This window comes from Mus musculus, chromosome 7, assembly GCF_000001635.26.
Source record: "Mus musculus strain C57BL/6J chromosome 7, GRCm38.p6 C57BL/6J".
In the NCBI taxonomy this organism is placed as follows: Eukaryota; Metazoa; Chordata; class Mammalia; order Rodentia; family Muridae; genus Mus; species Mus musculus.
In genome coordinates, this window is record NC_000073.6 from 139,222,527 (window position 1) to 139,784,759 (window position 562,233).

Genomic DNA, 562,233 nt, shown 5'->3' on the forward strand with positions numbered 1-562,233 from the left:
AATGCTGCCGCTCATTGTCTGCTTCTCAGTCAAGGGCCCTGTTCCATGGGATGGCGCCTCCCAGGCTCAGGACAGGTCCCCTCCCCTCAGTTAAACCTCTCTGGAGACACCTTATAGGCACACCAGTGGTGTCTCCTGGGTGATTCCACACCAGCCCAGTTAATTACAAAGATTAGCAGAGCTTGCTCCTTGGCTTATACAAAACTAGAGATTCTCCAGCTAGTTTCCTGTGGTGAGTGGTGCTCTGCTATTAAAAAGGCAGAGAGACTCGGGCCAGATTAAAAGCACAGAAGCCAACTGTATGCAACCCAATCGCAGTCACTAAAATGCAGGAGGCATGAGCAGCTGGAAGGGAAGGGACGCAGCAAGCACGAGGACAGGAGTGACTTCATGTCATTGTGTCACTGAAGCACTGTGCATTTAAAAAAGATGGACAGCTATCTTTGGGAGAAGATCTTCCCTTGGTCCTCTTGACATTATCAGTTGGCCATGAAGCTTGCCTAGAAGTGGGAATGTGGGGGAAGGTGGCCAAATGGATGAACATGGGAGGAAGGAAAGACCGCGATGTGGTCTGTCATTCACATGAGCAAATACAGATGCAACGGTTGGTTTTCACCTGGCCTTGAGACGGGGGTGGGGAGTGGATCCCAGAGACGTTCTTAGACATTGTTGATCCAACCAGGTTTGGTGACTCGTGCTTGTAATCCCAGCACTTGGGACCTGAGACAGGAGGTTTGCTGTGAGTCTGAGAAGAGCCTTGGTTACACAGTGAATTCTAGGCCAGTCTGGGCAATAGTAGAGTGAGCCCCTGTATCCACAGAAACAGAAGAATAAACAACTGTCAATTCTCATTACCCATTTCCCCATCTTTTTCTCATCCTCTTCTTCATCCTCTTCCTTCTTCTGAGCCAGTCTTTTGTAGCCCAAGCTGGCTCAGGAACTCCCCATATCGCTGAAGATAACGTTGAACTCAGGAGTTCCCTGACTCCACCTGCCTTCCTCTCCCTCCTGAGTCCCTCTCCAAGAAGTGGGCAGAGGACTGAAATTTCCCCTCCACTCCAGGGCAGGTCACTACACTGACAGCACTGAACCTGAGACACTGCCCTCTGGAATTTCCTCCTCGCCTGATTGTGCAGAAAGGCTTGGTAGCCATCCTCACCTTCCTACGCATCTGCTCAGTGGAGAAGGCCTTCCCTGGAGATGAGTTGCTTCCAGGTTTGTAGAGAATTTTCTGTCACTAGATGAGACCTAGGAGTGTGTGTGGCTTCCCCAGCTTCTGTAGGGCTCGCATGGCAAAGACTAGCCCATACACTGGCCCAAACACCATGCCTTGCCCTGGCTCAGATCCACTCTGAGCAGTACACGCCTGTTTGGGTAGGCGAGGTAAGAGTCCATGGGATAAGGCAAGTGGAGCAGTCTTTACCTCCAAGCCAAGCAAGCAGCTGCTCTGAGAGGGCCTTGTGCTCCTCCAGACAGCATTTTAAAAAGCTCCATGAAACATACCCTGTCCCTGCCTAGATACTAAGAGCTGGCTTAATAAGCAGGTTGTACCCTTGTGGGAGATACATGCACTGCCCCATGCTGTCAACATATTGAGCAGTCAGAGAGAAGGAAGGGGAAGGGAATGGTGCACCAGTCTTTGCCTTGGTCATCCACCATGAGTGTCTTGAAGTGTTTTGAAGCAATCACGTTCATAAAGGGCCTTAGCTGGTGTCAGGCCCTAGCTCTGAGTCAGGGATCCCAGGGCCTGTGGGTGGATTCAGAGGTGACCCAGAAACATTAGAGGGAGTGGCAGCAGGGAAGGTGAGAAGCTGTGCCTTAGCAAGGCCCTGGGACTCTTGTGTGCAGTCCAGGCCTCAAGGGTTCCTGTGCCTACACAGGACCTTAGCTGAGGGCTCCTCCTTGGGTGGCACCTAATTCCAGTGCCTTAGACTGCCTATGTGAAGGCACATAATTTAGGGGAAAGCTGAACTCTGAGAGGTTGTAATGGCAGCCTAAGTTCCTAAAGGACAGCTTGACAAGGACAGGATAAGAGAGGAAAGGCAGAATAGAAGGCACCGCATGCCTGGCAGGAGCAGGGGGCAGGGGGCAGGGGGCAGGGGGCAGGAGCAACCAGAATCCAGAGAGACAGGGGTGAGAGTCTGGAAGCAGCAGCTACTGTACTAGGGGCTCTGGAGCAGGTCTGAGGCAACACCTGGGGCAAATGGTGCAGAATCCTTGAGGGCATGCATGTCAGACCCCAGTGAAAAAGCATTCTGTTCATTCAGAAGTGAAAATACACGAAAGAGAAAAAGGAAAAGCTCTCCTCGAGGCCGGAGGAGACTAACGGCACAGGAAGTTGAATACACCACACTTACAGGAAGACACTGGGTCTGGCGCCAGGAAATGGTGCAAGAAGTGTCACCGGGACAGCTGTGGGGGTTCAGGTCCGCATGACTTGACAGATGACAGAAGTCAGTGTGACACTCTGGCTCTGGGGTAAGGTTTGGGACTGGAAGTCACTCCTGTTCTGACATGTTTTATGTAAGTGCAAGGAGAGGATCAATAGTCAAAGAGTGGCCAAGGTGTTTGCCACCTAAGACCAGAAGATGCTAGACGGTAGAGCTCACTCTGCTTAGCTCCTGTCCAGTCCTGCGCATCCTGGCTCATGGTGCCTGAGGGCAAGTCTGCAGCCTGTGTCCCCTCTGGGCTGGTGCTACACTACCTTGGCAGTCTTTGGACTTGTTTTTCCTCAGAGCTAAAAGTCAGCAAAGCATCGCCAAAGAACAACAAGCACATGGGCTAGCTTTTAATTGAAATAAAGATTTAAGATATCTTGGGGGAGGGGAGCAGAAATGCCCATAATGGCGGCGAGGATGCCTCCTGCACATGGACCAAAAGATGCAGTAGGTGGAGGAGGTGCAAGAAGCTCAGGGCCTTTGACAGAGTGTGTCCATCCCCCACGAAGTAGCTGCTGTGGGTCTGTGGCAGCCTGTGGGATCCAGCAAGTCCAGACCTGAGTGGACTCTCACTTCCCAGACATCTGAGCAAAGAAACAAAGGCCTTGGACCTGGCCACTAGCTGATCCTTAGAGTGGCATTGATTTACTGGCCACTGCTGTAGGTAGAGTCTCGTGTTGGAGTGACAAAACACCCTATTTTGGTAACTTATAGAAGAAAGGCTCATGCTGGCTCAGGATTTGAGGAGAGATAGTCCCTCTGGGGAAGTCATGGCAGCAGGCACTTGAAACAGCTGGTTACAATGTGTCTGCAGCTGGGAGGCAGAAAGAGATGAACTCTGGTGCTCAGCTATCTGGGCCCCCAGCTCATAACATGGTGCCACCCACATTGAGGGTGGGTCTTCCCTCCTCAGTTAAGCCTATCTGAAAACACCCTCACAGACCCAGAGATGTATCTCTGAGGTAATTCTAAATCCAGACAAGTTGATAGTGAAGATTGACTCCACAAACACTGAAATGTCTTTTTATTCCACCAGAAGTCTCAGCACCTAAGATGGGCAGCAATGACCTTCAGTATCCCGTGCTCCCTCTGCCCCGTAAAGGCTCACCTAGTGAGAACAGCCTTAATGACCCAGACCAGGAGAAGGAGAAGGCTGACTTCTTCCCACCTATGGAAAGGCTAGACCTGAGTGAGCTCCGCAAATCCAACGCCGCCTCCGAGATATGGCCCAGTAAGGAGGAGATCAGACGCTTCTGGAAGCTGAGGCAGGAGATTGTGGAGAATGAGCAGGTGGAGATTCAAGAGAAGAAGCTCTTGGCTGTTGAGCTGCCGCCAAATCTCAAGGCAGCGCTAAACGTCAAGGAGAAAAAGCACAGGAAGCCATGGCCCGCAGTCAGGTAAGGCTCTGCTGAGGCAGACTGCCTGACCCACGGAGCTGTAAAGTTATTTCATGACTCTCTGAAGCACAGCATCCTAATGTGCTTGTCTGTTCTAAATCCATTGTTTAGGGTATATCGGACCAAGCCATAGTATAGGAGCAGAGCAGACAGACCAGTGTCACTGAACACACTTGGCAGAATAGGACACGCAGCTCATGGGCGGTGTGTGACGCCCATTCATGCAGCTGATGTGTATGGGAACTGTGTGGTGCTGTGTGTAGAGAGGATGAGAACGTGTTCAGACCAGCTCACACATCCTCCAGAGATATGTCATTGTATCTCGGGGAACATTAATGGGCTCCTGAGGGTGACAGACTCTTAGAACTGACAGTAACCAGTGGCTTAAGACTCGATCTGGACATATCTACAGAAGCTGTGGAGTCTGAGCATGACTGCTCTTTAACTATGCTTCGTGGAGAGCAGCTAGCTCTTTAACTATGCTGTGATTCTGGACATTGTAAATGTTATTGTGAAGGAGTTTATATGCACATGTATGGGTATATTTGCCTCTGTGTGCACATCTGGAGGCTAGAGATGGCTTCATATGTCTTATTCTGCACCTTGATCTTTGAGTCAGCCTCTCTCACTGCACATTGCTATTTCTGTTAGTCTGTCTGGTCAACAAGCCCCTAGGATCTGTCTGTCTTTGCCCCCTCCCCACAGTGCTGGGGTGGCAGGTGCATGCCCCTGCTGTTGCTTTCTACACGCGTGCCTGGGGGACAGACTCAGGTCTTCACACCTGTGCAGCAGACATTTCACCCACGGAACCGCCTCTGCACTTCCTGGGTTTGAACATTCATCTAAATCTTTAGGCACACACACACACACAGCACAGCCCAAAAGTTCTGGCACCCTGCACCATGGCCTGTGGTCTTGGTGGCCTGGGGCTACTGAAATGTTCTCAATTTGAGTCACAGGCAATGGGAGCAGTAGCATCCTCCTCCGGTGCTTAGGGACCTCTCTCCTCCCCCTTATGCTCACTGTGATGAGTGGTAATGACAATTTATCTTGACAATCATGGTCCACTCTCTAAAAGTGCTTAAGTGTGTCTCTGTGTCCGACATAGACACCAGAGCTGAGCCCCGGGAGACTGCCGTGGCTTGAGAGGTTGGAACATTCGGTGTGTGAGCACGCTCCCTCTGGCTCCCCTGCTGGCACTGGGCCACCTCCTGGGAATGGGTTAAGGATGCCCTTTCCTATGGACCTCAGCTCCGTAACTGATGGGCATCTGGAGGACAGAGTCCTCAACTGACATGGGTCAGTACTGAGGCTTTCTCTGGACTGCTGTAGCTGGGACCAGTGACTATTTCAATATGCAGTGGACCCACCAGGCCTGCTTTAAGCTCTTCTGCTATTTATTAGGGCAGGGGCTGGGGTCTTGGTTTTGGTTTTTTGAGACAAGGTGTTACACTGTAACCTTCTTTTACATCTGCATGTGTTCATCTCTGTCTCTCCAGCAAGTATGCTTACCGTCATATAGTTACATTTTCAGCTATTAACATTTTGTGATTTTTAGGAAGAGGTCCACCTCCTTCAAAGGCATCTTGCCCAACCTCCCTTCAGGGTACCAAAACACAGTTCATGCAAACAGGATGGAAGACACTCACAAGGCGGCTCTTCAGGAGCTCCAAGAGAAGGAGACAGTGCTGGAGCAACGGAGGAGGTGCGCCTGGGCTGGGATAGCATCAGGATTGGGAGACCTCCCCATGATCAACCATGTTGGTGTGGTTTTGTCTCCAGCCTCATCAGGGGACTGATGGCTTCAGTTCCTACCCAGGCTGGGTCAGCATCCCTCGTGTGGAAGCCTTTGCTTGCACATCTCTCGTGGCCTACAGTTCTTTGAGAGGCCCAGGCTCTTGCCCAGTCATTCAGAGACTCCTTGTGGGATTTGCACAGCATGATAGTTAGTGGGTATCCTTTGAGCAGTTGACTGTCCCCTGCCTCTCCCCAAGGCCTGCCTGCATTTTCCAAGTGCCTTGAGCTCTTTGCCCATAACACACACACACACACACACACACACACACACACACACACACAGAGGCCACATACCTTTCTCCTCCTCTGCCCATCCCTAGGGCCTGCCATCATATCTAAGGAATGCTCTTAGAAGTGACCAGCCACCTGTGAGCTTCTCCTGTCGGTGGCACACTGACACCACTGACACACTTCCTTCCCTTGGGTTTCTGTGCCTAGCTTGTCAGCCCCACCGTTCTCAACAGCTATTCTCCTCTGCCCTGTAGCTCTACTGGCAACCCAGCTGTGTCCTGTTATGGGCACCCTCCAGCCAGCCGGTATGGACCACATCCACAGAACCACAGGGCCCCAAACCTCATGGTTGGGTTTGGCCAGTGGGGGATCCCAGTGGATTTGTACGCACAGGTTAAAGTGAGGATGGACTCTCTATGTCCTTAGCTTCTGTGAGCTTCCTAGCCATATCCCACATGCTGCCTTTGACTTCCTCTTCTTTCCCTTTTAGTTATAGTTTTTCTTACTGTCCCTCCCCTGTCCTGTCAGGATCAGGGATCCTGGCCACATCAGGCACATGTCCCTGAAACCTCCCACTCCTCCCCCCTGAAGCCTGGCTATAAATAAACCTCTTGAGGCCACAATCAGGAAGTCTGCCTCTGTTTGTCTGGGATCTAACCGGGGACACACTGCCCACAAGTAGCATTCATGGTAGCCTATGGCTGGCAGCATAGCAGACACCCTGAAGTCAGTTTCCTCTTCCACAGTGGGTTGTCCACCTTTGCTGAGAGCATGCGGTGTATACAAAGAACCGGTGACTTCTCTCCATTGTCCTACTACCTCTGTTTTATGCCCCCTTGCTGAGCAGCTCACCGGGGGGCGGGGGCAGGCACCCTCACTTTCCCAATTAGGAGCTTCCTGAGGGGTGTACCTTGTGATGGAGAAATAGCTAATGAAATGGGAGTCCCTTGTCCAGGGGCTAAGCGGAAGATTTGGTGTCCGTCTAAGCTCTGGGGGCTAGAGACTTGGACCATCTAGGCCAGTGGCGGCAGGACACCTGGGAGGAGGCATAGAGGAGAACCCAGCTCTATACTCATGTTGGAACCCACGGGACCCTGGAAGTTCTAAGGCTCCACACAGGAGGTGGAGCTCAGGATGGAAAAGAGAGATGGGGAGACCCAGGCCAAGGCAGGGAATGCATGAGCTGGTACCCACGTGTCTCTCTCTGAAGAGGGCAAGAAGAGGCTGATCTGGAACAGGATCTGGAGTGCCAGCCATGGAGCCAGTGGCTGGAGAGGATTCTCAGAGGAAGGTGTACTTGGGGCAGGCAGCAGAGGTGGCTTCAATGTAACAAGGCTTCATTCCATCCATACCACTCTGGACACAGTGAACATTCTGTATCCCTAGAAGCTCACTTGGCCCCCAGGGAGTCCAGTGAGATGGAAGATGTGTGTCATCAAGTATCCGAGAAGCTGCTGTGACCCCCAGCAGGGTCTGCAGCCTGTGACCCAGTGCCATGGCCTAGCTCATTCTCCCCTTGGCAATGGGACTTGGGGAGCTCAGCCGCCATAGCAAGGTATCAGCCTGTAGCATGAAGGGCAGCCTACATCCAGGGGCTTTCAGTTGGGATCTGCCTACCCCAGTCTCTGCTCAAAGTGTTTTGGAAGAAGCCCAGCTGAAGGAGGGGGAGGGGAGGGAAAGGCTACCAGTTTCTCACTATGAACAGACGGAGAGATAGAAGAAGGCTTAGTGAAGCTGAAATGACAGACCTTGCCAGCTCTACTTGAAGTATCTTGTAGCTTGTGACTTTAACGTGACCGTGCTTCTTCTCCAGAGACAAGAGAGCTCTGCAGGAGTGGCGAGAGCAGACCCAGCACATGAGGACCAGGAGGGAACTCAGTAAACTCCAACCTCCACATAGTAACATGGTACGTGGCAGACGAGGTGGCTCCGGTCCCACGTGTGAGCAGGGCGCGGCTCACACACACAACGTCCAGGCTATTCCTCTAAGGCAGTGGTGCCTCATACAGCCCCATCCTGTGAGCACTGCAGCTGCCCTGGCCTTTGAAGCTGCCCTCTGCTCGCTGACTACTGGTTCCATCTGAAGGACTCGGTGGGGGGGAGAGCAAACCACTAAGCTGAGATGTGTCTGTGGGTGTCGTCCTCTAAAGTCTGCACCCACGTGCCAGCCACTTTGGGACCTAAAGAACAGTGGCCTTGCAAATTATCCCCCGACCCCAGGGTCCCTGTGAGGCTGTGTCTCACAGGGTGTCTGTGCAGCACCCCTTGCAGATCCTGGTCCCGAGGGGCACAGGGGGCAATCGGCACCAGGGAACTGGCTGCTCCTCCAGAATGTACCCAGCATCCTCTGCGCCTGGGTCTAGACAGGCAACAGTGCAGGCCTTCTAACCCCTGCATTTGGGAGCAGAGGCAGGTGGATCTTTGTGAGTTCAAGGTCAGGTTGGTCTACAGAGTGAATTCCGGGACAACCAAGGCTACAACAGAGAACCCCTGTGTCAAAAAAAACAAAAAAAAACAAAAAAAAAACAAAAACAAAAACAAAACAAAACCGGCTTCCCATGTCTAGCAAGCCATTGGTTAAGTCAGTAGCTGAGGGAGGTCCCAAGGCTTCGTGTAGTCTGCTCTAACCACTCTGCTGGCCTGCTGATGAGGTCAGTGTGCACACTTCAAAAACAAAACTAATTTTAGAATCTATAGTAAAGTTCCAGAATCAATGCAGAGTTCCATACATCCCTCCTCTCTTCCTTTGATGTTGATATTTTCCCAGGTCTCAGAGCAGCACTCAGAATAGACATGCCTTAGTGCTGCAATACGGAGACCCAAAGGAAGACCGCCCATTACTGCCTTCTCCACAGTGGGATCCTCTTGTCAGCTAGTATTCATGCTGTCTGGTGTGCTCCGGCTGGGCCCTTGTGTCTCATTGTGTCTTCCCTGACCTGATACCTTGGGCTAGTGGTTCGTATCCGTTGTAGCTCCATCTGATTTCACTCCCTAGGGTTTAGTGAGAGATTTGTATTAGGAACATGGATACCACAAAGCAACCATTGAATCTTTCTCTGAGCAGCTTGTCACTGGTACATAGGTACCCAGCTATGGGAGTTTGAATGAGAATGACTGTCAGGGGCTCATATAATTTAATACATGGTCCACAGTCGGTAAAAGCCTTTGGGAAAGACTAGGAAATGTTGCCTGTCTTGTTGGAGGAGGTATTGCCTGGTGCTGGGCTTTGAGGTTTCAAAAGCTTTACCATTCCCAGTGAGCGCTCGCTCTCTCTCTCTCTCTCTCTCTCTCTCTCTCTCTCTCTCTCTCACTCTCTCTGTTTCATGGTCATCTTAGTGTGTAATCTGCCAGCTACTGTCCCAGTGCCATGCCTGTCTGCCTGCTGCCAAGCTCCTTACCATGGTGGCCATGGTCTAACCCGCTGAAACCATAAGGAAGCAAGTTTAGTATTGGGTAGTAAACACTTCTTTTTATAAGTTGCCTTGGTCATGGTATCTCTCCCCAGCAAAAGAAAACTAAGACACCAGCCTTGATCCCTTTCGGGATAGCATGTTTATCCATTGCAGTCATGCTGGGATGGCTGGGAGTCATGCTCTCCTGCGTGGCTGACTGGGGCCTCCAGACTCCAGTTCTTAACTGATCTCCCCCAGAACCCGTCAGCAGCAAACCTGTAGTGAGGCCTTGCTGACCATCTGCCATGCCCCTTTGTCACTGACTTCTAGTGCACGTTGCCTGAAGCAGAGACCTTTGTCACTGATGCCTGGTGTGGCTAGTCTACAATAGGGCTTGGGCAGCGGATGGCTGAGTAGGACAGGCTGCTCATCCAACTCAAACAATGGTTTGTTATCTTAAGGAACAAGGAAAAGAAACAAACAAACCTTGGAAGTGTTTGCTACTGTAGAACGTCACAGGAGAGTGACAGAAAGCACGGGGCAGGGATTTCAAATTCTGATGCAGGTAGGGTCCCTTGGTGGTGTGGGTCCCCTGCTCATGGCCAGTAGAGACAAAGGTCTGCCATCTCCTGGGATGAAAGGTCAAGAGATTTGGACTTCTCCAACTCAAACAGGACCTGTCACCTCGTGTCATGTACACTTCTTACCCAGGAAGCCTTTCTCAAGAGTTGTTCCTTAAAGCCATCCTGGATCCTGCAACGGGATCTTTATAAATGATGTCGTGAGGACCACAGGGGCTTTCAGGGAAAGCATGCTGTAAGCTAGCCTTGGTCCCTCTGCACATCCTGAAGGCTGCTCTGTTCTGGTCCACCATGGTACTGCCTTCTGCACTGGGTGGGATGTCAGAGAGGAATGTGTGTTCCTTATTCCTTTAACACTGCATTGTACTATGCCAAGTGTTCACTTTAGTGTCCATCATTCTTTCTATATTCCCCAGATTTTTCATGGGTGATAAAAAAAATGAAAAATATTTTTATCAGCCAGGCAGTGGTGGTACACTGATTTAATCCCAGCACTGGGGAGGCCAGCTTGGTCTACAGAGTTGAGTTTCAGGACACCCAGGGATTTATTTCTTTCTTAGAAAGAAAGAAAGGAAGAAAGAAAGAAAGAAAGAAAGAAAGAGAGAGAGAGAGAAAGAAAGACAGACAGACAGACAGACAGACAGACAGACAGAGAGGGGGGCTGGAAAGATTACTTAGGTGTTACAACAAACACTTGCTGCTCTTGCAACCTGGCTTCAGTTCCAAGTACTCAGAAGGTAGCTTACAACCATCTCTACTTCCAAGGGATCCACTGACATCTTCCTGCCCCCTTGGGATCCAGGCACACACACACACACATGCAGGCAAAGAACTCAGTACACATAAAACAAAACCAAAAATCTCTTCTTTTTAAAAAAAAAAATTCTTTAAAGAAACCAAAGATTAAGGGAGAAATAGGGAGAGGATGTGACAGGCAGTTCCCAAGAGAAACCTCAAATGGCTGGAGGAGTGAGCCCATGGTGTGTGGGCTACTTCACCGGTCCAGCTGAGAGCCCTGCACTGTGAGCAGTCTGTGAGTACAGCCCCCAGCAGCCTCCTGGAAGATCATCCCAATAACAGGACAAGCAGATGGAGGACATCTCTCAGGTGATGAGGGCTTTCCTAACACCCTCAAAGCCCTGGGGAGAACCCCAGCACCACAGAAACTGGGGGTTGTCTTGTGATGTAACCCCAACACTTGGAAGGCAGAGACAGGAGAATCAGCTAAGGATGGAGTTTGAGGCCACATGAGGCCTTTTCTCAAAACAAACAAACAAACAAACAAGGTAGTATCTTTGGCGACTCCGTCAGGTTCATTCTTCAGAGATGAAAGCAGTCTAATAGGCACAGTGAGCAAAGACACTTGGTGGCGAATTTTGTCATCTCCAGAAACAAACACACAGTGGGCACTCAACAGTAGAAGGTGTGTCCCTGTGCCAGCCTAGGGGGAGTTCACAGCCGGTACGGGCTCCTGCAGTTGGGCAGGAGGTCACTAGAGGGTGCTAGGGTGCTGAGCACGGCTGGAGGCTGCTGGGCGGAGCTGATGCTCCAGCCTTGAGCACTGAGTGCCAAGCCTGAGTACTCACCATGTGTGAGAAAATGCCTTTCTTTGCAGCTTGGCTCCAGGCTGAGCCCACTTGCCTTTCTCATGCTTCTTGTGACCCGTGAGTGTGTAGGTCGTAGCCTGTGCAGGCACAGCCTGGTAAAAGACTTCTGAGGCTGGACACTGGTAAGACTCCAGGTCTACCACCCTATTCAGAAAAAGCTTATATTTCTCTTCTCCATGTTGTTCTGAAGCCTGGCCTGTAACCTTTGAGCCCGCCCCCACCCCCGTCCCCGTCCCCCCCTCCCCCGCCCCCCGGGCCTCCATGGTGTTTGTGTGTTTGAAGCTTTCTTGTAAAGCTGGTGAGAACCTTCCCCAGTCACCGACTCCCGGGCCTAAAAGGTTGCCCAATTTTCAAGCACTTACATTTTTGTTGTTGTTCATAGAGAATAAGGTGTTTGGATGAGTTTTTCTTGCCTATATTTTTCTGTAATAGTAAATGTGTGTAGATGAGCCCCACCCCCAACACGTGCCTTTAATTTTTAAAGCAAGTAATGTCTGACTTTAATGGGGGGGGGGGGGGAATATCACCTGGACTTGCCATCACGCATTTCTTTCTGCGGGAATTTCTTTGGAAGACTTTTGATCTCCTGTGGTGAAGCAGCTGCCACAGTCTGCAAGCATGCGGAATTCTGTTTTGCCCCAGCCCTCTGCATTTCCGGGGTGGGGGATGGCTGTAAAAGAAGGGTGTGGTGGCTCCTGTCCCCTCTCTGTATCTTCCTGGGATCCAGGCCTTTCAGAGTGTCAGGCATGCTGGGTTTGAACTACGAGTGCTGGCAGATAAGATTCCAGCCCTGGAAATCTGCTGCTCGGAAGGGAAGATGCAGGGATCTGATAGGAGGCAGGGTCTGGCTGAGTTCAAAGTCCACCTTTGAAGGGAGATAGTGCATAGCAGGGGCCCTGGCAGGAAGCTCACTCCCTTTCCCTCTTCCACTCAGTCTCACTCTACCAAGTCAGCCGTGGAATCTCACACCCTGCCTCCCCATGCACGTACCCTGCACATTGCAGGCAGACGCACACATACTTAAGGTCCGGAATCCGAGGGTGAGTTAGTTCCCCACCTCATCCCCTGGAGGCAGCAGGGCGAGCAGCACTGGTCACGTGGCCCTCGTCGCCCTTACTAGCATGTCCTATCCAGGCACATCTGCTTGCCTGGAGCTGCCGAAACAGCTTCGGGTGCCATCTAATGGCTCTGCAGGAAAACTGACCATTACAGCAGAAGACCTGGGAGGAAGATAGAAATGTCTCTAGTCTTTAACCACTAAGATGTTAGAAGTTATTTCTCTGCCGATGAAATGAGCCAATTCAAGCCAGACTGGATGATATTAACTGCAGGTTTATTGGGAAGCTGCCCTCTGGCCCCAAGGACCAAGGCCAGGGAAATCACCGTGGGGAAAGAGGGGAAAGGAGAGAGAAAGAGAGAAAGGACACATGCTCAGAGAGATAGAGGAGAGAGAGAGAGAGAGAGAGAGAGAGAGAGAGAGAAAGAAATCCCAGAGTTGGGGGCAGGGTATGCCAGGTAGGGACTGAGGGATGCAGGGAAAACCTGGAGGCCATGTCTGCTTTGATGTGTAAAATATGCACCTTAGTCTCTTGTCCCAGGGTCCAAAACCAAACAAGAAGTTCCCTTGCCTCCAATGTTGAGTAAACAGAACTGCTCAGGTCCTGAAGGAGCCAGGATTAGGGCTGAGCCTTGCTTGGCTCTTGAGACTGAGCAGAGCAAAGAAGGTACGGGCACTGGGTAGGCATAAGTGAGAAGCTGGAAACAGTCAGATCTCTTGGGTCATAGTCAGAGGAGAATTTGGAGACTAGCCTGGATTGGATCTGTCTGTGACTTGGGAGTAGAGAGGCCCTGGAGAAAGGCCACAGCAGTCAGGAGACAAGGTGACCCAGGCTGTAGGGCAGAAAGCAGGGTTGCTGCCAGTCCAGTGTCTCCACGGACTACAGTGGGTAAGCAAGGCCAAATAGGGTACGGGTGGCCATAAAGCTTGAGTGCCATCAGGCTGTCTAGAAATAAGAGGTGTGCCTAGGGGGCGCTGTAAGGAGTGGGCTGTTTTCATGACTCCAAGTAACCCCTTAATATTACAGAGAGCACATAAGTCTCCTCTCTGGGCTGGGCCCGTCTCCCCACGCCCTGTTCCCACAGCTCAGTGAAATCAGAGACGAGGGCCACTGTGGCAACATGGCAAAAGGGCTGTGGAATGTCCTGGAAACCCACTGAGAGCGCTGTTGAAAGATCTAGCACTACTTGGCCTTGAGGGCCGGGATGTGTGTGTGCGTGTATGTGTGTGTGTGTGTGTGTGTGTGTGTGTGTGTGTGTGTGTGTGTATGTGCATGCACGCACACGTGCATGTGCCTGTGCCAAACAGCACATCTAGACATGCCCTAGTATCCCTCAGAATGCAGCTGCTCTATCAGGGGGACAACTGAGACACCTGTAGGTTCATCACCTGTCCCACCCATGATATGTAGATCCGTGGCCAGCAACACTATCCTGCATGCAGGCTGGCCAAGTTTAAGGCCTGTACTTGGTATACTCCGTTTGTATCAGCACTTATGTATTAGCTTGAAGCTTTGTGATTTTAAAACGAATTCACACCTGTATGAATGACTTGGGTTAGCTGTGTGTCTTCTGTCACGTGACAGACTTTCAGGGTATTCTGGGTCAGCTCTAGCAACCTTGAGCATAACAGCGTCCCTTGATCAACACTGCTTGTACTCCAACCTGTGCTGTTGGGACCTTTGAGTGATGTGGGGATGTTGGTAAAGAATGTCCCCTCCTCTGTGTAGACCCTGGGTGGCCTAGCAGGGTGGAGGGAAAGCTCACGAGCCTGGCAAGTGGGCCTGAAGGAAGAGCAGCCTTCTCGCCCATTGTTGGGAATACCCTGCTGTGGTTTCTTTTAGATGGCATCGAAGATTCCCTTTGCCACAGATCTGACAGACTATGAGAAAATGCCAGTAAGTCCATTTGGGAAAGTGAAGCCCAGCGGAGAGGGGACAGCACAAAGGCCTATAGAAATAAGGTTGGTGACAGTTGTGTATTCTGGGCTCCCCAGCTCAGTGCCTCTGAGTGTCCAGCCTTATGTGAGCAGTCAGCACAGTGAGCAATCTGGAAAGACAAAGTCCCTGCCCTTGGAGTTCTATCACCCTACCAGATGATCAGGAAGTCTTAGAAGACTCCCCTGCAGGGGTACTCCTGTAGCCCCACCCCCAGTCCTGCCCCAGCTATTCCAGTGCCTGAGCGCTTGTCTCACCCCCATCCCTGACCTTTCAGCCCTCAGGACTACCCCTAACCTTCCCATAGTGGTATATTGGGTATGGCTTCTGCCAAAAGAAAGACAGGAAAACCCATGAGAAGGCCAGTTCATGGTACCTTAGGATTTGACGTCCTAGTATTAGAGCCTCTGTTCAGGTGGACAGTAGGCTACTAACAGGGATAGTGGCATGTCAATTGGCCAGTTGGCAGACCCATCTGTGGCTCAGGACAGCTTTGGGGAAGCTAGGTACTAATAAAAGACCAACTGGGGAGGGGAGAGGTCTGAGCCAAGCCACTGGGACCCTCTAGAAGCATTGCAGCATCCAGCGCAGGTGGCAGAGAGCTAAGTGTGCAGGATGGGATGAGAAGGGGTTCCCTGCATTTAGCCCGAGAGGTTCCTGGCCTCTTTCTGCCATTCTGAATCATTGCATCTACAGTCAAGAAATAGCAACCTTAGAGTCACAGTTAAAAGAGATAGAGATGTGTTTAAAAATCTCAGGTCAATGAAACATCCTGCTCTGTCTAAAGGGTCAGCAAATCTGGTAGATTTGTTTCACCCAAGAAATGCGGTCCCCACATGCACAGAACCAGCTCCCCACATGCACAGAACCAGCTCCCCACATGCACAGAACCAGCTCCCCACAGCCACAGAACCAGCTCCCCACATGCACAGAACCAGCTCCTAGCTACCCACAGCCACAGAACCAGCTCCTAGCTACCCACAGCCACAGAACCAGCTCCCCATATGCACAGAACCAGCTCCCCACAGCCACAGAACCAGCTCCCCACAGCCACAGAACCAGCTCCTAGCTCCCCACAGCCACAGAACCAGCTCCTAGCTCCCCACAGCCACAGAACCAGCTCCCCACATGCACAGAACCAGCTCCCCACAGCCACAGAACCAGCTCCTAGCTCCCCACAGCCACACGTGGACTTGAGGGGTTATGTTTATGTGTATGGGTTTTTTGCCTGCATTGTGTCTGTGTACCATGTGTGAATAGTGCCTGAGGAGACCAGAAGAGGGTGTCATATCTTTTGTAACTGAGTTACTGGTGGTTCTTAGCCACCACGAGGGTGCTGGGAACTGATCCTAGTTCCTATGTAAGATCCCCAGTGCTCTTAACCTCTGAGCTTGCTCTCCAGCCCCAACTGGAGGGTGTTTAAGCATAGTGGCTGTGTGGATAAAGACGTTGCCTCAAGCCCAGCATCTCTAGGGGGAGGCAAGGAGCCATGCCATAGCCACCTGGTGCCTCAGGGGGGGTAGCGGACTTCAGGGAAAAGTGCTTTCTCCCTGGTTGCAATGGGCACGTCTAGCCTAAGGCCAGCATCCAAACAGCAAGTGTCTGTGTTCCAGTGCCTCACCATTAGCAGAGCTGGAGGACAAGATAAAGCGGCACACACAGCAGATCCGCACTCGAAGTTTCCTGGGTACAAACCCAATGCAAGACATTAAGACAGCCAACCAGGACCTGGAAACCGTGAGTACCTGTTGCCTGTTTGGGAATGTGTCACTAATGGAAGGGAATCCTCTATACCACTGCAGAGTAGATATCCTCTAACCATGTGGTTCATCTGTGCGGTGTCTGTAGTGAGTGCAGGGGGCAGCTCCAGAAAAAATAGTCTGGCCACATTATGAGCCCTCAGCTGCACCAGACATAATGGGATGACCATGATAGCTTAGGGCCTTTGAGGACAGGGACGGGCAACAGGTCTAGAACTGGTCTGCTCCGTGAGTCTATGGAGTCATTGTTTAATGCCTCACACCCAGATGGTGGGCTGAAGCCCTGTGCTGGCTGAAAGGGAGCTGTTTGGAAAGGGCTCATTGCTGTTGCCTAGAAAGAGAACACTGTGTCAAATCCACAGGGATCCGTATGACCATGTCCCTGAGCTCCTACCCAGAGCAAAAGTGCCCCTAAACTCTCCCCCAGACTCTTGAAGTTAAACCTCATCCATCGTCAGCGTCCACCCTGTGCCTCAGTGTCCCTGCTTAATGAGAGAAGCAGAGAGCAGAAGCCCTTCCCGTGCCGACAGGAAGCTGTTGGAAGCAAGCAGAGGTTTTGTGATAGTGGTATCTGGGTGCCCACGACTCCACCATTGCCTAGTTCCGGGTCAGTGTGGCATTGGCTCAAGACTAGGCTTTTCTGACAGCCTATCTGCGACTCCATGTCTATTCTATCCAGATAGACAAAAGTAGACCCTGGCCTCAATCCCATCATGAGATCGGACCTTCCAAGTCAGTGCTTCACATTTGCAGCCAGATTAATCACACCTCTCCACAGCCAGAAAACAGACAAACAAACGGAGCTACTCTTCTAGACAGGCACAGTGGAGGCAAGACAGCTTTGAGGTGAAAACTGTGGATGCCCAGTCACACTTGCAGGGAGTCTGCAGCATTGGGCTCTGGCTTCCCCCAAGAAGCCACACCCCTGGTTTTCAGTCACTGTTATCTGACCTTTGGCATAATACTGAGCCTGTATTCTAGCACATACTGAAGCCAGCAAAGTTTTATAAGAAGAAAGTCCCTGGAGATATAGTATTAAGAGCCTACAGAGAGAGAGAGAAAGAGAGAGCAAGAGCGAGAGAGAGAGAGAGAGAGAACCAGCTAGTTGTAAGATTTATCCCATAGAACCCCAGAACACAAGAATGCAAACCTAGGCCGAATCCTAGCACGGATTTGGTTCCAAATCCCATTCCTAGCAGAGAGGCTATTGGCAAGGTGTATGAGGGAGGATGCCCTAGGGGTCTGCCCCCAAGTGATAGTGTAGCCCCTGGTCAATCCACCATGCCTCAGTGAGCCATACATCCACAACTATTTGGGAAGCACAAATTGGTCTTAATAAGATTGGGGGGGGGTACAAAGCTAGGTGGGTCAGGGGTGTGGATCTGGGGAGAATCGGAAGAGGGGGAAATATGATGAAAACATGATGGACAAAAATTTCAAAGAACTAATACAAAAGTTAAAAAACATATGCAAGCCTGGGGACAGTAGATAAGAGCTGAAAGTCTGTCCCTGGGAAGTCACCACTGTCTCCACTGTCCCACCCAGCAGAACCTGACCTTCCTTGGGAGTCAGGTGTGGTGACAATGACCATGCGATACCTGCCTGAGCTCTGGAAAGGACCTGTCACCCAGGTGAGCAGGTCCTGGGGTCCTAGGGACCTGGAAAGGGAGCCATGACTCTGTGGCTATCCAGCTGTCTCTGTCACAAAGCCTCTGCTTTCCCTGAGCCTGTCAAGGCAGGAAGAGCCTTCCTTACTCTCCTGACAAACAGACTACACAGCTGTTCCCTGGAACCAACCCGATACAGAGTGGCCAGTGGGTGCCCAGCGACACCTATGAGGTCTGGAGCTGATGGAATCTCCTTCTGATGGATGGGGAACCAGCCTGCACTCAGCCCGCAGGAGAGGCCTCAGCAAGCCTGCAGGGAAGCCAGAAGGAAAAAACAGATACCAACTTTAAGAAACACACAGTAGGGCTAGAGCACTGCTCCTCCTCTGGAGGACCCAAATTCAGTTCCCAGCACCCACATGACAGCTTACAATCATGTTTAACTCCAATTCCAGAGGACCCAGTGCCATCTTTGACCTCCCTTGGCACCAGGCACTCATGTGATACATATACATATATGCAGGCAAAAACTCATACACATAAGACAAATACATCTACAAAATGTGAAGAGGAAGATGATGATGATGACGATGACAATGACGATAGCATTAATTCCTGGGCTCTAGTAGAAACACAGCAAGTGCCTGGAGGTGAGATTAAATAAACGCCCTAGGAAGCACAATGTAAAGAAAAGGGGATGTGGACAACAGAGTTGAAACCAGATTTTAAGGCAACAACAACTAGAAGATTGGTTCAGGAGGTTCAGTATGTACTAGCATATTCCAGGAGATGCCAGAGTAAGTGAAGGGAACATTTAAAAATAAAAGATTAGCTTCCCTAGCATGTGTGAAGCCCTGCGGCTGCTCTGCAGCACACGAGACATACTGCCACATGCTTACAATGCCAGGGCTTAGGAGTAGAGGGAGGAGGATGAAGAGTCCACGGCCATGCTTGCCTGCATGGTGGGCCGCAAGCTACAGCGGGCCTGCATGACACCCTGTCTCAAAGGAGAACTAAGCACAGTTAGAGAAAGGGTAGTCCACCTGTTAGGAGCTTGAAGTCCTGACCAAGGACGGAACAATCCCACTGCCAGAGTGATCATGGAGGATCAGGCCAGAGCAGCAGAAATGATGCCATTGAGGACACGCAGGCCCACAAAAGTGTCACATTCTGCCCAGCCTCTCCAGAGGACACGGAATAAGTTCTGCCCCCAGAGGTTGTCTGAGAGGGATAAGCAGAGCAAAGAAAAGGAGAGAAGAGGAGAGGAGAAGAAAAGGGAAAGGAAAAAGGAAAGGAAAAAGGAAAAAAGGAAAAAGAAGGAAAGGAAAAAGGAAAGGGAAAGGAAAAGGAAAAGGAAAGGAAGCCAGAAGACCTTATTTGCCAGGGCACCAGAGGATCGGAGCACCTGGTTGAGAGGCAGGTTTGTCCAGGAGCAGAGGCTTAGGAGCGCTGTCCAGTTTGGAAACCCGGGAGTGACAGGCTCCTGGAGATGGATAATAAACAACCAACAGCAATGTGACTGGAGTGGTGTGGACCTGAGAGCTGAGAGTGGCCACACCCAGCTGGGCTGAGGCTTCTGTGGGGTGGGGGCATCTCTGGGACTGGGCCAAGATGGCGGGGCTGGGCTTGAGGAGACCAGCAGAAGGGGTGAGGGGTGACCTAAGGCTTCCACTTAAGGATCAGGCAGCTGGCCACAGCAGACAGACACTGGGCAGGCAGAGGTGAGAAGAGCCCACCTGTGACCACCAGGCCTCTTCTGTGGGTTTATCTTTTCCTACTTGGCAGGTGGGCTGGGAAACAGGGAACACAAAGAACACACCTGACTCCAGGCTGGGCAGTTTCCTTCCTTGGCCCTCTCTGGCTGGCTGGCTGGCTGAGTTCCTGGGCAGTTAGAAACTTTGGCTGGGAATATGTTTAGGGTGATGTCCCACCACAAGCCACAGCAGTGTGGTATGGGGGCACCAGGGGTACCAGCCTCAATGGGTTTTTCTTTTTCCCCCATTCATACTGCTGCCTGCACAGGAGTCTTGGGGGACATGCTGGGGGGGGGGCAGTGCGGCAAGTGTCTCACAAGATTGCTAACTCTGTGGAAAGGATGGTACAAGAACTACTAGATGTCCAGGTTGTGTGGCCCCTTCACACTACTGAGGAGACTACACTAAGATTCAGCCTGTGGGTGCTTGGGGAAAAGGTATCCTGCGTGCACCCTGCACACACCCTATATGCACCGAAGTAGGGGTTCATTTGTCATGTCTGATCTAACTTACACCTCTTTCTCTTCTCCCCAAAGACTAAGAAACTTCAGGAGGAGTTAAGGAAACTGAAAGTGGAGATGACCTTGAACAAAGACCATCCATTTCCATCTTTCACTGGAAACCTTTCACTTCACCCACCAGCATCACAGCCTCAAAATATATTTTTTAACACGAAATCCTAGGAAGGCAGCGCTGTCAGCAGGAGTGACAAGTACCTTCCACACGAGGAGCTGCTGTCCCCCATGTGTGTGGGGACTGGCCTGGATGACAACTCGCGGGTAACTCGCGGGTCTTCAGCTGCCACACAGGCTATGGCTTTTAATAGACCTGATTCCTTCCTGAGGCTATAGAAGGTTTAGCTGCATTAAAAGGAAGAATGCTGTAAGCAAGCCAAACTGTTCTCTTCTGTCGCTGTTTCTACCAATCCAGTTGACAAGAGGCCTCCAGCCAAGCCACAAGCGTGTCCTAATTTCCATTGATCCATGGGGAGGGGAGGCTGCTGGCCTGACTTCTGTAGCTCCATTTTTGTTCAGATGGGGCTTAGTGGGGCATGCTATCCTGTTCAAACCAGTGTCCTTTGGCTTGACCCTTTGTTTACACAGGGACAGTGACACCTAGCCCCAGGCGTGTCTCTGCCCGGTAGGATCCCTGGGAAACTGCCCACCCCCAACTTTTAAATCTACTCTTGATACTACCCCACCTTCCTAATCCTTCTGCCACTCATTTGGGGGCTCTGCATGTGACTATAAACTCAGGCTTTTTCTTCAGCATGTTGGGATAGACAGAGCACTATTCAGGCTTTGTTTCCTCTTGTGTAAGTTCTGGCTAAGACTTGAACTGATCTTGACAGAGCCCCTGGCTTCTAGATCCTTGGAGTATCTATGGAACTTGAACTTCACTCTTCTTGTAGATTCTGGGGATGGTCTAAGATGAACACTCCTCTCCTGGATGTGAGGTATCTGAGCTGGGGTAGCCTCTCACCCTGGAAGTTAAGGGTATCTAGGTAGGGTGGTCCCTACCTTCTAGTGGGTGTTGAATGTTTGAATAGATATAACCCCTCTCCTGGTAGATTTGGGTCAGAGTCCTGGCTTCTACTCTGCTGATGTGTTTGTCTGAGCACATAACGAGGGAACATGGAGTCCTTTTTTGAATTTATTAGTCTTATAAACAAAAGAATTTGAGAACATATTTATTTGAAGGGTTAGAGCGATGGCGCAGTGGATAAGAGCAGTGGCTGCTCTTCCAGAGGAGCCAGCCACACAGCAGCTCACAATCGTCTGTAATTCTAGTTCCAGGGGATCCAACACCCCCTTTCTGGTGTCTGTGGGCATAAGGTACTTACATGATACATACATGTAGGCAACACACAATAAATTTTTAAAAAACAAACTTGGAAGAAAGCTCAAGGACCATTTTATTAGAGTTTGAGAGAAAAATCAAGGCAGGAAAGCTGAAAATCAAAGCAGCTTCTGGGACATGGGAAAGAGGTAGGAAGAAAGCTGTTCCTTTAAGGTGTGTGTGTGTGTGTGTGTGTGTGTGTGTGTGATTTGAGGAATTCTTCCATTATGTAGAATGGAGTTCAGGGTGTCAGGCTTGGCAACACGTATCTTTACTGGCAAAACCATCCTCCTGGCCCATGAGACATTGTTTTAAAATTAGTGATAGTCAGCTGTGAGCAACTACATGGGGGTGGGATGGACCTTCAGAGAAGCACGAGAATGCCCTGGAGTTAGGACAAGCAAGCTTAGCAGCTTGGCTGACTTCAAATAAAAACATAGGAAGAGGGAGAAAGGGGTCAGGGAGATGGGTCAGCTATAAAGCATGCTTGCTGATAAACCTGGTGGTGACTTTAGCCCCCAGAGCCCACGTGGTAGAGAAGAACCACTTTACACCAGTTGCCCTGTGGCCATCACAGTGCCATGGCTGGTACCCACAGGCACACGCACGCACACACAAAAGGTGTTTACATTTTTTTAATTAGAGGACCTTGAACTAGAGTGGTGGTGTACTCGGGTGAAGGCAGGTGGATGTCTGTGAGTTCTAAGCCAACCCTGATCTAAAGAATCAGTTAAACCAGAAAGGAAGAGGCAGAGAAAAAACAAAAAAAACAACAAATGATGCTTTTTGAGTTAGAACTCAGAAAAACAAAACAGGCAGCAGAGATCTATAAGCAGCTGCAATGAGGGAGGCTCTCCAGGCCGGAATAGTGTGAATTCTCATCGCAGAGACAGTTATTCCTCCCATCTTCCGGCTAATTTTTTAAATCATAAAATAGCTATGCTTTTCCGAGCTCTGTTGCCTCTACCTTCCTCTTCATATGACATTTTAAATCCCAAGTAGTTCCCAAAAATGTTAAAATACTAATGAACCATGGTTAAGGCTCACGTGTGTGTATGACCTTCAAATATAGCTTCACTATATCTGGATAGAAACTTAAAAATTTGGGCAGAATCTCACAAAGATACCCATAAAAATTTTACATTAAATCCTCAACTTCCACATAACTCTTGGGACCTAGGGTTTCACCTTTTCTGTTAACCTATCCAGTGCACATCAGGAGCCATCTTGTCCTTAGGTGCTGAAGGAAAGGTTCCTTAGCAGCCTCTGAGACATAACTTCAGACGTCACCAAATCCACCTTATTGTAAGGACGCCTGGGTGTGAGTCTCTTAAGTGGACCACATACATGCTTGGGTCTGTCTCATTCTTTTCCTGAGTGTCTTTCCCTCCCCACACCTCACTACTTAAACGTTAAAATCACCCCAATTCAGATCCATAGTAAAATGGATCTCTGAAGTCAGACTGCTTGAAGTGGCAGCATGGGGCTGTGTTTCCAGACCCTGCTCTATGGCTGCTGACAGGCAGCCCTACTCCACCCCCTATCCCCACCCCCACCAAGGTCACACAGAAGACTGCAGTCTTAAGCAGAGTCCCAGAGTCCATCCCCTTAGCCAGTGCTTTTCTGGCAGGTTCTCTTCCTAGACTTGAGATATTGCTTAGTGGGAGAATGCCACAATTATCCTGACTTCTAGGTACAGGATCTCATCAGAGCAGCCCTTGCAGGATGGCCAGAAGGGGGCCAGTCCAGCTTCCCAAAGCTCTATGATCTCTCGGGGTCCAGGATGTTTAGCTACGAAGACTACAAGAGGCCTTGCCATGGATTACATTCAGGGAAGAGTGACTTAGCCACAGCCCCCTGCCCTGGGCTACTTCAGTGGGTACTCTACAGTGCTTAGTGAACCCAGCTCCAGGGCCTAAACAGCACTGGCCTTATTCTGTGTCTCCACCCAAACCAGGCCTTTTGATTCTGTCTCAGAAGTTGTTGAGTGGGCTGCCCAGGCATCAGGGCTTGGTAAGTTCAGAAAGAGAAGAGGCAGGCCCATGTGTGCTGGCCTTCTTGCCTGCATAAGTGAGTATATGCATGCCTGTATATGCCTCTCTCTCTCTCTCTCTCTCTCTCTCTCTCTCTCTCTCTCTCTCTGTGTGTGTGTGTGTGTGTGTGTGTGTGTGTGTGTGTGTTGTCTGGCCAGGCAACCCAGGGGCAGCAGGCCCATGGCTGTGGGTAGCGCCCTTCACAGTCATGGGCTGGGAGGCCTGAGAGTCTCCCCACTGAAGCTATGGAGTGAGTCAGTGAACCTCAGAAGCACGCTGCCCTGACAGGGCCTGCAAGGGAATAAGTCATCTGTAAACTGGAGGCAGGCACAGAGCTAGTGACAAGAGGGAACCAGACAGCTGTGGAAGGCGAATCCTGAAGCCTGGTCCAGGCTCCGAAGGGAAAGCAGCTTGCAGCTGGCCACCTTCCCTGTCCAGGTGGGTGGGGCTGGGACAAGGCCCTGAAATTCGGCTTGTGTTTAAATTGTAAATCCATCTCCTTTCTGGCTGTTAAACTATTCTACCAAACAGAGAACAGGCTTTTTAAAATGGCTTCCAAATACACTAAAAAACACAGCACAAACCTGGCAGGCAGGCATGATAAACAGCACAGGTGGCCTCCGGCTCCTCTCTACTCTCTTATCAACAGCCCAGGAGATTCCCGCCACAAGCTGAACCCTAGGTTCCTGGGCCTCTCGGACTTCCAGACCTCCTAGCCACTGTCCCTTACCACAGCCAAACTACCCTTCTTGCTGACATCTGGGAGTTAATAGAAGCAAGCTCCTTATCCACACAATAAGCTAGCAGTTTTCACGGTGTCCCTCTGTCCATGCCCCACATCGGAAGAGGTCTTCTATATTGCCTCTACAACCAGGAGTCCCTGAACAAGGGCACCTGCTTGCTCAAGTGCCTTTTTCGGACTACCCCACAGTTGCTCAGACTATAGATGTCCCCAGCTTGGAAGCTACTGAACTGGCTGGGGGGAGGGGGATGTCCTGCTGTAGGCTGTACTGAGCAGGCATCCCCAGTACTCAGGCACAGATGCTTAGTATCTGGGTTGAGCGAGTGGGCAGCCTCCCACCAGCCCTCCACCTGGAACTGAGCTGGGAATGGTTCCTGTAGCCAGCGTTTTTTTTTTTTTTTTTCCTCCAAAATCTGCAGCACCCAGCTCTGGAGAGAAGGAGTGAGGAAAACAGACGTTTGTGGGAGGGGGACTGCCCCTCAGCTGGACTCCGCCCAGACTTTCTCATCTGCTCTAGTGTAGCCTTAAGGCAAGGTAAAGTGGCGCCAGGGCGGCCTCGGCTGTCCTTGGCGGCGTCAGTGGTAGCAGCCCTGAAGCAAGTCCCAGCAGGGCAAGAACTCCACTCCCCAGCTGAAAAGGACATGGGCCTGGTAGATCCGTGGTCAGTACCTCTCTGCCCTTTTGGTGCCTCCAATGCAGGGTCATGGCGATGCAAGTCAGCCTTAGGGGCCCGATTCACAGACGCCATTGGTCATTGCAACGTGACAGACCCTTGGAGGCAGTCAGTTATGGATTCCGAATCCGGATTCAGAGTGCAAGTGCTTGCGGAAACCGGAGGAGGTCTAGGGTGGCGGTCAGCCGTCCGCCGGGCGCCGCCACCTCCCACTCATGGCCAGGCTGCCCTCGCGGGCCCGGTTGCACACGCCCGGGGAGCCTGGCTCTTGCTCATGGGAGGTGGCTCTTCATACTGTACACTAAGCGAGGAGTGCTGCAGCGAGTAGTCCCAGGAGACGCAAGAGCTCTGGATAGAATAATCCTGCCAACACTAGTGCTGGCCAGCCCCGCGCCCTGCGAGGTTCTCAAACAGACCGGAGCACTATAGTCTCCTAGGAGGCGCCGAGCACACCTGGGTAGCCCAGTGCCAGGTAGCCCTGTAGTGAGGGTGACACTAGGCCTCTTGTAAGGGCCCCATTGGTGTCCCTCGGCACCCGGAGTCTCCTCTGCCAGGCCTGATTCGCTTCAAATACACGTGTCCACAGACTTTTTCAAGTACCAAGTGGACACAGGAGTCGTGCGTAGAAGACGCTGCCGGGGTCCTCTAGCACAAACTGGTAGACAGGGGACCCCCAGACTACATGGGGGAAGGGCCCCAGGCTGCGCCGGGCTCAGGGAGTGGCCCCGGGACAGGATCAGGAAGGAGGTGGGGCCCGGGGTGGAACCCAGAGAAGCAGAGTGGGGGAAGGGCCTGGACCCGGGGAGTGTCCCCGCTACCCCTCGGTTCCTGGCAAGGCCTCCTAGGGGGCATTCCAAGCCTGCGTGGCGTCAAGATTAACGAACCCTTCTCCCCGCCCGGTGGGGCCCCCGCAATGCGTTGCAAGCCCAGCTTTGAGAGCCGGCTGTGGGCGCACGCTGCGGGCGGACCGCCCCACGCCCTCCGGCTCCTGGGAGCGCAGCCCGCGGCCGCGCGCCCCAGCCTAGCTCCGCGGTGGCGGCCGGCACACAGAGCTTTGTGACGTCAGGCGGCGTCACGCGGGGCTGACCCGGCGGCGGCGGCGGCGGCGGCGGTGGCGGGCGGGGGCGGCCTCCGGAGGCGGCGGGAGCATGGAGCCGCGGGCCGGCTGCCGGTTGCCGGTGCGGGTGGAACAGGTCGTCAACGGCGCGCTGGTGGTCACCGTGAGCTGTGGCGAGCGCAGCTTCGCCGGAATCCTGCTGGATTGCACGAAAAAGTGAGCGGGGCAGGGTCGCGGGCCCGGGACTCCTCGGAATCTCCCGGGACACTCCTCCACCGATTCAAGGTTCCAATGCAGGCTCCGAGAGGAGCAGCAAAGCCCGGCGTCCGCTTTCAGTTTCTGCTGGGCCGGGGTTTCGAGGCGCGCCAGCTGGCCGCCGGTCTGGGTGCGAAAGTGGCTCTCTCCCAAAGTCGCGGTGACTTTCGGGGCAGGAGAGCGTGCGGCCCCGCAGAGGGGCTGCGGTGCCGGCCGGGACGCACGGGAAGCCTTGCCTGAAACTCCGCACATCTGCCATAATTAACGCACTTTTCTTTGTTCAGACGCACTGTTGAATTCGACTGTTTGTAGAATCGTGATTCGTTTAAGGGGGTCAGTTAAGCTATGGCCTCACCTGTCACAAGAGGGGGGAAGCCCAAGGCTTATAGGAGTGGCTGGTGGAGACCAGCTGCGAGACTGCGGGGTGTAGAAACACTGCTGTGGGCGAGGCGCCTTGCGGGGGAGTGGAAGATACAAGTTCCAGGGCCAGTGCCTCTACTGGAGGGGCGCATTGGGCTTGGCTCCTGAGACCACCTGTATACCCTTTGCAGGGGCTTCTGCAGCGCAGAACAGCCACCTGAACCCAGAATCACATGGCACTGCGCTGTCACTGCCTGATAAATGATTAGGCATTAATCAGGCTGTGACTCTTCTGCTCCAGCCAGGCTTCATTCTGGAATTAGGAACAGAAAAGGGCTCTGCTTTCAAAGACCCAACTTTTTCCCTTCCTAAAGCCCGGATTTCCCTGGGTTCCCACCACAGAGCAGAGCCCTTCCTCCTTCGACAGTTACCCTGCTGACATTATGTCTTCATTAGATGTGCCAGAAGCCATTTATGCACAAGTCATGTGACTTAACATATGGCCTCCCGTGTGACTGGTGCCCCTCTCTTGTTGGTTAGTACAGGGAGTGCCTATAATGGGGTGACATTCAGGGGCTGCAGAATAGCCACCTGAAAGCTTCCAAGGCAAGCCATCCCCCACCCTGCTGATGGCTGCCCTCTCCTCCCTAGGCAGGTCTGGCTGCACCCCTGCTCAACCTGTGCAGCCTGCTCTGGCCTCTCCCTAGAGAGTCTGCAGCAGAGGACCCGCATTTCCCCAGTTCTCAGGCTCCAGTGCTCAAGATAAGATTGGCTGAGAGTAGTCCTATCTTGTGGCTGTGTCTACAGAGATAGGGGGGATCTCTACCCTGAGGTCAATGGCTAACCTGGCTTGCAGATGCATACACCCTTCATGAATAGAAGCTAGCTGCTGGCTGGCATCCTGAACATGGGAAGCAGCAGCTATAGGATGCATGTGTGTCCGTGCCTCACAGTCTACCAGAACCAGAACCCCTTGGAGACATGAGCTTAGTCGCTGATCACAGCTCTTCTCTGCAGTGGCTTTGCTTGCTTCTGTGCCCATGCAGAGACTCTGAAATGGCCCTTCCTTGCCCCTCCAGCCCTCCAAGGCTTGGCCTTGTGTTTCTCCTTCCCCATCCCTGATCTTTCCAGCAGCGCCCCCCCCCCCTTGTTTCTGTTTCCTGTGTTCTATCCATAGTATTATGAGTGGCAAAGCTAGTGTTTACAGCCCTGCTTCTCAGGCAGAGCTGAGCACAGCTTAGCAGCTGTCTGGGTGGTTTGGGCTGCAGTGTCTGCTCTCAGGCTCCAGGGTCCACATGCTGACCTGCCCTCCCAGGTACTAGTTTCTCCACAGCTTCAGTACCTATCCTTGCTCTTCCAAGGCCCAGTCCTTGGATTCGAGCCAAGGAAGAGTTCCCAAGTCCTATTTCCTCCCACCTCAGGGGAGCCTTTGGGGCTCAAAGCAGCAAGCAGGTCAGCATTCCTGAGGTGCTGCTGCTGCGCTTTATAGGCATCAGAGCTCCCATAGTTTGGGTACCGACCTGGTAGCCTGGCTGTCCTTTATGGTTCCTGATCACTGTTCATCCTCCTTGCTAGGTTGCAAGTGACGTGGATGGCCCCGTTCGCATAGACTGCTGGGTAGAAGGAAGGCTCTGAGGCTGGATCCAGCCCCACCAGTGCTCATCATGAAAGTTAGACTGAAAGATGTTTGTTCCTTTTCCCTTCCTCGTCTGCAGATGGCTGGGGAGCTCAGAGGGGGTCTTTGCTCACAAGCCACCTGGTGCAGTACCAAGTACCTCCTCCCACTCGGTGTCTTGAATCAGCTGCCTGGCTGTAGAGCAGCCCGAAGCAGGTTCTCTGTTGCTCTGGGTACCTATGCAGGCCTGTATTTTCACTGAGAAACCACACTGTACCAGAGGGTGGGCTAAGCCTCTGACAAGCCGCCTTTATGATCCCTGCTTACAAATTTGAGGATCCCTCCCAAAGCCGGCTGACCCAAGTCGTGCAGGAAGGGGTGGGGCTGACACTATGCTGCAGGTGGGCCTAGAGGTATGTATGTCTCTTGTTGAGCACCTCAGGTGAGGTAACCCTAGCCAAAGGTAGTCTACAAGACAGCAAAGGCCCGCTGACTCCGGGGTTCTAATCTGAGTTGTTGATTCTTAAATTGTACCACACAACAGCTGAGCCTGTCTGCTGGGATAGTCAGTATGACGTCCTCTTTGACCAAGACCACAGTCACTGCCTGTCACCAGGCTAAAGAGCACCAAGTTCTGTCCTGGAATTTGTTAGCTAGTGTGCTGCTAGGCATTCCTGAGATTATGTGGTAGGCACAGAGGTTACCATAGTGCTCAGATACCCTCTCTGCCCTCAAGGAACTGGAGGGTTCCAGGTGTCTTGTGCATCACAGCTGGTGCATCACCGGCTGGTATGCTGGTCTTGGGGACTGTACCACAGAGATGTTGTCAGAGTGGACAAGGAAGACATGGGGGGGGGGGTGTGAGGTGGGCCTGGTCTGAGCTTCTAGGAGAGCCCTAGGGCTTAAGGACGATGTTGATGCTAATAAATGCAGGATACAGGCTCCACCTATTCTTCTCTGGAAATCGGGGGTCTGCCCAAGGATGTGGGGCAATATGCTCTGGAGAATGGATTGCTCTGGTATCCAGGCTGAGACTTGGCCTGAAAAGCTGCTCACCTGACTCCCAAAGCAGAGGTGGCCCCTGGAGGCCTCTGTACACTTAGTAGTCCCAAGCAGCTCACTGTTTCCTGCAAGACCTTCCTGTTCCTGGTCCCATCCAGCTCTCTAGCCCTACTGCTCAATGGCTGTTTGCTGGGCTGCAGAAAGGCTTCAGGGACTTTCTAAAGTAAGCAAGCCCTGGTGTACAACCCAAGGTGGGGCCTTGGGTGTTTGGACTTGGGCCTTCCTGGGGCTGCAGGCTCCTGGCAACATAGCTATGTAGAGAAGTTTCCGCAGACTCCCGCCCAGCTTTGCACATCCGCATGCCTCTGATCCAGGAGCCTGTTGACTCAACCCTCGGGCAGTGGCAGGATAGCCTCTGCCACCACAGGCTGGGGGAGGAAGATCCCAGACAGACACAGGAGGGGTGGGAGGGTGCCACTTGGGCGCCAGCAGCCTCATGTATCCTGGGTCTGCCTGTGTCTCTGGGAAGCCAGATGGAGGCAGCTGCAAGCAGGGGCAGCCCAGAGCTCTGGCAAGCAGCCAGAACTGTATTCTTCCTGTCCATGGGCTGGCCTTAGCCAGGCTACTCTGGGTGAGTGGCTGAGACATACCCTGCAGGTGAGGCCCCAGGGACACAATTTGACCACTGGTGTCTTGCTGAGGACTTTGAGCCAGGCTGTATGTCCCCAGGACTGTGTCCTCATCAGAGCATCATGCAGAACAGGAGAGCCTTGGTGTCCCCAGGAGCCCTATGTCTCTGTTCGCTTTGAGTCTCTACTGCTTTTGCATTTGGATGTGGCCCCCTCTTTATAGCTTCCTGGGCTTCTCAACCCTGCTCGGTGTCCCCGTCTTTTCCTGAACTTAGAGGTTTAGTGCTCTGGAGATATTGGTTCCTGCCCTGGTGAATCATTTCTTAATCTCCAGGTCCTGTTCCTATATACCTACCCGCCATCCCAAAGCTGCCCCCATTCAGCGGGCCCTCTTAGTCAGTTGTGAACCCTAACAGGTTCCTATCGCTGCCAAGATCTGTAGCATTTCCTGTGAGCTTCTGTCCTTGAGACTGACCAACTTGTCACAGCCTGGCCTCGCTGCGGGTGCCAAGCTTTGGGATCCACATCCCCTATGGAACCCAGGCCAGGTCACGGTTCGTCCATTTGTTTTTCCCTGTGCTGTGGTTATATCCATACCTGGAGGCAGTGGATCCTAACATCACTGGACTGGGATAAGCCTGCAAGTCACTTCTCATTGTCTTATCTGTGAAGAGGGAGTGTCCCTGCTTGTCATTCCGTGGAACTGCTAAACGGTTGGGGGAACTCAAATCACAGCCCCGGCCTTTGCTGCCTACAGGCTAGAAGCACCAAAGCGGAGCCCCGATGCTCCATGGTCTCCCCAAATCTAGCAGTTGGCCTCAGCTCTCCTAGGGGAAGGTCATCACCCAGCCTGCCTTGACCTGGGGTGAGCAGCTGTTCTGTTTACCCACTAGGCAGGCCTCGGGTGTGGCCAAAGCAGGGGCAGGGCAGCAGCTCGGGAAGGAAGAGTGGCTGCACGCTGCCAGGGCCGTGCCATTTCTCAGGAGAATCCGGCCCCTGGACTCTGGGAAGGGACCTGGGTTTGCAGTCAGTGAGTGTCTATCTTCAGCCTGCACAGTCTGCCCTAGGCCTTTGGGGCTAAAAGCAAGCAGACCCTCTGGGGTCCCCTCTGCTCACAGCACCTGTGAGCACAAGGAGGCTGTGGGTATGAACAGAAGAGGAGGGGCTGGGGGAGACCCTCACTTCATGCTCTAGGTAACTGTGGAAGCTGCCAGGGAGGTGAGCTTTGCCTAGCAACTCTCCACCCCTGGTCCCTTGTCTGCCCTGCCTCCCAAACCAGCCACTTGCCATTCCTTCCTGCTCTCCTAGGGCCTTCTCTGGCCCTTAGTCCTGTCTGGGCAGAATTCAATGTTCCCCATAACCTGCATGCCTGTTACTATCACAGGAATGCTGCTTCTCCCTGGGGCGGCTTCCCCTTCCTGCCAACGCCCTCATTTGGGACCCTGTGCTGTTTCCTGAGGGTGGGGTCCAGAGATGACAGGCTGGCTGATAGATAATCCTCTTCTCGAGGCCATGGAAGTCAAGTCCAATGGTGAGACTTTGGGAGGTTCTAGCACCCCAAGGGCTCTGCTTTGGTGCCTCTGGCCTCAGGGCAGCTACAGCTGTGGCTCTGGCTACATCTAGCCACATGTGGCTCCCACCCTGCACACATGGATGCATCTTGGGCATCTGGGACCAGGGTGTTCCATAAGACATTCTTCAGGGCCAAGAGCTTGCCTGGGAGAAGATTCCAGCAAGCTGAGTCCCTATCTCTTAAAGAAAGGGAAGGGAAAGTGAGAGACATGAACAGGGGCCTGGGCTCTGCAGCTACTGGCTGTGGGGCAGGTGGACTCCCTTTCAGGCCACGCCCTGTCTCAGGATGAAGATGTTCTTCTCAGTCTTCTAAAAGCATCCCAGCCTCAAGCCCTCTTTCTTGTGGCTATCGACTCAGATTCTAATACTCTGACCAAGAAGGTGCCTTCAAGCCACGTGTCACACAGGACATGTGGGGCCTGGGTACCTTCTGAATGTCAACCCACCACTCTGGACCTAGATCCAGATGGCTGTAGAGCGAATGTCTTATGCCTGTATGGATGCGGCACCTGTCAATAATAAATCTGGTGACCTATGGCTCAGGCAGGAAATAAGAGGTGGAACCTCAGGAGACAGAAAGGATTCTGGGATGGTGTGAAGTGCCAGGGGGTGATTCGCCCCAGAAGATGTGTGGAGACGGATGCATGGTGCCTGAGCATAGGTAACCAGCACTGTGGCAGAGTGTAGGTTAGAGTACACAGGTTATAACAAGTTATGATCCAGTCAGAGAAGAGCCTAGGTATATGGACTAGATATTTGTAAATATATTTTGAGTCTCGGTCTTATTTCTGGGAGCATGGGACTGGAAGAACCAGGCTTAATTTCTGCAGATGGCCTCCCAGGTGACAGGTGCTGGGCAGAGCTAGAGTTCTCCCTTATTCTCACTCTGACTCTGTTCCCTTCTACCAGGTCTGGCCTCTTTGGCCTGTCTCCATCTACTCTACTGCCTCTGGCTGACAACTCCTCTGCCGTCAGCTGTCATGGCCAGGCTCCCGAGGAGGGAACTGGAGAAGTGATGCAGCTAGAGACAGGACCTCTGCATCCTCACCACAAAGACCCTGAGAAGGATCAGCCTCCCAAGACAGCTGTGTCTGAGCCGCCCCCACCTCTCATACCACCTGTGCCTGCCGGGAACCTGCCTCCCTTTCCACCATACTTTGAGGGTGCCCCCTTCCCTCACCCACTATGGCTGAGGAACACCTACCAGCAGTGGGTGCCGCAGCCCCCACCCAGGACCATCAAGCGGACCCGTCGGCGACTCTCCAGAAACCGGGATCCTGGAAGACTCATTCTTAGCACAATCCGCCTGCGGCCACGTCAGGTACTGTGTGAGAAGTGCAAGAGTACTGTGAGTCCTCAAGAGGCCAGTCCCAGCCCCCTGAACACCCCCAAACCCCGCCGGAGGCTAGGCAGTGGCCCTGACAGTGAACACCGAAAGCCAGAGGAACCAGAAGACAGCGCTGTCATAGCTACAGCTGCCCCGAGGAGGAGCAAGAGGGAGAAGCGGGAAGAGGACAGGGTTGCTGGAGAGCGTGTTCCGAGAAGCCCAGTCATCAAGATCTCCTACAGCACACCACAGGGTAAGGGTGAGGTGGTCAAGATTCCATCCAGAGTGCATGGCTCCGTGGAGCCCTTCTGCCCGCAACAGTCTCTACAGAATGGCAGCCAGGACTCAGAGGTATCAAGGGATGTGGAGCCCAGGGGTGGTGGAGACCGACCACCCAGCGGGTCTTCAGCCTCCATCCCCAAGCTAAAGCTGACTCGCCCAGTGCCTCCTATCTCTGACCTGCCACCTCCCAAAATCCGCCTGAAGCCCCACCGGCTGGGGGATGGAGAGCATGAACCCCTTTACCGGGCTGAGCTGGTGGAGGAGCTGAACGGATGCCCACGAGGCCCGCTGGTCAGCTCCCCTGCTCTCTTTGCCGATGGCTCTAGCCATGGGCTAGAGGACTTGTCTTCTGGAAGTTCTGGTGAGGACGATGACCTCAAGAGGTTTCCCCAAGGTAAACATGGCCGTGATGGCTTGGCTTTTCTTGTGGACTGCCCTGGGAGGAGAACAGATTGTACCAGTGAATCTGTGTGCAGCACGGACAGCCTGGATGAATTAAAATCATCTGGTTCAGAAGTGACATCTCCAGACACAGGAGACCTGTCATCTGGTGACAGTGCCTCTGTTCCTTCATCTTCTGCTGACACTCGCCAGACAGTCCCTCCCCTCACGGTCAGGCTGCACACGCAGAGCGTCTCACGGTGTGTGACTGAAGATGGAAGGACGGTGGCTGTAGGGGACATTGTGTGGGGTAAGATTCATGGTTTTCCTTGGTGGCCAGCGCGTGTCCTTGACATCAGCCTTGGCCAGAAGGAGGATGGAGAGCCCTCTTGGCAAGAAGCGAAAGTCTCATGGTTTGGGTCTCCAACTACATCATTCTTGTCTATTTCAAAACTGTCCCCTTTCTCTGAATTTTTCAAACTGAGATTTAACCGTAAGAAGAAGGGGATGTATCGGAAAGCTATAACTGAGGCTGCAAATGCCACACAACACGTGGCCCCAGAAATAAGGGAGCTCTTGACCCAGTTTGAAATGTAACTTTGGTTCCAAGAGCAGGTGAGTCTCGTGTTCACTAGGGGCCTGCTTTTCCCAAGGCAGCCAGCTTGAGCTTGTGTTCAACACCCAGACGCTAGGGAGCCAGACACTGGGCCTGTTGCTCAAAGGGGGCTGTCCTAAACACTTGCCCTCTCTGATGTCTCAGGAGCTCACACATCCCAAGAGAGATGCTCCAAAGGGTCTGATTATTGGATGTTTGCTTGTGTCTGAGTTTTGCAGCCAGTTGTCCGAGGAAGGCCCTTGAGGCTTCTGCTAGGGGTTTTGAGAAAGGGATGCAGTTTGCCTGAATCTGACTGGGCTAAGGATAGAAGGCAGGCTTTCATCTTCTGTCACTCTGAGGGAAGAGGGAACTTCTTCTACTCTCCTCCCAAACACTAGTGGCCTTGTACCTCCTGCTTATGTGGGCCAGGTGTCTGACTGTCAGGGAGGAGGGAGGTGAGGTGAGGAGAGCATCTGACCCTCCAGTGGAGCTGGCCTCAGCGCCTCAAGCTGGCTCTTCTACTCGGCTTGCCCCATCCCTCCTTAAGTGTGGTGGTTCCTGAATGCTTCTCAGTGTGGCCAGGTGCACGCAGTTCTGGGTGGTGGGTACAATGTATTGAGCTCTTATAAGAGAACTCTGTAGTTTAGTAGTCTATCCTCCGATGGTCTGTATAGGGTCTGGACATTGCACCATGTGTAGTGAGGGAGTATTGTTGTTCAGGCTTGTGGGGCATCGCTGGGTGTCATCTCATGGAGTTGGGGGAATCTCTGGTGGCCATGTGGTCACCATGTGGGGTGTCTGGAAACATTTATGAAGCATACAACCTGCCTGCCCTTCTCCCTGGATATACTCACATCTGATAGCCACGCCCAGCTATGACTGTCATGGTGATGGCTTTCCCAGAAGTCTAAGGCTTTCTTCTTGGCTCCAGGCAGCCTCTTTGTTTTTTCATAATCTTTGGCTTAATGCTGCTGATTTCATGGTACAGGGACTTGGAGGTCATGTCAGGTCATTGGTGTTTCCTCAGTGACCTGTCTGCCCAGGCCACTCGCTCACTCCACCATTTTGGCACTATGGGTCCTTGGGCCTTTCATTAGTCTTTCGGTCCTTAGCAGGGCCAGCTGGCATCTGTTCAGGAAGAAGAGTCTCGGATACCTCTCAAGCCTGTTCATTGCCATGTCGGTTACACTGGAGGTCCCAGGAGAGGCAGCAGTATTGGGAGGCAGGCTCTGGGGCTAGCTTTCAGGCTACTGTGGCCTCTACCCTCTCCACTGGTCCCTGGTTATGCATAACAGCTAAACCTATTCTCAACTGGGGGTCCTTTGTGTAGGATGAGGCAGGTAACAAAGAGACATGAGAGCTCTGGCAGTGGCGTCTGGCCTCCACATATCCTAAGGCACGGCATCCATCAGGCTAAAACAGATAAGGGTCAAGTGACTTGCCCTGAGTTCCCCGCTGTATCCTAGTCTTCATAGAACCTCAGCTGCAGCCACACCCAGTCCTGGAGCACTCTGCACCTGGCTCTGCCTTGCTGTGTCCTTCCTCACCGTCTTCTTTGCCTTGGCCCTCTCTGCTCAGCAGCTGATCACTGGCACTGGCTTGGCTGGAGGCAGTATGGATGAAGGCTGAGAGCCCGTCTCACGTGCCCCAAATATGTGGCATAAACTCAGCTTCTGGTGAGAGATGAAGTCTAGCCTGGTCCTTACAAACTGACTTTCGATTCCTATCTGCTGTATAGACTTTGATGGTGACTGGAGACATCTACCCAAAGGGACCCATGGACTCTGGAAGCCCAGCCAGGCCTTATCTGTACCTTGGAGAATGCAGCCTTGTAGGTTCTGGGCAGGCCCTGTTTATCCGGAAGCAGAGGGAAAAAAATCTCACCCAACTGGTTTGCCTGGCCCCTGGTCCTGGGCTGTGCCTGGACGGGCATGCACCCAGCAGCCCTCTCTGCCTTCTGGGAGTGTGAGGCACTGGGTCCCTATAGCAGCAAAGTGCTCAGTGGTGCTTGTCTGGCCGGTGTTTTGCTTTTGTATAAGGACTTTTATAAACATGGAGAGGAGGTTCCTGCCAGGCAAGTCAAGTGCTCCTCAGGGATGGATCTGGTGTTTTCAGCTAGAGCCTCCTGCTGTGTGAATGAGGGTCCCCTGTTGGACAAATGTGCTTTGCAATGTTCCTAGTGCTATTGGAGTTAATCCCTTCCAGCTTGCACAGGACGGATACCAGGGGACTTGGTCCTCTAAGCAGAAGCTGTTGAGATGCTGGTGGGGATCCAGTGAAGGGCACAATTGCTGGCTGGACATCTGGGGGTGGGAAGCTACTCAGGAATTGAGTTCAGGTAGGAGAGGCCTGATGGAAAAGGTCACTGGCAGGCCATACCTGATCCTGAAACTACCTGAAGACTGCTGCGACAGGAAAAGCAGTCCTCCAAGGTTTGGGGGAGGAGAGTGCCACTCTCCTGTGTGCCGGGAGCCATCTAAGAAAGCCAGGCGTATTGATTCCCTTCCAAAGGCGTGGAGTTCAATATCTCATCCCATGCTTTGATGGAAGGCTGAAGTGCCAGTTGATGGGGCTTGGTGTGGACACCCCACATACTGGACAGGGGGGGTGGGTGAGGGAGCTGGGTGTCCTGACCCTTTTTAAGATGTGGTGTCACTTGTGTATCAGATTCAATGACTCCTACAAGTAGGTCCTGATCCAGATATACAGGCTAAGCTGCCCGGACTCATAAGTGCACATACATGCACAGAGATCCCAGTTTCCTTGTCTGTCACAGGGTGACAGTGGCACCTGTCTTGTGGATGTGTGAGGGGTACAGCAACACAATGGGCTTAGGAATGAGCTTGTAGGCAGCTGCCTTTGCAGTGACCACCATACCTTCTCTAGCTAGGCTCCAGGGGTTGTTGACCCAGGGGCTCTGGTGTGAGTTTACTGGCTGGGGGCAAGAAGCTCCTGGAGACTCTTGTGTGGAAGCAGAGCCTATATCCCTGGCTGCACAGGGCAGGTTTCTTCTGTTCTGGCCCATGCTGCTGCCTGGAGCCCCTCTGCAAGAGCTGACCATCTAAGTTTCCTCTGTATGAAAAAACATTGGATGGGCCGAGCGGAGGGCCAGCAAGGACTGGAAAGGGTTGGTATGAGTGCTGGTTCTTTTCTAACCTCCGGTCCTACCTTCCTCCTCTGGCTACTGTGTCTACTACATGCCTTTCTCCAAATTCTCAACTGGATATGGGCTAGCGAGTTAGCTAGAATCCTGGAAACATCTCTGAGTCACAGGTCCCAAATTAGCATGTCATAATCACACAGGCATGCTCCAGGAAAGAAGGGACAGGGATTAGAAACAGATCATTTGGTGGGAACCCAGATCTTCTATACTGTTATCTAGGAAGGCTTCCTGGAGAAGGTGACATGAGCTGAAATCGAAACGGAGATTGTGGGAGGCAGTTCCTCCTGGAAACAGGAGTGCTTGCAATACAGGACTCAGAGCAGTGAACAGGTTCGGTCATTTGTGCCTAAACAAGCTGGGGGAGGCCGGGCACTGTGTGGTGCTGACTCCTTAGACAAGAGGGTGCTACCTCTTCCTGCCCCACAATACGAACTCCACAGTGGCCTTGGTGGGCTATATTAAAAATGAGAAAGTACCCGAGGCCTGGCTTACAGTGGCGCTAGGAGAAAGCTCAGAGCCCTGGTACCACAAGCTAAAGGTGAGGGGCGTTCAATATGACATTGGTGGGGCCAGTACTGTGGGAGACAGAGTGAAAGAAGACCTGTTGTAGCTGACGAGGCTTTATTCAGAGCCTCGGGGGGGGGGGGGATGCAGTGGAGGGGAGGGGTGACAAGAATGACATCATGGAAGCAGGAAGAGGGTCCAGGAGAAAATAGGTTGACTACCCTTGGGGACAGAAAGCCACATAGGATCAGAGAGGGGGCCTCAGAGCTGACAGCAATGGGTTGGGGCTTTGCCTACCATGCACCACAGCACTATATAAAGACAGGGGTACTGGGTTGACGGGTGCCAGGTTCTGCCTGGGGACTGGCCGAGAGATGTACAGCATATCTACTCTGGTTAATGGTGCCTCTTTTTTGTTTTCCTACGTGCCTGGGCAGAGGCGCAGGGTTGCCAGGTAGCCAGCACAATGCTTGGGTGCTGTGTAGACTGAAAGTTATGACACTTCCCTACAAAGAAGATGGGATACCATCCCAGGACCCAGCCCCTAGGCATCTACTGAGACATCACAGGCCTCAAACATAGAGCATGTAGGCCCCAACCTTGAGTGGCCAGAATGTTGGACTGAAAGCTTTAAAGCTTTGCCAGGGAGTAGAACACACCCATGCCTTGGGTGGTCCCTGTTGCTGAGCTGTCAGCCTCCCTAGAGTCAGTCTGTCCTGTGGCCATGGTAACAAACTGCCACAAAGTAGGGCCTACAAACATGTCCTTTAGAGTCAGAGGTCTGAAAGCTAAGCCCAGCTAGACTCCCTCAGGAAGCTGGAGAGGGTAACCAACTCTCTCAAGCTCCTTTCAGGTGCTCCTGGCTACAGCAACATCCCTCTAGGCTACCTCCATAATCTTGGAGCTTCCTCTTCCTCAGTGTGATATTGTGGGCTGCCTTTCTGACAAGGACCCATAAAGACTTTGGGGGCCCATCTTGTAGTTCAGAGTAGTCATCTCGGAAATATCTGTGGAAGTATGTAATAGACACTGACGTGATCACGTTCCAGAGGTCTAAGTCTACAGGGGTACTACTCACCTCTCAGTCATTCTCCTGAAAAATATTTTTTTTTATTTTCCTGATGTAATTTGGGCTCACTCCCTCTGTCTGCTAACCTAAATCTAGTCTGGAAGCTTCTAGTCTCCGTACAATCTAATCTAGGCCTAGAATGTTTTCAGCCTCTGAGACTTACTGCTAAATAAGCTCGCCCTTTCTAGTTCTTTCTGAGCTCTGGCTGGCTGCTCAATTCAGCTGTTCTGGCTCAAACTCCTCTCTAAGCTGACTGACTCAATCCGGCTTCTCTTAGCTTCTCACTGAATTGTCCTGCTTGGCTTCAAACTAACTCTAGCAATCTGTTCTAATCTCCTGGCTCCTTTTCATTCTCTGGCTCTTCTGTCTTCACCTGTGTCTAGCTTGTTCTCTTTAGCCTGTCTCTGTAAAACCCTCCAGGTAAAACTGCCTCTGAATTCCATGACCTGACTGAATAGAACTGACCAGAACTCAGAGATCTGCATTCCTCTGTCTCCAGAGTGTTGGGATTAGAGGAGTGTACCACCACTCCTGGACCGAAGGTGGTTTGTTTATTTGTTTGTTTGTGCCTAAAACTTGCTCTGTATCAGGCTAGCTTTTGAACTCAGAGATCTGCTTGCCTCTGTCTCTTGGGATTAAAGGCCTGTCTGTACTCTGGCTAGATCACGCTAGATTACACAGATCTAGAAGGTCTTTGGATGCGATCCTTTGCCAGAGCAGCCATGTTCTGAATTAAAATTCCTCTACCTTCCACTCAGCCAACATTCCTAGCATATTGTTCATTAGATTACCTGCACACACTGTCTGTGCCAGCCTCTCATGTAGCAGAGGGGAGACAGCTTCAAGGATAAGACTGGTCCAGGGTCCACAAAGGCAGCAGGAACCACTGCCTCTTTGCCCCCACAACGTCAGCCTCATTGTGCAGTAGCATCTGCAAAGGGCTATTGTAATGTGGAGGTCTGTCCTATGAGGGAAGAAACTGTTGTTCCAGAAAGATCCATCTATGAAGACAATGAGACAGCCAGTTTGAGGAACATGAGGGCCCCTGTCACCTTCCTGCTTCATGATATTCATTTCTCCTGGGAAAGCAGATATTGATTGGGAGCCAGTCTATTGCAGGGGCTAGTGCACTGTGCTGGCTGAGTGGCCACGAGAACATGCCTCTAGACCCCAAGTGCACTGTGCACCGCCCCCCAACACCGCAGAGTCTCCCCCATCCAGCCCCTTTGAACAGCATCCCTTAGTGGAACACACCAAACCAGCTCTCTTTCTTCTAGCCCTTCTGCTCCCCCATGAGCTGTCAGCTGACTTCTGCATTGCTTTCAGGGAATTCAGGTCCTCTGGGAAGGTTGTAATTATTTTGTTCCAGAAGGAAACTAAGGCCTATAATTCCAGGCCTTCCACAGGGGCTCAGACCTTCCCACCCACTGGCTCCCAGTGTCCTGTTCTTGCCACTGCCACTGGGTATCATGTTGGGAGCCTGCAGGCAGGCAGGCAGGCAGGCAGACGAGACAGTTTGGGGGAAGTAAGTGGGAATACCAGGTATTAAAGTGTCTGGGGGCAGCATGGACCCTGTACAAAGCCTTTGGATGCCTCTACCTGTCTGAACCTTTTGGAGCAAATACTGCCTGTTTTCTAGTGAGAGGTTATGGTCTCAAAACACCCTCATCTCTGGGGTCCCTGACCCCACCTTCTTTGGGTTTCATCTGATAGAGCCCCTCCTCGGACTATTCATCAAGAAGTCACTCTCTTTGCTCACTTTGCGGGTGATTTGAAACTGCCACATAAGCTGCTCCCTGTAGAGAATACTTGCGTTCTCCATCACTTGATGGTGGTCTCAAGGCTCACCTCGTCCCTGGTGAGCTGACCGTGTCATCCATTCCCAGCTGTGTGTATTCTCCTCCCCCGGTCTCAGTGTTTATTCAGTGCGTCCTGGATGAACAACTCCATCCCAAACAGTGTTTTAACTGTACAGTGCTCCTTAGCGTGCCCCATGCCTTCCTCTGCTGCTTGGATTGCCCACCCTCAGCCACTTGTCCCAATCAGCCCCAGACCTTCAGTGACCACAGCATCTGGTGGCATCCCTGCTTCATGCCACACCCACCATCTCACTCTGGCAATGTGTGTTTTCTGCCCGAGCCTGAGGCCCTCTCAGGTCCTGAGAGCCCAGGCCTGGGACCAGACAGCTCCATGCTCCAGCTTGCTCTTGTTCCTGAGCTGTCTATTGCTTCTGGTGCTAACATTGGGAATTACTTTTTCTTTTCCTTTTCTTTTCTCTTCTCTTCTTTATAGCAAAGCTTAATGGTATTATAATAACACAATTATTAATTATATATATATGCAAAACTGAATTGTTTTGAATAATGTATGTTATACAAATGATTTTTTAACATTTTAAAATTTTTATGCATATGAATATACTGTAGCTGTGCAAATGGTTGTGAGCCATCATGTGGTTGCTGGGAACTGAACTCCGGCCCCACTCTGGTCCTACTCGATTCTGCTCAAAGATTTATTTATTACTATATGTAAGTATACTGTAGCTGTCTTCAGACACACCAAAAGAGGACATCAGATCTCATTACCGATGGTTGTGAGGCACCATGTGGTTGCTGTGATTTGAACTCAAGACCTTTGGAAGAGCAGTCAGTGCTCTTAACCGCTGAGCCATCTCTCTATCCCATACATATGATTTTTTTTTTTACTTCATTACAGTATAATATAATAGTTTGGGGATATAAGACCACTAATACCCTCCACCAGGAGGGCTGGCCACCAAGGTTGTCCCAGTGAAAGATAACACAACAGTCTAGGGGCTCAACATTCCTGTGTTTCAAAGGCCTTGAGGACATTTCCTCTCTGAGTCAAGTTGTGATGCAAACGTGATAATACAGGTTTATTTCATTTGCATTCATTACTGGATTTTAAAAACTGAGCTGTGTTTTATAATGCTGTACGAATTTCTGCGGTTCCCCTGCTTGGCATCCCTTCTGGTCCCTCTGGACTTCTAGAGTCAGCATCCTAATCTAGGATGCTTATCTCACCGGTTTTAGCACAAGCAGGCTCATGCACACCAACCTCGGAAGGGGTTAAACAGCAACTACTTCCAGGTTGCTCCTGTCCCTTTGGAGGGGAGCCGAAGGGTGAGCCCTCCCTCTAGCTGTCTTAGTTCCTGAGAAGGCTGGGTCTTTGCAGAGAGGTGCCCCCAAGCTGCAAGGTGGGATGTGCTGGGTTAGATGAGCCTGATCCTTGGGGAATGTGGGTTTCTGGAGAGGCCTGGTGTTCTAGCCTGTCAGCAACCCAGAGCAGCTAAGCTTGCCCTGCAGTGCTGGTAAGGGGCCAACTCCCTGAGAGTGGGAGAGGAAGGGCTTCTTTGAAGGCCCCAGTCGTAGGACAAAGGGAGACTCAGGCCAGGAGCCCTTGAGCTCCTCTCAAAGCTTGTTCTTTTCCCCAGAGAAGGTCTCGACAGGATGGTTAAGGACGGTTAAGGGCGTTTCCAGAGGTCAGGCCATGGTGGCTAAAGAGACTTAGCTTTAATTGTTTCCCAGGGCTGAGTTGGTTTTTTTTTTTTTTTTTTTTTGGTGTGTTTTTTTTTCTCTTTCAAACCTTAAAGCACTCATTAGAATGGACAGGAGAAGTGGTTTTCAGTTGTGTTCTCCCTCCCTCCACTCCCCAACCCCACCCCACCCCACTCCTGCACAAGGGTGCACTCTCTCACACACACACACACATACACACACATGCACACACATATACACACACACACACACACTCTGCTGCAGGTACACCTGTTACATCCGCACAGAGCCTAGCCAGACCTTAGAGACACCCCAAGGCCATTCAGAGATCTGGAAGTCCCTCCATACAGTAGCTATCTCTCAGATGTATTCCAGCCTGGATGTAGATCATCAGCCTGTAGGGCTGGGGTGGGCTAGAATGCTGGGCACCTAGAAGATTGTGTGCTATAATCTATAGGTCAGCTGTACTTTGCTGCTAGGGTGATGGGTGAGGCTCTTTGCCCCAGAACCTGTTTGCATGTGGCTTTCTAACATGTGCATCTTGATGAATTGAGTTCCTCCTTTGGTTCTCAAGGGACTTCAGGGGTCCCTCTTGGTTCTGTAGATGGCTGACCTGCCGCAATTGCTCACTGTCTATGTGAAATCGTGCACAGTCATGCTGCACATACATGTGCACACGCAGAGGGTCCCCTTTATGCCGTCTGCATCGGGATCACACGTAGCTGCCACACCCATCCAGGTGCTGGGATTTTACGTGCTGAGGTGTCTCTCCAGCTCCTGATTTACAGAATCTCTCTCTCTCTCTCTCTCTCTCTCTCTCTCTCTCTCTCTCTCTCGGGTTAAGCGTTCCTTAGAGTTGTTTCCTAGACAGAGATTTTGTGTTCTCTGAACATTCCTCCCCGTCAACACATACAGACTTAGCTTGCTGGGAATGAGATTTGAGGTTTGCGGGAATAAATGGACCCTGGCGTGCAGATCACACAGGAATCTGCTTTCTGAAGCTGGCTGTGTCCTTACTTCCTGTCTGATTCACTTTTTATAGTCCTGCTACTTAACTATCTGCAGCTCCGAGGAGATGGTCTTTAGTGCTTCAGCCACGTTAGGCATCCATTTTATCTGAAGACTGCTGAGTTGACACATTTCTCCAAAACACCTCAGCTTAGTACAGTGCTTACAGGTATCTGTGCTCACTGAGCTAGGCACAGTGGCTAGGCTTGGAGCTGTAGAAAGGCTCTATAAGCCAGACGCCTGGGGCTGATACCACACCCCTAATCCATCTATCCAGACATATACATACTCATCACCATCACCATCACCATCGATTTTCAGGTCTGCTCTCCCTTACCCTGGGGGTAGAGGATGTGTCCTGGTGACTGAGGGACTAAGGATTTTCCTGTACAGTGAGCTCATTATTAGAACAGCAAACTTTCCTTGCAGACATCCTAGTGTTTGGCCCTCCTACTGGACTGGGCTGACCCTGTGCTCCAAAGCCTCCCACCATCTAAGATCCTCTACCGTCCTCTGGCATGGCTGAGCCACGGGCGGCAGAACTTGTGGGAACGAGGGAAGTATGGTTCACTGGCCTGGTGAGAGCTGGTGAGGGTGCAGAACAGCCTCTGGGGTCTCTGCAAAGCCATAGTGCCCAAAGGAGAAGGCTGAAGGGACACTGGTACAAACTCAGTAAGGCTCTGTCCTGATACTTGAACCCTCTAGGGTTCTGTTCCTTATAACTGACCCCTTGGTAACCTCTTATCCTTTCTTCTTCTCCCAAGGTCACCGACAATGAGGGTGCAGCTGCTGTCCTGGAACTTCTGACTTCTGTCCCAGGGACCCACGTGTCTCTGGCTGGCTGTGTGCAGAAACATGCTGGGCACAGTGGCTGGCCTGCCTCCAGAGGAGCAGGTGTGCATGAGGAGGGACCCAGCTTAGGGCACCTGGCTCCTCTCGGCTGAATGTATCTGTTCAGGCTTCAGCGTTCCTAGCCGAGAAGTGTCCTGGAGCTTGGTGACATGTTTGCTGCTTTGTGTGCTAGAGGCTGCAAAGCTTAGGCATCCGCAAACAGAAACAGGGCTTTCTGCCCAGCCTGTGAAACTCCTGGTGTGGGTGCTGGGCCTAGCTACAGGGCATCCTCCTGTGCCTGGCCTCCGTTATTCAGCACGAGCTGCCCTATAGGCTTTGAGGAAACCAAATTGCACGTACTGGGTTCTCCTCCAGCCCTTGGGTATAGGGTCTCTGTGCACTTGAGCCAGGAACCTAGTCGCATCTCTTCCACATTCCACTCAAAGCATGGGTCCCTGGCTCCCAGCCCCAGCCTGCAAGGCCGCCTTGGTCTGAGATGCTGCTATGTCACCAGGACTGGGAAGGGGAGAAGGAAGGCAGAAGTGAAAACAGACCCCAGGTTAGGAGATACCGTCTCTGCCCTGTGAGGCCACATTCCTTTCCCCTCTGTCACTTCCGAGACCAAAAAGAAAACAGAAAGAAAAGAAAACTGTCTCTGCTCCTTTGTCTAAGCATGGAAAGAAATAAACAGGAGTCCGTGTTGAGGCTCTTGCCTGAATAGTTCAAAGCTGCACCTGCCTGACCTGTAGAGAGGTGACAATCCTCTAATGGGGTGGAGAAGGGCCCTGGCCCTCCCTGTCAAGGTGGCACTGTGCCAGTGGTATTGCTCACTCAGGGTCACCTGACAGGATACAAGTCTGAAGCTAGGCCACTCTTTGCTCTAGGCAGTAGTTTCAGTCTCCTGCCTCAGGGCTTACTCTGGTTTTCCAGTCTACCCTAAACCCCTCACTCAGGCAGAGGCTCAGACCTGAACAGTTTGTTTCCTCCAATGGAGCCTCCTGTGTCTGTTTTCTCCCATGGCTCAATTAGAGCTAAGGGATGGATGCCCTGATGGTGGTAGTGGCTTTTCTTGTTCCTGATTTTGATGGAAAATACTCTTGGGTTTTGAGGGTGCCATAGCCCTCAGGAGGAACCTGTGGGCAATACGAGAGCCTTGGTGCCTCTGAGGCTTCTCCAGGCTCAGGAAGGAGGGGTTTGGTGTGGATCCATCACTGACTAGCCCAGCGGCTGCTCTAATGGTGTCCTGTGGACCTGGATCTGAGATTTGGAGGTGGTGGGATGTTCTCCCAACTTTTTATTTTTTTGAGACAGGGTTTCTCTGTGTAATAGCCCTGGCTGTCCTGGAACTCTTTTTGTAGACCAAGCTGGCCTTGGATTCGCAGAGATCCGGCTCCCTCGGCCTCCCCAGTGTTCTGGGATTAAACGTTTGCACTACCACACCCTGCTTCTCTCAACTTTTTGTAGCAGCAAAGCCTTCTTCACATTGAAGCTTTCCAGGAAGATGTGACATCAGACAGTGTCTGCACGTCCCTAAACACATACCATCTCTCCATTTTCAGGGTCTCTCCCAACCACCCTGGAGGCCCTTGTGTCAGGAGGGATGTGTCTTGGTGAATGGAAGCTCTGGGCACCCTTGTGCCTGCTGTCAGCTCATGGCTAGAGCAACAGATGCCCCTCCCCGCAGTACCCCAGTGTCTGGCCCTGAGAACCTTTGAAGATACACAGGTGGAAGTAGGAACCTTGGATGAGAGGGGGCTTTGGAGAAGTAAGAACATCCAGCCTTGCCTTTGTGCCCCCAACACCCCTGTTCTGGGGGCTGGGAGAGGAAGATGGAGGAGCCACTCAGAACCGTTTCCTGGGTGTGTCCTCCCCTACCTCTGTCCTTCAATCAGGCAAGACTGAGTTTTGGCCCTGGAGTCACAGAGTGGTTATCTTCTGCCAGGGCCTGAGTTGCTGCCCTGCCTTTCAGGGGCTCCCCAGGAAAGACTGAGCTAGGGGAGTTTATGCTTTTAATCGGCTTGAGCCAAGTGGACCCTGCCACCTGCGGCCTGGGACAGAGCTTTCCATCTTCAGGAGGCCTGCTCTGCTGGGCAGAAGGGTAGAGATGTATCTTATTCTGAAACAAACAGAACCTAGTAGACTGGACTTCTGGGCTTTGCCTGCGGGATGCATTATGTATCTTCAAGAGCATTGGGCCAGGGCCAGAGGGGATAGGCAGAGGCAGAAGGATCTTATAGTGAGGTCCTAGCCATCTAGGGCTACATACATAGTGAAATCTTGTCTCCAAATAAATAAATAGGCCAGCAAAGGCCACTGGCACTTGTCCCAGGCTTTATTGAAGACTGAAGGAGCAGGCCAGCATGATGTGTGAGCTCTGTACCCTGCTGACCCCCAGCAGCAGCTCAGAGTGGGCTGGCCCTGCCCTCTGCCCATAACTATTCACGCCACCCACATTGCTGAACCATGGGCCTACCTGAGGCCAGTAGAGCCTGAGGAAGGAAAGACCAGTTTCTTCACCAAAGAAGAAATGAGCTCCCTACGCATTCTGGCTCCAGGCCTCCTGTTTTAGCCCACACTGTTGAGAAGGCACCGTTCTGGGGCTCAGTGTCTCTCCCAGGAGAGCTTAGTCCCAGAAGCACCTTCCACTGGGCAGCTCTCGGCCACATACCACTTTTAGTAGTGCAGAGCTTCTGACAGGACTTTAGGCCAGTGACGGTGACATGGACTGGTGTCTGTGAAAACGTGAGTTCTACATCAGAGCCGTGTGAACGGAACTCTCAGAACCTTGGTTCTGGGTCTCAGATGTTGTCCGCCCACATGCACAGAAGGCTCTGTAAGCAAGCAAGCTGTCTACTGGGTCTCCGAGTGGTCAGCCTCGGGCATCTTATGCTAGAGAACTGAGGCTGCAGTGACAAATTGTTCTCCAGGGGTTGGCGGGGAGGGGAGTCTCCAAGAATACTTCACCCTGTGTAGTTGTCAAGGGACCTATGCCTGACCGTGAAAGGTGACGTCCTGGTGTCAGGGTTATTGCTATCATGCAACACCATGGCCAAAAGCAAGTTGGGGAGGAAAGGATTTATTTGGCTTACACCTCCACATCTCCACATCTCCACACGTAGTCCTGAAGGAAGTCAGGGCAGGAACTCAGAACAGGACAGGAACATGGAGGCAGGAGCTGATGTAGAGAGGAGGTGCTGCTTAATGGCTTGCTCCCTCTGGATTGCTCAGCCTTCTTATTTATTTTTATTATATTTTTAAATTATCTAAACTTTAAAGTATTTAACTTTAAATATATTTTGATCATATTCTTCCCCTCTCCCCATGTTCTTCCAGATCCTCTCCCCATCCTTACACACCCAACTTTCTAAAAAAAAGAAAAACTCAATACAACAAAACCAAGAAAACAGACCCCCCCCCAAATATGTAATCAAAAGCACAAAAAGCTGTGGATACAACCATTGTACGCTGGTCAACTACTGAACACGGGCCTGACCTGGATTGGTTGATATATACCCAGTGTCATTCCATCGGAGAAAACTGACCTTCCTTCTTCCAGCAGGTCTGAATGACAGTTCAGTTGTTAACCTTTACCCTAGTGGCTAGGATTTCATTCATTTGCTTTCTTAAAAAATAAAATATAAGATAAAAATGATCACATTGATGTTGGACAAGATAAACTAGCAAAAGGAAAAGAGCCCAAGAGGAGGCACAAGAATCAGAGACCTACTGCACTACTGCATTCTGGAATCCTGTAAAATTACAGTGGGAGCTATAACATGAGCACAGAGGTCCTGGCACAGGCCCTGTGCAGCTGCTTCACTCTCGGACTTCATATGAGCTTTGCTCCCGTTGATTTAGAGGGACTTGATGTCTCGGCCTTCTATCACTCCTGGCTCTGACCCCACTTGCCTCCTCTTCCGTGGGGTTGCCTGAGCTCTGAGGGGAGGGACTTCATCCATCCTGCTTTCTTATAGCATCCAGGACCATGAATGGGCACCACCACAATGGGACTCCCATGCCAATCACTAGGAAACTGTCCTACAGGCTTGCCCACAGCCCAATCTTAGGGAGGGATTTTCTTGAGACTCCCTCCTCCCCAATGACTCTAGCTGGTGACAGGTTGACAGCACAGGTGTGAAGCGCAACCTTTGTGGACATCTGTACATCTAACACTCCAGAGCACTGGGGAGCCCTGTCACTAAAACAAAAGGGACTCTTGCATACCTGACACTTCCCAGACTTCAAGACCATGAAAGTTCCTGTCATGTCTCTTGGTAGCACTCCCTAGAGAGGCCAAGGAGTTACTGGGTATTCAAACTGTTGGCTGGGTCAGTTTCTTCTGCTGTCTAGTCCCTCGATCACTCATGCAATATGATCCTGCTCAGTTGCTTGCTCTAAGTTGCTTGCCCATGTAGGGCCAGTGCCCTCTCTGGCTTGTTGATGGGCTCAGAGGCCCAAGGCACCAAAGCTTTGAGTCAGTCCCTGAAGTCTGTCTTACCTGTCATCCACTCCCAGCCTGGGGACAGCACCTGTCCTGAGTTATGATAGGGCATAGATGATGCTTTAGATGTAATGAGAAGTGAAGTTAGCTTTAAGTCCCTCGATCACTGCCTTTTAAAGAAATACATTAGCTGGGCAGTGGTGGTGCACACCTTTAATCTCAGCACCTGGGAAGCAGAAGGATGTGAATCTCCCAAGTTCAGGGCTAGCCTGGTCTACAGAGTGAGTTCTAGGACAGCCAGGGCTACACCAAGAAACTCTGTCTCAGAAAACAAAACAAAAACAAAAAAGCACATTAGCCATTCTTTCTTCTCAGTCTGATTTCATGGTATAGCACACTGGAGGCTGGGCTGGGAAATGGGGGTAAAAGACCCTACCTTACTCCTGGGCTGACACCAAAGGACAGGTTCCCAGAAGGTGATGCCTGACTCTTCTCAGCAACTCTCGGGGTTCCCTTCTCAGCAATCCTCCCTGTCCTGGTGAGTTACCTTGGAGGAACCCTCTCACAAGGGCTTATTCCCCACAAGGAGGCCTGGAGCACTTCAGACAGCAGGCCTCTGTCTACTCAGTGGTGGGGAGGCCACTCGTGGGGCTGCCCTGAGTGCCATGCTCTGCTCTGGCTTCAGATGAGAGACCTACTATAGCCTCTGTGTCCCCTTGCTAACACTTCCATATAATTAATACACAGAAGGGCTACCCAAGGTTAGCTCCCAGGATAGTCCCTGTCTGGGAGCAAGGAGCTCCCAAGGAGGTGACAAGAACAAACAGCTGGACCCCAGGCACTAGTAGAAGTATGGGGAATGTGTCCAGTGTGAATTTGGAGACATTCGACGGAGAAAGCTGGTGCTGAGCCCCTTCCCACTCCCATGGACTCCAGCAGGCAAGAGCTGGTTCACTTAGAACAAAACAGAGTACTACCAGAGAAGCTCCGACGCCTTCCCCTTCAAAGGCATGTGTGTATGTAGGAGGCTGCCGGAGTTGGGAGCTAGCCAGGTTGGGTGCTGGTGTGATTCCTTCTCGGCATAGTTATACTCTAAGAACAGGCTCTATTCCACTGATTAGCCATCCAGCATCCTTCATGTGAGCAGCGGTGACATGACAACCAGCTCTTTCTCCATTATCCTTTCTTCATCAGGGCTGACCATCAGTTGCCATGTGCTGAGGCCAGCTGTCACTGTTCTGATACTGAACAGCCTGGATGGGGAACAACATGAAGGATCTGTGGGCAGAGGCCTCAAGAAATAGAGTCCCAAGCATGCACAAGGAACTCTTTTCTGTCACTTGCCTCCCCAACCCCAATCCCTGCCTAAACTCCTCCTCCTCCTCCTCCTCCTCCCCACCCCCACCAAGCTTCTACTCCCCATGCATCTCTAGGATGCAGCCAGGAAATGCCCTTTACTGCTTGCTCAGACTGCCCTGGAGGCTGTGGGTTGCTGGGACTGTGGCCTAGCAATGTGGGACAGAATGAAGCTGGGCAGAGGCCTGGAGAGCAGAACTGTTGACCCCAGGACAGATCTGGTTTGGCCCTGCACTCCTGGGGCCACCTTAGCTACTTCTGTGTGCTCTTGCCTCTGGCCTCGAAGTGTGGGTCTCTCTCATGGCTAAGGAGGAGCTGGGAAGAGACAATGACAGAGTCATCCCTGTGGGCTGGACCCATGGTCACAACATGGGTCCCACATCAAGCCTGGAGCCCTGTACTACAAGGGCATAGTCCCCCAACTAGTTCCTGGTCTCTGTCCACTGAGCAGAAGGCCCCAAGGCTGGATACTTTCAGATGCAGCCTGGTGGTGCCACACCCTCGTGTGATCTCTGCAGGGCCTCTTTTACTCTGAGGTAACCACTGTTGGTGGTAAAGAATTAGTAAAAGAAGATAAAAGTATATGGGCTCCTCCCATATGTGCTTCTGCTCTTCTTCCCAGAGAGTCTTTCTGGCATTCACAGATGTTTGCTCTTCAGACTTGGCTTCCTGCCATCAAGAAGCTCTGCCTGGCTCTCCCTTCCATGTTCCCTGTGTCTCCCCATGTCCTGAGATTCCCCCTGCATGCCCTAGGCTCCTCATAGTTGCCTGGTGTTTAGTGGCAACTTGTCCCTCTGGACACTGAAGAAGGAGCAATGGCCTGGATAGATTAACCCCCATGGGAGCTTCCCCTACCCTGACCCTCTCTGCCTGAAGGAGTGAGCCAGGAAGAGGAGAGGTGCACACAGCAGGGACACACACACACACACACACACACACACACACACACACAGAGGTAGGGATGGGCTGTCTGGATGGCTAGGTTGAGCCTGCCCCTGACTGAGAGTGGTCATCACCTGTTCAGGAAGGCTAAGCTGTTTTGTGCCCCAGAAACCTAAAGAAGCTTCCAGAGCTGACCAATGCCCAGCCAGAAGGAGGGGCTGTGGCTGGAGGGGGAGCTGCCCACAGGTCTGATCCAGGACTGACTTCCTCCTCCCACAGCTCTCTGTGGATTCAAGTAAGAGTCTGTGGCTCCTCCTGCTTCTCCTAGGACTATGGCTACTGCTGTCACCAGCCCAGGCTCTCTTCCTGTCTGCCCCCCCTCCGGAGGCGCCAACCAGCCTCTCCCCAGGCTGGTTTATTTTTAGCTCCTGCCCTGCCTGACACTGCCTTGGGTTTTGCACTGGGATCTACAGAAGCTCTTCCTAGGGTGGGCAAGCCCTGGTCACCGTAGGGCACTGGGAGGATTTCCTTCCTTGTGATTCTAGAAGGTGGCAGAAAGAGTGGCCACCTGGCCTTCCTGGCCAACGGAGAGATGGAGCCTAGGAATGGGGCCCTGTGAAGCCCACAGAAGAACAGGATCATTGTCCACAGCTAGAGGGGACTGTGGTGTCTGGGGAGCTGGAAGGCGTAGGTGGGAATTAGAAGTTGGGACCATAGAGGTCTGAGGCTGGACACTAGGACAGAGAGGTAGCTGCCCATAGAAGTAGGGTCATGTGGTGACTTGACTATAAAGGAGACATGTTAGCAAGGCACTTGGTGGTACTGATGGGGCAGTCACAGGTGGTAGGAAAGAGGAGGGGCTAGGACAGAGGGGCCTGGGATGTCCAGGGTTTCTGGAGCATAGGACTGGCTCCCCATGTCCCCAGATGACCTTGCAGAGGGTCCTATCCTTGCACAGGAGTGAGTTTGTGAGATGCACACACGCAGGGCCTATGAGTCATACAGCTCCCCTAGAAGGTCCCTGGGAAGCCACAGAGAGCATGCCCACCTTCTTCAGTCTTGCATGGAATGGGAAGACCAGAATCCAGCACGTGACACAGGCAGTGAGGACATTAGCCTGAGCAGACCCTGTCGAGTCTGAATCTTTCCTGCTACCCACTCACCACAGAGGCCCACCCTGACTGTTCATCTGAGGGGCTTGTTGAGAGGCTGGTACAATGGGTGGGTTTTATTTGTGTGTTCACAGACAGACACATACAACACGATAGCCTACTTGAGGACATCATCATATCCTACGATGGAAAAGCCACATCTTTAAACTGTGCTATCCCCGGAGCCTCATGACCTCTGACTTCTGCCTGAGGAGCCATCCTATCCTGGGCATCCATGCCCTGTGTCCCTGGAGTCCCGCCGTATGTGGTTTGCCCCTTCTTTCACTGAGTGTGTTACCAAGGTTTGTGTTGGCAGTATGCATTCCTGCTCCATCCTTTCTAAGGCTGAATAAGGTTCTGCCACATGGATGAGTCACGTTTTGCACTATTCTTGTTGTCTTGGGTTGTTGTTTTTCTGAAGCAATGGGAGTTGAACCCAGGGCCATGCACAAGCTGGGAAAGCCCTTTATCTGTGACCCACCTCCACAACACCCCATTTTCTGACCCAGTAGCACCTAGATCTTGCACCGCTGTGAGTAAAGCTACCGAGAACATGAGTGCTCTGGTTTCTGTGTGGACACGGGTTTGTATGTGGCCTCTGGGTCCTATGGGTCACAGATTGGGATCATTTTCAGGTAGGAGCCATAATGGTGACTTACAGTGACAGGTGAGACACACACAGACAGACACACACACAGACACACACAGAGACATACACACACAGACACACACACATACACACACACACATACACACACATACACACATACAGACACACACACACAGACACACACACACACACACAGACACACACACACACACAGACACACACACACACCAGCTCTGTTAAAAGAAGGAAGGACTGAGCTGTACTTTAGCTCCAAGACCACACCTGGGCTTCCTCTCTCCTGACCAAACTTGGAGGCATCCATCCCATGCCACCAGATTAGCTGCTAAGGGTGGTCCCTAGGGATGGTAATGCTAGTGGGATGCCCAGCCAGGTCCTCCAGATGTCCCTGCTACAGACAGGTGTTCAGAGTGCCTTAGCCCAAGGGATGAGGCAGGAGCCCACTTCACCCTGTCCTGGGCTCACACTAGTGAGAGCCATTGGTGTGGCTCATGGGAAGGAACTCCTGATTCAGAGTCAGTGCCTCCTTTGCGCTAAGCCTCCTCCTGTGCCTGGAGCGTTGGGTCTGTCCACATACTCCCAGCCTTTGCAGTGAATCTGAAGCTGGCAGCGTCTGAGCACATGGCGGCTGCTGTGCTAAGCACAGTCCACACTGGCCCTGGTGTGTCTTCTCTTGCCTGTAATGTCATCACATGTGTTTTGAGTCCTGCAGAAGGTTGCACGGGGCCGTTCTCAGCCTGGCGACTGACTGGTCGTAAGTATTCTGTCTTCTATGCAGTTCCCTAGAGCGCCTGCTAACTGGCAGCATTCCTACAGACAACAAGCCTCTTCTTGGCTTGGCAGCACCCTCCTCACATATTGTACGTTTTCCTCTGAAATGTTTAATGTGCTGAAGTCTAGCTTCAATCAGATCAGTGCTAAAGCAGGCTAATCACTTAGCCTGATTGTTGAGCTGCGTTTGGTTCTGAGATTCTAAAATACGGGAGAAAACAAACCCTATCAGGCTACACATGCCCAGCCCTGCTGCACAGCTGAACTTTCACAGGATAATGTATTGCCCTCTCTGGGGCTTTGTGGTTGGATCAGTGTTTACTGGGAGTTGAAAAGCATTTTGCCCACCAGTGCAGGGTCTAGAATGTTGAACAGATGTTAATTATGTTATCAATGCCAAGACTGGAAATACCTTGCCTCTTCCCAGAGTTGAGCTTTTTGGTTTAATTACTGTGATTGCAGTGGCTGAAACTGGAGCACGTGTACACTCAGAATGGGAAACACTGATGCTAGGAAGTAATTTTAGATCCTCATGGCTGGGGATGGAGCACGCAGGTGTGTCAAAGAGCAGGGCTGCTGGCTGATGCTGGCACGTGCACATGGGGAAAGGTAGCGTGACGGCTCCTTCCACGCATGCCCACGGCTCCGCGCTATGCTTGGTTATCACTGGCAATGACTTCCCATCGGCAGAGGCCCTGTGGTTTCCAGCCCTACTCCTTGAATGGTGAGACAAAGGGCAACCCTGTTCTGGCAGGTGCAGGCCTGCAAGCCAATTGGTGGCAGAGTTGCTGGTCTGACCCACGGCCTCTTTCCCAGACTCCTGCATTGCTCCCAGGTAGTGTGGGTGGGTGGGTGCTTTGCCAGCCACTGGATCTTTTGATTTTGCAATTCATAGATTTAAAAAAGGGTAATAGACTTGACTTTTTAAAGAGTAGACTTTGATTACAGAAAGTTAACTCGTAGTTGGAGAGTCTCATGTATTTTCCATGGTTTCCCCTGCCCTTCACTTCTGGCAGTGGGATGACTTGTCCGGGTGTGTTGGTATGGGCACTGTGACTGAAAGACATCTCCACACCTTGTAAGAACAGACTTGGAGCTACATTCTATGGGTTTGGCCACAGTCACACTGCCAGGCCTCCCACTGCAGCATCATATAAAAGCCTTTGTCCGCAAATTTTGCAATCCACTGATTCAGATGAACAGACACACAAGGCCACAAAGGACTCCAGTTACAGTGACAAGTTTTCCAAAACATAGACAGCACAGGTTTGGGGAAACGCAATGCATGTGCTCTACCGGATACCAAAGTCCCACTGCAACAGAGCCATCCCTGTGGCTCAGGCTGGAGAGAGGGCAAGCAACATATAATTTACTCAAGACAGCTGTGAAGTGAGGTGAACACATCTTCTACGGGAAGCAAAGTCCCATGGCTGCTAATATTCTCAAGAGAAGGAAATGGTCGCTTGAGTCAGAAATCAGTGAACATAGAAAAGTTAGTTTTTCTTGTCCAAGTTCCTAGTTCTCATGAATGAAGTCTCTACTCCACAGACATATGGAAATATTGAGAATCAAGGAAAAGAATGCTAACAGGGATTTAAAAAAAAGAAATGTGTTTTAAAAATCAAACGTGTGGCTGGGTAGGGATGGCACACACCTTCAATCCCAGGACTCAGGAGACAGAGGCAGGTGGGTATTCCGAGTTCAAGGCCAGTGTGCTCTACAGAGGGAGTTCCAAGATAGCCAGGGTTACACAGAGAAACCCTGTCCCCAACCCCTGCCCCCATTTCAAAAAAGAAAAAAGAAAAGAAAAAGAAAGACAGAAAGAAAGAAGGAAAGCCCGCAAACACGCTGCTTTTAAAGCTGCATCTTCATTAGCAGCAGGCAGGCTTGTGACATCTGCACAGTGGCTGGGGACCTCACTCATCTGCCCTGAGAGAAAGCAGATTGCTCAGGAGAAGCTGATTAAGCTCTGTGGAAGGGGCGGGGGTGCGTGGGGTGTGATTAATACCTCCTAACACAGCAAGCGAGATGGTTACATCTCACTGTCTTCTTGTGAGTCAGAATCAGTGGCTAAGAGCTCAGGAGGGATTGACCCCAGAGACCCCAGGCATCCAGCAAGCAGCAAGGGTCACCGGTGGCCTCATGCTGAGGGCCTAAGAAGTCGGTTACAGGTGCACCACCATCATCAACATCATCACTATCTTCATCTTGACCACAATCATCAGAACCATCATTAACACCATCACCTTCATTATCTTCATCAGTATTCTCATCTTCAACACCTCCATTCTTCACCAGCACCACCACGTCCCCATCACCTCTATCATCCACACCATCATCACCTTCACCATCTTCATAGCACTTTCAACTTCACCACCACCACCATCATCATAACCATCACCTTTGCCACCATCATCTTCAACTCTACCACCATCATAACCATCACCAGGCCTCACCACCATCAGGACCATGACCTTCACACCTGCATCATTGTCATAGTCACTGTCGTTATTGTGGTCAAGCCAGGTAGATGAGGTGGGTAGGGCCTGGGGCTGGCTCCTGTTCATCAAGTCCCCCACCTAGGGAAGTGTGTATGCTGTGTGAATGGACATACAGACCCAGAGAGGGAAGACTGCTGCTTTAGAAAGGAAGTGAGACTTGAAAAGGAGTCTTGACAGGTGGTCCTGAGAGTCCTGCCTGCACTGGGCAGCCTTGTTCTTGGTGTTGTTTGAGAGTGTGAAGCTACCCAGGGCCTCCACTTTCTGCCTTCCCAGGGCTTCTGTTCTCTCCTACCCTGTCCATCCATCCTGCCTCTTCTTTTCATTTCTTTTTTAAAAGAGATTTGTTTATTTATTATATATGCAGTGTTCTGCATATATATATATATATATATATATATATATATATATATATATATGCCTGCAGGCCAGAAGAGGGCATCAGATCTCATTATGGATAGTTGTGAGTCACCATGTGGTTGCTGGGAATTGAACTCGGGACCTCTGGAAGAGCACTCAGTGCTCTCAACCTCTGAGCCATCTCTCCAGCTCCCCCATCCTGTCATGTCTACCCTTGTCGCTTAACCCCTTCCCTCCACGGAGCACATACACTCCCTGCTTCCTGCAGATCCTGGAACTTGGGGCCAGCCAGAGCCAGGAGTTGACAGCTAGTACAAGAAAGAAATAGAGTTGGGATTTTGCAGATAAAGGCCCCCCTTCCTGGTGACCATACTCCATCCACAACTCTTGGCTTAGGATGTCCTGGAGATAAGATATATCAAAGATTCCTCTAATGGGAAAGGCTGCGATTGCTGTACACCCACCGACTCCAGCCTTCCATGATTGTCATTCTGACCATTCCACTTGGCCCCAGTGTCCAGGCCTCCCAGGCTCCCTCCACCCCCATGCTCCACAGAGAGCCCCAATGGCAGGCCCTGACATGCTTTGGAAGCCATAGGAGATAGAGTGGGGCATCCTGTCTAGATTCCCAAATTTCTCTCTCATCTTCCTGGCCCTGCCTCTGCTCCATCAACATATGCACCCACACTCGAGGTTGCTCAGGGGGCAAAACTGAGAAAAGGGCTCTAGTCAGGACCCTTAAGAAGGCTATTGTTCCTCTCTGTGTGTACTGAGCCTCGTAGCTCTCCACTGTCATCCTGTTTCCTCTGAAAAAACCTGGCCTCTAGGGCTCATTTTCTACAGCTCCTCATTCTCATGGCATTTTTTTTTTATCTCCAGGAAAGCACATGTCTCATGAACAAAAGCACTCTGTGGGCATTGCAGACCTGAGAGGAGACAAGGAGTGTGAAAAGGGTACCCACACCACCTTTCTTCTCCTCCAGGTTCTAGCACAGGGGCCTACCTGGGTCCTTGAGTGAGCATCCCTTTCTTCATCTGGCACATCCTCTGGAGTCTAAGCTCCAGATAGGCACTGGGCTCATCCAGCACATGCCCCAGGCCTCCCGGGGCTCTCTGATGACATGGTGGTGACAGCGTTTCCTAGGGAACTGCAGCTAGCTGCCAGACCAACATGCCTGTGCCCCTTGGGGCTGTGGTGGGCGTAGGCTGGGATGCTCCAGAGGGAAGGTGTGTGTCTGTGTGTAATGAGATGAGGAGTGTGTGTCTACACAAGAATCCTCATGTGAGTGTGTGACACTGTGGGCGAAGCATTCCCTCGTTGACTTCTGTATCTGGGGTCTTCATAAGGTGCATGTGTTAGTGTCTTGGGTCTGTGTCCTGCAAGCCTCTGCATGTGAGCTTGTGTGCCCTGGGGCTTTGGTGTGCCTCTAAATCCATGTGGGTGTATGTATCTTTAAGTGTGTGCTTGTATATCTGTGTGTGTGAATATATTTGAGCATCTGTGTATGTATATGTAGTGCATTGGGCTTCTGTGGTACTCTTATGCTCTCTCTGCAGGCCTAAGGCTTCTTGCAGCAGCCTCCTGGGCCCAGAGCCAAGCTTTCTATCCAGCTAGCAATGCACCATTCCTGACCCTGAGCCTTCAGGTAAACTGCCTTTAGCAAACAGCACGGAGGGCAACAAGCAGGGTCACTAAAGCAAGCCCAAACCTGGCTGAGAGCTTGAAGGTGCTACCACTCTCCAAGGCTTGCTAGCTGGAAGCAAGAAACAATAATGTCTACAGAGTAGCCCCTTTCCCTGAGTGCCACCTCCCTCAGTGAGACAGGATACAGGAACAGTGAAGGTAAGAAGGAGGAGCCACTGCCAGGGAGGACTTCCTGGGGGAGGCTCCTCCTAGGAGGCCTGAGCAGGAGTCAGTGTGGGGCCTAGGAGGAGGGAAGGGGAGAGGGAGAGGAGGTTGCAGTTGATATTGCCTCAGGGAGACAGGTCTAGTCTTTCTCCTCCCCAGCCACATCCTCTGCATTAGAAAATGTGAATGCTGTGAAAAGGTAGGACAGTGCGGGTGAGCCCAGAGCCAGGCCTCAGCCTGCTCAGGGAATAGGTGAGAAAAAGACCAGGGATCCAAATTTGGGGGGGGGGGCACAGGGGATGGGGTGGAGGCAAGCACACAAGCAGGGGCTATGGTATAGACAGTGACAGAGCCACCAAGAGTTTCCTCAGGAGAGAAGGCTACAGAGGACCATAGAAGAGCAAAAGCTGACTGGGGCAAAGCCAACTGTCCATCACTGTTGAAAGACCCAGTACCCAGGTGTCTGGGAAGCATCTCTGTCTCAGGTTCACTTACGGAAGGCACAGGTGCCAAGATCTCTGCAGGCCAGGCCCCAGTAAAAAGAGCTGAGAAAGTACCGGGCACTCCAGGCACATGGGCAGACCACAGAAAGAGATGGGTGGGAGGGGCTCAGGGACCCCAGCCTTCACAGCTACCAATGGTCTTCTCCCACAGATCACCCTTGAGCCTGGCCTGGGGCTGCTGTGAGGGGCTTAGGGTATCTCCACAGACAGGATCACACGCAGTCCTTTGTCCAGTCAGCAGATGTGGGCCCAGTAGAGAAGGAAATGCCTTCCCTGCCCCCAGCTAGTGGAAGGCTGGGCCCTAGCCAGAAAGAGTGACTAGCAGGGAGAACAGCAGGCAGGACAGGATCAATCAGGCCCTCGGTCCAGCCACCTGCCAGCCCATTCTCCCCTCCCCCACCACCCTGTTCTTGCATCACCCTGAGGTATATCTGAATGTTTGATTCAATACATAGCATTTCCTCTTTGCTGATTGGCATATGTCTGCTTTAGGAGCAAACAGAAGAACTAAAAGCATGCATTGTTTGCATAGTTAAGCTGGGTGTGGTGGCACACATTAGTAACCCCAGCAGTCAAAAGGCAGAGGCAGAATTGTGGCTAGCCTGGACTACATAGAGAGTTCCACAAGAGCCTGGGCTCCAAAGGGAGAGACTGTCTCAAAAAGGGGGTGGAGGTGGGACTTAAATGCTTAACATTAAAAACAACCACCATTTTCTCCTTTAAGTGAATATTGGACTAGAGTTAAAACGGAAGTCAATTTCATATTCACAGGTATAAACTGCTCTTATCACTATGTGCTGCCATTCAGCTAGGGGTAGGGGCCCGTGCTACCCACATGGGTGTCTGGTGCCCTCTATAAGCCCCTGCACCTGTCTGCTGCTCCTACTGGCTCCAGGCAGAACTTAGAGGACAAGGCCAGGGGCCATCCTTCTGCTGAGCTTAGCCAGGACCCCGCCTGCTTCCAGGCTTCCACCAGCGAGCTCTGCCTCAGGGACTATCTCCCTGCGGACTTCCTGCACATGCCCACCATTGGCTCTACAGTACTTCTTTATGTTCCAAAGCCTGATCTCTGTGCATTGCATCTGGACATCCTGGATACCTGATTGACACAGGAGATGCGAAATAAGGTTGTATCTGGTAGGAAGAAAGAGCTTCTTCTCCTGAAATGGATGCCTGGTGGTGCCCTGGAAGGTAAGGGGTCAGGGGAGAAGGCTCTAGCAGTGTCTGGACCATGTCCCAGTGTGGCCACCTTGAGCAAACAGCAGGTAGGCCTGATGGTGTGCAGCCAGGGGTGGGTCGAATGACTTCCTCCTCCATTCCCGAGACCTGTTGCAGTCTGAGCAGGCTTTTGTGGCTGACCTCATTGTTTTGTGATACAATAAACATCAGACCTGAGAGCTGGTGAACAATAGATTCTTTTAGATTGTTTTTTTAAAGATTTACTTATTTTGTATATGTGAGTACACTGTCACCTGTCTTCAGACACACCAGAAGAGGGCATCAGTTCTCATTAAGATGGTTGGGAGTCACCACGTGGGATTTGAACTCAGGTCCTCTGGAAGAGCAGTTAGTGCTCTTAACCACTGAGCCGTCTCTCCAGCCCTAGATTTATTTTTGTTATTTTAATTATGCGTATGTGTGTTTTGGGGTATTAAGCACATGAATGTAAGTGCCTCATAAGTCAGAGGTGTCAGATCCCCCTGGAGCTGGGTCACAAGCACCTGTTGGGATGCTAGGAATTGAACTCAGGTCCTCAGGAAGAACAGTATGTGCTCTTGGCCACTGAACCATCTCTGCAGACCCTAGAACTTTGTTACTCTAACCTGGGAAGTTGACAGTTGAGCCTCAGCTGACCTGGTAGTGTAGGTATGAAGAAGGAGCCACTGCCAGGGAGGACTTCCTGGGGAAGGCTCCTCCTAGGAGGCCTGAGCAGGAGTCAGTATGGGGCCTAGGGAGAAGGGGAGGGGAGAGGAGTTTCAGTTGATACTGCCTCGGGGAGACAGGTCTCGTCTTTCTCATCTGAAGTCTGGTGAGGCTGCTATTCGTTCCAAAGGACCTGGTGTCTGGGTCCTCTCGCAGGAGGACAGTAGGAAGGGCATTCAGCTTCCCTCCGGGCCTTCTGTAGAGGCAGAGCCTGAAGACCCGATTACTTCTAAATAAACCTCCCAACACAGTCATCTTGGGGGTTAAGTTGTAACGTGAATTCAGAGGACATCAGTCTGCAGCAGAAACCAGGAGGGCTCAATTCCTGGGTTCTCCAGGCTTAGGATTTAGCCAAACAGTAGTCTAGGTCGCACCACAGAGCCCCTTAAGAGGGAAAACCCAGTAAGGCCCAACAGCAAAGCCAGCCAGACCTCAGGGATCCACTGAGAGAGGTTAGATGGCTGTTTCCACAAACTAGCTTTTCCCTCTCAGGACTTCCCGGGCTCTGGAGCATCTACTCAGCCAGCTGACATCCTGCAGTCGCTGAACATGGCCTGGGCGGGAGACTCCATGACACTCACATCAGAAGCAAGGATCCAGGAGCCCCTTTACTTAGCCTGGACTGTGACAAATAGCAAGGGCCCTCAGGGATTTGGATCCCAATGAACAGCCCACAGGAGCACAGGGTCTGTTGTAACCTTTAATGTTTCTCTACCTACCCCTCACCTCAAAGCACAGGCCATGTGTCCAGGTGCTCTAAGGACAGAGAAAATGGGTGGGAATGGTACCCTAATTCAACCCTAAAGGAACAGCCAGGGTCAGGGCAGCCTTTTGAGGGGGACCAAGGCCAGAAGACATCCTGCTTGTTCCTGAAACCCTTGCTTGCTCGACAGGCCAGAGTGTGCCGTTTCTCAGCCATAGCTTGGGGACAGAGCTGATGAGTGGTATCCAGAGAGCCCCAAGTATAGGGCCAGACACACAGCTGTCCCTCTCTGAGCCCCACAGAGATATTACAGTGTACCAGACAGCAGGACAGGGAACAGAAGTTTAGAATGGACCCATGACCTCAATTCACCTTATTCATACACCAGACTCCTCCTGTTGGGAGACATCGTGCCCTAATGGGTAATGGTCTCTGTGTGTAGTACTGCTACTCTATGTGTGCAGCTAGCTTGCTCATTTCATCAGTTCTGCCCGGAGCCACACAGGAAATGCCAGGCCTCTTCCTGGAGCCTGGGGCATCCTTCAGTGTATCAATTTACTCATTGCCGTGACAGAAATTACTGTCCTAAATTCCTCCAGCAGTTAGGAAGGGAGGAAGTGTTTCAGTTACAGTTTGAAGGACACAGCCCATCATGATGGGGATGTAATGGCAGCAGGAGCATGAGGCCACTGGTAACATTGTATCCACAAATGAGAAGCAGACTCATGCATGCCAGTGCTCAGCTCACTGTCCCCTTTTCCTGTAGGCTAGGACTCCAGCCCACGGAATGGTTTCACCTACAGTAAAGGTGGGGCTCCTTGCCTCAATTGACGTAACCTAAACCATTCCGTACAGTCATGCTCAGAGGCTGAGCTCATCTAGATAATCTCTCACAGGTGTTTCTAGAGGATGGCTCTCCCACAGGATTCTCGATCCCGTCAAGTTAACCATTACTGTCAGTGATTGCAGCCCTGAAGGACCCTGCCCCCAGAAGTGCAGGCCCAAGCTAATCCTCAGCAATGCCAGCCCCTCCTTCCTTCCTTCCCTTGTGTTGCTCTGTTCTCATTATAAAAAGTTGCTGTTCTTTGTAAACTACCAAGAAACAGAGGGATGGAGCTGAAGAGATGGCTCGGCACCTAACAGCACTTCTTGCTCTTCCAGAGGACCTGAGCTTAGTTCCCCCATGTCCAGTGGCTGTCTTAGTTACCGTTTCATTGCTGTGAAGACACCATGACCAAGGCAACTCTTATAAGGACAACATTTAACTGGGGCTGGTTACAGGCTCAGAGGTTCAGTCCATTATCATCAAGGCAGGAGTATGGCAGCATCCAGGCACATGTGTGGCTAAAGTAGTTGAGAGTTCTGCATCTTCATCCAAAGCCCAGGCCCACAGTGACATACCTACACCAACAAGGTCATACCTCCTTATAGTGCCACTCCCTGGGCCAAGCATATACAAACCATCACAGTGACGAACAGCCACCTAGCTCAGGGGATCTAATCTAACACACACACACACACACACACACACACACACACACACACGTATAACTAAAGATAAACCCTTTTTTTTTAAAAAAGGAAAGAAACATAAGGAAACATTCTAAAAGAAAAGTAAAATTACCCACATTCAACTCACTAGAGATTAAATCAGTTAACCACTTTGGCATATTTCTTTTGGGGCCATATAGGTATGTGTGTGTATGTGTGTGTGTGTGTGTGTGTGTGTGTGTGTGTGTGTGTGGTGTGAAGGCAGCTGAAACAATCTGAATACAACATCATTTTACTTCAAGCATTGAGGTTTGTTTACACAAACAGGACTGTTTAGGCCGACTCTTACTAAGGAGTCCCAGTTGTCCATTCGGTTATTATGTACTGAGTCACCACCGATGGCACACCCTGCTGGAATGTGTCCCTCAGGGAGGGTGTTCTAGGCACTTCCTGGCTCCAGGTGAAGTCATTGCTAAGGCTCCAGTGTAAAGTAGAACATGGACGGCTAGGAAACAAAGATGCTCTGGAAAGACCCCTGCAGGGAACGTTCTATCCAAATCGCAAAGGAAATGGCAGGCGTGGTGTTGCAATGAGAGCCATGGCATTTCCCTTCCTCCTCTAGAACATTAAGAGTGACATACGCTCAGTGGGAAAATCACAGTGAAATGTCAGTTAAGTAAAAGCAATTTCCCCGATCCTCCCACGCGGAGTGGTTGTCCTTTTAAGCCCCGCCGCTCCCCCTCCTTTTTTCTCTTTCAGGAGCAGGGAGCAGAGTGGAGACTTCAAGCTTCCTTACTTAGTGACCGCCAGGTGTTGGCACGCGACTTGAGTAGCACCCCCCCCACCCCCCAGGCTTTGATCCATTGCAAAAGAGGTGTGAAGAAGGTTAAGGAGCCAACTGTCATGCGCTGGTATCTCCCTCTCAATCTGCTCTATCCCCAAATGCCACACACGGGAGGCATCTTCCCACAGTAGCTGATTCTTACCCTGGGCCCTTTTGAGTGACCCCTGGCATTCCACTGCGTGGGTGCAGAGAGTTACATAATCTGACTTCCATGGTTGGAAATTTAGATGGCTTTCAGATTTGACTATTATAAGTAATCCTGTTTTTAAGTGGTCTCCTGGTGAACAGTCTACACCAGTCTGTGGCTCTTTTCTTGGACAACCTCTCATCCAGGGAGTTGCGGGTTACAGGGATGCAAGGGCCAGGCTTTGAAAGAATTTGCCTGTGCTTCTTATGCAAAACAGCCCTGCTTCTGCCCAGGGCAAGATGTACATAAGTGTGTATGTGTATGTGTACAAATGTTCACATATATGTGCATACCCGGCTATCAACTCTCCAGGAAATCAGCCCTGAGAAACAGCTCAGAGATTCACTAATGAAAGGTAATGGGAGGGCTGGAGAGATGGCTCAGTGGTTAAGAACACTAACTGCTCTTCCAAAGGTCCTGAGTTCAAATCTCAGCAACCACATGGTGGCTCACAACCACCGTAATGAGATCTGATCTCTTCTGGTGCGTCTGAAGACAGCTACAGTGTACTCACATATAATAATACATCTTTGGGCCAGAGCAAGCAGTGCCGGAGCGAGCAGAGGTCCTGAATTCAATTCCCAGCAACCGAATGAAGGCTCACAACCATCTGTATAGCTGCTGTGTACTCATATACATAAAATAAATAAATAATTCTTTTAAAAAAGAAAGAAACGTAGAAAGAAAGAGAGAGAGAGAGAGAGAGAGAGAGGAAAGAAAGAAAGAAAGAAAGAAAGAAAGAAAGAAAGAAAGGAAGGAAGGAAGGAAGGAAGGAAGGAAGGAAGAAAGAGAGGTAAAGGAAGATGAGCAGTGGTAGTGCACACCTTTAATCCTAGCACTTGGGAGGGAGATGCAAGTGGATCATTATGAGTTCAAAGCCAGCCTGGTCTATAGAACTAGATCCAGAACATTCAGGGCTACACAGAGAACCCCATCTGAGAGAGAGAGAGAGAGAGAGAGAGAGAGAGAGAGAGGGAGAGGGAGAGGGAGAGAGGACTAGAGGACTAGAGGACTAGAGGACTAGAGGGGAAGGGCTCAGACCACCATGAGGGTCTGACAGCAGGACAGCCGTTCGGAGGAAGGGCACATGTACAACTGCGTGGTCAAGTGGGACATGCCCAGTCCAGGTCAGAGCCTGCTCGAAACAGAGTGGCTTCAGCTCAATGTCACTGGATGCTGATGCTCTCAGGTTGGTCGCTGGCAGTATGGTGGCAGGTGAAAGACAAGTTCTGTCTGAAGGGAGGCTGTACCTCAATCTTTCTACACGGGACTTGGTTAAGTACCCTTACTGGACAAGACTTGGTAAGTACCCTTACTATACAAGACTTGGTTAAGTACCCTTACTGTATAAGACTTAGTTAAGTACCCTTACTGTATAAGACTTAGTTAAGTACCCTTACTATACAAGACTTGGTTAAGTACCCTTACTATACAAGACTTGGTTAAGTACTCTTACTGTACAAGTCTGTGACTACTCACGAGATAACCCTTGGTGTTTACTGAGCCATTTGACTGTCTCCTTCCAGCCTGCCTATTCAAAAACAAAACCAAAAGGACACTGATGCTAATATTTTCTTATTTATTTATAGGATGCCTTTGTATATTTATTCTACTTTGGAACAAAATTATTTATTTTAGGAAACTTAGAGGTTGAGGTGGTGTGTGGTGGTGAGACTAACTCAGGCCTGACAGCTTAGTAACTTTTGAGCCACTTTGACCCCAAGGGCCTCAGATTTCTTCATTGCTTATTTGAGAGCTAGCTTGACCAGGCATCAGGAGCCAAGAGCATGTTAATCCCATGGTTTAGCAGACACCTAGTCCTTCTTCACCTGCCACATGCTAGGTCTCGAGATCTCTCCAAGACCCCTGCTTCATATCCTAAGAGGGGCTGGACTTTGTCCCTGTGAATTTCTGTTGGGGACAGGCTAGGGGCAGGGACTGAGAGCTAGGCTGGGTGTACAATTGCCCATTGCTCTGTGTACAATAATCTTGGAGAAATACCCCCCTTTCCCACCCACCCTGAATGTCTGTAACTCCCCACCTGTGATGGCTATTCTTGGATGTCAACTTGACTCACTCTGGAATTAACTAAAGCTGGGCATACCTGTAAGGAATTTTTTTTCTTCGTTAAATCATTTGAAATGGGGAGACCCACTTCTAATCTGGATCTTTGAGGTAGGAAAATCCACCTTTAATCTACTAGCAGCCTACTAGCAGCCTACATAAAGGACATGGAAGAAGGAAGCTTGCTCTCTCTTTGCCAGCTTGCTCTCTAAAGCATGTCCACTCCTTTACTGGCATTAGAACCCACTTCATAGGGGATTCCAGAATATATTGAAGTCCAGCTGAGACTGAACGACTTCTGGATTCTTGAACCTATTCTTGTCAATAGACAGCCATTGTTGGACTAGCTGGACCCTAGCCTGTAAATTCTGTTCCTCTAAAAACAACCCCGACTAATACACCACCCCTAGCCCCACATAGCGAGCAGACATGGGACCGGTCCAGAGAAAACTCAGGGCTGCTCCTCCCAGTCCCTCCCATACAGAGCAAACTGCAGAGACTTCTGTACTGTACACACTGCTGTTAAAGTGAGTGAGTTCAAGGTCTAGAACAGGCTCTTCCCCCGCAACTGTGATCATCAAAACAGCACCACAGCCAAGACTGCCTCCCCTTCACCTCCAGGCTCCTCTATGTCTGTCCAGTTGTGGCCTTGATCGGGTGAAGCTGTCATCAACAGCACAGGGACGGCTCTGCTGAATTCTATAACATTCCTCTCCCTGGCAGGTGGCACAGTCAAACACCCACCGTAATCTGTGATTGCTGAAGAGCCCATCAGATGGTTCAGGGGTGGGAGTAGGAATGGGGACTTGCTCTGCCTGACCACCACTCTATTCTAGACAAGAGGTGCCAGAAGGACACTGTCTGGCTTGTGTGCTGAACATATGGAACACTTGATTCCCAGCTGATGGTGCTGTTTGGGAGGGTCTACAAACTTTAGTAGGTAGACCTAGCTGGGGGAAACAAGTTGTGGGGGGTGGGGAGCTGTGCCTTTGAAATTATAGCTGGCCTCCAGTCAGCTATAATTTTTCTTATTCTTTATTTCATGTCTACCTTGAGGTCAACAACCTGTTCCTGGCCACAAACCGCTACCACCACAACGGTCTGCCCAGGTGCATGGAGCTGAATGAACCCTGATAAACCACATTCCAGATTAAGGTTTTCCTTCATCAACCCGTTCCTTTAGATACTTGGATCACTGTTGTAGAGAGAAAATCTTGTGTGTTGTATGGATGCATCACCTGTCAATTAAAAAGCCTATGGCCTACGGCTTAAGTAGGAAATAGAGGCGGGACATCCGGGAGAAGAAAGAATTCTGGGAGACAGATGAAAGGGTGACAAGATGGACACATGATACCTGAGCACAGGTCCCAGCCACATGGCAGCCATGTAGGCTAAAATAATTGGGTTATTTTAGTTATGATCTGGTCAGAGTAGAGCCTAGTTATATGAACAAGGTATTTGTAAATATATTTTGAGCCTGAGTCTTTTTTCTGGGGCTGGGAGGAAGAATCAGGTTTAACTTCAGCCCACAGTGACACAGTCGTAATTAACACAGGCCTGGATGCTGTGCCTGCTCCTCTGGAGGATCCAGGCTCATTGTCTTCTCTGGGGCGTTCATTCCATGCTCTTTGGACCCTGCCAAGGTATAGGTCCTTGCTCTCCAGACTCCTCCCCATCCTCTGCCATCTCTACCCTGCATGTTCCTCACACTGGCTGCCAAGTGATGCTCAATGCCAACTGCATCTGTAGCAGGTACCTTTGTGAGGCCTGGAGACACCCTATCCCTGGAGGATAGTGGAAACAACAAGTGCAGGGTCTCAGGAATGTGAGATCAGGGTGTTACCCTGCCAGCCTGTGAAATGAGTGCTGAAAGGAAAGGACATTTTATGATCTAATATTAATTTTTCCTCAAAAACAAAAACAAGCCAAAACGTGCCAGCTAGTATTTGGTCACTGTGACAAAGTCCAGGAGACAATGAAGGAAGTAAAGGTTTACCCTGGCTCACAGTTTCAGGGGTTCCAGTTCAAGGTGGGTTAGCTCTGTGGCTTTGTCAGCTGAGAGCATCATGGCTGGTGTGTGTGTGGCAGAGATCCCTGCTTACTCTATAGGTGCCAAGAAGCCGAGAGCAAGAGGAAGGGACTAGGGTGCTAATAACCCCTTCAAAGGCACAGTCAGTCCTCTGCTCTATGTCTAGTTAGTCCCTTCTCCTAAGACTCCATGATCTCACTGGAGCACCAAACTGAGGACCAAGACTTCACCACACAGTCACAGAGGAGTCAGCTAAGGCTCAAGCTACAGTAGTGTGAGAACTCAAGTAGCACAGAAAGTTAAGGGGAGAGCTGTTGAGATCCCCCATGGCCCCCAAGCACAGCAGCGTCCTCCTCCAAGCAGTGCATGCTCGGCTGCAGAGCTGCTGGTGTAGCCCTGGCTGTCCTAGTACTTTCCCTATAGATCAGGCTGGCTTCAAACTCAGAGATATGCCTGAGTCTGTCTCTTTTTCCCAAGTGCTGGGATTAAAGGTGTGTGCCACCATTGCCTGGCTTGGGTACCGCACTTTAAATGAGATCGGATTTGTTTCCATCTCTCTCCCCTCCCTGGATTATGTTGTTCCTGCTTCTGACTCACACCTTGGTGGATGGATGTGACTTCTGATGTTCTCTGTAGCCCCAGTGAAACCGAATCAGGACAATGTCAAGCAGTGGAAGACCAGACAACTAAATCTCGGGGGTCACAAATAGCACAAGCAAAAGAATGACATCTAGCCGGGCAGTGGTGGCGCACGCCTTTAATCCCAGCACTTGGGAGGCAGAGGCAGACGGATCTCTGAGCTCGAGGCCAGCCTGGTCTACAAAGTGAGTTCCAGGACAGCCAGGGCTACACAGAGAAACCCTGTCTCGAAAAACAAAACACAAAACAAAACAAAACAAAACAAACAAACAAAAAAAAAGAATGACATCTAGAAACTGCAATCTGGAGATTGAAGACATTCATTGGAATAACTTAAAAGGCTACTCATCTGGGCAAACAGTGCTTGCCTACAGTCCCAGCACTAAAGAGGCTGAAGGGGGAGGGGTGTGAGTTCAAGGCTAGCCTGGGCTACATGTTAAAAGCAAAATCAAGGTGAGCCTGGGCTACATGTCAAAAGCAAAACCAAGGTTAGCCTGGGCTACATGTCAAAAGCAAAACCAAGGCTAGCCTGGGCTACACGTCAAAAGCAAAACCAAGGAACTCATCAAATGCCGTCAGAAGCTTGGGGAAGAAGGCAAATTCAAAATGAAACGTGAACCCCACTCTCCCTTGTCCTGGGCTTCTTTATAAAACCTATTTTCTTATTTAAAAAGGAGTCCACACCTCTTATAAATGCAATCACAAAGCACCAGTGGAAAACGTGTCCTGAGCCACCGTTAATGTCTGGCACATGCAGAAACTATCCTAGTTCACCCTGATCAAGATTTCTCAGGAAAGTTTGCAGGCACAACACATGCATACTCGTGTGTGTGTGTGTGTGTGTGTGTGTGTGTGTGTGTGTGTGTGTGTGTGTTCACAGATGCACACATGTACATTTTTAACTGTTACAACTGTTAGAACCAAATGGCTCTAGAGATGAGGTACTGAGGCTCTATCCAGACACGCCCTTTCTGCTGGCAAGAACAGTGGAGCTGGGGGAGGCAGCGGGGAGAAGGCAGAGAGCAGAAAGCAGGAGATCCTTTATAGGCAAGGGACATCGGAAAGGGACTGGATGGTATGCTGGAACAGAGCAGCCTGGGACAGGAAGGTCCTTGTCTCTTCTTGAGCTGTGGTTGGGTGTAAGATGAGATGTTTAAAGAGATAAGGAAGAACCAGAACTATTCTGGAATCCCAGGAGAGATTTGGGGGATGGTACAAGTCTGCACGGCTGCTCCCGTGATGCCCCTCCAACAGGGCTGGCATGCTCACTTGCAACCTATTTCTTCATGGTTAGTTTCTTCCTATGGCATTTCTCCACAAAGTCACAGGCACTGACATCAAGTCCACATGGATACTCAGGGGAGCCACCAAGGAGAGAGGACTGTATCTTAGTGAGAGCGATATATTGGCTCAGCTCTTCCAATGAGTTCTTAGCAAAGAGCAGGGCACTGTTAATAATACTGTAAAAGTTCTGACATTAATGACAGATTTTTATTGTAAGCACCTTGTCCTAGTCACTGTTCTATTACTGTGAAGAGACACCACGACCAAGGCAACTCTTATAAAAGAAAGCATTTAACTAACGGGTGGCTGTCGTATAGTTTCAGAGGGCTCACCATGTTAGGGAGCACGGTGGCAAGCATTGTGCTGGAACAGTATCTGAAAGCTACATCCTGATCTGCGAGCATGAGAGAGAGAGAGAGAGAGAGCGAGAGAGAGAGAGAGAGAGAGAGAGAGAGAGAGAGAGAGGACAAGAGTGAGCAAGCTGGCATGGACTTTTGAAATCTCAAAGCCCACCCTCAGTGACACAGCTCCTCCAACAAGGCCACACCCACTCCACACTTCCTAATCCTTCTCAAACAGTGTCACTCCCTGGTGACTAAACACACACTACTTTGGTTTTTTGTTTGTTTTGTTTTGTTTTGTTTTGTTTTGTTTTGTTTTGTTTTGTTTTGTTTTGTTTTGTTTGAGATAGTGTCTCACATAGCTCAGGCTGGCCCTGAACTCTCTGTGTGTCAGAGGATATCCTTGAACTCTCAATACAGCTACCTTTACTTCTCATTGATAGTTCTATAGGCATGAGCCACCATATTTTACACCCAATTACACCCAATTACACAAAATACAATTATTTTGTGTAGTGCTAGGGACCTAACCCAGAGCTTTGTGCATATTAGGTCATTGCTCTACTGAGTTACAGACACAGCACTCAAGCACCCCTTTTAATGTTTAATTTTTTTCTTTAAAGCTAAGATATAGGGACTTTAGTGGTGTTAAAACCATAACCAAAAGCCGTTAGCCTCTGTCCTAGGACCTGGCTGCCTTGAGCTGAAAACAAGTCAGACAAGCAGGCGCTCTTTGGCAGCCGTGGAGACAGCTCTCACTAGATGCCCTGAATGCTTCACAGATACCCAAGGAAGTTGTACTGCAACCACGGCTGCTTGTCGCCAAAGTACCACACCAGTTCAAGAAGGTAGTATTCTGGTCAAAACTGCCCCAAAGAGCTTGTTCTAGACGTTTGCTTATCACAAGCCTCAGTGAACTCTAGAAACCATTTTCCTTGTGGCCCAGCAGTAGGACTGCAAGTGGGGCAAACATAATATTTAATTTGCATAACATCACTGCACCCCTTTCTGACTAGGTAAGCAAGCTGTTCAGCTTACTGCCCCAGCCAGCACAAAGGCATCGTTCTCTGCTGCCCCCTGTATTGCAACATTAGATCCTTTGAAAGGTTCTCTAAAGTGGTCTTTTCTTGTCCACTTTCAATCATTGTCACTAGTAGAACAGGCTGAGCAGGTGACAAAGCAGAGACGGCAGGAATGGGGGAGGTGGCAGTTGCACGGCAATAGAAGAAGCAAGAAGGCTGAAGAGTGGCCCAGGGTAAAGAGTAGAAGTGGTGGAAATGACAAAGGCTTCAAAGCCTGGAAGGGACAAGCCATGGGTAAAGATGCCCCAGACCACAAGTCACTGTAAGAAAAGAGCGACTTAACACCAGAGACCAGGCCAGGAGCTGCAACACTAGCAAACGCTACCTCCAGATACTGCTCTCTGGTTATGGAAGCTGTCCTGGTTAGGGTTTTACTACTGTGAACAGACACCATGACCAAGGCAACTCTTAAAAAGGACAATTGACTGGTGCTGGCTTACAGGCTCAGAGGTTCAGTCCATTATCATCAAGATGGGAACATGGCAGTGTCCAGGCAGATGTGGGGCTGGAGGAGCGGAGGGTTCTACATCTTCACCCAAAGGCAGATGGCAGACAGGAGAAGACTCACTTCCAGGCAGCGAGGATGAGGGTCTTAAAGCCCAAGCCCACAATGACACACCTACGCCAACAAGGACACACCTCCTAATAGTGCCACTCCCTGGGCCAAGCATATTTGAACCATCACATTCCACTCCCCAGGCTAAACACATTCAAAGCCTAGAAGGACAACGGCTGCCAAGTGCAGGATAGCTAGTGCTTAAAGCCCAGAATGATGAGACTCTGGCTTGAGAACGTAGAGCCACAGAGCTCTGGCTTCTAAAGCTTAGAGCAAAGGTCCTCAGCTCTTAGCATTTGATCTGTATGCCTCTGGGTTTACCATTCTCATCTGAGAGTCTTGGGCACTCAGGGCCTAAGATTGCCAGCACCAGAATCAATAGATCACAGTTTACCTTCAGGCATGAGACCAGGATCTCAGCCAGCTACCTGGCAACACAAAAGGCTGCTTGTGTGCTCTGGTCCCAGATACTGCTGGGTCTGTGAGGGAACCCATGTTTCTTCACTGCCGATGAATTGCTTCTTGGATTTCATCCTCTGCTGCTAAATCTTTTTTTGCACAAAAAAAAAATTGGTGAGTATCAGCAGCCAGTTAGCCCTTTAATGGAGCTTTAATTTTTAAATGAATATTTATGAGCTGTTAGGAGCCCAGCCCGAGTCAGTGGTAGAACTCGGAAGCCTTGAAGTCCCTGAGCTGAGCTGAGTGGTTAGGCCTGGTTATCCCCCAAGAGGCAAGAGAGGCCTGGCCCTGTCACAGCTCCCAGGCTCAAGGTCCCCTAACTCCTCACACCCCATTTGTTCCTTGACTCCTGTCCCTCTCTTGGCTAATCCTTTATCCATATTGCTGTATAGAGACTCGTCCTACACCCCCTAGACCCCCTCCATTGCCAGCATTGCAGCAGGAGCAAAGAAGGCTGTTTGTTGTTCACGTCCTCTCTACCTCAAATACCCTTGGCTGAGGGAGAGTAGTCAAAGGGACCTGAAACGTCCCTCCCCCACTGGCTGTCAACTCCTGGACACAATGCTTTAGCTGAGTAAGCACAGCCACTCCAGGCTCTGTCCATATCCCAGAAACCTGGGTGATCTCATGAAGGCTGAGGGATAGAGGCTGGTCATGGCGTCTTAGAGTCGACTGGAGACATTACACCAGGGATTGACTTTAAGGCATAGGCTGCAGCCTTCTTAAGGCTGGACCTTTTGGGTACAATACAGTAGGGTGGGGTTAAGGCCTAGTGTGAGGGACTACAGCCTCAGTTGTGGGCTACAGTTGTGGGCTGCACTCTGCAAAAGAGGCATGGGATTCTAGAAACTTCTCTGGAGGGGCCCAAGGTGGGAGCCACTAATTGATGAGCTCGTAGTAAATCTGGGCTTTGACTATGGCATCCTAGCCTCCTTCCCCCTGCCCCCCACCACTTATGAGCATCAAGCCCTTCCCAACACAGCCCCCTGATATGTCCACGGCCCATGGGAAGAAGGACCCTCCTTCTCACTTAGGTAAGGCCCAATCACCCTTGCAACCAGCAGCAGTAGAAGACAGGCCAAGGGTAAGAAAGAGCTTGGTCTACCTCTGTAGATAAAGCAGGCTCAGGGGAAAGGTAGTCAGGGTCCACGCCTGACTGAGTGCAGAGGAGGCCTCATGCATGGAACATTCTAGAAGAGAAGGGTGGCTAGACAGAGGGATTGCAATGGGCTGTCAGCTAGCTCCCTGCTGACTCACTCAGGGAGAGACAGAGGAAGTGTGGGCAGGGGGAGGAGCTGGCAGAGGAGGGGGAGGGGGAGGAGGAGGAGGAGGAAGGGGAACAGTCAGGAGGGTAGGGGAAGAAATGTCAGAGAGAATAGACAAGGAGGGAAAGTGGAAGATCCAGTCTGAGCAAGGTCATCCAGGTTGCTCCCCAGGGACTCTGTATAGCTAATAGACAAGAGATGATGAGGTTCTCTGAGGAGAGGCACACCTGACCTCTGCCCTGAGTAGTGTCCCCTCAGAAGCACAGCCTGGCCTTGGGAGCTAGCTCACTGTGGGAATTTTCCAAGACCCACCTGAGCTTGGAAGTAGGGGCCAGTGACCTAGTGCTTCTCTAGTGGGTTGTTTTTGGGGTTGCCAGAATGACAGTCAGGCTGGGGGCCTAGTTGCAGGGGGTCCTCCTAGGGGTGTGGGTCTGCTTCCAGACCTGGAATCCAGGTCCTACTGCATCCTGAGTGGTGGTGGCCAGAGTGGCCCAACATGTAGTCCAGACCCCAAGCCTTAGGGATGACACGTGGGACCATCACAGAGCAATGAGGAACCTGGCTGCCCCCTTACCTGTCATCTATGTCACAGTGCAGATCAGGGTTAGCCCAGAGCTTCTGGGTGCCTTGGGCCTGGACTGGATGCAGCATTAGCAGGGAGGGGCCACTGGGTTCTACCCCTCTGATAGCTTTCCCTGTAGGAGATATGAGAGGCAGAGAGGGCTAAGTATGTGCAACCTTGGTGAGTGCCCATCCTGTACTCTTCCCACCCTCCCCCTGCCCTCCCCCACCCCCTTCCTTCTACCCTCCCCCTGCCCTCCCCCACCCCCTTCCTTCTCCCCTCCCCCTTTCTGAATCAACGTTTCCATCTCTTCCCCTAGAAGGCCCAGGCACGGGAGGGTTTGTAGGTTCCTGATTTTACACAAACCTCAGACAGAGATAGATGCCCATTTCCAGTTTCTCTCCAAGGCCAGCACCAGGCCCCACAGCAACCTTCTCCCCTGCCTCCTACACACCAGAGGCCAGAGGCTAGAAGCCCGGTGAAGCTGAGTGCTAGGCGGCCGGAAAAGCCGGTTTGGGCCTGTGCGAACAGGTGGCCTCAGTCTGGTTTTCAGGAATGTAGCCTGGGGAGGCTGTAGTAAGTAGGACCACCCTTGCTCCCGACACAGAGAAGTTGGGGAGGCTCACCTGGCGGCACCCTCCCACCCATTCCCAGGACCCCAGGTTGCCTTGGAAGGGCTGCCGCTATAGCCCCTCAGGTTTTAGAGGGGGACAGCCTGAGAAGCCTACTGGTCTGCTCAGGCAGAGGCTGGAAACAAATGGCCTGTCAAAAATCCTAATTAAAATACAATATGAGCAACATTGGCTCCCTCTCTAAGGGACAGGGTGGTGATGGTCGAGGGAGGAGGGCATTAGGGGAAGCCAGCCCTCAGACACTGGTCTAAAGAGCCCTCACATACAGCAAGGAAGGCCATAACAGTACTAATTAAACATTACCTTAGTAAGTGGGGTTTCTAAACCAAAGAAGGATGCCCCCACCACCACCCCCGCGCCTCACCTCGAGAGAAGCAGAATTAGATCCCCTTCCCACATGTGGCTCCCACATGAAGTATGAAGAGAAAAGAGAGGCCTGCCCTAGGCCTTGCCCGAGTTCTTCTGGTACTGAGGAGTTTCTCTTGGGCTTTTATTATAGACATTAATAAACTAAAATGTACATTATCCAAAAGTCTAAAAATATAAAAAGAAATGCCTTTTTAGTAGAGAAAGATTAAACAGAAGCCAGGAGATGGTAGGCTGGAGGCCCTGGAATGCTTGCTTTGTTTTCTGGGACTCAAGCCTCTATTCACTCCCTTAGAGCAAGGAACCCCAGAATGTTGGTGTAGGGAGCCCCATTGCTTTAGCTGGGCCCTTCCTAGCATGACTGTGAGGAGCCATCTTTATTCAGAGGGCCACCTGCTGAGGTCTCAAATACAGGAGACACCAGAATGCAGATCCTGTGGGCTTTGGGGCATAGTGGCATCAGGAAGGGGTGGGGGGCAGGTAAGGGCTGAACTGTAACCCCAGGAGAGCAGAAAGTGCGGATATGCAGCCTTAACACAGACCTGAGCCTGAGAAATGCCCCAGGCTACCAACTGCCTCCCATGTGACCTCAGGCTATATGCCTATAACATGGACTTTTTAAATTTTTTTAAATTCAACTGCACTCCGATGTATAAAATATTCACATTATCCTTCCGCTTAAGTGCATTATTTATGTTACCATCCATGAAATATTCACATCTGACTTTGACTTCCAGTCAGCACATGTGGGTGACAGGCTGCCCTTTTCACGGTCATAGGAGCATGCAGTGCTATAGAGCAGATGTGCTCAGGGAATCTGGGGAGGTGTGGTCCACCTGGAGCTGGGACACTTCCCTCCATACACTCCCAAACTGGGGGGGGGGGAGGGGCTACAAATCGAGTAGAGGCACAGTAGGTCCACTTAACAGAATCTGACCCACAGAGTTACAGTAGGTCCACTTAACAGAATCTGACCCACATCCACAGGAGTACCTGGCTCCTAGCAGGTGACACTCAGGAGTGTGCTGGGACACAATGAGCTGCAACCCATTGCAGAAATCCAGGAGCCCCATCGGTCAGCAGCAAAGGAGGGAATGGCCCTGCAGAGCACTGCTTCCTTGGGGCCTCCTGGCAATGGTGGCTACCAGCACTCAGTTTAGAGCCCACAAGGCTAATCCCCAGAGGCACACAGGCTGGCTTGCCTAACACAGGACCTTCTGCTGCCCAGTGACCTGACTCTGTCGTCTCTATGTGGTCAGCAGAACCTGAAGGGGTGGGCACCATCTGCTGGCTTCTTGCAGAAAGGCGACACTGAACCAGGCTCCCTTATAGCAACAACAACCCTTACACCGGCTGCCTGTGGTAGCTAGGCCCACATCCCCTCCATATTCCCTTGTACCTAGTGGGTTTTGTTTTTTTTTTGTTTTTTTTTTTTTTTTTTTTTTTTGCTCAGCTGGGATTTGGGGAGGTGCAGGAAACATCGAAGTTCTTAGACAGATGGAGGCCCCAATCCTCAGACCAGCCAGACTGCCAAAGAGAAGCAGAGTCCCTGGTCTTGACCTTCATGAAGCTCTGGGTAGCCTGGCTCCCAAATTGAGGGCCTCCGGGAAGCCATATAGCAGGAAGGAGGGGCTAGAGGTTTGGTGGTCCCAACTGACCCATCTGGTGATAGCAATTTAACATGTCCCCTTAACCCCAACAGGGCTGGTCTTCAGCACCCAAGGTTGATTGGCATTGGCTTTGGTCTGGCTGGTCTGAGGATTGAAGCCTCCGTCTGTCTAAGAACTTTGATGTTTCCTACACCTCCCCCAATCCCAGCTGAGCAAAACCACTAGGTACTAGGGCAGAATTCCCAGGGAAGATGTCCAGTGCTTTCGGTACTGCCTGTGGCCAGTCTGCTTGGGACTGAGATTTGGAGTGTGGCAGGGAGGACAGGGAGAGCTAGACTCTTAGGCTTTGCTGGGTCACTTTAAGAAACTAGATTTTGAGCAGGCAACAACAAACCCCCGCTCTGCTTCCCCCACCCCGCACCCCCCCTGTTTCGTGCCCCAGAATGATATTAACGCTATCTCTAGGTACGGTCTTAAAACAGCAGAGTCCTGAACAACTCTCAGCTGCTCCCCACCTCAAGAGCACTTCAGCCTTTAGAACTTCCCAGGGTGGGGTCACAGGCAGGAGGAGGCTGTGCCACCTTGGGTGGTCTTCCCTTAGCCTCCAGCAGGAAGGGACCCGACAGTGCAGTGGCGCCACCTGCCGACACTTCGCAGTATTGCATAGATCCAGAGAGGGGAATCCAGGCTCAGGGCTGACAGGTCCAAGAGAAAGGAATACAATCACCTCTTCTCAGATTAAGTATCTAAGAAAAGTGAGCACTTTTTTAAGACAAGAGAGAGGGGTGTCCTGGAAAATCCCCAAGGTAAGGTTCTGGGCAGCTAGGGTGAAGTTGGAGAGGCACTAGGTAGAGGGGCCATGGACAAACAGAAGAAGGGACAGCCTGTGACCAGTGTTGTGAGGCGAGAGCCAGGCAAAGGTCTAGGGGCTGCATGTGGATTTGATTTCATGATAAATGTACATATTTTGGAACTTTGGGGGCTGAGCTTAAGAACTTTTCTAAAGCAGAGACTGTCAACCTCAAAGATTAAGAGACGGCATAGCATCTCAGGGATACCGGCATGGGGTAGAGACACAATGCCAGTGGCCCGATGGATATGGAGTGTTAGATGCTTGGACCCTGGGTGGGTCAGTTCTCTAGCCCTGGTTTCCAGGGTGCTCCGCCAGGGTAGTTCAGAGAGGCTCCATTGTGCTGCAGGTGGGAGCTGGGGAGTGGTAGCAACATGGCTGCCAAGGTTTTCATGTCTCTCCTTAGCTGTGCAAACTGGCTAGAAGTAGCATAGCCCCAGTTCACACAGACCTGTGGGGGGTACCTCTTCCTGGATGCAGAGTCCCAGAGAACAGTCATGGGACCATCCTGCGGGACACGGAACTGGAGTGGCATAGCCATGAGGGCACAGACATGAGGGAGCACACTTCCGGGGAGCTAGGGCAAATGGGCTACACCTCTGGGGCTGCAGAGCTTGGCTCTGACGCCAGGGCATCCAAGGTCAATGCAGTCATCCTGGGGGAGTGGGGGAGGGTGTTTTCAAAGAAGCTGAGTTGTAACAAACATCTCACACTGAGTCCTTGGCACAGGGTGTGCAGGTCCTGGGAGAGGAACGAGGTGACATCTTCATTTCCATAGCAACCCGGATGCTTGGCAGGGTGACAGCGGGGCTCAGAGGTGGCAGGTGCACATGGGTGAGCCACGTGAAGAGCCCAGCCTGCTCAGGCAAGTTAGGGAGGCTGCTTTCTATACCAGGGCCCAGGTTCAGCCCACATTCAATCGGGTCCCAAGGGCTTCCTGACATTTGTCCCAGGATTCTGTGGCCCTGAGAGCCTATGCCAGAGCTAAGGCCACTGTTATTATGCCTGTCTGTAGCCTTGTTCCAACACTCTGGCCCTGGTCTGCTGAGCTACTCAGCTTCTTGGCACATGGGTGGACTGGTCAGTGCTTTTACAGGGCCCTGCCCCTTAAGTGATTTACCTGTGGCCATGGGTGGAGACTGATCACCCCTACCTTGCTTCTTTTGCTTTTAACCCAAGTACGTAGGTTGGACCTTTCTTTTGCCTGTGCCCAGTGTTAGTAACCCATAGTAGGAAGGTAGGGATATCCCTGTGATTGACTGAAGGGAAACAGACACATAGTCTGTCCAAGATAAACAGTAAGATTCCGCACATCCCACCCCACCCTCCTTTTTTCCTTTTTTTTTTTTTTTTTTTTTTTTTTGGGAGCCCTGGCTATCCTGTCAGTATGTAGATCAAGCTAGTCTCAAATTCACAGAGATCCACCTGCCTCTGCTTTTTAAGTGTTAGGACTAAAGGCCTGTGCTACCACCTTTGTTTTCTTTTTAAAAGAGTTGCCATGATCATAGACTTTCTTCACAGCAATAGAAACTCTAAAACAAGAACCTGCCCTGAATGTGGACAGCACCATTTCATGGGCAGGGCCCTGGAAGGCATGGGAAGGTGACAGGAAGCTGAGCTCCAGCACGCACTCATCCACGCATGCACGCATGCGCACACCTATTGCTGTCTTCTGACTACAGATGTAAGGCAGACAGTTCTCTCACTCTTTTGCTGCAGTGACATTCACAGAATTGATGGACTGTAACCTAGAGTTGTGAACCAAATAAACCCTTGCTCCCACAAGTTGCCTTCGTCAGGCTATCTTATCAGCACAACGGAATGGAAACTGATAGCCTCGAAGTGCAAAGGCCCCTCTCGTGACCAGGGAGCAGATCTGTAAGGTCAGCCCTCACCTTCCACTCCCTAGCACTGTCAGGCATGCTCCCTACATCCAGATAACAGAAGCATTTCCTGAGGACGTGGACCAGATAGCCTTAGGGGACCCAGTGTCTGGGCAACGATAGATTCCTCTTAGCCAAGGGGCTTAGCCAAGCACCAAGGCTGCTGTGTCTGGTCATTAGGGTAGGTCAAGACCATGGTTAGAAGACAGCATTGCTTAGGCTTCAGCAAGGAAGCAGGGCAGATGGGCACAGCACTGGAGAGGTAGCTTAGAGTTCTATAACTGGATCTGCAGGCAGCAGGAAGAGAGAGCTGGCTTGAACATTAGCAGCCTCAAAGCCCACCTGTAGTGACACATTGTATCCAACAAGGCCACACCTACTCCAACAAGGCTACCCCTCCAAATAACGTCATTCCCTATGGGCCTATGGGGGTTTCATTCAAACCACCACAGTCTTCCCATAGCAACCCAATTTCAAAAACAAACAAACAATCTCTCACAGGCACGCCCATAGGTTAATTTCTTACTAAGACTCTCTTCCTAGTTGATTCTACATTGTATCACACACAGGAAAGCTACATTGTATCAAGTTGACAATTAACCATAACCATCACACACAGGAAAGCTGGACGTGGTACCCAGCGGTACCCAGCAAGGCCTTCTCATATTGAAAGCCTCGCTGGTAAGCCTGCTCTTACAACAGGCATCCCCTGGTAGGTCCCAGCTCCGGTTTCTCCCCCAGGCTGTGGCCTAGCGCAGCTGCTTGCTGCTGGCTGATGGACAGGGCTGGGGAGGAGGAGTCAGTGTTCTGTAGTCCCTGCAGACAAGGTTTTAGTGGTGGCCTTTTAGCATGGCTAGCCCTTGTCACTTCCCCCTTTATCTGTTCTGGACCTCTCCAGAGGACAACCCCAGGAATAGCTGGCTGAACAAGAGGACAACCCCAGGAATGGCTGGCTATTTCATAGGGTCTGAACAAGGACATTGCCTCCTTCAGGAATGGCTGGCTGAACAAGGACACTGCCCCCCTCAGGGCAGAGGGACCACCCAAACCCAGAAAGAGCCCAATAAGGCCTGTCATGGGTGAGAGAAGTCTGCAAGAATGAGCTATACAGAGGGCATGAATTAGCTACCAATACAAAGTTTCTAGCTTCAGCTGCAGGGAATGATGGAAGCTCACATAAGGACTTGTCCAGGCAAAGACTCAGGAAGTAGAGACTCCTTGACACGATGTAGCATGAGTACCTATCCAGCATAGGACAGATGCCTGGGTCAGTCTGTGATTTAGCTAGGCCAGAGGACACCAGTGATTGGCAGCTCAGAACATCATTGCTGATGAGCAAATGGGGATTGTAGCTCCTATTGTGTCCATGCCCCTGACTGCCTTTGGGTTGTGGGCACAGGCTGGCGATAAGTGGGGTGAGATCAGAAACACATGGCTGACTTACCATAGATGCCAAGATACTTCTCAGGGGGGAATGCCAAGGAGCCCCTGAAGTGTTTACCCTTCCAGGTAACCCACCTTAGTTACAAGGGCCCAAAGCCAGCAGATGGGGTGGTGATGGTGGGGTACCAAGAGGAGTATCTTGAGATGGCAGGTCTAAATGGCATCACTAGACCATGACAGCCACTCCAGTGGGTCACAGAGAATGCCCACAGCTCACAGTCATAATTTAGCCCTGTGATACAGCCCTGCCATCTCGGGGTGTTGCCATTCTCAGCTCTGCCAGCAGAGGGCACCCCACACTTGTGTGAGCAGTTCCAGAATACGTGGTGCTCTAAGGAAACTGCCCAGAGCCAGCAGAACACCGTGCAACTCCATCCAAAAAGCCCTTCTGGCAGCAAACCTGAAGAAACTCATGACTGGTACTCTGAAGTTTACAGTCAAATGTATGCATGACCTGGGATAACCTCAGAAACTTCCTCCCAGACATTTCTCACCAGAGGGCAGGTGCTTTTATATTCACGAAACTGTGAATGAGCTAAGTGTTGGGTTCCGACACTCTATCAGGCAGTCCTGGAATTGACAGGCTGTGTGTGCTCTCTACACCAGCTTGGTTTGGCTTAAGAGTGGTGCAGCTGGAAAGCTATGTCCCATTGTCCTTGGCCCCCTTGCTGGTGCCCACGTGACCACAAACAGAACTGTCTGATCTTGGATATACATAGTGACTGATGACACAGGCTGGCAATGTGCAGCCTGCTTAGTGCTTCTCTGCTCATGTCTGTCTGCCTGTCTGTCTGTCTGTCTGTCTATCTATTCCTTTTGGGGGTTTTGTTGTTCTGTTTCTATTTTTTTGAGACAGGATCTCTTTACATAGTTATCTATGTCTGTCAAGGAATTCTATTTGTAGACCGGCTAGCTTTGAACTCATAGAGATCCACGTATCTCTACTTTCCAAGTCCCAGTATTAAAAGTATGAGCCACCACACCCAGTCCCTCCCTCTTTAAAGACAAGGTCTCACTATATTGTTCCAGCTGGCCTGATACTTTAGAGACCTGCCTGCTTCTACCTCCAGAGTGCTGGGACTAAAGATAGACTTGGACCCTAAATATGTTGCGCGCGCGTGCACACACACACACACACACACACACACACACACGTCAGAGAATAACTTGTGGAAGTCCATTTTCTTCCATCATGTGGGCCCCAGCGATTTACCTCAGGCTGCCAGGCTTAGTAGCAAGAACCTCTACCCTCTGAGACATCTCAACAGCCTATGCCCCTCCTCTTGCATAGTGTCTCTAATAGTGAAAGTGACCAGTGGCCGGGTGGTGGCGGCACACACCCTTAATCCCAGCATTCAGGAGGCAGGGGCAGAGGCAGGGACAGAGGTAGAGGCAGGCAGACCTCTTGAGTTCAAGGTCAGCTATAGATCGACTTCCAGGTCAGCCAAGGCTATACATAGAGAAACTATATCTCAAACAAAACAAAACAAAATGAAGTGAGAGTGAATGGCCTCAGGGTCCTTCCAGGTGGCCTGAGAGCTCACTTGGAGAAGTGAGAGCTATATACTTTGGGATAGTGGCTTGTGTCTGCTTGCAGAGGCCTCCTGAGAGACGCAAGGCTAACTTTTGATGCAGATGCCTCTTGCCTCTGGCTGGCTGGACTGCAGATCTGAATGGGCTCTACCCTCCCTGGGGCCAGTAAGGGGCTCCCTGAGCTGCACTTGACCACAGCTGCAGCTCTGTTAGGTCTCCCACTTTGAACCTGGGAGGCCCACCTAAGAGTGCTAAGAGAAATAATGGCTCCTAGAGTCCTGGCCCCCAGCACTTGAGAGATTCTGCCTGGCCCTAGACATATGGGGTTCCATGTATCTCTCCTCCCACAGATCGGAAGTTGTTTCACTGCAAGTAAAATGGCATCAGGGTCTGGGTCCATACCCCAGGCTAATTTAGCTCTCAGCATCTTCTCTTTATCTTCTTTATTCTTCCTGTCCCACTGGCTAATGTTTCTCCATTTCTGGTCCCCATTTCTGATTGGCTCTCTTGTCTCCCTCCTTCCTCCCTGGTGGCAGCCGTGCCCTCTCCCCTCTCCAGGCTCAGTCTCCAGCAATTGTTTTGCTGCTTGTAAGAGTGCTGAATGATACCAGGTGGATGAATGGATAAGTGGGTGGGTGGGTGGATGGGTGGGTGGAGATAGATAGATAGAGATAGAATGGGTGATGGAAGAATGGGTGCATGGGTGGATGTATATATGGAATGCATGTATGAGTGAATGGATATGAACAAATGGTTGGGTAGATAGATAGATGGATGGGTGGATGTATGAGATGACTAGGTAGAGGGGTAGATGGATGGATGGATGGATGGAGCATCTCATACCAGGCTGGCTTCTGGACTCTTGAGGCAATGCGTGTGGGCAGACTAGACCTTTTGGCCTGAGGATCTCAAAACCTCTGAATCTCCTTCCTTCTTTTGCTGCAGGAAGTCTTGCATGACCCTGCCCAGGTACAGCTGTCTCACACATCTCAGCCTGCTGCCCTGCACTTCACAGCCTGGTTCTTGAGTGTATACATCTCGTGCCTTCTTTAGGATAAGTGAAATCGGGTTACTTAGCTCTTTCTAGAGGGATGGGGAGGCAGCCTCCAAAACCAGGACGGATGGCGGTGCTTCTCCGGGGAGAGCTGAGAATTAGGTTCATTAGGTTGTTTCTAAATTAGTCAGAACATGATTGAGCTCCACGGGCCTCAGGAGTCACGTTCCAGTGTGGAGACCTGGTAGGAGACCCAAAGATTCTCAGGAGGCTGGGCCGTGGGGATGTGCTCCCCAAAAAAGGAAATACTAGCAGAAAGGCTGTGGAACAAAAACAGAGCCAATGGAGCAGGATTAGGCTTCAGCCAGAGAAGGACCAACAAAGGAGAAAAGAAGACTCAGGAGAAGGCAGGGGTGGACACCTGTGCATGTGGGGAAGCCAGGAGCACACAGGAAAGTGGACACCTGTGTAGTCAGGGGAATAGGGACCTGTGCAGGTGGAGCGATGGGCACCTGTGCAGATGTATGTAGGCAGGGAACCTGGGCACTTGTGTAGACAGGAAGGTACTTTAGAATGTTAGCCTCCCAGCAAAACAACCACTATATTCATTGTGTGTTTCCTTGCTTACAAGAGACTGTCACAACCCCACTAGTTGATTGCTGATATTTCTTTATGGAAAGAGGGTGTGGGGAGGGTGAGAGGACTCTTACCTGAGACTCCATTCTTCTTCCAACCTAATAGCAGGGAGGTGGAGATCATATAGGCTGGAGAAGGCTACCTGAAAGGGCCTTTATCTCTGTGGCTATGGGAAGCCATCACTTATGCTGGGGTCTAATTTGGGGGGGGGTTTCTTTTCTCTTCTTCCTTTCTTTCTTTCTTTCTTCCTTTCTTTCTTTCTTTCTTTCGGTTTTTTGAGACAGGGTTTCTCTGTATAGCCCTGGCTGTCCTGGAACTCACTCTGTAGACCAGGCTGGCCTCGAACTCAGAAATCCTCCTGCCTCTGCCTCCCGATTGCTGGGATTAAAAGCATGCGCCACCACTGTCTGGCAGGGTCTGATTTTCTAATGCAGCTTTTTAGGGTGATCCACACTCTGGCCGGTGATTCCTCATCCCTACTCTCAAGTAATCCTAAGAAACTGATTGGTTCCCCAGGGTGAACTTTGGTTTGTCATTGGTACCTTATAAGGAGAAGGCTGATGTTGTTACATCTCTCCAGGGAAGGGAATGTCAAAACAGAGGAGTAACTCTCCCTTGAATACCTCCTAGTGCCTGGGAGCAGCCTGGGTCTCCAGGATACAGCATCATTACACGACATAAGCAATTGATGGGGTCCCTCCCACCAATGGTGAACATTCAGAGTGGCCACTGGCACTTGAGGGGACACTGACTGGCAGGGACTTAAGGGCCTGGGAAATAGCCTGCTGCCCTCTTGAGGATAGTCATTGACACCCTTGGGTGAACACTAGAATTCATGGGCAAAGTCTGGACCATTACTTGACCTACTCCCAGGGTAAGCTGAGCAGGAAGTATCATGAGACAGCACTGTCCAGGGCTCCCGCTGGGGACCATGGCTCAGGAAGCTCCCTAATGGAAGGCTGCCATGTGTGACAACCTATGATTCTTCTCCCTCCTTTTGTGTTAGACCTACCGGGGGAAGGAAGCATGTTAGGCACTCATTATGCCACAGGGTGGGTGGGGGAAGCTGCCCCTTTCCCTCAGTCATCTGACTTCTCCCCTCCCTACTTTGTTTTCACTAGGAAAGGGGTCTGGGGAAAGACAGTGGGGCTGGGAGCATCTAGAGACCTGACTGGAGATGGGGGTACAAGCATCCCCTGGATGTACCAGAAAACTAGGCAGCCAGAACACTTCAGGAGGCTGTCCTAACTGTAAGAGAGTGTTATACCCTGGATGGCGTCCTGCTCCTAGGAAGATGTTGTGCCTTTGGGAGGATATCCTAGCCCTGGGAGACATCTCATCCCTGAGAGGGTATTCTGGCCCTGAGGAAGATATCCTCATCTTGGGAGGGTGTCCTGTCCCTGGAAGGGTGTGTCATCCTTAAAGAAGGAGCCCTGGCCCTGGGAGGGTTCTAAATACTGACAGTGCTAGTGTGCTGTTGTTGTTGTTGTTGTTACTTGCCTAGTTACTTCTGAGGCTTTCCCCTGGCAGGTGTAGTGGTAGGCAATGGGACAAGTAGTGGCCACTAGTCCCCTTCTTGGTAGTAGTCAGAAAGAACTGCAGGAGCTACCAACCCTGGACCTCTCGTGGCTGATAGCCTTAATCTAAGTGCTGTCAAAGACACATCAACCAGAGGCCGGGCGTGGTGGTGCACGCCTTTAATCCCAGCACTTGGGAGGCAGAGGCAGTCAGATTTCTGAGTTCGAGGCCAGCCTGGTCTACAGAGTGAGTTCCAGGACAGCCAGGGCTATGCAGAGAAACCCTGTCTCAAAAAAAACCAAACCAAACCAAACCAAACCAACCAACTAAACAAACAAAAAGACACGTCACCCAGGACCTTATCACCTCAACAAACCAGCCAGCACCAGATACCATGTAACACCAGGTAGGAACACCATGTAACGCCAGTTTGGTAGCCCTGTGCCCCAGTCTGTTCACAGCCTACCTCCATTGGAACAAGAGTATAGTGTCTCCTTCAGGGCAGTTCATATTGTCCCCATACCCCCAGAGCTTTGTGGGACAACTCCTTTCTTCAGTTGTGAGAGGCCCAGGAGCAGGCTTGACAGGGCAACGTGGACCCAACAGGTCTGGCATTGTCCATGTTTGGAAAAATGACACTCCTGATACCCCTGCATCCTCCTGGAGGCCCCCAGAGAGCCACGCTGGGGCTGCCCAGCCCTGCCTACATATTTGGAAGGGCCGTTGCAGCCCCAGCCAACTCCTCATGTTCTCTGGCTGAGCCGAAAGCCAGCATGTTCTTCCAAGCCTGGAAACTCCCAGAAAGAGGGAAGCTGGCCTCACTGTACGGAACAGAGCCATCTTGAGGTTGGCCCAGGAATGGCCCTTGTCCTCCAGCAAATGTCCAAAGAAACACCACACTGTCTACTCTGCCTGAAGGAACAACCAGTCACGGGCAAGCAGAACCAGGGAACACACACAAGTGGGTCTGGGACAGGCCTGGGGCAAACCAGTTAGAGGAACTTTTAATTTGTGAGTTAATCCAGACCATTAGGTCAATGCTGCTGAGGATGAAAAGGGAAACTGAGTCCCACAGTCTAACCAATTAGCTCCTCGGAAGTGATTAAGCTGGCCTTGGTCTCCTGGCTCCTCTCTTTCAGTCTCAGTGTCTCAGAAAGCCCACTGCCACATCAGGGGGCCTGGGGCTCAGAAGGTTACCCCCAACTCCACAGCAGGATGGATGGAATGTATGTCCCTACTTCAGTCCCTGGGCACAGGCCTCCTGGAGTTGATATAACTGCTGAGGTCACTGTCTTAGGAGAGCACTCACTGCTGGCCCTAGCGGTGGGAAAGGAAGCAGCCAGGCCTGTCCTGAGTCAGCCCATCTGGTTTTCTTCTCTGGCCAGGAGTCTAAAGGAGCCTGGGCCTGCCCCAGCCCAGAAGCTTCCAAGATGCTCTGCAGGCCAAGGCAGGCCCCTCCCACTCCCCAGGCAGGACCAAGAGTCAGCCACTTGCCGGCTGGGGCTCTGAGCCATATTGACCTCTCAGGACCTCCTTGCTCTGAGATATGAAAGAGACCATGAGGATCTTAAGCACAGAGAATCTCCACCCATGGCAGCCCAGGGAACCACTAGCCCAAGCTGCCTCCTTCCTGGCACCAGCCCCAGGTCCCTCTGTACAGGCCTGGCTTGGAAAAGTCATATGTAGAAACCTAGGAGCCTCAGTTCCCAGTCCCTTGCCAGATATAGCTTAGACCAGAGCAAAGCCTCCTCCCCTTTCATTCTTTCTTTCCTTCTTTCCTTCTTTCTTTCTTTCTTTCCTTCTTTCCTTCCTTCCTTCCTCCCTCCCTCTCTCCCTCCCTCCCTCCCTCCTTCTCTTCCTCCCTCCCTCCCTCCCTCCCTCCCTCCCTCCCTTCCTTCCTTCCTTCCTTCCTTCTTTCCTCTAGCCCTCTCCCTAACTCCCCTCCCCCATCTTCTGCCTCTCTCTATGGGTGTGTGAATGCTGTTTTTGAGGCAGGGTTTCACTATATAGCCCTGGATACCCTGAAACTCTCTGTATAGACTGGGCTAGCTTCAAACTCACAAAAATCTGCTTATCTCCCCCTGCCTGGAATTTAAGGCATGTGCTACCATGCCCACTCCTCTCCATGTGTTTTTGAGTCAGGTCTCTCTATGTAGTTTAGGCTGGTCTAGAACTTGGGATCTTCCCGACTCTGCCACCCAAGGGCTAGAATTATAGGCATAAGCTATGGTACTCTCAGTCCTAGAGCCTCTCTATCTGCTCCTACAGGCTACCCACTCTTATCAGACCAAAAGACTTGGGGGCTAATGAGGCTAAGTTGAGCAGAAACCAGGGGTTCCAGTGATCATGAGGCTGGGTATAGTGGTATAAGCCTTTTATCCTAGCACTCAGGATGCAGAGGCAGGTGGATCTCTGTGAGTTTGATGCCAGTCTAGTCTACAATAGGAGACTGCTTCAAAACAAACAAGCCAGCAAACAGAGATATAAAGGCCCTGCAGATACCCCCCCCCCCCGGCTTCTGTGAGAGCAGACACCAAGTGCAATGGCCTAATGGCAGCATCCTGCCCTGCCCTTTGCTTCAGGTGCTGTGCTCAGAACACCATGCAGTAAGCACCCCTCCCATTCCTACATCAGCCATCATTCCCCATCTGCGAGGCTCATTAACGGCCTCATGTCCAGAACACTCTTTGGGAGGCCCATTGCCAATGAAAGCCCTGTGCCTTTGAAGTCTCTGGACTCATGCCAGAGCTGTCCACCCCTAGGATCACAGCCCCTGTGTGGCCTCTAAGCTCCACTCAGTGTCAGCAAGAACAATCCAGCCTCTATCAGCTTGTTCCAGCCAAGAACAAGCAGCCCCACAGATCCGCCCCCCCTGGCCCTTAGCTCTCAGCATCCTTGTGTGTGTACTCAGGATAAGAGAAAGGCCTAGTGGGACTCTCTGTAGGTGACCCTGAAGATCATAAGCCCTAGTTACTGGATGCTGCTATCCACATGAGGCGAAGCAGGGGATCACGTGAGCTGTGCCAGTGATGTCAGAGGGGCCTGGCTAATTCAGGGTGTCCTTGCCTTCCACGGTGGCAGGAAGCTGCACCAGCTAGTGTTGCAAATAAAGCAGAGCTGTCCCCGCTGGAGCCTCCTGGTGTGCAGGTGTGAGGGTCCTTTCCTGTGACCCTGAAAAAGCCTGTATGGGATCAGGAGCGCTATCCCCCACTTCATCCTCACTTGGAGAAGTCAAGGCTCCTGGACCACGCAGGAAGAATGTGGGGGCTATATCCAGGCCGTGGTTAGGCCGACTGAGCAGGTATCTTTCGAGAGGTGGGGAGAAGTGACCTAAGATTTAGGGCCACAGCATCATGTCTACCAATCCAAGAAAGGGCAGGTCAGGTAGCATGGTCCTCAGGGGGACCACAGTGGGTAACTTAGGGTGCACTGTGGTGACAAACGCTAGATCCAAGCCACCCTCTCCTCCAGCAAACATCATTCCTGCTCGAGCATCAGACTGCCTAAAGCCTCAGTCAGGCCACCTACTCAGGTTATAGAGCCGGTGCTCATGTTGCACCCCAACTTAGGAGCTCCCCAGTTTTCTGCTCAGGGTGCCTTGGCTGGCCTCAAAGTCTCTCTTGACTCTACACAAGGATCTAACCTCTAAGGCCTCTCACTGGAGGACTGGAGGTACCTTCCTCCCAGACTTAAATAGAGATAAAAACAAAAACAGTGCTAAGGCATAAAATATGCGAATGAAGGTCAGAGTTCTGGTCTCCCCCCCTCCCTTGCCCCCGTGTCAATTTGAGGGCCTTTTCTGAAATAACAAAAACAGAGTATACACTAAAACAGTACCTGCTGTTATAAGGGACCCTCTAACTGATTCCTAGCTAGCTGAGGCCACTGTGCCCATCACCAGGGTGGGAACCTGGGCCCCCTCACCAGTTCCTCTTAGAAATGCCATCCAGGGCCTTGGTCTTGGCACTAGCTTTAGCACCATCAAGTCACACCTATCTGTTCTCCCTCCTTCCAGGTAAGGGGCTGTCCCTAGATGATAGAGGCTGTCCTAGAAAGACTCACCCTGCAGACCCAAGAGCAAGGGTGGAAGAGCCCTAGCCCAAGTGCACAGCTTGTGCTGGTCACCGACTCATGCCAACTGGTAGTCTATGTAGTGACAGGGTACTCAGTAGTCAGAAGGCTCTTTCCACAACAGGAAGGAATGAGTACACAGAGAAGAACACACTTGACTCCATAATAGAGTCATCACCTTTGGATAATACAGGCCATGCATCTTATCCCTACCCTGGCCAGTTCTGCACAGGCTCCACTGCATGACCTATGCAACTGGACACGTTCCCTCATTCTCTGCACACATCCAGACGGGCCTGACAGGGGCTTTGTGCGTTTACATCAGCCCCTCCAGTGTACTCGGGATCACAGAAGCCAGAGGACAATCCAGCTCCATGGGACGTTGGTGTGTTAGGCAGAAACACTCCTTTTCTATTTGTCTATCTTCAGGTACTTAAATCCACCCCCAGCCTGTCAGAGGCAAGTATCAGCCCCTGAGCTTGGAGCTTCTTTCAAGTGGAGACAAGGCAGGGCCGTCGACCCCAGGTGGCAGTCGCCTGATAGATCCAGCCCTCACCTTTTTGCCTCAGAACCAGGGCAAGCAGATAAGTGAGGTTTCTGACCCGCTGCTCCTCTGGTTTCGGCTTTGGAAGGGGTAGTCCTGGCAGAGCCTCAGCCCTGGGCAGGCTGCTTATTCCACATTGAGTGCCCCCCTAAAGCTGATCTCTGCCTAGCCTATGTCTGTCTGCTACCTTAGGGCTTAGCCAAACTTGCTGAAAGTGGGGAAAGACCCTGGGGGCCAGCCCCTCCCACAGCCCAGCCCTCCCCACAGGCCACCATGCCCCAGATACACTTCTGGAAATACACTCACAATTAAATGGGAAGGCCGAGCGCACTGCCCACAGAGGAGGGCAATGCAATTACACAACATCTCATTACCGTGCTCCCAGCGGCCCAGGAAGACACTTGCCCGCCAAGGCTGGACAGCAGCAGTGCAGTTTGCCTGTGGCTTCCATGCCAAGTAGTTTCCTGGCTAGGAGCAAGAGAAGGACAGGGCTCCACTGGCCTCTCCCCAGGAAAGTGATCTGCAGCAGCCTGTGTACCCACAAGTCTTTAAATGTGGGAATACCCTTCTGGGATGGCCATGAATTGATATATAGGGTATGAGGTCCCTGGGAACAAAGCCTTCTCCCGTTTCTTGGGCTCATGGCAAAAGAGCCTATTTTGCAGAGAGGTGCCTACCCAGGGTAGGTTCAGGCAGGAGAGACAACATGCCAAGAGAACTTGCAAAGCAGGGAGAATGGCTGCAGGAGGTGCCTGGGTGTCAGTGGGGTGCAGAGCCCAGGAGCAGGGCTTGAGCCACGTGATGAGTGCTACCCTGGGGTTCAGAGCTTGGCATGGGTGATAAAGACAGCTGGGTAGCTCAGCAAAGGTGCTACTAATGTCCTTTTGCTCTACCTGGCTAGGAATTGTGGGTAGGTAAGAAGACTTCTTTCCAGGAAGCCTGACCTATTGGATACCTAAGAGGTTGGGGGTGAACTGGCAGATCCAGAACATTAAAGCTCTAAGCCCTCAGAGCTCCAGGTTTCAGAAAGCCACGCTAGAGGCTTATTGCTCTGGGCTTTGACTGCCAGTGGCCCCAGCACTTTGGCAGCTATGGCCGTCCTTGGTTTCCAACAGTAGTGGGCAGCAGTCAACAGCAAGCAGTAGCAGGTAGTACCTTCAAACGTTAGAGCTTTTGCACAAATCTCAGGTGCTGAGATCCTTGGTCCTTCAGTGTGATGAGTGCTACAGCTTTCAGGCTGAGAGTGTTGGGATCCTCGGGCCTTGGCGGAAGCTACTATTGTACCTCTTCTTCTTTATTAGGGTCCTGTTACAGCTCTATGGCCTCGAGGGTCTGGGACGGAAATGAAGCTGTTTCCCTCATCTCTGTCTTGAAGAAGAGCAACTGTGATGACCTACATGAAACCTGAAGGAGAGAGTTAACCCTCCTGGAAGGGGAGGAGGTCAAGAGACTTACAAGCCTTACAATACTCACAGAGCGCATGAGAACCACGTGACCTCCACTACGCAGGCTCCTCTACCCTGGTGGCTACTAAATTAGATGAATTGGGGCACTTCTAGGGGCATAGCTGCCTGTTAACTGCCCATGGAATTTCTCAGTGGTACAGCTGCTTTTGAGTTGCCAGTGCTCAGGTAAATTACCCTAATAGTCATTACTTCACTGAGTGGGACTTGGATACAATCTTTTCCTTTGGTGTATTGGTGACCCAGAAAAAGTCATGCAAGAGAGGTCCTGGAGGTTACTGTGATCAGGGACCACAGTTTTGCCGTCTCACAGCCTTTGTTGACTCTGTCACTTTGGCCCTGGCTGCTCTCTAGAATTCTTCAGATGCCCTTCCGTTGCTATTGCCACCATTGCTACCCCTGGAGCAGTGGCGACTGCTGCTCTCACCTCTACTGACACCTTCCTTTCCTCATGTCACCAGCTTAGCCCATTCCATAGAGATCAAAAGTAGGCAAGAAACCAGAAGCTGAGAGAAACTTAGTTTCTTGGGGGGTGGGGGTGGGGGGGTGGGAGGGCTTAATATTGCAACACCAAAGTGCAGCACAAGAGGGTATCCTTAGGGCTGGAGAGGTGGCTCAGATGTTAAGTACACTGTCTGTTCTTCCAGAGGACCTGAGTTCGATTCCCAGCAGTTACATGGTGGCTCACAACCATCTGTAATGGGATCTGACGTCCTCTTCCGCCTTGCAGGCACACATGCAGGTGTTCTTCAGCTGACTCACAAAGTGAGCCAAACAGCTTGTTTTTTATAAACAGAAAAGAGGTGTGGAAAGGGGGGGGGTCTATTCCAATCACAGCAAGCACAAGCAAAGGATAACGTTTACACCAATCAGGACACAGTTCCTCATGCAAACAAGGAACTGCACTTATACCAACTACAGTAGTCCCTTATGCAAATGAAGGGCTGCATTCACACCAATCATACCATAGTCCCTTATTCAAATAAAAAAACCATGCCTACACCAATCACATCAGTCCCTTATGCAAATGAAGTACACAACTCCTCATGCAAAATGAGAAACTGCTCTTATCCCATCCACAGCAGTCCATTATGGCAATGAAGGACCGTGCTTGCATCAGTCTTAAAGCTTCTGCAGGGTGACCAAGGTAAGTAAGTGCTTGTCGTAGGGTTTCTATTGCTGTGATAAAACTCAATGACCAAAAGCAACTTCGGGGGTGGGGGAAGGGTTTGTTTTCCTTACTCTTCTACATCGCAGTCAATCATCAAAGGAAGCCAGGGCAGGAGGAACTCAAGAAAGGAACCTGGAGGCAAGAGGAGCAAAGACCATGGAGGAACTGTGCTAACTAGCTTGCATTTCATGACTTGCTACTTTCTTATGCCACCCCTGACCACCTGCCCAGAGGTGGTACTGCCCTAATAAGCCAGGCCCAGTTAATCAATTAATCAAGAAAATGCACTAAAGGCTTGCCTACAGGCAGAGGGTTTTTTTTTTTTTTTGACAGTATTTTCTCAATTAAGAGTCCCTCTTTCCAAATGAACCTAGCTTCTGTCGGGTTGACACAGAACTAGCCAACACAATTGACTTCTAGTCATCTTGACATGCAAACACATCACTATTAAACCATAATCTTTCCATTTTCATTTGTCCCCAAGATGCCATGTTAAGATTAATATCACAATGTAAAATGTTACGACTTTTAAAACCCTCAGTCTTTAAAAGTTTAGATACACACTGGCTGTGGTGGTACTGACCTTAAATTCTAGTACTCTGGAGGCTGAAGCAGGTTTGAGGCCAACCAGGTCAACAGAGTAGATTCCTGGACAGTCAAACCTACATAGCGAGACCCTGTTTCCAAAACAAAACAAGGAAAAGTAGATCTTCTGGACTGCAAACAGCCTGGCCAGCTCCACCTCTCTGGCATCTACAGCACACATAGCTTGATTCACAGGCTTACGCTGGCTCATCTTCACAGCTGTCTTTGGTGGTCATTACATGGTATTGGTATCTCCAAAATGCTGGGGTCTCCACTGCAAGTGGACTGCACTTTCACCAGTAGCCCTTCCTGGGCTCTCTTCAGGAACCCCAGCCCTGTTACATGATGCATGACTTTTTTAATCCTGGGGTTTCTATGGCAACTGATGCTGCACTTTTACCAGTGACCTCTCCTGGCCTCTCATTATGCCAAGCCTCAACTTCTCGACAAAGCCCCTTTATGCCTTCAAAATGACTACCTGAGAAACTCTTACACATCACCAAGGTCAGCTGCTATCACAAAGTACCGGCTTGAGCCCCTTCTGGTTCACAGCTTCTGTGTGCTAATCCTGAGGAAATATTTCCAGAATATCCTCATTGATGCCCTGTCTTCTTAATCACCTCTAACCTCTTAGCTCCAGCTAACCGGCACCAATTATCCCAGGAAGCCAGATTTCACCTCAGTGATTCTGGTCTCTTATTAATCGCAGCTCCAGCTGACCAGACCCCCAGATTATTCATTCAAATTTTCCCTCAAATGGCCCCAGCAGAGCCTTTATTTCCTTCTGAAACTTCAGGCACCAGACCTCTACCATCTGCATTGTTTTCAATATGCTTATCTTTCAAGCTCCCGCAGAACAGCCCACTGGTCTCAGTGAGAACTCAGTGGTTTTTACAGTCTAGTGTTCAAATGACACCACAATCCTACCAAAACACACAGTCAGATCTGTCACAACAATAGCCTACTCCTGGTACCAATTTCTGTCTTAGGTAACATTTCTACTGCTGTGAAGAGATGCTGCAACCATGGCAACTCTTAGAGGGGAAGACATTTAATTGGGGCTGGCTTACATTCGGAGGTTTAGTCCATTGTCATCTGCATGAGAAGCACAGTGGAACACAGGCCGACTTGGTGCTGGAGAGGTAGCTGAGAGTTTCATATCCAGATCGACAGGCAGCAGGAAGAGGGTGAACCACTGGGCCTGGCTTAAGCTTCTAAAACCTCAAAGCCCACCCCCAGTTACACATTTCCTGTAATAAGACCATATGTACTCCAACAAGGCCACAAGTCCTGGTCCTTTCAAATAATACCATTCCCTATCAGCCTACGGTGGCCATTTTCATTCAAACTACCACAAGATGTGTGTGTGGGGGGGTTATTTTCCTTCCTTTTCACAGTTCACCATCAGAGGAAGTCAGGACCAGAACTCAAGGCTGGAACCTGGAGGCAGGAACTGACATAAAGGCCATGAAAGAATGATACTTACTGGCACGCAGCCTGCTTTTTTTTTCTACCACCCAGGACTATTTTCCTCGGGGTGGCACTGCCCTCAGTGAGGTCCCACACACATCAGTGATTAATGAAGAAAACACAGGAAAGACTTGCCTACAGGCAAATTTTGCAGAGGTATTTTCTCAGTCAAGAGTTCCTCTTCCCAAATGAATCTAGCCCGTGTCACATTGGCATTACATTAGCCAACACAGTGCTCCATCATTGGTTTGGGTGGAAAAGGCTGAAGAGACATCTAGAGTTTTCTGAGGCTTGTGACGGCAAAATGCAGGAAATGGTTGTAGCTGGAGCCGTGCTTCCAGGAACTGGCATTGTGCTCTGGCAGCAAGCAGCTGCAGTTACTGGGTAGCTTCCTCCTAACATCTGTGGAGTATTCAAAACATCTGGTGCTGGCATGGGGGCAGTCTAGCTGGCCACTTGGCTGATAGTCCTTTGCTCAAGGGTACTGAGAAAGGACTAGTTAGACTCTAGCCCCTGACTTCTAAAGTTTATTTAGAGGAAAAAGAAACATCAACAAAAATGTTTATAGCAAGGCCTTAAATCACTGTAAACAGGAACAGTGATTTAACAGTGCTCCTTATTGCCTTAACAATGCTTAACTCTCCGGGCGGTGGTGGTGCACGCCTTTAATCCCAGCACTTGGGAGGCAGAGGCAGGCAGATCTCTGAGTTTGAGGCCAGCCTGGTCTACAGAGTGAGTTCTAGGACAGCCAGGGCTACACAGAGGAAACAACAACAACAAAGCAATGCTTAACTCTTGCCTCAGAACACCCATGGAGAAATGGATCTTTTGATCTGTCCTGAAAACACGGGTGTTCATGTTTTCTCCCATACACAAGCAGTCTAGTGTTCAACTAGATGCCTTCTGTGGTGGTTTGAATAAAAATGCCCCCCCTCCCCAGGGAGTGGCACTATTAGGAGGTGTGGCCTTGTTGGAGGAAGTGTGTCACTTAGAGGTTTCAGAAGCTCAAACCTGATCCAGTATGGCTCTCTCTTCCTGCTGCCCTCTGATCTGGATGTAGAACTCTCAACTACCATGTCTGCCTGCATGCTGCCATGCTTCCTGCCATAATGATAATGTGCTAAATCTCTGAGCTATCAGCCAGCCCCAGTTAAATGTTTCCCTTCACTAGAAGGTCATGGTGTGTCCTCACAGCCATAGAAACCCTAGTTAACACACCTTCCTTAAGTATCTTTGCTGTTCAAGCCTCCTCTTGGCTAAGTCATGCTTGCCTCATGCCGTGATGGCGATGGAAATTGTCAGATTCCCTGAAACCATCTGACACTTCTGCTGTAGGAAGGAAACAAACTGTAACAGGCAAGGTCAGCCACCAACGGGCACAGCTTTCCACTGCAGTGGTGCAGGCTTTTAGAGAGAGCCAGGCAGGTTTCTAGCCAAGCTGTTCCCTACCTGGGCATAGAGGAGAATACTCAAATGAAGTGTGGCTGTGCAAAGAGTTGGTAGTCAACCTGGAAAGGGGATAGATAACATTTGAAATGTAAATAAATAAATTATCCAATTGAAAAAAAAAAGAGAGAGAGAGCCAGGCATGGTGGTGCATGCCTTTAATCCCAACACTTGGGAGGCAGAGGCAGGTGGATTTCTGAGTTCAAGGCCAGCCTGGTTTACAGAGTGAGTTCCAGGACAGCCGGGGCTGCACAGAGAAACCCTGTCTCAAAAATAAATAAATAAATAAATAAATAAATAAAAGAGTTGGTAGTGGGCAACCTGAGGTGACTACTCAAGCAGAGCTAAAGCCCTGAGGCAGAAAGAGCTATCACTAATATCTGTGAGGGAGCCCATGGTGGTAGAGAGAGGACCCTTGCAAGGCCATAAGGCCACAAGGCTGAGAGGCCCAGTCCAGGATGAATCCAGAGAGCTGTAGAATGCCCAAGTCTCAGCAGGTCAGGGGCAGCCTGCCTGCAAACAGATATCCATGTTCTGACTTCCAGCCGGTCCCTGTGCTCTGCAGTGAGTTTGTCACCAAGGGAAACTGCCTGTCTGCTTAGGAAACTATGTTAATGAGCCTTTTGGAAAATCTGGGCACAGTTGATACAAGAGAGTCCTAGAGGCCTCAGCAAAGGGGCATCTGGCAGGGCCAGCAAACTTCTCAGGAGGGCTCCACTAGGGAGGGGAGGAACTGTGACCAGCTGTAACTGGTTTCACTTTAATGGCTCTGTGACCAGAGAGTGACATTTCATTTCTGTTGCTCCTCTTGCTCTTTCTCTGTTCCCCTGGGACATTTGTCTTTTTCTTGGTTTCAGAGCCTTACATCTGTTACAGATATTCCCTCCTCTTTGTCACTTGGCTGTTAATTTACAATGTCTCTCTGTGTGAAAAATGTCAACCATTTAAATGTATCCATATTTTTCTTTGATGATTATTCTTTAGGCGTATGCTTAGAAGTTTGTATCGGGCTGGATGGTGGGATAAACCCAGCACTTGGGAGCCTGAAGCAATAAGATTGTGAGTTCAAGGACAACCTGGGCTGCATAATAAGACTATGACTCAGAAAGCAAGCTTTGGGGATGCGGCTGGGTGCTTGCAGAGTTTGTGGATGTGAGTGTTTTCGCCTTGGAGCATCGTTTTCTCCTTTCTTGTCCTTTATTCCTCCTGTAATTGTTTTATATGAATACTTGGGAAAGACATAATGAACTATCCCATAATTATCTAAATAATTATCCCAGAGATAGCCCCTGCACATTCCTGTGCAGCAGAATTCTGGTGGGCACTTTACATCACAGATAATAAAGGGCTACCCCACAGTATGGGCTGGCCCATAGAAGGCAAGGGGACAGGATTAGTCCCCAGGTTAGGGGAGAACAAGGGATGACACTGGAGCCTAGCCTGAGTGATCCAGAGAAGCTTATGGAAGTGTAGGAGCCTTTCAGTATGGACCGTTCAGGGGGCTCCTATGTAGGCTGCAGTCTGTACTGAAAGGCCAGAATATCCCAAATGGCCTGGTGGAGACACAGGTGTCAAGAAAGAAAAGGTCTGCCCTCCCTCCTAACCAATTTCCCTTTTCCCTCCGTTTTTTTCATTACCAAACCTACTTTGCACGCAACCGACACAAGGGCCTGGCGATCACCCAGCACACTGCCAGACTATAATTTAAATTGATCTAAAACTTAGGAGTTGTAAAACCTTTAAAATCCTGAAGTAAAAAAAAATAAATTAAGCCAGAATTCTTTACCTCGCTGAGCTAAGCAAGCGACATGAAACATAGACCCAGAAGTACCAAGCAGGAGAGGCAGAGCCAAGGAGAGACAAGTTTATTGTTAAGGAGGGAGCCAGAGGACCAGTGAGTGACCAGGTCAGACAAAGAAGCACACAGAGGTTCCCTGCAAAACAAGGCACAGTGGACATGGTCGGCTACTGCTTCCAAAAATATGCAAGGTGTAAAAATAGTCACCTCTCAGGTTATCTGAGAGCAATGCAGGCAGCAGAGGTGAATGGACAGAAAGATCTATTCCAGACAAACTGCCCATCCCACTATGTTACCACTACCACCTAACATCTGCATACCCACAACTCACCCTCCTGAACTGGCTAAGCACCAGTTTGGCTTAGCAAGGATTCTCTTGAAGAAAGAGAAACCCCTAGAACTCCCCAGTCTTCCTCTAGCTGAGCAGCTCGGGAGCCTAAGGCTCCAGTGCAGCTCTAGCTTTCCTCAGGCTTCACTGCTCCGGAGGTTGGGAGCTAGCAAGCTATCCCAGGGCAGAAGGACATCTCCAACCACTCTGTCTGTCAGGAATGAAGCTTCTTGGATGGCCCAAAGCCCCACCTCTGCCAAGAGATTCACAGATAACAAAATAAGAGAGGGAAGCTAGGGCGCACGGTGGGAATCTCTGCAAGGCAGAGATGGGCAGCCCTTCCTCCCTCTCAGAAGACCTTGTGCTGACGCACATCGTCATCTGCTTCCACCAGGCTCTGCCCTTCTTAATTGCTCTAATATGATGAACCCATATCCCCCCTTTCCATAAGAACAAGGGACCCTCGCTGTGAGACACAATGCCACCCGGTTCTCACTGCTTCTCCATACACGATGTAAAACATGGGAGTGGTAGAGGCAATTATGAACGAAACATCATGACTGATTGTTAAGAGAAAAGAGTTGTAGAAGAGGGGCCAGCACACATCTAGATAGCAGACTTGTAACACAACTGACAGAAATATTTTATTAAAATTGAAGAACAGATGTTCAAGTTAAATGGAAAGACGGAAAATTTTAGTGGAGAATTGGAATCTTCAAAATTGCAAAGCTTCAGTTATGAACAAGTCAAGTGGGAGCTCTTGATGTGGCTCAGAGGATGAAGGTGCTCAGCAGACAAGCCTGGGGACTTAAGTTCTCTCTCTCTAGAACCACATAAAGGAGGATGGAGAAAACCACCTCACAAAAGTTGTTCTCTGACCTGAGCAAGCCTGGCATGGCACACATGAGCACATACTTACATGGGTGCACACAAATACACATCATCATCATCACCACCACCATCATCACCACCACCACCACCACCACCACCATCAACATCATCATCACCACCACCACCACCATCATCATCATCACCACCACCACCATCATCAACATCATTATCACCACCACCATCATCACCACCACTACCACCACCACCATCAACATCATCATCACCACCACCACCACCACCACCATCATCATCACCACCACCATCATCATCATCATCTCATCATCATCACCACCACCATCATCATCACCACCACCACCATCATCATCATCTCATCATCATCACCACCACCACCATCATCATCTCATCATCACCACCACCACCACCACCACCATCATCATCATCTCATCATCACCACCACCACCACCATCATCATCTCACCACCACCACCACCACCACCACCATCATCATCATCAATGCCTGGGATGTGGTGGCTCACATCTTTAATCCTAGCACTAGGAGGCAGAAGCAGATCAATCTCTCTGAGTTCAAGGCCAGCCTGGTCTTCATAGAGTGTTCTCAAAAAAATCAAACCAACAACAAAATCTACATATAGTAATTTGCCTTTGTTGACTTCTTTTTCTTTTGTCTGTTTGTTTTTAGAGACGGGGTCTCACTATGTGGCCTTAGTTGTCTTAGAATTCGCCATGTAAACCAGGCTGTCCTTGAACTCATAGAGATCTGCCTGCCTCTACCTTCTAAGTGCTGGGACTAAAGGCAGGAGCCACCAAGGTCTGCTGCTAATTGACTTGTCAAATATTTTTGACTTTTCTTATTGATAATCAGATGATCATATATCTCATTTAGCCTGTTAATATGATGAAGTTAGATTTTATAGCATTAGTTCATCATTGTCTTTAAGAGGTAAGCCCAGGCCAGGCGTGGTGGCACACGCCTTTAATCCCAGCACTCGGGAGGCAGAGACAGGCGGATTTCTGAGTTCGAGGCCAGCCTGGTCTACACAGTGAGTTCCAGGACAGCCAGGGCTGTACAGAGAAACCCTGTCTCGAAAAAACCAACCAACAAACAAACAAAAAAAGAGGTAAGCCCATTCCTTTGACTTTGATTGTTAATTTAAAATCGTGATTGAGTTGAATATGCTAAGAATTTGAATTTTTATATCTGAGTTCATAAATGAGGTTGTATTGTCATCTAAAATTAAATTTGTATCAGTTTTTAGTATTGAGTTTATATTGGACTCAAATACTTCTATGGGAAAATTTGCATCAATCGTTTTTGACACTTAGAACTGTTCGTTGTTTTGAAGTTTTAATTTTCAACCTGTAGAACTGCGTTGTACTGGTACAGTGACAACACTGTGTGGAATTATTTGGCACATTGTTTTTGTCATTCCACAGTTCCTGTTTGATAACATTTCAGGTCTCTCCTTGAGACAGTTTTAGAAAAATGATCTTTTCCTAGAAGATTGGCTCCTCCCCCTTGGGGGCTGGTTCTTACCATACAGTTCAGGTGGGACTCGAACTCCGAGTCCTCCTGGACTAGCCTGCTGAGTGCCAGGCTCACAGGCAAGCTCCACCCCTCACGGAACGCCCCGCCCCGCACGACATGCTCCCCCCCGCCCCCCCCCCCCCCCGCTCGGAACGCTCCGCCCCTCACGGAACGCTCCGCCCTGCACAGCATGCTCCGCCCCGCACGGCATGCTCTCCCCTTTGGGATGAGCGAATGTGATGGTGTAGTGCATTGTTCTACTTGTTTTTCAGAACTGCTTTTTAAATATTAAGTTATTTTTAGTTTAAGACATTTCCACGTTTTATTTATTTCAAGACTCACTATAAATATTTTAAATTTCAGTATGTGCCCGTCCTTTCTCTAATGTTTTCCCTCTGGTGTCATTTCTCAGCTGCCAACATTGGAGACCAGGAATAGACTTCTCAGTCCCACAGCTGTACAAATGTCCCGTCCTCTAGAGTATTTGAATCTCTGTAATCTTTCCTGTCAAACTCTTCATCCTTACCTGACTTGTAGACAGCCGCTCTGCTTTAAACAAACAAACAAATAAATAAATAGCTGAAAACATCATATTTATCCTTTTGTGCCCTGACTTCAGCTTTTCTTGATTTTTAATGAAATCACAAAGCAGCCATTTAAAAAATATTTCTCTACTAGAAAATATCTCTGTTTTTTTCACCATCATTTTTGTTGTTAGCTCCTCTGTCTTGCATGAAAGAGAATCTTTTCACCAGCTCCATGTGAGCTTCTTTTGAGCACATACATGTGTAATGTGTATGGGTTGAATATGCTTCTACAGATACACATATACATATGTGTGAACAAGTGCATGTGTAGGACGAATGTGAGAATACGTTGTGTACCTGTGTGTGCTGGCATATGCAAATGAGTCTCCACAAGCATGCATGTTGCCATATGAGACTGTGTTGTGTGTATCCTGGAGACAAAGAGGCCTGACCCACTCGGTAGGGGTAGAGGCCTGTGAGCCAACATTCCCGGGGTCATTTATAGCCTTTGCTTTCACACTTAACCTAAATATGGCTCAGCCTCTGGCCACCCCAACATCTGTCGACCTTCCTCATGTAGACGCTGCTGGCCTTTGTCCTTCTTAAAAACTGGGAAGGGGGGGGGTCTCCCTTCCAAGCGCAGCTGAGAGCCAGGCTCTGTGAGGAGCACCATGCTTGCTGACCTGTGGCATCAATCACAGACCAAGCACCTGAGTCCAAAGCATCTCATTTCCCCTGTTATACCCACCTCCACTAAGACTGTCTCTGGGAGCCCAAGCCCAGAATGGGTACCAGGAGGAGCACCTGAGTCTCCTCCTCAGCTAGGATACTGTTCCACCCTGGCTGCCTGCTGCTCCTGTGGTCTGGCCCTTTGAGGACGCTCTTTAGATTTCTGTGAGCTCCTGCTGGTGATCAATAAGCTATTTACCACTGCAGGCAGAGGAGCTGTGTGTCTGACAGCCTGTGGCATTTTGCTGGGTAAGAATTAATCAGCGGCAACCTTTGCGGCTGTCAGCCGCCACGCTCGTGATAAGTTTCCGAATCCACGGCTTAACCCAACATTAGTCAGAGTGGCTGCTTAGGGTCTTAGCTGGAAAGGCCTTGGACCGAGGCTGCGTTCACTCCCTCTGGTCACCCAAGGATGAGCTCCATCCCACCCTACATGCGCAGAACAGAGAGATGGGCACAGTGGCAGCACGAGGACTCGTCGGGCAGCTTGAGCTACCAGCAGCCTGGCGAGGAGCTGCCAGTGCTCAGAGACCCTCACTACCACGTGTTCGCTATCTTGTGGGGATGAGTAACTCCGTTCCTATCCGGCTGCACCCCTGTATGAGGCACTGAGGGTTGAGGGTGTGAGTACTCTAGAAAATGATGCAGGGTCCTTCTTGATGTCCCTCAGGTTGATGGCCAACCCTCACTACTGTTCCCGTTCTTGTCATTTTTCACTGCTAGATCCATTGAGCTGCATCCAGTATCTCCTCATGTCTTACCTCTAACGGTTGTTCCACCTCCAGATACCCCTAAAACCCTCCTCCTTGGGACATAGCCCCAAGGCTACACACAGCCTTTTGGAGAATCAGCGCTGATGCCAGGCTCCCCTAGGCTCCCCTTTGTGTCCTCTCTTATCTATGGCCTTCAATCTACCTAGAGCCTGTTCTTTCTCATCCTGGAGATGCAGCCCAGTGCCCTCCTTCAGTGGATCTGGCCCTGCATGGTTTACCTTCTCCCCTTAGTGGCTGAAGGATCCAGGAAGTGAAACAAAGGCCACACAGGAGTCCTGACCCCCTAGACCTGTAGATTCGTGAAGCTTCAGGGAGCTGCAAGGGGCTCACCTGGACCTCTACATTCTGAGGTCATCCTGCTCCTGTGGCTGACCTGTGCCCACAGAGATGGCTGGGAGTGAGTACGCCTGAGTCCTCTTCTATACAGTTCTCCGAAGTTTCTCATCGCTCCTGCTTGTGCTGCTTCAGTGGGACTGGCTGCCCACTAAAGTTTGTCTATTGGTGTGTGTGAATGCATGAGAGTAAGTGATGGGGGGCACAGAGAGAGAGACAGAAAAAGACAGACAGAGACAGAGGAAGGAGGGAGGGAGGGAAGAAGGGAGAGAGAAAGAGAGAGAGGGGGAGAGAGGGAGAAAGGGAGAGAAGAATAGAGAAAGGGAGAAAGGGAAAGAGAGAAGGAGGGAGAGAGGGAGAGGAGAAGGGAGAGAGGGAGAGGGGAGAGAGGGAGAGGGGAGAGAGGGAGAGAGGGAGAGGGAGAGGGAGGGGGAGAGGGAGGGGGAGAGGGAGAGGGAGGGGGAGAGGGAGGGGGAGAGGGAGAGAGAACGAACACAGGCATGTGGAAGCTAGAGGACCACTGACAACTTGGCTGTTCACTTTTCTCTGACTCAGTATCTCTCACTGGACTGTAGCTAACCAGCTAGGCTGGGTTGGTTGGCCACCAACCCTAGGGAGCTCTGTTTCCCGAGCACTGGGGTTACAAGTGCATGACACCAACACTGCCTTTTCTTACATGAGTATTCGCTACCTCTCTGTACCTGTGATAAACGTCATGACCCAGGCAATATGTAGAGGAGTTTGCTTTGGCTTATGGTTCCAGAGGGCTAAGAGTCCACAATGATAGGGCAGAGGCAGCCGACAGACATGACAGCTGGAGCGGGAGGCTGCAATCTCACTTTTGAGCCAGAAGCACAAAGCAGAGAGAGACAGAGACAGAGATACAGAGAGAGACAGAGACAGAGAGACAGAGAGACAGAGAGAGACAGAGACAGAGAGACAGAGAGAGACAGAGAGAGAACTCAGCAATGCTATTCCTCCTAAACCACCCCAAACAGCACCACAAACGGGGGACAGACCAGGCATTCAAAGAGACCATGGGGGCGTCTCATTCAAGGCACCCCACATGGGTTCTGGGGACTGAGCTCCAGCCTCCATGCTTGCAAAACAAGTACTTTATTGTCTTGGGCTTACCTCAGACCCTGAAGCCTGCCTTTTATAGATCAACTCCACACTGAAGTTCTGCAGGAACATACAGACCCCCCTTTCCTAAAAATCTCCCGTTATTATATCATGGTAAAGAGTCACACTTGGAAGGGTGCTGGCCAGACGTTCAACTACAACACAGACCAGATGTAAGTCCCTTTGATCAAGCCAAAGCTGCGGTCTTCCCACGTGTTGGCTTGTTTCGAATAAATCGTCGTCTCTTCCCATCAGTCTGCCCCTTGACTCAGTGGTTCCACCAGACAGCAGTAAACTATTTACTATCTAGTAAAAGATAGACTATTGAATAGTTACAGGGAGATGCCCCCCTGCCCTGTCCTGATGGAGAGTCCCCCGAGGCACTAGGAAAAAGACTTAGACAGCTTAGAAGTTAGGATCACCCACTTTACAGAGGTCTCCAGCCAAAGCCACCAAAGACATCTGGGATTTCTGTGGGCTGCAGGACAGGCCCTCCAGCTCCCCACACCCAGAGCACTGTGGAGTATATAGGCAAGAATGTGGGCTGTGGAGGCTGCCAAGGGACCAAGGCCACATTGAGGGCACACCCTTCACTAACTGAAAGGCATCCCAGGAGGAGGTCATGGAAAAGCAGCCTGCTCACTGCTGCCTACATCGCTGGAGCACACCACACACCAAGACCCTGGCTATATTTAGGCCTAATTTGTACAGTTCCAAGTGTACCTCCCTCTGCCAAAGTGGCAACTGGGGCTGGAGATGTCTTGCTTCTTGCTTCTTTAACAAGCAGCTGATGGAGCCTCCTTGGCAGCCCCCTCGGTTTTCTGAGACCAAAAGTAGAGATAAGGGCGTGAGGGGATCCCCAGACCACACCCATGGAGCTGGGAATACAAGTATTCTCCACACTGAAGCTGGGGGGCTGCGAAGGGTGGGACAAAAATGAGGGAACCAGAAAGCAGGTTATACCCGTCTCCCACAGCACCCCCAGGAGACCAGGGGGCCCAAAGGTAAAGCAGGAGAGGCCTCTGTCCTCCAGGCCAGAGAAGTGGGAGTGCCCACCAGTTGCCTACCCTGCAAGTGCAGCCTACCTTCCCTCATTGCATAGGAGATATTAAGGAAATTTACTAATATCCATTTGCAGGTTCTTATTCTGGTCTTTCCCTCCAGGGCATTGAGCTCTGATGACTCCACCATCCCAATGCCTCCCTTGTCCAGTTCCCTAGGTCTCTCACCTCAAACCTCTGCTGTGGCCATGCAGCTCTGGAGGAGCAGGGAATGACCTAGAAAGGGGTCCCCCAAAGCACCCTCTGCCCTCCAGACCCTCGGGCATCAAAGCTGCTCCCAGAACTTCATAGCTTAGCTAAAGCCTCTCAAGGAGAAGCCAGGGACAAGGCCAGGCCTGCAAACCTCGGGACAGGGACACAGCTGTCCTGCTCACCCGGTTACCTCGGCTCCAGCCCGGTTACCTCGGCTCCAGCAGTCCTCCACTGAACCACACTGTAGGGTTTAATAGAACTCTTCTCTTCATGTTCATGCATTAACCACTTGACCCAAGCTGCTGGTTCTATTCTGGGACATGGTGGGAACTTTAGGAGTTGGGGCCCCACTGAAGGAGTTAGGTCACTAATATTGTGTCCTTGAGGGCTATATATTGCCCAGCACATTCCCGCACGACTTCTCTCTGATTCCTGTTGGCTAAGAGGTAGAAAGAATCACCACCCACTCCCGGTGCAGTGATGAGCTGCCCAAGCCCAAAGGAGCGAATAACCATGGGCTAAGTAAGCCCTCCAGATCTGTGAGCCAACATAATCGCATGGCTTATGTCAGATATTTCGGTCATAGCATTGTCAAAGGCTAACACATGCGTTAAATCCCGGTAGAGCTGTAGAGGACCTAGATTCAAGCAGGCCTATGTCAGGGCAGGCCCAATTTCATGAGGAAATGTGAGCGTAGCAGTGGGATCCAAGACATCCCAAAGTTGACTAGGTAGAGTCCTTTCAGCTGGAAGTAGCTATCTGCCCCCCATGAACCCCCACTGGCTTGGAGTCCTTCAGGTTTGACCCTGAGTGTTCAGATAGGGCAACCCCAAGTGGGTTGCACTATGCTAGAGGAGCCGAAACCTTCATCTTCTTCTTCCTTTGTCACAAAATCTGCAGCAAGCCTCACTGAATGTCAGGCCAACATCCTGTAAAGCTGTATATCAATGTCCCCAACCTGCATGGCAGACACAGCCTAGGGGCATTAGGATAACACTTACTACATCTTGGGTCTAGAAGCCTGAAAGCTTAGGTCAAGGTATCCCAAGGCATTGATCCTTCTGAAGGTTCTAGTGAAGAGTTCCTGGGACTCTCAAAGAATGCAAAAGGCCAAGTCAGGGTGTCGTATCTGGTGAAGTCAATGGGACCCTTGTTAGGACACCAGCCCAAGGGTAGAATGAGACAGCTGGAAAGCCCCATCTGCATGGATCATAGCAGAGCTTTCAGTATGGCTACTAATGAAGAGGAGGATTCTGTCCCATCCAACACCCACACAAGGAAAAATAGAAACTTGACTGGCATGGCCTCTCTGAGCTAGATAAGCTCCCGTGGGAAAACGCTGAGTAGAAACCTGCTGTGCTGTGTGGAGTGGAGTCTCAACCAGTCTCACAGTGGCATCCTCCTTGGCCTCCTCATCCCACAGACTGGTGGCCCCTCACATCCAGATGAAAGAGAGTCACAGCCTTCAGCCATCTCTTTCCTGGCTGACATGGGTGGAGTTGCCATAGAAGGAGTTACCATTTGCCATGAGATACAGAACTCAGGTCACAGGTGGGCACAGGATGTGATTAAATGGGGCTTCCCCTAGCACTGTCCAATCCACAGTGATAACAAGAGGGTAAGGCAGTGAGCCTGGTACCAAACAGGACACACACACACACACACACACACACACACACACACACACGCAGCATGGTTGTTCCTGGGTAGTCCTTGAGTCCCTTAACTATTTGCCTACCCATCTCCAGACCTGTGTCCAAATGGTACACTGTCCCCCGCTGTCAGTACCCAGGGAAGGGCAGTCTGTTCAAAGAATCAAACCACTTCCATCACATTCTTTGCATTTCCAGACACACAACACATGCAAACAAAGAGGCCCTCTTATTTTATCTATGTCACAAATGACATTCCATGGGGATGATTCTGTAACTCCTTTCACAGAAAGAATATTTAATCTTGTCCGAATATGTTCTTGCAGTTCTACTGTATGCATTTGTAGTTCTGCAAACAAGTGGGAAATGGGTATGAGTCTCTGTCACTGGGCTGTTTCTCTATACATAATATCACTCCCCATGGTGTAGAGGACACCCTTGAGCCCGCTTCTCTAGTACTCATCCCCAGTTTTGTTTGCACAACAGGTTCAACCTGAGAAAACCAAACCCTAGAGCCAGCAGACAAAGAGCCTTTGAATCCCAGGTAAGGAAGACATTCAGATCCCTATGGGAGAAGAAACCTGTGCTCTGAAGGTGGAGGAGAGAGGAGCGCTCATCCCTACAAACGAGTGCCAGCTAGGAAGCATAGAAGGCTTGCAGCAGTGGAAGAATGATCACGTCATAGGAACACAGTCACAAGTGGTGGTGGTGGCGGCAGAACCACCCATGGCCCCTAAGCCACGCCGAAGAGAATGCAGCCCCTGACCTAAAGCTCCTCTTCAGGGAACACACACTTTACAATAGGAATAGGTGCGTGGCCATGCAGAAATCCCATGACTACATTGAATAAATGGTAGTTGCTGCCACAGCCCCAGTAGACAGCTGTGCTGTGCTACAAGCTCTGCCCTTTGTCCACAACCCCAGAATGCAGTCCTGGCATGGGACTACCTAAGAATAAGTCTATCGTCTTGGCACAAAAACCAGGTCATAGCCCAGTGACCAGAATGATTCCCATCAACCAGGGCATTGGGTTAGTACCCAGCAGGGGCCCCCAGGGGTACTACACGCAATGGTTCCCTGCTAAGCCCCTATGCCTAGGAGGGAGGCTGCTGCCCCCTTGGATGGGGTCCCAGACCCAAAGGCAACAAAGTGGAAATTTCTAGTTGTGTCAAGTGATGCAGACTCAGGTGATGTTTTGCTGAAGCAAGTCCTATGAAAGGACACATGATGTTTGGAGAGAGTTTAAATGGGACCCAACAGACAGTGACTGGGCGCTTACATAGCTAGCTGTGCAATGCTTCGTTGGTCTCATGTCTTTGCTGGTCTTCACTTTGTTGAGAGAGTCATGGCAGAGAACTTCTCCTGGCTTTCTGGCTGGTGCCAATTTGGTAGAGACCTGGCTGTTTCTGTTGAATCATGCCTCCACTGCTGTTTCCTGTTTGGTGGCATCTTTTGAACTGGACTACTGGTATCCTGACAACAGAGATTGGAATCACCCCCCAAAGAACTACTTCTATACAGGTCCACACACCCTTGTCCTATTTACCATTGTTCGTCTCTCCCCTACCTTTGGATGATGAGCCAGGACGTAGGGTTGAAGTGTTTGTGAAACCTTATTAAAGTAGGATTTTTAAAAATCTAACTCTATAGGGCAGATTGAGTCTATTGGAATGTCAGTGTCCCATAGCTGACCCACATATACAAGGAAAGTGCTATTGTCCCAAAGTCACAATTGGGAGAGCTAGATTATTACACACTAAAACAGACCTATGTGCTCCTCAGTTATTCCAAATAGCTACACATCCCTCACAATCAGGAGAGGCAAAATGACAAATGCAGATTGGAGAGCAGAGAAAATCCAGGGCTAAATGCAACCTGAAAACCACTGTGGTGGTTGGCATAAAAATGGTCCCCATAGGCTCATAAGGAGTGGCACTACTGGGAGATATGGTCTTGTTGGAAGAAGGGTGTCATTGTGGGGTGGGCTTTGAGGTTTCAGAAGCACAAGCCAGGCCCAGTGTTTCATTATCTCTTTCTGCTGCCTGTGGATTCAGAACTCTCAGCTACCTCTCTCAGCACCATGTCTACCTGCATGCCACTATGTTTCCCCACCATGACAGTAACAGGCTAAACCTCTGAGCCATAAGGCAGCCCCAATGAAAATGTTTTCCTTTATAGGAGTTGTCTTACTGTCTTTTCACAGCAATAAAACCCTAAGACAGCTTCTATGAAGGATGGTACTGGACAAATGAACATTTTAACATGGAACATACATTGAGCATCAGGAAGTACTAGTGACAAACTGTCAGAGGTATGTGGTGCTTTGTGGCTATTTCCTCAGACTAGACAGGATCACTGTCACTGTCCTAGTTACTTTTCTATTGCTGTGATAAGATACCATGATAAAGGCAACTTATAGAAAAGTTTATTGGGGTTCCAGAGAGTTAGAGTCCTTGACCCTCACTGTGGGGACCATGGAGGCAGGCAGGCATGGCACTGGAGCAGTGTTTAAGAGCTTACATCTTGATCCACAATAGGAGGCAAAGAGAGGGCACAGTGGAAATGCCCTGAGTCTTTTGAAACCTCAAAGCCCACCCCAGTGACTTATCTCTTTCAACAAGACCATACCTCCTAATCCTTCCCAAACAGTGTCACCAGTTGAAGTCCAGGTATTCAATCACATGAGTTTATGGGGTAGGGAGCAATTCTCATTCATCTTGAATCACAAAAGCTGTGGTCATCCGCACTATGCCCTGGCATGATTGAGCCCATTAAAAGTGCTTGTGGGAGGATCTGGTGGGTTTGAGAGACTTCTATTGGCATGCCAATCATGTTGAGGAGCTGCTAAGGCAATCAAAGTGGGGGGGGGGATGATGCTGTGCTAGTAAGCCATGGAAGACATTAAAGCAGTGGTTCTCAACCTTCTTAATGTTGCAACCCTTAAATACAGTTTCTCATATTGTAGTAACCGGAACCATGAAATTACTTTTGTTGCTACTTCATAACTGTCATTTTGCTACTGTTATGAATTGTGATTTAAATAGGGTATCTCATATGAGACCTTGTGAAAGGATCATTCCAATCCCTCCAAAGGGTTTGCGGCCCACAGGTTAAGAAGCACTGCTTTGAAGTCTGATGACAGGTTTCTGAAGAGGCAGAAGAAATGCTAGTGATTTCCAGTGTGCTTGCCACTGTGAAGGAAAAACTCCTGGGATAAAAACTACCTTGGATGCTCCTCTATCCAGGTGGCCAAGCTTGCCTACAGGTGAGGACCCTACAGGACAATGGGAGGTCCCACACTGAGTTGTGGCTTTCTGGGTCCTCTGCTGGGTGAGTTAGTTTTCTCGTGCTGTGATAAAACACCACGATGAAAGGCATCTTATAAAAGAGAGTGTTTATTTTGGCGTCTTGCTCTGGAGGGAGAATCCGTGATGGCAGGAATGGCATCGGCATGGTGCCATGAGTTCGGATCATATTTCCACAGCATCCAGAAAGCAGAGAGGCAGAACAGGAAGAGGGCTGAGACTATGAACCCTTAAAGCTTTCCCTGTCACATATTTCCTTCAGTGAGGCTACACTTCCTAACCTCTCCAAAAGCATCAACTGGGAAAAAGTATTCAAAGACATAAACACCTACAGGGTCATTTTTTTTTTTTTCATTCAGATTAGGACACCTGCCACAAACATACTTGGGCTTCCATGGATTTTTTTTTTTTTTTTTTTTTTGGTTTTTGGTTTTTGGTTTTTGGTTTTTCGAGACAGGGTCTCTCTGTGTAGCCCTGGCTGTCCTGGAACTCACTCTGTAGACGAGGCTGGCCTTGAACTCAGAAATCCACCTGCCTCTGCCTCCCAGGTGCTGAGATTAAAGGCATGCGCCACTACTGCTCGGCACTTCCATGGATCTTAAATCTGAGTATACTTTCTCATGGCAACCCCAGAAACTCCTGATGCAATGAGCAGCAATAGACAAGCAAGGAAGAATGCAGTAGAAGTGCTGGAAGTGTGCAGGTAAGAAAGACAAAGCTTGTCCCAGATGGGTGGGCAGTTACCCACTACACCCCCTGAGAGCATACTGGGTAAATGCCTTGCCAGAAATGACACCAAAATTTACAGTGATGTTGGATGTTTGCTGAGACTCACCCTGCAAACCATGGTTAGGGTTTCAATGGAGGGTGTCAGCTGTGAAGAAGTCATGTTCAGTTGGGTGAAATGGGAGCTTATAGAGCTGCCCTGTCTCTGTAGGATAGTAAATACCAAATGGTTTCATCAGTCTGAAGGATATGACAAAATTACAGAAACCTTCTATGAATTAGAAAAGATATCAATTATTTGCCCAGGCTAAAGAATCCACAAATGTATCATGGAAAATGGCTTGATTCTTGTACGCCACTCTTGAGTCCCTCTATCCACAACACTGTGTCCAATGTTGTTCTTTTGAGGAAACAACTGTTATATAGTGGTACCTGCCCCTGCTGTGTTGTGCCTTACCAATGCTTTCTTTAGTATTCCCTGAGGTGCTGAGTCCCAGGACCAATGCCCATTCACTGATGTAGGCAACTGTTAACCTCACAGTCCCACTATTGCTCATAGGATGGGTGGCTCAGGACCTTGCTTTGTCATCCTGTGCATCTTCCATTAAAAGCCATTACACAAATTACATAATGCTAATTTCTGAGTGTCTTACAGCTTCAGAAAATCCTGGAAGAAGGTCAAACACATCTGAAGGAATGAGGATGGAAGTCAGTCCAGACAAAGTGGAAGGGTTGAGTCCAGCTGTGGAGTTTGAGAGAGGTTTACGATCGGATAAGACATGTATGCTACCAGCGAAGGTTAGTAAACAGCCTGCATATGAATATAAAACAGCTGTAGGTGGTTGAGGGGGAATCAAAGTGTTGTTGCTTTTTCATACCCCACCTGCTCAAGTTGTCTGCCATTTGTATAATCTGTTCAAAAGGGGCTCTATGTGGGATCGAAACAGGAAATCTTAAGATGCTTTTGAGCAAACTAAGATCATTGTAGGACAGCCTAAAATGCCCCAATGCCTTCACCCTTCGTACTAGAAATTAGGAAACCTCAGAAGGCCATGGGGGCTATGGAAGAAACATCCTAAACAACCCATTCATTCCAATGGGGTTTTGGTCTCCATCATGGAAAGGGGAGAAGCTCATCACAGCACCGGAACACAGCAATTACAAGCTGACTGCCATATCCAGGGATCCACCCCATAATCAGCTTCCAAACGCTGACACCATTGTATACACTAGCAAGATTTTATTGAAAGGACCCAGATGTAGCTGTCTCTTGTGAGACTATGCCGGGGCCTAGCAAACACAGAAGTGGATGCTCACAGTCAGCTATTGGATGGATCACAGGGCTCCCAATGGAGGAGCTAGAGAAAGTACCCAAGGAGCTAAAGGGATCTGCAACCCTATAGGTGGAACAACATTATGAACTAACCAGTACCCCGGAGCTCTTGACTCTAGCTGCATATGTATCAAAAGATGGCCTAGTCGGCCATCACTGGAAAGAGAGGCCCATTGGACACGCAAACTGTATATGCCCCCAGTACAGGGGAACGCCAGGGCCAAAAAAATGGGAATGGGTGGGTAGGGAAGTGGGGGGGAGGGTATGGGGGACTTTTGGGATAGCATTGGAAATGTAATTGAGGAAAATATGTAATAAAAAATATAAAAAATAAATAAATAAAACAACTGCATCCACTATACCATTTGAGTGACAGTAAAAAGGAGCTTTATCAAGGTTGAGGTTAAAGTCCTCTGCTCAAGCTTTTGTCTAGGGTGACACAGAATCAACATCTGAAAAGGTGGCATATATATTATAGCAACATGGTTTTCTGTCTGCAACCCCTGTCACTAATGCCAAGCAGGCTGTTCTGGGATCAAGCTACTAAGCATACTTTGGTAATTGAACCAAATGACAAACTAGTCCAGACACAGGAAAGAACACCGTATATCTTTGTAGATGTCTGGTGAAATAACACAATATATAAAGGTATCACACGAGGATGAGTGACTTCCCTGTGGTGGTTTCCAGTAAGAGTGACCCTCATAGGCTCATATAGCTGAATGCTGAGTCATAGGGAGTGGCACTATTTGGGAAGGATTGGGAGGTGGGACCTAGTTGGAGTACATATGGCCTTGTTGGAGGAAGTGTATCACTGGGGATGGACTTTGAGGTTTCAAAAGTCCACATCAGGCTCAGGCTCAATCTCTCTCTCTCTCTCTCTCTCTCTCTCTCTCTCTCTCTCACACACACACACACAACACACACACACACATACACACACATTCCCTCTTTTCCTCTTTCTCTCTCTTTCCTGCCTGCAGATCATGGTGGAGCTCTCAGTCACTTCTCCAGTACCATGCTTGCTTGCCACCACACTCCTGCCATGATGATAGTAGACTAAGTCTCTGAGACTGTAAGTAGGCCCCCAGTTAAAGGCATTCTTTCCTAAGACTTGCCTTGGTCGTGGTGTCTCCTTATAGCAATAGAATGGTGACTAAGATGTTCAGCAATACAAGTGGATACAGACAGCTAAAAAGGAGGAGAAGGGAGGAACTCTCAGTGGACTTGGGTAAGAACAGCATGAGTGAAAACTGGTCTGTGATAATCTTTACTGACAACTGGGCTGAATGTAGGGGTCTGGACTTATGGATTTCCCAGCGGAAACATGAGAACTGGCAGGTTAGCTACTGTGGGGATAACAGATGTGGAAGGGGATACATAACAGAGTCCACCAGGGATCAGTTCCTGGTGGTTTTTATGTGACGTTCAATAACTCCTCCAGTCCTTTCAGATGAATGGTGAGTGAATACTAAAATTGAGCAAGTGTATAAATATACCTGTTCTGTTTGGGGTTGGCAAATAGACTGCATAGGAACACCTGTGCCTGTCAGTGAAGGATTCAAATATGCTCTCATTTGTGTGGACACTGCCACGGGCCTCTTGTGTGCATTTACATACAAGCAAACAACAGGTAAAAGCTACCATCAAGGCTCTCACCTCACTCAGTGTTACGCGTGGGCATGCCAGAGAATCAAGTCACAGGGATACTCATTTTATAAACACAAATGTGCAGAACTGGGTGGAAGACTACTAAATCAAATGTCATTTCCATCTACCTTGAAACCTTAAAAGGATTGTATTAGTTGGAAGAAAGGTTGGATTGCTAAAACAGCAATTCAGGAGTCTGAATGAAAGCATACCTACATTGATTTTTTTAAGGCCATCTTAAAAGTTATACGTTTACTAGATGAAATCCCCAGAGTTGGAGATGGACTTCCTTTCTATGAGTTCTTGGAATGGAGCTTCCTCAGGTTCACACAGTACAAGCTATGCTGGTGGTTGCATGTCAGAATGTAAGTCCCTGCTGCCCAAAATATCACGTAGTTTGGTTGTGGGACCTGTAGAAATCAGATTGACTTAGCTGAAATCTCTTTCCCTGCTGACTTGTATCAATAGTGCCAGAGGGTGCTATGTGCTGTGCTACTGGAGAGAGGTGTCATGAGTGATTTTTCTTACTTATAGATTCTACATATTATGTCATCCACATGCCAGTCAAGATGTGCAATAGTGGCGTGACCTTAGGTCTTAGACAGACACCACTCCAATCTCTCTCTCTCTCTCTCTCTCTCTCTCTCTCTCTCTCTCTCTCTCCCTAGCCTTCAGCTTTCCTTGGTGAACATCTCATGGTTCTGAGATCTCCAACATCCCGAGGGTCTCTACTGTAACTTAGATTTCGCCTTTGCAGCTTCAAGTAATCCCATTACTTGAAGCTGATCCTGCCACAGACTGTCTGCCTATGGCTGCCTTCTGAAACTATGGAGCAGGATTCGGTGACCACCCAGTCTTCAGTCATACACACATATGGATGATTCTGCCGTGTTCTGCTGCCAGCTTAAGGTATGAACCCCCTAAGACTATACTTTCGGGGCTGGAGAGATGGCTCAGTGGTTAAGAGCACCTACTGCTCTTCCGAAGGTCTTGAGTTCAAATCCCAGCAACCACATGGTGGCTCACAACCATTCGTAATGAGATCTGATGCCCTCTTCTGGTACATCTGAAGACAGCTACAGTGTACTTAGATATAATAATAATAAATACATCTTTAAAAAGAGATATGAACCCCCTTGGACCACAGATATATCACCTTCCCTCTGTTGGGTCTGAGGAAAAAATACCCAAGCAGTAGCTTTCAATAATAAAGAAACCCCTTTCACAAAATTGCTCCTCTGAGAAGTGGGAATTTTGCCCTTGAGATCTTTCCTACAGTCCCAGTGCCCAGGAGGTTTGTCTTTAGTGATTGTCGTATTTAAGGTTTTATTGCTGAGAACAGACACTGTGACCAAGGCAACTCTTACAAGGACATTTAACTGGGGCTGGCTTACAGATTCAGAGATTCGGTCCGTTATCATCAAGACAGGAGCATGGCAGCATCCAGGCAGGCATGGTGCAGGAGGAGCTGAGTTCTATATCTTCATCTGAAGGCTGCTAGCAGAATACTGACTTCCAGGCAGCTAGGATGAGGGTCTTAAAGCCCACACCCACAGTGACACACCTACTCCAACAGAGCCACACCTTCTAATAGTGCCACTCCCTGGATGGAGCCTATAGAAGCCAACACAGTGATGTTCTCTTTTGTAATTCTAACTGCTTTCTTAGCACCAGCCTGAGTGCTCTCCTGTCTTGAAATTTTCTCTGCCAACCAATTTAGTCAGTTGCCTTTAAATTCACCCTCACTCGGGTTCTCAGAATACAGGTAGAATGAAACCAGGTTCTTGGTCAAAATATCACATCAATGGCCCCAACCACGGTCCCCATTCCCCTCAAAACAAAAACTAAAACAAAAAGTTGTCCCTCCACAGTCTGTTCCTCTTAGCTTTCTTGTCTTCCGAACCCCCACCAAAATGGCTTGTGAAGCTCAACTCCACATATACTTGGGGGTTTTCTGCCCCGGACTGATCAACTCTTCCACATTCCAGCCACACAACACCTCCACAGGTCTAAGGGCCACCTGGTCAGCTTTCTCACAGCTGTTCCACTTCTTGATGCCAGCTTTTCATCTTAATTAGTTTTCCTGGTGCTGTGATAAAAACACCCCAACAAAAGCCACTGGAGGGAGGAAGGTTTAGAGTTCGTTGTTGTTTTTTGTCTCAGTTTGAGTGTCTAGTCCACCATAACGGGGAGGGCCTGGCTAGAGGAGCTCAAAGCAACTGATCATATTGCAATCACCGTCAGGAAACAGAAAAATGAAAAACATTTGTGCTCAGCCCACTTTCGCTTTTTATTTATTTATTGATTGTGACAGGGTCTCATTGAGTAGCTCTGAATGGCCTGGAGCTCTCTATGGAGAACAAGCTGACCTCAAACTCACAGCAATCCACCTGCCTCTGACACATGAGTGCTGGTACTAAAAGTATGTGCCACCAAGCCTGGAACTTCCTCCCTTTTTATACAATCAAAGATCCCAGATCAGGATGGTGGCCTTGAGTATAGACCTAGAAGATACACAAGGACTCACATATATCACCAGAAAGGATGGCTCTCTTCATCCTTGATTAATGGGCCACTCTTTCCTTCTGGATGATAAGAATTTCAGTAGACAGGCAGGGATAGAAGTGACTTGCCGTAGGCAAATGCACAGTGAGAGGCGTGTGTCCTCAGGTAGGGGCTTGGGTGGGGGAGCAGTGAACAGTTAACTACACTTAAAAGGTTTGGTCCGTCCTTGATGGAGAGGGAGTCCCATGCTGGCTGGACCCTTGAGTTGTTACTGACCTTCAGAGCTTTCTATTGCTTGTCAGTGCCCACAGCAGCCTGTATGACCTTCAGAGGCCCTTCCTGAGCACAGAGAGATAGACTTCTGCACCTCCTCCTAGTCCTGCCACAGAAAAAGGAAATTGAAAGCCAGACTCCAGGACACTATCTATATGCCTTGTTACTGCTGTCCCTCAGGTGCCCTCTTTCTGAGGGTTTCCATGGAGCCTTCCCTCCTCAGCCCTGTGTTCCAGGTGCCTCCTCCGGGATGATTTTTAATATCTTTGCCAAATTAAATGTGAGCCACCTAATTACAATGGGGACACCCTGCCCTTGGATGAACAAACTCGAGCTATAGAACAATTGCATCAGCAGAGCAGCCTCCCTGAACTTTGCAAAAGGAGCGAACCACGTCTGCCTTAGCTCATGAGGGATCTATTAACCCCACTGATCACCTCAGGGCTCTGACCCAAGTTCATTATAGAGGACAGACTGCCAAGGCCACCAAGAATACAGCTCACAGTCCTCTATGTCACTGTGAGACCTCAGTAAGGTGATAGAGGGAAGCAAGACTTGAGGCTTGAGGCTGGCATGTAGCTCACGGGTCCTTAAGACCATGTTCAGCATAAGGAGCTGAATACACTGTTTCTAGACCTCCTTCAAAGAGTGGACTACAGAGTCCAGAGGCCCAGAATGGCTAGAGGGGCTGGTTCCACACTCTAGAAAAATCTCTCATAGCTGGCAAAAACACCGGGGGGGGGGTCCCACAGACTTTAAAGGGCTCTTGTCTTTAAAGACTGTCAGCACTCTGGAGTCCAAAAAAGGAAGTGATTGACAGGCATCCCAGAGCATCAGAAAGTACTTTTGTTGGGGGTTCTTTCTGGAATCTTCCATGAGTGAGTATGGTACAGTCTGTGCTTCTGAGTGGAGACACGGAGCCCTCAGAATTGTTCCTGATGCATCTTTCTTCTAGCAGTTGAGGGTTATCAGAGATCCTTTGCCGAAGACTCTGTGTGACCCCCGTATTGTGAGGGTCCCAAGTATCCTCTGTTGTCCTTGCCCTGTGCAATATCTGGAGATCACAAGTTTTATGGAAAGTGGGGAGAAGAGGAATGAAGAACACTCAGAGGCTGTGGTTTCCTGGGGAGCAGAATTGGGTGAGAACTACAAGGGGGCTTGTTTGAGGTGATGCTGACCAGGGATCTCAGCAGCAACCCAAGAGACCATAATCCCTAAGTTTCCCAGGCTTCAAAGACTCTGTGAGGCTGAGGTGATGGAGGAGCCACTGCAGCTCCCTTAGAAGAGTCATTGGTACTGTGATTCTCCCTGTAAGCCACGCAGCATCTCCATTGGCTCCTTCCATCCTAAGCCTGTTTATCTGAAGGGACAGTTAACTATGGACAATGATTCCACACAGCCTTGGAGAGATTCAAATGCCACTGGGGCATTTTGGCAGCCACAAGTGGTGTGGTCCAGGCAGGCAGAACAAAAAGATATGTTTGAAGGAAGTTGAGTTGAGAGGGAGGTGTGTAAATATTGTTGTGTATGTGTTTCTGTGTGTGTGTGTGCACATTACATATGTATGTGGAGGCCAGAGGTCAACATCTGTTGTTTTCCTCAATTGCTCCTCCACCTTAATTCTTGAAACAGGGTTCTTTACTGAACCCAAGCTCACAAATTGGGTAGTAGAAGGCCATTGGGTGCCCGGGCTCCAGCTGCTTCTGCCTCTCCCAGTGCTGGGATACAGAAATGTGTTTCTGTACCCAACTTTTATGCAAATGCTGTGGATCAATTCAGGTCATTGTCCTTGTGCAGCAAGGTTTTTACTGACTGAGCCATCTTCCAAGCCCAAGATGTTTAAGCACTGTAAATGTCAACGATGCAAAGCACAGTGCTCTATTCTTTGTTGCCAAGACAACAACACTCCATCAAAAGCAGCCCAGGAGTGGAACTTACAGCAGGAACCGTGGAGGATGCTACTTGCTAGCTGACTTACAGGCTCATACTCAGCTAGCTTTCTTATACAGCCTAGGACCACCTGCCCAGGGAAGAATGCCATACTTACAGTGGGAGGGGCTCAGCATGGGAGGACCCCAGTCTAGTCCACCATGAACACAAGCTAGCCCAGCATGTAAGACTCAGCATATTCTGGCTCTAGGCTCCATGTGGCAGACTGAGAAAAGAAACTGGGTCAGTCAGCATGCCTCTTTTTGGACTCCAGGCTCTGAGAGCATCTTCATGATATAACCACAGGCTTTCATGTTAATGGCAGTAAGTCCCATCTGCCTCAAGACACCGCTTCAAAGAACTATTCCCTCTCCCTCTGCGAGATCAGTGAATATGTCCCCAGGGGCCTCTGAGTCTGTTTGGAAATCAGAGGGAAGAGAACTGAAAGAACTACAAGACCAAGAGCCCAGCAGGAAGGTGGGGAGAGAACTTGACCCCAGGATGAAGCATCTAATATCCCTTGCCACTCTCAGGAGCCCGGGAAGGTGTATGCTGCATGCTGCCTCTGCCTGCCACGGAACCCCATGGCCCCACCACCCACTACTCATGTCTCCCACCACATTCCTCCGTGGGCCACTTGCCCATGAAGCACGAGGACCATAATGCATCCCATACTCGCTCTGCACTGGGCCCAGGCAGCAGACATGAGTATACTTCTGCATAGCCACCTCAGGCAATCCTATCAGTCAGGAGGGAGGGAGGGGATGTCCGGGGAATCTTTCAGAATGCAGATGTTGGGCAGGAGTCCAGCAGCTTTCAAGTAGTTTTGGATCCTTAGATGATTCTGGGATCCCATGGATTCCAGGTTTTGAGGAAGATATGACAGGCATATAAGTTGGAGGAAACTCACCCATCTTACTAGAGCCAACCATGCAGCTTGCGTACATATGTATGATGTGGGGGTGAGGAGCTCACCCATCACAGTGCCCATCACGGTGTCTCCTCCCTCTTCATTCTTCTGTGTCCCAAGGCTCAGGAATTGGGACCATTTGCCCAGCCTCAAGCCTGGTGTGTGTGGTGGGTGGGTGGGGGGACCCACATATCACAGTGCATGTGAATGTCTCTGTCATCTTATTCTTCTGTGTTCTGAGGCTCAGGCATTGGGATCATTTGCCTAGCCTCAACCCTGGTGTGTGTGTGTGTGTGTCTGTGTCTGTGTGGGACCGTGTATGCAAGGGGTTGGCTCAGTGCGGTCATAGGATGGGGAATCAGACTCACAGAGAAGAGGGGGCTGAGTTGGAGATTGCTGTCCCACTAGTAGAGTGAGCTCTGGGGGCTTTCTCTCTGGCATGAACTGTGTTGCTCCACTGTCTGGTGACAAGAGCAGCTTGTCAAACACACTAAAAGGTGACCATGTTGAAAATGAAGCTAGCTTGCCTCCTAAAATTTTTTTCATGTCTGTTATCCCTAGCTAGGCCTACTCCTTCTCATACTGGCCAAGTGCAGTTAGCTCAGGGTCCTGCCTGAGCACCAGAAGAAATGGGTAAGGATAAGGTGCAACCTCAAAGCAGGGCTGTGTGGCCAGTGTACATCAAGGTATCCTATCTTAGACACATTTGCCTTCTAGGGCTGTGGATTTAAATCCTTGCAAGTCCATATTAGAGACCAAACCAGTGCAATGGGAGCTGCCAGTCAGGGTGTGTCCCTGCTCTCAGTCAGAGTATGTTCTGGGGGCAGGGCTGGCATGCTTGTGGCATCGTCCCCACCCACCTGGCTCGTGGCCCTGAGTGCTCCCCACGTGCTCATAGATCTGTCTTAAACTCCGTATCTCTGAGATGAGGGCCTCAGGACAGCTACTCACCTAGGCGCAACACCAACTTCTTAAGAGATTTCACTTGAGCCAGAAGTGATGCACCACAACTTTAATCTCAACATTTAGGAGACAAAGGCAGATAGGTTTCTGTGAGTTTGAGCTTTGAGGCTAGCCTGTTCATAGAGCAAGTTCCAGGCCGGCCAGAGCTATATAATGAGACCTGTCTCCAAAACAAAACAAAACAAAACACAAACAAACCAAAAAAAAAAAAAAAAAAACACACACACACACACACAAAACAACAACAACAAAAACACGGGGGAAAAAAAAAAAGGCGTGCACTTGACTTAGGCCTGGCTGCTTCTTCTCTGAAGCAAAACATTTCCCTTAAAGGAAATGACCTCTGGACCCAGCTGGAAGTGTTCATCTCATCTCTAAGACTCATTTGAAGGCGCTGGCTCCTTTCTGCAAAATGCTTCTCAGAATTTATATAAAGCAGGATTTAAAAATAGCTGCTAGGAGCCACAGTGAGCTATGACCTAATTATTGATCAAGAGAAGGAAGCAGGTGCCCACTGGGCATGCTCGCCTCCGCTCAGGCTCCCCTCATGGCTATCTCAGAGCCTACGCATCGCCTGGACCTCTCAAGTGAAAATGTTAACTTCTCTGCATGTCTCTGGAAAATACGTTTCTGACTCCAGGATTTTCTGTGCCTCGGTGCTCTTTCAGCCTGCACTATTTATCACCTGGCTCCCACATCGGGGACTAGGGGAGCCGTGGGTTCTGAGAATGTTCTTGTACTATCCACAAGTGTTTTCAGGAGTTTCAAGTTCCAGGACAATTGTTAAGGGCCAGTTCCTAGTTCCTTACTCCTGAAAAGCTACAGGACATCAGCACAGGTTCTAGCTATGGTCCTGGCTCTAAAAGCACCACAGGCCTCCACAGCCATCCTACTGTCCTCCAGTTTAAGACTCTGGGCTTAGATCTAAGAGGTGGTACTGTGCTCCACACTCCAACCTTGCTCTTACAAGGGTCACTCGCAAATAACGAAGGCCATTTTACAGCAGAGAGAAGCTGAGACCAGGACAGGTATGTCCCTGCCCTTAGGGGGCTAAGGAATAGGGGGAAAATTACACAAGCATGAAGATGGCCTCAAAGCATCAATGTCAGTCAGGAAAAGACAGTTCTCAATGGACATGTAGCGGGACATCATAATCTGAGGGGAAGGGGTCAGCTGGCATCTCTGAAGAAGTGGCATTTGAGGAGTGATATAGCCTTCTCCCACTCTCTCTGTCTTTAAGCAGATAGGCCATCTTCTACCTCTCTCCCTATTTTTAAACAGGCGAGGTGTGGCTCCTGGTCCACACGGCAGGAATCAGTTTGTTAAGTTCCTCCTCCAGGGTCAAAGGCTTTTACATTCAAGCTGCCTTGGAGAGGGGTGTCACTGGGGAGCAGGCTGTGAGGTTTTCAAAACTCCACACCATTCTCAGTTAGTTTTCTCCTGTGTCTCAAGATGGAAGCTCTCAACTTCTGCTCCAGCGCCATGCCTGCTCCCATGCTCCTCACCATGATGGTCTTCTTCCAGCAGCAGCTGGCTGTGGACACAACATGACCACTCTGCCCATCTGATAGAAAAACTCACAGTGAAGCTGAAAGCATCTCAAGGAGTAAACAGGCATTAATGACTACAAGTCCCTGCTGAGGCACCTGCTCACAACTCGTTCATTGTCTTCCAGGTCAGATCAGAAAGAAAGGGCCACCTGGGCAGCACTAGGGGCCTCTGATAAGCTGATTAGATCTGTCATGGACTGTATAGGCAGGGGCGGCATTAGCTTCATGGCTTGCCTGGATTGCTCAGGAATCACATGTGTACAGACAGCTGTCACCTTCCTGGAACTTCCAGGATCACTCTCAGGTGCTAGCACACCGGAGGGCAGGGGACGGCAGGCGTCAGTGGCCCCAGCTACCCTGTGTTCCTGGTTAATTTGGGTTACTTCATTCTGGGGTCCTTGCTGCTGGTGGGGTCCTGTGTAGGCTGTTGGGACTTTAAAACATTGCAAAATGAATCTCCAGTGCGTCCTGGGGTGGTGGGAGGTAAGGTGGGAACTAGGCTGCCAATAGCTTATCTTTCTGCCATGGTTCTGTATGACCAGAACAACAACAGGGGGACTCAAAGCTTCCATCAGCAATTCCATGGGTCCCCAGGGGTCCTGGCAGCATATTAGTGTAGGACAGGCTCACTGGCAGGGTCACTTCTAGAAGCCAAGATCAAGGGGACAATGGTATAGAAGGCTGGCCGGCTGCTGCTACCCATGTCTAAAGCGGAGCATCATCTCTGCCTCCCCGAGAAGAGAGAGTTATAAACAACTTGGCATTCTGTGCTGGAGAAAGGTGCTTCCACGCTCATTTCCATCCTCATGGACTCCTGGATGTCGACACTAGTGTGCTGGCCTCTCTTGGAGACTGCTTTTCCCAGACACCTTCGGCAGAGTCTATGCTCGGCTGCCATGCCATGTAATCTTTGAGGCTAGACAACACCATTCTGCATGGAGACCCCTTCAGCCCCTACTGTGTCACCCTTGTCTACTTCTGAGGAGCCTTGGGACATGGCATAGCAGAGGTCAGATGGTTCACATCACCAGACATTTGCTGTCTCACCTACTGCTCGGCTCCAGGGTCCTGCAGTCGTCCTTAGGTGCACCCTGGGCTTTATTTCTTCCACGGTAAGGTGGTCCTCGGGGTGACTGGCCACTGCTTTCACTCCGCAGAGGCCTGCCTGCATAGAAACAACAGGACCCCGAAGGAAGCAGGAGATGATAATCCCTGAAGGAGGGTGAGTGAGCCGACTCCTGCTGATCAGAGGGTCCTGGCTTTCTCTCCCAGTCACTCAGGAAGGACCCCATGCAGGATCTTTACTCAAACTTGGAAGGAATGCATCTCAGGAGCCTCCTCTAGTACCCAGGTGGGCCTTGCTGGGGACAGACATCTGTGTAGCAGTGGGGGTGTCTGTTGAGACCCAACGGTGGGCTGTCCAGAACAATATGTCCTTTCCTTTAGAAGTATGTCTTGGCCAGAACCCGGTCTGTGCTACCTTTCAGACAGACTGAGAACAGCAAGCTCACCCGTTCGCTCAGCTATAACCTCAGGGGCCAGGACTCCAGGCTTCAGATGCAATTCTACTGCTAAAACCAGAGCTCTCCTTACACTGCATGGGCTCCTTGATATGATTCTATGGTTATCATAAAATCAACCCTACCCAGAGACCACTCCAAGGCCCTGAAAATTAAATTAGCTATTTTGTGAGCACGCTCAGCCTTCCCACACTGACAAGTCAGCTTTCAAATGCACCAGTTGCTTCCTGGAGCAAGGGGGTATGCCAAATTGCCACCTGCGACATGCTGAAGAACACAGGACCCGGATAGGCTGTTGGTGAGGCCACTGACTCTCTCCTTGATGGGTGTAGTGCTAGGCTCAACAGGGCAGACAGCCTCACACAGACGAGCCATACAGTGGAACGGCAGAAGTAGCCTCCCTGGTCAGGGTCTTCTATGATAGAGGAATGTGTGGTTACGGAGAGGATCCCAGGGATTGGAAACAGGAAAGTGATGGGCAGACAATTCACAACTTTTGCTTCTTCCTTCTCCCATAATCTCCCACTTCGGACAAGAGCACTGTCACGCTGAAAAAACGATCACCGTGGAGCAAGTGTGGTCATGATAGACATGGGATTAAGAGTAAGGGTGGCCTGTCCTCTCTGGTCCTGCCCTCACTCACTATGTTTTAAATGTGTTGGGGAGACGTTACACTTTTCTCTCTGGAAGTGTTTGTTTGAAGCTGAAATATTCTGTTCTTTGCAAACTTGGTATAGCACCTCTATGTGAGACAGGTAACGCCTCCTAAAGGTTCTCAGCTGGATGGGACCCCGTTACAAAAGGCAGATGGACCAGGGGTAAGCAAGTGCACGAGAGCTTTGTTGACTTGTGTGTCTCGTGTGCACACAGACACACTCAGAAGCAAGCAGCTTGCAGAGGGCCGTGTATTACAGCCTAGTTAGCTTCCTCAGGAAAGAGCTGTGAGCCTAGGACCGGTGAGAAACACACTCAGGGTCTCTGGAATTGGTACTGTGAGGCAAGACAGCTGCCTAGCAACAAATGAAGATGGATAGTCTCTCAGCTGGACTGAAGCTAGTTGGGCTGGACTCCTCCCGGTCTCCCCGAGGGCGCCAAGCTATATTTTGCTAACTTTCACCTCCCAGGGACAGGGATGGTGGTGGGTCCCCTTTGATCTGTAAACCTGTGTCCTGCTTTTTGGTGAGCCGAGGGAAGCAAAGGCCTCCCACCTGATGCTTCTTGACCTTCTTGACCTTTGCACTTGGTGTGTACAGTCCAGCTGTTGGCGGAACAGCTGTCCGATGGGTTGTCTTATGAGGAGATAATGGCGTAGAGCTTTCAGGTCGTCTCTCTCCTTTTGAATCAATATTTAGGTCATAATTTTCTGAGGATTGATTTGCTTTGCGCAATGGAACATCTCATTCCTTTTGAAGGAGACTTCAAATTGATTGGTTCATGCTATTTTTTTTTTTTTTTTACCCTTTAAGTTTTCTGTGCACAGCTGGGCCATGGTGGTGCACATACCTTTAATCCCAATATTCAGGGAGTAGAGGCAGGTAGATCTCTAAGTCCAAGGCCAGCCTGGTCTACAGAGGGAGTTCCAGGACAGCCAGAGCTACAAAGATAAACCTTGTCTCAAAACAAAACAAAACAAAACAAAACAAAAACAAACTAAAAACCAAAAACCCACCCAAAACAATCAACAAAAAGCAAAACAAACAAAACCAACCAACCTATCAAACCCTTCCGTGCACATCAGCTAATTTCCCCTTTGCATCCTAAGAGCCCTCTTTGTGACAACACTTTCCAGCCGAAGATCCTGGGTCCTTGGGGTGGAGCCTTATTTGATGGTTAATGTTTGCTCATGCCTTTGGCTTCTTCTCTCCCGTGGTCATCGCCCTTAGCCTCTTCTTTTTCTCACTGAGGGTGGATATTTAGCTCATTAATTTTCATTCTGTTCTCTTCAGGCTACAGTTTCCAGGTGCCACTACTTTAGTCCGTGAAATTATAACAGAGCACCCCAGGCTGGGGTAATTTATAAAGGAAAAAGTATTCCTGTCTTGAGCTTGGAAAGTTCAGAGGAATGCTGCTGGCATTTGGCAAGGGCACCCAGGTGTGTCCTGACATGGCAAAGTGGCAAGAAACACAGAGTTGGACCAAGTCTCCTATCAGGACCCCACTCCAGGGAAAACAAACCTGACCCCTCATTAATTACTCTTGAAAGTAGGACCCTCATTTTTAATCACTAGGGCATTATTATTATTGTTGTTGATGCTGCTGTTGTTGTTATTGCTTTTAAAGATTGATTTGCTTGTTTGTTTGTTTATTTCGTTTTTTTGAGACAGGGTTTCTCTGTGTAGCCCTGGCTGTCCTGGAACTCACTCTGTAGACCAGGCTGGCCTTGAACTCAGAAATCCGCCTGCCTCTGCCTCCCGCGTGCTGGGATTAAAGGCGTGCGCCACCACGCCCAGCTTATTTATTTATTTTTGTGTGTATGAGTTGTTTTGCCTATGTGTATGGGCACCGCATGCATGATGTTAGGTCTCAAGCCAGGAACAGTGGGCTAGCATTGCCTACTTAACATATCAAAGCAGACCTGGCTACCAGGTTCTCCCAGCTCTCTTCAGCTCCTACCTGTTACAGGGTATGACCTGCCACCCTGTTCCCTACCCTAACCCCCCAGCCCAGGGCTTGGGCTGTCCTTCCCTACATAATCCAGCCATTTCCATTATCCAAGTCTTTTTCATCTTGAGACCTAACACATGCCTGTTGTCCAAGGACATTAGAAGAGAATGTCAGTTCCCCTGGAACTGGAGTTACAGATGGTTGTGGGTCCATTATATGTCATAAAAACCAAAGCCAGGTCCTCTGCAAGAGCAGCAAATGCTCTTAAGAACTGAGCCATCACTCTGATTCCCTTGATCATTATTCAAGGTCTCATCTCTCAACATTTAAGATGGCAATGATACTTGAATTTCAGCTTAGTTGCCTTTTCCTTGTGTTTGCATGCTTGCTTATTGGTTGAGACAAGGTCTCACTATGTGTCTAGGGATGGTTTTAAATTCATGATAATCTTTCTGCTTCACCCTTCTGAGTGCTGAGATTGCAAGTGTAAGCAAAAACGCCCAATTTGCAATATATTCTCTAAGTGTTTCTAATGTTTATTTTGCACTATTCCTTAATTTGTGTGTCATTTAGAACTGTCTGTTTTATTTTCCAAATAAATGGTGATTTATAAAGCTTGTTTTCATTAGAATTATCTGCAAAATCTTGTGTTTACTTCAGACTAATTATATTGTGGCTGAAAAGATAGTTGGTATGGAACTGAGTCACTGAAATTTACTGATCATGTTGAAACAGTTAGTCATTTAAAAATTCCATTTATGTATTTACTGTGTGTGTTTGTGTGTATACACATGTTTGCCAACAATACACATGTGGTCAGAGGACAACTTGCGAGAATTGATTCTCTCCTTCTACCATGTAGACTCCAGGGGTCAAATTCAGGTTGTCAAACTTGGTGCCCTTACCAGCTGGGCTATCTCATTGGTCCCTATTTTTTTGTGTTTGAGAACAGGAAGGTGCTGCATAGAGCCACAGACACCAAAACTTAGGAGAAACATGCATTCTTGTTTGTTGTAACCACAAATTCCTACCTAAAAGCCTTCTCCACTTATAACCACTTGGATACTTGGATATCAACTCAGTGCCCCTTACAAGCCCAGAAAGGATGTGACTGACTTTGGGGGTATCTGGGTACATCTACAAGTCCTACCCAAGTTCTCAGCCTCTCCCTTGTCTCAAGTGGGGCACATCCTTCGGTGCATGGGGGTCTCTTTGTTCTTTTTGGAGGCTCTTGACCTCACACTTGGACTTGATAGGAGCAGTTACTTAAGAGTCAATGCCCCCGAAGCTTTTGTTGTAAGTGACCCTTTCCAGGAGCCTCCCAGATGCAGCAGGTGGGCAGGCTAATGATGGGTGGGTACATATACCCATCCTTATTTGCTTGTGGGGTGAGGTGGTATAGGCTGCAGGACTGCTTCATGTTTAGCTACAGAGTGACTTCCCTCTGAGCACAAGAAGGGCATCCACCCATTCTTTCTAGCCTTTGGTCTCCACTTGGACTAGCAGAGAGGGCTGGGTTCTGATTTTCTGGAATGGTTGCTTTGGTCTATGGCTTTGTCTTCAGCCATGGCCATGAGAAGGATCAGAGGAGGAAGGAACAGGCCATACTAAGTTCTAGACTCAGACAGCCCAGACTCCTAGAAAGGGGAAAATATTCTCACCCTCAACCTCTGGAAGACCGATAGGGCCCCAGCAGGCCCAACCTAGAGCTATGTTGGAGATTTTTATGAAGCTGGAGACCTGTCCAGGACTGCTCTAAGAGGCTTGAGGACATTAAAGACTATTCTCTGCAAGATGGGCTAGTGGTAGGAGTATGACAAAGAGCCCTGCCCCTGAGTAGGGCAGAGCAGCAGATCTATTAGTGTGTACCCCCCAAGTCTCCACCTAAAGTGCATTATCTCAGTCCAGAGGAAACAGGCCAGCAACTCCTATTCCATAGGCCAAAGTTCTGGTTTCACCACACAGTGAGTCACCCACTTCCCTCTGTATGTCCATGAGCAAATGCACCCACACACATCTGTCTGCACATTGGTGACACTTCAGAATGAACCTCGAGAGAGCCAAGCACCTCCCACGTGGTATGCCACTTTTCCTTGGAAATCTATTTTTATTCATTCCAGATAAAAGAGCAACAGAAACCTTAGACCAATAATGCCTTCACAGTCCACTTGGTGAATCAGTGGGTTAAATCGGGGTATATTTGCAGGGTAAAGGGTTATTTACAGAAACAGGAACAACTTGCTTACAGGTACATCATCAAAGAGTCTCCCTTTCCCAGAAAGTGTTAACTGCTCATACGTCCTTAGAGATGGCCTGGTGAGTCTTTTCCTCCCATCACAAGAGAAATTTTACGGAAGTCACTCTTGTGAGTGTCTTACGTGAGTGGTCACAATTGTTCTGATTCAAAATGTCAATGATCATATTCAACCTGGAGAAAAGAGATACGCAGCTCTCTACCCCTTCTACCCGCTCTTAAATTCTTCTGATCTCCTCATTCACAATGTTTCCTGAGCCTTGGAGGGATGGGACAAATGTATGACTATTTTATCCTATTTAGAGGTGAGCACTAGGCTGCCATGACCTGGCAATAATGATTTATTCTCGGTAGTTTCAATGACTAGCAATCTCCTTAGTAACCATTGCTCACTGCAAGAAAGAAACTTCTTTGACCAAGGCTAACAGCAACAACAATCTCAAATGTGTAGAAGACGAGCTGACAGGTACTTCATATCATTTAAAACAACAGTACTAGCTTCCTCATTAAGCCATATGACATCCCCAGCTATAGGTTTTGGTCCTCGTTCACAATACCAAACATGAGCTTCCCTCTGTAGAATCAGCTTTACATAAAATTGGAAAGCATTTGGTTACACTCATAGTAGTCATGCTACAGTTGCACCAGCAGACACATCTTATCTAGTATCTGGAGAGCATTACTGAGGGTTGAGGGAGAGGTGGGGGATGGGGTGTCCATAGCCAAGAAGGACCACTGATAACAACTTTCCCCCAGAAGCCTGCATGGCACCCTCCAGCACTGTGAACAGCAGCAAGTAGCAAGGGGGCTTCAAGATCATCTACAGCACAATCTCTACATGTTCTACAAAGCTCACGATATCCTCGGTAATATGGATTTACCATCCAGCTATGACGTGTAACCACATAAGTGGCAATAACCTGCATTATATGAAGAGTTTCAGGGACCTCCGTGGTCACTAAGTCATAAGAGATAGGCCACACCAGGGCTGAGATTTTTCACTCCTTGTGACTTCTGAGAGGGTATTTTCCCACTAATACCGGCTACCTTCACTAAAACTCTGGAATAGCTATTATTTCAGATACTCATTCTTCCTTTCAATGGGCTTGGTTGTACCAAGCCCAGTTCTGCACATCAGTGTTTGTGAAGTGTGAGCTCCTGCTACCGTCCAAGAGCACCCATACTCAACACTGACCTGGGTGAGGCCCTTGATGGTAGTCTTACATGATGCTTGCTTGCATGGGAATGCTTACAAGAGGGCTGTGCCAGTGTCCACTCAGATGAGGACTTACTCACATCCATCATTGACAGGCAGAATGGTCATTCAGTCTACCTGGCAATCACAGCAGGACAGGTAAGATTTATGTACTTGCCCCATCAATCACAGTGCCCGTCTGTCATGGCAAGCCTCACATGTTTGGATAGCGTTCAAAAACTATCACCATATTTCATGGAGCTGAGACAACCATGGCTATTTCTAGCCTATCTTAGCTCCTCTATGGCTGACCCAGAACTTGCCAGTTCTTCTTTCTTACTGGGCTATCCATAAAATCAAGTCTCTAATGAGAGTTCAATTATCAGTACAGACCATCATGGGGTCAAATCTTAGAGTTGCTGCCACCATACTCTTCTAAGTTTCCCCACTGGCTACTCTCCTTGATCCAGCTGTATAGCATCAGTGTTCATTTTCATTTCTACAGTCACCCATTTCTGTCTGGCTCTGTTACTTGTGTCACCAGGCAATGCACAGGAGAGCCCTAGTATTTGCGTTGCTTTAGCCTGTAGGAGAATTTTATTGATTACCTCATCAGGTGTCAACAAATCTTACTCAACCATGAAGCCTCCTCAGATTTCACAGCTGTGCCTGGCTCTTGCCCCTTGTACGTATTCACTCCAGTCTTCATTCCTTCAAGTGTGTTTGTGTATTTTCCAGATGGCTTTCTGGATCTGTAAGGCACTCAGAAATTAGCATTATACCATCTATTCAATGAGTAGGATTTTGTTGTTGTTGTTTTAAGCAGAAGGTGAGCTGGATAGCAAAACAAAGTCTTGGGCTATCATCATATGACAAATATTGGGTCTGTAAAAGGAACCTTGCCTATGTCAAGGGAATGGGAATTGGTCCCAGAACTCAGCAGCTAAGGGAATATTAAAGAAAGCATTGGTAAGACACCACAGGGAAAGGTCTCACTAAATATCATTTGTTACATTAAAAAAATGAAAAACAAGGAAGGTGACACCACTTGATTTAGCTCTCAAGAATCCAGCCATTCTCTATGATGAACTTGTGGCTTTGTTATGAGCCCCACCCATCTGTAGAAAGGGCTTGAGCCTGGGAAGAGAATCACCACCTTTTCTAATTCCTAGAAAGTTTATGTAATTTAGTCATGTCTGTCAGGCTGACAAAACTGTTTGGTATTTACCATCCTACAGGGACAGGGTGACTCTATGAGCTCCCATTTCACCCAACTGAACATGACTTCTTCACAGTTCACACCCTCAGATGAACCCCTTACCACAGTTTGCAGAGTGAGTCTCAGCAATCAACCACAGGGGAGAAATATACCTACTATTCTCTTGGGAGTTGCACATCTCTGTGGCACATGAAAAAACAAACAAACATAAAACCAAAAAACAAAACCAAAAACCCCCAACATAAGCTGATGCTAAGGATGAGTAATTATCTTCCCCACACTATTCATTCGTGGTACTGTTGTGTCCCCGTTTTTGGTCCCAAATGTTGAGTGACTATTCCTAGGTGATATATTTCTATTCTACCCAGAAAGAAAGAGAAATCATGAAGAGGGGAGATGATTCCACTCAAATCCAGTTTGTGAACTAAGAAACTTATTGGACTTACTCAAGGGCATTGTGACAAATGAACAATCTCTTTCTCTCAAAAACTCTTAACTGCCTAAGTATCCTGGAGGATGCAAGGGTACTTATGGGCCTAGTGAGCCCTCCCAGTCTTCACGAGGGAATGCCAATGTACTCAATCTTGTGAAGGTCTCATGCAAGTGACCACAGCTCCTTTCTGTTCAAAATGGTGATGACCATTTCCACGAAGAAGGAAAGAGCCACAATAGGCTGGCAGGAAGCTGAGTCAAGGTGGACCCAGTGATACTGGGATCCAGGACTGGGGCCCAAGTCCAAGCTGGGCTTTCACTACCTTGTCCTTTCAGCTAGTCAATGGAGCTTCAGTTTCCTGCCTGTAGAATGGAAACACAGTGAGGTACCAACATTCAAGACTTCATGAAAGTGCATTGTGAACTCTTGGGTGCCATCAGGAGGTCAGTAGCAGCCTCGTAGGGAATTCCTTGAAGTTTCAGTGTTCTAATATCCAATCTGTTCCCCTGTCCCTCCATGGTGAGACCCAGATGTCAACATTACTTCAGGGCTATCTGAGGGATGAACAGTCAAGACAAAACAACTCTGGCAAACCTATCCAGGCCTGCCGGAATACTCTGGGGCCCAGCTCCAGCTCTGGGCAGAGGCAGCCTTGTAAGTTTGACAGCTGAGCTGGCCTCCGTAGGAGACAGATGGATTTCTCAGGGTGTTGTGAAATCATTTGACAGTGCCCATGCCTTAGGCCTCATTATCATTGGGCTGTCTGCTGCCAGCTTCCAGTCTAAAGACTAGGAACTAGTTATAGTAGGTATAGGAACTCATGCCCACAGCAAAGTCATCTCTACCCACATCCAGCCCAGATGTGGTCAAAGAGAAGGTTGGTCCAGTGATCAGTCCTGGTGAAGGTTTTGGTCTGCATCAGCCTAGTTCTGGGTCTGCTTCAGTCTATGCAGTAAGCTAGGGAGAACATCTTCCTAACATAGGAAGATTAGCAATATCTCAAGTCAGCAGGAATGCACAGCCAGGCCTTGTGGCTGCCCCTGAGGGGGAAGTGGACATCTGAACAGAGTGTCACAATCTAGATGAAGTGAGGGGAGATGTCATCCTCATAGACATGCCTTCCATAAGACAAACACATTCTCAAAAGTAGGAAACGCTTGCTTGCTCCTCTGAGACATGCGATGAAGCACCCACAGACAGCATAAAACTTATACAAAGCAGACCTTATACCTCCTAGAATGCTCCTGGTGAAAGGTAGGTACGCTTACACAACAAAGGAAAATTCAGTGGCTATTTCATATAGGGGCTGGAAGATCAGGCCAAACAGCTGTGGCCCCTCCAAGAATGAACATAATCTAGGCCTTGGGGTGAGTGAGTCCCTGGGTGGACACACACAGCTGCCCCTGTGTCTGCAAGGCAAGCAGAATCTTTTACCCGAAAGTGGCTCCATCCACATAAAGCCAATTCCTCTTGATTCCACTGAGAATCTCAGAGCTCTACCTCTTTCACCTCTAAGGGCAACCAAGCCAAGCCTGCACAATAGAGGCGAGAATCTCTCATCCCTTTTCGGGAGCTTTTGCCCCCAAACCAGCCATTCCCAGCTCTGGAAGACCCATCTTCTAAAGAGGCCAAAGTAAACAAATGAGCCCAAGTATGAAGATCATGCCATTGAGTGAGCTGATTCAGAGGCAACAAAACAGGGTGACTCCATGGAGTGCAGGGGCTGTGGGCCAATCAGAGAAGCTAAGGGGCACTGAATGGCAAGAAGGGGATTACACAATCACAGGTATGGTAGAGGTGAAGGTCCTGAGGCCGGGTGTCATTTCAAGAGGAGAGAAGGAGCCACCTGGCCTGGGTGGTTGGTAGGATCTGAAATACAGATTTATTTTACACCAGACTTCAGCCTCCAGAGCTACCAATGACAAGCATCAGCCCTACTGTGTGCATAGGTCTGGCAGTTGGAGCTTGCTGCCTTCTGATGGTGGAGCTTTCCATGGCAGGTCAGGAATGAAGAACGTTGTATTGGGAAGGGGTCCCAGATGGCTTTTTGTTGTTCTGTTTTTATCTTTAATTATTTTTATTTTATGTATGTGAGTGTTTTGCACACATATATGCCTGCATTGTCAGTGGTTTTAAAAAATATTTATTTATTTTATGTACATGAGTACACTGTAGCTGTCTTCAGACACACCCATGGCATCAGATCCCATTACAGATGGTTGTAAGCTACCATGTGGTTGCTGGGAATTGAACCCAGGACCTCTGGAAGAGCAGTCAGTGCTCTTAACCACTGAGCCATCTCTCCAACCTTGTCACTAGTCAGGGTTCTTTAGGGTAACAGAACTTATAGAATGAATCTCTATATGTATAGAAAGGGGATTTATTAGATTGGCTTACAGGTTGTGGTTCAGCTAATCCAACAATGGCTGGCTGTGAACACAAAGTCCCGGAATGCAGTGGTTACTCAGTTACACAGCTGACCTTCAGTAGATGCTAGAAGCCCGAGTGTGCGCCGTGATGCTAGTGAGGGAAAAGACTGGCTAGCAAAGTGATGGCAAGGAGGTAAAAAGCAAAAGCTTCCTTCTTCCATGTCCTTGTATAGGCATCTAACAAAAGGTATGGCCCAGATTAGAGCTGGGTTTTCCCAGATCAGTCTATCTGTATTAAAGATGGATCTTCCCAACTCTGAAGATCCCATATGTCTTCCTAGCTCAAGTGATCTGATTTAAAAGCATGTCTTTTCCCAACTTAGAAGATCTGGATTAAAGGTGTCCTACCTCAAAGATCCAGATTAGAAGTATATCTGCCTATTTCATATTAAGCAAACATCCCTCACAGGTGTGCCCTTCATTTTTAAAGGTTTTCATTAATTCCAGATGTAGTCAAGTTCATAACCAAGAATAATCATCACAATGTCTATGCACAAGTGCATACCTTGTGCCCAAGAAGGCATCAAATTCCCTGGAACTGGAGTTATGGATTGTTTTGAGACACCACCTGGGTGCTGGAAGTTGAACCTGGGTCCTCAGCAAGAACGATGAGTGCTGTTAATGACAGACTGATTTCTTGATGCCCCTGGGAATGGAGGTGGCTAGCAATGAGAACTTCTGGCCCAGGACAGGGAGCTTGGATGTGCTAAGTGTCCAATGCTAGAGACTCCTTGACAGGCAGGCAGGGCATGGAAATTGTCTCTGCTGTTCTTAGGATGAATGAGACCAAGGCTGGGGTTTCCCACGAAGGGCCTATCTATTCCCAGGGAAGCCTCTTTCTTAGCAGAGCACAACCACACCCTGCTCTCTGCTCCTATCAAACCAGGTGCCCTAACACCTGTTCCTGGACCTTGCACCGAGCCATTAAGACACACCCTCTTGTGTGGGCCTGTAGCAGTTCTGTTTCACTGTCCCTACCCCCTATCCTTGTTTCCTGCCCAGCTCTTCTTTCTCCCAGAGCTCCACCTTAGGTCCCTCCCTATCCTTGAACAGTGCCCATCCTCTGACTTCAACAGTCCAGTGCCAGCTCTTTTGTTCTTTCTGCCTCCTACTCCAGGGTCCCCATTCCTAGTGCCAGGTCAGAACCAGAACACCACTGTCCTACCTGCTGGTCTCCAGCTTAGCCTGGAACAGTGATCTGCAGCTGCAGTGGTGACACTAGTCACTGAGCAGACTAGAGGCATCTTCACTTCCATACCTGAAGTTAGGCCAGCCCTGTGATGTTCAGCTTCCCCAGTGCAACAGTGGCTCGATGTCTGTGGGTCCTGAGAAAACTTCAGGCCTAGCCAAAATAACCAGAAAGCTGCCATCTTATAGGACCTGTGCCAGCTAGTTTTATATCAACTTGACCCAAGCCAGAGTCATTGGAAGGGAGGGAACCCAGCTGAGAGGATACCTCTAGAAGATTAGACTGTAGGGCATTTCTTAATTAGTGACTGGTGGGGGAGGGCCCATACCATTACAGGTGGTGCCATCCCTGGGCTGAAGTCTTGGGTTTGTTAGAAAGAAGACTGAACAAGCCATGGGGAGCAAACCAACAAGCAGCACCCCCTATGGCCTCTGCATCAGCTCCTGCCTCCGGGTACCAGTGCTGTTTGACTTTCTGTCCTGACTTCCTTCAGTGGCAGACCATGAAGTGGAAGTGGAAGCTAAATAAACCCTTTCCTCCACAACTTGCTTTAGTCATGATGTTTAATCACAGCACTAATAACACTGAGTAGGAAAGACTTCTTCATGGCCCTTCTCCCTGTGACCACTCTGTCCATGGTGGCAGAGAAGAAGAAGCAGGGTAGGAGGAAGATGGTGGCTCCATTGTCCTGTTTCCTTAATGTTCTGTAAGAGAAACTGCTCGTGAATTTGAGAAATTCTCCAGAGTGATTAGGGGCCTCAAGCCTAGAGAGGCCCAAAGCTCCTGCCTATAGCTGACCAGCTGCCCTCAGGAGTCCGTGCAGGTCTTTGGGGAAGCAGGGAGTGTCAGCTAGGCTTGGTCTTCAAAGGAAAGAACTGCTGGTGCCCATCATGCCCAGGCCAGGCCCAGTGCCACCAGCCAGCTCCACATCCCAAGTCCTCAGAATGGCTCCATTTCAGTCCTTTCCACTTTCACACTCAGCCAGCCTCACCTCTAAAAACTACTGAGGACAGTCCCAGCAAGCCTTTACAGTTCACAGCAGAGATACTGCCAACAAATTAAGAAAAACAAGACATAACTAAACTAAACACCGCTCCCCCAAACCTAAAACAAACAAACATAGACCACAGCACTTCATAGACACAGAAAACGTTTGGCTAAGTATAGGTAAGTTGGACTCAGGCTTGTAGAAGAATGACACTGCCTCACAAACAGAATTTATCTTGAGTCCTTGTATAAAAATCAGTGTCGGGGCTGGAGAAATGGTTTATTCAGTAAAGAGCTTGCAGTGCAAGGATGCGACTAAGTTTAATTTCCTAGAATCCTTGTAGAAAAGATGTGTGTGGTGACATCCACTTGTAGCCCTTGTAGTGCAGGAGTGTTGATCGGGCAGGGAGGGGGGGGGCGATCCCTGGGGATTTCTAGCCAGCCAGAGTAGCCAAACCAGTGATCCCCAGACCAACGAGAGACTCTACCTTTTAAAAAAATCAGATGGGGCTGGAGAAATGGCTCAGTGGTTAAAAGCACTGACTGCTCTTCTAGAGGTCCTGAGTTCAATTCCCACAACCACATGGTGGCTTACAATCATCTGCAATGGGATCTAATGCCCTCTTCTGGTGTGTCTGAAGACAGCTACAGTGCACTCATATACATAAAATACATAAATAAATCTTTAAAAAAGATTAAAACATAAGATGGATGGCACTTAAGGTTTGGCTCTCATATGCATGTGCACACACACATATACACACACACACCCCAATATGATCTACCATATCAACAGAATAGAGGTACCTGTGGTCATCTTGATAAAATGCAACATTCATGCATGAAACTTCAATAAAAGAAACCTCTTGGGGGCTGGTGAGATGGCTCAGTGGGTAAGAGCACCTGACTGCTCTTCTGAAGGTCCAGAGTTCAAATCCCAGCAACCACATGGTGGCTCACAACCATCTGTAACAAGATCTGACTCCCTCTTCTGGTGTGTCTGAAGACAGCTACAGTGTACTTACATATAATAATAAAATAAATCTTTAAAAAAAAAAAAAAAAAAAGAAACCTCTTTCATGGGATAGAGGGCCTGGGCATAGCTGCAGAGCTCACATCCTTCTCAGTCACATCCAGTTTGAATGCTTCCTGTCACTTTGAGGACAAGACAGGAAAAGCCACTCACTCGTCACACTCCAGCTTAGCTACAGTACAGGAGTCCTAATGACTCTGAGATAAGAGAGGACCAAACAGACTTACTTGTGAAGGACACAGTCATCTGGAAAACCAGTCTGCAGAAAACTCCAAGGTGGGCTGGGGAGAGGCTCAGTGATAGTGCATACCTAGTGTGCTCAAGGGAGTAGTTACTGTCTTAGCATTGCAAATCCCAAGGATCAAACTGATGATTATTCAAAAACTTCAAGCATTTGTACAGCGTATCCTATTCATCCATCATTATGTCCCTCCAACTTCCCCTAGTACCTCCCATCCTGCTTCTGTCCCAACTTCATGTCCCAGTCAAAATCTAAAAGGAATAGGGGAGGGTTCCCCTGTCCGAGGTCCCACCCCTGCCATAAGAACTGTGGACAGAGGGAGGTTGCTGAGGAAGGGTGAGTCACTCTACTTGGAAGATGAGACTGCTAATAAGTCTCTGATACGTCAGTGGATAGCCCCACACCCATGAACATACGGGCAGCACTAACTGGACTGGGGTTATCAGTAACAAACAAGAAAAAAACCCAGTGTATTTATAAGGCCTCAAGATACATGAAAGCCAGTCACATCTCTGTGCACTCATCCCTCCCTGTCTTCAAGTTTTGCATCAGTAGAGTCATCCATTTGCAGATAGAATATGGTTTAAAATCTGTCTCTGTATTAAACATGTACAGACTTTATAATAAGTATTACACACAGGACTGCTGAAACGCCTCAGGGAATGAAAGTACTGGCTGTGTAAGCCTGATGCCCTGAGTTTCACCCCTGGAACTCACAGTAGACGGAGAGAACTGACTCTCCTGGCCTCTACACACATGCTGTAGTATACATGCCGGCTCTTACACACGCTCGTGCGCACACACACACACACACACACACACATATATGCGCGCGCACACACACCATGAAATAAAACTTTTCTTTCCAAGAGAAGGTCTCACTATAGCCTTTGCTAAGAAGGAACTCACCGTGTAGATCAGGTTGGCCTTGAAGTCACAGAGAACCGCCTACTTCTGCCTCTCAATACTGGGATTAAAACTGTGCCCCACCATAGCTACCCTACTGAAATTCTTTAAAAAGAATACTGTGTGTAAATGAGAATTTCATCAAATCCATCCTTAGTATTTACTGGGCTGAGCATTTTCCTCGCTGATGTTCAGCTTGTAAACTGCTTGGAATTCAACTATCTCTGCACCCTGAGCTTCTAACACCCTGGGCCCAGGCTTTCCCCTTTTGAATTCAATTGACTAATAGTCTATCTTTGCATGCAAATACACTGCAATTTCCTTTTCTGAATCAGTTTTGATCTCCTGGCCAAGGCTATTTTACTCATAAAATGCATTGGGCAATATCTAATCTTCTCCTTATCAGAAAAGTTTATGCGTCTCAATAACTTCTGTAACTCTTTGAAAGGTTTACCCTGAAGGCCCCGATTCAGAAGAAATCACCAAACTTCTATGATTGATCGCTTAGCTTTCCTTATGATTCTTGAAACCTTTTCTCTTTTAATTAAGTGTGTGTGTAAAACCCAAACTCTGGTTCTCTGGAAGAGCAGAAAGTGCTCTTAACTACTGAGCCATCTCTCTAGCCCCCAACTGCTGCTTTTGAGAGTTTCTTTTCAGTTCCTGGTAGTTGGAGATATCTGTGTGAGTCATGGGAACAGCCCTGAGAAGAGAGTTCAGCTGCTGCTGGCCTCACTGTTCCTGATGTGAGCACACTGTCCCAGGCTGTCACCAGGAGGAAGGGGGTTGCATGTGTCTATAGCCCTGGTACCAGTCAAATACTTAAGGCTGGCTGGTATAGTGCTAGTCACTTCTAGCATATTTCATTGCAGGAAAAAAGGGTCTCAGCAAAACCATAGTTCCTTGGGGGATATTACAGTGGTCCCAGGAGGCCTAGAATCTGGACATTTTAAAATAAAATTATACTATATATTTAGAAAATACATTTTATTTATTTTCTTTATGGCATGTAGCATTTTGTAAAACAACTTGGCTCACCTTCTTACTTGAAAATGTTATCTCAGGGCCGGTGAGATGGCTCAGTGGTTAGGATCACCAACTGCTCTTCCAAAGGTCCTGAGTTCAAATCCCAGCAACCACATGGTGCTGACTTCCTTTTCTGGAGTGTCTAAAGACAGCTACAGTGTACTTACATATAATAAATAAATAAATCTTAAAAAAAAAAAGGAAAATGTTATTTCCTTCGTCTATCAAAAGCTGGCAGAGCTGATTTATCTATCTCCCGCAGTGAGTTGCTGATTTCTGTCTCGATATGTGGTATTGCTAAGCTTATCTCTCATGGTTTATTCCTCATGTTTCTCCCCATCTCACCTTGCCTGCTTCCCTTTCCGTGTCCTCTGCACAGAATTCAATGCAGGTTTTTAGATCATCTTCAGGGACACCTGCCTGTGAAGAATTGTTCTCTCAAGAAGGGTGATTTATGTGCTCTGTGATGGTGAGGGCTATGGGACACGTGACCTTGTATGGTGTGTGCCTGTATATATACCTCTACATAGTATATATGTGTATGGACCTGCGTGTATACACGTGTGTGCTATGTGTACATGTGCATACCTATGTGTAGTGTGCATATACGTGGCATGTGTATGTGTTTGTATATCTGTGAAGAGTGGAGAATTACTCCTAGCCCCAATTGTGCAGGTTCAAGTAGGACATGTCAGATGGCTTCCTCCTCTGGGGTCCATTTGGAACCAGGGCTGTATGGCTGCCTTGGGGAAGCCCCACCCATGCCTGGGCACCCGGCTATATCCAGCACAGCTCCTCTGTTCTGTGAGTGTCTTTGTTGTAGCCCCCATCCATGTGAGACCATGTCGGTCTGTGTGTACGTCTTCTGGTAGTTGCACTCTTCTGGACTGCAGTGGCCTCCTGGAAGCCTCTAGGCCCAGTGGCACAAGGAGTTGCTTCCCACCTGCTACATCTGATGAAATATGGATGTTGGAGGGTTCATCGCAGCTGCCCCCAAAGCAGCTGCCAGCCACCAGCCTGCCAGGAGCAGGGGGACCTCTAGTCACATATGCCACAAATGTCTGTCAATCTCCTTGTTGGTCCAAATTTCTGCTAGATTTTTAACAAAAGATGGCAAACCCCAATTTTAACAGGTGTAGTCAGAGCCATATACTATTCTGTCTTGGGGGCATCTGAGTGGGAAGTTTCAAGGGAAAGCCAGCAGCAGGGATAGCTAGCCAGGTGTTTCAAATGGAAATCATTTGCTAAGTGACAATGAGATTAATGGAAAAAAAAAAAAAAAAAGCATACCGCCTCCAGTCTCTAAAATGGCTTTTTATAAATCTTCCTATTTTCCCTGCTTTATTAAAGCCAGGCTTAGAAGATATCGAACAAGTGCAGGATTAACAGGGTGGAACTGACTTGACGAATGAATTTTCTCCCCTCAGTATGAAAGCACTCTAACGCTGAAGCACAGGAACAAAGGGCCAATACTGAATGACGGACGCCACTGTGGACATTAGCAAGCTGGGTTTTGGTAACCTCCTCTTCCAAGGGCATAAGCTCCATGAAGACTTAGTCCCAGACATTTCATAGGAAAGGCAGAAAGGCAGAAAACAGCAACGGATGCCCGTCCTCCTGCAGAGCTGGAGAGGCCAACCAGTCTCCGCTTTAGCCTAGGTCAGTCTCCCGCACTCAAAGGCTACTTGGGGCTGCCAGGGAGGCGCAGAGCCAGGGCTTCTAAGAACTTGTAAGGACTGGGACTTGGAAGGCTTCAGCAGGCCTGCCGGTCTCCACTCCAGCTCCTGGACAGTTCCACCTTTGCCCATGGCAAAGCCTTCCCATTCTGTAGGAGGGTGGTCAGTGCCCACCCCTGTTGGGCTGGTGTTCCTACTCAATGCTGAGTCTGGCCCTGAGGGAATGAGTGTAAATACAAACACTGTTTTTGTGTACACACAAGCATACACCTGTAGTATATACCACACGCACAAACGTCTACACATGTACACAGCACTCATCCTGCCCCCAGCTTTCTTTTATTTTGCTACCTACCCTCCCCCATCCTGGAGACCCCTTGCAGGACTGCACAGATGGGATTTCTATACTGCTCAGGTTCAGGGATCCTGGCTGGGGTAGGAACCCGCGCGCTGCTACCCATTCACCCTGTGACCCACTTCAGAAGCTGTTTTTCTGGGCAGCTGTAATTAACTGAGCTTTTGGGGTGAGGCCAGCTCAGTGACAGGCTGCCTGGCACCTTTGGGTGCTCAGCAATAGGGCTAGACGCCGAAACCAGTAGTAGGCCAGGGTGGGCAGGCTGTGGTGGGGAGGATGGGTACTCCTGTTCAAGTGGAGAGGGTCTTAGAGTGCCCAGAGAAGCCTGGTGGGGATATGCCCACCCCCTTGAGCCTCAGGCAAGATGGCTCCCTGGGAGGTGAAGGTCAGGCCACATTCCTTGCAGAAGCTGGAATTCTGACATCAGATTTTCCATGCTCGCCTGTGGGGGAGGAGCCGGCTTTGAGCCAGAAGTGCAGGAGTGGTGGGTGGGGGAGGGGCAGAGCAGCTGAGGCTGTCTCGGAGCTCTGTAGGCCCAAGGTCCAAGGAAGGGAAGGCTCTATGGCCTGCCCACCACCTCCAGGGTCCGCGCTGCCCGGCTCTCTTCCCTGGAGCATCCTTGGCAACAGCAACTTTCTCATCCCAGCCGGACCTTGCTGAGTCACAAGGGGGCTGGGTTAGAGAACGCTAAAAATAGCTAGCGGCTAGCTGGGCCAGCACTGGAAGTTATAATTAGGAGTGGATAGAGCCATCCTCCTGGGCTGGTCTCACTGTTCAGAGCTGCTGGAGAATGGGGGGTGGGGGGTGGGAGGGGGTTCATTGAGGGGCTGTGGGGCTCCAGTATACCACCTTGTTGCTCAGGTTGGGGGTTCCTCAGCCTGACCTCTATCCTGATGCATCCTGGTAACTGTGGTGGGGCTGTTCCTGTTGACTCTGACTGCTCTTTGGTCAAGGAGACTCTTCAGGCCTTTGACTCTGACCCCAGCAATTCACCAACATCTGTGGGGTCTTTTTCTGGACACAAGGAACCTCTTGCTTCTACAATTCTTGTGTTGGGCAGGAGGAAGCAAGGCAAAACAGAATACGGTATCCTTGTTCAAAAGTGACTTAAGAATTTGAAGGCAAGCCTGGAACCTGAGGGCAGTGCCAGGAAGCCAGCCTACATCCTTCTCCTGACAGCATCTGGCCCGCAGGGGAATGCAGGGCATCTGGTACAGTCGGGGAACACCTGAATCTATAACCCGTTTCCACAGGGAAAGCAGCCACGGACAGCAGCCCCTCGTCCCACCCAACCCCGTCATCACACACATCAACTTCAGACAAAGGACACCCCGACCTCCACCCCAGACTCAGCCCCGGAAGCCACACTGGACAGGGCTTGAACCCTCAGCCAATCCTTCCGTCAGTTTCTGAGGTCGTGGGCACTGTGCTGTCCTCAGACTGACCTACCCCAGACCAATTGCCTATCCTAAAACAGTGGCACTTTTGTAGCCAGAGGCTAGAGAACCAAACAAGCCCAGGCTCTGCTGAGCCTTCACAGCCCCCAGCTCCAGCAGGGACTAGGATCCTATGAGACAGACTCCTGCAGGCAAGCCTGGCCCCCAACACAAGCACAGGGTAAGGGTGAGCAGTTCAGCTGGAAACAGCTTTCTGGCTATAAAAAGATACTTTTCTCTGTAAACAATACATTAAAAAAAAAGTAGGAAATGTCCTCTACCAGAGTCCCGCCCCCCTGCCCCCCAAAAAAAACCCATGGGGAAGCCCTGTCTGCATGTATGCAGGAGTATGGCAGGGATGGTCTGTGTCACCAAGCCGTCAGGAACACTTTGTGCGCTCTGTTTGAATGTACTCTGCCAGGGTTAGTGGCCATATCTGATAGTTGGCCTTGACTCATAGCTGTCGGGAGACATGCTATGTCAGGAGACATGGGTCTGGATTTTTTGTCTCTGTTTTCTTTTTCTCATGGTTGGGACTTCAACCCAGGTCCTTGCCCATGGTACACAAACAGTTTCCACTGAACACCATCCACAGGCTGGCTCCATCTCTGCTCACTTCCTAAGTAGTCTCAGATAACCCTCCCAGGAAGATAAGGGTGTGTTAAGACTTTCGCTTGTTTGCTTGTTTGTTTCTGAGACAGGGTTTCTCTATGCTGTCCTGGCTGTCCTGGAACTTACTCTGTAGATCAGCATCTTGTTAAGACTTTGAAACTCCTGGGGTCCTTTTCCAGCTTCTTCCTGGTAGAAGACAGTGACGGGCAGGGGAACTACTGACTCTGGTGCCTGCCTCCTACCCCTTCCACTCATTCAAGCCTCTCCTGTAAAACTGCCCAGGAGTTTTGTTTTTGTTTTGCTTTTTTTCCCCCCAGGTAGTGGGATGCACCTGGAGATAAGTGCATCCCATTGACACAGGACAAGTGGCCGCTGTGCTGCCGGGAGGGTAGGTCTTTCTCACTTTGGATAACCATCTCCCCTCTGGCCTGTGCACTCCTGTGGTTCAGACATACATAGCCTCCAGACCTATTCACTGGAGGCAATCTTGATGAAGGGCATTATCATGGAGTATCTTCCCTCCATTTAGGGCAGAGGTCAGGCAGGGTGTCTGGCCCTCCTCTGCTTCTGCAGTCTTCAAATACTCTCCAGGATCTGGGAAGTAGTCCTTCCCTGGGGGCTAGTTTCAGATCTTCTCTGCTGCTAAAAATCTGTTGTCACAAGACAGTGTAAAGAAACGCTGAAGCACAGAACTTGGACCATGAGGACATTCTGGATAGAGATGGCTGCAGATTGAAGAACTCCATGACCATGAAATCTTCATGTGATAACTTCCATGGTAGAATATATATTCAGGCTACCTGAATTCGTGTTCCTTCCTGGGCCATAGTCACTCAAACTCTTATTCTTTTTGGCACAAGTGCTGTAGTTTGTATCAAACACTGCCCCCGCTTGGCCTCAGCACTCTGGTTCCTCAGGAAGCCCCAAGGGAAACAGGAACTCCTCCCAGACGGAGATATGTCCCCAGAATTCCACTGGGTGGGTAGGCAAGCTGAGGGATGACAGGGCCATAGAAAATGCTAACAGGGACATCTCCTGAGAAGGATTGCCAGGAACTCTGCCAACGATAAACACTATCCAGAGCAACTCCTGCTCAAGGGGTGAGCACCCCTGGGAAGCACAGTCCTATACCCATGGCCACTAAGACAATACTGGGAATCTGGTAGCTAAGGTTGGGAGTCTCCGGGTATCTCTGTGTGTAAGGGAACATCTCTTCTGCATACACCCCCGCCCCCAAATGCCCACAGCATGGTCCTGTCCTCCACCTGAGCCAGACATAAGATCACATGGTTTCTTTGCTGGTACCCATTAGAACATTCTAGATGCCGCTGAACTCTGCCACCTCTGAAGAAAAGAAAAGAAAAGAAAAAAACAAAAAAACAAAAACAACCAGATCTACACTTGTCAACTTATTTATGAACAGTCACTGTGGACAAAAGCTATCTATCTGCCTTTGGGATGCTGGGGTGCCCAGTGTCTTCATGTCATCTGTAAACTCAATATTCACATCATGCAGTTGTAGAGAAGGGGACTGACTGTGGAGCTTTCCCGTTAAGTGGAGTCACCTGGAAGAAAGGAGCACCTGCCAGGTGGTAGCCTAGGGGGGAACATCTGTGGACCTGATGGCAGGGTGAGCTTGGAAGCTCACCTTTTGCCAGAATCTGAGCTGCCTGGAAACCCTTCAACCCTGAGAACAAGTCCATCCGTCCCTTCAGTCACCCAGCTGCCACCATGGAGTTATCACTGAAAGACTGACTGGGAAACTGAGGCAGTTGTGGGACACAATGCTGTTGAGCAGTGACTGCTAAGTATCTCTCACCAGGACAAGATGGGCTTTCCTGGGGCAGATGACACCTGTAAGGAGACCTGACACATTCAGGCCCCCAGGGGAACTCTGGCTGGCCGAGAGAGCCTTGGAGAGGCACGTCAGCAAAAATGGACAGACCGGAAACACTGTAGGGCTGAGGAGCCTGGGAAACACCTTGTGTAAATTGCATATCGCCATCTTTGAAGTGAGTGGATACATATAGGGGAAATAGAACTGCTGTGGACCCCAACCCAGGGTTTGTCACCCCACCCCCTATACCCCTACCTCCAGAAGGAGGCCTTACAGAAAGTCCCATCAGACAGTTAGTGGACTCATGGGTTCCTGGAAACCAGGAAGTGGGACACCTCAGAAGCAACCACCTCTCTGACCATGAGCAAAGCTAGTTCTATGACATGATGGAACAGGATCCCCACCAAGTTTTATTGTGGCTACTGTTAATCTGTGCCTAGCCTATGTGTCCAATGGCTTTGGGGCCAGATTGTGCGAACCATGCAGATAAAGAGGTAGGGGCACAGAGAATGATAGAGGTTGATTCCCAGGCTGAGAAGACCATTTCTGAGACAACTCAAGTGGACACTATGCCTTGGTGGCTAACGACCCTCTCAGCCTGGGGGTGGGGTGGGGTGCAAGCTCAAGAACAGGCACAGCTTGGGGCAGTTGCAGGCCTGAGTAGTAGGCTGGGTAGGTGCCATGTATGGCTGGGTCCTGTAGACTCTTCCCGGCCAGAGCCCAAGAAAGCTTGCAGCACCCTCTCCCAGCTCTGGTGCCTAGATCTCTGGGAACAGGCAGTCAGGCAACAGCTCCACCCAGGCCTGGGATTCAGCCAGTGTTAACTGAAAGGAGCATGCTTGTATTCCACCACCTCTTGAACAAGGGTTCGGAATTAATGACAGTCCCTATCCTCAGGATGGCACTCTGCAGCCCAGTCTCCAGTGTAGCATCCAGTGTGGGGGAGAGGAAGGGGTCTGGTGGCTTAAGCAGGGGGCTACAGGGTGGGAGACAGTCAGCCCCGAAGAGGGCTATTTCATAATCTTAAATTCTGCCTCTTCAATCTAGTCAGTGGTTCCCAAGTAGGCCCCAGATGGGAGGCAAAGAAATGCTAAGAAAGGCACCCACGAGTCTCCTGGGATTCTGATAACCAGACTCTGTCCTGGGCTAGAGATAGAGAACCGGCAGGAAGGAGCCACACAGGAGCAGCTGGGCCGGCTCTGAGCCCCAGCATGCAGCAGGGCCAGGGTGAGCCCCTGCCAGACACACCCACCATGGCCTTTGCTGCCTCCCTGCAACATGAATTACGGAAACTTGGCACTGATGTTGGCCAGGATCCTTGTTCCAAAGCTGGGCCTTGCCCGGTGCCAGGTGGAGCTGGTTGAGGCCTGGAGACCCAGCTCCGGCCAAGCGCTGATCCAGCTGCGGGGCCCGCTGGCAAAGCTCTTTGTCCCATCACTCCAGGAAATGGAAATGTGCCTGCAGCTTTTCATTTTACAGCTGCTTTTACTTTATAAGTCTCTGCTTAAAATAGCTCTGAGTGGGGCCTCTGGTTTACCTTTCCTGAGGTTAAAAGCAGTCGGCTCTGTGGCTCTGCACTGTCAGGAGCCTGAGGGAGAGGCGGGAGGAGGAAAGGTTGGCCGGAAAGTGTTTCTTCTTTTTATATAACTCTGGGCTGCGATGCTTATGTTCTGAAAATGAAGTAAATACTGTATTCGTTCTTGAAACTTACTTTATTCTATGCAGACCAGAAGTGTCACCCATGAGTTAAATGTGGCAAAAAAAGACACCCTGACATCTCCTCAGCACCCACAAAATGCCATAGGGGCTGGATCCAGAAACTGGATGGAGGCCTTCCACTCAAACCTCTGTCTTATTTTAATCTCAAGGGATGGCATGATTATGGTACATTACCTTATAGATGGGGAAACTGAGGCTGGGAGATTCAGTGGTCTATCCAAAGTCAGGCTACTACTATCAAAGGAGAGTATCAAGGAACAATGCCTGAAGGCCCTGCCCAAGCCAGCCTGGCCAGAACAGTCCATTGTGGAGATGGTGGAAGCCCTTGCTGACTCAGAGGTTACTGCTAAGCTTTCAGATCACCCTGGATGAGAGGGCTATCAGAGTATAGACCCACATGCCTGGAAGGGATCCGTTTCCCAAACTGTTTCCTGGCCACATTCTGAGAACTCTGGCTTCCTGTTCAGAGAATTCAGTGGACCAGACAGAACATAGGGGTAGGAGGAGCTCAAGAGTGCCCTGGTGCCCCACACCAAGCTGCACCCTGACCTGGCAAGGTTGGAGGAGGCATGGGCTGGTTTCCATCACTAAGCATTCGCCCATAACAATTCACTGGCGGGCACTAAGGAGCTTCCGCAGGCATCCGGAGGGAAGTTGACATCCGGGTCCTGAATCAGATCACACCTTGGCCAGAATTCCATGACCATGAGAGCAGCAGGGCCCTATCTGTGCAGAGTTACCCTCCATACAGAGCTCACAAGACTTACACTCTGGTCCTTGAGGAATTTCTGTAGTCCGAGAGGCTCACGGGGTGGGGGTGGGGGGGTTACTCTTAAAATCTAATCTAAGACTTGCTTTGACAGCCGAGAGGAAGAAGCCTGGCACAGTACTGCTTAGGGATGAAGAGTTTATGACAGGAATCAGGCCTAGGCAGGCAACTCATAAGCTTCACATTGGAGGCAGGGGGTAGAGGAACTTGGCATAGCCAGGTAGGAATCAGGATGCTATTCTGCTGATGGTTGCCCTACAAGCTCTAGGTTGAGGAGCCGTAGAGAAAGCCTGCCCCTTCTAGTAAGCACTGGCTGTATTCAATGTCTGGGTGGAGTTGTTGCCTGGCTGCCTGATCTCTGACTTCTAGCCACCAGGGCTGGGAGAGGGGACTGTGCTGTAAGCTCACCTAGTAGGAGAGGATCTACAGGACACAGCCACACATGGTACCTGCCCTGCCCACTACTCAGGTTTACAGATGCCCCAAGTTGAGCCTGAATCTGAGTTCTCTTCCCCTGTCCTAAAGCTCCCAGGTCATACTACTAACCACACGCCCGGAGCCATGTCTCCTGAGCTCAGCTGCATGGCCAGCTGTATAAGGTACTACGGACCCCAAGGTGTTTGCTTGCTGTATCTGGGATATCTCTGTCCCCCCTAACCCCACCCCTGTGATCTCTCCATCCCCTCTGTCTCCTTTGTCCCAGGGGCTGTAACTGTCCTCACTAGCCCACCTGACTGCAACAGCTTGGCAGCCTGGGCCCCACTGAGCCTGGATCTGCTAGATAGGAGAGGAAGGTTGCATGGTCCACCTAAGGAATTCCTAGAAGCCACTTCCCATAACCCAGCACGTAGAGCTTGCTACTGGCCACATAGAGGAGGGATATAACGCCTGGTGGTAGGACCTTGCAGTTTCCATAGCCATCAGGATTGTTTCCAAAGACCCCTGAGGATCAGGATAGGAGTTCAGCCAGTGAGTTCCAGGGAGGGGTAGAGTAGTGCAAATCTGTATCACATGAGGACCAGGATGCTGGAGAGGGATGCTTGGGCATGAGCTTGAGCCCCACCAGGGTTAGGCAGGGGCTAGTTGTAAGCCCAAATGGACAAATCCTGTGGCCCATGCCACCAAGCCAGTGCTCTCAGCACAAGTCCTGAACCTCTCACTCCTATGCTAACATTTTGGCCACCCCTGGCACTGTGTGGCTTCCACGTAGAAGGATCTGTAGAGAAATGAATGTAAGCCGGTTCTCAGAGCTGTCCAATAGCTGTCTTATGAAGGGCTAATGTGATTTTTCCTTGAGAGAAAGGCCTTCAAGGCTGGGGACACACTTAACAAAAGAACCCCACACTTCAGGTGGCACCTGAGTGACTTACCTGAGGGAAGAGGGTGCCCCTTCCAGCCACAGAGCTATCTTTCACAATTCTACTTCAGAACAGATAGTGGAGCCCAGGTGACTCAGGCCTGGTTCATTGTTTATCTTGTACAGATATGAGGCAGTGAGCAACAGGTGGGAGGGTGTCCCCTCCCTGCTCTCCCTTGGCAGGCCATTCCTCAAGTTGGGGAGGGGACCAGTTGTTCCACAATGCTGGCCTCTCCTCTCTGTTCTACCTGTCTTGCCCTATATCCTCTATTGAGGCCCCTTGAGGGTCAACCCAGGTTCACTTTTCTACTAACTTCCAGAAGGATTTAACGCAGAGAAGGGGTTGTGGAGAAAGGGGTCGTGTATGTCTTCCCTGTTCTCCCTGGCTGTCCTGACCACAACCCCTCTCATAGATATGTAGCTACTGAGGGCTTTTGTGGGGTAGCCCTCTTCTCTCTCCTTGCAGATGTTGGCTCATACACTGAGTCTTCACCTGCCCTCAGGTTGAACGGCTGCCCCCACTTGGGTGACAGTCCTTTTTACCAAAACACCCTGATCTATCAACTGGCTGGCGTATTCGCTCTACCCATGACTTGTCTCTGACTCAAATTCTATGCTTATGAAGGTCCCCCCCCCCCCCCCCCGGTTTAACGAATATTTCCCATCAGAGTTCAGCAGCAGCAGCAGCAGCAGCCGCAGCAGCTGCCTTTGCTTCTGGCCTTAAAGAATTCCATTGCTCCTCAGTTGACAGCTACTGTACCCTAGTCCTGGTGTCTTTCGCAAAGAAAGCTTCACAAAGCCATATCACCACTTTGATATATGGTCAAAGTCTGTCCTTGGGCTCTAGCTTGCATGAGCTGATGTGCAATCCCATTCCACTGAGAATGTTGCTCTTTGGGCTGGCTCTTTGAGGAATTGGAGAAGCTGGGCATACTACGAGTACCTGGCCTGGCTGTAAATTTTCGTCTGGGTGCTGATTTTCAGGTACTGTTATTCACTCTGAAGTTTGTGAGCTGGGCCCAATCAGGCAAGTCCAAGAAACGGTGACCAAATGGGCAACCCAGATTTGGAGAGGAGACACACAGGTCTCCATCTCTCTCTTATTTTATTTATATATTTAAAATTTTCAAGACAGGGTAGTCCTGGCTGTCCTGGGACTTGCTCTGTAGATCAGGCTGGCCTCAGACTCAGACATCCACCTTCCTCTGCTTCCCAAGGGCTGGGATTAGTTATTTTTCTTGTTGTAGTAGCAAAATACCTGCCAAAATAAACTTAAAGGATGATTTGTTCTGGCTCACAGTTTGAAGGCACAGTCCATCAATGAGGGGAAAGGCATGACATCAGAAGCTTAAGGCACATAGCACAGGCAGTCAGGAAGCAGAGAGAGAGAGAGAGAGAGAGATGATGCCAGCTTTCAGTTGCCTTCTCCTTTGTATTTAGTCTATGATCCCCAACCATAGAATTGTGCCACCTGTGCTCAGGGCTGGTTTCCCATCTTGATTAGCTTAATTGAGAAACTTCTCCACAGACACACCCAGAGGTTTGTTTCCTTGGTGATTCTGTGTCCTGTCAAGTTGGAATCAGCTTTAACCATCACATTCCTGCCCATCTTCTCTCTAAGGAGTGTTTTCTTTCTTGGGTTGCTGTAGATCTTCTCTCTCTCTCTCTCTCTCTCTCTCTCTCTCTCTCTCTCAGTCTTTTTATTTCTTTTCAGACAGTGCCCTCCTGGTTGTGGGAAGTGGGCCGCATCATGGAAAACTATCTTCTCCATTAGCCCCCTGGAGCATGGACATAGTCATGTACAGCCTGGAGCGAGCAAGGGAGAAGCCAGCAAAAGGAAGGAGAAGATACTGGAGAGAGAGAGACTATCAGACGAGCATCCCAAGTCTGGAAGGGTTTAAGAAGCTTGAGTGGGCTGAGCAAGGAGTGTCTACCCCTCCTTCCCTTCCACACAAAAGGGATGGGAAGCCATGTCCCTGTCCTCCCCAGATCAGCAGACCTGAGCCCTGTGGATATTTCCAATGCCCCAGGAAGCCAGTATCCCTCCCAAGGAGGATCCCAAAGCTTTGGAGACCTGGGAATGGGCATTTGAACCATTCTTTGTGCTCCATAGCTCAGAGAAAGAACTGGCCCTGGGGAGCTTTGCTGATGGAACCCTAGCATAGCACCATGGATTGTTCTCTAAACCCCATGTGTGTTTAGAAGCAGAGCAAACTGTGTAATCCTGCAGGCTCCTGATCTGAGCTCTGATCAGGCTCTGGGCTGCCTACATCTTTTTTTTTTTTAAAGATTTATTTTATTAATATATGTAAGTACACTGTAGCTGTCTTCAGACACTCCAGAAGAGGGAGTCAGATCTTGTTGCGGATGGTTGTGAGCCACCATGTGGTTGCTGGGATTTGAACTCTGGACCTTCGGAAGAGCAGTCGGGTGCTCTTACCCACTGAGCCATCTCACCAGCCCGGCTGCCTACATCTAATGACGCCTCTTCTGATCTGCCTACCTTTGTCCTGAACTGGCTGCATGTGGCTTCTTTCTGCTTTTCTTGCCAACGCGATACTACCCTAAGGTGTTTGAATGATGAAGGGCCCAGGCTCCCTGGGGCTTATAAGGCCAGGGGCAGAGAAAGAAAATGGAGAATCTCAAGGTCTGGAAGACCTCAGAGAAGCCCTCTATTGTGAAGGGAGACCTCAGAGAAGGGAAAGTTCAGAGAAGCCCCTTATCATAAGGAGTCAGAAGAATGCCTCCTTTTTTATTCCTAGAATTTCAGGGTCTTGGGTCTAGTTTGTGTTCCGGCCTTTGTCTGGAAAAGGAGTCTCTGGATTTCTAAGGTGCCTTGAGTTCCCCATGACCCTTCCAATTAACACAACCGCTCCAGTTCCACTACTTGATTCTGTTCTCATTTGAGTGTTGAAAGGTGAAGGAACCAGCTGCTTGTGGGCATCTGTGCCATCTGTAGTTCTGCTCTTGGGCAGAAAGAAACAGGGGATGATGGAGAGAAGGCAGAGGCACAGCACAGCCAGGAATTGAAACAAGAAGTGTGTATCCTCCCAATCCCCCCCCCCTTTTTTTTTTCAGTGAGACCAGTACCACTGCCCAAACCAGGTGAGATTTATATTTTATTTTATTTCCTTATTTTATTTGTTGTTGTTTTGTTTTCAGAGACAGGGTTTCTCTGTGCAGCTCTGGCTGTCCTAGAACTCACTCTGTAAACCAGGCTGGCCTTGAACCCAGAGATCTGCCTGCCTTATGCCTCTGCCTCTGGAATGCTGGGACTAACTAAAGTTATGTGCCACTATGTCTGCAAGATTTGTATTTTTAAAGAATCACTTCATCTTAAAAATTATGATGCTATGAATTGCAAAGAAAATATTTTACTTGACTCATATTTCAAAAATAAACAATTTTAATTAAATTTATTTGTGGTTTGGAAAAAAATCTGTCATGTATATTCTGTTCTCAAGTGTATTACAATTTAGCTTTAAATAGCAGTATAGTCTTCATTTCAAACTTGCTGATCTAATGGCCTACCTGAAACATTTGGGATTATGTCTAATAAATCATAAAGGAGGGAAAACCAGAAGTGACAGTTTTTAAATGTTAAATATTCTTCTACTTATAAAGTTTAGCCAATTTGAACATGGTAGGAGACAATCCCAGGGTCAGTGAAAAACACATAAAATGCCCAGAAACAATCTAAGATATATGATATAAAAAGAATAGCTTCAAACAAAGAGGACATCAGTTAACGTGCTAACATGGATGGGGGGGAAGTTCACGAGACCTCAACCCTACACCATGAATGCTGACAACCAAGGAAAATTGAGAGTAGGAGAAACAGTCTTTCCTAAGTAAGAGCACATCAGTTGGTTATCCAATACCAACAGATCAAACCTGGAAACATTTACATATTAGTAACATTATATAGCCTGAGCAACACACACACACACACACACACACACACACACACACACACACTTATATAATAAGGGAAAAAAAGAGGTTACAAATTTCAAAGAGAGCAAAGATGCTATATGGGAGGGTTTGGAAGGAGGAATAGGAAGGAGAAATAATGTAATTGTATTATAATTTCAAAAAACAGGAAGAGAGAGAGAGAGAGAGAGAGAGAGAGAGATTATGGTGGTGCATGCCTTTAATCCCAGGCACACAGGGAGATCCAGGCTGATCTCTGTGAGTTTGAGGCCAGCCTGGTCGACATGAAAGTTCCAGGACAGTCAGGTCTACATAGAGAGAGAGACAATATGTCAAACAAAATAAAGCAAACAAACCATGTGGTACTCCATTCATGTGCCTAACATTTATGTTTATGTCTCAATTAAAATAAGTTAAAATAAAATATAGGTACAAAAATTGCCCTGAAAGAAATATATGAATTTTATATAATGGAAAGACATGCTATATATATATATATATATATATTAGTTTTAATTTTTAATTTATAGAATAAAGAAAAGGGAACTGGAGAGATGGCTCAGCAATTAAGAGCACTGAATGCTCTTCCTGAGAATCCAGGCTCAATTCCCAGCACCCACTGGTATATCACAACTGTCTGCACTTCAGTTCCATCCAATACTTTTTTTGACCTCTATGGACACACACACACACACACACACACACACACACACACACACACACACACAGTAAGTAAGTAAATAAGTAAGACTAAAGAAAATCACCAAGGGAAAAAATGCTTTGTATCATAGAATACTTTCAGGGTTTGATTGTTCATTTAAGATCAATTTATTTTATTTTATGTGTATGAATGTTTTGCTTGCATGTATGTAGGTTCACTTCATATGTGCCTGGTGCCTGAAGGAGGAGGAGTAGGAGGAAGAGGAGAAGAAGGAGAAGGAGAAGGAGGAGGAGGAGGAGGAGGAGGAGGGGGAGAAGGAGAAGAAGAAGAAGAAGAAGAAGAAGAAGAAGAAGAAGAAGAAGAAGAAGAAGAAGAAGAAGAAGAAGAAGAAGAAGAAGAAGAGCAACAACAACAACAAGAGGAAGAGGAAGGAGGAAGGAGAGAAGGAGGAGGAGGAGGAGGCAGCAGTGGCAGAGGCTTTGGATGCCCTGGGAATGGAGTTACAGATGGTTCTGAGTCATCATGTGGGTGCTGAGAATTGAACCCATGTCCTCTGCAAGAACAGCAAGTGCTCTTAACTGCTGTTTCTCCAACCAACCCCCCCCCCCCCTGTTGGTTTTAAGCTAGTGTTTCTCTGTGTAAACCAGGCTGGCACCAAGCTTTCTCAACTCCTTCTCCCTTTGCTTTCTGAGTGCTGTGATGACTGGTACACACTAGAATACTCTTGATTTTACTGATTTCTGCTTACTTAACAAGGTAGAAAAAAACCATAAATACAAAGAGTAATAAGATATTTTATTTTTACTAATCTTTTTTTAGACTCTCGCCGTTCTTAGACTTGAACTAATGGTGAATAAGAGTAGTTACTGTAAGTCGGGGAGGAGGTGTCTGTGACTGTCTTAATCGTAACTTTTACAACATGTTCCCATTTTTTAGGAAGAAATCTGTTTTCATAACTCATGCTTGCCTAAGTTAAGGTAGCTCTTTCTAGCAGTCAATAAGCACAGTGGCTGAAGTGGAGATTTGGAAATCTTCCCACTGTGAATCGCAGGGACCACACTGGAGTTCTGCTCAACTGTAAGAAACTGGGCACAATTCAAACTCTCATTTCACTTCAGAAATGGAAGTGACCAACTGCTTTTTCTTTTTTAGTTTTCCAAGACAGGGTTTCTCTGTGTAACCCTGGCTGTCCTGGAACTCACTCTGTAGACCAGGCTGGCCTCGAACTTGCAGATTTGCTTGCCTTTACCTCTCGAGTTCTGGTAATAAACTTCCCATAAACCATGGTGTGGTGATAGTAGCCCATACACAGAGCAAGCATTTCTGGGCATGCCTGTTACTTGCGGGGTGGGGGGTGGGGGGTGGCGGTCTCCCTGAGCTTCTCTGAGCAAGTATTTCTGGTCATATCTGTTACATACGGGTACTGTGGAGGTCCCCTCCTGCCTCCCTGAGTCCGGACACAGTCTCCTGTTTTGACATAGAACTCTGGGTGTGACTGAGGAGTCAGAACTTCCTCTTTCTCCCACTTAGAGCCCAAGTTCTTAGGAAGAGGACTGGGGGTGGGTCAGAGTGACGCGATGGCCTGTCATCCATGCCACTTTGTTGTCCTGAAAGCCAGGTGGGAACCTCTGGCCTGCACGCCTGACTCCTCTCTGGGCTGTCACTGGAGACAGACAGCTAAGAGCATCTATTCATTCTGTGAAGATATACTATGACTGATAGTGACCAGCTTACCAAGACCAGCCAAAGCAAAACTAAACTTATATGACAAGAAAAGGTCATGATAGAGTTTTTAATTAGCTTGAATAATTAAATTTCTTTCTTTCTTTCTTTCTTTCTTTCTTTCTTTCTTTCTTTCTTTCTTTCTTTTTTTCTTTCTTCTTCTCCTCCTCCTCCTCCTCCTCCTCCTCCTCCTCCTCCTCCTCCTCTACTCCCTCCCCTTTTGAGACAAGATTTCTCTGTGTAGCCCTGGCTATCATATAACCTGCTCTTCAAACTCACAAGGCCTTCCTGCCTCCGTCTCTTGAGTGCCGGGATTAAAGGCATGCACCACCACCACCTGGCCAATAATCCAGCAATTATTATCATTTTTAAAAACAAGGTCTCAAATAGGCTCAAGGCTGTTGTGGAACTCACTCCAGAGCTGAGGATGACCCCTGAACTCCTACCTCCCAAGCGTTGCTATTATAGTCCTGTGGAGCTACTTAGGGAAGAAAGTTCCTTTTAGTAGAGAAAGGAGTATAATGTGTATACCCAGAGACTTATTTTAGAATGGACCATCATCACTCAAGATAATATAACAATGTAATTGAATAGTATCTTCTCACTAGAACAGTATCTTCTCACTAGCTCAGTGGGATCTCTGTCTACTAGTTTATATATTTTTAAAGACCTAATTGTCCCACGTGTGTGCCAGGGACAGTACCTAGCACTCAACATATACCAACAAACAACAAACGAAACTGCCAGGACTCATGAAATTTAGAGGATATGAGAAACAGAGTTTCCACTATGGTATAGCAAGAGCCTGTTCTTGCTCCTTTTGTTTGTTTTTTGAGACAAAGTCTCACCACGTAGTCATAGACTTCTGAGTGTGTGACCTGAAGTTCACTCTGTAAGCCTTGAACTCACAGAGATCCATCTACCTCTGCCTCTTAAATGCTGGGATTAAAGGCATGTGCTACCACACCCAGATTTTCAGCTTTTCAAAACTTTTTTTATTTTTAGTTCTTTCCTCTAACAATGGTTTGGGTATATTTTTGAAGTCTTCTGTAGACTCAACAATAGACAATGAAAAGCAATCTTTTTTGTTTGTTTGTTTGGGTTTTTTGTTTGTTTGGTTTTGGTTTTGGTTTTTCAAGACAGGGTTTCCCTGGCTGTCCTGGAACTCACTTTGTAGACCAGGCTGGCCTCGAACTCAGAAATCTGCCTGCCTCTGTCTCCCGAGTGCTGGGATTAAAGGCGTGTACCACTGCCCTGCTGGAGAAGCAATCTTTATAGAGATGATTTATTGAGACACAAAGTTGCAGAATGGATGTTATGGCTGGTCAGAGGATGGCTGACCTTGAGAATAGACTGTCAGGGTTAGCCTTGTTGACTATTGTATTAAGAATGTGGGTGGGCTGGTGAGATGGCTCAGTGGGTAAGAGCACCTGACTGCTCTTCTGAAGGTCCAGAGTTCAAATCCCAGCAACCACATGGTGGCTCACAACCATCCGTAATGAGATCTGACTCCCTCTTCTGGAGTATCTGAAGACAGCTACAGTGCACTTACATATAATCAATAAATAAATCTTTAAAAAAAAAAAAGAATGTGGGTATCTTCAAAACCATTCTTGTTTCAACCCTAAAATAAAAAAGCAGCTTTGGCATCATGACGGAGTGTTGTCAGCACAAAGGCAAACATTCTTTTTGAGCTTTTCCTGGATTCAGTTCAGGTTTTGTTTGTGTATTTTGGGGGTGTGGGGTTGGAGGATGTTAGGTGTTTAGGGACCTATGTACCTTTCGGCCATAGAGGGTTAGCTCCTCACTAGGGATGCATATTTTCACTGGGGGTTCTGCCCTGTCTGCTGCAAAGCACTTTGATGGTCCCGAGTATGCTTCTGTCTGACTCATGGATCAGACCACTGCTTGCTGCCTGCTAATTTTATGTAGATAATTTGGCCCTGTCCACGGCCTGTTTAAGACAAAGGAGAGGGATTGATCTCCTCACCCAGAATAGCAGCCATTGAACTCACACTACCCCTCTATGAGCATCCTGAGATGGTCAGGAAGGCTCAAAATGACCACGTAAATCCTCAGTCATTGCCTTGCAGCACTGAGAGACAGCTCTGGATCTGAGTGGCTGGGGAGCCCTGGGCTGCAAGGCGTGCCTGAACAAGCTGCCTTCTACCTATTGGGAGCTCTTATCAGCATCAGTGACTTTTATGGAGCTGGTTAAGTGCAAAATAGAAGGGCTGGGAATGGAGCTTACAGGTGGATGGAGTTTGGCTCTGGTGGAGCACTTGGCTTTGATGGAGACTCCCAGCAATCTAGCAGAAGGGGGCCCCTGAGGGTAGAAGAGAAGCTACAGAGCAGAGATTGTGGTTATTGGTGAGGGCTCTGCCTATGCTGCAAGCTCACTGGTGGCTAAGGATTTGGGGAAGGTCTGTAAATGTATAGTGACTTTACAGCCCACTCCTGACTAGTGATTTACTTCCAGGGAAGAGTCTGAATCCTTTGGTAGTGCTGGGAACAAAGTACTGGCTACATTTTGACAGGCAGCCCTCAGAGTCAGGGCTTTTTGAGAGCCTCTTCTGGAGTGCAAACTCTCAAGTGCCCGCCTGCATCCCTCTTCCAGGTGATATCAGATGTGAGCTGTTGAGGGTCGAGTGGTCTCCAAGCTCCTCTTAGCCAGACGTCCTACAGTTGGGGTAAAACTGTGGCCTGGAAGCTGTTCTCTAAGACATTTCTGCAATGGAAGTGCCACGGCACCTTTTCTGAAGTCATAGGAATAGATGCCAGTTAGAATTCAGATTTTTCTTCCTAAGGGCAGTAGCCCACCCAGCTCATAAGTTGCTCATTATATAGGGCTTCTGCATACTTAGGTGTGTAACTGACTAAGAAACAATATTCTATCACTACCTTAGAACACACAGACTCTATTTTTCTTTACATCGACTCAAGCCATCAAATTAATTTACAACTTCCTATGAACAAAGAAGTATGGCTTATATTATTGCTCATAAAAATCGTCAGGATACATATACATCATTGTGTATTCACGTCTTAAACTTTTCATAGTGTTAGCTTGGTGTAGTGCCCTTTGATACAGTGTGTGGTACAGTCCAGATTTATTCTGCGCCATATAGGGAGACAACTGATTCCAGTGGTATCTGCTGAACATTGTTTCCCATGGCATTGGCACCTTTGGCTTCCTATCCTTATGTCCCCTGAAAAGATTTTGAAATTTTATGACAAGTCATGAAACCAGGTAGTGTGAGTCCAAGATCCAGGCTTAGATCTTTTTCAAAACTCTCTCCCTTGGTCTAGATCCTTTCTCTGTGTCTATGTGTTTTAGTAACAAAGTATCAACTTTTACGAAGGACAGAAAAAAAGAGGAAGAGGAGAAAGTGTGGAGGAGGAAGAAAAGGAAGAGAGAGGAACAGGAAAAGAAGGAAACAGAAGCCGGGATTATGTTGAATCTGTAGATCAATAGAGGGAAATTCATATTTTGCCGTCATTTGAGTCTTCCTTCCATGATCATGGTACACTCCTCTGCTTAGTGTTAGATCAAAGAGGCTGCTTTGTAGAGGGGCATCAGTCACCCTTTATATCCTACTTATTATCTGGTAGATAGATATGCTGGTAAATTCCTAGAAAGTCCTAGTATGTGCTGTCTATGTGCGCCTGGCTGCTGATGAGATCAGTTTTCTGATTCCTTGGGTTGGAGTCACAGAAACTTGTGAGCCACCATGTGGATGCTGGGAAACTAACCTAGGTCCTCAGTAAGAGCAGTGAGCATTCTGAACTGCTGAGCAATTTTTCTAATTATGCAGTATTAGAGAGAATCTAACAGTGAAAGGATGTAACCAGTTCAGTGAATTAGCATGTGTGTATTAGGTGACCTTTATTGATACAACCACTAGAGACATCTAGAAAGAGTTTTAGCTTATCAGAAAGCACTTTATAATTATAAAGTATAATATTGGGATTAAAGAAGAAGCCCAAACGGTGTATAGGTCATGATCAGAGTGCTGACTGTCAGACTAAGGACAACTATCAAAATAATGCTACAAATGGACGATTTCCTTCCATACTCTATGTATGAAGTGTTGTCGTTTTCTGATGTTCTTTGGTCAGTGTTTAACTGTGTGCACAGATGAATGTGTGCATGTATGTGCAGGTACATGTGTGTGGCAGAGATCAGCCTCAGGTGCCATTCTTCAGGAGCTGGTCACCATATTTATTTTTATGTGCACTGGTGTTTTGTCTACATGTATGTCTTTGCACCACATGTGTGCCTGGTGCCCATGAAGTCTAGAAGAGGGTGTTGGATCTCTTGAGACTAGAGTTACAGAGGGTTGTGAGCTACCATGTGAGTGTTGGGAATCGAACCAGGGTCCTTTGGAAGAGAAGCCAGTGCTCCTAACCACACCTTTTTTGTTGTTTTGGTTTTCTGATTTTGTGACAGGGAGGGTCTCTTATTAGGAAGTAAGGCTGGCCAATTTAAGCTAGGCTGCATGGTCACTGAAGCCCCAATAATCTATCTGTCTTGATCGCCTCAGCAATGGGATTACAAGCATGCATGCCCATGCCTGGCTTTTTATGTTGGGGCTGGGGACCAAACCCAGGTATTCATGCTTGCAGGGCAAGTATCTTGTCAATAGAGACATCTCCCTAGCCCCCAGCATATGATTCTTCCATGGTACAGTTCAGAAAGCCACCATGCACATACCATCTGACATACAGTACACATGTCCCTTGCCTACCTGCACTGGGGTCTCAGCTTGTTGAAGAGAAGGACTTTAATATTCATCATCTTAAGTGAGATTATTTATATTCACACCAGGTAGAGAAGCTAGTGAGAGACCATAGAAACAAATGAATCCATCCAAGTTCAGCTTGATCAATCAGTGGATTTATTGGAATAATTTACGGAAATATGGGTGTCTTGGGAAGCTGCATTGCTGAAAAGACCACCCCATTATGTGTGATGATCCACAAACGCTATATGATTTTGCTGCACAATTTGCTACATTGGTGTTGACTGCTTATATAATCTCAGGGTGAGGCCTCAAACATTAAAAAAAAAATGTATGAACCTATGAGTCTTTTAATCTTCTTGTGAGTTTTAAAAGCTTCATGTTCTTGGTGAGTCTCCACCCAGCCCCAAAGGAATGTTACCATTATGAGGAAACAGCTATAGAACAGCACCTAGTACATATTTGTCGAATGAATAATCAGGTTAGCGAGAGCATGCTGGCAGGTTAAGGCTGCAAGTTGCTGCTTAGACAAGCAGCTGATCTGGAGTCCCACTTGAGCCCAGACTTTGCCCCATCCTGCTGACTCTGGAAGTTTCATTTTTTTTTAAGACTTATTTTTATTAGTTTAATTATATGTTTGTATGGGAATAGGGCTATGCACATGAATGCAAGTGCCCACAGAAGTCAGATTCCCAGGAGCTGGACTTATAGGTAGTTGTAAGACACCGGATGTGGGTGCTGGGAAATGACCTCAGATCCCCAGGAAGGTATCTTAACCACTGAACCATATCTCTAGTTCTTATTTTCTCGTGTACAGAACAGAAACAGCTCTTAAGACAGTTCTGAGGAACAGCAGGGCACACTGTGATCCACTCTCATACAGCTGGAATCTGAAGGTGGTAAGTGCTACCAGGCCTATCACTGTGGAGGGGACCCATCAGACTCAGGGATGCCCTCCTTTCCTGTAGGGCTCTTATCTTAGGTGATGACATGTGTCCCATCAGCAAACTCTAGGATCAGCTGGGCATACTGGTCCACATCTGTAATTTAGAATTTTGAGGTAGGTAGATCATTATGAGTTCAAGGCTAGCCTTGGCCACAGAATGAGACCTTATCTCAAGACAAACAAGTATGCCCAACTAGATAGTTAAAAGTGGGTGAAGATGCATGTTGCCAAGTCTGAGAATATCACTTTGATGTCCAGGATCTCCATATTGGAAGGAGAGAACTGACTCTCACAGGTCACACAGGTTGGGTACATGCACACACATATACACACAGAGACACAGACATACAGACATAGACATAGATACGGCCCCCTCAATCAAAAACATTTCCTAGCTTAAGGGTCTCTCCACCCCGTTTTCCCTACCAAAAGAGGATTGGAGCTTGGATTCTTTCCACTCTGCATCCAGTTAGATTCTGTCTGCAGAAAATTATCTAATAAGTCACTTAACCTTAGTGTTGTGGTATGCAGCGGCACGGATGTTGAAACCTGGCTATGAAAAGAGTGGAATGTACCCTAGGACCGTGAAGTGCCATATGCTAAGGGTAACTTCTGAATGGGACCCAGAATACTCACAAGGAATATGGGTTGAAACCCTTCAACCTGTTGCTAGCTCTGAATCTGAAATTCTCTTAGACTAAGTAACAATGTGGCCAGTGTGCTGCTCTTTCTAGGAAGGCTGCAACCTAGAGTTTAGCAAATGGTCTGGATCTAGTTTCCTTCCTGGGGGCTCCAAATCCTCTGGCCAAAGACAATGGATATCACCATAACGGGACTCATGCTGTCTCTGCCACCACCTGCGGCTTCTGCCCTTGCTGGGGTCTATGCTCTCATTTCATCTGGGTCCTGCACACACACACACACACACAGAGAGACCCCAGACTGCACCTGAGAGGTGAGGAAAGCCCAGGAAAAGGAGTGTCTTTACTGCTTTTAGAAATGTGGATTTGAACTTGGGTGAAGTGAGCACTATTTCTTCCTGAAGACTGGATGGTTCTGGACCCAGCTTTGCCTGACATCTCACTGATTCATATAGTAAATATTTGTTGAGAACTTTTTTATGAGGCCAGCTCTATAATACTATAATAGGGTAAAGGAGCAAGTGACATGGAGGGAGGGGCCAGTGTGGGACCTGAGATAAGAGGACATCAGCCAGGCTAATGAGACAAGTGCTTGCCAAGGTCCTGAGGCCAGAGCTAGGGTGTCACTGAGGGGATGTTTTAGAAATGAATTGGAGAAGAAAAGGGGTATATAGATTTGTGAAAGCTTTCTTTGAGTCACAATCAGTTGTGGAGGGCAAAGGCAAGGCGTGGGACCCAGGTGAGGTCAGCCAGGAGGAAGTATGCCCCCAGGAAGTACACAATCAGGACCCCAGGATTTGAGTGGGGCACACAGAGAGTTTAGCAAAGGAAGGGCCAGAGGGATGCTCTCCATAGTGTAGGTAGGTCCTGGCAGGTGTGTCATGGACATTAGAGCAAGCCTTCAGGAGCGAATAGAGGCATCAGCCACATTGGAAGGCTGGCTGAGATCCAGCCTAGGAACTGGCTGCTGAACTAGAAGGCCAGTAGGATTTTTTTTTTTTTATCATACCTTTGTAGTATGTGGGTATGAGGAGCCAACTGACACCCTGGAAGACAATGGCTCCTTGACATGCTAGGCAGAGACTCTAGGACATCTTTAGGACAGGGTTGCAGTAAAGACAGAAAGATGCAGGGACATAGCAAGGTACAGGATAAAGGAGGGTTTGTATGAAAGCAGACTGATGATTGAAATGCCAGCCTATGAGCAGATGGGACACCCCAGGAGGCGCATCCTGGATGTGTGATTGGTGCCTCATCTCCCTGAAGGGCTGGGGAGTCACAGAGTAGCTAGCTACCAGATAAAACAGCTTGCTGCTGTAGCAGGATGAATATTTCCACAGTGAAGGGTAAGAACAATTGCTAGGGTGGCTGGTGGTCCAGAGAGAGGAGGCAGGATTTCTGCTGACATCTTTAGTGATGAGGACTCATGTGGGACACCAAGAGGTCTAGTGCTCGGTGGCTGTGCCCCTGAGTCCGAGGGTGCCTTGGATGTGGCAGTACGTACTCTTTAATTTTTTGAGTTGTTCCCCCCCACCCAGCTAAGTTTTCTCTACTTTGGAAGTAGACTCAGAGCAAGTACATAGCACACATAATCAGATTCGAAGGGCAGTCAGAAAGTGTAAGGGACGGGGAGAGGTGAGGGAGGGGTGCATGAGCGTGACTGAACCCTGGAGAAGCAGAGAGAGGAAGCTGGAAGCTGAGGCACACGCATGCATGTCTGTGTGCGTGTCTTGTGGGCATGTGTGCATTGATAAAGGATGGGATCAGCATTGGGTTTGAAGGTTTTTGGTGTGGTGTGTGTGTGTGCGTGTGTGTGAGTGCCTTGTGGAAGAGAATCTGAAGGGCAGAGGGAGGGCGAGGTGCTTGGACTTGGAGGTAACATTGCTATCGATGATGTGAAGGGTGAGTCTGTCATAGGGAAAGGATGTTGGAGTGGGACTATGACTACCCACTAGGGTACTGGAGGAGTCCAGAATGGATAACAGGTACAAGAGGGGGCTAAGACTGTAAGGGTGAGCCATGCTTGGAAGGATAAAGGAAGGACAGACTCTGATGTTTATGAAGAAAGGGGGTTAGGACAATACTCACCTTGGCCAGGGGGTGCTGGTATATGAGGGAGAAAATGGCCCGAGGGGAGGCAAGGAAGCGATGCCATCTTTCAAAACAGGTTACAGGGAACAGCATGCCCTATATTTGGTTTCTATTAAGGGTATGCTTGCCAGGTATAGCGATGTACTATTATGCAGCCCTTGGGAGATGGAGACAAGAGGATTAGGAATTCAGCACGGGCCCTAGCTGTGTGAGACCTGGTCCCCCTTCCCCACAACAAAGACAAACAAACAAACAAGATAATGCTTGGCATGCGTTAACTTTGTTGAATTATTCAGCTCCGTGGGGATGGCAAAATGACACAGACAGGAAGTTTGACTGCAGACATTTATTTCTTACAGCTCCAGAGCTTGGAAATTCAAGTTCCAGCACAGGGTGCTCCTGGTGTTAGGCAGAGGTCCTCTTGCTGTGCTCACATGACCTTTATGTGCAGCTGGAGGGGCAGAGGACAGAGGACTTCTGATCCCACTTTTTATAAGGACACTAATCCCAGTAGATCAGAACGCCGCCCTTCAGGCCCCTGTAACTTTAAAGACCCCAGGATAGTCCTTATTTCCCAATAACCGAATGTGGAGTTAGGGCTTAAGTCTACCGAGTCTGGATGGGGTACGCAGTTCAGTTCACAGCAGACATCTACTACTGAGTGGTGTGGACACTAATCAGTTGAGAGATGGATTTTTGTGGAATAAAAGGGTTGAGAGGTAGACTAGAGACAGGCAGAGATAAAGGCAAACCACACTGCAGCTTGAGCTTGATGCCATTGCAGAGTGTAGCAGAGCAGTAGGAGCATACCCTATGTCTGTGCAAAGTGGGGTGAAGATGGACACCAGTCTTTGCTTCTTTATAGCAGCATTTCCACCTCATTGGCAGTGCAAATTTGCCTGCTCCCATCATGCATCTTGGCATCATGACAACCCTAAACCCATAAGGGCAGAAGAGAGAATAAACCTTATTTTGGTAAAGTGCCAATCCAGTCTTAGAATGTCTTTCCCTAACTTTAACTCTTGAATACCCTCTCTTCTTCTAAAGCTTGTCTATAAGATAGAGCATTCAAAAGCACGGCCACAGGTTTTTCTCCAGAAGCCTGTACACACTGACTCCTTGAGTGTGGGCTTCTCTCTGTAATACTACTTTCTCTTAATCCTTTTCTTTGTCGCATCTCTGAATTCTTTCTCAGATGGTGCCAAGAGTTGGGAAACACTTGGTAGGGAGCATGTGGTTACTGGGCACTGCGCTGTAAGCACCAGATACTCATTTCAAAGCCTTGCTGTGGGAAGCTCATTAACATTGCTAAATGCTAGTTCCACACTGGATGATGTTCACATCCATTGCGTTAAGTAAATGCCCTGTTAAAATTAATTCCGGCGGTTGTTAACCTCTGAAAAGTCCATCTATAGCGGGCGGGCAAGATGGCTCAGTGAGTAAGAGCCCTTGTCACCAAGCTTCATGACCCGAATTCAAATCCCAGAACCCATGCTATAAGAAGAGAACTGATAATTGCAACCTGTTTTCTGTAGCGTGTGTGTCTGAACCAATGCACACCATACATACAAACTAAATACAAAATTAAAGAATGAACCCACCAGAAGAACTGTCGTTGCAAACAGGGTTCTAGTATGTCTGTAGTACTGTTTCTTTGGATGCCTCCTCGCAGGCTACAGCGCAGCAGCCCCACTGGACAGGGCTTTCTGGAGGCCTAGACTAGCAAGGGTTACCCAGCTCACTATATGTTCCCTACCAGCCCCGTCCCACCTCCAGGAACAACTGACTCTATCTCAGAGAAATTTCTTGATTCCTTCTACATGTAGGACTGATTCTGTTCTTCTAACTAGCATACCTCCCTGCCCCCCACCTCCAGCTCTCTCTGGTGGCTAAAATTCCCGGACTGACCACATCCCCCACCTTGGGAACTGTCCTTGGGTGTGGCATGGGGGCCACAGCTGGCTATCCAAACACCTAATCTGAACTTTTTCTTTTTTAGGTGGGAGGGGCGGGGTATGGTCTCAAGCTAGTTTAGGTTGCTATGAGTTCAGGTTGGCCTCGAACTCATAGCAATCCTGCCACAACTTCCGAGTACTGGGATTACAGGAGTACATCAATACGCTTGCTTCTTAAAAGGATTTATTAGTTTTCTGTTTTTGGATGCCAACAGCTTTCTGTTTTGTAAGCAAAGTCCTATATAAGGAACTGGGTGGACGTGTTAGGAAATTGCAAAATCCCATACACTTGATCTGCAGACCCACTCTTTGCAGACCCAGAGCTGGGACTGGAGGAGGCTCCTCCTTAATTCTCCGTGGCCCTGCTCCCTCCCACGGTCCGCCTACGTCAGACTCCCCGTACCGGCGAGGGCCTGGACCCAGGCTGAAGACCGGTTCCACATCGGGGGGGGGGGATGGGGGGCCAGGACAGAGGTTCCAAGGATCTCCAGGGCTCCCAACAAGAAGGCGGGCTGTAGTCGTCCAAACTCGCGGCTCCTTTAAGAAGCGCTTTGGTAACAGGGTCGTGACGTCATGGGAGTGGAGGGTGGAATATGCGCGTAACCGCGGCAGGGCGGGGCAAAGCCAGGGGAGGACTCAGGGGCCTGACTGACAGGAATGCCCCATATGCCCGCCTCTCCCCTCCTCCATCTGGTGTTGGCTCCGCCCCACCCTAGGCTTAGCTCCTGTGAGCAGGCCCGCCCCTGCACAAACCCCACCCCCAGCCTGACTCAGGCTCGAGAACCCGCCCTTCCAGTGGACCCGGAGCCAGGGAGCCTAAGACCCAAGTCTGTAGATTGTGTGCAGGCCCCGCCCCATAGGGAGGCCCCACCCCCGGCGCGACCGACAGCCCCGCCTTCTAGGGTCCCACCTCCTGTGGGGCGGGACTTGTCCCAGCCGGAGTCGGCGGCGGCGGCTGCGGGAACTTTCCCGGCGGGTCTAATGGCTGCGCGCGGGCCGCTGTGAGGCGCGGCGGCGAGCGGGCGCGGGGCCGCGGAGCAGCGAAGAGCCGCGACCGCGAGGCTGGAGCCCCGGCCAGGCCCGGTCCGACCCGCCAAGCCCGCGATGCGCCCCTGTGCTGTCCCCCGGCGCAGCTGACGCCCCGCGGCCCCGCGAGACCCCAGCCCTACCGGCCCCGCAGGAAGCGGCCGCCGCCACCCAGTCCAGAGCCCGCTCCGCCCGGGCACCATGGCGGGGAAGGCGGCCGCCCCCGGCACCGCGGTCCTGCTGGTCACGGCCAACGTGGGCTCGCTCTTCGACGACGTAAGTGCCGCGCCGTCGGCTAGGGAGGGGCGGTTACGGGCTAGGAGTCTCCCAGCCCGGGACCCTGACATCCCCATTTTCAGTTGGAGACCCTAAATTCCGGCCCCTACAGCGTCTTCTATAGCCGCGGACTCCGGGCCAGTTGTCTTTGGGACGTGTGACTCTGATGCCCCCTACCCACAGCTGGAGACTCCGACCAGGATTTTCCCAAGCCCCAGACAGACCCTGACCCCATAGCAGGGGGGTACCCTAGGCCAGGAAACTTCCAGCTACACACTCGGGACCTTAACACCGCTTTTCTGGTACCCGAGGCCAAACTCGAAGACTCAGTTTTTGAACCCCTGTCTTAACCCATACTACAGGAACCCAGACTCAGTCCAGATCCTTGAATCCTGATGCTGGTTCCTTGCTTTGCTCCCAAGACAGCAAATCCCTATCTTTTTCCTGCCTTGGAACTCCAGAGCCACAAGTACTGACCTGGAATTTTGACCCAGAATCCTGATACTTGGATGTCCTGGCTTCCAAACCCAAGCATACGCTGACCCCAGGTTTTCTGATTCACCCCCTGGCCCCCAGTCTCTGACTCTGATCCCCCAAGTCTGATTTCTGGTTCCAGAAACCCAGCTTTCAAAAATTTTGGTCCTGTTCCTCTCAACCCATACCACACTGACCCTGAACTCTGAGTCTCTACCCTAAAACCTCAGATCCTACACCTACTCTTGGCCCCAGAGTGAGGTCCCTGCCTCTAATTCTACACCCCATCTCCCATCCCCGAACCTTCCTCCCAATAGACCTCAGTCCCAAACCTTGAGCTCCATCATCTGAGTCCTGGTACCTATATCCCATCCCTTGGTCTTGTCTTCTGAGGGGCCTGAGGCGTGAGGCACCTCATTTTGCCATGTAACTTGCAATAGCACTAGTTCTCAAATGAGGTAGCTCTCTTCAAGCCTTGGGGGACTTTATATTCCTGTTTACTAAATGAGAAGGTGCTGAAAAGCTCTTCAAGGCCAAAAATGATGCCAAAGGCCTTTATCTTGTAGAACGGCTTCTCCAGTCCCACCCTGGAACCCTGGGCTTTCTTCTCCTCTGGGAGGCAGAAGGGAGCTGAGGCCTGGGGCACTGGGAGCTCCCTGGAGCAGGCTGGGGCTGACCTAGTTCAGCATTGCAGCCATGGTGCCACCCCGCTGTTGGTACTTAAACTGCCAACCCAAATAAAGCAGGATGCGGCTCCAAGTGGCATGCTTGTTGAAGAAGAAAGGGTAATGCCACAGATGAAACCTTGGAGCCACTGACTCCCCTTCCTCCCTCTCCACCCACCCCCTTACCTAGGTGAACAGTCGGGATGGTGCCAGGGCTTGGATACAGGCCTGATGTAGATTTCAGGCGAGGGTCCTGTTTCCTTCCTGGCAGAGAGCATGGGAGAAGAGTCTCACAGAGCTGGGTTCACAGTCAGCGTAAGCTTGGCTTTTATTAGTAAAAGGCAGGCGTTACTGCTATATTTTGTTATTTTCACTTACAGACATGCCAGTGTTTTAGTTCCCTGCTAGAGAGGCGCTGTCTGTCCGCTCAAGCAATGGACAACTTGCTGTAGTTTCACGTGTGATCGTTTTTCCACCAGGGCCTGTATATTTAGCACTCTATTCTAGGCCTTCCAGTAACATGTCACTGTAGCGTGGTTTTTGTTCGGATGATTCAGATCCGTTAGCTGTGGCTTCAAAGCCTCAGAAATGTCAGGAAAATTAGGCATGGTGGGGCACTTTCATCTCCAAGGGAAAATAATTTTGCTGTGAGAAACATTCTTTCTAGTAATTTTTGATTTCTGAGTTCTAGAGTTTTTGTTGTGTTTCAATTGGATACGTACATACTTCTTTCCGCTGATATTAAAGGGGGTGACTTAATTCACCCTCTTTATGTATAGAGCCCTTACATAGCTCTCACTGGCCAGGTACTTAGAGTGTGGACTAGGCAGATGGCTCTACCTGCATCTGCTGGGATTAAAGGTGGTATAACCACCATGGCCACCTTAACCCACTTTTTAGCAACATGGTATCTGAATTTTTACTTGTTTTCTTAAGGCTCTCTGAAGTTTTACACTATATTTATATCGCAAAAGAGTGTCTGTCTTAATGAATTGTACCTAAGTTAATTCCAAACCAGTCCCCAGGGACAGGCATGCCCTCAATGGAATGACCAAGAAGGGCACACTCATATTCTGTGGCCTGCTTCCTTGGTCAGGATCTGGGTGCTGTGGCAAGAAGCTGGGTAGAGAAAGTGGCCAATTCTCAAGTGAGGTAGATTTTAATTCCTCAGTGCTACTGGACTTAGCGAGTGCTTGTGCTGGACTGTGCGCCTTGGTGTGCCATGCACCCCTGGTGACAGATGGATCTCTCCAGCGGTGTAAAGAAGTTCTTGCTGTGGGAAACAAACACTACCCTGCCCAGGGCCTGAGCGGTTGCTTGGGGGAATCAGCTCCCAGGAGGAAAGTGTCCGATTTGAAACAGTCATGCTGGCTCCAAAGGCAGTTTTTCCTTTTATGCACAAGCAGTAGGTGGTTTGTTTCTGCATTTGTAGTTTCAGAAGTCTCCCCTCCTATGCTCCCATCTTCTTCCTAATCCAGAGGTGACCCCTCTTAAAACATCATGTACATTTTTTTTTTTAAATTGGGGGTTGAACCCTGGCCTTCCCTGCTTTGCTATAGGCCCTAGCCCATGTATGTAAATTTTAATCATAGCTTTGTCGTCAGTACCCTGGGATCTCCAGAACATGTTGTTCAGCCTGCTCTTGTCTCACCAGCCATTCTGGCTGGCATCCTTGCCTGGCAGGGTGGCCCACTGCAGTTACTGAGCTGTGCTGCTGAGGGCCTTTGGTGGCGTGGAGCCCTTTGACCTTGTTGTCTTGTCCAAAGGCATCACTGTAGGTAGACTTGTTTCATGTTCTTAACAACTGTGGAAGACCCCACAGAGTTGGCCTGTGTGTGTGTGTGTGTGTGTGTGTGTGTGTGTTGTACTATCAGTACTCATTGTTTTAAATGTCAAACTGAAAATGTTAAGCACAGAACATCATGGGACACTCTGCTTAATGGCAGAGGAATTGGTCGCTTATACCCAGCGCCAGGGCAGGGAAGCTCTACGGTCCCTTGAGTGAGACAGTTAAAGTCATTGCACAGTGTTAGGACAAAACACCCTTGGCTCAGTCAGTCTTTGGGAGAAGAGTCATCAGCCTCTGAGGACCTCTGTCCCAGCTGGTGACCCTTCAGAAGTGTCTTTCCAGGGAGCCAGGGGCACCTGATACGTTCTCATTTTCTAGTAGTGACTGCCACATTGCCTCTGGCTGACACCTAGTTTGATTGAACGTCACTAGGAGAGAGGGAATGGGTGACCCGGGCCATGCCTATGATTGTTCTGCCCATCTGGCTGGTGCTTTAACAGCTGTGTTTGTAGCTCTAGACTCCATACGTGTGGACTAGTGGTGAGCTGAGAAGGTAAATGCTTGTAGGCATGCTTCAGAGTTCTCCCGCCCTTACATGGTCAGGCGGTGTTGGCCTGGTCCTGCTATGTATTCAGAGCAAGATGTTATTTAGAGCTTGTTTCCTGCTTTGCTTAGTTAACTCCCAAGTGACCCTTTCCAGGCAGACATGGTCTTGCAGAACTGGCAGTGTTAGTAGGGACCAAGGGTCCTAGTCAGCAAATGTTTTTGAGCCATGGGACAGAGAGAGGCAAGTCAGAACTGCTGTGGGTGGGTGGACTCCAGGCAGACACCTTGGCCCATTTCTCTCTCCCGCCTCCCTTTTCAGATTTGTCCTCTTTGCCAGGTTTCACCATTAGTGCGGAAGGGGCTATAGTCTGCCTAGCACAAGCCTGTTCTGTCCTAGAGGACAGTCTCCACCTCACTCCTCTTCCCAGGTCTGTTCCACACTTCCTCACTCTGGGATTCTTGATGTCAGGACTAGGGTCACTTCCTTGCAACAGCTCTAGAACACTCAAGTCACTTCACAGAGAAGCCCTGTATATTGGCTTCGCCCTCCATTGCTACTGCCCACCACTAGAATGTTTGCCATCTCTGTGGATTTGTCTATTTGGAGTTTCCTGGTTCCTGGAAGTAGAGCTGTGGAGAATGTGGCTTGTGTGTGTGTGTGTGTGTGTGTGTGTGTGTGTGTGTATTTTTCCAGGTATGTGTGTTGCCTACATGTATGTATGTGTAGCACATGCATGCCTGGTACCCACAGAGGTTAGAAGAAGGCTTCAGATCCCCTGGGAGTGGAGTTATAGACAGTTGTGAGCTGCCAAGACTTTGGTCCTCTTCAAGAGCAACAAGTGCTCTTAACAGCTTAGCTAGCTCTTCAGTCCCCTGTCCCCATTCATTTCATGTCCCTCCTAGTGGTTCTTGGTTTCCCTCTATCCCCCCAGTACCTAACATTGCTCTTCTTTCTAAGACTTGGCTTCTTGGAGACCCTGTTTTTGCTTTTCCATTCTCTCTTCTCAGGGTGGTACAGCCAGGCCAGTCTAGCCCTTCCCTGGCCATGTTCTCATCTGTCCTCACATAGGTTCCATTGCTCTGTGATGCCCCAAACTGCAAACAAATTGAAGCTACGACAGTCCTGTGGAGCACAGGGCACCCAGCCAGGCCCACTGCAATTTTTCTCCACAGAAAACCAGCACTCTTTTTAAAGTTATTTGTAAATGCGCATGCACACATGAGAGTGTGCACATGAATATAGTGCCTATCAAGGCCAGAAGAGGGCACCTATCCCTTGGAATTGGGTGCTAGGAACTGAACTTGGGTCCTCTGCAAGAGCGATACATGTGCCTTTAAGACAGTTCCCTGAAGTGAGACTGTTGCACCTGTCTTTTTTTTCTCTTGGGCAGAGCATGTGGCTGCCAGTGGCTTGGCCTTTCCTGCTAGAAAGGGCTACTTTCAATGTTTAGAATCTTGAGAATGGCTAGAAACCTGGTATCATCTGTTTCCATGCTGAGAATGCCCCTCCCCTTAACTCTTTCCCAGTGTGAAAGAACTGGGACCACTCGTCTCTTCGCCTCTCCCTAGTTGGTCTTACAATAGTTAGGTGGCTGAGGAGTCTTAGTATTCTTCCTTTTGGCTGTGCTGTTTGTGACCAGAGATTTCAGCAAGCAGTCTGAGTTGCAGTCAGTTTTTTGAATCTGTAAGACCCAGCACTTGTCTCCCGGGGTGGTGGGATCAAATGAGACACTATTGCAACATTTATGCTACTGTTACTGGTGCCTCTGACCATGGTATGAAACCATTTCTGACTTGTAAACACAGGTGATTTTCCACAGACATCATTTCCTGGCTTCTTTCAATGTTTAGAATTTTGGGAGACAATGTTTAGACTTTTGAGATACACCTGGTGGTCCTCTGCTTCCCTGCTCTGCTTGTCCAGCACCCCAGCTCTAGTCCAGAGTGAAGGGAGGAGGACCATGTGTTACTGACTAGCCTGTGAGGGTGCAGCATCTCTCTCTCCATGTGGCCTCATCCATCCTTCATGCTTTCATTGCTCCAGAGGTGCTGAGGGGCATGGGTACATGGGAACGGCTTGGAATATTAAATATTTTCCCATCTTTGAAGTCAGCACTGAGGGTGGAGCTGTTGGAGGACAGAGCTCTTGGATCGTTAGTGACATCTGGGGAGTTATGTTCACACAGCCCACTCAGGCACCTGAGCAGTCTTAGCATTCAGGGGTCCTCCTCCCAGTAGCAGCTAGCTGTGGGGCGGGGAGGCTCTGCTTGCTTTTGGAATCTATGATGGGTATTTTCATGGACTTGGTGGTCTGATTGGGAAGTCCCAGAAACCCAGGAGTCCCTGTCCCAGGCAGTAAGTTGAGAGGCTTAGACTTAAGAAGAGTAACCAGTTGCTTGTCTTCCGTCCTGTGCTGTTCAACAATAGCAATGCTCACACTGGGTTTCCTGCCCCTATGCAAGCTTACTGAGCGACCATTGTGCCTGAGACAGAGAAGATAGACTTGCTCCCCTCTCAGTGCAGTAGCTGAGTCCTTTTCAGTAGGACACTTGGGACTCTCCCACACTCTTCAAAGGCCTCAGGAGGTGCCTGTGCTGGCCAGACTCTTGATTCTGTTAGTCAGGTAAGGCCTTGGCTAGCTAGGTCTGCCTTGAAAACATCACCCTTGGAGTTGCAGGGAGGGAATTTGGAAGCTTTGGTGGCCATTTCTGACCGTCCTTTTCCTGAAGAATAGTTTAGGGTTTGGCCTTCAGGCATGGTGAAACCTAGAAAGGTCCAGCACTAATTCTCAGGGAAGGTAGCCTAGTCTTGAACCTCTCAAAGGACCAAGGACCCTGGTGTAAACCTCCTGACGAGATATGGTGGTGAGAAAACTTTCTGGGCTCTCCTTAATGATGAAGAAGAATGGAGCATCAAAATGTAAGACCAGTGAGAGGCCATTGCCTGTTTTCATGTGAGGAGAATTTTGATCCAGATATGGAAATCCTACTCTGATTTAATAAATACTCTAGTATTGGCAGATTGGGGGTGTGGTCTACCAACTTAATGCAGCCTCCCTGCGGGCTTCGTGGGAGGTTGGCTCCTAAGCACACAATCTCTCGAAGCTGCTCTGTTTTGTGAGTGTGCCTTTGGACTCCCATCTTCGAGACACTTGAGTCACTGTTGTGTCTGTGGTTGGCATTAGTGATGAGTGCACTCCTGCACAGCTCCCCAACAGTTAAACTGTGAAAGGTTGTTCTGAGAGGTGTCTGCCCTGTGCCACAAGGAGGAGCTGAGCCAGCTGGTGCTCTACAGGATGCTTGGATAGCTTGCTTGTATAGATCAACTTTGATGCAGAGGGTCTCAGGCCCTGGAGGGGCTCTAGGTGGGCTGGGCTTGCTGTTCATGTCAGGGATCCTGGCTAGAAGTATGCCCTGAGTGTGGTACCAGGACACTAGTGCTCTGCAAGTCCAGAACACCGCCTCTGGTGTTGTTTCCCTTTTGCAGCCTTCAGCTCATTTCCAGGAGTGTCTCCATGGGCTAGTTATTGCAGAGTCTTGACATACTGATTGGCCATTGTGACTGTGGGCCATCTGTCTTCATGGCTTATCTCTCTGATGAGGATATGGTGCCTTTCCTTGGAGTTTGCTGAGGCTACAGGTTATTCTCCATGCCCTCTGTCCTGGGGTATGCATACAGAATAGTGCTGCCTTTTCATGTTGGAACTGCTGGACCAGCTCCTGTCCTCTGGTCTGGTCCTACTCAACCTCTGAACTGACTGCACCCCAGAGCACTGTCTCCATGATTAATTTGCATTAATCTGACCCTCACTATCTGCATCCCAAACAAGTCTGTTACCTCACATGGTTGGTTCCAGCTGATGTGCCTGCCACTCTTCCCTCTCAGCTTGCTCCCAGGCCCTTTTCTCCCCTTGGAGGTTCAGATAGACCACACTCTGAGTCAGTGTGGACTCTGGAGCCTGCTACCTACCTTTCTTCCTTCCTTCCTTTCTTTCTTTCTTTCTTTCTTTCTTTCTTTCTTTCTTTCTTTCTTTCTTTCTTTCTTCCTTCCTTCCTTCCTTCCCTTCTTTCTTTCTTTCTTTCTTTTTTTTAAGATTTATTTATTATTATATCTAAGTATACTGTAGCTAGCTGTCTTCAGACACACCAGAAGAGAGTATCAGATCTCATTACAGATGCTTGTGAGCCACCATGTGGTTGCTGGGATTTGAACTCAGGACCTTTGGAAGAGCAGTCAGTGCTCTTAACAGCTAAGCTATCTCTCCAGCCCCGCTACCATTCTTTAAAAGTATATTTATATTTATTTGCATGTGTATACACACACACACACACACACACACACACCCGTGGAGAACAGAAGAGGACATTGAATCCTCTGAAGCTGGAGTTACAGGCGGTTGTGAGCTGCCCAATCTGTGTGCTGGGAACCAGAGCTGGGTCTTCTGGAAGAGCAATACCTTCATAACTGCTGAGCCATGGCTTCTGTGCTCCCCCTCCCCTTTTCTGATCAGCCATGTGACCTTGGTTTATCTTCTGCGTCTGCCTATTTATGCTTCAGCAAGCAGGAGTCACACCTGTAAATCTGGTTAAGGATGCTACAGCAGAGAGTGGGGGGGGGGGGTACCTGCCTTTGCCAGTGCCGCTGGGCAAGGACAGGACTGCCCTCCTAGTCCGATGTGGGGAACTTGCTGTGGGTCCCTTGGGACAGCATCCTCATCTTCACTGTCTCTCTGGGTGCTGAGCTGCTGCCAGATGGCTGGGCAGCCACTCACTGAGCCTGAACACATGTGGCTAACGGTTGCAGCCTCCTGTCTGACCTGGCACTGTTCCCAGAGGAACCTCATCTGATGCAGCTCTGCTCTCTGGCTGCCTCGGCCTGCGGGAACGCTTGGGACTCCTGCACTGGTGCCGTCTCCCCTGCTCGTGTTCTTATACCCTCTTCCCCCTCACAGTGCTTGTTGCTCAAGTAGGACACATCTCTACATCCGTGGCTTCTGAACGGCTGTTCTTTCCCAGGGACTCCTTCAGACCCCTGCAGGGGCAGGCGGCTCTCCTTGATGCTTTCAAGACCAGCTTATGTCCTAGCTTTGGGCAGTATGTTTAGAGTGCTCCTCACCTGCCTCCTCCTTCTCCAACCTGAAGTGATTCCAGGTTTTGCTTTGTCCTGTCATTTTTGCCTGTTGACAGCTTTCAACATATATATTGCCTCCAGGTGTCTGCCCTCTGACAGCAAGACCGCATGATTTGGGGATCTCTACAAGTGGATAGAGGGCGCAAGTGGGGAGCTGGCAGGTTTCCTTGAGAGCTGATGCCCATTCCATGTCAGGATGAAGGTGGAGAAAGGGTGGAGGAGTCTTTAGCCAGCTGACAGCAGTGTGCTGCCCTGGCACAGTGACGTTAGCATTGGCTGTGCTTGTGTCTCATGGTGCCGTGGGGTAAGTACGGTCCAGTGCACCCCTGTGCCTAGTGGAAAAGTCTCTTTCTTGGACTGTAGCTCTTTTCCCTTTTCCTTTAAGAAGTTTTATTGAGGAATAATTTGCATACCACACAATTTACCTAGGAGGCTGCACAGGTCAATGGCTTTCGGAAAATGCCTGCATTTATGCAGCTGTTGCCACGAAGCAGTTTTGCAACACTTCCCACCTGGCCTTCACAGTGCTCAGTCCTGGCTCTTTGCCCCACCCACCTCAGCTCTGCTGACCTGTAGAATGCTGCCTTTCCTGCAGTTTCCATGTCACGGAATCATATGATATTCAGTCTGATGTCAGGTTTCTTTCAGTGAGCACAGTGTGATGATTTTGAGGTTCCTGGGTTTTGTGTGTCAACAGTTGACCTGTCTCGTGGCTGAGTTGTATTGTACTGAATGGTCACATGGTTCATTCATTCCCAGTAGTCAGGCCTTGGGGGCGGGGCGGGGGGTACAGTGAGTGAGTAAACATTGTTTCTATGGACATAAGTGCTTGTATTCCTGGGGCTTACGGTTCTGTGTGGGTGTGGGTGTGGGTGTGGGTGTGGGTGCTTGCTTCCCTGGGGCTGGTTGAGCAGTCAGTGTGTGTGTGTGTGTGTGGGTGTGTGTGGGTGTGTCTGGGTGTGCACCATTTCATACTCTGTGGCAGTGTGTAGGGTGAAACCCTTTGCTGTGCAGGCACCTGGTGGTACCTTCCTGATGATGAGTGGGCATGGAGTGCCCTGTGCATTTCTAGCCTTTTCTTTTACATGTAGGCACACCCTACAAGTTGGTTCCTTTGCCAGGTTGGTAACCACTTTTGGCAGTGACTGTAGTGGCCAGCTCCATGGCTGCTGACCTGCTCAGCTCTCTAGGAGGGGTACAAGGTGCTGGGACCCCCCACTGGAGGCCCTATTTACTTGGACAGACAGGCTGGTGTCATAATGTTCCTTCATTAAGCACAGTTATTCAGGTGAAGCAGAAGTAGACATCCTCCCAGGAGCAAGAACCCCGTGGAAGATCCTCTTCTGCTGCCTACAGGTGCAGGGCACATGCCAGTGTGGAGGTGTAAGGGCCCTGCAGTCCAACCCATGCCTGTCAATCTCTATAGGGATGTGGTGGTGGTGGGGCCTTTTCAGGGCTCCTCAGTGCCTATTGGCCTACTACTCTTATCCTTTCACAATTACCTTCTCCCTGGGAGTCTGGATGTGTGTCTATATCCCTGTGTGAGTGTGAGAGGCACTTTATGGCTGTGGCTCTGTGGACCTATCACCCAGGCTCTATGTAGGATTGTGGTCATACTGGGGATGGGTCGTGGCATGCTAGGGTGGGGGCATTGTTGCCAGGCTGGGTGTTTCTGTGGCTTAGCAGTTGCGTTCCTTGAGGTTCCATGGGAAACGTCTGTCTGGCCTTCTTGGCAGCAGGTGGCTATCTTGGCTTAGGCCCATCAACACAGCCACTATAGAAGAGCAGCGGGTACTAATTGCAGCTGGGAGGCATCTGGCTGCCTCATTGGTGGAGGATCAGAGGTAGGGAGAATTTGGTCTTGTTTCTCCATTTAGGAGGATACTTGTCTAAGGCAGTGGGGTGATGGGCTGTCAGGCTTGGTGGGCCACTGCACCTTTTCTTGTTTCTCTGGGCCGCTCAGCATTGCAGGACCATCTTGTCAGGCCTGGTGTTTGCCTCTTCGGGAGTCGGGCATTGGGAAGGCTTGGGTGTGTGGCCTTGGCCCTATTTGGGCGTGAGGCTCCATTACTCTAGGCGCTATCTGGGGCCTTGAGAAGGAGCCAAGGAGGCTTACCCTTTGGCCTTGTGCAGCCTCATCTTTGGGCGTCTGGCTCTGACCAGCCAGGTGACACACATGTGGGGGCTGAGAGTGGTTTGGCAGCTTCCTTATGTGGATTCTCCGAGCCTTATGCTGGAGGTGAGACCTACCCTTGCAGGTGACATCTAGGGTCACTTGTCATCTGGAGTCACTCTCCTAGGGCTTGTTCTCTTGGAATGGCATCTGTGTGAGGAGCAGGCATATTTCTGGGAACATGTTTTGCTGTTCTTCTTCGTCACGGGTTGGGTTTCTCAGACCTGTCATAACTTCCTGTTTTCTTGTAACGACCTGGGGCCCTCACTGTTGCAGTCAGGTGGTGTACCCTGTCACTGTCCAGGTGGGAGGAGAGGGCACAAAACAGTACCCTGCTGACAGACTCAAGGTTGTCTGAGACCCTTAGGGGGTCAGATGGGTCTCATTTCCCAACTTGCCTCATTTGATGCAGGGGCTTTGGGGTCTCCCAGACCAGCTCGGTGTTACATTTCATGTGCTTCTGCTGTGTCTTAGCAGAAAGACATGGCCTGGAGAGAGCATGCTGGTGAGTGAGGAGAGGCCTCTGGCGTGTGTTGGGGGGTGGGGTGGGGTGAGGGTTCAGGGTACGGTTGGTCCACTAGATGCAGTCCAAGGTCTGCTCCCTCATGGTTCTGGGGGTTCTGCCTCCCCTGCAAAGACCCACCTTCCCCACAGGGAACCTATTCCCCTAGCCTTAGAACATAATTCTGAATGAGAAGGTAGGTCTTCATGGAGCTGGTCTCAAAGAATGGCCTAGAACACAGATTCTCTAATGTTGAGAGCACACAGCCTCTGGTGTGCCTGTCCTGAATGTTTTGGTTTGGAGGATCTAAGTTAGCTGGGAAAGTCAAAAGGAGTGACTGTTGGGCTACTGTGCCATAAGATCAGAGTCAGGAAGTGGGGAGCTGTGTGGCTGATACGGCTTACAGAAGTAGGAACAGGCACTGTGTGCTAAGAGGTGCTGTGTGCTAATGCTTCCAGGCCCCTGCCTCTTTACAGTGAACAAGATCATTGTCCTCTGTCTGTGTCTAGTGGGAGGGTGTGGTGCGTTGTGGAGTACCATGTCAGCTCCATTGCTACCGTTGACCCTCAGAGTGAGGGCTTGAGTCCAGTTGAGCCCCTGAGCTGACTGTAAATTGTTAAACATTTATCTACCGATCAGCAGCTGCTCCCATGGAAGAAGAGATGTTTCATTGAATGTAGGGTTCGGGGAGTCTAGGAGCATCAAGTGACTTGGGACTTCTGGGCTCTTGTGGGTGTTCCTATGACTGAACGGCAGGAGCCTGGACAGTAGGGACATTGTGGTGTACCTAAGAACTGTGGATAACAGACTAAAGGATACCAACACTTGATCTTTCCATCGTTTATTGAATAAAATTCTACTTGGGGGAGATCAGATATACCCTAGTGTTAATGGAAATCAACACCTATGCTTTGATGATCTCATGACTCTATTCTCCTATAGTGGTGTGTAAAATAGACACATAACACCGACACCTGCCCCCCCCTTCACATTCTGGAGGAACTAAATGCTGTGAGCTGTGTGGCCTACATAGGTGTGAAGTGGAGGGGCTTCACAGTCTCTCCGTGGTGTTTGCATTAGGGTCTGTCCTATTGATGAGATGCTGCCTTGCAGCGTCCTTGGAGGAGAGCACTCAGCACTCACCTGCTGGAGTCGGCTTACCTCCCTGGCTGGAGGCCGTTCATGGAGCAAATATAGGTAGTATCGGTTCAGATCGGAGTCCTTAGGCACTTGGCAGAATGCCACCTGTTGAAATATCCAGGTTCTGGCTTCTGACTGAGGGCAATGAATTGAATTGGATTGGGGACACGTGGTTAGAAAAAGAAATAGGCAGTTGATTAGGAAGAAAAGTCCTCTTGGGAATGGAATAGACCAGTGAGCTGAGGTTAAATCCTCCAAAGGCGGAGCCACAGAGGGCTTGACCCTGTATAGGACATTTACTTAGTATCCCCAGCTTTTCTGCTTCCATGCAGACTTCCCTTAGGCTAGCTCTGTTCCTTATATGAAGCCCCGGGGGGCTCTAGGGGGAGGGCTTTCAGGTGTTTATGTTGATTTTTTTTTAAGACTTATCAGTTGGCATGCTGGTACATACTTGTAATCCTAGCACTTGGGAGATAGGCATTGGATATCTGTGAATTCAAGGCCAGTTTGGTCTACATAGTGAATTCCAGGCTAGCCAGAGCCACATAGTAAGACCCTGTCCCCCAAACAAAACAAAATGTACACACAAAAGGTTTATTTTTATGTATGTGTCTGTGTGTATATGTCTGACTGTTCCACATGTGTACCGCATGGGTGCAGATGCCCTTGGTGGCCATAAGAGGGAATCCGATCTCCTGAAATTGGAGTTGGAAGCAGTTGTGAGCTGCCTGATATGGGTTCTGGATACTTCCTATGAATGGGATCCAGCAGCCCATGTCCTGTATGATGCTTTGACTCTGCCCATGGTGCGGCATTGTGATACTTCATTCAGTTTGTGACCCAGTGCAATATTTCATTGTGTGATACACTGCATTTTGTGTGGTATTGATGGTACTTGGCTGTCACAGATAGGGCTGCTGTGACTATCCACGCACGAGCTTTTGTTTGAACACAAGTTTCTGTTTTCTTGGGTGTAAACCCAGCTGTAGTGGTGCTGGCCAAAGGAGCTTAGCTTTTGAGGAACTGCCGCTGGGTGCTTTCCACAGTCAGACTGTTTCATGTTCTACTAGCAGTGACAGTTCCAGTGTTTCCACATCCCCAAACAGCATTTGTTATGGTTCATCTTTGGTGATAACTGTCCTGGTAGGTGTAGAGTGACATCTTCCTGTGGTGTGGCGTGCAGCTCCCTGATGCTGAGTTTCTCCATGAGCTTAGTGGGTATTTATATGTCTGCTTCGAAGATTCAGATCTGCAGCACATTTTAACTTTTGTTTAACTGTTGAATTGTTAGAATTCTTTATATTTTTTGGATATTAGACCCTTAGCAGCTGTGTGATTCACAAATTGTTCTCTCATTTGGTGTATTGTACTCATTTCTTGAGTGTTATTTGAGGCAGGAATGATATTAACGTTGATGGACTCGGCCTTGCCTCCTCCTTGGTTGTTTGTATGCAGGCTGAGGTTACAAAGACATGTTTCCCTCTTAAGACCTACAGTCACACAAGGTCGGGGTTTGCAGTCTTGTCATTCCAGTAGCATTGATTGAAAAGACTCATTCCCCACTGGGCCATCTTACCACTCAGGTCGAATTTTAATTGGACGTGAACTTACACATCTATTTCTCGGCTCTCTGCTTGACATGTCCACCCTTTTTGCTGGCATCACATACTCTATCGATCACTGTAGCTTTTTAGCAAACTTTGGGGTCAGAAGTGTGAGTCCCCTAATTGTTTTGATTTTGTTCTGAGTCTTGTCTTGGCCATTTCCTTTTCATTTCTGTATGAGTTTCAGTCTTAACTTGTCAGGTTCTACAAAAAAGCCAGCTTGAACTTGGATAGAGGTTGTTACTAGCCTGTAGGTTCTTCAAGGGAGTGTTATCACTTGCAATGGTGTTCTTCCAATCAAGGTGAGTTCATCTTAATTTCTTCTTACTTTATTGATTTTTTTAAAAGTTAACATACAAAATAAAATCTTTCTTACACACACACACACACACACACTCACACACATACATATACACTAACAACTCACTCACACACTCATATACACTCACAGAACTTATCCACACACCCATGCACTCATATACATCACACTCATATATACACATACTCACACCACACTCATATACACACTCACACACTCATACCACACACTTATACACACACATATACACACTCATATACATACACTCATACCACACACTCATACACTCACTCACTTACACACTCATATACATACACTCATACCACACATCATACACACACTCATACACACACTCACACCGCACTCCCATACACACACACTTACACATACCATTGTACTTTGCTTATTTACTCTCCTACTATCGTTCCCACCTCTTCAACTAATTTCACTGATGTTTAAAAAACTATTTTATAGATCTTGAACTTGGGTTAAATTTATCCTAATTGTTGTGTTTGTGGGTGATCTTCTGAGAGTTTTCCTTCTTTCTGAGTCAGTTGTGCTGGTTTGCATCTTGCTAGGAATCCTTTGGGCACCTGGCTGCTTTCCTCACTGGTCCATGGTTGTTCACACATTTCTTGTGGTCCTTTCCTCTCTGTAAGGCTGGAGATAGCAGATCAACTTTCCTTTATGACGTTAGTAGCTGCATCTTTCTCTGGCTGTCTATTGAGGGCTCACCAGTCTTGCTGATTTTTTTGGATCCTCAGGTTTCTTCTGTCCTCTGGTGTTGGCTGTATTCAGGGTTAAATCACACAGAGCCTTTCTTGAGTGTTCTATCTCACCCTCCTGCCTTCACCGCTTTGTCCCACACTAAGCTGATGTGTGAGAGCAGCTGAGCAGACTGTGTGTCCTCTGCAGGGAGAAGGGGTTCACCTTTTTCTGAGCACCCTGAGTCAGTTTGAGGTTTTGCTCACGTTTGCATAAACCTTGGGAGAACCTCATCAGGGGCACCTTTGTTGACTTAATATGTAGATGGAATAAGCAGGCACCAGGTAAGGGTCAGCTTCCGACAGAAGGATGAATGCCTTGGTGTCTTCTGAGCCAGCTGTCCTGCCACACTTTGCCAAGCTCCAAGCATGTGAGAGAACACAGCACCTCTGTACCCTGCTACCTGCAGCGTTGCCATGTTCTAGTGAGTTTTCCTCTGTCCTAACAAGGTTTCTACATCGTGACCAAAAGCAACTTGGGGAAGAAAGGATCTGTGACATCTTATAGCTCACAGTCCACCATGAAGGAAAAATCAAGGCAGAAACTCACGGCAAGAATTCAGAGGAGGAACTGAAGCAGAACCCTTGGAAGGATGCTGCTTACTTCTGCGATCCCCGTGGCTTGCTCAGTTTTCTGCCCATGCATGTGTGGTCCACTCACAGTGGGCTGAGTCCTTCACATCAATCACTCATCAAGAAGATGCCTCACAGGCTTGTATAAAGACCACTCTACTGGAGGCGTCTTCCCAGTTGAGGCTCCCTCTTCCCAGATGACCTTAGCGTACGTCCAGTTGACAAAGAAACCTAACCTGCACTCTCTCTGTTGACTACTGCGACTGACACTAGGAAGAAAGCAGCATTTCAGGAAGACTCTTGAAGAAATGACCTCGGAGCGCTTCCCATTCAGCAGCCCTTTGCAGCGAACGCCTGGGGGCATCTGTTTTGTGTGCACACCCTGTAGGCTTGGAGAATATGGAGACCAGGCCAACCTGCCTCACTTGGGCTGTGACTCATTTGCTTGTCTTATTCCTGATGATGGCCTTTGCTGCAGGCCCTGGCCTTTAGAGAACACGGACACTTACAGGCCCGGCGCTGCTTACCAAAAGCCTTCCTGGGACCAGACGCAGCTGTTGGCCTGGCTTCTTTCTCCATTTGTATGTATTCTCTCCCTTCTGTGCTGACCCGTGCTACCTCTCCTGCTGCTTGCAGCGAGATGAGTCTTCTTGTACAGGATTAATTGGCTTTCTTCGAGGAAGATTGGTTTGATCTGAGTTAAAGGGCAGCTTTGGTAGGAAACTGATCCAGTGCTGCTACCATCCCTGGTTTTTTTTCCTGCTTCATATTGATGCAGGCCTGCTGGTGTCGCCTCTGTGGCTACAATTACAGTTACTGAGAGGCCCTGGAGGTTAAGACCTAAGCTCCCAAGGGATGGAGTGTCTTTTTGGGGTGATGTAGGACAGCTTTCTCACTGAGCCTCACGATGTGGCAGCTGTCACAGGGGCCTTCCTGGAGGTCAGTGTGACTTGAGCTCTTCTACGTTGATAGACTGGCCTCATATTTGTCACCTGGAAGAACTGGTAGAAAATCCATCTGGCTCTGGTGCGTGTTTCGTCTTCCCTTAGGTCGTGGGCATGGTTATTGATGTCACAAAGGTTTCTTGCTCTCTGCAGATGTCAGCCTGTCTTGTACAGGTTGACCCCAGCTTCTGGCTCTGTCTTAAGGTGTAAGCTGTAAGTCCTACTCTACCTCCTAGTGAGGACAACTGGGCCTCTTCAGGCCCTGGGGTGTATTTGAAAGTATTACATATTACAGACTCCCTTAGCTACCTATCAGCCTGCAGGTAGCTTCTACCTGTCAGCCTGAGGATAGCTTAAGCAGAACAGGAAGTTTAAAAGCAAGCCCCTGGGCAGCTCCAGGAAGAGCCTGAGCGCTAGGCTTGCTGCACCAATGCTCCATGCCTCTCCTCAGGGAGTGTCTATGTCCATCTTTTGCTGTTCTTTGGGTAGAAAGCTCCTGTCCTTCCCTGTATCCACTGCCATTTCTGAGAAGTGCCAAATGCCTAGGCATGCTCCTGTGCCGAGAGTTTGGCTCTGTGGGTGGGTAGGAGGCTAGAACCTCTGGTCTGTGGTCAACTTGCTCATGTCCATAGACAGCACCCTGGCAGCTCCTCCAAGGAGGGTGAGAAACTTCCTGCAGTCAGAAGCTCCCAGCTGGGAGTAGGAGTCAGTGGCTGTTCCCTTCTGGGCTCTCTCCTACTTTCTGTTTCTCTCCTTGTCCCAAGTGCTGCTTCAGTGTGTGTAGTCTTTGCCAACACTCTGGTTCCAACCCCTGACTCTATGTTATTTTCCTACGAAACCACTAGGCCTCTCCTTGAGCTTATCACACACAGCAGGCATTGACTGGCCTATACCCTAAGGAAATACAAATGTTGGGTGAGGATCCCAATCCCATGCTAGAACTGGCCAGGGAGGATGGCTGACCTGGTAGATACAGTGCCCATCTCCACTTTCACAGGGAAGATGGGGGCAAGGCCTCAAGGGAAAAGGTACGACCTTCATGGCATGCCATGGCATCTCAACCTTTTTTTTCCTTTATGCTATGCCTGAAGGCATCCCTGGGCTGGCATCCTCATGCTACCTTATGAGGATAGAAAGCCTTGTAAAGGTCTGCAGTCTAGATGAGCTCCAGACACTCTAAAGGGAGTCTGCCCAGTGTTTTGAGGTAGAAAGCTTTGTTGGATCACATGTGAAATGTGATGTCAGGAAAGTGAACATGCAAAAGTCTTACATTTGTGGGCATGGTCAGCTCTCAATCCAAGGTCAGCTCCTAGGCCCATGGTCAGCTCTCACATCCAAGGTCAACTCTCACATCCATGATCAACTCTCCACTTTATGATCATCTGTCGGGTCCATGGTGAGCTCTAAGGTCCGTGGTCAGCTCTCAGGTCTGTGGTGAATCCTTAGTTCTAGAGTTAGCTTTTATGTCTGTGGTCAGGGCTCCAGACTATGGTCAGCTCTTAAATCTATAGTCAGTTCTCAGGTCTATGTTTGGCTCTTAGATCTATGGTCAACTCTCAAGTCTGTGGTCAGCTCTCAGGTTCATGGTCAACTTGCATGTCCGTGATATAAGCTCCTTGGTCCATAGGCAGCTTGCAGATATGGCATTAGCTTTCAGGCATGTAACCTGGATGTCAGGTGTGTAGCAGCCAGGTATACAAGAACTCCAGAATGTGGCACACCTGGCAATGCAAAACTCAGGGCCATCTCTTTCTCAGAGCGCCTAGCTACAGCACCACTCAATTGACAAAATGAAATGTCACTTCTGCAAATGTCACTCCTGCTCCTCACGTCTGTTCCAAGTTGGGTCAGACACACAGTGCTTTTGACTGGCAAAGCAGGTTGTGGGGTGCTCCTTTGATATGAGTGTCCACCAGGGCACTGCACATGGCCAGTTAGTGGGCTTCCCAGTAAGATGTGCAAGCCTGGCTTCCTGCATGTTCAGCACACATGCTTCTGTGCCTGCAGAGGCCACTTTGTGGTGACTGGCTCAGCTTTCTGCTGAGAGGTGCCATGGCATCAGCTGAGGACTTAGTTAAGCTGACTCTCAGCTGTCCCTTGAACAGTGGCCAGGGCTTCCTCAGCTCCAAGTCCCTGACCAAAATGCCTGCAGGGTTGGGAGGCTGTAGAGGCCATCTGAGATGGCAGGCTGCTGCAGCCTGTAAAGCTGGATGGAGCCCAGGGAAGGTTTGAGGTTCCTAGGGAAGGTTTGGGCTTACCTGTCCTCCTTTCTCTGGTCTGGTGTCTCAGTACCCCTGGCCCCATCTTTTGGTCTGTCTATTACCTTACTTGAGTACTCAAGCCCTGAGGACCAGGAAGTATCTAGGCTGGCTCTGCTCTGCCCGGGAAGACCATGGCAGGGGAGCAAGACCTTTTACTCCAGATCCCTTCCGCATTCCCCCTGATTGCTCGCTCCTTCCTTCCTTCCTCCCTCCCTCCCTCCCTCCCTCCCTCCATCCCTCCCTCCCTCCCTCCCTCCCTCCCTCCCTCCTTCCTTCCTTGGATCCTGCTGTCTGCTGTCCTTGTGTCTTTTCTGTTCCTCCGCAGCCGCACTCATTCTAAAGGCTTGTCAGTGTTTGTTTTGTTGTTGTTGTTGTTTGTTTGTTTGTTTGTTTGTTTTTCCCCCCTCATCTTTCCAAAATCAGCTTCATTGTGAGTGCCCTGAGAAGCAGCCTACGCCTGGGTAGCAGGGACCCCAGCACTGAGCCCTTGTACGTACTTAGCTCTGCAGCCCCACATTCTGCTTCGTCTTCCTCCTAGCCAGTCACTCTAGAGTGCTCAGGTCACTGCCTGCCTCAGCCACGTTCCACTTGTTCTTCATTCCTTAGTTTGCACTTCATTCCTTTGCGACTTTAGATTCTGTTCATGGCCTTGGAAGGACCTTCCTCTACACCTCTCAGGACATCCCATCATCTTTCCTCCCTGAGAGTCTCAGGGGGTGCAAATTGGGCTTTTGTTCAGTCATTCCTCTACTAGTTGGAGATTCATGCGGATTTGTCCTTGTCATGTAGATTCAGGTCCCCAGTACAGATCCCAGTCTGTATAGGCTCAGACTTTCCTCCAGCCCTATCTGGGTGAGGAGGGGACTTTACCAATGCAGCCTGGGTATGAGGGAGGCCCTATGTGCTGTCAGCCATAGATGGCCATCTTAGGGCCAAAACTTTTGGGTCCCTTGGTCTAGAGTATATGACTGTGTCTTCATTCCAGTTTCTTCTTTGAGCTTCATCTCTTCTTTCCTTTTCGGCACCACTGAGCTTAGTCTCGTGGGCTTAGCCTCTTCTGCTCTCTTTGTAGCTCTTACCACTGTGTCTGCGTTGTGCCATCTGTAATAATCAGGTTACTGCTGTCGGAGCTGGCAGTGCTCTATCCATCATACGTGCCACTACTAATAGCTCTTAGCCCAGGATGTGTTTTGGGAGGACCTGAGGGCAGTGGTCTTACTGCAGTAGGGAGAGTTTGGATGCTGACCTGTGACCCCTTTGCATCTTGTTCTCTGGCTGAGCTACAGAGGACTTTTCCTCAAGCTTACGCCAGCCAGGGCCTCACCCCGTTCCATGGATCTGACTTGGTTTTCAGTGTGCGAGGCAAGAGAAGGAGGTAGAGAGGTGAGGGTTGGGACCCGTGAATGACTTCTCATAGCCTGTTGTGGGTGGCCTGCCATGGGGGAGATGGTAATTTGCATAGGATGTTTTACTGATGTCTGGTGTCTTAGAGAGGTGGTGCTTGCGCCCCTCTGGGTTCAATATTGTGCATCTTAGTGTTTTTGAGTTTCTTCTGCCGTGTGTTGTAGTCTACACATGTGGCCATGTGACTTGATGCTTCCATGGTGGCCAGTGACATTCTCAGAGATTTCTTGGCACATTCCGCTCCCTGCTGCATGTGCCTGGTTCTGCGCTCACTGCTGTCAGTCATGAGCCTCAGCTGGGAAACAGCTCATGGGCTCCACCGTTGGTTCCAAGTTTCCCTGTGGTTTGGAAGTGTACATTCAGAGGAATGGTAAGTGGCCAAACACTTGACTAAAACCAAATAGAGAGCCAAGAATAGGAGAGAAGAGAGACCTCAGTGTGAATCTTGTGTGCACCAAGCCCTGGCAGGGGCTCTGCTCCCAGGCCTCTCTGTAGCCCTGCAAGTGGCTGTCGTATGCCAGCTTTTTTTTTTTTTTTTTTTTTTGGTATGTCAGAGTGGCTATTAGTGTTCACTGAGTGTGTACTCTGGTTCAAAGACCAGTTTGTCTGTGGGGGTACCCTTGGCTCTGAGCAGTGCTTAGGACACATGGGACCCCTTGCTGGCCACCTAGCTGTGCCTATGGGAGAGCACTCACACCAACAAGCTGCACTGATAAACATTCTTCATGACTGTGCCAAGTCTAAGGTGTGAAAAGCCACTGTACATTTCATGGATTTGAGCAGTACATATCTGTCACTTTCCTTTTTAAATTTGAAACCTAAAATGCTCAAGGTATAGGCCATAGACAAGGTGAAACACCTCTCTTCCTACTGCCCAAACCCTGTCATGGCTTTCATAGACACATTCTCTGCTGTGGATGGCAGAGAGGTGATTTGGAGTTTGCAAGTTATCCTGAAGACAATATATCCAGAAAACTCAGGACTCACATGTTTAGTCTGGGGAGCAGTGTAAGCTCACATGGCAGGGGCTTGGGCAACCGCCTCCTAAGGGGTACTCTGATCTACTGGGTGTCCTGGTGGTTGTAGTTGGGAGTTGGAGTGTTTAGGGCAGTGAGGCTGCAAGTAGCTTTAAACTTCACATATTTGAAAAACTTATAGTCTTGAAGCCTCAGGTTCCTGGTAGGCTTGAATTATGTTTGCTCTTCATCATGTATCTGGCCCATGCAAAATGCTATTACTGGTGTTTGTTACTGGTCTTGCATGCTTGTTTTGTCTTCTCTTTGTAGCTTTTTCTAAGATCTAGGACAAGATGCAAAGAAGTGTTGGCTGAGCAGAAAGCTGCAGTGTGCAGCCTGGGGGTTGCATGTATTGCCCTTCTGTTCATAGGCAGTCTCTGCTGCTTGCTGAAACCCAGGGACCTGGTTCTGGAGACAAAGTTCTTGTCTTGCATGGAACTCACTGTATAGTCCATGCTGGCCTGGGCCTCGATGTCTTTCTGTCTCAGCCTCCACAGGGCTGGGATTACAGACATGTGCCACCACACCTGGTTGGAAGCGCCTCTCTGAAGACTTCTTGGCTGAGTTTATTTCATGTGTGCTTCTTGCTATACTCTTAAATTTTTTTTTTGAAATGTGTATGTGTCCTGTGAGCTTTTGGTGAGCAAGTCTCCTTGTATTCATATATGCCTCTCACTGGGGCTGGAGTGGAATGAATGAGGGTCTTAGGGACAGTATTTCTGGGCCTTCCTGAAGGGCATCAGGTAGCCATTAGGCTAGACGGTCACTGGCTAGAAGCCTTCCATTTTGATGGTGGCTGAAGTTGTGAAGCACCTCTGCACACACTGTCTAGGGTGGCTTCCTAGTGGCACAGGTGCCAGGTACCTTGAGCAACAGGTGGTGCTGACTCTGTAGTGTGACAGCAAAGCTTCATGAACGTGCACCTGTACCTGCACCTGCACCTGCACATTCACCTGCTAAGATTCTGCTTCTTGGAATCTCTAGAGCATGTTAGGTGGTTTTAACATTAACGTTTAGATCAAAATGGTGGTGACTAAAAGCAGGGCAGAGTAAAGATCCCAGGCTTATTGCCCTGCCTTGGGATTGTGTGTACCATATGAAGGCCTATGCCTTCTCTCATCGGTCTGGAACCTGTATGTTCCTGAAGAATGGCCCCAAGAACAGGCCTGTGCATGTAGGTGATGTGTGTTTTTTCTTTTCTAGTGGGTTGGTCCTTTTTCTTGATACAAGTCCTATCTGGAAAATGCTGGCTGGATTTGCCCTCTTGTTTGGGGAGTTAGGAGTCATGGACATTAGCCAGTCCCCATGAGCCAAAAAGTGGGTTGGAGGGGAGGACAAGAGGTGTGGTAGAGCCCATCCGGCACCCTCAGTCTGGTTAGAAACCATCAAACTAGTAACCAAACCCATATAACTACGCTCACAGTCATTTGGAAACCAGGGAAGAAGAAACCCAGTTGTACCCAGCTCCCCCAGCTGCTGAGGCCTCGGAGAATGTTTATGTCCAGGCTCTTCCTGCAGAAATCTGTTTATTTAAAGTTCTGTGTGTGATGTTTATGTTAGTGGAGGGGGAGTCAAGCATGGGCTGTGTGTGTGTGTGTGTGTGTGTGTGTGTGTGTGTGTGTGAATGCTGCAGTGGGCTCGAGAGGCCTTTCTGCCAGTATCATCCTTCCTGTGTTGGCTGTGGTTCCAGTGGCCAGGGACCTGAGGAGTGTCTCGAAGTGCGACCCATGCTGGCCTTTTCTTTCTGGTCCAATTGTCTGCCTCTCGTTTTCTGCACAAGTGTCTGATGTCATTGACATTGTGGCTCGTGTGCACTTTAGAGCCCGTGGCTCCTTTCCAGGCCTGGGCCACAAGCAGTGTTTGGGGAAGTGGTTTCACTACACATCTTTCTGCCCACAGATGCCACCCGTCTGCCACAGCTTTTTGTGCTACAGCTGTGGGCCTTCATGTAGTCTGGATTGTCCTCTGCTTAGTGGATGTACTTGAACTCTGAAAGCCAGGTCCCAGGCCCCAGCCTTAAAGTGACTAGGTGTGGCTCCTGGCAGCCATGATAGGGTGGGCTTTTCCTGGCTTCTCCCAGATCATAGCCTGTCTGCTGGTGGGATGTGGTGTTTTGTTTTGTTTTGTTTGTTTGTTTTCAGGGAGAAGAAGCCCCACCAGGTGCTGGGCAGCACCATATACTGCTTTTCCTTTCAGGTGTGTGGTGCAAATTCTAGAGGGTTCGTCAGTTGGTCCTGGGATAGGGGGACAACTCTGGTCCTGGATGTTGAAAGAGGGAGAAAAGAGCACAGTGAGCCCCAGGTTGTAGGATTTGGAGGGTTTGTGGCTGCAGCCCTTGCTCCTTGAGGCTTTCTCTCTGACGACTCTCTGCAGCTGGAATCTCCCCAGTGGCCATAGGCAGTACACACCAGCACACACAGTTGGGCATTTGCATTCTCAACTGGTACCTTCTCATTCCCCGAAACCAAGGAATGTCCTTGGGTACCCATGTACCTGCCTAAGCCAGGGAGGCCCTAGGCTGTGTCCTGAGACATGATATGGGACAAGGAGCTGGCTGGGGCTTGGCTGCTGGGTCTGTCACTCCCTTACCTTGGAACTCTAGTTTCAGAATGACTTACACAGACCTCTGCATTGCTCCATGGGTATCACTTAAATTCTTCTCCTTCCTCAAAAGGCAGGTCACTACCTGATCCTGCACCCACACCTGGAGGAATCCCTGTCCAGAGTACCATGGAATCTTGGGAGAAGATGTCATAGTAGGTTCCCAGAAACTTTGATTGGAGTGGACCTTAGGAAGGTCGCTGGGTGTGGAAGGCCTTTGGCAGGAGCCCAGTGAAAGAGAGAACAGGGGTGTGGAAAGTACAGGCCACTCCCTGTCAGGGGCGCTGTGCTCTGAGCAAAGCTCAGAAAGCAAAGCTCAGAAACACAGACTGTGCTGGAGCCCACCCTGGCCACGATCCTTTCCAGAGCTTAATTTTGACATGTCTGCTGTCTTCTGTGTTTCCTGTGGAGCTGCTGGCAGGTTTCTAGTGGCTCTAGAAGCTTACGTTGATGAGGTGGGATGTCAAGGAGGTGGTGTGGGCCTGAATCTCGTGCATCCCTTCACGTTTGTGATTACTACTTATCACATAGCCATTATGGGTCCGAGTCTGCTCCACTGCTGGGCACAGCCTCTTGGGGAGGTGGGACATGGGGAGTTTGTCTGTGCTCATCTCAGCGCTGTCTCTGGGGCAGGTGCTGGGCTCTTCCGGAAGCGCTGATACACTGCTTCGGGGAGTCTGAGATGTGGGAAAGCTAGAGCTGGTTCAGGGGTCCCTGGGCCTGCGACGAGGCTGGGGCCATGGGGTTCTCAGACTCTTAGACATCCAGGTGCCACTGGGAGTCTCAGAAGAGCCAAGAATGGAGTCAGGGGCCACAGGCTGGGGGCAGCGTCTAGCCCAGGGCCGGGAGGGAAGGGGAGCTCCAGCTTGTCCTTGTTTGCAGGAGGCGGGCTTGGTGGCAGCTGTGGCTGGGAACACAGAGAGGTCTTCTATGGGAGACTTAAGCAGTGGCTCTGTAGTCGAATGCCTTCTCCATGGCTCCCTACGGTGGATCTTGATGAAAGAAACAGGCCGTGGTTCTAAATAGTTTATTGGTTGTTCATGGTGGAAAATGAATGCATAATGTATCATACCCACTTCTCAGGGTGAACCTGAGATTAACTACCTTTTGCAGGGAGGAATGTCTGGGAAGGAAAGCTTATTGGCTAAGCCCTCCAGGCCTCCAGGTACCTCATTAGCATGGAGAACTCTGTTTTGGGCCTACGTGACCACAGTACACGTTCCTTTTATGTGAGGAATGTGGCATGTGGTAGGGAGCTGGGAATAAGTCTCAGGTGTGTGCCCACAGAATCTCCGGATCTCAACCTGCTCTATCTTACGCGCTTCCTGGCACGGTTTTACCATCCAACAAGCTATGACTTATCCGTTACTGAGCTGAAGAACAAGCTGCGGCCGTGACGTGCACACTCGCCTCTGTTCTGTGAGGTCTAGTTTTAGCAGGGTTAGAGTAAGGGGCTACAGGAGAAGGGGGTGCAGCCTAGCTCTGATCTTTTTAGGGGCAGATAGGAATTGGGATCTTCAGGAAGTGCTCTTTGCTCTGAGAAAGACAGGGCAGGATGGATATGCCTGGTGGTAGGGCATGCGGTAGGGAAGAGTAGGTATTCGGAATCAGGATATGACGCAGCCTTCACTCACTGGGCAGCCCTCTCAATCTTCTGAAGGGACAACTGGGTGTGGTTGTTGGTACCCCCTAAGTGGGAGCATTTGTCAGTAAGTGAGTTTGGTTCCCTGTTATTGCTTTAATTAGCAATTAAAGTTCAAGACAGTACTGGGCCTCGAACCCAAGGCTTTTGCATGATGGGCAGGAGCTTTCCTACTGAGCCATATGTTGGCTCTTACTTTCACTCTTAGACCCTCAGAATATTATGGTGGGTCATGGAGGAGAATGAGGAACTATGTAGAACCAGATTCAAGGACCAGGTGGAAGTGTGGGTACTGTCTTCAGTTTCTCAGATTCCAGCATGTTTGAGGAGAGTAGTCACCTCCAGTCATTGTGAACCCCAGCTTAAGAGGTGCTTCCCTGCAGTGGGCCATTCAAGTAGTGAGTCTGAGCAGAGCCTGTGCATAGCAGACTCAGGATACCTAGGTTAGCATGCCATTCTGTTTTGTAGGGAGAAGCTGGGGCCATATTGGGGGAGGCAGGTTGGCTTTCAGTGGGTCTAGACAACTTTTGGGAACAGGTTGTTACCCAGGCTTCAAGAGGACAGATGTGGCTATGAGATGGACAGTTGTCACTGGAGGGGCCATAGTAGAGATGGAGAGGGAGGCAGGAAGGGACAGTGACTCATCTGGGGCCATGATTATGGAGTGTGTGGGCAAGCTCTATGAGAGTTGAGGAGAGGGTAGGCATAGCAGCTTAGCTGTGAGTCATGTCCCACAGCAGGACTTCCAATAGCCCAGGAGCATACAAGACAGAGATGAAGGGCCCAGCACAGCTACTTTCTGCTTGCATTGCTGCTGGCTGGCTTCCCATTGTGCTCCCACCTGGCCTCACTGCACACTTAGAGAGAGAGAGCTCTCTGCTGGCTCCTGTTCTGCTTAGAAGGACAGCTGGGCATACACTCTAAGGCCCCTTTGATCTTAATTAGCTTCCTGTTCTGCCCTGTCCCCATATGTAGCCACACTGGGGGCCAGAGTCTCAGCATGAGCTCTAGAGGTGTGATTCAGTCAGGTGAGGGACTTGTATGGAGAGGGTGTTGTGCTTTTTGGTAGAAGCTGCTAAAAGGGGACAGTTGCCACTGGCTGAGTCTAAGAAGATAGGGACATATGGAGCAGACTGGCTTGAATTTTCCATTCTCTTAGACATCCAGGGGTGCTCCTGGGCAGGAGGTAGGGCTGCAGGATGGTGGTACAGGGATGGCATAGTCTTGCAGTGGAGTGTTGGTTGCAGGTGGAGCTCTGGGCACAGAGGAGGCACCATGGCTCCTTCTCTTGATATCTATCTGGCTTTGGTTCATAGCCTTTCTGTGGACTCCCATTATATGGCTTTATTTTATGGATGACAGTGGCTTGGTTCTTCTGGGGAAGGCCTGGCTTCTCTTCAATAGCAGTCACCTGCTTCTGTTATCTTTCAGTGGCTCCTGAAGAGATGGGTGAGTGCTCTAAGGGGGAGGGAGGGCTGGTATCCATATTGGGTTACGAAGGCTGCAGTCCTGACCCCTGGTGTGCCCAGTGGCCTTGGAAATGTGAATGTCTGTCTGTGCAGCATTCCTTAAGACAGGGTGGAAAACTGTCCTCACTTCAAAACAGGATGTCTGTGAATAGCACAAACGGTAGTGTAAAGGATGTTGGGAGTGTTTCTGGGCTTCCAGAGGAGCCAAGCTGGAGAAACTTTACTCTTTTCTTTGTGGGTTCTGCGGTCTGCTGGCTGGCAGTTTCTAGGGTAGTTTCCAGGTTGTATATGTGTCATTGGAAGGTTGTTTTCATTTTGGGTACCTTCTTGGAGTATGTGGGCATGCATGCATTCATGCCTACCTACACATGTGCTCAGAAGCCAGATAGGCAATGGTGGGAGGCCAGTGGGCTGGAAGCCTTTAGTAGCCAGACAGCAGGAGGCACTGGATCCCGTGCACTGTTCACAGATGAGATGGCTTTTTCAGCATGCATAGGTTTTGGTCTGGCAGCTCTGCTTGGCTCTGGGTTGGTCTCTTTGTGAGGTGGGACTGGGATAGCTTCAGTCATATGAAAGAGTGTTATGCTATGGCCTGTACAGAGATCTGTGGAGTTGAGTGTGTCTCTTGGTGATCCTGAGAGACACTGCTGGCTGCTCTTCTAGCAACCTGGTAGCATCCATTGCTCAATGGTGCAGCCAGCTTCATGTTGAGCTCTTTTTTTTTTTTTTTCTTAAGTTTTTTTTTTTTTTTTTAAAGATTTATTTCTTATATGTAAGTACACTGGAGCTATCTTCAGACACATCAGAAGAGGGCATCAGATCTTGTTACGAATGGTTGTGAGCCACCATGTGGTTGCTGGGATTTGAACTCGGGACCTTTGGAAGAGCAGTCGGTGCTCTTAACCGCTGAGCCATCTCTTCAGTCCCCGATGTTGAGCTCTTTAAATGGGCTAGTTCTCTAGGGGAAAAATAAAAACTAAAAAATTGAGTTTTTGTCACCACCCATGGTGCAGAAGCCCCTTGGCAGAGCAGTTTTCTCTAGACACTTTTCATGAAGCCTTGTAGAAGGCTGGCACTGTGAGGAGCAGCCAACAAAACCTCTGTCCACCATTGTTCCTGACTCACATATAATAGGCCCCATTGGGTAGGTGACTCTACAAGCACCAGTGTCCTTTATGTCCCTCAGGCTTCTTAGCCTGGACTCTAGTGTTATACATCGTCTATAGTTCAGGAGCTCTGGCTGAGGGAGACAGATAGGGAGGCCGTGTCCCTGGTGCTTGAGTTCAGGTGCTGAGTATACCTCTGACTTGATGGCATTGAACTGGCTTGCACAACCAGTCACAGGCTTTGGGTAGGTGTTTTGCCCCATCTTGGTGGGAAAGATGCTGTGGCCCTACCTATGGGTCAGAAGTGCAGCTTGTACATTGTGCAGTTCTCTTGTCTCTGTCCTCAGCTGGGGGCAATGACAGGCCTGAAGAGATACGTACTATATGGAGCTGAGGTTGCTCTCCTTTGGGTGCCTATGTCTCAGCCTGCTTGTATGGCTTTGGTACAGGCTCTGTGCTGGGTTTGCCTATCATACATCTCCTGGTAGAACAGTTGTCCCCTCTGTACCCCTACCATTCCAAACTGGGTCCTGGTGGCCAGCTATCTAGGATCTCATTTAATTTTGGATTTAGTGTGGGTTATTAGTCCAGCAATGGTGCTGGGTGCTAGATGTCTTGCCCCAGGGCCCTCAACTGAGCCTAGCATTCACTGGCTGTGTGATTTGGGGCTCTGTGGAACTGCACTAAAAAGGGTAGCCATGCTCAGGCCCCTAGTGGGAATACTGCACATAGCTGACTGTTTCTTTGGAGTAGAAGGCTTGGTTCCCACTTTTACTCGAGGGTACACTCATCTTTTCCATTTACTTGTGTATGCATCATTGCCTACAAGAACAGGATCTAGAGCAATAGAGACTGGACAGTGGGTATTTAGCACCAAGCTAGGGCCAGACACCCTGTTAGCCTCTTCCTTTTTCACAGGTTGTCAGGTTTCTTTTGCCTTACCTGTCCCTCTTCCAGGACCTGTGCTATTTTTGGGCACCTGGCTCTTGGGAAATAGCTGAGTTGGGTAATTAGTTGGACTCTAGCAACAGTTTGGTTAAGTGAGTCCAAGAAGGATGGGCCCTCAGATGCCATCTGGTCTTGGGGTAGAGGAGGCTGGCCTTCTGTGGGAAGAGGCTGATAGAAGTTAGAGAGGGTTGTCCCTTCGCCCCATGGAAGATGTACCTGGAGGATCTGTGTACCTTGGACAGCATTACAGTGTAGGAAAAGACTCTGGGCATACCGGGGGAAGGAGTAAGAGGCAGGGCTGCAGTGTGCTGGGGACCTGAGAGTTGAATTTCATTTTCAGAGGTACTGTCTATGTCTGGCCTTGCCGTGCATCTGGTCACATAGGCCCCATCTGTTCTGTTCCTCCTTTGTATGGTGGGGCCCACACAGCATAGAGATGTTGATGCAGTACTCATGGCCAGTAGCATGGGAAAGAGAAGGGAGATTAGGGGTGTCTGTTTACAGCGATCTCTTCTTGCCCTCAGTTTTCCGTAGACAAAGTCTTGCTATGAAGCTCAGTCCTCAAGTTCATGATCCACCTGCCTCACCTCAGCATTTTGAGTGACGGGCCAAGGACTATATTTTTAGACATATTTTGAACTTGACTTCTTATTTATTACACTCTCTGTCACATATGACCTCTTTGCTTCTAGAAGCTGTGCCACAGGCAACCTTGTCTTTAGAAGCTTTCCTGAGCTGGCTAGCTGGATGAGCTGAAACGGCAAGCTCTGGTTAGCAAGTGGCCCTGGAGAGTGATGGAGTCAACCTTGGGCCTCCATACACGTGCATACATGCACATTTCCCCCCAAACATCTGTGAACAACACAGACACATGGAGGGAGGGGAATAGAAGCTTTATGGCTATGGTCCACAGCTGGGCTCTGGCTCTCCCCATGGTATGTTTTGCATGTGCTGTGGATAGTTGTTGGCCATTGCTTTTCCCACCTGTGTATACAGCTTGGGGCTACCTCTGTTGACCAGGCTTTGTTTCCCATTAGATTGCACTAGCACCTTTGTTGACAATCAGAGTGTAGGTGCATGTCTGCATCTGGACTCGATTCTGTACCACTGCTCTGTGGGTCTTATTCCTGGACCCCATGTGGATGCAGTGGTTTCATAGTAAGTCCTGAGGTCAGCGAAGCCCCTTAATGTTATTCTTCCTTTAAGATTGCATTGCACATTGCTGGTGTGTTTCCTTTCACATATATTTTACAGTTCCTTGCCAGTTTCTGTCAGACCCTGCTAGGATTATGACTGTGCTGCCCTGAATTCATGGATCAGCAGGAGGGTCCATGGAGCCATCTGGATTGATTTGTTGAGGCAGCCTCAGTTTCTCTCACAGCAGTCTGTAGTCCTTAGTCCTGTATGCCTTTTTTGTTTTTGTTTTTTTGTTTTGTTTTTGTTTGTTTGTTTTTCGAGACAGGGTTTCGCTGTCCTGAAACTCACTCTATAGACCAGGCTGGCCTCGAACTCAGAAATCCTCCTGCCTCTGACTCCCAAGTGCTGGAATTAAAGGTGTGCGCCACCACTGCCCAGCCCTGTATGCCTTTTGTTAGGCACTGTCCTGTGGAACTCAGGCTGTCAGTCTTCATTTCATTTTCCAGTTCGTTAGTGTAAGGAATGGAAAAGGAGCTTTAGGACATTACTCTCATATCCCTGACCCCGCAGTCAGAACCGTTGTGTAGCTTCCGGTTTCTTATGTGAACAGTGTCTATAGGTGACATAGCTGCATGTCTTTCTCCAGTCCTTAGTGTGCCCTCAGGACATACATGAAGTGGCTCTGTGTCTAGTAGCTCACCAGTAAGGACACAGCATCTGTGGGGGGGAGGGGGTTGATGTCCCTTAGCAAACAGAGGGCATTTCCTCCTGTTATTCACTGTGAAGGAGTGTTGAACGCTGTCCCATGCTTTTCTGTGTCCACCAAAAGGAGCCTGTAGCTTTCCTCCATTCTGACTCAGGTAGACATCAGTGATGGTTAGATATTCTGATTGTCCCAGGCCAAGCACTTCTTGGTTGCCCTGCTCTTTTCCCTGTAGTTTAGGACCTGCTTGTCTGGGACCTCTGTGACTTCCTTCTTTGCCCACCTCTGAAGCAATGCTGTCTGGCTTAGGTGTCTCTCATACCGTCTCACATAACACACTGGGCTGTTCTTCCCTTCCGACTTGGAAAGAGCTGTGTGAGACGGATGGTATTTCTTCCTTCCGTGTTTATGGTATTCAACAGTGAAGCCATCTGTGCCATTTTTCTTGGCGAAGGGTTTTTTTTTTTCCCTTTGACACTATTCCGAGATTTTTTTAAAATATAAAAGTTTTTGGTTTTATTACATGCTAAGTCTTATGTAAAAAATTAAATTAGGTGTGTGTGTGTCAGTGTGAGTGTGCCGGTATGCACCTGAATGTAGTAACTGTGAGGTCAGAGAATTGTGTCCGATCTCCTGGAGCTAGAGTTACAGTTATGAGTGGGTGCTAGAACTGAATTTGGGTCCTCCAGAAGGGTGTGTACTCTTAAATGGTGAGCCATCCCATTTACTCTCTCTCTCTCCCCCTCCTTCCCTCTATCCAAGGTTTTGTGTGTGTGTGTGTGTGTATATACATATATATATATATATGTAATATATGATATATTTGATTTTTCAAGACTGTCTTAGTCAGGGTTTCTATTCCTGCACAAACATCATGACCAAGAAGCAAGTTGGGGAGGAAAGGGTTTATTCAGCTCACACTTCCATACTGCTGTTCATCACCAAGGAAGTCAGGACTGGAACTCAAGCAGGTCAGAAAGCAGGAGCTGATGCAGAGGCCATGGAGGGATGCTCTTTACTGGCTTGCCTCACCTGGCTTGCTCAGCCTGCTCTCTTATAGAACCCAAGACTACCAGCCCAGAGATGGTCCCACCCACAAGGGGCCTTTCCCCCTTGATCACTAATTGAGAAAATGCCTTACAGTTGGATCTCATGGAGGCATTTCCTCAACTGAAGCTCCTTTCTCTGTGATAACTCCAGCTGTGTCAAGGTGACACAAAACTAGCCAGTACAAAGACATGATTTGCCTTGGATGTCCTGGAACTCTCTGTGTAGACCAGGCTGGCCTTAAACTTATAGAGATCCATCTGCCTCTATCTCCCAAGTGTGGTGATTAAAGGCATGCACCACCATCACCCAACTAAAATTTGTATTTTAAGGGAAAAAATTAGTAAGCTTGGTTTATAAAGAAAATTAAGTTTTCATTACAAATAGCCTGGACTACTGAGCGAGTTCCAGGACAGCCAGGGCTGCACAGAGAAATTCTGTCTCAGTCACGCCCTAACTTCATATTTTAAGGGGATAATTTGTTCATTTCTTCTCAGCTGTCTGCATGATGGCACAGTGTTTCCATGTGTTGTCCCTTCTGCCCTGTCTGTTGTGGTGGTCCTTGTATTCCTGAGCTGGTCATCTGTGTCCTTTATGTCATCTTCTCTGGAGCCCCAGATTCTCTGCCCAGCCACCAGCTTTTGGCATTGCTCACTGCTTTCTGGTCTTTTTCCTTCGTGGGTGTGGAATGAAGGCCTCTGTCTGTCTGGGTTTCTCACCTGGGGCTGCTTGCCAAGTAAAAGACCTGAAGGAAACCTAGAGTGCTTTCTATGGTTGGCAGAAGTAGAGGTCCCATTTGAACTGTTGCTATATGAAACTTTGATAATTTTTATTTTTAAAAAAATTATTTTTATTTGCCAGGTATAGTTGGATTGAGTTGCATTCAATTGAATCGTTAGCCAAGGGTGTTCAATGGAAATCCCCAAACAATCCAGGCCAATGCTAAGACAAAGTGTTGCTCTCCACAGACTGACTGCGTGGCTCCATTGCCGAGACAGTATTCCCACAATTCACTGCACATGGAGAATCAAGCTGGTGCTTACAGGGAGCCTTCACCCCTACATTCTAGTCTTTTTGATATGACGAGGTACAGTGCAGGCTACTGAAAGAGAAACATGCACAGCAGCCCAGCCACAAAACATTTACCTACAGTCTGTGTTGCTTGCTAAGTATGCTAGACAATGGTAGCACAGAACTTCAGGGAGCAGCCAACAATGTCTGATTCGACTCAAGACAAAGACTCAAGGCTGGTCTACAGGAAGGAACACATACTGAATACTGCTTGGTTAACCAAGAACCAGAGACTAGATAGTCCAGAGTCCTAGGGTAAAACTGAACATGACCAGTCTAAACAAGAAAATGTGATAAAATGATTCCTAATGATATTCTGTTATATTCATAGATCAGTGCCTTATCCACTCATCATCAGTGAGGCTTCCTCTGTAGCAGATGGGAACAGATGCAGAGACCCACAGCCAGGCATTATGCAGAGAGAGACACTAAATTGGAGGTCTCCATCAAATCCCTCATAACTCAGGGAATCCCACGGAAGAGGAGGTGGAAAGATTTTCAGAGGCAGAGCAGATGGAGGACATCAAGAGAGTGCGGCCCTCTGAGTCAGCTTACCAAGGTGCATATGAGCTCACAGACGGAAGCAGCAAGCACAGGGCTGCGTGGGTCCACACCTCTGTGTATGTTATAGCGATAGCTTAGGTTTTGGTGGGACTTCTGACTGAGAACAAGTGGGGCTCTGACTCTTGTGTATGCTCTTGGTTCTCTTCCTCCTGCTGGGCCGCCATACCCAACGTTCATATGGAAATTTTGCTTCATCTTATATTTTGTTTTGTCATGTTTGGTTGCTATCTCTTAGATGCCTGTTCATTTCTAATGAGAGACAGAAAGGGAGTGGATTGGAGGGGAGGGGAGGTGGGAAGGAGCTGGGAGGAGTAAAGGGGAGGGGAAACTATAATCAGGATGTATGAGAAAAGAATCTATTTTCAACTTTAAAAAGCTACTCTACTATAAAAACCCAAGTCAAGCCAAACCAAGCCAAGCCATTTATTTGCCAGGCATAGAGGCACATTGGAAGGCAGAAGCAGGCAAATTTCTGTGGATTGGAGACCAGCCTCGTCCACATAGCAGTGAGTTCCAGGACAGCCAGAGATACAAAGTGAGACCCTGTTTCGAAGAAAGAACAAACTGACAAACCCTGCATGTTTATTTATTATGTGCATATGTATTTAAGTGCGTGTGTTCCATGGCATGGTGGAGATTTAAACACAGCTCTCAGGTGCCCGCTCTCTCTCTCCTTCCACTGTGTGGAATCTGGGAGTCAACTCAGGCCATCAGGTTTCACAGCCAGTGCCTTCACCAACTGAGCCAACCTAAAGGCTCTTTGGTTATGTTAAAAGTAAAGTGAATTGAGCCTGTGGTCGGGCGTCCTTTCTGACTTAGGCAGGTAGGTGTTGGTGCAGTTGAGCACAGATGCCTTCACACCTGTGCGGTGTACCTGCACCTGCCTCTGATCTTTGTGTTGGGATGGCAGCAGAGTGGCCCCATGCTCACAGGTCCTTACTCAGATATGTGGCTGTAACCTCTCCAGGTCAACTTACCACCTCTGGTAATCTTTGTTACTGATCTGTCTTTGTGAGTTTCTTTTCTGCAGTGGGTATGGTGAGCATTCATGGTTCAAAAACCCCAAATTCTGCATCCATTATGTGAATGCCAAATTGTCACCAATGGAAAATTTCACACCCAGTGGGATCATGTGATAGACCACAGAAAAAACACAGGGACAGGGACTCAAAATATTTGTACTACAGCAGGGTGTGATGGTGCTTACCTTTAATCTCAGCATTCTGGAGGCAGAGGCAGTCAGATCTCTGTGAGTTCAAGTCCAATCAGGTCTACATATTGAGTTCTAGACCTGTGAGGGCTATATAGGAAGACCCCCGTCTCAGATTTTATTAGACTGTATAACATGCCTTCAGATCGTGTATATGAGGTGAACTAGAAATTCAGGTAAATTCTGTGTTTAGATTTGGATCTCATCCCAAGATAGCCCATTATGTGTATGTAGGGTCCCCTCCCCTTCCTCTTGCACGCGCTCAATTGGCCAGGAAGAACGACACTGCAACAGGATCCTTCTGCACACGTTTATTGGGAGAGCATTGATTGCATAGGCGAAAGAAGAACAAGAACCCCGAACAAGGAAAATGATGCTGCTTATATACCCCTCCATGTGACGTGTCAGCTCCTGATTAGCTGCTCACTCATCACCCCACTACTACGCCCCGGGATGGGCAGTGACTTGGCACGAATTTACTCTTGCACCTGCGCACATTACTTGTTTACCAGTTAGGCACAGCGGAGGCTCATGATGGCAATTGCTCACAGCTCTCCACATCTCCCCCATTTTATTTTATTAAAACGCAAGCCACTCTTTAATGGATGAAGATAGAGGTCGAATCCCTAGTGTGCAGAAATAGGGGCCATGTACAGGATTAGCTCTTAGGCTCACAGGCTTTTACCCAGAGCAACCCTGACCTGCTCCCGTGCCGTTTTTCCTAGGGGAGGGACACTTGGACACTCAACCCTCATGCAAATCGACTTGTCTTCTAGGAGTGCCCAAACCTCTGAGCGACTCCTATGCGGTGCTTAGCCCAACAATCCATAAGAGTCAACGACCTACTCACTCGTCCCTGTGCAATGAGTCTAGCCTCTAGGGGTGCAAGAGCTGAGTATGGCCTAAGGCGAGCTTTAATTGTTGAGTCTCTCTCATTTTCCACAGAACCGAGGAGCGCAAGAGCAGAGAACTCAGATGTCAATTAATTCTTAAGCATGGATAGCCAAATTTCAGGGGAGGCCCCTTGTTCAATGGCTGCAAGTGCTTGAGTGATAATGACCTTGTCACGGTTTTGTTTTGGGTTCTGAGCTTGCAGACCAACCAGAGCATGGACACAAGCCCACAGCAGCAAACAAAATTACCCCCACCCATTCCTTAAAGTAAGAAAAAGCAGAGGTAAAATTGCCAACAATGATGGATGCTATTTGAGTTCCATCTGGCGTTAGATGTAAAGAATTGAGGAAACACCCGAATTCGTCAACGGCATAGGTTTCAGGAACACGGAGCTCTTCAGTTTTCACTAGCGGGAGCACCTCCAGCCACAGGAACATCCACGTCCTCACAGCTCCACCTGCCCTGAATTGCTCTGGTCAGCCTCTCCGGGACCTGCAGCTGTTGTCAATGATCCTGAGGAAACAAACAGACCCTCTCTCCCAAACCAATTGAGAGCGCTCCTCTCTCACCTGATTCAGTGCTTCATTGTCTCTCTGGAGTTCTACAACACTGTCAACACCGGTGGGCAATGATTTCCACACCCTTATGGCAATCTGATTCACCTGCTCAAATACCTGCACTGGATATCCTGTCTGTCGTTGTGCAGATCAACCTTGATCAAGCAGCATATCTCTATCCCATGCAAATTCAGCTTGATCAGTGAAAATAGGACATCCCAGCAAGGAGAATCTAATCTCTCTCCAAATCCCCGAACAGAAGGTCCGTAACCAGTTATATTTTTCAACATAAAACACAAAACAATAATCATACACCAAAAACAGACAATAGACAGACAGGGAATAAAACTTGGGGTCTCAAAGGAACACAAATATCCTATCCAAAGCTAAAAATATCTCCATAGGAGCCAGAGCAGGACGTCTCCTGTTTTTCTTCTGTCCCTAGGAGAGTTCTGAAATAGCTTATTTTCATTTTTTTTATATATAATTCTTACTTATTTTTCTGTGCGTGCCTTCTTTTTCCTTTCTCTCTGTTTCTGATATGCTTCCCTGGTGCTCCTGCAAAAGTCATTGCCCTTCCTTAACAGCTAGCTCACATTTCTTGTCCTGGATAAAGCGTCCTTGAGGTACTCACTTATCTACGTGAGGTTCTTAGCCCCAAGGTCGATCCACAAGTTTATCTACACTTGCTTTATGATCTTATGTGTCTGCCGAGCTACCCCCAGCAGATACACTCGTGTCCAGGGTGATGAAAAATTAAGGCAATAGCATAATATCAAGGCTAAGAAAGAAAGCAAGCAACACCACCCTAACAACAATTACCGGACCTACTGCGTAAGAAAGCATACCTCTCAGAGACTCACATTAATTTCCTTTTACTTACGGGTACCCCTGTTCCCCAGCTGAAGAGTTCTGAATCCACGCAGTTGAATCCTTCTCAACAGTCTGTGTTGCGGGAACACTTCATTACCACCGTTCCCCAGCTGAAGAGTTCTGAATCCACGCCGGATCCTTCTCAACAGTCTGTTTTACGGGAACCTTTATCAACCACTCCTTCCCCGCGATGCAGTTCTGAATCCTCCCTGTAGCAGGGGGTCTTCACTCGTGCCTGAAGATGTTTCTCGTCTCGGGTTTCGGCACCATTTCTTGCACGCGCTCAACTGGCCAGGAAGAACGACACTGCAACAGGATCCTTCTGCACACGTTTATTGGGAAAGCATTGATTGCATAGGCGAAAGAAGAACAAGAACCCCGAACAAGGAAAATGATGCTGCTTATATACCCCTCCATGTGACGTGTCAGCTCCTGATTAGCTGCTCACTCATCACCCCACTACTACGCCCCGGGATGGGCAGTGACTTGGCACGAATTTACTCTTGCACCTGCGCACATTACTTGTTTACCAGTTAGGCACAGTGGAGGCTCATGATGGCAATTGCTCACGGCTCTCCACACCTTCCCCCTCCCAGGATTAGACTCAGAGACACTTGTGGACCAAGCTTTTTGGATAAGAGGTATTCAGCCCCACAGGTGGTTTGTATCCCTGGGAACAAGCTTCACTTTGGCTATTTCTTCATATACATGGTTTCCCAGCTCATGAGGTGGAAGTGCCTGCAGGCTGAGGTGCTCACTGTGGCCCCTGCCTGGGATGCCTATTGGCTGAGGCAGTCACACTGCTTAGGTGACAGAGGAGCAAGGCCACCTGCAAAGCTTGGAGTGATTGCTGGGATTCTCCAGATCCATTTTAGGGTAGAGACCAACCTCACCTGGGGCAGGTGTGTGCAGAAGCCAGTTCTTTAAAGGGGTGGGGATTTCTCACCTCCTTCCCACTCTCTGCATGATCACAGCTAGCCTGTCATTAGCAGAACAGAGCAGGTGTCCTCTTTAGGTGGAGGTGGGGCTCAGACCTGGCCTCCTATCAGGCACCAAGGGCTCCAAGGGTTGCTGGCAGGGCTGTCACCCCAGGCACACGGTGTGGGTCTGGCCCCTTTGGGTGGGAGGCTGCCATGGACTTGGGAGGGCCAGACAGGCCCGTGCATTTCTGCTGGCTGGTTTCCTGTTAGGCATTACAGAGCTTCATGAGAGCCCCAGGATAATGGTATCACCATTACCACAGATGGGACTTTCTTCTTTTGTTCCCTTTTGGTGACTTTCCAAAATTTTCAAAGTCAAAGTCAGTGCAGTTCATGTTAGAAAGCTGTCTATTTTATGTAGGAGCTAGAAGTGTCTATACTTACAGTGTGGCAGAGAATGCACACTATGAAGTGGCTGGCCACCCCTCCTCCTGGCCCTCCTCTTGGCCACCCCTTACACTTCCCTAGTTGTTCTGGTTTTCAGATGTGAGCTTTCAGATGATGAGCTGGCAACTTGGTTTTCTGTCAGATTTCTCACCATCTTTTGACTGTAGACTGTCATGACCTTCCTGCACACTGCAGCTTTCCCTGTGCTCCTTTCCCTGTCCCCACTCCATGCTTGTTTACAGTAAGAGGCTGTGAGCATATTGCTTACCACAATGTGTGCTTGTTTGCTAGAAATTTTTTTTTTCGAGGAGCATATTTAGAAAATAAAGAGGACAGAAACACCGCCTCCTCTGCGCCTGCTGCACTGTGCAGAGCTGGCAGGAGCTTGAGACAGAGGTGGCCTATGAGGGAAGCTCATGTCTGCAGGGCCATTGGGCCTGAGAGTCAGGGTATGCACAAATCAAAGGAGCAGCTGAAGTTTCAGTGTTATCTAAACCTGCTGTACTGGCTCTTTATGTTTGTTTATTTATCAGCTTGACACCAACTGGGGTGAAAGTGCCTCCATTGGATTGGCCTGTAAGCAAAGTCTATAAGGGCATTTATTTATCTGATAAGGATTGATGAGAGAAGACCCAGCTTACTATGGGCAGTGCCACACCTGGGCAGGTAGGCCTGGGGTGTATAAGAAAGCAGTTGGAGCAAGCTGTGGAGAACAAGCCAGTAAGTAGTACTCCTACGTGGCCTCTGCTTCAGTTCCTGCCTCCAGGTTCCTGCCTCCAGGTTCCTGCCTCCAGGTTCCTGCCTTGAGTCCTTACCCTGACTCCTGTAGTGATGGGCTCTAAGCTGAAATAGACCCTTTCCTTCCCAGGTTGGGTCGTCTCCCAATCTCTCCAGGTTGTCTTTAGTCCTGGTGTTTATTACAGAACCAGAAAGCAAACCAGGATACCAGCCTTGCTTTCCAGTCTGTTACCTTATCCTCTTTTCTTTGTGGTGCTTGGAATCTAGCTACATAGGGATGGTAAGAAGTGGGACCTAGCCCTGGTCTCAGCTCCAGACAGTTGTCTGGACTATGCCTGAAAGATGGGTTACTTCATGAATTTCTTTAAAATTTTGTGTGTATGTGTGTGAGTATGCGTGTGAGTGTGCGAATGTGTGTGCGCCAGAGGCCAGAAGAGGGTGCTAGATACCCTAGAGCTAGAGTTAAAAGCAGTTGTGAGCTTCCAGATATGGTTGTTGGGGATGGAACTTGGTTCTCTGGGAGAGCAGGTATTGCTGTAAATCTAGTCCAACCCAAATGTGCCCCGGCAATGATAACACAACTCAATTAATATGAATACATGCTGTGCATCTAGATTGGGCAGATCTACCACTACACTGTCTTCTTCCACATCTATGAGACCCCTTAGAACTTGCGGTTTCTCCAGGACATGTGATGTGCTTCTGCTCCACTTTTCTTCTTCCTCCTCTGCATTCTCTCTCTCTTACCTTCTGCTCCACCTTCCCTTTATCTGCCTAATCATCAGCTCTCCTTTATTTTACAAATTAAGGTGGGAAGCAGGTTACAGGAAATCACCTGAGTGCTGACTCTTTCCTTGTTCGAAGCCCCTCCCAGGAGAATGGAATTAACATCAAATATAATTAGCCCCAGGGCTATCCACAACACTTCCCCCTTTCTGTCCAATTAAAAGACTTTTATTTCACATATAATTGAACACAACTAATACTATTTGTAATTTATAAAGTACAAGAGAACTAATACCCAGTCCATCATCTTTGTTAATTAATTAGAACCTCTGTCATCTATCCTTTCTCACCTGGTCCAGCAAGGCCTCCAAAGGATTAGTCACTCTCCCACCTGCTTGGCTCTGACTGCCTTTGTAACATCAAAAGGATACAAAAAGGATGTCTGTGGATCACAGGGTAGAGTGGCCTCTGTGGGAGACACAGTAAAGAATTTAAATCTAAAATTCTAAATATCTTGTCAATCAGATTGTTTTTTCAAATATATGGAACAGAATTTTGGTGATCTAGGAATTCTGCTGACATCAAATTTTCGTGCACACGCGCACACACACACATACACATCTAATCAGAAGGCATACTACTTCACTAAATTGGACTACAGAACCAAAACAATCCTATAAACCTGCCCAGGTTAACAGGAAAGGTCTAAAAGGATATTGTTCAGAGATCATAGCTTGGATCCTAGTGAAAGCATGTTGTTACAAAATATATCAATTGATGTAATTTCCTATGTTACTTTATTTATTGATGTGATAGGATCTTCAACCAAAGTGACTTGAGAAACACAAGATAGAGTAGAATTTAAGGGTACAGTTCATAGATTCTGGAAAACTAGAGGTACAGGTTGTATTTCATCCACAGGTAGGGAGCAGAGGGAGGAGGCGGCCTTTCTCCTCTTTATTTACTCTAGAGTCACAGTACACAAAATGATACCACTCATATTTGGGTTAGGTCTTCATATCTCAGTAAACCTAATTTAAAAATATATCATTCAGACATGTTCCGAGGATAGTTAAATGAGTATTTAAAAAAAAAAACTTTCAGTTTAATCACAATTTTATAATAGTGTATGCAAGTAGTAAATTTTGAGAAAAAAGTTTATTTTGGCTTGGAATTCTAAAGTTTCAAATTCAGTAGACCTTTGAATTGGCACATGGGTGGTTATCTGTGCATATGTCTTTTATGTTTATGTTACACCAATCTGCTTTGCTTATATTAGTTGTCTTAATTTTAATTCTTGTTTATAAATTAAACCTTCTCAAACTCTCTTAAGTGCTTAGAATTTTTTACATGATAAGAGCAGTCTTCTTGGACCCTTGTTGTATGTATACATGGATATATGTAAACCTGTAAATAATGCTCTATGCTACTTATGATTTTATTTCAATCAAATTAAAATAACTATGACATATAAAAAAAAGTCTGTAGTTCTACACCTGGCTATGTCTTGGCTTTAGATTGAATGCCATCTGAAAACAATCCTCTCAAATCTGTTCCTCTCAAAGTGAAAAGCCTGGGTTGGCTAGGAGACTATGTAGTTTTTCAACCCCATCAGAAATCCAAGAATGACTGATATTAACTGAAAATATATAGGAAGCCTAACACAGCATCCAGAACTTAGCCAATTTATAGAGACTGCTGGTCACTTGGATAGTCCCTTACTTCAACAGGTTGGAGCATCGGTCTTCAGCCTACTGGCCAGACTTAGAGAAACAGGAATATTAAGGACTAGCCTACTCTGTCTTTGCAGAATCAAGCTGCCCTAACCTGTAATTGTGTCCTTTCTTTGGACAGTATTATGTCTGTAGATGAAATGAGGCAATCCTTGCCTAGTGGCTGTTTCGCCACAACTGGAGTAACTCAAAATGCTCAGTTTCTTCTTTGAATCCAAGACAGGGAAAGCTGTCAGGAGCAGACTGGTCTCAACAACAAGTGAATAGATAACATTAAACGTCACATTCTGTGGACTTCTGACGTTTTTGAAAAACAGCTATCTATGTGAAGTAATCTAGAGTGTTCTCTGTTAACTACTCTCAGCCATTTCTAATCAAAATAACTGAAAACACCCTAACAATAAACTCAGAGCCATGAATTTCCTATTTGGCCTTTAACTCACAGGCTTAAACGTCTCAGATCTGTTTATAATAACAGCAATAGGAGGACTGGGTCTAAGCCCTGTACTTCAAGATTATTAGCATCAAAGACAACCTATAATAACCACCCCCAGTCCCAAAGCCTAGGGAACTGGGATGATGACTCTTCATAACTTCTTCAAGCTGAATATGGGCTTTGAGATATTTTGAAGGGAGTGGGAAGGGTAGGGAAAATGGGGGAGTTGGTTGGCCTTAAGAAGGCCACACCAATGATTGTATTAGTCTCTGATGTCTGTGTCCTGACTGGATCTGGATGAAAAACCAGGACATCAGTTCAGGCAGGTCAGTTCAGCATGCCTGATGATGAAATTCACCAAGGCTGTATAGTTTGTAATATATAAATCTCAAAACAAAATTTTAGTATCACCAAGATAACCTTTTTGTTTGATTCTCTGGAATCTAGTTCTCAGGGTGTCTCCCTCTATCAAATCTGATCCATATAACTCTAGAAGGTGTAAATACCTTAACACCTTTTCCAAAAACACAAAGACAAAACCTTTTCCCCAAATCATGAAATCCTTTAGCCGGTGACCAGGAAAACCTGTAGCTTGCCCTCTGTCCCAAAGGAACAAAAAACAAAACAAAACAAAAAAAAAAAACACAATACTCAAAATCACACACATTTTAGTCTATTTAGGCCTTCCTAATTTGTCATGTCAGGATATTAACCCAAAATTCCCATGGAGTCCACATTAAAGAATATGAGTCTCCTGCAGACTTTATTATCCCATCTATAAAACAGTTGATTCACACTTCTATCTATACCTGCTTATAAGAGGCAGCTTGTCAAATCAGGATTTAAACACAAAATTCCTGTGGCGCCCACGTTAGACAGAATATGAGTATCCTGTAAGCTTTATTAGAGCAATATATCTTTATACCATCTTTAAATCAATTAATTCAAACCTCCACTAATATCTGCCTATAGGAAGTTTTTAATTGTTAAACACTCTGCCTAGAGCAGCTATCCTGTTGTACCATCTATCTGTTGTGTTCTCTACCAGGAGCCACAGACATTTATTTAATACCTATTATAACATCTATCTGTTATGCTCTCTACCTGGAGCCACAGACTTGTATTTAATTAATACGTGTTCATAGCAGGTGATTATCACTGCTCTCTCAACTTGGAGTCAGTGACTAATATTCCCTATCTAGTTCTGAATTGTAGGTGAAATTTCCCATCTTTAAGTGTCAAAAGGTTATATTTCTCTCTTTATATCAATGAATTACCTGGTCCAGAGCCCTTTGTATCTTTGTTTCCTGATTCTTTATTCATAGGGAGGAGCTGAGTGTAGAAAGACACACTTTGTCTGTGTCTCTGTTTGGTGGTGGTGGTGGTGGTGGTGGTGAGGCAGGGGGGAGCAAAGGATACAGGGAAGCAAACACAGGAAGACTCTTTGTCATTCTCTGTGAGCCCCTCAAACCCAGTCAGCTTCAAATCCACACTGCTGCCCCTCGATCACTGCTAAGCCCCCTCAGGGGCGGGGCGGGCGGGGCAGTGAACTTTTATCTCAGGTTAGTTGAGTTCAAATCAATACGTTGGGCACCATTTTGTTACTGTAAATCTCCAACCCAGATATGCCCCGGTAATGAAAACACAACTCAATTAATATGAATACATGCTATGCGCCTAGATTGGGCAGATCTACCAATACACTACCACCATCTTCCACATCTATGAGTGAGACCCCTTAGAACTTGCGGTTTCTCCAGGACATGTGCTTCTGCTCCACTTTTCTTCTTCCTCCTCCTCTGCATCCTCTCTTTCTCCCATTTTCTCCTTCCTCTCTCTCTCTCTCTCTCTCTCTCTCTCTCTCTCTCTCTCTCTCTCTCTCTTACCTTCTGCTCCACCTTCCCTTTATCTGCCTAATCATCAGCTCTCCTTTATTTTACAAATTAAGGTGGGAAGCAGGTTACAGGAAATCACCTGAGTGCTGACCCCTTCCTTGTTCGAAACCCCTCAGAGGAGAATGGAAATAACATCAAATATATTTAGCCCCAGGGCTATCCACAACAAGCAGGAAGTACTTTTAATTGCTGAACCATCTTGCAACCCTGGATTACTTAATTTTTATATGCTGCTTTTCAAAGTTTGACTTTATTTTATAGGATTTGACCTTCTCTAATGGAAAATAATCATTTACAATTATGGTCTTGGGCATTTTTTCTTCCTTCCTTCCTTCCTTCCTTCCTTCTTCCCTCCCTCCCTCCCTCCCTCCCTCCCTCCCTCCCTCCCTCCCTCCCTCTCTTTTGAGCTTAAAGTCTTTATTTGGTTTAACATTTACCTAGCATTTCTTCCCAGTGGATTAAGGTTCTCAGCCTGGGTGTCCTCCGGAGAAGCTCAGCATACTTCACAGACACTGGGCTGCTTTAATTTCTGGTTTAATGAAAAAGGGGAGATGTCTAGTTGTCCTTCAGCAGAAGGCATCTGCTCGTAGCCTTCTTTCCAGTCCTGCTGTCAGACTTCTATGCAGAGATCCTTGTCAGGGAGGAAGCTGGATCTAGGACAGCTCTGGGTCTGGGCACTCTCTCTGGTGGCTCCTCTCCAGCCAGCAGGAGTTTCTGCCCCCATCCATGGGGACACAGCTTGCACTTGTCACTGGAGTGGGGAGGCCCAATCAGCACTTCCTTTTATAAAACTATTTTTAACTTCAGTGTTTTCGTGACTGCGTAGACAAGATTGCGTTCCTCATGAGAGGAAATGGTTTTCCGCAGGGATAAGGGTGTCATGGGGCAGGATTTCCTGAAGAATCCAGGAGCTCCACCCTGGGTCCCTGTGTTGCCTTGGGGGCCCCACTCCAGTCCTTGGGGAGCCTCAGTGTTACCATATACAAGGCTTGGGAGCCCATGACACTAAGTTTATGGCTTGTGTGTAGAAGTTCTGAGGAAGTATTTGAGGAAAGATGAATTCATGTTGAAGTCTCTTGTCCTCAGTTGTTATTTGGCCTGTGGGATGTGGTCTCACCACAGCTGGCTGTGTGATCGCCCAGTGTGCTGGGTGTCACATGGGTATAAGGGCTGTAGTTTGTGCCCAGGTCTGCCCTAAGCTTGGATTCCAGACCTTGGACACCAGTCACCCCTTTCCTGTGTGAGAGGTGGTGTTCCTCTGTAGAGGTAGAAGAGGTTTATCTGACAGAAGACAGACCCTGCCTATGTTGAGTGGCCACAGGGGTGGCTGTGGTGGTCCTTGAGGTGAAGGCATCATGGGCGTGTAGATGGTGGGGTCCAAGTGTGACGTTATGGACCCCAGTCTTGAGAATCCCAGAAACAAATGAGGCCCCTGGGGGTATGTTGTTGTCTTCTGTTTTGGACCCATGTGCCCAGCCTTCCTTTCTGAGAGTACTCCCTCCTTTAAAAGCTTTGCCAACCTCGGATGCTTTCTGGGGCTGCACAGAGGTGAAACTAGGGAACCTTTCTCAGGCTTTTAGAGTCTTACCCACCTCATATTTCTGCAAATCTGGATAAGGTTACAGTGCTCTGGGCTGCTCCCTCAGAAGTAGTGGATTGATGGAGCTATGCACTTGGTCAGTCGGGTGTGAACCCTGCTTCTGGGTCTTGGCAGTAGGGGTGAGTGTGAGAGATGGCAGTAGGGGTGAGTGTGAGAGACTGCAGTAGGGGTGAGTGTGAGAGATGGCAGTAGGGGTGAGTGTGAGAGACTGCAGTAGGGGTGAGTGTGAGAGATGGCAGTAGGGGTGAGTGTGAGAGACTGCAGTAGGGGTGAGTGTGAGAGATGGCAGTAGGGGTGAGTGTGAGAGATGGCAGTAGGGGTGAGTGTGAGAGATGGCAGTAGGGGTGAGTGTGAGAGACAGCAGTAGGGGTGAGTGTGAGAGACTGCAGTAGGGGTGAGCGTGAGAGATAGCAGTAGGGGTGAGTGTGAGAGATGGCAGTAGGGGTGAGTGTGAGAGACTGCAGTAGGGGTGAGTGTGAGAGACTGCAGTAGGGGTGAGTGTGAGAGATGGCAGTAGGGGTGAGTGTGAGAGACTGCAGTAGGGGTGAGTGTGAGAGATGGCAGTAGGGGTGAGTGTGAGAGACTGCAGTAGGGGTGAGTGTGAGAGACGGCAGTAGGGGTGAGTGTGAGAGATAGCAGTAGGGGTGAGTGTGAGAGATGGCAGTAGGGGTGAGTGTGAGAGATGGCAGTAGGGGTGAGTGTGAAAGATAGCAGGGGTGAGAGATGGCAGTAGGGGTGAGTGTGAGAGATGACAGTAGGGGTGAGTGTGAGAGATGGCAGTGGGGTGAGTGTAAGAGGCTGCAGTAGGAATGGGTGTGAGAGATGGCTTGCTCTCTCCATGCTCACTGTTTTGGCTCTCAGCCTTGGGAGTAGCCAATGTAGCCTGACTCAGGTGTTTTGGGCCCTCTTAAGATGGATGCCAGTAGCTAGCACAGTGGGGAGTCACAGAACAGGCTAGAAGGATAGCACACCACCTCATAGGTGCTAAGAAGACTCAGATTGTTCCAGGTAGTGTGTGTGCTCCTGTTTTTGTTATTTAGTTTTTCAAGAAGGGAACAGGTCTTAAAAGTTGTGAGCCCAGGACAGTTAGAGGGTGCTCTGTGCCACAGGAGGGGGTCCTTTCATTCTCCTGGTCTGACACTAGCCTACAGAAGGCCGCACTATCATCTCAGATGGGACCCAGCTCTGAGCCAGCACCTTTCCTAGTACCTGCAGGGAGAGCTTTGATGTAGTTCTAAGCTTGTTTGCTGGGGAGTCCTCTTGACTTTTCTCTCCCTGTGTTCTTGTGCATAAACAAGGCCTTGTCTGCCTCTAGGGATGTGGGATGCTAAGTGCCTTTCTTCAGGGGCAGGGCTCTGTGGGGTTAATGGGCATGCTCACATCCATGTGAGGAGGAAGTATCCCTGGGCCTAAAGAGAGGTGAATGAATGGAGAGGCTACTGAGGAAGAGCTGAGGCACTACTGAGGAGCATAGCTGCTGCCAAGTGATGCCTTCTAGGGAGCAAGGTGGGGTACTGTGTCCTGTCAACTGCATGTGCCACCTCTCAGGGTGCTGAGGGGCATCTGTTTGCAGGTAAGCTGCAGACAACCCTGCAGCCTATAATGAGATAGCAGAGCCTGGCCTGATGTGGTTCTTAGCTCCATGCAGCCACGAGCATGTCCTTAGACAGTTACAGTTACGTGTCACATAGTGCTTCCCAGTTGTCTGTGTCCTCAACCACTGTGCCTGTTCTTCCTCCCAGAGAATACTCAGGGTCATGTGGTGTGTGTGGAGGCCATTTTTCTCTAGTCGTTAGCCTTATTCTTTTCCTCCCTCCCTTCAATAGGATCTCATGTAGCTCAGGCTGGACTTGAACTTGCTGTATAGGTGAGGGTAACTTGAGTTCCTGATCTGTCTACACCTCCTCAGTGCTGGGATTGTAAGCATGGGTCACTCTGCGCGATTTTATGTGGTCCTTGAACTGAACCCAGGGCTTTCTGCATGCTCAGCAGGCAGGCTTTCCAGCAACTGAGCTGCATCCGCAGCCCTCATCGTCTCTCTGACACTGATCGTAAGGCTTGGACATGTGATGGATAGGGTGTACTGTTGTTTGGGCCATTCTGGAAGCTGTCTGGTGGTTATTTACCGCCAGACATTTTTGGCAAGGATAACTTCCATCAGGTGAGCATTGGCTTTGTATGCCTCAGTCGAGTGGGCCATGGCTGACTCTTGGAGACTGGATGACACCCTTCCTCTATGAGAGGTCACTCTGAGATCTTTTGCAATACCTGATAGGTATTTTAGCTGTTCAGTTACTAGGAAGATGCGCTGGGATACACATTATAGACGTTTTCAACTACATAGATGCTGGGTCTGCCTTACAAAGCTATGGAGGTGAAATGTCCACTTCTTAAAAGTTGTGTGGATTTTTGAGTCATAGTTTATCTTTGCACATGCACAGTGGTTCCTGCCAGGCAGCAGGTGAGAGATCCTGTGTCCTGTCCCAGCTGACACAAGAACATCAGCTGCACCCACCAAGGTGCACTGCCTAGTTTGTTAGCTGAGCAGGTCATCAGTAGTGGATACACCGAGGGTGTCGCTGCCCTGCCTCGGAAGAACCGGGGCTCAGTGGGCTTCACTCTTGAAGGGCAGCAGACATCTGCCAGTCAGCTCTGCCGACTCCTCCTGCTTTTCTTCCCTCTTGCAGGAAAAGCCTTCTAAAGGGTTTTGCTTTTGTCATGCAAACTTTCACACTGGAAAATTTGTGTGTTATTCTATGAAAAGGTTCCCCCCCAAGGTATTTTCTGCATTTTAAAATTTATTTATTTATTTTTATTTTTTGTATGTATGATGGGTTGCTGATTTTGTGCGATGCTTTTATAAACTGTTGTCTTCCCTGATTTTTTTTTTTTTATATTACTATTATCATTTGCTTTAGTTTCCCCACTGGGTGTCTGGGTTTCTGTGTATACTGTCCCTTGCCTCAGCATCCCCCCACCCCCCAATCTCCGGCTCTGGTATCATGCCTTTGGCCTCATTACTTGACCCCATTCTGTTGTTCTGCAAGTTACAAACCTCTGAGCCTCCTGCTGACCTTACTGTTCTGCTGAGGAGGGGCTGGCTTTAAGATACAAACATATGGCACACAATATTTGTAACATATATTGCACAATAGTCCAAGTTGTTGCTATAAAACACAATGTAATAAAGAGACGGGAAAGCTAGAATATAGAACTACATAGGGCCAGAAGGAGTGTGGAAAGGAAGGCAAATCCAAGTTGTACTGAGTGAACAGACAAAAGGATCGTAAGTTAAGGAAATGTCAAGAGTTATTTGTTTGAAAACATGGACAGCGAGTGCTTGGCAAGCCGGAGAGACGGCAGATGGGTGGACTGATAGCAGCTGCCCTTTAATAGCCGTGCAGGGCCACACTGGGTAACGTTTTAAATTAAATCCTGACCATAGACATTATGTCAAAACAAACCTGGTTGGGACAGATATTTGAAATATCCCTTGTGTTCTGCTACACACACTGGTATACGTATGACAGTTTTCTGTGCTATGTGACAAGTTCTGATTTACTGTTTTGTGTTTCCATAGGTGGGAGTCTGGCTTCACCTAACTGATGGGTCCTGTGCCAGTCTCTAGAGGCAGTCAGCTTGTAGGTGGGGCTTGTTCTCACCAGGGTGGGGTCTGTGCTCAGGTTCCCAGGGTGGTCTGTTGCTGACACCCTTTCTCCAGGCTGTGGGATTCTTGGCGGGTGCCTGCTGCAGTGCGTGCTTCTAGGGTCTCACCTGCAATCTCAGAAATGACCATTGGGTAAGGCCAAACCTGCCTGGGACGTCCCTCCTTTCTGTCATCTTAAGAAACACCCAGGTGGTGCTTACTTACATCTTAGAGCCCTTGTTAGTGCCTGTTCACAGGTCCTGTCAGGGTGTAGGTGAGACTTCCCTGGAGTCAACCATCAGGAGTGGTTGAGCAGCTGGTAACACCCTTCTGCCCAGGACGTGCTTGCAGTCTCAGGTTCTCACAGCCTTATCACAGATGGCTGTTGGCTTTCTTATTATTTCTAAGAATATCCTTTATGTATATGGATGTTTTGCCTGCCCGCCTGTCTGTGTACTACTTGAATGCAGTGCCCACAGAGCCAGAAGAGGGGATCAGGTTCCCTGGGGCTGGAGTTACAGTTGGTTTTGGGCCACCATGCTGACACTGGGAATTGAATCCAGGTCCTCTGGAAAAGCAGGCAGTGTTCGTAAGCATCTAGCCCTCTCTCCAGCCCTGTTGGCTGTTATTGAAGAACTTTGCATTCATTTTTAAAATAAATTTTCTTCACACAATGTAGTTTGATCATGTTTCCCTTTCTCCAGCTCCTCGGAGATCCTCCCACCTCCCCTCCCACTCCCCTCCCCATGTTGGTTCTCTCTCTCTCTCTCTCTCCAAAAAAGAAAAAGAAAGAAAAAAATTAAAACAAACAAAAAAACCACCAATAAGGGAAAAAAAAAAAGACAAAATAAAACAAAAAGTCCACTAAAAACAAAACCAACCAAAGAAACCATGGAGTTTGTTTGGTTTTGTTTTGGCTGGTTACCCCTGGGCATGGGACATTCAGCTTTAAAATTCCCTCCTTTGCTTACTGGATGGGTTTTGTCTGAGGAGGGTTTTTTTATTCTTTTACTTTTGAAGGGCAGTTTTTCTGTACACATAATTCTAGGTGATTTTTCTTTCTGTAAAAAATATTTCACCACTAAAAATAGCTTCCTCTTATTTGCATTGTTTTGTTGAGATGTTGACTGTGATTCTTGCCATTGTTCTTTCATAGTTAAGATCTATTTTTTTTCTTGCCTCCTTTAAGAATCTTCTCTGTTAATCGTGTCCTGAAGTTTGAATGAGACACAATCAAGTTTGGATGTTTTTATATTTATTCTGCATGGTGTTTGTTGCTCAGTTTGTCGCATCCATGCCTTGTCAGGCTTGTCATTAGTCTCAGGGAATTCTTACTCATCACTGCTTCACATTTCTGCTATCCTTCTGGTTCTCTTGGTATGTTAGAGACTCACAGCTTTTGAAGTTACTTTCTGTTTCCAGAAAGCCTGCTCTTGCTTTCTCTTTCTTCACCAGAGGTCAGTCTGACGTGTTATTCATCAAAAGCCAGGTAGCTTTTATTTTTACTTAAAAAATATATTTTTTTTGCATATTAGTGTTTTGTCTGCATGAGTGTCTGTGCACCATATGTGTGCCTGGTGTCCAGGGAGAAAAGAGGAGGGTGTCAGAGCCTCAAGAGCTGGAGCTACAGTTGTGAACTGCCACCGAACCTGGTCCTCTACAAGAGCAGCCAGTGTTCTTCATTGCTGAGCCATCTCTCCAACCCCTTATATTTATTGTTCTTACTAGAGGGTCTCTCACTGTCTGGGGCTCCGGGATTAGGCTAGACTGGCTGGTTTGTGAGCCATAGGGATCTGCTGTCTCAGTGTCCCCAGCACTAGGGTTTACACGCTGGCCACACTGAGCTGTTACATGGGTCCTGGGTCTTGAACTCAGGTCCTCAAGCTTGCATGGGAAACCCTCTACAGGATAAGCTACTTCCCTAGCCCAGCCCTGCTCTGTTTAAGATCTCTATCTCTCTGTGGTTCAGTCAGTCTGGGACATTCCTGTTGACATTTCTCTATGATTACTGGCCTCTCCTCTGTGGCTGGGTCTCCAGTGAGCCTGGCAGAGGCCATCATTTCTTCTGCTGCAGTGCCTGACTTCTGGCTACATCATTTTGTCATATAGTCCAAATGTCAGATTTGTTCTCCAGACATCCATTCTCCCCTTAAGAGTCCTTAGTGTGTGTGTGTTTCCATCGTTTCAGATGTGTGTCATAGCTGAGGTCACTTCTGATGTGTGTTTTATGTCTTCGGGCTTTTCTTGTCTTTTGCAAACTCTGTGAGTTTTGCCGGAATGCAGACATGGCATGTGAGGTGAAGGGAGCTGAGGTGGATTGGCCTCTGGAGCTGGCTGATTCTGATGTGTTTTGGGGCCACAGCAGAGGGTTCACATCTCTCCAATGCTGTGTCTGTGTCGCTTTCTTCAGATGCCTTTGGTGTCTCTGAGTCTCCAAAGAGGCTGTCACTGTTCTGCCTCTCTGTCACAGCTTGCAATTGTGGTGCAGCAATCAGGCGGGAGAATCTGCAGTCTGTGATCACCCCCCCTCCCCCACCCCCGGCTCTGTGCCCGGACTTTCCTCCTCCACATCTGCCTTGCTCTTCCTAGGTGAGGTGGAAGGCTTTGTGAGGAAGGAGCCCTTGCCGGTGGGCTAGGAATTAAAATCCTGATCCCTGGGGTAGGCTCTGGGGATGCTCAGGGTACAGTTCACCTCATTGCTTCTATATCCTTCTCAGGGCCTGCAAGGATCTTTCCTGCCTCTTTACTGAGAACCTGAAAGGTTACCCGAGGTAAAGTCCACAGTATATGGAATGCCCAGTTGTGTTTTAAATATGAAGCCTCTCACAGGTTTGTGTGCTAAAGCCCATTTCTAACTGGTGACACTATTCAGGGGAGGTTCTGAAAACTTGGGGTGATAGGCTCTAGCTGGAGGAAGTAGTTCACTGGGGTAGATCTTTGGGGTAGATCCTGGCCCCTGTCTGTCTCTTTCTCTCTGTCCTGTGCTCCGAGGTGAACTGCAGGCTCCTGCTGCCATGATGTTCTGTCCAAGTACATGGAGGCAAGCAACTGCAAGCCGAATGCTGTGCAACCGCGAGCCAAAACAAACAACCCCCTCTAGGCTGCTTGTCAGATACTTGGTCACAGTAATGGAAAAGTAACCAACACGCCCGTAACACAGTGGCGTGGATTCCCTCCTCACACTAGTCTGCACCCAGGCTCCAGTGGCTTGTACAGATACTATCTGTGCCCTGCTGCCACGGCCCTTCCCAGGGTTGTTGAGGCGAGCTGGTCTTGGCTGTGCTTGTCTTCAGTCTGTGCAGCACTGGAGGCCTCTGCTGGCCCGCTGATACTCACTTGGTTGGCTCCTTCCTCTGAGGACAGGAACAGGACCTTGGGCAAGGAGGACCTTGCTCCTTCTGTGTAGAGCTGTGTTTGGAGCAAACTGTGAAGATGACTGCGTGATTGCCTTTGATAGTGTGGTCAGCTTTGTTTCCCCATAGGAAACTGTGTGTGTTCTTAGTTTCCCAGTGAGTGTGGCATGTGAAGCTGTGACTGCAGCTGGGTGTCTTGGGCATGTGTGTCATGGCCGTGAACGTGCTTGGTTTGAATTGTCCTTGTTTGTGTGTGCTGTGCTTATCCTGTTTATATGTAAATGCTATATTTATTGCATCATAGAACTCAGTTTCCTTTGTCTGTAATCTAGAGCTCTCCAGTCTAATAACATAGCCGCCAGCCCCATATTGTTTAAACAATAAAAATAGCATAAAATACCCAGCCACAGTAGCACATTTCCAGGACAGATCTGGCCATTGCAAATATAGAACATTTCTGTCCTCATAGGAAGATGAGGTCTGTGCTGACTTGCAGTGGGAGAGACTCCTGACTCTGGGCATACTCTACAGTGCTGTATATCTGTGTAGCAATCACCTGACCCAGGTGGCTTTTGAGTTGATGTGTGCACCTGTACTTTTGGGCAAGTGTCTCATGCATGTGGTGTATGTGGGTTTGTGCATAGTTTCTCAGTCTACCCACTCTCTTTCATGTGTGTGTGTGTGTGTGTGTGTGTGTGTGTGTGTGTGTATGTGCTAATGATTCCTTTCTGGCTTATCTAGCAGCTTTTTATACAGCCCGGACTTGGGCCACAGCTTTCGTAGAAGCTGCACACATTTCCTCTCTCTATCACTTCTCTTTTATTGCTGCTTCAGCCACAGTGGTTATTCAGTGTTGGCTACAGCATTCTGAATGCTTTGGTGGTTTTCTTCCTCAGACCTTGAAGAGTTAAAAATGTGAAAGCAGTGCATGGTACTTATAAGAATAAAAGAAAGAGAAAGAAGTAACCACTGCGGGGAGGAAGGACAGCTATTCCAAAATGTGCTGTTTCCTCCATTCCTATTTGGAATGCTGTTGAGAGGATCTGAGGGCTGAGGTGGGAGAGGGGCTCTGCTGCCTGGGACTTGCTGCAGCAGACTTGTCTGAAGGTGGGCTATATTTTGGCCACCCTCCCTCTCTTCCTCCTCACTACCCTTTCTCTGGCTGTGTGGTACAGGCTGGCCTCCAACTTGTAGCTCTTAACTCTCCGACTCCTGAGTACTGGGATCATGTTAGCTTCTTTAAGGTAGAAGCTTCCATGTTGACGGGTGCTATCATAAACCATTATTTTGTGTTCTGGAGGGTATAAGAGGTAGAAGTGTGTGAAGGAGGCCCCAGCGGGGCTTCAGGATGTCTGCCCCACTGCACAGCCAATGGACATGTTTTGTGTCCATATGTTCTTGCCTGCGCTATTATGGTCATTATATATTTTGGGAGAAAATTAGAGGCAAATATTAGGATGTCAGATTGTCATTTCTGCTGTGACTTTGAAGAGACCATGTTTTCTCATACATCTGTAAGAACATGGGAACAATATTAGTAGGGTTGTGGGACTATCTTTATATGCAGAGTTTTTTATTTGAAAAAATTAGAGAGAGACAGTCAGAGAGAAAGAGAGAGAGATGGAGACAGATACAGAGAGACAGAGATGTGCACATGCTGTAATGCAGGTGTGAGGGTTAGAATACAACTTTGTGGAATTGATTCTCTGTCCACCTTTACAGGGGTTTTAGGCATTGAACTCGGGTCACCAGCCTTGTATGCTAAGTATCCTTACCCAGAGAATCAACTTGCTGACCCTTGATACAGAATTTTATTTTATTGTATTTTTGCTTTTCTGAGACATGGTCCCATTCCTGGCTGCCTTGGAACTTGCTATATAGATGAGGCTATCCTTGAACTCCAGAGGTCTTCCTGCTACCGGGTTCTTGACCTGAGTGTTGGGACTAAGGGTGGTCTGACACCTCAGCCCTTTTATGCAGGATTTAAGACTGTATTCAAGTCTCTGACTGTGGGATTGTGGTGGTCTCCTCATTCCTGTGTTTATTTCCAGCCTGTCTCACTTTTGCTGTATGTTGTAAGGTTGCTGTAGGTTTTTCATTCTAGTCCAGGATTGCCCTTTTCTTTCCCTTTGTTCCCCACTTTGAGATAGGCTCTTGCTATATAGCAGTAGCTGGCCTGGGACTCAGTCCTTTTGTTTCAGCCTTCTGAGTGCCAGGATTACAGACATACTACTGTGTCTGTCTTAGACCCAGAACTCTCTTCACCTTAATTGGGTTGAATTTATGGGGCCTCTTGTTATTGCTGGCCCTGAACCACCTCTGGTTCAGTAAAACAGCTCAGCTGACTTGGACATGCACAGCACAGTGCAGGCTGCTGGGATGACATTGCTGCTTTTAGCATTTCCCTACCTACTTTTCTGTACTAAATGGTCATGGAGTAAGAGTTTGCCCTCTGGGTGGCTCTGGTATCCATGTTATACCTCATAGGGCTATCAGTCAGGACTTATTCCTAGGCTTTCTGGTCAGTCCCACCTATCCGTGGTCTTCCTTTGTGCCAGTCCTTGCTGACCTGTTTTTCTGCAGGTCTAAAGGTGGTTGACACTATGTAGTGGGGGCCTCCAACTTCGTGCTGCTGCTGTTGTAGCAGCTCCTCCTCCCTCCCCATCCTCGCCCTCTTCCCTTCTCCCTCTTCTTTCATCTCTTCCTCCCTTTCCTTCCTCTACCCTCTCCCTCCCTTCTCCCTCTTCCTTTTCTTCTTCTTTTTCTTTCTTCCCCTTCCCCCTTCCTTCTCTTTTCTTTCCCCCTTCCTCTTCTCCCTCCTCCCCTTCCACCTCTTCATCCTCCATTTCCTTTCTCCTGCTTTAGACTCCCTAGTGCCAGGATAATAGGTACCATGCCTGGTATGATTTGTTCCTTTTTAAAAAAGATTGTTTTGGATATTTGGGGTTCCCTGAGAGTTCCTCCTGGCTGTTAGAATGGAGTTTTCTGTTTCTGTGAAAAACCTTATAGGTGTTTTGCTGCCTAGTGCATTCGCTGTGGATCTCTGTGGTCTGTGCCAGCTTCTCCATTGGTCTCCCAGCATCTTTGCAGCTGTGGCTATATTAGCTGGGCTCTTTGTTTCACATTTTGCCTCCTTGTTTAATTCCTGTTTGTTCCTTATGATGTTATCCTAAATGAGATTTTTAAAAAAATTTTGGTTTTCAGATTGTTTATTGTGGGTATAATAAATAAAACTGTTAGTGTGTGTGTCTTTCTGTGTGTGTGAGAGAGAGAGAGGATTCTTTAGCTGTTTTGCTAATTGTATTAGTTCTAAGAGTTTTCTCTGTTTATGTATACTTTTTGAATTTTGTATATTCAAGATCACGTAGTCTTTGAGAAGAGATAATTTCTCCTTTCTCTTTCAGTTTGACACCTTTCTTTTTTTTCCCTTGCTTGAGTTTTCTCACTGGGATGTGTGTGTTGCTGTGTAACTTTAATTTTTTTTATAGCCTATTTTTAATGATAGTTTTTAAACACTTTAACCTCCCTTTTAGTCCACCACCCACCAGAGGTAGTGGGAAAGAAAAGGTACGAGGGAAGTGGACCTGCTTATTTAGAAATGGTTCTTTAGAGCAATTCCCATCTGTATTGTCTGGAAATTGGCAGTGTGGTTTACAGGTTAGTAGCGGCAGATTGACCCACTTAGAAGCACTTCACAGCTGTATCAGCAGGCTAGTTTGGTAGAGTCGGGGCAGCACACACAAATCAGCAGAGGAGGCACTGCCTAGCAGAGACAGCCAGGCCTCAGCCTCTGTAAGTCAGCAAGAGGGACCAGGGCCAACAGGAACGCCAGGAAAAGTTCTCCGCTGTGCCTCTCTTAGCGAATAGAAGATCCGCAAAGACGTGAGACCACAATCATTGCACAGCCAGCTCCATAGCAAGTCTAGCTCAGTCTCTGTCACTGTCCATGAGCTCTATGTATACTCCCTCTACATGGTTTTGCCTCAGCATATGGATCTGTCTTCCTGACAGCATTCTGCTAATCAGCCCAAGTCTGCAGAAATGGCAAGAAACTGCAGCACACCACCAGAAGTTTTTTGGTGCATTTCTCTCTGTGGAGTCCCAAGAAATGCAGCTCAACTATGCAGTGTAAGGTGGATCAGTACATGTGTGTTAGCAAAGAGTCCTTCATCACGTGTCCTTTCACATGCTTGCTTTAGCAGAACATCCTTTCTTCTGTGTCCACTTGAGCTAAATGTTCCTTCATGCGTTTGCCCCAGCATAGCACCATCCAACCGACTTCCCATAAAACCCACAGTTTCCACTAAAGTGCCACGTCATGAGGAAGGGCGTGCGTGTCTCTGCGTGTCCCTGGCCTCGGCACAGACACGCTTCCTGTGGCAGCTGTGCTTTGCTCTGGGTTTTTGGTGTTAAAACTGTGGACATTTCCTCAGGTGTCCCTCTCTCTCTTTTAAATTAATTTTTCTTATATTTAATTTGTTTTTATGTGTATGAGTGTTTTTCCTGACATCTGTGTACCACATGTGTGCCGTGTCTATAGAGGACAGAATCAGATGTCATGTCTCCTGGGAGACTGGAGTTGTGATTTTTAGCTGCCATGTGGGCACTGCGAATTAAACATGGGTACTCTGGAAAAGCAGCCAATGCTCTTAACCACTGAGCTGTCTTTCCAGTCCTTTCTTTACATTTTATATCCAGAAAGACCTGTTGTTACTGTAGTACTGAAAATTGAACCCAAGATGGCAACACCTCTGAGCATACTGTAGTACACCTGCGTGAGCCGCTGCTATTGGCTTGTTTTTTGTTTGTTTGTTTGTTTGTTTTGTTTTGTTTTTTTAGCACAGAGTAGCTGTTTGCTTTTTCCCCTTCTTATTCTTTTGAGGTCTCAAGTTTATTGTTTATCTCTTCAATTCCTTTGGATTTTGTTTGTAGAGTAAAGAAAGAACCTGATATATACAGCATTCTGGAAATAGAGATTCACCCACTGGCCTGGAACTCTTCGTCTGTTGCCTAACCTCACCAGTGAGTGGTGCCTGGCTACTCCTGCCAGCTTTCCATCTTCACTTCATAGATCTTCTGGGGACAGTGCCATCCGGCTGCCTTGGCTTCTCTGCATGTTCTCTGTTAGGGATGTGTGGTAGACATGCTAAGAGGTCAGTCTCAACTCTTACATGTTTTCCATTAAAATGAAGTCATTCCATGAAGGTCTTCTTTTTCCCCATTAAAAAAGCATTATAGAAAATCAGAAATCACCTACAGATCTGACCTCTCAGAAATCTCCATCCTTGTGGTAACCAACATCACAGGCCAACAACCACCAGGCTGCAGCTTAGCTGACAGTGTCTACTGTCCCCAGCTTAAAGGGTTACACTCTGTTCTGGGATCATGGGGAAGAACACAGAATGGCAGAGGGACTGCTGATTGGAGATGGACCCTTATTAGTGTAAGAGGCTCACCTCTGCAGGTCTTCTCACTGCCAGAAGGGGAGCTTTGACCGTGTTTTCATGTGAGGCCATGTTTGTGAGTGTCCTGCCCTGCTTTGAGAGTGACTGCTCAAAGCCAGCCAGCCTTCCCCCGACTTCCTCCCCAGTTTGCTTGCTCTCACTAGCGCTTACACAGGCTCACTTGTTGTGCCCCTCTGGGGCTAGCCATACTCACACTGGTGTTTTTCCACATCTTGGGAGGCTTTGTGCTGCTTTGCTCAGGGTTGTCGACGGCTATCCTCCTGCTGCAGTGCTCAGGGTTGTCGACGGCTATCCTCCTGCTGCAGTGCTGCAGGGTTGTCTACGGCTATCCTCCTGCTGCAGTGCTGCAGGGTTGTCTACGGCTATCCTCCTGCTGCAGTGCTGCAGGGTTGTCGACGGCTATCCTCCTGCTGCAGTGCTCAGGGTTGTCGACGGCTATCCTCCTGCTGCAGTGCTGCAGGGTTGTCGACGGCTATCCTCCTGCTGCAGTGCTGCAGGGTTGTCGACGGCTATCCTCCTGCTGCAGTGCTGCAGGGTTGTCGACGGCTATCCTCCTGCTGCAGTGCTGCAGGGTTGTCGACGGCTATCCTCCTGCTGCAGTGCTGCAGGGTTGTCGACGGCTATCCTCCTGCTGCAGTGCTGCAGGGTTGTCGACGGCTGTCCTCCTGCTGCAGTGCTGCAGGGTTGTCGACGGCTATCCTCCTGCTGCAGTGCTGCAGGGTTGTCGACGGCTGTCCTCCTGCTGCAGTGCTGCAGGGTTGTCGACGGCTGTCCTCCTGCTGCAGTGCTGCAGGGTTGTCGACGGCTGTCCTCCTGCTGCAGTGCTCAGGGTTGTCGACGGCTATCCTCCTGCTGCAGTGCTGCAGGGTTGTCGACGGCTGTCCTCCTGCTGCAGTGCTGCAGGGTTGTCGACGGCTGTCCTCCTGCTGCAGTGCTGCAGGGTTGTCGACGGCTGTCCTCCTGCTGCAGTGCTGCAGGGTTGTCGACGGCTGTCCTCCTGCTGCAGTGCTGCAGGGTTGTCGACGGCTGTCCTCCTGCTGCAGTGCTGCAGGGTTGTCGACGGCTGTCCTCCTGCTGCAGTGCTGCAGGGTTGTCGACGGCTGTCCTCCTGCTGCAGTGCTGCAGGGTTGTCGACGGCTGTCCTCCTGCTGCAGTGCTGCAGGGTTGTCGACGGCTGTCCTCCTGCTGCAGTGCTCAGGGTTGTCGACGGCTATCCTCCTGCTGCAGTGCTGCAGGGTTGTCGACGGCTGTCCTCCTGCTGCAGTGCTCAGGGTTGTTGTCTTCTCTCTGCCCCATGCATTTGTCTGCCCCATGCATTTGTCTGTCCCATGCATTTGTCTGCCCCATGCATTTGTCTGCCCCATGCATTTGTCTGCCCCATGCATTTGTCTGCCCCATGCATTTGTCTGCCCCATGCATTTGTCTGCCCCATGCATTTGTCTGCCCCATGCATTTGTCTGCCCCATGCATTTGTCTGCCCCATGCATTTGTCTGCCCCATGCATTTGTCTTGGTGTCTTCACCCCTGTCCTCTGCTGTTATGGTTGTCAAGGAGAGGTTGTTTTACTTACAGCCATTTCTCGGTCTAGCTCTGTTTGGCTCTCTGTGTCTCAGTACCTCATGATGGTTGACATCACCTTCATACTGAGTCTTACCGTTCATGTCAGGCAAGGAAGAATTGCGTAGGGCTAGGAGGTGACAGTCTCTGAGGGAAGGCAGGGTGGGAATATCATTGTAGCTTGTTTGTGGAGGTGGAAAAATAGGAGCATAGGATTGACGGTTGGGGAGCCTTAGTAACCCAGGGAGGGCATGCTGGGGAGGAGGTGGCCTCTGGCCATACATGGTAGCAGTGTTGAACTTCTAAGATGCTGAGGACAAAATGTAGAGGCCCTGACACCAGAGAAGGAAGGGTCTACACTGTGGGGTATGGGTAGAGGGTCAGGCCAAGTGGCTCTGAAGATCTGGAGGTCGTTGTCTTTTACTGAGGGATGAGAGGACTGCAGACTGCCCTGGCTGTGACACGAGCAAAGAAATGTAGCTGCTTGGGACTGGGCAGTGTGGCCAGCATGGTGCTCAGCCTCTTTAAATGGTAAAAGCACAGGACGTGGGAGATGGGCTGCTTGTGGGCAGAGCCATGAAGAGCTGCGGAATGGGGCACCACTACAGTGGTGGTCATCCTTAGAGGCAGGGCTGTGGGAGTATGGTGGCCTGAGAGAGACAAGTGTGTGGTAGTGCATGAGAGAACAAATGTTTGAGAAGGTGAGACAGTGTGGGTGTGGGCACGGGTGGGTGTGGAGCCCGAGAGTGAGCACGCATGTGCTTGAGTATGGGGACAGGTGAGGGTGGGCATAAATAAATGTAGAGCCTGTAGGAGTGACCGTGTAGGCTGCATGGTGGTGCATGTCTTTAATCCCAGCACTTGGGAGGCAGAGGCAGGGGGATCTCTGAGTTTGAGGGCAGCCTGGTTGACAGAGTGAGTTCCAGGACAGCCAGGGCTACACAGAGACACCCTGCCTCAACCAACCAACCAACCAACCAACCAACCAACCAAACAAACAAACAAACAAAAGAGAGCATGTGTGAGAGAATGTATGTGAGTGTGTGAGAAAGTTAGTATGTGTGAGAGAGAGTGAGTGTGTGTGAGAGAGTGAATGTGTGTAAGAGTGAGCATGTATGAGATCGAGCGTGTGTGAGAGTGTGTGTAAGATCAAGTGTGTATGAGAGTGAGAGTGTGGAGCCTTCAGGAGTGTGAATGAATGCAGGAAGGAATGAGGAGGCTCCCGGAGGTCAGGCCAGTGAGCTTGCAGTTGAAGACGATCCAGGGAGGGTGGCCAGGTGGGAGGGAGCATGGCCAGGGAAGGCTGGTGGGCACTTTAGTGCCTCATGGTACTCACCTTGTTCTTTTCAAGCTATTCTCTCCCCACGTCTCTGTAGAGGATTTTCAGTCATGTAGTTAGGACTCCCGGCTAACTCCTCCACAGCTGTGAGTGTTTCTGACACAGCAGACAGGCTATCCTTTTCTTGGCACTCTATCGTCGTCCTTGTGGCTCCTCAGTGAAAGTAGGGAAAAAGCCAGTTACTGATCTGAACATGAATGTGATGCAAAAACTAAATTGGAGGGGCTACAGTCCTGAAGCACATGCTTTCCCGGCCACGGCCACATAGCCTTGAGCAAGCCTCCTAGCAGGGCCACTTTGGATAGCCTTGAGCAAGCCTCCTAGCAGGGCCACTTTGGAGAGGCTTGCCAGGTTCTGTACAGAATGCAATCTGGATCTCTGGCACCCTGGTTCTGATCCATTTCCAAACGAGACAGCTACTGCACTAGCCCAGCAGCTGAGGTGCGTGTGTGTCAAGATCTTGCACAGCTCGACTGCTTGGTGTGAGCCAGACCGAGGAACGTTGGGTCGGTGTGGCCATTTGGGGGTGTTATGGTGTGACATGGCAGCAGATCTGGGTTGTGCCAGGCGTTCCTTGCCTTCCATTTCCATCTTTCTGGTGGTTTTGTGCTCATGTGAGACTGAGGAAAGGTGATGTTTGGGCGAGAACATGTGTTGGGTTCAGCTTCTGTGGACAGTGAGGAACTAAGATTCAGATGTCAGGAGAAGGTGCAGGCTACAGAGGTGCTCAGTTGGTTCCCATGAAGGTTGAAAAGTGTGTTTTATCTACACAGGAGGGAGACAGTGAGGGGGTCTCAGGCTTAAAGGTGTACCATGTTAGTGCCTAGCCATGCCTAGTGCATGCCTAGCCAGTTGAGTGACCATGAGACATAGGCACACATATGTCACCATGCTAACGTCCCTTGCAGCCCAAGATTGTGGAAAGACCTGGTATCATCACACCTTATGTTCCTAGGCAGATGCCCCTCAGTGCTGTTGTTACAGTGTAAGTGACAGGAGAGGGCAGTAGTATATGCCCCAGGCTGGGGAATGTACTTCAGCTAGCTCCTCATTTAGCTTCTTTCTGTAGAGGTGGTTACAGAAGTGATAAGTGCTCAGGTGTTGTTGAAATAAGAACTGATTTTGGAATCCGGGCTTCCCTTGTCCTTGCTCAGTTCAAGCCACTCCTGCTGGCTTGTCCTGAAGTATGGTTCTTGTTCTCTCGTAAGGGTCCCATTCTTTTATTCTGAAGCCTCATGACACCCATGTTCTGATGTGAGAAGTGCAAGTGCTAGAAAGATAGGGGCTGTGTGGGTTGTGCCCCCAGGACAAGCAGCTTGGAGAGGATTTCTGGGTGGCCTTGTGCCAGTCCCCTGCTGAGAGACTTCCTGTAAGCACAGGGAAGCCCAAGATTGGGAGAGCAAAGCACCATGGAACTCCTTTGCAGAACTTAGCTGGGCTCTTGGACCAGGTGGCAGAAGCTGGGACGTCATAGTTGGCCTTTGCCTGTGATCACATTGGGGACTTGCTTAGTGAGCTGGACATTTGTTCGATGACGTAAGTCCCACTTCTAGTACTTAAGGGCACCTGGAGTGTTGACAGGGCGTCCAGAGCCCCCTAGATGAGAATGAGAAGGTGCTGCGGGTGGAAGCCCTGGCTATGTTAGTGTTCCATGAACTGAAACTGGTGGCTCCAGAGTCACTGTCCTGGACACTGGCTGCCTTGAAGGGCATGCAATGGGCTCTTGTATGGAGAAGTTCTGGGGGCTACACTGCCCCTTGCTTTATCCCCTGCTGATAACCCTCACCTTCCACAGACCCTCAGAGGCTTACCCTGAGCAGGGCTTACCTTCCAGGACTCATCTTCTATCTGGGCCTAGAGAGTCTGTGGGGCCCGAGGATCAAACCTGCTGAGCTTTTCCTCTGTGCACACGCCCCAGATCCTGTGCTCTCTGATTGTGGGCATTCAGCTGTGTCTGCCTTCTGTCTGCTGTCAACATAAGGGTCCATGTGGAGTGCATTCTTACTTATCTGGAGGTTATTCAGAGGAGTGGACTTGTTGGTTAAATGGTCCAGATTTCAAGAAGCAGCCAGATTGCTGCCTCCAGCAGTACAGAGGGTTTCTGTTTGTTACCCTTTTCTCTGACAGTGTTCCAGCATCCTAACCATGGTATAATCTGCCTTGATGGTCTGGCTAATTAATTAATTATCTTAAGGGCTGGCTCTACCTATGTAGGCTAGAAGTCAGTTTGTAGACCAGGCTGCTGTTACTTGCAGCAACCCTCCTGCCTCTGCTTTCCAGTGCTAGGACTACAGTGTGCCCCAGCATACCAGGATACTTTAGTTTTGGATCGGCATTTCCTCCGTGGCACATGATGCTGAGTCTCTTGGCTATTCTGTTCATGTCCTTGCCCTATTCTGGCTTGTCTTTGTAGTGCCCTGTTGCTTCCTTCTGTGAGGACAGGGCAGGGAGGCCGTGTCTCATGTACCATGAAACTCACCTGGCTTGTGTTTGAGACTTGGTGGAGTCTTCTTGTGCTGTGTATGGTCTGTGATTCTCTTGTTCCTTGCCAGTTTTTTCCCATCATTAATTTTTTTCTGTAGTTCTATCTCCATAACCGTCAGGACACTCAGTGGGCAAAGTGCTGGGAGTGCTTTAGGATCTCTCTATGGCTGGGCAGCCTGGGTGTTGCTCCTCTGAACCTTGCTTCTGGGTGTTCAAGTTCTGCCTATTTGAGATGACCTGGGCAGAGACTTCAGTTTCAGTGGCAGAGGAACACCTTGTGAAAAAATCACTAACTAACTAACTAACAGACAGACAGACATATACCATTATGTTTATAGCCTTTGCAACTTTAATTAAGTATGTACTTCAGAGTGCAAAGTACATTTTCATGTTGAATGGCTTTGACATTCCTAGGTCTACTTAATGACTGTCCTTCCCCATGCCAAGTTCTGACCAAGGTCTACCCAGGACATCTGACTGACTCAACGCATAAAGGAGTACTTTCAGGGTTCAGGAGCCTTTTAGTGTGGCCACAGTTCTTCCTGCTTCCCTGAGCAGGGCTTGTCATGATTGACACTTGGCTCTTCTGGTCCTGCTTCCTGTTTGAGAGCACATGTACATACATGGCATGGGATTTTCTGTCTGCACTCTGTTTCCTGAAAGTTCTGAGCATTGTGACTGATTCCCCAAATCCCTCCTCACACCACCCTCCTCTTGCCTCAGCTCACCAAAGAGCCCTCACGATGTCTGATGATGGAGGCTAATATGGCACTGTGGAGTGGCTTGCTGCCTTTTGGAAGCAGATATATGGTGCTATTCCTCTCTCCCTTTCTACAACCCCAGCTGGGAACAGAACAAGGATGTGGGTCAGTAGGACATAGGTGCCCCTGCCTCTGGCTAAGTGAGCGTTGCTCAGTTTTGCATCATAGGGCAGCCCACAGAGTCCATTGGGTGTGTGGATGGTCTCCCTCTGGAAAGTACAGACCCCTTGTGGATAGACGTTCCCATGCACATCTCTCCCTTCCCCCCATGAGGCCAGCCCTCAGGTCTCCTTCCTGAAGCCTCTGCTCCCTGTTTGGGGCTGTGGCTGTGCTCTAATCTCTCCCTTTCCTCTTAATTTACAGCCAGAAAACCTGCAGAAGAACTGGCTTCGGGAATTTTACCAGGTAAGAGTCTCCGAGCCAATACTTTCCAGTAGTCACTTGGGCGGTGAGTATCTCTTTTTGTTGTGTTTTTATGTGGAGGTTTCATTCTGTAGAGGGCAGCAATGGCTGTCACCAGGTCAGTCCTAGAAAACAGTTGTTGCCATCTCTTAATGATTGACATTTTGCTATCTGCCCTGCCCTGCACCCCTCACCCCAACGGGGAGGGGAACAACACAGAGGGCCTTGCCTCTGTGCTTCTGTGAGGAGGGCACACCATAGTGCTTTCAGGAAAGTCCCTCTAGGTGCAGCCTGAAGCTCGGACAGATCCATGCAGATGGCATGACCACACAGGGCCTGCTGCAGGCGTGGGTGGGAAGCCCTTGGGGGTGTCCCTTTGAATAGATAGGCAGCAGTTTCCTAGTGCATTTCAGTAGGAGGATGGTTTAGCACAGCAAGCAGCCACCTGTTTCTACAGTTGGCTCTGGGTGGGTGACAGATCTCTGAGCAGATGATATGTAGACCTGGAGGACAAGAAGGGCTGAGCAGCCAAGAAGGGTAAACCAAGGTAACTGGGTGAGTGACCACAGCCCAGAGGATGACAAGGCACACTGTGTGTACACAGAAGTTTCCATGTGGTTTTCACTGGGTTAGGCTAGAAGTGTGGTATTTAATTCTCTGAGCTGTGTTTGTTGGGTGGAGGAGGACAAGGGTGGGGCCCAAGTCATATAGGAGGCAAAGAGGCAGGGAATTACAGATACCCCTGCGCCCATGCCACACACCTGCCTGTAGCTCTGCAGCTTGCTGGGGGTGCAGGCTGGATAGGGTCAGGGTCAGGGTCAGGAGTCACAGTACATGCTACTCATCCTGGGGACAGTGATATGAGTCTTCTGTGGCCAAGACTTTTCATCCCACACAATGCTTGGCAGTTCTCCTGTCCTGCTGGCCACCACATATGTCTGCTAGGCATTTGGAGGTGGGGGTCATTCACTCTGAATTTAGCATTTATCCCATTGTTCAGGTATTGCACTTGGATCTGGTTAGTGATGTAAGGCAACTTCTTGGTGTATATTTAAAGCCAAGGAAGGAAAGGCCTTAAGTATACTTGGGGTTGATTCAGAAAAGGAGTTTATAGCTAGGGAATAGCCTGAGACAGTGAGGGGCAGGGCAGGGCAGGGCAGGGCAGGGCATTACCATTGAAGGATCTGAGGTAGTAGGGGAATGAGCTCTGTCATGGGATGGCTTGATTTAATGAGGGGCTGGTGAGAAAGGTCTGGGACAGTGAGGAGCAGGGTAAGGTCCTGCCCAGAAGGCCTGAGGTATGAAGAGGTAAGACAGAGACCTGCCATGGAAGAATCTGGTAGTAAGTGAATGTGGAGGCCTCTGTCAGAGGACAGTCTCAGTAAGTGAGCAGAGGAGGGCCTTGTTGGGGCTTGGTCTTAGATGTTGAGGGGCTAGTTGGGTCCAGGGCCTGGATGCCATGAACCTTGTATCCTAGGCTTCCAGGTCTGGGTCCTGTGGAGATGGTATGGTGTGGCCTTGAGATTGTTTTATGAGCTCATGTGATTGTGTGGATATGCATAAGGTGGTGGGCATGTATTCCTCTTGTTCTCATAGCCCCTGGATGGTTCATGCATGTTCTTAGGTTAAACCAGGGGCTTGATGAACCTTGGTTGTGGGCCAATGGCCACAGTAGAGATGCTATCACTCATAGGTTGTAAACCAGTTCTAAGAGTGATTGCTGCAGAGAGAGTCATATACAAGGAGCAGAGTTTCCAGCATGCCATGGTGGGATTGATAGAAGGATATGGTTTGGGGTATGGGAGAGGCATGGGGGAAAACATGGAGGTCCTTCCTGGAACTCTACTTCCAGATTTGCTGGAGTCCTGTATAGCTGGCATTATATGCAGTGTAGAAGGATCTTACCTGAGCTTGTCTCCCCTGGAGAAGGGTCTTGGTCTTGATATCTGGGAATAAGGATTGGCTTGTGGAAAATGGCTATCTATGCCAGTCCCAGAGCATTTAATTGGGTGGGAGATTCAGGGTCCCAGGTGGCTCACCTGGCCCTCTGATTCCTGATTTCTTGGTGATAGAAGGATGCATGAAGTAGTAAAGTGATAGGCTCCTGTAAAGGGAGGGCAGGACACCCCTGTGTGAGCATGGAAGCTATGACTGAAAGTCCTTCTCAAGTGACAAGAGCAAGTGGGAGCTAGGCCTGGGTACGTGGATAGTTCTGGTTGGCCATGTTCCAGGGAGCCCATCATACAAAGCCATAACTGAACTGGGAGCTAGACCTGAGAGTATAGAGATGGTACCTGTGAGCTTTGTTTTGGGGATACTCACCAGAGAAAGCCAGTACAGAAGCTGTGTGACTGGAGCTAGGTCTAGCTTGCCCTGTGTCTGTCTAACTAATGTCCTCTGGATACCTGCCTTCCAAGGCAGGCCCTCAGTGCTGATCTTAGGGGTCTTGCTGGTATTACCTGCTTTCCCTTACTCTGCACTGGCTATTCAGTCATGCCCTGTCCCTCACCCTTGGTGGGAGAAAAGCATAAACGAGCTCGCACCTTGTGCTCTAAATGTATGCTGAGGACGGCAATGGGGATCTGAGAAGGAAAGCCTCTCTCTCCTACGTATTTTAGCAAGTCATGTGCAATTAGAGTGTTTCACGTAAGCGCTGCAGGAAATTTCAGAGGCACTGCCTCTCCCCTCTCGTTCATTTGTCTATTTGTTCATTCATCATCATTCATGTGCACTTCATGCATTGGGGAGGCAGCAGCACAAACAGGACACACACTGACCCCCACCCCCGTGAGCATCTCGCATCATGGTGAGAGTGAGGAGCCTTTTTCGTGGTGTAGCTGTGGACAGCCGCCAAAGGAGGCTGAGACTTCAGGGACTGGAAGGAGCCCTTGCTGGGCTTGTGTTGATTTTGATTGTTTCAGCCTTGCAAGTGGGGCAGCTAGAATATTTGTGTGTGTGTGTGTGTGTGTGTGTGTGTGTGTGTAGAGGAGGGACAGTTGTTCTGAAGAAATTGAACAAAGAAAAAAAAGCTTGAAGAAGTACTTTCTCTGCTGCATTCGGATTGCCAGGGTTCAGAGCTTCTTCCCTGGCAGTTCTGAAGTGAACTAGCTTAATAGATGTGAAAGTGGCCATTACTTACAGCAGGACAGTCATCGGAGCATCCTTCCTGCACCCTGCAGCAGGTCTTTCTGTGATCATAGGTCATGAGCACTGTTATGTCTTTAAATGCACAGCCTTGTAAAACAGCCCACAGCTAGTGAAGGTGAGATTACAAGAGGTGAGTAAAACAGATGCTAAGCCTTTCGCCCTTGCAAGTCATCCATGGCCTGTCCTTATAGGCGCTTTAAGATCCATGTGATGAGTCATATATCTGTGTCCAGCTAACATGCAAGAGCGGTTGCCAGTTTATGTACACACCTGAGTTTCAGGCTCTAGACAGCACATGGCATTGGAGAGTAGACCCTGTGGGAGGAAGCAGGCAAAAGAAGGACTCTGCTCAGTCAGCTTATAGTAAGAGGATTTCCATAGCAGCATCAACAGCTTGTTAAAGAGAGTTTAATAGTCAGCCACAAATTATTCAGCAGATGAAGATGCAGGAAAGCATGGCCTGAAATGAGAAAAAACAACTATTAGTGTGATTCAGGGTTGCTGGTTTTGTCCACTCTGAAGAAGCTGTCGTGTAGCTGTGCTGACCATGTGTGGAGGCAGTGCTGACCATGTGTGGAGACAGTACTGACCGTGTGTGGAGGCAGTGCTGACCGTGTGTGGAGGCTGTGCTGACCGTGTGTGGAGGCTGTGCTGACCGTGTGTGGAGGCAGTGCTGACCGTGTGTGGAGGCAGTGCTGACCGTGTGTGGAGGCTGTGCTGACTGTGTGTGGAGGCAGTGCTGACCGTGTGTGGAGGCAGTGCTGACCGTGTGTGGAAGCAGTGCTGACCGTGTGTGGAGGCTGTGCTGACCGTGTGTGGAGGCTGTGCTGACCGTGTGTGGAGACAGTACTGACCGTGTGTGGAGGCTGTGCTGACCGTGTGTGGAGGCAGTGCTGACCGTGTGTGGAGGCTGTGCTGACCGTGTGTGGAGGCAGTGCTGACCGTGTGAGGAGGCAGTGCTGACCGTGTGTGGAGGCTGTGCTGACCGTGTGTGGAGGCTGTGCTGACCGTGTGTGGAGGCAGTGCTGACCGTGTTCACCGTCTGTTGTCCACTTCTTCTTCTCATTGATTTTGGTCTTTCTTAGTTACTCTACTTCACTTTGTTCTTTTATACATAGCTTCTGAAGATGGAAGACAAAATGAAAAAGTGTCAGAATGCAGAATGAAACATTACACTCAAGATCCTATCGGAAGTAAGATGATCCAGGGACTAGCACTGGCACCTTTGTGCCAGCAGGTCTGAAGTTTTATATGAAGTGAGCCAATTCTTGGAAAAACGTAGAGTCAGTGTTTACTCACGAGGCAGCAAATGAACGCGGCCCTATGGTAAATGAGCTTGGCCCCGTACTCATTAGATTAAAATTTTGCTCATATATTTCCCCCAAACCCTCTAGGTCCAGATGGTTTCCCTGGCGAGTTCTGTCCAACATTTCAGCAAGAGGCAGTAACAGTTTTACAGGAACTTTCCAAGAAAACTGAGTCACAGTTGATGCTTCCCAACTCAGCCTGTGACATGAACACTAATTATCCTGGCACCTAAAGTAGACAGACATTACATGATAAGAAAAACACATCTCAGTATCCGCCCTGAAGACAAGTACAACAGTCCTTAAAGGTTCAGTACATCAAAACGATGTGTTGTGACAGCATCTTTTAATCTGATGCCCTTGGCACTGGCCAGAGAAGTCTCTCCCTGCAATGGTCAGTGTTTAATTCAGAGAGCTCTAACCGGTCAGAGTGCCAAGAATATATGTCTGTGAGTGCTCAGCCCAAGGGGGACACCACCAATTCTCATCCCCAGAAAGACTCTAAGAGCTGGACCCTGGGGAGGAGTGCTGGGAGATACAGTCTTAAGGGCTGGCATGGTTGTAGTATCCAGCAATGGCAGCTGTGACTGATTACACAAGACCAGGTCAATAAGATCCCTCAATACTCCAACAGGAACTAATTAGATTCTGTGGATTAGTAAGCAAAAAGACATGAAACAGGGAGGGGGACATTTTGGGGATGCCGGGAGGCAGTGGGAGGAAGAGTTGGGGAACATATGACCAAGATGCATTGCTTACATGGATGAAATTGTCATATAATAAGTAGGAAGTTATTCTATTTAAAAAGATTGAGAAAAGCAAAGCTATGAATATGAAAAATCTCACACGTGCATATCGATGATACAATTTGCCCTCTATATCTGTGGGGAGTTGGGTTCTGGTACAGCCCACAAATACCCAAATCAGTAGATGCTCAGAAATGGGCCAATATTGCATAGAATTTGTGTACATCTTCCCACACACATTAATATCTAACACAATGTAGATACCATGTAAATAGTTATACCTGTATTATTTAGGGAATAACAGCAAGAAAAATGTCTGTATATGCTCAGTCCAGAGGCAGTTTTTCTCCAGGATTTTCTGTCTGTGGTTGGTTGAATGTGTGTGTGTAGATCCACGGATGTAGAGAGTCAAGTGTATATGTAGTGGTTAATGTATAAAGACTTAGGAATTCAAGGTTGGCTTAACATTTGAACATCAATGACTCTAATTTGCTATGTTGATTGAAGAAAAAAATATATTTGTCTCAACAGATGCAGAAAAAATTCTATAGTGTGTCTGATTAAAAATCTTCAGCAAAGGAGAAAACAGCTGGGGGTGGTGGTAACACCTTCAATCCATGCTCTCGGGAGGCAGAGGCTGATGAATCTCAATGGGTTTGAGGTTAGCCTGATGTATATATACAGTGAGTTCAGGCCAGCCAAAGCCTACATAGTGAGACCTTGTCTCAAAATAAATGGCAAATAGAAAACATAGAAAGTATAGAAAACAGCTTTCTCAGAACTGTGGAGAGCATGTGCCACCCACCCCACCCCCCAGCCCCCAGGTTACTTGTATCTAACGGTGACAAGCATAATGACATGTTACTGAAGGCTGGAGCAGGGCAGTGCTGTTTCTCTTCTCATGGTGTTGAAGGGCCACGCACTGCAGTGCGGCAAGGGATGAAATCAGAAGAAAAACAAACCCTCTGCTGCCAGGAGACATTGCCGACCACCTAGAAAATCGGGAAGATCCACAGACTGGCTGCTCTACTGCTAACTGAATGTATTTAGTTTTCAACCCTCAAGGCTGGTGTGAAAACATGTTTTTATTAGTTACAAACAACTATAAACTTAGCATTACGAAAAGCATTAGCATTCCAAAATGAAATACTTGGGTAAAATCTAGTGTCATGTCAATATATGTTGTAGTTAAAATTAATCAGGAGTTTTTACCCTGCCTTTGATGATTCAGTTCCCAGATAAAAGACACAAAACCTTTATATTTATAATAACCTTCAAAGTACTGGAGCTGGGAGATAGATATCTGTCCTCTAAGCTATTAGTATCCATCTCCCAATCAACAGCACAAGTTATGACTTTCTGTGCTCCACCCGGGCTGCTCTTACTCTGACTCGCCAGCCCTCGTGACTATATTCTCATGATCCACTTGCCCAATGATGTCTTCTCCTCTCTTTTTCACCTTCTGCTCCCTTGTGGTCTCTGCCTCAGACCCTAAGCCTGGAAACTGAAAACTCTGCCTATCTCTCTTCTGCCTAGCTACAGGCCGTCGGCATCTTTATTGACCAATCAGGGATAAGCTGGGGGGCAAGGTTACACAGCATCACCAGTGTATTCGAGGATCTCCTCATCCCTACAATCAGGAATCAGATGCTGGGGGCCAGTGTCTAGTACCACGATGCATAGCAACAGGCAAACCCTCAACAAATAGATACACGCTGATAAGCCATGCAGCACTGATGCAGGAATAAAAACCATGAGGAACTTGAGAGATGCTACATTTGTGGATTCTGTCAGTGCTAATTCTCCATCATCTCCATCTCCATATTGCTAATCTAATGTAGTTGTGATAAAAATCTCAGAAGAAGACAGGTATGTGGTGCATGCCTGTAATCTCTGTACTTGGGCAGCTGAGACAGGAGGATCATGTGAGAACAGCCTGGATTGGACAATGAGACCCTGTCTCAAAAATAATTCTCAGCAGAAGATTTTTTTTTTCTATAAAAATATATGGGCAGAGAAAGGAACTAGAAGGGCTGAACAGTTTGGAGAAAAACAAGATTTGAGGACTCAAAGTTCTGGTTCCAGGAAGTATTGTAACGCTGCAGTAGTCTAAACACGAGTTGCTAACAGTGGAGGCACAGATGGGTGACAGCAGAGGTGGAGAAGACCCAGGGGTATGAGCGAGCGAGTGGCGGCGGTGCGGAATTCCCAGTTTTCGGGCGGTGGTACTGGGACATCTGCTCAGGCGGTGCACACGCACCTATGAAGTCCACACTTTGTACTGTGACTCAACATGAGTCAGAGCTAAATGTCAGTCCTCACTTGCTGCTGCGTACACAGACTGACCCCACACAGGCCCTGGAGTAAATGTGAAACTTAGGCCCATGAAACTTCTAGAAGGAAGATTTTAAAGAAGGTTGCTTTGCAACCTTGCCTCCCAAGTTATCCCTGATTGGTCAATAAAGATGTCATCCTAGGTTAGATAAAAGATTTCTTTTTCTTTTCTTTATTTTTTTTTTCTTTTTGTTTTTTTTGAGACAGGGTTTCTCTGTAGAGTCTTAGCTGCCCTGGAACTCTCTGTAGACAAGGCTAGCCTGGCCTCCTGAGTGCTGGGATTAAATTTGTGCACCACCATGCCTGGCAGGTGAAGATTTCTTACATACAACACTAAAAGTATATTCAAGAAAGAAAACCCCCAAAGTTAGACTTCATCATAATTAGGAACAGTTCTTATGAAAACAGTGTTAAGGAATGAAAAGAAATCACAGGTGGGGAGGGATGGCTTAGGGATGGATTATTCTCAAAAGCTCGTGTGTTTTGGTGTGCTTGTCAGCGATGGGAAGCTATTGAACCCGAGGGCTAATATATGGATCTATTGGGTTTAATTCTTTGATTCACAGTACTATGCTGTTTTTAAGAAGCGGGGCCTGCGCTGTGTACCTAGCTGACACAGAGCGTGTCTGTGCTGAGGCCTGATGCAAGTATGTTCAGCTGCTTTATTTCTAATCCATGCCTTTGAGAGAAGCCAAGCTCAGAACATGCCACATGACTGTCATGCGCTACAGACAAGTGACAGGACTGCGGAGCAGAAATGCCACCTTGCTGGGCTGCGTGGGTTCTTTGAGGAGTCAATGAAGCGGGGGGTGGGGTGGGGGTGGGGGAATGGGGATGGGCAGTGGGGGAGCAGCGGCGAATTCCAAATAGATAGACTGATGTCAGCTGCATACTTGTGTACTCTGTACTCCTGTGGCAGCTCTTCTGTCCCTCAGCTGTCCTTCTATTGCCAAGATGCCACAGTGCCTAGCATGCCACAGTGCCCAGGATGCAGGCCGCCTTTTTATATTTTGAGGCACTCCTTTTGAAATTCTCTGCGGATGCTTGGGGTCCCCTGGGTTGCTACACTGTTTGCATCTTTACTTTTCTTCCCAACCCCATTTCCAGCTTCTGGAGTGTCCTGGTGCCCCTTGGGTCTCATGTGTGTCATGTCTCACACACCCTTGCTCTGCAAGGTGTTGCCTCTGCAGTTTTGCCTGTGCCTGATGCAGCCCTTCATCCTCACTTTTAGTTTTCAGCTGTAGAGTCCGTGTCCCTCCCATCCTTTGTCACCCTCAGGGTACTTCTGTCATCTGAGTTCTAGTACCATAGCCTCACCACTCCATTCATGTTATCGCCCCCTGTCCTGGTTAGAGGCAGTGGCCTTCTGCTTCTTTCTCTGCCTCCCTTTCATTATGGTCTTCACAGAGCAGCCTGGGCAGAAGCTGGGGCCTCAGCGCATCTTTGAGGTCCTATAGGAGCTCCCTTCCTTGTGCCCAGCTCCCTGTGCCCTCTTTGTTCCTCCCTTCATTGTGTATATGGGGATTAAATCTCAAGTTTCACATATGTAAGGTATGCACAATATCACTGAGCTAGAGCCCATTCCTATCTTCCTTTTCTCTTTAAAAGTCCTCCTCTTCCAACTCCTCTTCTTCCTTCTCTTCCTCCTCTTCCTCCCCCCACCATCATCACCATCATCATCATCATCATCATCATCATCATCATCATCAGAGTTTGAGATGTGTCCTACTAAGTTACCCAGGCAGGCTTGGAGTAGCTAGGCAGACTTTAGGTTCCCCAGTATCTGGGATTATATGCCTGTACCACCAGGCACAGCTTCACCAGTCTTATAAACACACACTATAACGTAGTGTCATTCCATAGAGGCAGGAATCACCCTCAACTTCTGAGTCAGAGCCTGGCCTAGAATGGGAAGCAATACATTTTCACAGTGTACCACAGCCAGAGGTGAGGAAGCCAGTGCTGTGGTTTTCTGTGGAGTACAAGAGGAGCCTTTTGGTCAGGGGCAGTGGGAGGGGTAGAGAAGGAAGGCCCTGGGAACAGTCTTGTCACTGGGGTCTGATGGGGTGCAGCTGGATCAGGGTCCCATGTGCAGGCCATGGAGTAGCATGAGTCTAAGAATATGATAAAGCTTCTGATGAAGTTAGGCTCCTTTGCTCTCAGATTCTCTTTGGTTGAAGTTACAGAAGTGCCTTGACAAGATCCATACAGGCATGAGGCAAATTTTGTCCCTGGCTTGGAGCAGGGGTCCTGGAGTTGGTGATACCAGTCTTGAGGGTAGTCCAGGAGCCCCTTGGGTCTTCTCGCTACCAGGGTGACTGGCTGAGGAGCGAGGAGGCTGCTGTATATTAGATCTTGTTGGGCCCAAGTGTTTTAACTTGAAGTGCTTGTTGGTAGGGTTTTGCACATCGACACCTCGTGTGTCTAGATCCAGGGTGTGGTCGTCCTGCCTGCTTCCCAGGGGTAGCCTGAGGTTCTGCCAGTCAGAGTTGCCTATTCCAGAATGCCCGTTGCTGGAATCTGTCTTCCTTCTTTTATCTCTCAAGATTGGAGGCATCACACGTAACTGCTTTATAGGTACTGCTTCCTTCTTCTGTCACTGTATATGTGACATATGATTTGCCTGTTGGTGGCATCAGGGTTCCCTCTGACCAGAGCTATCTGGGCATTTGTGTGTCATTCTCTATGGACACCAGTTCTTCTCAGTTTACTCCAGGAATGTGTGCCAAAGGATGTTCAGAATGTATCCAGGTGAGGGCACCATGACCTATCAGTAGGAGAATGGCCAGGTGTGGAAGGGCATTGTGGCAGCACCTACAGGAGAAAGCTGCGGACAGACAGGCACATGTGAAGAGAAGCATCTGAGTCTGCCAGACCCAAGAGCTGCTCCTGTTTTGTTGGTCTGTGTTTTAGATCCTTTACGTGGTCATATTTGCCGTGGGACTCAGACATTTATAGTCTTCACTGTGCTTCTGCCTCCTTGAAGTCCAACTCTCCTTTGTGGTGGTGCCAGTGGTGGGACCTATGGGGTGGTGAGGCTTAGATGAGGTCTTGGGATAAGTGCCCATGTAAACAAGAGATGTAAACAGGGATGGTCTGCACCAACCCCAAATGTACTAGCATCTTGTGCTTCTGTCTTCAGAACTGTGTGTTCCATTCTCGTCGCAGCCCGTCCTTGCTTTGTGACTTCAAGCAAGCTTTTTCATCCATCTCTACCTCCTGTCCTGGGGTGATGGCACCCACCCCATTAGAGTGAGGATTAAAGGAGTTGTCAAAAAGAAGGGAACTACCTGTGAGTCCTCCTGGCTCAGTACCGCTAGGACACAGTTAAGGGACTTCCTGTACCACAGGGCGGGGCAGCCCTGGCCTGTCCTTCTCAGCTACACATTTGCTCTGGGGATGCTGAAGGCTGTGGAGTGAACTGTGGCTTGGTGCTCTGCATGGAGCAGGCTGTCCTGAGCTCTTGGCAGTTGAAGGGCTCACAGAGAAAAGGGTCTGGGTCTGGCTGAGCTGGTGAGTCCTGTGGCCTCTGAAGACTCAGTGTTACTACTGAAGGACAGACTAGAAATATCAGGTAGGAATGCAATATGCTTTCAAGTTTTCCAGGACCACAGTTTACCAAGTGGAAGGAAACAAATGGAGTGTATTGTTTTTGTTGTTGGTTTTTGAGGCAGGATCTTACTATGTAGCTGGCCTGAAACTGGCTTTGTAGACCAGGCTGGCTTGAACTCACAGAGATCTACCTGACTGTGCCCTATGAATGTGTGAAATTTATTTTAATAATATTTTGAATTAACCCTGTGATTCTAAGCTGTTATTATGGTGATCAGTATAGTTGGTAATTAAATATTTTATGTGTTTTGTGCTGTCTTGGGAATCAAGTGTGTTTTATGTTATCTGTTCAGAACAGCCCGACACGAGGGAAGGTGGCTGGCTGCTGAGTGTCTCAGTTGCCCCTCTCCTTGGAGTCCTTGGAGCTTGCCTTTTCTGCTTTTTACCTGAGAGTTGTATTGATGAAGCTGCTGCCACAGCAGCATGAGACACACCAGGGATTGGTGTGGTCAGTATGTCTTGGTTTGGGTTTCTGTTGCTATGATGAAACACATGGCAAGAGCAAGTTGTGGAGTAGAGGGGTTACTCAGCTTACACTTGCACATCGTGGCCCATCACTGAAGGAAGTCAGGACAGGAGCTCCAACAGGCCAGAGAACTGGAAGGCAGGAGCTGATGCAGAGGCCATGGACAGGTGCTGCTGCTTACATAGGCTTGCTCCTCTGGTCTGCTCAGCCTGCTTTCTTGTAAAACCGAGGACCACTAGCCCAGGAGCAGCACCACCAATAATGGTCTGGGCTCCTCAAATATCATGAGTTAAGAAATTGTGCTATAAGCTTGCCTACAGCCTGATCTTATTGAGTTGCTTTTTTTCCCTTAGTTGAGGTTTCCTCCTCTCAGATGACTTCAGCTTGTGTCAAGTTGACATAAAGCCATCCAGCAGGGTCTCTTTGGGAAGGAGTGTGGTCAGTTTACAGTAGAGTCTTCTCCTAGGGCACAGCTTCAGCAGATCTCGTCTTCAGATGTTTAGAGACATCTCACTGAGCTGTATCAGTGGTCCAGCAGCTTAGCTCCAGGCTAACACAGGTTAGCCTATTGGGCTTTCCAGGGCTGGACTGCTGCTTACTTATATAATTATTAATCTGTAAAGATACTTGTGAGAAGAGCCTTAGATGAAGTGTTCTTAAAAAAAATACTGGGTGCTAGTGCTGTCACCTTCATATGACAGGTCTCATTTCTCTTATGTCTTCGTCCTTCCTTATGTCTCTCATTTCCTAAGTCAGTAATGGCATCCCCAGTCTGTGGCACACTGGGCTGCAGTGCTCTAGTGTGCTTGGATTGCAATGTGCTAGGTCCCCCTGGGCCATAATGCTGAGGGGCATGCCACATCATTGTGGGCACCCCTGGGGTCAAGGTTGTCCTCAGCCTTTCCTCCAACTTCCTCAGAAGTTTGGAGGTTGATACCCAGGTTTAAAGATAAGGAAGTTGAGGCTTAAAGAGGCAGTGAGATATGCTCGCAGCCACATGGCTCAGTATTGTCAGGATCCGAGCCCTGTCACTGCCGTCCCAAAGCCATGCTTGCCAGTGACAAACAAGAACTGGGGGAAGAGGTGAGCAGGCCCTTGTGGAGAGAGGAGCTGCAGGACTGAGGATCTGTGGTGTGTGTGGTGGGGTCGGGGGGGGGGGGGGGAAGGACTGCTGCGCACTCAGAGTCAGGCCAGAGTGTGAGAAGCAGGCCCTGAAGAGGAGTGACACCCTCTCCTGTCAGGGTGGAACAGAGGACAGTGGCAGGAGACTCAGTAATGCTGCAGGCCTTCCTCTCCAGCACAGGCTGTGTGTCATTTGTCATGCCAGAGGAAAATGGGTGGAGCAAGACACTTAAAAAAGAAAGTTGGTTGGGCCATGAGGACTGTGCTCGGTGGTTTTGTGTCAACTTGTCACACGCTGGAGTTATCTGAAAGAAGGGAACCTCAACTGAGAAACTGCCTCCATTTGTTACAGCTCATGGAGCTGACAGGGGCTCTGGGAACCTTGGAGGCTCTGGACTGCACAGATGGGGCTCCCCTTTCTACTGTGTGCCTCACAGTAAACACCAGTGAGCTAGAGGTGGCCAGAGTGAAGAAGGACTTTACAAGACTCTGTGTGGCAAGCAGCTTCCTGAGAGAGCTGTCCAATGGCACCACAGCTTTTCTGGCTGTGCTCACAAGGCCATGGCCCTGCCGGAAAGCCAGGGAAACTAGCGGAGGCCTTGCAGCTCTGTGCATGCGGTCTTCAGTTTGAATTTGCTCTGATCTTAGTTAGAGGCACAGGCTTCTTAAATGAAAATGAATCAGTCTGTATAGTTTAGAATTCCTTAAGCATAGGGTCCAAAGACAGGACCTCGTCCCACAGCTTCTGTCTGTCACTCTTCACGGGCTGCAGGCTTCTCCTAAGTCCCCATAGGAACTGCTAGGACTTTTGCCCACAAGGGAAGAACACAGCAAGAGCCACTGGCCTCACCAAAAAACCTTGGGCTGTGCTTTTAGGCCAGCTACATTGCCTGCTCACAGGGTCAGTGAAATTTACAGTGTCCTGTGCAGAGCAGTGCGCCCTGACCCCCCGCCCCCAAGCTGGCCCTCTGTGCTAGGCATGGACTTGAGAGAGGTCGTTGGATGAGGCCTGCCACGAGCTGTAGCCACGAGCTGTAGCTAGTGAATCCCAGACTAGAGAACCACAGACCCAGGTATGGGGTGCCTGTTGCCCAGCCCATATGATGTGGTAGAGCCCCCAGCTGAGCCCCGGGCAGTGGGTGCTTAGAACCTGGCATTGGTCGCAGCCCAGAGAGCTCTTTTGTCCCTAGTGCTTATCCTGGTGGCCGGGCTCCTGTAGTACAGCCTGCAGGATGGAATTCCTTTTTAGGTCACCAGTACTCCTCTTTGGAGGAAACCTACCTAACAAGGCCTGGTTGTTGCTATTTTTAGCTCTGCTCTTGGCAGTGTACAGGGTCGATGACCACAGGCTCACAGTGTAGGCTTCCTGGGAGCTGAGCTGGCCCTGTACTCAGGCATCTGCACTGTGTCCCAAACAGAGAAGGACTTATTGTTGGAAGGCTGTGTTCCAGCCTGCATGGTGTATGTAAACCCCTGTGCTCTTTCTGGCCAAAATGTCTAGTTCACGCTTTTCCAAATATTTTACTATATTAAATGTTAGTTAATGTATTTTTGAGCTTTCCTTGAAGACTACATTCACAGAAATGGCACTAGAACCTCTCTGCAGCAGCTGCGTCATCTTTAAGTCAGAAGTGGCTCCTTGTGTCCTGGAGAAGACCTGTCAGTCCCATTGTCAAGCAAGGGCAGCACTGAATGGAATTCCATGCAGTCCACAGCTACTTCCTGTGGAGGGCTGGAGTTTATTTTCCAGGGTATTTCCCACCAGCGGTGCCATGATGTGACATCTGATAGCAGCTGACTTTACGCTCTATCCTCCAGACATCCTGCTGCCAGGCAACCTGTGAGGTCCACTGGCTTCACCAAGAAAACTGACTGTGTTGCTCTCAAGCCAGCTATGTTGCCTGCCCAGGCTCTTCAAGGGCACAAAGCTCCTTCAGGCAGCCAGTTCAGACCAGCACAGGGGCCAGCTGGTTGTCTTGTAGCTGCTATGAGGATATTACATGAGATCTCCAACTTCTCTGGTTTTGAGTGGGACAGCCTGTGCCCATCATGACGATATCTTGCTTGCCCTTGATGTAGCCTTTGGCACAAATGCTGATTCCAAACAAGTGTCACTTGTCCTCCTGTGCTGGGGACTTGGTTCCTACATTCTCATTAATACCTTACAACATTTATCTAAGGGGAGGAGTCACACTACAGACTCTCAGCTGTGGCTCGAGACCTCTGAAGCCAGTGGCAAAGCAAGAATCATAGTCCTGTGTGGTTCCTGGATAGCCCTTGCTTTTCCTCTGCTGACTCCACCCTTTGCTAAGTGGGCAGCTACAACTGGCTGGCAAGCTCTCTGGAGCCTACGGAGTGCTCAGGAGCTGTGGGTCAGACATTCGATGCTGCTATTATTAAGAATCAAATTATATGAAGTAAGTGACATAATGAAGTAAGTGACAGTGAGACTGAAGATCGTGATAGCCCTGGGCTCATCTCTCCTTAATGACTGTGTGGCGCTGTCTCTGCCTGTGGCCCTGGTTGACCTGCCTGTGCTGTGAGTCTGCAATTGCTGCTACATGGCATGAGTTACTGGTATCTCCACCCACAGGGTGTGCTCGAGGCACTGGCCCCAGGGAAATAGGTAGGTGCTGAATACCACCCTTCCCCAGGCTGGTATTGCTTGTATAGTGAGTTGAGCAAGCACTCTCATTTGACACTGAGGAGCCTTCTGTTCCTTAGCCAGTGATTCCTGGCACACTTTAGAAACCAGCAGTATACTATGAGCCTGCATTGTCACCATACACAGTGGCTGGGGCAGCCCTGCATGTGATCTCAACTGGGGCATGCGATCTGGTCCTTGTGCCAGCCTTCAGACAGGGGGAGTCACGTGGTCTGAGCATAGCTCCTCACTGCCATGGGCGCTGACACAGGCTGAGCTCCACAACAGGACAGCTGTAAGGAACCTGCCTTCTCATCAGCAAAGGAGGGAAGAACGGAGATTCCAAGGGAAATCAGAATTTCCCACAATCCAGGCTTGCTCACTGTGATGCTTCAAGGTGGGTTTCTAAAGACCATTCCAGTAATTCCAGAAGGGACTATCTTGGTGATTCTCAACTTTTTTAATGCTGCGACCCTAATACAGTTCCTCATGTTATGGTGACCCCCCCAACCATAAAATTGTTTTTGTTGTTACTTTGTAACTGTAATGTTGCTATGGTTATGAATAGTAAACAACTGCTTTTTCTGATAGTGTTAGGCAGCTCTTGTGAGAGGTTGCCTTGTGGGTATCACTTTTGATACCCAAAGGGGTTGAGACCCATAGTTTGAGAAACGCTGGACTATGGTCACTGGCTGAAGGGGATGTAAGCTTTGGGTCTCTGCCTTTCAATACATTTGCCTGATCAGCTACAAGCCTGTGGAAGTAGAGGACAGAGACATGAACTCCAGGCCAGCCCCCCACCCCAGCTAAGCTTGGCAGATTTTCTTTTTAGATTTATTCTATTTTATGTGCAGGAGTGGTTTTGCGTACATTCATGAGTGTGTGCCTCATGCATGCATGATACCCTCAGAGGCCATAAGAATGTGCCAGATCCCATAGAACTAGAGCTATGGGTGGTTATGAGCTGGAAACCAAAATCAGGTCTTCTGGAAGAGCAGCCAGTGCTCTCAAGTACAAGGCCTCTCAGCAGCTGGCAGACTTGTAATGTTCTCCCCAGCTCCTCCGCTTCCATTGTCTTTAAGCAGAACTGGACTATGGGGTGAGTTATCCACAGATGTTATTATGGTTATCTGCAAAGGAACAAGAAGGAAGCCCCTTTGTCATTGCACTCGAAGGACAGCACTGAGTCCTAGTGAACAGCAGCCATGACTCAGGGCCTCATGGTTCCCTACAGGTCATGGTCAGAACTGATTGCTCTGGTAGTAGAAATTCAAATTTTTGTGAGTTTGTTGGGACATTCTTGACAAATGGTTCATCCATCTAGTTGGAATATTTAGGTCTACACCATGAGTCCCTCAACATGACCAAGATGTGACTGGGCATTGCAAATAAAAGCTTTGGGGCCTGTCATCCCTTCTGTCCTCTGCTGCCACCATGCAGCTAGCTGGCTTGCTTTATGATAAACCAGTATTTGTGGTGTTTGTTTGTTTGTATAAACAGACTCTAGTAATGTGTGTTCTTTTCTTATGACTCTTGTTCTGTGTTCAGAGGACAGCTTCTGTGACTTCCATATTTTAAGATTTATGGAGATTTGGTTTATGGCCAGAAGAAGGCTTCTGCTGGAGAACGCATCTAACAAGAGCTCACATCCTATAGACAGTGAGCGTGTCATAGAATTTGTGACGTCATAGGTTTTGGCTTCCAGTTATGCTATCCCGTGTCTTGGTTGTGTTTGTATTCATGAGAGTGTGTGCTTGTGTGAGTGTGTGTACACGTGTGTGCCATGACCGTGAGTCTGCACATGAGTGTGTGTACACGTGTGTGCCATGACTGTGAGTCTGCACATGAGTGTGTGTACACATGTGTGCCATGACTGTGAGTCTGCACATGAGTGTGTGTACACGTGTGTGCCATGACTGTGAGTCTGCACATGAGTGTATATGTTGCTTCTTCAGTGACTGTGGCTCTGTTTCTTTTTCTGTTATTTTTGCCCAGAGTGCTTTGTGTTGTCGCCCCTTCCCTTAGGTCATTTTTCTGTCTTCCTCTCTGATGGTTTTGAGTTTCATCTTCTGAGGCCTTTTCTGGCATCAGTACTGACTCTGTCCCCATGAAGTGGCTCTTTCTTTGAATAAGTGCTTCAAACCTGTGCCTTCCTAATGTGGGGTCTTGGTTGGCAGCACACCTGAGGCCTCTCTACAACTTACCACCTTCCACCGGCTGTCCAGACTGACTCCAGGGCCAGCTGGTGAGCTGTCTTAGTGGGTTTGGTTCTGGGGACAATCTCAAAGAACTGTTTCCTTTTACACAGCCACATCATTCAGAGCAGGTCCAGACTTGCTATTGTGAGCATCAGTGGGCTGGGTTGGGTCTGCCCTTCATGCTTGCTTGCTGCGTGCATACTCTGCTTTTTGTTCTTTGTTTCTCATTCCTACTTTGTTTTGTGTTTTGTGTTCTGTTCTGACTTATGTTTTAGATGTTTGCCTTTTTACTGGCATTTTGAGTGGTTGCCCTAGTTTTGTGATACACAGTCATGTGTCAATTAACAGCAGGGACTCATTCTGAGAAGCATGTCATGAGATACTTTTGCTAGGCACGCATCCAGAGTATACTCATATACTTTGGTGGCCAGGGCAGGCATTCAGGGTAGCCCTTGGATGTAGTAAGGGGGTGTGATGATTAGAGATGGAGGAGGCTGCTGCTGCTGCACTGTAGGCAGACCATTTTAGAGAAGTCTTTTTTTAGGAAGGAGGAGTAGAACACTCTATCTCTGAAGATACAGCACACTGAATATGTAAACCAGGAACAGTCATCTGTGCAATAGTGGCTGTGTGCTGGCATTACCACAGACACCAACACCATGCCATCATGAGGTGGTAGGGTTTCCAGTTCCATTACTGGAGACCACTGTTCCATATATGGCTTGTCATTGGTGACAACATCAGATTGGGTACATGATGGAAGAGGTAAAAATGCTCCCCTATCTGTGTGGAAACCTTGAGGTTGTAAAGAGTTATATGTAGTGTATAGTTGTACCTGTGGGTGCTGAAGAACCTAACAGGCACTATCAGTGACTGAACCTGGGATCTGCACCTTGTTAGCCAAATTTGTTTTAGGAAGTGGGGCATAGCCTGTAGCTGGTTTTATGTTCTCCCTGAAAGCTCAGCTCTTACACACACACAAGTGGCTAGCAAGGCCTAAACAGATAGTCCCTACCTGGATCACCTAGATGTCTTAGAGCACTGTTGGGACAGACATGCTCCATTTCCTTATGAGAAGCTGGCTTGGCAGTACCCTCAGTGGATATAGTACTTTGTCCCCTTGAAATGTTTCTGAAGGTGTTTCTATGGTTTCCTTCCTTTGACGTTGCTTTTGCAGAGTCCAGTCCCAGGCTGGGCTTTTGCTGTTACTGTTTGTAGGGCTTTTGCTCCAGAGGCCTTGGAGATGTTTTCAAGTTTGTTTCGGGTGCTCTAGGGGCCTGTTTCTGGGCAAATTCAATCTTGTTTCCTGTGATGGTGGCCAGTGCTGCTCTGCTCTGTCCTGCTTCAGCTCTGTATCCTCCTCCCAGCCGGTTGGCTGTCACTCCCTCCTCCTGCTTCCTTCCTGCCTAACAGGACTTCTCACTTACACAGTGCTGAGGTTCCTTGCTTGCTCTTTCCTGGTGCCCATTGTGATTTGTTCTTCCTGCCATCACTCTATTCCGTGAGCACTGTGGTCCTCGTCTCCTGTTTGGCTCTTCATTTCTTCTTGTGGTGGTTCTGGCTCTGTGGTCACAGTGAGCTTAGCTTACTCTGCTGCATGGTTATCCTGTAGAGGCTTCTCTGTATGCAGGACTTTTAACCCTCAGCAGCATGCCAGGGACTCCTGGAACTTGCTGTTCCCAGCTGTGGTGGTAGCTTGCGAGATTCCTGGTGTGCTGGCGCCCTCTCCTGTCAGTTGCTGAGTCAGGTACCCTGGCTGGTTGTGGCTTATTTCCTGATGGCTTCTTCTTGAGCATCATGGTTCTTGACTTCTCAAACTCCTTTGTGGACATCTCCTCCCTTGTGCTTTACTCCCCTCCGACCCAGGTGGCTTCTCTATGTTTTATTTTCTTCTCAGGAAGCCTGCCACAGATGATTCTCTTGTGTGCCGACCTGCTCTAACTTGTAGACCCCCGAGATCTCCCTAGAGCCCATGCACGGATGGCCTGGAATCTGCCCCAGAATCTTGGGGACTCCATTTCCTGACCTAACTTTTTGTCTCTCCAGAAGCCCTGATCCAGGGTGTGTTAGCAGTGCCGCTATATCATCTTCAGTCACACTGAGGCTGAGATGTGGGTTGTTTTGCTTATGTATAAACACACATATCACGGTTTCTGTGTTTTGTGTGTGTGTGTGTGTGTGTGTTTAATATATATAATATATGTATATATGAAATTTGGGAAAATGTGTGGATTTAGTTACCTTAGAAGCTATGTATCTAAAACAGCAAGAAGCTATCTTTCTGCTTACCTAGACCTTTCCTCCATTCCACGAATCCTAGTGGCCCCTGCACACAACCGTCCCTGGTGCTGCTTGGGGCAGAGCAGGTCTGTGGAAGGGATTTTCCTGAATTTTCTTCTTCTTTGAAAATGTACTTATTTTGCCTTCTTTCCTGATGGATGTGGCCTGTATTCTTGTCACATGAGAATCTGTTCCCTGAATGACATCAGAGGAACTGGAGCATCTTCGCTGGGTCTGTGTTCCGTTACTTTGCTCTCGTGAACTTTTCCAGTCTTTGGGTCTCATAGGTCTGGTGATATTTGGTTTTCTCTGGCTTAGCTTGCCAGGAATCCATTGACTTTCTAGAGACTGTACATCTCAGCAAACTAAGACAGCATTTAGTTGTTGTTGTTGTTTAAAATTACTTTTTCTGCTCTGCTCTTCCCCTCCTCCTTCATATTCCAGTTACAACCCTATGTCATGTGATATGTTCATTAATCATCTATGCTTCCACCCAAGGGGAACTCACGCATCACATGGTGGGTAGGTGTCATACAACTAAAAAATTCCTCCAACCTAAGAAAGCTGTAGCCAAAGAAGCAAGAGAAGAGGTCCTATAGACGAGGGAGGGGGCCGGGGACATGCATCATGAAGGCTGAGCAAAAGTAGATTTCAGCTTACATAGAGCTTGAAAATACCAGAGCCCCTAGAAGGGCTTTCTTAACAATGGATGTGTGGTGTTGGCCTGCAGAAGAATCTGTTATGAAGGTAAGCATGCTGCTTGTTCTTAAAACAAACATGCTCCATAAAGAGAAAGAGCATGCTAGCAGCAAAGCACCCAGATATCAGTCTGTGAGGAGAACAGGCACACAAAACACTCCAGATATCAGTCTGTGAGGAGAACAGGCACACCTACAAAACACTCCAGATATCAGTCCATGGCGAGAATGGGTCAATGGAAGAGCGCCAGGATATAGTTCTGAATGAGATTCCTGTTTGAGTGCTAGTTAGACAGGTCCTAGGTGTGTGTTCCCATGAGAGAAGCGTGCCCTGTTACTAGAGTGGCTTAGCTGGCACCAGTGTGTGGAACCCACAAGGAATGGCTACCCAGAGCATGCTCCTGGTGCTGCTGCTGTGGCCCAGTGGGATCCCAGCCTTGTCCTCTGAGGTGACCACTCCTCGTATCCCAGTCACACAGACTGTTGGGATCTCAGGAGACAACAGTGCCCATTGCTTCCTTGACTATGGCAGATGTGTTGTGATCATCATTGTGAATTCCATATCCCCAAGTCCAACACAGATTGAGGCCCAGGTCAAATGTGCCCAGGTATGAATGAAGCAAAGGAGTCCTGCCAAGTGGCAGTGACCCACAGCCCTTCCTCACATCAGCTCATGGCTACTTCCTACCACCTGTTGGGGAAGCCTCATCTTTAATGTATAGAAGTAGCTTAGGCAGGACAAAAACTGGCCCCAAGACACACAGTGGTGTGATCATATCATGAGGTGATCCCCAAACCACTAGCCCAGTGTGGGCACCGACGTCAGTGGTGAGGAGTAAAATCCAGGGCAAGATGGAGTCACTGATGTGCAGGGACTTAGGCAAAGCTCTTGGTGATGTTGTTGGGTACAGTGTGCCACTCATTGGGTTCATGTTCCTAAAGAGGCAAATCAGTCCCAAGCCTGTGCCACACAGCCCACAGCTGGCAGATGGGAGGCTCGTGAAGGTCCAGTGAGGTTAGGAGGTGAGGTATGTCCTGGACAGCCTGGTCAGGTCAGGACTCGTCTGACAGTCCCAGCCCACCTTCTCAGCACTGCTCTGTTCCTTTAAAGTCTTCACTACTACTGTATGAGATACACACAAACATACTTTACTTTTAAAAAATTTAATGTAACTGACAACGTGAAGCACCCTTTGACCCCTGCCAGCTGGCCAGCTACCCTTCTAGAGTTGTCCTTGTCACCCTTGTGAGGCTTCAGATTCTCTGTTCAGGTTCAGGACCCTGCGACTTGCGAGGGTGTTTGGGTTTTGCTTTTCTGAGGCAGTCAGGGCAGGGCTAAGTCCCTCTCTGGGTGCATCTGATGAGCTCTCTGCTCTGCCTCCACTTTTAGATACACACAGTGTGCTCCTGCCTGCGTGCCTGTGGGATGGATATGATCAGTGCTCCCTCTGGTGCCGGTGCTGGCTATAACTTTGGTTGAGTCTCAGCCAGGCTTTTTCCTGCTATGGTCCTGAGGCTGTGCTGACACCTGCTGTGGATGGTTTTCATCCTGTTTGCTGGCTTTCAATGCATAGCTGTCTGTCAGATGCCACTCTTTTCAACCAGGGACCTTCAACAGAGCAGACTGGCCTGCTGGGTAGATGTGGCCCTTCAGAGTACCAGCCACTCATTTTGTTCCTTCTCCTGGGCCTTTCCCCCTGAGCCTAGGTCTCTTCCAGATGATGTCTACGTTAAACAGTTATCTTATGACCACAGCATGGTCCGATCTACCTTGTTCTCTGCCCTGGTGAGGTCATATCTCCTTCTGGAGTTTCTGGCCAAGTCTGACTTCTGAGAAGTGCCTATAGTGTCTAGAGAGGGGTCAGTATGCCTGGTACCATGCCCTGCCTGACAGTTATGCTAGTGTTTTCTTGCTATCCTGGAGCTTCTTCCTCCACTGCCCATAGCTGTTGATCTTAGATTCTTTTCTTTTGAAGATATGTAGGATCGTAATTGACCCTTGAGTTCTAGTCATTCAAATATGACCTTTGTGCTATGAAAGGCTATTTGCTTAAACAATAAAAACTCACTTAGAAAGGGAAAGTGCTACTTGGAATTTAGATGAAGACTACCAGATTTGAAGACCAGATTTGAAGAATGATTATGTAACTCGGTTCCTAAAATGAAAACTGTGACTCCTGGGGACTTTCCCCTAACCCTGGACTGGCTCTAGATACACTGGCTTCCAGCCTTGCCTGTGGGTTTCCCTGCTACCACCTTGGCCCTGTGGTCATAGTAACCTCAACTTCGTGTTTTCTTCTCTGATCCTGCCTTCTAGCCCTTCCTAGAAGTCCTTCCTCTCCCCCCCCCCCTTTACCCCCTCCCTTGTACTAGCTCTTCAATGTCTGCTGGGGCTCAGCCTCCCATCAGTGATCTGCCCTCTAGGGTGCTGCTGCTCTCCCCATGCTCCAAGAGGGCAGAACCAAGTGCCTTACCACCTTACTGCCCAGGAGATGGTTGGTTTTCCTGCACTGTACTGCCTATGCCAAGCAAAGTTTGCTGGTAACTTCAGCAATGCTTTGGAAAAGTAGGAACCTTAATGGTTGGACAGAACTAGGGTTGTGAGCTGTAGACAAGCTCACGCTGTGCCACTCACTCAATGCCCATGAGACCATGGGTATGTTTCTGTCATATGCCAGACTCCTGCTGCTATAAATTAGACAATAGGGCTACAGCTTCTAGGGCTATGGGGAAACACAAGATGGACAGCATGGGTACTGGAGTCTGCTTAGAAGCCAGCCTTGGTGATCCTGAATTAAGAATGAGCCTGTGCATAGTGAGCACATACATGCATGCACACATGACAGCACACAGGCAGTGCTCTCACACTAACTTAAGCTGACACCCAATTCTGCATGCATGCATGATGCACGCACATAAGAACATGCCGTCACACTCTGACATACACAGGAGCACATGCTACCACATACGTGGTTACCTGGACTCAATCTCTCAACAGGTATGCACAGCAATGTTAATGATGTGCTGAGGTTGTGACATGGGTTGAGAACTTTCCTGATGTTTTCTTGTCCATAGCATAGTACTGCTTTTTTATAATTAGAGACGAGTGCCTCTAGGTTATTGAAAAGGCTTCTTAGAAATTCTGAATCTTTGCAAAGGAAATATGGAAGAGGCTAGAAATAAACAGTTGGCAGCACAAAGGTGGCAACTCATAGAATCTGTAAAGAACTTGTGGACACAGGGTGTGGCCTTTGGCCTGCTGTCTGTGGGATGCCTGGCTGCTGAGGTGAGGCACATGATTCATTGCCCTGCTGTGGTTTGTGCTCTAACTCTGTGCTTTCTTCCCAGGTCCTGCACACACACAAGCCTCACTTCATGGCCTTGCACTGCCAAGAATTTGGAGGGAAAAACTACGAGGCCTCCATGTCCCATGTGGACAAATTTGTCAAGTAAGTCTCAGCTGGAGCCTGTGGACCGTGGGGTAGGTCTTTGGATGGGATGTGGTGGTGAATGCCACTCCTTGAAACTTGTCTGTGGGTCATGTTGAGGGAGCTGCAATTTCCCCAGAGAGGTGTAGACCACAGGGAATGGTGCAGAAGAAATACCCATGGGGTATTCCTAGAACCTGCCCTCCATTGGAACAGCTTGGCATGGACACAGTTGGGGATTGAGCTTTGCCTCAGTTCCTGGAGTGCACTCAAGGCACTACCTGCCCCATGGGTCTCTGGTGTTCCCACTATCCTTGGTTCTGTTGCTGATTTTTTAATGTGCGTGCGCGAGAGTGTTCATGCCTCCGTGCATGCATACATGTGTGTAAGGGGTGTGTGCACATGCCACATAGCTCATGTAGAGGTCAGATAACACTTTTTTTGAGTCAGTTTTTCCCACTTCTATGTGGGCTCCAGGGATCAAATTGAAGTTTCAGGCTTGTACAACAGATGACATTACCCACTAGGCCACTTCACCGACCCTTGTTAGCACTTTTTCTTGCCCCTTTACTTCTGTTTGCATCTGGCCTGAACTTGACAAGAAAATAAGGAAGTACTCCTTCAGTGCTTACATGCCCGTGCAGGTGACAGCTAAGATCCTGAACATCACTGTGTGTAGAGAGACTGAGTAAGCACCCTGTTCACAGCAGAGTTTCTTTCGAGCGACATGTGCTATGTTCCCATCACTCAAGATTTTGGAGCTTGATTGGGTATCAAAAACTCTGTACATTGCTCCCAAGTAGTCTTCAAGACAGTTTGGTGCTCCAAAGCGTACTCCCTAACACGCACTCCTAATACTGGCACGGGGAGAAGGGCAGCACGGAAACAGCCCAGAAGGAAATTGAGGTGGCATTCTGCTGGCCAGAGCACTGGCTCCCATCGCAGCAGTGGAACAACAAGGGTGGGCAGACGTGCTGTACGGGATGTCTTCCATGGTGCATGCCCTTGGTGCAGCAGGCTGAGAAGTTCCTTATAGAGATCCTGCCTCACCATGTCCCAAGATGTCACTCTACCTTGCCTCAGAATGAATTCTAGTTATACTCAAGTAAAATTTGAAGATAGAGATATAGAAGAGGATCTTTGTAGCTTTGAGGTAGGGAGGATTTCTTTCAGGATGTGCAAAACTTGCAGCTTAGAAAGATAAGATTGACACATTTGTCCTGTTAAAAAAAAGCCATACTGTTACAGAAAGATATTCTGAACGAAGGAAGAGCCAAGCTACCTTATGAAGACCATCTGCAGCACACATCACTGACAGAAGTTAGTGTTAACACCAAGGACTGCAAGTTGGCAAAGGAGAGAGAGGCTTGTGGGCTGGAGCAGCAGAGCATCTGAAGGGGGAAGGTGCCATGGGCACTGAGCTCTGGGCACCTGTAGGCCAGTGGCCCTCGGGAGGGAGGTTCCATCACTACTGTCCCTTAGATGGGCTGTGTGTGGCAGTACAGGCCTTGCTGCTCTGGCTTTGAAGAGCAGCTGTCCTTGAGAAGGCCGGGGCTGTCAGGTACCCTCCTGTGGATTTCCCGCACAGTGCTCTTTGCTTTTGGCTGGACTCAGCTTCTACCTGGACCATTTTCCTTAGCCAAAGAGCTTTCTGTACTGTTTATTTCAGTACAAGTCAGCTGCTGCTGATTCTCTCAGCCTTTGTTTGTCTGAAAAAGTTCGTTGTTCTCATTTTTGAAAGCTGCGTTTATTGGGGATGAATGGGAGCTTGTCAGTTCCCTCACTACTTCAAGGACACCATGTCATTGTTTTCTGTGTTTCATTGTTTCCGACCAGAGCCCAGCCCTTGTGTGCATCTTCATCTTCTTGTGGATAATGTGCTTTCCCGGCTGCTCGCTTTCATCTACATCTACCTTGTTTGTAGCAGCTCAGTTTGCTGTGTTCTGGTTTAATATTGTTTATTTCGAACGGTGCACCTACAGGTTTGCCTAAGTTTGGAGAACATTAGTCCCCTCTGTCCATAGATGCTGCTTTTCTCCCGGCCCCCTCCTCCCTTGCCCTGATTCAGTGTTGCCCAGAGAGGCGCAGCCATCCACATGGCATGGGAGCCCCTATTGCATTGCATTGCTTTGCAGGGATGCTCACTCTTTGTCTATCCTGTGAGATCCTGATTCTTGTCTGTCAGCACCAGAAACTCCTTTCTTCTGTACATTCCTATTTTCCTTTAGGACTCATATTTATATTTATCATTTTAACATTCTTTTCCACTAGTCCTATTACTTTTGTCCTTTCTGGGCCTGGATCTGTTGGTAGCTTGTTTTGAAAAAACTATGGCCCTGATGTTATGCGACCCTTCCCATGTCAGGTAGCTTTTTACTCACATTTGTCTGGAGGAGGGCAGCATGTGCCAGTGTCCTGTGTGTGTAGGTCCGACAGCAACTTATAAGGGTTAGTTTCTTTCTGCTACTGAGTGTGTCTTGGGGATTACATTCAAGCCATCATCCCACATCAGGCATTTGATACCAGATGAGCTTGGTACCCTGTCATCTCTAATCCTCACTCCTCGGGATCTCAATTCAGTGCTCAGGGTTGGTGCCCAGGCATTTCTTTCTCCGTCTTCACGCCCTTGAACATGTTGAGATCTGTGGCTGCCAGCTCATCTGCTGCCTCTCTTTCCTAGACTTAAGGTTTCCCTTGGGGTCCTTCCCTAACATCTGTACTTTGGGTCATATGCTGTGCCTGCTTCTCACCAGCGGCAGAGAAGGAATGGGCTTTTGTCCCACATTCTGGGCTGGATGTGTGGTAGGTACTTTTTCTCTAGCCAACCTAGAGATGATGATAAAATCAACCTACTGGGCTTTGACCATAAAAAAGGGATGGTGGGAGATGCAGTGAGGCTCTGCCACATTGGCTGATGAGCATGGGCTACTGTCTCCTTTAAGGAAATGCTAGTCACTGTCACTGTCTGCACTGTGGGGCTGCCAATGAGAGCAGCAGACTCTGGAAGTCACCTACACATGGTGTGTGGCCTAAGTGAGTCCCAGGTATTCCTATCAGCATCTTTTTTGTTTGTTTGTTTGTTTTTGTTTTTTGTTTTTGTTTTTTTGAGACAGAGCTTCTCTGTGTAGCCCTGGCTATCCTGGAACTCACTCTGTAGACCAGGCTGGTCTTGAACTCAGAAATCCGCCTGGCTCTGCCTCCCAAGTGCTGGGATTAAAGGCGTGCACCACCACTGTCCGGCTCCCATCAGCATCTTTATCCCTGGGAGGCCCCATGGTGTAGGCATCTCACAGGCCTGAGTAGAGACCAGAGACTGCTATGTGGCTGCTCTCTGTATGCCAAGGACACAAAGAGGACTTGAGTCCACTGTGGCTATCACTGATCTTCCCCTCTTTCCTCCTTCCCTCCCTCCTGCTTGGCCCATTTAGGGGCTGTGTGGGTCTCAGAGTGATGTGAAAAACAGTTTTAACCATGGCCTGGTGGCTTGGAGCACATGGGTGGGAAGGAAGGCACGGCGTCTGGGCTTTTGCTTATTGTGCTCACTCTTTCCCTCCCAGAGAACTACTATCCAGTGACGCAATGAAAGAATACAACAGGGCGCGTGTCTACCTGGATGAAAACTACAAGTCACAGGAACACTTCACGGTGAGTCGTTTTTAAGCTATGGCATGAATCCCAGGCCAAGGGAACCTGAATCTCAGCTGTCTCCAAAGAGTACTAAGTCGGCACGCATGCCCTGTCACAGCAGTGTGACTGTCCTATGAAAAGCTTCTCACGTTCTGTTGACTGTTGGACGGCCCCAGTCCTCCCCAAACCCCAGCCTGGCAGAGCTGGTGGCCGAGGCTCAAGAGTGTATCTCATTGCTGGTCCAGAGAGAGCATGGGCAGGAGCTGGGGTGGGGGTGGCCAGCTCAGGGAGGCTGGCCTTGAGATGTCCGACAGAGAGGAGGACCCAGGTCTCCAGCGTGGCTTAGATGAGAGATTGAACTGGAGCCTGAGCTGCTCAGTTCCCCTGCTCCTGGGCTTGGCAATCACTTTGTAAGCCCTGAGCAGGCCTTCAGAGGGAAACCTGCTTCAGAATGGGTGTGCCTTACAGTGGTATAGGATAAAGCCTGCACCGACCTCATAGGAACTGTCCCTCTTCTAGAAGTGTCCTGGGTCATAGCTGCTTTAGGAGGCAGGAGGCACTGGGAAGGGCTAGGAAGTATCGAGAGATGTTTGAAAGCCTTTGTAACTGTTGGCTTGGAGAACGGCATCTCAAGCTCTGGGGTGCCTAGGCCTTCAGGGATTGAGTTAACTTTCTGCTCCGATGCCTTTTACTTTGCTCTCTGACATGTTGTCACATTCATAGGTTGTCATAGGTTGTCACATTCATAGGTGCTACCTCTCTTCTCCACAAGGTGAGATCTAGCAGTGGCCCTTGTCTGTCAGCCCATCTTCTGCCATGGGCTACCCTGAGCAGCTCCCTGGCTTGGCTTCTGTTGGGTATATGGAGAGATATAGCAAGGGTGTATGTCATGGTGGGCAGAACAGGGCATGGCTCCTGCCCTGCATCTTGTGTGTGTGTGTGTGTGTGTGTGTGTGTGTGTGTGTGTGTGTGTGTGTATGTTTGTTTGTGAGAGAGACAGAGACAGAGAGGGGGAGGCAGGCTTTGGGGTTGTCCTTAGGCTAGAGAACCCCTGTCAACCTGTCAAGGTTTCAGTCTCTGTGTTTGGAGCATTCAGTGCCAGGTATGTTCTATCTTCTCAAAGACATTTTCTTCAAACTCACTGGTGTTCCACCCACCCACTTTCAGAGGTGTCCTTCCTCTAGCCCTGGCCTGCTTAGAATATAGTCCTCCTGCTTCCCCTCATCTTCCCTTTGCTGCTTCTGCTGCTGGCTTCTTCCTCTCAGCTCTGTGCTGCTTTCCTTCTTGTAAAAGGCCCCTCCCTTTAGCCTTCTGGATTTCCTCTGCCAATACCCAAATTTTTTATCTTCTTAAGTCAGATTTACACAGATGAAAAAGACAGGAGATATCAGTGAAGATAGACATCAGACTAGACACAACAGACAGAAAGGGGGTAAACTGAGGGAAAGCAGTGGAAATTGCTAGAAATGAAAACAACCCTGAAAGGGTCACTCTGGGATGATGTCATGTGGCCTGGCACCATGTCTCTAGGGCCTTCCAGAGTGCAGAGGGAACAGAGATGCTTGGACAAACAATGGCTAAGGGTTTCCACAATTTCACAAAACTTACACTCTTAGATCCGACTGTGGCAATGGGATTTGCAGCAGAAAATGCAGGCAGAATCTTAGTAAGGTGCATCACCGTCGGACCGGGCACCAGTGCTGCAGAAGGCTCAGCAGCAGCTTTCCTGTCTTTCCTGCATTGAGGCCTTGCTCCACTAGTGCATCATCTGTAGGAAGGTTCTTTTCTCCATAACTCCCCTTTGACTTTATAGACAGAATGACCTAAAATACAGGGAAGGGAGGATAAATCCCACGTTCACAAACAGGGCTGGTTTGACACTGCAAGAGCCTTCATAGCTGGGCTGACAGAGGAAGAAGGTCGCTGTCTGAGGGCAGAGCATGACATGTGGTAGATCTGCTTTGCTTTGTTCCCCTTTGCTTGTCAAGAAGTTATTATGCCTTGGCATTCCTGTCCTGGTACCCAGCTTCTCTATCGACAACAGTGTGATATGAAGTGCCTTCATGTCTGATGAATGGTGATGATCAAGGGCTCTCCATGTCTGTCTGGAGTCATTGTAGGTAGCAGAGAGTAGAGGTCTCTTATCCCAGATTGTAACTACAGTGGCCCTGGGTCTTTGAGCACCATCCACTTCACAGCCCTTCACTGTGTTTCTTGCTGTGTTATGGCCTTTAGTGAGGGCCTTAGGATGTCCTGGTAGGAAGGACCTCCACCCTTGGGGTCCTGAACATAGCTGGCTGCATCGGACAGCTAGGTAGCCATCCTCCTGCCTAGCCTGGCACCCCGTAGCTTCAGACAGAGAAATTTAATCTTTGTAAGATTGATGGTATCAGCTGAGTGTTTTTAGCTGAGTCTGGTTCAAATAATAGGCCATTAATTGAAAAAGGAAATTGAGATGAATTTATCTTATACATAAATGCTGTCATGGGCATTAATGGGGATCAGAAAATAGTGGCCTGTTTCCAACAAGCTGCTGGGCTGAATGAACTGCACCTGCTGCATGAGCTGACGGTGGGGTGGGGGTGGGAGCCCCTGGTGATGGGGTAGACTCTAGCTTAAGATCTGCTGCCTCTGTTGCTGGTGATGCTCCAGGGGCTTAGAATAGGAGACTTGCAAATGCCTTTGCTGCCAGGAGGTGGCACCAGTGCAGCACATGCAGCCCCAATGCTCACTGCAGGGATAGCTCCGAAGATTTTTATCCTGAGATGGGGACATTAAGTTCTCTGTGGCTTACTGTGGCTACCATGTTTGCCTATCGATGTGAGATGGATGTCTGCTGTCTATGCTGTACAGAAACCATGAAAACGACCCCTCGATGCTGGGCCCCTGGCTTTGTCACTGCTCCTTGTGAGTTTTACATGGAAAATTGTTTATTAGAAGTCTGGGTCTTTAGACATTCTGCCAGACTGGCATGTTAGGTTGTTACCACTGGAAAATCTGGGTCCCCATCCTGTTCCTTGTGTTTGAATGTTTCCATTGGAAGAGGATGTTGGCCTTGGGCCAACAGAATGGCTAATTGTGAATCACAGGAGAGGGCAGGAGTGAGCGTACTGTGTCCTGGAGCACTACGAGTACCTGACTTTGCTTCCCTGGAGAGCCCGCCTTGGTTGGCTTAACTTGTTTTTGTTTGCTGTTTTCTCCCAGGATTGCGTGTACAGGTCCCTGTCCCATGTTTAGAGTCATGGAATGGACTTGTCTCCTGGCAGACAAGGAGTCTGGAGGGCTAGGAGTGTGTGTGTGTGTGGGGGGGGAATGTGAATACCCACAGACCTTCTGGATGGGGTGGGAGAAGGCAGTGGCACCTTGGAGAGAGGGTGACAGTCATGAACAGAAGAGAATCGGAGGCTGTTGGTGGGTGTGTTTAATTTCAGGGACTGGGTGAGTTCCTGGTCCAGTTGCAAGGAACTTGGATCCAAAGAGGTGAACTCAGTGAGGCATGAGGGAATCACAGGGACTGGGGGGCCAGAAGCCAAAGTGCAGCCGAGAAAGAGCTCCTCGAGGAGGATTTACAGGAAGGCAGAGGCTACGTTCCTCTCCATGCTGCGCGTCTAGGCCAGTACTGAAAACACTGGGGAACAACATCCAGGTAGGAAGGCCCTGGGCCCCATGCAGTGTGTGGAAGCTGGCGTTGCTGAGATGAGAGATGGCTCTGAGGCCTGTGGCATCCAGAGAATGGTTTGTGCTTTTGATTGTTAGTGTCCTGGTCAAGGTGCCACCAGTTTAAACATCAGTGACATAAGTGAAACACGTGGCTCTTCTGTTGAAGTGGTTTTATGAGGCTCTGTAGCTACCTGTAGAGGAACTAAAAGAGCAAGCAATGTGCTTCCCAAGTGGTACCCAGCCCACCACACTGTGCTGTCCTCACTCTGGGGCCCAGCGTTCTCATGAGCTCTTTCAGTGAACTCCTTTTACATATCTCTTGGCCACCACCTGGTGCAGGAGTGGAGGTACAGGAACTCATCTTCCTAGAGGCTGAGTCATTGCTGTTGGGCCCTAGAATGCCAGATGCCCATGGTGTGCTCCTGAAGGGACATCTGCATCCTTCTGTGGGCTGGGGCCATCATTGCCACTCTCCAGGCCCTACTGTCAGCTTCCCTGTGGCTTCCTGTTACCTGACCTGTGCACTGGCTTGCCTGCTTGCTTCTTCCCTTCTCAAACCCTTGTGCCCTCTTCCTGAGGGACAGCCGGCTCCTAGAGTGCATGTTCGTGTACTGGCGGTACCTTAGCTAGGGCCACTCCTCACTGCCAGAGACTGGCTCAGTGAGGACGGGGGCTCTACCACTAAGTGGAGAGAGACACCACATGTTGGGAGGGAGTTGGTGGGAATAGACCCTGTGAGCCAGTCATGTTGGTAGAAGAGTCATGGGTGAGATCTATTAAGTTACGAGGCTGCGCCCTCGTAAGAACCCTGATTTCTAACAACATGAAGAACCCCTGACCTTGTCAGAGTTGGAATCACAGTGCAGTTGAGGACTTGTTGGATGCCAGGGCTGCTTATTCTTAGGGCAGCCCTCTTGGGCCTGCCAGATGAGATAGACCTAAGAGGGAGGGTCCTTGAAGAAGAGCCTAGCTGGAAGCTGAGCTCTGTGCTGTGTGGATTAGAGGATAGAACGATGACCTTGAGGTGCTGTGAATGGTAATCAGAGTTCAGAGGACCCAGAAAAAGGAAGGGAGGGAGGGAGAGAGGGGGATGAGCAAGCCCACCTGGCATTAGAGCTACTTCCTGGGTTTATGCCTCTTGCCTCCAGTCTCCAGGGCTCTCGGCATCACAGTGTGGCACAGTTGGGTTTCACAGTAAGCCAGCCATGCAGATTGGACACTGAGGAACTACCTGGGTGAAGTTTTCCAAGTCTGCGCTAGTGTCTATTGATCAGACACTCTAGCAGCATGGAAATCATGTGTCTGATTTAGCCAGCCACTCGGAGGAGCATAGAAAACACATCGCTTACCTCCGGACAAGCGGGCGCATCAATAAGAGTGCGTGAGATAACGGCTTCCTTGTACTCTTGCTTCAGAATGGCAAAGTGAGGAAGAGACTGAAAATTTATTTTCATATAATTCCACCACTGTCTTGTTTTGTTGCTTAAGGGGTGCCTTTCAGCATGGAGTGTTCACCAGTGCGTTGCTGGCTGCTCACCTGAGTCTGGGAAGCCAGAGGCTGTGTTCTCTGTGGTGGGCTTCAGACATGGCCTGGTCCATGTCCTCAGCACATCCTCTCATCCCATTCTGGGGCCTGATATCTACCGTTCTGGTGCCTGAATAGGGGAGCTGTCCCACCTGGTTTTGTGTCAGCTTCACACAGGCTGGGGTTATCACAGAAAAAGGAGCTGCAGTTGGGGAAGTGCCTCCATGAGACCTAGCTGTGGGGCATTTTCTCAATTAGTGATCAAGGGTGGGAGGGCCTAGCCCACTGTGGGTGGTGCCATCCCTGGGCTGATAGTTCTATAAGAAAGCAAGCTGAGCAAGCCAGGGGAAGCAAGCCAGTAAGGAACATCCCTCCATGGCCTCTGCATCAGCTCCTGCTTCCTGACCTGCTTGAGTTCCAGTCCTGACTTCCTTTGGTGATGAACAGCAGTGTGGAAAGTTAAGCTGAAAAAACCCTTTCCTCCCCAACTTGCTTCTTGGTTATGATGTTTGTGCAGGAATAGAAACCCTGACTAAGACAGGATCCAAAACCCAGGTCTAGGGCTATGGTCCTTGTCTGGCTATAGAGCCAACCCTGGGTGGCCTCTCGAAACTGCAGCTAATTTAATAGCATTCCTGTTGGGAACTAGAAGGTAATAGGCTTCTTGGTTTTGCTTCTGCCTGCACCCAGAGGAGAGAGCACTGAGAGCTGATATGACCTGGCCAAAGCTCTTGTTTCTAGAGTAAAGTGCTAGGGAACAGGAGGGACTACCCCCTTTCAATGGAAAGGAAATTCTTGACCAGCCAGGGGGAATTTGAAGGAGTCATACCTTACTAATGGCTTATTGTTGGAAAGACTTTGTTGCTATGGGTGGCATAGCTCCTGAGAGGTCTGAGAGGGCTTAGTGTGCTGTCATAGGTCCTCAGGGAGAGAGCTGTGCCATTGGGGCAGTTGACAAGAGGCAGCATCAGTAGGTTTCTCAGTACCACCCTGTCTCGACCTGGGCTTGCCCATACCTTGCCTCAGGCCAAGGAAGGAGACCGGATAGCTGGAGGTAGAACATTCCCGGAGGTTGCACATGCTTTTTAAGGTGCAGGTGCCTGGAGAAAAGCTTGCATGCTGTTCTGTTGGCGGCAGGCATGGGTGTGGTGGTCTGGGTGGGTAATACCAGGAGAGTTTGGGGTACTTAAGGAAACTCTAGCCTCATCTGTTCCCCTCGGGATCTTATTCACAAGCAGCCTAGGTGGTGGATAATGGTAGTTGAATGGTGTCCTAGGCAGGTCAGAAACTGGAGATTCCAGTGACCCATCTTATTTAGGGACAATAGCAGGCTATGGGTGGCTCCAGTAGGCAAAGTCTACCTCTTAGTTTCAGGGGCAGCTCTGTCAATGCAAACGTCCTGCTGTCTGCTTTTGCAAGGCTCTTGCTTGGCAGAAGGCCTCAGACCCGCCCGTCAAGATTGCCTAGATACCTGGATGCTGCTCACATGTGGGCTGGTAGTTCTTTTTCTGCCCTCGTACAAGGTCAGGGTCTCTTTCTTTACTTTCTCCTCTGTGTCGCTGCCAGTACTATTGGGAATAGGTATTTCTCGGAGGTATAAGACAGAGCACTTAGGCATAAGATGTGTGACTCTGCTTTCGCCCGGGTGTCCTGAGTTTTCTTGGGCTCTAGGATTTATTTGCAGAGCGTGGGGTGGACTGGGTTGGTGATAGTTAAATTAGGTTAGGGAGAACGTGAGGTGCTGAAGGCTGACAAGGGGCTGTCATACATTTGTCCTTCCTGGTGTGATGTCCACATTTGCCCCCATGCCCTGAGTGTCCTCAGGAGGCTCCTGCCCTGTGTGGCCTGACTGCCCCAGCAGAAGCCCTGGTTCTTCTGAGGGCGAGACTGATGAGTGGAGGCTGCGCTTCCCAGAAGCCCCTTCCTTCCCACTGCTCTGTGGGTGCTGCCTCCCTGCTTTCTCCTAAATAAAAGGTTGGGAGAAATTTGTGGGCAATTAATGGAGTTGGCTGATGTTCTTTGATCTGAGGAAGAGGAGGGAAAGGCAAATGTGTTTATGATGAGGGACTAATCTTGGCCAGTAGTGGCCCCCTCTGCACTGGGCCCTGCCGTCCTCCTCCTCACTGGAGACCTGATGAAGTGAGAGGAGCAAGATTGGTTTTCTGAGGGCACTGGGCGCCCTGCACTCAGTTAAATCATGGCTGTCTGCACCCCTGTCGGGTGATGACCTGCCCTCCTGCCTCAGTACCATGGCCCTTCGGGATGTGATGATGTGCGGCCGCAGCAGCCGGGCCGCAGTGAAGGTGAAACTGTCGTATCGATCTTTTTAGCACTAAAATATGAGCCACTTTACGCTGCTCCCCGCTGCTGTGATGTGAAAAATAATAACTCGGATCCAAATTAAAAATATTGATCCCTGGAAGGTGTTGAAAGTAAATAAACACCTTCCGAAGTTTTCGGGTCAGACGAGGAATGGTATTAAGCAATAAATGTGTCGGCACGTCACACTCAGGGTTCTTGATCTGTTTTTCCTCTGAATTGATTTTTCATTATTTACTTCCTAAAAGTGTTGGAATTTGGTCCTCCACCGTTAAATCCCAGTGTTTGGGCAAATGATTTCTTTGGGGCTTATGAGGTGCTCCTAACCCACTCCCTCATTGATTGATTGATTTTTGACTCAATGAGCTTGCAGTCTACGCTTTATTTAGGACTTCCATCATAATTTTTTATACATTTAGGCCTGACTTTTTTATTTCCCTGTAACAGATGAGCTGACATTGGGCTATCAAAGTGGGGGAAACAATTGCCACGAGGTTCATTTTGTTACCGGATCCATGCATCCTGAGGAGCTGTGGAGCTTTTTCTGGCTACAGCCCAGGCCCTGAAGGGAGTCTGCCTAGCCCAGGACATATGTTTAGAACAGGCTAAGCCTCATGTCTCCAGGAGGGGAGGTGCCTGTAAGGACTCCAGGATTTGCAAGTGACTGACACTGGTTCTTATGAGCTCAAGGACAAGCTGAGATATGTCTCTTAAGAAATTTCCCTTTCAGAAGGCCACTGAGACCCACTGCTAGCCGTGTGCCCACCTGACCTGGCACAAAGTAGAGGGGCAGGTGCAAGGCACCACATGGGGGAACAGTGGGAGCCCCGTGTTGACCCATCCTCACTGGGTTCTCCTGGGTGGGGGACATGACTATGTGACTGATCCTGCTATCTTTAGGAGTGTGAGATCCTACTCTCTAACATCCAGAAGGGGGTGCCCTGTCTGTCAGAGCTGTGCTCATTGGATACTAGAGAGCTGCCCGCAGAGAGGAGGTAGCTTTATTCTCCAGCAGCTTCAGGAAAGGCCCAGTATTTTCTGCTCTGCTAACAGCTTCAAATGCTTCTTGTTCTTTATGCCAGGCAGGTTCCGTGCCCGTGCAGGCATTTGGGAGACTCAGCTGTGCCTCCCTGGACATTGGGAAGACCCATATTTACTTATTGGGCATCAAATAGATGCCCAACCTAATTCCTAGGTATGCTCATGTGAGTATGCTCTAGATCCAGATATACCCTTGTGGGCATCTGGTAGATTTAGATGTGCCCAGGTGAGCATGGGGGCAAACCCAGATGTGCCTCAGTGGGCATCAAATTAGACGCAGATGTGCCCTTGTGAGTGTCTACTAGATACAGATATGTCTTTTGGGGTACCAGGCAGACTTCAAGGTGCCTCTGCAAATGTTGAGGACCCCCATATTTGCCTCTCTGAATAGCATCAGATCTTGGTATGTTCCCATGCATGTCAGGGGACCCTAATGTACCTTAGGAGTGTTAGACAGGCCAAAATGTGCCTCCGTGGTCACTAGGATACTCAGCTGTGGACCTGTACATAGGACTCCTTGTCAGCCAGGCAAAGCAGTTGCCTATGTTCCCCATGTGCTGTCTACTTTCTGATAAAGGAGTTTGGGGCAGAGAGCCGTAGTAACATGGTACACATGCCAGAGCTTTCCTCTGCTTAGCCACAAGTGTCTATGAGTGCCCATCGGCCATGCCTATCCCCACCTCTCCGTTGTCACTCATATTTAGACCCAAGGTAGTCAGGAAGAAGAGGTTGGGATATCTGCTTATGGATGTAGGACAGGGAGGGAATGTCACAGCATTCTGGGAAGGCTCAGTACTGGAAGGAGGGATGGGGCCACCAGCTTGGTGAACCTATTCGATTGAACCTTGGTGAATACTTTGATTGAATCTATGGCCGTTCACAAGGGTGATATAACTCCAACCAGCCATGTTGCCTACTTGCCATGGTCTTAAGGAAAGAACACTTACTCTGTCCTGGTTTAGAGAACATTGACTGAGGAGGAAGAGGTGGCAATGGCTGCCTGGCATGCAGGATGTTGGTATATGTCCTCAACACTTCCCCAACATCATTCCAGTGTTACTCTCCCCCAGGTTCGGTACTGTGGAGACACGACCAATCCACCAATACCAGGTTTGGAATAGGAGATGACCAGAGCCCAAGTCATCTTTGCATACCCATGGTTGCTCCCCTGAGATAATGTAGTGACTGCTCGGTAGCACTCGCCTCCTGAATGCCAGATCCCCATGACTAGATGAGAATGTTGCATTCTCTTGTGGGCTGCTTTTTGCTGGGCAAGTGGTGCTCAACTCACCTCTGGCAGTAGTCGGACAAAAGTCTCAGAGGGAGGTGCATGTGCCCTGTGCCATAGGGAGGCTCATCAAATGACCACATGGAGGAACTCTGGAACACCACCACCCATACCCTTAGAGGACAGAGCCATGGGTTTGCTTCTCAGCAACCAAAGTCTGCCAGGCTCAGCCAAGATCTTGGACCCGCTTACCTGACCTAAGGATGAGGTATAGCCAGTTTGTCAGCCCTCGAAAACCAGGGTGTGCTCCTGTGTGTTCAGCCTGCTGCTGGCCCAAGACACAAGGATGGCTACCCTCGCTTCTGCCCCTCAGGACCTGTGTTCTGGGCTGTTGAATATAGAGGGTGTGGTTGAGACGTTGGCCCAGACTCTGGGAATGCATTAGGATGAGGAGCTGCGAAAGAAGCATCTTACAAAGAAGGACATAGATGTATCAGTGTGGAGTGTTGTTTCCTCAGCTCACCTTGCTAATGTACCTTCCCCCGACCCCCACACAAGGGTCTTTCTGTGCCAGATAGTTCAGTAAGGGTTGTGTGGAGCACAGCTGAGGCCCCAACATTTGTCTGTAGGCAGCTGCATCTGTCAGTCCTACTGGCCAGTCACCCTACCAGAGCTAGCTGGGTTCCTATGGTATCATTTTGTGTGCTTTGCTGGGTTCAGTAACTGACATCCCAGGTTGACATCACTGTGCAAGCTCTAGTACGAGCTAGGCAGTTGCCAAGGAGCCCTTAGTGGCCAGCACTGTCTTAGCTGGGTCCTTGCAGCTACTGAGCACGAGCCGTTCCTTAGCCCAAGTAGAGCCAAGGGAATTTAGTAACCCACGCAGAGCACAGCGCAGCGGAAGCCTGTGCTTTCAATTGGGCTCCAGAGCCAACAACATATAACATGTACCATGTTACATACTACATGGAAGGGAACAGACACTTAAGCCAACACACGAGGACATATAGGAAGCACCTGGCATTCAGGGAGCAAATATTGCATCAGGCAGCACAGGAAGGGGCTCCCATCACTGGCACATAGACTATCTGACCATGATTGACAGGGAGAAAGGAAGTCAGAGTTTTGCTATGCTTAGAGCATCAAAGAAGGAAGTAGAGTGTGACTAGGTAGTTGGTGGGGACAGCTGTAAGATTTGGGGGACAATGGGAGGACATTCATCTGTGGACAGGCTGGTTGTTACTAATTTAAAGACCTATCTGATCTAGCCTTAAATTCATATTAAAGTGAATTTATAGAGCAGTCTAGCAATAGTGACTGAACCCAGTTTGTTGTTATTTTTCTTGAATTCAGTCTTTTGCCTTTCACAAAAGAGATGCAAGGTCAGACCTAGGTGGGTAGAGACCAGGGGGAACTCCAGTGTCCTCATGGGATGTGGCAACCAGATGGAGTGTGGCCAGTCCTATAAATGAAGCTGTTTTAGTCCTTTTCCACATGGCCTCTGCTCCTCCATCCAGCTTACTCCATGCCCCTATGGACACACTTTTACCTTTCAGGCTGTGGTTTGAGAATCCAACCCAGAGACAAACACAATCTGTTTGAGGTATAGGATCAACTTCTTTAATGGAGTGTGTTGGAATAATGAGAGCGAGGTTCCTTCAGTGAGCCACCAGGGTGCAGTACTCTCACAAGCGACCAGGACTGGGCTTGTTAACATGGAAGTACTTTGTTTAGGTCTTTGACATCTTGTCCTGTGTCCAATGGCTTGCAAGCTATCAACTTGTAAATGATTCTCTTGCAAGCTGAAATTTAGATAACATTACCCTTTATAATAGCACCAAAGTATGAACTATTCAGAACTGTCTTAGGTCAGTGCTCTCTAAGACCTGCATCCTGAGAGCCATCACATGCAGCTTATACCAATTAGTGAGACCTGAGTATGTGGAGCTGTCCCAGGCTCGGGGAATGCTTAGTGGTATTGACGTGTCTGTTCTACCAAGATTGGCATGATGCTCCGGTGTGATTCTAATCAATGTTGGAGCAGAGGTTTTGTAGAAATCAGAAATCTGCATTTATGTTTTATATGGAAGTATAAAGGACCTACAGTGGCCTCAACAACATTGACAAAGGACAGTTGAGGGCTCATCTTGCCTGATCAAGACTTCCTATAAATCTGCAGTGGGCAAACCGATGGAGTGTAGGTATAAACCCGGAAAAACAGGCAGAGGGCTGGAAAGGACTCTGCAAATCCACTGGGTCAGGCTGGCCTCAGGCTTCTGAGGGCTGGGATTACAGGGACATACCACCTTTGATTTTGACGGAGGTGTCCAGGCTGTTGAGCCATAAGGGTATGCTCTGCATAAGGGAACAGTGGCCCTTAGCTGACCATTTGCTATGAATAAAGTCCAACTTTCACCAGAGACTATGGAAATTCATTTCTATGTGCTTACAAACCTGAGGGAGAAGTGATCGAAGCAAGTATTGGAAGGCAGTAATCCTCAAATGAAACCTTTGTTTTGATGCAAAAGTAAAGACAGCTCACAGCCTATGAGACAACTTTTGCAAAACCTCCGACTGGGAATTTTACCTGAAGTTCCTCGTGTAAATAACTGTTTCTGATCAATAGAAGTGGGGCTGTGGACCTGACCTCTGACACGGGCGGGGAATCTGAGCAGACTTGTCAGTAAGACACAGGTGTAGCAGGTGAGAGTAGAAGGTGCTCACCTGCTGCCCACAAGGCAGTGTCTTGTCCCTGAGTGTCCCTTCAAACCAATACCGTGGCTTCCAGTACCAAGTGCCTTCCCTGCAGTGTGCTGACAGTGTCCGGTTTACAATGATGAAACCTCCTCCCATCTGGACTCTGGGCTGCTTCTGGGGCCAGGCTCCAACTACAGGTGGACCCATAGGTCACAGAAGGTGCAAAGCCTAAAATGGAGCCTTGGGCTTCACACTTGCTCCTGTGTCTGGTACTAGAGGACTGCTTCTCAACTTCCCCAATGCTGTGACCCTTTAAGACAGTTCTTCACATCTTAGTGACCCCAACTAGAAAATTAGTTGTGTTGTTATTTCCTAACTGTAATGTTGCTCCTGTTGTGAATCATAATGTAAACATCTGTTTTCCAGTGATCTTAGGCGGTCCCTGTGGAAGAGTCATTTGACTCTCCTCCTGGAAAGGAGTCTGCAGCCACAGCTTGAGAACTGTTGTACCTCATTGTCTTCTAAGGGAGAGCACATGGGCTGAGGACCCGGGGGGGGGGGGGGGGAGCCTCATCTGAGGTCAGCGAGGAGCATGGGCCCTGCTGACCTCCAGCCACAGCCATGTGGCACCACCCATCTGCTCCAGCTTGTGACACCTGATTCCGTGACCCTGCTTGTGTCATCCCCCCCCCCACCCACCAGGTGTCCTCCACTTCCAAAACGATGGACAACATGCAGTAAGGCAGACTCTACGGTCACTGTACCCAAAGCCTGCAGGGGCCTGTGTTTGCAATCATCTGCCCTGGCCATCCCTCCTAATCCCATAGGTCACTTGCTGGTGGTGGCTGTGTCAGTCTAGGGCCCTGGTTTCTGTGGGCAGGAGGACAGTGGGAATGGGGCTGTCGTGGACACAAGGGCAGTATGGGGTGGGGTGATGCAGGCTTCATGTTCCCAGCCTGCTGATCCAGGCCAGCCTGCTCATTTCCCACCAGATACTGTATCTCTACCTTTGTTCCGTGCTTTCTGGTGAGAAATCCCTAACAGGTCTTTGGTGAAGCTGAGCCAGGTGCCTAGTGGCAGCAGATCCATCAGGCTGTAGACAGGCATGATCGAGGGCCGTGTCACATGAGCCTAGGAAACAAATACACTGCAGGAAATGTATTGGTGAACAAACTGAAAGATTGTAAAGCTCTTAAGGACTTTGATGCTTGTTAGCATTTTTTGACAGAAAATCACTGAAGCAGTAGACATAAAAAAAAATAGTCCTGGGGCTCACAGTGTAACTGCTCATTCTATTTATTTAGCCTCAAGTGACGTCTCACTAGAGTCCCCTGTGAGCATAGCCCGGCATGTCTAGACTCTTCCTGGGACTTGCAGCAAGCCTGACCTCTGCCTTATGTATGCGTTGGTCTTCTTGAGGTGCTTTTATACTACTGATGGAGACCAAGCCATCTCACCTAGCAGAGACAAATTTGGCCTCAGATGCAGGATCCTGAGTCCTGCATCCTTGTCCTCCAGGAACCCAGTTTGCGGGGCCTCTAGCATTCCAGTAGAGAGTGCTTCAGGTTTTTTTCTCCTGTGACCTCAAAGGTTTTCATGTAGATGGTAGCCGTGCCTCCTGCAGTGGGCCCAGGGTCACAGTCTCTGTCTGGGTGGCTTCAATGACTAGGTCTGCACTCGCATCAAGTCCTCAACCACATTCTTCCCTGTAGCTCAGCCTAGAATCTGGCCTGGCGCCAGATTTCTTTAAAATCAGTCCCGGCAGGAGAGGGTCTCTGAGCAGGTGACCAAGGTGCAGGGCTGGGCACAAGTGACTGTTCTGTGCGTGCTCTACCATGTGAGCTGTACCCTGCTGACCCTTTAGCCATGAGGTGATGGGCAGGGTCCGGTTTGCTGAGCAGTGTCTGGTTACTGGTTAGCCTGCAGTCCCCAGGTCTGCACACATTTGGGTGTAGGTCAGTGTGATGTCTGTAGGGTGGGGTGGTTAAGAGTAGGGTCTCACTGTGCCTCCACTGCGTGATTAAAGTCTTTGCTTTTTATACTTAGTCCTCATCTGTTTTAGATTCATGCCCCATAGACTGGCTACTTTTTGCTCTACAGTTTTTATACAGAGTCCTGTTTATATCAAAAGGATGACCCAGGACATGGGTCATAGCTTCTGTGCCTGAGTTCTCACTCTCCAGTTGTTCCTGCCAAGGAATATTTTCATCTTGTTTGTGAGAGAACTTCTCAGTTTCCTTGAAGGGAGAAACTGTATGGTTAGAAGTTGTCCCTCCTTTTTAAAACCTGTGACAAGTGGGTGGCTGGGTGGGTACCCTAACCCCTCAAGAGTGAGCACGAGCCCCACTTTAGATCCTCACATGGCCAGGCCCCACCTCGGCAGATGCTCCTTGTTCTTACAAAGGCGACAGGAATGCCCGGCCACCATCAGCAGAAAGCATCATCTCAGATGTCTCAGGGTCACCGCAATGCACCATAAAGCCACCAGGACATGGGGAGCCATTCCTGACAGTCATGAAAATATCCTTCCCAACGCAAAGCCAACTTCCCCATGCTCTTGTCTGTTGAAATTTTTAAGAAGACTTTAGTTTTTTTTCTTTTTTAAAAATATTTGTCTGTCTGTGTGTCTGTCTGTCTGTATGCAGATGACTGAGTGCATGTGGAGTTAGAAGACAACTCCCAGGAGCTAGCTCTCTCCTGCCAGGGATCAACTCAGGTTATCAGTGCTGCTGACCACTGAGCTTCTCGTTAGCCCAGAGTCTCCTTTACACAAGGCAGAGTGGTGATAAAATTTGAAGGACTTTTCTGTGTAACTTTTTCCCTTGGTCCTACATTACATTTTTTAAAAACCAAATATCTGAAGGTCTGGCTTCCACTCAGCTGTTTCCACAGCATGCGACGGTCCCACAGATGGCAACTTTTTCTCTAGTTCTTGTCTGTGGACTTGGGGAAGTCGTTATATGCAGCAGAAAAGGAGACCTAGCTGAACATAGTCTGCATTTCTATTCAATCTTAAAACTGATTTCTACCAGAGATTGTGGAGGGGGACATGAGCTTGTGGAACCCACGGTTTTATATTCAGGGTTAAGAAAATGATGTAGTCATTTGATGTAGGGGCATGTGAAAGTTAACTGCCTGCATCCCTTGTTGCAGAATGTTTGAAATTTAGATGACTTCAGTATGTGTCCTCCCCATCCAACTCTATAGCGGATCGGCGCCTGCAGTTATCTGAGTAGGTCTGAAAGATTGGCCATTCAGTGTGCAAACATCTCTCAAACGGAAATTGTTACACTTTGCTCTTCATCTTGAAATGAATGTTTGGTTGTCAATTTTTATTGCTGATGTAATGAATAAAGTCCACTGACGGTCACTGTGCCTGAGGCAGCCCCAACCCTCAGACAGAAAAAGTGCTGGTGTGGGGAGATCTGGGCATCCCACTCCCACTGTGCATTTGGCTCCTGAGACTCGGAGCAGAGAGGTGATTCTTTTCCCCTTAATTTTCTTGGTGTTAATGTCCCCATTGTCTACCCAGAAAGAAGATGCCTGGCTGCTGGTTCCTGAGCTGGAACTGAGCAGCAGGATTGAACAGGCAGTTCTGGTCCACGGCCGACGAGTTTTATGTATCTCTTTATGAGTCCAGCAATGTAATGATAACACAGAGCTTGTCTCATAAATGCTGCTGTACAGCTTGGGACAGCAAGCGCTTGCATGTGACCCAGATTGTCTAAGCCGCAGCCCCTTTGGGTTGGAGCAAGTCTCTTTAATAAATGTTGGCTGTCTTTCCAACCATCATAATTATTTAAAGGGTTTTCAAAAGAGAGGGGACAAATCAAATCAGGCCCTTGCTGCCGTATCCCATTGTGGAGGTAAGTGTATTTGTAAAACGTAGGCCTTGTTAGAGTCTCCTCCCAGTTTTCATCTATTATCACAATAATTGAGTTTGTAGCTGGAATTAAATTCATCAAATTGTGTTATCCTCTTTAGAAATTGGATAGGCACCCTGGCAGGGCGAGGCAGAAGTTAATCCGCTTTGCTAAAGCCTCCAGTGGCACCATGCAGCAGGGTGAGGAGGCTCAAGCGGCTTCCTGTCACCTCAGACACGGTGTGATTTCTCCTCGATCCCCAGTGCAAATAATGACATTTGAATCGAGCATTAACAGGCTTAATTACTTTAAAATTGTCATTTTAATTTACACTGATATAGTATTGATCATACAAGCAGAGATTAAGCCGTTCAGCGGAGCGGATGATGGGGAATTAAACATTAAAGGGTCCTCGAGGGGCTGTGCACACTGCCTGGCGTGCGCCGGAAGAGGGATGATAGTTCTTAGTAATGAACTGGCGGCATGCGAGGACATGAATCTTGGGCTCCTGGAAAAGGGGAAATAATGGGGTTTGGGACGCATTTGCAGGTTATTCATTCGCTGCCATGCGCCAGTTCTCCAGTGATTCATCCGCCTCGCCGGCGTTTATTTATCCAGCAGAATCCGGAGCTCTGACCTTTTGCTAAGTACACTGAGCATAAGTTAGAGTGGAGATTTTTCAGGTGCAACTTTTTATCAGTGTTTGTTATTTTTTTCTTATTTCCAATTGGCATCCAACAGAGTGACTCCTGGTTTTCGAATGTTCTCACATCTGCAGGCCCCCGCAGGTGGTGCAGTGGTGAGGGCAAGGTATATGGAAGAAGGTGGGGGAAGGGTGTCTCATGTACTACTGTCAACATCTCAAGGGTAGCCCAGACTCTAGTCTCACATCCCTGTGTTTAGACAGAGAACATGAGATGTCATGCCTGTGCTAGGGATGGTAGCCCTTTGCCCTGTAACCCATTTTTTACGTTTTCTTGGGCAGACTTGTTGCTGTAACTATTTAGATGCTGCTAGGTAGGGACCACGTACAAGAAGGAAGAAGATGGGCTGGTGATATGGCTCAGTGGTTAAGAGCGCCGACTGCTCTTCCAAAGGTCCCGAGTTCAAATCCCAGCAACCACATGGTGGCTCACAACCATCCGTAATGAAATCTGATGCCCTCTTCTGGAGTATGTGAGGACAGCTACAGTGTACTTACATATAATAAATAAATAAATAAATCTTTAAAAAAAAAAAAATTGGCATTATAAAAAAAAAAAAAAAAAAAAGAAGGAAGAAGATGTTTCTGTCTCAGAAGCAGAAGCATCTCACAGATTTCTTCGGCTGAAATGAGAACCTATCAAATCTTTTAACCTCAGAAAGGTCTACTTTTCTTAGGTTACATCATAAAAACTTAAGTGATTGATTTTTATGCTCACCAGGGAGTGATGACATTCTTGGTCCCTATCCATAATGGCTTTATTTTAAACCATGGGCTGGAGATTTAATTAAAGTATAATCAGGGAACTGAAAGAGTGCTGATGCTTCTCCTCAAGGTGGGCACAAGTGTGCATGGGATGTTAGAAGGGCTCATTATTGCAAGTGTTTACCGGATGTTAGTGGCCCTCATCATTGTTGAGTGTGCACAGGTGCTGGGTCGCATTGTTGTGAGTGTACAGGAGGTGCGAGAGGCCTCCTTACTGCTAGTGTCCATGGGCACTCAGAGGCCTCCCTAGTGCTGCTGTACCAAAGTCTGGACAGTCTCTTTATTGCACATATGTGGGGGGTGCTAGAAGGGTTCCTCATTCCTGGAAACCTCCCCACTTCAGAAGTTAAGGGCCTTTCACACAGCTTAGTGGTTGTACCCCCTTTTGCTTGCACTTATGGTTTGTTGATTTCCATGGCCTTTCGTGAGCACTTCTGTGAACCCACATGACTCCTGGTAACCACTGCACACCGAGCACAACCCACTTGTTGGGTGTTGTTTTCAGCCCTTGGCCATTATCACCTAGGGCAAAACTGGGGTGCTGAGTATAAAGTAATATGTGGCACTGGCTAGCAGATTTCAGGCAAGTGGTCCACTGATGGTGCCAGTGTACTAGGCCCCACTGGGGCCCCTTTGAACTGGAACATGGACTGCATACACACTCTTCTTTACTGTATAAGAATTATTAACAGTAACAGGGAGTGAGCGGGAGTTCCAAGACCCATTTTATAAACCAGAAGTAATAAGACTCAGGGACTGGCAGCTAGATGTGACTAGGGTAACCTTTTCTCAGTTCTTTTCTCCTTCAGTTGATGGGTTATGAGCAGTATCCCACATTGTAGAGTACTGTATACCAATAAGCGCAGACTGGTAAGGCTCATAGAGCCATGTAGTGTGCTTCTCTACTCTGGTGTCATAGCTTCCTCCAAGCTGGAGGCCACTGTGGTTCATATAATGTGGTTGGGACCCAGAGCTTAATTCTAGACGAGCTGGTTCTTCCATGTTCTCTCTACTCCTTTGTCTTCTTTGTGTTTGTACCCTAACTTTGTGTTAGATTGTAGAGACCCAGTGTAGTTATTGAGGGGCAACTGTTTGCTTCAGTTTCTAGCCTGGCAGAAACTCAGCCCACTCCACCCGGGAAGCTTCCATTCTATTCAGGGCTCTACCACATTCTGGTCTTGATGTGGTGGCTCCGTCTTGTTATCTATAGCTCTCTTCTCTCTCACCTATGGGTGCCGTTTCCTCTGGCTCTGTCATATGCTGTGCTGCAAGGAGTCCCACTGCATGCCTCTGGCTTCCATGTCTTGCCCTTCCTTAGCCTTTTCTCCTCTCCAACCTCAACTTCTTGCCCTGGTCATGAGTCTCTTCCAGAAAAATCTCTTCCTCTCTGCCTCCACCAAAACCTAGATGTCCAACCTTCTGAAATAAAATTTCCACTGTAACCTGGACACTCAATGTCATCAGAATCCTGTAGTATGTCACCTGCCATCCTTCTCCTCCAGGCTTGTAATCATTCACTTGTAAGACGGGCAGTAAGAAAGGACTCAGTTGGCCTCCAACCCTGAGGCAAAGTCGCAGTCAGGTGTTTGCCCTGATTCATCTGTGGCCAGGGCCTCCTCAGTGGCCCTGTAGTGGTGCAGCCCTGGGGTTGTCCTTCCTCCTTGACCTGTACTCCTCTGCTTTTCCCCTGACATTCTGGCACCACTTCTTTCTTTCAATGAGAATGACAGACACGTGTGAGGTCAGGCCAGCGGTGCTGAGTCTGGAAAGTGCAAACAGCAGATCCCTGATGGGTGTCACTTTCCCTGGTCTTTCTCAGCAAGGTCTAATTTATAACAAGGCTATTAGTGGGAGATAGCTTGTTTTGGACATCTTTCCCGTAAGAGTTCTGCGTGATTTGCCTCAAAAAAGAGGTAAAGGTCTCTCTGTGGATAGTGACAGCACCAGGCCCTTCTGCCTGCAGTACCAGGCAGGGACAGAATATTTTAGGGCCCCTTTTCCTCTGGGGTGGCTTTGGTTCTTCCTTTCTGGATGGGGCAGAAGTCGTGGTTTGGAGGCATGTCTGGGGCGTGGGGGGAGCTGAAAACACCAAGATTACATCCCTGCTGGAGCTGGGGAGCCCCCTAGGCTAGCAGCTTTCCATGCTAGGCCTTAGTATCCTGGCATCATCCAAGGACTCATTCTTCTGTGTGCTCCTGCGTCAAAGAAAGAGGTTTAGAAGAGGTGACACTGCTGACAGGAGCGTTGGGCCCTATCAGCTTATGACACCAACCCATGGTGCCAGGTAAGCACGGGAATGTGAGGAATCAGGTGCTGTCTTCCCTTCCCTGTGTAGTAGAAAGGAAACACTGGGTTTCAATAGCTTGATGAGTCCCAGACACAGAGGAGGCTGGCACAGGATTACACAGGGGGCTTCTCACTGGGCCTGTGTTGTATGATCAGAAACAGGATAGGGTGGAGCAATTCCAGCCAATGAAACTGTCAGCTAGGGGGTGCCCTGTCACATATTTAGATCATCAGAGCTTGAGGACAGGCTCCTGTGGATGGAGACCTGCAGGCACCAGGAGGGGAGCCTCGTGTCACCATATCGCTCACCCACCAGGCTTGTCACTCTGCTTCTGTCACCTCTGTCACTTTCCTGGGTGGACAGAGTGGGCTCAATGGGTGGGAGCAACTCCAGATCTTTAAGGGAGGTTTTACTCCTGCCTTGCATTTCTTGGGAACTGCAGGGATGAAGACATCCTCCGAGAAGTACAGATGGGACAGAAGGATGCACCATGTGGAGTGTGCCACACCCAGGGTACGCACACCACGGAGGGTACTTGGCCTGGAGTTGTTTGGTGTAAGAGGAGCCCAGGAAACAAGCAGAGAGAGAGAGAGGATGTAGGGACAGAGAGATCATTTTCAATTTGTTTACTTATTTATTTTTACATGTATGTGTGTTTGACTTGCATGTATGTGTGTATACCACATGTGTACCTGGTGCCTGAAGAACCAGAAGAAGTTACTATAAGGAACAGAGTGAGCAAGCAGTGTTTCCTCATGGCCTCTGCATCAGCTCCTGCCTCCAGATCCCACCCTTAGAGAGCTCCTGCCCCGACTCCTGCATTGATGGACTGTGCTGTGTGTGCTGTGCTGTGCTGTGCTGTGCTGTGCTGTGTGTGCTGTGCTGTGTGTGCTGTGCTGAGCTGTGCTGTGCTGTCCTGTGCTGTGTGTGCTGTGCTGTGTGTGCTGTGCTGTGTGTGCTGTGTGTGCTGTGCTGTGGTGTGCTGTGCTGTGCTGTGTGTGCTGTGCTGTGCTGTGCTGCGCTGTGCTGCGCTGTGCTGTGCTGTCCTGTGCTGTGCTGTGTGTGCTGTGCTGTGCTGTGCTGTGCTGTGGGAGAGAGACTCTCCTCCCCAGGTTGCTTATGTTTTATCACAGCAGAAACCCTTAGACTGTAGTGCAGGCCATATTCCAGGCTAGCCTGGGCTACATAGCGAGATTCTACCCCCAAAAATCAAAGAGAGGGGACAATTAAGGTGAGAAAGATATCTTACTCATATGAAATAAGAAAGGACTCATGGCCAGCAGGCCCACAGAAGAGATGATAAATGTTGAAGGTTGCTCTTGAGACAGCCACCCAAGTGAGGGAGGGAGGGGTGGAGAGGGGTGAGATGGGAAATATGGGGCTGTTTAAGTGCATGTCAGGCATGTAAGACAGATCATCTATGAGAGAGAAGGTCCATCACAAAGGACAGGAGCAAGTGCGTCCTCACTTCAAGGCCTTGGAACCTGAGAAGAGTGACAGCCAAGAAATGTCAGACCTGGAGTGTGGCCATCCAGACCCTGGATCACTCACGTGTACCCTTGGAAGAATCGCACCACAGTAGCATTTCCTTGGGCTTCGAACTAAGTTAAATGAGTTGAAGCAGAAGTAGAAGGCAGTTTTCCAATGTAATTGAAATTCAAAAATCAATTAAAGCCTTCCTGCAGTGTTTTCTGTGTCCTGCACTTCGCTAATGGCAGGAGGTATTTTGTAAACAAGTCTTGCTTGGTGCTGGCCTCTCTTAAAGTGCATTGTGCTTTAATTATCCTATATCCATAATGCACATAACTGGGATTGTAATTGAAAAGCTAATGATTTTTAGAAGCCAAAAGAGAAGTCAGGGCTGTAACAGTGATGTAAACTCATCATATAATTTAATTACCATGAAGGTTTATTGATTGACTTCTGAAACCATTCAGATATAGAAAAAGAATAACTTAATAAATTTAATAATTAAAACTAGATGTTATTTTAAGTTGATTTTTATATTATTAAAACTCAGTCTGCAAACTATATGTTATGTGTGGGGGGAAGCATCTAGGTTACATAGGCTTTAAGTCTGAGAGGAAGGTACCTCAGGGATGCCAGAGAAGGTCTAGGGGCCTGCACGGGAAGCCCCATCCTCACCTAGTGATATCTTGATTAGCTATGCAGAAAGCCTCAGGGTTGGCATCCTTTCTCATCACGGCAGAGGTGTGCAATGGGCACAGCACACTGCATGAATTCTGCATTCTGCAAGACTGCACTCTCATGTCTGCACACCTCTTCCCACAGTGAAGCCAACAACTGGACTTGCTTTTCCCATTCGTGCTTGTCAGCCACCCAGGATAACATGAGATTGGGCCAAACAGATACCTGCTGAGTGTGCAGTGTCTCAGTTCTGCTGTGGTACTTGGTACATTTTTAGTGCTCACTTGATGTCTTCAGTCAAGCTTGAATGGCCTGTCCTGGGAGCACTGCCCATGCTCAGCTGTAGGACATAGTGGAGGACCCGTCCTCCCCACTCTCTTTTACTATTCAATTTTCTGACTTCAGTTGTCCAGCCCCTCCGACATCTCAAAGGGAGCGTGAAGAGACAGTTAAGTCATGCACGGTCAAAATGATTCGGAATTCAGACTGACTGGATTTGGCTGCCTGCGTCACTACTGGCTTCTATATAATGGAGGGTTATGCTTTGTCTCCAGTGCCCTTAGCATGGTGGTCACATTGTAAACCTGTGCTCACCCCTAGGTTGTAACCTGTCCTTGGTTTCTCCTCTGTGGCCACCCATTGTCCCCTCTGACCAGTCCTTGTCACTGTTGTCTGCTTTGTGCCCCCTACTTCTTATCCCTTACCCACCCCTTGTTCTTCTGTCTAGCAGTTCTTCCTGCCTGACACTCATGGGACTGGGCCTTCATCCCTGCTCCCCCACCCCCACCCCAGTTCCTGTTGGTGGGTCCATCGTTTTAGGACAGCACTGTCCACAGGCTCACACGCAGTGGCTACCCAGGCCTATGATGTGACCACTGTGCTGGATAGTTTTGCGTAAACTTGACACAAGCTGGAGTCATCAGAGAGGAGAGAGCCTCAGTTGAGGAAATGCCTCTCTAAGATCCGGCTGTCGGGCATTTTCTTAATTAGTGATTGATGTGGGGGGAGGAACAGCTCTTTATGGGTCGTGTCATCTCTGGGCTGGTGGTCCTGGGATTTATAAGAAAGCAGGCAGAACAAGCCAGTGAGCAGCACTCACCCATGGCTTCCGCATCATCTCCTGCCTCCAGATCCCTGTCCTGCGTGAGTTCCTGTGCTGACTTCCTCTGATGACAGTGATGTGGAAGCATAAGCTGAATAAACCCTTTCCTCTCCAAGTTGCCTTGTTGTATTTCATCATAGCAATAGTAACTCTATCGAGACAGCCAGCTTAACTGTCTCTATGTTCCAGGTTTGGTGGAGCCCACTTGTGGCTGCCAGGCTTTCTAGCTTGCTCCTGGGCTCCTATTCATCTACCTTTCATATTCCGCTTAGGACCACCTGCCTAGGGATGGCACTGCCCACAGTGGACTTGTGCCTCCTGCATCAATTAACAAGCAAGAAAGCGCTCCCACAGACAGGCCTACAGGCCTGCCGGACTGAGACAGTTCTTCAGTTAAGGTTCCCTCTTCCTAGTGGCTCTAGTTGTATCAAGTTGACAATAAAAACAAACCAGTACTCCCTTACACACACACACACACACACACACGCACACACACACACACAGCCCAGGTGTGTCATCCTCATAGGAACCCTTAGGCTTACTTACCCTGCCCATCATTGTCCACACCCTCAGGGTATGTGCCCCTCCTACAGCCCGCCTTCAAGCCTGTCTTGTGCTGTTTTGGCTGCTCCACGCTATGGTAATGTGAAATGTTAACAGGCCTACTAATCTGGTGGAATTTATTGTAGTCCACCATGAGATATTAAGTGGCTGTTGTGTGTAGTGTTTACCCTCACTGTCAGGATGACTTGTGCTTTGCCCTGGCAGACGGGGCCCTGCCCTTCCCAGGCTGCCTAATTGGAGATGCAACAACCAGGAGCTGTGACAGGGTTCAGCACCCCATGTACAACATGCCAGCTCCCATGGTGCACGCTTTATAAAATGCTCCTTAATTCAGGGACAGAATATCATTAACTTTGTAAGTGGATGAATACAGTGGACAACCAATTTAATTAACTTCTAATGTCCGCTGTTGGATGGGAGATGGAATGAAATTATGTGTACATCGCTTGGGCCAACGGCCAGCCTGGATGGGGCTTGGTGCTGGGGGTCAGGGGTGGGGTGGGGGAGCGGCTTTTTGCCGTTATCTCCTGTCCACCCCTAGAAGCCCGAATGTGTCAGCTCTCAGTTTGTGTGGGTTACAAAGGAGGACACCCTGTGACAGTGACATGCTAAATGCTGCCTTTCCCACGCCCCCCCCCCACCAAGTAATGCTAGGGAGACAGGCAGTAATGCTGTCTCATCCAATTAGATTGGCTGCTCGTGAGTTTATTATACAGGGGAGGATCAATAAAGCTCTACATTGATTGAAACGAAAGCTTTGTTTCATTTATTATTGTTTATAATCTAATGAATGTTCAAATAACTTTGCCCTGATTTATTACTCAATCTGTTAAATTGTTTTAAAGCCAGTACACTCAGGGCTTACCTTTGGGGTATGGTCAAAAAAGTACTTTTTGTCAGAAGCTGTGCTTTAGGTCATCTTTGCGACTTCAGCAGACAGTTGAGTATACCAGGCAAGGCTGCTCAGCCAGCGGGACCCTAAGGGTATTGTGCTGATGGACTTCCTCCAGGCACTAATCACATCCCTGCCCTCGGTGGACAGACTGAAGACAGGCAGGCAGCGGGGTATGCAGCATTTCGAAGGAATAGTGGGGTGCTGGGTTGGGCTGTGCTGCTTGGAGGAGATAGTGTTTCCATGGAGATGTGGAAAGCTGGGGCTCCTGTGAGAATCACCTGGGAGAGGAGAAACAAGGCGTGTCATGACCCCAGTGGCAGAGACCTTGGCTAGCCCATGCTTCCTGGCCAGCAGTGCTGGAGCCCCGTGAGTGACAGGCATGCTGATTTGTGTGAGCGCACAGGGCAGAGGGTATGTACTTAGAGGAGGCTGGCGGACTCCTGGCTGCAGAGGAACCTACGGGGGCAAACCCATTTGGAGCTGATGGCTTAGCGTTGGCAGAGAAAGGAAATTAGAGATAGACAGTGGGTCTATGGTCCATCAGATTTGTAGATGAATCGGAGATAGGTGTTGAGGAGACAAGAGGCAAAGTGGGGATGCTGGAGGAGTTAGGGAAAGACCATACTTCCCAGGGCAGCAAGAGGGGAGGAGGGATAGCTACATCCAGAATTGGAGAGACTTGGGTTCTGGGAGACCAAAGGGGGATTGCGCAACCACCAGAGGACCTTTTAGAAAGGGCCAGTGCAATGCATGTGACCTCATCAACCAAAGATGGAGTGAAGGCCACCCTAGAAGGAGGAAGATAAAGACAGAAATGAGGAAGAGGAGGAGGAAGAGGAGGAGGAAACTCCAGAGAAGAGAGTGTGATACCCTAGGACTCAGCAATAAAAGTGCAAACCTGTCATCCTGTCATCAGTAAGGAGGCTGATGCAGGAGACAAGCCTGGAGTGTGTGAAAAGACCCTGTCTTTAAAAAGGAAGAGAAGCAGGAAGGAGGACAGGCATGTGTCTGCATTGCTGAGGGAAATGTCTGTTTGATTTGCAATTTGAGCACCATTGAAGAGTTACGACAGAGTAATATTGTGGTGGTGAGAATAGAAACACACTTGGAAGCAAACTTTTATTTTTATAGCAAAAATACTAAACATAGTATTAGCAAGCAGAATTCTACAGGATAGGAAAACATGCTAAGATCAAGTTGGGTTATGCTCAGAATGCAAGACAGGCATATTCATACAGGAGCCTCTATCGGGGGTTAATCCTGAGAGATTGTGTGCCCCTAATGGCTGCATAGTGGAGTGAGGGTACCTCCTCTCCTTGGGATGAGGCATCTGCCAGGTGTAGGGGAGGTATATGTGTTTACTTCTAGGGAGGAGTAGGGGAGGTAGGGGTAGTTGAACCTACTACTCATGGTCTATTATTCTGTCAGTTCTAATCTGGAATACCTAAGATCTCTGGTTGCAGCCCTAAAGATTACTTATTGTTGTATCATACAAAGCTTTTTTTTTTTTTTTTTTTGTTCATAGACTGATTTTATTTAAAAAAGCAAAAACGTGGAGCTGGAGACGCTTTATCCATAGAAACAGTATGGTACAGTCTTAAGTGAGGTACTGCTTGCCCGATTCTGTATCACCTTTAATGAACACAGTTGGCCTATGCAGAGAAGACCCTGGTCTTTCTGCTATGGCCTCATGATCCAATGCTCATCCCTCCCAGCAGTGGTCACAGCACTGGCACCTGAGAGGCCTCCCCGGATGCATGCTGGGTGCTTTCAGTGCTGTGCCCACAGGGCCGTGGAAGCTGCCCATCATTGTCACAGGGCATCTGGCCACAGGGAAAGCAGGCTGTTCCCACCTTAGGATCACATGTAGGACATGCTTGTGTGATCTCCTCATTCATAGGATTTGTGAGGCAAATGGCACTGTCGAGTACCTCTGTTGATGGATCCATATGGCTTGAGTTTAGGACTAAGCCATTTCCTGGAAGAGTGAGCCACACACAGGAGCCTAGGTTAATGGTGTGTTCTTTGCTGCTGATATCTCAACAGAAATGATAGATTGCTCAAACCAATTTGTCACATTTGTTTGAGAATACACAGTGATAGAGGTGTTTCTAATTAGTAGCTTAATGTCTCTTCTGTGTGGGCTCCTGCTCTAGACCAGGAGACTCCCAGGCTTGTAGGTGGCCATATCAGGAGAACAGCAAAGCATATTGCTTCTTCTCTCTGCGTTGAACTTGCAAACAGTAGTTGGCCACTGTTGTTCTGACTCTCCTGTGTATGCAAGCTGGGCATACCACTGTTACATTCAACGAGTGGAGATCTGTGGTTGGCTGCACCCTCCAAGTCTGGATTGTGTCTGTGAATTGCTATACTCCTCCTGAGGCTAGAGTATATCTGGTTGGCTGCACTCGCCCTGAGGTTGTGTGTCTGTGGATGGCTCTACTTCGATTGAAATTGAAGTGTGTTTGACAACACTGCCATTGTGGCTGATGGTGGCTGGCAAGCAGGTCCATTTGACTAACTAGATCTCCTGTGCACACTCCCTGTCATGAACCCACTTGGCTAGGAGTCTGGACTCTAGGCCAACCTTAGTATAGAGACACTGAACTTGTCGGGAGTTCTGAGTTTGCCACCCTGGCCTTGAGGGATAGCAGGGCTCTCGGCCAACACTTAGAGCAGTGGCAGAAACACAGTAGAGGGTGGCTGCTGCTGCTTATTAGCAGAAAATTAATAAGCACTGATGACAGGTTTATAAATATGTAAAATGTATTCTAATTGTTTATAGCAGAAGAGGCAAGGAGTCAATACTCCACGATGTGCAAGGCATACTATCAACATGCTCTGTGTTCAGGGACCTTCTGGTGGCAGCCCACAATACACCACCACCCAGACCTTGTGCCCTGTGATGGATGGAGTCCTGGCTGTATTGATACAGTGGCGAGAACCCTTGAAAGTTGGTTTGAACTTTGGCTTTGTATATTCACTAGAGCTAATAGTGGAGTTTCTGATTCTAAGAACTGTATTTTGATGTATTCATTGCAGTTTATCTCCATGTTTATCATAAACTCACAATATCATGCCAGCCTTCTCATATAGGAGGCAAGGCTTAGTGTTCAAAGTAGCCTTCATTACGCTCTCTTGTCTCTCTTCGCCTGGGGCAGAGAGAGAGGCATCCTACACAGGGCTGTGTATCATGTGGGCCTGGAGCAGGTGTTAGGTTCATGCTGAACTCAGTCCTCCAATGTTCTCTTCTGGCCCATAGAGGAGGCTGAGTCCCTGCATCTATATGAACCATGGTCTTTTCTACTGATGCAACCTCAAGAAGGTAAACTGAAGGCTGGCTCCTTCCAGGTTTGTCTGCTGTGAAGGTGCCTTATTTTCGCATGTCTGGGCAGAGGAACCTGTGACTCAGTGGGTCTGGCTGGACCATCCACAGAGCAGAGGCATCTTCCTGCCACAGTACAAATGGGGACAGAGGATGTGAACCAGGAGAGCTCTGGAAACTTCTGGAGTCAAGGGTCGGTGTGATGAGCAGAGCACCTTGTGAAGGGGTGTCTGGCAGGATGAGGGAGAAGGAGAGGAGTAAAGGGAAGAAGCCCAGACTTCAGTGGACCCTGGATCCTGGGACTGAAAGTGTGGAGTGAGCTGTGTGGGAAAGCAGAGGGCTGGAGGATGATCAGTAGGTCTCTGGGGATTAAGGAGAACAGAAGATGCCATAAAGAAAGAGTGGGATGAAGCCTTGTCCTACCCTACCCTTGAGGCCAGTTTGATTTCAGGAAGCAGGTAGAATTCCACATACTCATATATCAGATGGGGTCCAGTTTCATGAGGATGTCATATGAGCAAACCTATATACCTGGCAGCTGAAATACAAGGCTTGATTGGCGTTTCCTGCATTGGTAATCAGGGTTTTGTTGGGTGTGGTAGCCAGGGGCAAAAGTCTACACCGAGCAGTATTACAAAAGAATTTGAGCGTTACCTTTGAAAGGCCAAAAATGCCATCTGTGCTGCTAGCAGACATGGCCTTGGCCTCCTACTTTCCTGTCCTTGGGTCCAGTGGCATGTGTAGATCAGGCTCTTCCTATGTGGCTGCTGAGGAAGAAGGACCGATCCCATCCTTGTGTGGGTATTGGGCTGGGTCACCAGATCCGTTCCTTTGTAGACCCTGAGCTGGGGGACAGACCTTAGACTTTATGGGTACTCTGGCCAGGGGGAAGCAGACTGTTCCTGTGTGAACACTGAGTTGGGGTCAGACCAGCTCTGTGTAGACATTGAGGTGGGGACCAACCAGATCCATCCTTATGTGGACTCTGAGCCAGGGGACTAAATTGTTCCTGTGGGACATTTGTGGTGGGAATTGACTAACTTGTATACATACTTTGGTTCATATTATTGAAGCCATTTCTTTTCGGACTCCATTCCTCTTAACAGTAAATCCCCGCTGTGCCTGTGCTGTGGTCGTAGCGTAGATGGCAGTGGGTGTGAAGCTGTGGGATCAGATGAGTGAAGCCTGTGCTGTGGTCGTAGCGTAGATGGCAGTGGGTGTTAAGCTGTGGGATCAGATGAGTGAAGCCTGGGAAGACGAGCCTTGATCTCCTGGGATACCATGAGAACGTATGCAGCCTGGAATGGTGCCACTTGGGACAGCACCACTGTGAGGAGACTCAGGGGCTGTCTGCGTGGTGGTTGGATAGTGCTGCCCAGAGCTGACTAGTTCACCTCTGCACTGTGCTGGCTGGTGGGTGCTGGTGGGTGCTGGCCTGCCTGCAGCCACCTCTGCCTCAGTGCTGGGACTGAGTGACAGTTTGTCTCCTCTGCTGTCCTTGCAGAAGCTCCTTTTGTGGCTGAGCACGTCACACAGTAGACAGCCCATACTGCCCTGACTCTGTGTTTGTCTTTCCTCCTACAGGCACTAGGAAGCTTTTATTTTCTTCACGAATCCTTAAAAAACATCTACCAGTTTGACTTTAAAGGTAAGACTCCATGCCGGCTGCCATGATCTGTTTTTACAGCCCATCCCTTGGTCTGGCCTCTCCGGGTCCCTCTAGCTCTGTTGTCATGATTAGGCCTGCATGGTCTGGGTTTGCTGCCACTTGCACATCTTGAAGACCTGGTACCCTGGCCTCCCTGAGGAGAGGTGCCCCTGGCCTGCCCTGCCCATCCTGGGTCACATGCCAAAGCCCCTGCTCTTTCCTGCCCATCTCAGTGGGCCCCAGCTCCCTTACCAGACTCAAGGGACCCAGTGGCCCTTAGAAATGTGAAAAAACGAATGGCGTAGGAGGATTGCATGTTTTAGAAACAGAAGTAGACATACTTGTGGTGGAAATTTCTGGCTGTCATTTAGTAAGTGGTGCTGGCCCTGGACTGTTTGAATGAGCATCACTGCTGATGTTGCTCTTTACACAGGGCATCTCTGTGGAGTCTTTCAGGATACCTGTTACCTCAATGGAAGGGATTTCCCCAGGGCCCCATTCACCTATTTCATGTTATTGTTTCTGTTTTAAGTGAACCTTCTTGGACTCCCTGCTGGACTGGGGCCAGATCATGTCGCTTGGAAAACACACTGAGTTTGTGACAATTGTGAGGGTAGCTGGTATACAAAATGATCTCATTCATTTAAACTCTTGGTTCCTAGCTGGTGACTCAGTTTGGGATGGGTAGTTGTAGAGCCTAGCTGGAGGATAGTGGGTCACTGGGGCATAGCATTGAGGTATATCCCAATTCTGATTCCTGATCTCTAGGTGTGAGCAGTTTTGCCATCAGAGCCTCAAGCCATCCCTGACGCCACCCCTGCCACCACTCCTGCCAAGGCTTTCTACTGTGATGTATTGTACTTTCAAACCCCAAGCCAAAATACTGCTTTTTAAAGTTACTTCTTATCATGTATTTGTAATGAGTGGAGTGACCACTTCCATCGGCTGCTTCAGATTCACTGTTGGTATTTACCCAAAAAGCTTCGCCTAGGAGACGGGGAACTGTCTTCCCTGCATGGCTCTAGCACCCTGACCTGCCTTGTGCTGAGCAGGATTCTTGCCAGCCGAATGGTGTCCCTTCTGCAGGTGCTTCTCACCAAGCATGTGACCAGGAGGAGGTAATCAAGACTGCTTCCCATGACCCTATGGACATTAGGTACCAGTGCATGTCCCCAGCAGTGATGTTTAGACGTGGACTATTCCCTTCAAAGCTAGGGTAAGACACAGTACCCAGGAGGTCTCTGAGTTCGAGGCCAGCCTGGTCTACAAGGTGGTTTCAGAACAGCCAGGACTACACAGAGAATCCCTGTCTCAGCGGGGAAACAGAAGAACATCAAACTCAGGAGATTCTGAATCCATAAGAAACCATTTGTATACACATTTAACTACTAAATGAGGTCAGTCATATTGTGCTTTGCTAACACACAGTTCACTGTCAGACTTTAACCCAGGAGCCTCTTGTTGCCAGTAGGGGCAAAGCAGAACCAGTGTGGGCATGTGCTAAGCATGCTTCTATCCAGGGTAAGACTTGACTCAGCAAATATAATGGTCCAGCCTGGTGGCAGCTGGCACTCATGGAGCCTACAGGGTCATCTCAGGGTAAGGTGGGCACATAGTATTCATAGTCCTGGCTTGATGTGAGCTATTGCAAGAAGTCTAGATTTTGTAAACATCCTGAATAAAACCAAGAGTTAGTAACCTAATTTGGAAAAGTGAGAACCTAGTCAGAATTTAAGGAGTCCCTGAAAGAGCAGCAGAGGATAGAGGGGACTTCTACTTTCTGGTCCAGTAGACAATGTTTGGAAGGCTTGGTGTCCATTCTCAAAAATGCAAGCAGAGCTGCTGGTTTTGGATCCAACAGGAAATAAGGACACAGGGCAAACCCATCCCCCAGCAGACATGTAGGTACAGGGGCATGCTCACCGAGAGCAGGCATGCTCTGGAACTGCAGCTGGTGGGCATGCATGTGTAGCAGGAGTCAGCTGGGCCCCTGGAGGCTGATGTGGATGAGCTTGGAAAGGAAGCTGCCCCATTCTCATGTGTCTGAGTTTTAATTCTAAGAGTTCCAAGGAGATCTCATAGTCAAGGCCAGGTGCTCCCTCCCCCTTCACAGGGCCTGCCTTCAAGGAAACCAAGTCCCCAGCTAACTGGGCTCTCAGAATCCATCTGGCCAAGAGAGTGACACTTAACTCCAGCTTCTAGCCCTCTTGCTTTGTGGGATGTGGGACTGCTGAGTAGTGGAATGACCACAGCCTGGTGCAGACTTAGTTGAAGATAAATGTTGTTCTGACTCTGTGAGAAGATGCCTCCCTGGAAATCCTCAAGCAGCAGAGGCTAGCAGGGGTGGGAGATTGAGTGTCTGACACTATAGCCATAGGGCACGTGACCTCAGCCCCACAAATCTGTTTGCTTCTTTGATCCAGTGGCTCATATTCTGTCTTCAGCAACATGCTAAAGACATAAAAATCAAGCTAATGAGATAAACCAAGTCTCTGACACAGACTCAAATATGACAGAGATCTGGAGCAATTGTACTGGGAATTAGAAGCAAGTGTGGTCAGTGCACCCAGGACTGAGGTGCAGGAAAGTAGGAAACAAAATTCACCATAAATGGAAAAAAAGTACAGATTGGAGGCAAATGAATGGTATTACATACAGGAAATCAGAGAGAATTGGTTCTTAGAGAAGATCTATTAAAGTGATCAACTGTTAGCCTTATGAACCAAGAACCGAAAAAGAAAGAAACAGAGTATTGATAACAGAAACGAGTAAGAGACCACTGAGAAGTGATTAGGGACCACTACTGATAACATGGTAATATCAGAATATTATAACAAGCCTGTGCCTATAAGCTGTGCTTGTAAGTTTAGTAATACAGTGGAACTGTTGTAGGGATATCACAATCTGAATATTTGTACAAGGGCTTTGCAGCTGGAAATACCTACAACTGTGAATGAAGTTAAGTCAGTGGTAAACCTTCTGAAAAAGCCTGCCAGGCCCAGGAGGGCTTCCTGGTGAATCTACTGAGGGAAACTACAATCTTCTCTACAAAGTTCCCAGGTCCAAACCAAGGAGTACCTGGACCTGCCCTGGAAGGCCAGCACTGCTTGAATCCCAAAACCAGACCAAGGCATTGGAAAAAGGGAGAACGGCATACTACTTCATGAAAATAAAATGTAGACGGTCTCAGGAAGACAATAGCAATGTGTAAGAAGAGGTATACACTATGATTGGGGTTTACATCAGCCAATAAAATTGCTCACAAGGCAGAAAACATCATGACAGGGTCAATAGAAACAGAAAAAGCATATAGCAGAATTCAGCAAATGCTCGCAGCAAACTAGGAATCTCTATCCTCCACTGGACAAGAGAATCAGCTACAACCCCCTCCAGCATGCATCAGAGTCAATGAGAAACTAGAAAAATGAATGGTGTGTCATTATAGAGGAATGCTGGTCAGCCACCAAGAGAAGTAAGCAGGTGAAAGATGCTGGTCTAGGGGCTTTGCACCGTAGACTCCAGCTGTGACTATCTGGAAATGGCAGAGCTCTAGAGACAGAGAGCGTGGCTAGATGGAGTGCAGTGCTGTGTGAGTGTGCAGGACCTTCTGGACAAGGGACTGGTGCATGTCGTTCTGTAGCAGTGGGTACACAACATTTGTCTGCATTTACCAAAACCCATAACACTGCAGCACAAAAGCAAAGCCTGAATGAAGGACACTGGACTTCAGTGGGTATCACAGTCTATGCTGATGTGCACAAATGCACATGTGAGATCAAGCACATACACACACGTGGGAAGGGCACATTTGCAGTCTTTATTGGCTCTGAAATGACCTTTTAAAGATGTGCCTTCCCACCCCAGTTTCTTTTTCCTTCCAAGTGAGGGAGACACTGCCTACCCACCCCCAGGTGCTATGTTCTTGCTCTGCTAAGGCCTTTTCTCTCCGAGTGAGGGAGACATCACTGTTCTTTGCAGTGAAGGTGGTGGTGCTGGCTTCAAAGCCCAGCTCGCTCAAGTCCTCTATCTATTATCTGCAGGGATCTGGGGAATAGAGTAGGAGGCCCATGTGCATTGAGCTCAGAGTTGACCTAGGACAGCTCCTCTGGGCTTTCAGGTTCCTGTTACAGTCATCATGCACCATCAGCACAACCCACACATGATCACAGACCTGAGTGGGAACCCCTGGCCCTAGCTATCTCCTTAGAATTGAAGCTTTGTTTTTGCCTGGGTTCACCATCTACCTATTTATGTCTGGAACAACATCTCTCAGCCAGCTCTCGTGGCCCCATTCTTCTCGATAGTATGGACAGCACTCCAGACAATGAAAGTCCTGCTGCTCCTAGAATTTAAGGACATGTTAATGTCTGGGCAGCCGCCAGGCCAAGGCTAGTCTACAAGAACCTGCTTCACAACCCAAGAGCTTTTGTTTTTAGCTTGAAATATTGGGGTGCCGGGGCTGGTAACATAGGGAACAAGACTTTCTGCACTATGACCTGGTCTTGGAGGCCAAATGTTGTTTGAACCTTCTGGCACCTTGCAGGGCCAGCACTTCTCTTGTCCGGCCAGTGAAGGCTCTGAGAAATACATTCTCATGCTCCTCAGGCATCACTGAGGGTGTGGGGCACTTGTCCATAGCAAGGACCTCCCTCGGGCCTGCCTGTGGGAGCCTGCCATACTTCTGTCGGTAAGGAGGGGTAGGGTAGCCGCTAGAGGGGCAGGTCTGAAGGATGCCTGCCCTAAGTCTCCGTCTACGTCTCGTGTGAAGACTCTTCCTTGGGATATGAGTGATGTCGTTCGTGTGTGAAGAGGAAATCAATGTTATTAAATAAATTCATGTGGAGGTCTGAGTGAATGGTAATTCCACAGCCCTCTTAAATATATTCACGGCTTTCAAAGAGGGTGCCAATTAGCCCCTGTAAATCTACAGGCTGGGAGCTCTTAGGGGATAATGAAGTAGAGTGTCAGGTTCCAGGTCATGGAACAAGAATTTATGAGTCACAGGCACCTCTGGAGCAGCAGTTGGCCTCTTGCCTGCTTGGAGGCGCCATGTGACCCAGGGGCTGCTGTGGTAGGCTTGGCACCGCCCAGGAGCATGAGGCTAGTTGTTAGGGTGTACTGATGGAATTAATTCACGGCCTTCTGTCTGTCTTTTCCAGCTAAGAAGTATAAAAAAGTCACTGGCAAGGAGATCTATTCGGACACTTTGGAGAGCACACCCATGCTGGAGAAGGAGAAGTTCCCACAGGACTACTTTCCTGAGGTGTGTGAGGACGGTGCCTCCTCAGCAGCGCACTGATTGTCAGAATGAGTGAGTCAGAGGCCATGTAGGTTTGGACTGCCCTCTACTATCAGCAGTTACAGTCAGCTGTCACACTGCAGGGCTCTTTCCTTGGAGTTCAAGGTGATCTGAACTACCCTGAATAACAGCACCGAGCACGTAAGAGCTCAGGTTCTATTGTCACTATGCTGAAAATGTCACTTCCAGACAGAAGAGCCATTCCCCAAAGAGAAGGAAATGTCCTCATTCTCTTGGGCTGACCCAGTGGCTTGGAGTCACTCTGTGCCTTGATGTGCCATGTCTTATGTGCCGTGCTGTGCAGGTACTGTTCACGGTAGGCTTTCACCTTCCTTGGGGTTATTGGAGTGAGAGCCAAGTCCCAGCCAGTGAATACGCGGCAGCTAACAGAACTGGTGGCTTAATGATACATCATGCCAGCAGTTGTACCTGCTTGATAAGAGTTTGGAAATTCAAAAGCCAAAAGCTACTTTTTTGACTCTACTCAGTTGAGTAGCTTCCTTCAGGCTTCATTTGGCCATCTTGCCCTGACTCATGTGTTGAGGTACAGTAGGTGTCAGATGGCCTGGCTGGAAGTAGGAAGAACAAGAGTTGGTCCCTGACAGCCACTGGCAGTCCACACGTGTCCCACCTTTGCCGTGGTGTTGGGGCTGTCCAGCCAGTCCCAAGGGCTGTTCTGTGGTTCCCTCTCATAGGTAACTGCACTGTGTAGTAGTTCACTTGCTCAGAGCTAGGGCTTTTTGTTTGTTTTGTTTTGTTTTGTTTTGTTTTGTTTTGTTTTGTTTTTAAGCAAGGTCCCAACTTCGTTAACTTGCATTGCAATTGTGCCTTGAATGAAGGGATCATGGCTGCCTCTTATCAGCTTGTGGCTTGGCTTCCCCATCCATTGTCCACAGGCCAAGGATGGCTCAAATCTCTTTCCTCTTCTGGCTCAGGTCTATCCTGGCTCAGTTTTTTGGCCCCTTTGCTTCATGCCTCCTAAGTGTCTCCACCCTTAGGAGGGTGGCAGGGAAGGTTCCAGCCATCTGTGGTTCATATGTAATGACAACTGAATTGGAATGTTGCTGACCCCCACAGAAGGACCCCATGGACATTGTTGTTCCCACGGCAAAGCCACGTGCCAACAAGTCAGCTTTAGAGTCTAGTTGCTGCTCAGTTTCTGCTTGCTTAGGACTGATCCCAGTTACTCCAGAGGTGTCTTTGGGACTCTCACTGACTGTGCTATTTTTCATTCAAAATTGGCCAGGCATGAGGGCCCAGGTAGATAATGATTGGTGCTGGAGCAGTTTAGGGCGGGCCTGGCAGCCAGGGCTGGCTGAGGTAGTAGAGTGTATGCCCTGTGCTCTGGCTTGAGATGTTCCCTTGCAGGGCAGGGCGAGTGCACTGAGAGTTGGGCATAGGCAAGCATGGTACATGTGCCAACCCCCTGGAGAGTCAGTGTTTGAGGCAGCTCCCCACCATGCATCTCTTCCCCCCCATGTGGGCCCCATCCAATGTGAGTGAAGCAATGACTGCATACACTCCCTGGTCTCAGATGTGACTCTACCAACTGTATTCACTCCTGAGGGCAGTGTCTGTCCCCTCTCTAAAAGCCCCAAATGTGCCTGGTGCTATGATGAGCCCTGCACTGTGCTCTGTGTTTTAGTTCCTGTGGGTTTAGTTGCACTGTGCATCTTCCAAACCTCTACCCATAGCAGCAGACGTGTGGTGTCCCCACAAGAACCCAGGGGTCAGCCTTCATCTCCCACAGCCACGTGTAGCCTCCCTGTTGTCTTATTCTTGCATCACCCGTGAATTCCAGAACTGGAACTCCATCAGCTGGCCCACAGAGCCCCTGGGCTTAGAGGAGCCTGAGTGCTCAACTGGGGGTGTCTTGGCACTCCATGAACTCAACCTTATGTCATGAGCTGTGCTATGGTAAGCCATAGTAATTAACATATGGTAGCCACAGTAATTAACATATGGTAGCCACAGTAATTAACAGCAACAAAAGCTCACTTTAAAGCCACAAACTCCTCTGTCCTCTGTCATTTCTGTGGTGCTTCTTAATTCATAGAACCTCTCAGAGCATGCTGTGTTCCATTAAGGTAGGGCCTGGGGCTCCAGTACAGGAGTCACCAGCAACAGCTCTGTCCACAGCCTCAGTCTCCCCGCCCGGGCTTGCCCCTTAATGCCTTCTGCCAGGCCGTCATTGCACCCAGCACATTTAGGGGAGAGAATTAGTTGAAGACTGATCTCTCTTTCTTTTATTGCCATCACTTAAGGATAATCTAAATGTAATTACTGTGATGGAGGCATAATGCAATTCCAAATAATGACGGCCCTCTGCTTCTAAAACTAACAAAACTTTCTCTGCTGATTTATGGGTGCTTCTGGCTCAGTATGAATTTCAAATGACGCCTCTGGGAGCAACACTCCAGATAACGTGAGGCCATTTTTAAAAAGCAGATTTGTGTAGTCGATCGGACCGAGTCATTTTTTTCCTCTTGGCCGTGGTGAGAAATTGGTTGTTACCATAGATCACAGGCCCTGCTGCATGTGCCCATGAAAGATGAATTAATTCCACTAATGCTCCAAGCAGGCCTTCCTCAGTGGGGCTGCTTGGTGATAACCTCCCACAGCCTCTCTTTTCTCCGTTGCGATTTATGCTCTCTCAGTAGATGAAGCTGCCTGGATTCGCAATCCATCTGCTGGCTCAAGGAACCCTATTAACAGGGGACTGAGCAGAGGCCACACGAGGTGAGCGCTGTGCTGCTTTCCTGGGCCTGTGTGGGTTGCCTTTCTGTGGCCGTGGCTCCTCTCAAGAGAGAGAAGCCCTGTGAGGGCCTGGGTACCACCACCCAGGGATATGAGATTCGTGCCATTCCTATCAGCTCAGAGTTCATAAGTGAAGGGTTTAGAAGGTGGTTAGGAAGGAACATGGCATGCTAGAAGTGACCTATCAGAGTTGAGCCCTGCCTCCCGTCTGCAATGGCCAGGTGACAGCTTTGTAGGTGGGTGCTTCTAGGCCTTCCAAGGCCTTTATTATGGGCTGCGCTCCTGCCCCTATGCCTGTCGTGTGGGCCTTCGTTTCCCCCACAACAAATACAACTGTAAGTAGAATTACTGCTTACAACTGTAAGTAATATTTGCCCTATACAACAAATACAAATGTGCATATCTGTTTCTGTGCGCGTGTGCTAGTTCCTTTGCATGTATTTGTGTGTACCATATGTAGAGGGTAGTCAGGGAGGCCCCACTAAAGAGTCTCCTTGTCAGAAAGGCACCCAATGGTCTGCTAGCCCCTTGTAGCGACGACTACCCATGTTTATGTTTGACCATAAAAGGAAATGAGTTGTCAGAAAGACTGAACCTTGGTCCAGGAGCAGGAACCTGGATCCCAGCTCTCTTCTCTTCTCCAGGCCCCTGGCCGTCTGAGGAAGTTTGGGTCTCTTTTCCTCCTGGTTTATTGTGCAGACCTTTCAGACCTCTGAAGGGTGTATGGGATGCTGAAGGAGGACTGTCTTTTGAAGTAGTTAAGTAGGGTTTGCTGGCTCTTGGGAGGGCAGAGATGTGTCCCAGTCTAAACTAAGGGTTATACAGTGAGGTTATACACTGGGAGTGTCAGCTGAGAAAGGACCCTGATAATAGCTGTCTCGTGGGAGGCTATGCCAGGGCCTGGCAAACACAGAGGTGGATGCTCATAGTCAGCTATTGGATGGAACACAGGGTCCCCAATGGAGAAGCTAGAGAAAGTACCCAAGGAGCTGAAGGGGGTCTGCAACCCTATAGGTGGAACAACAATATGAACTAACCAGTACCCCAGAGCTCGTGTCTCTAGCTGCAAATGTAGCAGAAGATGGCCTAGTCGGCCATCATTGGGAAGAGAAGCCCATTGGTTTTGCAAACTTTATATGCCCCAGTACAGGGGAACGCCAGGGCCAAGAAGTGGGGGGAACTTTCGGGGTATCATTTGAAATGTAAATAAAGAAAATATCTAATAAAAAATTGAAAAAAAAAGAAAAGGAGTGTCAGCTGTGGGAATGTAGCCCTGGGTGACAGCTACATCGTGCCATTCTGCCGCAGTGCTGGAAATGAGGTCTCAGTGGTCATAGTTGTGTTGATGAGTGTGCCTCAGAAGCAATATGTTTTCTGTAAATATTTTACTAAAGTGTTGGGTTATACAAATATTAACTGTTGTATTTCTCACCTGGAACCCAGGGAAAGTCTCACATCTAGCTTGACTCCTAATTGCAGTTATTACCAACATTTGTTATAAAAGAAAATGCCCGTTTTATTGTGTATTTAATTAGTAATTGATATTGAAATCAATGCTCTATTATGGAAATTTAATTTTTAAAAACAATGTATGCATTTGTTTATTCAGGATGCACACTGTACTGTGTACCCTAATTTACACAAATTTGAAAACTGAGGAGAAAATAATTTCTGGCCCTAAATTCACAAATGCCTTCCATGTGCAATGGCAGTGAAGCTGTTGTCCACTGAGTAATTGTAGGCAAAGTGACTGCACGTAGAATGGGCTTGCTGCGTCTCTGGAAGGACTTTTAGGAAGGGGGAGGTGATGACAGGATGGCTGTTCCTCCCTGTGGAGCACACTACTCAGTGCTGTAGACAACTCTGCATTCGGTGAGTCTGTGCGTACTGGTCCTTAAGACAAGTGTAGGCCTGGTCTCACAGAGCCATGCTTGCCTGTAGAGGGAACCACACTGTGCTCCATACATGAACTGTCACAGTACTGCGGGTGCAGTGAGTACAGGACCACACAGGCTGATGCCTGAGCTTGGGAGAGGTAGGCCAGTACCTTTGTACTACAAGGACATCCAGTGTAGATTCTATATTAGATGTGATGTTAACTATATTAGTCAGGGTTCTCTAGAGGAATAGAAGTTACAGAATGAATATCTGTCTGTCTGTCTGTCTGTCTGTCTATCTCATCTATCTGTCTGTCTGTCTGTCTGTCTGTCTGTCTATCTATCTCTATGTATCTATCATCTATCTATAAAGGGAATTTATTAGAATGGTTTACAGGCTGTGGTCCATTTAGTCCAACAATGGCTGTCTATCAGCAGAAGGCCTACGAATTCAGTAGTTGTTTAGTCCACAGAGAAGTAAACTCTAGTGCAGTGAAGGAACGGAATTGCTAGTGAGAGTGAGAGCAAGCAGGCAAAGAGATCAAGCTTTCTTCTTCCATGTTCGTTATTTAGGCTGCGGCAGAGGGAGTGGTCCAGATTAAGGCTGGAGCTTCTTGCTTCAGAAGATCTGGACTAGAAATGGGTCTCCCCTACAACCTTTGCCACCTAAGCAGCAGGAGAACTGGCCCTGCCCCTCACCTGCTACAGCACAGTAGAGATGGCTCTAGATATGGGGGTTGTGGGTGAGCTGGCTTGAGGGCATTAATGTGAGAGAACCAGCCTTGCCTCTTGTCTGCTGGGTGGTGGTATGAATGAGGTAGAGATGCCCTCATCCCCTTCCCGCATCCCTTGCCATCTGTGGTGGGTGGGTCATGAGTGAGAAAACTGTCCCTGTCCCTCACTGGCTGCAACTGCAACTGCACCTGGGCAGAAGGGTAGAGCTGGCCCTGGAAACTGGGCTTGCTGGTTAGCTGGCCAAGAGCATGAGAGTGGGAGAGCTGGTGGGATGACCAACTCAGATACCTCTCAGGCTCAGATCCAGGCTTTGAATTGGCTCGCCACAACATTTACCCCATCAGTGAACTACTGGAGCACCCAAAGGGGCCAGTCCTACAGATCCAAAAACGACAGGATCCCCATGACACAGGGCAACAACGGGATATCTAAGGACTCCTAGGGAAGTTCCTGTACTGGTAGAGTAGCAGAAGCCAGAAGCCTTGTATGAGAGAGCAGCAAGTCATGACAATGAACAAAGTGCAAGCAAAGAAGTGTGGACAAAGTACCAGACACTGTATGGGGTCCCCACGCTGTGGGGCATTCTCCTTAGGGAGGTAAGACTTTTGCTCCTGCCTCCCCTTTGTGAGCTGGGGATGCACGGGGGCACTGCTCCTTGCCCACGGGACCCCTGCGCCCAATGCTGAGAGGCCAATAGGTGGCTTTCTTCTGTGGAGCTGTATAAGTTAAAATTAAAGGTCACGTCTTTCATTCATATACCCTGAGTGCTGGAAAGGCCATTGTCCCACGGGCAGGACTAATGTCAGCAGACTGTTTCATGTGCCTAGCCCCCTTGTGTGTGCGCATGAGCAATCTTGGTTAGTGGTGCTGCAGCAACACTGGGACCAGAAGTTGGTGAGGCTCAGCAGTGCGTGCAGTGTATCTGAAGCTGTTGTAGTCAAGAGCAAGGACCAGCTGCTTCTTCTCTCTTTCTCTCCCCTTCCCACCACTTTCTCTGCTTTTCTTACTTTTTCATCATTTCAGGACCAAGCAGGGGCTTCCCTGACTCTGAATAGTGGTGGTTTGTTTGTTTGTAGAGAATACAGGGTAGATGTGACCATGCCCTTTCTAATCTAGCCTTCAGTTAGCAGTTCTAGCCTGGACTATCACAAGAAGTTATTTTCCCAGTTTTGAATACCTAGTCAGTGCAGGATCCAGGAGCTAACAGAGCATCTGGTAAGGGCTATATCCTCTTTCAAGGTAGTGCTTGGCTGCCTGTCCTCCACAAGCCCAAATAAAGCTCCAAGTGGCAGAAAGGAGGGAGAAGATGAAAAGGCTCAGACTCCCAAGCCCCTTTGCAAGAAGGCCTGGCCCTGGTGACAGGCTCTCCATTCAGAACCCCGACATCTTAGCCCCGTCATATTCAAGGTTGGCTGTCAACATCAGGATTTAGGGGACATTGAGTATGTAGCACCTGCTCTGCCTAGTAGCTGTCCCACATGTGCATAAACACTGCAGACTATGCCACTGCTGAGAGTGGCATCTAGAGTTAGGAGAATCATGAGTTCAAGGCCAGCCTGGATTGTGTAGCAAGGCATTGTCCCCCAAACAAGCAAACAAGCAAAGTAAGGAATGTTTCTTAGCTGTTCAGTGAGCGCAGGTGAACCGTGTGGCTTCCCATTCTCTGTGTTGCTCACACTGTAACCTTTGCTTTTCAGTGCAAATGGTCAAGAAAAGGCTTCATCAGGACGCGGTGGTGCATTGCTGACTGGTATGTTATGTGGCATCTGACTAACTTTCTCCACTCCATAATTTTGAGTGTGGCAAACATGCTCCAGACTCGACTCACCTTGAACAGGAACATGGCTACTCAAAATGCCCCATTACTCTTCTTTTGGCTAATGTATGATGCCATGTGGCACAGTGTTAATTATAAGTTGGATATTCAGGCATTCGGCGCAGGGGAAAGCAAGGAGACCTCTTGTCCATCCTCAAGTGGAACCTGTGTGTGCCAGAGCCCACTGCACAATTGGACTAGTAGGAAGGCTTCCCATTAGGTCCCAAGCTACAAAGTTAAGCTCTGCAAAGACAGCCTGGCAAGTTGGTGTTACTGGGTGCAGGCATTCTAGCTCCGTTCACTGGTCCCAGCCTATTCTTCCTTTGGATGAGCATTCTCCATAGTAATACCTACCTTGTCTACCTGAAAACTGCAGAAACATATGGCTCACTTTTCAGCTCCTGAAATAGAACTGATTAAGCTTTGGTCTCTGTAGTTCAGCTAAGGTACTGGCTCAGACCCCTAGAGCTGTTCAGGACAGTATCTAGAATGGACATGGAAGAGAACAGAGGGTTCTTAAGATGGAGAGCGACAGTCTCTCATAACCCATTCCTGGAGGTGGCCATCCATCCATGTTGATCTTTGTCCTTGGTCTCAGGAACCAACTTCTCCCAATGTAGCATGGAAGGGTCACTTAGGGCACAGAGCTAGTGGCTGGGTTGTTGGGCTCTCCTTCACATTGATGCTGAGGAGGCATGGTGAGGTGCAGTTCCAACATGCTGTAGAAGATGTGGCATGGCAGAGTGTGCCTTTGGGATGGTATGAAGCCTTCACTTGGGAAAGCAGATGGTACATGCTAGTTAGCATAGCTAGGGTCTTCATAGTGCATGGGAAAGGCTGATGCAGACCACACTCTAGTCTCTTCAAGTCTATCTGCATGAGGCCCCTCAGGCTGCATGTTCAGAGGCAGTGGAAGGACTATTTTTCTACCTGTTTCATGTTCCTCTCTTACACGGTTCCCAGCAGTAGTTCATCTCCTGCAGTGTGGGCTCTTATGAAGAGACTCAGAGAGAAGCATTCTCCTCCTTGAGCCGGGCGTGGTGACACACACCTTTAATCCCAGCACTTGGGAGACTGAGGCAGGCGGATTTCTGAGTTTGAGGCCAGCCTGGTCTACAGAGTGAGTTCCAGGACAGCCAAGGCTACACAGAGAAACCCTGTCTCGGAGAAAGAAAGAAAGAAAGAAAGAAAGAAAGAGAGAGAGAGAGAGAGAGAGAGAGAGAGAGAGAGAAAGAAAAAGAAAGAAAGAAAGAAAGAAAGAAAAGAGAAAGAGAAAAGGAGAAAGAAAGAAAGAAAGAAAGAAAGAAAGAAAGAAAGAAAGAAAGAAAGAAAGAAAAAGGGAAAGAAAAAGAAAGAAAGAGAGAGGGGAAGGAAAAGAAAAGAGAGAGAAAGAAAGAAAAGAGAAGAGAGAAAGGGAAAGGGAAAGAAAAGAAGAGAAAAGAAAAGAGAAGAAAGACAGACAGTTCTTGTTTACTTAGCCAGAGTACCTATCTTTGTGATGATTCATTGGTGCTATAACTGATGGTTTCATGCCTTCTGGCTTGGGGGAGGCAATGCTGTAGTTCACTCTGAAGTGACTAAGGATGGGTGCTCAGGACTTTGATGCTAAACTGAGGAAGAGGGTGGGATAGAGAGAGGCATAGCTCTGTTCAGTGTAACCTGGATTTGTAGCTCTTGGTTAACAGATCCCTTTCTTTGCTTTACAGTGCCTTCGACTTGGTGAACATTCATCTTTTTCATGATGCATCCAACTTAGTGGCCTGGGAGACAAGCCCCTCAGTGTACTCCGGTGTCAGGCACAAGGCTCTGGGCTATGTGCTGGACAGGTAGGTGTTGTACCCTAGCTCCTCCTAAGAATGACTATGGCTGCTCTGAGGCTCTTCATGGTTTGTGTTTGACAGTGGCCTTGGGAGTGTCAACCTGTAAAGGATGTAAAATCCCAACAGCATCACTGGATGAGCAGCCCCTGGGTCGACAGCTTACAGGAAGTTCTGTAATACTATCTTTTTTCTTTTAAGAAAAACAGTTCTTGCTCACGTAGCTAGAGTACCTATCTTGGTGATGATTTATTGGAGCTATACCTGAAGGTCTCATGCCTTCTGGCTTGGGGAGAGGATAGGTGCTTCTCTTCCCTTCTGTGTTCTGTTGCTATGCATGCAGAGCTGCACATTGACAGATGGCATCACAGTATTGCCATGGCTGTGTTTAGTTGTGAACTCAAAAATGGATACCCCTGGTGCTCTGCTGGTCGCAGGCAGCATCCTTCCCACAGATCTGTCCCTGTCCAGAGTATCTGGGAGTGTTGAGCTTGGGTCAACTCAAGGAAGCTCTGCTGCCCAGATCATCATGTGTGGCCTTCTTCCTGCCTTTGTCTCTTTCCCATCTAGCTGGCCTGGATGTACTTCCTGGGCAAAGGATGATCCCTGGCGAAGGGATGGTAGCCTTAGTGGCCGTCAGGGCTGGAAACTGCCCATCTTCTGCTGGAGCTCCCACCTGCCATGACTACAGGCTCCTGTGTGTATGATGACCTGCGTGATCTTGGATGGGTCAGGACTAATAGACTGTCATCCAGAGAAGATGGTAGCCCTGACTGATAGGATGAATCTGGACCTGGGTACCAGTGTTTATCTGACTTACAGACAGGCATTCTCTGAAGCCAGACTTTGATCCTTCCATGCAGTCTTCAAGTTGATCCTCTTGCCATGTGACAGGGAAGGATCAACTCTGGTTAACTACAGCCACTTGCCACAGACCTGGGCAAGTGGTCTTGGTTCCTCCTGATTCTCACACTGTTCCCTAGAGGCCTGGTAACAAGCCAGAGCAGGGCAACACATTGAGCTCAGAGGAGAGAGAGTATGTGGAGTTACGTCTGGCTTGGCTTTAGTCTCCTTTCCTCAGCCCATCCTGACCTCCACTCAGATCTTAGCCTCCCTCCAGCCTATGCCTAGCCTCTCCTTATGCTCTCCCACCCCCCACACTTTCCTAGAGCATGTCCTGTCTGTTCTCTTGAAGAAGTGGCCATCTATGAGTCTATGTGTTATGCTGAGCAGAGGATTCTGCAATCCCCAAACCATCAACTGCCCTTGGGACAATCATATCATTGCTGTGTCACTGAGAGAGGAGACACTGGTTGGGATGTGCCAAGTCTTAACTCAGTCAGGAAGAAAAGAGTGGCAGGGAGCGGGGTGTTCCCTGAGCCTGTACTGGCTTCTTGGAAGATGTTTTGCACCAGAAGGAAAGGCAGTACCCACGGTACTCATGGAGCCACTTCTCGATATGTAGAATGTTGATCTTATACCATCAAATTCTTGAGTCTCATGACATAACTAGCAGAGTCTCATAAAGAGAGATCCTAGGGAGTGTACCAGTTCTGCCCCAACTTCCCCAGTGACCTAGGGAGGTGCCTCGAGGGTCCCTAGCATCAATGAGATACCAAAGAACAGCTGCTAGGGAAGTCTGCACAAGCCTTGAGCATAAGGCCTATCTCCTCCTTGAGCCTTGTGAGGTAGGTGTGTGTGTATGTGTGTGTGTGTTCAGTGTTTGGGGGAGTGTGAACATGTTTGTGCATGTGAATGCACACATGTGTTGTGGGGCTTGTACAGAACAAATTTGTACATGCTTGTCTATACCATAGATCAGTGTGCCCCTAAAGTAAGAGGCAAAGCTGGGTCCTCTGGACCATGGTGCCACTGTAGGGTGGGGCTGGAACCACTGACTCCCCTACCATGTCTCCCTGCAATGGCAATTAGTAAGCTTGGTCTATGAACTCCTCCTCCATGTGCCTCTGAAGCAGTGCTCTATACAAGGAGTCAGAAGACAGAGTCTCACTCCTGTGCCATGATCAAACAAGCACCAGGCTGGTGACCTCTGGAGGCCATGCCATCACACAGAGAGATCAGCCTAAGGTTCTTCCACTGGTTCCCTTCCTTTGTTGACTTCTCCCAGCCTCTAGTGTAAGAGAGGCTGTGTCATCTTGGTCCCTGAAGAAGAACCTTAGCTATGGGAAATGGGTCTGATGCTTCCCCTATTATTGCCCCAGTCTGGGGCTTGTCTTGTAAATCTGTATACAGTCAGTCTCTTTCATCTGAGGTTAATGCCTGTGCAGGTTCTATACCAAGCCTGAAGCCTCACTCAGCCTCTACTGTGGGATACAGCTCAGGCAATTAGAAACGGGTTCAGGTGCTTTGTCCCAACAAAATGTCCAATTCCTGTCCATGCCTGCCTTCCCCACAAGGTCTATGAACCCAGGCACCCTCATCCTTTGGTATCCTCAAATCATTCTTTCTGACCCCTGACCCCTGACACTTGACCAAGTGTACCCTCTGCTATGGGCCCTGCTTAGCTATCTATGTTTGTGTGGAGGCCATGGCAATGCTGCTCACTAGCTCCGGGAATAGAAAAATGGCTGCTGCTGCCCCCATCAAGACCAAGGATAGCACTCAACTCTAATGTCTTACCTCAGGATCATGTCTCAATTTCAAGGAGATTGCCAGAGTCTTGGGTAGGTGCCCCTGACAGATGCCCCTGTGGTTGTGGTGTGTTCCTCCATGGGGCCGCCTTCCTAGGCTAGTGAATCAGCAGCCAGCAGCAAAGGCCTTGTCTGTGTGGCATTTCCTGCTGTTTGCTCCATGGCCCTTTTTCTGGGACCTCCCAGGGAGCTGGGAGCCGAGAGAGAGACCAAATGTCCATCAGTCCTGGTGACCATGGTCAGCTTGTCAGTGTGGTAAGGCATTAGAATATGTCATTGCCCTACACCACCATGCCTCCAGCCTCCAAAAAAGCAGCCTCTGGGTCCAGGGGCCACCTTTGTGCATCTTTGCATCCCAATGAATGGCTTCTGTGGCGAGCTCAGCCAGCCGCAGATCCGGACCTCCGCAGTGTAGGGCTGGGCTGCTGGGCACAAAGGGGCGCTCTGCGGGAGTGGTGAATAATGGCCCGCCCTTTCATCGGGAGGCTAACCTTTTGGCAGCCACCAGCAGACTGCATTCTACTGTGCTGATTGGGGAGGACAATGCTGTACTGGCCTTTGAATGGACACCGCCACCAACAGCGCTGTATTCACAGCAGCACTGGGAACCGTGTGAGCATTGTCTGCAAGCCCCACGGAGCTGCAGGAGACAGTGAGGAGGCTGAGATAGAGAGGCTGGCTTCTCGGTTTAATCTCCCTGTCCAGCCAGTAGGTCCCTGTCTTAGTCTGAGATGAGAAGTGGGGCATTAGACCCAGGGATGAACAGTCTTGCATCCCTGTCCACAAAAGAGAAAGAAAGATGGTATTAAAATGGGCCCTGTATGTCATAACTTTTCTCCAAATCTAAGATTATTTTAATAGAAGTTATAAAGAAACAAGTCCAAGGGTCAACTCTGACAGCTCTCCAGAGCCTCAGCTGTGAGGTATGCCTGCCTGCCTGCCTGCCTGCCTGCCTGCCTGCCTGCCTGGTTGTACTAGAGCCACATGCAAAGACACCTGACACACCTGGGAGCCAGGGAGGGGCTGAGACCTCACTGCAGGACTGCCTGGCTTCACATTCTTTCTTTTTCTTTGCAGGTTTGCTTTGTATTGTTAATCTTCTTTCTCTTTCTCTTTCTCTTTCTCTTTCTCTTTCTCTTTCTCTTTCTCTTTCTCTCTCTCTCTCTCTCTCTCTCTCTCTCTCTCTCTCTCTCTCTCTTTCTTTCTTTCTTCTGTTGCTTTAGAAAGGAACTTACTCTGTAACCTAGGCTGGCCTGGTGCTCACAGCAATTCTCCTGCCTCTGCTGCCTGAGCTCTTGTGAGCCACCATGCTTTGCCTGGCTAGCCAACACTAATTGTGTCAGATGGTAGTGTTTCTGTGTTTGTGTACTTTATGAGGTTTTAGCTTTAAATATCTAGTTATAAAAGACTTTTAAACGTTTTGAGATTTATTATTTATGTGTATGAACGCTTTACCCAAATGTATATCACATATGTGCCTAGTACTCATGGAGGCCAAAGAGAACATTGGCTTTCCTGGGACTGTGAGCCACCATATGGATTCTGGAAATCAAACCCAGACCATCTGTAAGAGCAACACGTATCCTTAACCACTGAGCCTACTCTTTAGCCTAAAGTCGTGTGTGCACACACATGTATGTATGTGTGTGGAGGGGTTATTTTGTCCTGAGACAGCATCTTACAGTGTTAGCCCTAGCAGCCTGAACCTGCTTTGTAGACCAGGCTGGCTTTGAACGTCTGAGTTCAAAGATCTGCCTGCTTCTGCCATCTAAGTGCTTGGATTAAAGACATGTACTACCATACACTATTAATGAAAGATTTTAAAAGAAAACCCATAGTCTGTAAAGAGTGTGCCAGGCTCTGAGAAATTCAGGCAGGTCCAGAGGACCAGGAAGTTGGAGGCATCTGTGCTAGGGCCTGGGATGCTGAGAGGCTGCCACCCTCCCATGGCTCCAGGCAGCACCTGCGCTGCTCACTGGTGTGCTCTCTCTTCTTGACACAAGGTTAGCCCTTTGGGGGCATCTGGGGTGACTAAACCAGGACCCTGAGGCAGCAACTGTGAGCATGCCCTAAAACCTTACTGAGTGCTCGGCCCATGAGATGAGATTTTTTTTTTTCTGCCAAGTGACAGGAGCCTTCAGTGTCCTCTTTGAAATGTGGCCTAGCTAGTTCAACAGAGACATTTTTACATTACAACTGTGAAGCCCTGGCATAAAGCACCCCTCTGTCCCCCCATTATTTTCTCACAAACACAGTCCATTGTCACAGTGCTGAAGTTAATTTGATCAACATTGGGACATTTAACTTTTATGTCCAGTGAAAAGAGTTGTTTCATGCTCATTTTGGGCATTCAAAGGAAATGATTGCCAGAAAAATAATGCTCCTCTGGACAATCCGAGCAATTAGTTTCCCAGGGAGAGGCTATGTGACGCCGGCTGCCACACAGCCCCTCTTTGTCGCTTTATGGATGGTCATCCGTCAGCTGTCAGGCTGCTCAAAGACCCCTCCAATCTAAATGTTTCTCTTTAGGCCGTTCCCAGAACTCGCCTTGCTGTTCAGTGAGCAGAAGAAAAGCCCTGCGTCTCTAGGCAAAGGCGAGCTCCCTGCTAAGGATCTAGGTCACTCCAGAGAGCTCTGCTGTGGCCGGCACAGAGCTGTTTCTTGCACCCCATTTACTGCCCACTGCCCTGGAGAAGGAGTGCAGGTGTCTCTGTGGACGGTGCCTGTGGAGGCCTCAGGGAACCCACTGTCCGGCACTCACCTTACACAGCAGCGTTCCCATAGTGAGTAAGGCTTGCTGTGTGAATCATCAGTCCGAAACCCCAAGGCCTGTGCCAGCATTGCCATGGGTTCCATCGGAAGCATGGAGGCTGGAACATGTCAAGGCCAGTTGCAGTTGAGTCTGTGAGGCTAGTGTCTCAGGTGATGGATGAACCTGATTTGCAGTATGTCCTTCATTTTACAAAAATGGACTCAGGCACGCAAAAGCAAGTAGAGCTATGATGGAAAAGCACTCAGTCTGCTCAGTGATTGGCATGTGCACTTTGCCCTCCTCTTCCCTCTTCTTCCCTCCTCTGAAATATAAAACCAAGTAAGGGACCATGGGTGCCCTGTGTCTGTGTCCTGAGCCTCTGTTGGCTGCACAGTGCCACCTGGATGCAGTGTCTGCATTCCATTGTATGCTTCACTGCTTCTGTCTGACGAGAGCGCACATCTTTTTTATTTTCCATGCCTCAGGCTTAGGTTGTCACACGTGGTAGTTTTGGTTTGTGTTCTGTGCATGCGAGTGCCAGTAGCCATGCTTGAAGAATGCTGTGAAATGGCTTCCTGATCCTCAACTTCCATCTTCAGCATTGTGTCTGCTCTGGTGGCATCCCATCAACTGCTTCTTGGTGGAGCCTCATTGTACTCTTGTTGAACCTCCTTTTAGAGGGTCTCAGTATCTTATTAAAAGATGCCTTCCCCACTCACCCACTTCTGGCCAGTCTTGGTGAGGCAGCCCAGTTCTTCTTTCCCTGCAGCTGGTGAAGGTGAGCATTGCTTTGAGTGCTCATGGGCATCTGACACTTGCGAGGCCTCAGTTTCTGGAGATCTCAGCTGTGGTTTTCACTGCCAGATGATGCCTAAAAAATAAAGCATACACAGAGGCTAAGGGTCTTCCGTGTAGCCCTGTGGCCTCTGTGTAGCCAGTGGAGGTGTCTTGGTGTTGCAGGGGTGGAGAGATGAGGGGAGCACACCCAGAATCTAGATCTTATGCTTAGGAAGCAAATAGGAATGGTGAGAGCTAGAGAGAGAGGCCAGCCCTCCAGCCAGAGGTGCAAATGTGAGGGTTGTAATCCTCATGCTACGGGTACACAGTGGGCACAGAGTTCTCTCGGCAGCTGAGATACTATTTCAAAGTGGGACATGCATCATCAGGGAGCCTGGCTTTGGCAAGGTTGGGAAAAACTAATGTGGGTATGGCCTAGGATGCCCCTAGCACACAGTGAATGTCCAGCACATTGCCAATGGGAGGGAAACCAAGCCCTATCCAAAGGAAAGAACCCAATCTCTCAAAATTCCACCAATGATTTCAGTCTTTACTAGAACGCCAGGAAAGTAGGTGATGTCCAAGTTACAAGGAGCCTTGACCAGTAGCTTACAGAGTCTAGGTTATGGTCCATGTCTTCCCTGCCTGTCCTTCTGTCCACAGCTAGTGCCCAAGGGATGGATACTGTCCCAGGGAGCTCTGGATGCTACAACAAAAGGCTTCAGACAAAGGACTCAACTGAGACTCATTCCCTGTGATTCTGGAGGCTGAAGTTCAAGTTTAGGGCAGCAGGCCAGGCCCTAAAGATTGCTTGTGGACACTGTGTCCTTGCATGGTAGAGAGCCAACATCTCTGGGGCTTTTCCCTGTCATGTCAGGTCCCCTCTGGCCTTCTTAATCTCCATGACCTTCTTAAAGGCCCTTCTCCAATGCAGTGGCCCTGGGTCATTCCCTAGAAGGAATTCATGGACTAAGCTTGGACCAGAAGCCTGCTAAGACAGGGGCTGCCATTCAGGAGGGAGTCAGTTTTCACAGGCCAGGGTTGAGATGGTAACTCATTCACCAGAACCACGTGGCCCAGATTGTCAGTGTTGTGCCGCATGAAGCAGGCCTGTAGGGTTTATGGGGCAGGAGTCTCAGAGTACCCTGGGCATGATGGCAGCTGCTGGAGGAACGGGATGGGGTGACAAGATAGAAAGGTGTCCATGTTGTGAGGTTGCTGTGCTTGGGGACCCAGTCAGTGAGGAGTGCTGTGGTCGCTAGAACCAGACCTGAGGTCCTGTGAGCTACCCCAAGCCATGCCATGTGTTCTGAGGACCTACTACCGCCGGGGTTTTGCCTCTTTGCCTCTGAAGTGTTCTCTCTCATATCTCAGTCAGACCCTCTGAATTGAGGGTCCCCAGTGTTTCAGGCCTCATGGGGATAAATCTTGTCCCCTAGGGGTTGGGTGAAACTTTGGAGTTTCAGGCTGGTCATGCCATTTATTTCCCTGGATGAATTTACTTTTGTTCAGTGGCTGAAGCACACCTGTGAGAAGCTGGTTACTAGATGATTCATGGAGAGGAAAAACTTAGGAAATTAAACCACCCTCAAATATTTTGGGTAATTTAGCCATTTTATATCATCAGTAATTTTGGCCATTTAAGATTATTTGATCAGCAAACATGATCTGCCCCATAGCTGAGGACAGAACCAACTTTGGTTGATCTCTAAGTTTATATAGACTCCATAGTTAAGTAAAAGTATAATGCCTAAAGACTTATCGTCCCAGCGACTGGTTGAAGACTAAAAAGGGAAGAAAGCCAGTTTACCAGTGTGTGCCAAATCCACCTTCCACACCTTTGCAGCTCCTTGGGATGAAAAAGCAAACCAGCTGCATGCAGGTTTCATCTCTTACACTGCAGGATGCTACAGTGGTGCTCTCTGTGGCTTCAGTGACCACAGAGATCCTCAGAAGGCCCAAGGCACCTCTGGATGGAGATGCCATAGAAGTGACTGCAGCTGAAAGGGTGGCTTTCACTGCGACTTTCCCCCAGAAGTCCGAAGCCTACTGCATTATAGGAGGTGATGTCCTCAGATGGGGAACAAGGCCCCTGGCCAGATAGAGAAAAGACACCCTTCCCCCGGTGGGGCTGTCATATCCTGGAATCACCTGTCAAACAAGGACACCATTTCCAGGCCTAAAAAATTGATTTTTATGGCTCTTCTTGTAATTCTCTTTCTGAATAAGGCACATGATATTGATGTGGACCTACTTTTTAATCATAATAGCTACTGACAAGGTAATTAATTTTAAAACAACTCTTTTTTTTCTGGTCCAAATGGCACTATGTAGAAATTAAAAGTGAGTGCTGTGAGGGCCGCCGGCCTGGCACTCAGGCGATTGCCTCAGCCCTGACAGCCCCTTTATCTTGCTGCTTCTGTGCGACCTTCAGAGATGGGTGCTGTTATTAATTGGCTTGGGTTATTATATCAAAAAGAGCAGGGCAGGAAAGCATGATAAAATTTAGGTTTTAATGATAGTCTTACAGGAATCAAGACATGCCAGTGAAATTGCCTTCCCGGGTCATCACAGCCCCAGCATGGGCCCAGCCAGGACCCATCAGCACCTCGCCTGTGAGGAATGGCCCCAGATGCAGCCTTCTCTCACTGCACACACACGAATCTAAAGTTAGTGCACTCAGCCTAAATCTGAAATAGGCTTTTAAACTAATTTACCTTAACGTGGATGCTGCTTTTTGATTAGCCAAGAATGTGTGCACTTCTATAGTTGATGGTTTCTTTTCTTTCCTTTTCTCTTTTTTTTTTTTTTTTTGTTTGCTTTATTTTGTTTTTTGCTTTGTTTTGTTTTGTGTTTTTGAGATAGGGTTTCTTTGTATGACCCTGGCTGTCCAAGATCTAGCCTGACCTCAAACTCACAGAGATCTACCTGCTTGTGCCTCCTGAGTTCTGGGATTAAAGGCGTAGTGAAACCCAGCCTGATTGGCTGTTTCTAAGACCATGCCTTCATGCTGCTTCCTAGACCTTTGCTTTCATTACATCAAACCCTAGCACGGTCTATTGTGTTTGATGCTCACACTAGCTGATGAGACATAAAAAGGCCCTGGCTCCTCCTGTCCCACACATGAGCCTATAGATCCACTTGTCCACATAGACACGCCTGGGTGTCCTGTAAAGTCACTTCTCCTGTGATGTTCTTACACTTTGGCCTGTTCCACACTCTCTGGCCTATGGATGTCATTGGCCTCCCAAGGAGCCTCAGCATAACCTCTGTGGAGCTTTGAATGCCTGCCTGCTGAGTGCTTTCTGACTACAGGGAAAGCCAACGTGCCCCTTTTCAGCTCAGAGCTTGAAGTGGTTCGAGTACACCATAGTAGAAGAGACAGAACCCTTGAGAGTGAAGATGTAGTGCACAGGTATTTGGCTCAAGAAATCAGTGCTGATGAACACAAGATCATTTCACCAGCTCTGTTCTGTGCTTTCTCACGGTAGATCTTCTGGATTATAAGATAAAATTATAGATGTTTAGACATATAAAGTGTTTATGTCCAAATGTGGTAGTGTTCATTCTTGCAGCTAGCCCAGCCTAGAACTTTGCTCTGCTCTGCTTTGCTTTGTCTTTTATGAGAAGAAGCACGGTGAAGTATTTATATATGGTACAGTGCCATGGGCATAGCATTGTGGGCACCAGAGCTGCTGGTGACCCTCAGCTCAGCCCCTGCCATTGCATTTCTCTCCCCTGTGTTCTTTGGGATTCTCCAGTTCCCACTGTGCTCACCCAGCCTGTGAACATAGAGGTCTGACCAGTATCCAGTCTGTAGAACACGCCCTGAGAAATGGAGCAGACCCTGCCGTGGAACCTGGCCGCCCACTTTCCTGCCCAACTCTGTCTCCATTGAGAGCCTCTGACCAGCTGCTTGGGAGGAGAGGCCCAGACCTATCTTCAGAGAGTCCACTGTGTCCAAGCCATGGGAATCTCATAGCTCTACCTGGCCCCAAGCTGTCTGTCTCAAGTGTCTGGCCATCTCTCTCCCCCGTCCCCCAAGAGGAGAGCAAACTGGCCACAGTGAGGAAGGACAGTCTAGGACTCCAGAAATGAAATGGAGATGTTGGAAACAGGTTGAGCTGTCAACTACCAGTAGCTCTTTGGTAGTCATATGAATCAAAGGGATATAGAAGTAGATGTTTATTTTAAAATCTACAGAAAACAGCGGGTATCTCAAAAAGCCCCATGCTGACCTGTATCGTGTGATGTGAGGTAGCCTAGGTAGGAAGCTCATAGAATATTTAATGACAGACCAGTCGGCCTTGTAGGAAAGTTAGACCAGAGACTTCCTTGCGGATTGTCCCACACAGCACTGGGAAGAACGTGAGTGGGTGGGACAGAAGGAGCAGCAACCTCAGGAGGGAGCCCACCTTGATGGCCAAGCATAGGGCCGGCAGGTCACAGATCACAGGATCAGAGTCCAGTTCCAGGAGAGAAGACTTCTTCCCAGCCTGGGCTCTTGGGTGGAGTTCTCCGTCCCTCAGAAGCCCTGGCAGCACAGCACTTGCCTTCCTCACAGGCACCTGGCTCCCTCCCAGAGGCTTCATTCTGCCAACTCAGGGTCTGGACGCCTCCATGCTTTCACTGCATATCAGTGAACAGCAAGCCACATGTGTTTCACATTGCGATGAGCCTTCCTAATGGACAGGGCTTCAGTAACTGCTAGGCTCCAGGGTCCTGGCCTCTAGTACCCCTTGCAACTTGGGTTCGGCTCTAGGTACCTCTTTCCCCCAAGGCTGCACCCCTGTTGGTACTCATGCTGACAGTAACTCCCCTGTAACAGCGTAGCAATAACCAAGCCACAGCAGGACACATCGGGCTTCCTGGTACACTGGATACCTGAGTCAGTGTGACTGAGAAGGTCTGACTGACTGCTGCCTGGTAACCAGCTCTCCCCTCCCTCCTTACTTTTCTCCTCCTCCCTCTTTCCCCTTTCCTCCTTTTTCTCCCCTTCTCTCTTCTTTCCATTCCTCCTCCTCCTCTGCTTCATGTGTTTGTGTGGCACCTGAATGAATATGCGCACACAGTGAGGCAAAACAAGGTGTGGCCTGTCTTCCTCTGAGGGTCTCTACCTTGAGACAAAGTCATCACTGAACTGGAATTTGGCAGTTTTGGCTTTATTGGTTGACCAGGAAGCAAGCTTTCAGGTCTGCCTGTCTTTCCTCATCTCAACCTAGGTGCACACACAGCCACAGTGGCTTTTTAAGTAGATGCTGCCGATTCAAACTCATGATGATTAAAAATCATCAGGTCTTCATGATTATAGAGCAAGCACCTTCAGCCAGTGAGCCACCTTCCAGACCATCAAATTTATTTTATTTTAAACATGAACCTGTCTCCTGTTCTACCTTGGACTTTGTCACAGCAGGTAACATGGCTAAGGCCGGGGTGGCCAGGGAATTCTGCAATAACTACTGGATGTCCTCTGCTGCTAGACAGAACTCACAATTTTGTTCTAGTAGTGTCTGGTCAGTGAATCCTGTGCTGTAAGTGGTCCTCATTTCAGTTTCAAATCAGAAACCAGGACCACTGCCCTGCCTCAGAAGCAGGAGAGCTGGTGATCAGCTGCCACCAACTATGCCATTGGGAAACCTGAGCCCCTCTGTGAGGGAAGCTGCTATGTGTCTTTATGCCCAGTGTTTGTGTGTTTGGATATATTGGTGGGGAAAACTCTCCATCAAGTGATTGTGATTGGAGAGAATCTGTGGGGAAGGTTTTCAGCAAAGCAGCATGGGCTAGCCAATGTACTGTTCCAGGGATTCCCCACTGTGTGTGACTTGGAGGCATCAGGGTGGGATGCAGCTACTGCAGCAGTGGGAGAGCTCATGATAGAGAAGGAGGGTAAGTATGGGCAACTGAGGCAGGGCCTGCTGTGGCCGTAGCGTCCCACATGCAGACACAGCATACCTATCCCCCAGGACAAGCTCGCCACCATTTTCCCAGGCTTCCTCTGAGGTCTCACTGAGTGTCTAGTCCTGTTTGCACTGCTGATTTCCACATCCTCCTGGCCAGCCAAGAACACTGACTGCTGTTTGGTTGCAGTATGCCAATGGTAACCTTTGTGCTAGGTTTTGGAAGGCAAGAAACAATCGTAGTTTTTTTGCAGCAGGAAGTACTTGGGACCCAGTTGGGCCAGTCGGCATGCAGCACCAGTGACCGCTGTCTCCATTTCTCCTCTCAGAATCATCGACCAGCGATTTGAGAAAGTTTCCTACTTTGTCTTCGGTGATTTCAACTTCCGCCTGGATTCCAAGTCTGTCGTAGAGGTAAGCATGTGTTTCCTCCTCAGCTCGGGCGTTGAATTTCCTTGAGGCAGAGTAAATTGGGGCAGAGAGATGTGATCTGTTTAGGCCACTTCATGTCTCCGTTCTCACAGATGCTGATGTTTAGGTAAAACGTCTTCATGGAGAAGCATGTGTGCTATGGTGGGGGTGGTGTGGTGTAGTGTCTGTTCAGCCAGTCAGCCATTACTAGCCTTAAAAACAGGCATCTCTGTATGCTGCAGGCTCAGTGTCCTTCACAGAAAATAGCCTGGGGAAACCACTGTGTCCTGCCACTCTGACACCTGCAGAGCTGGGGAGTGTTGGCTTCTGGGCTGGGTTCCACCGGGATTTCCACTGCTGAGTCCTCATCAAATGCTAGGAAACTGGTTGTTCTACTTCATGGGATTAATTGAGGCTCTCTTAGTTTGGGGAACTCCAAAGCTATTGACTACTGTGGGAGGAGCTCCAGGCTGGGTGCCAGGGTCCTGGAGTCCCTAGAGTGACTGCAGCTGGCAGACTTTGGCCTCAAGACAAGTGATGCAGCCTGAGGTTGGAAGAAACCCATGCAGCTAGGGTATCCTGCCAAGGGAAGCAAGTCCTATGGTGTTATTTTAAGGACTAGATTTCTCTGTATGAGGTCCATGTCTGTCACCAGATGAGTGCTGGCATCCGGAGCTCTAAGATAGGTAACTGGGTGCCTGGTTTCTTACAACTATATCCCACCTTCTAATTTTCATGTCGTCTCTGCCCAGGATCTTTAATGCATGTGGCAGCACTAGGTAATCCATGGATAGGGGCCACACTAAGAACAGCATGAAGTCATGCAGCGCCTCACATTACTGTCTTCTCATCAGTAGTCTCCGTTCCAAATATTATCACACATTAATCTTCCATACTCAGTAGAAAATTATTTTTTAAAGACAGAGCTGAACAGATGTCTCCCGTTGGTTGATAGAAATGAGTGATGTGCCATTAAAATCCTTCTGTGTTTAATTAAGCTGAGGGTACCTCATCAGGGCAGGCCCATGGGGTACGTTTTGAACTTTGTAGTTCAAGAGGTCTGTTAGATGACCAGTGGGTTCAGGGGGCTTCCCTGAATATTCAATGGGTTCAATTCTTATCCCTGGATGCTCAGCGGGTAGTAATAAGGAGAGACCCTGGGTGTTGAGTGGGTAGTGGGAAGAGGGGATCCAGGGTGTTGAGTGGGTAGTGGGAAGAGGGGACCCTGGGTGTTGAGTGGGTAGTGGGAAGAGGGGACCCTGGGTGTTGAGTGGGTAGTGGGAAGAGGGGACCCTGGGTGTTGAGTGGGTAGTGGGAAGAGGGGACCCTGGGTGTTGAGTGGGTAGTGGGAAGAGGGGATCCAGGGTGTTCAGTAGCTCCTGGTAGCAGGACATTTTTTAAAATATTATTTATTTTTGTTTATACGATTACAATGTAGATGTCTTCAGACACACACCAGAAGAGTGTATCAGATACAATTACAGATGGCTGTGAGCCACCATGTGGTTGCTGGGATTTGAACTCAGGACCTCTGGAAGAGCAGTCAGTGCTCTTAACCGCTGAGCCATCTCCCCAGCCCAGGACATTTTTAACTCCTTGCTCATACTTTACATTCTGACCACAATTTCCCTTCCCACCCACCCCACATCTCCTCTTCACCAAATCCACTCCTCCTCTGTTCCCTACCCCCTCAAAAAAAAAAAAAGCAGGTCTCCCAGGGATATCAACCAAACATGGCATAACAATAAGACGAGGCACAAATGCTTCTATCAAGGCTGGACAAGGCAGCCTAGGAGGAAAAGAGTCGCAAGGGCAGGCAAAAGAGTGAGAGATAAACCGTGCTGCCATTCTTAGGATTCTCACAAGAACACCAAGCTAGCCAGCCATAATGTATCTGCAGAGGACCTAGTTCAGACCCACACAGGCTCAGAGATTACCACTTCAGTCTCTGCATCTTACTTAACCCAGCCATGGAGGAGGAAGGAACAGCTCCTCCTATGGCCTAGGCAGTTGCAGCCTTCTGCTGGCTTGTAGCGCCCATTCTCATTCTGATGCCAGAGCCTGCAAAGAGTCCAAGTAAGACCTGCCTGTGGGCAGATACCTCTCTCACTGTGTCCAAAGCTGTTGAGAGTATACCAGGAGGCAGGATCTTCACTGAAGGTCCCCATTCCATCCAGGTAGCAACCAGAGGCTGGAAGACTCCTTTCCCAGACTCCCACTCTCTTGTTCCCGAGTTCTGAGCTGAGTTGCCAGCCTGCTGCTGGAGGCCAGCAGTTCTGTTGCACACAGTGGTTTCCTACCTCTCCAGGAGCTCTCCTTAGGTAGAGAGGCTCGTATGGAATAAATGACTCATAGAAGACCAACACCAGGAGACCAAGAGCTGCTTGTGATTGGGAAAAGTTCAGAGAAACTTCTTCACAGTAGACTTTTCCTTCAGGGTGGAACACAGAAAGCCAGTATGGACAGACTCAGAATAGCTAATGGGCACCTTCTAAATCTGTCCTCCAGGGAGTGTTTCTGTGGGAGGCTGTCTGGGTAGGTGGACATGGGGATATTCCATACAGTAGGCCTGTGTATAAACCCAGGAAGGAACTCACCAGAGCCATTAGCTTCTCTGTCAGCCCTATGACTCCTTGTGGTGCCTGGGCAGAGTTGCACAGCTTTGGTTATCATCAAAATGAAGCTGGTAAGTGCCCAGGAAGTTATCAGCCGGCCCTGTACCACATAGCTTCCTATTAGTGTCTTGCCAGAGCTGTGTTGGCGACTTTGGTGAGCTGGAGGCAGGAAGATTGGGAAGCCAAGTGATAGTGGGGCTGCAACAGGCACCCCTGCGCACTCCTGCGTGGGGTGTGGGAGACAACCTGTCTTCCAGCTACCTCTCCTTTGCTATGGTTAGAGCATGATGGAGACTAGAGAATGATCTGTGAGGAGTTAAAGAAAGCACCAGGAAGTCTCACCTTGCTGCTCAGCCGGGGGGGGGGGGGGGGGGGGGGGGGGGGGGCTTTTCTCAAGATATGGATGGTGGTTACCTTTGTGAGTAGTCAGAGTTCTCAGAACCCATCACTCAGCATTGCCTTCTGCTCTGTTGGCCTGTATGGAGAGCTGCTGGGTGTTAGATATGTCTGGCGCTCTGACTGAGCTGCACTGGCCTCATGGAGGGCGAGTTTATGTCACCTGCTGGCAGATTGATGCATCTGCAGTGCCACCCAAGTCTGCAGTCTTCTGATTCTAAAGAAGCACCATTTGGAGAAAAGTTTCCATGGGGAGGCTGGCTTCTGAGAGCAGGCTCTGTCTAAGTTTCCTGCGTGAGGCTCCAACTGCAGTGGCAGTCTCACTGAAGAGGCTGCTGGCCCCTTTCCTGGACATTGTCCCTACTCATGCCGAGCCGTCAGGTGGCGTTAACTACTGCAGTGACATTGCTGTGCCATCCGTTCCAGGAAGCATGACCCTGAGCATCCAGGCAGCTACGGAGCCAGATTTCTAGTTTCATTTTTCCCAGGCTTTACAGAGCCAAGTGTCTGGGCTAGCCTGTGGAAGGCCTGTGTGAAGTTTTAGCACAGATGCAAGGACCTTTGTATTTGAGGAAATGTCCCCATTGCTATCATGTTGCACTTGGATTCGGCTTCTTTATCCACGAAGAAAATGTCTTTATTCATTGTTGAAACCCAGTTCTGGGGGGTCCACGGTGCAAGGTCTGGTCTTTGCAGCACTCCACCTGTGGTGCTGTCCCACTCAGGACAGGGGGCAGCACTGATCTACTGTGCAGATTCCCACAGAAGGAGCAGGCAATGTCTCCAGCAGTGGAGAAAGGACCCAACAGTGCGGAGGAGTCTCTCCAGCCACAAGCAAGGTGCCCACAGTGTCCAGTCTCTTTGAAGCACCTGCTGTCTTTGTTAGATGACACATAGAACAGGAATATATGCTATGCTCACTATGGGCTCTGGGCCTTGCCTAAGGAGAGCCTGTTTCGGCGGCCATGTGTCTGTTGTGGGGTGTTTTCCTTATGCTCACCCTTGGCCTGTGTTTCCCACGAGGGCGACTGGCATTGGTGTGAGTGATCATTATCAGGTTTGCTGGACTTTTGTGAACAGCACCCTTTCCAGTTTCCTTCTCAAAGCCACTGAGATGGGATAGGACAGCCTTGGTGTCTGTAACACCCTCCAAGGAAGCTCCTCAGGGAGGTACCCACCTCAGGGCCTTGAGGTCATGGGCACTGGGCACTTGCGCTCCTGGTACAGCACCTGATGACTGGCTCTTCCCTCAGTCACTGACCTTGGTGGACATCTCTTCCCACTTTAGAAGCCTGGGGGGCCTTCTCCCTACTGTTAGTCTGACACTTACAAAGGGGTGGGAGGAGAACCACGAGTTCTTACACAGATTATTTGCTCAATAAATACATGAATATATTTTAGATCTGTATAATAATTCTTGGAGGGGTTTTGAAGCTCTGTAAAACTTATGGATAACTGCTTTTCCATCCAGCCAATAAAACATATTATCACCTTTTAAATATACTTTATTATATAAGTAAGCAAACAGTAAAAAATGTGGAAAACAACTTTTTAATGTAGGTTGTTAAACTTATTTAGTGAAACAAAGCCCATTCAGCTTGGGGACTAAAGGCCGTGTAGCCTTGTTACCGCCCAGTGTGAAACTGCCGTGCCGCCTTGAGAGGTATGTCTCGCCACACTCCCCGGGCCCACTGCTCTGTCTACTGTCTCGATCTACTACATAGACTCTTCTGCCTCCACCCCACCTAGGACCTCCTGAGGACCACAGAGATCGTGCAGCCAGCCAGACCAGGCTTACTGGAGCTTTTTTTTTTTTTTTTTTTTAAACGGGGAAAATGTCTATTTCATGCCCCTTAGGGCAGCCAACAGTCACTCATGTAGGCCTTGAAGTTTCATCCACAGGAAACGGGAGTATGTGGCCCCCGACCCGTGAGCATGGCCTCTCTGTGGGTTTGGAAGGACAACTTCCTGGGACCCCTCTGTAGGCTGAGGCTGGCTTCTGAAAAGCAGATCACGACACTGAGCATCCACCCTCCGGCAGCTTGAGGCACAGCAGTCAGATGTGGCTCTGCCCTTCCCTCTGGAGAGTGGGTTTCAGTTTATAGACTGGTATTCAGAATACCCCTTGTGGCGCAGCAGCAGAAATAGCCCCCCCCCCCACAGCACACACACCAGGAACATGAGTCATGGGCCACCGCCATGATTCCAAGGCCTAGTGGAGAGAAGATTTCCACTGGAGGGAAGCCCACGCCCAGAAGCAATGCCCAGCAAAGGTAGTATTGGTTCCAGTAGCCAGGGCCCATGGGAGCTCCAAAGGTTAGAGTGAAGGCACAGAAGTTGTTCTGGTTCCCAAAGAAGGCTTGAACAATTGTTGAATGAGGAAGAGAAGATGCCAAGGTGGAGCAAAGAGTGGAAGCCTGGCAGGGGAGGGCTGATTCTTGGACCTGCTCTTCCTCAGAGAAAGCCACTGGTTGCCATTGCATGAAGCCAGATGGAGTAGAGCCCCACAACAGCTGGTTCAGCTGGAAGACGGCAGGTGCATATTCATCATCGATGGAGTTCTGTTCATTCACTGAGGGGCAGACAGGGCCCTGTCCCAAGGTGGCTACCTCTAGACCAAACAGGGAATGGTTTCCACGAGGAGCAGCTCCAACCAGGGCCACTTCTAACTGGCAGACATCTGCTGTGTGCAGGAGGAGAGGGGGCTAGATCAGGTCTACCAGATCTAGAAAAGGCTTGGACCTTGAAGGTCAGGCTGCCATTGGCGAATGCTCCAGTAGGATCATCTACAGGGCGGCCTTGAAAAATGATGCTCAGGGTAGCAATATCCAATGAGTTGGTAATATTGTTCCAGGAGAACTTGGCCAAGGAGTACAGAGGGTATGGCTTTCCTGGAGGCTGTGCCCCCTCAGACACGTTGGTGCTGTCAAACTCAGGCAGCCTGGTGAAGACGAGAGCGGAAGAACACTGGATGCTGCTCTTGGGGAGCACCAGCAGGGTCCCAGCTGGATCAGGAGATAGCAGGAGACGCCAGTGGACACTCAGGACACTGAGTGGTGTTGGTGGCCACCAGCACCACAGCTGGAGGCCCCAGGCTGCTCCACACATAGCACAGGGTGGAGTTGCTGCCCATTGCCCGGATATGAAGCAGGTTCTGTAGATTTGGCCAGCCGGAAATAACCTCCATAGATACCTACCTGGCGAGTGTCTTCTCCCAGCAGGCCAAATCCTCTTAAGAATTTCTGTACCCTTGTTTCTGCCAGGTCACCTCCAAGTGACTTTCATATTTCTGAAGACAGAGTAAAGAATGGGAAGAGTATGAAATCAGAACAGTCACAGACAGACTCAGTCACAGGAGAAAGGTGTGCTGCTCAGAACACAGGATGCCCTGTAGAAAGGTGTCCTCTGGGAAAGCTGTCCCAGGCCTGTGGCTAGCTGGTGCCTGAGACACCTAACACACTGCTATGTCATCCATTGGTGGCTTCCCTCTTAAGTGAAAGTGGAAGTTGATTTTCAGTGTCTGGCAAAGACTAGACTCTTTGCTTTATTTCCTTAGGACACTAGGTTCTCACCCAGAACAGAGCCCCCTCAGTACTCCTGTCATCCTGGACAGGCAAGGAGATCCCAGTGTTTCAGGGAATATGGCCCATTTGATAGCCCTGCCTCTTGGGGTCTCACGCCATCACACTGGCTGGCTAGATTCATCAGAGGTTAATTAAATCCATCTCCAAAACAATGAAAGGCCAATGAGCTAAGCCCAATCTCAGTAAATTAAACACATTAAATGCAGCCATTGTTCATCCTGCAGGGAGAGCGGGCTCAGGCTCTAGGGTGCCTCCGGGAAGAGACCAGCCTCCAGGCTCTGGAAGCTCTTGGAGCACAGTAGAGACCTGCTTGTCACTTGCAGTGAGGGAGGAGTGTGGGGATGGGAAGGGAGGGAGGCCTGTGAAAGGGGCTCTGTGTGCAGGCACTGCCCCAGGAAGAGCAGCTTCTTATGTTTCAAATGCAAATTAATGCAAACATGCTTGCAGAGCAGAACTGAAAAGATGATACTGTGATCAAATTTGGCACCGCTTAAGCCATAATTAAAACATACACAAATTAAACACGATTATCCTGCCGTGTAACAGGACCACGCGCCATTACTCTAATTAATAATGCAGCCTCCAGCACGGTCCTGCTGCTGGGATTGCTTGGAGGGTATGTTTTATGCCTTGCACAGTGGCAACTGGCAGCTGGGTTGTTCAGCTGGCCATGGTGAGGCAAGTGACAGCGGTGCCAGCCGCGCCTGTCTCTGCATGGCCTGGGCTCACCACACCTGCTGTCCATCACCTCCCCACCAGTGGTGATGATAGATGCATTTTTGGAAGCTCGTCGTCTTTTTCAAAATCCTGTTGCCAGTTGTTGACAGCTACATGCTTAGGTGGCAGCTGTGCCTGTTTTCGAGCAGGGTCCAATGAAGGCCTCACAGAAGGACTCCTGGGACACAGGGCAGGGTAGCACCGAGGTGGCCGCAGTGTTTGCTGTGCCAGATATGAAGAACACTTCAAAGGTTCCCCAGTGTGACGAAGACCACTGCAACAGCAAGCTCACTCAGCTTGCTGATACCCAGGCACTACTGGTATCCAGGAGCTCCTATGTCTTACAATGAGAGCCAGGGGGTAATGCGGCACCAGATTACTGCTTTTGATGACTCTACAGGACCTCATCTGAGAGTTCCAGATGCTCTTGTCCTTGCCAGTGGACTGTTTGTGCGTGGGCTCCAGATGAAGTGCTGACTACCTATGTCATTGGTCCTTGTTAGAACACTCTGTGTGCCCTCGTGTGCATAGCCCACAAGTTCTGTGGCCATGTTCTAGACCATACAAAAGGGAAGGGGCTTGGGCCCGAGTGTCCACCAGCATATCAGTGAATAGCAGTGGCTGTGGCAACCATGTCCACCCTGCTGTGTGTGTAGCTAGGTAAACTGGCCAAAATTAAGTCCTGCTCCTCAGCAGTTTCAGTGGTTAGCCTTGCTCTCACCCTTGCAAACCTTGGCAGCACTTTGTGATATGGGGCTTTGCCTGTATTATAGAGAGTGATCCGTGGTCATTTAAAGCTTGGGCTTCGTGTGAAGTGGGCCCTGCTGTGTTAGAGCCCAGTAGAGTTTCCACAGGCTCTTCAGGACCTACTTTACCTGGTCAGCAGCCCTTAGAATTCTATCCTAAGTCAGAGGACAGGCAGATCTGCACCATGGCCCTCACCAGATCCTGTAATACTCGGTACACTCAAGTTAGTCCCCTGCAGTGAGTCATAGTGGCAGCCCTTCTTCCTCTCTAGCTAGGGCTCCCTCGAGCCCAAGTGGGCATTTTGTTCTTCCTTTGCGGGCAGAGGACTGAGCACTCAAGTGACAGAAAGCCTGGGCCTCAAAGAGGGTGCACACAAAGTACCACCCAACTTGAGGGCTTTGAAAAATAATGGCGGCAACAGAACTCCTAATTAACATCGTTAGATGTTTAATGACTTCAGATGGAGACCTCAGGTCGGACCATTCCTGAATAAGGTTGACAACATCAGCTGTACTGCAGCAAATCATAACAAGAATTTAGATTTCATATTCAGAGTATTTACTTCTACAAAGATCAATTTGAATACTTTAATTAGCCAGTGATTCTACTGTTTTACTATCTCAAGATTCTATTAGAGTAGCTAGGTCTTTGACTCACTGATCAAGAAGCTGTTTGGCTGCGTACTCATGACCTGCTGCAGCTCCGAAGACCTGTGGGAACTCTGTGCTCTGCTTTCTCTGCTTTCCAGCTGTGTGAGCTTGGGGCATCTGGAAGGAGTCCTGCTGCAGGTCTAGCCCCAGCCAAGACAGAGTGTAAGCCACAGGGGCTTACACAATCTTGTGAGATACTTCTGGGCTGTGGGTGCTCACACAAATTGTGTGAGTCTCAGCTTGTGCCTATACTCTTATAAAAGTAGGTCCTGTCCTACCTAGGTGGGATGAACAAGTCACTCAGTGCCACTAATAACCTGGACACAAGCACCAGCTGCTGCAAGGCAAGCCGTTTTGGGAGAAGAGATGACAGGCTGTTTGTGATGCTCTGTTTTAGATGAGTAGCTGCCACTGTCCAGCAAGGAGAAGGAGACTGGACAGGCCTCTGTGGGTACTGATAGACAGCTCCCCAAACAGCATCCGTTGCTGATTCTGTAAGGTGAACTTTGCACAGTGGGCCTTTTGCCCAGCCCTGTGACCTACAGTAGGCCTCCTGTGTCAGGTAGAACCCAATCTAAAAAGCTTAGGCAATCTTATAAAATCCTGTCCCTGGTTTTGCTGAGTCAGTCTGAACTGCTGGCCTCACTGAGGGTGGACTGAGCAGCTGCCCACAGTCCTATAGCCACCAGTCCACTCCCTGTGCTTTGCCTCCCCACTCAGTGACGCACACTTGGGCTATTGAGAGCTATGGGACACTCAGGTGTGGGTGCTTTATGTGCTGGGCTTCCCTAGGCACCTGAGAGGCTATAGATGTGGCCTTGGGAGCCTGAGCTGCCACAACTACAGCAGTGACTGCAGTGCTGGTTGCGGATCTGGCCACAGAACAGCTTCCCTATGGGACAAGACACCCACTGACTCCTACCTCAACTTCAAGGGAGATGGGGATGTAGCAGGGCTAACATCGAGAAGGTGTGTGTGTGTGTGTGTGTGTGTGTGTGTGTGTGTGTGTATGTGTGTGTGTCCAAGATAAGAAGGGTTGGCAGGGTGAATTCAGTACTGTCTATATGTGCCATTTAGTCACAAGTATTTGTCAGACACAATTCGACCTGGTGCAGATTTATCCTTACCAGCTCTGTGGTGGCTTTTACATCTGTAAGTATGGCAGTGCCTTCTCCATGTGGTGTCCTATGGATTTAGGACCCTGTTCTCTGCCACAAAGGGCATAGAGCAGCAGTCAAGATGAGCATCTCTTATATGTGTGCTGACTCCAATTGGGGTGCAGTTTATGTCAGAGATTTGTCAGGATATTATCTTCATGTGATAAATGCAAGTTTTAAAATCACCTGTTTCCATCTTGGAGCTATCAGTTGAGTGACCTGCCAATAACCCTTATTTTCTTCTCCATGATAAGATTTGAAACAGTGCCCATAGACACTAGCTGCCAAGGAATGGTTAGACAATGCTTGTTTGTGCTTTTAAATTCAGGTGGCTAGCCCGGACTGTGGCAGACTATGAGGTCTATGACAAGTTAACATTTAAATCCCTAGTGACTGTTTCACAGTGGCCTGCATCTAAACCTAGAGCTTCATCCACTGTTTTTTGTTTTTTGTTTTTTGTTTTTTGTTTTTTGTTTTTTGTTTTTTTTGGTGAGACAAGGGCATTCTGGATCTGAAATGCTTGGCTCACAGGCTTACAGTGTCTAAGCAGCCTGCATCGGCAGCAGCAGTGGGGGACCTTTTTGGTTAATATTGCCAAGGAAATACTCCAAGGAAAACTGTTCTGTTAATTTAAGAGCAGTAGTAGAATTTGAATTTATATTAATATTCAGTATTCTAAGAGAACTATCTTTAACCTATATGACGGTTATTCTCTGGGTCAATTCTGCATTTCAGAAACATCAAAATGTGAGCTTAGTGGTAAGGACTGACCTTTGATATGTTTCAAGGGACATCTGCATAGAACTGTCAGTGTGCCTCGGAACACTTGGTAGGAGTCCTTACCTCAGTCTGGCTAGAAGCTGGCCCATGCTCTGTCTATTTCCCTGACTGAAATTGACTAAAAGCCTGAGATGGAAAGAAGATTGAACCAGGACGGGTATCTTCTGCACTGTGTGTGACTACCATTCCTGGGAGGAGCGTGTGTGTCATAGGCTCACATGCTCTTGTCTAGGTCCTGGCTACACCTATATACAAGGTGCTTCTTGCCCCACATCAGCTACTCTCTGGCTGGCTGCCTAGAGTGGTCCAGGCTCATCATATGGACTTTAGTTGTTTAAACCAGAAAGAAGTTTTCTTGTTCAGGGTTCTTCCAAACCCTTCATACCTACAAGTCACCCACAGTGAAAGCAGAGCCTTCATTGTTCCTGACCTGTGCCCTGCCGGCTGTGCCTTCTGACCCTGTGGGCCCCCTGTGCAGAGGCTGTGTGGTCAGAGAGATTGACAGTCACCTGCAGAGCAGGCAGAGGCTAGGAAGGCAAGTGATCAGCACAGCTCAGGTTTCATGAGGAAGCTTGTTCCCAGGTCAGCTGCACTGAGCACCTGCAGGTGCCCTCCTGTCCGTGTCCCCCAGCCAACAGTGGCACTGACGGATTAGAGTTCCGATGAGATGGGATATAGGCACCATATTTGTAACTGAATCTGGATGCTGAAGGGAGTCTTGTGAGTGACAGCATGTGTGGGCAGAGTTAGGGGAGCCTCACTTGACACAAGCAGTTCTGTGTCCCTGTGTCTTCTATGCCAGCACCATGGGGCTCTATCACTTTGCCCAGGAGTTCAAGCTTTTCTCAGAGTTGCTGCCCCAGTCATAGCACAGTGGGAGGCAGCTGGCGCAGGTTCACTCCCTGCCCTGCCCCACTTGATCTGAAATGCTGCCCCTCGGTAGCTAAATGTGATTTAATTGTTGCCTGAACCCAGACAGAATTTCTACATGGTTTCCATGCCGTTAGTTACCACTGTTGTTGGAAGTCTTGAAGATTGTGGCTCAAATGTCAGTAAACTGTAGTACTGTGAAACACAATTCATCTAGGACATAGAGAACAGACTGGTGTGAGGCACACAGTTCACATGGATGTGAGGGCCCAGTACAGCTCATCACTAAAACTTGTAATGTGGCTCTGGTCCTGACAGGATCCTGTAGCATGCTGCTGGGACTGGCCTTCCACCTCACTGCTGAAGGCACTCTTTTAAGGCTCATTTCTTTTTAAAGCATTGGCTTTCAAACATTCCTAGGAACATCTGTGTGTGGCTGAAATTTGGTCAGCCACAGCCACAACCACCCCTCACCCCTTTGTCCCCAGGCCTTTGTCCCTGATTTCACGCTATCAGAGGGTCTGCATGTTTTCTTGCATGAAGTTGTCAGAGGAATAAAGGCTCAGGAACAGGGTCATGTTTAGAGGATGGACATGAAAACTTGGTAAGATGTATCTCTAAGCCCACCCAGCAGCTGTTGCCTGCAGTAAGCAAAGACAGGCCCATGTGAGGGGCAAGCACCCACACTCTACCTGAGTTGGTCCAGCCTGAGCTCCATGCCTTCCTCCCAGCAACCCCACTTTCCTTCTTTCCCTCCTCATTCATAGGCACACGCAAAGCCCATAGTGCCAGGCAGCCCATGTGCCTGTGAGTCAGGCACCATTTCCAAGAGCAGGAGGCCACTAGCTGCTTGTGTGCAGACAGACTTCTAGTTACAACACAGAACCAGTCATCCTACTGTCTGACACCATCCATGGAGAAGCCTCTGGAATTTGGTATGACCATGCCAGAGCACCTCGAATGAGGATAGCAGGAAGCTAGCCTGAGGTTGCCAACAGATGGCTGTCCCCACCACTGTGAGAACCAGAGCTGCCTGGTTTTTAGTGGCATAGACTGGCTGTGCCATAGGAGATAAAGCAGAAGAGCCAAGCAAGGCTCACTCAGGGGAATCTGGAGGTCTTGGCCACCCAAGTGGCTAGATGGATTCCACAAAGGTGGAGTTGCAGCTGCCCTGCCTGTGCTGCTCCATCCAAGCCATCTTGGGCAGGCTGGGGATGCTGCCTTAGGAGCGTACCCGCAGGGTCCTGTGAGGTCACAGCTTCCAGGAGTGAGCTTACTTCGACATTGCAGTTTTCAGTTGTTTTTACCTCTGTTTGTTCCCTGTGTGGCCCTCAAATCTAAGAAGCAGCCTGGTTAGGTCTGAGCGCTGTCTTCCCTCCCTTGGCCTGACAGCTTTGCTGGTTGGCAGAGCAGCCAATATCTGCATCAAAGAAGCCTGGAAACTGGCTCTGCTTGCCCATGGAGGATGCACTGAAGCCCTGGTCTCCTGGGTCCTGCAGTGGAGTTGCAGGCATGATTCTCTTCAGGTTCCACTTGGGGTGAGAGGGGTGCCTAGTCCTCTCGGGGTGATTTAACTCCAATTCTGCCCTAGAGTGGCTCTCTTGCTGCCCATGATGTTTGGGGGTGGGGGCACTGCATTGTGATTAACTCTTGACCCCCTACCCCACAAGCTCCCTTGAAGGAAAGCAAAGCAAAAGCAAAAGCAAAAGCAAAAAAAAAAAAAAAAAGCAAAAAAAAAAAAAAAAAAAAAAGCAAGGCCAGGAGGCTCTGAGTTTTTAAGCAGCCAAAGGACATCTGGCCTCTGGTTTTCATCTGCTGACTAAAGTCAGGATTAAACCTTGCCCCCATAGCTTTGTGCAGCTACTGGTGAGTGACAGGCTACCTTAGACAATGGAGGCGTCAACCCCTCCCAGAGCACAGTCCTGGGCTGGACAATGGACTGCCTGGTGGTTTTGCAAGGTCCAGAGCTGTCCACCAATCTGTCCTTGTCTCCCCTGGGACAAATTCTGAGAGATGTTGTGCCCTGGCAAGCAAGCCCAGTGACAAGCTCACACTGGTTGTGCTCCCCCTCCCACATCTTCTGGGGACTGCAGGTATCGATGCCTGTAGTTGGTTGGCTTAAGCCCTGGCTGAGGACTAGGATCTCTATCCCCTCAAAGAGTTCCTTCCCTGCCCAGGCAGGATCAGTCCTGGGATGTCTCATCCCTCTGCAGAGATGCCAGGGAACCCTGGATGCCACCAAGGGATAGGCACCCATCCTGAGAAGTTTTTGCATCTTGCCATCAACAGATATCCTGGTCTGAGTAACAAACATACAGCCACAGTGGGCTGTGATGGCGCACACCTTAAATCTCACCACTCCAGAGGCAGAGAGGCAGAGGCAGAGGCAGAGGCGCAGAGAGGCAGAGGCAGGTGGGTCTCTATGAGTTTGACAAACAAACATACAGCCACAGTGGGCTGTAATGGCGCACACCTTAAATCTCACCACTCCAGAGGCAGAGAGGCAGAGGCAGAGGCAGAGGCGCAGAGAGGCAGAGAGGCAGAGAGGCAGAGAGGCAGAGGCAGAGGCAGGTGGGTCTCTATGAGTTTGAGGCCAGCCTGGTCTACAGGGTCAGTTCTAGGACAGCCAGGGCTATGTAGAGAGACCCTGTCTCCAAATAAACACCTTTACTGGTTAGTATGCACAGGACCGGCACACTCTCAAGCCTGACAGGGTCCCAGCACGAGATGGGAACGTGGACATGAGCTCCTTCCTTAACCAAGAAGCTCTCTCCAGTTGGCATACTGTTTGCAGGGGGAACTTAGTTCTCTCCGATGGCGTCTCACCGAGTGTACAAACCACACTTCAAGGTAGGCCTCATGCCCAGCAGTAGATGGCCAACACAAAATAAACTCAGCAGTGTTTTTGTAGACTTTTTTGTCTCATATAGCTTTGTTTGATTATTTGTCTTATTGATCTTTTGTTTGTATATTATAGTTTCTAATTTTGTCTTTTTATGGGTTTTGTTTTTGTGGATGTGTTTGTGTTTCTTATCCTTTTTCATTTCTTATTCTGATTTGTTTGCTCTTTTTTTCCTGTTTGTCTTCTAAAGAGAGAGAGAAAAAGAAGGTGTAGAATTGGGTGGGTAAGGAGGCAGAAAGTATCCGAGAGGGTATGGGGGAGGGAAAACCATGGTCAGAATGTACCATTATGTCATTATGTGAATTTTCAATAAAAACAGAATAAAGCCATCACCAGTTAAGAATCTGGGGTCAGAGCACATCACCATACAGAGCACATCACCATACAGAGCACATCACCATACAGAGCACATCACCATACAGAGCACACCACCATACAGAGCACATCACCATACAGAGCACACCACCATACAGAGCACACCACCATACAGAGCACACCACCATACAGAGCACACCACCATACAGAGCACACCACCATACAGAGCACACCACCATACAGAGCACACCACCATACAGAGCACACCACCATACAGAGCACACCACCATACAGAGCACACCACCATACAGAGCACACCACCATACAGAGCACATCACCATACAGAGCACACCACCATACAGAGCACACCACCATACAGAGCACACCACCATACAGAGCACACCACCATACAGAGCACACCACCATACAGAGCACACCACCATACAGAGCACACCACCATACAGAGCACACCACCATACAGAGCACACCACCATACAGAGCACACCACCATACAGAGCACACCACCATACAGAGCACACCACCATACAGAGCACATCACCATACAGAGCACATCACCATATAGAAATTGGTATTCCTGGGCCTGCTGACGCTGGAGGCCTTTCTAACCGGGACACCAAATCCTGTTTTGTCTGTTTTGTCTGGATGCTTCCTACACATTAGTTAGGGCTCCCAGAGCTGGATCCTCAGCATGGGGAGACCTTCAGCAGGATCTAACACAATATGATGTTAACTACTCCTGCCTTGGAGGTGCCCTCAGGCCAGAAACCCAAGTTATCCCTGGAGCTACACATCTTGCAATCCAAGCTGGGCACCCACAAAGTGGAGCTTGGTCCCAACTGCAGATGGAGGTTGAAGTTGAGTGTCTCAGGCCTTAGGGACGGGGCAATGGCAAAAGGCATGCTGCCCATGCGCCATGAGGAGTAGCTTTAACATAAATGCACTCACTGTGTACCTCCTTGGTGAACAAAAGAGGCAAGTTGGAGACACCTTTGAATTTTCTCTGCCTCTGAGGAGTGAGAAGGCCCCTGGGTCCCAGCCGTTGTGTATACCCCTGTTTCTATTCTGGCCTCTCATGAGCAGTGGAGGATACGCCCCACATCCGTGCTCCATCCCATGATTGTACCCATCACCTCTCAGTTCAGTCCTGGTGCAGCTGCTTTCCATGCTAGCTCTCTGCTTCACCCTTCCTTTATCACCCTTCATCCTTCCCATATCAGTGTTCCCTTACCTCAGTCCCATTGTCTCAGTCTACAGACAGGGCTCCCTTGAGACTCTCCCTGATTCCCAAAGGCTCTGTCTTTGCACTCAAACTTCTGCAGAAAGCCGGCCTACCTTGTTCAGGCTAGGGTCCTCCCCCAACCCCTATCTGCTTTTCTCTAACAATCTCTTAATTCTCCAAGAAGCTCATTAGCTACCTGCCTGATACCCGGTCACTTTTAAAGTGCTGGGACCACCCGGCTTTCTGAAAAACCCACAGTGTGGCAAGGAGGCTTATGCCACACGTCCAGGTGAATGATGGACACAGGGCCCATCTCCAGCCCTAGCACCAGAGACCAACAGAGAGCGGTGCTGAAACTTGACCCAGGAGTCTCTGCCTAGCTCAGGGCTATCCACACCTTTTGAAACCCAGCCTGGGGAGCTCACCATTTGCCGTGGCAAGACACAGAGAGGAACCTGTCCAGTGAAGGCAGTTCCAGATGGAGGCTGGACTCTTAGCTGCTGCCAGCATGCGCTAATATGCTTTTGAGAGAGCTCTGTTGGTTTTGGAAGCAGGTGTGTTAGATACTGCAGAGAAGCTGCAATGGGGCTTGATTTGAGTTCTGCAGCTTAGTAGCTAGGGAAGGGCTAGCGGGCAGCCCGGTAGATGCACTCACACTGAGCTTAGAGCTGCCTTATTTAGATTCCATTGCTGATAGAAAGGTTTAAAAATCTCTTTATGTGTTTTCACAATGTCCCTCAAGCACCATTATCAAAATTATCTGGCATATGCAATAGTGTCTGCGTTTGGTGGCTGATTATGGGATGGATCCCCGGGTGGGGCCAAACACAGACACTATTGCATATGCCAGCAAGATTTTGCTGAAAGGACCCTGATATAGCTGCCTCTTATGAGGCTATGCCAGTGCCTGGCAAATACAGAAGTGGATGCTCACAGTCATCTATTAGGTGGAACACAGGGCCCCCAATAGAGGAGCTAGAGAAAGTACCCAAGGAGATGAAGGGGTCTGCAACCCTATAGGTGGAACAACAATATGAACTAACCAGTACCCCCAGAGCTCGTGTCTCTAGCTGCAAATGTAGCTGAAGATGGCCTAGTTGGCCATCATTGGGAAGAGAGGCCCCTTGGTCTTGCAAACTTTATATGCCCCAGTACAGGGGAACACCAGGGCCATGAAGTGGGAGTGGGTGGGTAGGGGAGCAGGGCGGGGTGGGGGGGTATAGGGGACTTTCGGGATAGCATTTGAAATATAAATGAAGAAAATATCTAATTTTTAAAAAGTTTAAAAAATTACCTACCAAAATTGCAAGCATGCTGAAAACCTCCTCAGGTTACAAAAGCAGACTCTAAAGTGTCTAGAGGACATGGGAAGGTTGTCCTGGGCATGAGAAGTCATCTCCTTGTGAGATAGCTGCACCTTCCCTTGCCCTGTAAGGAAAAGGTGTGAGAAGAGCCTTGTTTGGGCTGGAATCTGATTATTCTGAGGTTGGAGGCCTGCTGAGGCTGGCTGTCACTGTCTAGCCCCAGGTATACCTGTGTGTCAAAAAGCGCAGGTAAGGAGCAGTGAGATGGCTCAGTGGGAAAGGGGGCTTGGCCACTATGGCTGATGACCTGAGTTCATCCCAGGGACACAAATGGTAGAAGAAGAGACCTGACTCCCAAAAGCTGGTCTTTGATCTCCACATGTACACAGTGACACACACACCTACTCACGTGTACACACGCACAAGTTGATAAATGTCATTTAAAAAAGATGTTTGTTTGTTTGTTTTTGCAGAGAGAGGCAGGCAGTTCTCAGCATTCAAGCCAGGCCTGGTCTATACTTTAATATCCAGGACAGCCAGAGATCTATGTAATAGAGAGACCTCCATCTCACTAGATAGATAAATAGATAGATAGGTAGGTAGGTAGATAAGTAGATAGATAGATAGATAGATAGATAGATAGATAGATAGATAGATAGATAGATAGAATATAGATGTCAAAGTTTGTTTTTTTTTTTTTAAAAAAGCATGGGTAAATTTTGCTTTTTCTAAACAGACTAACATTACATCTGAAAGACTTGGTCTTCTGTTAAGACCAACAGGCTATTTGTCCTTAATAGAGTTTTGATGTCTGTGAGCAGTGTTGGTGACAGCTGAGTGGAAGGGAATGAACAGATTTAGTCCCTGTGATGAGTTGACCAAGGCCTGCATGCACATGAGGGCATCTGATTACTGGGTAGCTTTGTGCAAATCTAATGAGCTGTAAAAATCGTGTGGTTTGATAGCACAAAAAGCAGCTGTCTGCTGCTGTCATCAGTATCCCGGGCTTGGGGACGCCAGACTAGGCATCATGCTTTGGTACCTGTCTAAGCAAGAAGAAACCAGAAATGGCAGGTGAACATCCTTGGCACATGGGTGATTCGAGCATATTCCAGGAGACAAAACGATCTTTGAGAGTTAAGCCACCTCTTCTTTTGCCATGTGATGCAGCCATTGGTGATAAAAATAGATCTTAGATGGCTTTTTAAAAATAGCATTTGGGGTATTTCTTCTCCTTTCAAAAGAGTAAAATCCCTTCCTTAGGTTGAGCCGGAAAGGCTGGGCCTGGCAGCTTTCTGCATGAGTGGTCACGACTTCCCGGGCTTGAAAGGCCAAGAGAAGGCCGCTTTGCCTGCTCATTCCTGATGGAGCCTTTACAACCTGTGAATGGGGAGGCTTCATGGGAAGGGATGTGGGAGAAAGGGGCGGGGTGGCGGGCCCTTGCACAGCTCTGGGGACCTTCAGATGTTGGTCCTTTGGGAGCTGCCAGCTTGGTGAGATAAAGCAGGGTTTTAACAGTTGAGGGCAGATGCCTTCAAGGAGACACAACTATGAATTTCCTGAACCGTCCTGCAGTGGCCACAATGGCCCTCTGCCTGCCCCCACCCAGAGCCTTTCCCCATTCATAGAAAGCAGCTTAAGCCACTTAAGCGCATTAGCATCAGGATGGGCCAGGACCTCCATGGGGTGCAGGGGGCTGGGTGGCCTTGATGCCCCTGGTTGTTTGGGTACTTGTCCTAATCCTCCACAGTTCCAAGGGAGCCAGACTGATTTGTGACACAGAGTCCAAAAGCCACTTTAGGGGCTTGGCTGGGTTAGCTGATCTGTGCCCTGAATGTCAATGGCCTGGCCTGGAGTGTGTTTTGGGAGTGTCAGGTTTGAACTGAGTTTTGCCACTCGTAGGGCTGGCTCTTTTCACCCCTTATCCCGATCTACCTATAGGATAGGTGCTATGTTGGCACAGCTGCCTAGGAGCACCTAGGGATTTGTGCCCAATGGTGTCTGGTACTTCAGTGGGCCCCAGGCAGGAATGAGGCTGCAGAGTCCTGAGCTTAAGCAGCTCTCTGGGATACTTTCAGTATAGACCCCCAAGGGATCCTGCCCTACGGAGATCAGATACTCCCAGTAAACTGCTCTCTCTTTAACTAAAATCCATTCTCTTTGTTTGTTTGTTTGTTTGTTTGTTTTTAAATAAGTTTCTTTTATATATGGCCTAGTTGTGGGCTGTCAGTTGCCCCAATTAGCTCTTTCTATAATCTCAGCCTAGGTGACAAGGTTCTTGCTTTCTGTTTGACTTGGTTGTTTAAATATATTTTGTATACCTGACCTGTTGGCCTGGAGAGTAGCCACTCCCTTCATCTTCTCCATCAAGGCAGGAGGCAGTTACTCGAGCCTTCATTCGTCCAATAGGTGTTTTGCAGTTGTCTCTAGGAGTCTTGTGCTGCCTTGTCATTTGTGTAAGTGTTTTCATCCTCCTTGTTAGTTTTAGGCCCCTGCGCTCTATGTATTGGGGTGTATGTGAGGATGTGGCTCCTGTGCCTGGTGGGATGGAGGGGCAGCCCAAACTTTGTCCTGCTTTGTGGGGAGTGAGCTTCTTGACCCCTTCCTGCCTGTATCCAACAGACAGGAACTTAATTATCAAGCAGTGCTCTGGCTGGTTGCTTTTGGCCCAGGACCATCAAAGACAGCACAGCCAAGCATGCAACAAGGTTGGTGGTCATCCCATAGCCACCCTTCCTTTGGTGGATCAGGCTGGCTGAGCAACTGCAGACTTTATGTCTTGTCATGTCCTTGTTACCCGCTGCCCTCAGTTCTCCTGACTCCTCTCCAGAGCCTAGGGCTTATCATCAGAGTCTCCTGAGATTCTATTGACATTTTGACTATCCACCCCTGGACCTACAGGCTTAGTGCCCCATGCCATGACACATACTACAGCTTGATAGCCTTAGCCTGACCCACTGAGCAGGGGGAGGCTCAGGGCAACCCACAACAGCAAGGGGCAGCCCTGCTGAAGGATTCAACTTGCTGCCTAGTGTGGGCACTGCTAACCAAGCCTTGCTTTTTGTGCAAGTGTGAGTATACTCCATCTGTGCTGCACCACGAGCTAATGGACGCTCAGCCAGGACCTTGTAGTCTGGTGGGTGGCCTCCTGAGGAAGAGCTCACAAGGACTGCAGGCTAAACTCCTAGATTGGATGTGAATCCTCTGTGTCCGTCTGCCCTGATCTCCTTCCCGTCCCATTGGTGACCCTGGGAAACTTGATTGTGGGCCCTGGGTGATGCCCCCTAGGGACATGGGTGGAGAGACTGGGACTCAGCATCCTTTCCGTTTTTGCAGACACTCTGCACAAAGGCCACAATGCAGACAGTCCGCGCTGCTGATACCAATGAAGTTGTAAAGTTGATATTTCGGGAGTCAGACAATGACCGGAAGGTAAGTGGCCCATGACTAAGGGTGGGCGCCACTAACCACACCTGGCCTGCAGAATGGGGTTGTACAGGGCACTAAGGCATCTCTGACCCTGCAGGTCGTGCTCCAGTTGGAAAAGAAGCTCTTCGACTACTTCAACCAGGATGTCTTCCGGGACAACAACGGCACTGCGGTAAGTTCTGTTTTAAGGCGTATGTGTGATCACCCTGGGTTGACGCCATGAGACAGTCTTTGCCCTGGAGTATCACCAGCACCTCTCCACGTGTTCAGGCCACCCAGCTTAGTTCAGCCTCTAAGTCCAGGCTCTGAGGTGACTTAGTGGGAGTGACTTGTCCGGCTGGGGCTGGGTCAGGCTAAGCGAGGCTGCCGGAATTATTAGGGGTCAACGGGCAGCATAGAGTTCCTGCGACCCATGAGCACTGCAGTCGTCCTGCCTGCTACCATGTAAACGGGGAGCCCCTGGCCTCAGGTATGTAGTAGGGGCTGGGAACCTCATTTTAATTAGAGAGAAGCCACACATATGTGGTGGTGGGAGTGAGAAAGCTCTCATGTCCTTGTTGTAGGGTTGTATATTCCAGGTGTGTGTGTGTGTGTACCTGAGTACATATGCCCATGTTCATGTGCATTGTGTTACCTATGTGTGTGCAATTATGCCTAACTGCATTTGTCTCACTTGTATGTGAATGCATTCATCATACATATACAATTGTGCTATATATGATCACATGAATGAAAATTAAAATGTCCGTCGAGAATGTGCCACTCAAACCATCAAGACTAGTCCTGCTGGGAAGGCATCTCTAGGCTTGGGCCTCTGCACTGATGTAAGCCATATGCAGACTGCCACTGAGCATGGCTATTACTTAATAATTAACTAATTGGGGCATGTGATCAGGTACATGCATGGTGTGCATGTGCAGTGAACAGGCGCATGCTTGGTGTGCCGGTGAGCAGGCGCATGCCATGGTGTTCACGTGAAACCCGAGAATGACTTTCAGGGGTGAGTTAAGCTTTCTACTAGGATTGAACTCCGGCTGTCAGGCTTGGATAGCACGTGGTTTTACTCGCTGAGTCACCTAGCTGGCCTGTCTTTATTTAATGTGGTATAATTTTGTCCTATTTCCAGATAACTGTTATGTGTATATCTCTATGTTCTGGTAAAATGTAGAGCTGCGCTGGGGTGTGGGAGCTATATTTGTGTGGTGATCTCTGTGGTATAAACTCTACCTTTGTGGACAATCCTAAACTTAAACTAGACCATGACCACTGTATCTAACAGTCAGCTCCCAAGACTTCTAAAGTTGTCCATAACCAGCTGTGGCCCTCCACAGGGGGAAGCAGGTAGGAGATGAGCCACCTTGTCCTGAGGACGTTTCCCTCAGTGGTGGTCCAAGAGTACGAGCCTGTGCAGGTGCTGGGTCCAGATCCAGGTACTTCAGGTCAGGTACTGTTGCACATCAAATGCAGATGAAGGAATGCAGGCCACTCGCATCCCTCAGACACTTCAAAACCATCTAATGGTATGTCTGCCTCCTACATCTGGCAGACACAGATAACAAGAACTTTAGGAATATTGGGAGCTGGCTGTTATACAGTGGCCCAGTGTAATTTAGGGTTGTTCACAAAGGTAGAGTGTATACCACAAAGCTTATCATGGCACAAGTTAAGCTCCCACCCACGGCCTAGCTCCACAGAACATAGTGATTGGCATGTCCCACCCTCCGTGTCGTTACCTCTCTTAAGAAGTTACACTTGTTTCTTGCTACCCATCCAGCCCAGGGTCCAGCCACTTCTGTGAGCCTGAATCCACCCTCACTGCTGTGGCAGGCCTGACCCACCTGCCTTGGGGCTGATTATTAACCTCATGCCTGCAGCATGTCCTGTTAACCTGGCAGGCATCTCTAGTTCTACTGGTGCTTGTCTATGGGAGGGCTTCATACCATTTCTCCCCACTGTGCCCTGCTGCTGTCTCTGATGGATTCCTTACCCTTGTCTGCTTCGGTGCCCTCTGGTCCCTTTCTGCATGCTCAGACACTCCAAGACTATGGCTACTGGTAGTTCTCAAGGGCCTTTCCTAGGGCAATGCTCGTGCTATGCTGCCAGACATCTGCAGGAACGGGCTACTTCCAGCTCACTACAAAAGAGTGGAGCAACTTGAGCCTTAATCCACGAACTTAGGAGACAGAGTAGAACTTGATGAGTTCAAGGCCAAACTGTGTAGCGATGTCTCAGGAAAGAAAAAGAAAGCAGTAGAGCAAGAACCCATGTAAGCCTGAGCACTTAGGGGATGCACACTGGCCCCGATGCATGGGGTCCAAACCTAGGGAAGGCTGGGGAAGGTACCTTGGTGCCTCCATCAGAGCTGGCTCTTCACAGCCAGTGGAATAAGGTCACTTGGGTCCTTGTGCAAGGCAAAAAGCAAGTGGGGTTTCCTTAAGTGAAGGATGCAAGGGCCAAAAGGAGACAGAAGATTTTAGAAGAAGCAGAGAGACAGACAAGGAGACTCCAGCAGTTAAGGAGAAGATATAATTTGACCTTGGGCAGCACTGGGAGGGGGAATTGGAGAGTGTGTCCTAGAAACATCCAGGAGTATGCCACTGGGGTCTAAGGGCTCCAAATGGCTGTCTTAGCATCTAGACAGAGAAGGTGCTATGCCATTGGAGTGACCAGCCTTGTTCTCTGAAAGATAATCTGCATTCAGCACACACCATTCTGGCCTTTCCTTAAGGTGAAATTTAAGTGGTTATTCCTGTAGTTCCGTTACTGCAGAGCTGTAGACAAGAGGAGAGAATTCAAGGGCATCCTCAGCTGCACAGACTTTGAAGCCAGCCTGGGTTACGTGAGATTGTACCTTAAAGAAACAAACAAAAAGGGATGGGGGGTTGAGAACATGGGGGTGGCTAGGTTGTTCAGTGGATAAAGTGTTTACCATGCAAACAAGGAACTGAATTCGGATCCCCAGTATCCTTGGGTTTGTTTGTTTGTTTGTTTGTTTGAGGCAGGTGTGGCAGTGTGAATCTATTATCTCAGCATTGAGAATGTAGAAAGGGGAGGATCTTTGGGACTTGGCTGGACAGCAAGTCTAGCTGGATCAATGAATTCCAGATTCAAGTCCTGTTTCAAAATCAGATGGAGGAAGAAGACACTTCATATTGAGCTATGGCCTCCATGTATATGTACACAGCTGAGTCCAAGCAGCCAGCACACACATATATGAACATGTATACACAGTATCTTTTAAAGAAGAGGAAAAGAATAAGGAGGAGGAAGAATTGTACTAGGCGTGTACAGCTGTGCAGACACGGTACAAGTCGATCATCATGGACTTGAGAAGCTGGGGCAAGAAGATTGTAAGTTTGAGGTCACTGGGGGCTACTTAGTAAGAAAAGAAAGGACCTCTTTCTTAAAGTCTGAACATCCAGGAAACGTTTTAAATCTGACTGTGAGTAATATAAAAGAATGCAGCTTTGAAGTGGGAGACAGTTCCACATGGTGATTTCTTGGGACTCGTGCCCTTCTGCAATGTCCAGAATCTTATCCAGAAGTCAACAGGTTTGCCAGGTGCCTGGAGCTCCAGGGACCCATGCTTGCACAAGCTGCCACTTAGAACCTGAGACACATTTTCAGCAATGCCCTGGTCATGCTGCTGAGGCCTGGCCTCTGCCCAGGTCACACATATTCAGAGGAATCAGCCGCCATCACTCAAGCCAGAATCCGGGCATCGAGTCCCCTCAGCCTAATGAGCATTGGAGATAATCTCATCCTCGTGGCCTGGTTGAACACGCTGTGCCACAAGCACTACAAACAAACTACCGTCTGCAGGATGGATGTGCCCGCGCCGGACTCAGCCCCCAAAATCCATCGCATCCTTCATCAGCCACCGGTCTTGTACTTGTCTGACAGAAATTTAATTCAAGCTGGCTCCTGAAAATAATTATTGTATTTTAAGAGTAGTAATCATTGGCCGGGACATGATTGAATGTGTCCATGCGTATTGACTTTTTCTATGATTTATAGCTTTGTTTAGTCGATATTCCCATCGAAATTGTATAATTAATTATAAGTGTGGCTGTCAGGGCTGCAGGATGGAGTGCCCTGGTGAGGATTTGGAGAGATTAAATTTTCCTTGGCTGTCCCAGGGCAGGGCTTGGGAATTTTCTAGGTGCTTGGCCTGTTGGATAGAGATGTTTTCTGTGTGTTTAGCAACCGCCTGGGCTCCGGGTGCATTGATTTTCCAAGCCCTTTTTTCTTTATCAGCTCGGTGTCCACGCAGCAACAGTGGAATTTGTGCAGCTGGGACGGCTCCTGACAGATGCATGAGGCTAGCGGCTGCTTTATCATTGTCCACACACATCGCTGCTGCTTTTCACTTTGTAATCAAGAAGAGCGTTTAAGATACATGTGAAATTGGTTATCATGTTTGTGAAAAATCTCAAAGAGATACAAATTATCAATTCACCAGCAGTGCGGGGCAATTTCCAATCAGAAACCCCTCACATTTGATGGTCTGGGTGGGTGGTGGCAGCAGCTTTAAATCCCCATCATCCTGTTGATGTGGCAGGCCTGGAGCAGCAGGCATTCCACAAGCAGTCACACAGGATCAGGGTTTCAGCAGCCTGTCAGAGCCAGCTGGTTGAGCAGGGGCCAGTGGGTCCTGTGTGTACCCATCCTCAGCACAACAGAAGTGCAGTGAACGTGTGCTCAGAGAGCCTGCACAGCTGAGTTCCAGAGCATGTCTATTGATAGGCAGCACCAGCTAGCAGGAGGATGGAGAGGCAGGCTCCATATGCGTCTCCTCCAGCAAGAGGCTGGGCGTGAGTTAGGTATGTGGAAGTAGTGGGTGACATGGACTAGGGCTCTAAATAATGACCAAAGACTTGGGAGTTCTTCACCTGCCACTCCTGAGCTTCCTTACCAGCTAAGCAGTTTAAAATCTGAAATTAATTCCAAAGTCATTATTTTTTCTTTAAATATTATAAAATGAAGGAAGGGTATTTTTTAGAACAGAGGCCATGATGTGACAGTGCCCTTAGTACATTGGTGGTCTAATACCCCAAACAGGAAAGACCAAATCTCTACCAGCTGCTGACATCCCCCCAGCACGCACGCACACACACACACACACACACACACACACACACACACACACACACACACACCTCCACCTCCAGCCCAGGCTTTCTTCACACTGGTCTTCTTACAAACTTGTATAAGGTTCTATCTATTGGAGCATGTGCCTGCGTGTGCAATGGGCTGATACTTAGATCTGCCATTATTAGCTTGAACATTTCTGGCAAGACCTTGCAGCAGCAGCTTCCCCTACATGGAGGGAGATATATGATACCTACAGTGGTAACTTGCCATCCAGAAATAGATGCTGACCCTGAAGAGGCCCCTAGGGAATCCTGGCACTGCTCTGCAGTGTCTTGAGAGGGTTTAAAACTGGAGACACCCACTCATGTGCCCACACATGTGCAGGTCAGAGACTCAGCATCCTCATACACACATGGACATACATGTGAATGGCAAGCATCACATCTCTTCACACTTCGGGAAATGTCCAGAACTGGTCATGACCAGGTCAGCATGTAGTGGTGGTTTGATGCAAAGGCAGAAGCAAAGAAGAGCACATACAGGAAGTTTTCCATGTACTCCCTCAGCCAAGCCCACAGCTTTGAAGCAAAGTGTGTGTGTGGTGTGTGTGTGTGTGTGTGTGTATGCATCTGTATGTATGCATGAGTATATGTATTTATGTGCATGTATATATAAAGTGCTATATATGTATACTCACACATATTGTGGGTGTGTGTATGTGTATGTGCATGCACAAAATGCTTGTCAAAAAGCTTTAATGTGGATGGCATGACTTGGATACCAGGGCCATGGCAGAGCTGGAGAACTGGAAAGCTGTACTGTATGACCAGTGGGTGGGCATGGACCTTTGGCTGGCCCTGTTCATCTGGGATCCTCATGCCCAGGGGGCTTCTGGCCTGTGGTGCAGGGGTGCAGAGAATGAGTCTACGAGACAGAGGAAGGTATGACCTAAAGATCCAAATGCTTCAGCTGCCCTTTCTATGCTCACAAAATCCTGTGGACCTTAGTAGCCAAAGGTGGTATCTGCCTTCATCTGAGCAACACTTAACCTGGCACAAAACCAGCACTTCATTCTCCAAGGCTAAGTAAATCATGTTGGCTCAAATTCCATCTCTGCAGGGTCCCTGTCTATATGTGTTTCCAGAATTTGTACCCCTGCTGCTTCTAGAAGACTGGCCAGAGCCAGGGTAGAAGGCATAGCAGGCCTTGAACCCATAAAGGCAAGAAGACTCTACTCTGATGGCTTCTGTAGCCCAGACAGGTGTCATGTCAGGACTGTGGGCCTCAGGCCACCAGGTAGCCACCGGGCAATGGATGCCCAACCCACAGCTTTCTTGTGAGGATTCAAGAATTTGTCTGCCATTTTCTGTGACTGGGTTAGAATATCCTGGAAGGTAGATGACATTCATTCTCTCAAGCATTGAACCATCAAAGATAAGCTCACAACTCCAGTCTGCAGAGCATGGAGAAAAAAACCACTCGACTTTTGATCAAGAGTCTGAAAACAATAGCCAGAGGCACAGAAGACCCATGAAAAAGCCTGATAGTTGAGGACATACAGAGCCTCTAAAATTATAGTTGCTGAAATTAACGTATGCATGCCAAGGCTGAGTGAAGATGAAGTTTGCAAACTGGGGAATAGGAGGAGGCCTGACCCAGAAGCAGCACTGAAACTTAAGAGATGTAGCAGGCGATATGGGGCAGGGTGGGTGGACAGAGGGCCACGTCCCACTGGCTACCACCTGCCTGTGTTTACACCTGTCTACAGATCAGGAAGCAGTGAATCCTGAGCAGGAATAATTGAAAATTCAGACACCGAGTAAAACAGCATTGTTTCAAATAGGAAGAGGCAATCCTACACTAGCCTGAAGAAGTTGGCACATAACTCACGGGAGGCAGTAGGCCTCCAGAACCTCAGCAGGCAGAAGCAATTGGTCATTTTTGAAGAGAAGAGGTGCAGTTCCCCCTCAAGAGGACATTCAGAAGATCCCACAAGGTTGCATGTCCTCCTTACAAGTCCACGGTAAACATGGAGAAAAGATATTTAGGAGAGTGGGATGCTCTGCTCCGCCCACGCTTTCCTAAAACTGCAGTTAGCAGTTGCCTCTGGGCTTTGGCCCAGTGCACCTGTTTCTTGTGGTACTTTCTAACTTTGAGCTGCCTCAGGCTTCTACCTAGACCCGTGGGGGACACTGGCTCCTGACTCACACAGATGACAGCTCTAAACAAACACGTATCTTCCTCTTTTGTTCATCAAAGTAGTGCCAGACAGAAAGAAGCCAGTGTTGGAGCCACGCCAGCCAGGGTCTGAGGACCTCTGGCTTGAGTCTGTGAATATCCAGTATGCTGCTGCATGGCTCTGAGGTTATGACATTAAACAAGGGGACTGTCTGGAGTGATGGCTTACCCCTTTCTCCTCTCCCATAAACAGCGTCACCTCAGGGGGGATTTCAGCTGTCTTTGACTTGGTCCTTAACCAGTTCAAAGTCACTCTAGTTGATAGGAGTGGCGCCCAGCCTGGTGCTGATCTGATGAAGGCAGCTCTGAGAAGGCACACAGGCAGGAGACCCACACCAGTAGGCAGGAAGCAGGCTGGCACACAAGTAATTACAGTATACACATGCCGGTAATTGCACATTCAAGAATGATGGATGAGGAGGAAGGAAGAGATGAAGACACGGTGTGGTTTTAAGGGGAGCCCCAGTGCGATGCCACGGCTGCGCACAGCTGTGGGGTAGGACATGATTAATGGGTAGTATCCCACAGGGTGTTCATGGTGACTGGACAGTCATGGCTGGTGGGACCTCTCCTTCCAGCAGGCACAGTACTCTGATGGAAGCCTCCTGAGGGAGCCCGGCGTCTGCCACCTCCTGTGTTTGAGGAAGTGAATGTCACTCGAAGCAGTGTGCAGACTCGGCTGCAGTTTGTAGTGTGCTGAGTTGCTCTTGCTCGCTCTGAGGACCACTTTCAGCACTGGACATTTTCCCTCTCCATGGAAAGGACTGCCGGGCCCCACTCAGGGGATGTGTGCTTCTCGGGGAGTCTTCCCGTGACTCCTGTGAGCAGGGCCAGGCAGCTAAGCAACGTCCTTGCACTTCTCACAGCAGAGGCGGCTGGGTGGTAAAGACAGGCTGGTGACCTGAGTCTTGGTGGCAATGGATCCTGGTCTCTGAGTAGGGTTAGATCACACTGGATGTTTGTCATACTGTTTTTTAGGAATTTGCACACAACCCAGGTACACCCAGACCCCATCTTCTAGTGAGGAAAACAAGTGATTCTGTTCTCTTCTTTCTTTTTCTTTAGCTCTTGGAATTTGACAAGGAGTTGTCTGTCTTTAAGGACAGACTGTATGAACTGGACATCTCATTCCCCCCCAGGTAAGGGGCCCTGTACCTGCTGAAGCAGGCAGCCTTCTCAGCGACCTCCTCAGGTGTGCCTGTGTGTCAGTGCTGGTGTGTGCATCCGCATGCATGTGTGTACATGTGTATCTAAGAACATGAGTATGTGCACACATGTATGCGCCCTGTGTACATAAGCACCTGTGTATGTCACCATGGCATGTTTGCATGCCTGTGTGCATATGTGTACTTGTATTCTGTGCATCTGTCTCCATGTGTGCACCCATGTGTATGAATTATTTTCTCCCCGTACCATTTCCATGGCCTGAAGAAAGGAATTAGCTATGAGTAATAAATGATTCTATGTTTTAAAGACCTCTTTCCAATGTGAAAACAAAACAAACCAGTCTTCAGAGTCCCCGTCACGTGGCTTCCCGGGAGAGCTCTGAAGCGTTGCCCTTTGGTGCTCCAGGAACCTTGATATCCGCAACAACAGCCCTGGTTCCCTTCAGACTTCCAGGCCTTGGTGTCCTGGGGTGGAAGGGAAGGCCAAAGGCCTAACAGAAAGCAATGTGTGGTGTGTAGTGGACCAAACTTCCAGATTTACCCACCATCCTCTGCAGCTATGCTTTGCCTCTTGGCCTTTGCATCCTCCTCCTAGCAGTGTACAGAAGGAGGCTCCTAAGGATACGGGATTGTTGCAGGCATAAGCTTCAGTGGCTGTGGATGCTCCTCTCTCCAGCCCTGTGGCTATGTCAGATCCCAAGTCTTATGACCTAAAGTGCTGAGGGGACTTTGCAACCAACTGAGCTATTCTGTTGACTTGGTCATGCTGCCGGTGCCCGTTTCACACCTGTCTGGTAGGAAATACCAGGGATTTTATCCTCTCTGCTAGTGCCACCCCATCTCTGTGCCAACTGTATGTGATCAAGCATGGCAGTGGAAGACCCACTCCTGCACAGACCTAGGCTTCCTTTTCAGCTGCCAACCCATAGCCCCCTGACCTAGGAGACTAAGGTGAGGGAGCTGGATAGAGTTTCAGGGATGGAGAAACAGGAGCCGCAGGACCTAGTAACTCCCAGACATCTGTTTGGTGCCCAGGCCAAGCTACTGGACACTTGCATACTGGCTCCAAACAGCAGGACTCAAGGAGGTTACCTCATGAGACTCTGACTGGAGTACATGGCCCTGCAGCACAGCCCAGTGCTAACCAGCAGAACCTCTACCACAGTGACGAGCAACCAAATTGACCTTTTTAAGTACATCCTGTCAAATATTGAGGGACCTATTCTGACCCTCATGTGTCTCTTAGGCACTCGGAATAGCCCCAGTGAATCATGGGTATTGGTAGAAATGGGACCCATATGACCAAGAGCTAAGAGGCTCAGGGCCCACAGTGGGATGAGGACATGCCTGCCCCCTCAAGACTTGTGGGCTGAAGTTAGCATTTGTCCTGAGATTTTTTTCTCTCAATGTTACAGTGTTGAAAGTCATTTGCACACCATAGGTATAGAGCAGGACTCACTCAACTAGGCTGAAAATCCAGAGTAGTCTAAACCTTAGCAATGAAGAGAGAGCCCCTGTCCCACATGGCAACCAAGGGACCTGCTTTCTCCACCTGTCAGGAACAGGTGTCACCTCACCAATCTGAAGCCTCTTCACACACTGGCATGTTTTAGTCAGTTGAACATTGTGATATCAAGAAGCCCTGCATGATGACCCCAGCATCTGGGGTTTAGTATAAACCTTCAGGGAGGGTGATCTTGAAGGCCTCTGAAGGTCCGTTCCCTCCAGCCTGCTTGTCAGGATGAGTTCCCGAGTAAGGAGCAGAGGCAGCAGTGGATTTTAAAGGCAGAATCTTTCGCACAAACAGGAAGCAGTGTGTGAACCAGCCATGCATTCAGAGATGTCTAGGGAGGGGTGTGTTGTAGCACAGTGCCCAGGAGTAGCCCCTGGGGGAGGTTGGTTATGTGACTCACCATAGGAGATGTTCTAAGGAAAGTGGCCTTTAAAGAAGGTAGCATCCTGGATGTCAGGGTAGAACTGGCAAATAATCTGAGCCCTCAGAAGCAGAGCTTCTTTAATGAGGGAGTCGCATTCAAAACTGAGAAGAGAATTCACGTGCCATTCTGACCGAGAAGGTGACAATAGCCCCAACTAATAGCCATCCAGTGGAAGACCAAATGGAGTGGGAGCCATCTGCCACCATCCTAGTGTGCACACTGCGCACACGGGAGGCATCTCTAGGCATGTACATCTTATGGATACTCCCCTTTATCTAGAAACAGCATTCAGGTTCCCAAGATGGGGGGAAAAGGGGTCGTCCAAACCGAACCGCTACATCCAGTGTATGGTCAGGTCCACTTTCTGAGATGTCTTTGGCCTCTTCTCCAGTTATAGCATCTGTGTCATGGGCTTCAACAAAAGGCTCTTGACGCCTGCCTCACAACTCAGGATGCACACTAGTGCCCTCCACTACCACCTCCTGAGACACCGGTGACATCCCTCACTGCCCAGGGAGCACTGATGCTCCTCCATTCGGCTCCACTGTGTTTTCAAACTGGCAAGCTGAGAGTGGTGGCACATGACTGTAATCCCAGCTACGTAGGACGATCAGGAAGTGGAGGCCATCCTGGAGTATACATAGAGACCCCGTCTCAAAGCACCTAAAACCACCAAACAATTCATAGTCCCTGTCGTGTTGTCATGTGTGTTTAGAGAGCCATTCCAGTACAGAAGGAATAAGCAAGAGTGTAAGCTGGAAGGAGCTGGGGGTTGAAGTGGCGGTGTGTGACCTCGTAAGTACTGGAGACACTCTTAGACTATAATAGATAGATAGTCTTGGGCTGGTATGATGGTGCACACCATTAATCCCAGTAGTTAAGAAGCAGAGGAATGAGTTTGTGGCCAACTGGGTCTACACAGGGAGCTCCAGGCAGCCAATGCTACACAGTGACATAGTGAGACCCTATCTCAAAATGAAAGAGAGAGAGAGAGAGAGAGAGAGAGAGAGAGAGAGAGAGAGAGAGGAGGAGGAGGAAGAAGAAGAAGAAGAAGAAGGAGAAGGAGAAGGAGAAGGAGAAGGAGAAGGAGAAGGAGAGAGAGAAGAGAAGTTAGCTTTAGGCATGTTGTATGCACAAAAATAGGTAGATGTGTGTGTGTGTGTGTGTGTGTGTGTGTGTGTGTGTGTGTGTGTGTGTGCAGGCCAAACTCAGGCTACCAGTCTTGGTGGCAAGTACATTTACATGCTGATCTCCCTGGTCCCTATTCCTTTGTTTAAAATAATAATAATAATAATAATAATAATAATAATAATAAACTTATTACATGTTAACTAAGTAGCATTGTAATGAAAAATTATTTTCTAAATAAAACTAATATAAAAGAGAACAGCAACCTCCCACATTTAAAATTTTACTTAGAAGTTTGACTAGACAAGTGACAGGTGCATAGAGAGAAGCGCCCCCGCGCCCCCACTATGGGAACTTTGCTTTTCTCTCTGCTGAATTGTAGCTCCTCACCACAGTGCTGTATTGAGAATGTACTCTGGACTCTGAGTGGACTCTATAGTGTGTGGTGGCAGCCTGCTTTAGATGCTGGTTTAGACATTACTCCAGAGCACGTGGTACTGCCATCAGAACGCACTGACCTCAGCAGACATGTCCTCACAGGGGAGGGCTGTCCAGCCCATTGGGCATGTGAATTTTGTGCTTGGCCACAAACATCATCACAACCAATCCCAGAAAGACACCTCTTTTTGAGAAGACTCTGTCAGCCTACTTCAGGAGTGGCACTGCCCAAACACGGGCAGCTGCACAGTAGGACTGCTGGGCAGCAGTGGCCTGAGATGCCCCCTGCCTGGCCTGGGGCACAAAGTGCCTGGGTGCTTGTATCTCACACCTTTTCCCCCCCAGAAACCATGTTTCCCAGGCCTGGGGTTTAGGAAAGTAAGTGTTTACTGTGCACAGGTGTCCCCCTTGCTGTGAGTCTGCCACCAAGGATGATGACACACAGCAGTGCCTGGTTCTTCTCCAAGCACCTCTGCTTTTCCCATAGAAATCTTGGCCTCATCGGTGCATAATCAGCACCCTGTAAACCATTGTCCTCTTGGTGCCGTTACGAGCAGTTTTACCTCCTGGATCCTGGGAGGGTTGAAGATTCCCTCCACTAAGTAACCCCAAAGCAGCAGTAACCAAAATTCTATTCAGTTGTGGAGTGGACATTCGCAGTACCAAAGCACTGAGAACATATCCGCAGTCAAAGTTTGTATAAGCAAGCCAACATAAAGTGGACTCTCCGAGGAGATCCTGTGTGCACACCTCTACCAGCCAGACCTGCTGATGTACCAGCTTGCTGTTTTCCACCTTCAGTGGGATCTTCTGATGAATTTCTGTCCCGTGTACACTTTGCCCAAATCAAAGCTAACTAACTTAGAAAGGGCAGTTCAAGTGCTATACAGATCAGAAGATTTTTGGGGTACTCACTCAGAAAACACTGGATGGGAAGAGCACCACTCTCAGTGAACAAATAGCATAAGGTCAATGTTTTTAAAGAACACATATGATCATAACATGGCTTTTTCACCTCCAGTAAGTTCAACATTGCAAGTAGCATTGGCCACATTTGCCAAAAGTCCAGAAACAGGACTCATATTTATGACTTGGAGCAAGGAAGCCAGGGGCTGGTCGATCACTGGGTCCTGGTTGTACAGAGTCCATGCAGTGTGGGGACAGTAAGTGACCCAGTAGACAGAGAGTCCATGCCTGCAAGCTGTGGTCCTCTACAACCATCATGAGCAGGCTGCCCCTAAAGCCATAGCAAAGGGAGCCGGGGCAGGCGCCAGCTTCAGACCTCCAGCCACCAGGACATTCCTGGGCACCTCAGCTGCTAGGGTCTTCGACTTAAGCATCTCAGGATTGCCATGATCCGAGATGCCCCATTCTTTTTCTTTGGCTGTGGTCTCACCTACCCTTCCTTTTCAGACATTTAATAGCAGCTGGTATCTTTGAAACCCAGAATCTGTTCATTGTGTCTCCAGTCCTCTGTACATGTAGCTGTGTCCTCAGTGAGACTCCTTTTGTGATACACGTGGGCCAGAGCTAAGTTGTCCTTGATGCTAATGCCTTGGCTGCGCTGTGTATCCAACTTTAAAGGCAGTGCAGGGACTGAGAACAGGTGACCTTCTGCTAGGTGGAAGCAGAGAGGCCCCCTGCCTGGCATAGGGGGGTTCAGCCCTCTGCTCTCCCTTTTCTGAGGACCGCCTCAGTGCTACCTAAAGACTTTCTTTAGCTTGTTTTCATGGTCCAAGAAGGGCCAAGAATTGAAGCAAAGGCATGAATCACACTGGCTTCCTCTGCCTATCACCCTAGGCCTGCACCCTAGGACTCTCAAACACAACAGGCTTTGTGCTTCCCACAGTGTGGTCATGGGGGCCATGGCAACACTATCCAAGCCTTGCCTGCCCAGATCTTGAGCCTAGCCTTGTCACATGAGCCAAACTGCAAGCAAACAGCCAGCAAAGGGCCACTGCCCACATCCTGACAGAGTGTGAGGGGCGAATAGGAAGGGAGGCAGCGTGGAGGCAGCACAGGTGGGCAATTGTTAATTTTATCAGCACTGCAATTAATTATGACGAATATTCCAGGAGCTGTAGAGAGGTGAGATAGGGCTGGTTTGTCCTGCCTCCCCCCCCCCCCCGCCCTTTTGGGTTTGCTTCCAGATAAGTCTGCGTGCACAGCCCTGCCAGCATCAATCAGCCACATGCGGGCCTTACATTCAGCTGAGAAGCCCTGAGACGGTGGAATGGCTAAAACCCCACGTTGGCCTCCCAGGCCTACCTGGGTCAGAACATCTGCTTTTGTACTTTGCGTATTGGAGAGCACCTCAGGCTGTGGAGCGGAAGGTAGTGCCCGTTGCAGCGGCTAGAGTTTGCCCTGAGACCCATAGGAGCCAAGGGAACATGGAACCCCAGAACTCGTTAAGTGTAGGCAGTATTAGGTGATGCACAGTCTCTGTCTCTCCAGCTTTTCTCTTCTGTAACTCATGGAGGAGCCTAGTCTAGCCAGTGACTACAGGTCCCACGCCTGCTGACAGAGGGCTCTTCCTTGCCTCTTAATGGTTCTGGCTTCATAGGTCTACACAAGCTCTCCTCATATTCACTGTGCCTGGGAGACAGAACTCCCATATCTACAGACTCACTGGGAAGTCATCTATAATCCCCAGACCCAGAGCTCAGTATTTCCACTAGACTCTGTGCCTGGGCTAGCCGTAGAGCATCCAACAAGGTCTCCAAGACATCAGGGTGTCCAGGGACAGTGACCTGTGGTTGGGAACTGTGTCAGAGCTGTTGTCCGATATGAGATTGTGACTTGTAAGAAAACAAAGCATGCTGATGCTCCCTTGCAGTCCCAACAGTTGGGAAGGAGAGGCAGGAGGATCAGGGGTCATCCTTGGTGTGTCCTCAGTGAGCCTCCTTCTGTGATATGGATACTCCTGGGGCTGAGTTGCCCACAATGCTAATGCCTTGGCTGAGCTGTGTGTCCAATGTTAAAAGCAGTGCAGGGACTGAGAACAGGTGACCTTCTGCCAGGAAGACCACGTGGTTCCATCTTGCTGTTCACAACACTGCTCAAGAGTGGGCATGCCAGCGTGCGTGCTTACAGTGGGTGAGATCCTCCCTCTAACTCACAACCCATTGTGTAGACTGAGGAGCACTTGGACAAGGTCACTGTCACTGTAGTGTACAGAAATGGAATTGGCCGTTGGACATTTGCTTTTTCTGAAAAAGAAAGTCTGGGGGATTTTTTATTCTTTAAAGTGACAGTGTTACTTGAATGAATTACAGAGACTGTTTTTTAGCCTAATTTGAGGTAACTTTAATCAAGTAAAGTGATAATCCTACGAGAAACATGGGTCACAAGCCATGGTCTCTGTGAAGGACACACACATCACATGGCATCTGGCAGCTTTAGATGGTTGAGGGCTGGAGAAGTCCTAGCGCCTCAGCTTTCCCAGGGCAGTGGGGGTGGGGCCAGGTCGGCAGAAACAAATGATCATGACGCTCTGGAACTGACCTGAAAAAAACCACAGTGCACTTTGAAAGAGGGCCCTATGGTCCGAAAAGCATGTAGAGCGTGGCTGTGCTGGGAAAGGCTCTCTCCAAGCCAGGGCTACATGGCATTCATTCTGCAGCAGTCCGGCAAGTGCCATGTGCGGTGGGGTTTTACAGATGGTGAGTTGATAGGTTCCTTAGATGCAGGTACGTGAGGCGGGTGGCCTCTCCACAAGCTCAGGCCTTGAGCACAGAGGCCTCCATATGAGTAAGAGGTACATATAGGAACCAGCCAGCCTGACGCATGCAATAATAGGTACATGCAGGGAGAATTAATTTTGATGGGGACACTTGGGTTTCAAGTTTGGCTTTCTATATTCTAGAAACCTCTCTGTGTGCACTCTTTCCTGGATAGCAGCACACCCTTCCCTTCAGAACTTGGAGGATTGCTGGAACCAGAGTCTAGCTAACACTTTGTTCCTGTGTCTCCACAGCTACCCGTACAGTGAGGACTCCAGCCAGGGAGAACAGTACATGAACACGAGATGCCCTGCTTGGTGTGATCGCATCCTCATGTCCCTGTCTGCCAAGGAGCTGGTTCTTAAGGTAGGAGGGAGCCATGGGCTACCCAAGGACAGGGACCACCCATCCTGGGGCTACTTCCATCGAGTGCTCGGATGGTTGTAAGATGAGTGAGAGAAGTGCTTAGTCACCTCTCAGCTAGCACTTAGGTACAGGCAGGTGCCACTGTCATCTTTTTAGAAGCACAAAGGCCCTGGTCACAGCAAGGTCTATCAGTAATTTATTGTGTGGTGTTCTGTGGAACTCCTGTGGGGGTTCATGGGAGCGCCTACAGATTATTGCCAACTGCTCAGCAGGATCGGGATGAAGTGGGGAGGGCTTTCAGATTTCCTATTTTTTTCAGTTCCCAGATGTTATATGTAAATTGCATGTTTTGAAAAGTGTCATCGTCTGAATTATCTCTCGGCCCCATCCATGCAGATCTAACAGTGAAAAGGGCAGACTCATGTAGGAGCAGTGGTTGGAACAGTATACGTAGAGCCATCATGGTTAGGCTGGGGCATGGGCCCTTGGTCAGGAGGTGGGGGCTGGGCTATGTGTATGCTCTGCTGCTCTCCCTACTGCTACAGCCTGTGCTGTGGAGGAGAAGCCCCTCACGGAGTCCCACCTTCACCGTGCTCCTAAATTGCATCATAATTTTCATGAGCTGCTGCTGGCCGTCCCTGTGTGAAACGCACACACACTTGCAGCCCTCAAGGCCCCTTTCCAGCCTGTGGCCTGTCATCCTCTACCTATGGCTCTGCTGGTCTTCACTGGGTAGCCATTGTCCCTCAGATGCTAGACTTTTCACAGCTCCTGTGCTCCAGAGCATGCTGGGTACGGATGGTGTTCAGATCTCGGCCATGGAGGGTTCCAGGCAGGAACGCCAGATCCGAGGAAGGATGTTGGCCAGAGCTGCAGTCTTGACACAGTTCTACGTCTAGCCTCATGAACGGGGCATGTGCCCCAGTTTGATGCCATCTCTGAGAAAAGCCCACTCCAGAACCTAAAACTATATTATCTGTGACCTGGGCCTACTCATTGGCTCCCTTGAGCAGAACTAAAAGAATTAGGCAGTCTCAGCCCCTCCATGGGACTGAGGTAGACAGAAGATATGATGTCATTCACCAGTTAAGATTATAAAAAGTGGAGCTTGTGGTAAGGTCCCTAAGATAAGCGCACTTAAATTAGTGATCTTCCGGCCGCCAGGAGCCTGTGAGGCCATGTGGGGCCTATCTACAGCTCCTGAAAGGCAACATGCCTACACATCGATGGGTCTCTAGACCCAGGATTCATACTTCAGAGCCACAGTGGCAGACCACGCCCTGTCCTTTATCACTGAGAAAAAAGCCTCTAGGGGTTTCTGCCTGCAGAGGCTGGACTCCGTGGGCCAACAGTGAGCCACTTCCAGAGCTCCTCAGGTTGCCTCTAATACCATCCATCATGCCATGCGCCGGTGCCCTCATCATGTTCTGTTCTGCTTCCCGAGTCCTAAAACACCAGGCGGCAGGGTGCCTGCGAGCCTCGGTGACGAATGCTCAGTGAGGTGTGCCTGCGTCCTGTCTGAGCCCCTCTGTCATTTGTTTATCTGTCCAAAGACTATGCGGCTGAAAACCCACAAATTTATGCTGCCTTTGTAATTTACCATGCAGCGTTTGATGGATGCTTCCCCACTTCCGAGGAGTCGGCCACATGCTCCTGAAAGATGGGCGAGTGTTCATGCATGCGGTGCTGAAGGTTAAGTTTCCATACTTTCTGCCAGGCAACCGTGCCGGAAAGTAAATCTGACCTTAAGCTTCCCACTGCATTAAAGATAAGTCAGTTTTTGCTTTATCGGCACAGATGTTCCAGCTGCAGGTATAAAACTCCAGCCTGGTCAGACTTGACTGATTAGCATTGACACAAACCAACCCAAAGCCAGGCGTCGGGCAGGAAGTTCATGGAACAGTTAATTAATATGCATCCGTGGCTTTACACAGCATGCTCTAGGTTAATAAAGCAGGCTTTCAGAAGCAAGTGTAAATAGGGGAAATGGGAAGCCGATGAGCTACTCACAGAAGGACACGCCCTTAAAAGGAAGGTCAGGGTGGGGCTCTGTGCTGATCCGTGGACTGGCACAGGAGGCCTGGGGGAGTCCTAACCCCCTAGGCTGACCTGCCCCCCTCTTCTCTAGAAGTAGGGTTCCTCTCAGCAGAAGAGCCAGCCGCACGCTGAGATGTAGTAAGGCCCCCTTCAACCTCTCTGATCCCAAGGATATCCTGAAGCCCCTTCCTGTCCCTCCTGGCAGGACCGCAGATTGCCTCAGCCTTCCCACACCCTCTCTCTCTGTTTACTTTCAGTCAGAGAGCGAGGAGAAGGTTGCCACCTACGACCACATCGGGCCTAATGTCTGCATGGGAGACCACAAGGTGACTTGTGCAGTGTTGCTGGGGCCCAAGGGCTGAACCCCTGTGGGTGGGAAGGGAGTGAGGGGCCTCTTCTTTAGATTGGCTTTACCAAGCAAGCAGAGTTTGTCTGAGTTAATTTAGTTTTAATAACATACCAAAGGATGGGTGGATGGATGGTAAGCAGAAGAAAGTATCAGTCAAAACAGAAGAGAATCCCACTGTGTGTAAGACATCATGTCTTGGTTATGATCAGCTGCTTCTTCAGTGTACACTGGGACTGTGCTCCTGGCCTTCCTGTGCTGAGCTCACACCTGTGAGAGTGTGGTAATGCACGTCTCACAGGCAGATGTGCACTGATTATACACAGACGACTGCCCCTGAACCCAGAGTGGCCCACAGTCTCCAGCGACACTGAGGCCAGGTGACAGATCTTGGCCAAATTAGATAAGTCCACATCCTCTATATCCAAGGGCTCTGAGCTAGGGACACCACATACGCTAGTCATGGGTGCCTATGGCCCTTGGTGTTTGGTCCTTCCTTTGTAGTTCCTTACATTACAGAGGGAAGTTCTATCTGGAACCTACCCTCCTTACATTTCAAAGAGGTTATGTGGCTCCTTTCATGGCCCAGCTCCAGGCTGGCTGTCTCAGTCTGGGCTTTGTACACATGACTGGCCTTTACTCCTCTGGACTCAGTTCTAGATGCTCAGATGCGGGGCCCAGAGTCCAGGAAGCGGCGGGCAGCAGCCTGGGCGTGCTGACCTTCCCCTTTTCTCCCACTGCAGCCGGTGTTCCTGGCCTTCCGAATCGCACCTGGGGCAGGTAAACCTCACGCCCATGTACACAAGTGTTGTGTCGTGCAGTGACGTGGTGGTAAATATGGCTCCTCCTTGCTCTCCTTTCTGCAGCTTTTCCTGGTGTGTTTGATCCTTTAACAAACGATTAATTCCACTACAGGGAAGAGGTGCCAGCGCCGCGAGAGGATCCTCGAGAGGCCTCCCTGTAGCAGTGTATCCAACTCATCCTCCTAACAGCTGCATCGGAACCGCCCAAGCCTCACCTGCTAGACGGCCGGCCCCACACTTCGCTTCAGCCTCCGGACCTCCGGAAAGCCTCACATACCTCACTGTCGTGTCTGTCACGTGACATTGTAGACATATTGGGTGTAATCAAGCCACAGTCCTATTGCCAAAACTCTAACAGACAGCAGAGCGCCTGTATTTTAGACTTCACAGTTTTCCATTTTTAACAATTGTCTGTGGAGGAAGCTTCTCCATTTAGAGCCCCAGGTGTCCAGCGTCCCTCTCTGCCAGGAGGAGTGTGCCGGGCACTAGCCCAGGCAGCCAGGCTGCCACGTGTGCCCAAGCCCGAGGCCCGAGGTCTGACTCTACTGCCATGTTACGTGGCGTGAGAATCACACTGCAGCTGCTTTCCATTTTTATATATATAAATACATATAAATATATACTTTTTAAAAATAATTTATAAATCTTACCAAAACTTATGCTGAATATACTTTCCAGTATGAGTGCACGAGTGTCCTGAGCAGGCAGAACCGCAGTCTAGATGAATGGCGACTCCATCAGCAGTCGGCACCTGTTCCTGAGACAAGGCCTAGCCAGTGCCCAGGGCGAGGGGCCCTGTGATCTGCCTGTACTAGCAGTTTGTCACTCTTCTGCCTTTTCTGTGTAATATTAAGAACTGAATGTGAAGTTTATAGCTAGCCTGGGTGTACCTTTTAAGAATTTTGTAAACTGTTTTGTCTGTCTTTTGTTACCGTTTTATGGTGCCAAGTAGCCTACATTAAAACCATAATCTTGTGGGAGAATTAGAAGTAGCCTCGTCCACTTCCCACAGATTGCTTCTAGCATGGGCTGTGTGTAAACCTGGCAGAAAAGCGACGGGTGATGCTGGGCACAGCCTGTTGCCTGGACTAGCACCCAGCACTGAGAACCACGGAAGGCGCCTGCGGAGCCTGCTGAGGAAACACAGCGTGCTTTTATTGATTTACTTCTGAACACTACAGTTCCTGGATGGGGCGGAGGCGCGAGTTAATGTCGGTTTCCCTAGAAATCACTCAAGGCCGGCCTGTGTCCTTGATGCCAGGGTCGGGTCTGTGACTGCCATGGTCGCTGCTTGCCAATGTGCCATGTCCGCAGCGGTTGTCCGTGGGTTCCAGCTGTGGGTCCTTCCCGTGAAGGCCTCTGGAAGTGACTGCTCGGTTCCTAAGCAATAAAATTGATCATGGTGAAAACAGTTCCTGCTGCTTATTCTCCTGCCTTCCCTCTCCCTTGCCTTTGAAATGCTAAGTGCCAGGAGTGGCCCCCTTTGTGCGGGTTTGCTCTGGCCCGTTCTGATTCTGGGAATTTCAGAGTTCCAATCCGCCACAGGGCACCAAGCCCTCAGAAAAATCACCTCTTAGACTTTTTTATTATTATTATTACTGTAGTGGAAAAGGCCATCCATTCCCTCACTCTACTAGAGGGAATTAAACAAAAGCTTTTCTTTGGCTTCGCTCAAAACCTTTATCAACATTTCTCTGCTCTGAACTTTGGCTGAGAAACCACACAGAAACCACACATTGCCCCATTTAAGACGGGGAAAAAACTCTTGCTTCCTTTTAAAGAAAGTCAGTGATTCAAAAGAAGCTTTGACTTTGCTGATGGAGCCAAAACAGCAAAACAAAGCCTTGGGCTTTTCATGGTTCCAGTGAATATTTTTTAATGCCTTACAGAGAGTAGTTTTGTCATGATTAGCTAATGTGGAAATTGCACACTTAACACTTAACATTCACTACATTAAGGTGGAGCTGTGGAATGGACTTGTATGGGGCCGAAGATGGGGCTTTGCTACAGGGAATTATAGCCCTGAAAGGTCCTAGGGTGGAGAGGGCACCAAGCTCTTAGCTGCCTGGGCATGAGCCACTGGTCTTACCTATGGATTTAGCTCTTTAGGTTGAAGAGATCCTGGCTGAGGGCCCTCCTGTCAGCCTTCTGAGAGGCCAGTGGTGAGTGTCAGGGCTGCTGACACAGGCTGAAGACTGTGAGGTGCCTGGGCAGGATTCACAGGATGTCTGCAGCCCTGCTTAAAACCGGGCTTTCTACTAATGAAAGTCAAGGACTGATAGCCAGAGGCCAGGGAGGGTGCAGAGCCTCGGGCCTTATTACCCCCAGCTGGAGTTTAGTAATTATATCCAAAATGTTTAGAATTCTGGCTAAACAGATAATTATTACAAAATAACAGGGATAGGACAGTGCTGGTTTGGCCTGAACCAGGACATGGGCGCATAGTAACAGGGCACGCTCCCCCAGGTTGAGAAAAAGAAAATACATTAAAAAGAAAAACAGTGTAGTGTGAGGTGCTAGCTGCTTTTAATGAGACAAGCCTTGCAGAACTTTGGGTCTCCCTTCGAATGTGTTAAAAACGAAACAAAACAACAACGATCTACACAGAAAATAGAAATCATACCTGCTTTGGGGTCTCTTCCGCTGAGTTCCCTGCTGGCCCAGCTCCTCCAAGCACTGCGCAGCGGTGTCCTTCCCTTCCCCGGCGGCTGAAGCTGCCTTCCCACGACCCGGGGCATGCTCAGTCTCACAACCTCTGCGCTCCTGCAAGCTGCCATCACCGTGCGCTCTGGGACCATCACCAGGCACTCAACCTCTGAACCAAAGGCGCACACGGGCCCCAGGTCGTCATCAAGCACTGTCGCGCCCCCCTGCGCCAGTCTCTGGCGCCCACAGAGAGAACAGGCTAGGTGGGTCTGCAGGGTCCTGCCCGCCCGCTGGTGCCAGCTCCGTATGGAAGAAACACGATGTGCAGCCTTGGGAGCCACGGCTCCGACGAGGACGTGTTAAATAATTTATTGATTATACAAAGTGATCGGCCCAAACCCCGTACTCCGCCATCACGCCAAGGCCGCGCCAACGTCCGCTTTATAACTTATTCTGTAAAAATATATATACACACTGCGGCTGGGCGGCTGGCGTCGGGGCATGCCGCGAGTCCCGGTTCTCGGGTTCTCCGGCCTGGCCGCGTCCTCACAAGGCGTCCCCCGCGCTGCCACCACACGGGCTAACGAGCGCCAAGTTCGAGGGTTTGTGCTTTTTGAGAAGCCGCGTGATCTTCTCGTCATCGGAGTTGGGGTCCAGGGGCCGGTTGTATTCGTCATCGTCCTCCGCGTCTGAGCCACCCACCTTCAGCTTCTCGGCATCCGAGTCTTGCTTCTTTTTAGCCGACGCCATCTCTGCCGCGTGCCGCTTGCGCCACTTGGTCCGCCGATTCTGGAACCACACCTGGGGGTTTGGGGGAGGGATCATCAGACGGGCACCGAGGCTCGCCTCACCCGACCAGCACTCCGGACCCGCCTGGCGCCAGCGCTTTCCGCGGTCCGGCCGCAGCCGAACCGCCGCTCGCCGGCCGTTCGCAGGACGCGGACTCCGGGCCCCGCCTCAATACTGCTGGACCCCGGCCCATTTCGAGCTCACCTTCACTTGGCTCTCGGTCATGCCCAGAGAGTAGGCAAGCCGCGCGCGCTCTGGGCCTGCCAAATACTTGGTCTGCTCGAAAGTCTTCTCCAGCGCGAAGATCTGCTGGCCGGAGAAAGTCGGCCGCGAGTGTTTCTTCTTGCCATCCTTATCCAGGACCCCGCCGGCTTGGGCTGCGAAGAAGAGCCAGTGAGCGCAGTCCGAGGCCCGCGCCCAGCCCCTCTCCTTACCGAATCCCGCGCGGGCCACTTACCGGAGCCGGCCAGTCGCGGGTCCCTCCAGGGAGAGCCCTGCACCACCCCAGGCCAGAAGATGGGCGGGCGCCCAGGCAGTTCCGCCAGCGGCTTGGGGTAGCCCCGAGCCACGGCGGCTGCGGGCCCGAAGTAGACACCTGCAGACGAGGCGAGCCCGTTGAGACGGGGCAGACTTCCTAGGAGGCCGCCACCCGCTGCGCCCACCGGCCGTCCCAGGATGTCGCTGATGCCGTGCGGAGTGCCTAGAGGCAACTGCGCGCCAAGGCTGCCTAGGGCGGGTGTCTTGAAGCCCGCCGGGCCCTGCAGCGCGTAGGGGAACAGCGACGTCTTCATCTCAGCCATGTTGTGCAGCGCGGCTAAAGGCGCGCTGCTCAGCACAAACGCACCCGGGCGGTTAGCGTCCATGGGCGCCGCCGCCTCCGACCCGGGCGCCCATCCGGGCCCCGCTGCCACCGCCCGCACCCGCCGGCTCGGGAAGTTTGCGCGCGGCGCCGAAGAGCGCCGGCTACGCTGGGACGGGTGGACCGCGTTTCAAACGAACGCCGACGGCCCCTACGGGAAAGCGAGAGGACCGACGGCTGTTGCGCTGAATGGGCGGCGGTCAGAGAGAAGGCAGGGATACTAAGGGCGGCGGGAGCGGCAGTGGCGGCTCCGGGGCAGGTCGGAGCGGCGCCGCGCGGGATGGACGCACTGATAACCGCGGGGCCTGGGCGCGGCGCGCGCGCTGATTGGCTGAAGGCACTGGCGACCAGGCCATTGGCCAGCGTCCGGCCCGTCTGCGCGCGCCCCCGCCGGCCATGCACTCCATGAAGGGCCCATTAGCGAGGCAGGTGCCTCCGGGACTGTAAATTTGCCCCCTGATTTATCTCCCTAGAGATGAAATAAATCCCGTTGGATGGGAGTTTAGTTAGGCAAAGGTTTTAATGGGAAAATCAGGAAAAAATACGAGAACATATTTTATCGACCGAAAGAATGTAGATTTCAAGATCCACTCCGAAAGCTCAAGCTCAGTATGCTTAGTTCAGGGAAGAGCCTGGGACGGCTGGACGCCACAGGTCAGGGCACTCCATCTTGGATCAGGGCCCAAGCCCTGTACTGGGGTTCCTTCTCCTTCCCAGCTCGTGGTGGTGTGGGCTGTTGTGAACTTGTGGGTATAACTTTTCTGGGTGGATTTTGAACGAAAAAGGGTGGACTCTAGGGACCAGATAGATTTGGCTTCCTCAGATCTGCCAAACTCTGCCAACTGAACTCACTGACTTTAGATGGCTCCAGGCAACCGGTGACCTTACTACCACACACACACACACACACACAACCTATGCTGTCCTCCCGTTCTGAAATCCTTGAAGTTGGGTTGGGGTATCTGGGAGAGGCTAGGCCGTCCCCCTTGAACTTTTATGCTTATTAGGCACTCACCTAGGAGGTTACCCGTGTCCAGACTTTGAGGCCCAGGACCAGAATTCTCCTGCTTATTGCTTTCTGGCAAGCTGGACCTCGGGCCAGAATGCAGCGGTTTTGGAATTCAAGAACCAGGACGAAAGGATCACCTTACTCACTGACTTCGGCTGGGTATGCGTTTGCAGTCTAGCGGACAGAGCACTGGCTATAGACCCGGCCTGTAGAGCCCACTAGGCCTTAATTTCTTTTCTAGTACAGGGGCCTCTCACTCCATAAAATTGTTGGGCAGTTAACTGAAGTTGCAGCCACCTAGTGCGGCGGCGCACAGCAGGATCCGAGAAGGTAGCACGCTGGCGCTTATTTCTTTCCTCCTCTTGAGCAGTGCTTACTGTTAACCTCATAATACCTAGTACTGATTGTGATACAACCTGTGGAAATAGAATCTACTGTTTCCGGTCCTGGCGATTTAAGCAGAGGCCCTGTGCAGTTTGTTAATAACGACTTTCCCCTTTTGCCCTGGTCTCCAAGGTTTCTGTCTTACGGGCAAAAGTGATCCTAAAGGCTTCACGTAGGGGCCTAACGTCCACTGCTGCTGGTCCTCTTAGAAGTTCAGTTTCGTTTTTTAACAGTTAGTGTGGGGTCTTTACGCCACGCGTCTCCATCAGGTCAAGGCTTGGAAAGCCACTTTATGGCGGGAACTGGAAATAAGTGCTGTGGTCCCGCTGACTTCTGCAGGACCTGAAAGACCTTGCACGTATGATCCTCACCCATCCTCCCGTACGCAGTGGCCCCTAGCGCCTAGAGGTTTCAGTTACTGGCTTCCTAGTCTGAGTCTACACTCTCAGGATCCATTTGGGCGCGAGCAGCAGCAGCGGGGGCTAGGCTCAGTTCCCTCCAGCACCGAGCACACCGCCCGCTGGAAAGTCTGGGCTTTCTGATGGTACCCTGGGATCTCTGGACTGCTTCCCTCGAGCCCTTAGACCAGCCCCTGGCCTCGCTTTCGCTCCACTTCGATTACGACCGCGTATACTCCGAGGATCTGAGCATCGGGAGTACAGTCCCTGGTAGAGTACGGACTTTTCTGGGCTCGCGGGAGACCATGCTGGAGGCCAGGGGCGCCAGCTCTAGAGAAGAGGGACCCAGAGCTCTGAGCAGCATGGGGGTGGGGCGGGAAAATACGAGGCGGGCAGAGTGGGAAGTCCTGAAACCTCCCACCTCACCGTGCCAAGCCGACCCTGAACAGCTAGGAAGAGCGCCCGTCCTCGGAATCAGCGTTCGGAGAGGCGAACTATGAGACAGGGTAGGTGTGCTCTGGCCTTTCGAAGGCTCACAGAGCCCGGGGCACTGAGACAGAAGGAGTGCTGCAGTTCTGTGCTCGAACTCTGGCTGTTGTCGCAGGCCTGTCCAGACTTCCTTAAATCTGGGCAATCGAAAGATCTTCCGTCGCTGTTCTTCTCCAGCGGCCCTGCATCTGTGTACACCTGCGGGCTCACTCCAACTGCGAAACCCACAGAGTCGAGAGAGGTGTCGCTTTCTGTCTGGATACTCATTGCCATGCTCTCCCTGGGATCAGAGACTCAGGGAACGGTGAGGCCAGTGTGCCGGATGAATGAAGCGGGAGTGCGGGCCGAAGGATGAAGTGAGTTGCGCTTTCTTCGGGCGTTCTGTCCTGCTAAGCGCGTGGGGACATTTCCTACCCCTAAAAAGGTTGGGCACTAAATCGCCTTGCCCCCAGCTCAGCCAGCAAAAATAGAGAGGCTAAACTGCCACTTGCAGGAGCTCCTCCTGCGTCCCCAGGCTCTGCCCTTTGGGTTGAGCCAAAGGTGATGCCCTCCTCGAGCGCCCTCCCCAACCCCGAGCTCCAACTAGTCAGAAAGGCGCTAGATCCCCCAGCCCACCTACGGAGATGCGATCCTGGTGGCTCCACCCGTGTGGCCGCGGAGAGGTTCGCCATCTCCTGGTCTTGAAGAAAATCTTTATTAAGGATGACTGCTGGCCAACTTAGCTGGGGGCAGAAGACCGTTTGTTCGCCATCCGAAACTTCACTTAGTCTGTGTATATTTATTGTGCACTATTGTGTGCCTAGTGGTCCTGTCCTGGGTGAATGCCCTCAAGGTAGCTAACTAAGGCTTCCGGGTCTCCTATTCGCTTTGGGAAGGGCGAATGGAAATTTGTTAAGGAATAGCGCGGGAGGGTAGAATCAGCGACCCACTTATTGTGAAAGGATGTCTCCCGGAAGCCGACTTGTCAGAGGGTTCGTGGGAGGGGCCAGTGGATCATTGCGATGGTTCAAGGCTAGTCTGGTCTATATAGCAAATACTAGGCCGGCCAAAGCTAGGGCTACAAACAAGGCACAGTCTCATAGCAAAGCCAAAACAGTATATGGAGGCTCCATTTGAGATCTTGGTCTTACCTACCAACAGTTGTTAAAAGGGAAGTGAGGAGGAGGAGGCTCTGGGAGGAACAGGGAGGCAGTACTCCCCAGCAAGGGGTCCTGGTATTCAACTGAGCCAGGGAGGGAAGCTCCGAGGGAGGGGGGCCTCTGGAACAGCACAGGTGTTGCTATGGGAACAATAGGAAGCTGGAGGTGGGCGAGAAAGAGGGCCAGAGGCAGGATGGAAGTCAGGTTCTTGTCAGGAAGCTACCTGAGCAGCAGGAAGGGCTGGGGGGACCCAGGTGTCAGGGAAGGGTGAGACCTCTGAGTTTGGCTATGGAGGTCGGGGTTCTCTGTCCTTTCCCCAACCCAGCTGGCTTTGATGAACTTGTCCAGGCAGCTTCTGCCCTGTGAGTCCCACCCTGTGCTCGCTCCACCCACCTCGGTCACCCCAGTTCTCTTCCTCAGGAGCCTTCTGCTTTGATGTAGGAGCGGCTTCAGGGAAACATAATGAACTGAAGATTTTGTCATTCCGTTCCTTTCATGATTCGGCAAAACTGACTACCCCTTCCCCAGAGAAAGTGCTGCCAGCAGCTGCCAGGAGCCTGTTCTGTAGCAACTGGGGCCTGGGGCACATTCTTCCAGCCACATGAGCTGTGAGAGGTGCTGGTCTCTATCACAAGCCTGTCTTCCTGTAGCTTTCTAAGTATGAAGATCAATCCAGGCTGAAAGGGGCAGGGGGCCAACCTTGGACTGGGTTGTTCTTCTTTATCGTGTTTTCACTGAGGTCCTGGGAGAGGAAACTGTCCTTGAACTTAAACATGCTGAAAAGCCTCTGAGAGCTGGCATAGGGAGTAGAGGACAGAAAAGTCTGGGTCTTCTCTGCTCCCCAGAGGATTCATTCACAGGTGCCTGTTGCCAGTGCATGGGGGTGACCTCCAAGAGGGTAACCGATTTGCTTGGGACTTAGCTTCCCTGCCAGAGGGTGGATGGGGAAGAAGCTGTGGAGATCTCAGGACTACCTCACTAAGATGCCTAGGATGCTAGAGTGGTGCCAGGCCATGACCTGAACAAGGACTGAGGGACCAGATGGTCCAACAGTCACAGAGAATAGGAGTGCCCTCACAAGGATGTGTGGTATCTCTCTCCAACACACTGCCTTTGTGTGCCTCCACATACCCAGGTGCCATCCAGGAACCAGGAGGTTCCTATCAGTGTGCAAAGAGGCTGGCCAGGACTCTTTAGATGTCTTCTGCTGACTCTGGCCAGACCCAGCTGATGGTCAGGGCAGGTGTGAGGATGCAGGTGGCTTCGTAGGAGCCTGCGTTCTGGCCCAGAAGTCTCAAAAGGTTCGGCTTCAGCTCTGCGAGGAGAAATTCAAGAGTGATGCTGGGTGTTCACCATCCACACTGTGTAGTTGACTCACAGCACTGGGAACACTAATCTTCAAGTCCCTGTGGCTGCTACAAGGTGCCTGGACAAAGACTTCACTCTCTCCCAACAGATGCCCTTCTGTAGGAGGGTGGAAATCTTGGTTGCTTCTTCCAACCCTCCTGGGATGCTTGCTGTTTGGGCTTTGGCCCTCTTCAGTTGATTCTTTGGTCTCAGACCAGCCCTGACACCACCAGGTACCAAGCTTCAAAGAGCTTGGATGAACCAATGGACTAATGACTCTGCTAAGGTAGCAGTTGAATGCTCAGGAATGTGTTGTGAGATAACACAAAACTGAGCCCTGACCTCATCTTGTGGGCCAGCCCTCTCTCCTTGGGCTTTGGGTATCCTGTGCTGTGATTTGTTGAAAGTACCTGGTTCTTCTTATTTGGAGGGCAATATATCTAACTCCTCCACAGCTTTATCCAGGCACACTGGGCAGCTGGGCTTCCCACCCTCTGCTATGTGCTGGAAGACCAAGTGGGAAGCAAGGTAGGAGCTATGGAGCAGAATTACCTAAGTCACAAGAGGGCCTGCCCTGGAAGCAAGTAGATCTGCTGTGGGACTGCAAAGGCCAGGAGGTGGAGAGGGCTAAGGCTTTCTAGGAGACAGTCACATGCCACCCAAGGTGCACTCTTTCACGGGGTGGCGAGGAGTGTGTGTGTCCAAGAATCTTGTCTCCTTCAGGGAAGGACAAAGAGAAGATGCTGTAAATCACAGTGCAGAGCTAATTCCCCGGGGCCTCTCAGGCACAGATGTGCAATCGCGTGTAATGAGCTCTCTCTGGGGGCCTTCAGGGTGTCTGACCACGTGCCACATGAGCTAATTGACTGCTGAGCCTGGTAAAAGATTTGTGTTAAGGCTAATGCTCTGGCCATCACTGCTGTGATACAGGGATGGGGTTGAACCGGCTGGGGGAAATGGCAAGTGTGTGTGTGTGTGTGTGTGTGTGTGTGTGTGTGTGTGTGTGTGTGTGTGTGTGTGCTATTCCAGAGGAGCTCTTGGTGTACTTCAGTCAGGAGCTGTGCCCTCTTGGAGGGCTTTCTGGTGGAGGGTGGAGGTGACTTTCTGCTGGTGAGAGGTTCAGTTGCTGCCAAAGTCAGTGCTTTCTGAGGTAGGCAAACTCTAAGCATCTTGGGGAGGTCTCTCCTGGGTATCCTTGTGCTAAGCCCTGGCCAGGGGCTCCCTGCAGCCTCAGCTGGTCATGCCTGTGATGGGGAGGACCAGTGGCAATCATCCTGATTGGTCTGAGGATTCTAGCTTGTAATTACTCTTTCTATCATCCCCAGGCTTTTGTCCACCTTCCTATCTGGCTAGGGATGGGGGATGGGGGTCTTGCTGGGTGCTTCCTTGTGATGGGAGATGGGCACTAAGCAAAGGAGTGAGTTGGAGGCTGAGTACCATGCACCTTAGAATTACACCAAGAGGATAGTATCCTGTGATTAAGGATGCTGGCGGGGTGGTGCCATTTGTTCCGAGTGTGGCAACATAACATTAAGGGTGGAAATTGACAAGGAAGTAAGCAGAAACCCTGTGGTCACCAACTGTCACTGCCCTGCCCTTCCTTGGGTGCTCTGGTCAGCTGGTAAAGATGGTGGAGTCTCTTTCCAGGGACACTGTGTGAACTCGTGACAATGACTAGAGCAGACCACACCTTATTCTTAAGGAAGGCACCCCAGTTAACCCAAAGTGAACACACTTGTTCATATTCAGAGGCTACCACCAATTGCCCACCATCACAGGACAGCTGACAGCCCTGAGCTGCCTTGGCTGCTCAGCACGGGGCTTTCTGTTGGTAACGTTCATCACTTCTATTAATAAGAAATAATAAGAGTCCTGCCAGGTCTTCAGAAATGAGTGCAAGACGTGACGGATCAGGCCCTGTCTGAGTGTTCCTGGAAGCGCTGCGTTTGTTTAAGCTCAAAGACTGATTTGAGTGAGGTGAGGTTCAGACAGACCCAATTGCTGGAGCCGTAGATTTCTCCATGTGCTTGAACGCTCGTGCGCTCGTGTGTGTGTGTGTGTGTGTGTGTGTGTGTCTGTGTGTGTGTGTGTAGATAAGGAAATACACACATGAAATGAGGAACACACAGAATATTCCTGACCTGTGAGTAAGAGCATAATCAGAAGGAGGAGAGTGAGTTATGAGGGGGGAGGGGTGAACTGTACAGGGCCACCATGGGACTCACCTCAGGAGCACCATGGGACTCACCCCAGGAGCACTATAGGACTCACCCTAGGAGTCCCATATTTGGTGCTCACTCTGGGAGCCCTGTACTATGCCTCTCTAGGAGAGCCCTGAGACCTTTCTCAAAGGCCCCTGAGCTGCCAGCCAGCATTGCTTATAGCCATGAGGGGGAGGGATGGCTTGGAAGAAGCTCTTCTGGGCAATGTCCTATGAGCCTCAAATGGAGGAACCATATGTACATTCGACCAAACAGCAGCAGATATCCAAAGTTCTCCTCTGGATTCCAGGGAAAGGGAGATGCCAGGAGGTGGTGGGGTGTGGAAGATGGTACTGAGATGAACAGTCTGGGTAAAAAGGATCCATCAGGATGGGTTTGAGCCAGCCAGGCTTGGCCCCTTGACTTGAGCCCCACTGAAACCTCTGATTGCAAATCAAAACTAGGTCCAGAGGCCACTAACCAAGTAGATTACTTTATAGACAACACAGCAGTCAGTGGGCAGAATCAAGAGGCTATGTGATGGGGAATGTTGGGACACTGGGTCTTTCCAGAGCAGCTGCCCTAAGGGGAAGTTTTGAGGCTGTTTTAGCTGTTCACAGTGCCCAGGTCTGATGGCCACTAGCTGGTGTCAGCTGACTCTGTCTATACTTTCCAGTTAGGTGGTGAGGCTTCTGCACGCAACAACCACTGACCTTGGAGGAAGGTGGTAGCCAGGCCCTGCCAGAGCTCCCAGAAGGAGGCAGTTTGATCTTGGGGACCCAGTGTTTAAGCCTGTTGTACTGACCCGGTGGCTGGCAGCACCTCTGGTTACATTGCTTCTCTGGCCAGGCCTGTCCAAACTTCCCACAGGCTTTGAGCCTATCATCATCAGCATCTCTTGCTGAGGTCCAGGTTTCACAGCACAGCCTCAGCCTGACCCACCACAGTAGTGAGGCCAGAAGCCATTCCACATGTGGCCTCCAGGTGGCAGTGAAAAGCTAGCCGGACAATGTGACCAACCCTTCTCTCTTCACACAGGAAATACACAGAAGAGTAAGGAACTGAGCTCCCTTAAGTTAGGAAGCTTTGACACTTTTTTTTTTTTTTTAGGAAGCTGGGTGCTAGGGCAGCAGTTTTCCTCCCTAGCTTCCCTGCATGCTGGACCTCTCGGCAGTCATTGACACTGGCTGGTGCCTGGCTCTCTGCACTGATACTATCCACACAGATGTCAGTGTGGTCCTGAAACTTCATGTATGAGAAAGACCACAGGAGACTGGTCAGCTTGCTGGATAAGAGATTTCCCCTCAGGAGGAGAGGCAGAAGTCCCTGCTCTAGTACTATTCCTGCCCTTAGCTGCATTTGTGTGAGTAAGAGTTAAACTACATCCGCCCGCCACTTCATCCCCCTCCGCAGTAGCCCCAGAGCAGGCCGGTCACCACCCTACTTTAATGCTTCGTTGAGTAGCATGCTGTCAGTCCCCATAGCTCAGAGAGACAAACTTCTGCATCAGAGACCAGTTTTCTCTTTTGTAGGCTGTGTAGGCAGAAAACAAACAAAACAATAACAAAACCTGTAGATGTTGGTAAAGTCCTCGAGTACTTAGGGTACACACAAATGAGATCTAATACAACTGGGAAATGGAGAGGAATGTTCCCAGTGTCTAAGATGGAAACAAATGCTCAAATTACATACAAGATAACAACAGGGTCTAGCAACCAGATCTTAAAGCAAATTAAGAGGCCACAATGATTAAAACCCAAACTGTGGGATCATCATGGTAGTACAAGTAGTTGTGGGGTCAAGATGGTAGCTTACAATTGTTGCATGCAAGAGGTAGAGGCAGAAGGACTGAGAATTTCAAGCTAGCTTGAACTACATTGCAGAACCTCTATCAAGAAATTAAGGGCTGGGTATGTAGCCCATTGGTAGGACCCTTTATCTTATCATGTGTAAATTAGATTTGACCTCTGGGATGACAAAACCAAACCACACCCACTTGAAACAAAGGCAAGCAAAAAGCAAAACAGAAGGATGGGCCTAGCCCTGCCTGGATCGAATGCTAACGAAAGGACTCTGGGGAAGGGGCGTCAGCGGCAAGAGGGGCAGGCGGACAGATTGGTCTGCAGTGCTGTAAACACTGGCCTGAAGTGTGAGACAGGTCAGTGTCTTTACATATCAACACTAAATTCTCCATGGGCCATCTTACAGATGCCCAGTGTAGTAGTTTGAACGAATGAGAAGCCGTCTTAGTCTTCGGCATTTGAACACCTAGTCCTCATTGCTACTGTTTGAAAAGTTCAGGAGGTGTGGTCTTGCTGGAGGAGTAGATCTGTCACTGGGAGGGGGCTTTGAGGTTTCAAAACGTTGTGGCATTCCCTGTGTATCTATCATCTTTGCTTTCTGCTTGTGGTTCAAGATGTGAGCTCTCAGCTTCTGCCTCATGATTGCTGCCTGCTTCCATGCTTCCACACCGCGACAGCTTCTCATCCCTCTGGGACCATACGCCAAATGAACCCTTCTTTACGAGTTGTCTTGATCATGGTGTTCTAGCACAGCTTTAATAAAGCAGTAACCAATACACTCAACCTACACACTCCTGTGTTCCCCAGCGCTGGCCTTGACCCCTGCTTTCCACCACCCCTTTTACTCATCAAAGACCTTTCCTTTGTGTGGTCTCCCTGGCCATTGGGATGGGTTCCTGACACTGCCCATGATGAACAATCTCTTGCTTCCTCTCTGTGTCTGGCATGATTCTTCCCTTTGCTCTATAGGAGAGATAGAAACAATTCCCAACACTGGGTGGTTTCTACCCTAGGGGGTGAGTATGGTTGCCAACAAAGTGCTTCTGATTTGGAGGCAAATTTGCAGGGTCTTCGAGCCAAAGGTTGAACACTGAAAGCCAGCACACAGACCTTCTGCTGCCTCTCCAGTTCAGACTCCTTCCAATGCTCAAGTTCCCCCACTGTCTCTTAGTGCAAACACACAGAGTTGACAGAATGCACACAGGGTCTTTCATCCCTGCCTTGTCCATCTGGACCATTTTCTAAACTTTCAGTAAAGACCTTATGTGCTCATGAGTTTTTAATTCCTTGGGTTTGTTGTTGTTGTTGCTTGTTTGTTTGTTTGTTTTCAAGGCAGAGTTTCTCTGACTAGACCTGGCTGTCCTGGAAGTCTGTAGACCAGGATGGCTGGCTGGCTGGCCTTGACCTCAGAGATCCAACTGCCTCTGTCTCCTACATGCTGGGATTAAAGGCGTGTGGTATGTCACTGCCACCTGGCTATGCTCATTAGGTTTTCCTGTTGTTGTTGCTGCTGCTGTTGCTGTTGTTATTGTTGTTGTTTTTACTGTTGTTGTTGTTGTTGATTTGCTTTGTTGTCACTTTGGCATAAGCTAAGGAAGACAGAACCTTGATTGAGAAATGCCTCCACCAGATTGGCCTATGGGCATGCCTATAGAACATTTTCTTGATTAATGACTGATGTAGGTGGGCCCAGCCTACTGTGGGTAGTACCAGCATGTATAGGAAAGCAGGCTGAGCAAGCCATGAAGAGCAAGCCAGCAAATAGTCTTCCTCCATGGCCTCTGCCTAGTTTCTTCCTTCAGATTCCCTCCCTGAGTTCCTGCCCTGACTCCTCTCGGTGATGGAGTGTGACTTGAGAGATGTAAGATGAAGTAAACTCGTTTCTTCCTCAAGTTGCTTTTGGTCATGACATTTGTAACAGCAACAGAAAGCAAACTAGGATAATTTTCAAAGCCGAACGCTTGGAGAGTCAGCCTCGCCCTCCACCTTGGCCACCCCAACAGAAAACAGGCTCCGAGGGTCCACTCGGGTCCCATTGTGTGAATCTAGTGACTATTTATTCCCTGTGTTGTGGGAGGTACCTTGCTGCCCAGCCTCAGCCCTTCTTGGTGATACAGGGAATTGTGGGACAGGATCTCCTTGACTCATTCAGCAGCCAAGAACCACCAGGCCTGGGGACAAAAAAAGGGGGAAGGATCCTAGTTGTCCCCTGAAGGCAAAGGGCCTAGACGTGGGATAGGGGGCGCTCTGGGGTTCCTGGTGGCTTCTGTCTGGACACCTCAGGACTTGAGGACATTTCTTCCTGTCTGCTGTCATGCTCAGCATCTCTCCCCGTTTTCCATGCTGGGGAGTGTGGGGAGGCAGGGAGTTGAACAGCTGCTAGAGCAGAACACCAGAACAACGGAGCAGAGACCCGGACTTCTCTGGCTTGGGCCTTCTCCATAGCCCAGCTAAGTCCGGCACACCCCATCCACTTCTCTCTGTTCTCCTCTGGGTAGAATCCTTGGCTGAAGCCAGATACATAGCCCATTCTCAAGTGACTTTGGAGCTGGACAAACACAGAAAGGAAGGCAAAGCCCCGCTTTTGGACCTGGGCTGTCTTCAGGGTTCTAGTTAGTGATGCAATGAGGTAGAGTACTATCCTCCTACCAGCCTTACTGAGGAACCTCAGCTACCCAGGTTCCTCGCTGCGACTCCATCATCCTCCACATGTAAGTTCTATCTCATTGCACGAAGTGGCTGCCAAGCTCCAGCCATTAAGTTCCATTTCAGCCTGTAGGAAGGGGCATACCTCTGCAGGGAACTTGGTGGAATGGCCACCGTTGTTGTCAGACATATTAGGAAGTGTGGATATGCACTCTTTGAGCCCGAGGGGCCCTATACTGAGGAATCTTCTGCGTCCCGTTGTTTCTACAATCCTCAGAGCAAGATTGCAGCCCAGGAACCCTGAGGCCCTCTGCTCTGTCCCTGCCACAGCAAGCACACTGAGTACCCAGCTTCCCAGAAATGCTAGAAAGATAGCGGAAGAGGAACACTCAGGTGCTAGGGTTAAGCTGTCTCTCCGCACACTGCCCATCATTAAGATTTAGGGTCTGGGATCTCCAAGCTCACCGAAATGGGCAGGACATTCAGGGATTGAGCTGTGCAGGAAAAGTCTTAAACTGAAGCTCTTAAAAATGCCCACATAGACCCACCTGCCCTGTGCAACCTTCTGCTGGGTCAGACTTGCCGGCAGCTGCAGCAGGCTTCATCTGGGGCTCCGGCTGTAGAACCCAGGCATGGTTGGTCATCCCTGGCCTCTGCCTAGCTGCCCAGATCACCAGTCTTTCCATCCCCCTCACCAGGCCTGGTTCATAGCAAAGACAGTGGGGGTGGGACACCAGGCAGAGGGCGACAGCTTCCTCCATGTCATGGCAACACTATGTCTCACCTCTTGTCACAAAGATTAAAATCTATAATAAGGACATTTAAGAACTCCCTGTAATTTGGTCATCAGCTCTATCTCGGCCATTAGCCGATGGCATCGGGATATTAATCTAGTTGTTCCTCGGGCCCCTGTGATTTGTGATAAAAATGTCAGATGATTAGACTACACCCGCCACAGCACTGTGGTGATTGAATAGCAAGGCAGGGAGCATCACTTGATTGCGCTGACCGAGGAAGGCAGGCTCTATGTGACAGTAAACCCCCACAGGACCTTGGGAGGGATCTGAGAAGCAAGGGGTGGCTGTCCCTCCCAGAGAGTGAATGAGTGAGGCTGTCCTTTGGAAGTCCCATGGCCCTGGGGTCCCTCAGATTCCTACTGTGGAGGGAGTCAGGCCCTGGGGTTGTACAGGTGGAAGAAAGCCAGAAAACCTGAGGGTAGCATGCAGCGAATAGGCTGCCGACCTTGACCACAGAGAAGGGTGTCTCTAAGGTCACAGAAGAGGCTAACCTTGGGCCTGCTTTTCTCTGCCCCACTGAGGTCAGCTCCCTGAGTCTGTGGCCCCACAGACCCTGTTATCAAGTTTGCAGCAGCCACCCGCAGGCACCTTCCTGCTCTGCCCTTCCCAGGCACCAGGCAGCCTCCTTTGTAAGGGGTGAAGACGTCCTGAAATTGATTTCTCTGTTGGAAATAGGATAATTAAGCCGGTTGTTTCTCTCTTCATCATCGTCATAATAAAACGAGAGTACAGAGGGGTTATGTGTGGCATAGAGTAATATTGTGCTGCCTTAATGCGAGGGAGCATTAATTGAATACAAATGGCCTTTCTGGGAGTTGCTGAGTTATATTTCAGAGATATGGGATAATGATGCTATTTAATCATTTTTACAAGATATAAAATTACTGGCTGCTCTAGGGAGATCATTAAGGAAAACAATTGTTCACAGCAATTGAAAATAGGGTTTTAATTATTTAATACAGAAATTAAACTATTACAGGACCAGTGCTGGACGAGGCAACTTAATAGAAATTTATATACAAGCTTCTGTGAACATTTTAGTTTTATTAACCTGCCTAATTCCTTAATCCAGACCAGCCGGAGGCTACCTTAGCTGCGGCCATAGCTTCACTGCTGGGATTGTCTGGACAGAAGGAGGCAAGCTACTGGGAAGATGGGCAGCCTGACCAACAGGGAAATCGGAGAGTTTGGCTTTGGAATTCCAGGGACCACTGAGAGAACCCACAAAATTCCAGCAGTCGCTGTGTGTTACATGCAATGGCCCCTGGGGAACCAGATCTGGGCAGAAGAGGCTGTGGTTTCCTGTGTGGCAGATGGTAGCTTTAGGCTGGGCAGGCAACGAGAAGAGGGGGGCTAGGGACACTGAGTGCTGCCCTAAGCAGGGTAACCTCCTGGGAATGATGGTCCGGAGAGCTTCGTGAGAAATGCTGAGAAGTGTTGATGCATTATGTGGACCCCAGCTTTGATGAGTCCCCTCCAGAAACCGGGTGTGGCCCCTGAGTGAACAGTGGCAGAACAGGGACTGATCTTCAAAGGCCTTGCTTCAGAGCTCCTTAAAACACCTCAGGGAAAGGTTTGCCTTGCAAACTTCCTTGGGTGGAGACAAAAGACAAGGAGTGTAAGCAAGGGCACCAGGCACAAGGGAGGTGGCTGCTGAGATGGGGGACTGAGTCAGGAATCCAGGCTGTGCCTGTCTTTCTGCCCGGGGCTCCAGCCCAGTTGACTGTAGTCTCCACAATCCCTCATGTGCCCCTGCCCCTGCCCCTTCTGTAGGTGGTCCACCAGACAGCTCCAGGCTAGGTGTCAATAGAGCCCTGGGTACTGGAATCTAGTCTAATCTAGGAGGTAAGGGCTGCAGAATCAACAGAGGAGCTTTGCCAGGGACCTCTGGCCTATTCCCAGCTTTGGCTGCCACCAATTGGAAGGAAAGGATGTTTTAAATGGGATTTTTGTTTTAAAGTATCAGATGCAATATATTTCACCTCCTGATATGACGAGTCTGGGGAAAACGAGAAGATGGTGGGAGGAACACACCCACCAAGCCTTGGTGCAGCTTTGCTAAGGGCTTCTTTTATGTTCCAATTTATAAAAATAAACAGTTAACAAAAATCTTTATTTTAAAAATTGGAAAAGTTCACCACTTAAAGAGAATAGACTTTATCTTTAAGAAGCTAAGTGACCAGCTATGGTGGGGCTGGCCGGCCTGATAGAGACACTTACAGAGCATCGCTGGTAGGTGGTGGGCTAGATGCTGTGTGACAACATGCTTTGTTATTATCAAGGGGCTAGATGGTGTCAGACCTTTGGCCCCTCTTCTCCGGGCCTTAGACAGGTAAGTCCTGGCTCCTGCTACCCCCGGAATTTCCCAGAGGAGAAGGTGAGGCTGTTAAATGACCTACTGAAGATCAAGGTGAAGACCACCCAGTGTGGCTCCTCCCCCTCTGTGCTGGCTTAGGAGGGACAGTCACCTGCAGGTGGCTCCACCCCCACCTTACCCACCTGTGCAGGGTCACCTGACATCAGGGAAGTCCAGGCTTGATATGACAGCAGCCATCACCCTTGTGCCTGATGCCCCTGCCTCCCCTCCTTGTCTGTCGCCTCCAGGCGAGGCAGCATCTTCAGAGGCAGGGCTAGGTGCCTTACCCAGAGGCCATCCGCCGCTGGAATTACATCCTGTCTCCCATTATGACCAATAAATCCCAGGCAATCTTTTTTCTCCTCATAGTTTTTAGGGTTACATAAATTTCACCTATGCAATTTTTTCATGCTTGAATATATTACAGAATGCCACTTCTGCCGCTGGAGCTAATTGATAATGTGATTTGTTATGTTGCCGGGACATAATTCAGAAAGTTATTTTAACGCCTTTGATACATGGAATAGCACTCACTGTTTAATATTTCTCACAGGAGCGGACACGGCGTGAGGTGAAGAATGTGATGTTGCAGATGAAATATTTTCAGAAGCTTTTATTCTTGTTGTTTGGGTGAGCGCCAACATCTTTGTAGAAGAAAGCTCATATTTCCAGCACCGCTCCGATTTGAATGTATCCCTTGGTTATTAGTTAGTTTTGTGTATTTTTTAAATTCTGGAACAAGTATGCATATATGTTTTTAAAGGGAAAAAAAAACCAACCAAACAAAACAGCGGCAAGTCACACATGACTCTCCGAACTCCATCGAAGATGTTTATTTGACGTATTTCCGTTTCAGGTTAAGTTTAGATTCTCTGAAGTCAGAAAAACAGTGTGCAGCCCACCCTCCCACCCCCACCCCCGACGCTTGCACTGTTGGTGGGTTCAGGCAAAAAGAAAAATCCCACAATTCAACAGCTTGTAGCAAACTACACCATTCTGGGCAGCTTGTCTGTCAGGATGTGTGGTATCACATCGTCCCACCATGGTGGATCGTGCTACCAGCCTGCCGGGCTTGGGCCACCGTCTCAGGCATCAGATCCAGTGTCCTGAAATCTCAGGACTGTGCTCATAGGACCCTTGCTCTGCCAGCTGATGGAACAAAGCACAGGACTGTGACCCAGAAGAGGTGACAGGGCATAAAAGAGAACCAACCTCCAGAAGAAACTCCTGTTCTCCCACACTCCCTTCAGTCCCTCCTCCTCCTCCCCGAGTGGTGACATTTTGCAGAGTGGTTGTAAACAGTAGAAGAGAGATGGTAATAGGGGTCCCGAGTGTTGGTGAGGTTGCCATGCTTCTGCCTGTCCATAGCCTGCTCTCCCGTGTAGACGGGTGTCACTGCCAGAGTCAAGATGCAGAATGGGGCTGTCACAAGGGTCCTTGCTGCTGTTCCCAGCCCTACCCCCATGCCTTGGCAATACTTGTTTTTCTACTTTGCCATTTGAGTGTGTTTCATAAGGAAATCATGAAACTTTTGACAGTGGCTTTTATTTCTAAGCAGGGATCCTCCAGGTCCATCTAGGTGGCTCTATTGATGGCTTGGGTTTCTTTTTTTTTTGGGGGGGGGGGAGGTTGTTTTAATACAAAAATGGATGCTATAATTCAGCTCTGAAGTATTCTTCCAAGCCCATAAAGTCAAAAGCTTGGTCCCCAGTGTCACTGTGGGTTCTTTAAGTCTTTGGGTGTAGGAACTTGAAATGGTTTGTGGGACCCCAAGCTCATTCCTGTTTTGCCTCCTGGCTATAAAGTGGGCAGCTCTGCTTGCCATAGACCTTGGCACACTGCACTGCCTCTTCCCAGACTCAAAGCAAGATGGTGAGCCAGAAACAGCCTAGTTTTTTTTTGTTTTTTGTTTTTTGTTTTTTTTTTTTTTTTAACATAGTGAAGGGACACTGGTCCACACTGTGGTGTTCCATGGCATGTTGTCTTCTGCTAACTGAGGAACATTTGTGCTGTGTCTGGTGTTTGGCCACCATGAACAAGGCTGATCTAAATGTTCATACATGTGATCTAAATATGTACATATGGGGTGGGAGTGAGGGTGGTGAAGCTCCACTTCCTTGGGATGAAGGAGTATCTAAGACCGCACTCCGGGCTGAGGGACACCAGATGCAGGTTTTGTTTTATATAAGTGTCTTCTGGCATGGCAGCAGTGTTATGTAACACTGTCGCTATCATTTTCCTTCAGCTATTATAGTCAGTATTTCTGCTTTAGGAAAACATTAATTTTGGCCACGTGGCCTGATCCGGGAAGCGTTGGCATCAGTCCCTCAGTGCCCACAGGCAGGGAAAGGTGAGTGCGCAGTAGCTGTACTGGCCGGGTTTGTGTGTCAACATGACTCAGGCTGGAGTTATCACAGAGAAAGGAGCTTCAGTTGAGGAAATGCCTACATGACATCCAGCTGTAAGGCATTTTCTCAATTAGTGATCAAGGGTGGGAGGGCCCATTGTGGGTGGTGCCATCCCTGGGCTGGTAGTCCTGGGTTCTATAAGAGAGCAAGCTGAGCAAGCCAGGGGAAGCAAGCCAGTAAGGAACATCCCTCCATGGCCTCTGCATCAGCTCCTGCTTCCTGACCTGCTTGAGTTCCAGTCCTGACTTCCTTTGGTGATGAACAGCAATGTGCAAAGTGTAAGCTGAATAAACCCTTTCCCCCCCACCCCCAACTTGCTTCTTGGTCCTGATGTTTGTGCAGGAAGAGAAACCCTGACTAAGACAGCAGCACAGGGGACAGTGAGCAGGTTTAAGACTCTGACGATGCACTCAGCTGTCAAGAAGGCTTCTTTCAGACACTGTCATTCCCTTGGATGACATTTTCCCCAGGGCTACCCATCTGACTCTAGTTCTGTGGAGACAGCTCTGGGCCCCACAAGGCTTAGGACAAGAAATAGCTGTCACACACTGGTGGCTCTGTACCTCTTGCTGTCACAGGTCTGGCTCAGAACACAGGAAAAGCCCCACTACTGAGATGATCTGAGCGTTCCCCAAGAGCAGTATCCAAAGTCAGTGCCTGTTGTGAGGTGTGAGAAAGAGGGTTGTTTGGGGCCCAGCTTGGGAAGTGACTGAGACTTATCAAGGTCGTGGTGTGTAAACCTATGGCTGGATCCTTGTGGCTTTGCAAGGGGAAGAGTACTCCCTGCCTATAGCATCTTGGGACACAGAATTCTATCAGCAAGAAGGCCATTGCCAGATACAATCCCCTGGGCTCCCAGAACCATGCGGTGAAATGATCCTCTGATCTTTCTGTAGTGTTGTCACTAGCAGAGAGCATGAGAAATAGCCTCACCCTGGCCCCTTGGCAGAGGTAGCAGGCAGTCAGGGAAGTTAGTGAAGCACAGTAGGACTCCAAGCTCCTGCCTGGTGGACTGCTCTTTGCTCTCCCACTTTCTGACCAGGGAGCCATAATGGGCAAAGAGGATGTACACCTGGATTTTGTAGTCCATGGCTTAGAGGAACATCCAGGGCCTTGGAGGTCACCCTTGACTGCCATATCAGGAAAAGCCTGTTTGTAACTGCAGATGGATCATATAGGAGATGGGTCTTCCCTCCCTCCAAGAGTCCTGACACAATAGCCAGGAGTCAGGGGACAGGAGGACCACATTCATCTCCAGAGTGTGGGGTGGGTTTGGTGAATTTGGGGTCACTCAGGCATAACATGCTCTTGTCAGCTTTGATGGAGCCAGAGTGTGCTGGTGGTCCTAGCTAGAAGCCCCAGCTCCTGTCCTGAACTTTCAGAAACACACCATACACTTTGTTTTGTTGTTTACTAAATACTGAAACCAAAAACAAACTGGCAGGCTAATGAGAATTAGCAAGAGCCTAGGTGCTATACCCAGCAACAGCTGTCTTCTCAGGATTATGTATTGTGGACAGGACAGATATCAGGCTGTATCAAGGCTGGGGTGAGCCCCAGAAAGTGGGGAAAGAGCCCTGAGTGGGGAGGAGTCACAGAGAGGTAGAGCTAGGGATAGTGGCTTCACAAAGACTCCAGGGTTTAGCTCACACGATGGCTTGGTGAGGCAGACCATACAGAACCCAGTTGAGGGCAGTGGTGAGTGACTCCGGGTGGTGAGGCTGCAACTCAGAGAGTGGCTCATTCTTGGAGACCTGGGGTTTCTCGTCTGTGGAGCATAGACACAACCTGTGAATACCAGAGCTCTCTGGCAGTAACCTGGGTCCTGCCTGGATGTCCAGCTTCAGCAAGGACATGGTGCCAGGGAGAGGGGAGCAGGGTGGTGCTGCTGGCTGCAGGGGGCCATGAGTTCTCCCTGCAGCCTGACCACAGCAGCCCTGTTACTTCCCATTCCTCGGTGTGGACAAGGTGTGGAAACTATGGGGGTCTGGCTCTGTGGCTGTCCGTGGGTTGTCCGTAGGGGTCAATGCCTGACCCCTATCCACCTGTCTACCTTCACCAGACTCCATGAGACATCCTAAGGCTGGAGACCAGCCTCATAACTCTCTCTGTGATGCTGAGAGGCACCCCTGCCCCGGGCAGGACAACCCACAGGGATAAACATCATTGGGTTCCTTTCTTCCAAGAACACACTGATTGCTTCAGCATGGGCTCCTCTGTGCTGACAGGAACTGGAGGACCAACACTGATGGCAGTGGTCATGAGGCCCTTTCTCCATTTATGGCAAAACAACATGCTAGCCCCGCTCTGTGTTAGCTGGGTGGAGTCAGGCCCGGTCGGTCGGTCCTTTTTCTGGTTTGTTAGGAAGGAGCCAGACATCGCCACCTTTGTCTACCTCTCTGGTCCCTCTCCCTTTACTTGGCTGCTCAGTCACTTGCTCTGTTACCAATTTGTCCATTCACTCCGCTAATTCACACATCCATTCATTCATTCATTCATTCACTCCCCACTCACTCACCTGCTCGATCACTTACCCACTTAATTCACCCCTCAACTTACTAGTTCACTCATGAACACACGAGTTCGTCCATTCACTCACCCATCCACATATTCACTCCTCATTCATTCATTCATTCATTCAAGCCACTCATTCATTCACTCATACTCATTTACACACTCAACTCCTTGCCCCCACCCCCGGCAACTACATCTCAGGTGCTGGGGAAGCACGTGATTTGTCAAACGTTAATCTCCTACTGAGTTGTATTGAATGTATTTCGGATTTCTTAACTTTAAATCCTCCCAGGATAAATCTTTCTGAGTTACAGCACATTTTCACTTTAGCATATTGCTAAATGCAATTAGCTAGAGTTTTATCTGATTTTTTTACCCTAGTATCCACATATGAAATTTATCTGCAAATTCCTTCACTGCAGCCGGCATATCTTGGCACAAGGTTTGTTTTGAAGGATGAGTAAGTGGAGTTTGTCTCATCTAGAACAGGCAACACCCTGTAACCCTGCCTGAAGCTTAACCCCTGATGCTAGAAGCTGTGTGAAATTTTACAGGGACAGGAGATACAAGTTGGAGGGTCTTCCTGGCTCTAGCATCCTCCTCAGTCTGGGAGTTCCTCTTCCTGGAGGTTTTCTTGTCTTGGTTGGGGAAGACTAGGTGGCCCCATGGGGCTCATGGACTAGGTAGCCTGGGTGGCCAACTCCCCAAAGCCGTCCTCTGGGCAGAGAGAAAGCTCAGGAATCTCCCAGATCTCTCTTCACAGAGAGTACAAAAGAGAACTCTGTTGATTGCTCTCCCTCCCTCTTTCTCTTCCCCATTCCCTCCCTCCCTCCCTCCCTCCCTCCCTCCCTTCTTCCCTCCCTCCCTCCCTCCCTCCTTCCCTCCCCTCCCTCCCTCCCTCCTTTCTTCCCTCCCCTCCCTCCCTCCCCTCCCTCTCTTCCTTCTTCCCTCCCTCCCTCCCTCCCTCCCTCCTTTCCTCCCCTCCCTCCCTCCCTCCTCCCCTCTCTTCCTCACTCCCCTCTTTCCTTCTTCCTCACTCCTTCTTTCCTTCATGCTTCCACTCCTTCTCCCTCCTGAAGTGGGGACACCCTATTTCTCTGAGGGTCATGGAACACAATGGAACCCCAGGGACTTCTACAGACAAGCAAATGGGTGGTCAGCCTCTACCTTACCTTGGCTACCTGGTTCATTGCATAGTTTATGAATGAGACGAACTGTTTTTCCAAGTGGCTTGCCAATTGCCAACAGGTCTGGAGGGTGGAGACGGGAGAGAAAAATCTCTTCAGGTGGGCTACAGACACCCTTGGAAGGCTTTTAGCAAAAGCCCCAAAAGACTTTAGGATAGCCAGGGTGCCCACTCACTGTCCCACAGGATGGTGGCCCTCAGCATGTTGTCCTGCATCAGTGTGGGCCACTGGTTGTCGACAATGCTCTCGACCCCTACCAGACTCAGAAGGATGGCCGTCTGGATGGGCTTCACCAAGGACCGCTGTGATGCGCTGTAGGGATCCATGGGCTGGTACCAAGGGCTGATAGTGCGCCCTCAATCCTCCCCTGCGCCAGCTGCTAGACTGCATGTGTGGGCCAGGGCCTTTATCGTTCTCAATCTCGCCCACAAAAGTTACATGTTACTTAAAGGGAAATAGCATTTTTAGGTATCATCAAATCCCTTAAGTGGCAGCTCCCAGGCTGAGCATGGAGCCCACAGTAGGAGTTGGTACCATTAGGTAGAAGGTGCTGGCCAGCCAGCCCTGGCAGTCCACCAGTCCCTGGGGTAAGCTAGATTGCTCATAACACCCACCCCTTCCCAATCCACAGGCTCCTGGTGACGCGACAAGAACAGAAGGTACCTCTGGCCCTCTGAGCTTTCTATCGTCCGCTTCTGGCTGTGAGAGGACCTTGTCAAGTCCAATAGGATCATCATCTGGCATTCTGCAGGACACAGTCAGGCTCCTCAGAAGTCACCCACACCATTACCAGATCCCCGTGGGAGTTGCACTCTGACCAATCAACCTGATCCTTGAACTTTCAACCGGCTCTTTTCAGGTACCCACTGATCACACCCAGGAAACGGGAGCAAGCCTACTCAGGGCCACTTCTAATTCTTCCGAGCATAGAGAGCTCTGCTCCCGCATTACTTATGGAAGCTTCTGATATTCCATACTGGTGCCAAGAGAGAGAGAGAGAGAGAGAGAGAGAGAGAGAGAGAGAGAGAGAGAGAGAGAGAGAGAGAGAGAGAGAGAGAACCTCGGTGTATACCTGTGGGGGTGGTATGAGAAGCTGGCCCCAAAGAGGGGCTGGCCCAAGGGACTGTACACATTAGAGGGCCTTGGAAGCTGACCAAGCTTATTACCACCTGCTTGCTGCACATAGTGAGGGTTTTAAGATGGTCACGAGTGAGTACTTTGGGCTGAGTGGGTCACCCTAGACAGGAACGTTCACTGAAACAAGTGGCAGTGTGTGGTCCTGGTGTGGACCTGCATGGGCACAGGGATGACCTGCACTTTGGCGACTGTTCCTATAGGCAAAAAGTCTACCTGTGCTTCTGATGATAGATGTCTACCTGTGGGGTTTTGCTCAATCTACTTGCATATGACTGGCGCATGCCCAGGGCTACCAGCTGACGGAATAGACCTGGTCAGCAGGGAAATAGACTGTGGCCATGGTGGGCACGGATGCCTTGGTGTGGAAAGAGCAACCAGACAGTTTCTACATAACCATGCAAGGGGCCATATGCCTCACAAGGGAGAAAGTGACATCTCTGGGATCGAGGAAAGGCTTATCCATTGACTGTGCCTGGTGGTTAGCTCTAAGCAGTCCAACAAAAGCATCCTTCTACAGTCGGGAAAAGGACCTTGGAGAAACACAGACACACCAGAGGGTCTATGGCTTGGGACTGAGATGACTGTGGACCACAAAGACCAGCACACTGCAACACTCCAAATGCCTGAACATTAAGCCTGCTGTGTGCTGTGTGTTACGGGTGCTGTGGCAGCATGGCCCTCCTGGCAAGGTAAGCACACTGTACTCAGCATGTCATGTGGTCCTGCTTTCTTTGATCGCTGAACTTAGCCTAGGTTACTTTCCACCTGTGGTGTCCTCTACTTGGCTTCTGAACCCCTTTAGTCCCTGGTATGTCTGGGCACAGCATTTCCATGATCCCCAAAAGCCTGGTGTTAGTAGACACATCGAACAAGGCTCTTTAATGCCCATGCGCAGACTGGGAAGGTCCTGCAGGATTCTTTCAGCCTAGCTCTTTGAGGTGGCACTTCACATCTGATGCTCATCTGTGGGAATCTGGTAGATCTGAACAGGGGTCCTCTGCATATAAGGAGGTGCTGAGGGCAACCAGGAGGGTGAGTGACCCTGTGGCTGCCATTACCACTGTTGGAAATGGAGTCGGGGGACAGTTTTCAGATAGACCACAGGCTAGGAGAGGGTGCTATGGCTTCCTGAAGCATTGCCCTGGACTCTGGATCAAGCAGCAGTGGCCCTGCTTTCCTCCCCGGGGATCCCATAGGTGCCTGCAGGCCCCGGCTGGGGCTGCCAATAGGGGAGGGGACTCACCTTGCAGATTCATGGCTACCAGTCTTTCTATTTCCAGGTGGGACAGGAAGGTCTCCATTCCATAGAAGAAGAAGCCTCTGCAGCTGTCCAGTAGCTGTTCCCAGTCAGCCTGGCTACAGGGGGTGAAACCAGCCAGTGGGCATAGCCACAACTCATCTGGCCTAGGGGAATGCACCTGCAACCCCTCCTTCCAGCAGGGACTGTCCCCTTGCCACCTGCACTAAACCCTTTATTCTGCTGTGGGGCCCAAATTATTTTTGTTTTCCCGGTGTACAGCTGGCCTCAGATGGACCCCCCCACCCCCACCCCACCCCCACTCCCAGGGATGGACTGGTCTAAGAAGAAACATGCATCTCATGCCAGTGGAGTTGGCTCTGGTAAGTACTATAGCACCTCCAATATGGGAGACAGGGGCTGGGTATGGTCTTCGTCACCAGCTCTGACCTCTGTGCTCCACCCCTAACCCTGCACAGGCTCACTCCTGTACCTCTATGCCTCTGTACCAACTGGCTTGGCTCCCCCTGCTCCAGGCCCATCCACGATAAGAGACAGGGATGACAGAATGCATGCCCATAGGGGGCCAGTGTATGACTCTAGCCTAGCAGTGCCTGGCACACCTCCTTATATGCAGAGGAGCCCTGTTCAGACCTCCAGACTCCCACAGATGAGCATGACCTCAAAGGGTTGGGCTAAAAGAACACTGCAGAACCTTCCCAGTCTAAGCATGGACATTCAGGAGCCTTGTCCCTTCTGTGTGTCTTCTAACACCAGGCTCAGGGGGGTCATGGAAATGCTGTGCCCAGACATACCAGGGACTAAAGGAGTGCCTTCTTTAGGAGGTTTGGCCTGAGGGGCTCTGAGGTTATCTGGGGCAGATTCTGTGTGGGAGAGCGACCCTGGGACTATTACAGCAGCCTTTAGCTAGTGCTGTGCCCTGGGTTCTATTGGACAGACCTAGCCAGCAGGGAAGGTTTCTAGTCAGCTTTTGAAGACCCAGGACCCAACCTTGGAAAGTTGTGGTTTCCCAGGTGCCCCATCCAACGTCCGGTAAAAGTGTCTCGGTACTTTTCCAAGATTTCCTGGGTTATCTCGATAGGTCTCATTAACTCTGCAGGAAGAATTGAAAGAGGCTGTGACTTCCATATCAAGGCATGGGGGATGGGCTCCTGTGCCACTGGGCTGGGACATAGGCTAGGGAGGAGTGAGTTTTAAGCACAGGTGGGAATCCTCTTTGGTTAGAGGAGTTTGTAGAGAAGGATAAACAGTAGGAAGAGAAGGAAGGGGCATGGGGGGGGGGACAGGAAGAGTTGAGGGGAGGAGGAGGCCCCAATGAATCAAAGTATTTAGAATGCCATGATAGTCAGCTTGTATTCGGATCCAAGGCTCCAAGGCCACTTAAGGTGATTTCCATACAGCCATGAGAGCAGCTGGCACCAGGCCTGGGTGGCCTTGGCCTGCCTGCCAGGAGCCTGTGTGACCTTCTTACCTGTGCCCCGGGCCTCCTCGTAAGGGTCCACAACAACTGAGTCTGAGTCAAGGACAAACAGGAACCAAAGCAGAATTCTGGGGGCCATAAGCACCCATCATCAAAGGATACACTTGATGGTGTCTGAGTCGATCAGGTTGCATTCCGGTGGGATGATCCGGGTCATGATGCTCTGTAACAGGATGGAGGTATCAATGCCTGGGTTCACCAGCGGGGGCCTGAATCACGCTGAGAGGAGCATGAGGTCTCTGGGCTCCCACCCGCCTACCTTCAGGGCCTTCTTTCCTGGAGTCTTCTTCTTTAAGTCCTTGCTCTTGACCTCCTTCTTCATACTGCCTTCTGTGGAGGACAAGGACGGGTATGGAGCATCAGCAGGGACACAAGACTGCAAAGGCACTAGGTACTGCTAAGTTGCTCAGGTTTGAATTTTGTGAATCTGATGCGGTGCAAACAATTGATTTTAAGTTCTGTCGTGTCAAAACACAAAGCTTTGTGGGCCCAAGGAAATCTCCCGAGGAAAGACAGCCCCCAAGACTTACAGGTGCCCATTTCTGACCATATTCCGCACAGGAACTCACCAGATATTTGCACCCCTGATGGTTACGGGGTCTCTGCACAGACTTAAGAGCCGTGTCTTTTCTATCCTGAGCTGCCCCCAGTGGGCAGGTCTTTCTGGCTTCATGTGAACAGCTCCATGCTCCACTGGGGTCATCTTCCTCTTTCTCCACCCCGCGTTATACTCTCCAGGGTGGGACTTCCACAGGGAATGGGAGCTGAGGCACAGGCATGGCTCTCTGCCATTCCCACTTTGCCAAAGACGGTTCTCAGGGACACACTAGGAAGGCACTTAGTTCTGATGGACTGTCTATCAGAGTCAGAGCTGACCTCACACAGACCCTCAGCTACCTTGCACTTCCGGGGGCCTCTTTCCTCGCCAAGTAGCCACCTAGTTGCTTTCTAAGTGGAAATCAATTTGTATCTTCCAGAATCTTACAAAAATGAAGGCATCTGCTGTGTGCCCTCTTTGGAGTCTTTGTCTGGGCACAGCCTCCTCAGTGCTGAAATGTTCCCATCCATCCAAGTGGGTGTTCAAATGACCATCAAGTGGCTGCTTAGTTGTGGGGAGCAGAGGAAGGTCTAGTGAATGTGTGCTGTTGACAGGGGTGTGGGCATGTCAAGCATCCTAGCCTCAGACCCATGGGAAAGTGACAAACTCCACCCCACACGCCAAGGCTCAGAGGGAAACAGCAATGCTGGTGTTGTGTAAAGAAAATGTCCACCATGGCTTTCCCCCTCCGGTTCTTTACAGAAGAATGCTCCCTGACACAGGCGACTCCTACAGAGATTAGCTAACTTGTTTATCTCTACATAATAATTTTGCCACTTGCTTATCTATATGTAATAACCCCACTTCCTTGGCCAGCTTTATACAATAATCCTGCCTCTTTTTCAACCGCATATAATAAACATGCTGAGCTTCCAGAGTTCTGTGGCTTCTCCATCAGAGAGCCTAGTCTACCCAATCTCAGCTTCCCTCCCTCCCTCCCTCCCTCCCTCCCTCCCTCCCTCCCTCCCTCCCTCCCTCCCTCCCCCCCTCCCTCCCTCCCTCCCCCCCTCCCTCCCTCCCCCCCTCCCTCCCTCCCCCTCCCTCCCTCCCTCCCTCCTGCTCCTTCTCTCCCCCTGCTCTTCTCTCTCTGTATACATGTGCATCGTCATTTCTTCACTCCCTCACCACCTGCACTCAGACCAAGTCTCTACAACTGTGAAAGAAAATGACCCCGGAGTGTTTCAGTTCCATGGCTTCCAGGTTTGGGCTGTCAAGAGGAGGGGTACAATCTGAGAGTTTTTATGTCTACACGTGCCTTTGCAATCTTATGTAAAGGCCTAGGGGAGGGAGCATGGGTTGCCTGGGCACCAGCGTGTAGCTTTTTATGATTGCCCCCCAACTGTTTCCCCAGTGTTTTCCTGTGTGCCGCTCGCTCCCTCCCATCAACACCAGCATTCCTAGCAACGGTGGGCAAAGCATGCGCCTCTTCATCTTCTCTGCTCCTCGAAACGGTGAGCCTCTTAATTTAATTATTTCTTTAAAATGTTCGATTTGGTCATTCATCTCTTACTTGGATTGGCACACACAGTTGGATCATGGTAGGTGTGCACACACGCACCATGGACTGGTGGAGCCGAGCCCGCCAAATGGTCACGCTACACGTTCCCCTGTCAGGCATTTGACAAAGTTACCTCGAGCCTTAGCCACTCTCAGAACACATGGCACAGCATCGGCCACATCACCATGCCACTCAAAATCAAAACCTTTTCCGCCAGCTCGAATTTTGTGCCCTTGGTCAGCAACTCCCTGCTGCCAGCCCCTGCCTTCTTTTCTAAGGTTATGAGGAGTGGAATCGTCTAAGATCCCCAGTGTGTGTGACATAGTGTATGCTTGCTGTCTGTGCCTGGCACGATGCCCTCCAGGCTCATCCACGCTTTCTTAAAGCCAGACTTCCTTCTTTCCTGTGGCTGAATGTGCTCTCTTGTGTGGACCCATCTTTTGTAACCATTTGCTCCAGTGATGGCTACTTGGGCTGCTGTGAATGGGAATGCCATAGACATGGGAGAACTGGCTGGTTCCCTTTCCTCGGATGGATGGACACCCACTGCGTATACTCATCATTCCAAAATGGCTCATCCATTGACCACCAGTCCTCATCCTTCACACCAGCCTGCTTAACAGCAGCCACTCTAGCTGCTGGAGTAGATGGGTGTGGAATTTCAGCGCATGCCTGTATGCCTCCAACTATCAACTCCCCTCCCTCGCTGCTGATCTAAGGTGAACTTTGGGCTTGGGTTGTTCTTAGTTGCTTGCTCCAGGGTTTAGTGTACATTATGTTACAGTCTCTTTTTAAGTGATACTATGTTGCAGCGCACATAGCATGGGCGCCCTGCACAGCATCATTCCTCCCAGCAGCACTTGCTCTGGTCTTGTCCTACACATTATCAAATCCCACAGCATTGCTATTATTTTCTTTCACTCAAGTTTTTGCTCAAAATAGATTTAAAAAAAAAAAAAAAGAAAAAAAAATTTAAATTATCACAGCCTTGCTTCATGGCTGCTTGGTTCTTACCCTGGCCTTTGGATTGCTTGCCGCACCTCTGCTGGCCTCCTGTGGTCTGCTGTAGGCCTTTTAAAGCACTTACTCATCACTTCTTGCTATGTTGTTTCTGAACTCATCTTTCCCTCTAGGCTCCTAGCTCCATGTCAGCAATAGCCTCTTGGGCTGTTCCTGCTGTTCCTGCCCATGCTTGAGCAACAAAACTCTAAGAGGCACCCTGGGTCAGTGTGGGACTCACTATGTGTCTCCCTTCTCTTGGGTGTGTGTGTGTGTGTGTGTGTGTGTGTGTGTGTGTGTGTGTGTGTGCCACTACCCTGGGTTGGCTGGTACCTTGTTTCCTCTTTTCTGCCCAGTTTCTTGTCATTGTGGTTGGAAGGAGGAACGTGGCTCTTACTATTTTATCTGGAGGGGCAGTGGAAGCACAGGCTATTTAATTTAACTTGGTACTTACTGAGCACTGAATGGTTTTCCCTTCCTGCAGTCCTGGTTTTAGAACCCAGCGCCTTGTGTGTGCTGGGCAAATGCTCTACTACTGGGTTGTATTTTCATCTCTCCTTCGGTATTTCTTGGTGTACGACATGGATTCTGAAGTGTCAGTATGCCCCTGTGGTGGATTTGGTTTATTGCTTATTTTATGTTAATTGGGTTCCCAAATTTCATGGAAACTGGCACGTTTGCGTGTGAGACACTGATGGCCCCTACAACGACCAGCTGGTTCTAATTGGTAAATAAAGTTGCCTGCGGGGGGGGGGCAGCGAGACAGAGGGGGGACTTTGAGATTCCCAGGAAAGGACCACCATGGGGGAAGAGGAGAAACACCATTGCCAAGAAAGGAGAAGACACTGCCTGGCCTTAGGAGGGACTCCTCTATACTGCATGACACTTTCAGGACAGGGATCGATAAAGTCCCAGGGACCAGAAGCTAGAAATCAGAGCTGCAGGCTTAGCTCAAGCCCCATAGGGCATCCAGTTCATGTCAGCCAGGATTGAATCCCTGCTAGAGACAGGGTTGTGTAGGGCAGAGAGACCTAGACACTAACAACATGTAAGAGTCAGGGATCATAGCCCATCAGGACTACAGGTCTGGGTTCATGGTAGCCAAGATAGAATATAGATTTTAATAAGTAATAATTCAGGAATATTGGAGGGGAGAGTGTGTTAGCTGCAGGGAGGTTTGGATGTGCCCAACCATTGCGCTGTTTAAGGCATATTAAAATAGAAGGCTGTGTGTGTGTATATGTGTGTGTGTGTGTCAATGTTTCATTTGTGAACCCAAAACATTTGGGCTGGTAGTGAGGAGTGTGTGTGCATCTGCCAGGGAGTTTAGAGCAGGGTAGCAATACTACTGCTTCATGCCCCAGGAGCAGTTTGGAGGACTTTTGCAGACTGGACCATCCTGCAGTGCCCACCTTGTCTCGCTGCCCCACAACATTGAGCCAAGTGAGTCTGGGTGTCAGGTCTTTCGCTCAGTGGGATTCTTCTTTGCTATGGCATCAGCACCCATGAAACATGGGTTAGAGCTTTCTGTTCACAGCACATGGTGTCTATTCTGGAAGTGATTTTGAATGGGTAAGGGCCAAGGGAGACGTGAAAACACTTGGCAATGGTTTTCAGTGTTGGGTATGGAACCCAGGGCCTTGTGCACGCGAGTCAAGCACTCCACGCTGGGCTACACCCCCCAGTGCCTTGCTCATTACCTTTTGATGGGAGTTAACAATATTTTATCTGAAAAGTAGTTTAAAATTTTCCATTTTTAAAATTAAGTGCTCCTGTGGCTAAGGCGCTGCTCACCTCGCTCCTCCTTATGGAGACGGTTCCACAGCATCTGGAGAGAGAAATCTCGTGACAGGGAGGTGACCTCGTTGAGCATGGAGAGCCCCTCCAGGGGCAGCTCCAGGAGGAACTTGTCCACAATCAGGATCAGGTACTCAGGGTCAGGCTGCCCTGTGGAAGGGAAGTGGCAGCAGCTCAGACACAGGAGAGACCAGCTCTGAGGACGGGACGGACGTGGGGCTTCAGCTTCGTCACTCCAAGCCCTGACTTTGTGGCTAGATGACTGGCCTGGTGGCTGCCATCCCGGGCATGAAGATACGAGGGAAGACTATGTCCCCAGCTCAGCTTGTAGAGGCATGGCTGCATTGGTCCCTGACATGCTAGGGTCCCTGAGGTAGCCACTGTTTTTGATGGTGAGATCAAGTTTATGACAGAGTCACTAGGTAGTGGTACACCTTATAGGATGCCACGTCTTAAGCTATCAAGGCAACCTGCAGTTCTTGGGGTGTTTGCTGCATCTGGCTCATGGTAATTTGGCCAACTCAACTTGGGAGAAAAAGCTTGGGGCTTTTTTTTCTTTTTTGGCTGGGGGGGGGTGGCAGAGGAGGGGAGCAAGCAGCCATTCCCTTTGCCACCTGTCAGTTCTTAGTGGCAATCGAAAAGGAGACAAAATTCAACATAGGAAATTGCCTTTTAAAGGAGTCAGTCGTTAGTAAAATCAGAGAAGCTAGCCAAGAGACAGGATGGGCCCGCATTTGACCTTCCTGCCTGGGGAGTCGCACAGTGAGAGCATCCTCCTAGTTTTCCCAGTCCAAGTGAAAACAGCGGGGGTTGTGCTAAAAGTACCCCACAGACAAGGCCGCCAGGCGGATGAGACAGAGCCCTTTCCCACGGCCACCTCTGGTGAACTCCCCAACGCAGGGCAGCAATGCTCATCTTTCCTACAAGGACCAGCAGACTGTCATCTGGCCAGGACAGTGAGAGCTGGGTGTATAACACACCGCTCTTTCTTAAGGGCACTATGGGCCAGGAACTGATAATTTGCCCAGAAAGGGCAGCATGGATCCACTGTTTGATAATCCTCCTCAGAGAGCTGTCAGTCTCAGTGCCCAGAACCTTCTAGGGCAGTGTTTTTCAGCCTGTGAGTCACAACCCCTTTTGCAGGGGTTGGCCAACCGGTTCACAGGGGTCGCCTAAGACCACTGGAAAACACATTAACATTACAACTCATAACGCCAGCAAAATTATAGTTATGAAGTAGCAATGAAAATAATTTTAGGTTGTGGAGTCATCACCACATGAGGAACATTAGGAAGGTTGAGAACCACTCTCCTAGGGCCTTCTGCCCAGCCTGGGGGTGATTTTGTTCTAGGAGACCTCAAGGAGAGGAACCTTGGGTCCTGTGTAGCATGCCCAGGTAGGACTTGTTTGAGCGTGGAACCTGTGACTCCTGACCCGCCCAGGCTTTCCGTGATGGAATGGGTGAGTGTCACCACAGGGTCCTGAAGTAGCGGCAGTGGCCTTTGGGTCTGTCTGTCCCTGCCACTTACCTGAAGGGAGAGAGATTTTCCTTTCCTTCTCTCTGCCTTTATTTTTCCCTGCATCACCCACAGCTGTTGGCATCTGATTTCTGAAATTCAGAGTGACTGTGTTCAGGCTTTAGGAAACATAGGGAAACACCCACAGACCAGGCTGAGAAGCGCCACGCAGCCTAGTCCTCGCTCGGCCATTGCTGCTTAGGTTTTGTTTCTCCCCACTTTCTATGTAAACCAGGCTGGCCTCAAACTCAGACACTTTCCTGCCTCCTGTGCGCTGGGATTAGAGTCCTGTGCTACCACACCCAGCTGTCACTCAGGGCCATCTCTGCATCTGACACACAGTGCCAACAGAAGGGGACCTCAGGATGTCCTCATGCTGCTGGAGAAGAATGCCTAGCTCCACCGTCACCTGCCTGCTTTTCTCCCAAAATGAGTGCCCGAGGCTGATCCCCGGGCCTTGCTGGTTAGTTCTCACACATCAGACTCACATCAGGGAGGTCAGTGGGGCAGGGGCAGCAGCAGCAGTGGGACTCCTGCCTATAAAACACACAAAAGAGCTAGGCGCTTATGCCTGTCCTGGGTAGGGCCACACCACGCAGAGACAAGTTTCCACATGGAGGGAAAGCGCAGAAACCAGCCCTGGATGTCTGCCCCTCACATCTGGCTACTTAGCTCAGATGGGCGCTTTCCTGTCTCCAGATGTGAGGTGGGATCTGGCCTTCAGCTACACCCAGCTGGCCTGGCCTGTGGGCGCCAGGAAGACCCTGGTTACTTTGGGACTCATAGCCCCACGTACAACAGCCCTCTAGCTCCTTCTGTTACCAGCTTCAGCTGCCCATCACCTGGTGCGAGGAAGATGGCTGCCCCCCCCCGCACCCGGGAGCCTTCAGAGGAAATGACATGCTGATACCTGCTTTCTGGGAAGGTGAGCTGGGGGGTGATGGGCTTCAGGTAGTCCTCCATGTGCTCCAGGATGCTGCTGAGACTCTGAGTGCACAGGGCTTGCTCCTGAACAGGCAAGAAATATTCCTGTCTTAACCCGAATCATAGCTTGTTGTCCAGTGGTGACTGGATATGACTTGTACTCAATTGGGAAACAAGTTAGGAAGACCCCCTGGAGATCATTCGGCTCCAGCCCTTCCACAAAGAGCGCTGGCATTGCTCTCGCTTCCCCAGCACAATGCTCTCGCTTCCCCCAGCACAATGCTCCCAGTGGTTTTCCGGGAACTATCCTGACACCTCATCCCTGTCCCTGTCCCTGTCCTCTGATGACACTGAGGAATGTCCTGCTGATAGGGATCGGCCCAGGACAGGTAACCCTATGCTCTGCAGAGAAGAGGTAGCCAGACCCCTCCTCTGGGGTCACATTCAATCCAAGGACTCAGAGGAGCTCCCCACCTTTCATAGGGCTTCCCCTTCCTCCTCTTGAGTTCTGGGCCCATTACCCGGGCCCAATCCAACCTCAGAGTCTTGTTTTTTCCCTGGGATGGGCTGCAGTCTACAATATGGCTTAGAGTCTCGGGCCTCAAGTGCTTGGGTTCGGGGTCATAATTTGGCTGTGTACCTTGACCCGTGTCTGCCTCTGGAACCACTGGATACTCGTCAACAGGTCAGAGATGGCAGTTGGACTCGTAGCCACCCGAGTTACCTTGCAATAACCTGTCAAAATACACCCGAGGCCTTTACAGGGCTCAGAGCAGAGCTACTGGAGTCGTGTGGGCAGATGGAGACCCTTGTGAGGGTATTTAACCTTGACGTCTCAGAGGGGAGACATGTGATGGGAAGGTCTTCTGGGCACATTGAGTTCCCCCATTCTTCTCTGGGAACATGAGGGCTACTACCCAGAAAGTTCAGGCAGAGGCAAACACAGTGGTGATTGACAGAGGGAGTTCTGGGGAGGCATGGATCCTCTGGATCCCTTAGAGGAACGTGGGGCCTCTATTTTCTCTCGTCTCCTGGGTTCAGTCTCCCTTCCCCTCCCCTGCTCTGTGGTCCTGCTCTGGGGCAAGGATTTCTCCCACCCACTGCAACCCATCTGGAGTCGATGGGAGGAGCCCCTGCTTGTACCCAAGCTTACCGCCCACGGTTATCAGTTTCCCCTTGGGTGAAGGCATGGTCTTTGGTCTCTCAAAGGCAGCACCATACAGACAAGACCTGCAGGCAGAGCAGAGGTCACAGGCCCATTCCCAGGGGAGGTGAACAGGCAAGCACCGAGGTCTCAGGAGCCGAGCGGGCCAGTCTGCAGTCGGCACCCAAACAGGTGCCTTTCAATGTTTATTTTGGCAGACAGAGGCCTAGGAAGCAGTCTGTATAACCCAAGTAAGAGGGAAATTACAGAAGGTCTAGGAGTGCAGGCCTAGCCAGATCTATCTAACAGAGAGACCCTGTGTGAGTGCAGATCAGAGCTCCTTCCTCCCAATACATCCCTCGTCGTCATGGAAATTCACCCCGGTCTTTTCCGGGGGGGGGGGGGTCAGAAGAGGGCTTCCCTTTGTCTCTGGATTGAACGAGTGCCCATGCCTGTCAAGTGGACTAGCTGAGTCTGCCAAGTATGCTTTCCAGATGGCCCAGTTGGCCTCAGGCTAGGGGCAGAGGTGTGGTAAGCTTGCTCTGCCCATGCCTTCTGGCCGGGCTTTCTCAACAGGGTGGAGATTTACAATGGTAGGAGGAAAGCCTCACCTGTCCTGTGAATGCTGCAGAAAGAGGATCCGGAACACGGGTGGGATCTCATTCAGGATGCTGAAATGCTGCTCTGTGACACAGAGGCTCTGCCATGCCTGTGTGTGACAGGGGATGGTCACTCAGAACGGCCACTGCTCTCCCCCAGGTGTCTGGGCTGTGGAATGCATCAGTACCACAAGGGGGCAGCAGAGGAATGAGAAATTCACTGGCTCCTCAAATTGCCCAGCTCTGCCTACTTGTGGATGCAGTTCCCAGAAACCCTAAATAGCATCTCTTCAAGGTCCTTACTGCCTCCTTGAGCCTAGCTAAGGGCTTCCACTTAGCCCTGAGGCTGCAGGCTGCAGACCTATCTTGGGGTCAGTTTACCCAGACCCCCAGTTTTCCTGCTTCCTGTGAGTGAGTACTCCTAGAGGATGCACACACCTCAGGGTCCCCTCTGCCCACGGCAGTCAGCCAGCGTGGGCCCTGAGGGGTACCCCCAGATCTCCTGTGTGAGTTGCTTAATGCGCACAGCTTCAAGACCCAGCTTTGGGTTTGCAAAAATGAAATGATGTCTTAGAAAACTTTTATCAAAGAATAAGAAATAGAGAGAGCCACATAACGCCTACGTGAGGCACCAAGCGGACTCTTCACAATGGCCGTACCCATATGGCAGGTGAAGAGATGGGTCATGTTACCATATGGGGGCTGTGAATGGACTTTATTGGTGGTGGCTTGCTTCTTGCCTAGCCGCTGGCCACCTCAGTGTGTGGGTAGCCTCATCACACTGGTTCATGCAGAAGCTAGCTCTCCTTGCTTCAGTGTGTTTTGTTGTGTGGGTGTACCGATGTACTGTCTTCTCTGGCTGATTTCTCTGGCCTGACTTCATAGGGACCTGTGGAGGCTTATGGGAGTTTAAATAAGGATGACCCATCCCGCAGGGGTGGGGTTTCAAAAACCTATAGACCTTCTCAGTATAAGCTCTCAGCTACTTCTCTGGTGTCATGGCTGCCTGCTGCCAGACATCACTGGCTCTTTACCGGACTTCACCAAGACCTCGACTCCCCTGGGGCAAATAGTGGAAAGGAACTACAATTCTTTCAGCCTTCTTGTGCCTGTACCCATGGCATATGAGATTCAGAGAGGCGGAGAGGTCTTCTAGCACCACGCAGCTAGAGGTGGCACTTAGAGACTGCCCTATTAGCACTCAGTGAGCCAGCTCAGAGGCCAATATAGGTCACAGGAGTGTGTGTTCAGGCTCCCCGGCCCATTACCCTGAAAGAGGAGGCCAGTTTCTGCTCTACACTGGCAAACAGGCTGGTGGACATCTTGTCTTGCTGCCTGAGTCGCTGGTGGAGCTGCAGCAGGGCCGCCAGCTGTGAGCTGCCCGTGTTTTTCGTGGCCGTGAGCAGGACCTTCCGCATCATCTCTGAGGTTGAACAGCTCTGAAGCAGAGCAGACAAGAGTGGTGTGTGCCGTGTAGGAGGGTGGCAGAGGACAACTGAGCCGGGAGTGGCCATCTAGGAGTCTGTGTGTCACCCTCTGCTGGGCCCCTGTCGGACCAGGTGTCAGTGCTATGCCAGCCCTTTCTCCGGAGTCTCAGTATGTTCCATCATAGAGACTCGGTGTGTGTGTGTGTGTGTGTGTGTGTGTGTGGAGGGGGGGGGGATGGGGGAGACAGTGGTGAGTACTGCATGTGTCCACTGAGCTACAAGAACAGTTACATGGCTGGCTTCTATTACTTAAGGACTAGCTTGGCCTGAGGCCCAGAGAACAGGGAGGATCTCTTCTTCTTTCAACCACAGGACCACCCCATCTTGTCTAGTGGACAGCAACAGGGCTGGATGGTGCCAAGGCACTCCCACCCCTGGGGTGACAGGCAGTCAAGGGCCCTTTTGGAGATGGGCAGAGGAGGTCTATACCTGTGACAGTGTTAGGAACTGGCAGGTGGTGATGGGATCCAGGATGCCAATGCATTCCACCATCTCTATGCTGGCAGAGGCCACGATGTCCAGAAGGTTGTTGCTCAGGGAAGTCTGTATACACTGCAGCAATACCTCCGATGTCTGAGCCAGGAACCCCCTCGCCAGCACCATCCTTTTCTGTGGGCAGTGCAAAGCTCAAGCTAAGGTGGGCTCTTCAGGCGGAAGCCACCAGGGGACAGGTAGAGAATGCTGCATACCTTCAGACCTTCAGCCTTTCGGCTTTGCTCCTTGGGGGCTTCCTTGAAGACTGCCGAGGAGGAGGTCTCTACACTCCTGTCCTCTGTGTCTGTCTCCAGCGATCTCAGGCTATCCTTCTTAGTGCCTACCTACAGGGCATACCACACGATAGAAGGCGTTTGTGGATTCCTGCTTGGCTGGCAGGGAAAACACAGATGCCAGGGATGGGAAAGATGGTAAGGATCAGTGGGTCCTTCGGGTTGTAAGTGATCATGTGATATCGATCACAAGTCATGTGGTGTGGGGTCAACGGTGTTACCAATGTGGTGGGAAGAGGCAGACAATCTCTTAATGGCCCACACACAAAGTGGGAGAAAAACTAGTTCTACACAGGTCCTGTCCACCAGCAGCCTTTACCAAACCCTAGGGACAGAAATCATCTGTGAGAACAGGCTAGTACTCAGGAGCAGAAGGTGTCTGTGACAATACAGCACCCCCAAAGTCAGACCAAAACCATAGAGCCATCGAGCCAGCCAGGGAAGAAATCTCACAGCGGGATGTGGGAAACGCATCAACAAACTCAAGAGGATGAGAGCCCTACACATTCAACTTAGGAACCTTCACGGAAACGGGCCAAGAGGAAAGATCCCATCTGGAAAAGAAGAAGGAAGCTTGGAAGAGCGACGGAGAGCTTTGGTGTCAGGAAGCTAGCTGCACAGCAGCAAACAGGCCACACCTAAGGAACAAACATGGAGGCACTCTGGGGCCTGGAAGGAGGCAGGTGTGTCTCCTGGAGCCTCCTGAACTCCACACAGGGGTCCCTGCATGTTTAGAGACAGCTGTTCCTCGCCATCTTGAAAAGACCCTAACTGAGGGCAGAGAGGAGGGGTCGTGCTTCTGGATGTAAAGTCCCTGACTCTGCTACCTGTGCAGATGCTACAAACACCTGCTCACCAAGGGGCCCAGCCCCATCTGCTCAGCGGCGCGGGTCTTCCTGCTCTCCTGCTGTCTACAGCCTGGGGACTGAGCCCAGGGTTTCAGAGCTGGCTGGCTGGGAGCTTCCCTGGGTTTTGAGTCCTGGGCATGGCTTGCTACCATGGAATGTGAGGGTTTCTACGGGAGCTTGTCTGCTAGGCTTCAATTCCAGTTTGTTCATGGAAGCTGGCACCATCTTGGGGGTAGAAGTACCTCTGTTTAGGCTCTTAGGATGGGAACTCAGAGACAGACAGACAGACAGGCTTGCAGGAGCTGCTGCTAGGGATCTGAGTTCAGTCGCTGCTTCTGTCAGAGAACCCTAACCCTAGAGTAAGGTGGGCCTGATTGGAGCAAGAAGAAGGGGATATTTTCCCTTCTTTGAGATTTCCAAGGCTGTGTGGTATGTAAGAGGGTCACGGAGCAGACACCACTCATCCCAGTGTATTTTAGGATCGAGGTCAACACCCCCAGGGACCTGTGTACAACCAGACACAAGTGACCAAGACATAGAGATGCTGGGGCCAGACCCTCCCGAGTTGAATTGGTGAAACACCTCTGACATCCCAACTCCACAGCTGAGGTGGAGAAGTCGGGGAGCAGACTGCAGTAGGAAGAAGGGTCACCTACCAAGAGTTCCTCCTCCCAGCAGAAGGAAGGGTACACCGGATCTGTCTGCACGTACAGCAGATGGAGAGCCTTCCCAGCCAGGATCAGGAGCTGGGCACGGATGTCCGTGCAGCCCACACACAGTGGCTGCAGACTCTCCAGCTGTGTTAGCACCAAGTGAGGCAGGGTCCTCTTCAGGAAGAACCATTGCTTTGGGAAGACAAGGAGGTGTGTCACCACCAATGGCTCTCATGTGACCTCCGCCCAGTCACCCAGAGATCTCAGATAACTTCCTAGCAGAGAACATCTGGGTACTTTGACATATGTCCTTTATCTGCACAGTCCTGGGTGGTAAGCATGAGAGGGTGAGTCTAGGAATTAGACACTGGAAAGATCATATAAGACATCTGCTCTTACTATAAAGGAGAGCTCAGTGATAGAGGTCAATAGTAGGATTCATTTATGTTCACCTTGACTTGTCTCATGGCGTTTAAGAGAACGGGAAAGTGCTGGGGCTACAGCTAAGCTGGTGGAGCGCTTGCCTAGGGGTCTATCCTAGGACTGCAAAAGAAGTAAGAAAAAAGGAAGGAAGGAAGGAAGGAAGGAAGGAAGGAAGGAAGGAAGGAAGGAGGAAGGAAGGAGGAAGGAAGGAAGAAGGAAGGAAGGAAGGAAGGAAAGAAGGAAGGAAGGAAAGAAGGAAGGAAGGAAAGAAGGAAGGAAGGAAGGAAGGAAGGAAGGAGGGAAAGAAGAAGGGAAGGAAGGAAAGAAGGAATGGAGGAAGGAAGGGAGGGAGGGACAGAGAGAGAGAGAGAGACAGAGAGAGAGAGAGAGAGACAGAGAGAGAGAGACAGAGAGACAGGGAGACAGAGAGACAGAGACAGAGAGACAGAGACAGAGAGTATAAGAAGGGTTTTCTTCCTAACAGGTAGTCAGTTGCTCAACTTGTTCTTCTTGCAGAACTGGGAGGAAGTGGGGTGCAGTGGGGTAGGAGGGTGGGGAGGGATGTCCAGGCAAGTGCTCTGAGATAATGCAATTGACTGTTTCCAGCCCTTTTTCATGAATGGAGTAGTAACCCCAAGGCCTGGGAACGGGAGCTTTAAGCCTACACAGGAAGCCCCTTCATTATTAGTTAAGTCCTCTTGGTGACCAGACCGTGCCTATCTGCACCAAGGTGTGGAAGTGGTCAAGAGCTGCCATGGCATGTGGTTGGGTCCCACAGATTCACCCTGCTTTTAGTGTGACTGGCAGGCCCCCACCAGGAGAGAAGCTGAGCTAAGGCTGCCTGCTGTTACCAAGCCGATGGATGTGTAGTCAGTGGTGTTCTGAAGGAAGTCTGCAAGCAGCTTCTCGAAGGAGCCCTGCTCCATCTGCAGATCCAGGGCCTCCTTGCACACGAGCTGCAGCAGGTCCAGGCACGTTTCTGCCAGGCTGAGCTTGAGGCGGGCCAACCTCCTCATCACTGGGGAGTTGATGTTCTGCAACTGAGAGACCGTTGGGAGGTGGGTGAAGCAAGGCACACTTCCCAAGGAGAGCAGCTATTGGCAAGTACTTTGACAAGGCACCACTGGCATCTCACAGACAGCACAAAGTGTGCAATGGGTACATTTTCACACCGCAGTAGACAGAGGCCAAACATCATCAATGCAAGGAAAGGAATGTGGTCTTCACACTCCGGATTTCCCTGTGTTCTTTCTTGAGCCTGTGTTGACAGCAGGCTGTTCTGTGCTCTAAATTACTTCATGTTGTATATAACACTGGCTTTTCAGGCTGGGCCTTTGTCCCAAGAGACTCCATTTCGCAAGCAGCTTTGAACGGTGGCAGATAATTGGGCTCCTGGCTGGACCCACAAACACCACCATCTATCTGGTATTACCCATGCAGCATAGACCAATAGATGACTTATTCCTGGGAGAAAAGGGGACATTCTATACAATTACTGGGGTGAACTAAGACCATGGGGGCACATGGGTGTATTTCATATTAGGGAAACTAGGCCCAAGAACTTATCAGGGCATTAGACCAAGGAAAGGGCATGGCTATCGGGCCCTGGCACTGTGATGGCATGGTCCCCACAAGTTTATCCTCTGATACTAGGTGTGTGTGTGTGTGTGTGTGTGTGTGTGTGTGTGTGTGTGTGTGCGCGCGCGCGCGCGCGTGCACGCGCATCAAGGACTCACAGGCAGAGAATCTCTGACTGTTCTTGGGGCTTCTGCTCTGCTCAGTCTCCCACTGCTGACATAGCTGATTCAACAGCTGTCTCTGCTGGCCTGCCTGCCTGCCCACTCAGACCTGAACCTGCCATCCCTGCTCTGACCTGACTATGCCCTTTTATCTCTGCAGCTGACTACATTTTTGCTCTCAACTATGACTTCCTCAGCCCCGCATCTCCAGAAACAGCTTCTTCTTTTCCTTATCAATACAGACATTGCTTGGATTTCTCTCAGCCTGTCTCTGAAACCTCAAGACCTCCACTGTAGCCTCTTTAACTTGTATTCATTCTGTAACCCACATATGTGCACATACATATGTACATACATTTGTATTTACTGTGTGCTGTGCAATAGGAGAGCTGATGTTAGTCATTAAGAGTTCAAAACAAGAAACCTGCATTTGCCTTGGCCAGATTACTAAAGTAGGTGGGATAATCTGGCAAATTGCTGTCGTTAAAACTCCTAAACCTTGGGAACTTATTTGTATTCAACAAATCCTCACACTGTAAAAAAGACCCAAGTGTGTTTGTCCCTGTTTCTGGCATAAGCATGCTCAAGACATCCTTCCTGTCTCTCAAGTGACAACTGGCTGCTTTGTGGTGCGGTAAGTCAGCTTTATATAAATGGCGGCATATGGTATGTGACTCCTGTCTGTTTTATCACAGTATGGTGACGGCTCATCCATACGATGTTTGTCTTTTCGTGGGTTTGGTTTTCCACACATTTGAGAAAACGTCTCTTCACATCACTTTGCTCATTCTTAGCATTTTGCCCGTACGTTTCGAGAGCTCTTGGTGCATTCCTGACCCGTTGCTGCTATCGAGGAATACAGTTTGCAAACGCTTTCTCCCGGCCTGTGCTTACTCACCCTCCGCTTCAGAGTATGTTTTAAAGAGAAGACCTACTTACCAAGCTGTCCTTGTATTGGCTCGTGTTAGGTTTCAGATTCACATGGGGTTGTTTTCTGTCTTAGTCTGAGGTGTGAGCAGAAGCTCCCGGTTTTGGAAATGCATTTTTTTGGTTGTTCTAACGCCATCTAAAGTCCATCCTTTGTCCATGGAGTTGTGCCTCCGTTGAAGACTGTGCATCTCTTTATTTCTGGATTCCCAGATTTGTCCCATTGGTCTGTCTGTCCACTTTCCAACTAACTACACACTGCCTTGATTGTGGTAGCTCTTTAATTGGATTTAAAGCCAGGTACCATTGCGCTTCTAATTTTAGTCTTCTTTTTCAAAATTGTCTTGGCTATTTTAGACCTTCCATAGTTTAAATAATATTGTTGACATCTATTAAAAAGCCTGTGGTAGCATCATGTTTAGGAAGAAATGCCATCATAATAGTATTTAGAGATTTTCGTTTTCATGTATTATGATGATGATGTCTTTTTCATTACTCTGGGCAAGGTTTTATTGTCCCTGGACTACAAGCATTCATATTTTGGTGGTCAAATTTCATTTTTAAGAGTCATAAATGATATCATTTTAATTTTAACATATAATTAATTGTTCTTCGTATAGAAATACAATATGTATACTATATAATCCTGCAACTCAACTAAACTTGCTCACTAACTTTAATTTAGCTTGCTTGTAGTTTTTATTTTGGTATATTACATGATTTTCTACATAAGCATGCTATCTGTGAAAAAGAATTTTCCTTGCTTGCTCCATCAATCCAGGTGCTTTTAATTTACGCTCTTGCTTATCGCATCAGCTAGAATCTCCCAAGCAATTCTAAATAAAAATGGTAAGATGCCACTGTCTTAGTCATTAGTGAGGGGAGGATCTATAAGTCTTTCTCCAGCAAGCATAGTGTCATGTTAGCTGTGCTCATGCGCAGGCAGCACTGTTTGTTTGTATGTCTTTAACCTTTTCGTTTCTTTCTTGAGACAGGGTCTGTGTAGAGCTGGCTGTCTCGGGGCTCTCTCTACTATAGACCTGGTTAGCCTGGAACTCACAGAGATCCTTTTGCCTCTTCATCCGGAATTCTGGGATTAAAGGTGAGTATGACCACACCCTGCCTTATCTTATTTCCGAGTTATACTGGTCTCATTGAAAAATTAGCGTTTATTTCTTCCCTCGTAACCTTCTAAAATAACCTTCTTGGAAGTGGTATTTAAAAAAAAATAATTGTTAGAAGTCAGCAGTAGATCTGTCTGGACTTTCCATTTGCATTGTGGTAAAGTATTCGATTACAAAGTCACCTTCCCTCCTTCAGAGCCACAGAGCCATGTCTCACAAAGTCACCTTCCCTCCTTCAGAGTGCCACAAAGCCATGTCTCCCTGAATGAGTATTACAGGTGAGGGTCTAGTTCACCTAACTTGTACAATTCACTACCCTTTGAATCCAGGGGGAATCCATGGCAGGGCTGGGTGGTCACTCATGTCTAGTATTTGGCATGAACATCCTTTATAGACCGTCTGGTCAATCTGACTCAGTTTACCAACTGATCGAGCTTAACGAACCAGCCTTGGCTTTAGTGACTTTCTCCTTTTGGAACTGTGGTAGCTTGGCTTGAGCTCAGAGATTGCTGTCTGATGCCCCCCGAGGTTTGGGAAATTGGATTTTGTTTGGCCTGGGGGTTGTTTTGGACGAGAGGGTGAATTTATTTCATTGCTTCCTTACTCCATCTTTAATTCCTATTCTACTACTTATTTTGGATTCAGTTTGCTCTTTGTTTCAAGGAAAAGGCTGAGCCCATTGATTTCTGGCCTATTATTATTATTATCATTCATGTATTCAGTGCACCAGCTTTCCCCATAGGCACCAGCTGGCGACAGCTTCAACTTCTTCATGTTCTTTCCTCACTTCATTTCAGAACGATTTACCTTTGGCTTATTCTGTGACTCTGTCCTACTCGCATTCCAAATGTTTGTGGTTTTCCATACGCACAATGTTTTCTTTCTTAACTTGGAGTAAAAGCAACATAACATAACTAACACATTGGAAGTATGAGACCTGGAGAAGTGGCTCAGTGGTTGAGAGCACTGGCTGCTCTTGCAGAGGTTCCAGGTTTCATTTCCAGCACCCATGTGGTGGCTCACAACCCATCTGTCACTCCAATTCCAAGGGATCTGACATCCCTTCTGACCTACATGGAGACCAGGCACGACACACAGTACACATACACACTTACAGACAAAGCGCTCATACACATAAAAGAAAATAAACCTAGAAACTTAAAGCACGCACATGCTGAGTGTGCGGTGCGGTGCAGTCATGGTTGGCTCAGCTCCCAAACACTGTCATTACGCCTCAAGGAAGCCCATATGCTAGCATCCGTTCCTTACTCCTCACCTTGTTTCCCAGAAACCATTCGTCTGTTTTCTGTGTCTGTGGACTCTTTTACTCTACTTCCTGGTTTTGATACCCAATATAATTTCGTCTCTCTCTCTCTCTCTCTCTCTCTCTCTCTATATATATATATATATATATATATATATATATATATATATATCCTCTGTATGATCAAATTTATTGGGACTTGTCTTATGGTTCAGAATATGGCCTGTGTCAGAAGACATTTGACATTTGTGTGAGTGTTATCCCATTGTTGCTTAGTGAAGCATTTAAAAAGATGTCTATTCCGTCATATTGGTTGACATTATTTTAATCTTCTGGTTTTTTGCTGGTTTTGTGTTTACTTGTTCTGCTAATATTTAAAGAGTAGGATACTAAAATTGTTGGCTCCAGTAGATTTAGCAATTTTTTTTTTTTAAAGATCAGTGTTTGGTTCTTAAATATTTTAGAACTCTCTAAATTTTGCATTTAGATTACCTTTCTTCTCGATTGGCTAGGATACACTATGAGATGAATATTATCACCCCTGGTAACGCTTGCTGGGAAGCCTGGTTGCTTCAAGCTAACACCCACAGCCTAGCTATCTTCTGATCACTATTATAATGTAGGGGATATTGCTTTTCTTTCAGGATTCTACTTTTCTTCTGTCTGTCTCTGTCCTTATGTTCATAGTGGCTTTCTTGGAGGCATCACATAGTTGGGCTCACTTCCTTACTCAAGGCTAAACTCTGAGGTCAGACCCTCTGTGCACGCTGCCCATCACCTTGAAGATGTGGAGCCTTCTCCCCATGACTGCCAATCAGCACCAATGGATTTTCTGAGACCCTTCCAGATTGTTCTTGTCCCCATCCTTGGGCAGCTTCCTTCTGTCATGAACAGGTGACCAGTCTTTGGATGGGTACTCTGGGCTGTCCTCTAGGTATCTGTGAGCAGCACTCTTCTTCCTGGGGATCCATCTTGCCTCCTTCTCTCTAGTCTTTCAGGACCTTATATCCTTGACTCAGGTCTTCATCTTGGCTCTAACCTGGCTCCATCTTTGCAGCCACTGCAGGAACTGATGTTTGGAAAACCCTTGTTTTGTGTATTTTGTCTGCTTTAAAAACCTGTTTTGTGTGGGTATGTGAGTCTAGTTACTGTAATTCTATCCTATCTCCTAAGTATATCAGGTACTTTGTATGTGCACGTGTGTGTGTGTGTGTGTGTGTGTGTGTGTGTGCCCATGTAAGTGCATGCACACTGTAAATGTGTGAACCCATTTGCGTGAAGGCCAGTGGACAGCCTCAGGTGGTGTTCTTCAGGACCCATCTACCTTGTGTTTTGAGACACCGTCTCTTGCTGGTTTGGACCTTGCCAAGTGTACCACATGCCTATCGGAAGGGCCCAGGGATTTACCATCTCCTTTTCAGTGCTGGAGTTATAAGCACAAGCCACCATATCTACTTGTTTTTGTTATATGGAGTCAAAGGTTCTAGGGGTAGAAGATGAACTTCTCTTCTTCTGTCCAAGAGTGCTTCCAGCTGCTTGGCAGGCGTGGCAGGAGGGTGCTAAGGTTCAAGGTGGGAGACAGACCTTGGACCCAGGGAACATATTCACATTTCTTGACTGAACTATGTTCACAGCTCTTCTTTATATGGGTTTTGTGAAAACGTATATTGATTTTGTATATGTATGAAAATATATAGTGGCGCATGGTGTGTGTGTGTGTGTGTGTGTGTGTGTGTGTGTGTGTGTGTGTGTGGTTTTATAGGACTGGGTCTCACTGGGTAGCCTAGGCTGGCCTGGAACTCTGCATATTCCTGCCTCAGCTTTCCAAGTGCTAGGATTACAGGTATGCCACACCGTGTCTGGTGGGTTGTGTTTCAAAATCAGACCTGTCAGGCAGTGCTGTCCTGTACACAGAATGCCTGGGGTGTAGGCTCAAACTTACATCGTGAAGGGACAGGAGCGCCTGGATTCTGTGAAATACTTCTTCTTCCTCAGATACAGCTTTCTGGGACAACGAGTACATCTCCAGATAGTAGGCAGTCTTTTGTTCCTCGTCTTTTTCCTTCTGAGCACATAACCTTTATACAGTATAAAAGTAGGGTTTAGAACAAAAGCTAACTCATATATTGTACTAGTATATGTTATACATATTAATATAGAATACATAATTTTCACATAATTATGCTATACATTTTATCAATACTTAAAAAATTTAGTAGTTAAATGTTTTACACATGAAAGTATTTTCAATGAGTTTTATTCAGTTTCAATGTGTGTGTAGAGTTGTTCATTTATGTGCACAGGTACACACAGGTACATGTGGAGGTCAAAGATCAACCTGGGTACTGTTCCTCAGATCTTGGCCACCTTTCTTTGGAGACAGGATCTCTCACTGGCCTAGAACCCACCAACTAGGCTAGACTGTCTTGCCAGCAATGCCCAGAGATCCTCTTGTCTCTGCGTCCCCAGTGGCAGCATTACTCATGAACATGACACATGAACACATGAACACATGACACATGAACATGACACATGAACTCCACAATACCTGGCTTCTTTACATGGGGTTTGGGGATTGAATTCAAGTCCTCATACTTGCAAGCAAGTGGCTTACCAACTGAGCCATCTCCCCAGCCCTCTAAATACATTTTAGAACAAGATACTGGACTGTGAGAATGGCATGGTGTGTACAGTGTGAAATTCTATTTATAGGGGATCTCTGTCCGAAAGGTGTCTGATGAAGCAATGCCCCAGTTTCCACCTGCTGATTCAGTTATCTGTTTTCCTGTCTTCTCGGTGGCCCACAGTGGCTGCTACAACACACCTGTGGATGTGACCTGGGTGTTGGCTTATCATAGCTCCTAAACGGCATCATATGTAAAAGGCTTGTGGGTGTCTGGGGGCAGGCAGAGGCACTGTGAGGAGCATTGGGGGGCTGGAGTGGGAGGGGAGCTGCATGCTCACTGGGATGCACAGATGTAGTGGTAGCAGGAACAGGTGCTGGGGACCCTGCAGGATGGCAGTGATGGGTTAGCAGGGAGGGAGTTGGGAAGGGAGATGGGCTTAGCCATATCTGAGGCTGAGGGAGAGCAGAGACTAGTTGGGAGAGCTCAAAAGTGGATTGCAAGCTGGTACAACCACTCTGGAAATCAGTTTGGTGATTCCTCAGAAAACTGGACATAGTACTACCTGAGGACCCAGCTATACCACTCCTGGGCATATACCCAGAAGATGCTCCAACATATAACAAGGACACATGCTCCACTATGTTCATAGCAGCCATATTTATAATAGCCAGAAGCTGGAAAGAACCCAGATGTCCTTCAACAAAGGAATAGATACAGAGAATGTGGTACATTTACACAATGAAGTACTACTCAGCTATTAAAAACAATGACTTCATGAAATTCTTAGGCAAATGGATGGAACTAGAAAATACTATCCTGAGTTAGGTAACCCAATCATAAAAGAATACACATGGTATGCATTCACTGATAAGTGGATATTAGCCCAAAAGCTTGGAATACCCAAGATACAATTCACAGACCACATGGAGCTTAAGAAGAAGGAAGACCAAAGTATGAGTGGTCCAGTCCTTAGAACAGGGAACAAAATACTCACGGGAGGAAATACAGAGACAAAGTGTGGAGCAGAGATTGAAGGAAAGGCCATCCAGAGACTGTCCCACCTGGGGATCCATCCCATATATGTTACTAAACCCAGACACTATTGAGGATGGCAAGAAGTGATTGCTGACAGGAGCCTGATATAGCTGTCTCCTGAGAGGCTCTGGCAGTGCCTGACAAATACAGAGGTGGATGCTTGCAGCCAACCATTGGACTGAGCACAGGGTCCCCAATGGAAGAGTTAGAGAAAGGACTGAAGGAGCTGAAGGGGTTTGCAACCCCATAGGAAGAACAACACTATCAACCAACCAGACCCCCCCCCCCCCCAGAGCTCCTAGGGATTAAACCACCAACCAAGGAGTACACAGGGTGCCATCCATGGCTCCAATCGCATATGCAGCAGAGGATGGCCTTGTCAGTCATCAGTGGGAGGAGAGGCCCTTGGTCCTGTGAAGTCTCAATTCCCCAGTGTAGGGGAATGCGAGGGTGGGGAGACAGGAGTGGGTGGGTAGGGAGCACTCTCACTGAAGCAGGGGGAGGGAGGGTGGGATGGGGGTTTCCAGAGAGGAAACTGGGAAAGGAGAGAACATTTCAAATGTAAATAAATAAAATATCCGATTAAAAAAAAAAAGTGGCTCCTACTCAGAAGGCAGCCGCTCAGGCAGCTCCAGTGGCTGGAGCTCCATGGCTGGAGCATGTGGTGACTCACTTACCTCTTGATCTTTGCATGATCTAGTTTTAAGTCAACATAATTTTTGTAGTAGCCACCAAATATTAAGTTTTGTTCAACTTCCAACAGGTGATCTTCTAGTTCTCTCAGCAAAAATGGGTGCTCGTTAAATTCTTCGTCAGTCAGGTTGCAGGCAAATTGGATTCGAAGTTTCACACACCTGGTAGCCAAGCGTGCCTTCAGGATTGTGGGATTGAAGCTTTTCCCACCAGATTTTAAAGCCTAAGACCACGGTGTCCCTCCTTCTGCCCAGGGTCCACCCAGGGACACTGAATCAAGGACCAATGCCACCCGACCAAGATGGACATAATGCAGCCACGGCCCTGGATCAATAAAGTTACAATCTAACAGCCCCACCCAGGTATCAGATTTGCCCATGGAAAACCATTGCTGAGATGAGACTCGAGTCAGGAGCAGCTGATGAGACCCAGTGCTCACAGCATTTTCCAGAGAGGGAACCGGAGGTGCAAGGCAAGAACCCTCACATCTGTGGTCGGTGAGCTCAGGACATCTCTGGGAAAGGGCCTTGGAGGCTGTGAGTGATGTGTGTGGAAAAAGAGGGGATTCCCTGACAGCCCTCCATAAGGGGGCAAAGCTCAGAGGCTCCAGGAGCCATAGAAGAGGCATTGTGGAAGTGTGGGCAGGCCGGAAGGATCCCCAGAGGTGCCTGCAGTGACACATAGACATGTGAGCCTCACAGAGCAGGTAATGAACTCATGGCCCTGCTGGCTCTGAGCCTGCCTGGATTTGACATGTGTCGCAAGCATGTTTGGTAGAGAATGTGGGGTAGAAGCGGCCACAGATTTGGTGCACCTGGCATCATCACCTGGCCTCTAGCTCCATGATGAGGAATTCCAGCAGGGAGACTCGGTTCGGCCTTTCGTTCTGGAGGGCCCTGAAAGTATCTATGAGTTTCTGAAACAGGCTGCAGACCTGGGCGTGGTGATCACATGTTACCATGTCACTGGTCAGACCTCAGCACATGCCCCTCCCCCACCCACCCCCGACATGCACCCCATGTTGTACAATGGCTACCCCCAACTCACTGAGATTTCTTTTCTACGATCTTCGGAGGATAAGATGGCCTCAGCCAGAGTCAGGGTGGACTTGTACCAGAACTCCTCGGCCCCGCCCAGCTGCTGGGCCCTCTCAACCATGAGCATAGCCTGCGCATGGTTCTTTTCCTTGTTGGCCAACTCTGCTAGAAGCAACAGGGACTGGGCTTCTGAACAGATATCGCCTAGCTCCTAAACAGAGGGATGCATGGTACAGGATGGGTAGATGGATGGCCAGCTCTATTCAGGTGGGTATGGCCACTACATGGGAGCGGAGTCCTCAGGAGTGGAAAGCGTGCCCTGAGAGTCACAGGAGCCAGCCTGTGCTGGGTTTCTCTCTGTTCACTTTACCTGCACACTTGTTCCCTCCCTATTCCTCTACAGCTCTTCCTTCCCTGCCATCTTCCCTGTCCGGTCTTTGAAACCTGCGCTTCTTTTCCCTCTTCAGCATACTTGTCCTATCTCTGGCACCTGCCCCTTTGTCTTGTCCCTGACATCTACACAGCTGCACCCCGGTGCCTGCACATCTCTGATCCATCCCCACTACTTACCTACCTGTCCCCTCTCAGGTACCCGAGTCCCTGCTCTCACTCTATTGGCCAGAGCCTGGGCTCACAGCTCTCTGGTGTCACTGATTCCCCCACCATTGCTGGGTCTTCATCTTCCCCTGAATGGCTCAGAACAAGCCACAGGCTGCTTGTGTCAGGGGCCGTGGCCTCATCCACCCACTGAAGGCAATTCTATGTCTGTCTGAAGGCGTTTGGTGGAACAATGGAGATTGGAACTTGGGAGAACGGCTTCATTAGAGCAGACAACACCAACAGCTTCTTCCATCCACACTGTCCAAGGTCAGCTGTCTACTGAGGACACGGGTCCAGGATAGTAAAGCCCTGCCAGGTGTAGTTTGGAACTTCTAGGGTTGAGACACAAAGGGCCCACCCTAGGGAGGAAGTGGGCACTGGTGTCCCAGGTCTGGGTGCTAGTTCCTCTAGTAGGCAGCTACTCAGAGAAGAGTAGCCAGTGCTCCCAAGCCTGTAGAGAGCTGGGCTCTGACCAGTGCTCTGTAGAGGGATGCTAACTCGTCTTTTAGGGGAACTCAGTGGAGACCCTGAGAAGCCACAGATGCCCCCGAAGTCCTCAGATGAGAGGTAAGAATACATCTGAAGAGTTCAGACTCAGGTCAAGATGGCTTCTGTGGAAATAGGTGAGCCGCCTTACCTGGAAAGCCCATTGGGCCTCAGACAGGAGCAGCCGGGCTGGTTGGTGCAGCTCCAGCTCCAGCAGGACCTCCCCTTTGAGCAACCACAGCTGGGGGTAGGACGTCCCCTCCAGGCCCTTTCCAGTCTCTCCATTTATCTTCAAGATCTGTGAGACACCATGACCCGAAGATGCTTCGTGCCCAGTGTGTGTCCCACAGGGCTCATGGCCACAGGGATGTCCCCAGCATGCCTTCAGCCCCTGACTGTCTAACTTATGACACACCCCAAGCCTTTGGGACTTTTGTCTCTCCTTAGTTACTCCTTCGACTCTCCCACTCCTGATTAGAGAAGCCACTGAGCCACCTGGCTTGGCTGAGCTGCACAAGAAAGCGTTCTGAGGCTGGCAGGCCTGCCTTTGTGTACAGCTGTGCTTTTCTCTTCTGTCCATCCCAGTGTGCCCAGCAGCATACCCCACCTCCACTGTGGATGGGTCACTGGGTCCTCAAAGCTGAACAAAGCTGCAGGATTGATCCTTGGCTACTCAGAGTTCAGGTCCTACTAACAAATGGGTCGAGCATGTTCCATGACACCCCAAGTGCTGATTTTAATGGGCTCACAAACAGAGCTGGCACTCTGAGGAACAAAGGCTCTCTGTGATGGCTACTATCTCCCTGGTTCACAGACTGAAGGGGACATCCAGTTGATGAGAGCTTCGAGAGTCGAGCCAGACCCCCTCCTTTTAGTACCCCTTGCCTTAGCCCAGGCCCTGAAGCCCTGGGAAACACTCACCAGCTACACGCATCTCTAGCCAGCTGATTCTTTAAGTTGCTGCTCAGGCCCCAAGTGATCTGTTTTACATATACTTTTTTACTCCCCTGAGGAAATCCAGGGGTTTAGGGAGGGACAAACATGAACTGGTTTCTGAGTCTCCCATACATGAGTGCGCGCAGTAAGCACGTCACAAATCCGCTGTGGCTTGCTGACTCTTGGGGCAATCCTACACGAAAGCCAAGCCAAGGTCATCGCTGGGTTTCAGGTCCTGCTGTGGCAGCGCCACGCTAGGTCAGGGTCACCTCTGGGCCATGGATTCTACGTGGCAGTACCAGGCTTAGTCGGTGTCACCTCTGGGTTATCTGGATCCCTTGGGGGAAAGTGCCAGGCCAAGGCAATGCCACCTCTGGGCTGTATGGATCCCTCAGGGCAGTGCCAGCCTACCTTGTCTTGCGCTATCAGTGCCTTCACCTCTACAGAGTCGGAGAGAGTCAGCTGCTCATGCAGGGTTGGCAGGTAATCTTCCATCTCCGGTTCCTTGTTCTTCTCTTTCTTAAATGCAATCTCTTTTCTGCAGCTAGTGGAAGTGAAATAGCATCGTGTAACAGAAGACTTGCAGTGGCTGCAATGAGCAGTCTCACTTACAGTCAAAGAAATATAAGTTAACTCAGCCAAGAGAAGCCATGATTCACACATGACTAGACCCCCCCCCCCCCCAAAAAAAAGTCTCTAGCTGGGCAGCAGTCTGATTCCCAGAACCAAACCCTGCAGCCTGTTCGTTCTCTCTGCAACTGTCTGACAAGCTGATATGTGGTTTATGGAGCTTCTTACATGCTTAATTTATGTAGAGCAGACCTGCCCCTGGCAAGCTCTCCAGAAAAGTAAAACTGCTTAGTACGCAGGCTTTCCTATAAAGCAGTGGGGTGGCTCCTCCACCCATGGGTCCTCCTCCTCCTTCCCCACCTACCCCAGACCCAAGTCACACACCATACCACATCCAGAGTTGAGAGGTGGGCAATGCATCACAGTGCATCCAACCTTATTGACACAAACCCTTCTTGTCAGTCTGAGTCATCCTTCTTCCTCCTGAGCCTACCTGCAGGACCACCCATCTGCAGAGTCACCCATCTGCCAAGCCCCCACCTGCAGAGTCACCCACCTGCAGTGCCACCCATACTGCAGTGCAGGTGCTCTGAATAAACCAAGGAACAGGAAGAGGCGGGAGGCTCCTCTAGCCTTGGCCATTGCATTTCTGGGACCCGTCTGAGGGCAGGGAGGACTCATTAAACACTCTGGGATGCACAGATGGTTGTGCTAACAGCATGAAAATGGTTTGTGTAGACAGATACTTCTTGCCAAAGGCTGCAGAATAAAACAAGCTGCAGCAGACTTACACGCTCATAACTGACCAGGCGTGCAGACTTACACGCTCATAACTGACCAGGTGTGTAGACTTACACGCTCATAACTGACCAGGCGTGCAGACTTACACGCTCATAACTGACCAGGCGTGCAGACTTACACGCTCATAACTGACTAGGTGTGTAGACTTACACGCTCATAACTGACCAGGTGTGCAACGGCAAAACCCCAGAGGGGATTACTGTGGAGGGGTGGGGCCTGCAGGGACAGTCATTCTCTTTCTTACCTGTTTTCTAAAGTTTGCCCAAAGGCCATATAATTTATATATCAAAGGAGGAGCCACATTGCAGAAATGAACAATAATAGAACTATGTGTGCATTCTTATGTATTCTTAGGTGGTCTCTAAGTCTGAAAAAAAGGATTGCTACAGAAACTGTAATTGGCTAACTTAACTGTCAGACAGCCTCCTATCAACCAACCACAAGTGCTTCTGAGCCACCCAAGAACCTGGAACCAAACATGTGCCTCACTGTTCAACACCGTCACTCCGGCACACTGTGCGGAGGCTGGGACTGAAGAAGGACAGCCTTTCCCCATCTTGACCCATTACCCTTCTTTTCTCCATTGAGGCACCCACCAGCTCAGCAGTCCCCAAACCTGTCATGAAAGCCATTCAGGAGAGCCACACGGTTCTCTATGTCCTGCCCTCCCAGATGTTGCTCCTCAGAGACTGCCCCCAGGCACCTCCAGGCACCAGACTGAGGATCCAGTAGCCACAGTGGTCCTGGAACCCAGAGGAGCGACACAGCCAACCTAGGGTTTCCTCAGAGCTGCCCTTGCCAACCCCTGGGTGGTACCTTGCTGGAAGGAGGGGTCCCACGCCCAGGAGCAAGTGCTGCACACACCTGGCCTGCTCCATGTCCCCGAAGTATGCCTGTCCAATCACCTCTTCATGATGAGTTGCTGCGTAGTGCAACCTCAGATCAGAGCATACCTGTAGAAGTCTGAAGGGTTGGGGGTGGGGAGTGGGAAGGGGGAGGCGCTGTCTCAGAGGATGCTGTCCAAAGGAAGCAGTGCTGGATCAGCACTTGATCAGAGAGGCTAAACTAAAAATGTGCACTTCAGTGTTGCAGTTTTGTTTGTTTGTTTGTTTGTTTTAAGCTAAACCTGCTCTGGGGTTCTATAAAACTTCAGGTGACAATTTTCTCTGACGTTCACTCACGTGTTTTAAGCACTATTTGTACATTCTGGGGCACCGTTGGGCAGTAATAGTCAGGTGACCTGCTGGGCTCTGCCAAACTCCGACATAGCTTCCAGCAGGAGACTCAACTGAGGTTTTGTTTAAAGCGCTCCATTTGGACATAGCTGTGCAAACACACTCAAACATCACCTGTGTGTTCCTCTTCCCCAGAGAGAGCCCTGTCACCCCGTCCTCTTTACCGCTCTCCCCTCCATTTCTCCTTCTCCTAGACCCTTGGTGGGAAGCACAATGTCCCTTGGTCCTTAAATATTTCCGTGTTCATTTCCCTAAAACAGGGAATCCTCTAAGGATCAGTTAAAACTTTACAAGAAAGACACCGTTCCAATGTCTGGGTGTCTGGGTGTCTGGGTGTCTTAGGGGTTTACTACCTACACAATCAGGGACAGAATTAATATCTGAGGTGCTGCTTATTTTTATACTGCTTTAGACATGACTGTAACGTTCACCACTGCAGGGAAAGGAGGAATACCAACCGCAAGTGGTAGAGGTCCGCAAGGCTCTTGCTCTCCACCACGGCTTCTGCAATGAGCACACCCAGCTGCAGGATTGGGATGCTGAGCTCATGAAGGAACATCTTCTGCAGGGCTTTGGCCAAATGGTCTATGTAGTACAAACTGTACGTCTGCATAAACACATAGCAAATGGTCACAGGCAGGGGTCGCACACTAGTCTCCTAGAATGACGGTTGATAGCGACTGTCAACTCGATGCGATCTAGAATCACCTAAGAGACCAGCCTCTGGGCATTGCTTATGAAAGATTATCTAGATTAGCTTAGAGACTCTGGGTTCCTTTTGTAAAGGGTTATCTTGACTAGGCTAATTGAGGTGAGAAGACTCACACTAAATGTGGACTGGGGTCCTGAACTGCATTGTGAAGAGTAGGCTAGTTTGGCATGACCGTTCATTGCTCTTTGCTTCCTGAATGCCGATGGACTGTGAAGAGCTGCCTCAAGTTCCTGCTGCTGTGACTTCCCCACCAGGATAGACCACACCCTCAAACTGTGGGCCAAAATAAATGCTTTCTCCTTTAAGTTGCTTTTCTCAGGCAATTCAACACCCAGCTTTGCCTGGTCCAGTGCTCAGCACTCAGCAGGTCTTTAACACGTTTGTGGAATGCTCTCTTTACAAGGTTTACTTCAGTTGTCAGTACCAGAGGATGGCCAAAGATCCACACAGAAGACACCGCCATTAAGTCATTAATTTCATGTTCTGTTTAATTTTTCTAATTAAAACTGATGATCTTTGTGTATGCATACAACTGGGTATCTTAAAAAAAAAACAAAAAACAGCTAATACCTCCAGTGGTGTTGGGCTTGGTGTATGGGATGTTGGAGACATGAGATGAGCTATATTGATCATGAGTTTCTGGTAATTGGATAGCAAACTGGATATAGAAAAGCACAGAACTGGAGGGCGATGGTGGCCTGGCCTGTGGGCACACTGCCCAGGAGTAGTGTCCAAGCTTGGTGGCTCCTAACCCCTGTACACACGGATCATGTGAGGTCTACTAGATATAAACCTGGCTAGGCTATCCAGGTGGAGAATGTTTGTACCTTGTGTGGGGTACTGTAGAGTACTAAGACCTCAGAAAAGGAAACAATGTGGTTTTTTGTTTTTGTTTTATTTTTTTGGGTGTTGTTTTGTTTTGTTTGTTTTTTTAAAGGACACGAGGAAGCACCAGTCACAGAGGAAAAGATTCCTAATTTTCATATCACCGATGTTAACATTTCTACACAGAAAACTCCATCATGGGAGGAAAGGGTTCACAAAGTGACCAGCTGTTTACAGAACTGGCAGTGTCCCTCTCAGAACAGGCCTGTGCGTTTCTTCAATTCCATAAGAATCACAGAAAATGTGCTAAGTGATGGTGGTGTGCTGGCAGAGGACAAGCCAATAGTGCATCCAATGTGGGAGATGCCATCGCATGCATACCAGCTCTGGATGGCAAGGATGTGGACAGCAGGAGCTCTCTCACCAGGGACAGGGATGAACAGGCAATGTTCACCATCGTTGGAACGTTCCCCGCATCGTGGTCCAGGGATGTGGATGGCAGTGTTCACTGATGCTTCCTTTGCAAGAACCATGAATGCTGTGTCCATGAGCAGGTGCGCACACGTGCACCAAGGCCTGATTACTGCAGTAGATGTCACGGCATTGAAAGAAAGGATCTAACCTAGCCGTCCCCAAACAACATGGGTGAACTCCATCAACATACTGATCAGGACAAATATGCTAAACAATTCCAATCTCGTGAAGCCCCTACCAGGCAGAAGAAGGTGGGCAGAACTATAGACTCCTAAGGACATGGGGTCCTAATACATAGAATTTTTGCGTGTAACTTTGTGTCAAAAGGGGCCGTGCTCTGTGAGCAGATTGAGGCTTTGCCCAGGGTATAGCCAAAGTGTGTAACCTTGGAGGTGTCTACAAGAGCTGGGCTTGCTAGAGAGGATTGGATGGTCTTGGTGGTAGAGATGGGGTGTCATGAAGCATCCAGAGGGAGCAAGTTTCTACTGATACTGTGATTCTTATGGTCATGGCTGCCTAGTTTGAGAAGACTTGTTCACCGGGGCTAGGCTAGCAGGCAGCAGCATTACCAAGTCGGGAGCATGGGTACCTGGGTATGGATGCAGTGGGAGGGGGCTTCTTAAAGACACTGGCAGCTGTTTGGAAGAAAGAGGATGTGGATAAGAGGAGGGCTTTGTAGCTGTGGGTGCTAACGGTGGAAAGCTGCTCCCCTTTCACACTCACTATGAAACTCCTACCCGTCTCCTCTTTGGTGACATCTGCAAGAGAAATGCCAGCTGCAGCTTTAAGGGAGGGAAGCTGGGCTTGCCAGCCCCGTGGCAGAGACCTGGCTGGCTGCTCCGATCTACTCACAGGCTTCTGGAAACTTGACGAGTTAATCGTGCAGTCACTCTTGTCTTGCTTGAACACATGCAGCAGATCTTCAGAGCAGGAGTAGGAGGCCCACTCTCCTATGCTGGTGGGGATCTCATCCGGTGGCTTGTTGGAAGCTGAGGTTGAGATCTGTGAAAGAAAAAGCAACCCGTGGAGTCCTGAGACAGATGCCTCTGTGGCCCAACATGGAGAGGACAGAGTCTGGAGGCTGTGGCCCTGTGGGTGGGGACAGCATGCCTTACAGAAGGTGAAACAGAAGAGTGGGGAGATCCTAAGACTCCTCCCCTCAAGGTGAATGTGGTGGAGCTGGGGTTCAGGATCCACAGCCGTCACCCTCTACCTCCTGCCTCCAGTGAGGAGCACACCACAAGGACCCACTCACCTGCTTCGTGTCCTTGACCTTTTCCTTCTCCCTCTCCTTCTCCTTTTCCTTCTTCTCCTTCTCCTTTTCCTTCTTCTCCTTTTCCTTCTTCTCCTTCTCCTCCTCCTTCTCCTTCTTCTCCTCCTTCTTCTCCTCCTTCTTCTCCTCCTTCTCCTCCTTCTCCTCCTTCTTCTCCTCCTTCTTCTCCTCCTTCTTCTCCTCCTTCTTCTCCTTCTTCTCCTTCTTCTCCTTCTCCTTCTTCTCCCTCTCCTTCTCCTTCTCCTTCTCCTTTTCCTTCTCCTTTTTGGTCAATAGCAATTGTGAACTAACCGCTTGCAAATTCTTTTCTGGAATTAGTTTTACTCCTTCTGTCAAGGAAATCTGGGGGTGGGGCAAGTGGGGAGGGATGGAAAATTATAAACTGAGAGCATTAAAAATAGGGCCTGTATCCCCACCACCACCACTTTCTGCTTCTAATCGGAGATAGCTCTTAGGTCTGAGGGAGTTGCTCAGCCAGGGTCAAACCTGGGAGCTCCCACAGCACGGAGCAAGCCTGGTCAGTCACTACAGGTTTTTGTGGTGGATAGGGTGGGTTTAGGGAGCGTTCTCTTCAAGAAGCCTCAAGAACGCGGGTATGGCAGGGCCCAGCGAGATGCCGACAGATCTCTCAACCCAGGGAAAGAGATAGATGATGCAGGGGAAAACTGTCTGCATGCTTTTTTTTTTTTTTTTTTTACAGAGGACCTGCTAAGGCTCTGACTTCTCTGAAAAGAAAATGATACTATAATTTCCCAAAAGAGGCAGAGTCTGCTCTCAGGGGCTGGCTGACAGGATTGGTAGGGATCTTCACAGCTTAGCACCGTATCTTTAGCCTTCCCTTACCTGCAAGATGTGCTTGAAGAAGCTGTAGGCCATCAAGCAGTCATCTTCATAGGAAGAGGCACTTGGGGATGCCATCAAAGCCCGCAGGATGTGCACACGGGCCAGGGCCTCCAACTGTCTCACACTTCGAAACTGGTCCAAGGAGGCCGTCTGATTTGAAGGCACTGTACTCTCTGTGAGAGACTGGGCAGGGGAGGCCTGCCCTGAACAGCATGGTGGGTGTGAGTCTGGGACCATGAACTGAATTAGGCCCAGAGATAGCCTCCCCCACAACCTACAACACTGACCCAGCCCCCTGTCAATCACCACGCACCTAGTGATGTGCTGCTGCCTGCCCTGGACTGGAGTTTGTGCAGCAGGGCTACCTTTCCACACAGCCTTCCCTGGGTCCCAGACTTCTCTCTCTGAATCTGGGAGTCAAGGAGGCCCATTTTCTGGGAAGTAGACGGCTGATGGCCTTGGACTTGGTACTCATTCAGTGCCAGGCTAGTGTCCTGAAGCCTCCACACCAATTAGAGTGGTAGGCCATAGGCTGACCTGCTCTGTTTTCTCCCTAGCTAGCTGAGTGTGCTACGTTCATCTGCGTGGGTTAAATGCTGAGCAGTCACACAAGTGCTGGCTCTGTCCACTCTGCCCCTTTCCCCACTCCTAACTGCTATAAGCCAAAATGAACGTACGTCTCCATCAGAGGACAATGTTGGCCCAGCAACAGTCCTACTGTGTCTTGCTGTAGGGCCGTGTAGGGTCTACAGTATAGTAGTGGGTCAGGGAGAGCTATCATGGTCACCCTCACCTTCCTTCTTGGGTTCTGGCTCAAGGGCGTCTTCATTGGGTTTCATGGAGAGCAGAATCTCGATTGCCCAATCCAGGTGGTCAAACACGTCATCCAGAGGGAACTGCTTGTAATACATCCACTCGCTGAACTCCATGATGTAGTCCACCTTCTGCCAGTTGTTCTCTGGTTTCTTTGGGACAAGACAGAAAAGCATCATGAAGTATGACACCAATCAGGCCAACATGCCATGAATTAGCATGGGGAGGCCTACGACAGCGAGACTTGACGGTGTATGTGTCCAGCAAGACTCCCCGAGGGCTCCAGCTGTGGACAGAGGTATGGCAGGAAGACAGGAGTTTGGCCAGGCCCCCCAGGTCCTCTGCACCCTTTGCAAGTGTCCCACTGTCCCCTGCTCTTCCACACACCACTCCAAGTCTCCATTATGGAAAGGGAAGCTGCTCAGGGCTCCCTGCAAGGCTGTCTGAGCAATCTGAAGCCTTGGATGGGTGGCTCTGTGGTTAAGCGCTCTATTAAGGGTCCTATAACTCCCTCCCCACGCATGCACAGCTTGTGTCTAAACTATCAACAGCTTCTATAGCTCATTGTGTACCTGTGAGAGGGGTTGTCAGGGAAACTACAGCCAAAGATGAGGCATGATATACACGTGACCTATGACCATTGGAAAATGCAGGCCAGCCTCGAAGATGAGAGGCCCAGGCGAGCCAGAGTTTTAGTTTGCTGGCCAGCTGCTGCACTCTCCCTTCCCAGGCCTCTTCCGTGGCCTAGCCTCGAGGTGTCACCCCCACACTTTTCAGGACCTACTGTCATGGCTCTTTCACCTCCATAATGCTAGCATCCCTACAGGAAGATGGGAGGCTAAGACAGGGGAATGCCCAGAAGCTTGGGGGTGGGGTGGGGGGGTCAGCGCCACCTGGTACACACAGTTGACAAGACAAGGACTGATTCACGAGGTTGTCCTCTGATCTCCATAGGCATGCCATGGAACACATGAACACACACACACACACACACACACATTTATACATCACACACATATCACATACATAAGTAGATTTAAATAATAAGTAAATAAAAACAAAATTCAAGGACGAGACTCGAGGTCACTGAAGAGCAACCTGCTTTCCATGTGCAGCTGCTGAATATATTGAGTTCTCTGCCCTTCTTCTAGCACAACCTGGTGGCCTTCCCTTCTCAGGGGCCTGCCCTTCCAGCTTCCTCAGTGAAAGCGGGAAAACAAGGGTTTAGTAAGGTCCCCCAGGTCCTCTGCACCCTTCGCATCCTACCTGTCTCACTGGCTCCTGTATCTCCTAACACTACCCCGAGCCTCCATCATGAAAAGGATGCTGAGCAGGGTGCCCTGCAAGGCAGGAAGCGACTTGCTGCCTGACCCCAAATCCCAGCAGGAAAACAGAGAATGACCAGTTAGTTGGTCTACAAGAGCAAAATCCAGGGGCTCCATTGAATCTCATACACTAGCATCAGGTCTCTGAAGTCACAGCCTGTGCCCTGAACGAGCCTTGCACCTTTGCTGTGAGCTGCCCTGGTCCTTGCAGCATCTAGGACCTCACAAGCAGGGATGTGCTTAGGGCCTATGAGACAGACCAGCCTTCTAAGGTGTCTCCTCACATTCCAGACCTTTCGGTTCAGAGGCTCAGGACACTACTGGTCCCACACTCAGGACTTCAGGGAGCCCCCTGTGGGCCTCACTCACAACAACCACTGTCATCCAGTCAGAAACCAGGGCTCCTCCCACTAAAGTGCATGGAATGGAATGGAATGTCTGTTTTGGCCGTTGGGTAGTGGGGACAAGACCTACCTGTTCCAGCCTGTTGCATGCAGATCCCTGCTTACTCTGCAACCACAGGCCCCAGAGAGCCCAGACATTTATCTTGAGGTTCTTCCCACACTTCCCAGTGGTGACTAAAGGGCAAATCAGCAGAAGGGAGGCTCTAGCCTCAACCAGGGCTTACTACACAGTGACATCCTCTGAGCTGACCCACGAAGACCCCCATTCTTACGCCTTTCATATGATTATCTCTGTAACTAAGACACAAATACACCCACCCTCACCAGAATGGTCACCACACAGACCTGCAGTGCCTGGATAGCATTTTGATAGCAGCTCAACTCTCCACAGACGGTTTTCGAGTTCTGGGCCAGGCGGTACCACATGCTTGCCAAATAGCTTTCCTTCTCATCCTTGAACTTCTGAATTTCCATGGTGAAGTTCTGCCCAAGCTTGGCCTTCACAATGACCATATGTTTGAAAATCAAGCTGAAGAGGAGAAAAGGATGGGGCAATGCTGGGATGCATACACGTGGCATATAGGATGGCCATTGCCTATGTTCCTGTTGGCAGGGATGGGACAAGATAGGGACCTGGCTAGGGTTTTGTGCTCTATATGTGGTGAAGTCCTTTAGTGGAAAGGTACAGCGGGGAAACCCAGCCGAGGCAGTGTGGAGAGCATCCCGGGGTGCTCAGGGTGAGGGCACTCACAGGCGGTGGGCTGTCCTCGGCAGCACTTGCACAGCCTCGTCCAGCACCTTAAGACCCATCTCCCAGTCATTCCGGTCGGCGTGGCTGTTGAAGAGCAGAGTGTAGAGTGCAGCGCGGAGTGTGAGGTCGTCCTCGGCCCCTGGGGTAAAGAAGAGATGGGGCCTCAAGGGGGCTGGACAGCCAGCTCCTTTCTAACTGACTGGGTACCGTCTGACTCCACACCCCTTACTTCCTTCCTCACAACCATGTCATAGTCTTCCATTCACACACAGGCATCAGAAGTTGCCATGTAGGGCTGGTGGTAGATCGGTGTGGGCCCTGCCCACAGCCCACCATGACTCGGGCACTCCTCTGTCTGAGGGGACCGGCTCCAAGTGCCCCTCCTGGTCACCACTCTCTGCACATTGGCTTTGAGTCCCCAATCCCCCATGAGTCCTCTTTTCTTAGAAAGCCTGTTACTTTTCTTTTAATCTAAAAGTAAACAACATGAGCATGAGGAAATAGAAACCCAATCTTCCCTCTGCTCACCCCGGTAACATTCAGAGAAGGCTGCAGGCCCTGCCACCAAACTTGTCACCTATCTCCAAGGCCAACCCTGGCACTGAGCACATGGAGGTGAGTCTTGCTGGCCACGGTCAGCAGGGGGCCTGATTGACTTTTTGCTGTTGTTCTCATGCTGACTGTCCTAGCATAGGGGATGCTGTGTCAAGGACTGGACCGACTGTCCTAGCATAGGGGATGCTGTGTCAAGGACTGGACCGACTGACCTAGCATAGGGGATGCTGTGTCAAGGACTGAACTGACTGTCCTAGCACAAGGGATGCTGGTCAAGGACTGAACATGCCCATAGCTCTTGCCACAGGTTGGTGGCTCTGCCAGCTTTCTTCTACTCCAAGATAGACTTGAAAAACCGGCTAACCTCGGGTACTTGGGGACCTCATAGTTCCTTTAGTATTTGAGTTTATTATCTGAACCTGTTAGCTCACTGGGGGGAGGGTGCTCTGTGCACGCTCATCCACAATTCTATGGAGCCTAGCCTCCATTTTCCCCCTTGGTCCCTAGTTTGATGGGCTGAGGTATATGAGGGCCATTGAGGTGTTTCACCAGTCAGTGGGTAAGAGACTTAGGGCGGAGACCCTGCTTGTCAAACCTCGCTGCCATCCAGCAGCAGGGAGCGCGGACTTCTTTTCAGTGCTGTCCTTACATACAGAGGCTCAGGCCCAGGCCTGGGGGTGCAATGCTGGGGGGAGGCAGCGAGGCTGGGGAGAGCGGAGCCCTGAGCCAGAGGGCTTTCCTCATCTGACTAGCTCTAGCTCTTCCCCACACTGGACATGAGGATTTCCCACATTGTTCCTCCTTCATTCTCTGCCTTTCTCATCTGTTGCTTTTTTTGGTCGGTTTGAAAGTGTGCCTCCTTTTTCAGAATTTCTGCTTGCCCAATTTTACCTTCTGATGTTTTTCGTCTGGATTGGAAGGTGGTTTTGTTGCTGCTGTTTGTGTTTGAGAGAAAGTCAATTAGCTCTGGCTGTCCTGGAACCATGTAGAGCAGGCTGGACTCTGACTCACAGCAACCTGTTTGCTTCTATTCCCTAAGTGCTGGGATTAAAGGTGTGTAAAGCCACATCTGGCCCAGAATGGGAAGGCTTTGTTTTGTTTTGTTTATGTGTATTTTATGTTTTTGCTTGTTTGCTTTGTCTTGTTTTAAAGACTTATGTCTATGTACAACATGTGTGACCATGTCTATGGAGGCCAGAAGAGGGTATCTGATACCCCTGGAAATGGAGTTACAGATGGTTGTCGACAACTGTGTGGGTGCTGGAAATTGAATTTGGCTTCTCTGGAAGACATCAAGTGTTCTTGACAGCTGAGTTACCCCTCCAGCACGAAGAGTGGGAATTTTTGAAGCCATGGACTTCGTGACCCTATCCAATAATGGTTTCCAGGGGTGAGTGCAGTTTGACTTCCAGCTTCTGTCTGGCTCCTTATGCACCAAGCTGACTCAACTGGGTGAGTGTGAGCGAGGTCTGCCTCTGACTGTTATCTGTATTGCTTTTCTTTCAAAGTCTGTCAATATTCGAAATGCTGGGGGTTCGGTATACTTTTTACTTACATATGGCCATGCATTTGTTCTTAATTTTGAATCTGTTTTGCCTATGAATAGACTAGCATGCTCAAGGCAGGGTCCGCTAATCTATTCTGCAGTGTCAAATACACACGGGGCTCTTGATTGCCAGGGAATCTTATCATGAGAAGAAAATGTATTCTTTTTGAAAAAAATTGAAATCTCTGTTGTTCTGAGGTCAGGGTGGTGTCTTCCTGTCCCTGTTTTGCCGATGAGTACACCTCCACGTTTTTTTCAATGGTAGAAACATGATTAAGGGGAAGACAAGACACATCTATCAGCATAGCTGGGGTCTTAGGTGAAGGCTCTCCACTTTGGTAGGATGGAGAACCTGGGCTGGGCATTCTCTGTACAGAATAGGTTTTCATAGGAGCTTAAGAGAAAACATCAAGTGAGAAGTAGACATGCTCATTGGCATGGTCCCAATTAAGGTGCCTCGTGTGAGGACACAGGATATGAACCATGGGATGCTCAAGCTCCCAAGAGCTCCTGTTTCCCATTGCCCCGAGGCTACCAACCTGGGAGGAACGGGATTTCAGGGCCTGTCCCTCCAGTCTGGAAGTCAGCTGACGGCCACTGGTGCAGAGGCAGGGTTTTATCTGTCTCCTTAAGTGAAACAAACAAATAGACAGCACCTGTTGGAGGAGGCTGATGTGTTCCTCCATCTTGGTCCTCATTAGTGTCAGTCAAAAACCAAAAGAAAACAAATAACCAAAGAGAAAAGAAAAAAAAGGAATTGCCACAAAATTTCAGAACATACCATATATGCCACATGAGTACAAGATCATACATACCACATCATGTATCATGTACCATATCATATCACATCATACTACACATAGACCATACCATGCACATCCTATACATGCCAAGACCTCTTGTGCCATACAAAAGCAATGTCATATTACACCACACTGTACCACACACTCTCATACCATATACAACACACCAGCTTGTGCATACAACATCATACTACATACAATATTCCATGCACACCACAGCATGATACACAACCATACACATATCATATCACACATATATTGCACCACACATAACAAATTGTAACCAACACACCACACCACGCCACACTTCTAAACCATATCAGGTATAGACCATACACAAAACGCACACCAACCCCCACACCCACCCCCACCGCCCCCAACAGGGGCTGTGTTCAGTGAGAGTTGTGTTCCCAATCAAGCCATGCCCCAAGGCAGCCATATCCTGTGGGAGCTATGCTGTGGGGTTGTCTTTTCCTGTGAGTCTGGCCAGGCCTGAGGGTAAAGGTCTCCTAGCAACCTAGCATGTGTCCCTGTGGCACCTGCTTCTTGTTCTCTGTCTTGTTGATGATGCTGATGATTCTCTGGAGGGATGCCTTGGCCTTCTTCCTGTTGGCCGGTGAGGACAGAAGTGGGAGCCATGTGTTCCAGTAGTGCCGGGCGGCCATCATCACCAGGGAATTGCTGTTTGCCAGGCCCCCAAACCTGAAATGACATGCCTGGTCTAAAAATCCCAATAGGCTGGGCAGACTGCTTGGCCACACCCACACCTTGCCCAGGACTAGAAAGCTCTTTCTACGAAGGCCTTGTAGGGGAGGAGTGGAATCAAGGTGGTCCAGCTCTGGGACTGTACGGCAGGCACCATGGTAGTGCAAGCCTTGTGTGCCACCTCCCTAGCTCCTCAGGTGCCGATCACATCCCAGGGCAACGATGGGCTCTCCTAACCTGGCCCTTGCTGTGCCCACCTGTCCCCGCTCCTTAAGCCCCTGGATGCTTAGGGACCCTCCGGACATCCTTTGCACCCCCTTAGCTCACAGCTCTATCGAGTTTCTCCCATGGATGCCCCGGTGTCTGTGAGCTCAGCTGCATGACAGGATGTCGGCAGAGGCCTGCTTGTACTACATGATTCCTTCCTCGGGATTCGGTAATGTCCCGTAGCACCATGGTGGCACTACACAGGCTTGGCTTCCCCCTATACTTAGCCAAGCCAGCCTATCCTCCCCCCTCCCCGTTGCATACCTGGCACTTTCTACAAAGGCCTTGGCTGCTGCTAGCCGTAGCTGCTTCCTGCCTTTCAAGTTTTCCATGATGCTACGGCCCTGGATGCAGGACACCATACACAGCATTTCTGCTGCGAGCTTGGCGTTGCTCCTGGGGAGGACACAGAGCAAGTGAGGGGAGAGGTGGGAAGTGATGCTCTCCACTCACTGCAAACGCTATCCTTCCACCCACTGCCCTGCAAAGGCATCCAAAGACGGAGGCGCACTTCTACCTTATTCTGTGCTTTAGGGCGAGTGGTTCTCCTTCTGGCCTTCTGAGGCCATCCTTACCAGTGAACTGAGATGCCTACGTCTGGCCTGGGTGTTTGGGACACTCATTGAGGAGATGGTCTTCCATTCCCAGAGATACTACATAGCGAGTCTCATTGCGGCTTCTGGAGAGAGCCATGCACAGAGACCTTCTGGGGATGTGGGAATCAGCTCTGTGGGTGCCTGGCTGATGGATTCTCAATTACCCTGATGAGAGACCCCCAAATCAGAACTAACTGGCAGACTCCAGCGAACCCACGGAACCATGAGACAGACTACTTAACTGGCTTTTAGCTGCTAGTTTCTGGTGGGTTTCCATGCATCAGTGGGCCAGCAGAACCATCCGTTAGGCTCAGCCAGGCTGTTTCCTGGGCTCAAAACAACGTCTTGTCCCAGGTGGTCTGTACTCTGTACTGAGAGGTGCACACAGGCCTGCAGGACCATCCCAGAGCAGCACCGCAGCTCCTCACACAGTCTCTTGTTTCTCAAATCCAGGGGAGCTGTGGTCTGGGTACATGCAGCATGGGGGTGAGGGTGGGGTGAGAGTGGGGCGGGAGGAGGGCATGTTCCCGCTGTTTAGCTCAGCCTCACGGATTTTATTCTGTGAGTAATAAACTTGTTCTGAGGACACTTCTTTTGGGTCCAGGGGCTCTGGAAGACAGGCACCTGCTTGCTGGAGCAACCATCCCCATATGCCAGTATATGCCAGTAGAGGAAGGGCATCTGATCTTAGACTGTAAGGACCTGCTGCATAGTGGGAATTGGTGGTCTGAAGATAAACTGAGGTTATGGGGTAATTAGAATCCCTTTTTTAGGTGATAGGTTGGTGTAAAGAAGGCTGAGAGCCTAGCCTGGGGAGTAACAATCGGAAATTTTGATCTTTCCATACAGGGCCATACAACTTAAAAAAAAAAAAAAAAAAAAAAAAAAGAGGTGCGCTGCAGCCAGCAGGGTGCAACAACAACAGTCACCAGCAGGGGGCAACAACGGTCTATAAAAGACTTTCAGAAGCCTTGTCGAGGAACTCAGCACTGCCCCCTCCAGGTTTCTTGTTGCTGTTTGTATGCATGGGCATCTTTGCTTTATTTTTACAGGGATTACCTTTAAAAATTAGATTTGATTTAGTATCACTGATGGAAGAGTGTGCTAGCCTGGCCTGGTGCTACGCCCGGCTCCCCTCCTGTGCCCAAGCAGGTGGTGGCTGTTTGCAGTAGCACAAACAGCGTACAACAACCCTTTCTGCGGGGGTGCTCAATTCTTTTTGTCCTAAGGATATTTTGAGTGATAGAAGTGGATCTTGCACAGGGTTGAACATGGCCATTTCCCCAGCTCTGGTATGACCCTATTGGGTGTGACGTCTATGTCTGCAGTCACCACATGCACCCCCCCTTGTCCATCTTCCCTGCAGAGCTATGGTAAGTAGACTTCAGCTACTCTGGCCTCCCTCTTCCAACTCACTATAAAATCAAAGGAAGAGCGAAATTTGTGTGGGTAGATGGCTCAGTGGTAAAGGTTGTGCCCTCTAAGGCCAGGACACCAAAAGTTGTTGTAATCATTTCTCTTCTCATGCCTGCGGCCAAATTCCCCATAAGAACAATTGAAAGAAGGTGGGGCTTTTGGTTCACGTTTGAGCCAGATTCCCTGCTGGAATATAAGAGGAGTGTAGCCTAGTCTCCTAGCTGACTCTTCTCAGCATTCTAGTCTCCCGCACCCTGCCAGAATGGTCCATTAAGTTTTTCTAGGACTTTTCAGTCCTAATTTACAAACTCTTCCACATTCCTCCTACTAACCAGTTCTAAAGGCCCCTGGGCCACATGATCAGGTGCTCTTCAGCACAAATGTCACGTCCACACTGCAGGCCATGGGCTTCTGCTGACTCTCAGCAGTGGTCTGAACATAGCCTCGGAGCTGCCGCTGTGCACAGGACACAGGCTTGGCCTTGTCCTCCTAGGAGTCTGACCAATCAGGAGGCAGATGCCACATGCCCCTTAAATCCTGCCAACACAGGCTGGCATTACCACCACCCCAGGAGCGCATCAAAAGGGCTCAGAAAGCAAGGCTGGTAGACATAGCTCAAGACTGGGGGCATGGGCAAGGGGAAGAACTCGGTGGATTTGGGGACTAAATCTGGCCACTGGGCAGAGGAAGCACCTTTATAGCCCTGGGTCATGACTCTGTCTTTCAGGGTAACTGGACTCAGGAAAGAAGCCAAAAAGAAGAGCCCAAGGAAGGCAGCCTTGACTGTGTGGCCAATTGTCCCAACACTGCTTTTTACAATAGCCCCATGTTCAGGAAAAAAGGAAAAGGACATTGCTGAAACTACGAGGGAAGATGGACACGTTCTGGTGCTTCACTGGTGGTGAAGGCTGACTAGTTAATGTTCCCCTCCCCCATCCAGGCTCATGTGTTTGAACACTGGTTAGGAGCAGGTGGCACTGTTTTGGGAGGTTGTAGGGCCTTTAAGAGGTGTCACCTTGCTCATGGGATCCAGCCATTGAGGACAGGCTGTGAGGTTTTGCAGCCTGGCCATACTTCCCGCTCCCTGCTTCCTGTTCTGAAGAGCAGACTGTGTAGCGAGCCATCCCAGCTGCACACTTTAGCTGCCTTCTCACAGCCTGCCCCCAGGCCTTCCCTCTGCAGTGCACTGCAGCCTGAAACCATGAGCCAAAATGAACCTTTCAGTTTCGAGTCGCTTCTAATCAGTCCAGAGCGATGAGAAAGGCAACTCAAACCACCAGTGACTCGGAATTGCCAGCAGTTGCCATGGGAGGCCCGACAGAGATGCTGTCTCCTGTCCAACAAGAGAGGGGATGGCCTTCCTATATCCTCTGGTGACATTATACTACAGCGTAATGCATCTTGTAACTTAGAAATCCCTTTGCTGAAGCCGTCTGCACCAGGGTTGGAACATGGTTGAACTGAGAACCACATACGTCCCCTAACACCATACGCTGAAATCCAACTCCCTGGGTGATGGTTATTAGCAGAAGGGATGTTGGGAAATGAGCCAGTGCAGTGCAGAGTTGGAGCCTCAGGACGGAACTCTGCCCCATAAAGGAATACAAAGGAGCCCTTTGCCTCTTCTGTCATGTGAAGTGGCGATCTTTGAAGTAGGCAGAGACATTCACTAGACACCAACTGAACTTCAACACCAGCTTCTACACCATGAACAAGAAATCCCCATTTCTTGGGCCTCTCTGCTGTGGTATTTTATCACAACTAAGAGAACCACCCACTCTTAGCTAGCGGTCATACACAGACAGCTGTTGTACAGACCTCCCAGCTGAGGCCTGTGTAGCTCTGAGTCCTCAGTGATACAGAGCTTCATGTGCCCTGTTCACTGTGTTGTTCTAGAGCACACAGCCAGAAGCAGGTGAAGAACCGCCAGGTTCCTGCCAGACACCCCTTGGTCAGCAGGGCTGAGCCTCTGGCCCCTCCTCTGGCAGGAGACACACTCCTTGCTCTGCTTCTCTGGGGATGTTACTGTGTGCCTCTAGGACATCATCGTGGAAGTCACTTACGGTTCAAACGACCTCAGGTGCTTGAGGCCCATCTGTGTGGCATTCTGAGAACACGCCATGGTGACCTCATGGTCGTGAGCCATGTAGGCGAAATGGGTGAGGCGTGTCAGGGTCTGCAGCTCCACCAGATGGTCAGACCAGTTGCACTCGGAGGCCATCTTCACCACCTTACCAGCGTGTGAAGCAGGGGAGGACATTGCATTAGTGACATGACTGCCTAGTGGTCTGTGGCCCTCAACAATGACCACGCTGCCAGCCCAGTGAGCGCCATCAATCCCGTGTTATTTGCACATGGCTTAGCATGCATGCTGATAGGGATTGCTATGCAGTTCTAGATAGACCACACCCATCTGTGAAGTCAAGCTGCAATGTAAAGTTTGCTACTGATCTCAGCTGCCTCATTCTCACCACTCTCCCAGCACAAGGCCACCTCTAGACCAAGGACAAGGAATAGGTAAGCCTGACCTCTCATATGCCTCTGTCTGTGCTGAGGTCTTGGGATGAAGGGGACCACAGTCAGGCCACTGAGAGAAGCATCCTCTTCACACTAGTATAAAGGATGGTGCCATACAGAGGCCAGACATGTGTGCTTTGAGAGAAGGCAGCTGCAGGGATACAGTGGGAACCGCAGTGCCAATGTGGATGTGGGTTTGAGTTCTGACTGCCTCGGGCAGGATCCCAAGCCTCAGCTTCCTCATCTTTCCTGGATGGGGGTTGCTGAGTGACCTCCTGGAATCCCTCGGGAGACTCACCTGAACTAGCGGGGGCACAGTGAAGTCCATGAGGCCCAGCCCATTGCACGAGTACATCTCAAGGGCAACTAGGACCCTGGTCACGGAGCTGATGTCTTCATTGGTACTCTGGAAGGATGGATAGGGTTGAGCTCCCAGGCGTCCAGGGAACAGCAGGGGAGAAAGCAGTGGAGACCTGAGCCCCTTTCGAGATAAACCTGTGCAACATTGGTCTCGAGAAACAGCCAGACCCCAGTATTTGGAATGTTGATCTCCTAGGTTATTTTGGTGAAGTTAACCTCTTCATCATCCTCTTAAGCAGCAAGACCCGGAGTCTACACTCCTGGGCCTTGAAGGCAGTGTTGTCTGGCTACTAAGGAGGACTTTCTAGAGGGAGAAAACTGCTGAGTCCTGGTTGCTGGGACAGGATGTCTCATCAACCCCTTCTGCCTGGCCCCAGCATAAATGTCCCTTCTGGCCCCTCCCCTCCCCTCTCCCCACCCCCACCGCTCCTCATTGAGATTAACTTGCTGCAGAGTGAGGGACAAGTGGTGGGGATGCTTGAGTTCATACTGTTCCCTTCTTCCCAGGCCTTGCTCTCATAGTCCTTTGTGTCTGGGGGAGGGGAGGGTGGGGTGCCAAGGAGATGACTCTGTCAATGAGTGTCAGTGAGAGTAGGCAGCGCCCCCAGAGGCCCAGAGTTCAGATCTTGTGGAGACTTGTCTTAACTCACAAGAGCAGCAATTTTGGTGAAGGTAGAGAGCAACCTCAGACCTCACTAGGTGGAAATAGTCCCTTCCCAGCAACTGCGGTCATATCTAAGACCATAAAGATGGGAAAGGCAGTGTGTGGGCAGGTCCTAACACCCTCAGCATCTACCTGCTCATCGGTGCCTAGCCGCTGACCAATCTGCTGCTGCAGTAGCTGCTTGGCCTTCACCCAGGTGGCAATGAGGTGCTGCCGGACATTGGTGGGCACGATGTCCTCCGGCACGTTCCCGTTAGTGAGGTTCAGTGCAAATTCACAGACCTAAAACAAGTGCATCTTCACCACAAGGCAAATCTAAGAGGAGACCTTGAGCCCTCCCTCCTCCCTCCGGCCTTCCCCCTGGCTCCCTGGGCTGCAGGGTGTAGTTACCTCCACAGCTGCTCTGATATCTGATAGAGTCGAAGACTCCAGTGGACCATGAACCAAGGTAGGGCGCACGTTCTTCTTCGACTTTTCAGGTGTCTGGGTGGGAATCCAGCTCATGATCAGGCCTCGAGCAAGGGCATTACAGAGCATGACCAGCATGACTGAGTCCCTGGAGGGTGACATGAGAGCTGTGACAGACGGGCAGGACAGTGCTCAGCCCATGCATCCAGCCCTCCCTTCCTCCCTCCCTCCCTCCCTCCCTCCCTCCCTCTCTCCTTCCCTCCCTTCCTTTCTTCCCTTCTTGTCTCACTATGTTGCCCTGGCTGGCCTAGAACTCACTTTGGAGACCAGGCTAGCCTCAAACCCACCCCAACACAAATGCTTTCAGATTTCTAACTTCTCATTCATCTAGACTCAAAAACAAACAAGCACATAGTCTTGAAATCCCACCCTCTCCCCACCTCCAGCCCAAGGTGTGAAGAGCTCAAAGCTACTTCACAGGAGTGTCTGGGCCTAAGCTGGCCTCTTTGCGATGGCTTGGAGCAGAGCCAGCTGTGGGGCAGCGAGGCAGGTGTGGGTCCCCGGGACCATGGAGGTCATGCTATCACAGTTCAGGCTGAGAGTGTCCTCTATGCACAGGCCTGCCCCACGCCAACTTGTCTCTCCTTGCTCTCACAGTGGTCACACCTGACACCTGCAGCTATGACTCTCCAACATAAACACTTGTGGGTGTCCACACCCACTCTGTGTATCCAACGATCTTGATGATGCTCAGGAAGTGGAATAGGGACTCCACCAGCTCTTTCTGCCTCCCAGCCAAGATGAGATGCCGGTTGTGGTTCAAAACGTAGACCACGGCGTTCTGCACAATCCAGGATTCTCCTAACTCCTGCCCAATTTCTGCAGCGCGCATCCAGTTGTTCATGGCATACTGTGACAAGTTTTCTATCCAGGTTCTGAAACAAGACACCATGCAGCGGTCAGCTCAACGCCCAGCCTCTACCTTCTCTAGCCCCTACACCACTGCTGGTGTGAAGGTGGACTCTCCTGGTCATCCCCACTCCAGTTTTCAAGGCATCTCAGTCTGGTCAGGCACCCCTGTACAGGCCAGGAATTCAGGCCCTAGAGGGACCGTCTTGTTGCTGCTCTGCTCACACATGTCCCCAGATGCCTCTTATCACACCTGGGCCTGGTGAGGTCCTATCCAGGTACCAGCAGCTCCCTCGCACAGCTCCTCTCATGCTATGAGTCTCACAGGCCCTTCTCATAGCTCCCTGGTTTGAGGAGGAGCGCTGACCTAAGTAAGCGCTCACCCATGCTGCCTCCTGCCATGCCTGTAGCTGCCTTCACCTCCTGGCTCCTAGTCTTTCTGTAGTTGTGAGAGCCTTGGGTGCATATCGTTTGCTGGGTGGTTGGTACCTAGAGTGGGCAATGAAGCCGCTCACCACAGTGGGCATCATGGAAGGGATTATCTATTAGCCCAGGCTGGGCAACTTCTTCCCATCAGGGGCCAAGTGGGCATCTTAGTGAGTTGCTAATGACTCTAGTCTTCTGTTTTCACAGTTGTTTGATTTGGGCAAGCCACTCTCAGATCTAGCTGCCTACAAACATCCTGGGCTAGAACATGTATATCTTGCTTCATCTACAACTGGGGCTGGGCAAGGGAGGCAGATTCTCAGTCACTTAGTGTACAGTAGTGGTTCTCAACCGTCCTAATGCCAAGGCCATTTCATACGGTTCCTCATGTTGTGGTGACCCCAGCCATAGCATTATTTCCATGGTTTCTTCATAGCTAATTTTGCTACTGTTACAAATCATAAAGTAAATATCTGACATGCGACCCCCAAAGGGGTCATGACCTATGTAGGTTGAGAACCACTGGTCTACAGGGTGGCTAGGACTCCCACCCACCTGTACGTGATCCACTCTGAATTGCTCTCTGGTGGTTCAGGCACGTAGCCGGCTGGGTGTTGGCTCAAGTCCTCAGGAGGAATGGCCTGGTTGTTCAGCTGTACACCTTCTGAGCGCAGAAGGTGGACAGTGGCCTGTGAGGAAGAACACAGAGAAGTCACAGCGAGGCAGACCCCAGCATTGGGGGTGGTGGTGGGGGAACGGGGGATGGGACACATGGCAAAGCCTCCTCCCTGAAAAAGCCAAACACAAGTTAGACGGAGCACGTGCTGGATTTGCATACCCCACCCCACCCCACCCGCCTCAACACCCTGCCAGTTCCAGAGTCTCACCAAGGGAGGAGCTTATTTCAAAAGCACAACCCTTGCCCATTATCATACTTCTGCGGGAGGGCAGAGCAGTCTCCATATTCTCCTCTGGCAGCTAGCCGACTGCTCATCTCCCTGCAGCCTCTTAAACTTGCTCTGCCACTTCAAAGGCTACAAAGCCTACCTGGCAGGGGGATGGGTGGGAGGACATGGGTCAGGCCAGCCCTACACTGGTAAACCAGTTAGTCTCAGCCACTGGTCTCCTGCGTATCAACTCTGGGCTCTGCCATCTGGCAGTTTTATCTTTGGTCATGTTGTTGTCCCAAGACTTTAATGGAATAAACAGGTGTGTGCCTCAGCCCCTGGCTTTGTGTCCACTGAGTAAGACCAAAGAAATTGTTGTAGCCATTGTGAGGGTAAAACAGTGCCTCTGGCATTGACCCAGGCATGGCAGCAGAGAGCTCACACTCAAGGGCTTTGGATACAGCTGGGTCACAATGCATGCGGTTAGTTCTGGGCAGGGCCAGCACTGGGTCTCAGCATCCCAGTCTGGAAGGGAGCAGGCCCATTAGAGATGGGAACCAAGAGCCAGCCCAAGCCTCTGCTGGGTCCATGGAGTCACAGGGCATATATCTCATCTCCTTCAAAAGTTTCCTAAACCAACACCAAGTTCAATCCTCAAATATGACTTCACACCCAGACTTCAGAAATGATCCCCCCCCCACAGACACACACAAATATGCACCAACACACACCACGCTGCATCTCAAGTCACACTTTTTTCATGCAGTCCTCAGGAACTGAACTGATTTTCTATCTCTACCGTGTGGTTATGTTTGGGGTATGCAAAGGGAGCCCTTACAACAAATCTCTCTGGTGTGTTAATGGCCACAGCAGCACTGGCAGCTACAATGGCCAAGACCTTCCTGACGCACCTCAGCGCTGATGAACAACACCTTTGCGATCTTCCTCAGCAGGTCAGGGGGCATCTGCTTATGCATGGCCATGTCAGAGGGAGCCCAGTCACTCATGGAGCCCTCAATGACTTTCTTCTTCCTCCCTGAGGGAACAGCAGCAGGGAAAGGGAGACTCTTTTTCAGCAATCAAAACTTGTCCCAACTTCCTGTGGGACAAGCCCTTCGGGAAGGACAGCATAAACCTGCATCCTTCTGATCATTACAACGGCCACTACTGGTCTGCTGTAAGCACAGCCACCATGAAATGGTGCCATGTACACGTGGAATCTGTACAGTCCTGTCCTGAGCTTTGAGCAATCTGGAGTTGACTGTAACAGTGACTGCAGAGTGTGCACTGTGTGGATCGCTGATGAAGGGCAATGTTCAGAAGATAAAGGTCAGGAAGCAAGCTGCGTGTCGTGTGCTCAGCACTGATGCTTGCTTCTTGCTGCAGATATTTCCAGGCCTTGGTGGGCGGCCCTGTGGCTATGAAGCTCACAGATAGAGGCCTGACAGAAATGTTGCTCTCTGTGACAAGACTCCTCTAAACCCAAACACATGACCAGGGCGCTTCCGAGAGGTGGCCAGAGCCTCTGTGTTGCTTGGTGTTCCTTGGTGGGACCTACTAGTGATGCCACTGAGCTCACGATGGCCTGAAGCTCAGCCTACCCACATGCCACATGCTCACCCTTACCCACATGGTAAGGATGTGTACCTCGTTTTAGCTTTGTGGACCTCTTTGCTTTGACGTTGTCATAGAGGAGGCAAAATCGGGATGCCGTGCGACAGACATCCCACACATCTTGCTGCCAGGCAACCTTGGCCAGCTCCGCCCAAATCACAATTCTGCTCCTCAGGACCCAGGTGGTGAGATGGTGAGAAGGAAACACAGGTGAAATTAGGAACACCTGCAAGGGCTGTTGGTGGGGGGTGGGGGTGGGGCGGGAGGAGGAGCCACCATACAGGGCCAGGTGTCAATCAGTGGCTTGGGACATGGAAGTGCACCTGGCTGAGGCTGTGAGTGGGGAGGAGGTCCGGCAGAGTTGGGTGATGCAGGGGGTCAGAACTCAGGGATCGGAGCTGGAATAATTCCTGGGGTAAGGCCCAAAGGCCAGAGCTAGGCCTGCCCCCAAGGTCACATATAGCTCTCTCCCCACTATCAGTGGTTCTTTTGGTCATTTAACAATGAGAAACGCTCCCACATAAGTTATTTCCCTACATGTGGTATGGGTGGCTGTCCCTGGGTTGGGGATTCCTGTGGTGGCCTTGGCCAGCATGACCTACTAAGTTGTTCCCCAGGAGGAAGCCACATCCTCAGCACGGGGGCTACATGTGGAGCACCTGTGGCTTGTGTCACCTGTCCCGGGCTCCCAGGCAGCCGTGAACTTGGTGCCTGGATGAAGGTCTCAACTAGCAGACCCTCCTTGCTGGCCCACCTGTCTTTGTCATTCTCATATCCCAGACGCCGCAGGTGTCCAGCAGCTTTGTCCACAGAGAGGATGTGATGTCGAGCTTTTGCACAGAGGTAGGTGAAGCGGCCCTTGATCTTCCCAATGGAAACTGAAAGCAGAAGATAGCCAAAATGAAAATGTATAGAAGAGCACTGCTGTGCCTGGCAAACAGGTCTACAAATGAAGTTTGGGTAGCTGAGCTCATCTATGAATGTGAAGAGGCCCCATCCCCAGTGTATCACCAGTGTATCACCACCAGTGCATCACCACCAGTGCATCATCACCAGTGCATCACCACCAGTGCATCACCACCAGTGCATCACCACCAGTGCATCACCACCAGTGCATCACCACCAGTGCATCACCAGTGCATCACCACCAGTGCATCACCACCAGTGCATCACCACCACTGTATCACCAGCACATCATCACTAGTTCATTACCAGTGGATCATCATCAGTGTATCACCAGGGCACCATCAGCAGGGCACCATCAGCAGGGCACCATCAGCAGGGCACCATCAGCAGGGCACCATCACCAGGGCACCATCAGCAGGGCACCATCAGCAGGGCACCATCAGCAGGGCACCATCAGCAGGGCACCATCACCAGGGCATTACCAGTGCTTTTGGACCAGCAATGACATTGAGCGTTATGGAGTGAGTGGAGCCATCAGTCATCAGATATAGTGAAGTGGAAACTTCTGGCTTAAGTCAAAGGATGTTTTGCTAGGGCACACAGGGGAAAGGATGTCTTGCTAAGGCAGACACATGAAAGAATGTTTCCCGAAATAGACACAGATGAAAGGATGTCTTGCGGACACGTGAAAGGACGTGTTATGAAGAAGTATAAATATGACCCCACAGAGAGGTTCCTGCGGCAGCTTGCCGCTTCCATGGCCTTGCCTTGGGCCATTTGGTGAGCATTGCAGTTTCTTCAGGATTGAACTGCAGCTGCCTGGTGTCTGCTTGCTGAAAGGCCTGGACTATAGCTGCTGGTTAGTGTTTGGTGTTTCCCTGCCTAGAGGACTGATCTGCAGCTGCTAAGTCATATTTGGTGTTTGCTACAGGACTGAACTGCTGGCAAAGAATAGTAAGCTCACCGCCCCCCCCCCAGAGAACTGTTGTTGAGCAGGTCCACTTCCCCCACATCCTAATAACTTTTCTCTTCCACTGCCTCTGCTGGGTGGTGGGCAAGAAAACGGATATAAAAATAGGCTGCAAAAATTGTACTGTGGGCTCAGTAGCACCAGGTCCCTGACCTGCCCCCACATCCTGTCCTCTCGGGCAGCGCCCACTGTCCACTTCCAATCCCAGCAGTCCTTCTCTTTCATGTAGAGGCTTTCAATCCCTTTTCGGATCTAAGATGAATACCTACCCAAAGCTCAGCTTCATAGTGAGAGTCAGCTGCCCAGTGCAGAGGCAGGCACAGGAGACACCAGATAGGAAGGTGGGGATTGGGCCTATGTGCACGCCTTTCAGGTGGTACCCGGCCTCCTCTGTGCTTCCCTATATAACACAGGTGTCCACTTGCTGGGGTACCCTACGTTCTGGAGCCCCTACCTTAGTAAGTCTCAGAATCTCCTACAGGTACCAACTTGGCACTATGTCCTCTGGTGAAAATGCAGACTTGGGGATAGTTGTTTATGTTCATCTAATAAGATGAATCAACCAAGTAAGACAGACCATCTGTGTGATGTCAGCCGACCGATGGCTGCTCAGACTCATAAGGGTCAGAATAAACCATGAGCGATGCAAATGCCAAAGCAGATGGTGGCGTAAGACAACTCGTGGGCCTGAAAGGCGATTTCCAAGGCTTCAGTCATCCTAGCCTAGGGCTGGGACTCCATCCTCCCCAACTTGTCTCTTGCCTGGGACCCGCAGCATGGACTACAGCCAACACAACTTCAGTCTGTCATCTCTGAAGCTCCAATCCCTATAATGCTTTCACCAGAGCTGTGCTGTGCTGGGGGTAGCTACAGGAGAGTGCCCCCACCAACCAAGACTTGCCTGCTGCTCTAGCAACAGTGGCGCTGCCCATTTCTAGCCAGAGTTGCTGGTTTGGCCCTGAGAGCTGGGCTCAGCAGCCACAACTAGGATAGAGCAGTGGAAACAAAGTAAGTGGGGCAGGTAAGTGAAATCAACTTAGCTTTGATCCAAAGAGCACCCCAGGACTGCTGTCTCCATTCTTCAGATGACACTATAGGCTGAATTAGGTCTCCATTTAGACTGTTTCCAAGTTCTTTTTTTTTTTTTTTTTTTTTTTTTTAGTTTTGTAATAGATTTATTTTTAACGGGTAAAACACTCAGACAATTTAAATACAAGTTGAACAGAGCCGCTGTCAGTCGGCCACGATGCTATCGTGTGTCTTCTGGAGTCCTCACAGTGAGGAAGAAGGCTCTGATACTTTATTCATACACATCCTTCTTATCTGCAATGTAATCTACAATTTCTTGTGGACACATTAACTTCTCTGCATCTATATCAGGAATTTCAAACCCAAATTCGTCTTCCATGGCCATAATAATTTCCACTTGGTCCAAACTGTCTAAGCCCAGGTCCTTCATAAAATGAGAATTTACGGAGAGCTTTTCTGGATCAATCTTATCATAGAGTTTCAAGACATACAGAACTCGGTCCTTGATTCCGTCTAACGTCAGTGGGGGTGCGTCACTGTACTGGCGGCACAAATGTGTGACTGTTCCAGGCACCTGCGCGAGCGCCAAGGCGGACTGCAGAGCCTCGGGTCTCCTCCGGATTCCCTCAGGGCATAGGGTGGTGCTGAGCGGCCGCGCCAAGGCCAACGTGGGAAGCCGGGGCAGCGGCGCGAAGGCCGCGGGCAGGCGGCGGACACAGGCGCAGAGGACACGAGACGCCATGGCCACGCCAACCCAGGATGCACTCTGTTTCCAAGTTCTAACCCCAGGATTCCAGAATAAATCCTTCTTTTCAAGAGATGGGGTTTGAATAGGCGATAAGGTTGAAGAGAAGAGACCATTGGAAGGGGGTGGGTCCTGTTCAGTCTGATCCTTAGATAGAGAGGATATTGAGGTTGACATGTAGAACAGCCAGTGAGGATACAAGGAAAATATGACCATCTATAAGCCAAGGAAGGTGGTATCAAGAGAGCCTAGCCCACCACATCGTCATCACAGATGTCCAGCCCCTAGAACAGCAAGCTTAAGTCCTGGGTGTAGTATTCTGCTATAATACTACTAATAGCCACTTGCAGACACAATCCCTCTCTAGTGCTTCCAGTGATTAATAAGTCATGTCACAGCAGAGTCAAGGGCCGTGAGCTCGAGGGCAGCACTTACCTTTGGACTCATTCTCGCTGTCCAGCACAATCTGGAAGGTGTCGGGGGCAAGAGCCAGGCCTGCGTTCACCAGGATTGCACGCTTCTTCCGGGCACTGTCTTTTGGGGTGGCTTTCTTTGCCTGCAGACAGGGTGATGTGCATGATATCTGAGGCCCCTCTCCCCTGGGACAGCCGAGACTCTCGAGGGGTCTATGGTTTCGCCCTCAGGCAACGCAGCTCCCACAGGCTCCCTGGATGCCATACAGGACCTTGGCTGGCTGAGCCTGGGCATCCTGCTTGGGTCTAAATGGTCCCTTGGGCTCTCTCTGACCCAAGACTCCCCCTTGGTCTTTTCATTAGAAGGTGGATCCCACAATGGGCTAGCTCTGTACCTGTTCAATGGCCATAGTGGCCTTGTCTTCAGGACGATCAGGAGACTGGTACAGCATGGTACCCAACTGCAGCCGGCGGTAGGTTATCTTGATCTTGTCCCTGTAGATACCTAGGCTGTCCAGTCGCATGGCCTTCTGCATATGCTCAATGGCAGGCTCCACCCGGTCATCATCCTGCTCAATATAGGCCATCTCCATGTGCACTTGGCAGCGCAACAGGATCATGAGACTAGAGGTAACAGCACATGAGAGGGCGCTGTGGCGGGCTGCTAGGGAGCCTGTGGGACTTTTGTCCAGTCGCCAGCAAGAGGTACAGAACGACCCTGCTTCCCAACCTCTTTCCTGTCTTGTCTTGAAACCTCGCAAAGGGAGAGAAAAAGTGTAACGGTTGCTACAGACCCCTGGAAATAAGCTCACCCAGTCTGGGAAGAAGCCGACAGAAAAGGGTTCACGTAGTACTTCCTGCTATGATGTGAGAACAGGGCATGCTGAGCTTTCCTGTTGTCACCCAGATGTCACAGCTACCCTGCTGTCCACTGCAATGGACCCCTGTCTCCTGGAATAGACTCGGTGGCAATGCTGTGGCCCACTGTCTTTGACTGATGGATACACTGGACATTTGCCCAGGAGGCTTAGCCACACTTCTGGCTAATTATAGCCAAGGATGGAGAAGTCCCTGCATCTGAACAAAAGCATTGTGCAGTGGTGATGGAGGGGCTACCTCAGGCACTGCCACGGGATGCAGAGCTCACAATCCACAGACTGCTGGGTGGAGATGCTCCAGTGGCCGGGGGCTCACTGACTTTCTGCCAAGACGGAGAAATAAAAGTGATCGCAGCATTCCCACTACCTTAGGGGGAACGGACATATGGCGAGGCTGTGTGGAGAAGCAGAGAGGGCCTGTGGTATGAGGCGTTGGAGCTCTGCTACCCAATGGAGCAGGAACCTGGTGCACCATGGTGTCTACTGTGGATGGAGTAAGAGGGGCCCGTGTGAATCTTGCTGGGAGCAGATAGCAGGGGGCATTCATAGAGAGAAGTCCCCGGGGGCTGGGGGGGGGCAGAAATGAAAACCACAACCAGCAGGTGTAACACCCAAGTCCACAACCTGAAAACAAGCCAGAGAGCTGGCCCAAGGCTAGAGCTGCCTCTGCTTCTGAGTATGAGAAAGTCAACCTGTCACCCACAGCATCTGAAAAACTAACAAGAGGGCACCTGCCCCTGGGTCCTGATGCTGGACAGCATGAAATCTGGGTCCCCTGGATGGAAACTCACAAGAGAAGTGGCCGTGAGCCACGTGAGAGGCAAAGCAGATGGGCACAGTGTTGCCTGAGTTGAGCAGGCAGCAGGCAGAGCCTGGGCTTGCCTGCTCAGGCTTTGTGCCTCTGTCCCAGCAAAACACAAAGCTCAGCCTGAAGAGAGCCTGCTTCATGGGAAGATTCCCTCTGGGATGGGTGTGGGGAGCACTTGGGCTTCCAGAGATGTGCTAGAGCAGAGGTGGACCAGCCAGTGTGACTTTCAGGCTACCAACCAACGTTGAGCTGGCCACCAAAACAGGAACAACACTTCTTTGAGAATGGCGACACTTGTGGCACATGCCTGTAATCACAGTGCTTGGGAAGCAGAGGCAGGAGGATTATTACAAGTCGGAGGCTAACCTGATTTATATAACAAGTTCAAGGCTGGTCATGGCTTCATTGTCTACAAGCTATGTAGGACCCTGTGTTAAACAAACAAAAGATACCAAGACTTCATAGGATTCCACCTGCAATGCTTAGCACAGAATCATCAGTCACTGTCCTGGCAAGAGATGGAAGAGGATAGCACAAGGTCAGGACCCAAATAGGCTGGCTTTGGGGGTTTGCAAATAAACCTTTTCAAATAGATATACATGTCACAAAACTGCTCACATATAAAGGAAAATGATGGTAACACAGAAACACTGAACTAAAAGCTGTGGTAAGTAAGAAGAGGACTATCCTAGCCAAGTATGACTGCGGAGCGTGGGACTAGTGAGCCGTGTGAATTGGGGGATGGGCCTGGATCAAGAGTGAGGGCCAAACATGTCCAAATCCCAAAAATCTCATCTTGAGACTGGCAGGAGTAAGCGCGCTCTGTCTCCGTCTCTCTGCCTCTCTGTCTCTGTCTCTGTCTCTGTCTCTGTCTCTCTCTCTCTCTCTCTCTCTCTCTCTCTCTCTCTGTCTACATGCTCCAGTGCACATAGCCTTGCAACCCCAACTTCTACCACCATTGAGGTAGTCACATAGCCTGGTGTCCATATTACAGGTTTAGCTTCATCTCTCCCTATAAGGACACACCCAGCAAGCACCTGAAATTCCTCTTCATGTAAATTGAGCATTCCCAGAACCTAGGTACCACCCCATAATGTACACTCATCCCCCAAACTGCTACCCACTCCCCCAGGTTGATATAGCCCTTATTAATCCAAATAATGAGACCTGTAGGCTATTTCTTCCCAGCACTCAAGCCAGTTCCTGCCAGTTCCTGTGAACCTGCCCAGATAAGCTTTGTTCCTTCCGTTCTGGCCCAGCCCAGTACACGGTCACCCCGAGGTCAGAAGCAGGACAGGGCCAGCTGCAGAGAGGATGGCCAGGAAGATCATGAGTCTGGAAACAGAAATGGGCTGATTGGAAGAGTCAAAACAAAAAGGATGTAAAAACTGAACAGTCCCCAGGAGCTGCAAGAAGCACCCCATATTCTGCATGTGTATAGCTAGTATCCCAGACAGTGGAATGTATTCAAAGAAACAATAGCTAAAAATTCCTCAAATCTGATGAAAGTGTCATTTAACATTTTGAAATTATATGAACATTTTAAAGGCTCCTGAGATATTATAACCAAAATGCTAAAAAAAAAAAATTAAAAGAAATGCTTGAAATTCAGAAAAGATGCACAGAGAACCACACTGCAGTGGACTTCCCATCAGAGACCCTGGAGACCAGAAGAAAGAAGCCCTTCCAGGTGTTTAAAGAATGCCACACCTGCCAATCCAGCATTCGATAACAAACACATTCTCTGAGGGTGAGATGGTGTGGGACCAGTGCAGATCAGCAGAGCTGAGGGTTTCCATCAGCCATGTCCTGTTCTCCAGGATGGCCACCTCCACCTCTGCCACCCACCCCAAGCTGGAGAGCCCTGCTCTGTGGAAGGAGGAGATGATCCTGGAATTTGCAAAAATGAGGTGAACATAAGAGGCCATTGTTTTCCTAGAATGAAAAGGTTGCTAGCAATAGGCATAGGCTAGCTGTGGGGCAGGTCCGTGGTGGCATAAGGCTGGCATCTCCATGGATGGAGAGAAGGATGATGGGAACTAAAGTGCCCAATGCAGGCTGTGTGAGGTAAAGGAGGCCCCTGCAGTGGCCTTAGAGGAGCCCTTCTCCCTAGAGATACATAGAAGTAAGAAAGAAGGAAGAGAGGATTCTAGAATATACAGCTACCTCCAGGGGACAGAGCAGTGGCCAAATTGAGAGAGGAAGGGCATATTGGTGAGTATTCAAGCTGCTCACTTCAAAGCAAGGGCTGGTAGGCATGTTGTGGAACAGTGGATACGGGGAGCAGGCATGTTGGGGTCTGCATCAAACAACATAGACTGCCTGCCGGGCCAGCTATGCACATGGCCCTAGTGGAGAGTCCATTTGCCAGGGTGGAGGGGATGAGGCAGCCTCACACCCTGGCTGGGACATGCAATGCTCCTTTCCCTGGGATCGTCACAATCGACAAAAATCAGGATGTACAGCATGAGCCATGTGACCACCCGAGCATGATGACACTGTGCTCTGGGGAAGGGCTCACTCATTTCAGTCCAGACGTAGAGACTGTCTCTGACTGAAGGCCTTCCCAGGATATAGTCAACCAGACAAGCACCCCCCAGGGCCTGGATGATCTCACTGTTGATCATGGGAACCAAGACAAGTAGCTGTATCAGAGACGCTGGAAAGGGATTTTAGAAAGACACCTCACAACTAACTCAGAAAGCCAGTATGACCTGACCTCTGAAGTGGTGACTTCTAGTTCTTTGGGAAGTCAGTTGTATCAAATGATGACTTACTGAGGCACACAGGTGAAAGGATATCTTGTCAAAGCAGACATGGGAATGTTCCTGAAGCAGACACAGGTGAAAAGATGTTTTGATATAGGAAATATGTGAAAGGACCTTTGATGAAGGAGTATAAATATGACGCCACAGACAGTGGGAGATGGGCACTGAGCTGCGGTTTGGTTTTCTCCACCTAGCTATTCTTCACTAATGACACGCGTGTATTGATTTGTCTTACATAGCATTGCTGAGCTCAACTTGTGGTAACACCACCACTGAGAGAAATCTGCCCAAGAACTGATATGAGGTTCCTGTGGAATTTCCACGGCCTCACCTCAGGCTGGTTGGTGTTCATGCCTGGTGTCTGCCTGCCTAGAGGACTGCTCTGCAGCTGCTGAGTCTTATTTGGTGTTTGCTATGGGACTGAACTGCTGCCAAAGAAGATGGAGCTCGCCCCCAGAGAACTGTTGCTGAAAAGGTCCATGTTCCCCCATCCTAATAACTTTTCTATTCCACTACCTCTGCTGGATGGTGGGCTAGAGGAGAGGTTGAACCCTTATTAAAAGTAGGTGGCAAAAAATTTATGCCTATAGACCTCGGTGTCAAACTGGCAGAGATACAAGATCTGAGCCGGCAGGCCACAGAACAGAGAGACGCCCATCAGCAGCACAGGAAAGATGCTCGCTCACAAAGGGAAATGAAGAGCACCCACTGTCGCATACAGACATTCACCTGCAGTACAGCTGAAGGCAAGAGATCAGTAAAACCATGTATTTGTGCAAATACAGAATGACAGAGACCCTGTAGTACGGTGTGAGCAAAAGGAGGTGCACTTTGAAGAAGGGGTCTCTGGCTTATGATGGTAGCCTGCCCACCACATATCCGCAATGGCCATTGAGAATACATTTACGAGTCTCTCCTCAGATAATCCTACCACCATACTTTGACGGGCAGCTAGAGCGAGGACTGTTTATGTTGTGAGGATTCTATATGTAGGTTGCCTAGGTGACTGGAAGGCGTCATCTGGACAAGTGAAACTGGGCTCGTGTACCAGTCTACCGCACAGGTGATGGTGGAACAGGGTGCACACATCCTGAGCTCTGTTTATAGTACTAAAAAAAAAACTCTATCCCAGTTCTCCCCAGACATGGAATAAATGGTGCCCACCTATCAACCTTTTCCAGAATCTCAGCGATGTTGGTCAGCGGCTTCCGGAGGTGGTGCCTCAGGTTGTGCTGCAGCAGGGGCAGGCAGATATTCCACTGTGCAGTACACAGCACGTGGATGGTCGTGGGGTTACCCAGACGAATGGCTCGCTGCAGGATGTTGTCCATTCTCTTTATGATGAGTAGCTGCTCCTGTAAGGGGCACAGTGAATGGCTAGCTGAGGCTTGCGTGGCGAGGATGGGATGCCAACCATGGTCACCACCTAGAAGAGCCAGTGCTGGGGACAGAAGTCAGGGGAAATGGCAGATTATGGGGGTCAGACATTAGCTGTCCCCAGGTCATCAGGCCAGGGCCCTGATCCCTCTAAGGATGCCACAACGGTCTTTCCTATCCTGCAGTAGGATCCTTCTAAGACATTCAGGAAAAAGACTGCAGCTCATTGTGGTTCTTGCGTGAGTGAAGTCAGAGTCCATTTATTTCTAACTGGAGTCTGCCTGCTAGGGCTTACATCTTTCATTCACTGCCCAAGAAGAATCGCCTCTGGTTTGTGTTATGGGTCCTTTCCAGCAGAAAGGCTCGAGGCTGGACTTTCAGGAGCTGTGAGATACACTCACACTCTGAAGCTTTCCTCAAACCGATTCCACACTATTCTGTTCTCAGCCACCTCCCCCAATGGCCCCTGGCTTCCTGCACCCAGTGTCCCCAAACCTGGTCTGACCCCAGTGATGCTCCGGTCTAGGGGACCTCCAACCTGGGCTCTAGTCTTTACCTCGACGGCTCCTCGAAGGTACATTTTGAGCTTGCTTCCCAGCCTTAAAGCATCTAATTCACACTCCAGACCTTCCATTTCTAGCAGCTTGCCAGTATCCTGGAGACGCAGATGGAGTTTTGAACACAAAGACATTAATGATGGCAATCATGCACATTCATCAGCCTTAGAACGCCTTGAATCCCAGCAGAAACAGAAACCAGAAAATGGACAGAGAACAGCACGAAGTAGGGGAAACATGTAACAAGTCTCAAAAGATACAAAGGGAGAAAGACTTTGTGAGACCTTTTTGAGGGGAGGGGGTGGGACGCCTCACTGATTTCAAAGGACCTTGAAATTTTCTTTCCTTTTAAACATTGTTTTTCTCTTTTTTCAAATGCAGGGACTCACACGTTATAGCTAAGGTATCCCTGGAGCTCACTCTTTAGCCCAGGAAGCCCTTGAATTCACACCAGTTCTGCCTCAGTTCCCTGAGTGCTGGTATTACAGAAGTGAGCCACCACACATGATGTGTGCATGCGTGTGTGTGTGAGTGTGGAAACCAGAAGGCGCCTTGCGAGCACTGGCTCTCTTCTCTCGGGATGTGGATTCTGGGAGCAAGTCCAGATCATCAGGTTTGATAGCAAGCACCTTTGCACACCGAGTCATCTCACCAGCCTTTGGTTTAAATTTTTTCTTTTTTCTTTTACTGAGAAATTCATACATGCATATAATGTATTTTAATCAAAGTCACCTCCATTTTCTTCCCTCTAACTTTATCTCCTATCTCCACCACCTCTATTCCCTTCAAATTTCACGAATTGACTTCTAAAAATAATACTTGTCATATATTACATCCCAATTTCAGTTTTCCCTCCCTCCCTTCCTCCCGGTCCCTCCCCTACACCTCCCTTCTCTCTCAGATCCATTCCTCTTCGGTTTTCCTTCCTTTCAGGGGTATCAAGCCAACATGGCATAAGTGCTGCAATAAGACTAGGCACTTCCTCTCATATTAAGGCTGGACAGGACATCCTAACAGGAGGAAAAGGGTCCCAAAAGCAGGCTAAGGGTCAGAGACAGTCCCTGCTCCCAGTGTTAGGAGTCCTACAGGAAGACCAAGCTACACAACGGAAACATGCAGAGGGCCTAGGTTAGACCCCTGAAGGTTCCGTGATTGTCGTTTTAGTCTCTGTGAGCCCCCATGAGCCCAGCTTAGTGGGTTTTGTGAGTTTTCTTGAGGTGTCCTTGGTCCCTCTCGCTCCTACAATCCTTCCTCCCTTTCTTCCGCCAGATTCCCCGAGCTCCACCTAGGGTTTATCTGTAAGTCTCTGCATCTGCGCTCGCTTATCAGTTGCTGGGAGAAGCCTCTCTGATGACGATTATGCTAAGCTCTAGTCTGCAAGGATAGCAGAATATCATTAGGAATCATTTCATTCATTGACCTTTTTTTTTTTCCAGTTGTGTTTGGTTCTATCCCAGGTCTCTGGGCTTTCCAGCCTCTGGGTCCGGGCCTCCAGGCAGTGTCAAGGGTGGGCTCCCTCTCATGGCATGGGTCTCAAGCTGGACCAGTCATTGATTGGCCACTCTCACAATTTCTACACCACCACATTTTGCAGGTAGGACAAATTGTAGGTCAAAGGTTTTGTGGCTGTGTTGGTGTCCCAGTCCCTCCACTGGAAGTCTGGCCTGGTTACAGGAGATTGTCAGTTATGGACCCCTATCCCATTAGCTAGGGTCACCCTCATAGATTTCTGGGAGTTTCTATTGCACTAGTTTTCTGCTTCACCCCAGAGATGACCCCCAATTGTCTCTCACTCCATCCTGCCCAAACCTGATCCTTCCTGTTTCTGTCCCCACTTGCCCTCATCCACCCAAGATATATGGTCTAGTTCTAGTTCCCCTTTCCCGAGAGATTCATACATTCCCACTTGAGCCCTCCTTGTTACTTAGCCTCTCTGGGTCTGTGGATAGCAGCATGGTTATTCTTTACTTTAGAGCCAATATCTACTTATAACTGAGTAATACTATATTTATATTCCATGGTCTGGATTACATCACTTAGTATGATTTTGTTTCTAGTTCCACCCATTTGCCTGCAAATTTCATGTAGTTATTTTTTTAACAGCTGAGTAATACTCCATTGTGCATATGTACCATATTGTCTTTATCCACTATTTAATTGAAGGACATCTAAAAGTTGTTTCCAGTTTCTGGCTGTTATGAATAAAGCTGGTAGTTGAGCAAGTGTCATTGTGGTAGAATGGAGTGTCCCTTGGATATATGCCTAGGAATGGCATAGCTGTGTCTTGAGGTAGACTGCTTCCCAACTTTCTAAGTAACCGCTGTATTGACTTCCAAAGTGGCTGTACAAGTCTGCACTCCACTGTCAATGCGGGAGTGTTCCTCTTGCTCTACACCTTCACCAGCATCTGCTGTCTTTTTGATCTTGTATTTTTGATCTTGGCCATTCTGACAGATGTTAGATGGAATCTCAGAATCATTTTGAGTTGAATTTCCCTGATGGCTTAAGGACCTTGAACCTTTCTTTAAGGTTTCTTGTCCATTTGCGATTCCTCTGTTGAGAATTCTCTGTTTAGAGCCGTACCCCATTTAGTTGGATTATTTGGTTTGTTGATGTCTAGTTTCCTTGAGTTCTTTATTTTTGATATTAGCCCTCTGATGTTGACTTCTTTTTAATTCACAGAGTCCATTTATTACTCTTAGCACGTGCACTGGTGTAGAACCATCTACCAGGGTGTGGGTAGCCTCCCAGAGGTGACAGCCCTGAAGAAAACTTCCTCCTTCTCCCAGAAGCCATCAGTTGCCAGTATCTTCCCAGCTAGGCCTGAGACCATCTGATCTCCTCACTTCATGTTGAGATTTGTGTCTGGCTTGATCTTGTTTGGGTCTGGTGCAGGCTGACACAGCCACAGTCAGTTCATATGTGCGACAGCCCAAAAGACACTGCTTCTTGTAGCCACCTACTGTCTCTGGTTCTTACACTCTTTCCATGCCCACTTCTGCGATGGTCCTGAACTGTGGGAAGATGGGGTATGATACAGATGTCTCATTTAAGGTTGAGCAGTTGTGGGGCTCTGTGTTAATCATCTACCTCAAGGTATTTCTCTCAGAAGGTCATCTGCGAGGATGCTAGGTGCCAGTCTATTGCTGTTTCTACTCAGAAGAATAGCAACTGTAGGTTCTCTCTTAGAGCTATCACCGACCTAGCCTTGGATTCTTGACCATGTTAACAGTGCCAGCCATGAGTTCTGCCATGTGGACCAGCTTTACATCTGATCAGAAAGTGACTGGTTTCTTCCATAACTTGATGCCGTTATTGTGCCCGTGGGCACATCTTGTCAGGCCTGTAATTACCGTAGTTCATAGGACTCGTAGCTGGGTTAGACAAATATCAGCTTTTCTGCCTTGGAGGTGTGTTTAGAGCCAGCACTCTGAAAGCCAGACAGTAGGGATGGAGGGCCCACGTGGCAGCTCAATTTCTCTTCATTCTATGACTAAGCTATGGGGTGTCTTCAGGAACAGCATCTTACCATCAAGTTTGGGGGAGGGGGACAATCAAGATCAGTGCCAATATTCTGTAATGTTGTGGGGGTCAGGCTGGGAGACACTGGCTCCAGTTTTTCAAGAGCAAAATGAGTTTCCAACAAACATTTATAAAATTTAGCAAATGTGTTTTATTTCACTTCTGCCTAGGGGTCCCAGCAGCAAGCAGCAAAAGCTCATAGTTTTGGTGTGAGGTGCCCTGCTCTTGCAGAAGGATGTGTGTGACAAAAGCCCTGACCCTGCCATCACTGTGACCACTGCAGGGCTCCTTGAGTGAACCCCATTCAGGGACCTTATCCCAGTCTTGAAATCCTACTGGTGGAAGTCTGAAGTTTGAAGAGGGAGTTTGGGTGGGGGGCACAGCCAGAATTTCTGAACTTTTCAGAGTTACATGGGAGCCACTGCTCAAGTCTTCATGTCAAAGCATTTTCAGAGAACACATGGGGATCCCAGTTGCCCAAGGCACAGGCTTGTGGGCGTGGGAGGCTCCTGCACAGACCAAACTTATCTCTGTGTTTCATGGCAATTTTAATTGGTTGACTTTCTTAATAATTCCCTTTTAAAATGCAGGAAAGCCTCACCAGCTGAAGACATGGCAACACTCTGACCCACTGGTTTCCTGTGCCCATGCCTCTGCCCACTGTGATCACAGCACAATAGATCAGGTCCACTGTGATCACAGCACAATAGATCAGGTCCACTGTGATCACAGCACAATAGATTGGATCTGTTTCATCATTTCACCATTTATTCCTATCTGCTCCATCATTTCCTTACTCTATATTGTTTCTTCAGTTTTACTCTGGACAATCTACTCTTTCCCCTTCTTCCTCCTCTTCTTCTCCTCCTCCTCCCCCATCTCCCTTTTCCTCTCCCTCAGTCCTAGGGATGGAATCTAGGGTTTGTACCCAATAGGCAAGCCCTCAACCCATGGAGCCGCATCCTCAGCCCCTCTGTGTTCTTTGAGCATTCACTAGCCACATGTCCCTTTGGTGTTACCATTGTGGAACATATGGTTGGTGTCACTGGTTTATCAGACTGTGTCTCCCACAGTCTTGCACCTCCCGAGGTCTTCTCCCCACCGTAACTCCACATTAGTAACTTCCCAGCCGCACATACACCACTTCTCTCCTGCTGGTCTGCTGCGGTGTCTCCCACAGCTGCATTCTGCTTATCACAATCCCCAGAGCACACCTGGTGACCTCAGCTGCCATCGATGCCCAGCGCGGCTCTAGCTCCTTGTGAAGCAATGTTTTCCTCTCATCCAGATTCCTTTATGTTCTTGGGAAGTGGAGGAGGTCAAATAAAGCCTTTTGTATATTAAAAGATATCATATTAGTTAGGGTTTCATTGCTGTGAAGAGACACCTCGGCCACCACCATGGCCACAGCCACCATTTAATTTGGGGCTGGGTTACAGGTTTAGAGATTTAGTCCATTATCATTATTATGGTGGGAAGCATGGCCGCACCCAGGCAGGCGTGCATGGTGCTGGAGGAGCTGAGAGTTCTACATCTTATTCTGAAGACAGCTAGGAGGAAGGTTTCAAAGCCCACCCTGACAGTGACACACTTTCTTCAACAAGGCCACACCTCCCAATAGTGCCACTCTCTGGGCCAAGCATATTCAGACCAGCAGAGGTATGTCTCAGGATGTAGTTCTAGGCCGACTAGATGTTAGCATTCCAATGACCATCCTTGTCCTTTTGCTTTTACCGTCTCCAGCAAGAAGGCTACCACCACCCTATCTGCAGTGTCTAAGTACCCTACATCCCTGTCTCCATCTTCGAGGTTGTCGATGTAGCCTTACATTTTGTCTTCCAGTGTCCGTCTCTTCTTGTCTGTCACTAGGGCAGTTTAGCATATCTGTGGCTCTTCTAGAAGCCACCCCAGGCTTGCAGACACTGTGAACCTCCTCACAGAGCTTCTTGTTTGAGTTTCAGCTGGTTTCTAACCTGCTTTGATGTCTATATTAATTGAGCCAGTACAGTTCTCAGCTCCAGGAGTTCAGGTTACACCTCAGTGCTTCATGGCTCCATTTCTGTTTCACACGGACGGTCAATATTTTTGTCTACCTTTAAAAATGTTTGGAATAAACTAGATATTATAGCACCAGGGTCGTGGTATTTATATCATGTATTGGTTGATTTGGATTGTTTTTATTTTCTCACTTTTTTTCCATGGGTCATATCTTTATTCTTTGCATGCCTGGCAATTTTTTGGCAGGTACCACACACTGATAATTCTACTTTGTTGGACAAGGCAGATTTTTTTTTTAATGTTTGAGAACTTCCCAAGGCATATGAAATATTCTGATCTACCTCCAATTCTTTCCATTCCAACTCCTGTATCCTTCACACTACTGTTTCCTCCCAGCTGCTGCTTCTCTTTTCTCCTTCCTTCTTTCTTCTTTCTTCTTTCTTCTTCTTCTTCTTCTTCTTCTTCTTCTTCTTCTTCTTCTTCTTCTTCTTCTTCTTCTTCTTCTTCCTCCTCCTCCTCCTCCTCCTCTCCCCTCCCCTCTCCCCCCTCTCCCCCCCTCCCCCCTTCCCCCCCTCTCCCCGCTCCCTCTCTCTCTCTCTCTCCCTCTCCCTCTCCCTCTCCCTCTCCCCTTCTCTCTCCACCCTGAGTTTACTTAGTTCTCTAGTACGTGCTTGGATGTACTGGAGTATAGCCCCCTAGGGGCTGCATTCCTGAAGAAAACTGACTCTCTTCCCAACAGACATCAAGTGCCAATGGCTCCGCAGCTAGGTTGGGCCTCATGAACCCCTCCAGGAACTGCACAGGGATTTTTGTCTGGCTTGATCTTGTGCAGGTCGTGGGCACACAGTCACAGCTATTGTGAGTCCATACCATGAGTTCACACCTACCACTGTGAGTTCACACCTGCCACTGTGAGTTCACACCTGCATTTGTCTCATCATAGCTCAGTTCTTAAGCATGGCTACATATAATCAGGGTATGGTACATTGGGGATGACCCTTGACCCTGCTCTACACTCCTGAACTTTCAACCTGGGGATCCAGTGTCTGGTTCTCTGGCTGAAGAGGGCAGGAACTATTCCTACCCAGGCTGTCTGCAGAGATCTCTACGGCCTTACTTCCCCAAGTAAACTGCTTCCCCAACGTGAATGCTGTCCTAGAGTGCCTGTGCTTGTCAATGTTCAGCCAAGGGATCACAGCAGCTTTCCTGTGTGCCTCTCACTCCTCCTACTTACCCCCTGCCCTGTGACCTGCAGCTGACTCCTCCCCGCTGCACCCCCACCACCAGGCTGATGCACCAGGCCTTGCCTGAGTCTCTCATTGCCAGTGAAATAGCACTGGACTTTCCCTCCTTATCTGCCCTCCAGTGCCTTGAAGGTTGTAGTTTCCCATATGTTGTTTGTTTTTTAGGTGCTTTGGACTTTAGGACAACATTGCTGCATCTCTGCTGTTTGGACCACAAGGTGGACCCCCATCACTGCCTCCCTTCGCTGCTTTATGCCATGTAAAGCTCACTCGCTCCTGGACAATTTGGACCGAATTGTGCTTTTGCTTTTGTTTTGTGTAAGTGCCAGATGTTTGATCTCAGTGCTTCTTCCTTTGGGATGTGTCTTCATGCTGACCTTGAAAGTGGCCTGGCTCATTTACTAAACACATGAAACTCAAGAAGGAAGACCAAAATGTGGATACTTCGTTCCTTCTTAGAATGGGGAACAAAACACCCATGGGAGGAGTTACAGAGACAAAGTGTGGAGTAGAGACTGAAGGAATGACCATCCAGAGACTGCCCCACCCGGGGATCCATCCCATATACAACCACCAAACCCAGACACTATTGCATATGCCAGCAAGATTTTGCTGACAGGACCCTGATATAGCTGTCTCTTGTGAGGCTATGCCAGTGCCTGGCAAATACAGAAGTGGATGCTCACAGTCATCTATTGGATGGAACACAGGGCCCCTAAAGAGCTAGAGAAAGTAACCAAGGACCTAAAGGGGTCAGCAACCCTATAGGAGGAACAACAATATGAACTAACCAGTACCCCACAGAACTATGTCTCTAGTTGCATATGTAGCAGAGGATGGCCTAGTCGGCCATCAATGGGAGGAGAGGCCCTTGGTCTTGCGAAAATCATATGCCCCAGTAGAGGGGTCAGGAAGCGGGAGTGGGTGGGTTGGGGAGCAGAGCGGGGGGGGGGCGGGTATGGGGACTTTTGGGATAACATTTGAAATGTAAATGAAGAAAATATCTAATAAAAAGAATGGAAAAAAAAAGTGGCCTGGTTCTTTGACTCCTGGCCTCAGGTTCCTGCTGGCCACACAAGGAGCTGCAGGTCTGAAAGCTGGCCATCTTCAGCGGGGCAGAGACATTTTCTGAGCACCTCGTGGGCAGCAGGTTCTATACCAGGAAGTAGGGGCATCGTGGGAAGGAAGCCCACGTGTCCAAGAAGGCTGCACCCCAGCAGGGAAGATGGACAAGGAATGCATGGTGAAGCACACTTCTAAGGAAGACCTGAGACACTTTACTAGCAAAGAATAGCCAGTCTTCCCTGAACTCGTACCAAGGCATGTAACAAAGGACGGACGTTCTTCGCCAAACTGAGACATCCAGGTAAAGAGCAGAGGTGTTTTCCCAGAGGAAATCAAAACAGAGCAAGCAGAAAACGAGATGTAAAAAGTTGGAGAGCCGCTGATGCAAAAATACAAATATATCCCCTTCAAGTGTGCATGTATGATATGACACGCCTTAGACACACAGAGGTGGAGGCCTCAAACAGATCACGGAGGAGAAGATAGGGTGTGTGGACTCAGAGGCACAGTACCCTCAACCTTCCCCTGCCTGCCTCTGAGTTAACGATACCCAGGGCAAGCAGCCAAGGCTCACTACCAAGAGACCACAGCTTCGGCGCGGCAAGGGGGAGCCAGGAAGACCACAGGTCTCCTTGGCATGTTGGTTGGAGGCTGCTTCAGCAGGTGCTAGAGTGGCTTGTGGATAGGTAGCTGCTTGCTCCTGTCAATGTGTGTGCTCTCAAGCTTCCCCTGGATGTCAATATTGTCATAAGCATAAAAAACTTTTACACTGACAGCTCCTTGGTAATCCAGGTTACTGAAGAAGCTCCGATTGCTAACGGATTGGTTTAGATACAAAATCTCTACGGTAGTCCTTTTTGAAATAAGAAAAAAAAATAAGTATGATTTAAATGTCCAGGGGTCAGGGGGCATGGGGCATATTGTTACTACTGTGAGTATTACATAGCCCTTCCCTGAATTGGTGGGACAGTGGTGGCTACATAGGCCAGAGCCAGTGACAAAGGTGGAAGGAAAGACACAGGTGTAGATCAGCAGCAATGGCTGGCACACATTTGCAGTAGGCACAGGCTGAAGATACCAGGCCTTTCCTACCAACACTTTCTTTTTCAGCCCAGGGACCATAGTCCTATGAGCCGCCCCCTGTAGCCGCCACCCCAAGCCAACCTTAACTCACTCACTTCGGTTTCCATTTTCTTCAGGTATTGGAGGCAGTCACTGGCTATTGGCTCATTTTTCAAAGTCAGACACAGGCGGCCCAATTCAAAAAGCAAAAGGATTCTGGGAGGAGAGAAACAGGCCCTGGCTCAGCACAAGGTAGGCATTCACTTGTTTGGCATAGGCAATGCCAGCCTTGTGCCACTTGTGACAGTGGCAGGAGCTACAGACCTGCTATGCTATGGCCCTGCCCTCTAGCTGTTGTAGGACCCAGAGCTCTCCGCAATGTTGCATCTGTCCCTACTGGACACACTATCCCTATCCAGGTCTCCAGGCCGTGGCGACACTGGGTCACCACAAACTCCCTACATAGTTGCCTTGCAGGGAAGACACAGCACAGACTCTTCCTCCCTGGGACAGGCATATGGGATGTCACCAATACATTCACCATCACCAATCTGAGTCTCAGTGGGTGATGTTAAACATGTATTAAAATGCAGGGACATGTGATAGACAAACAACTTTGGAAAAGAACAAATTGATAGAGGAAACTGTCCATTTTTTAAGCTTTATGCTAGGCTATACTCCAAGAAACTGGCTGGAGCTTCCTGGACTCAACCTTGGGCCTCCTGCATCCCATCACCCTCTCCTCCTCCTGCATCCCATCATCCTCTCCTCTTCCTGCATCCCATCATCCTCTCCTCTTCCTGTATCCCATCATCCTCTCCTCTTCCTGCATCCCATCATTCTCTCTTCCTCCTGCATCCCTGCTTTCCTCCCACTAGGCTCCAGCAACATCCCTAGCAGTGACCACTAAGTGTCTCCAGATACCGACAGCCATTCCGGGGGGTGGGGGGTGGGGTGGGGGGGTGGGGATAGACCGAGCATCTCTCTGCCTTTGTAATGTGAGAGGCATGTCCAGATAGTCAAAGTGACTATGGGTAGGGCCACTATCTTCCCTTTCTTTGCTCTTGAGCTGTTCCAGATGAGGGGCAGCTGCAGGAAGAGAGGACCTTTTGGCTGCCCACCCTTCTCTCCTTAGGCTCTGCACAGCCAAGGCATGGCCTCAGGACTTTTGTCTCCTTGCTTCACCTGAGCTCTGGGCCTGCCAGTCAAGAAGAAGGAACTCGGGAAAGAGTAAATAGCTGGTCCCTGAACCATTTTGGCTTCAAACAAATATTACAGTCCCCCCCGCCCCCACCCCCAGTCAGAATTCCAGACATAGAAGGCCAAACGAAGATATTCCAGTATGACCCTGTAGTGTCAGGAGGCTCTGAGGCTCTCTGGGTTGTGGGGAAGGGTTCTATATCTGTTAGAAGGCAGCTTAGGTTGCTTATGGGGTATCCCGGGCAACTATGGCTGCAGCCTAGGAGCAGTAGAGTATGGATTTTATGAAGAGCTAAAACAGTTCTGAGGTCCTTCTATTCACAATGGGCCCTGGAGGACACGTCCCACTAAAGTCCTTGTGTCTTTCAACTAGAAGTTTACACAGAAGCAGAGTCTTGGAGATTATCTCCTCCTCAGGTCACTGTAGGAATCCCGTCTGAGGTACACGATCGACGTGTACCTCAGGTGGCTGAGACCAGTGAGCTCCTCTGAGCATCCATGCGCCCACTCCCAGGTTCCACTAAGTAGCCGAGTTCACACATGTAAAGGACCAAAGACTGCACCAGGCTCAGGACTGGTGGGAATGAATGTTAGCTCACATTATTTTTGTGTTAAGTACGGCATTTCTGTATATGAAACCTTAGGAAAGCTTAACTGGTCACCCGGAGAATCTGTAAATATGACAGAGCAGAAGGGCTCAGGCCTCGATACAGGAAAGCCCTTACGGCCAGCTGCACAGTGGGCATATACCCTATTTCTAAAGTCGGGTGAAAGACAGGAACATGGAGCCAGCAAAGAAAACAGTGCTCATACTTGTAGGAGGTAGCCCCAGAACCCAAACTTAGGTGACGGTTGAACCCCACTGGCGATGAGAGACTCAGAAGTCAAAGCCAACATGTGGGGGCAATCACAATTCCATCATCTCAAATGCATGCAAAGTTCTCACGGTGGTGTGGTAGACAGACAGCCACTGGGGGTGAGAGACAAACTCCCTCCACCTCTGTGAGAGAACATTCCAGAACTTCACCTCTGCTTTGGCGCCCTGCTCTCCCCTTCAGAAGCCAGCCCAGAACCCCTCCCAGCTCCACCAGTGTTCGGAAAGGCCAGAGATCTTGGGGCTAAAATGAGCCCCTGGAAAGCACTCAGACCAACGCGTTTCCTCTGTGTAGCTACCCAGGCATACCGGACGCACCGTGGCAAACTGAAATGACTGTGCTTAGAAGTTAAATTTGATTTTTCCAAGGTCAAATATGGAGGGCCACATCCCAGTGCAGTACACAGACGGTGCAAACCTCAGGACGATATTACCAGGGAGGCTCTAGCAAACCCTCCCCGATGTGGGGCTGGTCCTTGCAAGGGTCTGGTTGCTTGTTTTCATATTTTGTATGGTGACCGTGTAGGTGTCTCTGTGTGTACACATAGAGGAGAGCCACACTTACTTTTCTTCTCTGATGGTAGGGACGTGTTGGTCATGGTACTGACTTAAATCTCTATACATTTTCCTCAGGATTTGCTCCAGGTTTTCCGGCAAGTTATTTTTATCCAATTTCCTAGAATCGATGTAAACGCTAAATAGCCTGCCATATTTGTTTAAAAAAATGATTCTCAAGGAAGACTGAAATCAATGAACCAACCCATGCTTCTTAGGGAATGGAGGTCTTAAAATATCCCTTCTCCTTTCTTCGTGTCTCATTTCCCGGGCAAATTTTCCTACCTCCTTAGACTCCCTCTCGGCAGGCAATGTTCCTTTTCTTATGTCACTGCAGGGAAACTCCGGGAGAGTGTGCAAGGGCTCATCTGCAGAGCCAGCTCTGTCCCTAAGATCCCCTGCCCTGGAACACTTTGGCCCTTATCTTCACTTTGCTATTGGACCTGCGACCGAAGTCTCTCGGTATCTCAGTATTATTGCCGCAAGGTCCCCGAAGTAAGGAGTTCCCCTCAACCTCAAAATACTGCAGTCTCCTCACTCACCTTAGGAGTGGACATCCTGTGGTCGCCTCACTCGCCTTGGGACCTCCCTCATGGTCTACCTCACGCCTCACCTGGCAAGACTCTCTTCCCTGGCTGGGACTCTGACTACTTCATTAGTGGCTTCATTGCACCCCACTCCCTACTGGTGGGGTGTGGCAAATGGGGCTTACTTTAGATTCTCCCCCACAGAATCCACCAGAGCCACCTCTAGGGAAATCCCCGCAGCCTTAGGGGTCTCCTACTGACAGTGGGCATCCCAGGGGAGCAGACAGTGTCCTGATCCCAGCCTTCCCAACCACTTACGCTTTCAGCGAATTGATGTGGTAAGTGATGGAGAGTATAATGGATTGCTGCTTGTCTTCCCTCAACATAAGATCATCCAATACTTCATAACGAACCTGTTGGGAATGCAACCGAATGTCACTCTGCATTCAAAGGAGGACTCAGATGTTGTGTCCAGATATTATTTAACCCCTCCCATAAAATTAGTATTTGAAACTAAGGCAAACTCTCAATAATTAAGTTCTATACATTTTTATATGTAAATAATAAAAATTCTTAAATATACAAATCACCAAGTTGTAGACACTTGAGATATGGTGCTATAGCAAATACTTAGTTTCATAAATTCTCTGTTAGTGTTTTAAAAAGCTGATGCTATTACAGGATTATTTAAGCACAGTAATGAACAGATGTTGCTTTTTCACACAGGAGGGTTTGCCTGTTCTTTTCATTGTTTTTGCTTTGTCCACACATGTGTAAGCTCCTGCCTTCCTCTGTAAGTGGGATTATTACTGTTTTGTGCATAGTTCCTAGAAAATGACTTTTAACAAAGCTAGTTATTGCCTCTCTTGTCAAAGTGTCTATTTACCATGGTTGAGAACATCTGCCGGTACTTGTGGGGCACCTGGGTTCTGACGAATGGCGCTGCTGTCAAGCAGAACTTGGTAGCATCCTCCTTTCTTCCGGCTTGCAGGTAACATTCAAGCAGTTCTCTGGACATCAGAAAACAACAGACATTAGCATTCTCAGAGCTCTTTTGTTGCAAATCTCCAGTAACTAGGTCCTCAGGCTTTGGCAAACTGTAGTTTGCAAACTTTCCGGAGCTTCCCAGGGAAGCTCACGGCACACGCCAGGATCCACCGCTCAGTGCAAAGCCAGCAGGAGTGGGAGAAATTCCTGCTGATGGCACAGACAGCTATCAGCACTTTAATTAAGAACATTTCCAGTCGATACTTTGAAGGAACATCTCATTTACATCAACTTCCTCTTAGAGGTTTTCCAAATAGCCACAAGCAGGTCCCCAAGCCGGTAGGCTGAGGTCTGGACTTGAACTGGCATCTTTGATGCTGGAATTCACATTGACAAAATCCACCCGGTCTCTTGTTTGTAGCAAGATCCTCACAAAACCTGTGAGAGACCCCCTCTTTAGAATTTGCTGATAGTCTGTGGCTTTCAAGCAGCAAGCCCAGAGCTCCCATGCCCAGGTATCTGGGAACCCAGGTGTGATGCTCATATTGGCATAGCTATTTGCCAAAGTGCCTACCAAAAGCAAACCCACAACCAAACCCCACTACACTAATGTTTTAAGAAGCATGGACCAGGAGTAAGGGCTGTGTCATTATTTCCTTTGCTTTGAATCCCGATGTGTCTTTAAGGCGTGTGGCAATATCCATAGATTTCTAGGAAGAACCCGCTGACAAGTCAGAAACCCAAGCCCTACCTTGGAAGAGAGAGAGAGGTCTATGTGAATCGTAATCAGGGACTCATCAGGGCTGTTAGGGCTGCCACCCCACTCACAGCATCAGCTCTGCCCGCCACTCCTTGTCCTCCTCTTCTGTCTGATTTAACACAGTGATGATTTGGGAGAGGCTGGGAATCACGAGGTGGTGGTATCCAGGCTTCAGGAAGGGCCGCACCATGTTCCAGTAGAGGACAGAAGCATTGAACACCAAGAAGTAATACCTGGGTCAGGAGTAGAAATCAGAATGTTGGAGGCACAGGGCTGGGGGTATCCGGGTTCCTGGACCCATTCAGGAGGGGAGTGAAGGTGTGTCCAATCACCATCAGACGCAGGCACCTCATTTAGGGTACTCCTCACCAATCTGCATCGGCACCAGGATGCAGAGCCACCCCGACAGCCCTTTCCCACACGAGCAATGGCTGTCTCACTCACAGTGGTGATGACACGGCTGGGCTAGGTTCAGTCATTCCACAACTAACCACACCCTATGAAAATACAGTCAGAAGCAAGGGAGGAAAGAACATGGAAGGCTTCCTGGAGGAGGTGGCATCTGACTGTGACCTGGAAGAAGTCCAAGAATCAGCCAGGAGCTGAGTAGGCAAAAGATGGTCAGTCAGACAGATGAGTGTGTTGCAGTGGAAGTGAGGGACTGTAGGACAAACTCCATGTCCGATCATAAGCTCTTGAGAAGGGTGTTGAAGATGTATGAGAGCTACCTCCCAGCATCTTCCTCTGAGTGGCAGGTCATCACCTGAGGGAGTCACACAGGGCACTTTCTTACTATAAAGCTGCTTTCTGGAGTGGACAGGCTTGACATTCTATTACTGGTTGGTTACTGGACAGGTCATTGCTGCTCATTATCCAGGAAGGAGGGAGAGAAACCAAATGGCCAACTGCCGGACCAGTGATTCCCAGTCACCTGTCGGGCCCATTTATAACTGTCTCCAAGACCCTTGCAGTGGGACATGGCTAGGAACTGGATGGATCTATTTGAAAACATTCACTGTGCTAAGATCTCTGGTGTAGCACGGGCTTCTGACTCTTGGAGGGAGGGAGCAGCAGTGGGTGCTGGGGTGGCTCATCCAGGCTTGTAGGGCTGCACCTTGGACCCTTGTGCCTATGCATTCAGTAACTTGATAAGGATATCAACCAATGAGCAGTGGGCATGGGCGGGATGAGCAAAAGCTACTGCTAATGTTGGGTCCCACTGCATGTGTGCCAATGCCAGTGTATGCCAACTTAACCATTTCAACAATCGAATTTGGGTTTGGGTAGGGAAAAAAAAAAAGACAACCACCATCTAAAAAGCGGTGCTAGAGTCGTGGCTGCAGCCAGGAAGCCTTGGCTCAGGGCCAGCGGACTACAGTCTCCACAGAAGAACCTGAAGCGTGCCCTTCTCCCTTCAGAGAGACCCAAAAGCCAGGAACAAGGAGTTCTGGGGGACAGGTTGGGAAGGAGGCCACCGAGAAAACACTTTGAGAGCCATCTACAAATCTCAGTGAGCCCTGAGCAAGCACAGCATAGGAAGTCTGCATGGGTATGGCTGGCCTTCCCAGCTAGTAAGACAAGCCTGTGTCATAACTCCATTCGTTACAAGCACAAAACAGAAAGGAGAAGGGATGGATGTCAGAAAGAGAAATGACATCGCTTGCTTCTGTGGGCACCAGAGTCTTATGCAATCAAGTAGAAGCAGACAGACAGTTCAGCATACCTACCTCGGTTCTCCTTTTGCAAAGTTTATGGCCTTCATGTACTGTGTCACGCAATTTTCAAATTCTTCCTAAGACAGCACAAAGAATACCCAGGTGAGCCAACTAGCCACCCCAGCACCCACTGCTGCTCATCTTCATTCCTGGCATCCAATGCAAACTGGTTTTCACCCCAGCTTATGCACAGTCCGGGGACAGCGAAGACCCTTGAGCAACCACAGCTGGCTGTGCCTGTGGGTTCCAGACTCTCCCACCTCCCGCTCTGCCCAGCCCAGGAAGGGCTTTGGGGGAGAGAAGACAGAAAGGTCATAGCACCCCCTTGCAGAGGTGGGAGGTCATATGGACTCATGTCAGGCACCTGGCGAGTACCGAGCGGAGAGAAAAGCACAAATGGGAACTGCCGATGTTTTTTGCATCACTGTGAAGGAGACTCTGGTTCCTCAGTCCCATTTTGCTTTAAAGCTTCTCTAAGACCTGCCTTGCTGCCATCCCTGGAGGTGGGGTGAGAAGTGGAGAGGGGTAGTCTTACCACATTTTCCTCTGACTGTGGGGCACAAAGCTGGGCCCTGCACAGGTGCGCTCGGCCCAAAAACTGAGTGATTGGCGCCTTCACTTTGAAGTACATCTGGATGCAGTCTTCGCTTATCTCAGGCTCTTTCATCTGTAGGAGATTGAAGCCAGGAAGAGGAAGGAAGATGCCCAGGATGAAGGCGCTCTGGGTCACTGGTGAGGCTAGCTTGGTCATTTCTATACTCACAACACTCATCAAATGTCCCATCCACCCTAACCCTGTGCCGTTTACACCCAAAGATGTGAAGGTGGGGACAGGTTCATTGTGTGCCAGTGACAGCCAGTCACTCAAGGGCTTCACCTTGAGTGCCTGCTCTGCACACAGCACAAACAGGTCCGGGCTGAAGCTCTCTGTGGGGTCAAGCTCCGACTTTCCCAGGTTTGCAGACTTGATCAGTTCATAAGCTCTTCGCAGGGCAGTTGCATCTATCGGGCAGAGGATCAGCAGAGGGGCCCAGCATAGGTATGTCAGAGAGACACAGTCCACAGTCCCTGGAAGAGCCTTCCTCTGGCACAGAAATATGGGTCTGAATTCCTGGCCAGGTTGCTTTCAACCATCCCCACTCAGCGACTAGGCCAGGGTTCAACAACTGTATCCACCGCATCGCATCACGGACTTTTGTGCCACTCTACTTAGGTCAAGGGGTTCCCATCAGCAAAGTTAGAGTGAGACCCACCTTGTTGATTCCGGGCACGGGCCAGTTCCTGCGTTATGATCAGGTCCATGGCCCTGGAGGCCCTCAACTATACAGCTCCACTGCTGGACCAGTAGCGGTTGCCTAGAGACGGGGCCCAGACCAAGGACGCGGGAGCTCGGGGCGGGGCTACACTTGAGGAGTCCGTGACGCTGGGAGTAGGGAGGGGAAGGGGGCGGGGAAGTAGACAAGAAGCAGGCGGAGCGGAACTGATGGACACCGAGTGAGGCCAGGTCAAGAACTCTTGAGTGTTGAATTGGCACCCAGGGCACCCATACCATGCTGTCTTCACTTTCCTTGCCAGGCTGCGCTCACCTCCCATCCATCCACCCATGTTTCTGTGTCCTGCTCTGTTGCGGCACAGAAAGACAAGGGAACTCCACAAAACCTCCCTGCTCCGGTAAGCGCGGGCTGGACGGATGCAGGAAAAAGATCTAACAGAAGATGCCTACCAGAGCAGGAAGGTGGGCTGCTGGGTACCAGTCGGACAGGGAAGTTGCCAGCCTCAGAAAGCGTGCCCCTTTCTATCTGCAAGGGCCACCTGTGGCGGGTCTACATGTGTGACATTATCTAAGGGATCTGAGGAGTGAAGACTGAGTAGACCCGCCTGTAGCTGCTGCCTGGGCAAGAAGCCTTGGAATTGGAGCAGTTCTGGGATCAGGAAGGATGCGGGGGGTGGGGTGGGGGGACGCCACAAACGCTCTAGAGCCCTTGTTCGAGGATCACTCTTAGAGATGACTTTCATTAAGACATAGTAGTCTTGGAGGTCCAAGCTGGGGCAGAGCCCGGAGCTGCAGGAGGAGCTGCGCTTCATCAGCTGAGAAGCAGTGGTCGGTGGGCAATGATGGAGATCCCCGGGGCAGCAGGTGGGCAGCAGGTTAGCAGGCGTATAGGCAAAGACAAAGCTGACTCTAGTATCCTAAATGAGCGTTTAGAACGGCGTGCAGAAGGACAAACGTGTATACAAGATCTAAGGGAAAAAGCCGCAGTCCCCAAGGCCACGCCCCCAGTGACCTACTTCCTCTAGCCAGACACCACCTCTTAAAGAATACCGAACCTCTCGAAATAGCGCCACCTGCTGGGACTATGAGTCAGCACATGAGCCCGTGAGACCTTAGCAGGCGCAAACTAAAAAACCACAGAGGGAGAAACAGATAAAATCTTTCCTCAGAAGTAGAGTCTTCTGATCTTTTGAAAGAAGCTGTTAGGAAAATGAAAAGGTAGACTACAGGTTAGAAGAAAACATTCATAATAAAATCTAATACAAGACCTGTGTCTAGATTATATAAGAGTTCAATGGATAAATCACAGGCAAGTTTTAGAAGATGCCAAAGACTTGGATAGACACTTGACAACGTGAGCTACTTGACTACCCAGTGAGCAGGGAATGAGTGCAGCCGCCACCGTTGCCAGTAATCAGAGAAACAACACAAAGAAATGCCTCCCACATTCAAACCCATTAGTGCAGCTAAAATCAAGAAGCCTGATGATAGAGGTCCTGGTGGGGACAAACAGCTGCATGTGCCACACAGCTGGTGGGGATAAAGTGACAATCACCGAAAAACTGGGAGCTCTAAGTAAACTGAGGCATGTACTTGACTCATGACCCAGAAATTCTCCTCTTATAATGAGTACCCTTTGAAGTTCTAGAGACCAAGGGAGGGAGGGAGGGGGGAGGAGGAGGAGGGAGAAGAGAGAGAGAGAGGGGGGAGGGAGAGGGAGAGGAAGTTAGTTCATGGCTGCTTTGTTCAAGATAGCCCAAGGCTCAGTGACCCAGATAGCCAACAAAGACCTCAATAAAGATGGTTGGTCACACAAGGGGCTGTGGCTAAGCAATAAAGAATGACCCTGCAGGCAACAATCCATGATGAGTTCTGGCAATGTGGAACAGTGGGCATCTGGTGTGTGTGTGTGTGTGTGTGTGTGTGTGTGTGTGTGTGTGTGTTGTGTGAGAATGTTGGAGAGAGCCATAAAGGTTTCTCACTGAGAGGCTGGGCTGTTATGCTCAGACCTACTGTCAGAGAAATTGATGGTGAAGTTTCCCCCCTGGCTTGGTGCTGGACGCAGGTGGTACACGTTCACCAGGCCTTTTAGCCAGAGACATCTTGGTTTATGTTCATTTTTTTTTTCTTCCATGATAGAACCAAAGAAAACACAAAGCCCCTGAGTTCCAGTAAGGAACTCCACCTGGAAGGAGGTGCAACAGAACTGGGGCTCCTCCTAGGCCTGGGCAGATCATGGGGGTCAGGGGATCCAGGGGTGAGATGTCTACCACAGGAAGTTTTGAGGTACTTTCTTACTTTCCAGAACTTGAGGGTGCTTAGGGCAAGAGTCTGTTAGGGTGGAGAGCACATACATGGGGTTTACTGGGGGTGGGGGCAGGGGCGGGGGTTTCATGGCTCCAGCTACTGTCCTGTATCATGGGAGTTTTATCTTTCATATGGCCAACCCGAGAGGATATTGAAATTCAATTCTGCAGTGTGGGTTTCATTGAATATGGGTCTCGTTTGCACTTTCATGAGGTGGGAAATCTCAACCATCTGTGTGGGGGTGTGTAATAAAATTGAGTATGCCTGATATAATTCTGAAACGTAAATGTCATATATGTTTTTCAAGGGTTCCCAGAGCAGTATTCCACCTTGGAAGTAGCAACCTTGCGTCTCTCCACTCCAATGACAATGCTGACGTGGATCTTTATTTGTAAAGGTTCTCTGTAGTGCGTATAGAGCAGTAAATATAAAGATATTTACTTCCACCGAGTAAACATCGCTCAAACATTATGTAGCCCTGTGTTCCCAAATCCAAACACATTAAATATTAAAACTCATTTTTCCTGGTTACATAGTAGCTATAAATATGAAGAATGTGACACAAAATATTTTTTTCTTGCTAGATGTGTTTCATTTTGCCAAGGCCACTCAGGCCCCTGACTCCAAGAGTGTGATACTATGGAGTTCATGATGCTATCTCTGAAACTTACTCCCTCATCTAGCAGATGTCACCCGCTGCTCTTTGTCTGTAGAAGTGCTGGAGACCGAGCTCTGTCTCCTGGCTGACCGCAGAGACCCTCGTGTGAGGCTCTTCTGAGGTGGGGCCACCTGAGATTGGGGTTTGCTGGCTTTTATTCAAGTTGTTCTTCATACTCCCTTCTGAGTCTCAGATGCCCAGGTGCCACTGGCCCCCACCCATGGCAGGAAGTCCTTAAGACCCTACCGGGCAGTTGAGCTCAGTATCGTCAGCCTTTCTGATTGGAAATGTCATTTTCGTCCACCAAGGGCACATTCCTACCCCTTCTAGACACAGCTGGGTGTCCTCAAAGCTGACCCACCTTGGGCAGTATTTCCTCAGCATGGGGTCCCACAGACTATGGCTGTCTCTCAAGGCCCTGCACTTTAAGCACCCAGGAGGCTCTGCATGTTTATACTATGTGGTTATGGCTCCCTGACTCCTTGAAGGATCATATTTTGCTAGGTTTCAATAAGTTTAAGGAAACGGACACAAAGACTCCCCCCGCCCATGCCAGCTCGTGGGAAAAACCCCAGAAGATGGACACCCAAAGCAATGTTAAGAAAGGGCTGGAGGAACACTGGCCACTCTCAGAAGAATATCGTGCCACCACCACCTAAGGGCTTTCCAAAGCTGGCGAGGGAAGATCTACACTAACAATTGCATCAGGGGGACACAAAGATAGTATCTAAAGCATTGGCTTTTCCTCCTGATACTGTCCATCCAAACTACCTCAGGTTTACCTAGGTCACCACGTCCTGCACACATCACTGCTGGTGGGCTAGGGACTATCACTGGCTGGATGTCCCTTGGAGGAGGTCAGTTGGCTGCTGGCCCACATCCTCCATGCCAGGAAGAAACAACTGTGGGCTGCAGAGTGGTGAGCGTGTCCCCTGTCCACACTGCAGCAGTCGGTTCTTCATGGCTGTGGATTCACATTGAGAGCCACTGAGTCTGTTTTGATGATGGCACAAGAATTCCAAGAATACTGAGTCTGTTGATTACACACACACATGCATGTGTGTATGTGTGTGTGTGTGTGTGTGTGTGTGTGTGTGAATCAAAGGTGAGTTATACATGGGTGTGAATGTGATTGTGCTGGTGTGTGTGACTGTAGATGTATGAATTGTGTACGTATACGAATGTTGAGCTAGTAGTGAGTATGAACACAAGTATGTGAATGTGTGCAGTGTATAATGTAAGTGTTCACAGGTGTGACTATGGGAGTGTACATACAACCTTCTTCTGGCCCAGGAAGCAGGCGTACAATCTCTCTCCCTTCAAATAGCTGGAGCAGGGCTCTGGGTGGTGGGCAGAGAATCAGGGCAGAAAGCCCTGCTCCTCTCCCAAACCAAGCCTGTACTGCCTAGTCCCTCACCAGGAGGAGGAGCCTGGTGCCTTTTAGAAGTGCAAGGGAAGTACAGGGCAGGAGGGGATGCCTACTTATCCTCCATTTTCACCTCAAGGAACAAGCCCAGAACAGAGAGGACATTGCCTCCCTGGGCAGATGAGTTTCCTGTGGGGCTTAGCAGGGCTCTGTACCCCACCTGCAAACAGAGTGAAGCATCACAATATCCTAGCAAACCAACACCCCAGCTATCCAGAAACCCAAACTTCTTCAAATGCCAACATTCCCAGCCTCCCAGTATGCCTAGGATCCCAGCATCCCAATCCTAATTTTCAACATCCCCAGCATCCCAGTGTCTCCAGCATCCCAGTGTAACATCCACTATTCTACCACGCAATGTCACTGACATCCTGCATCCCCAGCACCCTAACACCTGGCATCCCAGCATCCTGAGTTCCTGGGGTGCCTCTACCACTGCGAACTTCTCAAAATCACCAGGAAATGGTCCTTATGACTTATGCCACATGTATTTCCACTTGGGTCTTTCTCCATTGATCAAACTTGTCCCTTTCGTCCCTGCTTTGTCTGTTCCCCTTTACAAAGGAATGCGCTCAGACAAGACACAGAAACCCTCTACTGCTCCTCCATTTCCAGTGGGGCCCACCACCCTCATGAGTCAGCCAGGTAACATACGGGGTGCCAGTTAAACATGGCATCACATAATGAATCTTCTTAGTACTGTGCCAGCATATGTAAAGACTTTATAGAAATGCTAAAAAGCCTGCTCTTTATTTTAGCTGACATTTAGATTTTACTTGGCTTCCTTCGATAGTGTGCAACTATCATCCGGTGCCTCTCGCCACATCTTTGCACCCTACAGTCACAGTATGGCTCAGGTGGCACGGGCACATCGAGTTTGTCCTTGTTCATGGAAGGGGTGGCACATCACAACCTGTTTCCCTCACTTTCTCCCATCTAAGTGCCATGCATTCACTCAGCATCATTTACCGAAGGCCCATGTGGCAGCTACAGCCACTGCAGCTAGGGCCACTGCAGCCTGGGACTCCTGAGCCTCAGCATGGAGACACTCTGAGCAACATGGGCATAACAGGATGGCAAATGGAATCCGTTTTCAGGAGCATTGTCTTTCCACCCAGGTGACAGCAACCCCAAATGTTTTGCATCCTTTGGGTCAGAACAGAGACCCTCAGCTTGTCTCCATATCTCTCACCTAGTTTTTAAAGACGTTTTTAGTGATTTTTTTTGAGAGTTTTACATCATGCAGCCCAGTCTGCCTTATCTCCCGATCACCTCATATCTACCCTCTACCCTTACAGCTTCCCACCCAAAACAAAACACACACAAATACACATACACACCACCACCACCACCACCACCACCACCACCACCACCACCACCACCAACAACAACAACAACAACAACAACAACAACAACAAAAGCATAGACAATACCTCATCATGGAAGCTGTAGAGTGTCACAGTGTGTCCCACAGTCCACCCTTCTGTCCACACATCTCCACTTGCAAATGTTCATTGCAGTGAGTCCTTGGTCTGACTCAAGATCTTCAGCTTCTGTGACACCAGCAATATCGGTTCGTCATCAGGACTCCTTCCGGCTAGTGTGTAGTTGCCCTGTGTCATGGAGATCCTGCAGCTTTGGATCTGGCCCATCCATTCATCTCAACCATTCACAGATGATGTAGATGTTGAACTGGGCCAATTCAGAGCCCTGGATCTGGGCCTGCATGATGGCTGAGCTGGTCAGCCTGCCTGCTCTCCCTTATCCGCCCACCAGGGCAGGTTCCCCAGCACTGCTCCAGCCATGCCATCTAATGCCACCTTCTGCAGGGTCAGCTTTCCTGCTCTCATGCCATCAGGACCCCCTCACCTGTTACACATACTCCAGAGCCAGCTCCACTGTGTTGCAAGTCAAGGTTTGGGGCCTACTCTCCCAAGTGCTGCAGTCAGTGAGGGGCTGGGCCAGCTCTCCCGCTCTTACACTGTTGGGGCTGGCTTACCCTTGCCTTGGCCATCTGGGCCAGCTCCACTGTGTTGCCCAAGGCTAAGACTCTCACCTTCATGACCTCAAGGCTAGGCCTACCAGCTACTGCAGGTGGTGAGGAGTAGCTAGTGGGCATCATCCCCACACCCATACTTCCTCACTCCAGACTAGTGGTAAGCCAGTTCTCCTTCACTTTCACCCTTGGGGGAGCTCACCTGAACCCCCCTACACACACCAGGGCCAGCTCTATTGTGCTGTCCAGATGAGAGTCAGGGCCCACTCAGCGAAGGACAGGGACAGTTCACTCATTCTCATGATCCCAGGGCCAGTTCCCCCAAATGAGGCAGGTGGTGCATGGGGTGGGGCAGCATCACCCTTACAGCCATACCACCTCATGGTAGACAAATGATGGAGCCAGCTCTTCCATGCTCTTGCCCTCAGGTCTGGCTCACATGCGCCCCCCCCCCACTCCCCCATCACCAGGGTCAGCTCTGCTGTGTTGTCCAGCAGGGCCTGCTCTCCAGAACGCTGTAGCTGGTGAGGGGTAGGGTGAGTTTTCCCAAGCTCATGACACTATGGGAAATTTTCCTGACTGCCTGAGGTGATGAGGGGTGGTAGTGGGGCACCACCTCTGTACCCGTGCCACCCCATGGCAGGCGAGTAGCAGGATCAGCTCTCCCACACTCATGCCCTTGGGGCTGGCTCACCTCCAGCTCCACTGTGCTGCCTGGGCAAGGCACAGGGCCGACTTTCCCAAGTGCTGTAGATGTATCTGTTGAGACTGGGCTCCACAACTCTGCATTTCAATTGGGTGTGGTTTCTGTAATGATCTAAGTCTGTTGCAAAGAGAAGTTCTCTTGATGAAGGGTGAGGACCACACTTACTTGTGTAATGACAAGTATATAGAATGTAGATAGGGTCTGTGCTGGTTTAATAAAGTAGCGGTTATAGGTTCTCTTCTAAGATCCATGACTTTACTAGACCTGGCTAGTTAGAGAGGTTTCCAGAACCAGGCGAGATTTCCATCCTGATGAGCAGGTTTTAAGTCCAATTAGAGATCTGTTGGCAACCGTCATGGTATGCGTGCACCCTTGGAGTTATCACGGCCTGCTAGTTATCATTGTGGTTCACAGGCATCATAGCTGGGTAGAACTGTTACTGCTTCCTTCCTTTGAAAGCTTTCATGGTGTGTGTTGTGGTGGTTTGAGTAGGTATGCTCCCCATAGACTCATGTGTTTAAATGCTTGGTCCAAAGAGAATGGCTCTATTAGGAGGTGTGGCCTTGTTGGAGGAAGTGTGTCACTGAGGAGGCGGGCTTTGAAGTCTCATGTGCTAAAGCAAGGCTTAGTGTAGCACTCAAGCAAGGCTTAGTGTAGCAGTCTCCTTCTGTTGCTTGTGGATCAAGATGTAGAACTCTCAGCTCCTTCCCCAGCGCCATGTCTGCCTGCATGCCACCATGCTTCTTGCCATGATGATAATGGACTAAAGCTCTGAAACTGTAAGCCATCCCCAATTAAATGTTTTCTCTTATAAGAGTTGCTGTGGTCATGGCCTCTTCACGGCAATAAAATCCTAACTAAGATTATTAATTTAGTCCTGTGAGAGCCAGTCCTCAGAGAGGAGGCATTGAGTTCAGTGCCAGCTCAGGGGCCTTTGGCCCTGTGTTGGAAGTGTATGGTGCCTTCAGTAACAGGGATTCTCCTTCTACTCCTGGTCTTTCATCTATTTCAGGGAGTAAAATCTTTTCCCCTTCCCTCTTGGGATTTGTGTCTTGGGCCCTGGAATTAAACCAAGAAACAACACAATAGCAGGATACAAATGTTATTTGATGTCAATATTCTAATTTTTTGTGTGTACATAAGGGTCTCCAGAGAAGGAAAGGCAACAAAAGGTGGCACAGAAAACCAAGGGAAGAGGTTGTGGGGAATAAGTATGTAGAAGGAAGTTATTTCAAATAGCTTATTATTTTCAGTCAGCTGTCTGCTGTGCACCAGAGTGAGACATGAGTGGGTGGGCTTTCCCTACACTTGTTTCCAAGGTTCTTTTTGTGCACCTTAGTCCTCTAGACAAAGAGGCACATTTTGATCTTGTCTGTCTGTCTGTCAAGGAATTTGCGCCCAAGTTTTAGTATCACCACGGGCCCTTTGCATCTCTAAGTTCATCAACATGGCTTACCTGCCCCTCCAATGATATATTAATTTCTGTTTGCTCTGACAAGGAACAAGGGGGCTCTTTCCTCACACTCAGTCTACACAGGTTACTGTCGAATTCGCTGCATTTCACTAGAGTGATGGAGAACGTGTTTTCTCCCCGAGTTCTGACTTGCGTTTGTTTGAACTAGTCGCAGCGTGCCTCTGTGTGTGTTGGCTGTTTCCCTTTTCTGTCATCTGGTCACTGTGTTCTACAGTTATTTCCATTAGGCTCCTGGCACGTTTAGGTGACCGTCAGGAACATCAGATGCTAAGGAAATCACCACTTTGTGATATGAATTCAAAGTGTGTGTCTCATGTTTTGTTGTTATTTTTCTTTCATTTTTACTTACTTGAACTTGTGTCAGCCAGAATTTTTAAAATTAAATGGAGTTCATCAGGCTGTTTCTGTCTCCCCAGGAAGAACTGCCTGGTTTCAAGCTTCCAGGAAAACTCCTGATGCCCTCCCATAGCTCAGGAATTCTAAGGTCTTTGACAAGCCAGTTGATTGGAGGGTGAGGAGCAAGCCAAGGCCCTCTTCCACACATGCTGACCTGGTGGGGTCTGCCCTGGTTTCTTCCAGGGTTTCTGTGTAAGTCTTACACACCCTGTCATGCTGTAATGTGCCCTGATTTTTCTCAGGTTTCTGTGTGGGGCCCACACACTCTGTCTCCTGGTTTGGTTTCTTCCTGCATCTCTGTGTGGGGCTCACACTCACTGATTTGTTGTTCCCATCTCCAATATGTTTCTGCATCTGCTGCGCCAGGCTGAGCTTGTCCTGTCTCTGTTCTTAGCATCTTTCAAGCCTGTATTTGCATGTTTATGTAAATGCTGAGTCATCTGGTCTAGTTAAAATATACCTATAGAAAACAGAACTGAAAACACTCCATGACATTTCCTTTAGGACAATGGGTACTCCAGTGTAGACTGAATGTCGTCCCTTACCTTGGGCACCAGGACCGTGTGGTGTTCCGTTTGCCCTTCTTCCATCTACTTGGTTAAGATCTTCCATGAAGTCAGAGCCTTCACTTGATACTTAAGGGTGTTCCACCATTTCTCCTCCTTTGAAACTTCACCACTACTGAATGTACTGTTTCCTTCTGTACTGCTGTGCTGGGTGCAGAGGCCATGACTGTGTTCCTGGAAGTTTCCTGGATTCTTTTTTTTTTTTCATTTTTTATTAGGTATTTAGCTCATTTACATTTCCAATGCTATACCAAAAGTCCCCCATACCCACCCCCCCCCACTCCCCTACCCACCCACTCCCCCTTTTTGGCCCTGGCGTTCCCCTGTACTGGGGCATATAAAGTTTGCAAGTCCAATGGGCCTCTCTTTGCAGTGATGGCCGACTAGGCCATCTTTTGATACATATGTAGCTAGAGTCAAGAGTTAGTTCATATTGTTGTTCCACCTATAGGGTTGCAGTTCCCTTTAGTTCCTTGGGTGCTTTCTCTAGTTCCTCCATTGGGGGCCCTGTGGTCCATTCAATAGCTGACTGTGAGCATCCACTTCTGTGTTTGCTAGGCCCTGGCATAGTCTCACAAGAGACAGCTATATCTGGGTCCTTTCAGCAAAATCTTGCTAGTGTATGCAATGGTGTCAGCGTTTGGAAGCTGATCATGGGATGGATCTCTGGATATGGCAATCACTAGATGGTCCATCCTTTCGTCACAGCTCCAAATTTTGTCTCTGTAACTCCTTCCATGGGTGTTTTGCTTCCTATTCTAAGAAGGGGCAAAGTGTCCACACTTTGGTCTTCGTTCTCTTGAGTTTAATGTGTTTAGCAAATTGTATCTTATATCTTGGGTAGTTTCCTGGATTCTAATAGATGGAGCTGCTGCTTTTCAGGCTCATGTGGCACAGGTGTGTGTGTGTGTGTGTGTGTGCTTGCGTGTGTGCTTGGGTGTGCACATATACAGAAGCACGCACATCTGTGTGCGTAAGCATGAGTGTGTATGGCTGGGGCTGTGGAGGTCATCTTCAAAGTAGTCTCTTCGCCCTGGGGAAGCAGGCAAGGTAGCAAGGCAGTGTCTGTGCAGGTCCCCTGAGGCTACACATGACTCTCTTCGTGGGGAATTAGGGTGGTGCTGGTGGAACTCTGCCCCACCGCCCTTTGCTCCCTCTGTCTCCTCACTGTAGCCTGCTTCCTGTAGGGCACATATATAAATGTGCTTATAACCCGCCAGTTCAATTCAATGTCAAAAGTGACAGTGTGAAAGCTACAGGGAAGGGGTGGCATGCAGCTGTGGCCAAGAGGTAATAGCAAGCAGGGGCGGGGGAGGCTTTCGTTAAAGCGAGAGCTGGGTCATCCCTTCAGGGTCTCTTTACCCTGCGAAATACTTTGGTTGGGTTTATAAAGTATGTGCAGGGTTTCCGAAGCATGAATAGGAGATGGGGTTGATATCTAACAGATACTCAGAAAATAGACCCCAGTGACTTAGGGTATTTTGATGCCTCTCTGACCTTGCCTCTTGGGCTTCTGACCAGAGAGACTCCAGTGGCTTGTCTCCGTGCTCAGGGTGTTACTGGTGACCAACGATCCAGAAGAAAGAACCCTGACCAACTAAGATCTACCTCTGCAGGCCATTCAGGGAGGCATGGTACAGCCAGCACAGGAACTCTTCCCCTCACACATAGCCTGGGATCTGAGGGTACTTCCTGTTCTAACATCAAGCACAGCAGGCACCTAGCTAAAGGCAGACTCAGTTAGCGGTGACAAGAGACACTGATCTGAGAGGAACACGTCACAGTTTTACATCCCACCCCCTCCCACAAGCTGGATGAGACTAAAGTGGGATGTGGGTCATAGTCTCACTGTCTGTTGACAGGCAAGCAAAGGCCATGCTGAGCTTTTGTGCTTAGGACAGGGACTCCTTCCTGGACACTTAGCTGCCATCAGGCTCAACAGGGCCACTTGGAAGGTGATGGAGAAGATCCTGTGGCCTTCACACCCCTGAACCCCAGAGGAAATGGAGGGAAGTCTTAAGTACTTCTTTTGTGTACCTTCTGGAAGGTAGCCACAACTGGGAACAGGGAGAGGAGGGGGAGATGCCAGGCTGTCCCAATAGGGCTGGCTCAGGGTGCCATTGAATACACAGCCTGGAGAAGGGACAGGCTGATATTGGAGTTTATGTGTCCTCGGCTGGGGCTGCCCTGGCTATGTCTCTGACATCATGGAACTAGGGCTGGAAATATACAGCTGTCCTAACAGTGATGGGCAATTAATCCCTTCAGGGAAGCACCCTGTGCAACTTGGGCTTAACCGCTCCCCTTGCTCAATTGTCACTTCAGAAGACAGTCACTTTGTGTGCCCTGGAGTCTTAGTTCTCAGAGAAATCTTATACCTCTGAATCTTCTAGTTATCTGATAAAGGTATGCTAGCATCGCCCACCCCTCCATACACAAGCATCTCATTGTGTCCCCTCAAGACCAGGCCAAGCGAAGTAGGTATTTCTAATGCTATGGTGTCTGAGTCAGATCCTCCCTGCTCAGTGATCATGAGGTCAAGTGAAGCCATGTTCTGACCCAAACCCAGGAGGGACCAGGTTATGTACGGTCTGACTTTAGGCTCAATGCCTATGTGTGTCCTAAGGCTATAATCACATAGCATCTATGTCTCAAACAGGGCTGCTAAATGGGATCAAGAGAGCATGAGCAGAATGTGTCTGGATGTTGGAGGTGGGGCTAGGTGGAAGAAGGGGACAGAGCTCCTGCCACACAGTTCCCACAGGTCCTGTCACATGGATACCCTCATTCTTAGCAGAATTGCCATCTAGTCAGCCAGCCTGGGGTCCCTGCCTTTTCTCATGGGCAACAAGGCCTCAAAGAGCTCACTGTGTTTCTGCTCCGTGCATCACTAACATCATTAGTGTTAACACCACTGCCTCCTGCTATAGGGAAGAGTCAGGTCTGTGCTCCTGGTCCTGAGGAAGATGTCTTTACAAGAGAACTCTGCTTCCTTGTACAGGTCTTGGAGGCCCCGGGTCTAAGCCACACTCCTTGGGATACCACAAGTGCCCCTTAAAGTCCTTACTCATGAGTTATGAGTTCAGACTTGAGTCTATCAGTGCTATCAGTGATGTTATCTATGCCTACAAGTAAAAACAAAGCCTTCCTGAACCCTGTGCTTCCCAGAAGATGGGGAGAAGTATGTGTGTGTGTGTGTGTGTGTGTGCTCCCATGTCTTGGATCTAGGACTTTTATGTTTAAGCCTTTAAAAGAGCAGGGAAGATGTCAAGATGTCTTAGTGATATCAACAAATGTCTTGGAAAATTTGAAAATGTTTTTGCTGAAGTTGGTTTTAGTTACATTTCTAAGGGCTGGAGAAAGAATGAAATGAAAACATGCCAGAAACCTCACACTTTCTGTCTTAACAACCATTTCCAGGCAAAGTCCCACATGCTTGGCCATGGTCTGAGAGGCCTTCCATACTGTACTATACCTTCTCCTGAGTTTGTTGGTATGTATGCGAGAAAGTATGTACAAGAATGACTATGCAAGCATAGGTACATCAATGAGTTTTGTGTATGAGTATGCATGTGGTGTGTGTGTATGCGTGTGAACATGTGTATACAAATTTGAGCCCGGGGTATGAGCATGCAAGTTTGTGAAAGTGTGGGTGTTGGGTATGTATGAGTGCATGTGACTGTGTATGTGACTGAGATAGTCATTTTCTGTGCCCTCCCTTTTCTCCCCAGGGGAGTAAGGGAGTGGAGGTGGAGAGCGGGGTTCAGATAGAATGACCTCAGTAGATGGCGAGTCTACTTTATTGTTTCAGGAATAGGGTACATAAGGGCTTTTGAGAGGGGGTGCAGGTGGAAAGGGCTAATTGGTCATGGCATCAAGTAAGCAGGAAGGGCAGATTGGTTATAGTACAACGCCTAATTATCATGTGGGCAGGAAGCCAGAATGGGATGTGTGTGCTGAGTTATCCAGCCTTGCATAGAGCTTTGTACAAGGACATTTTTCAGACGAAGCCAACCAAGGCCAGCCACCTGTGCTCAGGGGCACTCTCCAGACAAAGACAGACAGGAACAGGGAAGCCCTACTAAGAGACCCCCCACCCCATTTTGACCACATCTGGTCATGGGGGACTACTACCTTAATAGCAAGGTTCCCCAACAAGTTTCAGTTGTCACCTTGATGCAATCTAGAACCCCAGGGAAGGGAATCTTAGTGAGGAATTGTCTAGATTAGGTTGGCTTAAAGGTATATGCGCAGGGGATATCTCAATTATATGAGTTCCACTGTGGGCGGCACCATTCCCTAGGAAGGAGATTCTGAGCTATTCAAAGACTGTAGAAAGTGAATTGAGCACCAGCACCTGTGTGTTAATCCACTGCTTTCTGCTCTTGACTATCAGTGGGGCATGACTAGCAACTAGATGCTTCAAGTGCCTGCCTTTGACCACCCCACAATGATAGACTGTCACCTGGAAACCTGAGCCAAGGAAACCCTTTTTTCCTCAAGTTATCTTTGTCAACAGCAGAGGGAACTAAGACAGTGAGAGTGGATGTGGTGTATACAGGTGTATGAAAGTATATACCTGCGTGTGTATGGAGTACACTGCACTAGTGTGCATAAGTGTGTGAAGGAGTGAATGTAAGCACGTGGGCATAACACATGCATGAGTGAGTGTATGCACATTGGGGTACATAGTGTGTGTGTGTATAAAGGTGGGTTGGGGGAGTATGACTGCTGAGCGTGTGTGCGTATGTGGGGTGTGAGTGTTTGTGTGCATGTGTGTGTGCTTGGGTACACGTGAAGCCTCCACTTCTTCATATACACACATGCTGAGGTAGACACTCTGCGTTCCCACCTTTTTAGTTAATGTCACTAGAGTTGGCCCTGTCACAGACAAGCGCCTGGCACACCACCTCAAAGCCAGGTGAGAACTGGATGTGTTGGCAAGGGACTTCTGAGGAGCCGACACCAGGCCTCCAGAAAGTACCTTGGGTGGTAGTGTGGTATGCCGTGAATGTGAATCTCTCTCCAGTGAACTGGAAACTGAAGTGGCTCCTGTGTTAATTTTAAACAATGGTATCAGGAGGGTCTTGGGGAGAAGGTGTCTCCCTGGCAGCCTTATTATCGTAATCTGGGAGAACCTTTGACTATTTGCTGAAATATTCATGGAAGTATGAAAATTTAAACACTAGTAATTTGTTCTGTATTCATTATTTATTAAGCTTATTTTTTTTTTCTTTTGGCGAGGCACTCCTGATCTTTTCCAAGAAAACAATGGGCAAGAAGAACTGCTCTGGTACCGCAAGCCTCTGAAATTAAAATTTAAATGATCTCCCTGCCCAAAGGGAAACCGAAATAAAGCTGTTTACAAATGCAGCGGGGCTGGAAGTAGAAAGGAGTGGAGCTCCTGGGTCCTCGTTTCATGAATGTAAACTTCATCCTGATAACTCCCAAGGTGGAGGCTGCGGCTGATTTGCACCTGGGAGTCTGCCTTCACTTCCCAGGGGACGCCCAACGCCTGCTCAATTGCTCATCTCTGTCTGCTGCACTGGTGGAATGCGTGCAGGAAGAGTCTGCTCTGCCACCTTCAGAGGACACAAGGAAGCCTCTTGTAAATGGGTGGACATGGTCCCAGGGCTGCTGACCAAGGAGGAAGCGGCCATGGGAACCTATGGGCTCTGGGCTGCTGCAGCAATGGCAGTGTTGGAGAGCTGAAATCAGCACTCATTTATTGCCTCCAGTCTGGGTTCCCAAAGCCTAAAATTGCAACTACATCACTGGAATTGCACTGGAATTGCAGCTATATCACTGGAATGCTCCAGGAAAGGCGGCCCCTCCCTGGGTGCCTCAGTCTTTGCTCCATCTTCCAGTGTGTCTGCCTCCATTTCCCATGCCTCTCACAGGCCATTCCACCCAGGGCCAACCCTAAATGCAAGCTGCTCGAGCCTGAGCCCTTTTCTGAACAGGTCATAGCACAGGGCAGGAACCAAAACCCCAGATTCACCGCCCCACAATCCAAGCAATCACATGCGCTTGGAAAAGTGGGTTTTGGAATTTCTTTTTTAATATTTTATTGTTTTAAGGTTGATTTATTAACATGAGTACACTGTAACTGTTCTCAGACACACCAGAAGAGGGCCTCAGACCCCATTACAGATGGTTGTGAGCCACCATGTGGTTGCTGGGATTTGAACTCATGACCTTTGGAAGAGCAGTCAGTGCTCTTACCCACTGAGCCATTTTACCAGCCTTTTTTTTGTTTTTTGGGTTTTTTTTTTTTTTTTTTTTTTTGGTTTTTCGAGACAGGGTTTCTCTGTGTAGCCTTGGCTGTCCTGGAACTTACTCTGTAGACCAGGCTGGCCTTGAACTCAGAAGTCTGCCTGCCTCTGCCTCCCAAGCACTGGGATTAAAGGCGTGTGCCACCACGCCCGGCAGCTTTGGAATTTCTAAGGGCTTTATCTAGGCTTCATTTCAATATTCTGCTAAAAAGGAAGCCTGACTGTAAGAGGATGGAAACATAACCAAGATGCTGGTGTGAACAGTTCCCTGGTGATATTAAAACAAACAACAACAAGCAAGCAAGCAAGCAAGCAAGCAAGCAAGCAAACAAACAAACAAACATTTAGGCTTGCAGCCACATGTGAGAGAAGGCAGAGGAGCAACCTGTCCCAGCCTTCAAAGGACCACACAGCCTCAGGAACTAATCATCCATGACTATTCTACTCTCTGAGTCCACAACAGAGTCTGGAAGAGTTCTAGCAAGCAATACCTGTGTGTGTGTGTGTGTGTGTGTGTGTGTGTGTGTGTGTGTGTGTGTGTGTGTGTTTTAGATCAAGCTGGATGAAATACACTGTCCTAATTTGTTGCTAACTATATTATTGCTGCATTCCTACATTCCTATGTTGTCAAATGCTATTCTTGTTTTCAGTTAATTCCTTAATTCTACTCAGAATGTACCCCTAGGAGATCACAACTGTGGCTATAGAGTCTTGGTTACTGATGCAACAGTTAGGGCCACAGGCTGCACAGATGGCTACAACAACAGCATCCCTTGGGTGTCTGTGAGGTTGCGTCTGGAAGAGACCAGGAGTTGAATGGGTGTCCAGAGTGGAGACTCAGTGTCACTAGTGTAGGTGGGCGTCACCCACTCCACAGAGCACCTGAACAGTAACAAAGGTAATGGCATTTTTTGAGACCGAAAACCCATTTCCTCAGACGTCAGCCTTTGTGTTTCTCAGCCCCTTGGTCTTGAGCTGATCTCCCATTTGCTCGATTTATCTTTTATCATCTATCCTCTATACCACCTATCTACCTGTTGATCTGTCTCGCCTGCCTATCTATCTATCTATCTATCTATCTATCTATCTATCTATCTATCTATCTATCATCTGTCTACCTAATATCTATCATACATCATTTAGTCATCTAGCAACCACCTATCCATACATCCATATACCTATCTATCATCTATCAATCATCTGTCTATCTATCTATATATCTATCCATCAATTACCTATGTATCTATGTATCTGTCCTCTATCAGTTTACCTACCCATCTATCTATTTGTACAGTGGTCCGGTTTCTCTGCAGTGCCTTGCCTTAAATAATGGCTTTTTGAATTTTTATTCTTTAAAGTTATCCAAGTAAGATGAAACATAAAATAATTTTGAATGTTCATTATCAATTTAAAATATTTATAACTTTAAATTTTTTATTTTATTTTATCCACAGGCTATTGAGAAGTGTGTCACCTAATTGCCAAATATCTGGCAGACAGAAGATTTTCCTAGATCTCTTCCTGGCACCAGTTTTTAATTTAATTCTACTGTGATTAGAGAACATTTAATATAATTTCAATTTCTTGAAATGTATTAAAATTTTGTTTTGACTGACCATGCCAACTGCTCGGGCAAATGTTCACTGCTCACCTAAGATGGTGCAATTTGAAGTAACCATGAGTGTTATGTGGGAACCACAAGGCCAGTGTGGCAGGAATGGGGGTTTCCTGCCCCCATTTCGGCTAATGCTCCACACATCAGCAAAAACTCTTGTTAGAATATCATATCATGATTGCAGATCCACATGTTGCTTTCTAACTCTCAGTTATCATTTTATATTTAATAACTAAAAACCATTTGGAATTATTTAAATGTTTCTGTTGGGGGGCATACACATTTATGCTTCATATGTCTTACTGACAAACTGACCCTTTATCTCTGTGATACTGTCTTCAGTCTGTTTTGTCTGATATTGAGCAATTAATATTAATTTATTATAGCATACTTTTTGCTCATTCTTGGCATTTTTGTTTTTTTCTTATTCCCCCAACTGTATTTAAAATATAGCCCAATGGCTGAAAAGATGACTTAGCTGTAAAAAGCAAGGCGTGCTCTTATGGAGGACCTGAGTTTGTTCCCAGTGCCCATGTTGGAGACTCACAGTCACCTGTAGTTCCAACTGGAGGGGGTCTAATGCCCTCTGTGGCCCCTGAGCACACATCCTCACACTGCATGCCTCCTCACTGTGTGATCCCCCTCCCCCACCACTTCAATGAAAACAGTAAAAAAAAAATCTTTAAAATATAGCCTGCTATACTATAAGCCAACATATGCCTTTCGACTTTTATCTGTCTGTTTAGTATTTTGGTAACACTGGGGATGCCAGACAAGCAGCTGACCCTGAGCCACATGAGCCCTCCAGCCTGGCAAGTCCAGCCTTTTAGCTGAGGAGCCGGGGACCCTCTGAAACTGCTGTGACCCATGCTGTGCTTGCTCCTTCCTCTCCGCCTCTTTTGCTTTTCTGGCCCTTCCTGCTGCCTCTTTAAAAGTCGGTTGACAAATTTTAACTCTCCTGGGGATGCTTTCCCTCTGCCTCTTTGCATGGTTATTTTAATCCCTGATCTCAGAGTTAAAAAGTACAACTTTGGCTTTTCTCAGTTATTTAGCATAAACACAGATCCTCTTTCACCTAACAGAGTGCAGCCTCAGCCACTGCAGTCCCTTTGTGCCACCGTCCCATAGTCTAAATCTGCAGGTTTAATAAATGGCAATGTAATCCTTTTTATGTTAAACTGCTCACATTGTTCTTAAATAATCAGACAGTAAAGGAATATAGTCCTTCACATTTAATTATGTACATGTTGCCTATAGAATGCTTCTGGTTGACTTTCTGTTTTTAAATTTTTCTTTCTTATCTGGAGATGTATCTATTTTGCAAATAAAAGTCACATACGTAATAGACACAGAATTGTGGGTGATTAAGTGTTCTTTCTGCTGTCCGTTCCCTGTAACTCAGTGGGAAGCTGTGTCATCATTTTTTGTTTGTTTGTTTTTTTGTTTTTTCTCTTTTCCAAGACAGGGTTTCTCTGTGTAGTCCTGGCTGTCCTGGAACTCACTTTGTAGACCAGGCTGGCCTCAAACTCAGAAATCCGCCTGCTTCTGCCTCCCAAGTGCTGGGATTAAAGGCATGCGCCACCATGCCCGGCTGTGTCATCATTGTCTGATCATTTTTCTCCCCACCCCCAACCCTGGTCACTCTACCGACTCGCTCCTGGTCTGTGTGTTTAGGTCTGACTTCTCTATGTTTATTCTGCTTCAGGCTTGTTGGACTTCTCTTGGCCATATTCCCTTAGGTTTTTGTCTACTGTCTTTCTCATGTCCTTCTGGGGCTCCATATGCACGAGCATCATGCTGTTTACTCCTCTTCATCGCTTTCAAAATACTGCCTCTCTTTTTTCACTGTAGAGATCTGAACCTGCTGGCGGGTGGCTGAGGCTACTAGTATGGATGGGGCTGTGCTGGAGCTGTGCTCATGGAGGTAACAAACCATTTTAGACAGGCTTACTCATGGGGACTAGGGGAGGGCCATTTCCCCTTCCCCTTGAGGCCATATCTCTCTGTTATAGAAGCATACATTGTAACTTACCAGCCCTTCCAGAATCCCAAGGGGCAGGGGCCTTAAACCATTCATTCTACATGCTGTGTGGACTTCAAGCATACACTGTCCCTGGGTCCAGCCCAAGATGTTGGATATCTCTATCACCAGCCTACGAGACAGTGTCTGGAACCCTCAGTTCAGGATCCTGGTAGGTGACGGCATGCTCTGTGTCTTCCTTGGGACAGGAAAGTGTCATGGTGCTCACTGCTTCCTGACAGCTTCCCCATCCTCAGATGTGGACGATCAGTTCCACCCTATCCACTCCAAGCTCTGTGGTCAGGTAGACATCACCATTAGCTGTGATGGGAGCTGAAGGCCCAGTCCTCAGCACAGGCTGGCAGGCCTCTTCCCTGTGCCCCACTTAAGTTAGCTACACTTGTCCCAGCTTACTCCAGGGTGCTGTGGGTGACTCCGTACCTATAGAGGACACTGGTGACCACCAGGTGGCAGCAAAGGAAAGTATCAGCTGTTCTGTGCTGACCTGGCATCTGCCGATTTTCTCCCTTCCTCTTTCTTCCTTCTCTCTTTCCATCTCTACACCCACCCTCCCTTCACCTCTGTTTCTATCTTTCTCCTCCTTCTTCCCTCTCTCTTCCTTTTCTTCGTCCTCCCCTCCCTCTCTTCCTCCTTTCTCCTCCCCCCTTTCTCCCTTCCCACTTTTGAAGGTTTACTTAGACTTAGCAAATATCCTGCTTTTAGTTACATAAGCCCCCACCCCCACCCCCCGCAGCTGGACAGATCTGGGTAAAAATAACACTTGTCAGGCGTGATTACCTTCCTGTCCTCTGAGCTGAGTTGCCTCACCTCCCTGCAGAGCTATTTAAAGCCAGGCAAGCATCAGCTCTTCACCCATAGGTTTTGAGGCTTCAGAAGGTCTTGGGTAGAGGGGCCCAGGGACATCTTCACCTGGCCACCTGGCTATGGTTGTCATGCAGAAACAAGGCCCTGGGAAGAAAGGGAGGGTTTAGACTCAGGCTGGACAAGACACAAGGAGGCTTGCATGCTCTGGATGCCAATGAGTCTGGGAGACAAGAAGAACCTGGCCTGGTGGAGATGCTGGGGGTGGGGATGAACGCTGAGTACAGGTATATGTCTGCCAAGTATTGGAAGCAGAGGACCATGGCAAAGGCACCTCTGCTCTTCTGTAAAGATCTGGAAACTGGGGCAGAAATGAGCAGGTCTAAAGGCAGATCAGCACAGGAGCCCATCCCAGTGTGGTGGGCAGCTGGAGTGAAGTAGGCTGTCAGAATACCCTGAAGTGCAGCCTATCCTCTGCCCCCTCTAGCCAGCAAATGCAGCCTGATCTGTCTTGGGAAGAGCGCAAGTACCCCAGGCAGGATCCTAGCGCACTTGCAGAACCACGTGAGGGTCTGCAGTCTGAGGAAGAGTGATGAATGCTTGCTCACAAGCATCTCACTCACAATGAGACATTCCAGGGTAGCAGCCCACTGGCTAAGAGGAGTCCAGAGGGTGCCACTCCTTCTTATAGTCCCCCGACTCTCAAAGGTAGGCAGGGGTTAGCTGGGGCTCCAGATGGCTATTGGGGGCAGGACTGGGCCCAGGAAGAGCAAAGATCATGCCACAGAAGCTACAGTCTCCCTGTCTACCTTCCTTCTCCTTCCCTTCCTCCCAATTTGTGAGCTGACTGGGTTCCTTTCGTGGCCAGCTTGGTAGCTTGGTTTCTGAGCCATGGCTTGCAGCCAAATCCTAGTGAGATAGTTTCATATTTTACTGCTTTTAGAGAGAGAGAGAGAGAGAGAGAGAGAGAGAGAGAGAGAGAGAGAGAGACTGTCCTAGTCTCAGGTCCTTACAGAGCAGCCCAATCTCTTCTCATCCACAGCATCAGGTTTTCCCAGACCCCAGGTTCCTACCCCTAGCTGTCCCCCAGCTTGAAGATCGGCAAGTTGTTTTCCCCTAAGGACCAGCTGTTTTGAGATCAGAGGCCATGAGAAAGCAAACCAGCACAGGGGCCCTTCCAACCACAGGTTTCTTCCACACAGAAACAAGGCCAAGGCCATCTGACCACCTGCCTCAGCTGCTAGCTTTCTGGTGGGGGAAGATTGTCTCTGCATCAGCACCTTTGGAGACACTGGGCCTCCTGACTCTTATCTCATGTTCTCAGACGGCAGGCAGACTTGTGCATCCTGGAACCACAATGAGCTGTTTTTAAACTGTCCCCAGATGAGAACAGAATTTCTGGACTACCAGGTTCACAGAGCAGCCAGGCTGTGTGAACATCTCGAGGGAGGCATTCCCTCTGTGGAAAAGCCGAAGAACCCTGAAGCCGAGTCCCATGGAGACCAGGCCATCTAAGCTCTAGAGAATGTCTAGGGCCTCTAGCCACTAAAATCACCTGTGCTGGGAGAGAAAGTGGCCAGGTGACCAGGATAACCAAGCAAAGGAATGGATATACATTCTAGTAAATACATACAAACATACACACACATACAAACACACACATAGACACACAGAGCAAACATGTGGCATGGACGCAGGTATATACAGATACGTGCACATGCATAGCACACATACGCACAAATGTACAAGCACATGCACAAGCATGCTTGTATGTATACATAGATAACGCAGCGTCACACATACCTGCATGCACATATTTATATGCACATGCGCATGCCCACTGCAAACAGGCATCTAGATAACAACTCTGGGATGATACACAAGGTGAATGAAGGATGTCTTCTAGTCTGCTTGTAAGCATGTGCTGCAGCAATGGAGGTCTGCTTTCAAAGGGCAGACGGAACCTCTCTACCTGGTGATGGCACTGCCTCAGGGCGCTGTGGACACCTGGTAGAGGCGTGGCGGCTCGAGTGTTCAAGTGCTCTGTCTTCCAAAAAATCCTCCACTGAGCATAGCTCAGGAAACTCATGAACAGTATGTCAGCAGCCATTAATTTAGGCAGGAGTCCTCCAAGGATGCCAACTTGGCAGGCAGATTTCTGATGTACAGGAAACTAAACTAGTCTCTAAGCATCTCCCCAGAAAATAAGAATTAATTGCTTTTTAATTAATGTGTGCCACATGTATTCATTTTCAGGGGCTGCAAAAACAACAACAACAAAATTCATCCAAACTTGGTGGCTTTTAACAACCTAAACATAATTGTCCAATGTTCTGAGGTCATTGTCCCACCCAGGTCTTCTGGTGTTCCACATTCTTAGACGTATGGGTGATGGCCCTCCTGTATCAAGGACCACCTTCACCTTCAAAGCTTAGATGTGATTCTAGCTCTCTCTAGCCCTGCAGTCTCTGTCTGTCTCCTCTTTGGACTCTGTTCTCTGCGAAACCCACAAGAGGAGGACAGCTGTCCACCACCTGTTTTTTCTCTGTAGTCTTAAACCCTTTTGGTCTACAGATTCACATTCTGGGCACCAAGACATGGGCCATGCTGGGGGGCCGTTGCCTTGCCAGACACATCATGCTTGCTTAGTTGCTGTAACAACAGAGAAGCCCAGCAGCCATCCTGTTAGCCAGGTGACCAGCAGGAGACAAATGACTGACACTGATATGCTATAAACAACCTTTAAACAACCAAGTATAGCATCTGTGTTCTGGAAAAACAAGCCGTTCTGCTGTACAAACTGAAGGACACAGCACAGAGCACAAGACAGCTGGTCCGTGGGAGCTCTAAATGCAAGGGCAGTCAAGGAATGGCTTTATCCTCCAGACCCCGGTGACTGAAGTAGCTCAGCCCGGGACTTTGCAAGGGGCCCTTGGCTGAATGGGACTGTGGGCGGCGAGGAAGTGCTAGAGTCGCGCTGCCGCAGTGGCACACTGCCTGCTCTTGGAGAACACGCTGAGATGAATAACTTAGTGGGAGCTAAGTGTCTGCAGTGAGTTCCCACGTGCATCAGTGATGAAGGTCTCCAGGGAACAGATGGGGTCTGTATATTATTTCTGCAACTTTCATATACATTTTATTAATTTAAATAAGCCGAGGAAGCTCTATGCATGAGAGAATCAGAGGCCAAGGGAAAGGTGTGTATATGCCTGCCTTGGGGGAGAGCTCTGCAAGTCCGTCTGTCCATTCATCCACCCAGCCACCCATTCATCTCCCTCTGCACTCTCCCATCCATCCATTCGTCCTCCCATCCACCCTTCCCTCTGTCCAGCCACCTTCTCTTCCATCTGTCCTGCCCTCCCTCCATTCATAGAAACAGTCCTCTGCTGAAGCATTTAGTGAACATCAGCCACCTCCCCAAAAGAAAGACAAGCAGATGCCACCTATGATGGAGGTGTTTATGATGAAACCCAAAGACTCCCCTGATTATGCTTCAATCCTACTGTCTCACTAATGCGCTACTAAGAAAGGTAGTGTGTGGAGTGCAGCTCAGAAAATGAGGACCACTGCAGGAAAGGCAGAGATGAGGGAGCTGCTGTGCAGAAGAGACTTAACAGGCAAGTGCCCAAGTGACGTAGTCACACAGTGTGACAGAGTCCTGCCGGGCGTGTGATGGTGCAAAAGGCTGGCTGCCACTCATTTTAAAGTGAAATGGTATTGAAGTTACTGATCTAAAAGGGGTTATGCCCCTTGTGAAGTATACTGAAATATTAATACACAAAACTCTACTGTTGAGATTTGCTTAAGAACGAGCAGTTGGGATGGTAACACCAATGGTCTCCCCAGAATTCTTGTGGTCCACAATGCTATCATGCAACCAGATTTGCTATGTGTCTGGGATTCCCTTGAACAACACACAAGAAAGAAAGAAAGCAGGGGCATCTGGGACAGTGATCACAGAGGGGCTTCGACCCATGGGGTTTTATGGCTTTATTACAGCACCGCATTCACCCCAAGTGGTGTCACAGGATGTGTTTGCAAACCTGCCTCCCCCAGGAGGATGCAACATGGATAAGTCTGTGTGTGCAGAGGGGCTTGCACATGCTCAAGGAAGAAGAGAGACCTCGCTTTCCCTGTCTGCCTATTCAGACCTTTAGAGTTTGTAGCTCATAGTTGCTGCCTGGTGACCTGATGCTGATAAAACAAAAACAAAAACAAAACACTGAAAAGAAAGCAGGCTCCCGTACAGCTGGGAGGATTCTTTTCTTTTTCTTTTTTTAATTTCATATAATGCATTCTGAACACAGTTTCCCCTCTTCCATCTCCTGCCAGATCCTTCACACCTCCCTACTCACCCAATTCCACATCCTTTCTTTCTCTCTCTTCTTAGAAATAATGGGCAAATAAACACAAAACCTCAGAGTTCTTACAAAGAAAAAGATTCAAGGAAACACACACACACACGACCCATAAAAACGCAAAATGGAAAACTGTAATATACAAGCAAGATACCAGGAAGAGAAGGAAGGAAGGAAGAAAAGAAGGAAGGAAGGAAGGAAGGAAGGAAGGAAGGAAGGAAGGAAGGGAGGGAGGGAGGGAGGGAGGGAGGGAGGGAGGGAAGGAGGGAGGGAGGAAGGAAGGAAGAAAGAGAAAGAAAGAAAGAAAGAAAGAAAGAAAGAAAGAAAGAAAGCAAGCCAGCCTAATAAAGGAATATGAGACAACAAGTCAACAAAATACCATTGAGTTCACTTTTTGTTGGACAGCTACTGCTGGGCATGAAACCTGCCCTTAAGTGTGGTTTTTATTCCTTATGAGACACCATCAAAGACAACTATTTTTTGTTTGGAAGCAGGTATCAATTGCAGATAGCTTCTTGTCTAGAGATGGGAGCTCGTGCCCACTTTCCTCTCTCAGTGCTGGGACCCCATCTGGCTTGACCCTATGCAGGCTCCGTGAGTGCTGCCACCGTCTCCATGAGTTCGTGCATCAGTCCTGCTGTGTCTGGATGACACCACTTCTTTAGTGTCATTCATCCCCTCTTCCACTTCCTCTTCTGCATAGCTCCCTGAGCCCTGAGGAGAGAGGTTTGATGAAGACATTCCATTTAGGACTGAGTGTACCAAAACTGTGCGATGCTTTCAATGAGAATTCCCCCACCCACATAAGCTCCTGTGTTTGAATACTTAGTCACCAGTGAGTGGAACTGTTTGGCAAGGATTAGGAAGTGTGTCCTTATTGAAGATGTGTTACTCAGGAGTAGGCTTTGAGGTTTCAAAAATCCATGCTAGGACCATTCTTTCTGTCTCTCTCTCTCTCTCTGTCTCTGTCTCTGTCTCTGTCTCTCGATCTTGTTCTTTCTATCTCCCCCTGCCTGCTGCCTGAAAATCAGGAGCTCTCAGCTACTGCTCCTGATCATAGACTCACTCTTTACACTGAGCAAGCCCTCAATTAAATGCTTTCCTTTATATGAGTTGCCCTGGTCATTGTATCTCTTAGCAGCAATAGAACAGTGACCAAGACAACTTTCCCCAATAGCATGGACTGTAGCAGGAATATTAACTGCAGGGGGATAACACATTGTTCCTTTTATAAAGGTGCTAATAAAAGACTCATTGACAGAGTAACCAACCCAATGTGGCTGCAGGTGGCTATGACTGTGGTATGATCCTCAGTTTCTTTTATGACTCTAAGTGTTGAGAGTCTCAGTGTGTCAGGGGCATCTCACAGTTGTCCTCCTCTGACACCCTCTAATGTCAAACAAGATGCAAGTTATTTGTCTGTTTCATTTTTTTTTAAAGTAAGATCCCAAGAAAGCTGTTAATTTTTTAATGTTTCTTCTGCCAGGGCAGGTGTGTGATCTCTTTTTGTTTATTAATTAATTTCTTGTTCTGATTAGTTTACTGTGTATAGGTTAGAGGCAATTCAATTTGATATTTTGACATTTAGCCTGGTGGGAAATTGGTGAAGGTTCCCTCTACATCTAATTCTAAAGGTTGGAATTATTTCAGAGAATATGCTCAGGATAGTCTTCATCAACAGAATGAAATGTGGGTTGTGTAAGCTAGGGACTTCATGTTTGGGGCAGCTGAGGTGGCTGGGGCAGCAGGGGCAGCTGGAGCAGCTGGGGCGGCTGGGAGCTTTGGTTCTCCATGAGCTCAGAGCTCCCATATAGTTGGAGCTCTTACCCCTGCATCTGAAGCAGGCTCTCCTAATGACTGATCTGTTGTGCCCCAAAATTTTCACAAAGCCCCATTTCCTTGCCCTATGGTCTAAAGCTCTGCCAGTTCTTCCTTGATTTTCCTCAGATAAAGGTGACCTCGTGGGGTCCTAAGAGAGTTAAGACTCTCTTTGTACCTGTGCTTCTACTCATTCGCTCTGTCTGCCTCTGACTTGATCTCAACTTTCCAAGAGAACTGATGGCGGGCGTGGTGGTGCACGCCTTTAATCCCAGCACTCGGGAGGCAGAGGCAGGCAGATTTCTGAGTTCAAGGCCAGCCTAGTCTACAAAGTGAGTTCCAGGACAGCCAGGGCTATACAGAGAAACCCAGAGAGGAGGAGGAGGAGGAGGAGGAGGAGGAGGAGGAGGAGGAGGAGGAGGAGGAGGAGGAGAAGGAGAAGGAGAAGAAGAAGAAGAAAGAAGACAGTGTAAGAATGCACCAAGGAGTTGCAGCAAACAAAAGCATCACCTTTTGGGGAATTCCTCCAAGACACTAGAGAGACCCTAATGGATTCCAGGACAGCAATCAGAAAAGGGCTTTGATACAGCTCAAAGGAAGTAGTTTATCCACAGTGAACGCAAGAATGGAGACTATCAGCCAGGAAACCAATGATACTGACAGAGAGTGGAAAACTAGTATTTTCATATTTGTATTAAGACTCTTGTGACCTAACAAGTCAGTAGAAAAACCCAAACCATAAAAAAGGTGAAAAAATGACAGAGGAGGAAAGAATAGGGTTTCAGGGAACCGTGTGACAAAAAGAAAATATAATCTGAAGAGAATAATACTTAGCTCAGAATTCTGTATGCAACAAGAATCTTCACTAGCAATGAAGGCCTCAGCAGATAAAAGTGAAAAACAAGAGTGTTCCTCTCTAGAAGTTCCCTGCGAAGGGTTTAAAGTGAAGCATCAGATGCTCAGACACTTCAGGAGCTCTCAGGAAAAAGATGACCTTTGCATGAGCAATCTATGATTTAATTCTTTAAAAATATAAATAAACGTGGCATCAGCAAGATGGCTCAGTGAGAAAAAGTTCTTGCATGTGGTCTGATGACCTGTGTTTGAGTCCCTGAACCTACCTGAAGGAAGGCAAGAATCGACTCTGGCATGTTGTCCTTTTATCTCCAAATGTCCACCTTGGCACGTACAAATAAATGTAATTTAAAATTGTAAAAACATATAATCATATAAAAATTACCATGTTAAAAAGTTTCAAGGCAGGAAAACAAACAGCAAAGACAAAGTGGAAACGTGGCATAAATGGCTACAATGTTTTCATTCTTTATGTAAAGTGTTACATCTTCTAAATTGAGCAGGTAGTGAAGAATAAACAATGCCTAAAGCAATGCCTAAAGCAAGAGCTAAAATCACAGAAGAGGTGACGAGATTTTATAAAAAAAAAAAAAAAAACGATAGAAATTAAATAAATTCTAAAACATTGTAAAACTGAAAGGACAGAAAGTGAGTTCAAGCCTATCAATTGCTATATTAAATGTTAATGGAGTAAATATGACAATCAAAAAAGTGGGGATTATAAAAATGGATAAAAGACTAAGCAAACAAAACCAATTTAGGTATATGTTATCTCCAAAGAGCTTGCTGTGCAATTTTTCTCTGTATTTCAGGTAGAGAGGGAAACTACAAACCAAAGAAATAACCCCAGCAAAGTCCAGCTTGGTGAACCAGAGAGCTCTCTGAGGTGGGTTCCAAAAGCATGAGTCAGTATAACTGAAAAGTCCCACCCAGCATGGGTGACTGATGACTCATGGAAATTATGCAGATAGACTCCCTGGTCATTTCACCCTCCACCTTCTACATATTCTAGCACCCCTGTGGACCTGGGGAAGAATAACACACAGCTAGGTGAGGGAGCAGGGCTGAGTGAGTAACTGCAATCTCTAGTGAGTTTCTGGTCACCCCAGCTCCCCCCTCCCCCTCACACACACCACTACCACCAGGCAATGTTCATAGACTCCTTCTTGTGAGGTCTCCTGCTGGTAATCACGGCTGCTTTGATTTCAAGATAGCAGCAGCTAAGTCATGCCGGGAGGAGGATAGAGCCCCACAAAAGAAGAAAATTTCAGGTAGAACCAGAGGGAAGAGATACCCAGATGGCAGTAGGTGGGAAGGATGTGGAGAGGACCATGTTTTGTATCACCACAAAAATTATGTCTCATTACAAAGATTGTTACTGAGGTAAGCAAGGACGTTCCAAAATGATCACACAATGGTTATAAAAATTTATAGTTATAAAATAGGTTTCAAATTTCATGAAGCAAAAATTGACAGAATCAAAGAGAAAAGCATTATTCGACACCATTGTAAGATTTGAAAACTTCTTTTGTAGCCATTGACAGAACTAGACAAAAGCAACCAGTACAGCTTGTCCTTCACAGCCAACTGCCTTGGACCAGTTGGCTCTTGAAAACACGATAGCCAACACTGGCAGACCTAAGCTCCTGCAGACACACAAGGTCTCCTCACTCAACTGGACCTTCTGTCCTTGGCCACTCAACAATTTCCAATAGAGTTAAAGGTACTGATCCAGGCAGGGAGCATGCCTGCAATGCCAGTACTTGGGAAACTAAAACTAGTCTGGACTCTGTAGCAAGAACCTATCTTAAAAACCCAACAACACCACAGTTAAAAGGATTAAAATCATATAGAAGATGCTCTCTGAACACAGTAAAATTAACTTTGAGATCAATAAGGAAAATAACAAATATTTGCAATAAACAGTAGACTTATATCATGCAATAATTAAATACAAAATCAAAAAGAAAATTAGGAATTATTCAGTAGTATATAACAGTGAAAACAGCACACTAAAATGAATAAAACATAGTTCAGACAACACTCAGAAGACACTGTACAGTGAAAGCTTGTATTAGAAAATTTTCAATATTTATGGTCAGTGACCGCATCAAGAAGAGAAGGGGAAAACCCTACATTAAGTAGTTAAGAAAGGCACATAGGGACTGGAGAGATGGCTCAGCAGTTAAGAGCACTGACTGCTCTTCTGAAGGTCCTGAGTTCAAATCCCAGCAACCACATGGTGACTCACAACCATCTGTAATGAGATCTGATGACCTCTTCTGGTGCATCTGAAGACAGCTACAGTTTACTTTGATATAATAATAAATAAATCAAAAGAAAGAAAGAAAGGAAGGAAGGAAGGAAGAAAGAAAGAAAGAAAGAAAGAAAGAAAGAAAGAAAGAAAGAAAGCGAGCGAGAGAGAGAGAGAGAGAGAGAAAGGCACACAGAACTCAAAAAAATAGAAGACAGTACAAAGTAGCAAAAGCTTTAAAAATCAAGTGCCAATTCCTTAAGTAAGTGAGTTGACTGGGGATGTGAAGAGGGACAGCAGAAAGTGACGGCCTCGCTCCCCCTCCACACGCACACACATGCACACATGGTGTTCCGGTTTGGTTTCTGTTGCTGTGATAGGCACCATCATCAAAAGCAACCTGAGGAGAAAGGGCTTTATTTCAGCTTCTGGGTCACGGTTTATCATTACGGAAAGCCAGGCCAGAAGCTCAAGGCAGAAGTTCATGAATCCTGCCTTGAGACTGGGGAAATGCTGCTCACTAGCTTGCTTTTCTTTCACGAGGCTTTCTCTGCTACCCTGCTTACACAACCCAGACCTACCTGCTTACAGATGGCACCGCTCATAGTGGACTGGGGAATCAAAAAAATTACCCATAGATGTGCCCACAGACCAAACCGGTGGAGGCAATTCCTCAACGGAGAGTCCCTCTTTCAAGTAGGTCTAGGTTTAACAATCATATATGGCAGTTGACCATTACTCCTAAAGATCTAGGCTGGGTGTGGTGAAGCCCCAGGTCCCCTAGTCAGACCATGAACTGAGAATGTTTCCTCTCAACTAAGCAAATTAATAGCTGTCACGGTGGACTCACAAATGACAAACATAAGGAAGGCTTTTTTTTTTTTTTTAGAAAAAAATAACAACAAATAAGCTTTTGTCTTTTGCTTGTTCTCATTAACTTAAAAATCATGAACTGCAGAAGTCTCACGGCCGAGCAACATGTAATGGACTTCCCACAAGACTTACTGCAGGATGTCCCCCTCTAATGTGAATAGTAGGTCTTGAGAACTGTTGCCCAGGTCACTGTGGAAATTTGAAGTGTGCTTTTAGCAAAGATGGCTCTTTACCGGTGCCTCTAGCCTCCAGCCCCAATGGGTGACTGAACACAGTAAGAAACTTCATGTCTCTATCTACACGTTGTGCCTGCCCCTTTCTGCTGCCTTAACCTTAGAGCTGACTCTCCTGAGCTCTGCGCTAGACATGTCGATCATTTGAGTGATGTTTTATCTAAGACTACCACACAGGGTGAACTTGGTCTGTTGACTGTCAGAACAAAGTGCGAGTTCTGTCTACAGTGCCTACATGCTTTTGTTCATTTCAAATGCTGAAAGTCCTACAGCCCTCTCTAAGGCCAAGGGACCTCCCGTGAGACCTCCAAATGTGAAGCTAGAATGTTTTCACACAGTAGGAAGTTTTGTTTGAAACTGCACCACAGACAATTACCAAACTTGAGTCCACTCCAGAAAATTAATCTGAGCTTGTTGCTTCCTGTGCTGAGCTATGAGCCTGGTCACCTCTGGCCAGTGCTCACCCTTTTGGCTCAATTCAAGCAGCTCAGGCTGATGTCCCAATAGAAAAAACCTTGGCTTATTTATACTGTGTGGTTTGTTCTCATTTCTGCTGTTTCCAGATCCATCTGTCCAGCACCAGAATGGACAAATTCTTTGAATGTTAAACGACTGACTACATTGATCCAAAATGAAATAGAAAGCATGCATAGCTCCATCCCCTCAAAGACGTTCCTTATCAAACCCTAGGTTCAAATATCCATCCCTAAATAACTCGATTGCTGAAATTTATTAAACAATAGCACTCTATTACCAAGGCTTACAGACAGGGGACAATTCTTCCCTCGTGTTATGAATTCACCACAGCATAAAACTCAAAATGTAACACGGCATTGTTATAAAGGAAGATGAAGCTGAAGAGACTGCTCAGGAGTTAACAGCACTGATTGCTCTTCCAGAATACCTAGTTGGTCTCTAACTCCAGTTCCAGGGGATTTGATGCCCTCTCTTGCCTTCAGAGACACAAGAGTCATGAATGCAGGCAAAATAGTCATTACATGTAACATATGTGTGTGTGTGTGTGTGTGTATGTATGTATATATATATATATATATATATATATATATATATATATATATGCAAAAATCTCTGGCAAAATATCAGCCAAACTTCTCACCAAGCCTGATGATCTGAGTTTAATCTCCAGCACCCACACGGTAGGAGGAGACACCAATCCCAGCAGCCTCCGTAAGGTTGTTCTTCTGCCTCCGCAAGCACCATGGCACCTTTGCATCCACACAACACACACTCACAATAAATAAATATAATGTAATATTTTAAAAAAAGCCAATAACACAGTGAGGTCCCATGGGCATGACTCCAGGAATAGAGGCTTTGTTTAACATTTTTTAAAAAGTCGGTATATTTAGTCACATTGAAAAGATAAAGGAAAAAAATGTCAAAAGATGAAAAGCATTTGATAAAACTCAGTAGCCAGTAATAATGACTCACAGGAAAAGGAAACAAGCAAAAACTCTCAGCAGACTGAGGGTAAACGGGGTTTCTTACATCTTAAGAGGCATCAGGAAATTCTCAGCCTTCCTGCTTCAGAGTAAAACAGGGATGCTGGCTCTCACTGACTCTGCCCAGCTTTGTCATGGAGGTGCTAGCCTCCATTCAAGAAGGCAAGAAAAGAAACAGATGTAGAACATTAGGAAGAAAAAAAAGCAAGATTTGCTCTAAAGAGAGCCATACTCATAACATGATTTATTACTATGAAAAGCAGCCATGAAGGTTAATAAGTAAGTTTGGCAGAGGTGCAAGATATTTATTCAAAAAATAAAGTATATTAATCCCAGCACTTGGGAAGCAGAGGCAGGTGGATTTCTGAGTTCGAGGCCAGCCTGGTCTATAGAGTGAGTTCCAGGACAACCAGGGCTATACAGAGAAACCCTGTCTCGAAAAAGTAAAAAAAAAAAAAAAAAAAAGTATATTTTAATATGATACCAACCAACATTTGGAAATTGAAATCTCAAAAATTAAGTCTATGATAAATATATAAGATACATGTATTATAAACAGACAAACACACAAAGAATACAAAAAAGAAAAACACAAGATAAATACATGACGAAGACACTGAAATGTAGAAATAAACTTAAATGTGCTATATAAAACCTCTTTGCTAAAACTGCAGAATATTTCATGAACAGAAGAGAAAATAACACAGACCTTGGCCATGCTCAAGCTATATATACATATCCAGGTAAAATTAATGTTAATCTAGTACAATTAGTTTTCTCATCTTGATCTATGGACACAAAGTCACAGCTAAAGAAAATCTCAGGGTAATTTTTTTGGTAGAAATTGACAAGATGGCTTGAAGTTTATATAGACGTATTAAATGCAAAAATTAAAAAAAAACCAGATTGTTAAAAAAACAAAAATAAAATTACCGAAACTGTAATCTTGATTTCAAGGCTGGCTGTGAAGCTATGGTAACTATGCACAAACACACACGCATGCGCACACACACACACACACACACACACACACACTTCACAGCGAAAGCTCAGACTTGGTATGCACTGGAGCACAACAGTGTGGTGCAGCTCCCACACCCCTGTGACAAAGATGCTGGAATTATTCCCCAGAGAAAGAATCTTCTCAAAACAACAACAACCAAAAAACAAAACAAAACAAAACAAAAACAAATCCAAAAACAAACCAAAACCACACTGGAACACCTAAATATTCATGTGGAAGAAAAAGGACATCTACCCTTACCTAACCCACAGAGAGCTAACTCACAGTGGGCCACAGGCCATAATGTAAACTCTTAGTCAATAAAACCCCCACAAAGATACATAGGAGAAAATCTTTGCAATCCTGGGCTATAAGAAGAATTCTTATCGGGAGCATGTTGTTCACAAAAAAGAAAAATGTGGAAAAAAATGAAATTTGTCAAAACTTTAAAACTTTTCATTAAAGGATACCACAGAGAAAATAAAAAGGCGGCTCAAGAAAAAGAGCAGGGACCTCCTCAGCTGGGCATTGGACACGCATACCTTCTCCACAGAGGGAAGAGCAACATGGCAGAGAAGGGAAGACGCACACACCACCCCCAAGACGCAGAGATGCTCCCCATGTCAAGGTCACCATGGAGTATAAGTTAACCAATGATGGCATCTGACCTCTACACACAATTCATAATTCGAACAACCGATTGGCTGGCTGTGCCAGGAGCTGACTAGAGAGGAGTACCATGAATGTGGCTCGAACATCACACAGCATGGCCTTTTGGGGGAGCACTCTGGGGAGCACTTTATTTTCTACAGCGCTAAGCATGCATTTGCTGTTGCAATTTCACACCTTCAGCCCAATCCACCACAACAGGCAGACTCAAGGAGCTGTCAAGCCTCACCTCTACTCTTCCTGCTAATCCAAAACTGAGAATGTCTCACCACACCTGGCTCACAGTTCTCCGGGACCCACCCTTGATCCAGCGGGTCCACCAAGAAGCCAGGAAACACGCTGGTGTCTCCAACTCACGGAGCATTTCACACTGAGAATTGGGTTCCCAGTTAGTGGGAGGTGTTGAAATCATATAGGATCTCGCAACGTAGGATTGATGGTGACAGGAAGGGCGGTGGCTGCTGAAGAATGTTCAGGAAGAGACCACAGCCACTCCTAAGAACAGGAAACTCCCAGGCCGTGGATGTCAGTTATAGTTCAGAGCCCCAAGAGTACACACAGGACATCAGGGTCCACAGGAATGTCCTGTAGCCTGGGGTGCTGGTTCCAAGCTATGAGGATGCCCCTTCCAAAGCCCCTTAATGGAGCCTTGCTCTCACCCTAAATCTGGACTTCTACTAGAAAAGTATGAATTCAAAGGAGAGGAGACATATATGGGATGACCCAGAACTTTTTAGTGGACCTTTTTCGTCCCAGTGACTCAGATCAACAGGTGAGACAAATGACCATTCTCAAGGTTCCGGATGTGAGATGATATTCAACACAACAGGAGCTCCTTCTCTGAAGGAGTCGTGAGATTGTGGCCTTCACACCCCTGTATCGTGGGGATACGTGATAGTCTTGGCAGGAATGCCAACTTCTGTCCATCTGGTGTCTGCAGGCCTAGGTTTCTGCCTCTTCCATCACTGCTTTGACAGAGCCCGTTGCTGAGGCCCCACGTTCTGGAACATGTGTGAGGTCTCATTTCCTTTCCCTCTTGCTGCCTTTAGGCATATTTTTATTCTCCAACTCACTAGTTCATGACCTAGTAAAAAGCTTCACATGAATATTTTATCCCAGTCGTAATTCAAGAAGGAAAATTAGGGGACGGCAAACTCCCTGTGTGAATGTCACCCTGAAGTTTGAGCGGAGAGGTCACTGGTCTCCGGTGCCCTTGTCTAGATGGAATCCAGATACTGCGAATCAGAAGTCAACAGGATGAACTGGGGACCCATTGGATTGTACTTAGTCTTTTAAACTTCCAAATGGGATGTGATGCCTGATGTGACAGATACATGTAGCTGCATCCCTGGACCATTTTACCTCTGCCTCCCTCTCTACCTCTGTGTCTGGTACTGGGTGACTTTTCCTGGGGTGCCGTGAACAAATGTCTACTCATCTGAGATGACTCACTGATGACGGAACAATGAAACAGCTCAACCCAAGTCTATTTTGGTGAACCAATGAGTTTATTGAGGTAACTTACAGGGGCAGGGATGACTCAAAGACATGATAGCATCACTGCTCACTCAGCATCAGTGATGACTCATGGAAGCTGCATCCCTGGGCTACTCTGAAGGACCTGCTTGGTAGCCATTGGTGTGTGTGTGTGTGTGTGTGTGTGTGTGTGTGTGTGTGTGTATACACACACATACATACATATTGCTATACATATATATTGCTAAACATACATATATAGTCATATATAGATAGATAGATATGTAGTTATATACATGGCCTTGTGAATCTTATGTGTCTATTCTTTCTGTATCCTTTAAGAATTTCATACAGCTTTTCGGCCACTGCAGCCATCTTCCAGTAACTCGCCAAAATGACGAACACAAAAGGAAAGAGGAGAGGCACTCGGTATATGTTCTCTAGGCCTTTTAGGAAGCATGGCGTTGTTCCTTTGGCCTCATACATGAGAATCTACAAGAAGGGTGATATTGTAGACATCAAGGGAATGGGCACGGTTCAAAAAGGAATGCCCCATAAGTGCTACCACAGCAAAACCGGAAGAGTCTACAATGTCACCCAGCATGCTGTGGGCATCATTGTCAACAAGCAGGTTAAGGGCAAAATTCTGGCCAAGAGGATCAATGTGCGGATTGAGCACATCAAGCACTCAAAGAGCAGAGACAGCTTCCTGAAGTGGGTGAAGGAGAATAACCAGAAGAAAAAGAAAGCCAAAGAGAAGGGCACCTGGGTGCAGCTGAAGCGCCAGCCTGCACCACCCAGAGAAGCACACTTTGTGAGGACTAACGAAAAAGAGCCTGAGCTGTTGGAGCCCAGTCCATACGAATTCATGGCCTAATGTACACAAAGAAGTAAAATACCAGCACCAGGACAAAAAAAAAAAAAAGAAAAGAAAAGAATTTCATACATATATATTTTGATTGACTCCAGCCCCATGGATCCTGTCGCTTTCAGGAGATCCTGAGACTTGTAAGTTTCATTTACTTTCTGAACTCTAACCACCTTCTCCTGGCTCTCGGAACAAAGGTTTCTGTTGGAAGAAATTTCGACAAAACACCAGGGCACATCTTGATCCTGCTCAGAATCCTGGGGACATGAGTCACAACAGTGCTTGGGGAGCTTGGCTTTTGACAGTCAGGGCTGAGTGGCTCAGGGTTGCAGCCTCACTGCCACTGCGGTCCTGTGACCAAGTCAGCAGGAAGGAGGCTAGGAGAGCAGCCATAACCAGGGAGAGATGCTGTACCTGCTTCCACAAAGGCAGCCTTAGACCCATGTGCTTGATGAATGCCCTGGGGTGACTGTAGAGGGCCCGTGACAGGAGCCATGAGGTAGACGGTGGTCTTTAGGTTAGAACAATAGTAGGTCACCACACTGTCTGAGCATCACCAGAGAATGGCAGCTATCTGGCTTTGAGCAAAGAAGGAAGGAGAAAGGGAGAGAAGAAAGATGGAGAAAGGGAGGGAGAGAGAGAGGAGGAGGAATGGCCCTTTCTGTCTTCAGACTCAGCTATATCTAAAAGCTTTGCCCCCCCCAACCCTCCCTCCCCCTCCCCCCCCCCCCCCGCCCCGGGCAGGTCAAGCAAGATGAGATTAAGTAACCAGAGAGATATATCTTAGATCCTAAATTGCAGCAACTCCCTCCGGCTCAGAGATCCATACTCTGGCACCTTGCTGAATACACACACACACACACACACACACACACACACACACACACACACAGATCACACTGCTGGCCCCTCCTCTGTTCTCTCCTGATGCCTGGGGCTCTCTGTCCTGTGCTGGCTGGGGAGCGTGCAAGCTCCATCTCAGCCTGTGATGAAGATCTCTTGACAAATGCCCCTCTACAGAGCAGGAAAAGAAGCCCGCCTATCCACCTCTGACAAGCATCGGACTCACAAAGGTATAAATATTAATTTAGCACAGTTTATGGCCATTTTTTTTATTGAACCTTTTCCTAGATTTTTGAAGACAGATTTTGCTATTAGTGGCAGCAGCTGTCCGACGGGAAGAAAAGAAACAGCCTGTCCCTCCTGTAAAAGTACAAGTGATTTAGGTAAGAATAGCCAAGCACACCTCCTGGTGACCTGGAAATTTCAGCCTGCCTTTCCTGTTAGGATGGTTCCTACCCTGTGGCTGCCACTTCCTCTCACCAGCAGTTCTGAGGTAGGGGCTGGATCTGGAGAGGAGCCACAGGGCAGGGCCAGTGGAAATGCCCTTGGGGCACTGGTAGGATCTCAGCCCTTTACACCTTGGTGGGTGCCAAATGTACCCTTGGTAGGTGTAAGTAGACACAAGGCTGACAGATGTGGCCTCTATTCTGTCCAATTCAGAAGTCCCATCACGGAGGCAGCTCTTGGGTGTGTCCTTCTTGGAGGTGGTCCCTTGGAGACACAGTGCACTGTGACCATGAGGATAGAGCTTGTTCCCAGGGCCATCTTGTGTGAGTCCATCTGTAATGTCTGTGTTACATTAACCAAAGGACCATGCTCATAAGCATTTAAAGCTCAAAACAGCTATCATGGCTGGTGCCTGTGTCCAGCTGCCGCAGACTCTCTGGGCCCTTTTGTCTGTGTGGAACGGGTCTCTAGTCGCGGGTGGGCAAAGCGTAGGATGAATGACAGACAGATGCACACAGGAGAGGTTGTGTAGAATCTGAATGTAATTTGTCAAATCAAGCATCAAACTTTTTATACAGAAGACAATAAGGAAGTTGGGTGACATACCCGCAAAGTACAAAGAGGTTACTGGATTCTTACATAAAACAGAGGAATGCAAACACAGAAGGTCTAATGGAAACCACCTGGGATAGAATTCATTGTTAACAACTGGGATCAACAAGGGCTCCACCTAAGATTCACTTAATCTTAGAAGCCAGGGTCAAGGGCTCCGTGCCCTTGCCATAGTTCCCATTTTAGTCTATTGTATAGTCCACCTTCCCCTTAGGCCATTGTAAATACGTGTGTGTGTGTGTGTGTGTGTGTGTGTGTGTGTGTGTGTGTGTGTGTGTAACTCAGCTATAGTCTTAGAAGCCAGGTGTGAGGTCTTTACTCTCCTAGGGCAAGGGCTTTCACACCCAAGTCATGGTTCTAACTAGGGAGTTCCGTTCTAGCTAACCATCTCATGAATAATGCAATACTCTAAAACCACAGCCCCATCTACTTCCTAAACCATTGTAAATTCCTGTATATGGGTGCGACTTGGCTTTTATTCTAAGTGATAGTGTAGTACCAGAGGCTATTCTGAATGTCACTGAATAGCAACATTCTTACTGAATTTCAAGCCCATGGTCTTGCTCAAGGACGTTCTAGGACTGTTGGAACACTGGTGAAGGCTTTAGCGATGTCAGAATTCAATCTTAAAAGGCACTTATAATAGGATAATACTAAAAGAGAGCACGTGGATCCATACACTAGACTAACTCGGGAATGGAAAATTAATGTATGGGTTAGAGAGAACGCCAGACTCCAGGAGCGAGTTTCTGTGAAACTCTTTTGCCTCGTGAGTAGCTTTCAAGCCTCAGCCTGTCAAGCTGACTCGACCGGAGAGCGTGGCATCCAGCCTGACTTTCCTCCGTGGAGAATTTGAACCCAGCTCTCCACAACAGCAACTGCCAAGTTCCCGAGCTGTGACAGCATAGCTTTGTGTGCACCACCACCCACTCCCTGCCTGATGGCCTACATGCTTCTAATGCTGGACTCTTTTTTGCCTTTTTTTCCCTTTAACAAGGCTCCAAACCTTCCCACGTTGACTCCAAGAAGTCTCCTGAGTGCTGCTGTTTATTATGGGCAAACCCTGGGGTGACCTGTGAGAATCTGGAGGAGGGAGGGACTTGCACCTCTGGTCACTATGGAGCACCCACCTTTGTATGGCAAGGAAAGGGGAGGAGTGGTAGATCTCTGTCTCTGATTGGGGGTGGCTCACAGTATGAAGGCAGTGGCTGGCCAGAGCTCTCAGGAAAGCGGTGGTCTCAGCCTGACAGGCTGGGTGGGACCAGGCTACTGCATCTATGGCTGGTGACCATGAGCTGGCCTGTCTGCTCCACAAAGGGGCAGCGCCAGTGGGCTCAGATGCCTCAGTGGTAGAAGCTAGTCTTCCTTCTGCTCCCAGAAGGTACTGGCCTAGTTTGGGGCCATCTACAGACTGGAAGAGAATGAGCCCTGGTTTCCCTCTATCTGAGACTTGTAGCTCATGGTTAGGGTTTCCAAGGTCTATGGAGTTCTCCCATGGTCAGAGGCCGTGGAAAGGGAGTGAGGGTAGAAAAGGAAGGGGAGGGGAGTGAAAAAGAAAGAAAGAGAGATGGGGTAGGCCAGCTAGAAACAACCTCCATTCAGCTGGACAGGATCCCTGAATGCACCGTGGAGATGCTTGTCTGGGGACTACACCTCCTGCCTTTGCTGTTGGTAAAGCATATGCTGTTCACACCTAACAGACCCTCATACCACTCCCTCCTCTACTAATTGCTGGTGGGAATAGACACCATGTGTGCAAACAAAGATGGTAAAGCAAGGCAAAGCCAAGTGGTGGCTGGGAATCACGTAAAGCCAGTTGGGTCTTGTGACACAGAACAGCATGCGTCCAACAGCTCCAGGTCTTAGGACCAGTGGTTCCTTCTGGAGAAGAGACACAAAGGCCAGGCGGCCTCTGGTTGCAGCCCTGGACCTTACCTATGTCTTGGCTTCCAAGGGGTTCAAAGAGGATTCCTTGTTTCTCGTATGGAGCCACACCTAAACCAAGATGCAGTGAAACATAACAACCCAGGGGCTGATGGGAGTCCTGCCCCTTCCCTGCAGGCTCACACTGCTTATGGCCAGGGCTCTTGGTACTCTGTCACCATGATAGTGAGGAACAGAAATGTTTCCTAAGAATGGAATGATAATTGGATGCTGAAACATAGTGGAAATAAATGGAAAAGATAAAAAATTTTACTTTTTTTTTAAAACACTTAAATTTTTGCAAGAATTTGAGAACCACAGATCCATGAACTTGCATATCTGCTGCCCCAAGCTCCCTTTTAAATCCTGTCCATTCGCTTGTCATATGTAGGCATCATGCTGTGTTGGTCTCAGAGCAGCCCCTTGTCCTCAAGGCCTCTGACTGAACCCCAGGCAACCCTGGTCCGGGGCCCCTGATACTCACTCTCAGGAGCATGAAGGCAGGGCAGATGTCAACCTTGGATTCTCTTGCCCGTGTTCCCTTTGAAGGACTTAGTAATGGCTGACTGATATTTTCCTTTCAAGGGGCCTAGTGGTTCATTCAGGTGGTGATGTTGTTATAGAATTAGCGTTCCTTTCCAGAGAGAAACCATTGAGCACACTTAGAGATTAATAAAGGAAAAAGCTCTTTAGCAGCACCTGTCTGGCTCTGGCTAATGTGCAAAGAGGATCCAGCATTGAATAGAAGATTTTACTAACTTATATGCACCATCCTTAAATATCTCTTAGGTCCTGGCTCCTGGTCACACTGAACAATTTAAACAGAGACAGGAGACTGCAAATCTGGACACTTGGGCAGTTGGGAGATTTACACATCAAAGATATTGCCAGAATTATTATTATTATTATTATTATTATTATTAATTAGCTGAAATTTTCTGTATTTATTCTCTTCACATTTTTTAAACTTTTGACTTTGTCAATTTCCCATCATGTACCCCAATCCCAAACGCCCCCCATCTGCCCTCCACCCTTGCAAACTCCCCTAAAAAATAAAACAAAAATAAGAATTAAAAGAACTAAGAAAATGTGTCTTACCCTGGAAGCTGTGATGTATCAGGGTGTGTCTGTCACTTGGTATAGCCTTTTACCGAAGGCTAAACTTTACTTATAAATGTTCATTGAATGAGTCATCAGTCTGGTTTTGAGGCCTCTGGCTTCTGCTATGTTATCAATACTAGATCCTCACCAGGACTCCTCTCGGATCGTCCGTGTTGCCCTATGTCATGGAGATCCTGTAGCTTTGGCTCTGCAGGACCAGTCCCTTCTAAAGCTCCAACAGGTTCATACATGGGGTAGATGATGCAGAGGGCCACCTCAAAGCCCTGGATCTGGGCCTGAGTGTTAGCTGAGTTGGCCAGCCTATCAGCTCTCCTGTGCCCGGGCCACCAGGACCTGCTCTCTTGAGTACAGTAGCCATCAAGGGATGGAATGGGCTCTCCCACTCCCATGCCACCAAGGCCAGCTCTACTGTGGTGTCCAGGTGTGGGATGGGGCCAGCTCTCTCGCATGCCACAACCTGTGAGGACCAGTTCTTCACAGCCCTTGGACATCAATAGGGCCTCAGGAGGCAGCCTGGACCAGGAATATCTGCATGGCCTCTGGTGATAATGTGGACCATGAACATCGACACAGAACCCTACTGCTGCGGATCCAGACATGGCCCTCAGCGGTGGTACAAGCTGGGACTTCACTGTGGCCTCAGGTGGCATCACTGTCTCCTCATATCACCTGTCTCACCATCCTCTTGTGTCCAGTTCTGCCTCTCCTCATAGAGCACAGACATTTCTGCTTCTCTTTCTCTCCCATCTCTCCCCCACAGACTTGCTCATCACAGAATCTTCAGCCTGCCTACACTACATGGTGATTGGCAGGCCTCTGGGTGTCTTCTACCCCAACTGACACCATGCCAGAGGGCCTCCAGAATTATTTCTTAAGTACATTTGTGTTGTTCTTTTCCAGCAGTTGTTACCCAGGTCCATCTTGCCCACCTGGCAGAATTATGCTCTTCCTGATAAGAGCTCTGGGGACTTAATGGCAGACCGGGACTTAATGGTGGTTGTGACCCTAGAGTGCCCCCCTTCCTCTTAAAGGCACTTCTTAAATAAGGGGTGGGGCCTAATGGCTGGTTGTAAGTCAGGGACATCTCCTTTTGTTATGGGGATGGAGCCTAATTGGAGGTCAGAACAAACATTAGCAGAAAGTTTCTCAGCAACCCTAAACTTCAATTAGAGCACATAATGTTCTTCCCTACAGTTTCTAACCAGCCTGCTCAGTACACTACTATCTTCCAGCCATACTGGAGACCAAGCTCCTTTAGCTTCTACTTCATGTGACTCAATATTTCCTAAGCAAGTTTATTCATAAACCCGCTATAACATCAGCTTAGTTACCTCAAGCATCTCTGGCTCCATCACAGCTGAGGTGCCACAGGAAGAGAGGGACGAACCCCCTAAGCAGATGAGGCAGAAGCTTCAGGGTCTTCATCTCAGGTTCTGCAAAGCCAGAGGACCTGTGGTAAAAAATGGTGACGTTTTACACCCTGGGGTCTAGGTGGGGTTTTGCTCAGGAGTATCAAGGCCCATCTACTTCAAAGATCCCAAATCAATTAGCTAAAAGTGCACTTTCCACTTTCGTTGTCAGAAAGTTCCAAGTAGAAGGGACTTTGCAGGGCTCCTTCATTGCATATGGTTTCTCCCTTTTAAACACACTAAAAGACAGGGAGGAAGGGATTTGGAAAAGCCATGTGTTATTCCCTTAGGAATCACCAATCAGCCATGTTGATGATGGCGGTAATGATGATAGTGATGGTGGTGATGGTGGTATTTATGGTGGTGGTGGTGGTCATGGGGATATGGGTGAAATGTCTTTTCTGTGAAGTGAGTCTGCAGGTATGCCTTTGTTTCCTCTTATGCTGACTAGGTTTAGATTGACTTGACATAATCTAGAGTCATTTGGGAAGAGAGAATTAAGAAATGCCTCCCTAAGATTTGTCTGTAGGAAAGTCCATAGAGTGATTGATGTGGGAGGGCCCACACATTGCATATGGTACCGTCCCTGGGCTGCTGGTCCTGGGTTCTGTAAGAAAGCAGGATGAGCAAGCCATGAGGAGCAAGCCAGCAAGCAGCACCCCTCCATGGCCTCTGCATCAGCTCCTGCCTCCAGGTTCTTGCCCTGTTTGAGTTCCTGCCATGACTCTCTTCAATGGTGAACTATGACCCGGAAGTTGTAAGCTGTGACAAAGCTTACAACTCAAGTTGCTTTTGGTAATGGTGTTATATCACAGAAATAGAAATCCTAACGACACCACCTCCCACTATCCTGAACATCCATTGGCCATTTTGTTCTTTCTCCATGATTTCCTAGTATGCAGGACAAGCAGTCTCACTCTCTAGATACCAAACTTTCTTTCTCAAGGCCACTCCTTCCCCCCTACGTGCTATCTAATTGAATGCAGATGATAAGGTAGACTAACAACCGAGGGATGGCTAAGTTCCCTTTGTGTTAGGGATGAAAGACAAAAGCCAATTGAACTGGGTATGCTTGCTTTCCTGCTCTGAATGGCTAAACATTCCTCTGTGCTTTCTTGAATAGTGGCTTCTTGATTTGAGAGCCTTATCCTGTTTCCAACAGTGATGGCAGTGGGGGAAGGTCGATGGTAATAAAGGCAGTGGTGTTGATAATGGTGACTGTGGTGATAGCTGTGTGGTGGTGATGGTGATAGCATTCATTCATATTTGACAATGGCAGTGGAGAACACATGCTCACTACTTATTTAAAATTTCCTGTATGCCGGATTCTGCTAAGAAGCCCTAACAGCTGTCAGTACCTAGAAGTGGACTTCATTCTCCACTAAGTTCCTAGACATTAAAGATATACTTCTGAACTTTCAGAGCTAAGACCAGCACGGCTGTCCCCAAGCCAGTCGAGGGCTACTTGTGACTACGTTCTACTTGATATGAAAAGAAACACGCTTTCTGCCCTGAAAAGATCCTAGGAGAGGGGAATGAACACACTGCTACAATGTGCTACAATGTCAGCAGTGCTGAAAGACTCTGAGCATCAGAAAGCATGCCTCCTGCAAACCACAAGGATGCTCTATATTGAACCTCCAGAGAAGCATCACAGCAGAGGGGCTAGGTCCTACTTCAAGTAAAGGCAGTCTCCAGCCTTGAAGCCACACAGGGGGAAACAAAATGGCCAATGAATGAGGCCTGGGTAGGCTGGAGGAGTTGGGTGAGAAGAGCTGCCCTGCCTATCCTGCCTGTGAGAGGCCAGGTCACCTAGACAAGTCTTTGGAAGCGGTCAGGAGGGTTGAGTGCAGGACCTTACTTCTCAACTCCTGGTGGCTTGGGATGGAGGAGGCTGGGCAGGCAGTTGGAGCACCAGGACACCCCAGGGTCTCTCATCACCTATGTGTACTGCCAGCCACCCTTTCATCTGATGAAGCTTCTCTACTTAGGGTATGGAAAACTTGAACTGTGCACCAGTGTCCCAAAGCTACTGTCTGGTGTCAACCTCTAGGATGATGGGATCAGTAGGGCACAGGAAGGGCACTGGTAAGAGCAATTGAAGAGCCATTAGCTTATTTCTAGGGCAATGGAAACATCAAGTATGACCTAGAACATGCATAGGCATCTATCCTGGGGCTGGGGCTGTCAAGCAGACATCACCCATTCAGTGTTTCTGGGCACTCTGGGCTCAGGAACAGCCTCTATGGCACCTGCCTTTATAGCTGGGAAAACACCACATTGTGCTAGAATTCACACACTGACAAACACAGTCTCGGGTGACCCACCCACTGGTCTGCCCAAGACTATGCTTGCTCTGAAATCTCTTGGGTCTAACTTAATGCCTAGGTACTGGACAACACAGGGCACATCATGGCCACTGGCCAGTTAAGCTGTAGAGAAAGATGGGATTAGATGGCTGGTGGCCAGAGTTGTAAATCAGCTTTGCTGCAGGCTTCTGCCTGGCTGTCCTGTGTGAAGAAGAGCTCTTTGGGATGAACTGTGCCTTATATCAATGGCTTTAAGCGGTAACAGGCTTATCAATTTTCATTGCAAATTCTGAAATCATTTCATTACACTATGACGGTGTACTGATAAAATATAATCTCTCCTAACTTTCAAGAAACTGTTACTTCCTGACACACTTTATTGCGGTTGGTGCCAAGAGACAGAAGGGAGCTGGTGTCTTCCTGGGCTAGGCAGGGAGGGTGTGGTGAGAACAGAGTGTGGCTTTTCCTCCAAACCATCACTGTCCATGTGGCTTTGTCAGCATCCTGGACTGAGACCCCGCAGAAGCAGCTGGTAGGTGCATTCCTGTGAGTAGAAAATGAGCCACTCCACAGAGTGAGCACACCTAATTAAAAGACCACATTTACATGATTACCACGCAGATGAACAGTGTCACAACTCTGCCTCCTAAACAGAGCTTGGCATCTAATCTCCTCCAAGGGCTCAAGGGTGAGGACATGGGGATTCCTGGGCCACATAAGATCTGCCCCATCTACCCAGCTTTGTATAATGGCTGCACACCGGCCAGGAGCGACCCCACACAAACACACATTACTGCTACCCAGTCTTCAGCTGTGTACAGTGTGTGGCTCCTGCCAGGTCCCTGATGCCTGCCTGTATCCTCCCCGAAGAGCTCACCTCTCTAGGTCAGCCCACCCTCCACCCAAGATAATGCTGTGATTCCCAACTCTCCCTGTTGCCCATTGGATCCTGACTCACCCCCCCCCCCACCTTCCCCACACACACTGTTCCCATCATAATTCATCCATCACAAAGCTGTTCCATTGGAGCTGTTGAGTCCATCTGACTTTGTGTGGCCTTGAAGGGACACGTCTTGGGATAGGAGATGCTCCTGACGAAGGTTTGCCTGATTCAGAGTCCTAGGGATGAGCTTCGTCAGAGCGGCTGTCACCGTGGCATCTGAGGCTGTTGCTGCATCGGGGGGGGGGGGGGGCGCGTGGGGGGGGGGGACGAGGGCAGCAGCCTCAGCTCTGCAGCAACTTGCTTCAAGGATGTCACCATTCAACCACATCTGTTCCAGCTCCAGCTGAGTAGCCCAGAGTATCAGTGACCATCCCCAAAGTGACCACTGGATAACATGGGCTTCTACAAACAGTAGCTCTTCAATGATCCAAAACACTGAGGCCACTCTAGGTCACACTGTGACTAGAAACATCTCTGCCATGCTCTTGCTAGAAGCAGCTCAGTAATTAGATATGGCACTAGAGGATCTCTGGAGCCACTAGGAGACCAGAGCCTCAGGGTACATCTTCTTTGGCCAAGGAGGCCCAGACAGTCATGTTCCAATATCAGGGATTCCAGTACAGGGATAGACAATGGGACAGTTCCAAGGGCCCTCTTGTGCTTCAGGATAAGATCAAAGCTGGTGTTACACAGTGTCCTTGGGGGCTCAGAGGAGCCCCCACACATGACACCAACAGACCAGTGTCCTCACCAGGCTCAGCTCACTCTGCCCTTCAATTTCCTCTCCTGCCTTTGAAGAAGGGAGAAGGCTTTGGACATCTGAAGGCAGGATTACAGCCATGGCAAGACTGGTAACCACATATGTATCCTAGTGACTAGGTCCACATCTTGTCCTTTCAGGTGTGATCACCTGGGAGGGAAGCACAGAATCCTCTCTGACCCAGACCTGGGTCATCTCCAGAGGCCCTTAGGCCTTTGCTTATACCACAACTCCAGGGCCTGTGTGGCTAGGAGACTTTCCAAACGTTGTGTGTCTTTTTATTATCACTCAGCAAAACTGACTGCTATCCTTGGCTCTGTGGATTTTAGCACATGTGTGGATTCTTACACTGTGATGTCAGCAGGGAACATAGAAGCCACCAGCAACCTCCAACCTTGCTACATGTCTCCTGAGTCTGCTTTTGTCTTTCATCGCCCTACTGTGGCTTCTGGATGGTGAATTGGAAACAATCAGGCTCTGATCTTCCTAAAGTTGGCTGTTTCCATTTGGCAGGATCTGTTGTTGTTGTTGTTGTTGTTTCTTTCAAACCCAGCATCCAAAGAAGAAATAGTTGTTTTTGAGTTCTGCTGCTCCCTCGCTGGGTTACTCCACGGTCATCCTAACATCCTTCATCATGCAGTGTCTCCAGGCCTGGGCAGAACAGCGACATAGAAGCAGACAGACAAGCAGAGCAGCCTTGGGTGGAATGAGAGTCACTTGCATTGACAGACCAGCCGGAAAGCTAAGGGACACTGTTAGTGGGCCTTCTGAGTCTCGCTGGGTCTCCCATCCCAGCATGGGTCACGCTCAATGCAACGACAGTCCTCAGTTCTGTATACTCACTTCAGATCCTGGTCTGGATCCACTGGCTAGATGAATCTGCCCACGCTGGGGCATGAGGTCGGCGAGTACCCGAGAGAAGGGAGGAGGGCTAGCTCAATTGGTCTGTCTGTTTTTATGGCCAAGAAGGAACAGACACACTCGACTGCTGTCTGTTCTTCTAGATATTCTGATGAGCCAGATGGGTGAGGAGAGGAGGATCGAGTGGAACGTGCCCTGGTCATGGGGTGCCAAGAGACAGCTCTCTCAGCTCTTCGCATGTAAGCCACAGAGTCGTCAAGCAGAAAGGGGACAGGAAGGGGCCTCACTGTCTTGTTTATGTAAAGAGGAATGAGACCTAGGGACACGCCTGCTCCCTCGGGGACTGCTTTTCCTGGTGCAGGGCTGCTGTGCTGGTGTCTGAGGAAAGCTAGTGGGGTGGGGGAGCTGTATCAGCCATCTGCCACTGGTGACAATCCGCCCCCACCCCCGCCCCAGGGAGCTTCCTATAGTATGGATCCAGCTGCAGCCTTCTGGCCCAGCTTCCCTCATCTCATCAATGGCTCCCTGCTTCTGCAGCCATCTGACACTGGTAAACACTGGGTGACCTAATGTGGCCTTGCCTACTTAGCTTTGGATATGGGCTGCTAGGGCTGATGTGAACAGCCTTCACCTCCTATGGGAGTTGGGGAGGGGGGTGAGGAGATTTCTCCATGTGAAAGCTGGCAGCAGAGACCAGTTGTGGCTCACAGGTCCCTAGTCCACTAAGCAAAGCCAGCTAGGTCAGCCCAGTGAGGAGCTATAGATGGGATCACCACATCCCATGTAGACCAAGAACGAAAAGAACATCCCCTGAGGGTATGGAGAGTGCCCAGCTGACTGACCAGGTGAACCCAAGTATCCCCTTCTTTCTTTTTTCTTTTTTTAAATTAGATATTTTCTTTATTTACATTTCAAATGCTATCCCCTTTCCCAGTCCCCCCCCCACACACAGAATCCCCCTATCACATGCCCCCTCTCCCTGCTTCTATGAGGATGCTCACCCACCCACCCACCCACCCACTCCCACCTCCCTGCCCTGGCATTCCCCCACACTGGGGCATTGAGCCTTCACAGGACCAAGGGCCTTTCCTCCCACTGATGACCGACAAGGCCATCCTCCTACATATGCGGCTGGAACCATGAGTCCCTCCATGTGTACTCTTTGGTTGGTGGTTTAGACCCTGGGAGCTCTGGCGGGTCTGGTTGGTTGACAGTGTTGTTCTTCCTATGGGGTTGCAACCCCCTTCACTCCTTCAGTCCTTTCTCTAGCTCTTCCACTGGGGACCCTGTGATCAGTTCAATGGTTGGCTGCAAGCATCCACCTCTGTATTTATAAGGCTCTGGCAGAGCCTCTCAGGAGACAGCTATATCAGGCTCCTGTCAGCATGCACTTCCTGACATTCATAATAGTATCTGAGTTTGGTGAGTGTATATGGGATGGATCCCCAGGAGGGGCAGTCTCTGGATGGTCTTTCCTTCAGTCTCTGCTACACACTTTGTCTCTGTATCTCCTCCTGTGAGTATTTTGTTCACCCATCTAAGAAGGACCAAAGCATCTACACTTTGGTCTTCCTTCTTCTTGAGCTTCATGTGGTCTGTAAATTGTACCTTGGGTATTCTTAGTTTTGGGGTTAATATTGACTTATCAATGAGTGCATACCATATGTGTTCTTTTGTAATTGGGTTACCTCACTCAGGATATTTTCTAGTTACATTCATTTGCTTAAGAATTTCATGAAGTCATTGTTTTTAATAGCTGAGTAGTACTCCATTGTACCACATTTTCTGTTTCTATTCCTCTGTTCAGGGACATCTGGGTTGTTTCTAGCTTCTGACTATTATAAATAAGGCTGCTATGAACATAGTGGAGCATGTGTCCTTGTTATATGTTGGAACATCTTTTGGGTATATGCCCAGGAGTGGTCCTCAGATAGTACTATACTATGTCCAATTTTCTGAGGAACCGCCAGACTGATTTCCAGAGGGGTTGTACCAGCTTGCAATCCCACCAACAATGGAGAGGTGTTCCTCTTTCTCCACATCCTCACCAGCATCTGCTGTCACCTGAGTTTTTGATCTTGACCATTCTGATTGGTATGAGGTGGAATTCTCAATATTGTTTGAGAATATCTCATTTTTATTTCTCCTCTCATTCCCTTTCTCTGGTTCCTTAGACCACCTGAGTCTATGTGCCACCATCCCATGGCCACTGTGCCAATCAATATTCTCAATATTCTCATAGTTGTTCTGATTTGCATTTCCCTGATGACTAAGAGTGTTGAATGTTTCTTTAGGCGCTTCTCAGCCATTCGATATTCCTGAGTTGAGAATTCTCTGTACCTCATTTTTAATAGGGTTATTTAGTTCTCTGAAGTCTAACTTGCGTTCTTTGTATATATTGAATTTTCGCCCTCTATTGGATGTAAGACTGGTAGATCTTTTCCCAACCTGTTGGTTGCCATTTTGTCCTATTGACAGTGCCCTTAGCCTTACAGAAGCTTTGCAATTTTATGAGATCCCATTTGTCTATTGTTGATCTTAGAGCATAAGACTTGGTGTTCTGTTCAGGAAAATTTCCCCTGTTTCCATGTGTTCAAGGCTCTTCCCCAATTTCTCTTCTATTAGTGTCAGTGTGTCTGGTTTTATATGGAGGTCCTTGATCCACTTGGACTTGAGCTTTATACAAGGAGATAAGAATGGATCAATTTGCAGTCTTCTACATGCTGACCGACAGTTGAACCAGCACCATTTGTTGAAAATGCTGTCTTTTTCCCACTGAATAGTTTTAGCTTCCTTTGTTAAAGATCAAGTGACCATAGGTGTGTGGGTTCATTTCTGGGTCTTCAATTCAATTCCATTGATCTATCTGACTGTCTCTGTACCAATACCATACAGTTTTTATCACTATTGCCCTGTAACTATTGCCTTGAGATCAGGGACAGTGATTTGCCCAGATGTTCTTTTATTGTTGAGAATAGTTTTTGCTATCCTTGTTTTTTTTTTTTTTTTTTTTTTTTTTTTGTTATTCCAAAGGAATATGAGAATTGCTCTTCCTAACTCCATGAAGAATTGAGTTGGAATTTTGAAAGTTATCCTGTTCTCTTTTCTCCTTTCCAAAAGCACTCACCACACTCCCTGGTCCTCTGCCTCCATCCTGCCTGGAGTCTTCCTCATACCGAGGCCAAGAGCTCGCTTGCCTCATTTGGATTTTACAACTGTATCCAGCATAGTTCTGTGCCCTGGTGGGGCCCTAATCATAGATGTAAGTCTGTATGTGCATTTACATGCCCCAGGCCTCTCTTGATGAGCCTTGCAGGTGGGTTAGCCTCAAGTTCTCCACTCCTGGCCATAAAGCTGGTGATCCTGCTTCCTCTGAGTGCCACCATTCTCCTCCTTATGAGCTTCAGACATCGGTATGCCAGCCTCAGAGAATCGCACACTCAGCACCCCAAAGGGCACAGTTTAGAACCCTGGCAGTGGCCTGCATCCACCTTGCCCAAGCCTCATTTTTATTTTTCCTCTCATTCCCTTTCTCTGGTCCTTAGATCACCTGACTCTATGTTCCACCATTCCATGGCCACTGTGCCAATCAATATTCACCCAGATCAGACAACAACTATGCCTCGCAGCCAGCAATGGGATTTTTAAATTGCTCTTTTCAAATAGAGTTTACATAGATAGAGGATCTCTCCAGTGTGGAGGACAATGCTGAAGAGAATAGCATCTGCCTGGGATCCATCAGGACAGTGTGAGGACACTTTGAGTGTCACTCAGAGTGACAGGGCCCCATCTTGTACAGAAGTATGCTGTAACTTTACAGTGACTCCCTTCCTGCCCCCATCTGATCTGAATCTTTGGGGTATAAAGCAAAGGATGAGCTGCCACTGGGTCTGATCACAGGGAAACTGTGGAGTTGAGGTGAGAGCCCAGGGTGTAGGTAGAGGGGGGACAGCTGGGGCGGTGAAGTGGCTCTGATACCCCCTTCCAGGGTCATGCTGATCTCATCTCTTACATCTGGCCTTTTGCATCTTCGAAATTCAGATGCTGAATTCATTTAGAACACAGCCCCTGGCATTAAATATTTGGGCTTTGCAATTATGGGGAAATGATTTTGGGAGCTTATAACCAAGTCAGTAGTTTGAGGTTTAAATGTGACGCGTTAATCACACCCTTCCATATGGCCTAACGGAGACTGGCATTTTCTTTTTGCCAATGACTGACTAAAACACACTTTCTGCAGTCTGCAACACTGAAGGCCTCTCCACCAGGGGCTCCGAGCCACTGTCTCTTCCTCAGATGGTCATGGGGTTCTGCTCCAGAGGCTATGAGATGATCCCGTTCTGACGACTGTCCTGGTCTGAGCTCAGCCTAGGACCCTTGGCAGACCCCTCTCCACCAGGAGTCACATCAGCACATGCACGGGCTGCATGTCATCTTACCCAGTCACCTAGCACTTGCATCCAAAGCCTCCTCATGGAGTCCTCTGGCTGAGACCTTCCTTAGTCACCTCTGCCAAGACCTTCTTATAAGTTTTAAGATAGTTTCTGAGACCTCTTCCATTCTTTCCCCAGGCCCCTCTCATTTCACGTACGCATACTCACGTGTAATGTGTGTGTATGTGTTTACATATGTATATGTAGAGCTGAAGACATCAGTGTCTTCCTTGATCATTCTCTACTTTTTATTTACTGAGGCAGGGTTTCTTGCTGAACGTGGGGCTTACTAGTTGGCTAGCCAGCCTGAATGGGGATCGCTATCTCTGCTCCCAGAGTGCTATGACATCGTGCAGCTGCCGTGTCTACTCAGTCCTGGGGATCTGAGCTCAGGTGAGTGCCTTATTCACCAAGCCAGCTCCCCAGCTGACCCTACCCTTTCAGTCAGCTCCCCATCCTCAGACCCGGGTCCCCACGGAGGCAGGAGACCATGTATCTCTTGGATTAGTCCATATGACTCTTGTCCAGCACTACCTCATGGGGCAGCCGTGTCCTCTCCTCACAGGTCCTGAGGTCGAAGCCCCTCACTAACCCTCCCCTGTGGACACTCTGGGGAGGACAAGGGGACACTGGGTGACCATCAGTCTTATCTTTGTAGCTACAGAGGTCACTCATAATTCCTTCCAGCCATATTCAGCTTCATTGAACCCAAGGCTGATGGCAAGTCTCAGCTCGGTGCCCCAGACTCATATTTGTACATCGAAGATCAGGCCTCAGCGAAGGCCCTTTATGCCCTGGCAAGATTTTTGTTGTTGCTGCGTTGCTGTTTTTCAGTGAAAGCTGACTCTTTTACTGCCTGGTCTGAGCTCAGCCTAGGACCCTTGGCAGACCCCTCTCCACCAGGAGTCCCATCAGCACATGCACAGGCTGCATGCACCTTACCCAGTCATTTGGCCTTTCCATACTGATGCATTTCCCTGAATGAGCCTTGCGAGCCCCCAGCTTTTCAGTAAGGTCAGTCTGGAAACAAAGGATTGCCAATGGGTAGAGGGTGGACATTTCCAGAATCCCGCAGCCAAGAGAAGTTCAGTCAGTCTACTGTAGTGAACCCTGTCTCTCCTCACCCTTGAGTTGTGTTTTGCATCGCAGAGGGTCAGAATGAAGCTCTCAAGAGGACCCACACTTCCCTCCTTCAGAGCCTTTCAGAGGGAAGCTGCCACTGAGGGGTGGAGCCTCCCACCCCCTGTCTTCCAGTGTTTTCCTTCCTCCTTCCCTGCCTTGTAGTTCCCCCCTACCCACCCACCCCCACCCCCCACCCCCACCCCCCAACACAGCATGCAGCTGGGACTAGACTGGAATCTGAGGACCAGAATCTAGACAGAAAGCCACCATTGTGTCATCTAGTAAGGTATAACTGATTCTCTTCAGAAATGAAGCTACGTCCGTCCAAGAGTATGACCGGCCTCTAGCCTGCTGTGTCCCATCACTGGCTTATTGAAGATGTGACCTTCCCCAGCCTCCCACCTCCTCTACCAACCATGTCTTCTGAGCTCTGAGACTTGCCAACACTGCTGTGGACTCCATGCAGACCTAGCCTTGAGATTCCAGCCATTCTTTAACTGGCCACACATGCACTCTCGTGCACACACAGAGATAACACACACACACACACACACACACACACACACACACACACACACACAGAGTGAGTATCTTGACTTTGGAGTAAGATGGTAGGTAGCAGACACAGTGACCTGCTGGCATTTTTATACAGAGTAAAGTTTGTTATAGGCATCTAAAGTGTCCTGGGAGTTTGGCCCAGATATGACTCTGTGAGATGTCACTTGTCTAGATCCAGAACAAGTCACAGAAAAAAAAGACCTCCTGACCCATTAGCAGTAACTCCCCATCCTTGCTCCCAGCACCCGAAGACCTCTCTCCACTCACTGTGGCCCTTCATGTCCACATACATGGAATCAGATGCCATGTGACCCTGTGACCAGCACGCTTCAATAGGGACAATTTCGAGATCTCCTGGCTTCAAGGCCCCTAATGCATGACCCCTATTGATGTCTATTCCCCTTGTTTATAGACCAGCATCCCCAGCCTGGACTCACTTTCCTTGCTAGATGAACATCTGCCTGCAGGCTTTTCTTTGAGCTAAGGCAAGCTCTTTGGAGTGTGGCAGGAAGCAGAGCCGCTAGCCACACAACAGCTCGCTCGCCTTCTGGGAGTCCAGCAGCCATGGTGATGGCCTGTCCTCACATGTGTGAGTGCCTCCTTGCTTGATGAGCACTTGATGCTGACACGCTGCATTGGAGCACGGTTTCTGTTTAATGCTCAGTCTTGAAGCAGCCGGTGGCATCTGTTTCTTAACTGTCCTTTCATGTGAGAATTCACACCATCTGAGAAAGTTCTTGGCTGTGCTGAATTTGAGGTAGATCAAGGAGGCTGCTTCTTTTTAATTAAATACTTCCTGAGCTTGAGTGGTTTTGTATTTATAAAGTCAATGACTTGCATTTAAAAAAAAAATAAAATAAAATAAAACCTTAGCAAATGTTATCCCTGGGATGAACAGGTGGGATCTTCAAAATCAAATGCCTGCCTCGGGCTCTTGCAGGCATCATGAGGGAGACCACCACCCCTTGGCGGACAGTCCCAGGGGTTGTTGGCAGGTCCCAGGATATAGATAGCAGTGGGTCTGTTCCCCTCTGAGCTTGATCAAGGCTACAATTCCATACTGTAAAAGCAGTGCTCAGACTGAAGGCTGTTCAGTCCTTCTCAATCTTTTGGGCCAGGCAGGCCTTTTTTTGCCTTATTCCAAGGAACAAAGAAATAAAGCCATGGGTGAGGGTGGTTTTCCTGGGTTATAGTTGTAGACTTCCCTACAGCATAACACTTATCTGTAATTGAGGGATAATTTCATAAATCCCTGTACGTAATCTACAGAGTCATATTCCTGTCCTCATTTGTGTTCTCTCTCTCGCTCTCTCTCGCCCTCTCTCTCTCTCTCTCTCCCTCTCTCTCTCTCTCTCTCTCTCTCTCACACACACACACAGAGAGAGAGAGAGAGAGAGAGAGAGAGAGAGACAGAGAGACAGAGAGACAGAGAGAGAGAGACAGAGAGAGAGACAGAGAAATCTGGGAGAAATTGGGAAAGAGATGATCCCAAGAGAACCTCTTTCCTCTGACCTTGTCACTGAACACAACTCAGGTGACAGCGGGGCCTATGACTCTACATGCTGGTGATTTACCCAACAAGGGAACCGGGTGGAACCCATGGAAGCCATGGACTGATTGTTGGGAGCTATTAAGACAACTCTATTGTCTTGATCTCCAAATTGGGCCTCTCCCCCCCCCGAGAAGAAAAGGGGGTCAAAAGTGGGCCACCAACACACCGTTCCGAGAACAACCACAGAATGTTCCAGCCCTAAATCAGCGCCAGATGTCCTGACCACAAGATGTACCCTGATACCACCAAGTTCCTGCTTCCCCGTGTAGTTGCCAAAAGAAAAATTTCTGCTGCCCCATCCCTCCTGCTGAGAAGTACTTCCTCTGCCCCATTCCTCCTGCTGAGAAGTACTTCCTACTTTGCTTGTGCATTTAAGCCTTGAGCCTTGTTGAATACAGTGACACCTTGATGCTACTCAGAATGCTTCCGTGTCGTTCCTGCACTTGGTGTCCGTCCCTCCCTCCCCCAATTTGGTTCTTAGGAGAAGCTCCCCTGGAGACCCTCAAATAACTGGACCTGCTGGATGGGTCAAACTGATGATCATGGCTGCAGGTTGGTGATCCTACCAACCTGTCACCATGGTCCAGGCTGAAAATGGGTTAAATCTATGTTGAGACTGGCTCAGGACTTGGACAATGAGCTCAGTACGAGGTGGCTATCTGGCCTTTGCCTACCTGTTACCTCCCATGTGGTCCCTAAGCCTCTAATTTGTGAGTCTGGTCAATTTTGGAAAATGGCCTTCAAATGGTGGCCAGCTGTGCTGAGTGGGACAAAGGGAAGCCATGATTAGAAACCCAGAGTATTTGTCATTGTGACCAGTTATTAGAAAACAAACAAAAACAAACAACAACAAAACAACCCGAGGAGTCTTTTGCCCAAGAAAGAAAGCTGTTTGGGAGTTGCTCTGTTGTCCACCACTTCTTGGTTACAGGGTCAGGGAAGCAGTTCCCCCTTTACTCTGTTCCTACTGGCTTAAGGCAGGTGGTGGACATGTGGATGCTTGGCATTTTAAGGGCATGTCACATCGATGAGACCTAAAGAGGTGTTATCTTTAGGTTATGATGACTTGGTTTTAAGCACTCGGTCATGTAGGAAGGCACTTGCCCAGAGGGGACCAGTGGCAGGGACGACACACACTCTTTAATAGGATTCATGGGGTGGGGGTGGGGTTGGAAAGGAGTAGGCAGGGAGGATGCAGAGGACTAATCAGGACTGACCCATGCCTGGCCATCATCTGCCTGGCATCAGCTCCTCCCTGTGTGGCCATAGTGCCCCTAGGGAAACCCATCTGAAGCTGAGTTACTTGGGTGGGCTCAGAGGTCTTTAAAACTTGGGGTCCTCTGATGCAGAAGATGGGGGACTTAGCTACTGGAGGGCAAGCTCTAGGACACTCTGAGAGATCTAGGCCATAGGCAGGCTAGGAGCTACTAGGTGGTTCCGGAGCTTACGGTAATGCCTCCAATTTCAGGGTGTGATAAAGCCACCTGTGAGTGGGGACAGAGTTCTCATCTGTCACAGGCACCTCAGATTCCAGACAGATCAAGATCCAAAGGTCTGCTAGGTCCTATCTCCTACTTGTGACCCCTCTAAACAAGAACTCAGTGTGTCACTGTGGGGAACACTGAGGCATACTGCCCCAAGACACCTCAACAGCAGACCTAATCCCAAGGTTATCACCCCGTGGGCTTGGAGATATAGGTTAGAAACTCTCAGATGGGAATGTAGGCTGGAGGACACATCACAAGCCCAGTGTGACCAGCAAGCCTGAGTGCATGTAGACAAACAGTATTGTAGCTAAAGGAGGGTGATGAGGGTGTGCTGCAGGCTACAGGCTACATAGGCCTGTAAAAGAAAACTTGTTAGCCATGTTGGGTGGAGAATAGTCAGGTCTGGGAACCCTAGGTAGTAAAGGGAAGGGTATGATGTGAAGAGGTCTTTTGGCTCAGGTGTCTTGGACCACGGACTTCGCTGTCACCTGTAGTTCTTGAAGTTCTTCAACACAATGTCTTTTACACTTAAAGTAAAAGCACCTTTAGCTTGAACTATTGGGGCCAGGCTGTCCTGACTGGAGATTTTTTTTTTTATCAGAGAAATCCATACCTGGCTTCTTCGAGTACCTGCAGCTGGCTGATCCCATCCTGGATTTGTTTTCTGTGCAAGCCAAAGCAGCGTGCCTGCAACTGATCCAAGAAAGTGACCCGAGTGTCATATGTGAGGTGCTACTGAGAGCTGTTGCTGGGCTTCCATGCTTTCCATGTCTGCATGTTAACAGCCGATGCCGTGGCAAATTACACAGATTGTTGCAGAACCTTCACTGCCAATCTGTAAAGATATGCCTTATTGGTAGTCCTCTCTCCTATCTCCTAAGGGGTTTAACTAGACACTTCTCCAACATCTCAGGGTCAGGGAAGGGGGCTTAACGACTCCTGAGCTCCTTCGAATTCAAGAATCTCAGCACTCAGAGACTTGTATCAAGAACATGTCTCATGCCTTCTAAGGAGGGAAGAGTTAAGGTTGGTCAGAGCTATCCTGACCTCAGCGATAAGGGGAAGTTACAGCTCCCGTGCAAAGTCTCTGGGAGACAATTACACTGAAGCTCAAGTCTGAAATCGAGAGCTGCACTCCAGCCCTGAATGTAGGTGTCATTCAGCTTCATGGGCCACTGAGTCATCTGCAGGAAGCCTGGGCTGGATTCCTCTTCCCAGCATCCTACTCAAATAACAATTCAGAAGAGGGTTTTCAAAAATATGGATAGATGATGCCGTGCCTGTCATTCAGCAATTCAAACCCAACTGGAGAGGTTATTTTTCATCAAGATATATTTTAACGATTTAGTCAAATTATATGCAGTAAACAAAACGCACATTTAACTAGAACCAGATGAAACTGAACACAAGAACAGATTTGGAAACAGACCGACGCTGGCATTGTGCAAGGCAAAAAGAAACAAGTGGAGTAATTACCGTTCATTGAGGGAGATGAGAGCGCCTGGGCGTCATCACAGGATGCTGCGGAGACACCATCAGCAGGAGGCCAAGCAACTAGAGTTTCAGCCTCATCTCCTCCCTAACCGCCACCCACTGCATCCCTTGCCATGAGCACAATTGTGTGTGTTGGGGGGGATGCCTGCAGATTCTGTAGGCTGTGAATAAGGGATACAGGGCGCATCCTATGGGTGTGTGTGTGTGTGTGTGTGTGTGTGTGTGTGTGTGTGGTGTTGGGAAGGGCTCTTCTCAGCACCAAGTGCCACTCTGCTAGGGTAGAACTGACCTCACACCTCAGTGAGGTCTCTGGAGCTAAGGTGTGCCTATTTTCCTAAGAAGGAGCATGGAGCCAAAAATGGGGTTCTCAACCTAGGCAGAAAGGCAGGGGGTGGTAAGAGATGCAACATAAGAAGAGGGGGTTGCTTTGAAAAACTAGCTTGTTGCAAATATTCCTTTGCAACAAGTAGTAATTGTTTTACATTTGCAACAAGGGGTAATTTGCAATGAAGTAGTAATTGACTTTATTGCAGTACAAGGTAGATAGGAACATGCATACATTTTGAGAGCTTGCTAGTTGGTTTTCAGCAGCTTAGTATCACAACAGAGACACAGATTACTGCTTTCATTCTGCAAAGCTTGCTCTGCGCTTCAAGGAAACTCTTCTCTCTAGGCCCCAGGTGACCCTCATCTTCTCGGGCATGGACTAAGGCTTGCTTTTCCACATCTGGTTCTTTGGGCTGTGGTCTCTTAGTCTGGCTTCTTCTACTTGGCTCTTGAGACTCATCACTTTGGTCCTGCATGTGTCAGTACTTGGTCATTTATGTGACTGTGTCGTATTCCTTGGTACCCAAGACCTACAGCTAGCTTACCCACTCTTCTGCTAAGGATGCTTAAATTATGTCACGTTTCACCTGCATCCATAAAGCTCTCACAGCATTCTTGTATAGATCTGTAGAAATAACGTTCTTATTTGTCTTGGGCAAACATCATATGTATATTTGACTTTTTAAACAAATTAGAAAGTTATTTTCCCAAGTAACTGCCATTCTGGGCTCCTGCCAGTGAGACTAAAGATTCCTGGCTCTGCATCCTCAGGTCTGGCAGGGCCCATTTTGCTTTGTTCTCACCTTAGTCACTTTGTTAGGTTCTAAGCGGCTTAATGTGCCTCTCCCCTATGGGTGAAGGACACCAACGGTGTTCATGTGCCCACTGGCCTCATATTCACACACTCCATGAAGGAGATGACTGTTGAATTTTTGCACTTCGTGGGTTGCGTGTCTTCTTACTTTTGAGCGACATGTTCTCTCGTGTTCTGGAGACCAGTCTCTTGCTGGGTGAGTGCATTGGAGGACCTTGCCACCTGCTCAGCTGCTTATTACTTATCTTTTATTGTTGTTTTCCGCACTGTTTTTCCGTTCCCTTAACAGTGTCTTTCAAAAACCAAAAGCATTTACTTGTAAAAAAACAAAAGTCTGGATGATCAATATTTTCCTTTTTAAAAAATAATTTCCTCTTTCCTGTGATCTCCTTTCCTCTCCCTGCAGTCTAGCTGGAAGTCTGTCCCTGATGTTTATTCTCCAGGCTTAGCTTCTTTGCTCTTTTCTACTCTTTCCCAGGGTTTGTTTGTTTGTTTGTTTGTTTGTTTGAGACAGGGTTTCTCTGTGTAGCCCTGGCTGTCCTGGAACTCACTCTGTAGACCAGGCTGGCCTCAAACACAGAAATCTGCCTGCCTCTGCCTCCCAAAGTGCTGGGATTAAAGGCGTGCACCACCATGCCCGGCTACTCTTTCCCATTTTAATGTTGCCAGTACTTTCTCTGGTTGCTCTCTTCTGCTTATGCTAGATTTAGTATGCCTTTCTATCTAACAGGGAAAGCTGAGCCTGCTGCGGGGAGGGTGAGCCTCTCCTCCTATCCTCATCTGCCTGTCTCCTCCTTGCTCCCCTCTCCCTGTGAGGATGCCTGTGAGGCCTGTACTACTTGCTCATTGCTCTCTGCCTCCTCCTTGTTCCCCTCTCCCTGTGAGGCCTATACTGCTTGCTCCTTGCTCCCACCCAGCTCTCTGAGACTTCTCCTTTCTGATCCCCAGATTGGATAACCTTAATTGTCTGATAGTCAAGATTTTGGATTCTTTATTCTGCCAGTTCAAAAACCAAGATACCATAGAACCCTGCACTAGCCTTATGTTTGCTTGTTTGTCTTTTAGTTACTGTACTGTTTGATTCTATAATTTCTATCTCATACTTTCTTTTGATTTCTCTGACTTTCCTGAGATTCTCTCACTGGGAAAACACTGCTGGCCTTTCTCAGTTCTTTATTTTATGGCTGACTAAAGCCAGCTGCTTTTGATCTTATATAGCAACCCCAACACCTAAGTCCCTTCAGGGACAGCTCCTACTGCTTCCTTTCCTGAGTGTGGAAAAACTTTTTTCTCCTTTGCAGATTTCCTAACTTTTGTTGAAAATATGATATTTCAAGTAGTAAAGTAGTTTAAGTGAGAATGAGATTCCTCATCTCTTCTGCTTGTGGCTATTGCTTCTTGTATAGGGGCTTCCTTGACTTGACCCTGTGGAGTGTACATTCTTTGTGCATTGTGTATTATGTGTGCTCACTGAGGGCTCTGCTTGCTGAGCCTATGTTCAGATGATCATTGGACAGCCATTTCCCTTGAGTGTTGGATTGGGTAAGTTTCGCAGTCTCTGGTAAGGAGCTGTTGGCATGTCCTGGGCATGCTTTCAACACTCAAAAGGAGCCTACACCTCAGCTTAGCTTTCACTTGCTGCTTCTATAGAAGATGAATGTCGGAGGAGGGTGAGACTTCAGGGCCTTCTCAGTTCCCTGCTTGTCCTGGGTGTCACCCTGCATGGCCACCCATGCTGTTTCTCAGGAATATGTTGGGACTTTTCAAAGTCCCTTGTGGCTGTTTTGTTCTCTTCCTCTCTAAGTGCCTTGCTCAGCTCTGTTCTTGCTTCCTGTGTTGTCACTCCGGGCGGCTGGTGTGTTAAACAGCTGCCTCTGATAACAGCTCCCATCCTGGAAAGGTGTTAGTTCTGGGTGAATTGTAATAATAATAATAATAATAATGATGATGATGATGATAATAATAATAATAATAATAATAATAATAATAATGATAGCCTTGCAAATGCATCTCCAGGTAACTCCCAGGTGGGTCAGGAAACTTCCAGAACCAAGTCTGCCTTATCTCATCCAGTAGCTCCTGATCTCAGAGAAAGAAGAGGAACTGTTAGTTTTCAAGGCTGCTGAGGAGCTGGGAAGACAGAGAATGGGAAAGGGACACATTAAAACCCTAGAATACTCATTATTTTTGCAAAATACGGCTGCTTTTCTTATATAAATACTCCCTTGTTAGTGACAATCTTTGGTTAGTCTCGGCGTTCTGAAAGGGCTATTTTGACAGCCTTTCCCAGTGTTCTGCTCCTTTTGTGACAAAGAGCATCTTCAGAGGTCTTCGTACTGTCATTCTGATGAGCTTTTCTAGACTCTTTTTATCATGGGTCCCATTCTCCCGCCCCTTTCTAGACCTGATCACCTTCAATTAGAGGACAAACACTTAGTAGCTCACCCCATTGGTTGCTGCATGGTTCTGTGACTCCATCATGATAAGGGGCACAGTTCCACAGGGGGGTACAGTCCTTTCAATCCTCTTGGCCTAGGTAGGACCTTGGGTGCATTCCCTAGCAACTTCAAATCACCGTCTTCCTTCTAGCTAGTAGGGTGGTCCCAAGAGCATCCTGTTCTTACTATGGCCCACAGTTTTCTCCTATTCCAGTGCTGACCAGCTTCAAAGACACTTTGTGGGACCTCTGCTTGTTCTCATGGCTGCACCGCTCTTCTCCCTGGCAGCTGTACCCTGTCACTCCTGCATGTGGCTATAGGTGTTTGGGTTGTCATAGGACACCCTTCATCCTCTCTGTCTCTCAGAAATCCTGTTCTTCTTAGTGGACAAGAACTGTGAGCTTTGTGTGTTTGTCTGACTTTTTGGCTGCCTCTAATGAAAGCTCTTCTTTCTATGCTGCCCCATGGCCAAAGTGCAGGTGATTGCTGCCTGGCCTGGCATTTGAAAGACAGGGAGCATCTCTGGAGCACAAGTCTGAGATTGTGATGTCTTACAGATGTAGCTCTGAGGGAGGCCTTTGTGGACTGAGTGTCTCATATCCACTCCTGCTCCGGAGAACCCCTGGTTGGTAGAGTCTTGGGGGATATCTATTAAACTCTGCCTGCAACTCCCTGGTACACAGATGGCTTGGTACTATGTTCAGTGAGCCTCAGCCTCTTCAGTCATGGCATGTGAAGTCACAGCTTGACCTCTTCTCTTTGTCCTGTGTAAGCACCTCACACCCTCACGTCCTAAGTCTAAATTCCCAGTTCCAGCCAGTTGCATCTGAAACCCCATGAATACTCCTGGTGAGAACTGGCTCAAAGCAGTGCAGGCTGGCTAGGAGGACATGGGGGTACTTGGGAAACTGAGTTTCTCCAGGAGACAGAATTTCCATAGAGTCGCTGTTTTCTTTACATAATACCAAGGATGTGGAGAGAAGCCCACTACAGTGGCTTTAAAGTCTTCCCTAGAGGTGACCAACTCTACCCTGTTCTAAGGATGTGGCCTTATTTGGAAATGTGGTCTTTGGGGACATGACTGTTAGGGATCCAGAGATGACATCATCCTGGTCTGAAGGGTTCTCTGAGAGCAGCAGTGCATGTGCTGGCAGAAGAAAGAGAGGGAGGTATGAGACACATGCAGACAGAGAGTGAGACGGGTGAGACTGGAGAACTGTAGCCAAAAGACAAGGATGACTGTAGACCCAGGAGCTGAAGTAGCAGAAAGGATAACACACACACACACACACACACACACACACACACACCCTCAGGAAGGAGCCTGCCTCTGCCTAGACTTTAGTTTAAGGCTTTGGGACTCCGGGCACATGAGCTGATAGCTCTGTCTTGTTCAAAGCCCGTTGGTCTTTGGTAGTTTGCTGTAACAGACTGAGGCACACACACTTGTTTTGCAGGCAGATGGAGCACTCTGGCATGGCTCCCAATGTTTTGTAGGTCAAATAAACACATCTGCAAGTGCATCTCTCCCCAGTTGCATCCAGTTCCCTGAGATCTCTGTGAAAACACTTTGCAGTGTGTCTTAGTTCTGTTGAGGCTAGTTACACCAAGATTGAAAGTCAGGAGATGGGGGTGCACTCCTGGGTATACTTGGCCAAGGCTCCAGCCAGGCTCCCCCTGGTGGGTGTTTCGTATTGCCATGCAACTGTAGAAGGCACTGTGAGTGTTTCCTGCTTGCATCTGTACCCTGGGCTGCAGTGGGGGCTGCAAACATTTGGAGTGCTCACAGAGGGCCTCTCTCACAGGTGGGCCTGGCTGATCTCTTTAGCCTCTGATGAATAATGGAAGCTGAGGTCTGGGTCCCAGGACCTTGAACTTAGGGGGACTTTGGCAGTAACTGTCACATTTGCCATTTGTTCCCAGGCTCATCTTGTTAACGTAGGGTTTTTTTATTCCAACCTGGACACAGTATGTTTTATTGGGGGGGGGGGGATTGAACAGAAAGGATATGCAGAAAGCATAGAAAGACGCTGCACGTTTTGCCTAGAAATGGAGTGAATCATTAAAAAAACATAGGCACAGATGGAGCCTGCATCCCAGGAGCCTTGGGCCGACCCTGATAGGCCCATCACCAAGCAGAGGCTGCTTTCTCTTTAAACATTTAGGGCTGCAGGGCTTACACCTGTACCTCAGTACAGACAGGCTGAGTACAGCTGAGACCTGAGTGAGGAGCTAGTTGGCAGAAAACCCCAAAACCAGCCTGCATCTCTCTGGCATCTTAACTCTCACTGGTACTTTCCAGAAAGCAAGGCATTCAGCCGCAGCAGAGTCTTCTAGTTCTGGCACACACTGGGTGGGGGCTGCCTTCCCGCCCATCCCCTCCATTCTTCCTGAGGTTTGATGACTTGGGACTCGCTTAACCACCGATGATGGCAATCCCCCGCTGGCTCCTGAGATGGCCTCCTCTTACTCTCCCAGGATGCTCTGAGGCTAGGAAGAAACCCAGCCTGGGGCCCCAGGCATAGACATCTTAGTGACAGATGTTCGCTTGTTCACTTGCCTGGAACAGCCTAGCCAGGCTTAGAAAGAGAAAGGAAAACACACTTTCCAGGCACAGCTCTGGAAGGCAGGGAATCCCCCAGGGGGCTGCCAGGTCCGTCAACCTGGAGGTGTCTGTCATTCTGCGCATTTGCCTCTTCACATCAAAGGTTATACATCAGTGACAGCATTCTTACATGCTTCTGCAACTTGCAAGATGGTGTGGCAAGTAAAGGTACATGCAATCGAGCCTGACAATCTGAGTTTAATCCAAGCCCTACACACACACACACACACACACACACACACACACACCTTTAATTAAGAAGATGCTTCTAACCATTCTTACATGCTGAAATTTCAATCATGCCCATAGGCATGTCCCCTGTGCTCAAGTCACTAGCTATCTTAGTCAGTCAGTGTTCTATTGCTGTGGAGAGACTCCATGACCATGGAAACTCTTATAAAAGAAAGCATTTAATTGGTGTTGGTTTACATTCTGAGGTCAAGACCATTATCATCATATCGGGAAGCATGGTAGCACACAGGCAGACATGGTGCTGGAAAAATGTTCTAGATATGGATCAACAGACAGCAGGAAGAGAGAAAGACACTGGGCCTGGCTTGGGCTTCTGAAACCGCAAAGCCCACCCCTAGTGACACACTTCCTCCAATAAGGCCATACCTCTTAATAGTGCCACTCCCTGGTGACCAAGAATTCAAATCTAACGAGCCTACGGAGCTATTCTTATTCAAAACAACACTAGTCTTCTCAGGTTCAGTGGACCCTGCCCTTTATTCAAGGGCTAGGAGGACCTTGGCCTAACCAGACTCACCTTGCAGGAGCTATGCCCAGGGTTTGTGTGGGACAGTGATCCCCTTGGGCCATTCTGACCATTGCTGGCTCTGAAGGCAGGAAACAGTGGTTTATTTCTTCAAAGTTGATTGATTCCTTCAACTTTCTAGAAGTTTCCTTTAAAAGGCCCAGGCTGTGTGCTGGCGCTCCATCAGGCCACATGTTACACTTGCTCCAGCTAGTTGGTGCAGTTCCTTCATTTCAGCGCTGGTCTCTAGCTGCCCGTCCCTTCCAGAGGCATCACTGATGAAGAGACACTGATGCGCCCAGTGATGTCCACCTAGGCTTAGTCATCTGTTCCTGCCATAGCTCACCATGTAGCTCCTTAGGGGGGACTCCAGCACAGGTTAACCAGGTCTGTGCACAGCTGAGGGGTCCATGCCTATGGTGGGCAGGAATGCTGTGGCTTGTATGGTGCCTTCCCGGCACCCTCTCCCTTCATCCCAACATGGCCTTGGATATGGCAGCTCCTAGTTTGCTTGTTTAACCCATGCTTACTAAGAGTGGGTCCAGGGCTTTCTCACAAGTGCCAGAGTTCACCTGGGCAGGCAGTGAGACTCTTTTTCTAAGTCATTTGGTGAAGTGTGAACCTCCTGACACATGGGCAGACTCCCCACAGTACCTGGGCATACTGGAACTCTTACCACAAAAAACGTACATGTCACCACTTTGTCCCAGAGGTCTAGTGGATACTACAGGTTATGGAGTGTTCCTAGGAAGGCTATGGAAAATTCAGGGGTATATGTGGTCTGGACAGAGCAGTGACACTGAGCTGGGTGGGGTCAGGGCAGCCAATGATAGCTGCTGGGACACTCTGGTGCTCTCTTCATTTTAGGGTCATAAAGACTCCATCTGGTCCTTCTGCTGTCTCTGGGACCAGAACGTGCCTGCCTTTTTAGAAACTGCCTCCCCCTCCCAGATGCATCTTTACCGCCTCTCCTGCAGGAATCCTGTAGTCATCACTTTTCTCATCACTTTGACAGAAGCATCACAAGAGAGGAGGATTTGCTTTGAACTCAGATTTAGTCCATCATGACAGGACAGGCATGGCGGTGGAGATATCTCAGTCCATGTGGGTAGGAGCAGGAAACCACTGCTTGTTCTCAGCACATACAGCAAAAAGGCCTGAACCTTCAAAAGGCCTGATGACCTATGTCTGTCCCCTATTCCTTATGTCCCCAAAGTTCTAGAACCTCCCCCAAAACAGTGGCACCTTCTGGGGACCAGGCACTCAAACACGGGAACCTGCTGAGGTAGCTTCAGACCTAAACCATACACCCTTCCTGACCTCTGCCAACAAGGAACCTTCCTCAGGGCTCTCCCTCAGGGCTCCCTGAGGCAGACACATAGTGGCCCAACCCAGCCAAAAGGAAGAACAAAGGTGTTGAGCTTCGTGACTGCCCAGAGAGAAGCTGGCCCCACCCCAGCTGCCCACATTCTATCCTGACCTCCCTGCCCATCTTCTCCTGGTTCCCCAAACATACAGCACACACCACACATTCTGTGTCTGATTCTAAACAACAAAAAAAAGAAACAAAGACACTTCCTTAGGAAGGCTGAACGCCCGATGTTTGTTCTTCTTATTGGAATCCTGGTGAGCCATGGGGCACTCGCTGTTCGTGCGCTTATTAAAAAGAAATGCATGGGAAGAGTAATTGCCTGTTCTGTGGTGAGAAATTACCATCTCTGTTTTATTTATTGCTGTATAGGAAACAAGAAACATAGCACATAATTTAGTGATTAGAACTTTGCAGCTTTCACTTCATATAATTGCATGCTTTTATTAGTAAAGCTATTACTTTGATTTTTAAAAAAATCCTTTCTGACCCCTTTCAGGGTCCTGAGAAGCAGAAGGGTCTCATGTGGAGCCCATGATTTTCAGCAAGACTGAGAGTGATGATCCTGTCTTTCCCCCAAGAATTGTGGGTTGGAGCTGGCAAGGGACTGGTGGAGGAGGGATGCTGGAACTCGCCAGCAATGGTTAACAAGGGAGAGACTTGGGGTAGCTTGTGTGCATCCAAATCCTCAAGGGACGGGAACTAATAAAGTGCTAACATGCCCATGAAGGGACTGATGAGCAGAGTCTTGACCTAGGCTGGCCCTGGGCCATCAGCTGCCTCTGGCCTGGAGTGTGGACAGTGTTCAGCATCTATCTTTTACAGTGCCCGTCTGGGCTGTCCCATTTGGGACCCATGACTCTTACTGCTGCTCTGGGTCATAGAGTTACTGATTTACCTCCATATCCTGGGTTTGAGGTTCCATGCAGCCCCTCTCATCCTCCCCAAATAGGGTCCAGCTCCGTGGGGTCTCATCGCTCAGCAGAAGCCTCACCTCATTTCTCATGGTTATCTCCAAAGCTGGAGCAGGCTGTTCTTTCCTCTGCAGAGGAAGTATTACAAACAGGAAGAGGTCCTGGCCCTTAGAGCCACTAAAACCTGCTCTAAGGGGACAGTAACTCTAAACAGCTAGCCTCTGGGTGTTCATATTCTGTTTTGTTAATTTGCGTATTCAAAATTTATCCAAATTCCTGCATTTTTCCAAATATGAAACTATCTACCTCAAGACTGATGATTATTGAAGTCCAGTGAACTTTGTCCTCCTGTACTCTGTGAGGTTCCCTTTCCTCCAACACCTACCACCGGAGGGCATGGAAGCATGTTGCCAAAGATGTCACCATGCCTTTCCGATCACCCAGCCTCTCTATCCTGTCTACGTGACAATCAGCCTCCAGCAAAGTCATTGCAGCTAAAGACTAAACATGCTTCAAGTACTACATTGAGAAACCACTGCTCTGACCTCCCACCTGGCCTTCCGTGGCCCCAGGAAGCAACCTGTGAATGAGGAGACAGACTGAAGAGCCACCAGCAGGACACCAGTTCACTAGCCACAATCCCATCCAGGACACACGGGACCTAAAAAGTTCCTTTGTTGTTGTCAAATGCTACATGGAGGTTAGATGGATGCTGAGCCAGCCCATAGGACTTTCTTTTCCCTGCAGACCCAGTGCCCATCTGGGCTGAGTGGAGCCAATTAACATCCTGGTAGGGCTCAAAAGCTGCTGAGGTGCTGGGTTCTGTACTTTACAGGAATGGAGAAAGCCTGACCCAGGCATACAGTTTTCTAGGCCACTGTCCTTGACCTAAGACTCTGATTCAGAACCTGGGAGAAGTTCCTAGGAGACTCTGACTTTTGCCCCCCCCATGAGTGGCACTGACTCTGTTTCTTGTCATTTGCCCTTTGTTCTTCTCGATTCTGCGATTCTCAACCAAGGTTCATTTGGCTTGCATTCTGCCTAATAGAGTTATGTCCTAAATACATTCTTAAGAACTTACTGTTCCTTCATCCAGTAGATGATGTTTCTTTGTTTAGGGTGAAAATTGAATCAGGAGTCCAAAGTGCACTGCACATGGCCAGGTTCTTGTGGGATGAGTTGAGGGTACCACGTGCTTCTGGCAGTGCCGGCCTCAGTCCTCATGTTGGCTCATGCCCAGACATTGTATAAAGTGAATATTTCCCTACAGGATTCTACATTCCCACTGCCAGTGTCATTTCAGACACTTGCTTTTCTAGAAAACACTTTGGTCCCAGTACCACATGGCATCATATGTCTTAGGCCAGGCAAGAATTACAAAGTAGGCAGCTAAGCACATCTGTGTGTGCAGGTGGACATGCACAACCACACCTGTGTACACAGGTGGACTGCACAAGCACACCTGTGTACACAAGTAGACATACACAGGCACACCTGTGTACACAGGTGGAAATACACAAGCACACCTGTGTACACAGGTGGAAATACACAAGCACACCTGTGTACACAAGTGGAAATACACAAGCACACCTGTGTACACAGGTGGACATACACAAACACACCTGTGTACACAGTTGGACATACACAACGACATCTATGTATACAAGTGGACATACACAAGCACACCTGTGTACACAAGTGGACATGCACAAGCACACCTGTGTACACATGTAGACATACACAAGCACACCTGAGTACACAGGTGGACATGCATGTTCTGTCCTGGTGAGTTTTATGTCAACTTGATTGTTAATTAGAGTCATTTGGGAAGAGGGATTCTTAGTGGAGAAATTTTTTCCACAAGATTGGCTTGTCTGTTGATCATTTTCTTAATGATTGATGAGGAAGCTCCAACCCATTCTGGCCATTGCCACCCCTGGGAAGGTGGTCCTGGGTTAGCCAAGAAGTGTTCCTCCATGGCTTTTGCTTTATTCCTGATTGCAGGTTCCTGCACTGGGTTCCTGCCTAAAGTCCTTCCAGGTTGAACTGTGATCTGGAAGTATAAGCTGAAATAAACCCTCTCCTCCTCAAGTTGCTTTTGGCCATGGTGATTTATTATCAACATAAACTGTCTTAGTGATTTTCTTTTTCTTTTGCTACTGCCTTGGTTAAAAACTTGACCAAGGCAACTTACAGAAGGAATGACCATCCTGTTGAGGCACATGACAGCAGACAGGTCGGCAGGGTGCTGAAACAGTGGCTGAGGGCTTACACTGGATCCACAACCAGCAGGCAGACAAAGAGCTAACTGGCAATGGTGTAGGTGTTTGGAACCTCAAAACCTCCCACCCCTGCTAATGACACACCACCTCCAACAAGGTTACTCGTCCTAACCCTTCCCAAGCAGTTCCACCAACTGAGGACAAAGTATTCAAATATATGATCCTATGGGCCCATTCTCATTCAAAATACCACAGAAAACCTGACACATCCATAAGTAACACACTCACATGCACATAGCACAGGTGTATATACCACACACACACACACACACACATACACATGCAAGTGACTCCCTCACTGATATACAGACATGCAAGCAATGTCCCATACCCCCACAGATGCACTGTGCACACCAGTATCCTTAAACACAAGTCTATACACAGCTCCTACAAACAACTATGCCTTCCCCAAATCCCTTCTCAATGCTTATCTACTGCTACTCTGTTCCCCAATTCCCCACCTTCCCACTTTAAGAATGACAGCTCCAAGAGGAGCTGTCATTCATTCATTCATTCATTTATTATTTTATGTCAACTAGCCTTATGGAAGAAGGTAGATGTGTGGTAGAAAATATTTAATCTCAGGCTGGAGAGATGGCTCAGCGGTTAAGAGCACTGACTGCTCTTCCAGAGGTCCAATTCCCAGCAACCACATGGTGGCTCAAAACCATCTATAATGGGATCTGATGCCTTCTTCTGGTATGTCTAAAGACAGCAACAGTGTACTCATATAAATAAAATGAAGTCTTTAAAAAAAAAGAAAGAAAATATTTACTCTCAATTGAGTGTTTCTACACCACCTTTAATCATTCAGTTGCCAGATAAAAAACACACAACTTTTATTACTATAATAAGCCTTAATCAGCACTAAAGCTGGGCAGATATCTACCCTGTATGCTATTAGAATCTATTTTTCTATTGATAACCCCATTGTTACTCACTAGTTCCATCTGAGCTGCTCTTATTTGCCAGACCTCATGGCTATGTATTCAGAACTCATCTACCCATGGTGGCTTCTTCCTCTCTCTATCTTCTTCTGCTTTCTCTTCTTGGTTCTCCTCAGACCCTAAACCCCACCCATGTCTCTTCTGCTCAGCTATTAGCTGTCGGCATCTTTATTTAACCAATAGTTTTAAATTAAAGAGCAAGGTACATGTGGATTTCCTCATCCCTGGGAGCAACCAGGCCAGTAGCATTACAATGCATAGAAGAAGACCAAACTTCAAAGTAGATGAGCTCAGCCTTTTTAGCACTTACCTGACAAAGACTGTCCAGCAGAGAGTGTGGCTAAGACGACTGTAAGCATCTGGGCACGGTTAGGAGAGTCCACCTTCCGCTTCCCAAGACGGTGACTTTTGGGTTTGTTTTGCCACCCTTGGTTTAACCAAGACCATCTGTGTGACCATTAGATTGGAACCACCCCTTGGAGCCCGGTTCTTTTCTTATTTTTTTCTAGGCTCTTGAAGTAGAAGCTTAGATTACTGACTAAGACATTTCCGTTTTTCTAATGTAAGTATCTCAGCACTATAAACTTACCACTTGCCCTGTTTTAGCTGTGTCTTCAACAAATTTTGGTAAGTTGCATTTTTATTTTCTTTCCATTCCTTGTATTTTCACTGTTTTTCTTGAGGCTTCTTCTTTAACTCCTGGTTACTTAGAGATATATTATTTGGGTTTTACATTTATACTATTTGTCCTTTCACCTATTACTTCTTGATTATTGATTTTTAATTTGATTCCATTGTAGATGAATAATATGTAGACTACATATAAGGACAATGCACGCACACACGCACACTCGCGCATGCACACACACTGAGTTTTGTCTCTGTAGCTGACCTGCCCCAATGTCTCCCTCTCTCCACTGTTCAGACTCCTGTTTGCTCTAGTGACGTAAGCAACCTCCACTATTCCAGGAGCAGTGTTCTCTCTAGCCCACGTTCAATGTCTTTGTGGCCTGATGCCAATCCTTGTAGATGGTGCCTTGATTCTCACCCCCTCTCCATTTCTCCAGCTTTCCCACAGAACTCGGTGATTCTTGCTCTTGCTGATGAAGGAATATATATATATATACTTACATTTTATATATATATATAGGGGCAAAGGCAGCCTACGTGGACAGGGTTGGTTCAGTCTCTCCATTGCAGCCAGTCCTGAGTCTTACTCAGTTTAGATCAGTCTGGCCATCAACTAGCTAACTGCTCTGGATTCCTGCCGAGTATCCTGCGTCTTCCCAGGTCCTTTCTCCATTGACCTTCATCTGGAAGGCTGATGGGTTTTTCTTCCAAATTCCCACTACTTGGCTCCAGGAGGCATTTGTCTCCAAAACGTGTTCTGCCTACTAGCTTGGCTGGGGTGGAGAGGAGCTGCAGTTTGTATTGAAAACCCCACACCGACTCTTAGCTGCGAGGCTCTTGACATTTCCCAAGAGGCTGCGTGCAAGTACAGTTCTCTAGGAGGCAGAAAATTTGCGTTTTTCTCATTATGGAGACATTATTGCTCACGTGGAAACATCGTCAAGCTGGCCCAGTCACAAGTGGACCTAGGGTGAATGTATTTTGCCCAGTGAGCATCAGGGCAGACTGAATTCTCTTGCTGTTTAGATGCCAGTTTCATGATGCTATTTGTTTTCCAGAAACAACTGGCATCTCAGCTTCTCCGAAGACAAAGTCAACCATAGCAAGCTCATCAGACTTGAATGCATTAGTTTTTGCTTTCTGATATGAGAAATCTGTCCTTTTAATGGCAGAGAGAATCTTAATTCGGTGGGAAATCGTTATGTTTTAAAGTAAAATTTCATCTACTAGTGGATAACCCTTTAGCCAGGCATGGGGTCCAGGCTCTGGACCTGCTGTCTGGGTATCCAACCTTGAGATGGAGCATTGATGCCTCTACTTATTATTGAAGAATTGCATTTCTCCCTTCAGTTGTTGTTGTTGTTGTTGTTGTTGTTGTGGTGGTGGTGGTGGTGGTGGTGGTGGTATGTGTGTAGGCACACAGCCTATGTACATGTATGTTTGTATGTGTGCACAAGTGTTTGTATGTGTGTGTGTGTGTGTGTGTGTGTGTGTGTGTGTATGTGTGTGTAGGCCAGAGGTTGACATTGAATACCTCCTCAATCTCTCTTCATACTATATTTTGAGATGGGGGCTCTCATTGAACCTGGAACTCAATTATTCAACTAGGCGAACTAGCCAATTAGTAATGTGGATTCGCTTCCTTGACACTGAGGTCACAGGTATACTGCTACATTTAGCCTTTTGCATGGATGCTAACAATCAAAACTCAAGTCCTCGTGCTGTGTAGCAAGTACTTTACCCACTGAGTCGTCTCCCCAGTCATTTCTCTCTTATTTCTAGTCCCTGTTGGTCTATTATGAGGTGTGAATATATTCGTGATTGTTTTCTGTTTGGTGAATGAGTCTTTTATTTAATGTAAAGTGCCTTTTGTCTCTCATAGCCTATCTTTGACCCAAAGTGAGTTTCTCATAGAAAGATATAACGAACGCATTTATTTTTATCTATTTTTTACCAACCTCTCTTCTTCGATTCTATAGAGAAACCCATCTATGTTTAAAGCAATCACTGATAAGCAGGGGCTTCTTTCCCTCTCTTTGATACTTGTTTTCTGCATGTCTTGTTTTCTGCACGTCTGGTAGCTTTTTCTCTCTCTCACATTTTCTCCATGTTCTTTTCCAGAGTGGGCTTTTCTGTTTAGCTGATTTTTTTATAGTAAAATGTTTAAATTCTTTCACTTTTTTTTATGTTATCCCTTACCTGTTTTCTTCCACTTTTCAATAATCTGACACCGTTTCAACAGCAAACAAAACTCCCTCCTTTTCCCTGGCTCCCAGGCCTTCCAGGACGGATGCCACAAAATTAGGTCTTCATACAGTGTTTACACAAACATGAAGTTACAGTTCTGTAAAATAGTAAGGGCCTTCACTCATGTCAAAAACAGAATCTTGAATTATGAAGTCAGGTCACAATACTCGCTTGCTGCTGCCTGGCAAAGCTCAGCTCCCTCATTTGGTTGCAGATCTCCTCCCAGCATGCTCTCCTGGCCTCATGTCGACTCCCTTAGGATTTCCTTCCTCTGGGTCCCGAGTGACGACTGCCTACCCTAGCTCTTGCTTATCTGCAAATATTATCACTGATCCTTACGTTTAAAGGAACATTTTATTAGACAGGGGATTCTTTAAGCTCATTAGAATTTTGAATAGCTGTGGGCAACATCTCTGAGGATCCCATGTGGAAGTCGCGCCTCTCCTGCTTCCTCTAAGACCCTGTCTGTCTTTTGAGTGTCTCACTTTAACACCCTTGGCTGGAGAATCTCTTGGAGCTCATTTCTTTTGAAATTTGTTGAGTTCCTTGCATGTTTACATCTCTTTTATTGAAGTTGGAAGGTTTGAATACCTTTTTGTTACTTAGATATTCTCTATGGTGGCTTGAATATGCTTAATGGAGGGACTGGAACGATTGGGAGGCGTGACCTTGTTGGAGGAAGTGTGTCACTGTGTAGGTGGGGCATTGAGAGACCATCCTAGATGCCTAGAAGGCAGTCTTCTCCTGTTTTGCCTTTGGAATTAGAACTCTCAACTCCTCCTGCACCATGCCTGCCCGGCCGCTGCCATGTTCCCGAATTGATGATAATGGACTGAACCTCTGAACCTGCAAACCAGCCCCAATTAAATATTGTCCTTATAAGAGTTGCCTTGGTCATGGTGTCTGTTCACAGCAGTAAGATTCTAACTAAGACAGTCTCTTTATCTCCCCCTCTCTCTTCTCTTCCTAGGTCTCCCACAATGTCTACACAGGTTGTTTGATGGCATCCCACAGGTCCCCTTGGCTCCATTCCCTCTTCTCAACCTCTTTTTCTTCCTTTCTGTTCTTCAGACACGGGACTCTGTTATCCTGCTCCTGCTCAGATCTGTCTTTGATTCTCCCTAGTGGGTTTTCATTCCTCACTGGTTGTTTGCAGCTTTGATTTTTTTTTTAAAGTTTATTTTCTTTTTATGGATAGTTCCTGTGCTGTGTGGCTTCTCCCCACTTTAGAAATAGCTGCAAAGTCAAGTTGACGGAGGGAAGATGTATCTTGTCTCACTTGGCCACTATGTTCTAACATTCCTGAGCCTGGCTGAGATGTCATCATGGTGGGGAGCACGTGATAGAGCAAAGATGATCCCCCTTATATCAGCCAGGAAGCAAAAAGATAGAGAAAAGCAGAAAGGGGACATGGACCAAAATATCCCTTGAGAGCCTGCTCCCCATACCTATTGTCCTTGAGTAAGCCTGCCTCCCAAAGTGTCCACAACTTCCCAATAGCCCGTAAAGCTGTGAGTCTATTAGTGGTTTCTATTATGTGTATGCTTTTGAAGCAGTCTCATGCACCCTGCTTGGCTTTGAACTCCCTATGCCGCCAAGGATGACAATGAACTACTGTTCCTCCTGCTGGGATTATAGGTATGGACCACCACACCCAATTTTATGTGGGAGGGTACCCAGGGCTTCCTGCATGCTAGGCAAACATTCTGTGAACTAAGCTGCATCCCCAGCCCTGTGATGCTGTTATCGGGTTAATTCACTGATACAGTCAGAACCCTCCTGATCCAATCACCGTGCAAAGCCCCCTACCTCAGCGTACAGCTTCTGGATGGCATTTAAAATCCAGACCGCACTAGGTTCTGTGTTCTTCTACTGTTCTCTTGGCTTTCTCCATGTTTTCCTCTGGCCCTATGGGCAGCTTCATCCAGGCCTTTGTCAGGCTTATCTGCCATCAGTCTTTTTCAGGAGCAGCTTCTGCGGGCATTTTTCTTTAGTCACACTACACTGCACGTTTGTTTGGATTTTTATGTTGGACATGGCATTTAAATAGCACCTCTGGATGTGAGAATCTTCCTTCTACCCTAGGATGTGCAAAGGTTTTGGGTTTGTTTCTAATTGCTATAGGCTGCTCCTGCCAAGGACCAACCTGATATGTCAACCTAATGTCTTCTGGGTCTTTCTTCATCTTTCCTCCAGCATGTTCATCTCTTTCCAATTCTCCCTATGTATGTGCTGAGTGTTGAGATGCCACCAACCATACACCAGGCTGCTACAGAGCAGCTTTCTCAGGCGGGACTGGGGCCAAGGAAACAAGTAAGGAAGTATAGAGGCAAGTGTTCTAGGAAATGGGCCCCAGCCAATGGTTTCCTAGGCCTTGGTGGCCTGAGTACCCTTCCCAGACTCCCCATAAAGATATGCTCACGTAGAGACTATTACCTACAGACTGAGAGCCAGGGGACAGAAAACTGGGCCTTTGTTGTGCAGAAAGCTGCTCCACTGTGTACTGGTTTGAGGCTCCTGGGCCCATACAGGTATAGGGCTTGTCATCTGTCCTTCCTGATGACTGCCCTGTTAGAGTGGTGCTTTTGTACACTGTGTGAAGATGTGTCTCTGTCCTTTCTTGTCCGCCTAAGGTACCTTCTGATTGGTTGAAATAAAAAGCCCATAGCAAAAGGCAGATTGGGACTTCTGGACAAAGAGAGGAAATCTGGGAAAGAGAGGGCTACAGAGATTCATCACTCACACTCAGAGGAAGTCAGACAAATGGAACTGAGAGGTGACCAGCCACGTGGTAGGCATAGAATAGGTCAGTATAAGTTAGAAGCTCATTGGAGAGCAAGCTTAAACTAAGGCCAAAGGTACATAAGTAAATATAGACATCTGTGTCATTATTTGAGAACAAGGGTGGAATCAAAAAGCCTTCCAAGTCCTGGAGCCTCTCTGGCCTCAGATCCTCCACTGTGCACAGAACAAGATCATCTGAATTCTAAGCAAGAAAAGGAAATCACCTTATGCTCTCACAGCAGCAAGAAGGCTCAGGAGCTGGTCCCCAAACCACATGTGTGTGCCTTGGTACCTGTGCCTGATTTTCATCATATCGTAAGCCTGGGTTGCAGTGCAAAATAAATATTTGCTGAGTAGATGACAGGAGGAGGAGGGAGCAGAAGCAGAGAAATCCCGGATGGTCTTGGAATAGCTACACACCAGCACCTGGACTCCAGTCAGATTCAATGTGGCAATAAGAGGCCAGCCCCATGCACTCTGAGTGAGTAGGCTACCACGGTTGTGGTGGGCACTGTAATCACCGAGGGCATTTGCCAGTACACAGATACCTGTTCTTCCAGCCCAGGGGGTGGGCTCTGGCTGCATGCCTCTGCGACCTCCTCCTCCTCCTCATGCCTGCCTGATGCCATTGCTGCTGTCACACAGACACAGCTGTTCAGAGAAGAACTATAGACTAAGAACACATCTCTCAGTGCCAAGCTCCACTGTTTCTCATGTCAGAAAATAACACTTGGGGGATAACTGATCAGTTAACACAATAAATGAAGCCAGGATCCCAAAGGACTTCTGGAAATGGGCAGTCTCCGAGGCTGCCTACACAAACACACTGAGGACAAGGGGACAGAGGTCATAGCAATGGAGGAGCCCATCTGTGAAGTCCCAACAGCAGGGACTGGCATCAGGGGAAGGCAGAAAGCATTTTTCATCATTGCATGACATTATAATCAACCAGAATGAATCTCTTATTAGAGAACAGTGTGTTTCAGCGAATTCTTTTCAGAGAAAATTGATGTAAGTTCGTAACAGGAATACAAAAATACTTTCACAACACTTTGTATCTAACCTTGAGGCAGTGAGGACCAGAGACCTGGTTATGGGTGGGAGTCCTGAAGCCACCAACTGGCAAGGACACACAAATCCTCACAGACAGAGAAAATGCCTATATGGACAGGAAGCCTAGAACTAACTGGGGTCCTGAGAACTGTATCAGTCCCTTCCTAGGACAGTTCCCTTGTGACCCAGTCACTACCACAAGACAACATAGCTTACCAGTCACTACTACAAGACCACATAGCTTAACACTTCCATCACTTCAGTATCATGACCTTGTCACCAGCACAGGACCTCTGGGGACACAATCCTGTCCAAGCTACCGCACTCAACTTCCAAGGGAGTAACTTCAACTGCATGAGAATGAGGAGAGTCCCCAGAGCTCGGCTGGGTGACTGCTCTGTATACTCAGAGATCCAGGATGGGGTATCCAGCATAAGCGAGACCTTCTGAGGAGAAGGCTAGTAGACAAGAGACTAGAGTCAGCTTGGGAGAATCTAATTCCTGAAGCAAGAACCCCATTGGCTTTCTTTCATGTCCTGTGCCCTAGCCTAGACCAGGCAATTGGTCATACCCAAGACCTTGAGAGCTGAAGAGGTCTGTCAGAGCATGCAACAACCCAGATGCATACCCAAAGTGGGCCCTTCCAACCTGATTGGAGTAGACCCAGCCAAAGAAACATCAGAGATGGCAGACGGTTGAGGTTAGCATAGGTTTCCAGAGCTTCTGTGAGCACACAGATGGTCCGTCTTCACTGCTGAGGCACTGCCTTGAGGGATGCTACCTGAGATGGGGATCAGGCCTTCTAGGCACTAAACTAGAAAAGAGAGCCATGAAAATTCTTACCCTATGTGGCCTACATCTGGACTCTGAAAAGGACCAGAGTGGGCTCCAGGCACTAGGGGAAATCCTGTCTTTCTCCTACAGCTCACATGCCCCTGGGATGCTGCATCTGGCTCCATTGTTGATCTCACTTGTAGGTACCAGTAAGGCAAAGCCAGTGGGATACCTGTGCCCTGGAGTAAAAAATGAAGGGTTGCCTGTATGGGGGTACCCTTTAACCTGACCCCCTAAAGTCACTAGCAGACTCACTCTGACAATGCATATTCTACCTGTCATATGGCACAAAGGGGTAGTTGGTATGGATGGTCAACCTATAGTTTTCTGGTGCCCCAACTCCAAGTTGGGTAGAGGCTGCACATAGATGCCACACATGGGCAAGGGGCAGGCCTCTCAGGCTACTGAGTTCTGTCACCTCCACTGCTGAACCTCACCTGCTTTCCAGGCCTTCTTGCTGGCCACTGTGGTATGGATTTTAGTGCTAGAGCTGTGTTGAGCCATCTGTCCCTATCTGCTCTTTGAAAGGTGTTAGAATTAAACTGTGGTACAGCAAGTGGCCGTGTGGGTCTTGTCAGATGGTAGCAGTGGGTGGAAAGAGCTTCAATAGGTGGGAACTGGAAACCAGGTTTGGAGTTCATGGTCAGCATCAAGACATCATCTTTCTTTTTCTTAACTCCGTGTGAAGAGATTGGTCTTGAAGTTTCCATTAAGAAATGGTGTAACTGTGTTAACATGTGAATTGTGTTGGTGGTGTGACCACGTCCCGCACTATGGGCACAGAGTCTGCTCCTGCCCCATAGCCAGAAGCTGAGTTTAGGAGCCTTTTCCAGACACATACCCTGTTGCCGTTTAGCCAGTGTCTGTGTTAGCCTGCCACCATCATTGGGGGACAGTGGCTGGGGGATAGAAATACCAGGCATCCAGTGGACATGGACTGTGTAAGTCCCAGCCAATGTAAGATCACACAAAGCCATTCAGCTGGGACAGAAATAGCATCTGTGCTGCCAGGGGCCTCTTAGAAAATGGCATGTGCCTCACAGGGAATTGTTTGGTGACCCAACAAGACTCAGAGTGGGCCAGACAGCCCCAATGCCTTCCCCATGTTTAGTCTGTGACTCAGCCTATGGTGCAGTTGGGACAGGTATGGGGGGTTGCTCTCCTCAGTTCTTCAGCTTCTAGGAGCTGCTGAGGGGTAGGTGATGTAGGCTGGCTGCTCTCTATCTGACTGCCAGGGAGCCTTGGCTAAGAGCCATCCCTCCACGATTTCTGTCTTCTTCCTGGCTTTCTGGTTTTTGCTCCTGTCCCAGGACATGACTCAGGTCCTCCCTCCACACCAATCCCACACAGGGTGCCTCTGAGAGGCACGAAAGCTGGAGGGGTCACTGGTGGTTATTCCAGCAACCACATCCTCTGGATAGGGTCAGTGGGAAGAAGGTGTTCTTTAGGGTTAGCAAAGGTGCCCAACACCCAGGGTCTAAACTGGGAAAGCACAGCTTTCTATAAGAGCTCTGAATGCTGGGAACTCCATGCAAAACAACCCAGGGCCAAGTGGGTTGGAATAGTAGTCTTATAGACAAAGCCCTGGAGGCCCTGACAGAGCCTGGGAGGGGAGCTGACCCACTCACTCCACTCAGCTGTCAAGTGTGGGGTGGGTGCCTGACGAGCCAGCGGGAAACAACGAGGCAAGTTGTAATTAGGTCAAAGAGCTGTTCATAATCACGGGGTGATGGCAGCTAAGTTTCCCAAAATAAGAGCTGTGGGAAGATGGGCAGCTGGATGCTTGTCATCTGAAGGGGAAAACCAGCATGAATTTAGTGGTCTTGGATGAAGAAAGGCTTTGACACAGAAGAAAGCCCTGTGAGTTGTACCTTTCTGTCAACCCTCTCTAGACTCAAAAGTGGCCTCCGCACAGAGCCATTTCCACAGTGTGTCATGGTTGAACTGACTCTGCTGCCTGTGAGCACTTGGGGAGCCAGGGTGCAAATACAGCCTTCTGCTTTTTATCAATGCAAGGACCCACTCGTGTGAAGGAGGAAACACAGCAATCAGACCTGCCTTGAGTGGCTGGGGTCCCTAGGGCTTTTTCCATCTTCCACCATAGCTTGGAGGAAAGGCAAGCCAGGTCCCCAGCCTTGGAGAAAGGGTAATGGAGGGGCCCACCCTGCTCCCAAATCACCTGTGATAGAAGCAGTCACACACAGCGCAGCAGAATTGGCTCAATACAGGTTGTGCACCTAAGATCCAGGCCAAAAAAATTTTAGTTTCCCCTTTGCCCAAAAGCCAGGCTTCAGGCAGGTCCTCATCTATACATAGCCTGAGCCCCAGAAGACAGCACGACATCACCTGTACCTGCATCCCTGCCACACTCCTGCACCCGCACACCTGCCATACTGCTCACTGCATCTGTACTCTTGACATCTTGACATGCTATGCTTTCACATCTGCCACACTGCTGCACCTGCACTCCTGTTGTACTACTGTACTTGTGCACATGACATAATGCTACACCTGTGCATTGCCGTCCAGCTGCCCCTGAGCACCTGTCATACCACTGCACCTGTGCACGTGACATAATGCTGCACCTGTGCATTGCCATCCAGCTGCCCCTGAGCACCTGTCATACCACTGCACTTGTGCACGTGACATAATGCTGCACCTGTGCATTGCTGTCCAGCTGCCCCTGAGCACCTGTCATACCACTGCACTTGTGCACGTGACATAATGCTGCACCTGTGCATTGCTGTCCAGCTGCCCCTGAACACCTGTCATATACGATTTCACATATGTTCCTGTTACAGTTTTGCACATATGACCCTGTCACAGTTTTACACAGATGTATGTGACCTACGTTTTCACACATGCACCTGACCTACTTTTGCACCTGTGACCGGACATACTGGTTACATGTGTACATGACCTACTTTTGCACATACGCACCTGCTATAATGACTCTGCCTGTGCACCTGGCACACTTGATATATTTGCCTGTATCTCCATACCTGTTATATCTACTGCACCTGTCTATATCTGCCATAGCTGCTGTATCTGCAGTAGCTGCTGCCTAGGCTGTGGAAAGGGGGCTCTGTAGCCACTTAACTGACCCACTATGTGCTGTAGGAGACCCCTCACTTGCCCTCATTGTGATCTGGGGTGTTTCCTGACCTGCAAGGCACATGACTGAATGCCAACAACCAGACTAAGGTTTTTCCCAGACAGCAGCAGTTCTGGAGGGTACTGCCAGGGAGTCTAGCAGCTGTGTGTACTCCACCAGTGTGACATTGCCTACCAGTATCAAGACTTTGCTAAGACATGCAAAACACGGACTGCCAACAGGGATCCTCTCTGAACTCTACCAAGGCCCTACCTCACTCAGGAGGGTTTTGATGATTAATCTTGCAAACTTGACTTAGAATCACCATTAGGTGTGTCTGTGACAGTGTTTCAGGAAATATTTGACTGAGATAAGAAGATACTGTCTAATACAGGGCTAACACAGGACCCCCTAGGCATCCACAGGACAGGTAAAAAGCCGACACACTTTAGGCCTCACAGCAGATATAGGTGCCAAGATAGATGGACACTGAGGAACTCAGAGAATGAGAAACAACTTCATATGGGTTTGATGTCAATTAAGGTAAAATTCATATAATGTAGAATTAGCCAGTTTAAGTACTCAAATCAGCATTTAGTACGTTCATAAGCTGTTATTGTCTGACTACAAAATACTGTCACCCAGAAAGAAACTCTCACACATGGTCAGCCACTCCCATCCCCCAACATCCCTGACAAGGCCCTGGCCACCACTAAGCTATTTCCTGTCTCTGGCTGGTTTCATTATTCTGGGCACCTTGTATCAGTGGCCCCTAACACTGTGTACAGTGTCTGGCTCCTTAGGGCAAATGAAAGTCTCAGATGGTCAAGAGTTACTGGGATAATGGCAATGGGGCTTCTATACCTTCCACCTGCCACATGGTACCTCCCTAGATGCCAGGCTGTCCCTGAAATACAGGGAAGAGTACAAGAGCTATTCTAATGGGAACCCCATCCTTACCACGACAGACTTTGTTTCATGGGAGCGTGCTTCCTGAAGAACGTGACTGACATAGGTATTGTCATGGATGCTGGCTGAGGAGACAGAGTGGGGAGCTATGCTGGTCAGAAGGTGGATGCCAATGGGCAGCTTGTCAGATGCTTTTCTTGTCTGCCTCTCTGTTTGTCTGTTTTTCTGTTTCTGTCTCCCATCTCTGTCTTTTTGTCTCTGAGTGACACACACACACACACAGAGACTTTGAAATCAAGCTAAACTTGCCAATGAAGAACAATGAGTCTCTTCTCCTAATACATAGTCCCCAAGTATCCACATTGTCCTTGGATATGAGACCCTGGTGTGCTATGGTAGGATGGAGAGACAGAGACCTTTCCCTTCACTCTGAGGCCCAGGTGGGGAAAGCCCCCTTCTCTCTGTGGCTTTGGACATCCTGGGGATCAGAGGGTTTCTTATTAAATCATTCATTAGCAAATGCCTGGTCCCAACCATGCCAGAGATCCTTGCTCCTGCCTCGGGGAAGCTGCCATCTGAGCACCTAGAGATGCCTGGGAAATAGAAGAGGCAGGTACAGGAAAGCACCACCCTCTCTGGTGCTCAGATGGCACCTTTCCCGAGTTCAGGTTGGGGACAGGACTTTTACCCTAGATGTTTAGCTCAGGAGCAGTCAACCCGACTCCACACCCAAGTCTGACCCTCAGGGCACTTGGACTGCTTCAATAGCTTTTGGGGTGTGGTTTACATTCCAGAAAGTCATCCCTTTGTTGCCTATAATTCAATGGCTTTAGTGTCACCTTTACCTCAGACATATTCCCCTTGGTCACACACAGTAAACCCATGGCATCCTTGCCACCCCTGCCAGCTCTGTCTGTCAGGCTTCCTATGATGGTGATTTCTTTATTTTTTAAAGGTTTATTTATTTTTATAAATATGATTACACTGTCATTGTCTTCAGACACACCCGAAGAGGTCATCAGATCCCATTACAGATGGTTGTGAGCCACCATGTGGGTGCTGGGAATTGAACTCAGGACCTCTAGAAGAGCAGTCAGGGCTCTTAACCGCTGAGCCATCTCTCCACCTCCCATGAATGTGATTTCTTAGTTGTGAAACCACACATGCATGGCCCTTAGCCACTCACTCATATCTTCAAAGCTCTGGCCACTCATTTATATCTTCAAAGTTCACCACTGATTTAAGTCGTTCTTGCAGCTGTATACTGGTCTTCCAGGTGCATGAAGCACCCACTCTGTGGTCCACGCAGTGCTCTTTGGTCCTTGTGAACAGCACTGTGTGGGACCCCTCAGTGCCTATGAGAACAGATGCCACCCCCTTTCCTAGAAATGGATGCCAGAGATAGATAATAAGCTTACGCTTAGCTTTTAAAGAAACCTCCACATCAGGCTTTTGAGGTGTGTTAGCTGGCAAGCACGCATGCACACATAGACACTCACAGAAAGACAGACGTGGGGGAGGATAGGGGAAGAGAGTAGGGAAGGGGATTCGAAATAGAAACAAGAAAACTAAACAAACTCAAATTCTTTCCTGAACTGGCTGTACTTGTCACACAGGCTAAGAGGGATCGAGGGTCCGGTTTCCCTGAACTCTCCATACATTCCGGTGTTACAGTGCTATGAAACTCACCTCTGGTCCTGAGGAGCTAAGGTCAGATGGGGCATCTGCTGGAGCCTCTGGCCCCATGGCTGTCACAGTCCACGGTGGCTTGGCCATCTCCTTTCCTGAAGGGCCTGATCATTCTCAGCCTACCCACCATGTCCCGACCCTGTCCCTCCCCATCCTTGCACCACTGAGGGTTCTGTGTATGCTCTGGGTACAATCCTGGGTCAGAGACTTGACTGTGAGCCCTGCTGCCAGGGCCGAGCTTCTCAAAGCTTTTTAAGTGTTATCTCTGGAAGTCCAATTTTGGCTTTTTTTGTCTTGTCACATGTTTTGTGAATCTGCTGAATCTATGATTCTCAACCTTCCTAATACGGCTCCTCATGTTCTGGTGATCCCCAACAAAAAATTTGTTTTTGTTCCTACTTCATACCTGTAATTTTGCTACATTATGAAGTGTGATATAAATACCTGTGTTTTCCAAGGGTCTTAGGTGACCTCTGTGAAAGGGTCGTTTGACTTGAAATGGGACTTCAAGCCACAGGCTGAGAAACACTGCTAAATCATCTCCTATCATGTGATCATACAGTGCAACTCTTATTTTCTTGGCTGTGCCAAGTTTTTGGTCCATTCTGATGAATTCATCTTTTGCCTAAGCTCTCATTCCACATACATTGTCAAGGGCATAAGTGCTCCCAGATAAGCACAGGAGAAACCAGAAATGATAATCGCACAAGGTTGTCGCCTCAATAGAGAAAATATATACCTGTTTCCCAGCCAGAAGGCCAGGAGTGGATGTTGTTAATGACCTGGTGACCATTGCTATTTGCGAGCCAGACTTTACCCAAATCTCCCAGAATGTTTATCCCAGACTGTCCCTTTCTAGAAAGTTCTCTTTTTCAGTCAATAGAAACAATCCCTAGGGGATACACTGGCTGGTTTTGTGTGTCAACTTGACACAAGCTAGACTCATCAGAGAGGAAAGATCCTCAGTTGAGAAAAGGTCTCCATGAGATCCGGCAGTAAGGCGTTTTCTCAATTAGTGATCAATGGGGAAGAACCCAGGTCATTGTGGATGGTGCCATCCCTTATAGTCCAGGGTTCTAGAAGAAAACAAGCTGAACAAGCCATGTGAAGCAAACCAGTAAGCAGCGCACTCTTATGGCCACTGCATCAGTTCCTGCCTCCAGGATCCTGCCCTGTTTGAGTTCCTGTCCTGACTTCTTCAGTAATGAACAGCAATAAAGAAATGTAAGCCAATTGAAACTTTTCTCCCCAGCTTGCTTTTTGATCATGTTTTGTTGCAGCAATAGAAACCCTAATATACAAAATATATAAAGAACTCAAGAAGTTAGACACCACTGATCCAAATAACCCAAATGGGGTATAGAACTAAACAGAATTCTCAACAGAGGAATCTTCAATGGCTGAGAAACACTTAAAGAAATGTTTAATTTCCTTAGTCATCAGAGAAGTGCAAATCAAAACGACTCTGAGATTCCAACTTACACACATCAAAATAGACAAGACAGGGGAGATGTCATATTTTATAGCCTGTTGAGCTCTATGCAACCTCAGCTGTAAAGTCCAAAAGCCCATTCACATATGCAACTGGAGAAGAGTGTTTTTATTTCACAAAAACAAGAAGCCTGCATGTAGGGGTCAGCCATATACAAAAATGGTGACTCCAGACAGAGGTTTACAGACCTTCTTTATAGGGAACTACGGGAATTTTAGCTAGGGTTAGGTAATCTAAAACTTCATTGGTGGGTGCTGGAATTGTTACATGGGTCATTTCTGATTGGCTTGTGTCCATGTGATCAGTGGACTGTATTCCTGTGTTGGGAATATTTAACCATAAGATGAGATAATATAAGGCTGTCCAGAACAGATGGCCCAACCTGAGATATTTCCCCATTCTTGTGGTTATCTCCAGGCTGTTCTTTGGATGGGGGATTTTATGGCCTTGTTCCTGAAATTTATGGTCTGTTCCTGGAGCTGGTGACGTCTGGCCTAGTTCCTGGGACTAATGACTTAGGAAAGGTTTAGAGTCAGTTCCTGGAACAGATGACTTTTATTTGAAGTCAAGTCTGGTTCTAAAATGGAGACTATGTCTTCTTCTCACAGTCAGAGACCACACCAGATCCTGGGCCCTTAAGCTATAGAACCCATCTTCATGGAAGAGGTCACATGTGCTTTGCAAAAGAATTTTGATGTAATCATGCCTTAAGACTTATTGTGCACATGAGATTGGGATAACTATTACTAGTAAACATTTTTTTTCCAAAATTGTACTCTCTTAAATATGTCTAAAAAAATCTGGCCTGGTATCAGACTCTGGAAGTTTGATTCAGCCTGGCTAACTAAGTCATGCTGAACTAATTTCCTTTGTACTTCGTGCGAGTGTTTCTCTGCCAGCAGTGAAGTGTGCAGGGACCCCCACAATATATGACCTGCAGCTAGCACCATCTTCTCATTATAGAATCCCAGGAAAACCAACTGGTCTCCCTCAAGAGTCTGCAGAACTGGCCTATTGATTCATAGCCTGGACTTTACCCAAACAGCTAACAGTTCAGGTATTGAAACAGAGAGGTTGGTTGCTCTGATTGGCTCTTTATCATAACTGCCTGGCTCTTCCAGCTCCCTGTATCTCCACCTCACCAGGCTTGCTTTTATAGAACCTCTCCTTCCTGTAGGCATGATGGCAGATCTTCTTATTAATCCAGTAGCCTTCTCTGGTCTAGTGCACAGCTTGGATCTGAGATTTAGCCCTACATGGCTTAAGTGGCCACCAGGAACAGAGCTAGACCCCTGCCAGCGTCTTGCCTGGTCTGGTGCAATGTTCTGGAGCTAAAAGCTCTAGGTCACCCTGATGTACTGGCTGGTTTTGTGTGTCCACTTGACACAGCTGCTGGAGTTATCACAGAGAAAGGAGCTTCAGTTGAGGAAATGCCTCCATGAGATCCAACTGTAAGGCATTTTCTCAGTTAGTGATCAAGGGGGAAAGGCCCCTTGTGGTGGGACCATCTCTGGGCTGGTAGTCTTGGGTTCTATAAGAGAGCAGGCTGAGCAAGCCAGGGGAGGCAAGCCAGTAAAGAACATCCCTCCATGGCCTCTGCATCAGCTCCTGCTTTCTGACCTGCTTGAGTTCCAGTCCTGACTTCCCTTGGTGATGAACAGCAGTATGGAAGTGTAAGCTGAATAAACCCTTTCCTCCCCAACTTGTTTCTTGGTCATGATGTTTGTGCAGGAATAGAAACCCTGACTAAGACACCTGGTAAGATCAGTGTGGCTAGCCTGTGAATAGCCATGGGTGCTGTTCACTCCATAGTTGAGCAAACTCAGTGTGCACAGTGTGTCTTTCTCCTCCAGCAGCCTTAAGACACAACCTGGAAGCCCTTTGAGTCCCTCCATTTTGCGCCCACATCTAAACCTGATGAAACTGGCTGGAAGATATACTTAGCAGACAAATTGAGTATCCTTGCCTCAAGTCTACAGCCTGGACAGGGGTTTGTCCTAGGCAGCAGAATTTTCCCTGCCTTAACTATGTGGAGTGAAATGGGTCCATCAACTTCTATGTCAGAGACACAAAAGAAACAAGGCAAGCGGACCATCGATGTGGCTACAGATACCACACATGGCAGGCTACCAAGGAAGAAACCAAGGAAAGTGTGTATTAGTTCATGAGCCTTTGAACTCTGTGCAGCTAGAACCAGCAGTTGTGCCTAGCCTGGCATACACATCTAGGTAGAGTTCCTAGAAAACTTATTTTTCCCTATGAGAGAGAGAGAGAGAGAGAGAGAGAGAGAGAGAGAGAGAGAGAGAGAGAGATTCACACAGAGAGAGAGACAGTCACACAGAGAGAATTATTCCTCATTTTCCCCATAGCTTTGTGGGCCTGGGCCTGACCATCCGATTGCTGTTTAATGCTTCCTGTGAAATGGCTACTCACTGTTTCTCTCTCTTCCAGAGAAAACTAACATAATCAACACAGTTGACCTGAGCTTCCTTGGACTTTCAGAATCAACCTGTCTGTAAGTATTAATTCTACTTGAATGGGCACAGACACGGTGTTTCCGTTGGCATCTTCCCTGCAGGACCTTGAAAACTCAGCACACACCAGTCGCAGAAACGCTCTGGGAGCAAGCACAATGCAACTGCAGTTTACATTTTTTTATATCTGCTTTGTGGATTTATCTAGACCTGCATTTTGCATTCCGTTTTCAAAAAATACCTTTAAGGGAAGTTTTTAAAAGATCATTTTTGCCTTGGGGCAAAAACAAGGAAGACTGCTGTGAAAAACACGCCTGCAAAATAGATGTTCTGAGGCTCGCTCAGAATTTCCCATGGCTAATGGATTTTAACGGCCTGAATGTAAGAATCATTTCTGACAATTATGTCTAAACCACTTATACATGGAAGGCCGCAGTGAAAAGCTGGGATCACCGGGTCTGAGCCAAGGTAATGTCTTTGTGGTCTCTGAATGTGGGCAGGGGACTGAGGACACAATTGGAGAAGAGGCAGTACCAATGCACGGTCATCATGTCCCAGGGTCCCCGTGTCTGACCCCTAACAGCAGGACAAGGAACCTTTCCTGCAAGTGTCATGGACAGTCATAACAGCCAGCCATTGCATCCTGTCACCCAGCCTCCACCCTCACTGTGGTGACTGTCTCAGGACTGTCCCCAAGAACACACAACCTGAGACCCTGGCCCATCAGGACGGAGCTTCTTTCTGCTGAAGATGGGGACAAGTATTGCTGGCAGCTGATAGAAGCTGAAATTTCCCTGGTCCTCTGTCTGGTAACTCCCAAGGGTGGGGCAGCAGGGACTTAGTGCTTCTTTTCTACACGGACTGTTCTGGAACAGTAAGGGACTGCCTTGTAGAGAGAGTTTTGGATTCTTGAAAAACACAGTTCTGTTATGTGGATACGTTTTTTCTTCTAACCCCAGGTGTGGGATATGGGGCAGCTACTTCAGTTTGTCCATGGTGTTAACTATGATTGTCTTGTGCTCTAGAGGGAGAAGGGAGGCGTGATTTCTTCCAGCTGCAGATAGCCCTGGGGTGGGGGAGGTGGCAGCCGAGGCTCTGAGGAGAAGGCTGCTGCGCTGCCTCGGTTGCTGTTGTGCTGGTTTGATGGTGATAGCCTGACAACAGAAGATTGGACTTGCCCCAAGGAAGCCAATGCCCCTCATCAGCAGGAAATAGTCTGTTTTGTTGGCTGAAAGAGAACTATGCCCTGTTCTCCTCTAACCTGCTTTCTCTCCCACCTTGTGTTGGGAGTTGGAAGGGATTAGGATGGAATAAGGGTCGGAAGGGAAACAGAGGTATAAGAACATAATAAAATACATCAACACTGCCTGAACCCCAAATGCAGCCAAACTGAACAACCTCTCCCAGACTCACATTTTCCTTCAACCTGTCCTTACTTCCAAGCTGAGGCTAGGCTAGGGATCTGAGGGCTTCCCCTCTGGAGGGCTCCTGTGAACGCTAAGACTTGCCCCTCAGTGTCTGGCATTGACTATGAACAGTAAGTAATGTGTGGGATTGAGGAAAACAGAGTGGGAGACAGGAGAAAGGGCAAGAGGAGTCACGGGACAGGTGGGGCATAGCATGAGTAAGGCTTGACTCCAGAGTCAAAATACAATCCGAGTTCCTGTGAAGAAGGCCTGTCCTGGCGGACTATTGGCTTTTCACTTGGATAAAAACACCCTAAGTCTTCAGCATGAATACGTTTCGAAGATGGAGTCACACGGAGTCAAAATAAAGTATTATCGAGTAATCTACCTCAGTCATTGATAACCAGGGCAGTACTCCCTGTGTCAAATTACCGTGTCTAACTTCACACAGGGCTTTGGCTCTCTCCATGTACCAGGTGTTGGTGATGACATCTGTGTGTATGGCTTCAAGCTTCACTCTGACTGAGCTTTGAGCAGATGCCTGCACCTTCCATTGTGGTGGGGTTAATGTGGGTCCTGCACACTCCGATGCGATGGCTTAATTTAGCAGTGGTTTCAGCTCCTCGTGCACTCATGCTAATTACACTGGGAACACTGAGCTGGGTGACATTATGCATGCTAAGCAAGCTGCCATGGAGCCTTCTCTATAATTATATTTTCTTAGGTGAACATGTGTGTGGCTCAAAATATGAATGTTTGACAGCTCTGGGCAGCCAGCCTCTTGTTTACACAATGTATAATGCCCTACATGGGAAGGCTTGAGTGAAGGGATGTTGCCTGGCTGGCCTGAAGTTGTCTGATGTTGGTAGTTCCTGCATAACTAAAACAACTGTGTGGCTCTCTCTTAGCCTCTGCTGATGCCACCAGCTGGACAGAGCTCCCTGGTAAGTGAGACTTCCCCACAAAAAGGAGGGTCCAAAGATTGTTCCTGACTTTAGGTCTGCTTACCACAAAGTCACAGGCTTACTGTAGTGATTTGCATAAGAATAGCCCCCATAATCTCGTATATTTGAATGCTTAATCACCAGGGAGTGGCATTAGTTGAAAGGATTAGAAGGATGGGAGCTATGGCCTTGTTGAAGGAAGTATGTCATTGGGGGTGGGCTCTGAGATTTCAAAAGCCTACTCCATGCCCAAAGTCTCTCTTTTGTCCTATAGGTGAAGCTTATAAGATGAACTATTAGCTACTTCTCCAGCATTGCCTTGCTCACTGCCATGATGAAAATGGGCTAAACCTCTGAAACTGTAAGCAAACTCCATGACTTCTTCTTCAAAAGTTGCCTTGTTCATGGTGTCTCTTCACAGCAATAGGACAGTGATCAAGACACTTCCCATCACAAGTACAGAATACCACCTACAGGAGGACCACCTGCAGACATGCAGACATCTGCAGATGTGCATGCATGCTCTCTCCATGGCACCTAGAAGGAGCCATGATCCAGCCATCTCCATAGAACTAACAAAATGCAAAGGTCTTTGGGTTTTTGAAACCATCTTACTCAGGAAAGAACTCAGGGCATCTGGGAAAGAAGAAGAGGAGAAAAAATTAAATGTCTTAGTTAGGATTTTACTGCTGTGCACAGAAACCATGACCAAGGAAACACTTATAAGGATGACATTTTATTGGGGCTGGCTTACAGGTCAGAGGTTCAGTCCATTATCATCAAGGCAGGAACATTGCAGCATCCAGGCAGACGTGGGAATGGAGGAAATGAGAGTTCCATCCCTTGTTCCAAAGGCAAATAACAGAAGACTGGCTTCTAGGCAGTTAGGATGAGGGTATTAGCATCCATGCCCGCTCTTCGCCATCTTTCCCCCGGCAGGCCGACATCTATCACCATGAAGGTCGAGCTGTGCAGTTTCAGCTGGTACAAGATCTACCCGGGACATGGGCGGCACTATGCCAGCACCTACGAGAAGATTTTCCAGTTTCTTAATGCAAAATGTGAGTCCGCATTCCTTTCCAAAAGGAATCCTAGGCAAATAAACTGGACTGTCCTCTACAGAAGAAAACACAAGAAAGGGCAGTTGGAAGAAATTCAAAAGAAAAGAACCTGCCGTGCAGTCAAATTCCAACAAGCCATCATTGGTGCATCTCTTGCTGATATAATGGCCAAGAGGAATCAGAAACCAGAGGTTAAGAAAGCCCAGTGAGAGCAGGCTATCAGGGCTGCCAAGGAAGCAAAAGAGGCTAAGCAGGCATCAAAGAAGACAGCAATGGCTGCTGCCAAGGCCCCCACAAAGGCAGCACCTAAACAAAAGATTGTGAAGCCTGTGAAGGTCTCTGCCCCCAGAGTTGGTGGGAAACACTAATGTGGTAGATCAGAGTTGGAAATAAAGATCTATCTTTAAAAAAAAACAAAACCACCCATGCCCACAGTGACACACCTACTCCAACAAGGCTACACCTCCTAATAGCACCACTCCCTGGTTCAACCATATACAAACTATCACAATGTCTAACAACAAGGAAACTAAAGAAGAGAATGTGGAGTCTCTTAAGAAGCCAATGTCATCTGTGATGCCAGAGAGGGAAGGAGTCTTGCCCACAGTCAAGCACACACAGGCAGCTCCTTGGCTCTGTTTGTGGCCTCTGTGGTATCCCTGGGCCCCAGCCTCAGTCTAGACCTGCAGATCCAGAAAAGGTACCCAGACTGCATGTAGCCTGGCTAGTCCAGTCCTTACCTACCACTCACCCCAGAAACCAGTATGTGAACACTCCTCTATAGATACTGCCACTAGGACCACTGTAGGCTTTAGAGTTGTAGTGGTTTGAATGAAAATGGCTTCCACAGGTTCATAGGGAGTACCACTATTTGAAAAGATTAGGACCTGTAACTTTGTTGGAGTAGACATGATCTTGTGGGAGGAAGTGTGTCTGTGGGATTTCAGAAACTCGAGACAAGCCCAGTGGCTCACTATCTCTCTTTTTCTACTGCCTGCTGACTCGGATGCAGAACTCCCAGCTATCTCTCCACCACAATGTCTGCCTGTGTGCCGTCATGCTGCCTACCATGATGATAAAGGGCTAAACCTGTGAACCCCAATTAAATGTTTTCCTTTACAAGTTGCCATTAAATAAGTAAGTAAGTAAATAAATAACAAATAAACTTAAAAAGGGTTGCTGCGGTCATGGTGTCTCTTCACAGCAATAGAGACACTAACTAGGACAAAACTGCTGAGTTACCTAAGGGCAGCGACATGTCTCTCTATGACAGGCCAGCAAATCCATACCACTGCTATATGGGAACTCCAACCAGAGGGCAACTACCCCAACTCCCCTTCACTGCAGTGTTCTCCATGTATGCAAGAACTATGAGCCATAAATTGGGATCACAGTTGAGGTTTGATCTTTTGCTATGTATTGTAATGATAAATACTGGCCCCCCAGGCCTGGTTGCTTCCAGGTATGAGAGAAACCGCATGTACAATGTGACCTTGCTCCTTAATTTAAAACTATTGATTAAATAAAGATGCCAACAGCTAACAGTTGGGCAGAAGAGACATAGGCAGGGTTTGCGGTTCCCAGGCCTGGGGTCCGAGGAGAGCATGAGGAGAGGAAGAAGGTGGAGAGAGGAGAAGGCATAGGTTAAGAATCTTGAAATCATGGCCATGAGGGCTGACCAATTGGACTAAGAGAAGCCCAGATGGAACCCAGTAAGCAATAACTTGGGGCTATTGAGAGGAAAGTAGATTCTAGTGGCCATAGAGGGCAGATACCTGCTCAGCTTTAGTGTTAATAAAGGCTTATTATAAATTAAAGGCCACATAGGTATTTTATCTGGGAACTGGATAATCAAAAGCAGAATAGAAGCCCAGGATTGATATTAAATATTTTAGATGACACACAGCCATGGCCCTCATGTGAAACTATAGGGCTGTTCTTGGTCACGGGTTAAATATCCCCTCCACCATGAACTGGACTTGTCAGAACCTGCGAGCTATGTGTGCAGGCGATGTAGAAGTCAGTGACCTGGATCTTAGGGTGCGTTTGCCAGGGGGGAAGTTATACTGTACAACCATCAGGTTCTTCTTCAGATACAGCATCGAAGGTGACTTCCTGCTCCAGTGGGCAGGGGTTGCCCTCATAATTGGCTGCCTTTCAACCATCTTTGAGCACAAGAGAGACCTGAGAGTGGCTCCTGCCTACTTACACCCTGAGTCCTGGTGTCCTGCTGACCCAGGAAGATTCTTCATCCTGGACTGAGGAGTCCACATGAATGTTTGAAGACAGTGTGTTTGTATCCTCATTTAGCATTGCTTATTAATCAAGACCGAATTTCAGGCTTCAAGGCATCAAGATGACACGGTTTCTCAGGAAGGTCTGTCTCCCACAGCTCCGGCTTAGGGCTTCAAGCCTAAAGGCCTTAGGCTCTGGGCCTCCAGCTTGAGGAGACAACCTCTGTGCAGTACAGCTTGCTGGGGCTTTGCTTGGTACCCATCAAAAGCGAGTCTCCACCCAGAAATCCAGGGACTCCTTTGACCATGTAACCATGTATCCTGAGAGTACAGTGGGCCTGTGTGTTGGGAACTCACCATGGTTTCCTGTATATCTGACATACTGGAAGGCTCTCATCTGGCAACTTGCCATGCTGTCAGATGAGCCCAGGGAAGATTTGTGCTGAGAATTTCCAAGAATTGCTCTACAGATTCTGCTCTAAAAAGGTGCAGATATAAACACTCTCAATCAAGCTTCCAAACACTTTAGAGTGAAATCTTGGTCTCCAAGAAAGAGTGAACAACCCATCAGGCCACGCTGCATCCCTGAGATTCACAGATGCACAGAAGAATATGGACAGTGTGTGGGCTGGGCCTCCTGGTGGCCAGGGGCTCAGCAAAGTGAAGAACCCTAAGGCATAGGCAAGGGCTTCATGGATTTCAGACAACAGTTTCTATCACAGGCTTCCTACAGGGTCTCCCCACAGTCCCATCTATCTAGTCTGTCTGACACCAGACATGTGGGCACAGAGTCTTGGTCTCTGTCTGTCTGTCTGACTGACTGTCTCTCTGTTTCTCTTTCTTTCTGTATCTCTCTTCCTTCTTCCCTCCCTCCCTCCCTCCCTCCCTCCCTCCTTCCTTCCTTCCTTCCTTCCTTTCTCTCTTTCTCTTATTTTCTGTCATTCTCTCTCTTTCTGTGTGTGTGTGTATGTGTGTGTGTGTGTGTGTGTGTGTGTTTCACTCCCTCCCTCCCTCCTATCCATAGACACAGAAGCCCAGTACACTAGTGTTTGGGTGCTCACATCCTGAGTGTTTAGACTGATGGCTAAGTTATTAATACCACATGGTAGAGTACACCAGACAGCCCCAGATGCCACTGATGTCTTCCATGGCCTGTGTGAATCGTGAACAGACATATGACATAATTTCCTCCTGGTGAGAATCCGACTCTGAAAGAGCACCACACCTCCCCTCCATCACTGAGATTGCGAGATTGCTCCGTCACGGACGGTGATCCTTTGTGACTTCAGTGCCACGCTGTGGACACCTTACAACTCGGGCCTTCACAGACCCACTCTTCCCTGGCAGGGACCCACAGAAAAGCAGGAACTCAGTGTACCCTGTGGGTCTTCTTAGGGCGTGTCAGGACTAGGCTGAGAGCTCTTCTCAGACCTCTGCGTGTTCTCCAAGCCAGAGGAAACAGGTTTCTGCAGCTCCAAAAGAGAAAAACCCAAAGTGTAATATTTCCCTAGGGAAACACAGCAACTAGGAGTCTTTCTCTCCCTAGTTTGGGCAACCTGGAAACAAATCAAGGTTTCTTTACCAATATACCTTCTGCTTTCTTTTGAAGCACATGGAAATAGGATGTGGACTTACAGGCCTGAGTATCCACTAAGAAGACCACAGCTCAGACAGCCTAGTTCTCGGGAAGGGGGAAGCTTTGTCCATGGAGGTGGCTTGTTAATTTGGAGTATGAACTTCTACACCGACAGGCATTTTCAATAAAAAAAGGAAATAATGCACCAGACCTGTTCCCTGAGCTCTCAGTGACACTAAGGGGCTGGCAGAGATGCCATCCAAGGGTGGTCACCCACTTGTAGGACGTGGTCAAGAAAAAAACGAATGAGTTCCATTAAGCCTGTGATAGAAACTGTTGTGTGGATGAAGACAATTAATTTTGGTATAATATAATACTTAGGACATAATTATGCCTCAAACATTTCCATCTGAAATGATACCATAACTGGGCACTGGCGATTCTCATCGGACAGCTGTTACACTCCAGTGGTGTCGGGTACAGGGAATATTTGAAGCAGCTGCCTCATTTCCACTGGGAATACATTTCTACAGAATCAAACGTGGAATAAGAGGGAGGTAACTGGCCTATGGTCCCACAGAGACAGAGGAGCACCTCTCCCTGAGGCACTGGACAGGTGTTAGGCACTCAGTTCTAATTGTAAGCACCACCACCCCCCATTCAGTTTTTCGACACATAAAGACCATAGGGGATTGGGATAATCTGAACCCCTAATTAGCATCTGGCGGATGCTCCCTCAATGCCCTAGCTGCTGTGAGCAAAGGGATTGCCCGTCGAATGGTGAACAGTACTCCTCTCAGACCAGAACTAGTGTTTTGAACACTATGGGTAACTACACAATCGCAGCAGGTCGTCCCCAGCTCCTGAGGGGCCAGCCTCAGCCAAAGCTGTTTCAAACAGTTTATGCCAGACTTTTTGTGACCATAAGCCTGACCATGAATTCTAGGTGATCCTGTAACCACTCAACCTGAGTAAGAAGTAAGGTGGGGGAGGGGCTGATGACCTAACCAAGGACTCTTGTGTCTGGTGCTAAAGAGTCAAGGCTATGATTATCACGATCAGTACACCCACCCACAAACTTCTATTTGCATGTGAGGTGTACTGATTGGTGCAAACACAAACCTTCATTTGCATTCAAAGGTGTGCTGTGATTGGTCCAAAACCTTCTTTAGCTTATATAAGCAAGATGCTGGGACTCACTCACTGAGCTGGCAGGAGATGCTCTCCTGTGCTTCCTCCCTTGGTGTTGCAACATACATCCCTATAAAAGGCTCCTCTCTAGTGATAGACTGATGGCCTGCATGGGAAAAGCTCACTTCAAGCCTGGGTTCACTTGGACTCCCTCTGTATCTGGAAAGCTTTCTAGAGATACTTTCCACTTTCTCCTGCTTGATGCCAGGACTCCTCAGAGCTCTTGGCTCCGGAATCCACACAAGTGGCTTACCCAGAGAAGTTCTTGGCTAGTTCCCTCCTGCCCTTGGCACTGGTCATGGTCTTCCACAGCTTAGGCTCACTGTTGTCTGCTTCTGGCTCTGAACACCACAAACGGCTGTGAGCAGGCCCTTTGCAGGGTCCTGCGAGGGTTCCCCAGGCTGGCAGGACATCACTCCTCCCTCTGTAGCTTTCCCATCCCTGTCTGCTGCAGCTGGGGATGCGGGACCTTAAGAGGACCAAGTCCTCCAGTGGACCAGCCTTTGGATGTCCTTTCTTATCTCTGCTCTCTGAGCCTTGCCCCGGGACATCTTTATAGACCCTCATAGAATGGACCAATTGAAGCTTTGAGCAGCCGTGGCATCTCTGAGAGAACCTGTGGGCTACAAGTCCTTAGCAATTCCACCACCTTTGCAGACCCCAGGCACTGGCCACATCTGACCATCCCTGCCTAGATGTCCTGAGAGGTGTTCTCAGCCTCTGGCGTTCCTTCTCTGATACCGCCTTACCTTTCCTCAGGCAGTTGGGTCACTACTGAGCCACCAGCTGCCCCTGAGGATACCAGTCTCTTCTCTATGGGCATTCTTCTCTCCCGTGAAAACCTGAAGCCATGCTGCCTTGATCTCTAGCCCCACAGGCCTAGTGGCCTTTGAAGCCCCACTTCCTGCTCTTACTACCTAAGGCCTCTGAGGAGGCAGGCACTTGGCTTCCTGCTTCCCCTCCTGATCCTGACTCCATGCTTTGGGGAACCAGGTCATTTACCTCCTCTGCTTTCAAATGTCCTTGCATGTTAAAGCTCAGATGTGGCCACATGAAGCCTTCTATGGGAACTGGCAGGGGAGCAGGCTCTACCTGTTCCACTTGCTCTAGGGCCAGACGTTTCTTCAAGCTCCTGACTATCACCCCCCCCCCACACACACACACACCTAGAACACAGGATCTCAGCTTCAAGAGGCCCTGCAATGCAGGAATTGAGGCCCTTGCTGTGTCTTTGAAGCTCCTACCTAGGGGCAAGTAGATTAGGTTAGACCTCTGTCACACACCTCCAGCCCTAGAGAGGGCAAAAAGTGAACAGGAAAGTTCTACCTCCTGTCCTGCTTGTGGCCTATATCAAGTAAGTGTGCTGGCTCAGTTCTCCTTCAGTCTGGGATGCTCCTCCACACTATGAGCACACAGGTCTGGGCTGATCGCCTCTGACCCCAGTCCCAGTCCCTCCATGCATTGGCTAATAGAAGGTTCCTATAGAGTTTGTGTGAAGTCCAGAGCCTGACCAGGGACCAGAGGCCAGGCATAAAAGTAATACCGTGCCTGGCTTCAGGGCTGTGGACGGTCTGTCTCTCCAGTGGGTTTATCTCCCTTTAGACTGTCCTGTGAAGTGTGACATTTATCTCATGACAATCAGCGTCTGCTGTTAAGGCAACAAGTCACATCCTGTCTCTGAGATGGCTGTGTGGTTGGGCCCTACAGATGCCAGATAAACAAACAGGACAGAAATCCTGAGCCTGTGCAGGGTCTAAATCTTCCAGGCTAAAGCCAGAGCAGGTTAGAAGTTCAGACTCCCTGCTTGGTCTAAGGGAGATGACACTCAAGGCCAGGCTGGTACACTTCGCTGAGCCGGCAAACTAAGGGAGTTCTTTTTAATTCCATTGCAGCAACAATGTGAAGAGCCCCAGATCTCTAAGAGAGTCTGGAGTTCTAGGCAGTGCCCCATGACCAAGTCTGGGAGTCCAGGAGAGTTGGGCAAGAGGGAATGAGACAGAATGCCTGACTGACCACACTCTTTGCTTAGTGTTTGAATATCACAGAGCTACATCCCAGAGAGCCCAGCCAGGCTTTCTGCTGAGCAAGTCACCCTCGATCCCCATTGGCTGAGCATTTGTAATTATCTAATCAATGAAGAGGGTCCCAAAGTGTGCGCTGATGATGGCTTTCCTTTGTACGGGATTATTTGCAATCAAAGCACTCCATCAAGATAACAGGAAGAGAGCTAAGAATAGACCACACTGAGTGACTTGCCCCCAGCTAAGCTCTTGCACCCAACACAGGCAGGGCTCTCCCGTACCTCTCACAGGCCCAGAGAGGCTGTAGTCACAGACGCATGACCATCCAGTCATCATAGTCCCTCCAAAGGAGCCAAGGGTGACAATTTCTTCTGAAGGAAGAAAATAGAAAGCTTCCTGCTTGGGTTCTCCGTGCATCTCCTGGAGGCACCACTGACAAGGGGTGGAGTCTCTCTTCCTGAGAACCACATCTCAGCTGAGAAGACAGGGGCCTCACTGATATGTGAGCTCCCAGGTGTCTGCCAGAGCCTCAGACAATGAATATATCCATTTGTCTCTACTCTGCTACTTCTATTGCCACATTGCTACTTTGTCCTTATTCCACTACTTCTGGTGCTACACTAATAACCATCTTTTGCCATATAGGTCACCAAGGACAGACCAAATGAATTATTCCAGTGTGAATTTACTTTGGAAAACCTATTTGTTTGATAGGGATTACTTATAGCAGTGTGTGTGAAGAGGTACTTACAGGGGCATGGGGAACTTGTGGGCAGCTATACCTTTTAGAAGAGTTGTTCCTGCCCAATCCTTAGCCATTGTTAATTACTTTTGTATTTGGGGGGGGAAGAGCAGAGATTCGTAAAACTTCCTTCTCTTCCACAAGGGGGCGTTAGTGGGTCCAATTTTGTGAGGGTCACCTGTGGATAACCATACCTACTATGATTTCAAAATAGCAAAAGCCAGGTAATGACCAGTGGATGGAGCTACACAATAACCACACAACATGCTACCTGGTTACACAGACCTCTTGTTCTGCTAAGACCCCAGAAGTCCTCTTTGAGGCTAAGCACATCCCTAGAGGATCCTTGAGCTGACCTGTCCTAGGTCACAATGATATCCACACTGTAGGGTAGATGAGGTCCGTGGTTGCCAACATGCAGATTCTGGTAACACAGGAGGCACAATGAAGCTGTGGCAGTCACTGTGCCGAAACCCCATGTTCCACGATTGTTACTTTGTTACTCAGAGGTTTAGCAGAAATGCAGGAGGAGAACTAGACTGAGTGGGACTGAGTGAAGCTCCCAGGGACCCCAGACATCCTTCGTTTGAAGTGGTAGTCTTCAAAAAAGAGGGATGTGGCCAGCTCAGGGGGGCTTTGGGACATTGCCAGTATAGTTCCTCATCACCATGGACTCAACAGGCCCAGAGACCTAGCTGTGCCCCCTTAGGTAAAAGATACTGCTTCCGGCATTCCCTCCTCAGCCACCAGCCTGACCACTGTGTGCCCTGTGATCCACCAGGGTCCTATGCTCAGCCTGACCTCACAGGTGCCTGATAGGCTGAACGTGGCTAATGCCCTTCATCCACCAAAAGACACGGGGACACACCAGTGACACACACATGTACCCAGGAACCATGCCACTGTGCTCCTAGGTGGAGATGGAGGAAGGCCATACCCTGAGCACCCTTCCCCCACATCCACACTGACTTTGAGAATCTGGCTTCTGGTTTCTCTTCATGGGAATTTTTAAAAGGAAGGAAAGGATTTTAGTGCCTTGAAAAAAACCAAAAACCAAATCCATCATTTTGCTACTGTGAGACCTGCTTGCTGGTTTCTTTTTCATTCCATGAAGAAGGATGGACCAGAAGATCCTTGTGGCCAAATAAACAGGGCTGCCCAGGAGACTTCTGAACATACAAAATGCACATCTTTCCATATTCAGGTTAAGGCAGGGTTTCTTTTCCATGTGGTATAGGTGGGCCTCACCCCTCACACCCTTTCTAACACTTCTGAGGCTGTTCCAATACATGAGCATATACGGTCATCAGTGTATTAGACCTAGGCAGTGGACAGAGACCTGGCTGGTGGAACTGGAGATGTAGCTGGCGACCCAGCCTGGGACACATAGTGTTATACAAATGCCACCAGCTCTGGTAAAGCAACAAAAGGTGGATCATCCAGGGCCCTGGGAAGTGTGTCACAGCCATACAGCTGGCTCAGCAGCCTGTCTACAGTTCCTTAGACCACAGACAGCCTCGGGGTGGGGGTGGGCAGTCTAGAAGGCTCCGGGCTGGCATCAGGACAATTGTCTCAGCACCACATCCTCTCCAAGCAGAGTTCTTTTGACCAGCACCAAGAGAAAGCACAGGGTCCAGAACCAGGGGAAAACTAGAAGTAACCAATTTGATGTTCTAGATGATTCACTAATAAACTCGCTTAGGAAATCTTAAGTCATACAAAGTAGAATAGCTAAAGGAGCTTTGCCTCCAGGATGACTGGAAGACAGTAATGTACTGACCAGGCTGGTTAGAAACTGTAGGGAAGAACATTTTGCGCCATAGTTGAAGTTTAGGGTTGCTGAGAGAGTTTCTGCTAATGTTGGCTCACAGAGACTGACCTCCAATTAGGCTCCACCTTCATAACAATAGGAGACATCCCTGACTTAAAACCAACCATTAGACCCTACTCTTATCTAAGAACATGCCTCTCAGGGGGCAGCTCAAGGGGGCAACCCAGGGTCACAACCACCATTAAGTCCTGGTCTGCCATTAAGTCCCCAGAGCTCTTATCAGGAAATCATAATCCTGCCATCAGGGAAGGACGGACCTGGGTTAACAACTGCTGGAAAAGAGCAAAACACGTGCACTTAAGAAAGAATCTTGGCAATATCTGTGCTGTGTAAATCTCTCATCTGCC

The 562,233-nt window shown here is 49.0% G+C and overlaps 5 protein-coding genes, 7 long non-coding RNA genes, 1 other non-coding gene and 4 pseudogenes across 41 annotated transcripts in view, besides 1 other annotated feature; 9 read left to right on the forward strand and 8 right to left on the reverse strand.

The window, feature by feature from the left end:
- Lrrc27 (leucine rich repeat containing 27) overlaps nucleotides 1-20,453 on the forward strand; it is a 31,348-nt gene extending 10,895 nt beyond the window's left edge. For 9 of the 14 annotated variants that reach the window (XM_006536267.4, XM_011249862.3, XM_006536262.4 and 6 more), the window contains 7 exons: nucleotides 1,063-1,215; nucleotides 3,475-3,835; nucleotides 5,394-5,540; nucleotides 7,677-7,770; nucleotides 14,344-14,462; nucleotides 16,050-16,173; nucleotides 20,094-20,453. In XM_006536267.4, the coding sequence (XP_006536330.1) occupies nucleotides 1,063-1,215; nucleotides 3,475-3,835; nucleotides 5,394-5,540; nucleotides 7,677-7,770; nucleotides 14,344-14,462; nucleotides 16,050-16,173; nucleotides 20,094-20,240 (1,145 nt within the window). In that variant the 3' untranslated portion in view covers nucleotides 20,241-20,453. Of the gene's footprint in view, nucleotides 1-1,062; nucleotides 1,216-3,474; nucleotides 3,836-5,393; nucleotides 5,541-6,117; nucleotides 6,487-7,676; nucleotides 7,771-14,343; nucleotides 14,463-16,049; nucleotides 16,174-17,744; nucleotides 17,828-20,093 lie in introns of those variants that run through there. The other 5 variants (XM_006536266.4, XM_030243079.1, NM_027164.1 and 2 more) reach the window with 4 other exon arrangements.
- Gm32315 lies at nucleotides 10,463-12,564 on the reverse strand. Its single transcript, XR_389962.4, has 3 exons — nucleotides 11,971-12,564; nucleotides 11,806-11,866; nucleotides 10,463-11,587 (listed from the first exon to the last, which is right to left on the reverse strand). It is a non-coding gene; the product is annotated as a predicted gene, 32315 (long non-coding RNA).
- A 5,502-nt stretch (nucleotides 20,454-25,955) lies between the features above and the next one.
- On the forward strand, nucleotides 25,956-44,730 carry Pwwp2b (PWWP domain containing 2B). Of its 3 annotated transcripts, none has more exons than NM_001098636.1 (3): nucleotides 25,956-26,117; nucleotides 32,244-33,939; nucleotides 43,946-44,727. In NM_001098636.1, exons 1-2 carry the CDS (start codon nucleotides 25,993-25,995, stop codon nucleotides 33,919-33,921), a joined length of 1,803 nt encoding a protein of 600 aa, NP_001092106.1. In that variant the 5' UTR covers nucleotides 25,956-25,992; the 3' UTR covers nucleotides 33,922-33,939; nucleotides 43,946-44,727. The 3 variants fall into 3 exon arrangements, with proteins under 3 accessions (NP_001092106.1, NP_001028378.1, XP_030097807.1); NM_001033206.2 differs by having other exon boundaries at nucleotides 32,244-33,634; XM_030241947.1 differs by lacking the exon at nucleotides 25,956-26,117 and adding an exon at nucleotides 28,526-28,544 and having other exon boundaries at nucleotides 43,946-44,730.
- Nucleotides 44,731-48,739: 4,009 nt separating this feature from the next.
- Gm32486 lies at nucleotides 48,740-74,406 on the reverse strand. 2 transcript variants are annotated; one of them, XR_389965.3, is made up of 4 exons: nucleotides 74,247-74,406; nucleotides 73,893-74,013; nucleotides 71,989-72,142; nucleotides 48,740-49,706 (listed from the first exon to the last, which is right to left on the reverse strand). It is a non-coding gene; the product is annotated as a predicted gene, 32486 (long non-coding RNA). The 2 variants fall into 2 exon arrangements; XR_880989.2 differs by lacking the exon at nucleotides 71,989-72,142.
- Nucleotides 56,273-59,846, forward strand: Gm51504. Its single transcript, XR_003946895.1, has 2 exons — nucleotides 56,273-57,942; nucleotides 59,513-59,846. It is a non-coding gene; the product is annotated as a predicted gene, 51504 (long non-coding RNA).
- A 61,147-nt stretch (nucleotides 74,407-135,553) lies between the features above and the next one.
- Gm32571 lies at nucleotides 135,554-138,374 on the reverse strand. The gene is made up of 3 exons (XR_389966.2): nucleotides 138,165-138,374; nucleotides 137,242-137,324; nucleotides 135,554-135,698 (listed from the first exon to the last, which is right to left on the reverse strand). It is a non-coding gene; the product is annotated as a predicted gene, 32571 (long non-coding RNA).
- A 25,568-nt stretch (nucleotides 138,375-163,942) lies between these two features.
- On the reverse strand, nucleotides 163,943-166,621 carry Gm46004. The gene is made up of 2 exons (XR_001778314.2): nucleotides 166,040-166,621; nucleotides 163,943-164,615 (listed from the first exon to the last, which is right to left on the reverse strand). It is a non-coding gene; the product is annotated as a predicted gene, 46004 (long non-coding RNA).
- Nucleotides 166,548-357,126, forward strand: Inpp5a (inositol polyphosphate-5-phosphatase A). Of its 5 annotated transcripts, none has more exons than XM_030242333.1 (16): nucleotides 166,548-166,938; nucleotides 231,528-231,612; nucleotides 255,469-255,569; nucleotides 259,106-259,193; nucleotides 288,882-288,945; nucleotides 294,105-294,208; nucleotides 301,311-301,363; nucleotides 303,136-303,255; nucleotides 315,653-315,737; nucleotides 336,348-336,443; nucleotides 336,538-336,612; nucleotides 344,838-344,911; nucleotides 352,418-352,529; nucleotides 354,824-354,892; nucleotides 355,656-355,743; nucleotides 355,828-357,126. In XM_030242333.1, exons 3-15 carry the CDS (start codon nucleotides 255,496-255,498, stop codon nucleotides 355,734-355,736), a joined length of 1,095 nt encoding a protein of 364 aa, XP_030098193.1. In that variant the 5' UTR covers nucleotides 166,548-166,938; nucleotides 231,528-231,612; nucleotides 255,469-255,495; the 3' UTR covers nucleotides 355,737-355,743; nucleotides 355,828-357,126. The 5 variants fall into 5 exon arrangements, with proteins under 5 accessions (XP_030098193.1, NP_001120835.1, NP_898967.2 ...); NM_001127363.1 differs by having other exon boundaries at nucleotides 166,583-166,938; nucleotides 231,528-231,569; NM_183144.3 differs by having other exon boundaries at nucleotides 166,583-166,938; nucleotides 231,528-231,569; nucleotides 355,656-355,692.
- Nucleotides 243,850-247,084: an enhancer, noted in NCBI's record as "VISTA enhancer mm1683". NCBI's record gives its function as "enhancer in: heart[5/8]" and the evidence as "EXISTENCE:transgenic organism evidence [ECO:0001131][PMID:17130149]".
- On the reverse strand, nucleotides 320,574-321,973 carry Gm33697 (predicted gene, 33697; annotated as a pseudogene).
- On the reverse strand, nucleotides 356,850-360,271 carry Nkx6-2 (NK6 homeobox 2). 2 transcript variants are annotated; one of them, NR_027857.1, is made up of 4 exons: nucleotides 359,608-360,271; nucleotides 359,355-359,527; nucleotides 358,339-359,162; nucleotides 356,850-357,095 (listed from the first exon to the last, which is right to left on the reverse strand). NR_027857.1 is itself a non-coding variant. In NM_183248.3 (3 exons), exons 1-3 carry the CDS (start codon nucleotides 360,011-360,013, stop codon nucleotides 358,908-358,910), a joined length of 834 nt encoding a protein of 277 aa, NP_899071.2. In that variant the 5' UTR covers nucleotides 360,014-360,271; the 3' UTR covers nucleotides 358,694-358,907. The 2 variants fall into 2 exon arrangements, 1 of the variants encoding a protein (NP_899071.2); NM_183248.3 differs by lacking the exon at nucleotides 356,850-357,095 and having other exon boundaries at nucleotides 358,694-359,162.
- Gm33031 lies at nucleotides 360,262-413,082 on the forward strand. Of its 3 annotated transcripts, XR_003946896.1 has the most exons (7): nucleotides 360,270-362,645; nucleotides 375,131-375,207; nucleotides 381,318-382,512; nucleotides 383,104-383,443; nucleotides 386,511-386,610; nucleotides 401,477-401,583; nucleotides 412,009-413,082. It is a non-coding gene; the product is annotated as a predicted gene, 33031 (long non-coding RNA). The 3 variants fall into 3 exon arrangements; XR_001778310.2 differs by lacking the exons at nucleotides 386,511-386,610; nucleotides 401,477-401,583; nucleotides 412,009-413,082 and adding an exon at nucleotides 376,850-376,927 and having other exon boundaries at nucleotides 360,262-362,645; nucleotides 381,318-381,545; nucleotides 382,024-382,512; nucleotides 383,104-383,377; XR_003946897.1 differs by lacking the exons at nucleotides 375,131-375,207; nucleotides 386,511-386,610; nucleotides 401,477-401,583; nucleotides 412,009-413,082 and having other exon boundaries at nucleotides 360,262-362,645; nucleotides 381,318-381,545; nucleotides 382,024-382,512; nucleotides 383,104-383,377.
- Nucleotides 378,388-462,261, reverse strand: Cfap46 (cilia and flagella associated protein 46). 6 transcript variants are annotated; one of them, NM_001302546.1, is made up of 59 exons: nucleotides 461,196-461,289; nucleotides 460,820-460,944; nucleotides 460,478-460,609; nucleotides 459,955-460,019; nucleotides 458,296-458,460; nucleotides 457,367-457,490; nucleotides 456,799-456,893; nucleotides 455,964-456,074; nucleotides 453,441-453,540; nucleotides 444,433-444,531; nucleotides 443,664-443,854; nucleotides 438,441-438,669; nucleotides 438,068-438,188; nucleotides 434,737-434,860; nucleotides 434,016-434,146; nucleotides 433,280-433,404; nucleotides 432,037-432,170; nucleotides 430,869-431,081; nucleotides 430,129-430,294; nucleotides 429,871-430,020; nucleotides 429,013-429,120; nucleotides 428,261-428,427; nucleotides 424,450-424,581; nucleotides 423,753-423,915; nucleotides 422,950-423,037; nucleotides 420,310-420,448; nucleotides 419,904-420,087; nucleotides 417,810-417,981; nucleotides 417,017-417,219; nucleotides 416,156-416,515; nucleotides 415,753-415,902; nucleotides 413,348-413,496; nucleotides 412,519-412,617; nucleotides 410,695-410,827; nucleotides 409,499-409,645; nucleotides 408,272-408,472; nucleotides 408,052-408,158; nucleotides 407,209-407,385; nucleotides 404,812-404,947; nucleotides 398,667-398,855; nucleotides 397,396-397,584; nucleotides 395,814-395,942; nucleotides 395,554-395,733; nucleotides 394,906-395,076; nucleotides 393,650-393,747; nucleotides 393,048-393,124; nucleotides 392,535-392,629; nucleotides 391,881-391,978; nucleotides 390,983-391,062; nucleotides 389,451-389,603; nucleotides 384,821-384,891; nucleotides 384,664-384,724; nucleotides 384,553-384,588; nucleotides 384,072-384,174; nucleotides 383,067-383,179; nucleotides 381,350-381,431; nucleotides 380,862-380,998; nucleotides 380,672-380,749; nucleotides 378,388-378,753 (listed from the first exon to the last, which is right to left on the reverse strand). In NM_001302546.1, the coding sequence occupies exons 1-59, from the start codon at nucleotides 461,242-461,244 to the stop codon at nucleotides 378,632-378,634; spliced, it is 7,926 nt and encodes a 2,641-aa protein (NP_001289475.1). In that variant the 5' UTR covers nucleotides 461,245-461,289; the 3' UTR covers nucleotides 378,388-378,631. The 6 variants fall into 6 exon arrangements, with proteins under 6 accessions (NP_001289475.1, XP_017177587.1, XP_017177588.1 ...); XM_017322098.2 differs by lacking the exons at nucleotides 378,388-378,753; nucleotides 380,672-380,749; nucleotides 380,862-380,998; ... (23 more) ...; nucleotides 412,519-412,617; nucleotides 413,348-413,496 and having other exon boundaries at nucleotides 414,839-415,902; nucleotides 460,820-461,026; nucleotides 461,196-461,464; XM_017322099.2 differs by lacking the exons at nucleotides 378,388-378,753; nucleotides 380,672-380,749; nucleotides 380,862-380,998; ... (24 more) ...; nucleotides 413,348-413,496; nucleotides 460,820-460,944 and having other exon boundaries at nucleotides 414,839-415,902; nucleotides 461,196-461,464.
- On the reverse strand, nucleotides 437,018-437,653 carry Gm4459 (predicted gene 4459; annotated as a pseudogene).
- Gm32680 lies at nucleotides 461,528-464,216 on the forward strand. The gene is made up of 3 exons (XR_389968.2): nucleotides 461,528-461,613; nucleotides 463,355-463,501; nucleotides 463,830-464,216. It is a non-coding gene; the product is annotated as a predicted gene, 32680 (long non-coding RNA).
- On the forward strand, nucleotides 496,831-497,424 carry Rpl21-ps13 (ribosomal protein L21-ps13; annotated as a pseudogene).
- On the forward strand, nucleotides 552,145-552,698 carry Gm7380 (predicted gene 7380; annotated as a pseudogene).
- Nucleotides 556,492-556,600, forward strand: Mir6401 (microRNA 6401). Its single transcript, NR_105827.1, has one exon. It is a non-coding gene; the product is annotated as a microRNA 6401 (primary transcript).
- Nucleotides 556,601-562,233: the final 5,633 nt, after the last annotated feature.

What these genes read in the sequence shown, in the direction of transcription:
- Nkx6-2 (NM_183248.3), bottom strand. Translation starts at nt 360,013, where the DNA reads ATGGACGCTAACCGCCCGGGTGCGTTTGTGCTGAGCAGCGCGCCTTTA. An exon ending in CCCGCGACTGGCCGGCTCCG is followed by an intron (nt 359,528 to 359,607) that starts GTAAGTGGCCCG and finishes TCTTCTTCGCAG; the next exon opens with CCCAAGCCGGCGGGGTCCTG. An exon ending in TGACCGAGAGCCAAGTGAAG is followed by an intron (nt 359,163 to 359,354) that starts GTGAGCTCGAAA and finishes CCAAACCCCCAG; the next exon opens with GTGTGGTTCCAGAATCGGCG.
- Pwwp2b (NM_001098636.1), top strand. Translation starts at nt 25,993, where the DNA reads ATGGAGCCGCGGGCCGGCTGCCGGTTGCCGGTGCGGGTGGAACAGGTC. An exon ending in CTGCTGGATTGCACGAAAAA is followed by an intron (nt 26,118 to 32,243) that starts GTGAGCGGGGCA and finishes CCCTTCTACCAG; the next exon opens with GTCTGGCCTCTTTGGCCTGT.
- Inpp5a (NM_183144.3), top strand. Translation starts at nt 166,864, where the DNA reads ATGGCGGGGAAGGCGGCCGCCCCCGGCACCGCGGTCCTGCTGGTCACG. An exon ending in CTGGGCTATGTGCTGGACAG is followed by an intron (nt 303,256 to 315,652) that starts GTAGGTGTTGTA and finishes TTCTCCTCTCAG; the next exon opens with AATCATCGACCAGCGATTTG. An exon ending in GGGACAACAACGGCACTGCG is followed by an intron (nt 336,613 to 344,837) that starts GTAAGTTCTGTT and finishes CTTTTTCTTTAG; the next exon opens with CTCTTGGAATTTGACAAGGA.
- Cfap46 (NM_001302546.1), bottom strand. Translation starts at nt 461,244, where the DNA reads ATGGACCTGATCATAACGCAGGAACTGGCCCGTGCCCGGAATCAACAA. An exon ending in GTCCACAAAGCTAAAACGAG is followed by an intron (nt 433,405 to 434,015) that starts GTACACATCCTT and finishes CTGTTCCCTCAG; the next exon opens with GGAGGAAGAAGAAAGTCATT. An exon ending in AGGTCAAGGACACGAAGCAG is followed by an intron (nt 415,903 to 416,155) that starts GTGAGTGGGTCC and finishes TTTCTTTCACAG; the next exon opens with ATCTCAACCTCAGCTTCCAA.